We start from the raw sequence: 418,378 nt of genomic DNA on the forward strand, positions 1-418,378 counted from the left end.
GTTATTATATGTCAGACATGTATGACTATTACGTGCTTGTAAAGAAGAGGAACACATAGATCTAAAGTAGTTTACAGTCACTTTCTCATAGAGGAGGGAAGCTAGTATGGCTGCATCTCTTTTAGGAAGGGTAAGATAATTTGTTTTCCCCCCCCAAATTTATTAGAAATCAGAGACTTAAACACCCTTACCATAGAGAATTGGCTCTAAACAAAATCCTCTTTAGTGTTCTTATTATGTTGACTTGTCAGCATGCTTGATGCCTCATTAACACATGAATAAGCAGTTACCTCTGAAAAGCTTCTATCCACTCTTGCAGTTCGCTTGCATTATTAGTCCATAGACTGGGGAGGAGTTGCCTACCATTTACCCAGTGGTTATTAAACTTGACTGATCATCAGGTTCATCTATGGAACTTTTGGAAGCTTCTCAGTTATTATCTATCAAACTTTTCTTCTACCCTGTTTTGCTTCTCATCTTTTTCTGAGATTCTAGTTACATATAAGCTTAGTAATTTAATATTGTCTCACAGCTCTTGGATGCTCTGTTCTATTACATACCCCCATACACATTCCTTTTTTCCTTATGTTTCAGTTTGGATAATTTCTGTTGCTTTATCTTTGAAGTTAAGATGCAAAAGTGGGGCAAGATGCAATGACTGCAGCTAATATCTAGGATGGGAAGACGTCTCAGAGGAAAGCAGTCTAAATCAGGGCCAGCCACCAAAGTGCCATCCCGTAGAGGGCAAAAAGGAAGGCTTAGGAGGAGAAAACAGCTGCTAAGGGAAAGAAACAGGCAATACGAGTGAGAGAGACATTTCCCATCCTCCTTGGAAGGGTCCAGCCGCCTTATCTGGTAGGCACCTGCTCTCTTCTTCTACCGCTCCTACTTATTAATCAAATATAAGACCTTGGATGAACTATACTTGCCTGCCCATCCATCCTTCCTGTCTACTATTTTCCTGCAGAGTCCATTTGCCACTAGCTCTATCCTGAAAGTGTTTTGGTTATGACTGATAGCCTGCACAATGCTACGCACTAGCTTTCCAACTGTTACTGAGAAAGGACTATTGCAAAACAGTCCTCCAAGACTCTTGACTCCAGCAAGACCCTGACTACTCTCTATCTGGGCCATTTCTCACGGTTGTTTTTGCAGTGAGCAGCCTTGAAAGATGAGGTAATGTCTTCCTCCCTGAAGAAGTAAACTTGCTTGTTTCCTGCTTTAAAATAGCAGGTACCCCTGCTCCGTGTTGCTCTCCTATAACACAACCCACTGCGGCTCCATCTACACCTGGACCCATTCTCATCACCCCTTTGGGAATTGTAAACATCTGACACTCTGGCCACTGCTTTTGCTGTGAGAAATAGTCTTGCATTTCTTACTCAAGTGTCTCATGTCTTCTGTCAGCATCCAGGAAACTAGCTTATAAGATGAAATCTCAGACCCTTCACAGTCTTTGACAGGCTAAACTCTAACCATGGTTCTCCTACCAGTCAGGTTATCTGGGGCTTGCCTGCAGCTGAAATCATCAGAAATGATTGCATTTTCCCTTTTTTGCTATCCGTCTTTCTACATCATTCCAGGAATATCCTGAAAATTGAACATACCTTAGAGGAGGATTTTATTCTCAGAAACAAAGTTTGGAGTTCTGAACCAAGGCCAGAAAGGAACACTTTCTTCCCTGGAAACATGGCAATATAAAATCTTTCTTCCTGTAATTAATGAAATGTGATAGTCAGTAACTTACAGGGTCTAGGCCTCAGGGGACTCCTGTGTACTTGGCTAGGAGCTTAAAATCTGCCCCCTTCCTTCCTCCTGCCTGCTTTCTCTCCTAAAGCCCAAAATAGGATAATTAACTTTTAAAAATGTTTTATTTGAAAATAATTTCAAACTTACAGAAAAGTTGCAAGAATAAGGAAGGATAGTACAAAGAACACTCAGATACCACTTATTCAGGTTTACTTGTTATTAACATTTTACTTAATTTTATTTTTTTATTTTGTGTGTATATATGTAGACTTTTTAATGAACCTTTTGAAAGTAAGTTATATACATTTAGACTATTAGTTTTTATATAGACGCTTACACTTGAAATCTGCTTCTTCCCAAAGTCCATTCCGTTGTGAATAATGTTAGTCTGAAGTAGCTACGTAGTCAGAATACCTTTATTATCTTGAGAACTTAATGAGGAACTTGGTGATTGAGAATTTGGGCACCTAGTATTTCTCTAATAAAATGACTGTTTTCACCTCACAGAAATATTATGATATTTTATGTCATAGTTCCATATGTACGTGTAATATGTTATTGTCTTCAAAGCATGATTTTTAGAGGTACCATTAAATATGTTTTTATTTCATTCCTTCCTTAAGATAGGATATAATTTAAAGTTGTATGGTTTCTACTGTTATTTGGAACATATGATTTTAAAATATTAATAATTTTCTCAAGGATTTTATATATGTTGGTGACATACAGTTTGTATTATAGAAAATTAAAACAAAAGAATTCTGACATTATCTCAGATTGAAAACACTTTGCAAATGCTAACACTACGCAGATATTATTAATTATGGCTTGTAGTGACTACACATGGTACCAGAATTGTGTGTAGACAAAACAAGCTTAAAGAAAAGGTACATGTGAACCAGCTGATTAACAGAGGTTATTTTTTTAATTATCTGAGATTCTGTGCACATAGTCTTGACACCACTCTGATGACAGATAAATAAGGCAGAACATATTCTATGAATAGTTCAATGAAAAATTCATAAATTCAGGGCTAATATTAATAGTGTTTATATTTCATTAAAATATGATTTCATTATTGGCAAATGATGATTTATAACACCAAAACCTGAACAGAGATGAGCAGAAATCATAGCCAGTTTGCTTATAGCAATTGAGAAACTTAGTGCCAGATCCACATTAATTCCACAGTTAATTTTAGGAAAGAGAGGAGTTGGTTTTAATTAGGATTGAAGTTTCCTACTGTTTCCTACTTCTTACCAGAATTTTACATTGTAGGAAGGCAAATAATAAATGATTCCATCAAAATTTCAGCTAACTTTGATTAAGTATTTTAACTACCTTATTACAGAAAGAGCTGAAGAGCATTTTCTTTTTATTTGTTATGCAGTATATAAAATTTATCAAATGTATAATGAACACCCACATGTCTCCTACCCACCTTAAGAAATATAGACTAACCAATACAGTTGAAACTACTTGTGTTCTCCTGCCAATTGTAACTACTACCATGAATTTAGTGTTTATTATTTCCATGCACTTATTTGTATTTTTACTACATGTGTTTATATATGAATATATACATACATATATTTATACTTATATTTCTTAGGGATATATATGTATATGTAAGGATGTATGTGTGTGTGGGTGTGCATGCACATGTACACCAGGAAAAAATATATATATATTTCCCCAAGAATTATTTCTGAGATATACTTACATGTATGATTATGTGTGTATGTATAAATCCCTAAGAAATATTTAGTGTTGCTGTACCTAGCTTTCAAACTTTGTATTCATGGTGTACTATATACAGCTTGCTTTCTTCTTCAGCAGTATGTTTGTGAGTTTTATCTATGATGATCTATGTAGCTCTAGCTTATTCATTCTCACTGCCAGAGTTTTATGCCAGAGTATTAATAGATTGTGACTGATTTATTTATTTTCCGGTTGATGACATTTATTACATTGAACCATATGAAATTTCTGTTTTCCCAGGAGAAGGCGATTAACTTTCTAACATGCTAATGCGTACATGAACAGTGTGATTCATGAAGGATGACCTTCCCTGCTGTGACTTAGATATTCCAAGGACAGGAACAGGGTATGCAGCAACAGGCTTTTCAGAGAAAATGTGGGAACCAGAGCGAGGTAATTGAATAGAGAAACAGGCTGGGGTCACTCAGCTCACTACTGTAAGAGCCCTAACAGCAAGGACATGGAAGAATAAACTGCTGGAATCTGCTAATGGAGATGGCTAGCTCATATTAGTACATTGGGTAAGGAGCTGGAGGCCCAGGGCCAGGAGAAAAAGGCATGTTGGTGATTTCCTGGTAGAGCCCAGAAGGCAGAAGGCAGGTTGGTCTTAGAAGGCTAGTAAAGCAATTTTGATGTCAAAGGGATGGAGTTGGGCCCAGACAGAGAAATACTCTCCTTCTCAAAAAACAAGAATAGCCTGTTTGAAAGCAGAACTAAACCTAGTTTGGGGTTAAAAAACCCTAGGCAAAATGAGTAAAGGGGATCACCTGTATGGTGACAGATGGTAACTAAATTTTTGGTGGTGAGCACGCTGTAGTGTATATAGAAGTCAAAATACAATGTTGTACAAATGAAATTTATATAATGTTATAACCAGTGTTACCTCAATAAAATAAAATTAAAAGCCCTCGGGACAGGCAAATAGTGCCCCCACTCCTTGCCTCTTCTGCCTCCAAAGGCTGAAAACTAGGCAAGGGATTTACAGGGTGGTCTGAACAAGACAGTTTACTCTGTGGCAACCATTTGAGTTACTGAGTTTGTCTTGCTGTCTTGCACTACAATAAAGATCACAACCAACAACAACCATGTGTTACAGGGAAAGGGGGTGGGATAGGGGTTCAACTATGAAAGAAGAGAGTAATAAATGAACACAAGGGAGCGTGCTGTTCAGGTGAAATTTACTTTGTCCCCATTTTTTATAGAGGGTGTCGGGAGAGGGACTTCTGAATAACAACTAAAAGTAAAGCAAAGCAAATGGTTAAACCATGATAAAAGGCAACAGTTTTGGGGAAGGTGGGCGCATGCTATGGGACTTAACTTTTATCACAAGGGAAAAAACAGCGTTCAGGATAATCATAATTCCCTTCCTCAGGAAGGGAGTATTTTATGCTTTTTTTTTATAGTTAAAGAAACATATACTCAGATTCTTAAAAATCTTATAGGCATAATCCCAACTATGTAAATATAATAAACAGAACAGTTGGATGAAATTTATCAGAATATCTCTAGATCATAAGATTATCATTTTTTCTACAGATAATATGCATTTTATACATTAAAATATTTTAAAAATAAGGCTTAGTTTTAAAAACCATATTTTAAGGGGAGGGTATAGGTCAGTAGTAAAGTGCATGCTTAGCATGCATGAGGTCCTGGGTTCAACCCCCAGTACCTCCATTAAAAACAATTTTTTAAATAATAAATAAACCTAATTACCTCACACACACCCCAAAAAGATGAAATTACTCAGCTTCAATTATTTTTAAGAAAAACATATTTTAGAGTTTTAAAAACTCTACTGAAGACCATGCTGATGCTGAGTTGGATCACTAGCCAGGGCCAACCTGGGGTAGGAGAGAAGGAAAGCTATACATGTACCCTATATGCATATGTATCTACATGAAGAGAGTGAGTGTTTTACATTTTTTCCTCCCATCTCACTCACAAGACCCTTTCCATTTCATCCCACCCTGCACATTCCTCCCTAACTACCTCAGTGCTCCCGCTGTGCTGGCAATTCTGCAGCTCCCTAATGTAACTGTCCCGCCCATAACGCTTCACCCCCAGTCTCACTCCAAAACTCACCAGTCCTCTTCCATTCCCCAATGGGCTTATTATACACTATCAGTAAACCCATAAGCTAATCACCAAAAAAAAACATTTATCACTAATGATTTATTTTATTACCTGTAGGATCTTTAAAGTTGAGATGCCTCCTAATCCGCACCCAAGAGCTGAGATTGTGGATTGATTTTTATGGCTTTAGGTGTTGTGGTTATTCCATGATTTCAGTGCTATGAGAGAGCCTGTAAGTGGTGTCTCAGCAAACATAGCTGTAGAGTAAGGAGCATTGTGCTTAGTCCAGCTACAGCCAGCTGAGCTCCTCCAGTGCTCATGTTACATGTTATGTGACTGTGAAGAACATTATTTTTCTTTGGTAAAATTCACATTATTCTATGTATGGCCTTCTGAGATTTTCGGATAAATTAAATTGTGCCAGGTATCCCATTATCCAGTATGAGGTCTCGTCTTTCTAGAAATAGGATAAAAGTAAAAGTTTAGGTAACATGGAATAGGATATGAAACAGAGCCATCTCTGGGCTGGTTTAAAGTTAAAATATTTCATTTAGTTTCTTGGAAAGTTGAGTGAAGGAAGAAAATATATATTATGCATGTAAATTTATTTAATATATTCTAGCATGAGCTACCTTTTAGACATTTTATGTGTTTCTGTGTAATTCATCAGCAAGATTTATTAGACCTCTAACATTGATATTTGATTCAGCCTTATATTTTCAGCAGGAAATGATTTGTCTTCTCAAAGAAAATATGCAGTCTCTGGAGTTCTTTCAAATATGCTCCATTTTCATACCTAAAAATAATGCTATCAAAGTGAATTTTTAATCAATAGCAGTAAAAACTGTCTAGGGGTTATATGTGGCTTTAATTTGGTGTTTGCTAGCTAAGCTAAAAGATAAAAGTACTAAACTTGCTATGTTTCTTTTCTGGAATCCTACTGAATGCCACAAAATAGAAATTGTTCAAAACAATATGGAATAGAATATTTTCCTACTATGGTATTTTAGAAAAAGCTATTTTAACCCTAGTTAAAAGCCAAAACGTAAAGGATGTGGCATTTAAATAATACTAAGTAAAATATTTTCAACCACCCAATTTAATTACTGTTACTTTTCAATAGATCAGCAAACATTCATTAACATTTATGTGACAGGCATTTCATATACAGGAAAAGCACCCAGCGTAAATATTCAACAAATGTTTGTGTAGCTCCACTGAGCAATAAAAGACATCATGATGAAAAGACCCATTTATTCAGTATCTCTTCAGATGTTCCAAAGTCCTTGGTGGTATCAGTTTTCTCCAAACCCTGAGGCATCATAGATCTGCTTTTCATTGAGATGATATATTCAGAGGGACTTTGTATCTCCTTTAGCTGAAGGAATTGCCATGTCACTTCTTTAAAATCTTACTTTGGCATATACAGTATTTTTTTTAAAGTATGGATGTGGAATATATTTCTTTTTTAACTGCCTTCTCTCCAGTGTCAGGGATGCTTGCTTGAAGCAGAAGTGAGAAGTTGTTGGCCGAGTTTGGTGTGGATGGTATGAAAGTGAAGGGATATAAAAAGGGTTTATCTTACCCTGATGGGCAATGAGAATTTAAAGATGATTCTGAAGGTTCCCCTGGCATCCCCCTGCTGTTCTGTGGCCCAACTGCTATAGTCCCTGGCCACATGTGGATGCCATTACTAGACCCTAGGACATCAGAGATAAACTTGAAATGGTTAAAGAAAGAAACCAGATACTGCTTTTTTGTCTCATTTTAACAGACTAAAATTAATTGCAAATTTGCATGTCTGTAAAATCTGAAGTAATATGAAATGTTTCAATTAGTAAGTAAAACCATTAAGAGCTAACATTCATTTGGCATTATCTATCTGCCATGCCCTGTTCTAAGTGTTGTACATGTTTTATGTCATTTCATCTTCATAACCACCCTGTAAGACAGGCATTAGTATGGTCCCTATTTTACAGAATCCAAGGCACAGCAGGTTCAATACATGTCTTTAAGTCACTTAAGTAGTGATTGGCAGGGCTAGTGTTTGAACCCAAATAACCTGGCTCCAGAGTGGATGCTTTTCACCACTATTCCATTTCTAGTTCTTAAACAGTATGAGTATTTTCAACCTCACATGCCTGGAGGAGGTGAAGCAGTGTCTCCTTTAGCTGTACCTCTGGTAAACCCAGCTGGATTGGAATTAGTGACTGTTGTATGCATGCATTATTAAGTTCCTGCTCTGGTCTGAGCTTGCTTGCTCGCTCAGCTGTTTCAGCTGCATTCAACTTAACTGAGGGTGTGGGGAATTGTTTTTTTAGAAAGAGCCATGGCATCTCTATTAAAGCTTTGGATGTGGTGATGGAGTTTTCATTGTTCTTCAACAAGACATTAACTATTACATAACCCCAGTAAGGGAAGACCTGTTAGGAGCCACCAAAAAAATCCCACCAAAACAGATTGTCAGGAAATATGGAAGAAATTTATTCAATGTCTGTTATCTTTTAAAATAAATAGATGGATGGCTAGAAAGTAGTTTTGTACCTCTCACAATAATAGGCCTAAAGCTCCGTCAGTAGTCAGTAGATTGTTCATGCAAATAAAATTTCAAAATAAGTGATCCCAATAGATCAAAATTAACCTTCTGATTAACCACTGGTGTGATTTGAAGACTACCAGCTCATCTAAAAAAATGTACCCTAGGACCCATTAATTCCACTCTTGTAGGTGCATTCTTTCTTTGTCTTAAGGCTTTATTTCTCTTTTGTTTGTTTGGTGGTTTTTGCATATATATATATTTTTTTTTTTATTGAAGGATAGTCAGTTTACAATGTTGTGTCAGTTTCTGGCATACAGCATAATGCTTCAGTCATACATGAACATACATACATTCGTTGTCATTTTCTTTTTCACCATAAGTTACTGCAAGATACTGAATATAGTTCCTTGTATGAACTTGTTTATCTATTTTATATATATTAGTATCTGCAAATCTCGAACTCTGAATTTATCCTTCCCCTTCCTTCCCACCCTGGTAAGCATAGGTTTGTTTTTTATGTCTGTGAGTCTGTTTCTGTTTTGTAAGTAAGTTTGTCTTTTTTTTTTTAGATTCCACATATAAGTGATATCATATAGTATTTTTCTTTCTCTTCTGACTTTCTTTACTTAAAATGACAATCTCCAAGGCGTTATTTCTTCATGAGTCTTCTTTTAAAATGTAGCTGCTCCTGGAAGAGGGCACAGCTTTGCCTTTATCAGCCCACACCTGATACCGTTCATCACTTTGGCAGGGTTATACGACAGGCAGCCACGTGGAAGAACAGCCCATGGAATCAGGCAGAAGAATGAAGCAGAAAAGGTGCAAAGAAGAGTCAAACTCCGTTATTTCACAGATTTTCCCATGCCTGGTTTGCCTCCGAAATTTGATGAGTACAGTATTCAACCCAGAAAAAAATAAGGCTTTTGAAAGCCCTTCACAAAGAAGTCTTGTTTAACAGTGATCCCACCATTCTTCTGGTTGCTTGAGCTTAAAATCTTAGATTCTAAGGCGCAGAGAGTTGTTCACTCCTTTCTCTCCACTCCTGAACCTAGTCAGTTATCAAGTTGCATCACATTTCTTTTTGCATGGTTTCTTTCTGTTTACCTCTTCCTCTGAATTCCAACTTTTAACGTCATAGCTCAGATGCTTGTCACTGATCTAAATTACTAAGTGAATGGTTGCTCAGGGTGACCATGGATCATAAATTCCCCTGAGATGTATAATTCTCAAATGAGGTTAGGCAGCCTCTGAATGGCCTGCTATTCATAAGCATTGTTTCTTTCATCTCAACTGTAAATTCAGGGCCACTTCCTAGTCAAAGGTACTTTCATGAAGGGAGGACTGAAAAAAAAATGCTGAATGGGAACCAGGACCCAGGAGACTGGGGGAGTGACAATAATATTTGGAGAGCTCCACCCTCAGGTACAGAGGATAAAGGAAGAGAGCAGGAAGCTCTAAGTACTATGGAACAAGGAATTCGGAAATAAGATTATGACAACTCTTAACGTTCTGGATCCTCTATATGAGCCTTGTCATTTTCCTTTTTTTTTCCCCTTTAAAAATATCTAGAAAAGCAAGGGCCTGCGTGCTTAATTTTGGAGATGAAAGAGGGGAGAAAAGCAAATTACTGTGTTTAGAAGGTTGCCATTTGGGTAAATCCATATACATAATATTTGCCTGTTTTTGCAGAAACCACCTCTGCAATGCAAGGACACGCCAAGAGATGGAAACCGGGCTCCAGGGAGGAAAACTGAGGAGGGAGAAAGTAGGGAGACTAATTTTTTACTATATATTGAATGTTGTAACATGTAAACAAAATATATTTTCAAAATTGATGATGAAGTAGGGAGAAAACAGTATAGAGGTACATGCTCCTCTACAAGCTGTTCTATATGGAGTGAGGATTGCAAAAGGAAAGGAAAGTCAGAGAAACTCCCCAGGGAACCATGAGAAGAAAGAATGGGGTGCGTGCAGAACCTGTGATTCAAGATTAACACAAAACTGAGAGGTTAAGCAATGGAAGACCTGGCTCTTTCCAAAAAATACTGTAAAAATCTCTCTCCAGTTAATTATGGACCAGCTTTCCTAAAACATAAGTTCCCTACATCACGTTTCTGCTTAAATGCCTTCAGTGGTTTTGGGGCTTCCAAAGGTTTCAATGGTGAGTGGGCCCCAAATTACAAGCCTTTTTTCTCATTTTCTTAGATGATTCTAAAGTATAGGCAGGCTTGAGAATCAGTGCCCTAATCTAAAAGCAACCTAAAAGTCAAAAGTCAGTAGATGATGTGAAAGAGAACACTGAATGATTGTATTAGGGCTTAGCACGTGGGAGAAGATGCAGGCCCTTCAAGCTCAGCTCAGCCTCTGCCTTCTGCAGACCCACCTTGCAGTAGATCTGTGGGGAAGTACTAGAACAGCACATTGACAACCAATAGCATCCTTGTGAAACCCAGATTGGACTCTGAATACAAATTCCAAATAAAGTTTAAAAAAAAAAAAAAAAGGATGGACATAGAGGGTCAGGCTTAAGTCTAGCATGAAAATGTATAAATTTAATGCATGGGAGATGCATACAACTTCCCCAGTCTATTTTTAATCTGTTCCTGGGCAAAAGGTAAGTAAACCAGGCCTAATCAAAAGTCCAATCAAAAGCTTGGTGATGAGAGAGATGTCCATTCTCCAGAGTCCCCCTGATGGGACAGCCACAGTAAATAGCCAAAAGTGCGTTCATGTCGGTTCTGCCACTGTCTGGTAATGTGATGTTGAACGTCTCTCAGATTCTCTTTGCCCTAGTGTCTCCGTCTGTACTGTGAGGGGAGATGTTCTGTGGACGCCTCTGCTGTCCATGATTTTGTGAGGGTGCACTCTACCACCTCGTACTTGTTAGGATTGTAGGATCCAGGCAGACACCAAGCTTTGTATCCCACCTCTGCCACTCACCTGCTGTGTTTGTGACCTTGGGCAAGTTTATTAACCTCTCTAAACTTTGGTTTCTTCATTTGTAAAATTAGGATAATAATAGTATCTATTTCATAGTGATGGTATGAGGATTTAATGAGAAATGCACATAAAACACTTAGCACGGTGGCTGGTAATAAAGAAATAATGACTGTGATTATTCTAGATATAGAAACAGAAGACACCATAGAGTGTGATGGAGACCAGCTAGGCCCATCCCTTGTGTTAGCAGTGAGGACGCTGGCTCAGAGGGGCTGGCTTGCTCAAGGCCATGTATTTCATCGTGTGTGCTTGGGGATTGGGACATCAGGGCGAGTCCTGGCAATGCTGTGTAGCCACTGGGACTCCATCAGGGCTGCACACAGTAGTCTTTGAATGTCGCAAAATTAAGGCACACAGAAGGTATAGCCTGCACCAGGTTTAAAGTAAGTATAATTACTCATTGGGAACAACAGAGAAAAACTTAGGTAAAGGTACTATTTAAGTAGACATCACACAGTAGTACCTTGTAGTGAAAGACTTAAAAAAGGAAACAATATTTCAAATGTAAAAGGCATACTTTGCCACTTAACCTGAGATAAAGTTCTAGATATTTACTTTGAATTCTACCTTCTTTTATAGGATACTTGAGGCAATTTCCCCCATTGGTCTTACACAATTAGCAATTAGTAGTTAGGACTGATTACACCATAGAACTCCCCTGCTGCCCACTCCCCAAGGGCAGATAACACTCCTTGAAATCTTTCAAGCCAACTGGAGAGAACGGGGAACATAGACCTCGACCTGTACCCTCTCTCCATTGCCTGCTGTGTGACCTTGGCCAAGTCACCCAACTTGACAAACCAGGTGGTCTCCAAGGCCTCTTTGGGCTACGAGCAGGGAGGCTGCAGGTGACTGAGAGCATGAATGCTGAAATCAAACCTCAGGGTGAATCCTAGCTCCACATCTCACTGGCTTTGTAATCTTGGACAAATCCTTTATCCTCTCTGTGCTTTGGTTCCTCATCTGTGAAACAAGACTACCAATAATACCAGCTTACTGGGTTGCTGCAAGGATTAAACAAATGAATGTTAAGTAAGTGTGTAGCAAATAGTTAATGCCCAATAGTGGTGTCTACTATTAACACTTCTGTGATTCTGTAATGACATGAAGGAGGATTCCTCTGAGGGAGGCACCTGTTTTGGAAGAATGCTTTGGTGAGCGAGTTTGGGGCACGTGAGCCCACAGAACACAGGGTGAGAGGAACAGTAGGTATTTGTTCTTGGAGGAGGGAAGTATGTATCTCCCTTGGGGAGAGAAGTCTCTTCTAGCTCCAAAATCCTATTGTTCTAATTCTATCCAGGATCCTCCCTTAACTAAATTGCTGAATACCTTTTTATATCAGACACGTGGGTGCACAATGTTTTGACCCCAGATGTGTTTTAATTCTCCAGCAGAATGACTTATGTTATCTCCTGATTTGTTGCAGGAGCCAGACCATTTAGCAACAAAATCAAAAGCAGTTTAAAAGCGAGTGAACCACTACATGTCACAGCCAATGTGCTACACAAATGTGCACTTGCTGTCCTTATGCATGTGTTTATTTGCTCATTTATAAATATTTTCTGATCGCCCACCATGTGACAGGCACTGTTCTGAGTCCTGGGGAAAAAAAAAAGCAGTGAACTACAACAAAAAGCCCCTGTTTTTATAAACCTCAAATCCTACTGAGGGAGACAAATTTCTATGATAATATAGGTAGTGATTAGTGTGGGAAAGAAAAAAGCAGGATAAAGGGATAGAATGGATGTGGGAGTGAGCGTCGTTCAGTAAAATAGACAGGGAGGATGTCTCTAAGGAGAGAGTGGAAACTTGGAGAGGGAATGAGCTATTCCAGGTGCTCTGGGCAGAGTTGGCAGCATGTGTGAGGCTCTGTGGTCATGTCTGAAGCAGCAAAGAAAACCAGTGTGTCAGGAGCAGAGTGAACAAAGGGGAAGGTGTTGGAGCGGAGGCTGGAGAGGAGGGTGCACCCGATCACAAAGGGCTCAGAGGCCACAGCAAGAATTCCAGCTTCTATTCTGTGACCAGAAGACATGAGAGGGTTTTGAGCAAGGTAGTGATAAGATCTGATTTGTGTTTTTCAAGATTCTGGCTGCCATGTGGAGAACAGACTAGGAAAGAGCAAGGGCTAAAGCAGAGAACTCGGGAGGCTGCTGTCACAATCCAGGCAGAGCTGTCAGTGGCTTGGCAGGGAGTAGAGGACTGGCTGAGGAGCACTCATATTTGGGATGTACTTTGATGGTGGAACCAACCATCTACTACAGGGGGGTGGTCTGAGGCCCGCTGTGTGTGTGGTGCCTGCTAGACATGCTAGACATCCTCATTGACGTATTGAGATGGTGGTTGGCTACATCAGTCTTGAGTCCACGAGCTGCAGATATAAATTTAGGAGTCAGCAGCCTACAGATATAGTGAGAACCCTGATACTCAGGAGATGGAGGTAGTTAGGAGGGGAGGACTAGCAAGGCTTAGGTCATCTAGAGCTGGAGAAGAGAAGGAAGATGCTGCGAGGGGAGGGAGCAAGAGCAGCAGCGAGTTGGCAGAAAAACTGGAGTGAGTTCTCCAGTCAAGCGGAGAACGTGGTTCGGGACAGAGCTGTGGTGGAAGGGCAGGCTGAGCCTGAGTCCTGTAACAGCATGTCAGGCTCCATCCCATGTGAGGGAGGCCTCCCTCTGCCCACTTCAGAGAAGGGATTAGTAAAAGTCACTGGGGTCTCCCTGGCATAGAAACCTTAGTCTCACCATGTCTGAGGAGCTCCTTTTGCTCCAGGCTTTTTAATGACAACTATAAAGGATTTGATGATGAGAAATGAGCTCACCCTGTGGGTTCAACTATCTGCAGTTTACTAACAGTTAAACATTAAAAAAAAAAAATTGCCGCAACTAAAAATCTGTCTACTATATGTGGGGTTCTGGTGTTAACCCCAGTCCCTCTTCCCAGTGGAATGAGTGAGGGCTTATCCAGGAGCCAGATGTTAACACCCTGACCCTGCCTGGGTCCTGTTAGCTGTCTCTGTTCTTGAGTGTGTGCTGATCTTTTTCGGTGTCCCATGCCAGTTTACATCAGAATGGTCACAGCTGGGCAGATGTATTCATGACAAAGAATTCTCACTCTGTTTGCAAGAGTTCAAAATCGACTCTTTATGTTCACCTTCCTCAGTTGCATTCTTGCTCTTGTTCCTAATCTGCTGCTTCACAGACCCATGTGGTGCCGGAACTTTAAGGAGGTTTGCTTTCCTCCATGTGCCCTTTGTGTGGTTGTCCTGCCGCCTCTGCTGAACGGCTTCCCTCTCCCCGCGGTGTGACAGTGGGAGGGCTGGCGGGGCCCACCTAAGTTCTGGCAGGGTTGTTCTTAAAGCAAGTTGCTATAGTTACCAAGTCTTCCTCACCACACAGCAGTCATTGACTGTATGCTCTTTTTTTGTGTTGCTCTATCAGACACTCTCCTTGGTACAGCAGCTTGAGGGGTTGTTCATAATCATTTCATGCCCACTTATGCGTGGGCCATGCACAGAGCGAGAAGCACAGGGACTCTATTATGGGGAGCACACAGATACACCCACACGCCCATACATGCATATTACAAGTTTGACGTGCCTTAAATCACAGATGTTTTCCAACCAGGATTTCTTGCACTGAATCCATTTTAGAAGGTTTTCTACAATGATAACAGATTGTATATGGAATCATTTTGTACATTCCAGAGAAATGTTTGTTTCGATGTTTCTGCACACAAATTATGTGCGTGGAAAGTTTCCCCAATTCTCTTCTCAGTAATTATCTATTTTCTATCTCAAGGAGAAAAAAATTAAAATAGTAGTTGATTGTAGATGAAGTGATTCATTTGTGAGCATTTCTGAAAGTTAATGTTTCAAATCAGACCCATTGTTTAGCGTTTTCCATTGTTTGTGCATGATGGTAATTACTAGAAATGGTGACATTTGGAGCCTAATTGATCTCCTCTCTTATCTGACAGGCACAAATGTTCTAAGTAGAAATTCAGAAAACTAATGTGGTGGGTGGCGAACATTATATGAACACGATAGAGCCTTTCCCTTCACCCGTCTCAAGGAAAACACCCACCCAGACCAGCAACCAGAGTGGTAGTTAGTTCAGCATCACAAGGAAGGCATGGTGACAGAGCTGTGTGACCCTGGGTCCCTCCCCACCATTTCCTAGCCCCATCCTCTCTTGTCCTTCCCAGGCTTCCTCACCTGGAGCAGCTCAGGTGCTGCTGGGCGTGAACAGGCCACTGGCCCACCCTCTGAGCCGACTTCCTGGCTGGAGATTCTTTGCCTTGCATTTCCCTCAGTCGGCACTGCTGGAGTGAGACTATTGGTAGCAGCCCTGGCTCTCTGGCTCATCACTCATGCCCTTAGGTAGGTTGATTTGGGGATCTCTCCCTCTGAAGGTGAAACCTTTACCTGTCACTGCCTCTGAGGTATGCCAGCTAGGCCACCCCCGGGGAAGGTCAGCCTGCATAAGCTGCAACACGCTAAAGTGAGTGGGAGGGAGAAAAGGCAGCGGTGACTCTCTCTCCCACAGGGGTGGGCTTCCACGTCTGGCAGGTGGGCTTCCATGGGCTGTTTCTTACTGAGAAGTTAAAAAACACAGTTGTGATCTTCCATAAGGTTTCTCTAGAAGACAAGCCCGAGTAAGCAACCCCAGCAGGGGCAGGGAGGCACCTGCACTGGCTAAAGCAAGGGGACAAATCTGGGCCCTGGACCCTGAAAGTATGAATCCACACAGCCTGTGTCACCCCCTCTCACCCAGCCCCTAGCTCCCAGGAGGGCTGACCCTCTTTCCCCTTGAACTTGTACTCTCCAAGCAGAATGGGGCCCCCTCTGTCATTCCCCCAGTCAGGCTGCAAGTCCTGTTTTTAACCTGCTCACTAGGCTGCTTATAGCTAGTTCCAAACCATTCACCATGAGTCCCCCAGGTCCCCCAGGCAGCACTTCAGGCCCTCTGGAAGAAGAGGAAGAAAAGACTAAATCTGTTTCCCCAAACTCTCATTCCTGTCTCCTGGACCCAGGAAGACCATCAGGTTCTGCTTATGGTCCCACTCCCTGCCCTGCAGCCTGGAAAACCTCCAGGCAGTAGGCGGCATAAAACTGCAAGTGTAGGACTCATTTATTTCTCTTTTCTCAGGAACAGCCATCCTGCACTGCCTGTTTTTCAATCTCTGAAAACCATTGTTTCATATAGTCTGTTTTAAGAGGTGTTTAAAGCAGGGAGACAAATCTGGGCCCTCTTACTCCACCGTAGCTAGAAGCAAAATCCTCTTTGTGAAACACGTTCTTTTCTATTGGATTCCGTGAGCTGACATTCTCCTGCCTCACCTCCTGCTCTCTAAAAGCTCTTCCTAGTCTCCTGAGCAGGACTCATTCTCTTCCGCCTGCCATTAACTGCTGGAGTTCCTTCATCTTCCCCAGCCCTCTTCTCTCCTCAGCTAACTGCTCCCTGGGTGAACTTGTCCAGGCCCAGGGCTTTGGTAACCACTTCTACCGCAAATTAGGTTCCTAGCCCAGAGCTCCTGTCACGGATGCCCAGCTAGGTCTTTGACTACACAACTTGAATGTCCCTAAGTACCTCAGACTAAACACGTCTAAAATGTATTATCTTTCCTCAAATTTGATCCTCCCTTTACTATATAACCACTTATGAAGCCAAAACCCATGTATCTTCCTTGACACCTCCCTCTCCCTTACCCCCATATCAAATCCACCAAGTCTTGCTGATCCTTCTTCAAAAAGGTCTCTAGTACCTGTTCCCTCCTCTCCATTTGTACTGCTGTCACTCTGGTCCAGTAACTCCTAACTGGTCTCCACCGTCTCTTGCTATTCTGTTCTCTGCTGCAGCCAATAGAGATTTTTTTTAATGCAAATCTGATTACTTCCTATGACAGCTTCGAATACTTTAAAGATTTTCCATTGTTCTGGTGCCTCTCTGGCTCTGGCTCACAGCACACCTCACCTCAGTCCACTCAGTCCACTCCTCCCACAGAGTCAGCCCAGTCACCACCTCCTAGGGCCGCCTGACTAGATCAAGTCTCCCTCGCACGTTCTCATGGCTCCGTGTCCCTCCTTTTCTGGGCACTTGGTACAGTTATTTTTATTTGTCTTAACTCCGTGTTCAGTGTTGGCCTTCCCCTCAGACATGATAAATTCGGTGATGGTTTTTATATATTTTTCCCCCTCACCACCGTATTCCCAGCTCTGATGCCTGAGGGTTGGGACTCCGGAGTATTCTGTAGAGCACAAGAGTGCAATGGGGAGTGCTCGGGAGGGGAGGGGCCCTGCGGAGAAGTGCACAGACCAGGGGTACAGGGACCACAGCTGCTCCACCAAAAGGAGGAGCGGACAAGACCCTGCGGAGGCCGTGGCACCACAAACTGCTTTGCTTCTGACCTTGGTAGTGTCCTCTCTGCAACCAGAGTGGCAGAACTCTTCTAAGCTTTTAAGGTGATCCACTCAACTTTCTTGTTCTTCCCATTTTTTAATAAAACATTTAGGGGGTGGGGGGGAAGCTAAGCAGGACAACTGGAGCTATCACGTCAATGACCCACAGAGGAGGCTGTTGCTCTGAGCCGCAGGCACTTGACTGGCACATGGGGCAAGACCGACGGTTGCAAGCGCCGAATGCTTGGTCCCGGCGGCGGATTCCTCCGCTGAGTGACGCCCCGCCGCAGGCCCCGCCCCTCCTCTGCTCGGACACTTTTCCTGCCTCCAGAGAAGCACCCGGAAAGCATGGGGCCGAGCTGGGGCCGGTCTCGGGGCCGCGAAGCCACACACAGGCCCTCGGTATTTTGGATCCGGGCATGAACCCACCAACACGGTTTGTACACAGCTGGGGGTTCCTTGCATTTTCTCGTTGATGCCACAGCCCGGCAGGGTTTTGCGGAGGGAGAGCAGCAGTCTCGCTGTGTGAGGTGAGTTCAACTCATAGCACAGGGCGCATTTCTGACGTCGGGCAGACTCAGGGTGTTTCTGCTGCGGCACGAACAGGACCGCCTCTTTAAAAAGTGCTAGGCAAGGACCTTACACTTTGAAACTATTTCAGTGTGCAGCACGTTAATGTGGGCGTGAGGGGGAGGGAGGAGGAGTACGTTATAATGAAGGCCCCAGAGGGAGCGTTATTAGATGTGCTCTTAGCTGTGCTCTGACAGCAGGTGGCATTTGTTCTTAAAGAATGCATCAACTCCTGGCTCTGCCTTGGAAACTGAAAACCGGCACACACACACCCTCCCCCTTTTACTGAGCTTTTCAGGAATGGGAGGAGGACAAGAGGTGGAAGTCAGGGGAGGCAGAGGAGCCTTCCTGGGGACAGCCATTCCTGGAGTCTGGTTGGCGGCCCCTCTTAAGGATCCTGCAAGGGAAACACAGCCTCAGCCCCAGCAAATGCCAGTCAGCCAGAGCCCTCTTTCCCAGCCCCGGAGCCTGGCATAGGGCTGCTGAAGTTGCAAAGCATTTGAAGCTTACCTTTGTGACCTGCGTCTCCCCACTTCTCTTTGGGAATTTCCAACATGAAAGAGATGGTAACCCTGGTGCAAAGAAGTGTGTGTGTGTGTGTGTGTGTGTGATGTAACTATGGGTTTGGGACATGATGCCTGGTAGGAAGGACCTGGGAGGAGTAGCTGAATGATTGTTCTTACTCTACATTCCTGCCCTTGCTGGACAAAAGATTTTCAAAGGCTTGGGAGCCAGACAGATTTTATAATCAAATATCAAGTTTACCATTTGACCAAGTTACACTGCCAGAGCCTCAGTTTCCACATCTATAAAGTGTGAATAAGTGATATCTATCTCTTAGGGCTTGTCTTAGGAGACTGTCTTTGAGGCAGAGATCTGTGTGCAGGTAGCTCCTTGGAGTATGCTTTCATGGGCCAGCATGTGGAGGGGAAGGGAAGGAAGCATAGTGGGCAGGGAGAGAAGTTGGGACCATCAGCCACAGTGTCTCAGCTGGTTTCACAGGGAGTGCCAGTGGATGGCCTTTCAGAGTTGTACCACCTTGAGTCAAGGGGGCCAAGCCTTCATACCTCACTGAAATCCCACATCAGTCAGCTGCTGGACCTTGGCTGCCCCCTGGAGTAAGGAAAGTGACCCAAACACTGAAGAGGACCTGGGCAGTGAATTGCAGGGACTACTGAAAGTGTTGACATAACATCTATATAACAAAGTAAGAATTAAAAATAAATAAATAAGCAAAACCTAACTGGTTCATCTTTTCCCAGCCGCATCTTTGGAGAAAGTAGCATTGTGTCATTGAAGCTCTGAGCTGTTGTCCTGAAACTCAGCACCCCACAGGGGAGAGAGAGCTTTAGTGTTTCAGACTCATTTAGGGGCAGTGGGCTGGATGGTCCCAGCCCAGAGTGGGTGGAGGCACTTTGGGAAGATAGGGAGATGGAAATGGTCCTGATTTAAAAAGGAAGGGGAGAGGAATTCCCTATGACTGAAAGAAGATCAGGGGACCTGGATCCTGATCTATGAAGGCTGGTCTCATCCCACTTCTGTTTAGCCCCAGAAAATGGTGCGCATTTGAGGAGAGGAAGTGTACGTTTTCAGTTGTTGCTTTGGAAATCTCAGAGAAATCCCCCTGGGCTGGTGCCTGGCAGAGAAGCAGCAGAGCTGCCTCTGTCCAAAAACTGCAGTCCTCCAAGAGAGGCCAGCAGGAATCGAAAAGAAGATGCCCTTTCCAAAACAGTCTAGGCTGCAAAAGACTCATTCTCTTGGGACTTTGGCATGACCCTATGGAGGGAAATTTCCTTTCATCACTGAGATTGACTTTTTTATGCAAACTCCATAAAAACCCTTAAACTATGGGGTCTGGGAAACTTCCAAGTTGGTGAACAGATGCACACACTCGGAGGGTGGTGCACCCCAACTCCACAGGGACAGAGGCTCCTGTGCTCAGGACCCTTTTGGACCTTGTCCTGCATACCGCTTCACCTGGCTGTTTATTTTATTTTACAATCTTTGTAACAAACTGTAGTAGTAAGTATGGTATTTTCCTGAACTCTGACTCATTCCAGCAAATTATCAAGCCTTGGGTGAGGGTTGTGCAAACCTCTGACTTTGTAGCTGAATTGGACAGATGCATAGGTATCCCAGGAAATCAATGCTAGCATCTGAAGTGAGGGCACTCTCAAGGGCTAAGTCCTTAAACCTGTGGAATCTGACTAATTCTGGGTAGTTAGTTTCAGAATTGAATTATAGGACATCTGGTTGGTGTTGGAGAGTTGGAGAGTAGTGTTGGAAAAGACACCACATATCTGGTGTCAGAAGGGAAAAAGCCCTCCCATGTAAAATCCAGAACTAAAATTCTATCAACATGATATAGGGGGCAGAGTGGGCAGGAACCCAAAAGATTATGGTAGAGTAAGCAGGGATATATAGACAGCAATGCATTTGGGAAAAACCTGATACATGCAGTGGAATTTAGGAATAGAGAAAAGAAAGAAAATAAAGCAAATGCAAAATAAGATAGTGGTGACAACATGGATGGACCTTGAGGGCGTTACGCTAAGTAAATAAGAAAGACAAATACTGTATGATCTCATTTATATGTAGAATCTGAAAAAAAAAAAAAAAAAAAAAACAACGGACATATAGATACAGAAAACAGATTGGTGATTGCCAGAGGCGAGAGTCAGGGAGTGGGCAAAATGGGTGAAGGTGGTCAAAGGTATAAACTTCCCGTTATAAGATAAATAAATCCTGGGGTTGTAATGTACATTATGGTGACTATAAAAAATAAATAACTAAATGAGATAGTGGAACTAAATGGAACTATAGCATCAGAAAGGTTAAATTCACCAAAGGCAGAGACTCTCAGAGTGGATTCAAAAACAAACAAAATGTGATATAACAGTAAGTTGTCTACAAAAGACACATTTATGACAAAATACAGAAAGTTGACAATAAAAATAGGTAAAAAAAATGCCAGCTAATTATGAATGAAAAGAAAATTAAAGTAGCAATATTAATATCTTACAAAATAAAAATTTAAGGCAAAAAATATCACAAAGGACAGATGATAGACATTATATATGCATAAAAGGAATAATAATAAGAAACAATATGTCCATTATGGTCTTATATATACCTAATAAGAAAGCTTCAAAGAATGACAGAGAGAACTAGATAATCCTACAACTGTAGCTGGAGAAAGATCGATCAAGTAGACCTCGCACCTGCCCCCCTCAAAAAAAAGGAAAGAAAGAAAAAGCAAAGATAAAGACCTAACAATAAAATGAAACAATAATTTCTTTTCAAGCAAACATGAAACATTTATAAAAATAGATCATGTTTTAGGCAACAAATTAATAATGAATACATTCTGAGACTAACAAGAAAAATAGAACTTAATAATCTCTTTTGTCAGGAAACAAAATAACAGACTACTAAACAAACTTTGAGTTACAGAGAAAAATCATAAAGGAATTTTTAAGAAATACCAGGACTACAGTGAATACTACACATCAAAATTGTGGGATTCAACTGTATATTTCAAATACATTTATCAGGAAACAAAGAATATCAAATAATAAATGAAGTGAACAATCAATAAGAGAATTTAGAAAAGAGCAATGGAGCACACAAGAAAGAAGGAAATAATTATAAGGGCAGAATTAGATAAAATAGGGAACAACGAAAAACAATTCACAGAATCAACAAAAAATTTTTTTCAAATACCAACAAATCTCTGGCAAGACAGATAAAGAAAAAAAAGAGAAGACATAAATTAAAAAATACAGAATAAAAAGAGGGAAATAACTACAATAGAGAGAATGGAAGAGCACATGGACACATATCTGCCTCAATCTGAAGGCCTAGGTGAAAGAAACAAACGTACAGAAAAATATGAAATGCTAAAATTGTAACAGAAAAAAATAGAGAGCTTTAACTAGGTCAACAAGTTGGAAAGGCAGTCAAAGACCTACCTTCTAAAAAAAATCCCAGGCTCAGACAGTCTCACGGGTAGATTTCACCAAACTTTCAAGGAACAGATACTCCCATCTTATATAAGTTGTACCAGAAAATGGGAAAAATGAAAGCTGCCTCATTCATTTTAGGAATTTAGTGTACACTCGATTGCAAAGACAGAAGACAAAGAAAATTATAGACTTATTTCACTATGAACATATGTACAGAAGCAGAGAGTGCAGTATTCGCTGAATACATCAGTTTATTTAAAAGAAAAATAATACATCAAAATCAAGTGAGTTTATGCCAGGAAGAAAAAGTATCTCAACATCAGAAAATCAATCAATGTAATTCCCCACATTCCAAACATAGGAAGGAAAATTATATAATTCCCTCAATCCTTGCAGAAAAAGCTTTTGACAAGGATCAATACCTGTTTATGATAACCTCTCTTATCAGATTAGGGGTAGAAGAAGATGTCCTTAAACTGATAAAGCTTATATACCAAAATCTTAACAGCAAATACACTTTAATGCATAATGAAAAAATTTTAGATAGGGATAAGAACAATATCCCTTACATGCCAATACCTACTACTACCACTACTGCCACCACCACTGCTAGTACTAATAGCGCTTAATACTACCTTGCGGAGGAATAGGGTTCTCAACAATATTGGAAAGGAAAAAAGTGTATGTGTATAGACTGAATGGGAAGAGTTGAAACTTTCAGTATTTTCAGTAGATATAATTGCCTTTCTAGAAAAATAACAATAATTATAAATTATTGGCAGTAATAGAAATTTAACAGTATTGATAGATAAAGATCAACCTGTAAAAATTAACAGTATCTCTTATACTATACAATCAGATTTAAGATACCATTCATAATAGAAACAAAAACCCACAAAATATCCAGTTCACTTGACCAAGACTACATGATAATTCTATGAAGAAAACTTTAATACTGTTATAAACAGCATAGAATATGCCAATAAATGGAGAGATTGTCCATACTCTTAAATGGTGTGATAATGATATTATAAAGATGTTGATTATTCCTCAAAGTGAACTATAAATCAAATGCTATTTCAATCAACATTTTAGCTGAATTTTCTTGAGGAACTTAATTAACTTACTCTAACATTTATATGAAGAAATAAAGATTCATGACTAATCAACCTTAAAAAGGAAAAGTAAAGGTAGGAAGGGGGCTAATGCTACTAGATACTGACATACTATAGAACCAAATTATTAATTTTTTCAGTTTAGTTTTGGAATAAGAACAGGCAAATGGATTATCGAACAGAACAGAGAGCTCAGAGACAAATCCAAGTGTAAGTGGAGACTAATAGGATAGAGAGAGGTGACAGTCATAGGGAAAAGATAGACTGTTTAGTAAAGGGTGTTGGGAAATCTGTTTCACTATATAGAGAAAAATAAAACTGGATCCTACCCAATGCCATATCACTGGTGGACTAGAGGTAAACTAAAAATGAAAACATAAAAGATAAAATTATAAAGTTAATCCAAGAAAATATAGGAGTCATCTTTGTGACTCAGAAACAGGGACTTTTTAAACACAACTTTAAAAGCACAAAATACACTGCAAAAATAACAACAAATAAATGAATTGGATTAACTCAAAATTAAACATTATTTTCCAGGAAAAAACAAAGATAATGCAGAGATAGTAGGGCAAGAGAAAACAATTTCAAAGTCTAAACTAAACGTGGGATTAATATTTAGACTATATAAGAACTTCCTTCAAATAAAAAAAAAGACTGAAGCCTCAGTAGAAAATGGGCAAAGGATAGAACATCACTGTGTAATGTATAGGAAGTAATGCTTCAGACAATTAGTAATCAGACAATGCAAATGAAAACAACAATGAGATATTAATTATACAAATTAGCCAGGCAAAAAATGAAGTTGGATAATGTCAGATATTATTAAGGATGTAGGAACCCTTATGCACTGCTCAACGGAAGGAATGACTGTTTCACTCTTTTCAGAAAGAGCAGAAAGCTTTCTGGTCCTACTTAGAAAAATGTAGTATCTGCATCGCCAGTGACCCGTCAGTTCTCTCCTGTGTGTTTATCCCAAAGAAACTCTCATCACATCCATAAGGAGACTGTTCATCACAGTATTGTTTGTGGTGGCAAAGAGTTGGAAATGAACTCAGTGTCCCTCACAAGGAGAACAGAGGTAACATGTGGTGAGGCATGGCCTGGGGTGTTGTGCAGCGGCTGTGCTCACTCAGGTCACCATGAGAGAGCAGGCTGGGTGGATACTGAAAACTCAATGCTCAGTGAACAAAGTAACAGTGGGAGGTACAGAACACAGTATCACTCACTTAAATAAATGGCCAAGTATACAAAACTACAACAAATTTTACAGGAACACATATGCAAAAATACATAGATGAAAATTATTGGCATATTTGCCTACATGAACATGATGGGAGAAAGACAGGTGTGGAGTATGAGGATAAAGGAATAAACTTTTTAAAATGAATGAACAAAGAGGCAGATAGAAAGTATGTGGAATGCATAATCAGCCGGGTAGAGGTCGTTTTAATAGACATTCCTGGAGAAGTTTCTGCTTAATTATGTCAACTTTGATTAATTTGCTTTGTGCAAAGATGAAAGGAAAAAACCACTTTCATTTCCAAACTATTCCCATGATGCCTCTGGGTATGTCATTTAATAAAGTTTTAAGGATAATTCTAAAAGCAAAATTATACCTTAATCAATTTAACTTAAAAACTAAAACTAAAAAAACAAAAACAAACAAACAAAAATACCAAACTAACTACATACAGCATCTAAGAGGGAAAGACAGGGAAATCACAAGCCAGATGATGATAGGACAGCCCAGTCCAAGATGGTAAATTATTTAAAACAATTATTGTCCTCTGTGGTTTGTTTCTCATATCTGTTGTATGGTTTATCCTGAAATGTAAATTCATTTACTCTCATTTAGTCCCCCGCAGAAGGTGCTCCCCCTCTGTATGAATGTGTTTGACTTCTTCGGCCTTGCTCTCTCAAGACTTGTGTTTGGGACCAAGCCCCGGTCTCCTGGGGAGGCAGAACAGCCTCCACCCCCACCTGCTTGCACTGACTGCTGATTTCTTGAAGGCTTTTCTGTCACTCTGGATCCATTAATAAAATGCAAATTGCTTTTTGAAGGGAATTCTTAGTTGAAGCAGACTGGCCAATCCTCTTGGGTGTGTGGATTAGTTGGAAGGCAGCCAGCAGCCAGACAAACGGGGAGAGGAAGAGAGAGGATTAGGATGGAAGAAGGAAAACACACTTTTGCTTCCTCGCTGTTTTTTCCAAGCCTGGTCGTCTCCCACTAAGCTTCAGTGACGTGTAAAAGACCTGAGCCATGTACTGTCAGCTGTGCTGACCCCTAGCCAGGTCTGAATGAGGTCACTGTTCATCTTTTCATGGATTCCCTGGGACCCTGCTTCATCTCTTATTTCCCTGAAGTGCAAGCTCTCTCAAGTCACTCAGAGCTTTGATGGGTGTGGAGCAGGGCTCACCGGGACTGCGGAATGGGCTGCCATTCACACTTCTGGCATTCAGCTTGCTTCTCCCCAAGGGCTCGGCCCCATTGAGAGATTTCAGTTTGAAATGTACTGCTCCCCACCTCCTTTTTCAGCCTTATCTGTCCATGTCATGTTTACTTGCATCTGGTCCTCCTTCCCAGACTTTTCTCTCACTTTTGTGATTTTGCAGTAATAAAATAGGTGACTCCCCTTCCTCCCACACTGTTGTTTACTGCATCTGCAGGAACTGGGGAGACTCTCCCAGGCCTTTCAGTGGGGGTGGGAGTGTGTGGAAAAAATAACTTTGTATCAACTTTTTTGCAGATTATTAAAATAATGTTTTACATTACAAATAACATTTTCTGCTCTGTATGCAAACATGGAGGAAAAGTGTGTCTTTTAGAATTCCTCAGTTTTGAAAGTGCGTTCACTTTGCAGAGATGTGCTGGGTGGGGATGGCAGTGGGGCTGGCACTTGCTAGTTTTGCACATTTCTTCCCAACTCTGTTCAGTCACATCCCAGCAGCTTGAAACTGGCTGGGGCAGGAGCAGGAACAGGAGCATTTACACCATGGAAACTGGCAAACACCACACATCAGGGCTTCCTGGCCCCTGTGGGTGGGGGTGACTGTTAAATATTTACCAGCATATCACTGCTTTGAGGGCTACAGGAGTTGCTTAGCAGGGACTTGGCGAGACAAGGCAGAAACTATGAAAAAAAATTCTCCTTTGAGGAGAGTATACCTCAAATTCTAAAGTCATCACTGGGTAGGGCTTAACAGGAAAGAGATTTGCTTCTGGTGGCAGTGGCTGACAAGTTATTCTAACGCCTGGAAACAGTGGAGTCTGAGGTGTAGACTAACCAAATCCAATTCTGAGATAGGACATCTGAGAATGAGTTAGATGAAATAAGGAAGCACAGTTTAAAACTAATACGGTTAATGAGCATAGTAGTATTTTGAAAATTTTACAGAATAAGGCTTTTTGGTTACTGTGATTTACAATTGATTTTCTTATTTTAGCATATGTGTAACATATTTCTATCTGAAGGTATATAACAAATCAGGACTGTACATGTATCTGTGAACCCCCTTAGTTCTGCCATTTCTGGGGCTGACTGTCCAACCTGGAAGACACTGTTTTACCAGGTGTGAGAAAACATTCTAACTGTTGCCACAAACCCTCAGAGCTCCAGGGCCACGAACACAGGTGTCCTGGGCAGTAAGGAGGGATCGCTCACCTCCAGTGTCTGGCTGATGGCCCCAGGGCTTCTTCAGGTGGGGAAGCCCCAGTGCCTGCACTCCGTGGGGGGATCTGGGCTCCTAGTGGCAGTAGCGGTCAAGGATGGTTTGAGCACACCCCACCCTCTGCTTGAAAGGGCCAGAGGTGAACCATTCAGAGGAATGTGGGGAGGAAGGATGCCCAGACATTTCCACAGTCATTCTCTCGCTTTGAGCCAGAGGACAGCCTCCAAGAGAGCTCTTTTTATTCATTTTCTTAAAATAGAACTTTTCTGATGTAATATTTGTGATGTTATATTTAGTTCAGAAAATCCACTTGTAAGGCCTTGCCATGCCATGTTATTAGGTACCCAGAATGTTATAGTGTTGGAACTGAAAGTCCCTACTTTCCCCACCTACCAGAGGGCCTGTGAGGTGAAGGCACTCGCCCAGTCCCACAGCCAGTTGATGGTCAGCCAAGGACAGAGCCCAGAATTCCAAACTTGCAGTTGAACACTCCTTTAATCCTATGATCCCACATAACTTTTATACATGCACAGTTGTCCCTCGGTATCTGCTGGGGATTGGTTCCAGGATCCCCACAGATACCACAGATGCTCCAATCCCCTGCAGTCTGCCCTCTGCTGGATGCAGATACACGTGGATGCAGAGGGCCAACTGTATATGAAATGGGCACCTGGTTATTCAGAGGTGACTTTAAGAATAGAGAACTGATATTGAAAGGTGATTTTTAGGTCTGTTTACCTGTTATTTGTGTGAGAATGGACATATTGGGCAAGAACATAAGATACTGAATTTTCTAAGTAGCCAGGACTAGTAGAAGGCTAAAGTAAATTTTTAAGAGTATGTGTACTTGGAAATTTGTGCTCAAACAGGGATTCCAGATGATCAACAGGTGGCAGTATTTCCCTGCCTTGTACAATTCTATTAACCCGCTAAGCAGAGAACATTATTCCTGGACCTCTGGGTTAAACACTGATAAGGAACTTCTTTAGAAACACTGGCAGGCTGAGTGGATGAGCTACTGTCAGGCAGTTCCCCCGAACCCCCTGCACCTACCTGCCCACACCCTAATAGAGGGCTCACGTGGCAAAGTACCCTCCTCCAAAATGATCTGCCCTTATCTCTCTGAGGGGAAAGAATTGAGGAAAAAAAAGAAAAGCAGTGCTTACCAGGACAGCCTTATCTGGATTTTTGCTCATTTAATTTATAAAATTCTTTGAAATTTTTCTTTCCATTTGATTTTAATTTGAAAATGTAGTGGGGCATACCTGAGGCAGGAGGTGAGATTTCTGGAGGTGTTCTAGTGGCAGCTGGTCCAATGTGGGCCACTGTCCAGTGATCAGGATGGAATTAGCAGAGTCATGGGGCTGGATGGACAGCCTGGGTCAGGTACAGAAGCAAGAAGTAGGGCAAACCATACTGCAACACATGGACCCTTGTGTCCTGCTGTGTGCCCCAGCCAGAAAATAAAACTAGTAAGAATAATAGTCAGCTTTTATTGTGGCCTCACTATGTGCCAGGCATTGTTATAAGCTTTTCACACTGACTGTTTCATTCATTTCTTGCAGCCACTGGTGAGGTAGATATTGTTATTCTATCCATTTGACAGATGAGGAAATGGAGTTTCAGAGAGAGAAACCTGACTGTGTAACTAGTAATGGAGCCAGAATGTGAACCACAAACCCAGGACATCTGAGTCCACACTCTGCCACTGGTGGTTCCAGCACTCTGAGCAGAATGCATTTGTTCTGGGCAGCCCTGTTTCTTTAGAAGCAGTGGTGTTGTCTGGCAGAGGAGGGACTGACTCTGTGTGGAGTCAGCCTCTGGTGCTACAGCTGGGCTGCCCCAGGGCTGCCCTGTCCAGGGCCTGCTCCTAACTAACACCCGGGTTGAGACAATTTACTGTAGCCTTATCACTGGTGAGAATTACACTCACCATTCTGGGAGGATAACAATTCCAGATTCTTACATTTGCACCAAATAGCAGGGGTCAATACCCACAGTAAAAGTGGCCTGGATGTCTGCGTTCTGTGGACACCCCCGTGGGCTCCATGGGATCCCCACTATAGAGGAGGTCTGTGAGGAGCTATAGTCTAAACTCTGACTTAGCATAAACATCACTGAAACCCCTCATTCCAAGCTTGAGGGACTCTTGCGAGGGTCTGCAGACGGAGAAGCAGCATTCTCTGAGAGACACCGTTGAGCAGCGATTATACACAGCGATCAGTCTAGGGTAAAACATCTCACCTTGGTATTTGGTTTGTTTTGTGACTTATTCCACTCCACATAATGTGGTTTAGATCTTCATTCATTCATCCTTTGAAAGCATTTACTGATACCTGTTATGCATGAAACTGTACTCAGCAAAGGAATAATACTAACAATAATAAGCACCAGCAAAAGCTGACTTTTACTGAATGCTTATCATATGCCAAGTCCTGGGCCAGGGATCTTTTAGTCCATTCATAGTGAGTGGCTGTGCTCTCTCTTAACTTTCACCAAACCCTAAGAGGGAGGCACTCTTATTCCTCATTCACGTATGGAGAAATTGAGGCACAGTGAGGTCAAGTAAACTGCCCGAGGTAGTACAATTGGAGCAAACAGTTCTAGGATTTGAACCCAACAGTCTGAGTTCTTGGGCTCAGCCATCAAGCCAATGCTATGAATAATTGTCCTCCAGGAAGGTCTACAAAGTGGCTGTCAAAGAAGATGAATAGTAACTACCAGAAAAGAACCAGAGCCATCCTTTTGGATGGAGCCAGGATTTGAACCCAGGTCTAACTCCAGAGGTCAGCTCTAACTAGTTGTGCTATTATACTGCCCAGTGGAAAGTATATTAGAATGAAAGTTTAGGTGTTGCAGCAAAGACTGAAACAAGAGTGGACAAAACCAGCTAGAAGTTTATTTCTCTCACCTCACAGTCCAGGGCTGGTGTGGTGGCTCCATGGTGGTAAACAGGCTCCTTTCATATCAGCACACTGCCACCCTCAAAATCAGCTTCCATCTTAGGGTGTCAGCTGCTCTAACGCCAACGACCATGTCCGCATTCCAGCTTTGGGAAAGGGAGAAGGGGAGGGGGAGAGCAGTTTTCTTCCCTTCGAAGGCACCACCTGGGAATCATTCACATCACTTCTTATGTGACAGTGGTCTGTACTCTGTCACATGGCTGCACCTAGCTGCAAGGAAGCCTAGAGCCTTCCCCAAATTCTTTTCTTTTAAAGATGGCTAGAACGGATAATGCCATACATCTAGCATTCTCTTCCACAGAAAATATGTACCAGAAGTGATGCATGTGGAGGACCAGATAGACGAGGGAGGCTGTTGGGAACATATACTCTCTAGTGCTGAGTCAGAAGTGTGGGATCTAGAGTTCGGTTTCTTGGGTTTGGACGCTGGTTGCACTGGTAACACAGCTGTGTGACTTCACCCACAAGTTACTTTATCTGTAAAGTTGTGATAATAACTCATCTGGGTGTCCTGTGAGTTAAATGATGTAATCCACCTGAATGTTTGCAGTTTCTTTGTTTTAGCCTGGGTTCCCTAGGAAGCAGAACCTGCAGCAAAGCCTAGGTGAGGCAGCCCCAGGACAGCCAGGGCAGGCAGGGAAGGAGGGGAAGCGAGCCCAGGGTGGTGTGTTACCACACTGGCCAGGGCTTCATGAGGAGACACGGCCTGTTAGTTGGCCACACAAGACATCTCCTGGACAGGAAGAGGAGGACGCTGAGGGAGCATTTATCTCCTGGGTCTCTCCTGACTCCACACCCCACTGGTCCAAGTTCATCTCCTGTGGAGCTAAATACCCCACACTTTAGGGTTGCATCACCTGGCCCTTGGGGCAACTGCTGAGGAATCCTACGCCATGATGCACTGTGGTGTGGCTCTCCCCCCTGGTCTGGGGGTGGTGCGTGGAGTAACAGACTCTGGGTGTCAGCCTCAGATAGTGGAATCTTCTGGCACAGTGATAACAAGAATAGCTGAGGGTCAGAAGACTTAGGGCTTAGAGAATCCAAGGTAGCCCATAAAATGTCCTTGATAGATGATTATTATGTGTTGGAGAGGCACAATACAGCTCTGGAGTTAGACAATCTGCCATTTTCTAGCTGCAGGAACTTAAAGGCTTAATGCACCCTCTCTGAGACTTGGTTTTCTCCCATAAAAAGATGCGGTGATGTGGCCCGTTTGACAAGGTTGTAGTGAGGATTAAGTGCTGTGGTTTATGTGAAAGGCTCTAGTGCTGTGCCTGGCAGCTGGCGGCTTCCCGCCTGGTCCTGCTCTCCATTGTGGGAACCAGCCTCTCCTTCCCCTGCGAGTGTTTGCTGTGAGCAGTTGACATTTATTTTTCAGTCTTTTGTAAAGAGCCATGCAAACATGACTTTAAGACATGTCTCTAACTTGCATTCCAATGAGGTTGACCGTAGGGTCTTCCTGTGTAGAAATTCTAGAGCCAAGATGGTCACCTTAGTTAAGGGTATGAAGCTCTTGGCTGTTGCCCAGAAAATCTTCTCCGGTTGTAAACTAGGCTTTGGCAAAACCCCTGACCCCACAGCTCTTCGCATCTATTCCATCCTCCATCCTTGAGGGCAGGTGACACATTTGTCTGGTTCACTGCTACATTCCCCCACACCCAGCCCAGAACAGAGAAGAGTGATGATAGGTTCATTTAGCACTTTATGAAGCTCTAAGTACCATTTGAAGCACTTTTATGAACTTAATCTACTTTAAGTCTCACAAAACCTTCCAAGTGAGGTCCCCAGTCGATCTTCACCAGAATCCCCTGGAAGCTTCTTAAAATTCAAGCTTCCAGATCCACATTAGAGCCTCGTGTCCTCTCAGAAACCCTGATGCAGAAGTTCTGGGGTAGACTCTGGGCTTCTGCATTTTAAGAAACCTCTGGGTGATTTTGGGGAAGGTGACCTGGTGGCCTCAGGCTTGCTGACCCTGCTACAGAGGAGGCCGAGGCTTTTTAAAAACATAAACATATATTTCATTTTCTTTCATAATGATTTTTAAAACTAGTCACTAAAGAAATTAGAGAACATTTAAAAGGTAGACAGAGGACCTGTCCAGCCGTTTGTCATGTTGAGCCTTCCTGAGGGCCCATTAAAATCTCAGTGCCCATCCAGCGCCAGTGTGGGCTCCAGCTGCCCTCCCAACCTGCAGAAGCGTATTGCTGTTGATTTGATTTTTTTTGTTAATGTTTCATTTCCCCAAACATAAAATGACAAAGAAAGGAAGAAAACAAAAGCCAAGAAAAAATGGGCTGTCAAAGTAGACTCAGGAAATTAAAAGCATTAATATAAGGCGTGGACTAGTGGGTGGGGAGATTCATTCCAGAGATGTGTCTTCCCTTCCTCTGACTGAGGTCCCGGGAAGCCCCCCTTCTACAGGGAGCATCACAGCCCCATCCTGCCAGAAACAGGGGCAGAGTTTACTTGACACTGGATCTTGGATTCCTTTTGAGGCCCCAGCTACCAACTCACAACTCACATTGTATCAAGTTACATTGTACCAATGCACAAATTAATGTGCATTATCCGTCTGCATTGAGAATGTTTCCTTTAACTGTGTTTAACTCTCATTACTTATGAACCCAAAGCCTCTCTGTGCTCAGTTGCCTTTCTTATACAGAGTAGCTGTTTGGGGTTGCAGCGGGGAAAATGTCATTGCTGTTGTTATGTGGTTGACTTCTTTCTGATGGGTTTAAGTTGTTTCCCTAGTGACTCCCTGCCAGGGCTCTATCCAGGTTTTGTGGGCCTGAAACCTTACATAATTTTGGAGGCCTTCTTAAAAACAAAAACACACAACACAAAATTAGGTATAAAAGAGAGTATTTACTTAGAACGAGCAAACATATACAAATCAAAACTAACACAAATATTATAAAATTCAAACAACATACTATTTTATTAACTCTTTGAAACACCCTTATAAACACTTTATTCCCTTAATTAATTAATTACGTTTTCCTGCATGCTCTCTGATCACTTCATCTAACGATGACTTGGTAATTTTTTTCTTTCGTTTTTTTTTTTATGGAGAGAAGAGAAAGATACTTCATCTTTTCTCAAACCTGGCTGATCAAAATTTGGTTTTCCTTATTATATTTTAGCAAAATTTCTTCCAGCTTCATGACTCTATATCAGCAGTGTCATGTAAATGTTTAGGCTTCTTGTCAAAGGTTTGAAAACTGCCATCAAGTTTCTTTCATGTGTGAGCTGTAACAAGTGGTTGAGTTTTCCACAGACTTGCCTCTGGCTTCATACATTGTTGACCTTTTCTCTCCTTCACTGGCCCGCTCTTCCAGAACGTGCTCACATTGCTACCCAGACCCTGGCCTTGCACCTTTGTGTCAGGAGGACAGAGGATGCCCAGTGGGCAGTGGCAGGTTTCCTGGAAGCCCTTCCTTCCTCAGGGTGGCTAGCAATACTCTAACAGGACACGGAAGCAACTGTGGCCAACATAAAATGTCCCATGAAACCCAAGTTAAATGTATCCCTTACTCAGTTTCTCCTTAACAGATGCCCAGAAAGTCTCCACCACTCCACAAGAGGATGGTGGAGGGAGTGCAGAAGGGAAAGAGTCTTCATTGACTGGGGTTAAAATGTCTTACGTCTACATTGTTTACAAAAACATGACCTGTGGATGCATTGCTAGGGTCTCCCTGCAGCCTTGAAGGGAGGCGTCCTGGCGCTGAGCATTCATTAAGCACAACGTGAGTCCAGCTCTGCTGCTGCTGTTTGTGGAGACGCTGCAGACTCTTCCTGTCTCGCTCTGTGTTTAGCTACTGTGCTGGGGACGGGTGTGGCAGGCACAGGTCTCTGCGTGGCTCCCTCTGTGCTGGGACAAGCTCTCTGTTTGGCCTTGGGCCCAGGACAGAGAAGGTCAGACCTGCTGCTAACACCTGGTCTCCTTTGCTAAGATACAGGAAACACAGGCCCTCAATTTTCCAGTTATAAAAACAGCTTTGGAAGCAGTTGTTTCCCGTTCTGGCAATTTCTGTCCCAAGGAGAAGGAAAGCGAACTCTGTTTCATGATCAAGAGGAAGAGTGTATGAGAGGAAGGTGGGGTCTGAGGTCTTGGGTGGGCTGGTAGCACGGGGGGTCCAGCTTGATGGCTCTGGTCATGGGCGTGGCTTCTTGGGAGATCTTCCTGTGTCAGGAAATTACTTCTCGTCAAATTAGAGGTGATAACAGAACAATCCCCGGCAGTGTTTGAAGGCACCGAAAAGGCAGGGAGATGGAAGAGAGAATTTCTTCGCTGGTCTCTGCCAAGCCAGAAATGTAGGTCAGCACCAACGCGCGGTTTATTCGGAAATTGGGGTTTAGGGAGTGACAAAGACGTTCTATTCAGGGGCTCAGTTAGTTTTTATGTCCTTGTGGGGCTGCAAATTGGCTATTGGAGATGAAGGGTCAGGCTGGCTGGTCAGTAAGTTCCCCTCAGTACTTTTTGTAATGATTGTGGCTTAAAGCCACAGGACAAGTACCCTTGGGAGTGTAACACACCATCCTACCATGTTTATTATACCATGGTGAGAATTTGTTCATCAGCTCATTCCCAGACCAGATGTCTGGGATCATCAGCAGGGAGACCAGCCTTGTCAAGTGCGAGGGGCGCAGTGTGGAAAGGTTCAGAGCTCTGTCCTTCCCCTCCCCTTTCCCCCAGGGTGAGGGACCCTAGTAGCTTGTGAGCAACTAGAAGTTCCCGGCATCGGGAGTGAGGGGTAGCGTTAAGGGGGGTGAAGTTGGGAGAGTGTAAAAGAGAAATTTTATAACTGATCCTCCCTAACAAGGGTCCAAGTGCTGTTGAGAAGCAAAGGAAAGCTTTATTCTTTGATGGGAGAATGGAGCGCTGGAAGCTCCAGCTCCAGAGCACATGCTCTCCCCTGCAGGCTGTGGGCGGGGCTGCTTTAGCGGGATCTTGTGAGTGGGGAGGGGAGCGGGGGAGTTCTCGCGAGTCCTCCCCGGATGTGCCGCGGGGCTCCAGACGCTGCCCAGGGGCCGTCCCCGCCCCGCCCGCCATCTTGAGTTGCCGTGCAGAGCTCTTCTCTGCTTTCGGCCGGACGCTCCGAGCGGAGGTGTCGGCGCAGCCATTTTGCACTAGAAACTTGAGTCTGAAGCGCCGGGTGCGAGGCCTCTGCATGCGGCACCCAAGTGAGCGGGTGGAACTAGATAGTGCACAAAGGAAAAGAAAACAAAGGTAATACCCAGATTCTGTATGTATTCCCGGAATTGTTAGTGGCTTTGCAGGTGACAAATTCAGTTGCTTCATGGACTGGCCTCTGGCCTACAGCTGACCTGGAATCCCTTGAATCATGTACAGTCTTCCAGGAGCCTTGCTGAGGAAGGAGGGAAGTGATGTGGTCCCCATATCTGGTGCTAATGTGACGATGTTCTCAGGACCCCCCAAGATCTGGGCCATCCCATAGCAGCAATGGTAATGACCGTTCAGTGTGCCACGCTTGCCTCTCTTTCTTCTCTTTCTCGCCTCATGCCCCCACCTTCCAAGGTTCTTTCCTTCCTCGAATGTCTGTTGAGTACCAGTCACTCTCCAGGTGTTGGGAGACAGACGTGAAAAAAGCCCTATCTTTAAGGGCTCACATTCACGTGAGGTGAGATTCACAAACTCATCACTGTCTAATAGGTTAGACACTCTACTGGGTGTTTACCTCGAATCCTCCTAACAACTGCAAATTGGGATTATTATTCCTCTTTCACCAACAAGGAAATAATACCTAGGACAGTGTCTGAAAGCCTATTCTTATTCTGTAAGATGGATGAATGAATTAACTAGTGAACAAATGAACCAGAGAACAAATGAATGAACAGAGGCATCAAGGATGTAAATGGCTGACCCAAGACCATACAGCTCATGAGTGAGATGGCCTTGTTCTGGCTCCAAACGGCACCCTGGTTGCCTTCCAATCTCTGATTCTGGAATCAAAGCAGGCACGCCTCTCCCTCCTGAGCGACTCAGCGCTCTCACCCTCTGTCCTCCTCCTTTCTTGTTTTCAGCCTCTCCTTCCCCCTTCTCTCCCATTCCCCTTCCATTTCCTCTTCTTTCTGTCTGCTTCTCAGGCCAACGGCATGGCTGTCCTTCCCAGGGGTCTTCAGGGTTGTACCATCAGCTGCCTCCTGGACGGTGGTGTGAGGGGTAAGGGGGCCAAGGAGAAGAGAGAGAATCCAGGCATCCTCTCCTTGGTCCCACACACCTGGGGAAAGGGTTTCAGACAGGACTGGTGAAAACTGATAGAACAGTCCATTATGAGAAGACGCTTGTCATGGGCTGAAATGTGTCCCCCCAGATGTATACATATGTTGAAGTCTTAACCTCTAGTACCTCCGAATATGGCTGTATTTGGAGGTTATATTTAAAGAGGTGATTAAGTTAAATGAGGCTGTTAGGGTGTGCCCTAATCCAATATGGTGTCCCTATAAGAAGAGGCCATTAGGACGCACAGAGGGATGCCAGGGGCACGTGTGTTCAGAGGCGTGACCGTTCTTAAGAGGCAGCAAGAGGGCCACCCGCCAGCCAAGGAGAGATGCCTTAGGAGAAACCAAGTCTCCTGACACCTTGATCCTGGACTTCCAACCTCTATAACTGAGGGAAAATGCATGTTGTTTAAGCCACTCAGCCTGTTACTTTGTAATGGCAGCCCTAGCCAACTAATACAGCTGGTATTCTGACATCCTTCAATAACTTAGCTCACCTGTAGAATTAAGTGTCTGAGCAAATGGCCATTCACACACTTCTGAGGCAGGCAGTCAAGCTGAGTAGTTTCTGCAAGTCTCATGCACCAGGAACCAGGCATTCCTTGGCTTCAGATGATTCCGTTAGTGTTGCTCACACTTCTGCCTGCACCAGACTCCCCCGGAGGCCTTGATAAAACAGACTGCTGGGCCCCGCCCCAGGTTCTAAGTCAGTAGGTGTGGGGCAGGGCCTGAGAATGTGCATTTCTACCAAATTCCCAGGGCTTGCTGATGCTGCGGGCTTGGGACTATACTTTGAGAACCAAGGAATTATATTTTAATTCTACTGTTTATTTTTAAGTTGGCTTCTGCCTGTTGAAAACTTCTCAGAGGACACTTAGGAAGACTTCTTCCCGTGCCCTCTAGTGGGGAGTGGGCACTACGGGTCAGGATCCTTGGCTGGGTGGTCTGGGCCCCCCTTTTGGAGACCTTTCTCAGCCCTCCCAGCCTTGCCCACCTGAGGGGGTGACAGGCCCTCTGGTCACCTGAAAGGGCAGGGTGGCAGGACATGGGGCCCCAGGGACAGGGTAAATGGCTGTCAGCATGCGAGTCTCTTCTGAAGCCTAGAATTTATGTGACTGGACATAAGAGTCTTCACCCCTGGGGCCAGAGAGGGATTTGGGTCAACGGTAAGTTGAAAATGGAACTAAAATGAGCCCCAGGAGCTCCACGCACATGAAGCAGAACTTACTTGGGCTCCAAGTGGACAGTGTGAAGTAGGAAATAATTAAATGTTGTTTGGTGCTCATGCGACCTGCAGGGTTGGGACATTCACTCATGAGTGAATTCACTCAGCTGGGAACAGCTGCCAGCAGTGGTCACATCCATTTCATTAAATTTCTGACTAATTGAAATAGCAGCTTAGTCCAAGATCAAAAAGTTTTTTTTTTCATTTTGGTGCATATGAAAAGGTCTCTCACAGCGGAGTAGTTTTTCAAAAATCAGAGGTGCGCTTGGGTGCTTTGGTTGAGTCTTTAACTAGTAAAGAATTCAGTAATACCCCCATCCTTCTCCCCTCCTCAGAGGAAGCCACTTCTGGCCTGTTTCCTTTCAGACCCTTTCCATGCATTTGGTGTAACTTGGACCTTTAGAACGTTTTTACCAGGCTGTGAATTTCTTGAGGGCATTGGTGTGTCTTAATCACTTTGGTGAACCTAATGCGTATGCGGTGCTCAACAGCATGTCTCGAATGGATTGAGTAAAGGAATAAATGAATGAACTGATTAATTTTCAGTGAGGTGGGTGGGGATGAGGCAAACATCACTAGCTGCTAAGAGACTGGGAACCATAGACTCTCATTCTAACTGATGTAATGTTGACGCTAATTTCCTTAGAAACAAAAACCTGACATTGGCATAGTACTTCACAGTGCACGTTTTCTCATTGATGAGCCCTGCCATTGTCTCCAGGTCTCCCAGACCCCTTTGTCACCACCTTTCACCTCGTCTGTGGATCTGAGAGATAACTGCAGACATGTGTCCCAGTTTTGAGTGTGGCTCTGTCTGAAGCAATTGTGAGCTGCTCCCTTCCTTCAAGCGCCAGCTTCTTGGGGATGGAGCCTCCTGTGGCACTGAAGATGTGAGAGCTGAATTCCCACTGTTAACACCCCACAGCGGCTCCGCCTCTTCCCTCTTCACCTTCACCAGCTGTAGTGGGGTCAGAGGTTTCTGACCCAAGCTCTGGTGGCCTGCACATCTGATGTCCTGTGTTTTAAACTCTGGACACTCTTGAAAGTTCCCTCTCTGTCCCGGTGTGTGCATGTGTGCATTTGTGGTTTCGTGTGTGGTTTGTTATTTTTCTGACGGGTTTCCTATTGTCCTGATGGCCTGCTAAGACTGTCAGGTTAAAGATGCCCACTCCTTTGCCTGCTCTCCTGAATTCTTTTGAAACATATGAACTGTTAGGGGTGGAACACATAATCCCTCTTTGCTTTTCTTTGCAAATTTGCTCCCCCTTTAACACAGAAGAGTTGCCTTTTTTATACACTAGGCAAAGGGATTAGTATTAACCCCTTGTGCTGAATTTGCCTGAAGGCATGCAGGCAACTGAAGGTAGCTGAAATTGTTTTGCATTTCAAAGTCATTTAAAAAGCCATTACTCACAGTTGTGTGCTGCCCCAGTTTGCCTTCTTATTTTTACATCAAAGTGAGCCATAAGGCCTCACTAAGGCCAATCAGCAAACGTGCAAGGCTACGGGGTCCTTGGTGTCTGCTCTCTGAGGTCTGACTCCCTCTACCCTCTTCCAGTCAGTTCACCAAAGACAAAAGAAGCTGCAGCATTCCAAGGCTGCCTTTGGCAACCAGGATTTAGACAATGAGCTGAGATCCCAGAATACTTTCTTATTTTAACCACTTAACCAGCACTTGCTGAATTCAGCTGAGCACTGAGGAAGACAGCTTGTAGGTGCCAGGAGTTGGGAGCCAAGGCCTAGGGAAAACACTGCCTCTTCCATGCAGCCATCCCTGATTGCCTGTTCCCTATTCAGTGTTCCTCCTTTCTCCTCTCTGCTCCCAGAATGCTCCACCTGCTTCCCCATTAGAGTGTCTACTGTTAGTTATCCTGAGTTGTGGGTATTTGTTACATATCCCATCTGTCTTCGTAAACCTCATGAGTAAGGACTGTGTCACTCAGGACACACATTTGCAACATGGTGGGTGCCTGAGGTTTGCTGAATTGAGATGAATTCTGAATTTAAAATTTTCACTACTTCAAATGCTCTTCTCCTGGTAGTCTCTTGCCCTGGGTTTCAAATGACTCAGGGGTCTGTGGGGTGAAGAAGAGCTTCTGATACCTGGGAGCAGCTGTCTGTGAGTTGGTGTGGCTGGCCTGGCCTCATTAAAGGGTCTTCAGCCCTGGGAGGAAGTCCAGAGCTCTCTTGCTCAGGGATCTGGACCCACCCAGGGCCTGCAGGCCCAGCAGATTTCTTTTCCTTTCCCTGCTTTTCCTGGGAGCGAGGCTCCTTCCTTGCCCTTTTCAGCTTCTGCCACGTGCTGCATGAGGCTTCAGACAGCACAGCTCTGTTTTTAGATTTTGCCTCACGTGTGTTCAGTTAACTTAATGAGCTCTCTATAGGGGTAGCTTTCTTGAGAGACCGTTGCTAAGGGCCAGTCACACGTTTCTCACTGTGTTGTGATGGAAACGTGATTAGATGCTGATCCCAGCTCAGCAGAACCTGCTGGAGTGTGTGGTTGGAGTGGCCTCTTCTGCAGGAGCCTGTGGGATTTCACAGGCCAACAGACACAACCTTGTGATTTCAGCAAGTGGACTGAGGGTGGTAAAATGTCAAGAGATAGGGGTTCAGGAGGACTTCAGAGCCACGCAATTTGAGTGCACATGTCCATTCCAGTTGCTTTGCCGACCAACACCTCCATGCCACCTCTGGAGCCCCTGCCCTCTGGGAGGAGCGAGTAAGCCGAATGGGGAAGTTAGAGTAGATAGAAATGGTTAATTGGCAATCTACAGATGCCCAGGCCCAAGTATAGTAGAGCAGAGGGTCCCAGAGGAGGAAGAGTTTGGGGGAGTTTGAGTGGTTAGGAAAGTGGGGGAGCAGGAGTGCTCAGGAAAGGTAGCCCTTGAACTAAGTAAGGGGCTCTCAGCAGAGCAGGATGGGTCAGAATAAATTGCGGCTGGAGGCAGGAGTGAGCCCCCTGGCAAAATGATAGTGTTGGTGTTCGTTCACTGACTGCCCTCACTGGCCAGCCCCCTTCTAAGTGGTTCCTCTTTCTGTCCAAAACCACCATGAAAAGTTGGCGCTATTGTCCCAGTTTTACAGATGAGAATCAAGGCCCAGAGAGTTCACATACACTGTCCATGGTCACACAGCTGGTAAGTGGCCGTCTGGAGTTGACCCCAGTTTGTTCTGACTCCAAAGCATGTGTTGGGATGGAGGGGAGTGATGAAGTGAGCTGCCTCACAGAGGAAAAGGTCTAGGTTGGGGTGGAGAAGGTGGCAAGTCAGCCTCTGGGGCTTGGTCTGGTTCCTGTGGTTAAGGGGTCTCCAGAGGAGGGGCATACCCTTCATGTGAAACATGTGAAAATCCTTGGTATACAGAATATTAGTAGACATGTACCAGTACATTGTATACTCTATAAAGCACACAAAATATAAAAAGTGTTAAAGAATGAAAGAAAATAAAACACATGCAGTACACATACACACATATATATTCTTAAGGTGGAAAATATTAGTGTATATACTATATAATGTATACAATATTAGTGTGTACATATAATAGTGTGCATATTATATATATGAAATGTTAAATATGTATTAGTGCTTTATTTTATAATTTAGCATTTTCATGTTTAGCACTTTCCATATTTTTTGTGCTTTGTGAAGTATGTAATATACTGGTCCAATAGTTCATGTTTGTGATTTACATAAAATTAGGTGCACATATACTGGGGGCACAGGTGCAAACATTTTGCTGATGGGGTTTCTGATGAAAATACTAGGTATCTGCTACTGCAGGTGACGTTCAGGGTGTGCAGGACAAGTGTAGTTCCCATAAGTCTCAGGACTGTAGACCTCACAGAACCACAGGAGAAGGTGGAAGCTGGGGGCAGTGTGGATCTTGTCAGACCCAGAGCCTAGTGAGCCCAGAAGGCGTGAGGCTATGGGGGAGAGGCCAGGACCTGGAACTGGACCCAGGCCCTAGTCAGGGAGGCCAAGGCCAGGAGGCCAAAACTGGAATCCCACTGGTACAGCGAAGTGTTTACGGCCCCTGCTGTGACTCCGGGACATCCAGGTGCAGGCCAGGATGGCGCAGTGGGGTTGGAGATGCTAGGGTAGAGCAGGTTCCTGTCCCGTGTCTGTGTCCAGGCTGGGAGAATCAGCAGGAGCACGGCAGGGCTCCACGCTCAGTGTGCTGAGAAATTTGGCAGCTTCAAGACTGGTACTGAGAACAGGCATTCAGGGGTCATAACTTTATAGACAGGTGGGTGGATACAGGCAGTGCTGTCTAATGGTTAGAAGCATGGGCTTTTAGTCAGAGCTCTCAGGGCTCAAAACCCAACTCTGCCTCTTCCCAGCCTCATGAACTTGGGCGAGTTCCTCAGCCTCAGTGAGATTCACTTCCCTTACATGTCAAAGGGATAATGACACCTACTTTATACAGTCGTGAGGATGTAGTGGAATCTGCTGTATGTGTGTTGGGTACAACATGTGATAATGTCTTTATTATTTTAGAATTATTGTTATTCTAGTGAGTCTTGGGAATAAGACAGCTGTCTGGAAATCATAACTGAGGCAAAGACCAGAGGCAGGCCTGCCACTTGGGTGACCCAGTGCCAGTCCCTTCAGTTCCACCAGCCTTTGGTCAGGGGGAAAGGAGGACCATGGATATAAAGCACCAGTCCAGATGTGACTGCAGCTCTCCAAAAGCTGAGTGGGCATGGGTTGTGAGGAGGTTACTGTCCTCTGGTGGCAGTTATTACAGGGCCCACCTCTCATCTCAGTGTCTTCGTATCAGCCACTCCCTCTGTCCAGTCTGTCTCTACCTGGTCTCTACCTGATTGGTCCTTTTTTCATTTACAAATTTTAACTCTACCTTCCCTGAAAAGCCCTTCCTGACCACTCAGTCCAAAGTTGCCACCATTTATAGAGCACTCCACCCAACTACAGCAGAACACTCATCCTTTTCAAGTACACGTGGATCATTCACCAGAGAAAGCCATGTGCTGGCCATTAACGATGTCTCAGTAAATTAAAAGGACTGAATTCTTGGGCCACAACAAAATTAAATAAGTCACTAATGAAATCTGCAAACTCTCCAAATATTTGGAATTAAATGACATTTTTAAAAAACAATCTATGGGTCAAAGAACAAACCAGAAGAGAAATAAGAAAATATTTGTAACTGAATGATAATGAAAATACAGTATATCAAAGTGTATGGGGTGAAGCTAAAGCAAAGTCTAGAAGGAAACTTTTAGCTTTAAATACTTGTATTAATAAAGAAGAAAGATAATACAATGAATATGTATATAAAAACATCCTGCTATACACCTAAAGATATACAATTTTTAATTTATCGATCATACCTCAATAATGCTGGAAGGAAAAAGATCTAAATTGAACAATCTAAGCTTTCATCTAAAGAAGCTAGAAAAATACAAATAAATATAAAGAAAAGAGAAGAATGGAAATAATATAGAGAAAATTGATGAAACAGAGAATGAATAAACAAAATTAGTAAAACCAAAAGCTGGTTCTTTGAAAGATTAAATAAAACTGATAACCCTATAGCTAGACCAATCAAGCAAAAAAGAGACAGCACAAACTGCCAATATGAGGCATGAAAGAGGAAACATCACTAGAGATTCCATAGTAATTAAAGTGATACTAAAGGAATATTGTAGATAATTTGATATCACTAAATTTGACAACTAGGTAATAGGGACAAATTCATCATGCGTGTCTGAGGGGGGGAGGAAGGGAGACAATTTGATTGATTGATTGATTGATTGATTTAATGGAGATACTGAGGATCAAACCAAGACCTTGTACATGCTAAGCATGCAGTCTACCACTGAGCTGTACCCTACTCCCAACTCCATTTTTTGTTTACCTTCTGACAGCTTTTAAGCTTCACTTCTCCCTCTTCCCTTTGTGTTCCACCTCTGGACAAGCACGTAGGAAACCCAGATGCTCCTTCCTCATTTGCTGCTGGGAGGGTCAAAGTATGCTAGTCCCTTTACCCTCTGCACACGAACTCACTCTGCCCCCACCAATAACCACCAAAAATTACAAGCTAGTTTTCCTTTCTCTGCTCTCATAAAGCCAAAACCAGGCTATGTACATAGTAAACCCATTTCAGGCCATCAGCCTATACTTTTTCCATAAACAATATAGACAAGCTGATATAGGGGGCCTCTAGGGAAGTTTTGGACTTTAAATGGCACATTATAGATTACTAGCTAATATGTCTCACTCCTATCTTGGCCAAAGGGTCAGTTTCATGGTTCTGTGTGTCCTCAGAAATAAGCACAGAGACATCACAGATGAACTGCAGAGTTAAGCCTCTCCATATACAAAGGGCATTTACAAAAATCCTGCAATGCGCAACGTACTTAATGGTGAAAACACTTTTTTCCTAATGTCAAGAAGGCAAGAGCTCACAGCAAAAAAAAAAATGACAATGAATATATGTATGTTCATGTATAATTGAAAAATTGTTCTCTACTCTGGAATTTGACACAACATTGTAAAATGACTATAACTCAATAAAAAATGTTTAAAAAAAAAAGAATGCAAGGCTATCCACTATCACAATTCTGATTCAGTATTTTCCTGAAGATATTATCTACTACAATAAGGCAAGAAAAACAAAGGCCATGCAAATTCAAGTGTCAAGAAGTAAAATTATCTTTATTTGCAGATGACATGACCATATATGTAGGTTATCCTAAAGAATTAGCAAAAAGCGATTAGAAATAAAAACTGAGTTTAGCAGGGTTGCTAAATACAACACCAATATACAAAAATTAATTGTATTTTTGTATGCTAGCAACAAAGAGTTGGAATATAAATTTTAAAAAAAACCATTTATTTATTTACAATAATATCCAAAAAAAGATAAAATACTTAAGTATAAATTTAGCAAAGGTATCCAAACCCTGTACACATCAAATGATAAAACATTGCTGAGAAAAATTAAAACATCTCTATAAAGAAGAACTATGCCACTCTTAAGATACAAAGCAAATTATTTACTTGATTACATTTTAGTGCTTTCTTTAAATAAATATAATAATGTAATATCAAACATACAGTGAGAAATAAAGCACACATATAAAAAGCATGGTAACAGAAAATTCACTCAGGACTTTAAAATACCCAGCACTTTAGAAATCATACAGCCTTTCATTACTAATGTTCATGGATTAGAACCTTTAATACTGTTACGATGTCAGTTCTCCCCAAGCCGATTAATGGAGTCAATGAATACAATTCAAATAAATATTCTAGCCAGCATTTTAAAAAAAAAGAAATTGACAAGGTGATTCTGAAATTTGTATAAAAATACAAAATGACCTTGAATAGGCAAGTATTTTGAAAAAGAACATGTTTGGAGATTTTATACTACCTGACTGCAAGACTTACTGCACAGCTACAGTAATCAAGGAGTGTGGTATTGCCATAAGGATAATGATACCCATCAGTGACACAGAAAAAATACCCAGATATAGAACCACACATTTATGGTCCTTTGGTTTTCAATAAAAATGCTAATGTAACTCAGTGTGGGAAAGGATAGTCTTTTCAACAAACGAGGCTGTTGTCCATTTGGAAAAAAACAAACCTAGAATCTTACGTTGCACCATATGCGAACATTAACTCAAAATGGATCAGCGGCCTTAATAAAAAAACTAAAATTGCAAAACTTCTGGAAGAAAACATAGGAGAAAATCTTTGTGACTTTTGGGTAGGCAAAGAATTCTTAGGACACAAAAATCACACCATAAAAAATTGAATTTGTTCAAAACAAAAAACTCTGCTCTTCAAAAGATAATATAAGAAAATGAAAAGGCAAGCCACAAACTGGGGTAAAATATTTTAAAATGTATGTTTATATTATAAATAAGTTACATAGGTAAATATATTTATATATTATATTGCATATAAAATATATGAATAAAATTAATTAAATATTTGTATTTATGTTCACAAGTATATGAAGTGTATCTATTATTAAATATAAATAGAGATGTTTGTGAATATTTTGTGGATATCTGTATCTGTCTATCAATCATTATACAAAAGCCGGTATTCAGAAGATACAAAGAACTCAATAAGAAGACAAAGAATCCAATGAAAAAATGGGCAAAATATTTGAACAAGCATTTCAGTTCTACTCCTGGGTGTTTACCCAAAAGAAATGAAAATATATGTCCACAACAACATTTTTATGTAAATGTTCATAGCAGCTTTATTCATAAGAGCCCCAAACTGGAAAAGCCCTAATAACCATCAACAAATGAATAAACAGAATGTGGAGCATCCATACAGTGGAATACTGCTCATCAATGGAGATAATCGAACTACCGATACATACAACATGGATGAATCTCAAAAGCATTAATCTGAATAAAAGATGCCAGGCACATAATAGTACATACTATATGATTCTTTTTTTCCTTGTTTCTACTGATTTTAGTTTATTTTTTATTAATTGATGTATAGTCCATTTACAATGTTGTTAATTTCTGGTGTACAGCATAATGATTCAGTTTGTGTGTGTGTGTGTGTGTATACACATATATATTCCTTTTCACATTCTCTTTTCCTTATAGGCTATTACAAGGTATTAAATGTAGTTCACTGTGCTATACAGTAGAAACTTGTTGTTTATCAGATTTTCTGAGAATCCTCCCTCATATCTAAACGAGAGACACTCTACCAGAGTTCAGTAGGTGTTCTGTGCAATTCACTTGGTTTGTAGATGTAATTCTTGGTGTATTTCTGGGAGAGGGTGAGCTGTGAGTCTCATATCTAAAATCAGTGTATGCATATGTATGTGTATACATATGTATACATACTTATGTATACATATGCAAGTTGTTTTTTAAAAAATGTTAATTCCACTTTTTAAAAGGACTGAATAAATTGGTTAATGTTGTGGGGGTGGTTTTAGGGCTCAAATCAGGCGTGGCTTCGATGAAGAGTTGAATTTCTTAAAGCATTTCTAATAAGGGAGCATGTCAGGGGCACTCAGGGTGGTCGGAGCACCTGTCCCCAGCTGTATTTCTTCAGTTTGTAAAATGTCAAAAGGGGTAGACTCAGGAACTCTGACAACAGGCATGATTTAATATTTGATTAATCTGTGTGCTTCCTCCTTTCAAAAAAAAAGTTTATAAAATTATTTATAACAGGATAAAACATAAGTAGTTAAAGAAACTGAAAAAAAGGAAAATGATGGAATGAAAAGAAAGTAATGTTAGGGGTGAGGTGAAAACACTGAAATAGCCTACAACCATCAAAGTCCTGTACAACAGCAGAAGTGGACTGCAAAATGACTTTGAACTTCCTAGCAGTCGAAGGAAAAAGGGAACATAATCACAGTGTAAACACAATAGTCATAAGAGAAAACAAGCCTGTTGCTAAAAATGGTGTGTTTATCACATCAGCTCTCTGGGAAGAGTTGTTAGGCAAAAAGGAGACTTTTTGATGTAAATTTACAGAAGTTCTGTCAGGGAATCTGAATGCTTATTATTATTATTTTAGACTTTGTAAAAATTGTGTCTTAGGCTATGTGTGAAATGCCATGAAAACTTAGTTCTTTTCAGCTCCTGACCAAATTGGAAATCATGAATTTGCCAGGTTTTAAACCCAGTCCAGATTTCACTGTCCCTCAGTCTCAGAAGTATCCCTTGTCCCCCACAGCTTTATTGAGATAGAATTGACACAGGTCATAGTGTATATTTAAGGTATACAATGTGGTGATTTTATATATGTATGTATTGCAAAATGGTTACCACAATAAGGTTATCACATCCATCACCTCACATGGTTACAGTTTTGTGTGTGTGGTGAGAACTTTTAAAATTTACTCTCTTTGCAACTTTGGAATATATATAATACAGTATTATTAACTGTAGTCATTGTGCTATACATTACATCCCAGAACTTATTCACCTCGTAACTGGAAGTTTGTACCACTTGACCACCTTCACCAATTTCCCCACCGACGCTCCTTGCCCTTGGCAACTACTAATCTGTTCTGTTTCTATGATTTGGTTCTTTTTAGATTTCCAAATTTAAGTGAGATCATTCACTATTTGTCTTTCTCTGTCAGACTTATTTTTCTTAGCTTACTATGCTCAGGTTTCATCCATGTTGTCACAAATGGCAGGATTTCATTCTTCCTCATGGCTGAATAATATTCCTGGTGCGTGTGTGTCTGTGCGCGCGCGCGCGCGCGCGCGCGCCACATTTCTTTATCCATTCATCTATTCACGGACACAGACTGCTTCCGTATTTTCCACGTTGGCTTTTGTAAATAATATTGTAGTGAACATAGAGGTGCAGATATTTCTTCAAGATACTGATTCCATTTCCTTCAGATATATACCTAGAAGTGGGATTGCTAGATCATATTTTATTTCTTAATTTTTTGAGAAACCTCCACACTGTTTTCCATAGTGACTACACTAATTTACATTCCTACCAACAGTGTACAAATATTCCCCTTTCTCCACATCCTTGCCAGCATTTGTTATCTCTTGTCTTTTTGATATAACCATCCTAACAGATATGAGGTGATATCTCATTGTGGTTTTGAATTGCATTTCCCTCATAATCAGTGATGTTGAGTACGTGATGTTCAGGTATGCACTGACCATTTGAATATTTTTGAATGTCTTTTCAGGTCCTTTGCCTGTTTTTAAATTGGATTACTTGATTTTTGCTATTGAGTTATATGACTTCCTTATATATTTTGGGTATTAACCCTTTATCAATGTGGTTCACAAATGTTTTCTCTCATTCCGTAGGTTGCCTGCTCATTTTGTTGGTTATTTCTTTGGCTCTGCAGATGCTTTTTAGTTTGCTGCAGTCCAAATTATTTATTTTTGCCTTTGTTGTTTGTGCTTTGAGTGTCATATTCAAAAAATTGTTGCCATGAGATGGTCTCTTTAATATCTAGCAGAGAAGTGAAGAACTGTGGGAATCCAGAGCTGGGGCACTGGATTCTTCCAGGGCATCATGGACCATAGAAAGTATTCCAGTTGGGGAAGATTGGCATTCACCACTCTAGTCATCATTCTTAAAAGTACTGACAGTTTAAAAATCATATTAAAATAGACATTAATTCTAGAAAAGATCTCTTCCATTTTATATTTTAACTAAATTAAAGGATGAAAAGTAATAATTCAAATGGGTACTGATGTTTTCATATTATATTCTTGAGGTACCTATATTCCTTAATGTTAGAAGATATTTATATTTATTAGCTATAAAACTTTAAAATTTTAAATTACATTGACAAGATAACATTATTAATAGCTGCTAATATAAAATGAAAAGAAATTGACTCACACTGTTTCCAACACAACATACCAAAAACTGTTTTCATTATTTTGTGCTTATATGCTGCTTTTATGCTAATTTTACATATAATTATCTAATGTTTTAAAAATTATTCATAATTGTCTTTTTAAATGATAACGTGTTAATTATGCATAGCATAAGCTGGTTAATTATTTCCCTGCCATTGTACACTTTGGTTGTTTCCAATTGTTTCACTATTATAGATAATGCTTCAGCAAAACACATCTTTTTTCTTTTGGAATATTTTCCTCAAATGGTATTTCAGGGTGTTTTGTATTCTTTTATGAGATAGTCAGTCATGTGTGGCCTCAAGAGGAAAGAGGCTCAGGAAAAAAGAAAGTTTATTATGCTAACAGGTTTTAGAGACAGGAGGCACCGCATGCCACACTGGGACTTGTGGAAAACACCAGGATTGTCAGGAAGCAGATGATGGAATGGGGAGAAGCCTTTATTTCCACGGGAAAGGCAAGGCAGGGCAGGGTTAGCAGTTTAGGATTGGCTAGTTGGGATAATTTCAGCAGGCTTTGGTCTATAGAGGTGGTCCCTAATTACCCTGGGATACTCAAGGCAGGGGAATATCGCCTCCCGTGCACAGGCTAGATAGAGGACTAGAATGGCTAGTTTGCATATCAAAGGTATGTTCCCTGCTGTGTCCTCTGCTATCTCTAAGAATTGGACAGCCAGGAAGGCAGTCTCTCCCTAGCCAGAAAGATTTTTTTAAAGATGTCAAGATATCATAATATACAGAGAATTAAAATATATATACATACACTATACACACAAAAGATTTGAACATTGGCAAAATGATTTGCAAAGTTCAAAGTTCTGTATCAAATTTCAGTAACAGCAATATACAAATACACAAGTTTTATCAATCTCATCTACATTGAGTTTTTCAGATTTTCTACGTTTTGCCAATTTGATGCACATAACCTAGTTCTTTCCTCTTATGTTAATATTTTGTTTTGGTGGTTATTTTAGGTGACTGAGGGAGATGCGAACTTTTTTTCATATGTGTTTTGCTAATATGTCTCTCCTTATGTGGATTGTATGTGTCATTTCTCATTTATAAGTCAGAGTCTTAATGTTTTCTTAATAAATATTCATGAGTTCTTCATGTAATACAAATATTAATCCTTTGGACTTTTAATAAAAACAATTTCCCTAATCTGATATTTTCTTTCAGTTTTTGTCCTGTCAAACAATTATACTTTTATATAGTCAGTTCTATGAATCTTTACTTTTGTACTTTCTTTTGTTAAAAAACGAAATTCAGCTGAGCAAGTTTTAAAAATCCTGTTGGTTTCATTCAATGATTCATGAATCGGTCAGCATCCAATCTAGCACATAGAAAGGTGTTCTGAGGAGCTATACAAAATGAAAGACTTTCAAACGCAGAAGGGAACAGGAACAAGGACGTTATACTAGGCAGAAAAGTGAGTTGGTTATTGCAAAGTTACTTTCCTTTAGGGAATGGCAGAGTCTGTCAAGCAGATTATCTACTAGTGCTGATCAGCCAATTCCTGATTGACTGCTTTAAGATTAATTTCTGGGAAAGATGAAACTGTAATTGTCTTGGTTTTATGATATGGGACTTAGCATAAACAACCCCATTTGGGGTCTGTTGTCTTATTTTTCTTTGATCACTTCATAGCCTTAAATTAACTAATCCCCCAGAGATCTGATAATCACTCAGTTTCGTTTTCTGCTGTTTTTTTTCTGTGTTTTATAAAAATGTTAAACTCCTTAATACACATATGGAATTTATTTTCACTGTATGGTATGAAGGGTTAATCTAAATTATTTTTTCCAAATAGCTTGATCTTTTTTTATTGAAGTATAGTTGATTTATAATGTTTCAGGTGTACAGCAAAGTGATTCCACTATACATACACATATCCATTCTTTTTCAGATTCTTTTCCATCGTAGGTTATTACAAGATATTGAGTATAGTTCCCTGTGCTATATAGTAGGTCCTTGTTGTTTATCCATTTTATATATAGTAGTATGTATCTGTTAATACCAAATTCCTAATTTATTCCTCCCCGCCTTCCCCTTTGGGGGAAACCATAAGTTGTTTTTTTTTTTTTCCTATGTCTGTGAGTCTGTTTTTGTTCTGTAAATAAGTTCATTTGTATCATTTTTTAGATTCCTCATGTAACTGATATCATATGATATTTGTCTTTCTCTGTCTGACTTCACTTAGTATGATAATCTCCTGGTCCATCCATGTTGCTGAAAATGACATTCTTTCATTCTTTTTTATGGCTGAGTAATATTCCATCATGTATATATCACATCTTTTTTTTTTATTGTGTTAGAGTCAGTTTACAATGTTGTGTCAATTTCCAGTGTAGAGCACAATTTTTCAGTTATACATGAACATGCATATATTCATTATCATATTCTTTTTCACTATGAGCTACCACAAGATCTTGTATATACTTCCCTGTGCTATACAGTATAGTCTTGTTTATCTATTCTACATATGCCTGTTTCTACAAATTTTGAACTCCCAGTCTGTCCCTTACCACCCTCCTCCCCACTGGCAACAACAAGTTTGTATTCTATGTCTATGAGTCTGTTTCTGTTTTGTATTTATGTTCATTTGTCTTTTTCTTTCTTTCCTACTTTTTTTTTTTTTTTTAGATTTCACATATGAGCGATCTCATATGGTATTTTTCTTTCTCTTTCTCTCTTACTTCACTTAGAATGACATTCTCCAGGGACATCCATGTTGCTGCAAATGGCGTTATGTTGTCGGTTTTTATGGCTGAATAGTATTCCATTGTATAAATATACCACATCTTCTTTATCCAGTCATCTGGTGATGGACATTTAGGCTGTTTCCATGTCTTGGCTATTGTAAATAGTGGTGCTATGAACATTGGGGTGCGGGTGTCTTTTTGAAGTAGGTTTCTTTCTGGATATATGCCCAGGAGCAGGATTCCTGGTTCATATGGCAAATCTGTTCCTAGTCTTTTGAGGAATCTTCTCCATACTGTTTTCCACAGTGGCTGCACCAAACTGCATTCCCACCAGCAGTGTAGGAGGGTTCCCTTTTCTCCACAGCCTCTCCAGCATTTGTCATTCGCAGACTTTTTGATGATGGCCATTCTGACTGGTGTGAGGTGATACCTCATTGTAGTTTTGATTTGCATTTCTCTGATAATTAGTGATATTGAGCATTTTTTCATGTGCCTGTTTGCTATCAGTATGTCTTCTTTGGATAAATTGCTATTTAGGTCTTCTTCCCATTTTTTTATTGGGATTTTTTTTTTAATATTGAGCTGCATGAGCTGTTTGTAAAAATAGCTTACTTTTATCCCAAGAATATGTAAGGAATCCTTCTTTTCATCATTATTTTGCAGTGGTTGCCTCATCACATATTATGTTCTCACAGTCAGAGTGAGTCTCCAGTACTATCTATTCTCTATTTACATGTCTGCCTTTTTGTCAGTAACCTGTTGCTTCTACTCATTGTTTTAAACCATACTTAAATACCTGGTAGAACTAGTTTTCTCTGCTTCCCTTTAAAATTATGTTTTGTTTGGTTAAAATTAACTGATAATTATAATAGTTAATATATAATGAGTATGACCTTGCTCTTTATATGAACTATCCCAGGTACCCTTTGCCACAATTCCATAAAGTAGAATTATTATTACCCCTCATGAGAGAATAATTAGCATTTTATCCATGATTTAGGAGTCCTCTCAGGCCCCCTATTTGGGGCTTATGCAGAGTCCTTCTTCATCTGTCTCTCATTAGGCCTTTTTGTGTTCTTTATATAGGTCTCATACATGGCACATGAGGCTTACTTTTCAGTATAGTCTGTATTTTGTTGCTGTTGTGAGTGGCGCCCTTCCTGCTGAGGCTACAGCACAGGATTCTTCTGGCAGTGGTCACCCCTCGCACGTTTTAACTTCCGCAAATTGCAGGCCCTCTCCAGGGTCAAAACCCACCCCTGCATGATTCAGGCCTTGTCACAGTCGGGGCACTTTGCTTCCATGCTGACATGAATATGAACACAAATTATGTTTCTTTCTTACTATTTCATTTCACGGGAAAAGCAGGTTTCCAGGTCAGTATGAATAGAGAACTGGTAGTTTACAACCAGTGCAGAAACGACAACAGGCACCTCCTGTTTAACCAGGGAAAAGCAGAGTGGTACACGGACCCACACTGCAGAGAGGGAATGCTGCATTTTGTATGTGCACTGAGCTCATTCCTTGCTAGCATTTCGGGTACAACCACTTATATTTGGCTTCAAACACTTCCCAAGAGGACTATTCATGGTAAAAGAATGAACATCTTCTATAGAAGAAATCCTTCCATCATCTCATATTAAAGAGCAACAGGGAGCCAAGGATGGACAGGATGTTAATAACACACCTTTCACCCAGGCCAGGACTACAGTGGGGGAAGACTGCCCACATCACCCCGAAAACTCCAGAAGAACCAAAACATGAATTCACCACACCTCTTGGCAAGCATCACACATAGGCTCTGTGGAGACCGTTCGACTGTAGGCTCTGTGGAGACCGTTTGACTATGGGCTCTGTCATTAACACTGCAACTGTAGGCAAGTTGGTTAATTTAGATAAGTCTCTGGTCCTTCAGCTGCCACGCTGTAAGGAACTTATTAATACAAGAAATGATAGCAAAAAAAAAAAAAAAAAAAAAAAAATGTCAGCACACGTGCCTGGCTGACCGGGATTTTGAAGGTCTATATCCACTTTAAGATGCACTACTGTTTTAAAGCTGCACTGTCCAATGTAGCAGCCATTAGCTATATGGAGCTATTTAAATTTAAATTAATTAAAATTAAATAAAATTTATATTTTAGTCCCTTAGTCTCACTAGCCTTATTTCAAGCACTGAACAGTCACAGGTGGCTAGTGGTTACCCTATTGGTCAGACATAGAACGTTTTTTACCATCAAAAAAAGTTCTTTTGGACAGCATTGCTTTAGAGCAGAGGTCGACAGACTTTTTCTGCAAAGTTCCAAGTAGTAATATTTTCAGTTTGTGAGCCATAGGCTTAGTTGCAAGTATTTAGCACTGTTTTGACCGAAAATAGCCATAGACAGTATTTAAACAAACAGGCATGGTTGTGGTCCAATACAATTTTGTCTAAGAAAACTGGCAGCACGCCAACTCCTGCTTTAAATTTAGGCCCAGTGAACTTTTGACTTAAGTCTCTTCACGACCTCTAGTTCAGCCTTGTTACACTGTGGGTGGTTTCACAGAGTACTCATTGATGGACTGCTTTGGCTGGAGTGATGTGCCATCCAAGGAAAGCTACCTTAACTAAAATTCAGTCAAACTCATATATATCCATAGGGTTATACTGTTACCTGGTGGCCTGTGGGAAATAATACAAGCAGAACTTCACTCTCATTTCTAATGAGTATGCTAGGGTTATTGATTGTTGAATAATTTGTTCTCCCCGAGAGACACTGTGGTCAGCTTTGCTAAGTACCCACTCAATATCTGTTCTCCCTTCTTTTCTTACTGATCAAACCCAATTTTGCACAGGGCAGCAATGTACCCTGAGCGGGGCGTGGACAATGTGCTTAGGGGGAAGCACTACATTTCCCAGTTTTTCTTGCAGGTAGGGGTGGCCATGTAACACAGTTCTGGACAATGTGGTATTACTATAAGTAATTAATTAACTGTGTTGTTTTTGCAACATTCTTTTAAAGAGGGCAGACTTAGATAGCAGTCTCCTTTTGCTTTTTGCACATCCTCTTTCCTGCCTTGAACTTGTCACGATGCTGGAGGTGGGTCAGCCAGCTTGTACTCATGAGGAGAAAGGCAAACACTAGGGAGGGCTGAGTGGAAAGACAGAAGGAGACTGAGTCCCTGGTGATACTGAGGAACCATCATGCCAACTCTCAAATTCATAAATCTGGACTTCCTAAGATAAAAGAAAAATAAAATATCTATTTAAATAAGCCATTGTATGTTGAGTTTTCTATTCTGTGCAGTCAAATGCATTTCTAATTGATACAGAATCCTTACACAAAGAGAAAGTTAAACCAATTCCCTCTAAAGGCAGCATGAACATACGGTAGGATTTGAATCCAGGATTTGAATTCCAGTTCTAACTCCTGGAAAAGTTGAGTTACTCAACTCTTGAGCCTTAGTTTTCTCATCTAAAAATTATCAATACAAGTAATAAAAAGAAAAAAAAAGTCAGCATAAGTGCCTGACTGACAGGGATTTTAAAGGCTTATATCCACTTTAAGATGCATTGACGTATCTTCATAAGATTTTTGTGAGAATCAAAATAAGATTGTGCAAAAGATACATGCACCCCAGTGTTCATAGCAGCACTATTTACAATAGCTAAGACATGGACACAACCTAAATGTCCATTGACAGATGACTGGATAAAGAAGTTGTGGTATATTTATGCAACAGAATACTACTCAGCTGTAAAAAAAATAATAAAATAATGCCATTTGCTGCAACACGGATGGATCTGGAGATTGTCATTCTAAGTGAAGTAAGCCAGAAAGAGAAAGAAAAATAACATATGATATCACTCATATGTGGAATCTTAAAAAAAAAAAAAAAAAAGAAAAAAGAAGACACTAATGAACTTATTTACAAAACAAACAGACTTACAGACAAACAAACTTACGGTTACCGGGGGGAAGTGTGTAGGAAGGGATAAATTGGGAGTTTGAGATTTGCAAATATTAGCTACTATATATAAAATAGATTAAAAAAAATTTCTTCTGTATAGCACAGAGAACAAATTCAATATCTTGTAGTAACCTACAATGAAAAAGTATATGAAAGTGAATATATGTAATGTATATGTATGACTGAAACATGCTGTACACCAGAAATTGACCCATTGTAACTGACTATACTTCAATTTAAAAAAAGATCATGCAGAGATTATGCACATAGGAAGTGTTAAGAACAATATCTCTCTTGACCAAAGATACAAAAATTCTTTTAAAATATTACCAAATTAAATCCAGCAATATACAATATACAAATCCACGATGACCAAGTAGAGTTTATCCCAGGAATGCAAGATTGGCTTAACAAAATCAGTCAATATGACCTATTGCATTAACAGACTTAAAAATGAAAAACAGTATGATCAGTTCATCAGATCTAATGCATGAAAAGAATTAGATAATATTCAATACTGATTTGTTAAGAAAGGAAACAGCACCTCTCAGTAAACTAGGAATAGAAGAAAATACTCTCACCTAAATAAAGATTATCAACAAAAAACCTGTAGCTAACATTATACTAATTAGAGAAAGAATTCATTTCCCCTAAGATTGGAAACAAAGTAAGGATGTCTACTCTTATCACTTCTTTTCAACATTGTACCGATCCTAGCCAGTCTAATAAGGTTAGAAAAGAAACAAAAGACATACGGATCAGAAAGAAATAAATAAAATTGTATTTACAGATGACATTATTGTCTATGTAAAGAAATCCTAAGAAAACTACAAAAAATCTACTAGAACTAATAAATGAATTTAGCAATGTTGCAGGATACAAGGCCAAACATTGAATTTCTATATACAATCAATGAATAATTAGAAACTGAAATTTAGTAATACTATTTATAATGATATCAAAATTATGAAATATTTAGGGGTAAACTTAGCAAAATGTGTGTAAGACCTGTACAGTGAAAAATATAAAACATTGCATAGAGAAATTAAAGGAGGCTTAAATAAATAGATATGCATAGTGTGCTTATGGGTGGAAAGACTAAATGTTATTAAGATACCAATTCTCTCTAAATTGATCTATAGATTTAGAGCACTTCCAAACAAAATCCCAGAAGGAGTTTTGCAGAAATTGACAAGCTAATTCTGAAATTTATAGGGAAATGCGAAGGACCTAGAATAGCCGAAACAATTTTGAATAATAAATTGATTTTGATTAAAAGAACATATTTGGAGTTTCTCACTTATGCTGCATTAATTTTATGATTTAATATAAAGCTACAGTGACCAAGACAGTGAAAACATAGATAAATAGAAAAATGTGTAGTTCTGATGATTAGTGCACCAAGCATTCAAGAGAATGGAAAACTCTGTGTGGATTGAAGTAGAGAAATCTTCATGGACCAGAAAGTGCAAGGAACTGGAGGATACACACCTTAGATTTGAATCTGAAGATCTGAAGCACTTGATAGAATTTCAAGGTGTAATTTTCTAGAGAAATAGAACCAATAGGAGGCATATATATGGTTATGGAGGCTGAGAAGTCCTAAGATCTGCAGCTGACAAGCTGGAGACCCAGGAGAGCTGGTGGTACAGTTCCATTCTGAGTCTGAAGGCCTGAGAACCAGGAGAGCTGGTGGTGTAAATTCCAGTTCAAGTCTGAAGGCAGGAGAAGACTGGTATCCCAGCTCAAAGACAGTCAAGCAGAGAGATTGAATTCCCTCTTTACTCAGCCTTTTGTGTACTATTCAAGCCTTCAATGAGTTGGATGAACCCAATTCACACTGGGGAGGGCAGTCTGCTTTACTCAGTCTCCTTATTCAAAGGTTAATCTCATTCAGAAACACATTCATAGACACACTTAGAAAAATGTTTAAGCAAATATCTAGGCACCCTGGGGTCAATTTGACAGAAAATTAACCACCACAGAATGCCGTGGCTTTACCTTGGAAAATTCTGATTCTGTGAGTCTGGAATGAAACCAAGGAACTGTATTTTTAATAAATTCCCCCAATGATTTTGACATGCAGGTGTCTTTAACTCTGGTTCTGAATCAGGTTGCTTAAACGATGTGATAAGGCAGCACTGTGGGAAGGGTTCCCACATGGATGAGAGGCTAGTGAGCTTATGCTGACTAGACTAGTCCTTTGTTGGAGAGAAGGAAGGAAGAAGTGAGAATTGTGGGGAGGGACATCAGGTGGTTTTTTTTTAAACTTTCTGCATTTTATGATGCTTTGACATCTTGGGGCCTTGCTAATCCTGGAGAGACTGCCCCTTCCAGAGTTAGCTAATTCCTAGAAGGAGTAAACAACTTGCCCATGAGCATGTGTTTCATATACAAACCAACCAATGCAAAGTCCACGCCCCCAAGTTACCTCCTTTATTAACTCACACAACAAGCCAATATTCCCTCTGCCCTGAATCCCCCAGGGCTAGGTACTGGGCAACTAGGGACCACCCTGTAGCCCAGAGCTTGCTGACACTATTCAAACTAGCAAATCCTATCCTGCTTACCTTGCTGATCCATTTGTTTCTGTGAAAACCGCAATAGTCTTTTGTCTATGTTTCCCCCTCACCCCTGCTGCCTCCTGACCAACCCTGGTACTTCCGCCTGCTCTGTGTGGCATGATATGCCTCCTGCTTCTAGGGATCTGTGAGTAAAAACTTCTGCCTTCATGACAGTCATTTCCATGTCTGCCTGTCTTACCAGACCTGATTACGATAAATCCCAGATACATTTTAAAACAAGGTGCCTGTAGAAGAACAGAGAAGAGACTGTGTCATTGCTAACACTTTGTTTTCATTTTTGTCTTCGCAAGCACGATGGTTAAGAGAGAATCTTACCAACAAAGACAGCCAGACTCAGGAGTGGCCCCAAGAGCTCTTATCTCCATGGGTCAAGGACATGAACGTGGGCTCTTGATGGAGCATGTTGCACATGTACCCAGCCAGACCCCTTATTATCTTTGGTGATGTTATAATGCAAGTGCTGAATTTGAGAAAGTGCCAAGGAGAAGCTGTGTATAATTCTATCAGCAGCTAAGGGATTTCTGACTCCTTTGAAAGGCAAGAGACGGACTCTCCCTTCACGAGAGCTAACAATAGCAGGAGGACACACTTCTGATTTTCACCTGGAGCCAATCTCATTAGGTGACTAACTTAGGAGAAATATAATGTAATATCAGGCTTTTGTGACAAGGAGTACATTAGATTTGATGCCTCTGCCTCAGAAGTAATCATTTGCCAAAGCCTCAAAGAGGGAGGTCAAGGGCCGCCTGTTCAGTGCAGGGAAGAAGCATCAATTCTAGATAGTTGAGTGTTTAATATCACTCAGATTATGAGTTTTCCTCTCTCCTTCCCTCTACTCCATCTTTCAAATCATTTTGAGCTGATATTGAGTGAGTATAGTTTTGATCTACATTTTTGTTTTTATAGTCTAATTATTTTTAAAAGTAACTGCATTTGTTCTCTCTGATATGTTTGGCTAGCTCTTGTAGGACATCTCTACTACAAGAAAAAAAATTCCTTAGAGATAAAGAGCTCTAAAATCCACAGTGCTTGGAAGTGAGTAATGTGTGGATTGGGGATAGTTTGCAGAGTTTAGGTGGTAGCTATAGATGTTGAGCTGAAAGTCATCTTAAGGTTAAAAATGAGTTGTCATGTATAAGAAGTTCCAAAAGATATCCGAAGTTTTAATTGCCATTACTCCATAGAAGTTACCTCACGTGCGTTTTCCTTTCTCTGCTTCCCAAAGGTATACAGAAAAACATTCTATACAATGTTACTCTTTGAGAAGTTTTATCTGTTCCATCAGTTTTTTCCTTTGTACCCCTGGTAAACATTTGAAAATGGTAACTGGTGTTTGCCTCCTCTCCCTTTTGCTGTGAAATTTCTCAGTATTTGTAGTGTCATCTGAAGCCCTTTCCAGGTTGTATTCAATTTAATGCGTCTAATGAGAATAAAATGAGGGATCTGTCAGGTCGAGGATGCCAAGTAAGCTCTCTTATTGTCTTCAGAATTTGGTCTTCAGAATTCACACCTTCAGTGTTCTGCTCCTCCCTTCCTATCTTTAAGAAGCCTTGTTGTCTGTCCCTCACCATCTTCCCTCACCATCTTCCCTCCTGAGCTCCGCTCTCTAGCTCTGGCACCGACCTCCCTCTCAAGTCCACGTCTGCATTTTAGTCATTTCTTATAAGTGTCTATTTGAATGTCCCTGGAGCTGGCTGCGGTTCTGTAATCTCTAACAAGTGGGAAACTCTGCCTGACCTGTCCTTCACCAAAGAATCCCAAAGAATCCCTGAAGGAAGTGGCAGGTCTTGGGTTTTCTCCCAAGAAAGGTCTGGGCATTCACCAAGCTCAGAACACCATGGATAATCCTCTCCTAGGATTAAGGAAACACCGGAAATACCAGAACCACCCTTCAGACAGGAAACCAGGAACTCAGTGGGGAGCCTGAGTGGGCTATGGACTTCAACACAGGAGGGAGACTGGGAGGGGCTAATTGGAAGCAGCCAGGTTCCAGGGACAAGGAAAGCTGGGCAAGGGGAGAATCCATGAATCAGATTCTTCAGTGGTCCACTGAAGGCTGTGGACAGTGAGCATGTGTTTGATAGTTTTCCTTTTTTTTGTGGGGGGGGGGGGGGTTATTTGGTTTATTTTTAGAGGAGGTACTGGGGATTGAACCCAGGACCTTGTACATGCTAAGCATGCACTCTACCACTTGAGCTATACGCTCCCCACCTCAATAGGTTTCTTAATTGCAGAAACTCTCAGAGCTGTTAACAAGCTAATGTGCCTTGTAATGAGGGCAAAGTACACAGTATTTCCCAAAGGTACCTTGGTCCTGTAACATTCAATCTCTCTCTGTCCCTCTCTGTCCCTCTCTGTCCCTCTCTGTCCCTCTCTCTCTCCATAGTAAGAGGCTGTGGAGAATGCTACAATTGTGTGGAACAATTCCTCTAATAACTAGTCATTAAGTGAAACATTGCTTGCCTCCATTACTGACGAGTGAAAACATGGTGGAGGACTTTTTGGTCCACAGGACTGGCACTGTGGAATGCGAGGGAGAGACAAAGAAGATAAGATGAAGTTCCCGCAGGGAGGTCGGTCAAATGGCCCAAGCCTGGGAGCAAGCTCTCTTGAAGCCAGCAGGCCTGAAACAAGGCTGCATGGGTGGTGGGTGCTCCCAGGCTCCTACACGCAGACAACCACACACCCCCAGCCAGGCTGGCTGATGAGCAGAGGTGCCTCGTGGCTCTGGCTGATGACAGACTCTGGAGGGGATTAAGGACCCCTCAGAGAAGAGGGAATCAGCTCCCCACTCTGTTTTCACTTTGCAAGCTGCCAAGTCTCCAGTCTCTGAGCCGGGGGTGTAGCCTTGGAGAAGCTCTTCTCTAGGAAGGCAGGTGGTTCAGGGGAGGTCACTCTGACCTGAGAGAAGATGGGGTATATAGTCTTAGCACCCCTCTGTTCCATTTGCTCTTCTCTGGAGGGAGGGCTCTCCCTCACAAGGTTCTTATGTGGAGTAAATCAAGCAGGCACACCCGTGAGTGGACTTCCTAGACAGAAGCACTGCGTGAGTGTTGGGACTGTTCCAAGGAACCATCACCCTGTGGGAAGTTCGTGGAGGGCAGAGTGGGGGCGCTGAGGTGGGCAGATGTGTTCACATGAGACCTTGCTCACCCTTTGGGTGCCACTCACAAAAGTGAGTCACCGAGGGGCTGGGCATGGGTGAGCAAGGCTCAGGCCAAGCTTGAAGGTTTTCTGTCCGTGGTGTACGTAACTTGCGGATTTCTCTTTCTCAGACACAGTCTCTGCTGGCCCTCCAATTCAATGTTCCGTGGAAAAGTTGCAGGATTCAGTTCCCAGGTGCCTGACATTAGGGTTTCTGGAGTAGGGAGTGACTTAGCTAATGGTTCTGTAACTTCAGTGTGTCTGGTTAACACAGATTCCTGGGCCCCACCCCCAAATTTCTGATTCAGCAGAAATTTTCCTTTTCAACAAGTTCCCAGGCAATACTGATTCTGTTTGTCCTGGGCTGTGCCTTGAGAACCACTGCCTTGGGCTGACCAGGTTGGAGTCTAGGAAGCTCTCACTTGAGAGTTTTAAAGAGTCAAGCAGTCTGCTGGCCTTGGTCCCCCTTCTGTAGCCCTTTCCCTGCAAATGGCATGCTGATGCTGATGGGTCAGTGGGGTCAGGCTGTACGCTGTACCTTACGTGAGGATCGGGGAGGGGCTTGCTTGTTGGATCCCAGCCCCCTTGCCCACTAGGAATAATGGCAGTGCAGGACATCAGCACCACGACGTATATGTTTTCTCAAAGAAGAAAACAGGCGCATGCGTTTGTTCTAGTTTGGGACATTAGCCAAGGTCTGACACAGGGCACTGCTTTTGGGCTTGGTCAGTTTTTCCAGTGTTGCTTTTGTGGGCTGAGGGCATTTTGCTGAGTGCCAGCTATAGTTCTGTGACGTGAAAAAGCCCTTGAGCCAGCAGATGGGCTCCTGCACCATGGTGGTTACAGCTGGGCGATCTAGTAATTGCTTCCAGCCCCCACCCCAGTCTGCCCTTGGCCCGTCCCCATGCGTGTTGCCAGGTAACCTGCCAGCACTAGCTTTCTCACCATCCTGTCTGCACTGTGGCTGGCCTGGCTACTCCACCCATCTCCGGGGTCACTGAGCAGCTGCTGTCCTCACTGAAGCACAGTTTTCACATCATTGACCCCCCACCCCAACCCAAATGCAGAGTCAGCTTCTTACGCTGATTTTCATGTAACTTTTCCTCACCTAATTTTTCTACTTTTCCACTCATTTGGTTTATGTCATTCCCTTTTGAAGCCCAAAGGCCTAGAGTTTGATTCTCCTCCAGATTTTACTTTATGGGAGTGGTATCAAACCCTTTGCAACTTGCTGCATATGAAATAATAATGCTTATCTATCTCATAAAGGTGTTCTTGGTCTAACTCCATGAGTTTGGTTCCTGTCGAAAACTTAGCAACTTCTGAAAATGTATTTTAATAGACTTTGAAAAAATGGCCTTATTGAGATATAATTCATATAACATACAATTCACCCAATTAAAATATACAATTCAGTGGTTTTAGTGTATTCACAGATTTGTATTAACTATCACCATAGTCAATTTTAAAACATTTTCATCACCTCATAAAAACCCCTCCATATTCTTAGCTATCATCTCCTTATCCCCCCACCTACCCATGTCCCAAGCCCTAAGCAACCACAAATCTACTTTTTCCATAGGTTTCCATTCCCTGGGAATGGAATCATATAATATGTGGTCTTTTGTGATGGGCTTCTTTCACTTAACATAGTGTCTTCAAAGTTCGTTCATGTTATAACATGCATCAGTACTTCATTACTTTTGTGGCCGAATAATATTCCATTGTGTGGATAGACCACATTTTGTTTATCCATTCATCAGCTGATGGGCATTTGGGTTGTTTCCACCTATTGGCTATTAAATTTTTTAGACTCTTTGGGAGCTGGAACTGAAATGGGTCTTTGAGACTGGGAATCCTAATCCTTTATTTTACAGATGAGGAGCCAAGGGCTCTGAGAGGTCAAGACTTTTGTCCAAGTTCACTCTGCGATTCCCTGACAGAGCTGGAAATGGACCCCCCACCCCATCTGACTTCCAGGTTGTTGCACATCCACTTTCTGTGGAAACAACTCTGTTAGAGAAATTTGAAAAATTACTGTGTTTCCCAAAGCAGTTCTTGGTTTTATAAGTGTTTTGAGTTTTCCCCCTTCCAACCATCATTAGAAAAGGTTGAAAGAAGTTAGAATTTTTTATGTGTATTCTTTCTTGACATTGTCATCCTCCATATTGAAATAAAAAACATTGTCCAGTAACTGATTGTTCTGTGACAAAATGGAAAAAGGATAAAAGTACTGCTGGAGAAAGAGCATCTATTGTCATGTAATGCTTCTTCATTTATTTGAATTTACTTTTATAAGGCCCCAAAATGGTTTTATGAAGACAAGTTATATCTTGAGTAGAGTCAGACAGGCCTCCTCTTACTGTGGCTTCCAGATCTGTTTCCCTCAAGGAAACATCCAGTGAACTGAAAAGAAAAAAGGAATGGTCCCTCTCCCTTGATCTGCTCTGGAATTTACTACCACCTTTCCTTACCCTCATGCCCCCCCCGCCCCCCACTTGTGACAAACCAACCCCCACCTTCCAGGATATCTCATGGGATCTTGGATAGGAAAATAGCTCCTTTTCTCCCACAGAGGGTCAGGGAATTTTGGGTTTTAATTCTAATAGAATTTCCACAAGGAAGAAATGGTTAATTAAAGATGAGAAACAAGCTGCTTCCTGACGGGAAATTGCACTAGGTGATTTTCCTTTTTTTCCTGCCAGCTATGGGAAAACCAGATCAGTGAGCCACAGAAGTGACCCAGTTCACCCTGGGCAGTCTAATGACACACAGGAAGGCCGAACAGGGTTATTCTATGTGAAATCATACGGTCTAGAATGAAGAGGGCAGGATCCATTTACACAAGTACGCCAAGATGATGACTTGAAAGAAGTCCAAAGGTGTTAGTAGTTATTTTTACATGAGAAAAGAAAGTGAAAATGGAATCAGACTATTAAAAAACCCTGGGGACATTTAGAAATCTGATTAGGTAGGTGGGGTTGAAGTGGGGTGGAGAATTTGCATTTCTACAACATCCTAGGTGAGGCTGCCAGTGAAGGGGTTCTCACTTTGAGAACCACTGGTTTGGAGGATTTTTCCAGTCCCTGGTTTTCCCTTTGTTGTTCCCAAACTTTCCCACTTTTCCCCCGCAGTAACAATATACTAGGGGAAGCAAAGAACATGCCCCTTTCTTTGAACTGGCTTTATAAAATCATCCACAAGTACTCCCCCCAGTTCTTACATTTCATAAGGGCCTTGTTGCATGCAAAAACATTCAAAGTTGTGTTGTTCAGGATCGTTTGTATTACCAAAATGTTTGCAGTAGAATCAGCACCACTGAAATAATGTTGTAGCCTCTACTAAAGTTTCCACCTTTGGATATAGAGGTTGTTGTTGATAATACTAGTGAAAAATAAGTAAAATAAACATTCCAGACTCAGTATCTTACAGCTCTTTCTTATGTTTAGTCAGCACCTTCCATATGCCTGTGGATGGCTCTAGAGAGCAGGGGCTGCATATGCTGATGCATCTCACTTCTTCTGGCATCTTCCTTTGAACTCGAGGGAATTGAGTGAGGGATTGAGTGTGTGGTTTGGGGGAGCAGGGTAAGGGACCATTCCTTTTTTCTTTTCAGTTCACTGGATGTTTCCTTTTCCTAACCAAAGTACATTTGGAATAATGTGTTTGTAGCCAATGCTGAAAGAACTTTTATTTTCTCTTGAGACTCAGAAACTGTTACCAAACTCAAGCTCAGCTGCTCATCACTCAAAAGCCAACTGTACAAGAGGCAAGTGTCAGTAGAAAGGAAAGGTGCTTTAATCAGAATGGCTGGCAATCTGGGGAGAAGGTGAACTACTGTCCAGAGACCAACTCCAAAGATTCTGTTCAGCCATGACAGTTTTTAAAGGGAAAAAGAGGGGAAGACTGTCAGTGAATCGTCTAGGCAGGAGGCTGGGTTCTGTGTCTTTCTCCATTGCGTGCAGACTGGCTGACTCTCTCTTTAGATGTTATCTTGCCCCACCCTGATCTGCCTGCACAATTGCTAAAGGGACTATTGAGGGTAGTGAGATTATCATTCTTTCACTACTTAATTCTTCATTCTTACTTCTTTTTATCTAGGAAAAGAATCCACAGATTAGGCAAGGCAGGGTGTGCATTCAGGAGAGCGTAAGTCAGAAGTTAGGTTAAATTGCTTAGTAATCTCATTCCTATAGTTAGGTTCTTTCAAGGTTAGAGGGGAACAGAAACAGGCAAACAGGAAAGGGGTGTAAGAGCTATTTTCACCTCCCCACTGTTAAACGTCATTCCATTTCCATGAGGTTAGGGGCGAAGCTCCATCTTCTACAGTTTTCTCATGCTGACATAAGGCACCATATTCTCAGGGTAGAAGCTGTCAATATGGGTCTGTAGCATCTCTTTTCTGACAATTTTAGTTGCCTGCTTACATACACAGGCAGAGCAGACCACAGTTATTTTGATGCCCACAAAGATAGAGATTATTATGAGTAATAATGGTAATCCCGTTCTCTTGAGGCCAGTTCTTGGGATTGTGCTAGTCCTAGATTTAGTACTGCTCAAGATGGAGCACCTGATGTCACGTCTACAGTCTGGTCATCATACAGTCAGGTTTTTTTCCCCTCTGGTGGCAGGTATAGTACCAGTAAAACAATTCAGGAATGTGCATCAGACACGGTCTGTGACCTTCTTGTCCTAATCTTTAACTGCTCAGTTCTGCACTGGAAGGGAGAGCCCTGCAGAATTCTGCTCGGTTTCAAAACCTTACCTTTCAGTCATTTGTTTATTCATTCAAAGAGGGTAAAGAGACAAGAAAGCCTAGAGAACAGATATTGTCCCTTTTGCCTTAAATGCCGTAACAGGAGAAGGTTACAGACGAGTCCTCAGTTCAGGGCACTCATGAAGGGCGTGCCTCTGGACAGGAATACACTACATACACCTCGACCAAAAAAAAAAAAAAGTTTTAAACTATTTTTAAAAAATAAAAAATGTCATGAAAAGAATTCCAAAGCCTCAAACAGGAATGTATTTTGGTCTGAAAAGGAAAATGTGATGAATCTCCCCTCTTCACCCCTTCATACACCCACTGGTGGAATGAGATTGTCCTTGGGTGGGTCTGGGCAGGCACACTGTCTCAGATTTGCAACTTCACTGGGTTCACATTTCTCAAAGGGCCTGTCAATACCTCCTGAGCAGGAAGCATTCACCTCTGAAGAGAACTGAAGGCGGGGGAGGCTTTGTTGGTGATGCAGCTGTCATATCCTATTAGTGCACGAGTGGGTCTCACCCGGTGCAGGAGGTATGTCATTTAAAGACAGAAATTGCATAATTAAGCTTGATAGAATTTTGACGCTTTCTTGACAGCACAATTTGTTCATCAAGTAAAAAGGCTTTAGGAATCTGGTCACATGGAATTTGGAACTCCTGAGTTCAAGACTAGGTATCTTTCACAGGTGGAACTGGGAACTCAGGAGCTAATTTGATTTAGAGCCACCATAAAGGCTCCCAGAAAGACCCACTTTTGCCTTTGGCTTCTGGCCTCATACATCCAGGTTTGAATGGGAAAATGGATGTGGATAAAGCCAGAGTTTTTCCTAAATTATTTGAGAATATGAGCCGTATACATTGACTTTAGTTCCTTCCTATATATTTTCTTTTTAAAAATTATTTTTATTGTGAAGTGTAACTCACTTATGGAAAAGTACACGAAACCCAAAATATATAACCGACGTGACGATTGCAGAGTGAACCCCAGTGCTTCCATCACTGGTGGAGACTATTAAACTCTGTCATACAAGTGGACACAAACAATGTGTTTTCTTTTGTGTGTGCCTTCTTTCATGCAACGCTATGTGAGATTCATCCATGCTATTGCATGTGGCAATAGTTTTTCATTTTAATTTTTGTGTAGAATTCTGTTCTGTGACTAGACCTCAATTTTTCCATGCTACTGTTGGTAGACATTATGGTTGTTTCTACTTTTCGACTATTACAAAATAGTGCTGCTATGAATATTTTTGCTCAGGTCTGCATATCTGAAGCATTTGATAGAATTAAAAAGCCTGCACTCTACTTCAGAAAATTCCAATTCTATAGCAATGAAAATGGCTGAGGCGCAGGGTATTCACATGTCCAACTTAAGTAGATGATGTAAAAATACTTTCTAAAGAAATTTAACAGTCACCCAATGAGGTAGCTGTATTCAGACTCTGACATCTTTTATTACAAGTCAGGTCATTTTAGGATCACCACCACAGGTGACCACTGTTAACATATTCCAAGGTATATATGAAAATTCTTGCTTAGTAAAAAGTCCTAGTTCTGTCTGCTTCTAATTATAGGCTTTTAGAAATGTCTCTGGAAGAACTTGTTAGAATGACTTTGTTACAATAAGCAACTGGGGTTGAGGGGGGGAGTATAATCTGATGCTTCTCCTAAGATTAAAAATATCTTTCAGTGGTTTTTTAGAATTTGGCCATAAAATCAAATTTAGATTTTTCTATCGGTTGATGAGAAAAAAAAAATCCTGTTTTGAATTGCAGCAGACTTACGGCAGAAAAAGCATACATTTCTAGCAACATGGTATTAACACTGTGTGTGGAACATTAACCTGGACCCTTTTTAAACCTTTATGTTCATCTTACCAGAACAAGGGGTTTGAGATAAAAAGCAGTAGAGCTCTGAGCATACCTGGTTCCTGTGAGAGCTGTCACTCTTAGGGAAAAGACATCAGGGGGCTCTTGTCCCCCCCATATTCTTTCCTAACAGATGTTGATATTGGCATGAATGAGTTTACACAGCAGTTCTGTGCAGGAAGCCAAAAAGACTCATTCCCCTCTATACACACGGTCCCAGTAATATGGACAGTTCCACAACTGCATGCCAACTCAGACAAACAAAGGTGACACCACTTCTGAGTTTTCAGGGAAGTTGTGCCTTTTTGCCTCTGCATCATTCTGGATGAGAAAGACTGAGGATTCGTGCTTTGGCATCCTTGCACGCTACCCCTGACTTCTCGGTAATAGCAGCACTTAGCACTTCCACATGAGCTTGGGCACATGGCTGTCTGTGCCAGTCTTCCAGCTGGCATTTTAATTTGAGATTGTATGCCAGCCAGGGTGGGGAAGAAAGCTAAAAGGCAGCTTGTGGAGAAAGAGGAGGAGGAGGAAGATTCATCAAGTGGTGGAAAGACGCCTCTGAATACTTTCAGCAAATCAGTAGGTTGACCTTGTGGCCCCAAAGCTGGGTAAGACTATGACAGGATCTCTTCCTGTTCTGGCAAGATGCCAAATAATCAGGCTGTTAAAAACATCCTACTGTGTGTAAAACCACACCACTGTCACAGATAAATTAACTGAGCTCCCATGTTATCAAAAGAGAAAGTAGGGTTTCCCATAATAGGTTGTCAAACTAAGGAACTGCTTTTAAATATTTAGCAAACTCCATTTGGGCTAGAGTGGTTAGGAATACAAAGCACCAGCAGTGTATATGAGCAGCTCCAGGAGGTGAGGTCATGTGGCGTTTCAAAGAATAGGCTCTGGAGTCAGGTGCCTGGGACAGAGCCCCAATGTTACCACTTCCTCGCTTGGGTGACATTGATAAATCACCTAACTCCTTTCTACTTCAGTTTCCTGAGTAATATCTGCTTTATAGGGTTGCTGTGGGCATTAAATGATAAAGTTAGTGCCTAACACATAAGCAGATACTCAGTAAATGTGAGTTATTAATGTTTAATGTGAGAGCGAGGATGCCGTCTGCACTAAGGAGGTCTTGGTCGTTATCTCAGGAATGGCTTTTGAGGTTTATGCAGCCTGGGCCCCTCAGAGTCAAGTTCATGTTGATTAAGTTGGGGCCCAGGTGACCCATAAATACTGTTTTCTGGCATCTTATTGAGACATGCCCCACACATCCAGTGGCTTCTTGGATGGTTGACCCTGTGGCCATCTGCCAAGAGAGCACCAGGGATGTGGCCAACACCCACCCTCCCAAGTCTAGTGAGACTGTTGGCCTGTTACCACTCAGAAAAGGGACCCCAACCATCTTCCCTCTGCACTGGGGGGCTCTCTCTTCTTCTTCTGAACACCAGTCTCTTTAATTTCTGTAATTCTGCATCTTCCCTCTTACTTTGCCGTGACTTGTTAATCATTCATTTACTTTAAGGTATTTACTGGGCACCATCCACATTCAAAACACAGTGATAGGTACTGAGGATACCGTCTTGGGCCTTGCACTCTTGTGAGGAAGACAGATAAAACCCCAGTTAACAGACAAATAAGTAAAATAACAATAAATGATTGGAGGTCTCATACTATGAAGGAAGCCAGAAAGGGATTGAGAGACATTAAGAGGAGAAGAGAGGAAAGGGGCTGTTAATTTGGATGGTCAGGAAAGGGCCTTTCAGAAGAGGTGGCAGTACTGGGCTCCTCCAGTCAAGAGAAGTAGTGTCTATGAAAAATGGGTGGGGAGGGGAGTCCACTCACAGAGGGGACCACATGGCCCATGTCCTGAAGTGGGAACAAGCTTGGGACTGAAGAAGAGAAAGGGGCCAGTGAGGTGGGGCAGAGTGAGCACAGGGGAGGGTGGTAAGAGGAGCGGGCAGGGCAGATGATGTGGGGCCTCGTAGCCATGGAAGGGGATGCACCTGTTCTTAGTGTAATTTGGCTGCCTGACTCTTCTAGCTGGGCGCCTGCACTGTTTCCCTTCATGTATCCCAGTCCTTCACTCCCACCCCCAAGCTGACCCCCTCACCTAACACAGCACCACAGACACAGTAGGTACAATAATAGTTGCTGAATGTGATGGTAACCTCTGGTGGTTTGAGTCTACGTTAAAGAATAAATGAGTCCAGAAACAAGGAAAATGAGAGCTAATGGAGCTCCTAGATGATAATTCATCTTCCCACTTGGTTTTACATTTGGAAATTTCTCTTTCATAAATACTGGACCTTGTCTAATGCAGGAGATGATTTCCTGAGAAAGATTTGTGTGGATTAAATTCTATTTTACATATAGTAGAGGGGCTGGTAGATTGAAGAAATCCAACTTCAAATCATTTTCTATAAGACAGTCCTACTGTGAAATGTGAATAATGAATCTTCCATCATTCAGATACAAATTTTATATTTTTGTGCATGACCTGGGCCCAGTGTCCTTGGGTTCCTGTCACTGCCCAATTGATTGTTAATATCCTCCACCTGGGCATGGAAATTGCTGCCTTTCATAGCAAAAAGCCAGAAGAAATGAGAATCTTTACTTATCACCACATAGGTATTGCAACTAGGTTTTTAGAAATATCGCGTATTGGGGACCTACAAGCATTGTATTAAACGCATTATATACATTCTTAATTCCATTTACTGCTGAACAGATGAGGAAACTGGTGCTCAGAGAGATGAAGGTTGATCTCTAAGCCCAGTGTTACTTCACTTTTAATATTTTGGCATAAGCATGGGCACACAACTCATAGTACACAATAGACGTGGCTAGAGTGTTTAAACAAGGCTATGCTATGGGTTGAGGGACAACATAATGGGAAAAAAAATGCAGAGAGGAAGATACTGTTATTAGTTATTTAGATTTACAAAATACAGCTCACTCATCTTTAGTCTATAGTCTTCCAACTAAGTGATTTCCAACTAGGAGAACTTTATAAAAAAACATATTTCCATACAACCCTTAGAGACTGGTCTGTACGACTGGGGTGGGGCCTGGGAATTTGCATATTTAAAAAGCTCTGCCCAAGGACTAGGATATTTAGCCAGGTTTAAGAATACAAAGTGCCTTGCTGCTTGGTCGCCAGCCTGACTCACTAAGGTACATACAAGTTTTCCTCTACAATCCAGACCATTCAAGAGAACCTTGGACTCCTTGAGCAACTAACTCAAGAGCAAAAGGAGTTTCTTCTCTCAGTGAAAACTGTTTGTTGCTAAGGGCAATTTCTTCTTCAAGGGGAATAGCATACATCCATCAGGCCCTAACCAGATTTCAGTGCAACGCAATCAAACCAACATTCAGACAAGAGACATACTCCAGGGCATGGGACTAAGGCATCATAGCACCATCATAGCCCAAAGTCCAGAACACCCCAACCTCCTCTCCTTATGAAAAATTTCCTTCCTGGGCGCTGTTCACTAGGAGTCCTGCTTTTTGCTTCTGAGGATAGTAAAGCACCAGAGGGGCTTGGGGTCAGGACTGACATTCAGTGCCTCACAAATAATTTGGAGAATTATATATAGTCTGTATGCTCACACTAGTTTTCTAGGCTATTCTGAATGGCTCTTGAGGGACCTTTGTTTATCAGTGACCACATTTACTAGCTTTTCATTGCTCCCATTGGTTAATCTACTAAATGTTCTCAAGCTTGTGTAATGAGAATTACTTTAGTGACAGGTCTCAGGAGCACAGTGAAGTTGGGGAACCAGGATTTAGGCATCCTTGGATTTTTGACACGCAGTCAGTGTCTGGCACTAATAGCTGTTTTTTAAATGTTGAATGAAAAAGAAAAATGTGATTGTAATTCCTTATTCCAGGTTAACTAGGTTTGTAATGACCTTCCAGTGTTTCCCTTGTCCCTGAGTCCCTCAGGCTGGAATGGCTGTGCCTGGAGCATGCCCAGCCCTGCTGTTACCCAGGAAGGTCAAGCTCCAATTGCCTGCAAACTAACAGGAGAATTTTTGCCAAATGGGATTCAATCTATGCAGTGATTGTAAGTGGGTGTAATTGGGTAGTACCAACTGCTTGGAGTGCTCAAGCAGAACGTGTTTTCTCCACTTCTTAAGCCCCTGGATGGTCAGACTCATCTTTGGAGATTTGGCTCCTTTTGTTCTAGTGTAGCAAGGAAATTGCTTCCTCCTACTTTTTGACTGAGACTTTTATTGACGATGGGTAATGAGCTGACAAAGGGGAAAGCAGACTTATCTCCAGTAGAGAGTGCCTTTCTATGCAAGAAGTATTAGAACAACTGGACTTGTATGTGTAAATTTACAAGGTATGGGGCCCCCGTTGTCATGACTGAAAACAATCCAAGGGATCATGAAATGGGAATTTGAAGTGCATGTCATTGAGGGAAAGCAAAATTCTTAACGGGGCAACTCTTCTGATCTTAACCACTTCTCAATCAAAAGCAAATCTAACATTCTGTGTATAAATAGGACAGTTTCTTGTCGTGAGCTTGAGTGACGTGAGCCAACTGAACAAAAGGGTCTCATGATAAGGTGTTTGCCTTTTTTATGCAAATATAAAATAAATATTCATGGAGCTTTATTTTAGGGAGAGACATTTTAAATCGCAAAACTAATTTAAGTTTTATTTCATATGTGCACAAATATCTTAAATCCTTTTGGGAACAAGGTAGGGGTATAATTATACATTGTTAAATGTGCAAGTGTAGGTGTGCTTGTGCATATATGCCCATTTTCAGTGAGAATCAGGTATTATGGTTAGTTCCCATTCAATGAGGGGCCTGGGGGGCTTGGAAAACCACAAAATCATTATTATATGGAAACCTCATAGTGTTCAACCATGAATTCCTTGGGCTTAATAATATCTGGATGGCAGGTGGGCTGAGGTTGCCCAGGGATCACCCAGAAGCTCTGGAAAGGGGGCCTCAAGTTGCCAGCATTCTGAGGACTGACTCACCCATGCTTGTATGGTGAGTGCAGCAGATCTGAAAGACTCAGTTCTAGACCGAACTGAACTGTATGAAACATCTGTAGACGTCTGCAGTGTAAACACTGGAGATGTTAAAAAACGAGGCTAACTAACCACAATTCAGTTTGATTTTTCCTTTTCTGATGCTAAACTAGTAATTAGTTTTGTTTTCTTTCAAAGGTTGGCAACTTAAGCTTTTCCTTTTTCCCCTTACTGTGGAAAATATCAAACATACCAGAAGTAGAGAGAAGGATATAACAAATTCCTGTGTACTCATCACCCAGCTTTAACAGCTATCAATTCATGACCCATCTTTTCCAACTATAATAATCCACCTCCACTCTCAGATTAATTCAAAGCAAATCTCATATATGTAATATTTAGTCAAAGTTTTTTGCTTTTACTTTATTTTTTAAAAAGCTTTTTTGTTTTTAAACCAATATTTCAATAATCAACCATTTAGAAATCAAAAGAGCTAACCAATTACTATCTAGTTATAATCTATTGGACTACTAAATCCAGTTGCTACAGGAAACAAAATAATTGTTTGGCTGAATTTAATTTATTTTTCCTAAATAGTGTAGTCAGATACAACCTCTGTTTATAAACTCTTCTGAACATACAGTAGCAAGATGCTAAACCAGCTTTAAATTAAAAATTACGAATCCTAACCCTAATCTCCCAGATACATTTCCAAGGGTTGTGTTTTTAACCTACCTCTATGTGAGCAACTCCAGGACTTCGGTTATCTTAAGAAATCACACACAGACTTCTCCTTTGTCTGTGGTTGCAGTTTTTCATCTGTTGTTTGTGACTTACAGAATATAGAAATTGTTTTCCCAGTGTTTGCAAATTAGACTGTAGGAGAAAAATTAGGATAATTGCAAACATTTGTGAATCTTTTGTAAATTGCTGCGTGTTGAATATATTAGAACATGTTTCTCGATTTAAAATGGTGTTTGATCTTTTCAGTTTAACAAAGAAAGTCTTAAATATAATTCACATCTTGAATTGTCATAAATGGTGATTGTGCCTTTAAAACATCTTTTCATTTTACTTAAATAGTTTTCAAATTATTTAGGTGTCACTGCTTTAATTGTAATATAAGGCACAGGGGGAAAAGGAAAAAAACCTCATTAACTTGGACAAACTGAAGTGGTCAGTCTGAATTTTAAATGTTTTTAAAAATGGATTTTTTTTTTTTTACTATTTTCATGTACATAAACTGGAGCTGATATTAAGATGTTTCTACATTAAGAATAATGAACAGAAAATACATATTTGAGTAGTTTTTATTTGCATAGGAGAATTTCAGAGGACTTTATTTACATTTTTTTGATAAGCAGACTAAATATATCTCTTTGAAATCTTATTTATTTGTTGTTAGGTTGCTTGGCAAACCATTTCTTTGTAGATTAGACGAAGGCAAAATTTTAGTCTTTTCAGCTAGGATAAAATTATCAAAAATTCTGAATGTGTAGAATGCAAAATAATGAAAAATTAATTTACCAAAAAACAATCATTGCTTCCTGAATACCAGAGAGTAACTCATTTAGGGGAGCCAGGGTTTCTGGGTGGTTGAAGTTTTATCCTTCCATGCAAGTTAGGAAGGGAAAACTTTACTTAATTTTTATGAAACTTACCAAAAAAGCACATATGCTTCTCTGTTTTCTTAAAAAGAGCTAATCAAACATCATTTGCCCCTTTCTAGCTGATTCAAAGCTAACTTTTTGAACAAGTTATTTCACAAAATAAAATACCCCGTTTATTATTAATCAAATTAATGAGACCCATTTTAATGATCATTTTGATTTTAAAATATATATTTCATCACTTAAAAAATTCTTGGCCTTCATAGCTATGAGACAAATGCTGATTTTATTTAAATTTTTATCTTTGTCAGAAAAATTGATGAAACTATGAAAGGCTATTAAAATAGGTTAGTCTCTGATTTGGGAACATTTTGGGGGGTGCACATTATAGTATAGTTATCACACATCACAGATATTGAAATACATTTACTAACTAAACAATGCTTGCTCTCTATATTTTCAAAAGTTTGTCAGTTTTAGCCAAATAGAGAATTTTGTTATACATAGTGTGATAGGGTGAATGATGCCTCCTCCTTCTCAAAGTTGTTTATGTCCTGCTCCCTGGAACCTGTGTGTATCACCTTACATGGTAAATATTGTCTATATGTGTGATTATGTTAAATATCTTGAGATGAAGAGATGATTATGGATTATCTGCACAGACTCAGTGTAATCACAAGGGTCCTTCTAAGAAGGAGGCCAGAGGGCAGAGTCAGACAGAGAAGGCCATGGAATGAGGGAGGCGGGAGAAGAAGAGGTGATATGATGGGGAGCAGTGAGCCAAGGAATGAGGACAGCTTTCAGAAGCTGGACAAAGCGGGAAATGGATTTTCCTGTAGAGCCTCTGGAAGAAACCAACCCAGTGACATTGATTATGGACTTCTGGCCTCTAAAATTGTAAGAGAATACATTTGTGTGGCTTAAAGCCACTAAGTTTGTGATGATTTGTTACAGTGGCATTAGGAAACTAATACATGTAGGAAATAAAGATTCTAAAGACCTCCTACTTAAAAATAAGCGGGTCTTAATTGAACATGAAAATAATGTAGTCGGTTCAGATTTTACCTTCCTCATCCTGTTTATTCTTAAGCATAGTGGTAAACATGAGCTTTGTTGTCTTTTTCAATTGCCAAATAAATAATTTAGAATTAACCTAAAAGAAGGAAATCTACTTTTTAAGCCTTTTAAAATCTCGGTGGATAAAAGGTGGCCTTTCCCTTCAGTGGGCCCCCGTGTACCTTGGTTTCCACTATTTACTGGTATGATTTTCTGTAGAACTCCACCAGCAAGCGTATTTTTGAGTGAGTCATCTCTCATCCTAAAATGTGTTGCAGGGTGCTTGTTCTTACAGAGAGATGATTGCTGCAAACCCACGCCATCCCAGCTCTCGCTACAGTGATTAAGAGTTGATTAAGAGTTGACCTTGCTGCTGTGTATTGAGAATCCTGGCAGGAAATTGAACTAGAAATTTGGAACAAGGGGCCAAGTATTACATTTTTAACTTTTGTAAGAAGGTCACAGTACTATGTTGTCTTTAATACTAGACAATATAGTCCCCATTTTATATTTTCTTTACTATAAATCAATATTTCCATTATTAAATTAATAATTTGGAATACAGAAAATAAAGAGAAATCAAACATGCCCCTATCTTAACATAACCACTCAGCATTTAGAGTACTTTTCTTCAGCTGTAGTAGCTGCCTCTGAAAGTGTAAGGAGCTTGGTTGCCATGTGTCTTTATCTAAATGCTGTTTAATGGACACTTTGTTCTGTGAACATCTGTTATTCATAGAGATTAGAATTAGAAGAACCTGCAGTAACGGATGGGTTTCCTAGCTGGCCTCTTGGCTTCCCTCTGCCTCTGAGAACCCACATTTTTCCCTGGAGTGTGTGATTTAGCTATGCTAGGTGCCGCTGCTTGAGGGCACTGAAGGATGCTGGGCAGGGGAAGAGAAATCTGCTATCCTAGGGCCTTATGCAGTTGGAAATTAACTTGACTAATGAGTCAAAGGATCAAAGTGAAAAGGATTTAATGCCCCCTTTGTTTAAAAGTTGGAAACAGTCTCCTTACTTTTCGCCTTTTAAATAGTCATTTGATTAGCTGAGCCATCTTCCTATGCTGCTATGTGATGTGCTAACAACATCTAATAACATCACCATCCCAGCCACCAGAATGGTTTAGAGCCCCATCTGCAGCCCACCCAGCACCACCAGACATCTCTTCATCATTTAGCTTTCAGCTAATTAAGCCACTTAACTGGATCACTTTCAAGGCTTCTGGACCAATTGCCCTAGCGGTGCCAAAAAGAGAAGGTATTTCTCATCATGAAGAGGAAGCAAATTCATTCCTTAACCCTCCTTTAACATGTATGCTTTGAATACCTTTTAAACACAAGGCTTGTCCCAGACTTTGGGATATGATGGTGACAAAGTGGACAGGGTCCCTTGGAACTAACGGTCTAGCAAGGAGAGGCAATTTAGAGAAATTATTGCCAGAAAGGGTGATGAATACCAGGCTGGAGAAAGCTCAGGGCACTTGGAGAACATCCTGTGGAGACCTAATCTGGTCTGAGGTGGGGGAACACGTAAGCTAGGACCTGAGGAATTAGTCACCAGCTGGGAAGAGAGGGGATGGGAGGGGAGGGCAAGAAGGTTGAGGTTGGTGGTAACAGAACATACCAGGCCTTAGAGATGGATGAGAGCAGCATATGCAAGCACTAACAGGAATCTGGCATGGCTGAGAAGAGATCTGTGGGGAGAAGCTGCCAGGGAGTAAATGATGAAGGGTTTGGCTAGCCATGTGAAGGAGTCAAACTTCATTTTAGTGGTGATGGGGAGCTACAAGGGTTTTAGCAGAGGAGCTGACAAGAATAGCTCACTTCTCCCTTCTTCATACACCTTCCTATAATGTGGTTGGAGCTCCATGGTGAACTTCTAGGACATGAAATTCCAACAATTTTCAAAGCATTTCCACCTTAGTCAAAGCCAGAACGTGTAGAGAAGCCTCTGGATATAATGAACCCCCTCCAGAATTATTTAAGCAAGAGATCCCCTGAGATTCTGAGGAGTAAGCTAATTCTCAGCCAATACAGCATCTCTGTAAGCCACATCACAGATGGGATCTTGGCTGGCCAACTGCTCAGAACAGAGTGGCAGGGCTAAAGAGAACTCAGCGCTCATTTCAGTCTAAACCCCTCATTTTGCAGATGAACAAGCTGAGGCCCAGAGAGGTGAAGGGCCTCACCCATCACACAGCCATGCGAAGAAAGAGCCAGGATTGAGGCCCAAGTCTGAGTCCCAGGGTGCCATCCCCCAGTGAACAGAAATTATACCCTCCTGATGTACAATGAGCTCTGGCCCAGCCCATCCCTGTGTGGAAGTGGGAGGAATGGAGCAGTGGTGTGCGGAGGGGGCCCAGGGCAGTCTGGGTGAAGTTACGGAGGAGGGGTGGCCCATCTCTTTTCTAGTTCTAATGCCTAGTTTCCCATGTGTCTCACAGGACTGTTGGAAATCCCCTTTGTACATTTCCACTGCTCTTTTTCCAGCACTTTCCACAATGTGGAGGTGTCAGTAATCTGAACATAAGAGAAAACTAAACTGTGATTAAAATAATAAGAACCTCAGATAAGAAGACTGAAAGAGGCAGTGTGTCTAGATAGCGTCTCAGCAGAGCACAGGGTGACTGTTACTGGCCCTAAAAGTCAATGTTGAAAGACAAAAGTACAAAGTGAGAAGCTGCAGGGAAAGGAGAGGGAGGGAAAAAGGAGCAAAGGGGAGGGTCCAACAGACATCAGACAGGAACAGCTAACCGTGGTGCTGCCATCATACCCAAAGAGAGAAGTAACAATGCAGAGCAGAACAGTCCTGAGTTGAGGGAGAGAGAAAGCCAGTTGCTAGAGCATCACAGCTCTTTGGGGGCATTTAGTGTGGGGCAAATGGCCCTCTGCACACCTCAAGAAGTCCAGCAAGCAGCACTGGACCAAGGCAGATTGTAATAGGTGATCTTCATAATGATGCCACTGAGTTATCTAAAGATTAGGCCAGGGCCAGCAAACTTCTCCTGTGAAGGTACAGATAATAATTTAGACTCTGCGGGCCATACAGTAACAGCTCTGTAGTGCGAAAACAATCATAGACAACATATGGATGAATGAGTTGGCTGTGTTCTAATAAAATTTTATTTAGAAAAACAATGTACTCTGTCTACTAAGGTAAGAAAATAAGCTATATATTTTCTTAGGAGCTATTTGATTACTAGAAAGGTAGCCTATTTAAGTTAGGTAAAGTCAGTTTTTTTTTTTTCTTTTAAAGAATTCAGTAGGTAACTCACCTTGTAGACATCCAAAATGGGAAACAAAATTCAGCCAGACCATGAGGACCAGGTCCAGGGAGGCAAAGGATAAACTGCTTCTTCCATTTATAGTGGAGCCACGTAAGCTCCATTTACTGCTTCTCTCCCTTTCTCTACTGATTCTCCCTGCTTAAATTTCAGTGCAAAAAAGTTACTAAAGGTGGTTAAGCCAGTTTAGTTCTGACCTTATATAAACTTTCAATTCAAGCTTCCACCATCTTATAACTGGGTCTTTCTGTGTCTTTATCCCAAATTTTTGGTAGAAAGTATCTGATTGGCTCAGCATGGTCAATGTGTCCATCCTTATCGAATCAGCTGTGGCTTGTGGTGACCAGTTCATGGGGTAAAACTAAGGAGGCCAGAGCAGGAAGCAGTGTAGGGGATGAAGGGAGGGAGAACACAACGATTAGCATTACTGCTGTATGCATTTTGCTGTATGGAAAAGTCCAAATACTTGCACTTCTGTGATCTTGACATTTAACACAGAGGTAAAACCATTTTGGAGAGCAATATGATAATACTTGGTCAAATTTAGCAATTATTTGACTCAGAAATTCTGAGTCAAGTGACTCAGTAATTCTGCTCCTGGGTATATGTATAGTTTAAAGAAATTCTCAGACTAGTCAGTAAGGGGACATATTTGGGAGTGTTCATTTTGATACTATGTGTAGTTTTAGAAAGTGGGAGGCAATCTGGGTGCCATTACTGGGAGACTAGAATGTAGCAGAAGCACACTGAGATTTAGCAGTGAGAAGCATAATCTTTACAGAGTCTGCATGGCTACAGGGATAGCTCAAGGTCATGGCACTCAGAGAAAAAGGTAAGAAACACAGGGAGACCTCACAAAACCCAGCACCATTTGTGTAAATTTAAAATACATATATAGAAAACGGAGAAAGCATACATTCTGTAGAAATATCTCCAAACAAAGTGATACTTATTAAAGATATATTAGGAACTTCTGATTCTGATGGACTAGCTTGTACGAAACCAATCTTTCCACCGAGAACGACTGTAAATATGGAATAGAATACATGTTTGAAAGTGACTTTCTAGAAAAAGGGTCTTTGATGATGTAATTAAGGATCTCAATAGATGAGATTATCTGGGTGAGCCCTAAATCCAATGACAAAGGTCCTTACAAAGAGACAGAAGAGGAGAGGACACAGAGAGGAGGACAGGTGTGGATGGAGGCTGACTGGAGATTGGAGGTATGCAGCTAAGGCAAGAATGCCTGGAGCCACCAGAAGCTGGAAGAGGCAAGGGAGGATTCTCCCCTAGAGCCTTACAAGGGAATGGCCCTGCCAAAAACTTGACTTGAGACTTTTGGCCTCCAGAGCTGTAAGAGGATATATTTCTGTTTTTTTTTTTTAAGCCACCCAGTTTGTGGTAATCTATTGTGGCAGCCACAGGAAACTAACACAGCACCATTACCATTTCCCAAACAATGCAAAGACTATCAGTCTTCTCCATCATATAGGGTTTTTTTCTAATTCATAAATTTCTACTCTTAGGCAGTGAAATGTTGTCTTACATTATAATTCTACATATATTTTAAAGCCAACAAGGCATTGTGATTATTATTTTGTCAATATTTGATACTTTCATTTAAAAAAGCACTTGACTTGCTAGAGGAAAAATGGCATCTTGCTATTTTTATTCACAGTTCTTGGTAATACAATTGAGCAGTTTATCTTCCTTTTTGAAATGTCTTTCATATTTTTGTTAACTTTCCTATTGGGTTCATTGGCTTTGCTTGATTGTTAAAATTCTTAAAATGTAAAAGAATAACCCTCTTGTCATATATATATGTAATTTTCTCTACTCTGTTCTTTTTCTTTTAGTTTTATCACAGATTTGTTTTAGCACACATTCTTTAATTTCTGATATACTTTTGTGGTTTTGTTCATTGCTTTCAGCTCAGAAAGTCCTCCCCACTCCAGAGATGTTAGCGATAGGTACTCACTTGTATTTTCTTAATTGGGGGAGGTAGATAACTCTTTTGACTCTTTAGGCAAAAAACCTTTACCTAAAGTCTTTAAGGTGGTCAGCTGCAGGATTTAGTAGTTGAAGATGTTATTTCAAGCGTAAACAAAACTCAAAACAGGTCCTGGACTGAATTATAGGGCACGAGAGAGTTTGGCTCTGGTGTTTAGGGCTGATGACTCTGCTTGTCTACAACTCACTGCCAAACATTGTCCTCCATGGTGATGTGGTGGGAAGCTGCCACCAGACTCTGCTTTCTGGATGATATCACTCTGCTTGTGGGCTCTGATAGAAAGAAGAAAAGCAGCCAAACCTGGGGCTTTGGGAGAATTAAAACTGTAACCTAGGGTCAAAACTCCCTTTTTGCATCACACTGAAGGGCCAGGACTCTGGAGTGGTGGGACCATCCACTCTGAGCCTGGGGTTTGCAGTCCAGAAAAGAGAGCATTGGGCTTTGCAGATAGCTCCATCAGCATCCTCCTTGCCAAAAGTCAAGCCTGAGTCACCACCCCTAACAACATTCAGAGCTCAGTCCAGGCATTAGGGTTGGCATGGGGTCCTGGCCCAGCTGCTTTTCTAGGATGTAAGAAAGGGCATCTCTGAGAACAGAGGAAGGGGCAGAGAGAGGCTATAAAGATAGTTGAGAGACCACATGAATCTGAATGAGCTGACAGAATGTTGACCACTTCAGGTGACAGGACAGAAAAGTAGGAAACCTGGGTAAACTGAGTTCAGATCCGTCTTCCCCATCGACAAGCTGTGCAGTCTTGGGTAAGTGACCCATTTTCTCTAATCTGAATCCCAAGACAATATCACTGTCTGAAACCCAAGGGAGTTGGACAAGATGGTCTCTAAGGCCCCTTCTAGCCCTTTGATGCTACAACAAAAACCCCTAGCAGACTTGGTTGGCTCCCTTAACAAAGAAGGTGGCCTCTGTGTGCAGAGAGGAAGTCACAGGCTCCAGGAGATAAGCGTGGTCTGCAAAGCCTGGCCTGACCGGTTTTCACGTGCACTCTGCGTGGTGTGGGAAGTCCTGCTGTTCTTGTACCACCCTGTCCAGTGACACCTGCCACACACTGATTGTCTCGCAATAAAAGAGAATGTTATCAGCTGTCTGCTGCTTCGGTAATAAAGTGGATGTGCATTCACAGTGGTGGACATATGACTTATCAGTATGTTATGAAACATGATTATATAGCTGTCTTTACCTTCTGCGACAGTTTTTATAGGCTCCTTTGTGTGAAATATTGGCAAAACAAATTTAATGCACTTTCAGTGAAGGAAAGAATGCCATCTCATGTTTATTTACTGTATGTTCCCATTAATAATAAAAAACATTGAGGGGCAATTCTTCTTTTAATACAAGGTTCACTTGAATATTACAGTAACACCCCACTGCCAGGCACTGTAGTCATTCTTGGACTTGGTTACACGAAGACTTAACCCAGCACATACAGGAAGGCTTCTAGGACAGGGCTCTCAAGTGCATAATCAAATGGCCATAAACCCCTTTCCCCCAATACAACATGCCCAGACTCATAAATAATTATACTAAAAGGATTCTCTTAGTGAGTAGGTCCTTCTCCCAACTTCCTTCCACCTACATGTATGTATTCAAATATGTTCATCCAGCCACCTATCTGTCTGGGAATGTTGGCTCTGCTGGTTATGTACACCTCTGGAGTTGATCCTAATAAATTCCTTTCTTATAGGTGCACTTTTTCTAGGAAATAATCCAGTTCTTCAGGGCATCTTGGAACACAAACCACACTAGTTGTGTAGTATATCCTCTGTGCGTGAGCCCTGATGAGTCACAGAGACTCCCAGGTACGTGATGTGTGTGCGTGTGTGCAAGACAGAGACAGAAAGACAAAGACAGAAAGACAGAATTTGTGTGTAAGTTAATTTTTTATTTGGTTTTATGTACAAAAAAAATCTACTTTGGGGGAAGCAGTGATGATACAATCAGTATTAATGTTGTTCTCAGGTATTCCTAAATATTGATTCTATTTGAAAATTAAAGATTAGTATTTTAGCAAATATGTAGATGTCAGTTTCATTCATTGGAAAAAATGGGCATAATACTGATTTGGATTGCTGTTTTGGAGATAAATCTTAACTATGTATCAAAATATTATACAAATATCATATGTTACATTCAGATTATTTTCAGAGCAGTAGCTAAAGATTTTAATAGCACTTTCGAGATCTTCCGATTACTGGAAACTGATAATGTATGAAAAATATTTTATGAGTGCAGTAGAAGGAAACTTGAAAAACAAAATGCACTTAAGGCTATAAAATCTAGACTAGGTGAAATTCAGCATTCATGAAGTCTGCTTTCACCAACAGTAATAATAATAGCAGCTAAGGCATATAAGATGCTATCATGTGTCAGGCACAATTGAACTTTATATATTAACTCATCTAACCCTTACAACAACCCTAAGTTACTATTATGATTCCCTGTAGAATAAATAAGAATTTGCCCAAGGTCTGACAGCTAGTTAAAAAGCCAGACGTCTACATTAAGTAAGACGCTGTTTTCTTCTCTCTCCATCTTCTTTTCACACTACCCTTAACCGGCAGGAGCACTGATCCAGTTGGTCCACCCCGTAAGTGGCTGACTGCATACTCCCTTCCTTCTGTCTAGAGAAGGAGGGACAGCGCTGCTCCTTGTCTGGAGACCTGGCCAGTTCCTTCTGGCTATCTGCTGAGACAACCAGGTCCAGGCTAACTGGCCACTGGGTCTCTCTCTCACTTTCTCTCTCATTTTGAATCATTCTCCCTATGTCTGGAAGTTTGGTGTTGGTTTGTTTTCTAACCACTAATGGCAAGATCTGAGACCTCGGTTTGAGTATCAGGGGCTTAAATTGGGCAAAGCAAGTCAAGCTTTGGACTGAGGCAATGTCTACCTTCCTGGCTTAAGAGAAAAGGACAGTTTACATGAACCAGCCTAGCTTCTAAGGATGTTCTGCATTTAGATTATTTTCCAAAGCCACAGCTCACAATCACAGCAAACTTCTTTCCTCCTTCCTTTCCTTTATCAACTATTAATTTAGACTGGATATTGTGCCTCACTATTTCCCTAAGGGACACACTAAGGTTGTGGTAGAATTCAGATATTTCTGAATCCTCTGACCACCATCAGTTGGTACTCTTTCCCTCAGTTTCTCCCACAAAATCTCAACAACATATCCAAAAACGTGGGCTTGGGATTGTTAGTCTATTTGTGAAGACAGGTTTGTGCTAAACCTTCACAGTTGTCCTCTCCTGTGAGACCAGGGGCAAAGTCTGACTGAGGTTAGAAAATCAGGCTCCCGTCTGGAACTGCTTTTCCTTTATGCTCACTTCAAGTCTTGGCTTTCTTATGCTGTGTTCTGCCAAATGAACTAAACAGCACCGTAACATAAGTTTACTAAAGAATGGTAAACTTCTGTCTACTCTTTTTTTTTCTTAACGTAGAAAATTTTTAAATTTTATTGAAAGAATTTTTTTTCCTGCAGTGTGACTTTTTTTTTAAACATTTTTTACTGATTTATAGTCAATTTATAATGTTGTGTCAAATTATAGTGTAGAGGACAATTTTTCAGTTATACATGAACATATATATATTCATTGTCACATTTTTCTCTCTGTGAGCTACCATAAGATCTTGTGTATATTTCCCTGTGCTTTACAGTATAATCTTGTTTATCTATGCTACAATTTTAAAATCCCGTCTATCCCTTCCCACCCTCCACCCCCTTGGCAAGCACAAGTTTATATTCTATGTCTATGAGTCTATTTCTGTTTTGTATTCGTGCTTTGTTTTTTTTGTTTTTGTTTTTTAGATTCCACATATGAGCGATCTCATACGATATTTTTCTTTCTCTTTCTGGCTTACTTCACTTAGGATGGCATTCTCCAGGAGCATCCATGTTGCTGCAAATGGCGTTATGTTGTCGGTTTTTATGGCTGAGTAGTATTCCATTGTATAAACATACCACATCTTCTTTATCCAGTCATCAGTTGATGGACATTTAGGCTGTTTCCATGTCTTGGCTATTGTAAATAGTGCTGCTATGAACATTGGGGTGCAGGTATCATCCTGAAGTAGGGTTCCTTCTGGATATATGCCCAGGAGCAGAATTCCTGGGTCATATGGTACGTCTATTGCTAGTCTTTTGAGGAATCTCCATACTGTTTTCCACAGTGGCTGCACCAAACTGCATTCCCACCAGCAGTGTAGGAGGGTTCCGCTTTCTCCACAGCCTCTCCAGCATTTGTCATTTGTGGACTTTTGAATGATGGCCATTCTGACTGGTGTGAGGTGATACCTCATTGTAGTTTTGATTTGCATTTCTCTGATAATTAGTGATATTGAGCATTTTTTCATGTGCTTATTGATCATTTGTATGTCTTCCTTGGAGAATTGCTTGTTCAAGTCTTTTGCCCATCTTGTCTAGTCTTAAATAATTGAAAATTTGGGTTTGAATCTTGTGAATCTCTGTCTGCAACTTGATGTTCAGTTTTGACAAAAACGGCGTGTTTGTTCTGGAAGCCATGAGTGGTAAAAATCTTGAATTCATCCATTTCTGATTTACCTTTCTTCCTGAGAACTCAGGATCATTACACTTCCTCATATCCCTCATGTAGTTAGGTGGGTCTGTGTAACTAGCTCTGCCTAATGGATTGTGAGTGAAAGTGTCATTTATGAGCCAAAGCATTTCACTGCTATTGTGAGACCCTACAGTTCTCCCAAACCCCAGTGATTTTGGAGATGGTCTTATGTTGTGGGGATAGTGCCAGAAGATGGGTGACTACATTGTATAGAAAACAGTTGCCTTAGGAAGTTGCCCAGGCTGTGCAGTTAACATTATACAAGAGAGAAATCTTTGCTGTGTCAACCCACTGTGATTTTTGTGGGATTGTTTGTTACTGCAACATAATTTAGCTTTTTCTGACTAATGAGCCATGCCACATTGAAACTTTGCATTTTATTTCCATATGGTATTATTTTTATTATTATTAGCTGCTATTTTACTTTGATTCTTTCTCTGACCCTTAACTTATTTATTACAACCTTATTGATGTATAATAAGCTGTACATATTTAAAGTATGCAATTTGATGAAATTTGACATTTGTGTACATCCATGAAATGATCATCACAAGTAAGATAATGAACTTATCCATCATCCCAAAAAGGTTCCTTGTGCTTCTTTGCCATCCCTGCCTCTCTCTCTCCTTCCAATCCCTAATCCCCCAATCCCAGCTATTAATCTGCTTTCTGTCATTGTACATTTTCAAGGATTTTATGTAAGTGCAATCTTACAATATGTGTTCTTTTTCTGCCTGGCTTCTTTCACCCAGCATAATTGTTTGGAGACATATCCATGTGGTCACATGTATCAGTAGTTCATTCCTTTTCATTTCTGAGTAGCATTCTATTGTACAAATGTACCACAATTTGTTTATTCATTTACCTGTTGATGGACATTTGAGTTGTTTTCAGTTTTTGGCTGTTCCAAGTAAAGCTGCTGTGAAAATTCATGTGCAAATCTTTGTATAGACATATGCCTTAATTTCTCTTGGATTGATACTTAAGAGTGGAATGGCTGGGTCATATGGTAGGAGTATGCTTACCTTTTCAAGAAACCACCAAACTATTTTCCAAAGTGTCTATGCTGTTTTACATTCCCACCATCAATGTATAAGAATTCCAGCTGCTCTGCATCCTTGCAGTTCTTGGTATGGTCTGACCTCTAATTTTGATTAAATGATTACACTCTCTCAAGTTCACAACTTTGTTCCCAATGTCATCAACTTATGTTCTTGATACTTCTTGCAATAGTCTCTTAACTGGCACTCCTCCTTCAGATAAATTGAGGTTGTCAGATAGGAACTCTGTGAACTTCCTCCCACCACCTGTAAACTTAGCTCTGTTAATACCAGTCATTCCCACCTTGCCTCCTGTCAGAGCAGGGGAGCTGTGTCTCCACCTCCTCCTGTCTAAGTCCCTCTCTCCTCCTGACATCATATTCTGGACCCCATTCTCCTGTGAAGCCTCACTCTGTCAGGCATCTTTCTCTCTCCGCTGTCTTCTGCTTTTCCAGTTAATGATACTTGCTCCTCAGTCTAATAATATATTCAATTTTTGCCCATGTTTAAAAAACAAAACAAAACAAAGACCATCTTAATACCCTATATTTCCCCCAGACTACTGCCCTATCTCTTTCCTTCTGTTTAAAGTTAAATATATTGTAAAAATTAGAAAATTCCCACTGTCTCCTCAATCCACTGCAATCTAGCTTTTATCCTGCTCTCCACTGAAGCTGCTCTCACTCAGCTTCACACATTCCAAACCCTCTCTTACGTGACCTCTGGGCAGCCTTTATATACTTGATCACTTCCTTCTTAAACTTTTTTCCTCTTGGTTTTCCAAGGGTCTATCCTGGATGCTCCTCTTTGGTCTCCTTTTCTCTTTTGCGTTCCTTCACTGTACTCTCATATGTTGTTGTGTCCAGATTGTAACTTTGGCCTTTTCTCACTCCCTCCCATGGCTTCACTTCCACCTTGAGGTCAATGACTACCGAAAAAAGGTCTCCATTCCAGCAATCCTTGTGAGCTCTAAAGCCACAGGGCCAATTTCCCCCACTTGGTTATCCCACAGATCCTGACATTTCCTACATGGAAAACTTGATTCACTATCCTCTTTCTCAGATCTGCCTCCTCCTCTGTTCCCATCTCAGTGTATCCACCCAGTTAAACATCCTTGACTCCTAAATTGTTCCTCATAATCATAATCACTCACTCAGTCAGAGACACTCTATTTCTTTGAGATCTTTGGAGTCCATCTTCTCCCTACCCCTTCTGCCCTTCTTAGCTGAGGCTGACAGCACCTCTTACCTTGGTTGCTGCAACTGGTCTTCAAAATAGTCTCTTGGCTTCCAGATTTCCCACCTGCAGTCCATTCCTAATGCTGCTTTTTATAATCTTGCTCCTGCCTACCTCTCCAGACTTATCTCCTGTTACCTCCTCTCTAGGCTCTAGATCTTATACACTCCAGCCATACTGAATGGCCTGCATTACTCTGAATGGGCCATGCTTTTGTGATTCATGTTGTCCTCCTGATCTAGAACACTCTCCTTCAATGTCCTTTGCCTTGTAGATTTCTTTTGTTCTTCTTGACTCAGCACAGTATTGCCTTGCTAGTGGAGCCTTCCATAGAATTTCCCTGACCTTCCTATGGGATCCCTACCACTCTGTGTATACCTTTACTATTGCACTTTTCATCAGTACTGTTCTCAGAGCTGTGACTGTTACCTTATATGATAAAAGAGTCTTTGCAGATGTGATTAAGTCAAGGATCTTGAGATGGGGAGGTTATCATGGATTATCTGGGCAAGCACTAAATGTAATTACAAGTGTCCTTATAGGAGGGAGGCAGAAGGAGATTTGGCTTCAGAAGAAGGCAATGTAACCACTGAAGCAAAATAATACACTGCTGGTTTTGAAGATGGCAGAAGCAGCCACAGGCCAAAGAATACAACTCTAAAACCTGAAAAAGTCAAGGAAGCAAATTCTCCCCCTAGAACCTCCAAAGGAAGTGCAGCCCTGCTTACATCCTGACTACAGCCCAATGAAATATAGTGCAGACTTCTGATCTTTGTAAGGGACTGACTATGTATTGTTTTAAGCTACCAAGTTTGTGGTCATTGGTTACAGCAGCAATAGGAAAATAATACCTTGGGCTAAGTGGGACTCTGCCCTGGGCCTCATGCTGCAGAGGCCCCTACTCTAGGTCTATTCCAGTTGTATTCCTTATCTTGGGATGAAGAGTCTATGTCCTCACTTCTAGACCAGACACAAGGCCCCCACAACCCCCAAATTCCTCACTTAAGAAACTCTTATTCAAGGCCTATTTCTGGAGTCTAAATACCTCTTCTCCAAGTTTGTCCTTTTTAAAAAAAAAAATAAGCTTTTATTTCCAGCAAGTGGATTTTGATGAGATTTGACAAACTTCTTTAAATTTCTAGCATTCAATTAAAATATTTTTCTTGCTTATAAGTGATCTCCTTGGGGAAGAGCTATTAAGTTATGAATAGCCCTGGATTTAAGTTCCATGTTAAAATAGTTCTGAACCAGGATTTTATGTCATTCACATTTTCCCCCTAAATTTGTCCTTTCAAGACATGCTATAATGCTAGGGGGCTCATTCTGTGACTTGATCTGAAGGGTAGTCAAGGGAGCAACTGTTTGTGGGATGAACCACTTTGTAGACAACAGACTGAAGGGTGCAAAAACTGAAGCCAGGAGACCAGAGAGAAGGCTACTACAGTAATTCAGGCAAGAGATTATGATAGTGGTGGAGATGGGAAGAAGTGGCTAGATTCTGGATGTCTTTTGAAAATAAAGGCAAAAAAGCATTCACATTGGGTGGGAGGTCTGAGAGAAGAGGAAGGGTAAGTGTCAGTCCAAGGTTTCTGGCTTGAACAACTAGGAAGATGACATTGCCATTAACTTAGATAGTAAAGAAGGGAGAAAGAGCACTTATTGGGGTAAAGATCAGTGGCTCTATTTTAAATGTGTTAAATTTAGGATGCCCATTAGACAGCAAAGTGTGTAGGCGGTTGGATGTTAGAGTGAATCTTGCTTTTCTCTGAGACTGTATGCTCCCAGCAACTAGCATAGGAGATTAAAATAGGAGATTCTTAATACTAGTTGGACCAAATGAATATGTGACATTTCTTCATACAAATGTTTGAGTTTTATATCCTTACATCATCAGGTAGGATAAAATCCAGCCCACTGACATTACACAGATTGGCCAATTGTGTACACCGGGAGTATTAACAACCTGATTGTTTAGTATCTTCCTGTTCTTGGCTCTCTCAAAGATTTTGATTAGGACTAGGGCAGATATTTAATATTAATACCAAGTAGATAGAAGTTAAACCCATGGCCTGTCCTATTAGCTTAGTGTTGAACTTTCTTTTCTTTTCTTTTTTTTAATTAAAAAAATGGGGGGGGTAGATTTATTTATTTCTGGAGGAGGTACTGGGGATTGAACCCGGACCTCATGCATGCTAAGCATGCATTCTACCACTTGAGCTGTACCCCACCCCTAGTGTTGAAATTTCTTAACTTACTAATGGCAAGAAAAATTTTTTTGTAATTATAGTATGTGTAATGACTTTTTTATTCCATCTCTGAAGTCATATTGTTTACCTCTCCACGTGTTTGAAAAAGCTTACAGCCAGAGCTTTTGCTATTTTAGTCCACTTGGATGCATCTTGGATACTAATAGAGCCTGAAACACTGATGATGCTGACTAGTCTATGACGGTTAGTTCGTTAAAAGAAATGTTAATATAACAAATGGGTAATAATGCTGATCTTCCTGGCTCTAAATTTACAGCCATTATAAAACTATATGTTTATAAAACTTGGTGTGCTTTATTGTTTTAAAAAGGTTGCAGCTCTGTTGCAAGATGATGGAGACTAGAATGCTCATTCATTTTTCTCTTGTACCTTTCCCCCTACCCGCCTCATTCCTGTGAAGTTTCTCTTGTCAAGTTCACTAATGACATTCACATTAAAAAATCTATAGTCATTGTTTTTAATCCTTATTTGAATTATTCTCTCAGCAATGTTTGACCCAATTGACTACTCCCTCCTGAAACATTTATTTCCTTTTCTTTTTTTTTTTTTTTTTTTGGATCATTGTGTTCTCTTGATGTGATGGTTAATTTTACATGTCAGTTTGACTGAACCATGGGTGCCCAGACATTTGGTTGAACCTTATTCTGAGTGTGTCTGCAAGGATGTTTCTAGATGGGATTAACATTTGACTCAGTAGACTGAGTAAAGCAGATTGCCCTCCCTGATGCAAGGGGGCCTCATCCAGTGGATTGAAGAGCAGAAAAGAATAAAAGAGCTGAGTAAACTCCTGCTGCCTGATTGACCTGAGCTGGAACACTGGTCTTTTCCTGCCTTTGGTCTCTATTTGAAACATCAGTTCTTCTTGGGTTTTGAGCCCATGGGCTCTCCTGGTTCTCAGGCCTTTGGACTCAGACTGGAACCATGCCATCAGCTCTCCTAAGTGTCCAGCTTGCTGACTATAGCTCTTGCGACTTCTTAGCCTCCATAGTTGCATGAGCCAGTTCTTTTGTTTTTGTTGTTTGAGCCAATTCTTTATAATAAATCTCTTCAATGTGTATTTGTTTGCTTGTAGGCCATCTCCCCCACTAGAGTATAACACTATGAGCAGACACCTTTTGTCTATCTAGTTCATTTCTGTAGTCCCAGCCCTGAGACTGTGTCTAGAAGATAATAAGCATTCAGTAAATACTTGTGGACTATATGAGAAAATTTGCTTGTGTGTATTTTCCTAAGGCCTAAGACCAGTAACTATTTGTACTTCTGTGCATATTTCTTCATAGGTGCTCAGAGCATGTCCACATATATTGTATTTATCCTCACATCAGTCTGGAAGAAGGGGATGAGGGGAACAATTTAACTATGATTCACACCCTGTAGTGGAATGGGAATGTTTAGTTCTTGAGGATCTTAATGCCCTGTGTTTTGAAGATAAGAGTGCCTTAAAGGGGACTGCTAGGCATACCTTCATTTATCTCATGAACACAGTATATCTTGGACTCCTGTCTTAGAAGAATTTGTTTATTTTATAGGACTGTGCATTTTGCTACAAGACCTGGCCAGTAACAATAAACTCAGTCAATATGAATTTTCAACATTTAAAATTCTTTCTAGATGGAAAAACTATGTCTAAAAATTGTGATTTCAGGATTCACAAGTGCACATGTGTAAGATAAAGGAATGGTTTCCGACATCCTCTGGAGATTGTCTTCCAAACCCAGTAGCCAAGGGGGTAGATTAGTTTGCACTGATAACACCAATAATGCTTTAGTGTCCTATGAATACTGTGATGTGAATATATTACTCCCTTCTTTCCCCTCCCCAATAATCTGGATAAGGTGTTTCAGTGACAATTTGTGAACAATGTGCAAATACATATGATTTTTTTTTACATCAAGATTTTCACAGGAGGGAGATGATACATAAAAAAACTGTTAGAGTAAATGCACTAATTAATTCAGCTCTTAAATAGTTATTCTATCATCAGTCACATGCCAAAAATTGCATTTTTATAATGTGTTTATTTGTGTACAAAATATGTTATAATTTACTGATGCATATGCAGCAAAATACTTTATCACATACAACAAAAATACACTTTTTAACCCCCTTCCCCTACCTTTTGAAAATGGCAACACTGTTCTGGCAGTTCAGCAGCTAAAAATAAAGTGCTATAATTAAGCAGTATTGGAATGTCTTCATTTGACAAATGTGATGTACAATTTGAGTATACAACCACATTTTTGTTAGTTTTTTCACAGAACAGGAGATTCCACATCCTGAACACTTCCAGAAGATACAAATATTTGTATATATATGTACACGTGTATACACTGTATATGTAAAGTACCAACAAGCCTCTTTGTCTTTGTAAGTTTGTTGTGTTTATGTTTATTCTTTCTTTCCAAAGTCAGAGTCACACTATTGGGATCTCACAGTTCGTCACCAAAGTCTGGCTTGTTGGGGTGTGGTGTTGGTGAGAGGGCAGAGGGAGCCTTCAGACCTCACTGGGGGACCTGGAGCGGAAGGGCACTTTGGACTGGAAACAGCCACAAAACAGGAGCCACAGGGCACGTTGGATCTCCTGGTTGCGGAAGGCATAGATAATAGGATTGATCATGGAGTTGTAGGTGGCAGGCAGCAATGTGGCATAGGTGTAGACAGCTGGGTCCTCATGGCTGCCCACCACACAGTAGATGGCAAAGGGCAGCCAGCTGGCACCGAAAGTGCCCAGCACCACGGCCAGTGTACCCACGCCCTTTCTGGTGGCTGCAAGGTGGGGTGGTGCAAGGCAGTGCTGCTGCAGCGCGATCTGGTGCGCATGACGCCAGACTACCTGGCAGATGCGCACGTACAGGTGCAACATGATGCCGAAGACAGCAAAAAAGGTGGCGGAAAGCAGCGCCACGTGGCTGCGCGTCAGCGGGCGCACCACGCTGCAGGCGGCGCGCTCTGCCAGGCAGTTCCAGCCGAGCACCGGCAGCAGCCCGAGGCCTAGGGACACCGTCCAGGTGGCGGCGAGCAGGAGATGCACACCCAACAGGGTCCGTCGCGAATAATAGGTGAGCGCGTTGTAGAGAGACAGGTAACGATCTACCGTGATGGCCAGCAGGCTGCTGACTGAGGCCGCGAAGGAGGCCACGAGGAAGCCCACAGTGAACAGGCTTACAGTCTCCGAGGGCACCAGGTACTGGAACACGAAGTGCAGAATGAGACCGCAGCCCGCCAGCAGGTCCGCGGTTGCCAGGCTGCCCACCAGCACGAACATGGGCGTGCGCAGAGCCGGTGTGGAGGCGATGAGCGCCACTACCAGCGCATTTTCACCTGCGATCACCGTCCCCGACACGCAGAGCAGTACGTCCCATGGGTTCACTGCCGACAGCAGCAGCCCTGGTGGCCCCGCTGGCAGCTGAGAAGACAGCTCCAGCGACGCATTAGCTGCGCCGCCGCCCCCCAGCGCCGCTGCCGCTGCAGGGGGCCCCCATTCAACTGTGTCCCGCGCTCCTGCCGCTGTGGCCGCTGCCGCCGCACCCTCGGCCGCCACTGCCACCACCTGGGACTCGTTGAGCGAAGATGCGCTCGCGTTCATTGTGGCTGGACGCTACACCCTGCGTGGAGAGGGAGAGGAAGCTTCAGGTGTGTGGTTCACGCCGCCAGGGTACTTCCCCGGGCGCCGGTGTCCTGCTCATATTGCCCATCCCACCCCGGGACTCCAGAACAGAACGAGGAAGCAGTGGTTTACAGCCAAAAATAAACGATACCTGTTGAATTAGTGAGCGTGTGAGTGAGTGAAATGCACAAGGCATACCCGCACTAATACCTGAGTTTTTGCACAGATATACACACGAATAACATACAGTCACGTGCACACAGATCACCTAAGTGTGCCTGTATTTGCACACGCATCGTGTGCACCAAGCTAGTGGTGTCAGCCTCTGAGAGTCCCACCCTGGCGCTGACCCGCGTGGTCAGGCGTTCGTAAACTAGGCGGCAGAGTCGCTGTCCAAGGTTCTGAAAGAGAAGTTTCTGAAATCGTGGAGCCACAGAGAACCCTGGGATAGGGGTTTTTCGGGAGAGAGGCTGAGATGTTTCTGTGTAGGAGGAGGGTGTGGAATCAAGCTTGACTCCATTTCTCCGGCTTCGGGAAGAACTCATCCCCTGGCCACTTCATCCCTTCCCCTCTCCACACTCTCAAAGTTCCCTTAGGAAGCCGGGCTGCTCACCTGAGGAGTCAGGGCTTCAGGAAATCGCCGATCATGAGCTCTGTGGCAGCGCGCCAGGCTGCGCTCCCCGCGCGAAGAGAGCCAACGCCTGAAGGTGGTGGCTGGGCTGGCAGGGAGAGGAATACGGGGCTCCTGTCGCTGTGCCGGCGCCTCCGAGAGTGAGACACACAGTAGAAGAAAAGGCGGCTACAAGTAGTGTACCCGCCGGAGATTGACAAGCAGGGCGCGGTGACGTCAGGCTCCTGGATCCAGGGTGCCAGCTCCGCACTCGCTCTTCTCGCCCGCCCATCAACTACCTTCCCCCACCATATACCCTCCCCGAACGATGTCTCTGAGGGTTCAAGGAGGGAGGAGAAGCCAGAGGACCGCCGCCAGTCCAGAACATCCAGGAATGAGATGGGGGAAAGCGGAAAGGGAAAAAGGAGTGAAGACTTTGAGGCCAGGCAAGGAGGGTGACCTGGGAGGGGAGGGGTGAGGGATGAGTTGCACTGGCCAGACAGCAAAGCCCAGGGTCAAAGGTCATTTGGAGGCTAGATTGAAGAAGAAGCCCTAGAGAAGGGAGAGCTTGGGGCAGGGAGGTCTGTCATCAGACTTCCCTGCCTCAACCTTAAAAAAAAAATAAATGTATAGGCACAGGAATGAACTGGGGGTTGGGGGGAATGAGTTGTTTAAGGATGTTTGTGGTACAGTGTGTCAGCTGAGTAAAGTCAGAGGAGAAAAGCCAAGTTGTGGGGAACAGAAAAAAGATGGGACATCTATAAAAAAAAAACAACAATCTCTTCTTTTGAAGGTTGCCTGTGCAATCGATTCCTCTCTCTCCCTCCATTTCTTCCTCTCTTCCACTGTCTTTCTTGAGCTCTACACAACAGGTTTCACCATTATCTTCCCAGCCGAATTCTTTGCAACTACAGTAGCTGATAGTGCCCTTGGAACTTGCTCTTTGATTAAAGACCAGGTCTGTGTCTTGTTAGAAAAGAAGAAAACAGCAAAATGTGATTTACTTTCCTGGCAACAGACTTTGCCCTGTTAATTAGTACCCTATAAAACAAATTACAGGACAAAAATAGTGATAACTCAGCTGCACCAGACTTCAGTAGGCAGGAGTTTTATTTCCAGCCCAGATAAATCATCCTTTTGGTTTAAAGGTGTTTTGTTTCATCAGTAAAATACAAGTATTGGACTTCTTCTTTGTTTTTAATTAGCCAGGATCTCCAATAGCTGTACTTGGGGAAAAGCTAAAATAGTTTACTCCATCTAAGGCTCTAAAATAAATGGTTGCATATCAGCATGATGGCATTATACCAGAGCCAGAGCCCTGATTTTCAGGGACAGCATGCTCTGAGCAAGGTGAAAATAGACATTTGTTACTGGCATCCTCTACTTTTCCCTGTGTACCTTCTTCTCTCTCCTGGCTTAACTTTGCCTCTAGACCCAGGGGCCCAAAAAGAAAAAAATATCTATGTATACTCCTGTCTACAGGCTGGAGTGGGAGGTGGATTTTTATCCTGGCCTTCTCCCTCTAAACATGGTCCCCAAGTCCAGACTAGTCCTGCTTTCCTGCCTCAGTGCAGCTGAATTTAACTAGAGAAAAGAAGAAAAACTGTAGGACCATTCAATTCTTTGCTGCAATAGCCAATGTTGGACCATAAAATGATTTTACACACAATTTCTCTATTTGGGGAGTTCATAAAATTCTCATACCACCATTTTCATGAACCTTCAAGTTGGCTGAAGGTCTAAGTTTCTGGAAAGCGCCATTTTGGGTTTCAGTAAAAGATTGTCAACTAAAACCCAAGAATGTTATTTCAGAGCTGTCGAACTGTCAAACCACTATAATCGCATGTTAATCACAAATTTTTCAAACAGATAAAGGCACAAGGGGAGGAGAATCCCTTGTGTGTTATATTTTTACATGTTAAAATGCAGCAGAAATTTTGAGGTTAAAATTAAACAAACAGAGATCCTGTGTTTTGTACATCCTCAGGATTTCACCATCACCAGTAATGGACTGACTTTTTAATGGTATCAGAAGGAAGACAACACATGTATAATCATGTACATAAATGCTGGTTGAGAGTTTGTAGACTGTCTTTGGGTCATGCCAGTCTGTGGTTACCTGTCTCAGATGCTGGACTGGATCCTGAAAGCAGAAAATGCACATTCTTTCAAGCTTTCCTCATCTCCTCCATCCCCACCTATCTCCTGGGAGGCAGAAGAAGAAGAAAGGTGTGTGATGCAATGGTTATGGATGGGTATTAGAAGTACTTCATTGCTTGTTCCACTCAAAGCTCTGCACAAGTACATCTTGGTCTCCAAGAATGTTCAGTCTGTGAACCATGTGACAGTTTCTACCCCTGGCCCAGCTTATGGGAGGAGATTGATGCCTAACCCAAGGCTAGTCAAGACCAGCCATTGTTTGCTATATAAGACCAGTGACTAGATTCCCTTCCTGAAAATTTGAACTAAGAAACATTGTGACAATGGTCAGTCAGGGTTGGTCTCTGGACCTGAAAGATCATAAGGTAGGGCTGGAGCACTCATGTTGAGCCCTGTGTCAAATAAGAATCAGAGGAAGCCAGTTGTAATGAAAGAATGAAGCAGATGTGCAGAGAGGAACAGAGATAAGGAAGATAAATGACTGAGAGATGGAGGGAATGACCTCAGTCCCTGAGTGTCTGGTTCCTGTCTCTGGGAGTCTAGATCCCTACATCCCTTAGAATTGCTATTTGTAGTCTCTACTACAAACCTCCCTTGTCTTGAGCTACCTTGAGTGGGTTTCTACTCTGTAAATCTTTGATACTTGACTGAAACACACAACTAAATATATTATTCATCCACCAGGTTGTTTGATCCTGGTTATGTTTTTGGGTTTGGTTATGTGTGAAGTTTGGTTTCTGGCTTGTAGTCACAAGTTAAATTTATTATATCCACCCCTGTGACACACTGAACATATCCTCTGGTGCCTTTATATTCCGGCATTATCCAAGCATGAACAACAAAGAAACTTTCCTTGTCTGAAGTTTTGCCCAAGAATCACAACCTCTCAACCACAACTCTTTCTCTGGTTCCCTTGGGTATGTCTTGCCCATCTCAGCCTAAGCCAGTGGTTCCAATCCTGGTTGGACATTAGAATTACCTAGAAAGCTTTTAAAAACTAGTTTCTTGGATCTCTCACCCAGAGATTCTGACTCATCTGGTCTGGAGTGAGGACCAGCATCAAATTTCCTAAAGATGCTAATGGAAAGCCAGGGTAGAGAACACTCATCTAAGCAGTCATACAGTCTTTTTCTCAGTTTGGCATGCAGTGAAACTCCTGAAATAGTGGATTGGAGTTTAGAATAGTTGCAATAAAGGAGTTTTAGCAATAAATCACGTAGTGTAATTTCAGATTTAGGACACTAAACAGTCCTCTGTAGAACTTTAATTTTCCACACTCAGAAGAACTTCCTTTATGGCCCAAGGTGAAGGCTGACACTTGATTCCCATTTGGCCTTGATGAAATTAATGGCCCCATCAAGGAATTCTAAATTCTGGTTTCCCTCAACCCTCTATTTTTCTGTAGCTCTCAAGTATTTGCCCTGTTACTTATTCTGAGTTCACAGTCACTTCCCAGGTGTGCCCTCTCCTGGCCCAGATTTTTGCAAATCAATTCTGTTTTACAAAATCAGAGCTGCAGTCAGCCAAGCTGTCTAGACCTTATAAAACTAGGTTGGAGAGACCCATACCAGCAATCCTGACCTCTTGCTCTGGGCATCTACACACACACACACACACACACACACACACACACACACACACACACTCCTTCTACTTGGTTCTTAGAGACAAAGAATACAGTTTTCTACTGGGAAGTACAAGTCTATTTGCTGGTATACAGATAGTTGTGCTGACAGCAGAGGAAGAGAGCAGGTGCTTAGTGAAATGTATGAAGCTGTTATTAAGAAAGATTGCTGCTGAAAGAGGCAGGAATCACAGAGGGCCATTGAATGCTCTACATTATTTGGCCAGAGCCAGGGTGTTGGATGAAGTGTAATCTTTTTGGGACAAATGCTGAGGCAGATGAATGATATTCAAAATATCTCATTTTCTCTGTTTCTATCTGTCCTCAGGGTTTCCTCTCCCTCTCAGGCATCAATGGTGGGTCATAATGTCCAAGGTACCTACTTCCTCAGCATGTCCAACCACATCCGGGCTGCTCTTGCTTCATGCCAAGTGAGTAGTCTTCACTCCAAAAGGCTATTATCCTTGGAGTTCAGCATCACTTAATATTCCCACCAAATTTAGAAAAAGAGCCACCATTATTATCCACCATTATTATCAGTACATGGCCACATGATGCAGAACATTGTGCAGGGCAGCTGAAATTTTTTACTTAATTCAGTTGGTGAGTGACTTTTTTTTTTTTTGGCATGAGAAACAAATCAGGAAAAATAGTAGCATTTAAAGACATTTGTTCATTTTCACAAAGAGTGAAAATAACTTTATTGAGTTTCATGGAGATATGCATAATTTTGCAGCTTAGATTACTGACTAAGTGAATATGAGAAGGATAAAGCTGGTTCTGTTGGTATATTTGAAAAGTAACAAGGAGGTAGTCTTCTAACCTGCTGTTCCCTATATTTTCAAAGTGCTTTGAAGCTCATACAGTGGGTTCATACTCATTTTCTCATTTTATTCTTTGAAACAATTACATGATGTTTGAGGTTATTTTCTTTGCAGATGGGGCAAATGAAGTTCAGAGAGGTGGAGTGAGTTGCCCAAGGGCACACAGGACATCAGCAGGTACTTTGTGTATGAGATATCAACAATTTCATGGGAAATAAAAACAAATATGGATTCAGTGTATGTAAAGGAATGGCCCTAACCTCTAAGCCCCCTGGGGAGCTCTGTGCTAGACTTTAAGAGCCATAGTCTCCCAACTCTGCCCAAAGTCTCTGCTGTCCTCGTGTGCCAGTACTCTCCTTGGGAAAATTATACAGGCCTTGGCCAGAGTAGAGCTTCCGACACTCAGAGGAGACTGCAGCCTGCCTAGGGCCCAGCCCCCTCCTATAACCTTTTATGTCCCCAGAAGACCTCTGTCCCCTTTATTCTCTAATAAATGACAGAAAAACTCTACTGCAAAGATAGGTATTTACTTTTCTCAGGCTAGAAATCAAAGTACACATTATCTTTTTAAAAAAAACTTTTATAAAATGCAATACTCCTAAACAATCAAAACTAAAATTAAAAAATGAAAAATGGGGAAAATTCCCTCAATTGGACATGCAAAAGATTAATATCTACCATAGACTTTGTCAGCTATATAAAATCAGTATTAAGTCCTAACAGGTAAAGGTTAAGAATAGCTGATTCAAATTGTTTTTAAAAAGAGAGACAAATGGTCAACCTTAGTGTTACTCAAATAAGTATAATTTAAATCATTAATGAATTGAAACAACATTTTAAAATAATAAAACTCAGTGCTATAAAAGACAGAGAAACTGGTACACTCGTGGAGTGCTATTAGCATTGTAAATTATTACACTTATTTTGAAAAGCAATTTGGCAGTGAATTTCAAGAGACATAAAAATGTTTCTGCCCTTTGGCTGCTGATTTTCATGTCAAGATAATTATACAATATAAAAATAATTGTGTACATGAAAGTAATCTTTGTGGGGCTATCTAATAATAGCAAACATAAACAATCTGAGTGTCTAACAGTAGGAGAAGTGGTAAATTCAATGTTTCTCTATGTCCTTAATGTAATATTGTGCAGTCATCGAAATGATAACTGTAAAGTCCCTTCCATTTGTCATCGCACTGTTAACTGATCTCCTCCTCCCCAAATTTCACAAGGAATTAGAAGGCAATCCCTTGATTCCCTGGCTCCCTACTTAAAATTCACACGTGTGGCCCCATCTACATTCCTCATCTTTCCTGTCCCTGTCTTTTTTTCAGGTTAATCTCTCCACTTCCCTTCAGACCCTCTCTATCTTTCTTCTCCACCATCTCACTCCCTCAAATAGCTTTTCTTTCTCAGTCATCTGAGCCAGCAGGCTCTGAGCAATGGAATAACCCAGCCCAGAGGGAGCAAGGTATGGACCAGCCTCAAAAATGGCATCCAGCTGGAACACAATCTGCTGCAAACTCTGAGCAGAAAAGCCCTAAACAGAGGGGATGGGGAGAGGAAAGTCACAGTCACTTAGGCTTTTGTCAGGGGCAAGGCACTTTATATGCATAGTCTTCTTTTACCCCATGGGTCTCTTTTTATTAGTTACATTTAACACACCAGGAAGCAGAGATCTAAGGGGTTAACTAACATTCATTCTTACGTAGCTTATAAGGGGTAGAGTCCATTTGGTTCTCAAAGTCTCACTTTCCTAAACAAGGTCTCTGCTCTGGGAAGGGGACCTGATGTGTGCTTAGCTTTAGGAACGGGGGTCAGTCAAACCAGTGAGTATATCCTGGAAAGCGCTGCAAGTCGAGTGGAGAAGTTTGGATTTGGTGCAAGAGGAAACAGGGATCTAGGGGAGGACGCTGAGCGGAGCTGGTTTGAACAGGCGCTTTAGGAAGACAGCAGGGAGTGGAGAGCAGAAGGCAGGCTGTTTTTCTGTGACACACTTGTGGGCACCAAGTAAATAAAGCAGCCTATTCAATGAGAGCAAGCGGGAACTTCTGAATTGCTACTAAGATAAGTCACCACTCTGGATGCTTATCTGAAATGTAATCCCCTGATCTTTTAAGAAGGATTCTGAAAACTAGGAGAGGTTGCTAAGGGAATAAAGCCCTAAGTATCGTAATCAGCAGAATCCACAAAATAATTTTCCCAAATGAGCTCAATTCTCCAGCTAGCAGCATTTGAGGGTTTGGCTGGAGAAGAGGAGGGAGCCAGCAGGGATCCGCCCTCTTCTTCTGCCTCCAGACTTTCTTCCCATGTGCACAGAGGTGAGTCCCCACCAAGAGTCCTCTTCACACCTGCATTCTCAGGATGTCTACAGCTCCGATGCTCCTGCAGCCAGGGACCCTACCCTCTCACAGATTCTCAAAGTTTCCTGGCTTTTTACTTGATATGCATTTACATCCCTGTCCTGAACCCCAAGCTGAATGATGCTTCAAGTAAAAATAATTGATTTGAGTGACTTGTATAACATGCTTATTTTATTAGCTGGAGGCAGATTAGATTTTTCTTTTGAGCTCTTTAAAAAGGATAGGCATCTACATATGGTTATAAGACATTCACAGCATGAAAACAAACAAACAAAAATCCAGTATATACAGTATGGACTCAGTTTTGTAAAAGAAATTATATATGTGTGTATATATATATATGCTACATATCAAAATGTTAACAGTAATTACTTCTGAGTGGAGGCTATTTTTATCTTATTTTTTTTAACGTGTGGTAGAAACCAATAGCTATCTTCCAATATTCATTCTCCCTTTATTCTATAATAATAGAACCTCCAATTTTGGCTGGGCATATGGCCACCTAGAATAAATAGCATATGTCTAGACCTCCCTTGCAGCTAGCTGTGGTCATGTTATAGTTCTGACCAGTGAGATGTGAGTGGATGTGTTGTATGGCACCTTCTAGAAAGTGTCCTTGAAAGGAAGGGATATGCCCTATTTCTCTTTTCTTCTTCTTGCCAACTGGAATGTGAGTGTGATGATTGAGCTGGAGCAGCCATATTGGTCCCTGAAGGGGAAGCCATAATGTTGAAGATGTTGGAATAATAAGAGAGAAGAAACATGGGTCCCTGGTGGTCATGGGCCACCACACCAGCCCGACATCCTATATCTATATGGGAATTATTTTTGCTCTCTGTTTTGTTTCTGTTGCTACTATTTTGAGTTTTCTGTCACTTGACAGCTGAACCAAATCCTAGATAATACATCTGTGTATTTTTGAAAGCCATGAAATACAGAGGGGTGTACGGAAAATTCAAGTCCAAGTCTCACACATGGGATGATTTTTCTAGCTGCAGAATTTTTCATTGAAACCACTTGTCCCAAGTTTTACTTGTATCTTCTCTCATACTCTGTCCAAACAAATTGCATCAGATCAGCACTTAACACTGTGTTCAGTTTTTTATAGAAAGGACACACTGTCTCATCCCTAGTCGATGGCCTATCTTGATTTTAATTCAGAGGGCTTCACAATTCTCCTAGGAATAAGGTATTGTTGTGACTTGCCTGTAATGATTTGGGGATATTTGTAGTAGCCTTTTAGGTCATTAGAGACCTGTAATATGAGGCAAAACCAAAGCTGAGATGGTTTAGGCAGCCCTTTCCCTGCCCAAGTGAGCTATTTCTATCAACATACTGAGAACGTGGCCTGTGAGGACCAAGAGAAGAGTCAGTGTGTGTGTGGGGGTGTGTGTGTGCGAGTTGCAACTATGTGTTGCACATGCTTTACATGGCTGTGTGGTACTCATGTGCTGTGCGGTTTTGGTGTGTGGGTGGTGCATACATGTTTGTGAGATGTTCGTGTATTCATGTGTGTTCTGTGAGCGTGTATTTGTGAAGTCCATGTGTTGTATGGGGGGGTCTGTATGTGGGGATGTTAACTGTGCTCCTGTGCCTCTCAGGGGAAGGGTGTGGGGCTGTGTGTGCTTGCGTATCACATAGGCATGTTTGCAGTGTCTAGATGTGTGAGTATGTGCTTGCATACACTCATGTGTAGTCCGGTTATGTAACAGTGACAGAGGAGAAACCTTGCATTACTGGGTCCTATGGAGGGTTGCAGCTGATTTAGAAGCCATGCCAGAATCAGTCATATGGAAGAACCCCCACCTCCATCACTCCTCCTCCTCATCCATTTCTAGATCACAGGCGTCCCCATTCATTCCTAATAATAATGCAGTGTTTACATTACATTTGGTTATCTAAACTGCAGGCAAGCACTAGCAATTTAATTTTAAGTTGGCTTTGATTCAGCTGCTACTTTTGCTTTTGCTGCTCCAAATGACTAAAAGCCATTTTTTCAGTTAATTTTTTCCAGGCATTTGCTTACACTATGAAGGGAAAATTATCTTGAAACATAAGGGATACTTAAAATAACAAAGTTAAAGGGAGATCTCAGATGAAGAAAAACAGATGTTAATGGAATAGAGTGTTGACATTTCAGCTATTCTCACACATTTGGTGTGAAACATATTCTTCAGCATCTCACATGTCACCATTTTATCTCCACAAAGAATCTATCGTCTTTTGCTCTTCAGTTCACTCACTACCGTGGCTGCCATTTCTGAGCAGGTCTGAGTTCACAGGGACCCCCTAAAAGGGGAAAAAAACCATTCCTGTGGGAGTACTTACAGACTGCATCACAGGGTGATGTTGCCCTTCTGACGTTTTTCCTGTGTCTCACGTAGAACACGAAGGTGCCCTGAGAAGAGAATGCCCCACTTGGTTTCTATGCTGTGTTGGGGAAGGGCCAGGTCGCCCCTAGGTGGTGCTGTTGAGCACTGGCTGGGAGGGGCACTTGCCACACTGAGATGAGGTGGAAGTGGCGTCGTAGGGTTTCTAGAGTCTGATGTCCCTCCTGGCTGGTTTTGGCCATATCTGAGAATGTGCCTGGACTGCAAACATGGGATCATTAGCATGGTCGTTATTCACATGGCCCTATGAAATACAGACTGTTACCTATATTTCAAACCCAGGTTGAAATTCCCTTGTCCAAAGTTATGTGTGTAGTAAGTGTCCATGTTGGGATTTGAAACCAGGCAGTTTGGTTTCTGAACTCTGCTCTTAACTCTGGCTCACTCCCAAACACTTGCAACACGGACCATGCAGGAGCCATGTAGAGATGGTGGGCGGGGGGGTGGGGGTGGCGTTTATTGAGGCACAGATTGGGCACCTGTTCTGAGAGGTTTAGCTCATGAGTAAGTTTGGCCAACAGCCCAGCATCCTGGCGTGATGTTGTGCATTTTATTAGGAATAGTCTTGTGAAGTAAAGAAAATTCTCTTTCTGGAAAGTGTTTAAAATGTTGGCTGGTAGTAAGAAACATAGCCCTCTAGAGAGAATTTCAGCTCTCACGGGTAATGAGGGAGGCCATCAGGACATTCTTTAGGCTTTGTTTTCAAAAGAGAACCAGAAAACAACCACTACTCACCTCCTCCAAGGCTAACCCTTGACCACCTTTATTATGTCCTGAACACTGAAAACCGAAGGCAGCTTTTAAAAGGTGAAGGTAACATTCTGCTCCTCCTCCACCGTGACTACTTTATTTAAAATTGCAATTAGCGCCCCCATCCCAAATTTCCCCTTTCTTCTCTTCCCTGTGGTTCAAATCAACTTTTAACATACTGTATAATTTGATTATTTACTATGTTATTATTCATTGTCCTCTCCCCACCACACACACACTAGAATGTAAACTCTTTGAAAGCAGAGATCATTGTGTTGCTCACTCCTGTATTCTAAGTGACTAGACTAGGCTGATAGCAGCGGACCAGGGGAACCTAAATGTTTATTTTGAAGGAAGAGAGTGGCAACAAAACTGGACATGGGTTATAAGAGATTTGTAGGTCTGGAGTTCAGGGAAGGGATCTGGGCTGGAGATACACGTGTGGGCGTCACCAGCCTATAGATGGTATTTGAGGCCACAGGACCAGACGGGATCACCAGGGCAGTGGGCGGATATAGATAGAGAAGATAGCTAGTACAGGCCTGAGCCCTGGAGCCCCCCCTGTGTTCAAGGACAGAGACATGAGGAAGAAAGAGCAAGGGAGACTGAGAAGAAGGAATCAGTGAGGTAGGAAGAAAAGTGGGAGAGTGTAATGTGCTTGAAGTCAATTAATGGAAATGTTTCAAGGAGCAAATGATCAACTACATCAAATGTGTTAAGTAAGGCAAGGACCGACTGCTAGAGAAAGGAGTTTGTTTGAGACTCTGACAGCCAGTTACCAAGCACTCTCAATTCTTTTTCCAAATTGTCTCTCAGATCAACCCCTATGGCTCACCTCATTTCTCTTGCCCTGAAATTACTGAAGCCCCTTGATCAGATCTGCCTCAGTCTAGACCTGTACTTTCCATTACAGTAGCTATTAGTCACATGTAGCTACTGAGCACTTGAAAATGTGACCAGCCTGCATTGACATGTGCTGTAAATACACACTGGATTTTTAAGACAGAACAGCAACAACAAAAAGAATGTAAAAAAAAAAACAAAACAATTCAATAATTTTTTATATTGGCTCATGTTGAGATAATATTTTGGAATTTTCGAATTAAATGTATTATTAAGAATAATTATTCCCAGGTTTTAAATTTTTTACATCTTTTAAATGTGGCTACTAGAAAATTGAAAATTACATGTGTGACCTGCATTTGTGGCTCTCATTCTATTTCTAAGGGATAGTACTGGGATAGACCATTTTTCCCTCTGCACCCACAGTAATCTTTTTAAAACGACAAAATTGACCATGTCCCTGCCATGCATTTCCCCTTCATAACTTCCCACTGCTCATAAGATAAAAGGCTGCATCTTTCACATGAGGCTCTGAGAGCTGGTCCTGCTGTCTTGCCCCACCTCCAGGCGCTCTCTTTCTTGTCTGTGCTCAGGACACAGTGGCTACGTTCCTTCCTGCCTGGAGTCTGCTCAGGTGCAGCTCTCTCTGGCTGGAGTCTTCTTCACCTTCTTTGCATTGCAAACACATCTCCCTAGACTCAGCTTACATGTCACCTCCTCAGGAATATTTTCCTGGTCCTCAAACTCGGTTAGGTTCTCCAATTCTAATCCCACACCACCTGAGCTCTCCCTTACAGCGCTGGTCTGACTTGCTCACCACTATCTGCATAATCAGTTTTGCTCTTTTTCCACCAGAATGAACATTCTCTGTGGGCAGTCTATGCTGTGTTGTTCATTATATCCTCTGCACTTAACACAACAGACAGAAAGCTGAGTTCCTATCTTTTGTGTTATATTGATCCACCTTGAGATTACTTCTGCTGCCTTTTTAAAAAAACGTTTTTAAAGACTTCATTTTTCATTTAATGAAGGAGAGGTAATTAGCTTTCTTCACTGATTTCTGCTTGGAGGATGTACTGGGGTTTGAACCCCTGACCTCTTGGTGCTGAGCATGCGCTCTACCACTTGAGCAATATCCTTCCCCCAAGACTTCATTTTTAAGAGCAGTTTTAGGTTCACTGCAGAATTCAGAGGAAGGTACAGAGATTTCCCCCTGCCGCCACACACACAGAGCCTCCCCTGTTATTGACATTCCCCACCAGGGTGGTGCATTTGTCATAACTGATGAAGATACACCTATACATCATAGTCACCCAAAATTCAGTTCACATCAGGAGTCACTCTTGGTTTTGTACATTCTGTGGTTTTGGACAAACATGATCACATGTATCCAACCTGTTAGTATCATACAGTATAGTCTGGGTGCCCTAAAAATCCCCTGTACTCCACCTAGTCACCCCGCCCTCTCTTCAAATCCCTGGCAACCACTGATTTTCTTTTTTACTGCTTCCGTAATTTTGCCTTTTCTAGGATGTCATATATTTGGAATCATACAGAATGTAGCCTTTTCAGGTTGGCTTCTTTTACTTAGCAATATACTTTTAAAAAATCAATAGTTTGGACCTTTCTTTACTGAATAATTGACTGGATGTATTATAATTTACTTATCTGCTCATCTCTTGATAGATATTTGGATTATTAGCATAATTGCAATTATGAATAAAGCTACTATAATATTTACGTACAAGATTTTGTGGACATGTTATTTTTCTTAGTAAATACTTAGCAATGGAATGACTGGGTCATATGGTTAAGTGTATGTTTAACTTTGTAAAGAATTGTCAAACCAATGAATGAGTGCTTCTGTTTCTCCATATCCTCATTAATGCTTAGCATTTTCAGTCTTATTAATTTCAGTCATTCTGGTGATTGTGAAGTGATATCCATTGTGGTTTTAATTTGCATTTCTCTAATGAGTAATGATGTTGAGCATTTTTTCATGTGCTTATTTGACCATTGATAAATTTCCTTCTGTGAGGTGACTGTTCAGATCTTTTGTCTATTTAAAAACAAAGTTGTTTGTCTTCTTCAAATTGAGTTGTAAAAGTTCTTTATGTATTGTAGTGAAGTAATTTTTCAGGTATATATTTTACAAATATTTTCTCCACATCTGTGACTGTACGTTTCATTTTCTTACATGTATCTTTTACAGAGCAAAAGCCATATCAATTTTGATGAAGTCCGTTTTATCCATTTTTTTCATTTATAGTTAGTGCCTTTTGTGTTCTTAAGACTCAAAAGGTACTACCCTTATTCTTACTCCATAAGTCTGCCCTTATATTTTCTTCTAGACATTTAATAAATTTTACATTTAGGTGTTGACTCATTTTAAATTCGTGTTTGTAATGGTGTGAGGCAGAAGTTGAAGTTCAGTATTTTTTTTCTAATAGATACCCACATATTCCAGTACCATTTATTGTGAAGACTGTTTCTTCCCTCATTGAATTATGTTTATACCTTTGTTAAAAAATTAATATATTTTGTGGGTTTTTTTCTGGACTTTCTATTCTGTTTCATTTACTTATATGCCTGTCTTTGTGCCAATACCACATTGCCTTGATTGCTGTAGCTTGAAAATAAGTTTTGATATTGGGTAGTGTAAGTCCACCAACATTATTCATCTTTTCAAAATTGTTTTAACTATTTTAGGCCATTTACCTTTTTATACACATTTTAAAATCAGCTTCTCAATTTCTACAATAAAAACCTGCAGGAATTTTGAGTGGGGTTGTGTTGACTCTGTTGATCAGCTTGGGGAGCACTGATATCTTAACAATACTGAATATTCCAAAGCATTAACATGATATATTTCTCTATTTATTTAGGTCTTCTTTAATTTCTCTCGACGATGTTTGGCAGTTTCCAAACTGTAGGGTTTTCAATTTATTTCTAAGTATTTTATGGCTTTTGGTGTCATTTTAAGTAGTATTTAAAATGTTAATTTTCTAATTTTTCTTGCCAGATTATGGAAAACAATTGATTTTTGAATTATTGGTCTTGTATTCCACGACCTTGCTAGGTGAACTTATTAGTTCTAGAAATTTTTTGCAGATTCCTTAGAAGTATCTATAAACAAAATCATACTGTCTTTGAATAAAGTTTTACTTATTCATTTTCAATTTCTATGTTATACATTTCTTTTCATTGCCCTATCGTACTAAGACCTGTAAGAAAGTGTTGAATTGTAGCGATAAAAATGGACATTCTTTCTGTTCTCAACCATAATAGGAACATGTTCTGTATTTCTCCATTAAGTATGGTGTTAGCTTTATTAATTGAGGAAGCTCTCTTATCTTCTTGGTTTTCAGAGTTTTTATAATGAATAGGTAGTCACATTTAAAAATGGTTTTTATTTATTCCAATAATCATACAATTTTCTCCTGTATTTTATTAATATGGTGGATTACATTATTATTTAATGTTGAACCAACTGTATCTTTCTGGGATACATCCCTTGATCGTGATGTATCTGTTTTATATATTGCTAGATTCTATTTTCTAATATTTTGCAGTGTTCATTTTTGCATCTATGTTCATGAGGAATATTGATCTGCAGTGTCCTTTTCTTACAATGTCTTTATTAGTTCTTTGTATCAGGTTAGAGGTCTCATAAAATTATTTGGAAAGTGTTTTCTCCTTTCTATTTTTTTATGGATTTTGTGTAATATTAGTACTATGGATAGAATTTACCAGTGAAATAATCTAGGCCTGGAATTTTCTTAATGGAAAGATTTGTAATTATAAAATCAATTTCCTTAATATAGGAGATATTCAGGTTTTTAAAAAATTTCTTCCTGTGTCAGTTTTTTGGAAAATATTATACAAAGAATTTATCTGTTTAATCTAAATTGTCAAATTTATATGCTGATATAAAATTTAAATTCCCTTACTATCCTTTTATCAGCTGTTGAATCTTTAGTGATGTTCCTCTTTTATTCCTGAGATGGGTAATTTGTGTTCTGCCTCTCATTAATCATCTCTCTTCCTCATCAGTCTTCTGGAGGTTTACTAACCTTATTAAACTTGTCAAAGCATAATCCTTCGGCTTTAATGGATTTTGATTATTTTTGATCAGTTTTCCAGTTCATTTTTGCTCTTATTATTATTACCACCTTCTTATTTTTTGGTTTAATTTGCTTTTCCTTTTCTGAGTTCTTCAAGTGGAGGCTTAGGTTATTTTTAGATTATTTATCCTAGAGCTTTCTTCTTTTCTAATATAAGTATTTAAAGCTACAAATTTCTCTCTAGGCTCTGTTTTAATTGTGTACCACAAATTTTGGTATGTTGTATTTTCATTCCATTTGAAATATTTTCTAATTTCTCTTGTAATTTCTCCTCTGACCCAGAGGAAAAGGGGTAAATTATTTATAAGTGCATTGCTTAATTTTCAAATATTTAGGGAGATTTCCTAGATACCAATATTGTTATTAATTTCTAATTTAATTTTTTTGTGGTAAAAAAAAATAGTACTCTGTTAGCATTTCTGTCTTTTGAAGTTTATTGAGACTTGTGTTATGACCCAGCAATTGATGCATTTTGTTGAAGATTCCATGTGAACATTTGAGAATGGGTATTCTGCCGTGGCTGATTGTACTGTTTATAAATGTTAATTTCATGAAGTTGGTTGCTAGTACTGTTTACATATTTTATATTCTCACTGATTTTTTTTTTTTTAGTCTACTGTTTCCACCAATTATTGAGAGAAGAGGGTTAAAGCCTCTATGATTGTGAATTTATCTGTTTCACTCCCCAGTTTTGTCATTGCTTCAGGAATTGTTAAGCTCTGTTGTTAGATGCATGTCCACTTAGGGTTATTATATCTTCCTGTTGAATAGTCCCTTTGTTCATTATGAAGTATGTCTCTTTGTCTCTTGGTTACACTTATCTTGAAATCTACTGTACCAGTTTGCTAGGGCTGCCATAACAAAGTACAGAGTGGGTAGTGTAAACAACAGAAATGTATTTTCTCACAGTTCTGAAAGATGGAAGTCCAAGATCAAGGTGGCAGTAGAGTTGGTTTCTTCAGAGGTCTCTCTTCTTGGCTTGTAAATGGCCATCCTCTACCTGTGTCTTCACATGGCCTTACGTCTACGCAGCATGTCTGTGTCCTAATCTCTTTTTATGACACCAGTCAGATTGGGATAGGGCCCAACTTAAAGTCCTCATTTTAACTTAACCTCATTAAAGACTGTCTTCAAATGCAGTCACATTCTGAGGTTCTGGGGCTTAGCATGTATGGACATATGAGGGGTTTTTTTGAGGGGGAAGGATGTGACACAATTCAGCCCATAACATGCACTCTGTTTGATATTATCATAGCCACACCACCTTTCTTATGCTATAATGTTTGCATAGTACATCTTTTTCCATCCTTTCGCTTTCAACCTATCTGGGTCTTTGAATTCAAAATGTGTCTCTTATGTGTAGCATATACTTTTATCTTGCTTTTTTATCCATTCTGACAAGCTTTGACTTTTAATTGGAATATCTTGTTTTTTTAACATTTCATGTATCTATTGATATGATTGGGTTTCAGTCATTAGAGTCATTCTTGGTATTTGTTTTCTGTTTGTACTATTTAGTATTTGTGCTTTCTGCCTTCTTTTAGGTTAATTGGATTTTTGGGTTTTTTGGTATTCCATTTTATTTCTCCTATTGGTGTTTTAGCTATACACGTTCTTATATTATTTTCTTAAAAATTGCTCAGTAGTTTTAAATATACATCCATAACTTACTACAAACTCCTTAGAATTAATATCATTTCATGTCACTTAGAATGTAAGAATTTTGCAACAGGATATATGATTTATTCCTTCTTCTGTCTTTTATGTTATTATTATCATATATTTTACTTATATTTTGAACTCTACAAAAAATTATAATTTTTCTTTAGTCAGTTGTCTTTTAAAGAAGTTAGGAAAATAAAAAAGGGTCGTCTTTTACATTTGCCCACATATTTGCCTTTCCAGTAATTCCCTCTTGTAGAGCTGAGTTTTCATCTGAAATCATTTCTTTTCTGTCTGAAGAACTTCCTTCAGCATTCCTTCTAGCACAGTTCTGCTGGCATTTAATTCTCTCAGAATGTTTTTCTGAAAACTTTCTTACCCTTTTTTTCTGTTGCCTTTCTGGATTTCATTGTTTCTGATGAGAAGTCAATCAATATTCTTATTATTGTTTCTCTGTATACAATACTTTTTTTTTTGGTTGCCTTTAAGATTTTATCTTTGGTTTCAATAATATTATTATGATGTACTAAAGTGTGAGTTTTTTTAATAGTAGACAATTAATATGGGGTTAAAGAATAAAGAAAATCATATTTATAGTGCATGTACCTTTTGACAAATGACACATCATGCACTGATATATAAATGATCTTCTTTAGTCTGTTGCTTGGATTAACCACGCCTCCCTGATGAGGGACTGAGGCTAGAAATTCTATATCCAGTCATGACAGAGTGACTGACAATGGGCTTATCTTCCAGCCATAAGCAACACTATAACTGGACAAGATATATGAAACAACTGTGTTCAGGCATTGGTCAACAGACAGCACATGTCTGTGCTCCCTGAGGGAAGGGACACACCCAAAGTCAGCTCCAAATTCCACCCCTCCCCTCTCCTCTCCCTATTTTCCACCTGGGAGCCTTCAGACCTTGGTGTGGAGATGTGGAGGCCAAGTGAAAACCTACAATGATTCTGGGTGGAGGAGGCAGAGATCAGAGTTAGGGGCTGCTGAGGGGGCTGGAATTGTGGAATGATGCATACAAGGTTCCCCCTGGGCCCTGGCCACCCAGTGCTGGAGGGTGCAGGGTGAGACATCACCAGGCCTGAAGAGGCTGATGCTTGGGGGCTGAGGGCTGAGTGGGGACGCCAGGGCTCCCAGTGCTAGAACACACAGGAGTTTGGGCACAATCAGAACAGAAGAAACTTGCTGAGAACCACAAGCATCCAAAGGAGACCTAAGAAAGGCTACATCTCTAGAGAAAGGATTGCCTCCAGGGGTAAGGACTCTGCCCCGAAGACAAAGTACAAACCTGACACAGACGTGTACATTCCCAAACTCAGTTGTTCTCTGAGCCTCCTCTTCTCCCTCTTTCTCTATGTCTGATAATACTAATAATAGCCAACATTCATGGGGTGTTACTGTGCGACAGGTAGGCTCTTCTGAGTGTTTTACCTTTGTTGATTCATTTATCATCCCAAGAACACTGTGAAGCAAGTTATATTTTTATCTCCATTTCACAGATGCAGAAACGGAGACACTAAGAGACACAGCAAGTAAGAAGCAGAGCTGGGTCTTGAACTCAAGTGAGCTGACTCCAACATCCACATTCTTAAGCACAGCCCTTCCCTAGGTACTTATAGGCTACTTATAGGCTAAAAAATCTATAGTGTTTGTTCACCTTTTCCTCATTTCCTGCCACCGCAATCTTGGTTCAGACTCTACTCGTCCCTTGCCTAGATTTTTATAATGACCTTCCTGTAGAGTTCCCTGCCTTGATATTTAATCACAGAGAATTTCTAAATTGCAAACCTGATCATACAAAGTATATATTTTTTTTCTGCTCTAAATCCTTTAATGAGAGCACCTAAGGCCCGTTATGATCTGGTATCCACCTCTATCCAGAATTTTCCTAGCACTTTCTTCTTGTCTCTATCTTTCTCGCCCTCGTTCTTTGTCCGCCTCAGTTTTAATGAGGTGTAATTGACAAACAAAACTGTAGTATATTTTAAGTGTACAATGTGATGATTAGATATACATATACATTGTGAAAAGATGCCCATAGTTGAGATAATTAACATATCCATCACCTCACATATTAACCTTTTGTTGGGCGTGCTATGTTAAGTTCTACTCTTTTAGCACATTTCAGATATCAATACAATAATATTAACTATATTCACCAAGTTGTACATTAGAGCCTCAGACTTCATTCATCTTATAACCAGGAAGTTTGTACCCTTTTTTCAACCTCTTGCTTTTCCCCAGCCCCATCCCTCCAGACCCTGGGAACCACCCTTCTACTCTCTGCTTCTGTGAGTATGACTTTTCTATCTTTCATTCTTTACCGTTCCAGCAATACACACCTATCTGTGGTTTAAAATATCATGTTGTTTCATGCCTCTGAGCTTCTGCCCATGTCGTTCCCTCTGCCTCCAGCACTCTCCCTCCTTGTCAGCCTGGCGTCCTCCCTGCTCTGAAGCCTGTCCGGGCTCCTCCCTGGCACTTGTGGGCCTTTTTCCCCTTCAGGGAGTGAACGTGCACCCATGGCCCATGCACGGGGCATAGCAGAGCCCTCAGTCTCTGTTGTCTTGCCCCTGGGTTGGGACACGTTTTACTTATGCCCTAGAACCTGGTCCATGTGGGCACATATTAGGTACACAACAGTGCTCCATGAACCGAGGTACAAGACAAACTCCTACACCAGCTGAATGATGCTATCTTGCCCCCCCCTCAGGTGGTTGGGAGTGAGGGTGAGGGGTGTTTTGAGAAGCCTGAATGTACCAGGAAGGGGGAGGAGGGAGATGACAGGATGGCTTTTTTGTTTCCACAGCCCTCCCAGGGCTGGCCCTGGGCTACTAGCAAAAGGCCCACGGCCCACTCGGCCAGCATTCCCACAAAAACTGGAGATTTCTCCTCCTTGCTTTTAAACAAAGCTGAGTTCCACTTAAGCATTTCATTGTTCTCTGCCTGCCTCCTTTGCTCAATTGTTTCTCCTAGAAATTGTCTTTTTCTTGGGAGGGAGCATCCTTGGGGGCACTTCCTGGCCCTGCTGCATGTGAGCGGAGGGGGAGGAGCACCACCACCCGGCTCTTGTCCAGGGTGTGCACATGATAGGAAGGAGGCTGTCTCCATGGAAGAGCAGCTGGGCTGGCTGGCTCTCCTTCCCTCTCAACCTTGCCAGAAAATGTGTCAGTAGGATAGCTTTTGTATTTGCTATTTAAAATAAGTTTCCTCTTTGAATAATTTTTACTAAGATTCTGAGAAGGTGATTGTTTGACCAACATGCAGCTTTGGGGAGGTGGGAGGAGTGATCAGCACACCAACCCCGATGACCAGTATAGGCAGGAGCCTTATCCGGAGCTTGCTTAGGCCAATGTCACTAAAGCTGAGCTGTCCTGGAGTGGGCGGTCATAGACTCAGGGTGCTTCCAGCAGCAGGAAGCCAACCTGTCGTCTGGCCCAACCAGTAAGCTCCAGATTCCTCTGACTACTCTGCAGAGAAGCTGTCTGCCCTCAGCCCAGGTCAGGTACACCATCTCACGGCCTCTCACACATGAATTTTTCCTCCACAGCACTACCAGTTTGCAAAATATATTTGACGGCGTCTCTTACAGACCACCTCCTTCACTAGACCTTGAGCTCTATAAGGAAAGAATGTGTCTGTTGTACCTAGTCTCCACCTCAGAGGCTGGCACGTGGCATGTGTTAGATAAATGCTAAGCAGCCTTCGCAGCTCTTGGAAGAGGAAGGGTTTTGTGAAATTCTTTTATTATGATGCATTATTCCTCTTTCACCAGCATGACACTCCAATCCTCACTGATTAAGACAAGGTAACTTCCAAGCTGTGTGTCCAGGAGTGGAATAGACTGGCATCGACAGTCCAAGCTCTGTCTAAGCCAGTTCCCCCCGCCCCCATCTTTGCTGTGGACTGTGCCTGGCACTACGGCAGGGCCTTGGTCAGGGCTGAACTGTGTCCTCTCAACATTCATAGGGTGAAGCCCTAACCCCCAGGGTGACTGTATTTGAGGATAAGGCCTTTAAAGAGGTAATTAAAGTTAAATGAGGTCATATGACTGAATCAGTTCGATGATGTCCTAATCCAGTAGGACTGGAAAGACCAGGTGAAGACACAGAGAGAAGGTAGCCATCTTCAAGGCAGTGAGGTCTCGGGAGAAACCAGTCCTGCTGACACCGTGACCTTGGACACCCAGCCCCCAGAACTGTGAGAAAATGAGTTTCTGTTGTTTGAGCCCCTCAGTCTATAGGACTTTGTATAGCAGCCCTAGAAAATTAATACAGGACTTTACTGTAAAAATAGATAAGAGGTATGGAAATGTGAGGGAGAGAAGCATGGCTTCTCTGGGGTGTGGGAGACTTTGAACAGGAGGTAACGTTTAAGCTGGTCTTGAAGAAATTATGACTGTGGAGTGTCTTCCAGGTGCCAAGCATGGCCAGAGGTTTTATTTGTGTGACCTACCTTGGGGATGACTGCATTCTGGGGAGGTTGCTAATCTCCTTTTTCCAGATGAGGAAATTGAGGCCAGCTGAGGTTGTGACTTGTCTAAGTTTATACCATTAGTAAGTAGGAGAACCACAATTTGAACCCAAGACTAATTTAGTCCAAAGCTGCTACTCTTACCATTATTCTAGACATTGTATATATCAGATAGTAATAATGGTAATAATACCACACATACAATAACTATGAGCCTGGCATGCATATAAGTTATATACATCATTTAATTTAATCATCTCCAAAAAATAAGGGTGATACTCTGATTATCGTTGTTTTGAAAATTACAGAAAAAAGTATAAGAGGACTTAATAACTCATTCAAAAATCATACAACTAGTAAGGATCTAGGAATTGAATCCAGGCTAGTTTCAGAACCCACATACTTAACCATTTCATAATTTTTTCATAGATGCCCACATATGGGGGTTGGGGAATGGCATGGAAGGTGGGTGGCAGGGAGGAGTGGGGCTGAATGTTGCTAGTTTTATAGTTTGGGATCTGAAAGCCTTTTAGGATAAAGCTTGATTGGCAAAATTCTGTATGAGCAACAACAATAGTAATAATCAGCAATGATAAATATAGCCAAATATTGGCTTTCTCTGGGGCAAACCAATTAGGGCAAGGACAGTGTGTCTCCTTAAATCACCTCCACACCCTTGAGTGGGCACAGCATCTCCGGTGGTTCTGGCATTGAAGCATCTGTGAACAGAAACCAGAGGTGGATACTTTGGTGACTAACAGCCCCTGAGGATGCTGCAGATCCCTGGGCTCTCAGCCTCAGAGCTGTTTTTGATACAAACGCAATATGCAAGTCATCCCTTGGCCTAGGAGTGAGAACCAGGCTGGAAGCTTAGCATCCCAGGCATCTGTGGCTCAGGGCAGGCCAAGGCTCAGTCTGGTTCCTGAGGCACAGGCAGCCTCTCCCCAGCACAACAGCCCTGGCCTGTGAGGTGGCAAAGGTGCAGGACAACCCCCTTTGGCCATGGCAACTGGTGAACCTTCAGTGTTCCTTCACTGCCTGTTAAAGGTGGGTCTGTGTAGGACAGGCAGAACTTTGCTTAGCTCTATGTGCAGAGTTCCCTCAGAAACTTGTCCAGGGCCTCCCTGACTTTCTATTCCTGCTGTCTTCACCTCTCCCTCACCTGTGGGCAGTACCTGTGGGAGTCTGGAGTGGTTGCTAGGAAACATGCCATTTTGACATCCTCCCTGTGGTTTCTGGACTTCTCCACTTCGATCTCCTGCTCTATGTCCATCTTCCCTGCAGCAGAATTGGCCAGACCTCCCTCCAAGAAGATCCTCCCTGGGAACCGATCATTGCCCCTTAGGATCCTCCACCTTCTGATGTTGCTTGAGTTCTCATTTTATCACATTAAAAATATGTGTATTCCAGAGGCAACCCATTATGGAAAGGCTAGTTCATGCATGGGTTATCTGAAAGTTTTACTCTTCTCTCTCATGCTGTGACTTTCTGGCATTTTTCTGCTAAGGGTCAGAAGTCTCTAGGTACAGAAGAGTATAAAGTGTGCCATGATTTTGGTTTGGGAGTGGCAGGGACCAGACCATGACACCCCAAAACACTCTTCCTTGGTTTAAGGATTATATTGAGCTGAAGGCAACTGAGGAACAATAGACATAGGAAAAGCTCTAAAAACAGAGCCTGTTTCCCTTTTGTGAAGGAAATTTACATTTATAAAGGCAATTCCAGTTTGTGAAGGTATCTCCTCTTAAAGCAGGAAGAGGAGGACTCTTGATAACTCTTATCTGTGGAGTAGGCAGGGAGAGACTTACATCTGTATAGCAAATCTTCCTAAACAACTCTTGTTTACCTGTGTTTCCTGCGCACCTTTCCATATCTCACCCCCAACTGCCCAGAAGCTCCAAACCCTTCTTCCTTTTTCTAACCTCTTCTCCACACTTTGTCACCCCTTAGATTGGTATATAAGCCCCCACATTCTAAACTCCTCCTTGAGCCACATTTTTCTTTGTGAACTTCCACTGTATGTACATAATTAAATCTATTTTTTCTCTTGTTATTCTGTTTTTCATCAGTTTGATTCGCAGGCCCCAGCCATTGAACAAAGAGGGTAGAGAAAGAGTATTTTCTTTTTACCACAAAGGGGTGGCTGAGACACCCCACTTGGTCTGGGGGCTCCGGCTGAAATCTTGGGATGTCGGACAAAACTGGCAAAAAGTGAAAATTCTTACTAATAAATCAGCCTCCCAGATTTCTACCTTTAGGGTCTAATTGACAGAGCAGTTAAGAATCTCTTTGTCTTTTCATTTCCAAATTTAGATTATCAGGAGAAAAACATTGGCAAGAAGTACTTACTTATATTGTGACTCTCGTGAATTGGGTTTTGAGTACTCATTGGTTACTGGTCCCTTCCTTCCCAGGGACATTTCCAGTTTGTCTTACTTGTGTCCTGAGAGCTTTGGCTTGACTTTCTGCCTGCTAGGGGGCACAGGGTGGTAGGATCACGTCTGGATGTGGCCAATCATCAGATTGCGGGCCCTGAGAATTTGTAGATGGCCATACAGAAATGGGGGTTGTACCCCTGCTGATGGTTCTGGCTCTCAGAGGTTCATGCATGTCTTTTTTTCAGCTATCGTTGGGAATGACTCTGGGTCATGAGGGCTGCATCTTTTGCACAGTCTTTGGGAATATCTCTTGCATCCCTGGTTAAGCTGTGAGAGGGCTTATTGGTTTTGATTTTGAGTCAAAACTGAAATAGGTATACCTTCAGTTAAAAAAAAAGCCTCAAATCCCTTTTCCTTTACCTAGCCTCTTCTCCACCAGCTGTTGCCCTTTGGAGTGGTATACAAACCCCCAGATCCTAACTGCCTCTGCACATAATTAAAACTATTTTTTTTTTTCTCGTCAGTCTGTCTTTTGTGAGTTTAATTTCCAGGGCCCCAGGTGGAGAACCCAGGAGGGTAGAGAAAAGTCTTTCCCTTTGCCTACAGGAGGCAATGTGTTATTGAGCTTAAAAAAAAAAAGAGAACTCTCAGTTCTGTGGTCAAAGATAAAGGGGTTGCATAATTAAGAAGTGAAGTATTAAATACCCCACATTTACCTCACCCCAGTCTTATAGTAATTCATGAAAAGGGGGTGTGTGGCAACTCCATCAGGAGGGACTGCAAGGGCTGCCAACTGCTGCTTCATTCCTCTTCAGTCTTTATTCAGTGCCCTCCTATCCCCCTGGATTTCAAACCTTGTTTGCACAGCTCTGGTGAAACTCATAAGCAATACGATTAAAGAAAATGTCAATTAGCCAAGAGAGTGCAATTCAGCAGCCTTTTAAAAAGCAATGGAAGATTTCTACCAAATATCCCAAAACATGTTCATGGGTCTTTTCTGGTTGGATGTCACCCAACACACACTCCCCAACTCCACCCCAAAGAATAGCATCCTTGGTGTCCACCATTCCTCTTCTCTCCCTCCCTGCCCTTCAAGGAAGCTCTCTCTTCCCAGTATTTTTGCCTCAGTCTAGAAAGTCTGTCCTCCTGAGGAAAGTGTGGCCTTAGGAGTAGGGTGTCAAGGGGAGGAGAACCAGAGTTTGTGGAAGGCCACCACTGCCCAGGCACTGCACTAAGCTGCTTTCTCTACTTTTTGTACTATCCTTACAAGAATCCTATAACTTATAAATGCTGTTTTCAAAACAAGGAAGCTAAAACTTAGAGATTAAGGGATTTGTTCATGTCATACAGATGATAAAACCCCTAGCTGACTTCCCCTGCTCCTCAGCAAGTTCTTTCCACTCAGGGTTGAGTCCTCAGAACAACAGGGACTTGCTAATCCTTGCAGTTATTCATGACAATCTGTGTGGCTCAAGCATGGAAACCAAGGGAAATGGAGGGTGGCAGCCGGGGTTTCAAGCCCAGGTGCTAACACCTGCGATTAGCCAGCAAACAAAACAGAACTGACCAGAGAGCCCAGATTAAGGCAGAGGCTTAAGAAAAGCCAGCAGGAGTGAGCAGGTTTCAAACCTCTTTCATTCCTTGGATGTCCTTGGAAGCATTTGGACATACAGCCTTCAGGACTTGGCTGTGTTTTCTGAACTGGCAGATCTGGAAGCTAAGTGGCGGTTAAGATATGCTTAAGAACATGATCATTCCCTTTTTAAGGAGAGCTTTAGTCTGAAGAGGAAGAACTTGGCTGCTTCATTCTCTAATTCAGCAGGAACAGCACACTTGAACTGCCATCTCCTCGTTGCTATGGGAACAATTTCCTACACATTTCTGAAACACTCAGGCCTAGGTAAATGCTGCCATTGTTAATACATGTACTGCCACTGGTTCAATTGGAAAAAGAATGGCCAGGTGATCACCTCCAAAGACAAAACCTGAAGACCTCCTTCCCAACTTGAAAACTAATTGATAGTCCCATTTCTAATCATAGGGGTGCCTGCAGGCTCTGCCCTGGGGTACATTCAAACTTTCTGCTTGGGCTTGTTTCCTAGGTGAGCAATAATTGGTGAAGGAGATGCTGGTGGTTCAGCTCAAGGAATGCATGCTGGTGACTGTGACTCATCCTAGGAGTCTTGGCTCAGTGCAAGCACAAAGGACCCACGGATGAGGAACGATGTGTGCAGGTACTCATTCACACCACACTTACACGCCCACGCAGTCCCGGTATAATTGTGTTGTTCTCTACTGTGTTCCTTTCCTGGAGGTCGCATCACATTTGGTCAGCAGAAATCCACCAAACTCAGGCAACTGTTGCTTCTCCCTGCACTTAGACTCATAGTCTGCACACCACTCTTATTTTGCATTGGTGGGCAGGACATTTAATTTTTTAAAGGAAGATGAGAGCATTTTTTCAAGGTGAAAGTCTCCATGTGGAGGTAGCCTCTAAATGTGCAGAAAACAAGGCTGGAGTAAGACTCAGAAGACTTGCCCTGTTGCTGATATAGCTGTAGGACCTTAAGCAAGTCATCTGGCCCCACTGGATGGCATTTTTCTCATCTGTTAAAAAGGACGAGCAAGCCTCCTTCGTAGCCAGGTTGATAAAGTAAATGGGTTTATTCATTCATTAGTTATCTAGGACGGGGGATATTTCAAATAAGCATGAGACAAAGTCCCTGCTCTCATTCTAAGTATATAAATAAATGAAAAAATAGCAAATAAATGCTAACTCGTATGCAGATGAATAAACAGGAGAGTGTGAAAAAAGGGACTGGGCATTTACTTTAGACTGGGAGGTCAGTGCAGGTATCTCTGAAAAAGTGATATTCAAGCTGAGATCTGAATGACAGGAAGGAACCAGCCATGCAAAGCTGATGGAGATGGTCAATCTGTAGAAGACACATGGAAGTCAAAGGCCCTATTATAGGAACAAACTTGGAGTATTTGAGAAACAAAAAAAGGGGGGTAGGGGTGCAACATGGCTAGAACATAGTGAGTGAAGGAGAGAGGGACCAGGGGCTAGGTCCTTCAGCCTTTGTAAACACAGGGAATGAATTTAATTCTAAGAGAAATAGGAATCCATGAGAAATATTTTCAGAAGAGAGAGGGACGTCATGATTTGGGTTTTGTTTTTAAAAGATTTCTCTGGTCATTCTGAGGTAGGTGAAAATCAAGTGGAAACAAGAAAACCAGTTAGGAGGCTGTGGGTATGAGTCCAAATAGAAGATGGTGGGCTAGACCAGGGTAATAGGAGAGAGATGGAGAGAAAAGAACACTTCTAGGCTATGAGTCTTGCTGATGGATTAGATATGTGGGGAAAAGACAAATAGAGGGTAGGTCAGATTTTTAGTTTGAGCAGCTGGTTAAGTGAAACGGGAAAGCCTAGGAAAGGAACAGGTTTGGAGGGATCAAAAAATTTTTTTTAGACATTTTATGTTTGTAATGTCTTTTTTTTTCTTTTTTTTTAAGTTCCAAAATAAGATTATATATATTTTAAACACCTTTATAGTGGTATGGTTCCTGTACAGTAAACGATACATATTTCAGATGTACAATTTGATGAATTTTGATAGCTGCATACACCCATGAAATCACCACCACAATCAGGATAGCTAACATTTCCATCACTCCCCAAGAGGCGCAATTTTTGGATTCCCAATTCATCCCTTCCCACCCCCTTTACCCCCTGATAACCATAAGTTTTTTCTCTATGTCTGTGAATCTGTTTTTGTTTTGTAGAGAAGTTCATTTGTGTCTTTTTTTTTTTTAAGATTCCACATATAACTAATATCATATGGTATTTTTCTGTCTCGTTCTGGCTTACTTCACTTAAAATGATGATCTTCAGGTCTAACCATGTTGCTGCAAATGGCATTATTTTATTCTTTTTTATGGTTGAGTACTGTTCCATTATATCTGTCTATCTATCTATCTATCTATCCATCCTCTATCTATCTATCTATATATATATATCTCCCACGTCTTCTTTATCTGGTGGTCATCTGTCGATGGACATTTGGGTTGTTTCCATGTCTTGGCTATTGTAAATAGTGCTGCCGTGAACATTGGGGTGTATGTGTCTTTTTGAATTATATTTTTCTCCAGATATTTGCCCAGGAGTGGGATTGCTGGATAATACAGTAAGTCTAATTTTACTTTTTTAAAGGAATCTCCATACTGTCCTCCATAGTGACTGCACCAGTTACATTCCCACCTATAGTGTAGGAGGGTTCCTTTTTCTCCACACCCTCTCCAGCATTTATCGTTTATAGACTTTTTAATGATGGCCATTCTGACTGGTGTGAGGTGATATCTCATTGTAGTTTTGATTTGCATTTGTCTAACAATTAGTGATGTTGAGCATCTTTTCATGTGCTTGTTGGCTGTCTGTATGTCTTCTTTGGAGAAATGCCTATTTAAGTCTTCGGCATATTTTTTGATTGGGTTGCTTGTTTTTTTGATATTAGGTGTATGAGCTGTTTATATATTTTGGAAATTAGTCCCTTGTCAGTTGCATCATTTGCAAATATATTATCCTATCCTGTAGGTTGTCTTCATTTTTTTGATGGTAACCTTAGCTGTGCAAAAGCTTTTAATTAGATCCCATTTGTTTTTTCTTTTTTGCTTTTATTTTAAATATTTTTAATATTTAAATTTATATATAAACTTACAAAAAATTTTAAATATATAAAATTTTTAATGTTTAATATTTTTAATTTAATATTTAGTATTGCTTTTGTTTTAAATACTTTAATATTTAAATATTTTAAATATTCAAGGAGAAATGTTAGCCAGGCAGTTGGATATAGGAGTCCAAAATTCAGGAGGCAGGTAGGAGATGGAGATACAAATGAGGAATTCCTCAGCATAGACAAGGTATTTGAAGCCATGGGACTGATTGAGTCACCTAAGAAGAGAGGATATGCAGGTTCTGGGCCCTGGAGCTCTTCAATATTTAGATGATGGTGAGGAAGAGGATCTAGCAAGAGACAGAAAGAGTCATCACTGAGGTCAGAGGAAAAGCAAAAAAGAACCACAGTTCTTGGCTGTGGTTTCCCTGAAGACAAGGAAAGAAGGGAGTGTCTGACCAGACGGAGCAAATGGCCAACGAAGAGCCTAAGTGTTAAGAGACCCTGAACCTGACAATGTGGAGGCAGTCTCATCAAGCAGTTGTGTAGGATGGAAATGCTTTTTGAAATCCATGAAGTTCCTTCTCCAAAGGAAAAGGTATGCAATGAGAGCTTTTTCAAAATACACATGCCTGGATTCAGCCCCTGATCAGTTGGATTCAAGTCTTTGAAAAACCTCAGATACCTCCCTAATTAAGAGCCACCATGTTAACCATCTGTAAGTTACTGTTACTGTTACCTCCGTGTCCCCCTACCAGGTTTATTCTATGTCACTTTTCACAGATGTCTTAGGAAAATCTCTCTTGTGGGACACAATGGAGCAGTTGGTCAGTGAGCCAGTGACACACAGGTTGGTAAAAGAATTTACCAGGGATAAAGTGTGGGAATAGAAAAGGAGTTTATTAGGGGTAAGCTGCTATAGGCAACAGAGGGCCACACAGACGAGAGGTGTCTGTGTGAGCACCGAGGGCTGGTTGTTGGGGTCTTTTATAAGGTCAGGTCACAAGGTGCCTGATTGGTTTGTGCACAAGTCTCTGATTGGTTGTAGGTGAGGTGAGAGGTTTAGGGTCTGGGAAGGGTGGTGGGGTTTGTGAGTCTGATAAGGTGGGCTGAAACAAGCCAGCCTGAGCTATTGTGAGATTAGGCAGTCCCAAGGGCTATTAGTCTGTTACGGGAGACATGCCCAGTTAAGGATGTACTTTATCTGTTGAGGGATCACAGGCAGACATCTGAGAGCCCAGAAGTGGGGGTTGTTGGACTTTGAAGGATGTCAGTTGGCCCACCAATCCCTGTGAGAGGACAGCTTATGTTCTTATCACCAGATACACTGGTAACATATAACAATCATGTTCAGTGATCCTAGTGCAGTATTTCTCATAAAAGAGTTCTTTGCATTGTCCAAATACCCTTGGAGCTCTGGAATTAATAACTGAAGAGTTCAAAGTAACTATTGGCAGATAGAGGTCTCTAAATTGGTTTATGAAATTTCCCTGCTCAAACATGAATTCCAGTTGGTTCAGATGAGGAAATCAGTAGGTAACTAAAAACACCCCTTCAAGGCATGGCACACCAGGTGTGTTCCAACCCACGGCAGGGAGCCACCAGTGACCCTATAGAAGGCTTGCTCATTACTGTTCTTCCTCCAGCTCTGTACCTTGGAGTTTGTTTTCATATTCTTCCATTTTAGGGGCTCTGGATCAATGAGAAGATGTGGTCAGGGTGGAACAGTGAAGGGAATGTTTTTTTAAGATCTCACAAGTGCTTCATTGATTTAAAAATACAATTTTGAAAGTAATAATTGTATGACAGTTGCTTCTGAAGAGGCTGCTGAGCCTCTGGGGAAATGGTTAAGAATGCATTATTATGTCAGTTATCACACAAATAATCAAATGGCTCTCTTCTCACATTTAGACACCTGGATATGGCTCAGGAGGGCCGTCACAGGAGTCTGTTTTGCTGTGGTATCTTTATTAATGAGCAAAAAAGCAGAGGTAAATACTGTGCTAATTAAATCTAGTGTGGATATTAATCTAGAAGGCATAGCTAGCCAGGCGGAAGCCCAGATGACACACTAACTCACTCTGAGCTTGTAAGTATGTGGAATGAGAACAGCAAAATGAGTTTTGATGATAGAGAATGAAAATGAAGGAAAATATATCCTAGATGCACAGATTATTGGACAGATAATGGGAAGGAGGAAATACCAGTTATTACCATTATAGTTTAGCAAGAACCCTGAGTTAACATAGCCCGGCCCACAACCTGAATCTCCAGAGAAGACTGGAATATTAGTGGGAAAATTGGTTTTCAAGGAGAGGAAGGAGGAAGCCAGGTGGGTATGGAATGACACTGAGTGAGTGAATGTGGCCCTTACTGATGAGGGCACAGGTGAAATTTACAGAGTGGGAGTTGTTGAGGTTTAGTTAACTGGGCCCAACTAGGAGAAGTAGAGGTCAGTGGAAGCAGCCTGCCTTAGTGGGAGAAGCCAGGGGGCAATTGAAGGAAAGAAGAACTGATGTAGGACCTCTTTTCCTTTGGGTCCTGAGCATAAGTAGTCAATGAGAGCCTTGTTGGACAGAAGTTGACATAATACATGGTGATCATGCCCAAGAAGGAAAGGGCAGAAATGCCTTTACCCTCTTGCGGACTATGGTCATTTTTCATTTTTCTTCCTTTTTCCAAAGCTCCTCCCCAATTAGTATTTATTCCCCTCATCTGTTAACCCTTGTCCTGGCCTCAAGAATGAGTGGAAAGAGTATTCACAGAATCTTGAAGAATTAACATCTTGTTTGTTCCTAGCAGTGCTTGCTAGGTCCAAGGAGACAACAGGCCCTTCTAACATACAGGCAGAGGGTTTAGGGAGAGATGAGGACAGCAGCTCTGACATAGATCACTGTTTCCAACCTCATGGCACGTATAATGCAGATGGGACTCATGAGAAAGACCTGCACCCCCACCAGTAAGGGCCACATTCACTCACTCAGTGTCATTCTATACACACTTATTGGGTGCCAGGGTCTATGTCAGGATCCTGGGACATAAAGAAGCAGGGAGAACAGAGATATCAACCAACCATGTCAGCACAGAAAGGAAAGTTCAATAACTTGTCCATGTCCTACGTGTTGTGACACTGAGGAGGGTAGATTCATCTTCATCATTGGGCCTGAGGACTGTCAGGAAATGCTTCATGGAGGAGACACGAAGTCTGGGTTCCAAACACCAAGTAGGAGAGTTTCCCAGGAAATGTGTTGGCAGAGAAAGAAAGGCTGCAAGAGATGGGAAAGGAGGGAAAAGAGAGGCATTGCAGAGGGTAGGAACAGCATGTGCAAAGGCACAGAGGCATCGCACAGCAGGGTATGCTGAGGAGGTCACAGCACACGGTAGAAACGACCAGTGTCTAATAGTTTCTGGTTCTCCTTTCTTTCCTGAGCACATGAAAGACTACATGTCTCACCTTCTTTGTGGAGATGTGGTACCACAGGGATCTTTGCATGAATAAGAAATAAACTGGTATGTTAAGCCATGGAGATTTAGGGAGTTGTCTGTTACTATAGCATATTCCAGCCTAATCTGACTCATTAAGTACATGTGGGGAGTGGTGAGAAATGAGGGTGGAGAGATTGACAGGGGATAGAGCTCAGGTGCGGGACTTAGGGGCAGGTTCTGTCTGTGCTAAGGAGTTTGGATACTATGGGCCATGGGGAAGATGTGAAAGGTACTTTAAAAATGAGAGTGACATGATCAGGTTTGGTGGCTGGATGGAAGGGCATGAATGAGGGCAGGGACCAGTTAGGAGATAACTGAAGCAGCTGAGTAATACCAAAGGTTTGAACTAAGGCCCAGGCAGTGAGATAGGAAAATGTTAATATGGTGAAACTAGGGGGACTTAGTGACTTCTTAGATGAATGAAAAACAGGAAGAGGAGGAATATAGAATGATTTTTTGGTCTTTGACTTACGTGATTATATGGATAATTTCATCATTAACCAGGATTCAGGGTGGTGGACAGGTTTGGGTGACAGGTTATTTATTGTTTTTTCCCCCTGTCAGTTTCCCAAAGAACTTGGTGTTACACGTGGTAAAAGGTTAAGTCTATGGGTTCTAGCTCGCAGATTCTTCCTCTACAATGTGTCCCAGCCACAGCCTGGGTCCAGTACCACAACTAGAGTCATTCCTATGAATCTTTCATGGCCCTACTGTCCTAGTGATGGAGAAAACTGTCAAGATATCCCTCCAGAGCATTGGGCTGTGAAATCAGGGTCTACCCAGCCTTCACACTGCACACTTGTGGCTTCTGGGGAAGTCATACCACTTGGAATAGCAAATGGTAATGATCCAGATGCTATTAGACTCCAAAAGCTCAGAAGGTACCATTAACTATTAGAAGGTGTGGGGCAGGTATGATCGTTGGCTCAGAAGAGCATGGTGTAATTGTGGTGAATCTCTTGGCCAGTGAGACAGGGTCTCATGACCATCAAAAGCCATGAAGCAGTGGTTTTTCAGATGTTACTTGATCACCCACTTCCCTCCCCACCATTTCCATAGATCTTTGGAATCTTATGGCTAAGTTTGTAGATTCTGGTTATCACCGGAATAATCACATACCAAGGCTAAGAATCTATTTACTGCTGGCAATAATAGTAATAATGAACACTCATTGAGTATCGGCCAAATATGAGGAGGCACCAAGCCCCTGGACACTGTGCTCAGCCTCTGTACTTAGATGTGCATGGGCATATCCTTGACCCAGGACTGGCATTCCAGATTAGTGCAGAGTTCAAGTCAGATGCCCTGGGAGTTGCACAGGGTGCTCGTTTCTGGTTGGGAGTGAGATGAGGATCAAGAACCTGTCAGAAACAAGTTCATGGGGAGAGAGACAAGAAGTAAGGGAGAAAAGGTGTACCTGGGTGCTCACACCAGTGCTACGTGGCTGCCATGGGCTATGAAGGTGCATTCGAGCATCTGCCTACTGAGGACACTGGCCAGCTTGGCCTGCCTCCTCCAGGTTCAGCAGCAGGAGAGGCCTGAGTCTGTGGGTGGCTGAATATCAGTATGTATGGCTGAGCAGGACAGAAGAAGCAGGGACAAATGATGCTCTCTGGGACTTCAGTGAGAAAAACGAACCCACCCTGCAGGCTGTTTTCTAGCCCAACACCCTTTCTAGGATCCCCTTCCTCAGAATAAGAAATACATGAAAATCAGAGGATATGACAATTACTAGGCTCTTGGAGCCAGCCTCCTTGTGCTGTGTCTTCCTCACAGGCTTTGGATCTCAGTGTAGGGGATATAGGCATAGGCTGACTTCACTACTTACATAATGTCTGCAAAGGGGCCTGTCACCTACCCTTTCTGAACCTTGGGTTTCTCATTTAGAAAGTGCCTATAACCTGACTCATAGAATTATTGTTATGAGAATTAAATAATGTAAGTAAGGTATTGGGGAAGTTCCCACTCCCACCAACAACTTCACGTATGGAAGGATGATCTGAAAAATAGAAAATGGGAACCCCCACCTGGGACAGGTTTTAATGATAGAAGAAGAACTTGGAAAGAAAATTCAGGAAGGAATTGGGGGTTATTTAGTTGGGCTGTAAGGACTGCACACCTCTAATCTCCCAGCTACAAATCTCTAGCGTAAGCTTTGTTGGAGTCTGCACCCAGAAATACTGACTTGCTTGGGGTTTTCTTTCATTCTTGGTTGCTATGAGTAAGTCCTACCTGTGTGATGGATTTTATTTCAAGAACCCTATCTCTACTAGGCTTGACACAATGTAGATATTATCTCCAGCTGCAGACCAAGATCTCACTGCAGATTGTGCAGCTTCATAAGAGCCCTGAGCAGACTCTGGGGGAAACATTTCTGCTCATACCCATAGCCCTGATGATGTGCTTATAAAAGCAAACTGGAGTATCATTTCACAGAAGATGCAATGGAAAGCATGAGGCTCAGTCTGTCTGGAAACCTAGCTAATTAACAAAGCAGTCAAGTTTCCCAAAGATCAAGTGCAGCACAGTCTCCCAGATGTTAGTATTCAAACAGCTCATCACAATGCTGAGCATACTTCACGCACCCAGGACACGCTAGTTCTGAGTGGTTCAGAATGGTACTCCTAGGAACAGGAATTTGACAATATTTAGCACAATCACAGATGCATTTGCCCTTTGACCGAGTCACCCTACTTCTAGGACTCTACCTCAAGGACACACTGGAAAAAATACTAGATAATGAATTCATAAAACTATTCACTCAGCCCAATGTGTAATAGCCAAAGACTGCAGACAACCCAAATGTCTATAAACAAGGAATTGGTTGAATAAACTATGGAACATGCTTATAGTAGACTACCATACAGCTGTCAAAGAGAATGAGAAGGGTCTCCATAAACTGCTGTGGAGTAATCTCTGGGACACACACACACACACAGACACACACACACAGCTGACCCTTGAACAGCATGGGTTTACTTATACAAGAATTTTTTCCATAGTGATTCTATAATTCCATGGTTGGTTTAATCCGAGGATGCAGAACCTTGGATACAGAGAAACCACGGATATGGAGGGCCACTTACAAATTATGCATAGGCTATGCCCAAGATTGGTACCCCTAATTCTTGCATTGCTTACGGGTCAACTGGTATTATACATATGTATATTATAATATAATGTATATATATAAATGATATGTGTATATACATATACATACGTATTATGGGCATACACACACACACACACACACACACACATGCATATACATATACACAGACACTCATTTTAAAATGTTACCACTGGGGAGGGGAGAGAGCAGGAGGGAAGGGAGTCGAATAGAAGCTAGACCTCTCTGAATACACCTTGTTTTACAGTTTGATTTTAGAACCAGTAAATGTTTTACATAATTTTAAATTAACTAAATAAAAATAACCCCCTAAAAATGGACAGCAAACTGAAAAAAAAACTATCTGTGTATCTGGTTGGTGGCATAACCACCTATAGGAGGCTAATTAATTTCAAATGAACTTAAGCCACAGTCTTTTCACTACACACCCCTAGTGGGATCTATCCCAAAGACAAAAAGAACCACAAAGGTATCAAGAAACCTGACTCTGCATTCAGTGGTCTTGTTGGCATTGGGTAAAACATATATTATTATTCTGAAACCAGAAAATAGGCTAAAACAAGTATGTTTGCCCTAATCTCATTAGGAGGAAACTAAGATTTTCAGAGTAAGAGATAAAACATAGACAAATAAATGAATAAAATCAGGAAGTTTAAATAAAATCCTGTAATTCTTCTAGTTGAAAATTTCAGTATTAACTCATGACTTACTTTTCTTTTTCTAAAACTTTGATATGTCCTAGTGACGTCCACTGAAAAGATTTAGAAACAATGGTAACTCAATAACAACAAACACCCCTAGTTCCCAGATTGTAGTCTCTAGATGCCATTTCCCACTAAAAGGAACAAGGTCTTCTTGAGCTGGAACATCTTGTCATGCCTAAAAGCAAGGACACTGTCAAAGATTACTGTGATCACATCAAAATGACATGGTAGCTAAATTGAAGGGGCCCTCACTTACCAAAGATGAGACAGTCTGAACATCAAAAAAACCCAAAAAACAAAAAACAAGCCCAAACAACTGCAACAGATTGAAATACATCAATATGGAAAAGTCCCTGGGTTCATAATGATCCTCCACATCCCCTACACCCTTCCCCTACTGCCACAACAGGTAAAACGCCTTATTACCTTGGAATTCGCCAGAATACCAGTTCATCATCCTGAAAATTGATAAAGAAAGAAAAGAAATCAAGTGGCTATCCTCCCCTTCCTAAATGAACCTCATGGTTTGTACCTCACAGCAACCAAATGTTTGCTGCGAGGGAGTTTTTTTTATGGAGGAAACACAGCTGGTAAGCACAGTAGGAATGATAAAATTGAGTCCTCATTAGTTTGCAAACCCTAACAAAACAATGGTTCAAGGCAACAGTCACCAATAGCAGCTAAAGCCATTAGGTTAAAAGTTGATGGGGCATTCTATGATACATGGATCATGGTGACATCATGTGAACCCAAAGGTCAGGGGTAAATTAACCAGGTATTAAGTGCATCATGATGTGATACAGCTGAAAGTATACAACATATTCTATGAAGGATGATTCTCCCCCTCCCCCAAAACAAAGAACCTGGATATAATCAAACTCTAGATCTAATTTCTAGTTCTTAGGAAATATGAGACACAGAAGAACACATTCAATGATACCAGGGGTAATTTAATCAGAAATATTAGTATGTAGGACATTCTATAGGTCAAATGACATAGTTTAACTTGGAAATAAATGACTCTTTTTTTAATAAGAGAAGTGGAACAATTATAGATAAAAAAGATTTAAGACATATACCAACTTTTGTGATGCTTCTTGAAAGACAAACAGGTGTTCATTATACTACTCTTTTGACTTTTCTGTAGGTTTAAATTTTTTCAAATTTTTTTAAAAATCAAAGAAGAAAAAGACCCAGTAGCCAAATGAGGTGTGTGTGGCTTTTGTTTGGATGCTAATTTTTTGAACAAGTCTTAATTTAAAAAGACATATTTGACACAACCAGGAAAAATGGAACATGTGCTTTATTGTAAATTACTGTTAATTTTGTTAAGTGTGAAAACTGTATTGTGGTTATGTTTTTAAGTCATTATTTATTAAAATGTATAATGAAGTAGTAATAAATGAAAATGTATTTAAAAAGATGAAAACACATTAACTCAGAGCTAAGGCTGTAAGGTACAGGAGCAAGAACGTGTTGGGTGTTGTTAGAACTAGGATTTGGGCTCAAATCCTAGTCCCTGCACATTTTAACTGGGAGGACTTGAATGAGTTTCTTGGGCTCGCTTAACTTTAATTTGCATCAAATACCAGCTGCCTTGTAGGATGGTGAATATTAGATGAAATACTGTTTACAGCAGTGCCTAATACATAATTGATATTTAACAGCCTTTTTTTTTTTCAGTGTAAAGGGTTATCCCTTACAGATGGGTTTGCATGTAATCAGTGTCAATGTCTTTATCTAGCATCTCATGATAGATTTTCAAGCATTCACTAGAGGCTAATGACTAAGTTATTATTTACATCACATGAGCCCAGGTTGCCTGTAGTTACTGGTCCTGAAAGCAATATACTGTAAAGGGCAGAAATCAAGGAGAGATTTGAAGGAATAGGCAGCCCCAAACTGGTCATATCAGTGAAGTGGTCATATTGTGGTCAGTTGAAATGAGCTAATGCATGTAAAATGCTTAGAACAGTACCTGGCTCATGGTAATATTACATAGGCAATAATAATAATGATGATGATGACATAGCAGAATATAAGCCAACTTCAACTTCTTCAAATTCCTCCTTTTTCTGTTTCTCTGAACTCCCTCTCAGATACTGAGGTGACAATCTATAAATTGATATATTTTTCCTAGGCTTAGAAAAGATGACTCAGTCTCTTAATTCACAGATTCTGCTCTTGGGCTTGAGCCATTTTGAGTTTCCATTTTGACTGCATTATTGCTAATGGGTCTTTGGCCATCATTGTTAACAACTGCCTTGACCATAATGATGAGGAAATCGATGGCCCCATGGGGTCCTCCCTCCAGTCTCATCCTGCTGCTCCAAGGGAAGGCTAGTCCTCACTGCAGCTGGGTAATCAAGGATAGAGAGCCCGAGTCCTTTGCTAACACCCTGAGAAGTTCTCAGAGAAGAGCCTGGGCTAACTAGCACCCTAGGAAGTCTGCCAATTTGTAGCCTTTTTGCTAGAAAGGAGATTTCTATGCATCTCAAATTCTTCCCCTGACTATGGGCTGCACAGTATAAGTCTCTATGTAACATGTGCTCAGCGAGTTGCTCTGTGAATGGTCATTTGGGACTTGGAGATGATCCAAACAATGAATGTGGACTTAGAAATGTGACCTGTATAAGAACCTTGTGATGTTGGTCAAACATCCTAAGACAAACAAGTTAGCAGTGAACCTATGGTTCTGGGCCACACCAGACTTGGTATAAAACATTCCATTGTCTTTATTTCAACCTGAAATTGCAGGAACTTCATCCCCCTAGAAGCCACTGCATTCCCAGCCTGTGTCTTATACATTCTCACAAGCCCAGACCTGCTGGCAGAGTGGTGACCATCATTAGCCTCATCTCTCTCTGGGTTCTCACCACAGTTCTGCCAGGGAATTGGGGACCTCTGTTGCTCACTGTAGGGTGGGAGTCAGGGCTCCGATGTCACTACAGAGCCTCCCAATAGTCACTCTCCTACTTCTCCTGGGGCCTAACTCTAGTGCTGCCTGATCTTCTGATGTCACCTTGCTTTAAATTAACAAGGATACAGGTTGGGTGAGGGGTGGTGTTGCTGGCTGGTTACTACTTGGAGGAAGGCATGCAGGTAAGAAGGCTGTGTGGGTAGGTCCAGGAGGCACTGGGCCACAATGCCAGTGTTGATTGGCAAGGCCAGATCAGGACTTGGCTTTCAGGGAAAGAGGCCAATGGGGACTAATAAAGGACCTTGAAACAGCATGAGGACAACTTATGTGACTCAAACAGCAAGGAGCCACCCTCCGCTGAGAAGCCCAATAGAAGCTATAACCCTGCTGGGCTAAAGTTACCAGCTCCATGGAGTTTTCTGCCCAGTACCCATTTTCTAGAAATGGATGAATCTCTTACCATGAAGCAACCCCCACCCCATCTGCACCTCACAACCCCTCTTTCCACAGCCGCTATCACACTGCTCAGATGCAAATCCCAGCTCTACCACGTAAGACGTGTGTCTTTGGACTTGTTATTTAACGTCTCTAAGCCTTACTTTCCTCATGGGTTTTTTAAAAAAATTTATTGAAATGTAGTTGATTTACAATGTTAGTTTCAGATGTACAGTAAAGTGATTCAGTCATACATATACATATATATACTTTCTTTTCAGATTCTTTCCTATTATGTTATTACAAGAAATTGAATATAGTTCCCTGTGCTATATGGCAGGTCCCTGTTGTTTATTTATCTATTCTATATATAGTAATGTGTGTCTGTTAATCCTCAACCTCTAGTTTAGCCCTCCCCGCCTTTTCCTCTTTGGTAATCATAGTTTTTCTATGTTCGTGAGTCTGTGTTTGGTTTGTAAAAAGAATTTGTATAATTTTTTTTAGATTCCACATATTAAATGATATTATATGATTTTTTTTTAAGGATAGTAAGTATTCATTCCCTCTGGTGTTGTTTGGAATATCAAATGCACATGAAGCCCTTGGCACAGAGCCTGGCACGTGGTAAATGTTCAATAAATGTTTTGTCATCATCATCATCATCACCGCCATCAGCATTTTTATGTATCTGTACATTTTTGTATCTGACATTAAGAAAGCCACACAGAGTCTAGTCTCTGCATGGAGTTACATATTGTCCAGGAACCAACATTCAACATAAAAGTATTCTGATATTTATTAACATTTCCTGAAGAACATTAAAGATAGTCCAGTCCATTATCACACCCTAGTATTTCAAAAACCTGGCTTCCTGTCCCACCCCCAACCAGTTCCCTCACTGCCCAGCTTCCCTAGAGCCTCTTCCAAGTGACCCCCTTGTATCTCTTCTCCATGTGACCAGTTAGTACCCTCTTCCCCTCCCCTCCCAATCCTTCCTCTTTTGAACCTCTGCAGCTACCCCTATACAGCCTATTTGAAGCCTGTCCTCCCTCATAAAAGATGTAGCCCAGAGCTGGTTGGCGTGAGATAATTCTCCTCGGGAAGCAACCTGGGGGATTCCCCAATGAATAAAATTAGTAAGAAGAACATCACTGAACATGTATGTAGTTCCTTAACACATATTATCTCTTTTGACTTCTAATTCCATTCTTTTTTTTTTTTAACATTTTTTATTGATTTAAAATAATTTTACAGTGTTGTGCTAATTTCATTCTGAGTGGATAAAGGCAACGTTTCCATTAGTGAGCAAGTGGAGAAGACAGGAAAAGTCAGAAATTCCAACAGGTTACTAAATTTGGCCCCAGGAAAAATTTAGTATGAATATGAGTCTATGTATGAGTCTGCCCTGAAGCCATCACTGATCAGTCTAGGGTGGGTATTTGACCCCAGCTGTGCATCAAAGGCTTTCATAGGACCTTTGAATTTGGGACTAAGAGAGTCTTTGGAAGGTGAAACTGTAGATGGTAAAATTTGTAAATTTTTATTGAAATCATGCTTTTTCTCAGTTTTATTGAAATCATATTTTTTTGTGTGTTTGTTTTGTCATGAAGATAAGCCAGTCTATAGCAAGATGTAGCATAAAGCCAGAGAAACAGAGACAGCAGGTGGAAAGAGTCCCCCTGTCTTCTGGGTCCCTCCATGCAGGGGCTCCTGAGGCCCTCAGTGATATTCCTGACCCTTCTTTCCATATTGCTCATGGTGTAAGCAGGTCTGCGCTGTGCTTCTGTCCCTCAGAAATGGCTCACCCACACCTCCGGATTGAGACGTGACCTTAGACAGACAGAGGCTGCAGCAGGCAGGCCTCAACCCTAGGCAGAGGATCGGTGGAGCTAAAGTGGGGGACGAGAGTGTGGTGTGCATGATGCAGCAACAAGGCAAGAAAAGGCCTCAGGCTTTCTTGAACAGAAGTGGTGACCAGCAGCTTTATCCATGGTGCTGGAGAAAGGCGAAGTTCATCCGCAGCTCGGCAGAAGCCAACGCTGAGCTGTGCACAGGGGTGGGGCAGGCCGGGGGGTGGTCAGTGAGACCCTCAGTGTACGTTTAGCGCCGACGTGCAGGCTGTCTCCCCCTCCACTCACCCTGCAAGCCCTGCTTCCCAGAATCCTCCCTGTTTCTGCCTGCCTGATTCTCTCTGCCACAGCAATTGGCTCCAGCAAGTATTTCCCCTGCCTGGGGTTTCTTCTTCTTCCTCCCAGACCGAAATCTGACTCAAAGCTTTCCTTCCCTGCCCTTCTGGGCCACTAGGTGGTCCCTTGGCGTTTTCATGGATGTGTCAGGCAGATGGCCTCATTTGAGCCCAAGGAGAGTCCCTGCAGATGTCACATCCTACACTGGCCTGGGGCCTCCTGAGCTTGTCCTCCCTCAAACCCTGGGGGTCTCCTAAGAGAACTTGCACACCCATCACCCATTCCTCCAGCCATGATCATCCTATTTGAATGTGAGAATTGAGAGCTGTGTTGGGGAGCTCACTTTTCAAGTTGCTTCCAAATGTTGCTGTCTTCAGTTCAATCTGGGGCATGTTGTGAGTAATAGTCATTTACTCCTGTAGGTGTTACTATTAATTATAAAGTTTCCAGCATAGGAGAAATGAGTTTGACAATATGACTGTGTTTAATGATTTAGTCAGGCAGTATCATCTTGATTCTACAATTGAGGTCACCAATTAGGAGTAATTAAAAAAATAAGTAATGCTATCAGACATAATTTTAGACTTTATAGTTTAGACTTGATCTTTGAGAGCAGTTTTAGGTTGCCAACAAAACTGAGAGGAAAGCACGGAGTTCCTATATAGCTCACCCACCATTGTCTACCCCTGCCGTCAACATCCCCCACCACAGTGGTACGTTTGTTACAACTGATAAACCTACAGACACATCATCATCGCCCAGAGTCCACAGCTGACATTAGGGCTCACTCTTGGTGTTGCACACTACGTGGGTTTGCACAAATGTATAATGACACATATCCACCATTATAGTGTCATACAGAGTAATCTCACTGCCCTACAAATCCCCTGTATTCCATCTATTCACCCCTCCTTCTCTCCAAACCCCTGGCAACCACTGGAGTTTTTACAGTCTCCATAGTTTTGCCTTTTCCAGAATGTCATATATTTGAAATCAGACAGCTTTTCAGATTGGCTTCTTTCACACAACAATATGCGTTTAAGGTTCTTCCATGTCTTTTCATGGCTTGATAGTTCTTTTGTTTTTAGCACTGAATAATGAATGTCCTATTGTCTGGATGTCCCAGTTTATTTACGCATTCACCTACAGAAGGATATCCTGGTTGCTTCCAATTATTGGCAATTATGAATAAAGCTGCTATAAACATTTGTATGCAGGTTTTTGTATGGACATGTTTTCAGCTCCTTTGGGTAAATACCAAGCAGAATGGTTGTTGGATCATATGGTTTGAGTATGTTTAGTTAGTAAGTCCCCAATCACATTTCTGATTTTATCTTCAGTGTAAAGCTCTAGTGTTACTTGGGTGAATCTCACACTTAATAATTTAGCAAATGGACACTCCAAGAAGTGAAGTGACTTCCCCAAAGTCACAAGACTGAACCAGAAATCTCCTGGGAAGAGGAGAACTCCTTTACCATTGCTGAATCTCAGCCCCTGGCAGGCAGCTCTCTCTCTGCTGGCTCCCTCTCAGGCTGTGGTTGGCCATGATGCATAGAAGGAGGGTGCAGTGAACCCCACTGCCCATCTCTGGCTCAGGGGGTGCTTGTAGCAACTCTTGCACATAGCTCACTGCTCCCTCCCCAGCCCACACCCCACACTTGGGAGGCACAAGAGAGATCATCTTCTTTCTCAAAGGTTTGGGGAGCTGCTGGCTCCTATCCAGCTCATAATTGGTTTGGACCACCATTATCAGGTAGATAGAAAACCTCTTGTCTTCTTATCCTGTGTCACAGTGTCCTATAGGCTGCATCATTCTGTGGATGCCCAGGACGTTGTGGGGGAAAAGGCCAAGTAGTAAAGAGAGAAGGGTGGTTTCTGGCCATCGTGCATATACTGGACGGCAGTAGAAGGGAAGTTTGAGCTTGTTTCCCCCTTGAAGGACAAGCAACCTATGACAATAGATAATCAGTTGTCTCTTGGGTTTCTTCTTTTAAAAAAAAACAAACAACTTTCTTTTGAGCTCTGTTCTTTTAGCACTTACTTGTTTAAAATCATTTCTTCAGAATTGCCTATTTATACTCCCCTGAATATAGTACTGTTTCCTGTACAGTGTGTCCTCTTCAGGGGACACAGGGAAACCATACTAATAAGGACTATGCACATTTTGTTGTTCTCTTAAATTTGTGTGTGTGTGTGTGCGCGCACGTGTGCGTGTGTGGACAAATCAGTCACAATCTGGGAATTTTCTTTTCGGTAAGATAGATGAGAAATCACTAGTGATGTGATTAAGATTGTCTTTTCACAATTATGACTGAGATCAATTTATCAGCCTGGGCAGTTATAGAGAAATGGGAGGAATGAGCTGCTGGAGGACACAGACATTCATTTCTTTTCCACATCTTAATTTCTTCTTATTCCTTGCAGTAAGGAGACATACAAAATAAAGCAACAAAATGGTTTTTAAACATTAAGCATCAGGTGTTCCTGACTCCCCGGGGAACCCTCTCACTTCCCCAGACCTTGCCCTATTCCAGTTGGCTGTTCCTGAGCCATGTTCTCTATAATAAAACTGTAAATGTTTTATACATAACTAAGCATCAGGATATGTTGATCATTAAGATGAGAGTGGTGAATGTTTGTAACGTTCCCTTGGAGCAACCATTCCAGTGATTCACAACTTTTTGAAAGCTGATGGGTAAAACAGAAGGTAAGGACAGGGACAATGACTGGCCAACCTTGACAATGCTCATCAGTCATCAGGACAAAGCATCCTTGAGTGTATAATTGTGGCACTATTCCTGTGACTCAGGAGCAGTGAGCATCGTGTTTCTGGCAATATGGGATCATCACAGCCATTGACACAGGTGTGGGACTTCTGTGTGTCTGTGCTCAAGGAAGCAGGAGCATAAATGGTTGACTCCTTCATCTAGGGATTCAGGCATCTGTGGACTCAGCAGGCAAAGGACTGAATGAGATGAGCTGGGAGAGTGGATCTGGGAGGGCTTCATGGTAAAAGTGAACTTCCTGTAGGATCTTAGTGGAGAGAGCTGGTGTAGAGAAGTGGGGGCAGCTTCTTGGCTTGTGCTCGGGCTGGGCGTGCATCCTGGGGTGCACTGTGACAAGAGGTGTGTGTGTAGCTATCTGGGCTGGAATGAGAGGTCCAGGCTAATGATGATCTTGTGGGAAAAAGATGTGTTAAATGGAGTTGGATGGTGATAAGGGAAAGTAAAAGCACCGTCATTCATACTAGGTGAGGAATTATCTCCATTTGAGGCCTGGAAACTCTACCACTTGAAAATGCTTTGCAAATGGTAAAGTGAAATCATACGCATGCTGCTGCCATTAGCCGAGGCAGCACAGGGGGATTTTCTGCCCTTCTTTAGTTTCTTTCTCCCACTTAACAAGAAAAATGTGTTACATTCAACTGCAGCCAGAAATGGAACTCGCTGAACTGAGAATGCTGGCCCTCTACCCCTGGGAAGTTTTTTTTAATGTTTAAAAACCTTTAAAAATATAAGAATGTTTCTATTATAAGAGAGCCTTTCAGGATGCTCATTTTAGTGTATATTTATTTCAACAAATATTTATACAAGCTTATTCTGCATGAGGTGCACTGCTGGGTGCTGGGAACAAGGGCCCCCAGGGGTTGGAGTGGGAGTCAAGACGCACAGCTGCCTGCAGGGGCAGGGCCACCCTGGAGGGTGTGGATGCCAGAGACCGTGGGTGGCCGTGCCCGGAGGGGAGCCGCCTCGAGCCTTCTCCCCTCTAGTCCTTTCCCACCTCTGTTGACTCACTCCAGGCTCTCCCTGCAGGGAAGAAAAATCTTCCTAATCCCTCCCTCAAGGCAGTACTGACTCTTTCTTCACCCCTCAGCATCTGAAAAGTGGAGATAATAGCACCCATCTCACAGAGTTGTGAGAATTAAATAATTGAACACATGCAAAGCAGTCAAAATGGGGCCTGGCACATAATAAGCACCCAGTAAATGTGAGCTATTGTGATTAATTCAGTTTTAGGAGGGAGTAGGAGGCAAATGCATCTACTCAGACCATTTAATCTTGAATCAGACCTAGTCTGTATCTATTGGCATAGAAATAGCTCATGTTAAAGTTTTTTAAAAGTAGGTTACAAAGTAATTGCATCATGATGCTTGTTTTGGGGGAAGATGTACATTTTTACATAAAGATCAGGAGATGTTACAGGCTGCATTGCATACCCCTAAAATGTGTGCGTTGAAGTCCTAACTCCTAGTACCTGAGGGTGTAACTATTTGGAGACAAGGTCTTTAAAGGGGTAATTAAGTTAACATGAGATGTTTAGGATGTGTCTTGATCGGTATGACTAATGTCCTTACAAAAAGAGGAAATCCAGACTCAGACATGCGCCCACAGAGAGGAAAGTCCATACGAGACCATCTGCAAGATAAGGAGAGAAGCGTCAGAAAAAACCAAATCTGCCCACATCTTGACCTTGGACTTCTGGCCTCCAAGACTGTGAGGAAACAAATGTCTGTCGGTTAAGCTCCAGTCTGTGGTAGTTCGTTGTGGCACAGTCCTAGCCAACTAATACAATGGAGAAAAGTTTGGAAGGATATATGCTTCCAGTGGTTATTCTCCGAGTGGAGGGATTTCAGTCTAATTCATTTTCTGATTTCAAAACAACCTGATATTTCTTATACAAATTTTCACAGAGAATTATAAGAAAAGCAATACCCTCAGATGGAAGTCCCCTGCATGGTTAGATTTCAGACCCCTGTTTGCTGTCACCCTTCCCCCGGCTCTCTGCTGCTTGTGTGCAGAGGACTGGCTGTGTGATTGATTGGCCCTAAGCTAGCCTGTCATGGTCCTAATTCAAACACTATCATGGGAATAATGAGCATCGAAACCCATAGGGTTTCACTGGAAATTGAGCAGGGCTTCTGAAAATGATCCCATTCAAAAGAAAAGACAGTCTATTTCTACCTAATGAATATTGAAGACTTGCTCACATGTAATGTGTTCACTTTTCTATGAGAATTCTTCAGGGCACTGCCAGAAGTCCTCCCAAGCCCCACAGAGCCTGGCACGTGTCCCTGGCTTGAGCATGCCCACACTGACGGTGGGTTTCCCGATGCCTAGTCTGTCTCTGCCACTCTGAACGAAAGGATGTCAGACTCTGAATACCCTCTGCTCATGAAACTCCCAGCTACTTTTGCCTTCTTTGCACAAAACAGCTTTGGCCCCTACCTACCTGTGGCAGCTGGACTTCAGACAAATGGGAGGAGCTAGGAAGGGGGCAGCCAGACAAGAGGGCTACAGCAGCCTCCTCTCATTCATGTTTCAGTCAGTCCCAAGCAAAGAGCCAAAAAGATGAAAGCAAATCTCCCTGGAAGGAAGACAACCAGAGTGCGGTTTTCATCAAAGGGCCTGGCCTCCATCTATTGCCTTCACCCCTCTGTGGGGCAGCATTGAGAAGGGATGCATGTTGAAGTGGGTGAGAGCATGCCGCCCTGAAATAGGCCACTCTGACATAAGATTATCCTGAGCTGGAAGCAACTGAGAAAAAGCAGACACAGGAAAACTCTCCACCCTCCCCTTTTCTACCAGGAGAGGCAGGACAATTCTTAATCAACCAGGCACAACTTTAGACTGTTACCAGCCCAGTGCTGGCAACGGAGAAATCTGCATGACAAGCCTTAGTAAATAACATATCTAGGCATTATAAAGATTTCCATGCATTTGAAAAGGACAGAGAAAGAAATTCTAAAACAAAAAGGTGAGGGGAAGAGAAATATGTTCCCTTATTCTCAACAGGGAGAATTAAGTTTCTTAATTTTAATTTGTTATCTGCTCTTACAGTCTATGATAGAAACTACAACAACAATGTAGTTAAAATTTGAGAGCTTAGATTAAGGGAAAATAGATGCTAATTGACTTACTATTCACAAAACCCTATAAGACACATATAATTATGGATCCATATTATAGGAGGAAACTGAGGCACCAGGAGATTATTTTACTTGTCTTGAGTTCTCCAGAGATGGAGCCAGGATTTAAACCCAAACACTCTTGAAGAGTGGATTGATAAAAAGAGGGCCAGATGGATGGACTGGGAAAAGATGAAAAGTTTTTCAAACTGCAAATGAGTCTGGAAATTGATGCAGAAGACTGTTGGAAGTCTGCAAGATAATCATGCTTGTCTGAAGATAAATGTTTTCTCTAAGTTCAGCAAGGCAATTCCTTCTCCATGCCCTTTTCACTCCAGTGTCTGGGTTCAGTACTCATCATCTTAGAAATTTTCCCATTGGTAACCGTTTTTGATGTGTTTTTAATGATAAAATAACAAGATCAGATAATTGTTGGTTTTAATTTTTGTACACACGTCACGCCCTCAATGATTTGTTTTCTGTGTCTTCCCCAACCTTCGCCGTGTTGGAGGAAGAAGCTGAGTTTGGCACACACAGGATGACGCTGCTGTTCTCAGTGTACCATCCGAGGTGCTGAGACTTTACTTTTGTTGCCCCTTTATCTTTGATTTCCCTTCCCTGTCATACAAAACCCTGTCAGAGGATTCACTTGAGAGAGGAAATATATTCCCTTTCTTTTCTTAGAAAGATGGCTCTGCATTTTGGAAATTTTATTTTAAAAATCTTTTTAGTGCTGTTTTTTTAAAACAGATTTTTTTTTTTCTGAAAAACGTAAGATTTGCTGAATGGCATTCTGATATTGTGTAGTATACATGGTGAAATTTTAAAATTGTGTCTGATCCTGCCTCCGGGCTGACATTTCCACGCTCACTTACCTGATTAACTAGGAGAGTTTTAGGGAGATATATATAAATTACATGTATTACAACCAAAATGCATTTACTAGGGCCCCACAGACATGAAAGGGTGCAATTCATTTGATACTGAGAGTTGCTCAGAGTGGTCTCTGCCCTGCCTACTCAGATGTCAGGCGGAGGACAGCCCAAGGACCAGAGGAAGGACAAGAGGAAAGGAGAAGGAAACACTGAGCCCATTCACAAGCAGAAAACAAAGCCTATCACTTGGAGATCAGCTCAAAAGTCAGCAGAGGCAGAGTCTATTTATTGACAGGGTGGGCTGTTGTGAGTTGAATTGTGTACCCCCCACCAAAAAAAAAAAAAGATACACTGAACTCCTGACCCCCCAGTACCTATGAATGTGACCTTATTTGGAAATAGTCTTTGCAGTTTTAATCAAGTTATGATGAAGTCATTAGAATAGGCTTCAATCCGATATGACTGCATCCTTTATAAGAAGAGGGATATTGACATGAAACACAGCAGGGAACACCACGTGAAGACACTGAGACATACAGACACAGAGGAAAGACTCTGTGTAAAGATGGAGCCAGAGAATGGAGTTCAGCTGCCACAAGCCAAAGAACCCCTGGGACCACCAGAAGCTGGACAGGCGAGGGAAGATCCTCCCGCAGAGGCTTCAGGGCGCATGGTCCGGCCAACACCTTGATTTTGGATGTCTGTGTTATGGCAGCCTAAGGAAACTAATACGTGGATTCTGTAGCATATGAGGCCAGAACTGACTTCATATAACTATAGAATAAACATATCAGTATATAATAATAAATAATGTATCAATATTGGCTCATCAACTGTAACAAAAGTACCACACTAATGCAAGGTGTTAATAATAGGGGAAATCGTGTGGGGAAGTAGGGGGTGGAGTACGTGGGAACTCTACTTTCTGCTTAATTTTTCTGTAAACCTAAAACTGCTATAAAAAGAAAATCTATTAATTAAAAAGAAAGATGCAAGCCAATTGTTTCACTGAGTTAACATCTCAAAAAGGTAGATCCAATATTTTGACATGGTCTTGGAGTAACTGTAACCTATAGGACATTATTTTTTTTCTAGGACCTTTGACTAACATGATTCTGTGGGTTAATTCTGTTGTGAAAATATCCACCGCTTTGCTGTGATAAACTGGGACATTTTCAGGACCTGTGATAGTGAAGACAGTGAAGTGATTTCTCTCTGCATGTCTGGAGCCCTCAGTGCCAAAAGCCTCAGTACCTCTGTCTCCCTCTCTGTACACCACCCCTACACTAGACCAGACTTCTCCTACTGATGGACTGGCATTGTCTTCTCTGTCCTGAAAACTTGGCTTTTTTGAGCTTTTTTCCTCTTTTTCATGTGCAAGAGGAAAAAGTATTATATTATTGCTTAGTTCCTATAAAGACAGACTGCTCCCACCCCCAGAGTGCATTCACGCTGAGCAGAGAGGTTGTAATTGTGCATGCCTTGGCAGTGGGCAGCCCGGGAGAGCACCAAGCTGACAGTAAATCAGAACTCAGAGTGAACGTTTATACTGATGGCTTCACAAGAAGCTCTAAGGCTGGACCTTGAAGAAGGGTCAGGGAGGGATGTGGCAGTACAATCTGAGCAGACCTGCTGGTCCTGGGCTTCCAACCCCATACGTGGGCCACATCCCAGGCACCCAGTACAGCTAGGCCAGCCTCCGGGAGGGTCAAAATCCCAGACAGTCCTTGCTGTGAGAGCAGATAGCAGGAGACATGTGGCACATTTTCTGGACTTTTTCCCTGATATGCACTAAGGCTTTCCCCACCTCCCAAGCTGCTCACCAAAGACTCTCCGGCCAGCCTGGCTCTCCTCCCACCCCTCCCACCTTTAGCTGAGTAGAACTAGGCAGATCTGTTCTTTAGCGCCTTTGCCTTCTTTTCCTCCTACCCTTCTGTAGCTTTCTAATTTAGAGGCTGAAATTATAATTTGGAAGAGGACATCCAAGAAGTTTCATTTTATCTGACTGAAATTGACAGTAGACAGGGCACAAAACTGGTCTCTTGGCAGGTATGTGTCCCCTCCATCGCTATGAATCAAGAGCCTCCCATGTGTCAGAGTCTGTACGTGATGCTTATGACAAAATGGTGCATAAGAAAATGTCCTGCCCTCCGGAAGCTCAGTCTGTGAGAGAGACAGACACTGAAGTGATGACTACAGTGGTAATTCTCCAGAACCTCAGTCCCCTTATATAAAATTCTAAAAATTCTAGTTCCAGTATCTATGCATTTAATCATTACCATTTGAGGTAATTAGATGTAGTGTAGGGGATAGAGCTTGAGGCTCAGAATGGACAAGGGAGATACTGTCAAGGGCAGAGTTGAAATGGAGACATTTTTATTGCAATTTTGGGAGAGATAGCAAAGAAGCTGGGAGCCTCCGTTTGGAGGGAGACAAGTGGAGATGTTTATCAGATTGGCTAACCGAAGGGAAGTATATGACGTTATCATGGACAGAGCAAAAGCTTCAGTCTGGTGCAAGAATTGGGGCGCTGAGGTTCTTCCATGCAGCCAAGCTTCTCAATTCCCCCAAGCTATTTTGAGTTAGTGAGAACTAGACTTCAGGAGCCAACAAATCTAAGATATAAAATCAGAAAAGCTTTGAACATTTCGGTGGGAATGGAAATAGAAAAGTGAATTCCTTTTATTGGGCATACTATCTATGATAAAGTAACATTGTCACTTTGAAGTGTTCATTGAAACAGCTGAGTAAGAGAGATTTTTCTCTTAAATGGATGTTAACTATATAATTGTACATTACTATTAATGCAGAATGTTATTAATATTCTCTTTATCTAAGATGCCATCTTTATTATTTTATTTTAGTGAATGTAATAAATAGTGTCACAGAGTCACTTATAACCTCCTCTACTCAATCTACATTTTCAAATAAACTGTTAATTTCCTAACTATTGAATTCTCTTGGAGGTGGGGGTTTCTGGCACCTATGTTACAGAGTTGGAGAGAAATTTTATGGTAGGTACTATTGGAGAACAAAAGCAAGCCCATGTTGATCTGGAGAATTCAAGGGTATCTTCTCAGGAGGTGATTTTTTCGGCTGCGTCTTGAAGGATGAGATGACAGTAGCCAGGACACAAAAAAAGGAGACATTGTAGCCTTTTTCATGCCCTGGTCCTTCTCATGGTCTCCACCATAAGACCACTCTCCCTTATCAGGTTATGTATCCAATTTAAGAGAGCTGAGCAGGGATATCAGAGAGTAGTAGTAACGGTACTAGCTAACCACCTCTACCTGTGTAATCTCATTTGAGCTTCACGAAACCCTGTGCAGTAAATGTGAAGAGCTCAATTTATAAATGAGGAAACTGGGGCCCACAGAAGCTGAATAATCTGCCTAAAATCATGCAAGTAGTAAGTAATGAAGCCAGGATTTCAACCAGGTCTTTCAATGCTCAAAGCTGTATACAGTTAATACCAGTTTACTATTACCCTATGCATGTCAGGAGGGATATATCTAATCAGCATGGATGTGTTCTATTATGACCCCACAGAAAAGACTAGATAACATTTGGAACTATTTTAGAATGGAAAAATCCATAATTTGAAATCTTAAAAAAAATATTTTGACGTAAAAATGACTCCAGTAAATGACGGTAAGCAAGGCAAGTGGGGAAAGAGACAGGGCTCTAATGCCAGCATTACATATTTAGAGTAATATTAGTTGAACCAACTTTTACAAACCAACACCAAGGAAAAGTAAAGAGAGCATCAGAAATCGATAGCACAATTTTAGTGTTGGCTGCATTTAAGTGAGACAGCTCTGACTCATTCAACATGTGATGTCAGGGCAGGCAGGTTACCAGGGGCAAAAATGTATTTGGGGGGAAGTTGGAAAGAGAATGATAATCTGAATATACTACATCTTGGTAACTCATCCCCATGGATGGTGATAGAAATCAGGAGACCTTCTTGGAACCCTGAGGAATCTATAGCCTTTCTTAAATCTTCAAAGCAGGACAGAAAATGCATTGCCCTGCGTAGAAAGCGAAGTCCATATTCAAATCACTGATGACAAATGGAAGATGAATGCTGGGAAGCTAGAAAGGGAGAAAGTCATAGGGGCCAATGCAAGAAGAATCTTTAAAGAGCCAGTGCCTTCATTCTCTGCAAGCAAGGAGAGATCTGTAGCAATACAGAGAAAGAAAGAAGTGTCTAACTGCTAAGAAAATGAGGACCTCTAATGGTTCTTGGTGGTCCAGTCCACAGTTAATAATTTTGCTCCCAGGAAGGGTCTCTGTGATATCAACTTAATCCCTTGTTACATACAATTTAAACACCTTCTCTGTCTCGGAGTCCCTGCTTTTTCTTTTCTCATCCTTTATCTTCTTGATCTAACATCTATGGCAGGACTTCTTTGGTGGTGTTGTTGGAAGACAGGACTGACCATTATATCACATAACTGATGTTGCTGTTCTACTTCAAGAGGCATAATTTGACCCAGGACTCTCTAGAGCCATGTGACAGAAGATCAGTATAGGTTTTATTTTATTCTGTTTGCATTTTTTGTCATCCTTGAATGAAAGGATGCTTCATCCAACAATATTCATGAGTTCCTTCCCTAAAAAGTAAAAATTTGTTATGAATATTAGTTTTCTTTTTTTTTTGAATATTACTTTTCTGACTTTATTTCTCCCTGCAGAATTGCATGAAGCTCGTATAATAGAAAAGATTGTAACTTGGGCTATGAGATTCCAGGGGACCAGAGAAGATGGGCTCTGGGGCAAAGGACATGTGTACACTGCTTGTTTTATAGCTAAATTTATAGCAGGTTCTGAGGCTGTGTCTTCCAGGTATGGGGAGCCCTGGGCAGGGGGAAATTTAGAAGAGACACTTGGCTTCCTTAAAGTGAACTAAGCTTAAATTTTTGCTTCTCCCAGTGTGCCTTCCAGCTGTAAAGTGGCTGCAAAAGGCCACAGCAACTTAATTGCATCAGTAACTGCCTGAGTTATTGAGCCTGTGAACTCAGTGTCCTCGCGATGCCTCTGGGCTGACAGGCCAGACTGACTGGGAATCTAACCATGAGCCACACATCTCTTTACTTTCTAAGTCATTCAGGCTTCCCATCTCTAACACCCTCTTCTTCGATAGCCAGGGCCTTGGGGTGTCATGAAATAGCCAATTTTCTTTTGAAATTCATTCTTTTTACCTAGAGAGGGGTAAACCTACCCACATTTGTGGTTTAGGCTCTCAGAAGACTGCGAGTGATTCATGTCCACTGAAAAATGAAGTGTTCTGCAGGATATGAAACGCTGTTGTTCAACAGGAAAAACCTAGATTGTTTATTCTCTTTCACTTTACTGAATTTTTAATACAAAAGTTACACATGCTTGTTATTACAAATCAGACAGGGAGGAAGCTGACATTTGACAGCTGGGTCCCCAACTCCACCCGACCCATCACCCTGCCGTAAAGTCTGTGCCACCCTGGGCATGTCTTTCTCAAAGTGTTTCCTTCCACACATGGTCCAGCAGGCAGACATCAACGCAGCAGTGGGCATCAGTCTACCTCTTCTGTGGGCATCCCCAACCTTCAAAACCTCCAGTTTGAAATCAGGTTTTTAACATTTCCTTCAGCCTATGCAAGCCCACTCTGCTCAGTATTTCTAGAGCAGCTGTCACCCAGTCAGCTGGGGAAACAGGATAAAAAGTGGTGAAGGAGACACAGTCCAGGGATGGGCTCCCCAGGCCAGTGCTCTCTGCTTCCTGAGGGGCCAGTGTCAGTAGGTCTGTGTCTGGTCTGAGCTTGTCGATGGTGTGAGGATGACACAATGAGATACGTGTGTTAACCCTGATGCAAAAAAACAGAATCGGGAGGCTTCTGAGCAAGCAGGAGAAGCTAGAGAGAGGATAACTGTTCCCCTTTGATAGGTGGTTCTGGAATATTCTGCGACAGTGAGTGGATTATTCAAGACTCTTACCTCTCCTCCTCAGCCTGCTGAGACAGCGTCAGGGCTCATTAGCACTTCCACTAGAGGAGAGCCCTTGCTGCGAGAGGAGGTGAGAGCAGTCAATTTTGGCACTCATTAGCAACTCTGGACAGGTAGTGGTAGGAAGATTGAAGCTATTGGCAAAATGAGAGTCTGCCTGTCTGGGGGCAGTGTCCATTCTAGCCCTTTCGCCATCAGCAGGTCACCCAGCGTCGACTGTCTGCTGGCCTCACAGAGCAGTGAGCATAACGATACTGTTTTTTAAGTATTAAGTTGCTTTCTATAATAACTCAGTGAGTCGCCAGCACTGTGATCCTCAAGGGGAATGGTGAGACTGCAGGAGGAAAACTGTCTCCTGTCGATCAGATACCACAGCCATCCTAGTTGTTGTCTTACTGTTCTGGACTACAGGGTAGATGGGGTTTAAAAACAGTTTGGGTGGCTTTGTGCGGAAGGACAGTGGTTTATTTACGTGCCCCGCAAAGGCCTCCTCCAAACAGCCTGACTTGGTATTTGTACATTATTTCGCAGTTTGACATAGCCTTCAAATCTCATACCACTCTATCAAGCTGTGATTTTTCTTGTTTTCACCTCACTGATAACTGAAGGTCACAGAAGTTTGCTGAGTTGCCTAAGGTCACATCAAGTCCAGGGCCCTTTCCGTGAACCCAAAGTATGCGGGAATGTGTGGGAGCTTAATGAATGGGGAAAGGAAGGGGCTCTTTTACCACTGATTGGTGAAGTGGGAAATGAAAGTTCCACAAAGGAAATCAAAGCCCAGCCCTGCACTCTTAAGGTGACTATTAAACGTCAGTATGATTGGTCCTCAAGGGTGCATGTGGAAGGTTGAAATTAGATGGGAAGGATTTTTTTTCCCCTGGGATCTTCGGGGTATTGATTTGTCTTTATAAAATGTGGCTCCTTGTGCTACAACATGAACCTTGAAGACGTGATGCCAAGTGAAATAAGTTAGACCCCAGAAGGACACATATTGTCTGACTCCTCTTAGATGAGGTCCCTAGAATAGTCAAATTCATAGAACGGAGAGTAGGGCAGAGGCTGTCAGGGGCGGCGGGGAGCAGGACTGAGGAGTTATTGCTTACTGGGTACAGAGTTTCACTTTGGCGAGATGAAAAATTACTGGAAATGGATGGGTGTGATGGTTGCACAGCATCGTGAATGTACCTAATGCCATTGGATTGTACACTTAAAAGTGATTAGAAAGGTAAGTTTTAAGATATGTATATTTTACTATAACTTTTTTTAAGTTTGGATTTTTTAAATGTGGTTCCTCTAATGCAAAAAGTTTAGTTTGGGGATTCTTCACAAAGCATTATCTATGGCAATCTGCCACATGAATCTTTGAACTTCTTCCTTTTCTGGTTGAGCAAACACTTTGACTGTAAAATATTTTCCCCAAGGATTTTGTCTATCAGATAGTCTTTTGTTTTCTTTTGTTTCTGTTTTTAAGCTCAGACCGAAAAAAGATCTTTTGTGTTCATAGAGTTACAGGTAGTTTCTTTCAAAGTAACCATTTCTTCTTTGTTAAGTGATCATTTTTGGTATTTTTTTTTAAAAAGTTGCTGTTAAAAAATGAATTGAGGTTTCCACATGATTAAAAGCAACTGTTTCATTAGGAACTTACCAATTTGGACACACTTTAATAAATACCCGAGGAGAAATTAGAAGCATCACAACTTAACGGTTTTTGAAAATTAAGTTTTGCTTCTTGCATTCTTCAATTCTCATCATTGCTAGTCTACCAAATTGACATTTTAAACCAGAATGTACAATTTCTGAGTTTCATGTGTGTTTCATTCTCCTGTGCAGAATTCTGGGAACAAAGTATTAGTAAAGACTGTCAGGAAAAATTGCCAAAGATTTGGAAATGGGCAAAAAAGATCACTGGATGTCCTTTCAGTGATATCTGGGCACTGTCTGGTGGACCTTTTGTCTCTTTGATGATTGGGCAATTTCACAGCCCAATAGAAGTAGAAGTAAAAGAAAACTAAGAGTACTAGAAATGGTTCTTATCCATAGCAATGCAAATAATGTATGTTATCCAGTAAGGCTATAATTGTTTCTGCAAGTATGTGTATGTCTGTGTCTGTGTTCTTCAAAATTCTCCTTTGAACTAGTTTTAACATCTTACTGGTTCCCTAATTAATTAAAATATCTAATATGTTCATTTTAAATTTGTATGAGAGTATAATTTTATCCTTTTGAAAATTATACCTTAGGAGGTTTAGCTAGAATTCAATTAGAAATTGAGTAAACTTTCCAGACTCTGCAGTGATTTCTCCCTTCTCTAAGGAGCTCTGGCACTCACAGCCTACATCCCTCAGTGGCACTCAAGTAGGGCTGCAAAATTACCAAATGAAAATATAGCACACCAGTTACATTTTTATTTCAGGTAAACAATAAATAGATTTCTTTTTAAAAAATTGAAGTCTAGTTGATTTACAATGTGTTAGTTTCTGGTGTACAGAAAAGTGATTCATATTCTTTTCCATTATGGTTTATTACAGGATATGGAGTATAGTTCTCTGTTACACAGCAAGACTTTGTTGTTCATCTATTTTATATATGGTAGTTAGTATCTGAAAATCCAAGACTTCCAATTTACCCCCTTCCACCCCTTCTCCCCCTGGTAACTCTAATATTCATCAGTCAGTGGACATTTAGGTTGCTTTCATGTCTTGGCTATTGTAAATAGTGCTGCTATGAACACTGGGGTGCATGTATCTTTTTGAATCAGAGTTTTCTTTGTATATATGCCCAGGAGTGGGATTGCTGGATCATATGGCAACTCCCAAATAGATTGTTAGCATAGGTATGTCTCATGCAATATTGTATGAGACATAAATGTACTAAAAGCTTATATTTACTTATACTAAAAATGTATTTGTTGCTTATCTAAAATTAAAATTAACTGAGTGCTTTGTATTTTATTTGGCAACTCTACATTCAGGGAGTCAATCAGCCACCCCAAGGTGACATTGATCATAATTAAAGTGAAAAAAACTAACATACATAGCATACCAGATGCTTTGCTAAGCATGTTTATCTTCTCAGCCACTCTATAAGATGGGCAACTTTATACACATTTTACACTAAAGTAACCAAGGTTTATAGAAGTTAAGTTATGTGCCCAATACCTCACAGTTGGTCAGTGGCAGGTCTCTGGTTCCAGGGTGTGCGCTTTTTACCTCCATGTCGCACACCTCCCTCTCTGGAGGGAGTTAAGCAGTAGAGGGAAGACTATCCACCCAGAGGTGACTAGGGATGGACAGAAGAGATGCCTAAATTCTCCTTCAGTTTAACTATTCTGTCGTGTGAAGCCTTGCATTCTATCTTTTCTTCTGTGTATTCTTTGTCCTTGTCTTTGAAAATCACAGCTCTGTCTTTGACCTCTGTGTTCATAGAGAAGTTCTCAGATTGTTCAATACAGTTGTTGAATAAAAATACTCTGATTACTAAGGGGAAAAAAGAATGTGTATGTGTGTGTGTGTGTGCGTACATGCACATGTGTGTGTTTTGCAAAAAGAAACATAGGAAAGATAATTAGAAATTAGTGAAATTGGTTACCTACAAGGGATGGGTGGAAAGAGTAGAAGAGGTATAGGAGGGAGTAACAGTCCTCTGAGTATAACATTTAATCTAGTCCTGATTTTGAAAATATGCTAATATTTATTTTTAGCTAAACAAGGATGGGAGTCAAGGAAAACTGAATTCAAACAGAAACAAATGCCTAGGTTTCAGTGAGTTCACACAGAAGAGAAGTAAAAATTAATTTTGAAGACAGGATTTTAACTATCCTCAGTCTAAAGACAGAAAGATATACAAACAAGTCTTAAACTTTCAGTATGTTTATTGTTGGTAGAAGTAAGGATGTGGCAAATCTGAAATTATTTTGTGCATATTGCAGAACTAAGAAAAACCATCAATATTTTTATTTAGATGGAGGATTCAGGATTCTTACTATATGAGAAGGAAGACACACATATGGACCAAAGAAAAGCAAAGTTTTGTGTTTTTTTTTTCCGATTGGGATCCGTGGTTGGTGTTGGGCTGGGATTAGTGGTTACTGTTGGCTCTGACCACTGATGGGGCAGAGACACCCCAGTAGCACAGATCTTGATCCCTAAATACCATTTTCCACACACACACAAAAAAGCCAGGACTTTTGGAGAAATTGTTGAATCCAGGGATGGGCGTCTTGTTATTCTTGAAAGTAAGAAATGCTCATAAAATGATAAGAGGATGTTGCAAGATTACAGGAAATATTTTGAAGGGAATCCTAGTGTCCAAATCTTTGATGATTTGAGCATCAAAATAAGTAAGGATAATGATGAATTTAAACCATGAAAAAAATAAAATTTCACGAGTTCATATTTATACTAAATAAATAAGTGAAGAAGAGGGGAAGGCTCATCCTTAGAATAAAAAGCCAACAAATAGATATAGAATGTACAATAGAATGCAAAAATCAACATTTTGCAGCATCATAGTACTGATTCAGGCAAGCGTCATCAATGAAAGTCTCAATGTCTCTCCCAAAAGATAACCTACTAATTGCAAAGGGAAAAATAGTAACTTTAAAGTAGCTAAGTGAAAACACTTAGCTAGCACCACCTCAATCAGATGATCAAAGTTAACATCACCAATAATGGAACACACCCACATCGGTGTATTTTCCAGTAATAAACTGAGGAGGACACAGCATTGCTTATGGTGTAATCCTGTCCAAAGCATGTAACCTGAGTATAAACATCCAAAATCACCATACAAATCCAAATTGGGGGCATTCTACAAGACAACTTACCTGCATTCATCAAAATTATCAAAGTCATGAAAGGCAAAAAAAAATAATTCTGGAAATTTTCCGGATTAAATGAAATAAAAGACATGACAACTAAATGTAATGCATAATTCTGAATTAGATCTTGGATTGGGGGAAGATTGCCATAAAAGTCATTATTGGGTAATTGGTGACATTTGAATACAGATTATATATTAGATAATAATATTGTATTAATTTTTAAGTTCTTAAAATTGACCATTATACTGTGGTTATGAAGAGAATGTCCTTGTTTTTAGGAGATAAATGCTGAAATATCTGGGGATAGAGGCAAAAATCGTGCAATTTCCTTTCACATAGTTCAGCAGTAAAAATCATAACAATTAGAAAGAGAGGAAGATGCCAAAATGATAATCGGTGACTCCAATGGTAAGATACTGTATAATTTCTGCAACTTTTCTGTAATTTTGAAATATTGATTAAAAATATTATTATTTTTTAAGTTTTCTGATTCTCTAACCTCTGCATTGGAGAAGTGAGGACTTGACACTAGAATTTAAGGTGTGGAATTGCCAAAGGACTTAGGCTGGGAGAGAGGGTTAGCAGGGCACTAGAGACCAGTTTCCCAGATTAGTGTCTTGGGGCCTGTGATGGATTAAGTCATCTAGGTGAGCAGTGATATCTCTGAGAAATGTATCTTCCATGAAATTGGAACCAGAAATTCAGGAGTTACTCTCAATTTGAATCTATCTTTCACTCAACTAATAACCAAATCCTTTTGATTCTACTTTTAGTTATAACTCAGATTCATTCCTTCCCCTCAGTGTCCTCTGCCAAGGCCCTGGCTTCTTTGTCAGCATTTCTATGTCACTTCCTAACCTTCAGTAGAACACCCCCCACCACACTCCATCCTTCCCACCTCAGCCAAGTGCAAAGTGAATGAAGCCTGGCTGTTGGTAGGGCCCTAACTAACTAAGTAACCTAGCGCACCATTCGTGCTGCTCCCTCAGGACATGGACATCTCCTACTGCCCCTCCCACTTCCACTCCACGCCCCACACAGCTGTTATTCCAACAATTCTGAACTATGTTTAGTTTCCCAAATGCCTTATCGAGGTCTCTAGGGAAGCCCCTACAAAATGTTATTCCTCTTTCTTACTTGTTTTGGGAACAATTTAGAAAATGAAAAAATTAAGAAATAATAGAAGTGGCAGATAAAAGTACAAATGTGTATTAGTGAGTGAGGCTAAGCTGGAGGATGTGGTCTGTCGACCAGAGGGTAAGACTCCACCTCCCCAGAGGCCGGGAGGAAAAGGGGCCAAGAACATCTAGGTTTGTGCTTAAGGAAGATCTCTCCAACAGGAGACAGCAGTGAGATCTCTGAGAAGAGCAGTGTATTTCTTGTATGTTTTCCTGTATGCATCTCCCCCCAACACACCCCAGGTTCCAGCATACCTGTGTACAAAGCCCTCCTTTTTCTACTTGCCCACTCTCTGTAGCAGTCTGAATGTCACCCCTTTAAGACATCTTTTGTTGAGTGCTATGGGCAGAATTGTGTTTCCTCAAAATTCAAATGTTGAAGCAGTAACCCCAAATATGGTGGTATTTGGAGATGGGGCCTTTGGGAGGTATTCTGAGTTAGATGAGGTCATGAAGGTGGGGCCCTCAGGATGGGATTAGTGCCCTTATAAGAAGAGACACCAGGGATCTTGCTCCCTTGCTCGCACTCTCTGTCTCTCCCTGAGCATGCATGTGAGGTCATGTGAGAACCCAGTGAGAAGGTGGCTGTCTACAAGGGTATTTTGTTGTGCAGCCTGAACTGACTAGTACATGAGCACATTCCAAATAATCACACACTCCTTAGTACTACCTCCTTTTATTAAACTTTATTTCTTTTACCAAAGTCAGACATTTACATAATTTTATAAGTCAAATGATACTACAAAGCTTGTAATAGGAATACTAGTCTACAGCTCTCCCTAAATTCCTAGCTTGAGCCTAGTTCCCCAGAAAATAAAGCATTCTCAAATCTTCCAACTATTTCTTATGGGGTGGGGGTCCACTCAGTGATTCTTAGTAATGTTTATAGCACTCTTTCCTGATTTATCAACTTTTACATTAGTGATTGATTTCCTACTATGAGGATTTAGCATTCTGATACCCTGCCATCACCTTCGCTGCTTGCAACTTTGATACCACGCTTTCAGTGAATATTCAGTTTACATTATTTTGATCACAAGATTATCCTTCACTGCCAACCCAAATAGTATAATACAATTTCATTTCCTTTCTTGTATAACTTCTTTGTTTTCTCAGATACTACTTGCTTTTCCTTTTTTCAGCTTAGTTTTTCATATCATTATCACAGATTCTTCAATAGAACTACAAAACTCCTCTGAATGCTATTTTCTATATAATTAATGATCAGTTACTTTATTAACTATTTCCATTATCATATTTTAAATGCTGCTGAGTTTTATATCATTCTCCCAACATTTCTTTTTTCTCTCTCTCTCTTTGGTCCTCTGCTGCTAGATTCAGTGCTTTATATATATTATTAGATGAATCCTCTCAACTTCTCTGCAAGGGAGTTATTAGCCCCACTTCATAATGATGAGGAAATGGAGTTTCAGAGAGGTGAAGTAACTAACTTAAGGTCACACAGCTGGTATAGGCCAGAGCTGAGTTTTGCTTTTTTTTTTTTTCTTTTTAATTATGGGAAAAAGAAAACCCATGAAACATGAAATCGATCCTCGTAACAATTTTAGTGTACAGTACAATATTATTAACCACATCTGCAAGTACAACAAATCTCTACAACCTTTTCATCTTGCATGACTGAAACTCAGTACACACTGAATAGCAACTCTTCTCACTTCCCCCTCCCTCCAGGCCCTTGCAACCACCATTCTCCTTTCTGCTTCTACGAGTTTGCCTACTTTAGATACCTCATAAAAGTGGAATCATGCCGTATTTGTCCTTCTGTGACTGGCTTATATCACTTAGCATAATGTCCTCAAGGTTCACTTATGTTATAGCAAATGACATGGTTTCCTTCTCTTTTAAAACTGAAAAATATTCCGTTGCATGTAGTATACACCACTTTTTCCTTATCTGTTTGTCTATGGACATTTAGGTTGTTTCCACTTCTTGGCTTTTGTGAAGAACATTCCTTTTTAGTAGCAAGCTCTTCTTGGTTTGGAGATGCTTTCTCTCCAAGGCTATTAGGATTTTTGTTTTGTTTTTAGTTTTCCTGTTTTCTTTTCCTGCTGAGTCCACTTTTTGCTGTTTACCTAACGTAATTTCTATTTTTCATGTTAAAAGCATTCATCAAATATCTGAGGATACTCGGGCTATGCACTCAACACTAAAAGGTTGAGAGAAGCTCTGTGTGTGCACCGGGGCAGGGGCTCATCCATGTCTGTGTGGACTTAAGGGTGGGGATCTCCAGGATGACAGGATGATTCAAGGAGCACTTGGATTTCTTCTTTCCTTCCCCTCCACTCCCTCCTCCACCCTACAGAAATGCCATCTGTCATTATATGTATCTTCTCTTTGGGACCATTCATTTTCTTCAGAGAGAATCTACTCGTCTCCTGCCTGAGGACTGCACACCTGGTCAGCCTCCTGGAAGTGGAGACAGAGGGAGAGGGTGGCCAGTCCATGGTTCAGATGTTGGTGTTCACTCTCAGAAAAGCACTGGGCCCCTCTCTGCTGTGACTGCAGCCCCTCTTGGTCCTGCTCTCCAACAATAAACCTCCTAGTTGGGTGGAGAGGGGTAGCTCCTCCAGCTGGCGAGTGACCTGGGTTCTAATTTCTCCTTAAACAGGATTTCAGTCAAACCTCTTGTTCCCCTCATGCGTACCGCCACCTCCCATGGTTCAGCGTCTCTGATTCCCCATCCTCTGCAGGCACTCGGTAGTCAGATTTCTCTGTTACTCTCCTGCCTCTACTTTCCATCCTACCAAATTCAATGACATTTCTTATTCATGTGGTCTCTTCCTCAGTTCTCTGTGTCCTTTGGGGCTGATGCACATTTATTTTTGTTCCTTCACTCTCATTTCAGTGCAAGTTTCAGGAGGGAGCAGAGACAAGCATCCGTGTTCAGTTTCCTGTTTCATTCCACGCCACCTCTTCAGCCCACCACACCTGTGCTCTCGTCTGCTGTTACTTGTCCACCCTCCTGTGGGCAGTGGTCCCTTTGCATCCCCATCCCCTAACATAGAGGGCATGCAATTGAACGGAACTTAACTGACAGGGTTGGTGCCACCCATCGGAAAACTAGAAAATAAATGACCACTGAAGGCCTCCCTCACCATCCTCCCATCCTCTGTTAAAGACAATCCTGATCAAAGCAGCTTTTCAAGACTGAAGCAGAAACAGCAAACTCCTGCTCACATAGTGCCTTGCTTACATTATGTACAGCATTTTCTGACTCAGAAATGATTGTTTCACTTAGAAGTAATTGCTTTTCAGAGGCTGGCAATTCTTATTAGTTACCAAGTGAGTGACTCTAATAAGAAAAGTCTCCTGACTGAGCTAGGAGAAGCAATGGAACAAAATGTATAGTGGGGGTTTTCCCACCTTGCAAACCAAATAGCTCCTGTGCTATGCATGGTTGAAAGAAAATCGACATGAATTATCTAAGATGGTTTTTTCCCCATGCATACAAAGAGAACTGGGTATGCAGAGAAGAGACCTTTGAGGTCCAGAAAGAGCTGTGCTGTGGAGATGTAATGTGGCATCATATGTCTGCTCTGTGGAAGACTTCTGAGACAGCCTGTATGAGTTTCCAAGTGCTGCTGTAACAAATCACCACAAACTGGGTGGCTTAAAACACCAGGCTTACTCTCTCACAGGTCAGGAGGCCAGAAGTCCAGGGTGTCAGGGTGTCAGCAGAGTTGGCTCCTTCTGGATGTTCTAAGATTCCATTCCATGCCACTCTCCTAACTCCTGGTGGTGGCTGGCTGTCTTTAGCATTCCTTGGCTTATAGTTTTATCACTCCAGTTTCTGCCTCTGCCCTCACATGGCCTTCTTCCCATTGTGTATGTTTCTGTATCTCCAAATCTCCCTCCTTTTAAGGGCATCCGTCATCGGCTTTAGGGCTCATCCTCATCCAGTAGGAACTCATTTGACTTGATTATATCTGCAAAGATCCTATTCCAAATAGAGTCACATTCCAGGTTGACATGAATCTTTGGGGGACATTATTCAGTTCAGTTTAGAACCTAAAATCTTTATCTTCCTGCCTCCTACTTCTAGTTACAATCTTGAGGACTACGTTTGCAGTCAAATACTTTCAGGTAATTGAAATAGGAAGAGACCCAGGAAACTCCCAGAGAAGGTGCCTGTACAGTGGGGCAGGTGGACTTGCAGGTGAAGTTCACACCCCTGGGCAGAGGCTCTTAAGCTGGGCTGCACATTGGAATCACTCCAGTGTTTTACTCCTGCTGCCCCAACATCAGTTGTTTTTAAAGCATTGCAGGGGGTTCCAGTTTACACCCAGGTGCAGACTTCTGCTCCAGGCAGTCTTCCTAAAACACTTGCTGGTGAGGCTGCCTTATTTGAGCTCCACTGGCCTCTGTGTAAGCAGATCCTGCACGTGTGTGGTCTTGCTGACTGCTGAGAATTTAGCACCAGCACGTGTGGCTTTTATTTCTGCACCTTCATTTGCTTTGAGGGAGAACAGCTTCATTGGTACCGAAAACTCGAAAGTTAATAAGGAAAAAGAACATTTGTAGGGAGATGTGGATCAGAGGGAGGTTAACATTTAATTGTATTTTTCAGAAATAATTTTTTTACTTATCAAAATAAGTAACTTGTGCTCACAGAAATGGAAAAATCCCCCAAAAAGCACAGTGAAGAAAATCATTGTCATTCTAGCCTTCAGAGAAAACAATGATGTAGTGTTCTTCTAATGATTTTTTCTGTGCATTTATAGATATGAAATATATATTTTACAAACATGGGATTATGTGGTTTTGGAGATTAAATTCTTCATTTAGCAAAAACCATTACACATATATCAATAAATACATTCAATAAATATTTCCCATTAAGTAGTCTTCAGATTTTTGAATGGCTACTAAGAGGATTCTGTACCCAAGTCCCAATTCCAATGTGTAGATGTAGGGGAGCATGGGAGGTTCCCCCTCTAGAACAAACAATCTTTGACAGCAGATGGATGTCCTATAGTCAACTCAGTTCTGACTCCATCTACCTGGAGATGGCATCAGATTCCCTACAAGGGCTCAGCCCACCCTCCACTGGTCAGTCACAAGTCCAGATTGTCACCTGTACTTCTGACCAACTTGTTATAAATCAGAGGTTCCCATGACCCCCTCCTTGGGTTCAATTAATTTGCTAGAGCAGCTCACAGAATTCAGGAAACCCATTTACTCACTAGATTACAGATTGATTACAAAAGATATTAAAGGATACAAATCAACAGCCAAATGAAGAGGTACACACGGTGAGGTCCCAAGCAAAGGAGCTTCTGTTCCCGCGAAATTTGAAGCCTGGCATAATGGCACATGTTAATGTTCTGGTTCTCCAACCAGGAAGCTTTCCGAACACTGCCCTTTTGGATTTTTACGGAGGCTTTATTACAAGGTATGATTGATTAAGTCATTGGCTATTGGTGATTGATCAACCTCCAGCCCTTTTCCCCATCCCAGGAATCAGGGGGAGGGACTGAAAATTCCAACCCTCTATTCATGGTTGGTTGCCCAGCAACCAGCCCCCATCCTTAGGTGCTTTCCAAAAGTTGACTCGTGAACATAAACTCAGTTGTGGTGGAAAGGGGCTTGTTATAAATAACAAGACACCCATTTCACCTTTGTGGCTCTGAAGCAATTACAAAGGATGTTCCCATTGCTCTTATCACCCAGGAAATTCCAAGAATTTGTGGATCTGTGAGCCAGGAATTGTAGACAAAGACCAAATATTTGAGAAATGTGTTTTAATCATCTATCTGAATGACCAAATATGTATTTCTTATAAATCACAAAATCACAGCTACATTTTATTCCTTCATAGAGATTATATTGTGGTTATTTAACCACTGAAAGAGAATTTCCTATTGTCTGATTACTGGGGGTAAAAGCCAAAGCTAAGGTGCAGAGGCCCTACCTACCTCCTTATCCTACAGGCAGGGTTCCCAGACCCATCACCACAGCTTCTGCTAATCCCTTGCCTACTAACCCCCATGCCTCCCTGCAAGTCTCTGTAAGTCCAAGATGCAGAAATGAAAAGAGGCTTTGGATAGAGAGTTCCTGACCCAGAAGAGAGTGCTCCCCTGTCCCCACACCCCAGTGGATGGACTGTAGAGTTGGGATGGATTGCAGAGATGCCTGAGGTGAGACAGGCATCTGACCTCCTGAACATCTGCTTAATGTACAATTGCTGGTCTGTGTTCTGCACTGACTGAGCAGGAAAAGAGGAATGGTTAGCAATGGCACTGTAAAGAGAAGGAGCAGCCTGCTCTTGCCCCACCCCTGTCATCTGGTGTTGATAAGGAGGCATGAGTGGCCTGTGGACTAGTGGGTACTGTAGAAGGAGGCCAAGCTGTGCTGTTTTGCTGGCACCCTGCCCAGGGGATGACCACCAGCAAGAACTGGGGGCTGGAATTGAGGTGGGAGGACAAGGTCCAATAGAAGCACATTTCCACATGGGGTACCTGTTGAGTGGAGGCATCCCACAGACTCTGGAGGTGCTTACCACATGATCTACAAGACAGTGAGCATCTGGGGGCCCAACACCCAGAGGACATACAAACCAAGACAGGATCCACCAGGTACTAAGACTTTGCCCTCTTCTATCTCTTCCACCCCTCCCTACCCACCGCACCGGAGGACCTGGAAACAGCAGAGTGAGACGGAGGAGGAAGCAGGAAAGAGCAGCTCAGGGCCTCTCCCCATGTAGGTCCCCAAGCCTGGGAGGACAGAGGGAGCTGAATTACACAGCTTGGTCGTGTGAACCAATAGTAGCTTTTTTTTTTTTCTTTTTAAAATTGATTTATAGTCAGTTTACAATGTTGTGTCAATTGCTGGTGAACAGCACAATTTTTCAGTCATACATGAATATACACATTTTCATTTTCATATTCTTTTTCACTGTGAGCTGCTACAAGATCTTGACTATATTTCCCTGCGCTATACAGTATAAACTTGTTTGTCTATTCTATATATACCTGTCAGTATCTACAAATCTCGAACTCTCAGTCTGTCCCTTCCCATCCTCATCCCCCCTGGCAACCACAAGTCTCTATTCTATGTCTGTGAGTCTGTTTCTGTTTTGTATCTAAGTTCATTTGTCTTCTTTTTGTTTGTTTGTTTTTAGATTCCACATATGAGCGATCTCATATGGTATTTTTCTTTCACTTTCTAGCTTACTTCACTTGGAATGACATTCTCCAGGGGCATCCATGTTGCTGCAAATGGCATTATGTTGTCGTTTTGTATGGCTGAATAGTAGCTTTTAATACATGCATGTCCCTTGACCCAGCAGATCATCTCTACGAATTTACCTAAGAGAATAATGAGAGGTGTGTAGGAAGATTTATCTAGTCAGAGAACTGCCGTATGTAAAAAATATTTCCCTACATCCTTTAACATAAGTCTTCATGTTAAAAAGTCATCTGCTCTTTTGATAGCAGTTAACAGAATTCTGATGGTTTAATTTTTATGTACAGTTGCAATATACCACAGTGCTAATAACGAATAGAACCGCTCAGAGTAAAGAACAAAAGTTGTAGAAAGCTGCCCACTACACAGTGTCGAGGATGGTGCTGCAACCCTAAAGAGGAAGAAGGTGCAGTACCTGCCTTCGAGGAGTTACGAACCTAGTGGAGAAGGGACAGGAACAAGACAAAGTTCTGCAAGGACCATGAAATATGCACCTGCCGGGACTCAAAGGAAGAGTGACTGACTGTGAGCTAGGATGCAAGTACTTGTGGAATTGTTTTTCCACTAAAGAAGAAATTATGTACTTTTTAACCTTCCCTCCGACTACTCAGAAGACTGCCTTCAAGGTTTTATCACCAGCCTCTGCCCCTAAAGTGACTGCTTTCCACACGACTAAGAGCACGATACATCTGCAAGTCAAGTGGTGAAACATCTGATGGGGATGAATAGAAACACTCGGCAAACAGAAATGATCTCTATCCACATGTTCTTCACAATACACCATAAAAATGCAGAAAGGCCCTCAGCATGTGAAGATCATTGGTGTGTGTGCCTTGTACATGCAGCACTGTGTACACCCAGCATGACACTCTGAACCTCCACACAGGGGTACAAAGAAAGTCCGGACCCCCAGAGGTCTAACTTTCTAGAAGTTACAAATCAAGCACATGAACTTCCTGTAAAGTATGTTCTGGCCTCCTGTTTTGAAAAATGCACCTTCGTAACGACTTGAAAGGACCAGGTTCAAACTGAGGATCTCAGTGCTCTGTCTGAACATGGTGGGACAGTGAGGTCAGCCTGTGGCACACCCCGTTCTTGTTGTCCCATTCTTGGCTCCACCTTCCACACAAGTGGACACCCAGCCTATCTGTCCATACCCTGCAAACAGCCACGCTCAGCCACCCTACAGGCCCCAGGAGACAAATGCCAGTGCAGCAATCAGCTGTGGGACAATGGCCTGGGGACGAGGCCCACTCAGGGCCAACTGAGGCCTCAGGGACACTGTCTTAGTCCGCTTGGGCTGCTCTAACGGAATACCATGGCCTGGATGACTTGATCAACAGACCTTTATTACTCACACTTACAGAGGCTGGAAGTCCAAGATCAAGGTGCCAGGGCCCTCCTCCTAGTTTACAGCTGGCCACCTTCTTGCTGTGTCTTCACACAGTGAAGACAGGTCATCTCCTTCATGTCTCTTATAAAAGCACTCATTAATCCTATCACAGAGTCTCTCTTATGACCAATTAATTACCTCCCAAAGGCCTTACCTCCTAATACATTGGGGATTATCGTTTCAACATATGAATTTGGTCCATGGGGAGGAGCACAGTGGGGCTCAGGCCAGAGCCCAGGATGGGACCCTCTTTCCTGGTCTAGGGGGCAGGGCAGGGTACAACCTAGCCCCCCCATATCTCCAGGCCCTCACTGGCTGATTTTCAGAGCAAATCAAGAGGCCAGAGGTGAGGTTGCTTGACAAAGATGTGGAGCAATTTTTCAGAAGGTCACACTGTAAGTAAGAAAGACTGAGGTCAGGATCGCTAATTTCTATTCTACTCTTTGTTCTTAAGTATTTTTTTTATCACTGCTAATGTCTTAAAACATAACTGGTGGGTTTTTATTGTTGTTTTTTAAATCCCCCACAGAGACAAGGTTGTTTATTCCAAAGCAATGGTTTAGTTCTAACTTTATTTTTTTAAAGCATCTGGCTGAGAGCCTGTTAGTAGCTGTATGGATCAAGCCCCTTTTTCCCCCTGGCTGAATATCCTGGGCTCAAACTAGCGTCATGCAGAGTCAGAGATGTTGCAGGTTAGAGGTCAATTTATCCAACCTTCTGTCCTACTCAGAACCTTTGTGAGAAGTTTTGATGCTACAGGCAACTCACTCAGGCCTGATTTTAACCCAGCTCCCCAGTTCCCAGCCCAGGCTGCCCTTAAGCATTCCCTGGGGAACTCAGAAATGCTGGTGCTCAGGTCCAGCCCCTGACCAATTAGAGTCCTGGGGCGGGTTCAGGTTTGTAGTATTTTATCAGGCTCCCAGGTGGTTCTCACATGCCCACCCAGCTACCAGGGTTGGGACAGCAGATACTCTCTGGTTTTGCCAAGGAGGCCAGTGGCCTGGCCAGGTGAATGTCCCACAGGGCAGCTCCGGTGTGATGGGGGTGCTGCCCTCTCTGCTCTCAGCAAAGGGCTTTGCAGGAATCTGGGATGGTGTGATCAGGCTGGTGCCACTGAGTCTTCACCGGCTCCTCCTCCTCCCAGCACTCATTGCTCTTGGATAAATAAAAAATTTTAACACAAAACTATTCTTAATGGCAGCAAACAAATTGCTAAACAGGGTAGGGAGGAAAAACACCTCTGTGACCTAAATAAACCTAGCTCCCACAGAGGGAGCACAGCTGACATCATTAGTTGAGACAGAGGGGTTTTTTTTTTATTGTTTATTGTTTTATTATTTATTGTTTTATTTTTGTTTTTGTTTCTGCTTTTGTTTTTGTTTTTGTTTTTTTAAGGTTGCAGAGACACGCATTAAAGCAACAGGACAGAGTGGAAATCAAACTACTTAACTGACCATTTTTGGAAAAGAAGTTCTTGAAGGGAGCACAGAAATTGAAGAATAAATGAATAGCAAATCCAGCTAATCTCAAAGATTGAAGCCATTTTCTTTGGTGAAAAGTCTTCCTGAAAGTGAAGGGTGAACTGCTAAATTAGAACCTCCTAGGAGGTGAGAATTTTTCAGTGGCTGGAAGACCAGCCGGAAGAGAACCTGTGTGTCTCAGCCACGACTCGGTACCCGCCAGCCACACACACCTGCTGGGGACAGGCGACCTGCAGCCACAGGCACCTGCCCCTCCAGCTGTACTTCTAGAACAACCACTGGCTATGCCCGCATTCTGCACACGGTCCCTGGAGCGCCTACTATGTAGCAGGTACGTATGAGGTGCTGAGGGAGATACAGAGAGATGACACTGAGTCCCCCTAACACCAAGTTCCTCAGCTGAGTTTATGATTCCAATACCTGTTCCCTTCAAGATTGAGGAGAATCAAAGGAAAGGGGGGTTGAAAATGAGCAGGACCCTGTGGGGCCCTCAGGGGTACAAAAGCCTTTCCATGTCCTCTGTTTCTTGTTTGTAGGAAAAAAGCTTCAGCCTCCTAGACCTTTCCTGAGTTTCAAAGGGCCAACTGGAACAGTTACTAATCAGGGGAGTGAAGGAACCCAGAAATAAAGGAGGAACAGTTAAGAAACAATAGTGCAGCGATTGGGCGGGTCCTGTTCCTCCTCAAGGAAGATACGTAACAATATATCTTTGAGATCTTCTGCAGGAACTAAGGCCCTGACCCAGGTGAAAGATGGTACTCAGGCTGAGCACAAGCACGTGGACCCCATATTGGAACCAGGAGGCTGATTGAGATTCCGGAACACGACCCTGTTACCTCCCCACCAGCCAATCAGAGGAAGGTCACACCCCGTGCAGCCCTGCCCCCTAAATTTTGCCTGTAAAAACTCTTCCTCGAAAACCATCTGAGAGTTTAGGCTTTTTGGGTACGTGCTGCTCGTTTTCCTTGCTCGGCCCTTGCAGCAAACTTTTCTCTGCTTCAAACTCCGACGTCTTGGTTAGCTTGGCCTCACTGTGTGTCCGGCACACGAACTTGGATTCGAAACAGAAAGGTAAGGAATAATCCCGCGCTCGTGTTCACAGTCTGGTGATCTGTAACATGGACAAGAGGGCACAGGGAAATGCACGGGGTGGGGGTCCTGACTGGGCTCTCAAACACCCTCATCATGTGATCTGAGTCACCTGGTGTCTCCAGTCTCAGTTTCCCCATTTGTACTTTGAGGGCCAGGGGTGGAGGGGAGACGAGGTGGCAAATTCAGTTTCCCTACACAGTCAACCAAAAAAACAACCACAGTGCCACCACCAGAAAGGCTCCACGCTCTGCGGGGGTTCCTGGGAGAGGAGAGGAGGGGACAACCCCCCACACAGTGAGCTCACCCAGTCCTGCTCCTGATGGCAACGCCAGCTCGGGTAAGGCAGGAATTTGGCTCCACTGTGACTGATTCTCCTCCTCTGGTCAGCCCCGTTCTCAACGGTGGAATCAAGTCCTATTCCTGGAGGAGAGGACAGTCAGGAAGGTCCTGGGTAGGACATGAAGGTCTTGGGAGGAGAGGCCCTGGATTATTTGGGACTTGAAGTTCATTCTATAGTCAGTTGTGTGTAAACTTTCTTGATTTCTGTGCTTTATGTGACAATACAGACTGAAAAGGGTTCTGTTCACCCTGCTTTTACATCACGGAACCAGACCTTGGCTCTGCTCACCTGCACGCAGTAAAGCTAATCTACCAACACCGTGCTGTGTTGAAGGAAAGTGCAGCGTTTATTTCAGGGTGTCCAATAACACCTGAATTCCCCGGCTGGTTTTGGGAAGAATTTTTAAAGGCCAGGTGAGGGAGGGGTATCCCACCACATGTGATCAGCTCTTGCACAGTTCTCTGGTCATTGTTGAGGTAACAGGGCGGTGTCACCAGGCTTAACATTATCCTCAGGCTCCAGTAGGTCTGGGGGCTATGTACTCATGGTCATCACGTAGTTAACATCTTCCATGGTGACGGTTTTATCATCGGTAAAACAACTCAGGATACTGTTATTCAGATACTTCAGAGCAGCTGAAGCAGAGGAGGTGGGGAGGGGTCTGCCCCAGGAAGCTTGCATGGGGTCTTGCTCGGTTACACTTGGACAACTGGAGTTTTCAGACCCCACTTGCATGAGTGGCAGAATTGCACTGTGTATATAGTTCCTGCTGCCACCCAGGAATGTGTCCACTGTGGTGTCCAGAGCAAAAGTGATCTAGGTGACAAGCCATGGCTCCCAGGAATATCAGCTCTAGGCCACTCTCCACAAGACCTGGCCCCACCTCGTCTCTTCCCCTCTTGCCTTTCTCTTCTACCACACCAATCAGCTATGATTTTATACCTTTTATTTCCCCACCCCACCCTGCTGGGAGGTCAGGGGCTGGATCACCCATCCTGGAAATACTTCCCTGGGTCTAGAAAACGTGGTGTGCTCAGTAGGGGAAGCTCAGGCCCTCAGGAAAAATGGTCACAGTAATCGTGTGTTACCATCGTATTCCACGTATTTATTTGTTGGTTCACATGCTGCATCATTCATTGAAAAACATTCAGACTCATCATCCTCTCCAGAATGAGGTGAACTTTAATTACAAAAATCAGGGAAAGCAATGACATTTTAACTGTCATAGTTTTTTCTAAAGGAGTCTTACCTCATTTGATCCAATGCTTTAAAACAACATTTGAAATATTTTCCCCCAGTGAAGTCAGAGTTGGAAAGTCGTTGCATACAGTTTTGAATGCCCAGAGAGCTGTCTGATGTCAGAATCAAACACCAGCTTTCTGTGTTACCTTCTACTCTGGCTGTTTTGCTTTGTTTTCTCTTGTTAATGGCTACAACTGAATAAAACAATCCCCTCAGCTTTGTCCCAGACAGAACTAGAAAAGCTCACCAAGTTCATCTCGAAACAGATTAGATTCAATTCCTCTGACCAGAGGTAGCCACAATATAATTTTCAAATAAAAGATTTAGAGAATTAAGCTTGAAGATTATAGGGGAGCAATATTGCCACCCCTAAATGTGTCACTTTGGCACATGGATGACTTTGAGCTGAAAACAATCAAGGTGGAAAAGACTCAGGAAGAACCTTCAACCTTCCTCCTAACTGCCTAAAAGAATTTATACAGAGGGTTGTTCCTGGAATAGAGCAGAGGTAGCTGGGGAAAAAAAAAATTGGACTAGAAGTGGTGGTGGGACTCTGCAGGGCCCAGAGATCAGACAGAGATCAGACAATGCCTAGAGATCTGGAGTCTCCAGCCTGTCCAGACTCAAAGGGAGGGGACATGACCCCACTGCGCTTTGGGAAGACTGTCACAATCACATCATAAGGAGAGCATGTGGGATGGGCGACACTGTTGGGGGGGACATCTTTGGAAACTGTAACCTACTACAGCCCCTCTTTCTAGGACCATCCAAAGTCTATTCTTGTTTCTCCACCATTTTTCGTGTGTGTGTGTGTGTGTGTGTGTTGGGACCAGCAAGGGGAGGGGGGATACAAAAGCGAATCCCTCTTTTTTTTAAATCATCAAACATTTTGGCAATTCCAATAGTCCTCCCCTTTCTTCCCTGTCACTGGCTCACGGAAACCAGCAAAGAAATGCTCCTGTCATTTCCTTTGTAACAGCTGTGGCCCCTAAATGGCCTGGCTGTGAGGGGAGAGGGGGAGGAAAGGGGTGAGCTGTGAGGGGGGAAGGTTACTCTCCCTAAAGATTCTCCCACCACATGGAAAAATAACAAGTATTCACAGACTTGTTGTGACAGTTAAAGTGAGAACATATGCAAAACCCTGTCAATCAAACTTGCACTTGAACTTGTCTGCCTGTGTTCTGCAGGGACAACCCTGTGCAAAACAGGGCTCGGCAGCAGAGTTGCTGTCTGTCGCTGGGCAGGGTTGACTTGAGGAGAGTGAATTAAGATAAAGCTGGACTTGATGGTAGAGACACGTAAGTAGTCCTTTAAGAGTATCTGAAGAGGGAAAAGCAATTTCCTAAGGCCCTTTATGGCTCTAAACTGCCTCTCCAGCTCTGAGAGTCCATTCCACTCACTGGCCTCCCGGCACCCCAGAGTCCCTCCAACAGCTCCTCACTTCAGATTAGACCTTTCGCAGGAGCGGAGGAGAAGCCTGCTCTAGGGGCATTTGGCCTGGCTTGATGCAGAGTGAGTGGTGCTTTTTTCAAATTCAGTGTCTGGATCCCCAAAGAGTGGAGTCTTCATAGCACTCCAGCCTGTGAGGTCACTGCTAAATGCCACCGCTGAGCACCAGGAGTGTAGAAACATCAGAGCCCCTGCTGGCAAGGAACCGTCTCCCTCCTCAGGTGGCCAACCTGCAGGGAGGCTGCGGTCCTGGGTTGTATTTGCACAGGTCTCCCACCTTGAAAGCTTTTGTGGCTAATCTGTTGCCTGCAGTGCCACAAATTCTGTTAATACCTCCTCTGCCCTTTCTTCAGAATGTGGGAGTAAAGTCAAACTCTCATAGTGAAAACAATTTTTCAAAAAATGTGTAGAGAAATGGCTGAGTCATTTATGGCAAAAGGGAAAGTTTGATTAAACCCTTTCACGGGTGAGCTTTACCCTCTCTGAGTCTGGGTTCGGACTGGGCTGTGTGTTACTATCCATGTTGGAAGCGGAAAATGTGACCCCTTTGCTCCTCTGAGGTCAGACTATAAAGCTCTTTTGTGTGGGGTGATCACAGCATTCTTTCAAATACCAAATTGTTTGGTGATATACGTGAAGGTGTCAACAGGCGAGAACAACACAAAACCAGTCAACAATCCTTGCAAAACAAAACTTACCACAGCACAGCACAGCAGTTGTCTGATTCCCCTCACTGCTTTCAGCTCAGCCTGGCTGTTTGAGCGGAGTGGTTGCTGCCCGAGCCACTGCTCAAGTGCTCTGGGGCCAGGTTCTCCTACGGCCCAGTATTTGGGAGTCCTCTCCTTCAGGGGTACTTGACTGAGCTTCACTCCTCACCTGTTACCTGCAATGATGGTACCTGCTCCCCATCACACTGCCCAACCAGCCAAGCTCCCCTTCAGTCTGAAAACAGCCCTGCTGTACGAAGACTCAGTGGGCATTGAATGAGTTGTACACACTGATTAAAAATCAGTAGCACGTTGGTGAAGGGATTCCTGCACATAGTGGAGAACCAACAGATAATATGTCCATAGGAAGCCTTGTTTTCAGTCTTGTGTCTACCTACTCAGCAAAGTCCTGCCAGCCTGGGTGCCCATCTTGAGACAGGAGGGAAGGGGGCAGGGTGCAACCACTGAAGGAATGACACAGCAGTTGAGGACAGGACAAACTGGTTAGAACCAAGATGGCAGAAGATTCAACTTCCACTAGACCTTGAGCCCCATGGCACAGCCATAGACAACATGACAGTTCCTAGGCTGAAGTGGGTTAGGGGGCCCAATTCTTGAAACTCCACCAAAATAATTGGAATAATCCTCCTACTCATTAGCATATGAAATTACCAAACCCGTGGAAATTAACAACCCTGCATCTCATGGCTGCTCTCTGTTGCCTTCTGAGATGGCCCACACTCTGTCTATGGAGTGTGTATCTACTTTTACTTTAAACTAAACACCCCTACACCTCTCGGTGTCTCTCCCTCTCACCTTTTGAGAGGGCCCGCATTCTGCCCATGGAATGTATTTCTTCTAAGCCTCTCTCCCTTCTGAGTGAGACAGATCTCACTCTGTCAATGGAATGTGTGTCTCTCTATATAAACTTGCTTTCACTTTCCTATGCCTCACTCTTAAATTCTTTCCTGCCAGAGGCAAGAACCTATTCTCTGGCAGCAATCTGTGTGCTCTCCCCTGATGCCCCGTACTTACCAAATATCCTTACCATTATGGGTCCAAAGTGCCTTTTTCTTGCCTCTCTTCTCTACAGATGGTCAACTCCTTGAGGAAAGGAACGGTGCTCTGCCTGGCAGTGTATTCTCAGTCTCTAGCAGAGAGCTGAGATGGAGCAGGTGATCGAGTCGAATCTTATTATGGTCCTACTTTGGCATATGGCCTCTTCCTTTTGGGAACTGGCAGACATACTTGGGGAGACCTGGTCCCTAATTCTATAGTTTCTATGCTCCCACCTAGTCTAGTCCATAGCAGATGCACAAAAAAATTTGCTGGATGTGTGCTTAAGCCAAGGAATAAATGAACACCTTCATATTAATCAGGCAGCCATCCTTTCACAGTCTTTGGGGGGTTCAATTGGAGGAGGAGGGCAGGGACCTCTTAAGACAGAAAAAGTGATATGGAAGGCTATTGGTTGTGTGGTAAGAATGGCAAGGGTCATGGCCAAAAAGAAGCCTTGGCTCAGAAAGCACCTGGGAGTGCTCATCTCTGGAAGTGTCAAGATTTACACTTCACTGCTAAGGCTGAAGAATTACTTAAAGATCCGGGTTGTCTAACTGGCTCCCTCCCATGTGCTGGAGCCCCCAGCAGACAGGCGTGGGCACCAGGGCTCCCACTCTGTGGAGTTCTTTGTGCTTTTTGCCCACAATCCCCACCCCGAGGCTGGGCAGAATCCCCCATTCTATGTGGACCCCAAAGAGCGCTGCTCTCTAAGCATAGAAGGAAGCCCTTCTGCACAGCCTCCATAGGAAATGCTCGCCCCATTGTAGGTTTTGGTGTGCTATTTCGTGAACATAGTTCCCAAATAAAGGAACAGCTGACACTATTGGCCCTGGGAGTTCAATCAGAAAGCTTTCTCCTGTTGAGGAATGCACACTTGTTTTTCTACTATGTAGACACTTTTTAACTTGAAATGGACCTCTGTGCACTGTTACATATAAAGTAACTGCCTTGTAATCAGGTTTTATTAAAAACCCATGGAGGTGACAGGTATTAAATTTGAGAGTCAAAACCAGAGCAATCAAGAGCCCTGATTCCACTCTCTTTGGAGGCCCCAAGGGAGATAGCTCGGAAGGGCCAGCCACCATCTCCCTGCTCCTTCTAGGGCAGAGCCTGGCCTCAAATTGCCTTTCAAGGCCTGCAGCTCAGTGTGCCTCCAGTTCAATCAGATTCCAGTTGCTAAAAGGGGAGTCTGAAAGATACAACTTTAAAATGACCTAAGGATTTTCACATAGAGGGTTTTTCTGGACACCAGATGAGCTTGTCTGCAACCTTAACAGAGTGACTTTTTAAAATAAAAATGAACTTGTCTCTTTGAAGTGTTAAATGAAGTATGCCTGGTGTGGCATTTCTGTTCCCCTCACTGGTGTACGTGACTCTCAGCGTCACTTGCCACTGTAAGCATCATGGTCCTGCTGGCCTCCTGTTACTCTGCTCCGGGTGGCCCTGCCCTCCCCCAATAAAGAGAAGCCCTTTTTTCCTTCATATGCACACGCTGTCCCCAGGAGTTGGAATCCTTGTTGGCTGAGCTGAGGTTAGGGCCTCATCCCTTCCAATCACCTCTTCCTCACTTCTCAGCAGTGCAGCCCTTGGTGGAAAGGGCCCAAGGGACAGACTGCATCCTAAAGTCTGGAAAACATTTACCTTTGCATATCTACATGCTTTCAGTTGACAGAAAATCTCAAGGTCACTTTGCTCTGGATGGCCCATTCCAGCCACCTGAGCATCACTACTTTCTGTAATTCTGGAAGGTGCTGCCTGTCTGGCCAGAGAAGCAGCCTCTGCTGGGCTTCACAGTGCTGTGAAAGAGGATGGGGACACTGCTGCCCCACTGGCATCATGAGACCAGCAACAGTCCTCAGGCTTCAGACCTTCAGCATTTGCATTCGGTCCTAGGTTATGAGACCCCCCAAGGGGAACTCCCTACTCCTTGGCTTTACAACACAATTAGCCCATCACTGTGGCAGCTTCCAGGGACACGTGTGTAACCCAGATACAATTTGGCCACTTCTGGGACCAGTCTCAGTATAGTGCCACATTAAAAAAACAATATGCTAGATATATTTATGTAAAATACATTTAATGTAAAAAAAAAATACACATACTCGTACTTAAAACCCAGTTGAATCCGTCCTGAAGCCCAGCTCTTGACCATGCTTTTATACTTTCCTCTCACGCTCAATCTCACGCTCCCTTCTCTCTCCACTCCTTCCCCTAGTGTAGGCTTCTCTACCATCATGCTCCCATGTCTGCACACCCACCAGGCCTCACTACTCACACACACCCGGCCCCCAACATGTGATCTTCCCCACCACGTGATGTCTTTCCCTGATGCTTTTTCTAGGAAGAATTTGCCACTTTGGAATTACAATGAATAAAAAGCTCCACTTTGCTCCATGCTGATGGGTAAGGCTGCCCAATCATGTCCTGCCTACAGAGGCAGGTTGCCCTCCCTTCCAGGGCAGGCTGCCCTCTGAGCTCATGACATTTCCCCTAAATTCCAGTCTTAGCAGCCATGTAGCCTTCTTTTAGCCAATATTTTATAGTCCAGAAAGGATCTTGGGCCTCTTGCATGGTTGACAGGACCATTCTAGACCCTGCTTTTCTTGGATGCGTATCCCAGGAGTAGGGTACATTGCTTCATGGGCACTGCCAATTAGCAGAAGTCTAGTGACACCCCAGGACCACATGTCTAAGGCAGGATCCCTCCTCTCTGAAAGCTGCCTCTCAGCCACCTTGCTTGTTAACAATGTGGTCAGAACCTTTTTTGAGATCAGTAGCTCTCCTTGGCCTCTCACCACCTCCCACTGTGCTGCTTCTAGTCTTTTACTCCAAACCAGAGCAGGACTAGGTGCTGAGACAGAGAGGATTGACTGATCTTTGCAGATGTCTAAAACATCCGGCAACTTTTCCCCAGTTGAGGAATCTCAAATGAGTTTTTAGTAGGAATACTAGCATTAAAAAAAAGGGGGGCTCGCTATGGGCCAGGCAGTCTTCTAAACTCTTTACATAAAATGCCTCATGTAATCCTATGGTAATCTAAATGAGGTTCTAAAGTCACATTCTACCTATTTAATAGGAACAGAAAATGAGGCCCACAGAGGTTGAACATTGTTCAGAGTCCCTTTTTGCTGAATGCTAGACCAGGGACTTGAACCAAGATTCTCTGATTCTAAATCTTGTAACTTAAACTCCATGCTATACTGTCTCAGCTGGAGGTGACCATGTCTCTTGAGAGTCGTCAGCAACCTAATAGCTGAGCCTGGACCAACGACATACTCTAGAATTAGAGCACACCAGCACTGCTACCACCCCGCGCTTCGGTAGAATTGTTTACGGCTTTCTTCGCGGCTCAGCCAAACGGTGGGTCCTGTGGGCAGGGGTGTTCCCAGGTCGTATTCACTGTTGTAGTCCCTGCAGCAGCACGGTCATGGAGACTTAATAAATAGTGCAGAACTCTGTCTACTGGTGACTGGTAGCCAGGGAGGGACAGCATTCAGATCTACCTTCAAGAAAGAACATTGCCATTCAGTTGTGAGGAGAGCGGCAGGCTGACACCCAGCTGCAGATGCCCGCGCCGCGGAGGGGCTGACGCCACGCCCCTGGCGGCCAGCCCCAGGCCAATGACTGGGCATAGTGAGGGTGCCAAGGGTTAATCGTTGCTGCTCAGTGAGGGGCTCCTCTGATGGGCAGGCTTTCCCTGGAGGTCCCCATCAGGCTGGACAGAACTTTGTCGTACCTGCATCACAGTCTGAGGCGCTCTCCGCCAAATCTGGCTTCCTTCCTCCTTTCTTTTCGCAGGGGTCATATCAGCATCAGCATTGCAATCTGAAGACTTTTACTGCACAGTCTCGCCTTCTCTCTCTCTCTCCCTCCCCCCCCCTCTCTTTTAAATTATTTTTTGGGGGTACGGAGGTAATTAGGTTTGTTTATTTATTTATTCTAATGGAGGTACTGGGGATTGAACCCAGGACCTCATGCATGCTCTGCCACTGGGCTATACCTTCCCCTGTTTGCCTTGTCTCTTCTTTATCTTTCACAGACTTGGCCTCTGATACCTCGAACCTTTCACATTCCTAACTCAACATCTGCTTCCTAAAGGACCTGAATTAACAGAGTGACCCATCTAGTGCTGTGATCACTGAGAAAATGCGATATTCAGCTCTCCTGCTATGGGGAACATAAGTGATTGACAGCTTCAGCTGCTGCCCCTCTGGGTCCACCCCCTGCATTTGTGCTGAGGCCACATTCCTGAAAGCTGCTCCTAGACAATACTGAGCAAGGCTGGAGAATGAGGCAGGACCCCTCTAAAGGGTAACTTTGGCTTGAGGACTCCCCAGCAGACTGGCCAAAATTTCCTTGAACTGTGTGGGAGTCTGAGACTCTTCCTACCCAATCCTCCTCCCATGTCCCCTCTTCTCTACAGGTGCCAGAGACTTCTCTGGGCTCCTCTCCTTTATCTTTTACAGACATGTCCCCAGTACATGTCTTCTGCTTCTTGGAGAAACTGAACCAACACAAGTGTTACCAAGGAGCAGAGTTGCCATATTTAGCAAATAAAAATACAAGATATCTAGTTATATTTGAATTTTAGATTAATTTTTTAACACAAGTGTATCTCCAATATTGCATGGAACACATGTTTAAAAAAAAAAACCTCATTGTTAATCTGAAATTCAAATTTAACTGGATATTCTGCATTTTATCCAGCAACCCAAGAAAACAGGCATCCAGACGGATTCATGCATGTCATGGCAGGCCAAGAGGACACTGTGCCTGAGCAGTACACAATTGCTAAAGATCTCATTGGTGGGGACATGGGAAAGGTCCTGGTGGAGGCAAGTGCCCTTGCAGATGTGATGATGGAGGCATTTGAAAGACATGGTTGGAACAGTGCAAGGACAGGGAGGCTGGTGGGGCTAGTTGGTTACTGCTAAGTTGTATTGATGCTTCGTAGAGGGATAATGAGAAACTGAAGGCCATTAACAAGAAGTTAAAGGCTAAATGTGAGCGCCAGAGGTCCTCTTGGGCAGCTAGCAAGAGGACTTTCTCTTATGCTATGAAGAGTAGACACAGCTGAGCAGCCTCTGAGGACTGGAGAGTTGAGTCACAGAGATCCAGAAATGCTTACATGCTCAGCCAAGGCATGTCTGGTGTACTAAGGTCGGAACCCCCACTGAGAAAATCTGGGGCCCTGGACTGTAGGTTAGGGACGCCTGGGTGGACGACTCTGCAGATATCGGCTCTGCAGACTCCCTGAACTCACAGGGCTTGCAGGACTTACTCTCCCTAGTGAGAGCTGGCACTTCCCCACGCTCCAGGTGCTGCAGAGGCTTCTCCCTAACGAGACAACAAGTAACCCCTCATGGGCTGCCCCTACAGTTTCTGGCCTGGTCACCAGGCCTACAACTAGGGTTGAATTCCAGCATAATCTGGCTGGGGATGTGCCCGACAGGTAAGGGACGTGAAGGGACTGTACACCAAAGGAGCTGTGATAAGTAGTGTGCATGTGTGGCAGGAGCCAGGAGAGTGCCCTGTGGTTGGATTTTGATGCCTAAATCATCACATTTGCAAGGGCTTTTGGCTCTGTTGAGAAGCTTGATCAAGAGGCTGGAATGTAAGACTAGGGAAACAAGCATACATTGACTTGGGGATACTGCTGAGGTACGGGATTTAATACCCTGGCAATACCCTATAGGATGAGACTGTTACTGGTAGGGTGGCTCCTAGAAGTCCAGGGAAAGTGATGGTCCATGTTGAGCACAGTGGAAATGCTTGAACTGTCCTGGAGTTGTTAGAGGAAGCAATGAAGAGGCTGAGGGAAGTGGGAATGCTGGTTTGGATTTATCATGTGAGACCAGAAGACATATCCTTCAGCAAGGCCATCAGGAATGCACTGGTGAGAGGGGCACTGGCAACATTAGGAAGTTCTGTGGAGGCCTCCTCTGCCTGCCAGGACTCAGTGTGGACAGAAAGATGGCTACAGAGCTGAGCCTGTTGATAACCACAGGGGTAGACCTGAAGCTGTAGAGGTCAGGTGGCAGCACTTGCCTGTCAGAGCCAGGAGGCTACAAGTGCTGTGATGAGCATAAATCGGGACAAGCAGCCAAGGAGCTCATCCCACCCAGTGAAGACAATTTGTAGAGCATCATGTCCCTGGGGGAAAATGGGCTACCACCAAGGGTGCTGCTTAATAACTGGCGAAAGAAGGAAGGAGCAGGACGCTGAGGACACCTCAATAGAAAGCCACAATCCCTTGTTCAGTTCCCAGATATACGTGGCGGTTGGAGTAACCTCCACATTAGACCCTTGGACTGTGAGTTAAGAGTTCTCAGAGTTGGGATGACCAAGTGGAAGCCCTTCCCCAAGGGCCACAATGGGCCGCACAAAAAAATCACACCCTAGGGCATAAGGTAGAGATTTGTGCCACTGTTAAAGAATGATTCCATACAGCCCTGAGTTGCTCCTGGCCCCGAGAGTGCATTAAGTCCCCAGGGTAAGTGTGGGTGTGGGACATTTCCACTTGCAGCCAGTTCTGACCCAGATCCAGAGGCCTCCCTTCACAGTGTCTGCCAACCCCTTGCAAGTTGACTTTGTTTAAAAAAAAAAACTTATTCTTCCTAGAAAGTATGTAAAATAAGGGTCCTTAATGTCGGTAGTACATTTGAGTTTCCTAAAGAGACTTTTTTTTTAATGTGGAAGATACTCAGAAGGTTTATATAGACATACTACCCCAAAGATTTAAATCTTTGTCCCAAAAATTTCATGAGGAAAGATAAAATGGATTTTTTACACAGGCTTAATTGACCTGAAATGATGATTAGAAAGGTCATATACTTCCATTTACTAAATGTTTTCTGTGAACAAGCTGACCTGTGAATTTCTGCCTCTGAAGATACAGACAAAATTAAATGTTTTATTGAGCTGAATGAAAGATGACTTCATAATCAGAGAAGAGAGATTCATAAAGATTTTATCACACATGATTTGTCAAAATGTGGTATCTTTTCTCAGATTGATTTTTCAGAGACTTTAGATTTTATTGAGTCAAAACTGAACTTGACAAAATTGTCAGCCATATCTCAGAAAAAAACAGATCCCCACAGCTTGTTCATCTGGAAATGGAAAGTTACACCATGTTTCTCCACAGTTAAGTGAATAGTTAAAAAAAAAAAAGAAAAGCACATTATTATAATCATATGTCTACCTTGCCCTGCTAAAAAGCTACCAAAAGTCAATAAAGAGGGATGAAAAAATACATAGTTAAGAATTTTTAACATTGTCAGTACAATTTTTAGTATGTTACAGTAACCAAGTCCAATAAAACTAATGTTCTGCACTAGCTAATTCTTTTGGATGTGATATTAAAAGCAAATTTTATATTCACATAAATCTCTTCTCCAGAAAAACAAGGCATATAAGTCTGTACTTAGTACACTGCTGGCTGGTAGCAGATGGTCATGAAACAGGTTGGAAAGTGAGGGGTTAAAAGAAGGTACAGTCAAATCTTCCATGGATATCTTTTAAGAGGAATGGGCTCCCATTTTTCTAAATGGGCCAAACACCCATAGGCAAGAGGATGACTCAAGCCACCTGCTGGTCCTGAGCCTCCCCAGTGTCACCATGCTGCCAGAGTCACCCTCATGGTATTCACTCAACAGTGGTTGCTGAGTCCCGGCGAGGGGGCTCTGGGCTTGGAGGCACAGGCCAGTGTGATGTGACTCATCCTGGGGAGACAGACACCTAACACTCCACAGAAAAGTGCAGTAAGTGCAGTAAGAAGCCCAGATGCTCTGAGCATCCAGAGGGGAGCGTGTCCAGCCAAAGATCCTCAGCGGGTCCCAACTGTCCACTCCTTACCACCAGAAGCCTGTAATCCCTCAGCATAGTGGTTCTCAAAGTGCAGCTTGTGGATCCGTGGGAGTTTCTGGGATCAGTTCAAGGAGTCGGCCAAGTCAAACTCTTCTCTTAATGATACTAAGATACTACTGCCTTTCTCACCGTGTTGATGTTGACTTTGATGGTGCAAAAGTCACAGGCGTAAAACTGCTGGAGACTTAGCACCCATCAAGGCAGGAACACTGCACCAGTAGGTTAGCCTACTTCACCACAGCACATGCTCAATAAGCCACCAGCTTCACTTAAGAATGTCCCTGATAAAACAGCAAAAATGATTAATTTTATTAAATCTCCACCCTTGAATACAGTCCTTTGAAATAGTCTGTGATGATATGGGAAGTGTATCTGAAGTACAATGGTTACCTTGAGGAATGTTGTAATTGTTTGAGTTGTAGGCTGAACTAGCCATTCTTTTCATGGAAGACCATTTTTTCTTGAAATAAGGACTGTCAGACAAACTACAATTATGAAGCTTGGGTATTCAACACCACCCCCCCCCCCTTTTTTTTTTTTGAAAATGAACAAAGTGAACCTGCCTGTCATTACTTGAAAAACTGGTGGTATTTGTTGCCAATTATAAAACTTGAGCTTTCAAGCAAACATTAGAATTTTGGAAAACTAGTATCTACACTGTGAGCTTGGCGATTTCCCAATGCTTAAAAGCTTTTCTAGCAGATTGGTTGGCTAGAAACAAAACATGCCAATACCTGGAAGATGTGCCTGCCTCAGTGAGCCAGTACTTCCCATCTGACCGATGTGTGGTGTTACAAAATCAAGCATTCTAAGTGTAAGACATAAGACAGACCAACGGATTTTACTTCACAGGCTGAAAAGTTCATTGATATGGTTTCAGATTCCACAATGCAACTAATCCTTTAAGAAACTACCACTTATTGAGGTTTGGTGTAGTGAGAAACAGTAGCACAGTTACGTAAAAAGTCTCCTTCTTCCAACTTCGTATCTGTATGAAGATCGATTTTCTTCATAAGCTTTAACCAAAACAGGATATCAAAACAGATTGAATTCAGAAGAAAACAGGGGAATCCAGCTGTCTTCCATTAGGTCAGACATTAAAAAGATTTGGAAATGTTAAAAAATACCAGTCTTTTTTAGGCATTTATTTTGTTTTGGGAAAGCTACTATTCATAAACAGTGCTATTTTTACTAACGTGTGCTGGTTTTATTATAGCTGGGTTTTGTTTCAGGAAAGTTATTGTTTCATGAAAGTATGCTGTTTATGTTAACATGGAGTGGGTTTTTTTTAAACAAATTCATAAATACTTAGAAGTTATCGGTTTCAATTTTCTAAATGTGATAAATATTGATAGATTTGACTCATAAACAAAAGCTCTTGGGGTCTTCAATAACTTGGAAGATTGTAATGGGGTTCTGAGAGCAAAAGTTTGAGAATCACTGCGTTAGGCTGTCAGGCCCTTCAGATCTCACCTGATCTCTTTCCATCTTCATTTCCCGCTTTCTCCCTTGCATCTCCTCCCCCTCCTCCCACCACCATCCCCACATCCAGCAATGCCTAATGACATGCCAGCCCCTCAAATAGGCTGTACTCCTTATTTCCATCCTTCTCTTGAGTGCTCTCTCTGCGACCCTGATGTGTCAAGTTCCTACTCATTCTCTTAAAACCAAGTTCAGGAAAAATGTCCTCATTACCCTAGAAGTTACTTACACCCTCCTTGGGGCTCCAACAGCTTGATGCTGAGCTGTGATCTTGAGAAATCCTGTTGTATGAGGTTGTTTACACATCTGTCTTTCCCTTTAGGCTTCAGTCTCCTCAGGGCAAGGAACAGTCTTCCTCTCCCTTAACTCATTAAACTCCACAAGCTAGAGAGGCTCCAAACACACTAAATGATGCTCAATGAATTCAAGTAAAGGAAGAAAGGAGGAGTGGGGTTTCCTCTTACTCTCCTGTCCTGACCTAATGACTCCGGGGCAGGAGGAGGGATGGTGGTGGGTGGGGTGGAGGGCGGGCACTCCTCTGAAGAAGAGACATGCTGGACAAGACAGTAGGCACACACTAGCTGCCCAGCACACACACACACCTCCTTCCTCCATCCACTTCCAGAAACATCTTCTAGTGTAAGCCAGAGGTCTCCCACACAAATTTAAGCATGCACTCCCTCCCCACAGGAAATCACCCAGAGCCTTATCCAGCCACTGTGGCCAGAGGTGATGTCACGACATCTGCCCTTGTTCCCTGAGTGCGAGACCTTTGGGGATGTGCTCGTCTTAGATATTCTGACACCCCAGGGCCAGAGGGTCAATTTCATCATCAGCTCAACCACTTCTAAAGTACAGTGATTGGGGGACGGGGAGAAGGACAAGGAAGAGAAGAAAACTCAGTTTTCAAATTATATATATAATTCCTATTTTAAAAGAAAAGAATGCTTGTATTAGGGGAGTGCCAGAAAGACTTGCTTTTTAGCAGCAAAGAAAATGCAGATTGAGGCACTTGCTTTGTTTCTGCAACTAACCTTGAGGCAAGAGTATTTTTGATCCTCTCCCCATTATCCATGCCATGTTTCTTCTGCATTTGACCAGCATCTTGGCTGCTGCCTAGTTTAGCAGATCCTATTTTCCAGACCTTTTCTTTATAAACTAATGCAAGTTGTTTCGTTTTGAAATTTTCTTTGTGACACAAGTCTTCAACTACAGAGGATCAATTCAGACTACACTTTAATTTACCAATTGGATGGCAGCTACCTGGGAGTCCACTCAGATGAATGTACCAAAGAAACGAACCCATAAAAACATTTTGGGTGTGGGTAGCAAGAGTTAAACAATAGCTTACTGCTCTTTATTAGTTAATGGCCCTCCAGCTCCTGAAAATGACAAGGGGACTCAAGAGTCTATTGAATAAGGCTGCTCACGTGCGGACAGAGACACCTGACCTACCTAGGTGCACATCACAACACGTGCAGCTTCCAAAATAATCCGTCACCTCTTCCAAAGGGAGGGAATTCAGTCTCAGTAAGGAAGTAAAACAGATCATGCTTCTTTCAATGAAGGCTTTATTTAACCGTAACAATCATCAGCTTAATTGTTTGTCAGGGAGGAGAGATTCTGACAAGCGTACTTATCTCAGTATAACAAAAAATGCTACGGGGGCCAACCAGTAAAAGGGAATGTAGCTTTAAACTGATTTGAAAAGAGCAAAACGTGATTTCAAAACAACGTGTTTGGGTCGTGAAGCCAGCTGCGCCTTCTCTGCCCACTCTAGCGATTTCATTCTGAGCAGCCAACCCCAAAGGCACGTGTGAGGACAACTGGGAGGCACGTTGTTTCCCAAGGGGAGAAAACACTTCTGACTCGGCCTCTGGTAAATTCTAGGGAGGAGAAAACTCACTGACTTGGGGGAAAAGGCTTTACTATGAAACATAAGAAGACACAGGGTGATTTTCAAACTCTCCCCACTGTAGAGCTAAAGTTGGAATCTCATTTTCAAGTGGCAACTAATTTATTTGCATATAAGTGAAGAACAAAGTCCATTTGAATTCTGAGAGGAGTCATTTTTCTATGGAGAAAAGGATTTCATGTAAAATAATTTCAATTTTGACCCACAAAGTCTAAAATCAAACTCTTCTGAGGGCAGATCACAGTCATACGAATTTTGCCTCAGGACAAAAGAAGGATTTTTCATGCCAGACCATTTGTACAGTAGACGTTTCCAGCCTTCCCAACAGCATGGAAGCGGCACGCAGGCTGGACAAGTTCAACCACAACCAAAACATCTCTAGGTTTGACAAAATGGAACACGTGGCTGCCTCTGTCATGGTGTCTAGATTTATACAGAGTGGCTTTAAGAAAGCATGTCCCCCCTCATCTCACACACACACACCCCTTAGGAGGTTCACACTGTTATTAATGCGAACATTTTCACTTTGCTCTTAGGTGTGATAATGTGGTCAACAAAATTTTATTTCATAGGATCTCATCATGATTTGCTGATATTTTAATTTATGATCTACTATGTTTCAAGGTTCATTCAGATTGCTTGTTTTAAAGAATTAAAATCAACAATGTCCAGATGAGTAGGAAGGCTTCTCCTTTCCCTGTGACTAGGGCATGCTGGATGGGTACATGGCCTTGGTTTGGGATGACGCTCAGGCACCAGGTTAGCAAGTGGTGCTGATTACACGTTACCAGTGATCTTTTTAAGCCGACATTTAGCACATATTTACTATGTGATAGATACCATGCCCAGTGCTTTGTAGGTATTACTTCTTTCAACAACTCTCTAGATCAGATGAGAAAATTGAGGCTTGGAGACACTGACTGATTGTTCAAAGCCCCCATAGTGACTTGAAAGTGATGGGGGTTGCAGCTCATGCTCTTAACCACTACATATTTCTTCCCTTTGGGCCTGAAAATTAGGGCAGCCCCTATACTTTCTATCACGTGTTAGCTTTTTAGCGCTTTCATGTACACATTCACTTCATCTACATGCTCCTTGGGCTTTCTGGAGGTTAAATGTTATATCTGCTTTCTAAGGTTTTCCTTGTACACCTAAAGTTGAAATAATCTGAACTAGTCATAAAATTAATAGTTCCAGTATCATCTTGTTATGTCAAAATTCTGTCACCTCTGAGGACACAAGCAGCTGTCTTAAATCAAGAACACCAGGGTGTTCACAGAAAACCACCATCTCTGCTGCCACCACCAACCATCCACTACTGCTGTGTCAGCAGCAACTGTCCATTCCCTGAGCACCGCGGACGTGCCAGGAATCACGGCTGCCTGTTTTACACGCATTATCTCTAAACTTCACAGCACACCAACAAAGCAGGGATGTTATCCTTACTTTACAGCTGGAAAAGGTTATGAAAGAAGACCTGGGTTCCAGATCTTCGCAGACTCCATTGTTATCATAAGGAGATGGAGCCCCAAGAAGCCATGTTAAACATAAATTAAAAAAAAAAATCCATGTTTGATCTATCACCTGACCTCTCCCCAGCAACTTGGGAGTACTGCTGGATTTGGGAAGACTGAGGTGAGCTCTCAGCATAGCGGCAAGCTATTGTGGTAGACAGCTGTGTGATCAGGCCAAGCTGGCTGTTCTCTTGCTCTCTATGCATCCCCTGCTCAACCAGCTCCTGCTTCACCTACACCTGTTCACGGGACTGACCTTCCTACACACTTGCCCCCACCCCAGCTAGTGACTATTCTAACATCTCCACCTGATAGCTTATCAAAGAGGCGGTGAGGGGCACGCCCCTCTGCTAGTTTCCCTGGTAACTAATGAGCCAACCTGAAGCCAATTCCCCCATAACCACTAACCCCACCCCCACCCCCGGAGTGAGGAGTGCCGGGGCCCTGCTTCCTGCCCTCAGTCCTCTGCACACCGTGGGAAGCCACTCCGGAACCCTGCTTCAGACGTGTAAGTTCCCCCTTTCTCTTAAACCATTGATGTCTCTGTCACTGACTCTGGGCTCTTTCTGTGGTCCTGGAGCTGGGCGGGTAAAGGCCTGGCGGGCCTGCGGGGTGCAGCCCAACTGTTGTCGGAGCAGCCAGGAGACGGAGGGGACTCCCTCGAACTCAGAGAGGTCGGGAAATAAGGACGGAGAATGGGAAGTTGCTGGGCCGTCCGCTAGTACGCGAGGCCTGAAAGTGGTGGGGGTGATCGTGAACGTGGCGCGGGATTTCCCGGGGCGGCCGTCCACTAGTATGCGGGCCCTGCGGTGACTGCCCTCGATGAGTGGGGGCCGCCAAGACGGTGCGGAGAACCCATGGGCACCCCGAAAGCCGTTGCGGAGATACTGGCCAACATTATGTTACTGAACTAAGAACTGGGGACCCTGCTCCAGCCCTGGTCCAGCCGAGGCTCTCTGCCTTAGCAGGGGAGGGTTCTTTTTCCCTTCGGGTTTCAGTAGGCAAATAACAAAATCGAAGCTAAGATCCACACAGCATAAGCTATATTTAGTGGTCAGAGAATGGAGATGCAGGAACTAAGTTCACAAATCCACTTCTCGCCCATCTGGTGAGAGTGATTAAAGAGTAAAGACAAAGGAGGAGTGAGGCTGATGATGGGGAGGCATACGCATTCATCTACCGGGGAGGGGGCAGGGCTTTTTCAAGGCAGTGAGTCCTTAATGTCTGGTCGTGGCTACTAGCAGATGTGTCATTTAATATGCCAATGTGGTAAAATCATTGTATAGTGAGATTCAGGGTCTGTTGGAGGTTAGATTCATGGCATCTTGGTCCCAGCTGGTTCAATCTGTTTTTTTGTTTGTTCGTAGCTTCCTTATCTCTGGACCCTTTAACTTAAAGATTTATGTTAACACTAGCTAAAAATGGGGGTGGGGGTGTTGGCAGGTGTCGAGGGAGGACGTTCGTGCTAAATGTTGGGGTTAGATGGTTGTGAGCAAGGACATTCCCGCTTAAAAGCTGGGGGTTGCTGGGTTTTAAGCAAAGACCTGGAGCAGCTTAGTCAACAATTACAGTGGGAATAAAATTAGACAATAAGGTAGTGGCCACAGCTGTGGGCTTGTTACTGAAAAATTGGCCTCTGCACCCTGAAAAGTGAATTTAAACTCAGAGGCAAAGTTTGGGAGCAAAGAAAAGAGCAGCTTTATTGCTTTGCTGGGCAAAGGGGAGCCACAGCAGTCTAATGCCTTAGAGACTGTGAATCCATCTTGGGGTTGGGGCTTGGTGATTATATAGGTATACAGGACGGAGCACAGCAGTGATAGCAACATTGCTCTTTTTTGCAAGAGTTCGTTAGGCGTCACGAGAACTTCAGGTGGTCCACCAGAGGGTCATCTGCCCACAACCTCTCCTATCTTGATCTAACCCATTTGGCATCCTGGGGGGCTTCTGGAAGATCTGATCATTTTCCTAAGGTTATCATTCTGTGACCCTCTTCCTGGAACATAGCTTATGGTTTTAGGTGCAAATTATTTAGGGTGAGGCATAAATCACAGGGTTGGGGTTGCTAACCATGTAATCAATGAGGCAAATCAAACAATAGTAGTAGCAGAAGGGAAAACAGGTGAGTCAGCTAGAAAGAATTTGAAGAAAACAAGCTAATCAATCATAGTATATTCTTCAAGCCGCCTTAGCATCAGGGAAGCTGTTTTGACTCCATCAGGCTGGCGGTTGATTTTTATATTAAGGCCACAGAGGCTGAGCTAACAGCCAAGGCGAAGGTTAACCTGAGTGCTGACTCATGCTCCTCTGAAAGTGAGGCATGTGCATGTGACTAAATGATACGTATTATTGTCTATTGTCTATTACTGTTACTTGTTTAAACTGAATTGGCTATCTAGAAACTGAAAAAAATCCCTGAAAAATGTCCGAGATGGGACTCTTGACATTCTAAAACTGTTTTGTGCATATGCCCTTAGAAGAAGTCAGCTTTCTAGAAGGAACTGGTAATTCTTGTCTCATGCCTTTGAGATGTAAATGATTTACCTGGGCTTTCCGGAGCTTTAAACATCTGACCCCTGAGATGAAAAGGGGAAGAAAAGGGGTTTTTAAACTCAAGCAGGAAAACTGAGATTTCTCTCTGTATGTATGTGTATGTCTATGTGTACCTTTATAAATATGATGTGTCTCTGCCTCCAAATGGCATTGCCAAGTTTGGTTTGTGGATGAGTTCTGTTTAATTGGCTTAAAAAAATTAAGCGCTTATATAAATTCTCAGAAATATAAAAGAAACTAGCCAGAATGAATTTCAGGTTCACTGGATCTGAGAAATATTCAGCACTGAATCAATAATCTGGTATTGAAGCTAGCTTAAGCTTGTTGCTTTGATTAATGTAGACATGTCTTTAGAGTCATCAGTGTTAAGTATAATATTGCTTTTGTACCTAGGTTTGCTAGAGGACAAATAAGACCTTGTTATACCTTTTGCAAATTTATCAGCAAGGAAAATAACTTGATACGATGAAACTTTAAATGTAAATGAGATGAGAGTTTTTAGGTAAACTCTGTAGGAATAATTATGTTTTGGGAATATCTATCTAAAATAATCTCTCTAGATTTTGGTAACTTAAAACTAAACTAAGTTAAGTGAAGAGAATTCATTGACTATCTAGGTCATTTCAAATAGGATAAAATATTGGCACATTAGTTGCTGGGTGGGTCTAAGTTTACCTACCTTTGCCTTCTTAGGAGAGGAAGACTAAAGCATAAGTTTTCCAATCAGGACATGCTGGTATGATGAACGGTTCACAATTGCTTGCTTCTTAGTTTTTGCCAGAGATTAAGGTTTTTAAGGGTTAAGATTATAATGTCATAATTCCAATTAAATCAGGTTGAACTGTGCCTTTAAGTCTTCTGTCATTTATAGACAGTTACTGTTGCAGTCTGATGCTTTTGTAAAAAGTGCCTCCTCTTCAAGAAGATTCATAGGAGGGACTTTTTGACAAGTACAAAAGGTCTCTGATAAATTTCAGATCATATTGCTAAACTGAGTAAGAAATTAAAGAATCCTAGTGGAAAACCTGATGGCTTTATAAAAAGTTAACAAAGGATTGGTTACTGAATGAACTGGTGAATATGGTTATAATTTTTACGGCTTTTGTCTGGAATATTGATGGTTTTGATCTGTGTTTTCTAGATATAGGGAAACCCTTCCCCTCAAGTTAGTTATGACTTATAGCAATTTGATAAACTACACCTGTGGGTAGAATTGAAACACTTCTTTTCTCTCTGCCTGGTCCCTCCAGAAATTGGAGACTCTTGGGTTCTCAGCAGCCTTATCAGGTGAATGGGAAAGACTATCTCCTGGCATGTGCAGGAATCCTGATATTTTGGGGACCTCTAGAAGGGAGAATTCACTGAGGTGGAGCATGATGGCAGGCCTTTGGCATGGTTTTCCTGGCTTTGAGAGATCTTTTGGGAATTCAGTCTGAGATTCCTTCTGAGGAGTTCCACCACAGCCAGTTTGGAGGAGCCTTGCGCTCAACTGACCAGACTTATTTTGCAAACAGATTAGTATTGATTGGGTAATTTTGGAAAGAAAAATGTTTCAGTGGATATTCTAGGTCTGCCAACTGAGGTCTGTATTTAAGAGTTACTGTGTTACCGAGACTTTTGCCCTGATGTTCAGGATGGAAGAATTCTCTAGTGAAATTGTCACAGAGCATAACTACTCATGATATGTAACACTGCTTTAAGTCTGCTGCTAAAAGCACAAATACAATGCTTGTGTAACAATTAGGTGTACTTGATAAAAGGTATATCCTCTAAAATGTTTTCCCATCAACATACTTCTGAACTTGGTCACAATATTGGATCAGTTTTCCTCCAACGTGGATAACTAGGCAAATATAAAGGAGGCCTAGCACCGAGGGACATGATCTGGACCCAGGGCAGGCAGGTGGCATTCATCTGTCTCCAAAGGACATATACTTTGGTCTAGCGAAAGATTTGTAATTAAAAGGGGAAATGATGGAAAAGTCTTCACATGTTGAGTTATGGGGAAGTTATTCTGGCTTATACATGGTTTAACTTAAGCTTTACTGAATGGAGTGGCATGTTTTGTGGCCTGTGGAACATGCATTGTGCATCTGCTTTGGCCATTGTGGAGGGGAGTGCATTTGAAAATCAAAATGGAGTAGCTGTGGTTCAGACAGCCAAGGTAAAACTAGGAGGCCATTGTGGGCCTGATTTTGGACGTGTTCCTATTTAACTGAAAACTTGAGTTTTCTGAACTGTATTGCAGACCAGGACAAAACCCACAGGCGGGTGTGGTGTTGTATCAGAATGCAGTGACTACTTGTATTTTGCTTAATTGTCATGATCTCTTGTGTTGTCCCTGTTATAGATGTCTTACATTTTGTCCCTAGCCTGAGGGAAATCTGTTTGTGTACTGAGCAGCAACAGTGACCTTACTGTGAAATGAGTCTAATTGCTGGGATTACAGTGAAATGCTGCTATCTCCTTCCTCTGGACTTCCATGAAAAATTGACCCAGCTGATGCAACCATGTGGGGATGACTGACAATGGTGGGGGAAAGACTGACCATCTTCCTGTCCCTCATGCCAATATGGCCTGTTAATAAATGTCACTGTGTTACATGTCGTACCCTTTGCCATGATAACTGCCCATGAGCCCCTGGGCTTGCTGTGGGGAGTGGAAAAGGCTGGCTTCTGGATACAGGGGTCCAACTAGTGGGATTAACTGATCTGTGTTTGGAAAGACCTACTGGGTCCACCCCTAATGTCACTCGGCATAACATGGGGTGGCAGGCCTGGACTGACTGCTGACTCCTGGCTAGGCCATCGGAACCTTTTAGAGCCAGGCCTTCCCCTTCCCATGGGGGTGGCTCTGGGTTTGTGAAAACCAGTGGTGAGGTGGCCTTACCTTCCTTACAACTGGACATGGCTTTGCCACCATAGACTCCCCCTTCCATTGACCTGGTAAGCACTTGGCTCCAGATTTTGCCCACATCCTGGTGAATGACTGTTCTTAACATACTAGGTATCTTACGCTTGATTCTCTTTGGCTGCTGGTGTCTACTGAATTTGTGGTATCTGGTTGCAGTGTCCCCCTACATACCCGACCCTAGGGACATCGCGGAAGAGGGGTGGACCAGGACTGTGACGGTCGTGCAGGGTTTGTAGGGGAGGAGTGTGTGGTCAGGCCACACAGGTTGGCTGTTCTCTTGCTCTCTGTTCATCCCCTGCCCAACCAGCGCCTGCATCACCTACATCTACTCACATGACTCACCTTCCTACATGGTTGTTCCTACCCCAGCCTTTAGATTAGAACATCTCCACCTGACAGCTTATCAAAGAGGCCATGAAGGGCATGCCCCTCCGCTAGTTTCCCTGGTAACTGATGATTCAACCTGACCTCAATTTTCCCTGTAATTGGTGACAACCTCCTTCTCCCCAGGAGGCAAAGACCTCCACCTTGTCCTGCATGCTGTCTGCTGTACAGGGTGGGGAGTCGCTCCAGGACCTTGTCTCAGACTTGTAAGCTCCCATTTCCATTAAACCACTGATGTCTCTGTAGCTGAGTCCAGGCTCTTTCTTTGATCTTGATCTTTCTTTGAGTTGAGTACTGGCTTGGCAGGCCTTCAGGGTGCAGCCCCACAACATCCAAACGGTGTCAACCAGAATTCCTCTTGCCTGTTATTTCATTATTCTTTAATTCTGATTTTATGATGGCATCAATCAAAACTGTCTGTGAATTAGGGGCTAAAACTTTTATCTGCAGTATAGAACCTTTCACAGATTCCCAGAATCTTGGGGTTGGCGACACCTTAAAGGTCACTTAGGTTGATCAGTTTTCCTCCTCCCACTAGACAGCTTGGTTTTCTTCTCCATTTTATTATGAGGAGGGAGCGTTGAGACAATTTGTCAGGAAAAACATAGTAAGATTAAATCATTTGCATAAAACTGTCAGAAAATGCAGAAAGTTATCCACATCATATTTGACCATATGGAGAACAAACCATACGTGCCATGTGCCAACCCTGACTGGACACCAAATAACAAATCATGTAATGCATCTGCTCAGCACAAAAGCTATGCAGAGTAGCACATTTTAATATTTTGATGTAATTTCATATTTACAGAAAAACTGTAAAAATAGTTCAAAGAACTTGTTTATTCTCCAGATTTACCAACTATTAATATTTTGCTGCATTTGCTATATCATTTGTTCTTTTTTCCTGAAACACGAGAGGGCATTTTGTTGACATCTTGTCTCTATCTATAAATATTTCAGGATTTACTTCCTAAGAACGAGGGCTTTCAAGATAATAAATTTTTAATCAAAACATAAAGTTTAACATAAAAACCATCAGAATAAATTTTTTAGAGTGTTAACTACAAAGAAAAATACTCTGCCTCCATTTCACACAAGAGGACATTTTTGGCCTGTTGTGGTTACTGTGTGGTTCTCAGACTCCACCACAGTGCCTGGCACACAGCAGGTCCTCAGATACCTGTCAGCATCTTAATGTGATGGTGTGATACTATATTGACTGCATTTCTAAACAAAGTATTTCTGAAATAAAGCAAATGCAATGACAGCAGAATATTCAGTCATTTTTTTTAATGCCAGTGATTTGTAATTCACCAGTTACACAAAGAGGGAAAACCTGATGTAAAGGACTGATGGGAAATCACCTTTTTAAGATGAGACAAACAGGTCAGAACATCTGTAAATGGTGCTCTGTTGGTCCCTCTCTGGGCCACCATGGGGACCTGCTCTTGTCACAGGTAGCGGTTTCTGATGTATTCTCGGTACATGGAGGTGTCTTCTTTCCCCAGGGGCTGCATGATACCTTGACTGGCCTGGATGTGGGCCTGGAAGATCTCTGTAGATCTTCTGTCCACTCTTGGAGGCTGAACTTCATAGATGTTGTCTAGTGAGAAAGCTGAGATGGGTGTTCTGTAAAAGAGAAGACAGAGCTCCATTAAAGAAAGTGGAGGACGACAGGGACTGGTGATCTCAAAAGTACTGGAGTCACTGACCTTGAATGAGTCGACTCAGTAGTAACAGGTAGTGGTAGTGACCTCCCTGTCCCCTCTTGGCTGGCTCCCCCTCTGCCTGGAGGACAGAGCAGGACCAGCACCGGCCCAGGGAGCACTCCCTGGCACGCAGGCTGGGCGGGCACCCCTCCTCTGTTCCAGCAGCCCAAGGAACGTCCATGCCCGTGTGCTCCTCTGCCTCCCTCACACGACTGGAGTAACTTTGGGTGGGGGCTCTATAGACTTCTTGCTCTTTTTCCTTGGCATCCGGTAGGTGCTCCATGGTTTGTTTTTTTTTTTTTTTTTTTTTTTAAAGGATGACTTAGCAGGAATCAGTGAAGTAGGAGATACTGATAATTCCTACCTCACACGTTGTTGGCAGGAGTAAATGAGTTTATATATATAAAATGCTCCCTTAGCATAGTCCCTGGCACACTGTAAGTACTCAGTAAAAATGAACTATTGGTAACAATTACCAGTGCATAATTCCTTATATGCAATTCTGAAAACCTAAAAGCTTTAGTAACAAGATGTTACTTTGTTGGCAAAATCTGATCCAAGTGAAATTCATTTGGTGGTAAAACATACTGACAATAAACGTACCACTTAATGTGAATATTACTGCATTTAATTATCGGATGGCCTCAGACCGTGCTGGGGATATTCTTATAAGGTGTATGCTACCACCCCCATAATTCTGAATTCTGAAACATATCTCGCCTCAGGCTCTTTGGACAAGGGATTGTAAATCTGTAATAGGCAGCTTCCTTCCTTTCTGGGGTGATCTGAAAAGCACCCAAGAACCTCTCTTTTCCAAAAATCCCAATTTATCAATCAGGAGTTTGAGATTTATAGATACAACTATATACATAAAACAGGTAAACAGCAAGGTCCTACTGTATAGCATGGGGAACTATTCAATACCAAGTAATGACCTATAATGAAAAACAATATGGAAAGGAGTATATATGTATATGTATAACTGAATCACTATGCTGCACACCAGAAATTAGCAAAACATTGTAAATCGACTATATTTCAATAAAAATAAATTAATTTAAAAAATATCCCTCTGTTGCGGCCCCACTGAGCCTACTATAGTGCTTAAAATTTTCATCCACTGTTGGGGGAAGGTGCTGTCGCCAAAAAAAAAAGGCCTTGACAAGATGCAGCTGGGTGCCTGACAACCCTCAACTCCTAGCAGTGTGAGCACCTGCTAATTATTACATCCTTGGCTGGGGGCAGGCCCCCTAGGGATGAGTCAACCATCAAGTCAGGTGCGCTGCAGAGTGAGTGTGTGTGGAAGGTCGAGAAGAGGCCTCTGGTAGACGAGGATGGTAAGCGAGGCCTGGTGAGGGACTGCGGGGTAAATAAGTCCACAACTGCGGAGCACGCCCCACTGCTTAGCCCAGGCTGCACCCGCGGGGGACGGGTGGGATCTCCACATCAGGGCAGCAAGATAACACAGAGAAGAGATCTGGAGAGTGTGTTCTGTTTGGCTGGGACCTTGCTCACATACAGATCAGAGGAACAGAAAGGCGTGCTGGATGCCTGGCTGTTCGGTGAGCTGGGGGAGATTCCCTGCAGTCAGAAGCAGAAGTGAACCTTGGGCCCAGCTAGGTCTGTACTTGCAATGTCAACATTTTGTGGGACACTAGGAGGGGCAGTGAGTGGCCACAAAGGGAGACGGGAGTTGTACAGCAATACCCTCCATCCTCATAGGACTGGACTTTCTTACTCTTTTAGAAAACAGTCAAGGTAGCTCTCTGTACTTTGCCTTGATCTAGAACACTAACACATCCTGTCTTGGCTGGAGAGTCTACTTTAAATTGTATTAAAGTAAAATACAATTGGAGGTGGAATATTCTTTCCAGAAGTCAACCTCATTTGTTTTGACCTCAGGGTAATATGTTTAAATTCAAATTTGGTTAATGATTTATGAAATCTAATAACTGTACATAATCTTATAATGTACCCTTATTTAAGTAAATAAAAACCAAAGGATACAGTGATTTACTCTAAGAGGAAAAAAAATTAAATACCCCGGTGAAAGAACCCTGAGCTGTCTGAACCTCAACTTGTGTGCCAGCCTGGCAGCAGTGCTTCTCTTCAAAACACACAAGTTAGTTATTCTTATGTCTGTGGTTAACACATTATAATGATGAATAGCTGAGTGATTAAAATATGAACTCTTCTCAGTTTTCCCTCACAAAAACATAGCCACTCTGCAGTCATTTACATAAATCAAAGTGAGCTGCTAGAATTCTTTAATGGTTGATAATATTCAGGGTTAAACCATTTTAACCTGAACCCCTAAAAAGGAGGTTCCACTAGTGTTTTTAGAGATTGTCATCAAAGCACCAGTCACAGCAGCTCCTCCTGAACCACCCTGTCTACACATGTCTAGTTTCTATACCCTCCATTTTACAGATGAGCCATTTAAAGTCAGCTTAAAAGTGGGACTAATGGTTTCTGTGCTTGGAAGCCGGACCTTTGCCTGGACCCCTGTGTGCATTAACCAAGAGCTCTCCGGCAGGCATCACACCAGACAGTCCACAGATGGAGGAAGATACTGTCTAGGAACTAAACAGTACAGCTGAGAAAAAGAGAATCCGAGTCACCGAGTCACCGCTGTATCCTTCAGAGGCTCAGCTCAACACACGAGTGGGCTGGCTGTGAGGGGCGCAGCAGCAGGGCCAGCAAGTGTGCGGTGAGGGAGGGCCAGGACTCAAGAACGGGGCACACACCAGTCACTTCCCCCCGGGGCTCTGGGTTTCTTATCAGTAAGTCAATCAGAAGTCCTTACCCTACTTCTCATCTGCTTCACTGCCCCAAGGAGTAGTGAAAAACCATTACTAAACACTCTAAACAGGAAATGTCAAGCATCAGCCTTAACTGGTATCAGCCTCAGTGGCAGGTGGGCTTAGGGCTTCAACGCCACCTCACTGTGGTTTCAAAACAACGTAGGGAGTTAGAAAAGGCATCAACCATCCCTTTAGTCCTTCGTCCTTTTCATTCAGACTTAAGTCTGTATCAAACAACAAAATTGTAATGTTAAAATGTTTATTGCTGGTTTGGGGTGAAACGGTTAAGACACACCCAGTACTGTTGGCACAATCAGAAACAGGAGGAGGAAGAAGGGATTTCACAAAGAAATCTTTGCTTCCTCATTGTACTCGGATATCAAGAAGCCAGTCACAGTGAGCAACTCGTGGTCTTATGGCAGTGGTTCTGTAAGCGTGGTGCCCAGACCAGCCGCATTTGCATCGCCTGGGAACGTGTTAGAAATATAAATTCTCTGGCCCTTTTCACAGACCTGCTGCATTAGAAACTCGAGATGAGGCCCAGCCAAAGTTTTTTAACGGGCCCTCCAGGTGATTTTGCTACTCGCTAAAGTTTGAGAATCTTTGGTCTAAGGAAACCATACTGTACCTAAAATGCTAAATAAAATCTTATTTGTGGTCAGTGGACAGCACTGAACATTTCTGAGTATGAACTTTCTTCTTAAGTGATGTACTAGAACTAACCGTACGTGGAGAAGGCGTCATTTTAACACTTTACAGTAAGGAGATAAGAAGCAATGTTACATTTCCTAAGGAGGAGACTCTGATTTCCCTATTGGCTTATGCATTTCCAAGGTGAGGAAGAAACACAAAAACATCTGAGACTCACAAGGGGCTGCTGGTGGGCCCCTCGTCTCTGAGAGCACTGGGAAGAGATGGAGGTAAGCCCCATAATGCTTCCAACACTACATGGAATGGTCTTTTTATCAGCTTAGATGGCATCTGTTCCTGGATGAAAAGACCAGTGTTTAAACACTAAATGATGTGGAAATTGTGAAACTATGTTCTTTTATTCATTCCAGTAGAGAAAGCTGGCTTATTACTGCACTTCCATGGTGGGGAAAAAAAATGATTCCACATTTCTTTTCTGGCCATAAACAGAAATTTTGTTTTCAGCTTCTCCCCACAGTCTTCAAAGGGATAAGACTTACTGCCCTTAACTCAAATGTTAGTAGTCTTTTTGGAATAAAAATTTTTTTTACTGCATTTATTTTTTAAAAATTTACATACATGTACTGTTCATTGTTTCTAAGAACGTTTAGAGTTTAGGTTTATAAACTTACATAGTTATCAAAGGAATATAGCCAACCACAAAGTAAGAATTAATTCAAGAAGATACATACACCCTGCTATTCTTTATAATTGCCAAGATATGGAAGCATCCTAAGTGCACATTAATAGGTGAATGGATAAAGAAGATGCAGCATATGTATGTAATGGAATATAACTCACCCATAAGAAATAAGGGTATTTTGCCATTTGTGGCCCTTGGTTCACTTTTCTTTCTTTACACTTCAAAAACCAGAATTTTATAACTGGCATAAACATTTCCATATCATCAAAAACAACAAAATACCTAGAGATAAATTTAACCAAAAAGGTTACCTATACTCTGAAAACTAAAACATTAATGAAGGAAATCGAAGATGATACAAAGAAATGTAAAGATATCTTGTGCTCTTGGATTGGAAGAATCAACATTATCAAAATGGCTGTACTACCAAAGCAGTCTACAGATCTAATGCACCCCTGTCAAAGTACTCATGACATTCTTCACAGAACAAGAATAAACAATTCCAGAATTTATATGGGACTATAAAAGACCCCAAACTGCCAAAGCAATCTTTTGTAGGTCCCTTTTTTTCCCTCTTTGTTCTTTTTTTCCCTCTTGTTTTTTCTTTTTGTTCTCTTTTCTCATGGTTTTATGACTAGAGAAGTTCCTTTAAAGTTTGTTGTAAAGCTGGTTTGGTGGTGCTGAATTCTTTTAGCTTTTGTTGTGAAGCTTTTGATTTCTCTTATCAAATCTGAATGAGAGCCTTGCTGGATAGAGTATTCTTGGTTGTAAATTTTTCCCTTTCATCACTTTAAATATAGCGTGCCCCTCCTTTCTGGCCTGTAGAGTTTCTGCTGAAAAAATCAGCTGATAACCTTATGGGAGTTCCTTTGTATGTTATTTGTTGTTTGTTTTTTCTTGCTAATTTTAATATTTTCTCCTTATCCTTAGTTTTTGTCAACTTGATTACTATGTGCCTTGGTGTGCCCCTCTTTGGGTTGATCCTGTGTGGAACTCTCTGCTTCCTGGACTTGGGTGTCTATTTCCTTTTCCAAGTTGGGGAAGTTTTCGGTTATTATCTCATGGAGATAAAATATTATAGTTACAAAATTGCAGGCTCGTTTCTTTTTATCTACAAAACCTAGTTCTATCTTCAAGGAGGTGTCTGTATTTCCCCTCAAGGAACGCTGCAGTCTTATTTAGAATATCTGCCAGTTCATTTGTGGACTGTTTAACCTGTGTTGCTTGGTGTGTCTGAACACTGAGGGTTGATGGCACTTAGCCTGACCTGCAATTCCCATGCATGGAAAGGAAACCAACATTTCAAGCAGAAATTCATTAGACACACCACATGCTTTTAAAGAAGATCCTGTTGGTGCCCTTTTATGCTCTTTCTTAACTGCGGTGTTACTGGTTTTGTTATAATATGACCATGTCCTATAATAAGGGTATCTCACACTTGGATGCATGACTAATGTTTGAGTCATGACTTAACACATAGTGAGTACCCAATAAGCATATGCAGCTTTGACAAGAGAATATTTAATTGATCAGACTGAAATGTCTTCTGAACTTAGTAATGTCATGATGATTTGTGGTTGGTGATAGAACAACTAGACAATATTTGTATAGTTTCAATAATTTTACATGTGATACTTCTCTGTATGTTAAAATTATACACTTTTCCTATGATGAGCATTTTGGCACACATCAAACCCCACTGGGCATTTCCAGAAAATTTAGTAATGATTCTAGTCCCCGGATGCATTTCTCTTCTCAGTGATCCCTTCTGTCGCTACCACAAACTCCAAGTTTTCTCCCCAAGGCTGCTGTTTTCAAATCACTTAAATGATTCTGTTGGTTCACGACTGAGTGACAGAATCAAAAGGATATTACAGCTGAAGGGGCCCATCTGGAAGACCCTGACCAGCAGCCTCACCTGCAGATGATGGTCAGCGTGGGGTCACTTCCCTCATTACTTTCCTCTGCTTTCTGGTAGAAAACAGTAACTAGTGGAGGATCAAAACTGATCAGAGGCTCTGGTCTCGGTGGGGCAAAACCTCAGCAGATGTCTGCATAGCACTGGCCCTGATGATGACTGTGTCTTCTGCTAGCTTTGTAATTTCTATCAGGAAATAAGAGCTCCTATCACCTAACTGGTGGGGGTGGGGCACTACAGAACACGTTGCCATGTGACGAGTTTCTCGTTCTAGCTTTTGACACTGTGCAGAGCCTTTAGCCCTCAGTTTGTGGGTGCCATTCTAACATTTTTTGGTGACCGTCCATTGCTGCTCTTTAGTCCCCTTATTAGGTTGCTTGTATCTTTCCATCAACGTACTCATACACTGAAGATGAGTCGCGAGTCTGTTCCACCAAGATAATACAGTGAGACTGTGTTTGCTTCTTTGTGTTTAAAACTCAAGATAATGCTGCATATCACTCATCTTCTGTGCACAAGGATAGACCCTGAAGTCCAGAATGCAGCTCTCAAACTGCGCTTGTCCAAAATGGTAGCCGTTAGCTGCATGTGGCAATTTAAATTTATATTTAAATTAATTAAAATTAAACAAAATTTAAAATGAGTTCCTCAGTAGCACTAGCCACATTTCGAGTTCCTGAGAAACACATGCTGCTAATGGATACTGTACTGGGCAGTGCGGTGTAGATTGCTTCCATCATCACAGAAAGTTCTGTTGGACAGACTGTTCTAGAACCTCTTTCTTGTTACTTTTTTCCTCAGAAACTGAGTATCTGTGTCTTTCTAAACCCATTACTCTAATATGGCTCTGCAAACCACTGAACACTATCGGGTCTCTTATCTGTTTATATACTTACTGGGATGTGACATTCAGCTCCATTACCGCTTTATCCCCAGTGCCCAGAAGAGTACCTGGCATATAGTCAGCGCTCAGTAATTATTCACTGAATGAATGAATGACGTCTGGTTAAGGAAGATGCTTTTACCTTGGATTTCTAAATTCAGAGCCTGAGTGTAGTGTGATTTGGATCACCCTGGACGATAGGGAGGTAGGATTTCCCAACAGAAGCCCAGCTTTTAAATTCCTTTCCTCAGATAACCCATAAGGTGGACAAGGGCACTGAGGGGGAGCTGAGGTGCCTTCTGGGAGTGGGGGCAAAGCTATCAAAGCAGCTCAAAAAACCAGAGTGAGGCAGGAGCAGTGCTTTCTAATCCCCCTTTAGAGGTGAGAAGGCAGTGACTCAGAGAGATTAACAAATTCACTAAATGGGCTGACATCAAGAGGAGTGTATCAGTCTTCAAAGCACCTCTAAGAAAACAACAGAAGGCAAAACATGTCCCTACATCCTGGGATCCAAGAAATCAGGCTCGGTGTATGTAATTCGCTTTTATACAGCCTGTGAAGTCAGTTTCAGTGTTGGAGATAACGGGTGAGCAGTTTTATTTGCTACCTACCCACCCAAGGGCACTTTCTTGTGTCTGTGAGAAGACATCTATGATCTCACAGGGTAAAGGTGGCAGGTTTGAGAGGGGCATGCTCTTAACGATGTAATAGGAAACAAAACCATGTTATTAGCTGCTGATGACATTCTAAACATCAAGGTAAAAATAAATTTATTCCTGCTAAAAGACAGCAAGTCTGTATTATACACACAAAATGCTATGAACCTAATGCATGATTTTCCCAAAGTCCAATTGAATTTTCAATCTTGTTATGACATTGAGAGCTAATGAACATGACACAGAATAGCAGACAAATCTGATTTCTTCAAATCCAAATTCCAAATCCTTTTAACAGCTGCTATTACAATGTGATGATAGGATTGTCCTCCAGCAGAGGCACTGGAAGGGAGGTTAGAAATTTCTGAGGCAGGTTAAAATGCATTGAGGCAAAAATGATAATAATAACAGTCCCTAAACAACCCACCATCAGAAGGAGCAAAAAGGGTGATGAGAAGGAACTGAAAAATACGTGATGATGGAATATAAAATGTGCAACCCTGCAGACCAGAGATGCTGGCAGCCCTGTCTGTATAGAAGGCCCTTCAAAGGCTCAGCAGTAAAGAATCTCCACTCCTTACAGCAGACTAGGTCTTTATAGATTTTGATAGGAGAGGGCCAGGTGTCGTTTGGCTATGGAGAGAGCATGAGGACAGCAAAACTCTGTGTGTGTTTCTCAAACTCTTATCTGCCTTCAATGTGTCAAGGAGCCATGTCAGTGACAGGCCAGCCAGAAAGGTGCTGCGGTTTCATGAGTTAGGATTTTATGCATAAGTCTAAGTCACATCAACACAGAGAAAAGTTATTTTTGGATCAAAGGACATAATGACCTTAATATAGCTCAAAGAAATTCATGCATTTGAATGTCTAATGCTGCTAAACTATCTTTTGAAGACTCATTTTTCAGCAGATCCACTAGATGAAAAAAAGTGTATGTGTACACACATATGCTATGTGTACGGAGATAATGTTTATATGTAACTTATTTATACTTATATATACTAATATATGCACATGTTTTTAAATGGAGGAAAGGGCCATATATAGTATCTGTGAAATATACATATTATATACAAAACACATGAAAAATTATATGTGAAATATATATTATATATGAAAATGTATATTGTATATGTTATATATGAAAATGTATATTGTACATATTATATATTTCAATACTTCCCACAAAGTGATGTACTTCACATGAGTCCATGTGGCCTCACTTTCACCGTGTCCATTCTATTGTGCAGACACTGGAACAAAAGTATAATGAGCATTTGGGGTAATGACGCCAGTGAATCTAGACAATGTACTGTAATATTTACCATTTCTTAGAGCTGGAACATCTTGCTTTTAAAATGTGACTTTCCATTTTATACTGTTATACATACACACCTTAGAGGCTGTTACAAGCTTGTTAATGTTTTGGTTAAAATGCCATTATGACACTGCCATACATGTAAGTTAAAAACAAAAAAACTAACAATGCTTATCCAGTGTTTGTCATGGAAAAACTTTTGTCCTTTAAACCTATCAGTGCTTTTCACCTTTTTATTGTAAAATATAACAGATAGAGAAAACCACACAAAATAAATATATAGAATTATTAGAAGGTGAACACAAACTGGGTCAAGAAACAGAAATTCTGGCAGCCAATCCAGAAGCCCCTTCTACATGCTCCATCTCCCCCAGGATCCCCCTCCCCCTCATAAGTAGCCATCAACCTGATTTCTACTAAGTAATCACTTCTTTGCACTTAAAATTTTTTTTTCATTCAAATGTGCATCCCTAGTCTATACTTCTGAAAGTGTGATATGCCTTTTAATCTACAGATTCTCCCTCCGTTCTTTTCCTTACAATGTATCTGCTGAAGAAACCAGGTTGTAGAGTCTCTCTCGGCCTGGATTTTGCTGACTGCATATTCATGATGCAGTTCAAAAGTGTTCCTCGGTCCTTGGTATTTCCTGCAAGTCAGCAATTGGATCCAGGGGCTTGGTGAGATTCTGCTTCAGTTGCTGTGACAAGACTATAGGTGGTGTGTGGTTTCTTCAGGAGGACCGAAGTGTCTAGAGCCGTTTCTCCTTTTTTGATTTCAACCACCATTGACATGCAGTGCCTAGATCCATTAATTCACTGGGGGTTGCCAAATAATTCTTTATCATTTCTTGGTTGTCATACTTTTTTAAAGTTTTTTTCCCTCATCTCTTATTTGGTTAGCCAGTGGTACAACCCATATGATTCAGTCATAGGCTTGATTCCTTCCCTCTATTTGCCAGTTTTCCAGATAATGAGATGGTTCCCTACTATCCTTCTAAAGTGACCAGATTTTAAACAAAAATCATCATACACTCATGGATTTAAACATATTTGATGAGTTCCATTCCACTGCAATTATCATTCTTATACATTGTCCTATCTTTGTCTGGTGGGAGCCAGCATCACAGGAGAATATGATGCTGTACATCACCAGCCCAAGAAAAGATCAAAATTCAAAATTTAAAGTATCGTTTCTATTGAATGCATATTGCTTTCACATCACAGTAAAGTCAAAAAATCATAACTTGAACCACTGTAAGTTCGGGACCATCTGTATTCCATTTTTCCCCCCCAACATAGTGTCGCATCCAAAAAGTCTGAGAATATTTTCTTTCCCCTGAGAGTCACTTTCTCTTTTTGTTTAGATGTCTAAAGGATGTTTTTCCTTCAAAGTCCAGTTAACTTACTGTGCTGTATTATTTTGGGTCATTCTTCTCAGGAATGTGGGGTATTCTTTCAATATGTAGTTTTAAATTTCAGAAAAGTTTTTGGGTTTTTTTTTTTTTTTGGCCTTACTGTCTTTGGTATCTTTTTGTTTCCTTGTTTCATTTTTCTTCAAGACTCCTATTAACCATGTTAAATCTTCTTTGCCTATTGCCAATATTAGACACTCTCTCTTAAATACTTTTGTGTCTTCACTTATTTTTTGAATTTTAAAGCTTTGCATTTTAAGCTCATTTTGAACTAGTATGTTTCAGTTTTGACTTCCTTTGTCAAGTTGTCTTTGTGGCATGCTTTCATTGTAGGGATGTTTTTCTAATAATTTTATATGGGATTGAACCTTGGCAGTTTTCTGTTGCTCATGATGTAAAATTGGTTTTCCCTGAACCTTTAGAACGAACTGTAGTTTAACAAAATTTGACTAACTTAACAAAACTCTCTGGTTGTCCCTGTGAAGTGTTTTAAAACCATGGCAGCTTGCTTTCTGAGATTTCCTGTAGCTTTTCCCTTTTCCCACTTTTATCTGGATTTTCTCTTTCCCCCATGTCTGCTGCCACCGTCCTGCTCAATTGTGACTCCCGCCAGCAATTTCTCCTCAGATGGGTGCCCTGTCCTGGAAGGGAGCTGTGCTCGGGTTGGCCCGCAGTCACTTCTAGTGCATTCCTGTTAGCTGTTCTGGGCGTCTCCTGTTCTCAGGTCTGTCAGATGCCTCCTTTCCAACTTCTCCCTCTTGTGCAGATGCTGATACCATGTGGGTCTCATGGCCATTGGTGGTTTACACCCACCACCTGCTTGTATTTGGGGATTTGGGGATAACTTACGTGGTTTTGAGGTAAATGCTATCTATGTGTATTGGTTTTGCTACCTAGTTGTTCTTTTTTATGTGAGGATTAAGAGACTTTAAAAACTATGTTGCTGCTGTCTTCTTCCCAGAACCAATGAGGCATGTCTATTTTTAAAGTATACTTTTCACCCATCCCCAAAGCTGGTCCCTAAATGTGACACACTGTTGTCTACATGGCCATCCTGTCCTTGCTGCTGAGGTAGGCACTGCCACACCACCTCTCCTTACCCAGGGCTTTTCTCAGAGAAACTCTTCTCTGCTCCAATTTCTACTCCATCAGGACTTGCTCCCCTCAGAGACGGCTGAACACTGCTATCTAAGTGATGCAGAGATGCCAGGGGAGTGGGGCGACGGTAATAGAGCCCTTAATCTTGTGGTTCATATGCATCTGGCTAATCAGGCATTGCCTCATGGCAGCAGAAAGAAGTACAAGTGGAGTTAGGCAGTCGTTTTTTAAATTTTCCTGTCAGCTATACTTTTATTGCAGCTAATGGGAGATGGCTAAGATACCAGTTCGATTTGGGTCATGGGGCTTAATGGAAAGAGAGTCCTTCCGATGGCTCCCAAGGACCTGACTCCACCATGTGAGCAGGGTGCTTTCACCAATCTTGCTTAATGGGATTTGATGATACACATGGCAAATGTATACATTTGCCAATACACATGGCAGTTGTAAGTTTCCCATTCTCTCCCTTTCTGGAGAGTTTCAATTTTCCTTTGCCTCCAGTGTATATTGGGAGCAGACAGGCAGTCTTGTCGTTTGTAGGTTACTAGATCACAAGCAGCCTCATCTGGACCTGATAAACAGAGCTGCACAAAACCCAGAGATCCTGGACTTTGAGTGGGATGCAATAATTATGGGTGAGGGAGTGGGTTCTACTTATAGCAAGAGGAGAGTGCATGGATAACTGGGTAGCTAGGGCGGCAGACTGTGACAGGTAACATAAATCAGATTCCTCAATATCCATCTGAACTCTCCTTCTAGCGTGCAGAGGCTGAAAAGCAAAAAATAACATCCAGGCTCCCTTGCATTTCAGGTTCAAAATGTAATTTAGATTCTACCCACCACTTGTCCATAAAAAGGCTTTGATTTGGAACTGAGTCATATGGGAAGAAGCAAGGTGTAGGGTATCTGTTCTGCAGACTGTGGCAAAGGCAACAAGCTCTTGAGTCAGCCACCGCAGCGGCAGCTTCCTGAAGGGCTATACAGCTGAGGGGCTGGTTTTGCAGCCAGCAGCTGCTGGGATACCATCCTGATCATGGCAGACATAGCAGCCACTCTGATGATTTGTGGTTTGGGGAGTCATTCCTGGAAGCTTGGTCTGCAGTCTGTCTCTTTAGCCCTTCAGTGATTCTGAAAGCCACTGAAAATCCTATAATAAATAACTTTCTGTTTAATCTACCTAGAGTGGATTATATTTCCTGCAACCGAACTGACCCACATAGCCAGCCAATGAGCAGAGCAGCTCCAGCTCTCTTGCTTGACCTGGGAGCAAGCACTCAGGCACCCAAGGGACCCCATTCCTGGACAGTTCGAACAGGAAGGGAACATCTGCATCAGCTGGAGACATATGTGTTCTCTGCCCAACAAGGCGAAAGGGATAGTTTACCACAAACTCGCATATGAGTAACAACAGTGGCACTTTTAATGTTCGGGCCATAGCCGTTAATATTTTTATTGGTCCAGGTATGACAGAATGATACCTTCCTACATTCTCTCTGAGAACTGCGGAATAAAAATGTCACTGGTGTTTTTAAAAGGACTTCTGGTTTTAAACAAGTGAAATAGGATAATTTTGGGACCTGAAACAGCTAAAGTGCTCCCAATTTAGGATGCAATTTATACATTGTATGATTTCCCTCCCATTTTGTGGGATGTATTATCTGTCTTAGTATAAAAAGAAATGCAGTTTTTCCTCTGTTTCAGCTGTGTCTATTATCACAAACACTGGGGCAGCGGCCAACAGTATCTGGCTGCACTGTTTTGTAGGCTATAACTTGAACATTTCGGCTGTTTAATGAGAGCACACTTGGCTTTGAGCCACAGCCAACAGGGACTGGTTACCCTGCAGAGCACTGGGCCTGTTCTGCCAAGAAAGGACAGGTTGCACACCAGGCACGTAACAGCTGTTCTCAAAGGGCAACGAATACAATGGCACCTCCTCCCAGAGTCATCCTTTCCCCCTGCCTGTACGCAGGCCCAGAGTCTCCCTCGAGGCAGCTGGTCATCTATCAGACATTTCCGCAGTGACCTTTGGGAGCAATCTGTCCCTTCTGTCCTCAGATTTCCTGGAACAGCAGCATCAGTGGCCTGTCACTCCTGAAAACTCAGGCTAGTGGGCTGCAGTAATGGTCCTGTGCCTCATCTCCCACACAGAGGTGATGACACCTCCTTATATTCCTCATGCCCATTGAATATTTTCACTTTTTCCAGATGATATACAGAGCGCTATCACTGTCACATCACATCGTGACATCTCCTGTATCCGTTTCCTAACAGAATTTTTACTGTAGAACTTCTTCAGATTTATAGAATTATTGTACAGAGAGTTCCCACATACCCCATACATACCCCAATTTCCTCTATTAGTGATGTCTTCCATTAGGCTGGTACATTTCTTACAATTAATGAACTGATATTGATACATTATTAACTAAACTCCATACTTAGTTTTTAACCTACTGTCCTCTTTCTGTTCCAGGATCCCATCCAGAATACATTACAGTTAGTCATCATGTCCTCTTAGGTTCCTCTTGGCAGGGACAGCAGACTGTCCTTCTCTGATGACCCTGATACTTTTGAAGAGTACTTAACCTGCATCTTTTCAGAGTTATCCTTCACTTTAATAACAATAAGAATCAGAGAAAACTGGCTTTCGGAAGGAGCTCAGTAAGATCAATGAGCCTTCAAAAAAGAAAAATAACGACCTGTCCTGAGTTTTCAGAAGGCTCATGTGGTTTCGTCTCTGTTAACCTTGGTCTGTGATGGAGTGCCAGGTGCGCTGCCAGGTAGGTACTTGGACAGCTGCCCAGGGAACTCCTGTGGACGATTTGGTGGAGTAGGGGTTCCACAGCCTGGATGCTCATTACATTCAATGGAGAATTTTATAAAGCACAGATGCCCTGGCCTTAGCTCAGGTGTACTGAATCAGAATCTCTAGCAATAGGGTCTGGAATTCTGTATTTTGTATCCCTTAAAAAAAAATCCTGAATATAGAAAATTACAAAACATGGCCCATAATCTGTCAGTATTAATAATATAAATATATAAATGTAGAAAATGTAAAGAGGAACCAAAAGTCTAACATGAAAACTGAATGCTTCCCTATAATCTATTTAACCATTTTCTAAGGACAGTTTGGTTGCTCCCTGCTTTTAGTGTTGTCTTTTGTTTGCTTAGGATTCATATTTCAATAAGCTTCCTGAGATATTCTGGTGTATCCAGAAATTTGGAACCCACTGCTGCAGAAGAAATTCTCAATTTAGCTGGGAGGGAGCAGAACGTTCCTTCAGTGCTGACATCCATCATCAAGTCACAATGCTTGCTCTTGCTCTCTCTCTTCCTCCCCTGAACAAGTCAGCCTTAAAGCCATTAGCTGGGGCAGAACAAGGAGAGGCAGCCTGTGGGGTGTCAGAGCCCAAGTGGGGTGAGAAGGCCATCTTACAGAGGACAGATCCGGGGAGGGGAGTAGTTCAGGCCTGAGTGCGTGAGGAGGGCGTCTGCATGGGTGGGCAGCCCGAGGTGGTATGTAGAAGCCTGAATAGGGAAGAGCAGGTGGAGGGGTGGCCTGGGGCCCAAGGGGATAAGGAGGGCTTTCAAGAGGATGATGTCTCCAAAAAGGGTGTAAGCACCTGAATGGAGGGGGTCCACGTGGGGGGAGATATGTATGCAGGAATTAATCAAATAAATAAATACACCAAGGGTAACGGGAGCCATGTTTCTCGCTGGAGAAAGAAGTCACTAATATGGAAAGGGAGGAAGCTAGAATAAACCCTGAGTACCCTACAATTAGATCAGTATGAACTTGTGGATGTAAAGATATGTATCTATATTTTATTTATATTACACCTATAAATGTATATATTTATATTATATAATATAGAAAATTTGCAGTATCTATTTGTATATATCACATATATATATTTACATATGTCTATATATTTACATGTGTGTAAGAATATGTGTAAATGTATATGTCCTTTGAGTGGGCCTGGAAGCAGTGATGCCTCAATGGCCACAGGCACACCCAGTGCCCACACTTTGGCTTTAATAACATTTTCCACTTAAAAGAATCGGAGGTCCTTGGAGAAATGACTGATTTCAGGGCTGGGGAAGGCAAAGAACATGATGAGCTTAGAACATCTTGTGCCAGAAATCAAGGAAGTACTCAAAGAATGATGAGGACGTGTCCAAAGAACACAGGAGCCAGGTTGAAAGGACTCGGGTGAAATTTGGAACAATTTGAGCATCAAAATAAATAATGACAATGACAGACTATATCCCATCAAATAAAATAGAAAGCCAAAATCTCATACTGAGAAAAATAAATAAATGAAAAAATTGAAAGTTTTGATGAAGAAAGGGATTTATACAGAGTTTCAAAGTATCTCTGACGAAATATTCATTAGTTAAAAGAGACGGGGGAAAAAGAGCAACTTTACAGTGGAAAAGCCCACAAGATTCCACTTTAATCAAGGGGCTGAAATAAAGATGATCAGAAATGGGGTAAACTGAAATGCCACCTGGCAGGATGCAATGAAAAGAATCCACCTTACTCCTGTGATAGTCCTGCCTGCATTCATTATGCTGACATACATTTACTATGTCACAGCTTCTGGGAGTCAGGAATCTGGGAGTAGCTTAATTGGGTGATTCCAGTTTAAGGTCTTTATAAGGTCGAAGTCCAGCTGTTGGCCAGGGTGATAGTCAACCTGAGGTTTAACTAGGGCTGGAGATTCCACTTCCACACTCACTCGCGTGATTGGCAGGCCTTGGTTTCTCACTGGCTGTTAACTAGGCGCTTCAGATCCTTGCCATCTGGGCCTATCCATAGGGCCATTCACACTGTGAAGCTTGCTTTCCCCAGAACAAGTGATCCAAGAGATCACTTGTATAACCTAACCATTTCTTTCTTTAAATTAATTAATTTTTAAACTGAAGTATAGTTGATTTACAATGTTGTGTTAGTTTCAAGTCTACAGCAAAGTGATTCAGTCACATACATATTCTTTTTCATATTCTTTTCCATTATAGGTTATTACAAGATATTGAATATAGTTCTGTGTGCTATACAGTAGGATCCTGTTGTTTATGTATTTTACATATAGTAGTTTGTATCTGCAAATCCCCAACTCCCAATTTATCCCTCCCCACCCCTTTTCCCTCCTGGTAACCATAAGTTTGCTTTCCACGTCTGCTGAATCTTTCTGTTCTGTAAAGAAGTTCATTTGTATCATTTTTTTTAGTTTTCACATATAAGTGATATATGGTATTTGCCTTTGTCTAACTTCACTTAATATGATAATCTCTAGGTCCATTCATGCAATGGCATTATTTCATTCTTTTTTTATGGCTGAATAGTACTCAATTGTGTATATGTGTCTGTGTGTGTATATATATATATATATATACACACCACATCATCTTTATCCATTCATCTGTTAATGGACACTTAGGCTGCTTCCATGTTTTGGCTATTGTAAACAGTGCTTTTATAAAACACTGGGGTGCATGTATCTTTTCAAATCAGAGTTCTTGGGATACATGCCCAGGAGTGAGATTGCTGGGTCATATGGTACCTCTATTTCTAGCTAAGGAACCTCCATACTGTTTTCCATAGTGGCCGCAGCAATTTGTATCCTACCAACAGTATAAAGGGATTCTTTTTTCTCCATACCCTCTCCAGCATTTATTATTTGTAGACTTTTTGATGATGGCCATTCTGACTGGAGTAAGGTGATATCTCACTGTAGTTTTGATTAGCATTTCTCTAACAATTAGAATGCTTGAGCATCTCTTCCTGTGCCTGTTGGCCATCTGTATGTCTTCTTTGGAGAAATGTCTACTTAGGTCTTCTGCCCACTTTTTGATTTTTTTTTTTATTGAGCTGTATAATCTGTTTGCATATTTTGGAAATTAATACCTTGTCAGTCACATCATTTGCAAATATCTTCTCCTACCCTATAGGCTGTCTATTCGTTTTGTTCGTGGTTTCCTTTGCTGTGCAAAAGGTTTAAGTTTAATTAGGCCTCATTTGTTTTGCTTTTGTTTACATTACTCTAGGAGATGAATCCAAAAACTATTGCTGTAATTTATGTCAGAGTGTTCTGCCTACATTTTCCTCTAGGAGTTTGAGAGTATCTGGTCATACATTTAGGTCTTTAATCCATTCTGAGTTTATTTTTGTATATGGTATTAGAGAATGTTCTAATTTCATTCTTTTACATGTAGCTGTCCAGTTCTCCCAGTACCACTTATTGAAGAGACTGTCTTTTCTCCACTGTATATCCCTGACTCCTTTGCTGCAGATTAACTAACCATACATGTGTGAGCTTATTTCTGGGCTTTCTATCCTGTTCCATTGATCTATGTCTGTTTTTGTGCCAGTATCATACTTTTTTTTTTTTTTGCTATTAACAGCAACATTATTTCTAATTGTCAAGATATGGAAGCCTCCTAAGTGCATGTCAACAGTTGAATAGATAATAGAGATGCAGTGTGTATGTATATGTGTATATATATATATATGTAATGGAATACAACTCACCCATAAAAAAGAAGGGTCTTTTGCCATTTGCAGCCCTTCACTCACTTTTTTTACTTCAAAAACCAGAATTTTATAACTGGCAGAGACATTTCCATTACATCAAAAACAACAAAGACCTAGAAATAAACTCAACCAAGGAGGTCACCTAAACTCTGAAAACCAAAATGACACAAAGAAATGGAAAGATTTCTTGTGCTCTTGGACTGGAAGAATCAGCACTATCAAAATGGCCACATTACCCAAAGCAATCTACAGATCCAACACAACCCCCATCAAAATACTCGTGACATTCCTCACAGAACTAGAACAAACAATTCCAAAATTTATAAGGGACCACAAAAGACCCCAAACAGCCAAAGCAATATTTTATAGATCTCTTTTTTTCTTTTCTTTTCTTCTTGTTCTCTTTTCTTATGGTTTGATGACTAGAGAAGGTCCTTTAACATTTGTTGTAAAGCTGGTTTGGTGGTACTGAAATCTTTCAGCTTTTGTTTATCTGTGAAGCTTTTGATTTCTCCATCAAGTCTGATCGAGACTTGCTGGATAGAGTATTCTTGGTTGTCAGTTTCCCCCTTGCATCACTTTAAATATATCGTGCCACTCCCTTCTGGCCTGTAGAGTTTCTGCTGAAAAATCAGCTGATAACCTTATGGGAGTTCCCTTGTATGTGATTCATTGCTTTTCTCTCGCTTACTATATTTTCTCCTTATCCTTACTTGTTGTCAGTTTGATGACTGTGTGCCTTGGTGTGTTCCTCTCTTTGGCCTGATTCTGTGTGGTGCTCTCTGCGCTTCCAGGACTTGAATGACTATTTCCTTTCCCAAGTTGGAAGTTTTCGGTTATTATCTCTACAAAGATTTTCTCAGGTCCTTTCTCTCTTCTTTCTGGGACCTCTATAATGCAAATATTAGAGCGCTTCATGTTGTCCCAGAGTTCTCTTAAACCATCCTCATTCATTTTTATTCTTTTTTCTTTTTTTTTTTTTTGTTCTGAAGTAGTGATTTCCACTAACTTGTCTTCTAGCTCACTGATCCGTTCTTCTGCCTCATTTAGTCTATTCTTGGTTCCTTCTAGTGTATTGTTCATTTCAGTGATTTTATTCTTCAACTCTGGATATTCTTTATATTTTCCAACTCTTTGCTAAAAACTTCACTCTGTGCATCTATACTCTTCTTGAGTTCTCTGAACATATCTATGTGTTTGCGGATTCCTTCCACAGGCTTCGGGATTATTGTTTCCTTATTTCTAGTATCTGCCCTCTGGTGGGTGAGGCTGGACTAGAGGCTTATGCAGGTTTCCTGGCAGGAGGAGCCAGTGCCTGCCCACTGCTGGGTGAAGCTTGGTCCTGGACCTCTGGTGGGTAGGGCTGTGTCTAGAGGCCTTTGTGGCTTAGGAAGTCTACTGATGAGTGGGGCTGTGTTCCCATCCTGTACTTTGTTTGGCCTGAGGCTTCCCTACAGGCTGTTGGGTGGGGCTAGGTCTTGGTGCTAATGATCCAATCAAGATGTCAGCCTCCAGGAAAGCTCATGTAGATTAACACTCCCAGAATGTCTGCAACCAGCTTTTATGTCCCCTGAGTGAGATGCAGCTGTCCCCCCATGTCCCCAGGAGACCCTCTAAAACTAGCAGGCAGATCTGGCCCAGGTTCCTATGAAATCACTGCCTCTGCCCTTGGACCTGGTGCACACGAGTTTCCATGTACACTTCTTAAGTGAATGGAGTCTCCATTTCCCCCAGTCCCATGAGGCTCCCAGAGCCAAGCCCTGCTGGCCTTCAAAACCAGATGTCCTGGGTTCTCCTTCTCTTTCCAATTCCAGGACTGGAGCTGGGGAGCCTGACGCGGGGCTTAGAGCTCTCACTCCTATGGGAGGGCCTTTGGGTCCTCAGCTTGTGGGTCACCCATCTGGGGGGTATGGGGCCCAATTGTATTGCGAGCACGCCTCTCCTACTGTCCTGCTGTGGTTCCCTCTTTGTTTCCAGTTGCAGAAGATCTTTTTTGCTAGGTTCCAGTCTTTTTCCGATGGTTGTTTAGCATTCACTTGTGGTTTCATTGTAGTCACGAGGAAAGGCAAGCTTGTGGTCCTACCACTCTGCCACCTTGACTGGAACTCCCTCATACTGTTTTGATTACTGTATCTTTGTATATAGTCTGAAGTCAGGGAGTGTGATTCCTCCACCTTGATTCTTCCATCTCAAGATTGTTTTGGCTATCTGGGGTCTTTTGTGTTTCCATACAAATTTTAACATTTTTTGTTCAAGTTCTGTTAAAAAAAAATGTCATTGGTAATAAGATAGGGTTTGCCCTGAATCTGTAGATTGCATTGGGTAGTTTGGTCATTTTTAACAGTTAACTATTGATTCTTCCAATCCAAGAACATAGTATATCTTTCCATCTGTTTATGTCGTCTACAATTCTCTCATTAGCATCTTCCAGTTTTTGGAGTACGGGTCATTTGCTTCCTTAGGTAGGTTTATTCCTAGGTATTTTATTCTTTTTAATGTGATGGTAAATGGGACTGTTTCCTTAGTTTCTCTTTCTGATACTCTGTTGTTAATGTATAGAAATGCACCAGATTTCTGTATATTAATCTTGTATCCTGCAACTTTACTGAGTTAACTGATGAGCTCTAGTAGTTTTCTGGTGGCATTTTTAGGTTTTTTTAGGTTTTTTCTATGCATCGTAACATGTCATCTGCAAACAGTGATGGTTTTACTTCTTCCTTTCCAATTTGGATTCCTTTTACTTGTTTTTCTTCCCTGATTGCTGTGGCTAGGACTTTCAAAAGTATGCAGAATAAAATTGGTGCAGTGGGCATTCTTGTCTTGTTCCTATTCTTGGAAGGAATGCTTTTAGCTTTTCACCACTGAGTAGGAAGCTGGCTGTGCATTTGTCATATATGGCCTTTTATGTTGAGGTATGTTCCCTCTGTGCCCACTTTCTGGAGAGTTTTTATCATAAATGAATGTTGAATTTTATCAAAAGCTTTTTCTGCATCTATTGAGATGATTGTGGTTTTTATTCTTCAATTTGTTAATGTGGTGTATCACATCGATTGACTTGTGGATATTGAAAACAATCCTTGTATCCCTGGGATAACTCCCACTTGATCATGCTGTCTGCTCCTTTTAATGTATTGTTGCGTTGGTTTGCCTGTATTCTGTTGAGGACTTTTGCATCTATGTTCATCAGTGATACTGACTTACAATTTTTTGTGTGTGATAGCTGTGTCTGCTTTTGGTATCAGCATGATGGTGACCTCATAGGATGAATTCAGTTCTCTTTCCTCTGCAATTTTTTTGGAATATTTTCAGAAGGATGGGTGATAACTCTTCTTTAAATGTTTGGTAAAATATGCCTGTGAAGCCATCTGGTCCTGGACTTTTGTTTGTTGGGAGTTTTTTTCATTACTGACTTAATCTCAGTACTGATTACTGGTCTGTTCATATTTTCTGTTTCTTCCTGGTTCAGTCTTAGAGGTATTCCTAACCACTTCTACTCTGTTATGCTCTTGGTCACAAGGATCAACTCCAGTAGTGTCGGAGGAGACTGTATAAGGGTGGGAATAATGGGAGGTGGGACTAGTTTGATGGCTGGCTACCAAAGTGCCAATCTGAAGGTAATCATGGCAAACTCAAATTGAGAGCTGTTCCACAAAATAATTGGCCTGTATTTGTCAAAGTGTCAACGTCATGAAAATCAAGGAAGACTGAGGAATTTTTCCAGAATGAAGGAGACTAAAGGCACATGACAACTAAGTGCAATGTGAGAAGCTGGACTAATTCCTTTTGGGATTAAGGATGTTATTGGGACAATTGGCCAAAGCTTGAATGGGACTGACGGATTAGTTGGTACCAATATCTTGATGTTAATTTCCTGATTTTACTAGATTGTACTGTGATTTTATAGGAAAATGTTCTTATTTATAGAAAAGACCCACTCAAATGTTAGGGAGAGACAGTCTGCAACTTATTCTCAAATGGTTTGTGGCAGGGAGGGAAATGTTCTTTGTTCTGTAATTGCAACTTTTAGATAAGTTTGAGATTATATACATTTTAAATTTGGAAATAAACTATAAAGACCTATGAGAGAAATTTTAAATTACGGTTGAAAATCCTAATTCTGTTAGGTAGAATTATATGCCACTGCTGCTTTTGTAGGTCAAAAATGTATGAATATTGGTAACTTCATACAGTTCAACTTAATACGAGAACATTCCAACAAACTAATTGAAATCACAGATAATGAAATTAATAGATTTCAATAAAAATGCAAAACAATTCACCATGCCCTTTCGAGGACCTCTCTCCTGCACTTACCCACTCTGTCCAGTATCTGTAGTATCTGCCTCTCTGCAGGTCCCCATCTATCAGCACAGAGAAGCTACCTATCTTAGAATGATCCTTTGACTTCATATTCTCCTCTGAATATAGTCCTATTTCTTTGCACCCCTGCACAGCAAAAAAATTTTTTAAATGGTTTCTGTTCCCATATTCTTACTCACTTCCCATTTTTCCCTAAACTCACTGAAGTGGGCTTGCAATGCTACCACCCATAAACATTTGCTCATCAAGGTCATCAATACCTTCCTGTTAATTTTTCAGTGTTCAGCACTGCTGCCCACTCCTTCTTTCTTGAAACATTTTCTTCTCTTGGTTTCTACGAAACCACACTTCTCTTGCATTTCCTACTATTCCCCTCTTTGCTTACTTACATCCTTGGCCCCTACAATTCACCTTCCAGAAAGCACCCATAGTCATCTTTTAGAGAGTGAATAAGAGCATGCCAGTCCTTACTGAAAACTCCCCCTGCCCCCCATGGCTTCTCACTGGATAAAAAATGGCTAATCTCCTGTAAGATCTGGCCCCTACCTATGCCTTACTCCATCCCAAAGCACCTTCCTCTATGCCTCTCACTTGGCTTTCTGTTTGCATCTTTTTTAAAAAAATAAAATGTTTTTGCTGTATTTTCACTTATATGCTTTTTCATTGAAGTATGGTTGATTTACAATGTTGAGTTAGTTTCTGATGTACAGCAAAGTAATTCAGTTATATATGTATGTATGTATATATATAAAACATATTCTATATTTTTCAGATTCTTTTCCATTATAGGTTGTTATAAGATATTGAATATGGTTCCCTGTGCTATACAGTCAGACTTTATTATCTATTTTATATATAATAGTTTGTGTCTGTTAATCCCAAATTTACCACTCTCCTCTTTTCCCCTTTGGTAACCATAAATTCATTTTCTATATAAGTCTGTTTCTGTTTTGTAAATAAGTCCACTTATATCAAGTGATACGTTATTTGTCTTTCTCTGTCAGACTTCACTTAGTATGATAATCTCTAGGTCTATTCACATTGCTGCAAATGGCATTATTTCACTCTTTTAAAAGGTTGACTAATATGCCATCACACACACACACCCCTTTATCCATTCATCTGTTGATGGATACTTAGGTTGCTTCCATATCTTGGCTATTATAGTGCTGCTGTGAACACTGGGGTGCATGTATCTTTTTGAATTAGAGTTTTCTCTGGATATATGCCCAGGAGTGGGATTGCTGGAGCATATGATAACTCTGCTTTTAATTTTTAAGGAACCTCCATAGTGGCTGCACCAATTTACGTTCCCACCAACAGTGTTGGAGGGTTCCCTTTTCTCCACAACGTCTCTAGTATTTATTATTTGTAGACTTTTCGATGATGGCCATTCTGGCTGGTGTTAAGGTGATACCTCAATGTATTTCTCTAGTAGTTAGCGATGCTGAGCATCTTTTCATGTGCCTGTCGACCATCTTTATGTCTTGTTTGCTTGTTCCTGCCCTGGTCTTCTGTGCATGTTCTTTCTGCTTGGAACACTCCCAAGTCATCTCAGGACAGACACCTCCTCTGCATTCAGGTCTCAGGTCGAACATTAACTCCTCAGAGAGACTTTCTTTCAAAACCTAATCTAAAACAGCTCCTGACCCTTACCTGCCCCAACCATTCTCTCCCACCATCCTGGTCTGTGTTCTTCAAAGCATTTATCCTAATATGAAATTGTCTTATTAGTTCAATGCTTGTCTGTCTATCTTAAAGTACAAGTGCCCTGAGAAATGTTGTCAGTCCTGTTCTTTACTGTATCTCCAGTGTCTAGAACAGTGTCTTGCACATAGTAGGTACTTACTAACTATTTGATGAACGAAGAGTCACTTACTTTCTGCTAATGATTCCAGTCAGCAGATAAATGTCTCATGGCTGTGATATGATAAATATAGAATCTCAGAGGTGACCTTCCTTCCAAATCATCTTGTCCAACCTCAGATCACATGAAGAAACTCTCCACAGCACTGCTGATAGGTTAGCCAGCCTCTGCTTGAGACTCTCAGTGATGGAGGAACTCATGGCATTTATAATAATGCAGTATTCACATGTTACTGTTGATTGCTTTAATTGTTGGAAAGACTCTATTCAGTGGCCCTAAATCTTCCTCCCTATATGTTCCACTTATTGATCCCAAAACAACTTTAAAAAGCCCTGCTTCACCTGACAGTAATTCAAATATTTCTTGAGGGAATGGTCACATAAGTCTCAGCTCAAAGATAAATACTCCCAGCTATCTCAGCATTTCATGTGACATGAAAAATTAACCAACACTGCATATGAGAAAGGTCTGCAAAATTTTAGTAGCTTGGTTTAAATAAATAAAACCTTCCTAAGCATCTTATCTGAAAAATAAAGTGTAAGCATGCCTTTGGGTATTCGGAGAACACAGTCTCATTTCTCATGGCTGTCTTTTCTGTCTCTTCACAGCTTGCTTCTCTGCATCAAGCTCTTCCTGATACTGAGGGAACTGCAATGATCACGGCCAGCCAGGCCCACGAGCATCTTCCCTGAGACAATCTTTTTTAGAACACATTTGTGAGTATATGTTCTCACTTCTGAATACATTTTACATTTTAATAAGATGAGAGAGAATTTGTATGATGTAACTGTTTGCTAATGAGTTTTGAGGCAAGGGCTCTTTGCTGAAGGCATTAAACAAGTTTATTCTATGAGTGAAGAAGACAGTTTGGACCTTACACCCCTTGGGGCTCTCAGTGTGTGTGTAGTGCAGGAGGAAGAACATCTGTTGTGGTTTAACAGGCAATATTCTAGTGCGTATCTGTATCCTTCCCCGTGACCTCCACAACAGGGTAAGCACTCTATAAATATCACTGAGTGAGCGAGTGAAGAAAGGAACCAGTGCTCTCGACCAAGCCCTCACTTTACAGACAGGGAGATGGCCCCAACAGGGAAGGACCCACAGCTCAGCAATACCAGATGTAGGACCAGACCCCTGGGCTCCTGAGTCTCACGTTTAGAATTCTTTCCACAGATTCATGCTGCCTCACTGGGCACCTGTGAAAATGAATTTCTAGTTAACTGGATAAGTACAAAGGATTTTCTTTTTTTGTTGTTTTAGTAACTAAGTCATTGTGGATGACTTCCTTATATCCATGTCCCCCAAAATGGTTATTTTAAGCCAATCAGCAAACCCATGGCCCTTGGCAGGGACACTTTTAGGGACTGGCATGTGACCCAATGCTGGCCACCGTGGCATGAGGAGAGGCCTGCTGGGCAGTCCCTGGGACCCTTTGCTCCTACGGAAATGCCATAGGGAAAAGGTTCCTCTTCTCCTTATGTACTACCTTGTCTGCCTGTGGTACCTGGACCTACTGCACACAACTTGCTGAAGACGGGAGAGCAGACAGATGGGAAGAAACAACCCGCTCTGGAACCTGCCCCATCTGCCATCTTTCAGTGAAGTAAAATGATAAATTATCTTACCATTTAAACTAGTTGAGTTAGATATTCCGTTATTTGGAGCAGGGTTCAAACAATTTTTTTATAGAAAACTTTAAAAATAAACTACTTCCTTAATTCCTCAAATAATAAAACACTATAGAAAATAAACATTTCTTCAACCAGTCAGGAATATCATTCTGCTGGCAAGGACTGAACAGGGTTATACTGTAGTAATGCCTTGGATGCCTCGGCACTCCTACTGACATAACTGGTCAAATAGTCTATGCCTTTCTAGTCTCAGGACCCCTTTATACTCTTAATTATTGCAGACCCCAATAAGCTTTGTTTTATTGGGTTATATCTACTAATTTTTACTATATGAGAAATTTTAAAGTATTTATTAACTTAATAAATCTAATAAATATTAACAAGTATTTTAATGAAAAATAACTATTTTCCCAAACAAAAGAAAACTTAAAAGGAAGCAGTGTTTTACTTTGAAGACACTGGAGAGATGTTAGCAAATCTCTTCAATGTCTGGTGTAACAGAAGATGATAACTGAATTCTCAAATCTGCTGTTAGCTAAATACGTCATAATATGTTGCTTTGGTTGAAGTTTAAGAGGAAAATCTGACCTCACAGAGATACGTAATTGGAAAAGGAAGAAGCATTTTAATAATCTTCCCAGATAACTGAGGATATTTTTCTTTGATACTATACCAAAACTTGGTAAGTTTCTTAAAGGTTAGTTGCAATGTAGAATCTGAAATCACATCAATGAACTTTTCATATACTTTCATTTTAAAGTCCACTGGTGTATCTGGCACTTGGAATTGGTTTTCTTACCCATGGTGATTTTTTTTAATAGCATGCATTGGTCATTTGGACGATATTGGCTCACTGAGTTATGAGAGCTTCCAAATGGTAACACATTTCATTACACAATATCAAAAAAAAAAATCACATTTGTTAAGGTTGTTACCAAACTCAATAGAAAAATATTTAATTATTGCTTATGATGGTGGATACAAGTTTTTCAAAATTTTAATTTTGGCTTGAAACATCTAATTTTATCACTGTAACAAATACTCACAACTGTTTTTCTTAAAGTGACAGGCTTAATTTGTTCATTTGTAAGAAAGTACCTGCCAGATACTGAAGTCTGGAGAAACTTTCAACTGGTGTTCTGTGAAAAAAGTGGTAAGTTGAAACTCAACTGCTTTAGACTTTTTACCATTTTCCTTTTCTCCCTTTGGTGACGAGGTACTAGCTGTCACTGTTTGTTTCTGTCCATGCTGCCTGTGGGAGGCTCCCTCACTTTCGGCTGTACCAATGGGAGTATGGGTTAGAAAATTTCCAGCTGCCTGGCTCAGGAGATCATGTATTGGATTTTGGGTTTAAGTCTCAGGGAAATGAATTTGAGTCCCAGCTTTATCACTTAAGTTCTGTAACTCTGACTGAGCTGCTGACCCTCTCTAGGGCTTGTTTTCTTAGAAAAATCAGAGGACTGAGTCCAGTGATCTCTAAACATCTTCCAGTTCTCAAATATCATGGTCCAAATATGCTAAACACATGTGTGTGCACAAATGGGGCCTTTCCACACACGTTTGACTGTATCCTTATATCTCTAGACGCCATTACAGCTAGGCTTTGGGAAACAGATGAATATGAAGAATTCAGACGATACCAACTGATTTTCTCATTATGAGACTGTTGGGAAACATCCAAGACTCTAGATATAAAAACAAAAAGGCTAAAATGAAATTATAAACTAGTAAACAATACATTCAATTTAATTATATCATCTATAAATAACCCAATAACGGATTCTGTTACAGCATGAGAAAATCCAAGAAGAGTAATATCTGCTGTATTAAAACTGTGAAAATAAGTAGAAGCAAAATCTTTGGGTAAGAATGATATTGAGTATAAAAGAGTATGTAAGACAAAGTTATTGGTCTGAGAAGCTGCAAATATAATTTTATCTAGAGTTCCCAAAAAGATACCTAAAATTACATTTTTGCTCTTTTTCTGTCTACTAAATATTTACTGAAGCTTCTGAGATTATCAGAATGTTTATCCTAGCTCTATTCTATTATTAAAAATAAGTATTTAGTCAGTTTACTTTCCTCTTTTCTAAATACATAAAGGAACTACCAGTGTAGCTATTCATCTTTTGAAATACACCTGAAAGAGTTTTATTTTTAAAGAGGTATTACTTGGATGTACAATGCTTAAAAAGAACTAACTGACTTTATTTTGACATTCAGTAATGAACTTTAACACAATTATAAATCATAAAACAAAATGGTTAAGAAAGTCAAGATAGTCTCAAGTCCCTCTTCTGGATAAAGACAGGATATATTTTATTCAGATATTTTGGGGCTTAATTAGTGTTTTGGTGACATCATACATACAGAACAGAAACTGTGACCCTTTACTAATGGATGTAAATTATCTTATAAAGAGTGTTTTTGAAAGCTAATAGAAAGTGGGTTTGAGAGGTAAGTTGTTTTTTAAGGTAAAAATTTTCCTTTTTTGCAACTGAGATCAAACTGCTGTAATTTTTTTAAATCACAAGATTCTAAGAATACGCTAAATACAAAAACAAAGCAAAACTGTTAAGTGTTTCATGTACTTGGAAACAACAGGCAGATGGAAATCAGGAAATCATGATTTAATTCTAGCATGTTGATCAAGGGATTCCAAGAGACAGTTACACATGAGGGAAATTTTTGAGTAATTCTTTAGAAGAGATTCAGCAATTTGGTAGCAGCAAGGAACAGAAAATAAGAGGTCGTTTGTCCCCAATGTCAGTCCCCCTCACAAGAAGACCAACTAGCAACTATCCTTAAGACAAGACACCATTGTGAAAATCCCAGAACACGGGGTGGGGGGAGGTGAAAGCACCCCCTCCCACAGAGACCAACAAGGACAGCATTAGAAAGGTAAGAGGAATGGCTACACTCTGACCACACTGCCCATCCCATCCCCTGGATCATCATAGGGCCACACAAGAGGGCTCCCAGGCCCATTGTTTCTACAGTGGGGGGAAAAAAGAGCCCAAAGTGAAGATCCAGTTCCACCAGCATTGCAGGGTGCTTCCCAGGAGGCCCACTTGAGTCTCACCTCACAAGGATCACTGGGGAAATCTGTGGAGCTTGACCACAGGGAATCCGATACAAATGGAGAAGGGCGCAGGGCTGACAGTGACTAGAACTCAGATGTTGGCAAAACGCATTCCTCCCTGCAGACTGAACAGAGATCACAGCCAGAGGCCCTTTGCTTCTACAGAGCTGAACAGTGGCTCTTTCTGGCCAAGGAGCTCAGTGGACAGTGGAAATAAAAGGGTGACAGTTAATGTCACAAGAACATGTGATTGTGTAAATCTCACTGGTAGTAAAATAGTCAGTCTCTAATATTGTAATGGTGGTGTGTAATTAACATGCAATTCTAGTTTAAAAGTTAAAAAACAAATGTATTAAACATGACTAAAGTAATTTGTAACTGAATATATAATATAAAAAAGAGGTAAATGGTAACATCAGGAACCTAAAATGGAGGGAGGAGAGATGTAAAAGCATAAGGTTTGCTATTGAAGATAAGTTATTATCACCTTAAAATAGTATATTATAAGTGTGAGGTACTTTATGTAAGCCTCAGTGGTAACCAGAAGGAAAAAACTTGTACTAGATACATAAAAGATTATGAAAGTAGATTGCTTCAAAAAGCCATCAAATCACAGAAGAAGAAACAAGAGGAAGCAAGGAACAAAGGATCTACGAAACAGAAAACAATGAACAAAATGGCAATAGTAGGTCCTTGCCTATCAATTTTTACAAATGTAAATGGATTAAATTATCCAAAAGATACACAGTGGCTGAAAAAAAAGATGTGATGATATGCTGCCTACAAGAAGCTCACTTTAGTTTTAAGGACAAAGATAGAATGAAGGGATAGAAAAAGATATTTCAAGCAACTGGTAACCAAAGAAAGCAGCAGTCACTACACTTAAACCAAACAGAATATAGACTAAGTTAAAAATAGTCTAAAAGAGACAATGGAAGTCACTATATAATGATAAAGGGGGTTAAACCACCAAGAAGACCTAACAATCATAAACAGTTATATACCTAACATTGGAGAACCTAAATATATAATGCAAAACTAACTAAAGGAGAAATAAACAGCAATACAATAATAGTTGGGGACGTTAATACCCCACTCTCAACAATGGATAGGTCATCCAGAAAGAAAATAAGAAAACAATTTGAATAAAACTGCAGGCCAATACACCTAACAGACATATATAGAACATTCCATCCAACAGCAGCAGAATATACATTCTTCTCAGGTGCAGATGGAACATTTTCTAGTAGACGTCTAAAACAGGCCTCAACAAATTTAAGAAGACAGGAATTATACCAAGTATCTTTACTGATCACAGTGGAATGAAACTAAAAATCCATAATAAGAGGAAGGCTGAAAAACAAAGACATGCAAATTAAACAACACGCTCCTGAACAACCAGTGGGTCAAAGAAGAAATCAAAAGAGAAATAAAAAATATCTTGAGACAAACAGGAACAGAAACACAATATACCAAAACTCACGGGATGCAGCAAAAGCAGTTCTAAGAGGCAAGTTAATAGAGATAAATACATTCATCAAGAAAAAAGATCTCAAATAAACAATCTTACATATGTCAAGGAACTAGAACAAGAACAAACTAATCCAGAAGTTGGCAGAAGAAAGGAAGTAATAAAGATCAGAGCAGAATAGGAAAATAATAGAAGAGATTAACAAAACCAAGGGTTGGCTCTCTGAAAATATAAACAAAATATATAAAATACTAACAAAGAAAAAAAGAAAGGACCCAAATCAATAAACATATATGAAAGAGGAGACATCACAACTGATAATCACAGAAATACCAAGGATCGTAAGAGACTACCACAAGCAACTATACACCAATAAAATGGACAATCTAGAAGAGATGGACAAATTCTTACAAAGGTAGACTGACCCAGGAAGAAATAGAAAACAGAAATAGAAGAATAGACCAATTGTTAGTACTGAAATTGAATCAGTAATGGAAAAACTCCCAACAAACAAAAGTCCAGGATTAGATAGCTTCACGGGCAAATTCTACCAAAAATTTAAAGAGTTGACACTTACCCTTCTGAAACTATTCCTAAAAATTGCAGAGGAAGGAGAACTTTTGAGATCCTATGAGGCCACTATCAATCACCCTGATACCAAAATATAAAAAAGAAACTTACAGGTCAATATTGCTGATAAACACAGACACAAAAATCCTCAAAAAAATATAGGCAAAGCAATCCAACAATACATTAAAGGACCATACATCTTAATCAAGTGGGATTTATCCCAGGGATGCAAGGATTTTTCAGTATCTGCAAATCAATGTGACATTAACAAATTGAAGAATAAAAACCATATGATTATCTCAATAGATGCAGAAAAAGCTTCTGATAAAATTCAACATTTATTTATGACACCAATTCTCCAGAAAGTGGGCACAGAGGGAACATACCTCAACAAAACAAAGGCCATATATAACAAACCCACAGCTAACTTCATACTCAGTGAAAAGCTGAAAGGATTTCCTCTAAGATTAGGAACAATACAAAGATGCCTACTGTCGCCATTTCTATTCAATATAGTTTTGGAAGTCCTAGCCACAGCAATTAGAAGAAAAACAAAAGGAATCCAAATTGGAAAGGAAGAAGTAAAACTGTCACTCTTTGCAGGTGACATGATACTATACATAGAAAATCCTAAATATGCCACCAGAAAACTACTAGGGCTCATCAATAAATTCAGTAAAGTTGCAGGATACAAAATTAATATACAGAAATCTGTTGCATTTCTATATACCAATAACAGAAATCAGAAAGAAATTAAGAAAACAATCCCATTTACCATCACATCAAATAGAATAAAATACCTAGGAATAAACCTACCTAAGGTAGCAAATAACTGACCTGTACTCCAAAAACTATAAGATGCTGAAGAAAGAAACTGAAGACAGCACAAATAGATGGAAAGATACACCATGTTCTTGGAAGAATCAACATTGTTAAAATGACCATATTAGTCAAGGTAACCTATAAATTCAATGCAATCTCTATCAAATTACAAATGGATTCTTCACAGAATTGGAACAAATTTTTTTTAAAAAATTTGTACAGAGACATGAAAGACAACAAAAGCCAAAAAAATCTTAAGAATTGAGCTGGAGGAATCATGCTCCCTGACTTCAGACTATACTACAAAACTACTGTAATTATAACAGTAGAGTACTGGCACAAAAACAGACATATAGATCAATGGAGCAAGATAGAAAGCCCAGAAATAAGCCCACACATGTATGGTTGATTAATCTACAACAAAGGAGGCAAGGATATACAATGGAGAAAAGACAGTCTCTTCAATAAGTGGTGCTGAGAGAACTGGACAGCTACATGTGAAAGAATGAAATTAGAACATTCTCTAATACCATATACAAAAATAAACTCAGAATGAATTAAAGACCTAAATGTAAGACCAGATATTCTAAACTCCTAGAGGAGAACACAGAACATTCTTCGACATAAATTGCAGCAGTATTTGTTTGGATCCATATCCTAGAATAAAAACAACAAAAACAAAATAAACAGGACCTAATTAAACTTAAAAGCTGTTGTACAGCAAAAGAAACCATAAAACAAAAAGACAACCAACAGAATGTGAGAAAATATTTGCAAATGATGTGACTGACAGGGATTAGTTTCCAAAATATACAAATAGCTTAGAGAATTCAATATCAAATAAACAACCCAATAAAAAAAAAACTGGCCAAAGACCTAAATAGGTATTTCTGCAAAGAAGACATACAAATAACCAACAGGGGCATGAAAAGATGCTCTGTATACTAATTATTAGAGATATATCTTGCAAATCAAAACTACAATGAGGTATCACCTCACACTAGTCATAATGGCTAAGATTAAAAAATCTACAAATAATAAATGCTGGAGAGGGCATGGAGAAAAGGGTACTCTCCTATACTGTTGGTGGGAATGTAAATTGGTGCAGCCACTACAGAGAACAGTATGGATGTTCCTTAAAAATAAAAATAGAGCTACCATATGACACAGCAATCCTACTCCTGGGCATATATCTGGAGGAAACTCTAATTCGAAAAGATACATCCACCCCAATGTTCACAGCAGCACTATTTACAATGGCCAAGACATGAAAGCAACTTAAATGTCCACTGAGAGATGAATGGATTAAGATGTGTGTGTGTGTGTATACAAATAGGTGTATATAATGGAATATTACTCAGCTGTAAAAAAAAGAATAAAATAATACTATTGGCAGCAACATGGATGGACCTAGCAATTAACACACTAAGTGAAGTATGTCAGACAAAGAAAGACAAGTATCATATGATATCACTTATATGTGGAATCTAAAAAAAAATGATACAAAGGAACTTATTTGTAAAGCAGAAAAAGACTCACAGACATAGAAAATCAACTTATGGTTACCAAAGGGGAAAGGCAGAGAAGGGGTAAACTAAGAGTTTGGGATTAACAGATACACACTACTATATATAAAACAGACAAGCAACAAGGTCCTACTGTATAGCACAGGGAACTATATTCAACTTCTTGTAATACCTTCTAATGGGAAATAATCTGAAAATGATACACACAGACATATATAACTGAATCACTTTGCTGTACACTTATAACATTGTAAATCAACTATACTTCAACTTTAAAAAATTCAATACCAGCAAACCAAATTCAACAGCACATTAAAGGGATCATATACCACATTCAAGTGGAATTCATCTTTGGGATGCAAGAATAGCTCAACACACAAATCAATAAATGTGTTACACCATGTCACCTGCCAAGAACTCTATTATTGTATCTTAAACTGAAAATATACTATAGCAAAGTAAAAACTCATAAATATTTATCATTTGTCTTACCATCTGCCTCAATTTGTTAACTCTGACATCTCTCCCTTTTCCTCCCTCACACTTAACTATTGCATAATATTCCTTAAAGAGGTAAAACTATTATTCATTCATAATTTATTAAGGCTTATTACTGCATAACCAGGTGTTGTGCTAGGGACTGGGGATACAAAGGCAGATAAGCCCTGCCTTCCAAAAACTAGCAGTCTTTTTAGATTAATTTCAAATCAAAAATATCACATAATGGGGCTTATTTTTTTTTTAAACCAAGGGCTTTCTGTTCTGAAAAAACTGGGAGGGATAACAGAAGGATGTTTATAGAATATGAGCAGGCCTTTAATTATGAAAACATAATGCAACTGCTTTCCATGATAGGATCCCTCAAATTTCTTCATAAGGCCATAAAGAAAATGAATAATATTAAAATGTTACACAGGGAAAATTACTAATACAGCATTAAAAGACTATTGATGCCTATTGGTGGATTTTAAACACCATTAGGACTTAATGGGATTTGTACTTTATTTTTAAATTATGTGTAAAAGCCCCAAGGGGTTCTGAGTCACATAGGATGACAAATCTACATTTAAATATAAAATTGAAATGTTTTTTTCTTGTATTCCAATCAAAATTTTACCTTCACTGGAAAGACCTCTCACATATGCTTGGAGAAGACAAGGGCACCATATACATCAAATACATCATTCCTGGGTACACATCTTTGCTGTGCAGAAGGAAGGGCTGTCAGGAAGCCACGGAGACAAAACACAAGGCCCAACAACCCCTCCATCTGCCCAAAACCATCCCACTCACCTTCCATACACGAAATTGATGATAATTTGGTAAACCAACAAAAAAACCAAAAGGTTCAACAGGTACAAAACGTAATTCTTGTATACAGAGCTGAGAAAACCAATGAGTAATACTCCTCACATGGCCCTCTAGGTATCCACTCTGTTCCCCCAGGAATAACCTGCTTGCTCATGTAAAAAGTCAGTCAGTGTTTTATGGGCTAAAAATACACTTAACACCCTCATAAATTCTTCATCTGTATCAGTAATTGAAGGATTTTTTTTCCTTTAATTGGACCATGGATCTCCAGAAAGTTTAAAAAGCATGTATAATAATCTATTTAACTTGGACCCCCTTCAGAGAAGGAGAAGAGGTTTAACTTACTTGATTTTTAAATGAAGAGCAGAAAAAAAAACCCAAATTATTGAATCTCTCTAATCTAAAACCCCTTGAGCCCCAGACAAATTGTCTTAGATGCTCTATTATTGTTACAAATGAACTCCCTTAGGCCCCAAACTTGCATTTGTCATGTATTTCCAATCCTGGTGACCAGACTGAGTCAACCAAGCTGGAAAACACCTGCCTCTAACACTGCCTCACACCTAATCCATGGCCAAGTTTTACAAAGCCCTACAGATTCTACCTTTACAATACAAATCCTTTTATTTCAACTGCCAACAGCAGATTCCAATCACTTTCTTGTCCTGATGTTTCCAACAGATAGGTCATTTATCTCTCTGCCTCCAATCCATTCTCCGTGCTATTTCCAGAGTGACCTTTCTGAAAATGCAAATATAAGCTGATCACTCCCTGATGAAAACAGGCTTTGAGGACAAGGGTCACTCTCACTTAGCATCTCGTTCTGATCTTGCTCCTAGGAGTCTGTCTCTAGCTTCCTCACTAAGTACTTGCATTAGACATGGAATTCCTGTGTGGTCTTGAGCCTCTGCCCTCTTTGCCTCCTTCAACCAGATCACTCCATTTTCCCTTAGAATTGGATTAAGCCTGCCCAGGAATCTCTGTCTGATTTAGATTCTTCTCTGCACTCCCACAGCCTCCTCAGCTAACACTCCCAGGGCACCTCCCACCACCCGGAATCACAGACCCAGTCAAGGGAAACCCTCAGAGGCAGGGACTGTATCTCACTCAACTGTGTAATGCAAACCCTAATCTGGCACACAGAGAATATTCAATAAATACCTGCCATTTACTGCCTTTGATGCTTTCCCTAGAAGATAAGTATCCTTTACCTTACAGAAGAGCTAGCTAAGTTCCTGGGAAAAAACCCCACACTACGAGTGGGTACTTCAGACCTCACATGAACCTGCGGAAGTTCTCGCAACTGGTATGCTTTGTAGTCACCAAAATAGGCAATATACTAAATTTTAAAAATATCACTGTCATTTTAGATACACTGAATTAGTAACACAGGTACCTATAATTAAATTTCCATTTATTATTCCCTATATGCCAGAAACCTTTCTAGATAGAACCTTTCTCTGAAAGCCTCAAAAAATTCACCCTATTTTATTAGATTTTCTTGTTGAACATAGTATACAGATGCCATTGTAGATAATATGCACACAAAGAGGCACTCACTTTTCTCTGTTGTTCCTTTATCCATCTACCTAACAGTTTCTTCATTCTGACCTTCAGGTGTGGTGTCCTGCCTCCTCCTCCTCCCCCTGCAAGGTCACCCCAGCTCTCAACTCACTGTGAATAATGAGAGCATATTTTCCAAGGCCTGCATTCATTTTCCCAAGGCCTGCATTCATTTTCCCACTTTGGATACACCACAGAAACCTCTCTCATCTCTTCCTGACCCTTTTTCTTCCTGATCTCTCTCTTTTGTCTATTTAGTCCCGACAGGAATCATTCACACACACTTTCATTCAATCGACAGACATTGGTTAAGTGCCTAGATACAAGGAACAGAGCTAAGATTTTTAATTTCGGAGGTTTCAGAAAAGGTGCACTCATATAAATCCAGCCTGTGACTGTCACCCACAGGGAGGAATGCACTTTGCACACCAAACTGATCCACGCTGTTACTTATGTATAGAAGTAAAATTCCATGAAATGAGACTTAACCGCACTACGTGCCATGCACTGGAGCCTTCTATTGAATTCAGTTCAGTTTTGTTTCTTTTCATTTCGTTGTGTGGAGACCTACTAAATTAATTTCATGGCCCACTTACGAGTCAAGAGCTACAATCTGAAAAGCGCTGTCCTAAAATACATAAAGGAGACTTGTGTTTTGTAGAGATTACTGTTCAAAAATTTAAAAAGCTAAAGATACCCTGGAGGCGATGGAGAGAGAATGGCAAAGGAAAAAGAGGGGGAAAGGAGAGGAAGGTAAAAGTGAAAGAAATAGGGGGTAAGGAGGGAGCAGAAAGAGATAATCAGAAATTGAAAAATATGTATGAGGAAAGCCAAAGAGGGTGAAAGAAAAAGAAAGAAAAATGAAGGCCAGAATCAAAGAGAAAGAAAGACTTCAGTGGTCATTTCTGGGGTGAGAGAAGGGGTCACAGCCTAGTTTCCCTCGGCTGAGGATCTGCCATCACCGATCATCTCCTGTCTGTGGAAGGAATGAGCTGATTAATCATTCATCCCTGCCTCTCAACTGTTCTAATCCTTAAACCTTTAAAGATTGTACTCCCAGGTGTCTGGGAAAGATAACAAGAGTTACCCATTAAGGCAGAAATACTTTCTGAGCCCGCAGCAGAGCTGAGCCCACCATCTGCAGAGGACTAGATGAAATCAATGGGGGGGGGGCCCCAGAGAGTACTCAGGGACTCACTGCTGAAAGTGACATATCATGAAAAGTCAACAAAGTTGAGTTAATCGTGACCTAGTGTCATGCGCCCCTCATTGGTGTGAAAAGGTGCCCTAATTCTGACTGTGTGAGAGCACCCTGTGACTTCTGAAATGCTTCCCCAAGCAGAAGCCCGTACCCAGGGACATCCACTCTAAGATGAGTAAGTGCTATTTATTGTGAGATGTGCTCAGGGAAGGAATAAACTCAACCTTATGGTCCTAAAACAGTAAACAAATTTTAGCTCATTATGCACGGGAAGAATCCCAAATTAGTCTAGTTCTTACCCAAACTCTATGTATTATATTTTGAACTATTTCTTAGAGGTAATTTTTAAACGAGTGAGACATACTCCTGGAATAGGTGAACCAGGGAATAGCAGGCACTAATAATATGTGTGCTCATGTTCTTTTTAACCTACACTGATTGGCGTTTGTTGCTTAGTTAAAAGCTCCCAGAGAACTGGTAGGCGGGACAACGAGGGCAGGCTGGTCTGGCATGAGTACAGTCAGTCACCGCTGGGCTGCACAGCACGTCCTTCCCCGCAGGTCCTTCTCACGCTGCATTTGGTCATAGGTGCAAGTGGAATCAGGATAGAGAGGAAAAGTGCTGAAAACTCGGCGCACTCTTCTATCAGAAGGCAGCAGGGGGAGGGTGTAGCTCAGTGGTCAAGCACATGCTTAGCATGCACAAGGTCCTGGGTTCAATCCCTAGTACCTCCATTAAAAAACATAAATAGACCTAATTACCTCCCCCTCCAAAAAAAAGTTAGCACGCCCCCCCCCCAAAAGGCAGCAGGGAAACAGAGAAGCAGGAGAGGGTAGAGGGATTATGAGCAGGGAACAGATGGGAGAAGAACTGAAAAGTGTTTAAGAACAAGTGAGGTGGGCTTCGAGGGAAGCTCAGGGGGCCTCACGCAGACTTGGATGGTAATGGGAGGGATAGGGGGGCGAGAGTCAGTACATTTCAACAAATATTTACTAAGTACTAGATGTAGCTACTATTCTGGGGACAGCAGGGAACACAAAGATGGGCTGCCCACTGGGAACTTACAACTTAGTAGGATGTCAACAACCCTAAGTAGCAGAAGCACTGTTCTCCTGATGGCTTGATAACAACCTCCATACTAAGCTATGAGTCGAGCAAAGTGTACTTGCCCAGGAAGCATGTCTACACTTGGGACAATGTGCTGGGTACTGGGAAGAATAAAGGTATAACCTCTTTAAATATTAAAAATTTTTTTCAAGTTCAACAGAGCAGAAACGATATGTCTGCATACAGAGTTGCTGACAAATCCAGATCATGCGAGAGGATCAAAATGAGGGCTGTTCACACTAATAACACAGCATTTTTACCACTGTGGTTATAAAAGCAGCTGGTGACACTAAGCATTTATAGCTTAGTGATGGACAGCCAGCCTGTCTGGGTTTGAATCCTGATTCCTCCACTTGCTAGGGGCTTGATCTTGGGCAAGTTACATAAATCTCTGTGCTTCAGTTTCCCCATCTGTCAAATGAAGACAATAGTTAAGACCTACTTCCTAGGGGTCTTGTGAGAACTGAGGTGATGCAGGTTAAGGTATGTAGAACATTGCCCATCACATACCACCCCGGAAATGTTGGCTTGTATCATCTCTCCCTGATCACCATCCACACACTTAAGGAGTGGCATGAGTCAAAGTAGGGGTCACAGTCAAATGGAATACAGCTTTGAGTGTTTGGGCTGCCAGTGAAGACACTGACCAGTTTGGGGTTTAACATCCACTTCTAAGAAATGTCCTGCAGGAGCTTGGGTGAAAGTGTCCAGCTCCCCATCCACATTTTTGAACCTCCGCTTCAGGAGCCCATGACCCCTGGCTCCTTGCCAGTTATTTACTGTCAATATTTTTTACATTGGTTGTTGTATACACTTAGAAAAGGAGTACTGGTTTGCCTCCTGATTTCCAGAAAAATCAGTAAGATTATGAATTGTCCAGAGATGAGTAGACACCTATGTATATAAACTTAAAGTAAACTTATTATCATTTAAAAATATACTAGTGCCAGAAATATAAGATGAGAATTTCAAGTATCTCATACGAATCTAATTTCTTTTGGGTTTGGCATAGCTAGAGAAATCTAAAATTGAATAGTTGACATTTTAAGAACCTAGTTACAGAGTTTCAATTTAAGGCATGTACACACACACACATACACACACATACCAAAAACAACACTTAGGCAGTTGCCATGACAACATAATGCAAGCCTAACAAGCTCTTTGTTATCCTGCTGAAGATGCTGTGCAAACACTCATGTTAGACTCTTTACTAATTAAGTGGAAAAGGATGAAAAAAGTCTAGATTCACATGTTTTTCATCTGTGCTAGGACTCAGAAGAGCAAATACTAAATATTTTAAGAAAAATAATTTAAAAGTAGTTTAGCAGCAAGACCAATTATGGATCAAATTAGACACAGTGTTGAAGAAAACAGGGGAAAATGTTTTTCTTTTATTTTGTATGCTCTCTTCACTTCATCATCTGCTCCGCCTAAGTTGTGCCTACTATTTCAGTGGAATAATCAATTTGGTTAACACAGTTCGGTTAACAGTCTCTTATTTTACTATCACATTTAAATACTTTCCTTCTTTGGCCACATCTATATCGATTCATTCGGGAGCCCACATTTCCATATGCTAATTAGACCGAAGAAAAGAAAAACTGTAAGTTACTAGGAGCTCATATGTTTTTTAAAAAAGAGGAAAAAATAGTGACAGGGGAGAGAAAGAAGGGAGAAACGGGCCTTCTGGAGGCTGTGATAAAACGCTGTCTTTGTTTTCCTTCCTCTTCTCTGATTTAGTTACCTCTGTCTCTCTCCACTATTAAACCCAGAAACCCTCAAGACTAAGCTGTACTTTTTCTCACTCTGCTCTCTTTTCCTAGGTGTCATCTTTAACCAGTGGCTTTAATTAGCACCAGTAAACATTCACATTCCCAGAAGCTCTTTTCTGAGTTCCAGATCAGTTGATCCAACTGGCTCCTACACATGGCCACTTTGATGCCCCTTTAAAGGCAATCGGGGTCCTCCGATAGCTCTCCTTACCATAAGTGTCAGTGTGAATGGTCCTAAAACAGGTGTATTCAATACCTATTTGTTAAGTGAATAAATGAATGACTCAATCAAACCTATTACACAAACCAAAAAACCTAAGGGCCACCCTTGATAAAGCCTTTATCCCATATCCAACTCCTATTTCATTTTCTAAATATTTTCCACATCCATCCCATTTCCCAAGTCCTCCCAGCCACTACTCTCTAAGGCACCAGTCTTTGCCTAGGTCACTGTAATAGCCTCTTAACAATCCATCAGGAACATGCAGATGTAGTACAAAGAGAAGTCAGGCAATCAGTATCTATCAAATAATCTACTAAATCAACTGATAAAGTTGGACTAAGAAAAGGGAAGAGAACTCTATGCCAGGCACTGATCTAGACACCTTGCATCTCATTTAATCACCACAGTGACCCATTTTATAGAAGAAATTCAACTGAGCAAATGGCATCAGGGAGCCTCTCCTGGTCACAGCCTTTACTTTGGTCCCAACAAGCAGAGGACAATGATAAATATGAAGAAGGTGATGACCACACATATTGAGAATGTATTCCAGATGCTGTTTGAAGCACTCTGATGGCATTATTTCATTTAAGCGTCACCACCCTCCTATGAAACAGGTGCTAGTATTATCTCATTTTGCAGGCAAGAAAACAGAGCTACACAGGACGTAAGTTACTTGCTCAAGGTAACAAGCCAAGAAGCAGCACAGTAGTGAGTCAGGATATGAACCTAGTTCTGTTTTGTTAAGAATTTACTAAACACCAAGGTATTGACAAAACAGCAAGTTATTATAACTGGTGAGGACACATAGCTAGACAAGGTAAACCACTCCTGCCCTCAGGGGTCTTGTACTGAACTTGAGGAGCCTGTCTCCAGGGTCAGAGCCGTTTTTTCATCCCACTCTACCCCATGGAGAGCAGAGGCTCTGGAGGGAAGCCTCCACCACCTCTAATCCCACCTCCAAAGGGCACATTGCGAGTACAAGCCAGGCTGCTGCTCTCTGCCCCGTCCCCACAGCTGTCCTCGGATGCGGTGCCAGGAGGAGATGCTTTAGTGCTTATGCTGATCCGGTAATAAGACTGAGTGTTTTTCTTACGAAGTCTTAAAGAAAGCACCCCAAATGGCATGAATACAAAGATTTTTTACAAGGTCTAATCTAGTACTTACAGGTTTGTAACTCCATCTGGGCACCTGGAACAGAGCTGCTGGCTGCTCTTGTCTTGTCTGTGTTGACTCTGCCCCAGCTGCACAAATCTACAAATTACAAGGGATAAAAGTAAGCTAAAGGAACTACCTGCTGTAAATTCAGCAGATCACACAAAATGGCATGAGCATTTGAACGACAGTAATATGCTTATATCAGAAAAGCACACACAAGTACCGTGTGACACTTTATTTATAAATGGTTGCCTGATTTTAGAATGGGTTTATTAGAAGTAAAGGAGGAAGAACTCTGCTTAAAATGTAACTCATAACTATGGATGTAAAAATGAGACAAAATGTGTACTTCACTGCATTTCTGTTTACTCAAACGTGATACAGAGCTTGGACCAAAATGTCCCTGAAGTCAGGAAAACGATCCTGTAAGGCTTCACGAGTCTAAGGGAAACTGCAGCAGGAAATCTGAGGAAACAGGAGGGGCGGAGTCTGCAGTGAGAAATGACAGGGAAAGGCCAGGGTCCGGCTTGGGATCCACCTCCCAAAGCAGGGATGCCCCTGAGAACCCGGGCACGGACTTAGTGTCCTCAGGAGCATAAAAATCCCCAAGTGTGCACAGGGAAATATATACAAGATCTTCTGGTAGCTCACAGAGAAAACAAATGTGACAATGAATATATGTTCATGTATAACTGAAAAATTGTGCTCTACACTGGAATTTGACACAACATTGTAAAATGATTATAAATCAATAAAAAATGTTAAAAAAATAAATAAAATTATAAAAAATAATCCCCAAGTGTGCACCAACTACTCCTAAGAGGACTCGCCTGACAGGGAAGGGACTGAGGAGACCACCTGCTGAGCACCACTGCCCTGCCACTCCTTAGAGAATCCTCCAACACAACCAATCCAGACTTGAAGCTAAGGGCCAAAGGGAATGGCCCCAGGCCAGCTCAGCAAGACGAGAGGATACCTAGCAATGGACCACTGATATTTCTCAAGTGCACCCCTCTGAAGTGTGGTCTGTGCTACATGCATCCATCTTCCCCTCAAGCGTGCAGTTTGCTGTTTTTATTAGCTTTTTTATTAGCTTTTTTTAAAGTTTGGGGAAAGTGCTGCAGAAACTCCCAATTATTAAATCATTACAGTGCTACAAACAAGTTTTAGATTAGCTTTTATCAACTTTTATCTTTAGCAAGTGAACACCCTTGACATACTGCTCTCTGCAATAAGCAAAGTCCTATGCTTCAGTCACTAACTCCAGATAATTCACTCTTCGAGACCATGTTGCTTATAAGGGCCCACTTCAGCTACTGAAGAGTTGAGCTACAGAGTGTGACAGCTGTGATGAATTAAGTCACTGCGTGTCTCTGTGTCCACAAGTGAGGAGGGTGTGGCTGGACTCTGAATGACTCAGTTGACGTCCAGTAAGATAGTGAGGCATAGTCATACCAGTGCTTCTGCAGTCGAGAAGTGCTGTGCATTCTTTTGTTTTACATATTCTATAGCAGGTCTTTATTAGTTTGAAGTAGAGAGCTGAAAAACCCAGTTCAATGGATTCTGAGAAACAAATACCCTCCTTAAAAAAGACCTGAAGATGAATGCTCATTTATATGATAGTTTACATGAGCCAAACGGATATGAAGTGGGGCCATGTTCACTTGCAATAATTAAGTCTTCCTAATGCACGCATTAGGCTGAGGGAGTGTTCACAGTCGTGTCGTCAGGTTTTTGAGGTTTTGAGATTTCTAAGTGGGGGTTTCTTCTGAGTCTGATCTCAGGTTCAATGAAACTATGAATCTTCTCTGCAGAGGCACACACGTGAAAATGTATCTGCTATTTCAGGGAATACCTTTTGGCGAGTCCCCCTCTTTTTAGCTAGATCTTCCTAATAAAGATCTAAACCATTCTGAGTTGGTACTCTTCTGTCACTGCTTCCTTTTCCCTCCTCTGCCACCACTCCCACCGGCACCCCCCGAACTAAACTGAATACGAGGTCCTCAATCGTCAATATCCTGGGTTTGTTTTGTAAGAAGGCACTTGATCTTGAGGATTTGTTAATGCACGAATGAAGAAACGAATTTGAACTTAAGTTTGCAGACAATATTTGGGCAGTGAAAATACATGTAAGCATCATACATTTTTATCACTGAGGGGCACTGAGAGTCTCAAGCAGTAAGTAGGTCCTGTAACTCCAAATATAAATCAACATTTCAGAATCTGACCTCCTAAATGTTACTACTGTATTCCAGTTACTTCCTTCTGTACTGCTGGCTATTTTCAATTTTTTAAAATTATACTAGATATAAATTAATTGTAATAATGCATTTGCGATTTCCCTTTAGCTCTCATGAAAATATTTTACCTTAAATAAATGGAGAGATCTTCTTCTGAGAGGCCATCTGAGAGGTTAATTCCATATACCTCTTTCATAGGCTGGACCACATTCTGGGGTCAAAAAAACCAGGAAGAATTTTTAGACATTTAGCATATTAATAATTTCCAAAGATGAAGAAAATGAACCTATGTTTTCCCACGAAAGCAATCACAATGTTTCTTCAACCTGTTCATTAAATTTCTCAGTTAATGGTTTTTTAAAATCTGATTTCATTTTCACTAAAATAGTTTATTTTAGGGTAAAAAACTATTAGGCAATTACTAATTGCTTTTGTATAATACAGGAGTTAGCAAACATTTTTCCCTAAAGGGCCAGGCAGTAAATATTTTAGATTCTTTGAGTCACACTGTCTCTGCCATAACCATTCAACTCTGCTGTGACAATGCGGAAACTGCACAGACAACAGACAATCAGGTATGGCTGGTTGTAAATAAAATTTTATTGAGAACAGGCAGCAGGCTGGTTTGGCCAATAGGCTGTAGTTTGCCAACCCCTGGAATAAAGGATTTGGTTCTTATATCAACACATTTTATTTGCCATATCTACCACTAATGACTTTTGGTTATTTCTGAAAATCAAATTTCCCCAAAGCTAAATTTGGTTTTTCTGTTGTTTACTTGCCTTTTGTTTTCCCTTAATATGCTGGTAATGTCAAATTGGACAGGATGAATTTCTCCCCTGGGGGTTATGACCCACAGGTCCAAACCCTGCATTCCAACAATGTGCTGAGCAAGGGAATAAATGGACCTTGAGTGGATGGGCTGCTCAAAGAGGGATGGGATTCTCTTAAGAATTCTGAAGTGACAAGAAACTGACTGTTACACCTGCGAACAAAAGCACCAGTTGTATGAAATTCAAAATGAAACCACATTCAGTAACGTCTTTGTCAAATGCATGCATCTCTGCAGTGCCTCAAACACCACACGTTAAATGGGGTGAGTGAGATAATGCGGCTGAAAGCAGTGTTTTAGGGATTGTTCTCCAGAGCCTCACGTGGGGCTGCACACCCTCCTCTGCCACACACCTCCGTCACTTTGGCACTGTCTCCCGCGTCGGTCATCTTCACTGGAGTGGAGCGCTGAGACACAGAGCCCTCGTCTTCCCGGTCAGTCCCAGAGTCATCCTCAGAGCTACTGGACACGGCCTCCTCGCTGGGGGGCGGCGGGGCGCTGGCGGCTGTCTTCCGCTGTAATACAGCTTCTTCTCTGTTGCTCTTGTTTCTTTAAAAAGATGAATGTGGGTGTGAAGCATCTGTTAAACCCTCAAGACTCGCTGTGGATCACTGTGTCCCAAAGCCTTAGTCCTAGTGAAGCATAAGAGATGACTGCGAGAAATGAGTTTCTGGCTTCAATTGGGCTAAAGAGAAAAGTTTAATATTTTATCATATACATGTACTGACCTGATGTGAATTTAATCTTGCTATAAACACAAAAAAGATGTGTTTATCATGTGCAGAAGTATCTTTTCACCACTTGGCTACTGTGTCTTCCTTTGGTAACTGAAATCAGTATTTTCAAACTTCATAGTACAATAACAGAAGGCTATTAAGTTTGAGATATTAGTAAAATAACCTATAATTTGTAGAAGCTTCAAGAACAAGTCAATAGCCAAATCTATATTTCTGTCCCTCCTATGAATTTTTATCAATCACAGTGGCAGCTAATTACTTGTACGAAAGTAGTGAGCAACTGATGAACATAAACTAACATTTTAAGTTGTGTTATTAGTAAGTAACTATTTGCTGAACATTCCTTCTAATGCCAAGGAGTAGATAGGAAAAAAACATAGAAAAAAGCCCACACTTACTTACTTTTATTTTAGTGCCAAATTTGAGAGTAGTTAGAATATCGTTTTTTTAGTTCAGAAAATATTTTATGGTAATATTTTTGGCTTTTATGAAAAATATTTAATATTTCACTCTTAAAAAAAATTCTCTGCAAAAGACTTAAAATACATTAATATTCTGCAATTTCTAGGAAAGAAATATATAATACTATCTGACCAGTGATTAAATATTACAGAAAATAAATTAATTTCTGACTTTCTGCAACTAAAAATTAAACTTGATAGCACTTCAGTACTGTACACTAATATAGTTGGTCATTTACGTATTTGTCCCAGGAACTCCTAAAATTCTAAATGTTCTGAGGATGTCCCTTCTTTTAAAATCCTCTTAGCATCTGGTCCAGGGCTTAACATGCAGCTATTTAAGGCCACATATTTAAGTTGCGTAAATGGTGCATCAAGAAAACAGTAATATATATCTCATTACATAAATCACAAGTGGCTAGAATCCAATTAGGACACCATACACACTCCCAGTTACAACTAGGACTCAGTATCTACAATCCGGCCAGGGTTTCTGGCCAGGGCCTAGATGAACTCTTATCACTGGGATTATTCAGGTCAATGGCAGTAACAGAGATTCTTATGCTAGAACATATTTCGTTCCAATCCCAAAGCACAAAGACTGTAAACATGGTTTGTTTTCTTCCTCATATTATTATTATATATAGCATATAATAAAATAACAGTCATCCCCAAAACAATGTTATAGTAATACGTAGAAAATCTACTAAGTTCTCTGTCTGAGCATATTTGCTTTAATGTTTCCTCAGGATGCCAACAAAAATAAATACAATGAATATAAAATTTTACCTAAGTACTTTATGTTGTGGGAAACAGAGGATGCTGAGTTATTAAAGGACATAAATAATATCTGCTACTTGCCTTTATGCCATCTGTGAGACTCCTAATCTAAAATAATAAAATGCACCGTGTTGCTGAAATTCCCATAAATTCTTTCAGTGTGGAACACTTTAATGATCCCAGTGCTATAAATAAACTACCTGTATAGATGCAATGAATAGACTGTGCTCCAAACTATGTGACTTGAAGTTATTAGTTTTTGGTGGAAATTATACTGCAAGTGCTATATTATTTTACACTGATCTCTAAAATTTCATTCTATATGCAAATCTTACCCCAATACTGATTTTCCAGTTTCATCTGGTTTACGCACAGTAAATGGACTTGGATCAATGCCAACGGTCTTAGGCATAAAGTCACTGAAGAAAAGGGAAAAAAAACTCTGTGTGAATCACTGTCCATCCAGACGATACCAGCTTTCATCTTAATTCACATTCTTATACCCTTCCTTCTTCGCCCTTGGAGCTGTATATATTCTAAGCATACGTTCAGGGGCGTTTAGGTGACCTGGACCATAAAACTTCATGAACTAATGGCACTCGGTAACTTCAATGCTATCAGTCTTCACAGTGAATTTTCTCTGACTATGAGGCCTGACAGTTGTGAATTTAAGATTCTGTGTCTTGAAGCAGAGCTGATACCTGAATTACTGCTAAGAGGCATACCCTCTGGATGTATATATCACAATTAGTTTTCAGGTAAATTAAACTCATAAAGCCAATGACAAAACACTAAGCCACTCAGCTTTGTGGGCAATGTTTTTATTACACTATACCACCTAAGGAGGCCGACATAATCAAAACCACAGTGGGATGAACCAGAGTATCAACATCTACCTCATTAGGCCGGGGTTAATTCATTAGAACGCTGTTGGAACACTTTAAATAGAAACTGCTAATTTACCACTTACTGAGATAAGACGAAGCGACTTCCTCACCATGTGGTACTTACCTTACTATTACTGCTGAAGCCAGACCGAACTCCTAAATAGGTGCCAAAAAGCCAACTGTTGCATGATTTATGCGGGTAAGACTCTTGACTTCTGGCAAGGATACTGCTCCAAGTGTGTGACTCATTATTATATTTTTGAAGGAAAAGAAAGTTACATTGAGTCTGACTCAAAATGCTGACTTAACAGTTTGAAAATGTTGCTTTTAAAATGTAAGTGGTTTAATTTTTCTTTTTGAACAGACACAATCATTCCTCATTATTTATGGATGCCATATTTAAGAATTTGCTTGCTCACTAAAATCTGTCACCCTAAAGTCAACACTCAGAGCTTTTATGATCACTTGCAGACAGGTGCAAGTGCAGAACAGTGAACATTTAGAGTAACCCAACACTCTTGTTCCCAGCTGAGGCAGAACAAGGTGACGCTCTGCCTTCTTGCTTTAGTTCTCACGCTGAAAACAAGGGTCCTTTTCACAGTCTGTTTAGTGCCGTGTTTTTCTCATTTTTGTGCTTTTTGTTGATGATCTCAATGTCTAGAATGGTCCCCAAGCACAGGGCTGAAGCTGTCTAGTGTTCCTACACACAAGAAAGCTGTGTGTTACAGAGAAAATACATGTGTTAGAGAAGCTTCATTCAGGCAGGAGTTACAGTGCTATTGGCTTTGAGTTCAATGTTAATGAATTGACAATATATATTAAATATGGCATCTTAAACAGAAGCACACAAAGAGAGATTATGTATTGATTTGTTGACGAAAATGTGATGACCAGAGGCTTGCAGGAACCTAGCCCTGTACTTTAAGAGGAACGGTTCAGTGTTCTCTAACTCAGGGTTTGCAGGAACTTTACAGAGCATAACTCTTGCAAATATAGAAAATCAACTGTATATCTGTATATACACATTCATATAACATCACTCATCCTTTGGTGAGTTTAAAAATTCTGGAATATGACAATGATCTTACAGTTAAAACTGCTTAACTTTAACAAGGGTAACTGAAAATCAAGCAAGTAAAAATACCAAACTTTGTGTCTGAAAATGAAGCAAAATGTAAAGTGATTTCTAGGAAACAAACTGTAGAAATGTTTCCACATGTACTATGTTAAGTTTAGGTACACCTATATCACATTTGAAGAGAATATGAATTACACAATGTAAATACAAAAAAAGTAAACTTTACAATAAAACAGAATAATCAAGAACTGATTTTCTTTTGCCTAATTTTCTTATTCTAGTCCCATGATTCTTCTAAAAGGCCCCAAACTCTAAAAGAGACAGAAAAATGAAGTATGTTCAAAAGTGACAGACCAGAATAGAAAAAGACTAGAAACAATGTCACATGAGTTATGAAAGAAAGAAGGCTATTTACCCTGAAAAAAATTAATATTTCTCCCTCAAATATCTAGAGGGCTGTCATACAGAAGAGGAACTAGATTTGCCCTGTGCCTAATAAAAATAGTACTGGCATGGCAGCCGTCATTTACCAGTCACCCACCTGCGTCAGGTAGTACATTAGGCCCTTGGCACACGTGTGTATGTGACACACTCCCCTATTTATATGAAATGAAGAAACTGAGACCCAGATAAGTTAGATAATTTTCTCAAGGTCACACAGGTAGGCAGTGGCTAGTCTAAGATTCAAATTCTAAGCTATTCTAATACAAAAGACTATGCTCCCCCCACCCCCACTAATTTACAGTAGCTCTCAATTTCTATGCTCAGAGGGTTTATTCCAAATGACAAACTAGGACCAACGGGAGGCAGATTCTGAACTATCAAAGAGAAGGATTTAACTCCAGCTGTCTAACAGGGGAAGGACTGCCTCCTGAGTAGCAGGCTCCCCATTGCAGGAGGAATTCAGAGGCTGGACCACCACCTGCTAGCAGGCTTACAGAACAGATTTCTGGTAAAGTAAGACATAGTTATATAAGCCAGGAAAATTCTAGTTCCCCAGTCCTTCCAGTTCCAGAGAACTCACAACGTACCGCGCTGAACTCGTCATAGCCAAGCAAAAGGTATCATCAAAACTACTCAGCTCGTAAGGACGGAAGAACTCGTTGTGGATGTCAATCTCCTCTTCGCATTTGTGAAATTTCTTCACTATCAACTTCTTTAAGTTCGCAGCACAGATAACTAAGAGAGATACTGCCTGTTACTCTCAAAGTCTTTAGATTATATCTCGCAAACATTTCTGTAACATCGGCTGTGCTCACAGAGAGCACGTTGAACAAGGCTCAGCTCCCTCCTCTGACACTTTTGCGCCGGGAAGAGGAATGAGATACGTGCACAAACACGAGCTGCAAAGCTGAGCACGACCAGCTTGGAGGAGGTGGGGGGGCCTTTCTGCGAGCTGGGATCGGGGCAGGGAATTACTTTAGAAATCAAATTACTCAGCTCTTAATTCCTTTTTGCTCTTAAATAAATACCCTCTGCTTTCTAGATAAAAATTGTATGGCTATTTCACTATATTTTCTATTTCACATCCTGCTTATGGGCAATGTTAGACTGTTAAAGTCCTACCTTTCTCCCAGAACAGCCAAACCTTCTTAGCAGTATGAATTCTGATTTTGCCCAGAATTTCAAGGTTATAAATACTTTTTACAAGTTAATTAATAATTTATTAAGAACTAAAAATCATTTGCCATCTCCTTACTTCATGGCCTTCACCGCCTAAAGTTGGGATGGTTAACCATGAGGAGGTGGGGTCCTCAACTGGAGTGTTCCAGACTGGCAATAGATCTTAGCACCCTTTCACTACTGGGGAAACTGGCTTGTCCAAGGTCAGAGGAACCAGTAACAAACCAGGACTAAACTCTACCTAAAACTGGGCAATTACTTAAATTTGGAAATGCCATTCTAAAGTGTTATACATTTGAGGCTATTTTTTAATGTAGAAATTTTCCTGCCTTTCTGATAAATAGATAACAGAATTTAAACTTTAGTGACTAAAATGTACTTCCATACACATAACTGTGCCTTTTTTCACTGCTTAGATACAGAAAGCTTTTCCTCCTTGCGAATAGGTCTCACTTCCTCCCCATTCCCCCAAATATCTAGAAATACATTAATTACTAATTTAAAATGAGGAACTAATATATTATATCCAATAAACATTTGAGGGAGGTACCTAATCCTTGTAAGACACGGTACAAGGTATTGGCCTACTTAGATAAGAGACGTATAACACAGTCTCTGTCTTTAGAAAAAGCTGTCTAAGATGTTATAAACTCCTATGTATTATAACAGCAATGTAACACTGAGTAGCCATTCATTTCTCTCTAATAAAATGTTATATGCAAAGAATTTAATGTTTAAAGTTCATTTAAAAATAATTCCAAAATATATTGGAATAAAAACTAAAAGAGAAAGAATGTACTTACCTTCATCATAAGGCAGTGGTAAATGTTTTATTACCTCTGGTGTCCACCAGTAAGTATAACTATAAAATAAAATTTAAAAAAAGGATAAGACAGACTCAATGTAAATGTTAGTTTCCTGCAATTCACTGGATAAAAAGTATTGTAGGGCCTATAATGAGATCCTGTGCCGTACTTCAAAGTTAATTTTTTTCTCTTTTAAAAACAGGTCTGTGAAGCTTTTGATCCAGTTCATTCCTTTCCCAACTCCTTCTTGTTTCAATTCTGTCATAAATCTACAAAAATGCCATGAACACATCAGAGTCAAGATGCTGTGATGTTACTTACTTTTAGCTAAAAAAGGTTCGGGTACACTGAGCCGACTCCGGGAGGCCTGCTCACTTCATCCCAGGGCCCGTGCCTGCACCATTACCCTGCCGCCCGGGAGCAGCTGGACTTTGACCCAAGTCCTACAGGTGGGATTCTCTGCGTGTAGTTATCTGAGAATTAGATTACTTTTTCTACTCTGTTCTGTGTGTGGGTCTATGTATACGGTTAATTAAAAAGGTTCAGCAAAATCGTTAACTGAATGGATAGCCCTAAAGACCAAGTTTCCTTAGAAAATAATACAGGTTCTGTTAATCTTTAACTGTAAATATTCACTCCTTGATTACAGAGCCCAGTCAGAGGAAGGTGGAGAATGTCAATCATCTGGATTCCTGCCTGAACATTCATCCGCTGTGAGCAGAGAATACGAAAGCATCCTGAACAAACGGTCTTTTCTCTGAACACTGAATTTAATTCTAAATCGAATTCTGAAGAAATGGACATTTAGGAAGAAAATGCTCTATCAAAGCCCTGATGAGAGCTAGGAAGGGGAATGATGTGAAAGGAGATGCCAAATTAAAAAAATTTTTTTTTCAAAAGGTTCAGAAAAAGCCTACAGCCAAAAAATGCTAAAAGATGGTTTTAAATAAATGAAAGCTTTCTAAAAATAAAATGCTGACATTACCATCTTGAATAATCCCAATTATGATGAATGAGGAGTATTTAAATGAAAGAGGCAACATAGAGAACTCTCTTAGAGATGGCAAGTGGAATACAGGACCAAGGAGGACGAAAAAGGGACCAGGATGCCCAGTGAACTGTGGTGGGGCGCCAGTGCTGTGATAACAGGAGAGGCTCCTAGAGTTTTGCTTGAGACTGAAGTTATGCTGTGGAGCAGTGTTTCTCAAAATCAGTGCACACACCAGCCACTTGGAGACCCTGTTAAAAGGCAGACTCTGATTCAGTAGGTGGGGCCCGAGATTCTGCATCTGTGACATGTTTCTGGGGATGCCAGAGGGGCTGGTCCTGAGACTGCTTTTTGAGTAGCAAGGCTGTAGAGCATGAACAGAACAGAAAAGGATAAGTCTGCTTCTTCTGGAGAATTCATTCAGTCTTCAACATTTATTAAGCACCTACTGTGTGTCAAACACTGCTCTGTGTGTTAGAAATGCCACATTGAAAATAATGACAGAGAAAGTAGAACTACTTAATTCCAGTATTGTTCTTATCTTCTCCAGCCATGATAAGTTTCATGCTGGAGAGAGAAAAACACAAGACAAGAGGGAACTGTGCACAGCCCACGAGATGGAAGGAAGCAGCAGAGCCCCTCTAAGAACACTCAGGTGTCCTGGTACAGTTGAGATCAATATGCTTTTAAGGAACAGTGAAGAATGGAACGTACACTGGAAATGGGCAAATGCAGTCTCGATGCTCAAAAGCGAGCAGGTGAAAGATTTCAAAAACTATACGGCAATGAGTGTGATGTCAATGCCGGCGAGATAAGAGAATCAGGTAGTTACTAGAGATGTGTTGTGAGCAACCTAAAAAGGTGATCAGTGACTTCTACGAATCCAGATATACTCACTAAAACAAGTCACATCAGGCTAATCTCATTTCTTTTCTGATGGGAGAATCAGAATATCAGATCAGGGGAGTGAAAAAGACATGGGCTAACTGTTTAAGAGGGGTGTGTGTGTGAGAGCGAGGGAACGAGGGAAGGAGGGAAGGAGGGAGGGAAGGACTGAGCCCGGGACTGGGGGAATCGTCCTCACCTCCACCACCCAGCACATTTACTCAGAGGAAGAGCATCTGCACCAGGACAGAAATCTGCCTTGGGACCAGGTATCAGAGGATGGGAGATTGCAAGTTGGTGCTACTTCTTTCTTTGCATAAATACCTAGTAAGTCAGCTTCTTTTCTTTTTCAGTCCCTAGTAGTAAGAGTGTTCAATTCCATGGGCTCACACAGAAAGGTCAGGAAGATTTTAAAAGACTCTTTAATTCCCATAGCAAACTTAGGAGCCCTCTGAAATAACAGATATGCACTTGAGCAAAGCAACTGATACTTGTGAACAAGATAAGAAATGTGGGCAGGATGACAGTATAGCCAGTATTGATAGTATAGTAAGTTACAGCTATTTAAAGGGTTCCAACCAAAAATCACAAAACAGTGTTAAAGTGGAAAGAGCTGTCTGGTGGTATCCTACAGGGCTCTGCCATCTGCCCTCTTCTACTCCAGGACTTACCCTGTTTCATCAAGGACTTGTTTTAGGATCAAGATGGCCAACTGATTAAATCTGAAGAAGGTACAAAGCTAAAGGTAATAGTTAAAAAAAAAAGATACATATTTAAATACTTTTTTGGAAGCAGGCAAAGTATATACAAGCGTGACGAGATGGCACAGATAAGGCATTGCAGTGGGACGTGTCAAAAAGTCTTGAGAGTTCTAATGGATAAAAAGCCCAGAGAATTAACATTATGATGGCATTGCTGAAAACAGCTAATGTAACTTAAGCTTAATGATAAAAACAGAGTATCAAGGACAAGGGGAATAGCGGTACCGATGGTCCCACAACAGTTGGCACAAATCAGACCAAACTCTGACTACTGTTGGACCCAGATCTGGATCCCACAGTTTAAAAGAGCACTGACAGAGACTGGAACACAGAAGAGAGCATTCTGAGTGCTAAAGAGACTCAAAACCACAGTCTAGGAGAAACTGCTAAGAAAATGGAGCTATTTAATCTGGAGAAGAAGGGATTCTGAGAACATGTGAACTTGTCTTCAAATATTTAAAAGACTATCAAGCGGATGAGGAAATTGTGTTCTTAAGATCTCATTGGGTTGAACTAAGTTTAGTAGGTAAAGTTATGGAGGTGATCTCGGCACAATAGAATTGTGTAAGTGAACTGTCTGAAAATGACTGCCTCCTCAACCAGGCATGTCCCAGTTGACAAACCAGGGCCAGTCAGCAGAGCCTAGATGACCTCCACTGGGGAGACACAGAGGGAACTCCCCTATCAGACAGAGAACAGAGCCAGGAAACCTTCCGACTCTGAGTTGATGAGGTAATTAACTAAAAGCATCTGGGTGCCATTATTAACACTGATTCAATAACTGGCATCTGAGATGATGTGTGACATATTAATCTAATTTAGAGCAAAGCTTCAAACAGTGGTTTTGAGCAGATCAATAATGTGGGGCTTTGAGTCACAGATGTAGTTAGTTACCTGAAGGGGACTGGTTTGGATGAACTCTGGACAGAGCTAGGTTTATTCCTCCTTCCCTTATCATTCAATAAAAATATTATTTCAGAATAAATCACTGGTAAACACAGTATAAAATACAGAATGGTCACCAAATGTGGAACACAAGCAAATACAAAATAAGGTTAATTGATATTATGTTACAGTAAATGATAGAATAATATCATCTAAGTTTGCAGATTTTACAGCCATCCTATATGATTTTCAATAAATGTCACAACTAGAAAATGTAGTCTCTTTAAAGAATAAGAACAATACTAACATCTGTTGGACTTACTATGTGCTAAAGATTTATATTACCTAATTCTCAGAAAAACCTAGGTCGGACACCATCATCTCTATTTTACTAATGTGGAAACTGAGAATTGGACCAGTTACGTGACTTGCCTCTGGTCACCCAGGTATGAAGGGAAGGTAGTCTCTCCAGAGTCTGGCTGCTTGGAGACTGTGTTTACTCTGAGTCAGATCCAGTACTAAGTATTTCCCACACTTTGTCTCATTTAATCCTCAAAATGACCTGTGAGATGTGTGTAGTCATCTGCATCTTACAGCTAGGAAAACAAGTTTTTCCAGAGGCTAAGTAACAGGTCTAAGGCCATGCCCTTGCAGAAATTTCAGCTCAGCTCCTGACAACCATGCTCTCATCTTGTTACTGATTTTGGCTAAACTGTTCATTTCTTCTGAGAATTATAATACTGATTTAACTGTCATCAAAATAATCTGTATAGGTTGGTAACACTAGAAAAGTCCAAAATAAAGCACTGAAATTTTTCCTACACGCTTTATAAATACTGTTTATGAGCAGTATCAATTGTGGATGCCAAAAACCAATTTTTGGAATTTTGACATTCTGGAGAAGAAAAAAAAAAACAGACCAAATCAACTGAGAGAGCCCTAATATCTACTTTGATAAAACTTTATTCTCAGTTGGCAGGCTTGTAGCTGACACATTCTCTCTGCACCTCGGTTTCCTTTAAAAAAAAAAGAATGGGAATGTAACATCAGCTTCCTTTTATTCCCATGAATAAACTCCAACACTGCCTGCCTCAGTTATGTAACTCAAGGTAAGCAAGTGGTTTAATATATGCTTGTAATTTACAAGCTAATTTTCAGCAATAGAAAATCAAGTTTTGTTTGTTCCCAAGTTGTATTTTAATAGCTTCAATACTTTAAGAAAACACATAAAGTTTCAGAAAACCAACCACATTTACCCATAGTCAATTGCATCACCAAGGCTAAATTTAGGTATTTATACTCATCTCTCACCCAATAAACATAATTAGCTCCAATTTTTGTCAGCAAAAACCCTTAGCAATCATTTATTAATACTAAACTTAGTGGGAAAACTAGCACTGCTTCATGTATAGGGAAAGTAAGCTTAAGGATTAAGCTGGTTATTCCAGTAATATGCAATTAAAAGAATGAAACTGAGAAATGTATAAACTCTGACATTCCCTTAATGTTTTAAATATTCCTGAAGTAACAAGAGAACTTGGTAACCACTGTAACATGAGCACTTGCCAATTTACCAGTTGTTTGTGGACTGTTCACATGATTGGCACAGACTGGCAATGACCCCAGTGGTGTTTGGGAGGCATCTTTGCACAAAATAAGGGCTGTATCACATTGAGCAGCATGAGGGAACCTGACATCACAGGCCTTGAGCAGAAGGGCCAGGCTCCAACCTCCTATGTGAAAAAATGTTACCTATCATCAGTACATGACTCTTCAATTAAAAACACTAGAGTCTGTTGGTTAAAGCCTCACAATGACTCTGGGATGTGAACCCTGTCATTTACGTTTTGCAGGTGAGGAAAAGGAGGCTTACAAAGAGGTTAAATAACTAGTCCAAGGTCACACAACTGCAGAGATTTCAACCTAAGTCTACTTGACCCTGAGGCTTGTGCTAGAAGGCGTCCTTTCAGAACACCTCAGGTAAACAGTTCATTTCTTTCGGGACTATGACTACCAATTTAACTGTCATCAAAATAACCCATACTGGCGAATGACCCTAGAAAGCCTGGATGGAGCAGTCAGGGTGGTGGGAAAGTGGTATCAGCCACTAAAGCCACTGCTCTGGTTTCCCGTCCTTCCCAGGGTTGCCTAGAGCTCCCTGTGCTTCCTGGAGGAAAGAACACTGGCATTCCAAAGTGACGCTGCTTAGACGCCACATTAAAATCCCAAGACCGACTCCTTAGAAGAGTTCTTTGTCGTTCTGCGTGTGGAGGAAGCACTCAAAAATGATGTTCATGGTTTGCTTTAGTGGAGCTTCAACTTATGGTCAATGAGGAAGCTCTGAAACTTTACATCTTATGGAAAATGTAAAACGTTAATCAGCAATGACGATTTCTCAAACCTACTATCGGGACATCAATGATGCTAAATTCCTCATGGCAAACATGCAGCAGGACTGACTACTTTAGCCTATATGATTATTTCTCAAAAAGAAAGTATCTCATATTCAAAGTACCATCAAATCTGAGTTTACATAGTACACTAGAAAGAAAAATACCTTCTTCTTGTTGGTAAAAGTCTCATGGTGTTTTTATGATGCAAATAAAAATCTGTTGGGAGTTCCCAGAGGTGAGGTTTCCCTTCAGTGGGATGGAAAACTCCCAGGAAGAGATTAATGGAATCTTGTCTATCAGCATCTAAAAAGCAAAAATATGTAATTTAGGAAATCCATTACTGACATATACAACTCAGGGAATGTTTTCTTAGGAGGATAAGGGTACAACTGTGATTTCATGGAACATACCTCTGAAAATAATAGCATTTGTACTTCAAAAGTCATACATGGAAAAAAAAGTCATACATGCATGCAAAATCTAAAACAGCCACCAAGATTTTGAGAATTAAAACTTTGCTTCAAAATATTTCCTTTTACTTAATATCTCTCATTATAAGGAAGACAGTGAACATAAACTGCTTCTTGAATTTGAGAGATTCTTAAAAATCTTTAAGAACTTCCATAATGTCTTATTGATTTTATTTTAAGAATAAAGACATATTCTCACCATATGTTAGTTCACCTGAAACAAAACAGCTTCACTTTATTGCAAAGACAAGCAGAGATGTCAGAGACAAATAAAATGACCCAATTCCTACCCATACTCTGTTGCACCACCTTGAACAAGTCAGTTTTCAAGTTTCTACTTTTAATCCGTGAAAAGATATTCTCCATTTCTTCAGCAGAGACCATGTTTACACTTTCAGTCCCCCTCAGCTGTGGGTCTAGCCATTCCCTTTTATATTTGATAATGAAGGCAGAATGAGCACATGCAAAACAGCCTCATTCTAACCATTCAAACACCCCACAATTACCTTTTCAAAATACACTGCAAACTAATAAAACAGACCATATATATTTTATACACACACACACACACACACACACACACACACACACACATATATATATATATATATATACACCCACTGTAGCTCCTCTTTTTTTTTTTTTTTTTCTTATTTTGGTAGAAGTGATGATAAGCACTGAAGTGACCTCACGCGCCATCCCCCCTTCTGCACTGTCACCTCCCTTGCATCCTTCATTCTTTCCCCTCATTTCCTTCTTTCCATTCTTGTCTCCAAGCCCTCATATATTCAAGTTTGGGGCAGACATCCACCAAATAAGTAATAACCTCTTTCTGAAAATAAGCACAGAACTAAAAAAAGAGCACAATAGAAATGACTGCTTTTGAGACAAGATAATATTATCATAAAATCAATTTTCTTCCAACAGTTAAAATGAACACAGAAAAACCTGAAATTAGCAACATGTTCTCATGGGCTATTTGCTCATTTCAGCAAAAGCAATAAATGAAATATGGTACATCAAACATGTATACCAGATATATGTTTTGACAGGAACCACGCCATTAAAACAGCCCTTAACCTTTCAGGCTAAAAGTAATATATAAAAGGGATGTGTTTATATGCTGAATATCTTTGGGGTCTTTTTTCCCATTTTTTTGAGAAAAAATATCAAGTGTTAAATGATGCAGACATTACTACCCCAATTTGCACCCTCTTAACACAATACAAAAGTAAACAGACTGCTTTTATAGTAATTATATTCTTTATGCTTCTTGAATAGCCTTAATGGCACTTAATAATTCATATCATATAGTAACTCAAAATATCTTAATCCTATCTAAAAAAGCTCTCCATTATTAGCCATGTTTTCACAGAGCTTCTTTTATCTTTTATTAAACATAATAGTAGCTTCCTTTCATTTTTAGCAAGTATGGTAAAATGTAAGATGTGAGAAATACAACCAAATAAAGGACATTTCTTCTAAGGATTATAACAAAGATCTTGAAGGCACTGCTGTTATTATAACTTAAAATATATCTACGATATACATGGTCATCTACTAAGCTTGGACTCTCGGGTCAGCCCTAATGAGCCTGAGGATCTGTTCCTGGCCACTTTTGATTGCGAATAAGGCCGCCACCTTCAGGACGACAGCAGTTCTTTGGATACTGACAAGAGCCTAAAACAGGTAGGTTCTCTGCAGTTGTGGATAACAAAATGATGACCGACTTTTGTATTCAATCATGCTTCAAAGGACACAAGAATATGCACCATTCAAACTCCATCCAAACAGTTAAACACTAACCAGTTTTATTACCTACTGTATTTAAACAGATCAGGCACGAACATAATAATTCTTTTTAACTAGCCAAAAATTCATTTTGAAACTAGAATATTTGATCGAATATTAACTTCGTGATAAGGTGGCCTCTGAAATGAGTGATGGAAAGGGATATTATTCAATAAATAGTACTGTTTAACTATTGGTGGGGAGTGGACAATGAAATTAGACCCATACCTCATACTGTATGTTGAAATAAATACGAATTAAATGTAAGAAAGACAAGGACAGAAGGGACAGGCTGGGAGTTCGAAATTTGTAGATACTGACAGGTATATATAGAATAGATAAACAAGATTATACTGTATAGCACAGGGAAATATATACAAGATCTTGAGGTAGCTCATGGTGAAAAAATGCGACAATGAATATATGTGTGTTCATGTATAACTGAAAAATTGTGCTCTACACTGGAAATTGACACAACACTGTAAACTGACTTTAACTCAATAAAATAGAAGTTAAAAATAATAATAAATAAATAAAAAGAAAGACAAAGAGAACAAAGAGAAACATGCAATTTTAAAAAGAAACAGACAATGAACATACAAAAATTCAGCTTTACCAGTTATTAAACAAATGCAAATTGAAAACAATATACCATTTTCTACCTATTAAGCTGGCAGGTACTTTTCAAAATGGGCACTCCTATACTCTGGTGAGGGAGAATTAACTGCTATAGCCTTTTCGTAAGGCAATTTGGCTACAACCATATGTTTTTTTTTAAAGGCCCTGAAAATATCTATACTCTGATCTAATAAACATGCTTCTGGAATTTTCATAAGAAAAGATAAAAAGTATGCAAAAAAAAAAGCTGTATGTTCAAAGATGTGTGTTTACAAGGAACCTAAATGCACGATAATAACAAACAACCACACCACGGTGCTTCTAAAGGACAGACTGCCACAAGGCTACTAAAAATCATGTTGTAAAAGAATATTTAAGGTCATTAAGATTACTCACATTATCTGAAAGGGCAAACGCAGAATATACATTACCTGTATAGTAAAACTAGAATGATCAGGGACTCCTAAATATGAACAAGTTGCTATCTCTGGAAGGTGAGGATTATATGATTTATTTGTGAGTTGTTCTATACTTTCTATAATTAACATGTATTACTTTCATAACTGAAAAAAAAAAACACCATTCATTCGTTCATCTAAGAACTTACTATGTCCCACACTGGGGTACAGTCACATACAAGACTGATTTTGGTGCTCATGGGGCTTACATTCCATGGTGTGAAACAAACATAATATACAAGAAAATAATGTACAAGGTACTTTCAAAGGATGTCAGTTCTATGAAGAAAATAAAAGAGTGACATGAGAATGACGAGAGAGGAAAAGGACACTTAGATTGGCTGGTCCGGGGAAGGGGTGGTGACTGGAGTGTCTGAGGAGGCAGCATTTGCACTATAAGGATGAGAAGGAGGTGGCCACCCAGAGCTCTGAGGGCTGTGCCCAAGCAGGACAGACAAACAAAACGCCTGAATGGGGAACAAGCTGGGAAGCTCCAGGAACAGCAAGAAGGCCAGAGAGGCCAGAGGGTAAAGGAAAGAGCGGTACCAGGGACTCCACAAGGACGGTAGGTGCCAGTAAAGACTCTTACTTCACATGCAGTGAGAAGCCCTGCAGGGGTTTCTAGAGATGGGGATGATAAGATCTAAGTCTTAAACAGATCACTCTGGCTGCTGTGAAGAGCAAGATCAGAAGAGGGAGGCAGAGAGATGCGGCTGGAGCCGCTGCACTTGTCCAGATAAGAGTCACGAGTCGTCTGCACGAGCATGGCAGCAGAAAGGACAAAAATGAGGATTTGGGATATACTTTGGAGGCAAAGCCGATAAGATTTGCTGAGGGATGAGACTGGGGATCATAAGGAAAACAAAGAAATCAAGGAGAATTCCTAGGTTTCGGAACAGAACAGTGGGCGCTGAGGGAGAAAAAAACAAGTGGAGAAACAGGTTTGGGGACAGAGTTAAAAGTTTCTGTCTCAGAAGTGGTCAGTTTCAGATTCTTCTTTGATATCTGTGGAAGGAAGAAATCTTGTCCCCATTCCTCCCTAGGACCCCCTGAATATTTTACATGACATGGCAAAAGGGATTTTGCAGATGTAATTGAAATTATTCATCACTGACTTCAAGATAGGGAAGTAAATATCCTGTCTTATCTGGGTGGGCCCACTGTAATTACATGAATCTTTTAATGACAGAAGAGGAAAGTGGAAGAGGAAGGCAGAGAGGGTCCGGCACACCACTGCTGGCTTTAAAGATGGAGTGGGCCGCAAGTCAAGGAGGGCAAGAAGCCTCTAGAAACTGAGACTGACCCCCAGCCAACAGCCAGCAGGACCCAGGGACATCAGTGCTTATTACCGCATGGGAATCTGCCAACACCCTGAATGAGCCTGGAGACCTTCAGATCAGAGCCCACTTTCTGACTTCATTTTGATTTCATTTGACTTCATTTCAGCCTGGTGAGACCCTAAGCAGAAAACACAGCTGAGTAATGCTGTACCCAGACTTCTGACCATAAAAATTATCAGATAATAAGCAGCTGTTGTTTCAAGCCACTAAGTTTGTGATAATTTGTTACAGCACTTGTAGAAAACTAATACAATATTCAGGAGAAGATGCTGGCTAGGTAGGCATTTAGATAAATAAGCCTGGAGTTCAGGAGTCCAGGTTAGAGATATAAATGAGTGTCAACTGCATGGTACTTAAAAGTTGGATGAGATGCCCCTAAGGGAAAAGTGTAGAAAGAGAAGAGGAGGGTTTAGAAATAGGACAGAAGTCAACAGGGAGACTGAATGAGACAGCACAGAGGCTGAGTTTCAGGGAAGAGTGCTCAGGTGTGATATAAACTGCTGAAAGGCTGAGTAAGATGAAGACAGAAAAGGAACCTCTGGATTGGGCCATGTGGAGATTGGTGGTGACACTGACAAGCGCAGTGTCAGTGGTATGCAGGCCCAGGGAAGTAGGTGGAGAGAACAGGATATGAGAGAGGAAACAGACATGCAGATAATTCTTTCAAGAGATCTTGCTTTAGGAGAACAGAGAAATAGGACTTCAGCTAAAGGGGGTGTGAGATTAACAGCAGAAAGGTTAGATGGAAATGCTAATGGAAATGAGGCAGTAGAGGGGAAAAACTGACGATATACAGCAAGGAGCATATAATTGCAGGGGAAAGCAGGAAGGGTGGGATTCTAGGGCACCGTGGAGTGGTTGGCCCAAGATGGGGTAGAGCTATTCCAACCACTGTAATAAGATATAAGGTAGAAACTATGGGTGCCGAAAAGGACAGGCTCTGCATTTGGTAGTCAGAAGGAAGAGTTCACCCCCAATGACTTACTTTCTCCATGAAGTATGAAGCAAAGGAGCCCGCTGAGACTGGTTTAAGGAGTGAGGCAAGGTATGAATGGTCACTTTGGAGAGAGAGAGAATGAATGTATTAGGGAGATTTAGCAGGACCGTCAGGATTCTGAGTATCCTTTAGAGAACTGCAGTCAGTTTAAACTGAGAGTAGTAACTGCAGCTTTTTCTCCTGCCGTGTTTAACTGCTTTGGTTGCAGAGCAGGTGGATAGCTGGGTTTTAGCCAGAGTTTTATTAATGTGATTCAAATGTTATTAAAACAAAACCTTTTGCAATTGTTTGCTTTCTGCCATTGCCAAGTATAGCTTATTCACTTTGAACCTGCTCTGAGAAGGATGACCTTAGAAGTCCATCTCACTATTTTTTTTTTGTTTGTTTTTTGTTTTGTTTTGCGGGGGTGGGTAATTAGGTTTATTTATGTATTTATCTTTAATGGAGGTACTGGGGATTGAACCCAGGACTTTGTGCATGCTAGGCATGCACTCTACTACTGAGCTATACCCTCCCCCATCTCACTATTTTAATAAATGAAAATGTGCTCAACACACTCTGTTTCATGTCCCTCTTTCGGGGTGCACAGAAAGGGAAGGAAACTGCTCCACTGCCTCACAGCACTACCATAATGCTGGGCGATGCCATCTCGACACTATTTTCTATAATCGTTGCTTTCCATGCAAGATGAGCTTTAAAGTCTTTAGTCTGTGAGCTTTTTTTTAAATCTCTGTTTGAGAAGGATATGGTTCCTCTCCAAAGAATGAATACACACACATTCACACGTGTGCATAATACGTATGTATGTGTATGTGTACAGGTGAGCTATTATTAACTACTGCAGATATCTTATTGTTTTTTTCCCTTACAATCCAATTTAAATTCAGGCCCTCAGAAAAAAATTCAGGCTTACAAAAATATAAGTGTAAAAAAAAAAAAAAAAGGAAAGATTTAGAAAGAGCTTAACAAGGTCCTTTAGGGAATTATAACTATGAAGTTCTTCCTAAACACCCAAGGGAAGTATCTAGGTACCTGGTCTTGCCTTGCTGGCATCCTGGGGCTGCTTATGTAGCCAGTTATGTTAGAGACCAAAGGACACTTCTTGGAGACAAACTCCAGAACATGGTAATACACGAAGCCTCAAGGACAGTTTTTAAAATGAACCTGAAAGGGAGTCAGGTGAATTGCCCACACAGCATCAGTCTGTCTCTGTGAACCACGAGGGTAATATTCTTAACAGCCTAATTTCAAGTACCTTACTGCCTGCTGCAGAGGCATAACATGAGGAAACTGATTAAGTTTTACAAAGTTATCTTGAGTACTTTAAAGAAAATGGTTCTATTAATATATTACCATTATATAATATCCACTGTAATTTAAAAATAAGTTGCACACCCCAATGACACCGTGCTTCTCAAAATAAAGAAGTCTGTTTTAGCCACATTATTCATTAAATATTTCCTTTCATAATAGTTCCTCTTTCGGTTGTGCATAATTTTGCCTTATCTTTCCATTATGTGCACATTACTTATTCATGATCACCTTCTGTCTTTTAATGGTTTCTTTTTTAATTCTGGACAAATACACATTCACGGTTTGTGCCCCAGTCTGATTGAAAAACACATTTCTTGGTTCTTAAGTGTCATAATGACTCCCTTTTCGGGGACAATCATGACAGGAGAAGGGCAGAAGAGTGGATGACCCTTTCGATTAGGGCAGTTTTAACTCTTTCACGGTAACACATACCCAGAGGAACGTGCACTTGTTGGCACATGACTTACACAGCTGTTACAGGTTGAACTGTGTCCCCACCAAAAGAAATGTTGAAGTCCTAAGCCCCAGGACCTGTCAGTGTGACCTTATTAGGAAATCCAGTCTTTGCAGATACAGCCAAGTTAGGATGCAGTCACAATGGAGTGGGCGCTGGGGGGCCTTAATCCAATATGACTGGTGTCCTTATAAAAAGAGAGACACAAACATACGCACAGGTTGGAGAACGCCACAACGACCGGAGGGGAGAATGTCACGTGACACCAGAGGTAGAAATGAAAGTGCGGCAGTTGGAAGCCAAGGATCCCCAGGAGACCACCAGAAGCTAAGAGGCAAGTAAGATTCCTCCCCTGTAGCCTTCAGAGGGTGCACGGCCCTGCGGACACCCGACTTCCGACTTGTGGCCTCTAGAACCATGAAACAATACATTTCTGTTGTATTAAGCTACTCAGCCTGTGGAACCTTGTTACAGAAGCCCTAGGAATCTAGCCCAACAATGAAGCACAGCCAGTGAGTACACCTCTAGAGAGAATCTCAAAGCAGTTCTAATTTGTAAAAACAAGTGAAACCATGTGTTATTTTTTATTGTTTCTAGCTATCGATAATAATCAATTGTTTGCAATATGTGTTGTAGCCAACTGGCCCACGTCAATACATACTAACATCTTCACTGGGAACCACAGCAGTAAGTGTAATAAAGGACAATGGGAACACTTTAATATTTTTGCTTTAGAATCTAGAATTTAAACTTATGCTACTGGCTTCAGTTTCTAAATTTAACTCTCCTAACTCCTAATTTTTGTGCAGATTAATACACTTTGATTCTTAAGTTCCTAAATCCAGCTCAGGGACTCATGCATACAGAGGAACAGCTAAATACTCTTAAGGCCTGTGGTGGCTCTGTGGTTCGTATTACATATTGAGCTTACTGGGAGTAGTTCAATGGGCATAATTCTCAGTGAATTCAAAAGACATGATCTGAGCAGCCTAAGAGCATTACTGAGAGGCTACATGCTATTAGGCTGACATACTTATTCCTATTAATTCTTTAATCCAGGGAAAAGGGGAAGTTGTAGGTGATGAGTTAACTCATGCATTTATTAATTCATTCCATGAATATTTTGTGTGCCATGAGCAAAGCATTAGGGCCACTGCAGTGCACAAGCTGCTCAAGGAGCTCTCGGGTCTCATGGGGTGGGGGTGGGCACAGAACACAACTCATGGCTCAGGTAATGGTTTAAGTCTGCTAAATGCCACAGAGCTACAGAATGCTCCAAGAACAAACACTGCAGGACCTTCCTCAAGGGAGTGAAAAGTAGAGTGAGCTCTACAGGCTGGCTAGGAGTTAACTGGGGGAGGACTGCAGTCATGCTCCCCAACGGGTGGAGCAAGAGCCTGTGGCAAAAGAAGCCCAACTTCTGGAAACTGTAGAAGGTCCCCGTGTCTGGAGCGTAGTGATGGGGGATGGGAATGGCGTGAACGGCTGGATGGCAAGGTTGGCGGGGTCAGACCACGCAGGGCCTCTAGGTCTGTCCTGTCCCTTCCACACCAACCAGACTGCCAGCCGGCTTCCGACCCCTCCAAAGTGTGTAAATAAGCCCATTCCTACTTGATGTGGTGGACTCCAAAGTGGCCCCCTTGCTCCCCACTCCCGGTGTTCACACCTTACTGTAATATCTTCTGCTGCGGCGTGAACTGTGTCTCCCTAAAAAGATAAATTGAAGTCCTAACACCCAATACTCGTTAATGTAATCTTGTTAGGGTCTTTGCAGACATAAACAAGTTAAGATGATGTCATACTGAGTTAGGGTAGACTCTAATCCAATATGACTGGTGTCCTTACAGGAAGAGGGAAATCTGACACAGACCTAGACACACAAAGGAAGAAGGCCATGTGACAATGGAAGCAGAGACTGAAGTGCTGCAGCTGCAAGCCAAGGGACACCAAGGACTGCCGGCAAACTACCAGAAGCTGGGAAGAAGCAAGTCAGGATTTTCCCCTGTGGGTTCCAGAGGGAACCTGGCTCTACTGACAACTTGATATTGAACTTCTAGCCTCCAGAACTGTGAGAAAGCAAGTTTCTATTGTTTTAAGTCAATTACTTTGTGCTATTTTGTTACAGCAGCCCTATGAAACTGATACAGCTTTCCCTATGTGTTGGTGGGGCCAATGATTTGCTTCTGAGCAATGGGTAAGGCAGAGATGGGAGGTCACTTCCATGACTACACTATGTTACGTAAGATTCTGTCTTGCTAGCAGACTCATTCTAGATAGACATTCTCTTTCCTACACCGGCTATGAAGACAAGCTGCCACGAGTCCCAAAAGGTGTAAGTCCACAAGGAACTGCAAGGAATTGAATTCTACTAACAAACACATGAGCTGGGAAGCAGATCTTTCCTGAGTCAGGCCTCCACATGAGACCACAGCACTGATAACATTTTGACTGCAGCTTTGTGAGACCCTATCCAGAGAACCCAGCTAAGCTGTGCTTGGAATTCTGACCTACAGAAATCATGAGATAATGAATATATGTTGTTCTAAGCTGCTAACTTTTCAGTAATTTGTTAGAAAGCACAGAAAATTAATATACTTCAACAGTAGTAGAGCCAACTGCCTTTGCATTCTCTCTAGGCATGGAAAATGTTGAAAAGCTAATTCTTTTGTGGATGTTTTCACGCATTCTTCCAAGGTTCCCAACACGGGACTCTCTTGCAGTTCCCTTGGTGTAAGCACATGTATCTTCTCACACCAGGCAGTTTCCTGCAACTTGTTCCTCAGGAATCCAGTGAATTCTGCTTCCTGCTGCAAAGGATCTAGGTCAATGCCATGCCAGCACTCTCCCCCATGAGGCCTGCCTCTGGTCACCTGTAAACAAGGATCCTTGGGCCTAACCAGTTCTAGGAGGGTAGGCCACCCCCATCATGGCAGCCTTCTCCTCAGCCCATCCCTCTGCTTCAGCTTTGCCACACAGCAGTCCAAAGCCAACAGCTCCATGGGGTCCCGCCAACAACAGAACACTACATTAAGCTTGTCCAGAGTCCTAGTCCTCTCTAGGTGTGAGGTGAAGGAGTAGGCGCGTGGCAACAGTTCTTGCCAAGAAATCTCTTTACCAATCTCTCCTTTCCATATTCTATTCATGTTTTTACCCTTGATCTGATTCAAAAGGCCAAGACTCATGGAGTAAGTCTGAGTACTTTCTTTGTAAGTTCTGTGCATGGGATCTGTCTCCCAATCACTATGGCCTGGGACATCTGTTGTGTCAGAAATCCCATTGCCATTTTAACCACCTGTTACTTTTAGTAATCTCAAGCCATAAAATGAGAAGACAGTACAATTCAGTGATAATGTTACTATCATTTCTAGCTGACATTTAAAAGAATCACTGATATTTACATTCTTAGACAATTGTCAAGACTATGAACCCAAGTTAAAAATAATTACTTGGGGAGACAGTGTAGCTCAAGTGGTAGAGCGCATGCTTATCATACACAAGGACCTGGGTTCAATCCCCAGTACCTCCTCTGAAAAAAAATAAGTAAACCTAATTACCCCCCCAAAAAATAAATAAATTAAAAATTACACTGTTAAAAACAAAACAAAAATAATTATTCAATACTCTCAAAAAAAACTTATCTATGTATTACAAGCAAAAATACAGAAGGAGGCAGAAGCCAAGGAATCATAGTTTGAATTATGTAAAAGCCCCATTTATGGGTGGCCAAAATTCCCTATTTAAAATATAAAGTTTATTCATTCATTTACTGAACACCTCCTAAGTGACAGATTCTACTTAAACTTTTAAAATATTTAATTTTGATTTTACTAATCCAGTTAGTCTAAAAAAAAGTCTATGTATAAGAAGAAAACACACAGCAGGTAAGTCTTAGAAATGCCTGTTACTCCTGAATTACCTGAAAAAGCATTGCTGTAGTATCTAGACAGGGTCTGCATGATGTCTTTTGAGTGCTGGGTCCACGGTGCTATCTTTCTGTAGGTTTTTACACGATGAACAAGTTGAGAACCACCGTACTGAAGGGACAGGGTATCCCCATGATCTTCATAGAGTTCCTCAAATAACCTAAGCAAAAAAAACAAACAAACAAAAAAAAAACCAAAACCCAAACACTAAAGAATTTCACCCAAAGTATTATACACGTTATTCACTTAGCCACAGACTCAAAATGAGTCTTTTATTTTATGATTTCCTCTGCGCCTTTCTTTTCAAGCAGACTCTTCAATATCTTGAAAATAAATGCATATACAAAATATATTTTATAGTAATTGTCTAATAAGGAACAAAGTCATGGAAAACACTAAGAAAGCATTAGGGGCACCAAACACATTACCCATCAAAGCCAGACCAAGGGAGTTCTAACTCTATTAGAAGACTCCTAACTTTCTGCAGGCGGCCTGATCAGTTTATCTCCCACAACCGAATTTTGTTCTGAGTTGTCTCTGGAAAAAAGGACATGCTCTTGTCACAGACAAATCAGGTTCTTTCCTAGGAACACAGGTTGGAAACTTGTGTTTCTTCAAGAGTGTGAGAAGATTTTCAGGGCAATGATATCTGCAGATCTGGCCCCTCGTAAGCTGATCACTTTCCTTTACAGAGTCTTTATGACTGTCTCAGATGACCAGGAACAGCTATCATTGCATTTTCAAGAAACAGTACTTCACGCAATGTCATGGACCCAAAGGACAGTGAAGGAACAGTAATCCCTACTGAAGAATCAATCTCTTACCTGTCTTACATGTTTAATTCAAAATATACAAAGGCACATTACCTTTTTTTTCCTGATGTAGGATTTTTTTTTTTTAAACCCACTAGTTTAGATTTACCTAAAGCACTTTGGATTTATCTCAAGAACATAGTGTTTATTGATAATGAACATGAATAGGAAAACAAAAACCATGGTAACAACACACTAGACTTTAATGGAAACATGTATCACAGAATTAATTTCAATAATGTCTTTTACAACATAATTTTTGAGACGCTAAAAGGAGAAACAAGTTCCTGAACGTCCTTATTATTAATCAGATTTGCTTTCTGTCATTATTGGCATTTGAAAGGCAGGAAATAAGGCTTACCTAACTGCATCTGTATCAAATTGTAGATTTGGTTTGTCAATTAATCCCAAGGAATACAGCTGGTAAGCCAGAGCACATTTCCCCACCATAAACTGCGCCGTGTTGGTGCGATCCAAACAGTCTACACAATTGGTTCGAAGAACACCAGTCTAAAGAGAAAAACCTTAAGACTATCAATCGTTATTCAGTCACCAAAACTGCTTCCATCCTACTTTAGATTTCTTTAAGTATAAGAAAAGCTGTAGGCAGAGTATTACTCCTGAACAAATAAAGAGGAATTTTTTTTAATTATAAATGGTTATATTTGCTGTTCACTTAATATTGCTACAGCAGTATCATTACACCTCCTTGTCTGTATTTGAATTTTCTTCTGTAGTTTAACAATATAAAACAAATAGCTAATATTTTCCACATGTACCAATTAGTAAAATATGTGCTCCCCCCATCTATCTCCTTTACTGTACAAACCAAATATTCAGTGCTTGAGGCCATATCATTCTTAAAGTATAATTAATATGTATAGTGATTATATTTGACTAATTTTCCAAAGTCATTCTAATTTATTACTTTCACATTTCTGTTTATATTTCTATTTCCAGTAATAAAACTTATACTATATAGAAAAAAATCCAGGGGTCATTATTATTTTAGGTACACATCCTTTGCAAGAGTTAAACACTAGCATCTTTAAAATTCATTCTCAAATGATTAATAATTTTGCATTCAATAAGAAGTGTCTTTCTCCATGGCTGCTTTCAGAAAACATCATACACTGTGGATACAGAGTCTATTCATTATTAATACAATGTCATCCATACCTGCAGGCGACCAGTGGGAATCACATACCCTCCAAGTTCATTCCACCTGTGTTTAAAACATACATGGTTTAATTTAAAAGCAATTTTAATAGCATAATCTATATTCATTCCTGGTACTAGCTCTTTATTAAAAATCAAAGTAATAGAGCTGAAGGCCCCTGAATAATCAGCTGATTCTACTTACTCTCACTCTTTCAGGAAAGTGAATATGCAAATTACAGAGATGCTATCTGTGCTCTCTTCAGAGGGAGACCAGGGAAGGAGCATCTCAACTTGCTCCAGCCCCACACACCAGCATTTTGTCACCCATGTGCAACCAAAACCTCTCTTGCTTTAATTTAAGCCCATGTCCTATTTGGTCCCTACAGACATGAGTAATAATTGCAGGGCAACTTTCTAGTAAGATCTTCCAAGCCTCATCCTTCTCCCCTCAACATTTGGATGCTCTACCTCCTCCAGCTTTCCTTCATGGAGCTTTCTTACATTCCTTTGGTTGTTTTGTAGACTTCCTTATTATTTTCTTTCCTACATATTTTCTCCATGTGCTAATAAATGCATGGGGATATGTTCTAAGCACTATATAATGGCACTGAAGTTTTATTTTCATTATTTAAAAGAAGGTGCAGTGCAGGGAAGAGTTAACACAGTAGGCCCGACTGCTGTCCCCAGAACGGCCAGCTTACAAAGTTGGCCCCTGGCGGGCATCTGAAACTCAGGTTCCTACCATTCCCAGAACAGACAAGAGCAGCTCACTGTGCCTAAACTGTCTGTAGAAACAACATGGTTTTGCAGCACATCCTTTCCTTCTGGGAGTCTGATATGGTGGTAGGTGCCAGGCAGAGGCTACCTATGGGACCACCTCTAATAAAAAAGACCCTGGCACCGAGCCTCTAATCATCTCCCCCGCTTGGCAACATTTCACACCCGCTGTCACAAGTCGGTGGGGGAATTAAGCACGCTCTGTGTGACTCCACCAGGAGTGGGCTCTGGAAGTGTCTGCCTGATTTCCTCTGGACTTTGCCCCCTGCATCTTTTCCCTTGGCTAATTTTGCTCTGTATCCCTTGATCGTAATAAATCATAGCCAGGAGGACAACGCTATGCTGAGTCCTTTGAGTTCTCCTACTGAATCACTGAGCCTGGGACTGGTCTTGGGGACCCTGGTCACAGGTGCCCTGAAATTCAAACTATAACAAAAGGATTACTTGCAAAGACACAACCAACTACTAGTGTGTGTGTTTTGCTTTTTGTGTAGTTTCTTTTTTTTTTTTTTTTAACCATTATAGTTAACTTTGTTAACTGAAAATAAAATGCTGGAAATGATAATATTGGTTACTTAAAAGATAAATAAAACCCAGATGCTTGATCTGAAGAAGCTCACAAAGTAGTCATGAAGAAAGATTTGTGAGCAAATAACTATAATACAGTGATAAGTTTTCACTAAGATGTTGGTATAAATACTAATCTATAGACTAGTTTTTAAGAAAAAATTTTTCTTGCTCCTATTTAATACTGAAAAATAGAATTCATTACAGAAAACTTTTACAAAAATATTTTACGTCATGTTTGTTCCAAGAAGCAAGAGATTCCATGGCTTCCATTTCAAGGTACACAATGGCCAGAGGAAATCTCATGCCACCGTGAATGTTCATGACAGTCACGTGGGCAGCTGGTCTTCTCTCCACAAAGGAATAAATTCATCCACCTTCCAAGTAGTACAAACTGTTCATATCTAGAATATTTTTATCTATAAGGACAAAATTCTTGATTTCTTTTAAGTTTTAAAATACCATACATACTTTTCATCTGGCCGTAAAATGCTGCAGTAAGAATCGGGGCGATTTACAAAGAAGCCTGTTTTCTTCACCACGCTTTCTGCAATCACATTCAGTCGATCAAGAACATTACACAGCTTGCTGAGGGAGAGAAGGAAGAATGAGAGATGTGAGAAGAACCCAAGTCTTAATCCATACTTACTGTTACCTCTAAAGCAAAGTCTGTAGGTCTACAGTAACACTCAGGGACTTATTTTTTAAAATCTCTGGTTTGTACTCAATAGGAACATTGTTACAATTAGTTTCTAAAATGCAATGTGTACTCAATAACTGGCAAGATTTGGTACAAGGAGATATGAAGGGCCTGTAACTTAATAACAACTACTGGCAGGTCTTAAACTTGGCACATGACATCCCCTGGCAAGAGCTTTTCCCAAAGCCTTTCACTCCTCAAGCGTGGTGTCAGTTAAGTCAATATGCATTCATCAGATGTGAAGAGAGCACAATGCACAATGCAGTGGCAGAAAAATAAATCACTGGAAAATAAATTAATACCAAAGGCACCAACCCGTAACCAGGCTTATATCCTGGGAAAGTGTGAGCGCCTGTGCACGTGCGTGTGTGTGTATCTAATCACATAAAATGATTCAGAAAAGCATACAGTGAGTTAAGTGCAAAACAATACAGTAACATTTAAAAAAGAAAACTCAGAATAAGCCTAGTGTTTGTATGATGTCTGGTAAATGAGTAAAAGGACAATGCAAGGTTAATGAAAGAAAGTTCCTTGGCTGAGGTAAGTTTTGAATCAGATCTTGACAGGGAAAAGAGGGGTAAGCAACCACTCTACGGGTGGGGGTGGGGGTGGGGGCGTAGAGCAGGGAGGTGCACAACAGGAACAAAGGTTCTGGGATGGGACCTTGGCTGCTACACAGAACATGAAGGTGAGTTTTTCAGGAACAAAACAGCCCTGGAATAAAGAAGTTACTACATGCTTAGATAAACCAGGTGATGGGGCTTTAACATGACACTAAGGGTTTTGGATTTACAATAAAGAGTCATGAGTTAGGGCAGGTTCACCCATGAGGGAGATAATCTGAAAGTGGTTGAGACAAAGAGTAAACAGGGAGATAGAAGGAAATAGGAAAAAAAAAAAAAAGGTGAAACTAATGCCTTTAAGGAAAAGTAGTGGAGTAGAGATGTTCTGAAATCACTAGATATATCAAAGAGAAATTGCAAATGGTAAAAATGGTGGGCAAAAAAGAATTTGGTCAATTAATTTAAGCCCTCAAATTATACACCAGCAGTTAAACAGCCCCTCAGACAGGTTCAGGAAGGAAATTAAAAGAGTAACATTCACTTAACCAGAGGGATCGGCTTCCTGCTACTTTACATCACAAGAGGAAAATATAATCAGACTTGTAACACCTACTCACCTTTTGGTGTACTTGGCCATATCCCAAGGAATATAAATAATTGTGTGCTCAGGCGGCAGAAACTGGTTGAGGTAGGTCACAGCAGCGACGAGTTCCTCACTCAGGATTCTCTCATGCTTTCTTTTCTCTCGTTCCTTTACCAGAAATCAAACATTTTCAGTGCTCTAACTACCTTAAATCAGAGGAACAGACTTTTAACATAACTCTTCCACTAAGACAAAAAGCCTGTTAAATATATGAAAATGAAACCTACCTACTAAAATTAAACTAATATAAATGCAAAGAAATAAATACTTCACTGAATAACAGTCAACAGATAATGAGCTTTAAAGACTCAAGGAGATCAGATTTCTTGCTCGTAACCTCCTAACCTTGCAGTCCCAAGAAGCCCCACTCACGTTACATAGGCCTGTCTTACACTCCACACCCCACTTTGGCAGAGGACAGCTCCGCAAGGACTGGAAGAAGGGAACCCCCAACCCAGGCCAGCTAAGGACCAGACAAATCGACTGGGCCTGGATGGATAATCCCCAAACTGGAATAGCAGAGTAGCAGAGGGGGCTTTCACAGCCTTCATATGCTTTTTTTTTTGCCTTCATATTCTTTTAAACTTGACTCTCGTAAAACCCTGGTGACAGCCAAGGCAGCCACCTCTTTCCCTTTTACACTGTGGGTGAGTGAACTGAAGCTGAGAGGCGTTCATGGGACTACACCTGCCTGCCCACCTCCTAGCCTGCTGTGCCTCCCTAGACATCACGCTGCCTCCCATTCAGGAGGGGCTGCTGCATGTTGTCCAGCTCTGTGGCTGGAATGCTGGCTCTGCCTCTTACTAGCCACATGGCCTTGGGCAAGGTTCTCAACTTTCCTGGGCCTCCATTTCTTCATCTATAAAATGGGTAACAATGCCATATTCCTTACAGCATCAATGTGAGGTTTAAAGGAGATAAAACTTGATAATTTATCAGAGCATCTGACACATGGTAAGCATTAATAAAAATTAACTATTTTTATCGTTATCCTGATCAGGCCTTCACTTAGGCACACAGACAAATAAAAAACAATTCAGCAACAGTGACACGGATATGGTTTTGAGGCACTACTGCCGGCATCAAAATAGGTCCATGCTGTTTTCAACCACGGTGAGTACATTTCAATTGTCAAGAATTTAACTAGTAAACCACTGTGGAAACAGAAAAGGGTATCTATTTTGCACAGCTGAATAAATCAAAAGGAGGAAGGGCTGGCAAGTCTTAAGGGTTGATTAAGAACAGTGCTAAATCAATTTATGGGACACAGCAAAGGAAGTACTAAGAGGGAAGTTTATAGCAATACAGGCCTTCCTCAAAAAAGGAGAACAATCTCAAATAAATAATCTAACCCACCAGCTAAAAGAATTAGAAAAGAGCAAAAAAACACAAAAGTCAGCAGAAGGAAGGAAATAATAAAGATCAGGGAGGAAATAAATAAAATAGAGATTTTAAAAAAATAGAAAAAAAAATCAAACCAAAAGCTGGTTTTTTGAAAGAGTAAATAAAATTGACAAACCTATGGCCAAACTCACAAAGAAGAAAAAAAAGACAGCACAAATAAGCAAAATAAGAAAGGAAAATGGAGAAATTACAATAAATAAAATAGAAATACAGAATATCATATGAGAATATTATGAAAAACTATATGGAACCAGAATGGATAACCTAGAGTAGATGGACAAGTTTCTGGAAATATACAGTCCACCAAGACCAAATCAAGAAGAAACTGACCACCTGAACAAACTAATCACTAGAAATGAAATCGAATTAGCAGTAAAAAAAAACTTCCTACAAATAAAAGTCCAGGACCAGATGGCTTCACCAGGGAATTCTACCAAACATACACAGAAGAACTCATACCAGTCCTCTTCTCAAACTCTTCCAGAAGATTGAAAAGGAGGGAATACTCCCAAACTCATTCTATGAACCCACCATCACCCTAATACCAAAACCAGGCAATGACACCACCAAAAAAAGAGAATTACAGACCAGTATCACTGATGAACACAGAAGCAAAAATCCTCACCAAAATATTAGCAAATAGAATCCAACAGCACATAAAAAAGATTATACATCATGATCAAGTGGAGTTCATCCCAGGGACACAAGGGTGGTTCAACATACACAAATCAATCAATGTAACACATCACATCAACAAGAGAAAGGACAAAAACCACATGATCATCTCAGCAGACGGAGAAAAAGCATTTGATAAAATTCAACACCCATTTATGATAAAAACTCTCACCAAAGTGGGTACAGAGGGAACATATCTCAACATAATAAAAGCTATATATGACAAACCTATAGCCAGCATAGTACTCAATGGTGAAAAACTCAAAAGCTTCTCACTAAAATCTGGAACAAGACAAGGCTGCCCACTATCACCACTCCTATTCAACTAGTCTTGTAAGTCCTAGCCACAGCAATCAGGCAAGAGAGAGAAATAAAAGGGATCCAAATTGGAAAAGAAGAGGTAAAAGGGTCACTATATGCCAATGACATGGTACTATATATAGAAAACCCTAAAAGGTCCACACAAAAACTACTAGAAATAATCAAAGAATTAAGCAACGTAGCAGGTTACAAGATTAACGTTCAAAAATCAGTTGCATTTCTTTACACTAATGATGAATCAACAGGAAAAGAAAGTAAAGAAACAATCCCCTTCAAAATAGCACCCAAAGTAATAAAATACCTAGGAATAAATCTAACCAAGGAGGTAAAAGAATTATACAAGGAAAACTATAAAACACTGATTAAGGAAATTAAAGAAGACTTAAAAAAATGGAAAGATATCCCATGCTCCTGGATTGGAAGAACCAATATTATTAAAATGGTCAAACTGCCCAAGGCAATCTACAGATTTAATGCAATCCCTATCAAATTACCCAGGACATATTTCACAGAACTTAGAAGAAATCATAATAAAATTTATACGGAACCACAAAAGACCTAGAATTGCCAAAACATTACTGAAGAAAAAGAAAGAGGCTGGAGGAATAACTCTCCCAGACTCCAGACTTCAGACAATACTACAGAGCTACAGTAATCAAAACAGCGTGGTACTGGTACAAAAACAGACATATGGACCAATGGAAGAGAATAGAGAGCCCAGAAATGAACCCACAAACTTTTGGTCAATTAATCTTCGACAAAGGAGGCAAGAATATACAATGGAATAAAGACAGTGTTTTCAGCAAATGGTGTTGGGAAAACTGGACAGCAGCATGTAAAGCAATGAAGCTAGAACACTCCCTTACACCATACACAAAAATAAACTCAAAATGGATCAAAGACTTAAACATAAGACAAGATACAATAAACCTCCTAGAAGAAAATATAGGCAAAACATTATCTGATATACATCTCAGAAATGTTCTCCTAGGGCAGTCTACTCAAGAAATAGAAATAAAAGCAAGAATAAACAAATGGGACCTAATTAAACTTACAAGCTTCTGCACAGCAAAGGAAACCATAAGTAAAACAAAACAACAACCTATGGAATGGGAGAAAAGTTTTGCAAATAAAACTGACAAAGGCTTGATCTCCAGAATATATAAGCAGCTCATATGACTTATTAAGAGAAAAAACAAACAACTCAACCCAGAAATGGGCAGAAGACCTAAACGAGCAATTCTCCAAGGAAGAAATACAAATGGTCAACAGGCACATGAAAAAATGCTCGGTATCACTAATTATCAGAGAAATGCAAATCAAAACTACAATGAGGTATCACCTCACACCAGTCAGAATGGCCATCATTCAAAAATCCACAAATGACAAATGCTGGAGAGGCTGTGGAGAAAAGGTGGGAATGCAGGTTGGTGCAGCCACTGTGGAAAACAGTATGGAGATTCCTCAAAAGACTAGCAATAGACGTACCATATGACCCAGGAATTCTGCTCCTGGGCATATATCCAGAAGGAACCCTACTTCAAAAAGACACCTGCACCCCAATGTTCACAGCAGCACTATTTACAATAGCCAAGACATGGAAACAGCCTAAATGTCCATCAACAAATGACTGGATAAAGAAGATGTGGTATAGTTACACAATGGAATACTACTCAGCCATAAAAAATGACAACATAACGCCATTTGCAGCAACATGGATGTTCCTGGAGAATGTCATTCTAAGTGAAGTAAGCCAGAAAGAGAAAGAAAAATACTGTATGAGATCGCTCATATGTGGAATTTAAAAAAAGAAAAAAAAGAACACAAATACAAAATAGACTCATAGACATAGAATACAAACTTGTGATTGCCAACGGGGAGGGAGGTGGGAAGGGATAGACTGGGAGTTCAAAATTTGTAGATACTGACAAGCATATGTAGAATAAACAAGATTATACTGTATAGCACAGGGAAATATATATAAGATCTTGTGGTAGCTCACAGAGAAAAAAAATGTGACAATGAATATATGTATGTTCATGTATAACTGAAAAATTGTGCTCTACACTGGAATTTGACACAACATTGTAAAATGACTATAACTCAATAAAAAAATGTTAAAAAAAAAAAAGGAATCAGTTTGGGATGGATGAATGTTTAGCCTAGTTTTACATCTAAAAAAAATTAAATTACATAGCTGGAATTTTTCTCAAAAGCACTTTAAACCAACTAGAGACGCAAAAAGGTTTTGAAATTCTTATATCAAATCTGACGTTTCATAAGAAGGAGAGAAAAGGTTATTTGTCAGCCTTCGATCATTTCTATGTAAAGAATCTGCTTTTGGTGCTGTCTGTCCACAGTGCAGGAGTGTTAGTGGATCGTTTAGTCCTTAGGGTCACAGACCCCCTTTCACAACCAAATGGAAACTTCATTTGGAGATTCTGCGTATAGTTTCAAAGGGTTCAGAGACCCTGCCACTAAGGCCATCTATGGCCCCCAGATTAAAGACCTCTCATGCACAGTTATGCTTGGTCCCTGGTTGACTTCCTACTGAACCCCAGTGGCAGCACTGAACAGGTGAGGATTGTTGCCAAATGCCTGTCAGGCAGGGTCTCAAACTTCCACATGGTTGAGGGGAGGGACAGGAGACAGTTCACAACCAGGGAAAAAGAGGAAAGAAATAAGAAAAGTATTTCACTTTAGTCACTTCATGCGGAGGCAGAATAGAGTAAACAGTGCTCAGTATCATGATACAGGCACACAGTCTCTGACTCTTTAATCACAAGTTAATAAGGACTTCTTCCCAGTGAACTGAATAAACATCTCCTTTCATGCTATGAATGAGATAATGAATGACAAAAACAACAAAACATTTTTTTCTATTCCACAAAACAGCAACTTAACCTCCAAACTATCTTCTAGTTATTGCCAGAATTTTTATGACAATGGAACAATATGCATGGGCACTTTTCTAAATCCACTGACTGGCCTTTAAATATTAAAAAATAAATGAACATTTGAGAAATCTAGGCAGGAACACTTTACAACCACGTGTCTGATACTACATTTTGAATCTGCATATTTAATAGAGAATTATTTCAAACATCATAGACTCAATCTCCATTTAACCATAGCTTTTAACCACACTATAAGGACTCTGCAAAACATGGAAAAATTCACTAATTAAGGTCGATGTTTATATTCTAGTGATAGCCTTAAAATTTAGTGCTTTAGCAATAATTTATTTTTATACTAACAATATCTTATTTCTATACATTTACTAGATGACAGTTTTCATCATTAGAGATTTCCTACTTGAATTTTTCAATTACGTCTCTTACAGCTGTTCAATTCTAGGCTAAGGGTACAGATTATCCAGCCATCTATCACCTCGTAGCATTCTGAGTTGACAGGGAGAGAGATGTGGAAATGAAACTTCTGAATTAATGAGAACAAAGGTCTGGAAAATGATGTATCTAATATCTGAATGATTTATTTTATGAAGTCAATCCTTGATAGGATGCAATAATTTCATAAACCAAGGAGCAACAAAGGAAGAAATGAAGCTGCCTGCCTCACAGCTCTGCCTCCTCCCTACGCTCCTCCTCCCGTGAGCTAGGCCACTTTCAGAACATGTTTCTCCAAACTCTTGATTTAAAACACACACACCCCTACGCCCTTACTATTCGCTGTCCTCCTGTTAAAGTAATTTCTCCCTCCGTGTTTCAGATTTCCTCCTTTCCTCCTTTCATAAGCACATGATGTCCCTGGTCATCCCTTTTCCCTCCTGTGTTTTATACCTCTCCGCGTGCAGATAATACCACGCATTGGTGGAAAATGATTATAAAGTAATGAGCCATTTCAAGTGTAGAACATAAATCTCACACATCTTCATTCCAAAACTTCTCTGTGTCTTCATCTAGCCTCTCCTCTCCCTCACTTGCCACAAAGAAGGCAGCACGGGCCGTCCTCGAGGCTGCCCTCTCCAGCTGCACCCCTTGATTCCACGTCTCCCAAATGTTCTGGTGCAAGAAAGCATAATACTGGTTAATCACAGTCACCCACTTCATGGTCTCACAACAACCACTCCTTTCAAGTTTTCACTCTAGGTCTTAAAAATCCTAAGACTCAAGGGAGCGTGTCAACTAGAAAGCATGCCACGTGCACAAACGCCCTACATGATCTCACAAAGGGACAGAAAAAACCTAAACAGCACTTCTAGAAAGCATGCACTGCCTTCCTAAGCCTCCTAACATAACAGCACATTCTTGAAAGGTTTTAACACAGAAATTAAATTAAAGAACAAAAATATTTATAAAATTGAACTCATCAGCTTAACCCAAGGCTCAGCCTACTTCTACTTGACCTATTATGCCCCTTCCCAATCCTGGCCTCATTACGTTATGCCCTCTGGGACAGCAGGGATGGTTTCTATAATTGCCTTGGCACAAAGGAAACCTTCAAAAGTGCCTGTTAAACGATGGACTAAATGGACACCGGATTCCTTGGTTTTTAATTAAATGGAGTTATATTTCTTAACCAACGTCTCAGAATAATCTCTGATGATACTAGATGGTCGGCTACAACCATAACATACGAAAACTCTTGCTTTTCATACTCTCGGGGTTTCCTGATTGAGATTCTTTCAATTCCTTTGATTGCAACAGACACAGACACCATGTCTTATCTGGTCTCCCTGCCCCCATCCCAGGCCTCTGACCTGAGTGTCTACTCATACAAAGGCACGCTGACCAGACAGTGGACTCTGACAAGGAAGCACAGAACTAAGAGGCCAGGCCACCACTCCGTCCACCTGATTCCTGAGCCACAACTGCACTCCAATTTCTGAATCTAGCATTTAGATCCTACTACTGAGTATTCACCTGCCCAGCAGGTCCTCTGGAGTGTCCAGGGAAGTGACTGCACCAAGGCTAGGCTTTGGCTGTTCGATCTCCATGCTTCCTTCTCAAAGCCATCTTGGAAACTAAGGCAGAATTCCACCCATCCCCAGTCTGCCCAAGGAAATCAGGAGACTGGCACACTCATCACTCTCTTCCCTTGGAAATACACCTCAGATTCTCCCAGGTACAGGGAAGAGGCCACAGGGAATCTGAGGCCAAAGGACAGTGTCTCAGACAGTGTAGACACAGTGAGCCCTCACAGTGACAAGTTTACAAGTCTCTCTTCTGGGGAGAGGTAGAGCAGGCTTGTTAAACCCGTGTGCTGAGGAGCAGGTTGTCCAGTGAGACTGCATTTCACAGCCAAACAGATGAGCACGTCATACCTTCACCAAATTCAAGATGATGATGGGGGAGCCAAACCTCTGAAGCATCTGGTCAAAGTGAAGGGCGGCCACGTGGGCAAATGGATCTGCCTGATCCACTGTGGGGAAAAAAAAATGAATCAATACCAGAATGAAAATTATAAAGCCACGATAAAAGAAGTACAGAGTTTTGTTTTGCTTTTTAATGTTTAAAGGAATGCAATTCCACTCTTCTGGTAAATTCACATCTCAAATTCCTTTCCAGTGTATCAGTCATTGTTCATGTATTTACTGAATTTGAATGATTCTTACATTTCTAAACACAAATAATTATATTTATATGCTATGTGTAAATAATTTAGTAGCAGCCAAAACTCAAAAAAAAAATATAAAGTTTCTGCATAAAAGTAACAGCAATCCCTCTTCTAAATGATCTGCTTTTCAGGACTAAAATATTGTTAACATCGAAGCATTTATGAGTTTTCTGTGACAATAGTTCATTATCCCTGAACGTGGGTAGAGAAGAGTTATTATTAAAAAGACTGTTTCACGCACATGTAATAGGTGGCTTAGGCATCATAGTTGAAATGTCCTGAGACCAGTATAAGGGAACTGATCCTCTAACTTGCACATAAGAAGAGTAACTTCCTGCAGTAAAAGACATGACTGAAGCATCGCAGAGTATTTGTTCAGTTTCCACTTCATTTGCAACATCACCCTGGAAAGAAAGATACATTTAAAGATATTTTATGTTCTCAGAATTTTTTAATGGAAAAAAATTTCAAGTACACAACAAAAATATAGTCCCTATTCTTAGAATGTTTTAAAAGAGGTAAATATTGATCAATATTCAATGTGCATATCAAAAAAAAGAAAATCATTAAAATGCAATAAAGGAAGGCAATTAAAAATAGCAGAGAATAGACTAGGAAAAAATCAAATTAAATGGCTAGTAGTATAAGTAATAGCTAGAGAATAGGTTGGGTGATATAAATGGCAGAGAAGGAAAGAAAAGAAAAACAATCACATGAAGTTAGACAGGAGGTTAGGAAGATCTGTGGAATATAAACATTCAATTCTGAAGAACAAGGAGGAATGAAAGGACAAAAGAAAGAGTGAGGTTCAAATAAAATGTCTGATGGATAGAAGGAAAAAAAAGTCTTAAGGTAGGTTTACTTAAGGTAGTATACAAGGATATGACAAAGAATCATTTTAGAGGCACCAATAGCATGCTTGTTTAATTATCCTTGGCATATCCAAAAGCAAATAGTAGATCTACAAAATTCTGATTTTCTTTAAAGCACCAGTTATAACTATTTTCACTGTTGATATAATTTTAAGAACAAATGTTGCTATTTTAAGGCAGAATCAAAACCCAGTATCTCACTCAATCTGTCTACTCAATCACACATCTGCCTAAGACTCAAGTCACCTATTGCAAACAGAGATGGAACACTCAGAGGAGATCACATGACTGACAGGACAGATGAATTTTTGTTGTTGTTACTTCCCAGGGGTGAGCAGAGTAAGGAGTCTGCCTTGAGCCAAGCTAACGCAGAGGGAAGAGGGTAAGGGGTTTCTCATGCCTTGCTCTACTCAGTCTTACCAAGAATGCATTTCCGACAACCAGTGCTCCTCTCTCCATTTATTCCTTGGGGGGAGGTGCTTTGCTATTTCAGTCTCTACAATAAGTATGCACTATATTTTTTCATATATTGCAGAAATGGCTCATCTTCCAAACCATCAGACATTTCATAACTCCCCAAGGCAATTGCATAACTCTAAGATAGCGGATTTTTCAGAACATCTGTACATTAGTCATATTTCTCACAAGTTTCAGATACTCTAGAGAATTCATTATTCTCTTGATAATGTCCCAAACTAAGAAATTCCACTTTCTAAAATTCCACTTTGCTTCATCTGTCAGCAAAGCTGATGCAAAAGTTAAGATGCCAGCAACGCTGTTGTTTTTCCATCTTACCTCACAGTTTGCACCTCTCTTGAGAAAACGGGTCCCAGCAAACTTACTGGATCTTCTAGCTATTAAAGTGACATACACTGGTCGTCCATAAATCAACAGCTCTTGGAAATCAAGTTAAAGCTGTTTCACATTCATGACTGTCACACCAAGAGAATCATTATACCTTAAATATATATTTATACACATCTTGTCCAGTGGGTTGAAGAACACCAAAATGCTCCACCAAGAATGGAACAGCATCATGTCTACCTGTTCTTCTGAATTATGCAGGCATTAAGGCAAAAATGGACCTCCCTAAGGAGTGGTTTCCATAAATTTCAGAGGAAATGGTAACCAGGCGTAGGGTTATTGGCCAAGGGAAGACCTGGTCCCTCCTTGTAGCCAACTAAAGGATGTAAACGGGTACAATGAATCCTTCCTTAGTCTTCAGGGATCATATACCTGTCAAAGAAAGCATGTCACTTAACCAGGTGTTTAAACTATGAAGCAACAGATAACTGAGGGAATGGAGTTAGTATAATACCCTGAAGCAATCCATATTTGTCACCTAACTGCAAAAAATGAACACTGGAACCTGTTTAACCAACATACAGTTTATTATGTAACCTTATCTATCTCTCTGAGCCTCAATTTCATCTTCTGTAAAATGGCATAAGTACTAAAAAAGTAACCAATTTTACTAGGTGGTTGTGAAGACTAGGATAGGTCATGTGTGCAAAACTAGTGCCTGGCCTGCGGTGAATGTTCAATAAATAGCAATTACTTTTATCATTGTATAGACTTCCAGAATTCACTAAGTGCTTGATAACTAGGAAACTGGATTCATCATTTCAACTAATGAGCTTCAAAATTATAATCTGTGGCGCTATTCACTATTAAAAAAAAAGAAGACATTTATTGTGCTTAATATATGCTAAGTTCTGAGTTAGTGCTTGATAAACACAAAACAGTTTAAATACAAAACAGTTTAAAACCACCTTTTAGAAACTACCTTTAGACACTGTAGCACTTTCTTTTTAGTGTCCTTGGTGGTGAAAACCTTGTGTTTTCCAGGTAGATTCTACTTTTGGAAACAGAAAAAGTAATTCAGGGCCGAATCTCATTATTCAGAGAATGATCAAGCAGATATTATCACTCATTGGTGGAAAATGATTATAAAGTAATGAGCCATTTCAAGTAATCTCAACATAAATCTCACTCATCTTCATTCCAAAACTCTTCTGTGTCTTCATCTAGCCTCTCCTCTCCCTCACTTGCCACAAAGAAGGCAGCACGGGCTGTCCTCGAGGCTGCCCTCTCCAGCTGCACCCCTTGATTCCACGTCTCCCAAATGTTCTGGTGCAAGAAAGCATAATACTGGTTAATCACAGTCACCCACTTCATGGTCTCACAACAACCACTCCTTTCAAGTTTTCACTCTAGGTCTTAAAAATCCTAAGACCCAAGGAAGCGTGTCAACTAGAAAGCATGCCATGTGCACAAATGCCCTACATGATCTCAAAAAGGGACAGAAAAAAACCTAAATAGCACTTCTAGAAAGCATGCACTGCCTTCCTAAGCCTCCTAACATGACAGCACATTCTTGAAAGGTTTTAACACAGTTAGAAATTAAAGAACAAAAATATAAAATTGAACTCATCAGCTTAACCCAAGGCTTCAGCCTACTTCTACTTACTCTATTATGCCCCTTCCCAATCCAGACCTTCACTACAGTATGCCTGGACCACTACCGTCTTTCCCTAATTCATGTCCCTTGTTCTAGCCTCATTTTATTGAATCCAGCTTGAAAAAGCTACCAACTTAAGTTTCCTAAGTACTACTTTGTAGGTTACCCTCTTGAAAAAAAAACTTTCACAAGTCCTAACAGCAAACTGAAAGTCCTTAGTCTGACCATCAAAGCAGGACGGTCACTGGCAGTCTGACTTCCCCTAACCAAACTCCTTCCCAAACCATACCTTCCAGAGGTTATATATACAAACCGAAAGTACAGTCCCATCAACTTTTCCACCTCTACACCCTTGTGCTTCCCCAACCCATGATCTTGCTGCCAAGGCCTGCCTTCTGACTATTGCCAGACGAAGTATGACTTTTCCCATGAGCCTGCCCCATCCTCCCCACCTGCCAGTGATTCTGCTCCTTCTCTCAGGTAAGAATGAGACTTACTACCTATATTACTCCCTATGCACACAGCATTTTCTTCCTCGGTACTTATCTGTCTATATACAACAGATCTGCATTCCTCTGTATTTCAGCTACATGGAATCATGGGTAAATTTTCCTGTTGGGTGCATGGATAATTATAATCTTATAATTCATACATAGCTTTCTACAAATTGGCACAGCATGTTTAATAATATGTATCTTAATTTTTTTTTAAAAAAAAAGGATACTTGACTGTCCACAGAACCCATGAATAATATACAACAGCCAGTCACGATGCACAGTATTTTTGATTATATCCAGAAGTTCACCGTTCCACACATACTTCATGTAAGGCTCACTACAGATCCCAAATACACCTGAAAAATAAACGGTGGTATAAGAAAGATAAGGAAATTGGTTGACATTCATTTTTAAGTTCTTACTCTTTTTGTTTTTAACTTCACAGTAAGATGCCTGATTAACAGCATGGTCATTTTCAGTGGATGAAATTCATCCTGTCGCCCAGAACACTGTGCTGATTCTGTACAAAGTTAAAGAATAAACACATTTTCTGACTTGTGGGAGTTTTCCTAAGAGAAGGGGAAACAACAAGGAAATTAAGGACACACATACAAAGATATGAATAAGGCTCAGAGACAGTGACTGGGAGCATCTCTCTGAGGTCAGAGTCCTAATCCTGGTTCTGCCTCATCAGCCGGGTGACGAGTGTGACCAAGAGTGTTTGTTACTGTCTCAGTGCCCGAGTTTCCTCAACTGTACCTGCACCATGTGGCTGCTGTCAAGATGAAAGAAGCGGGTAATGCACATAAAGTGCTCAGAACAAGCCTGGTGCCTCATGATACTTCCATAGCAGGAGTTTTATTACATCAAGCCTTCTATATGAAGAAGTTAATTTCATCAAACATGACTTCAGCAAATCCAAATAAAATTATTAAATATCAATGAGTTTTACAAAACTCATAGTAAGTACGCAATAAGAAGTAAGTGTACTTCTAAGATAATGGTTTAAAAGATTGTAACAGTTCTGGATAGAAGGCAATCAATATTATTTTTCTTCTCAAAACACATATGTTAGTAGTGTTTATATATTCCAACAAATACACTTTGGTTTTAGTCTTAAAAACTAAACTTTCTCTGCCCTTTCACTGCCATTACACAGAGCATGAATAATACAGAAATGGATTGGAGTCCTGTCTTTGCCACGTATCAGCTCTGTGACCTTTGGCAAGTTACTCAGTATCTCTGAACCTCAACTTTCTAAATTGTAAAGTGATTGTACTACTCACCTGAGAAATATTGATCAGACTAAATAAAATAATACATGCAAAGTGACAAATACACTGCCTGACACAGCAGAGACTTTAAAAAATATGTATCATTTTCCTTTTTTACCTACCCCCGTACCTTCTACCCTCACTCTCTTTCCTGCAGTTTCTCCTGTGTAGTAGGGGAATAAGGCAGCCCTCCCCTCCAAAAAAGATGTCTAGGTCCTAATCCCCAGAACCTGGGAATATGTTATGGCACATGACAAGGAGGAATTAAAGTTGCAAAAGTAAGGTTGCTGAACAGATGACCTTGAGATGGGGAGACTATTCTGGATTGCCCAAGTGGTCCCAACATAATCAGAGGGTCATCATGAGGGAAAGAGGAGTGTGAGTGTCAGCGTGGTGTAATGTGGGAAAATGCCTCGGCCGGGCCGCTGCTGGCTTTGAAGATGGGGAGGGCGAGAAAATGGACTTTTCCCTAGGGTCTTAAGAAACTCAACCCTGCCGACACTCTAATTTTAGTTCTCTGAGACCTATTTTGGACTTCTGACTTCTGTAAGATAATAAATTTGTATAGTGTTAAGCCACTGAGTTTGTGGTAATTTGCTACAGCAGCTATGAGAACCTAACACACAGTTATTCGTATTTATCAAATAGAATTGCTCTACAGATAGTAAAAAAAAATTTAGTGGCTTTCAGAGGCTTAATTCAGATCCCAGCACAGATATTCAAATTCAAATGTGAGATGACACATAGTGCAAATTTCATAATACTTTTAGCTTTTCTGTTAGTAAGTGTGATATTTAGAAGAAATGATGAGACGCATATTCAGCCACACATTATCTTGCCCTCCCTCCACCTGTCTCTAGTAGCACAGGTTACAATTCAAATGTGTGAACCATGGCAAATGTCTGTGATCCAGATGTTTGGGGTAGGGAAGGTGCACTGGGTTTGGCTTTAGCTCACATAATAGTCAATCTAATAGACTAACAAGAGTCAAAGGCAATAACAGAGGGCATTCAGTTAGTAACAGTTTCAGTCTTCTTAAAGTAGACCAGAGCCTTTGGCAAAATGCTAACAGAGCACAGCCTCTTCTCGAGTGTCCCTCAAAGACAAACCTTCTGGAACTTACATTCCACCTCTGCACCCACATCTCCATCACTATGATATAAGCTGCACTGGGGAAGATGCCCAAGGACACTACTGATTTTTCATGTAGCCAGAGTAAGTTCAATTCAGCTAAACTGCCCTAACTTTAAGCTTGAAACAATTCCTTCACAACATTCACTCTAACAATGTCTCTGGCTTTAGAGCTCTAGGCCAACCCCCAAATCGAGGGATAGAAGTTACCAATCCTGTTGTGTGACTGGCTAGTCCCAGATCTCTCGGGGCACCGCAGACTAGTCTCATAGAGGTCCTGCAGTAATCCCATAGTGGTCCTGACAGAAGCAGGGCCTGTGAGGGACCAGCAGGTCAAGCTGGGACCAAAGTCAGAACAGCCTCTGACTTGCCACAAGGGTTCCTCTGGACAGTGGCCCTGTGATCTTAATCTCTAGGCCTCAATTTCCTACTCACTCTTTATTTCTTTAAAAGTAGCATTATATCTTTTGAGCAGAGCTTTTATGAGGATTAGTGATATTATATGCAAATATCTAGGACACAACAGGCAACTCATGGTAACTTTTGTCTAAAACTCAGCCTAGATGAATTGGTCTCTATGGAGGAAAATAAGGTGGTGGTGTGTATTCTCCAATGTTTAAAAACAAAATTCTCCATTCACAGAGCTGAATGTATTCCATAAAAAGTACATGAAATTTGGTAGAAAATGTCAGCATACAATTTTTTGGCTGGCCCACTATGAAATCAACTATCTGGTGATGATCTCTATAAAAATGAATTGGTCGAGTTCATGTATCTGAAACAACCTCATGTAATGACAAAGAGCAAAGAAGGATGGAGAAACATGCGGGAAATGTGAATAAATTTAATGAGATGCTGTTTCATGGATGCCACATTAACGTATTTTAGATGTGCTAAAAACTACCTACCGCTTCCACCCTGTGTAATTAATCCTTCATCTTCAAAGATGTCAAAGCTCTCCTGGCGGCTCTGGGTTGTTTCTGACTTTAACATCTCCAGGGGCATTCGCAAGACAGTGAGGTTATATTGAAGTGAGTGGGACAAATCATAGCTGTAACTGAGAACAGAACAGAAACTTAATAAGAATTAGAAAAGCAAAATATATTTCATAGTCCTGGCTCCCAGAAGGAAATAAAATCTATGAACTAAAATACTTAGCACCTGTTACTTCTCTTGGAAGCAGTGTTGTTTAAACAAGCACTGTAAAACACAGTAAACCATGAGTATAATTGGAAATTTAAAAGTCACTGCATGATTTAGGCATTTGCATAACTAGAAATACACAATACAATGTGACTAACCTACAGTCATTGATTTGCTTTTTTTTTTTTTTTTTGCTTCACACTGAAATTAATCTAAGTTCATGGTCCTGTACAAAGGGGTCACACTCTCACATGTATCTGAATGGAGGACAGTAAATGTTACAACATCTACTGCAACATCCGTTCATGGTCTGTACTCTAGTTTACCTATGAATGGAAATAATTCTATTAATTATTAATGGTGGTACCATAACTAACTTAGTAATAAAATACAAATAAGCAAGTAACACAAGTGATTGCAGTGAAACATGTTTGAGGAGAATAACAGCCATCCAAAATTATGTCTGTGCGAATTTGACCTTTAGGCCAAAAGAAATCCTTTACAATTTTGATTCCACAAAATTAATAATTTTTGGAAGTATCTCTAGCTATATTTTTAGCACATAATTTCAGAAGGTATCTAGAATTAGTTAGGTTTATACACATTTTAAAGTATTTTAAACATGTTTTAAGGTGGGTACAATTTAGTCTGGTGATTTACATATATTATTTTAATTATCATTTCTTCCTTAATTTATTAATATGTTGATTGAAATTGATTTCATCAATGAAATTCAATTTTACCATATTTGCTTGATAGAGCCATTATTTTTACTAGCATCTAACCTCAACAGGGATTAAAAACTGTATTAAGAAGTTGGTTTTTCAATCCCATTTATAAGAGCATAAAAAATACTTAGGAATAATTTAACCAAGGAAGTAAAAGATCTGTACACTAAAAATTGTAAGACACTGATGGAATAAATTGAATAAGACAAGTAAATGGAAAGAGACCCAGTGATCATGGAACAGAAGAATTAATATTGTTTACAAGTCCAAAACAAGTGGTATTCACCAATGTTTAAATACCATACCATACCAAAGCCATCTACAGATTCAATGAAATCCCCATCAAAATTCTAGTGACATTTTTCACAGAAATAGAAAAAACAATTCTAAAATTCATTTGGAACCACAAAAGACCCCTAGCAGCCAAAGAAATCTTAACAAAGAACATAGCTGGAGGCATTACATTTCCTATCAAACTTTATTACAAAGCTGTAACATTTAAAACAATATTTTACTGGCATAAACAAAGACACCTAGACCAATGAAACAGAATTGAGAGCCCAGAAATAAGCCACTCATATACAGTCAACTAAAGTTGACAAGGAAGCCAAAAAGACAAATGGGGAAAGAATAGTCTCTTCAATAAATTGTGCTGGGAAAACTGGATAACAACCTGCAGAAGAATGAAATTGGACCCCTGTATGCCACTCACAAAAATAAACTCAAAATGGATTAAAGACTTAAACATAAAACTCAAAACTAAAACTACTCCAAAAAAAAAAAAAAAACAAACAAAAAAAAAACCAGGAGAAAAGCTCCTTAATGTTAGTCTTACAAAGATTTTTTGGCTAAGACACCAAAAGTGCAAGCAACCAAAGCAAAAATAAACAGAAAATACATCAAACTAAAAAGCTTCTGCACAGAAAAACAAACAGCAAAATAAAAAGGCAATTTACGGAATGTGAGAAAATATCTTATCTAACAGGGGTCAATATTTATTATATGCAAGGAACTCTTACAACTCAAAAAAAAGGGGAACAATCTGATTTTAAAATGGGCAAATTACTTGACTAGACACTTTTCCAAAATCCTGTGAATGGCCCAAAAGTGCATGAAAAGATGCTCAACATCACATCAGGGAAATGCAAATTGCTCTATATCTACCTGGCCTACATACTGGTCATGTCAGTGATGGTATAATACTCTATTATGTTGCTCTGCTATAATTTATTTGCTTGTTGTTCAATTATCAATATTTTGGTTGTCCCCATGTTGGTTGGTTGGTTTTGTTTGGGCCATCATAAATAAAGAAGCTATTAATATCTCTTTACAAATAGGGATTAATATTTTCTCTCATTTATTTTCTTCAGATATACTTTCATATATACTTAATGTCACATTCCTCTCTGGGAAAACTATTAATTTATAATGCAAATAGTAGTACATTGGTATTGCAGTAGCTCTTCCTATTCTGAATTCATTTTTACCTAATTTTGCTAGATTATTAACTGAAAATTAAACTGTATAATTGTTACAACTCTGTATAAAGACTGAATGAAGATTTCATTTTTATAATTCAAAATTATGAAATAAGAATATTTAAAATCCTAACTAAAATAAAGATGATTTTTATAGTGAAAATCATTATCATTTATCCATTCAAAAAGAATCTGAAAAGTACATATATGTATATGTATAACTGAATCACTTTGCTATACAACTGAAACTAACATTAAAAATCAACTACACTCAGTTTAAATTAAAAAAATAAATTTAAAAATGTATCCATTCAAAACTTCAAATATCAGATTTTTTATTGAGTTATAGTCGGTTTACAATGTTGTATCAATTTCTGGTGGTATAGCAGTTTTTCAGTCGCACATGAATATACATATATTCATTTTCATATTCTTTTTCACTGTGAGCTACTACAAGATCTTGGCTATCTTTCCCTGTGCTATACAGTATAAACTTGTTTATCTATTCTATATATACCTGTCAGTATCTATAAATCTCAAACTCCCAGTCTGTCCCTACCCACCCTCTTTCCCTCTATCAGATTTTTAAAAGGAGAAAATATCTGTATTTTTATTATTTTAGATGATAAGATTTGGCTATTTAAAAAAAGAATAATCAAAGTAGTATTGTGTCCTCTGATTCTGTTTTTAACCCTCTGGAAAGTAATATAAACATTTAAGAGACTCATGGGAACAAAACTAAGCTCAAACTTACCTAAAGTAAAAATTGCTAGATAGGTCCACATTTTGAAATATTCGTAGATACCTAAAAAAAATGATGACTATAGTTAACAACATGATGACTATAGTTACCACTGCTGTATGATATACATGGAAGTTGTTAACAGAGTAGATCGTAGGAGTTCTCATCACAAGGGAAAAAATGTTTTTTTCTTTTTGGTGTATCTATCTGAGATGCTAGATGCTAATTAAACCTATTGCAGTAATCATTTCACAATACATATAAGTCAAGCCATTATGCTCAACAACTTAAATTTATACAGTGATGTATGTCAATCATATCTCATAAAACTAGGGATTAAAAACAAAAAATCAAAGCATATTGCATTCATACAATAATATTATTTTTCACAGGTTAACATAATATGTATACACACACACACATATTAATACTTGTAAATACACTCACTGAAACTAGAGAATTCAATCCATAACTGAAGAAGGAATTTCATCTGGAGCAATTTCTATGTATCTTGATCATCGCTTCTGAGACCCTTAACTTTACAAGTTTGATCATTTCCTTACCACTGATTATTACAGAGGGAAAGTCTTGCCCTAACAATATGGGGCACCTAGACTTTGGGCAAGATAGAAGTAAACACTGTTCTTATTTTCATAATGTGCTTTATAAATGCTTTAAGGTTGGAGAGGGGAGGAACAAAAACAAGCAAAAATGTTTGTGAGTCACCATTTTAAGTTGGAAAGGTTTTTAAACTGGAAAAAAAAAAAAGGTACAGAATAAAATACCCATCTACCTACCACATAGGATGAACAAATGTTAACATTTTTTCATATTCATTTCAACTTTTTAAAGACATTGATCACAAATGTGTACTGGATTTGTCAAATATATTTTCTATAAATATTAATATAATCATAATTTTTCCCAACAATATTTCCATGTGGTGAATTGCTCCAGCAAATTTTCTAATGTTAATACAGCCATGCATTACAGGGATAACCTCCACTTGACATTATGAAATGCATAGTATTTTATTTCCTAAAATTACCAAATATTTTCACTTAAATGCATTATTGGGTTACACAGTTTTATAAATATGTTAAAAGTTTACTTACCCAGTAATAGTCATCAGTCTACTTATAATAAGCTTTTAATATAGTTGTATCTTATTCTGGATAATGTCCACTTACCACACAACATTAATCATAAGATAAATTACGCTTTAAAGATAGTCAAATCACTATATAGAACAAAATAATTTGTTTTACTATTCTTGGCTAAAGAATCATAAAGATAGGGCTTATAAATAACATAAACCTCTTCACCTTTTCTCCATCCCTTGGATTCATATGCATTGGTATATCTGACTCACTTTTAATCAATATACTATGCCTGCCTGTAAGCTACAAGAGATACAATATTTTCAAGTTAGCGTAAAACAAATGTTCCCTTTATCTGATAAATTCTATTTATCATTATCTGAAACAAATTATTTTTTTTAACCACCTTACTTCCAAATATCATCAAAGACAATGTCACAACTGTCCAGAAAACCACTATCTAAGAGGGTCTTAAGCCAGAGAGCCATACCACCTTTAAGTTTTGGTTCATGTAGCTAGAAGAACACTATAAATGGACATATTGTATTTAAAATCTAAACTGTTATCTTCCCTGAAAATTTATAAACATGCCTAACTTTGTTCCATTTTAACCTTTATAATATTAAACCAATTCTAGTCTTTCTCTTTCAATTTATTGATTAATTAAATAGCCTTTCCCCACAGTTCCAAAGCTCTGATGATATCCCATAAAAACTTTTTAAAGTTTCAAATCTATAGACGAATTGGTGGAAAAAAAGCAGTATAATGAACAGCAGTATGTCCATTACCAGTATTCACTGTTAAATCTTTCTTCTTAAATTTACACACATATGTTTCCTCTCTTTAGGTACACAAGTACGTTTTATTTCTCTAAACTATCTACATTAAGTAGCAGACATAATGACACTTCAGTCATATTTTAGTATTTATCTATTATGAACAAGGACAATCTCTGAAATAACCACAATACCACACCTCAAATTTAATACTCATCCAATATCACCCAGTATACAGTCCATATGCAAACTGTCCCAATAAAGTCGTTTGTAGCTCTCTCTAGTGTGTGTGCGTGTACACGTGAATGCACACACGTTTTCATCCAGGATCCAACAGAAATTCAAGTGTTGCGTTTTGTCATGTCTGTGCTGAAATATAGAATAACTCTCTGGCCCTTCCTATGTGTGATGACACTGACATTTTTGAAGAATCCTGGCCAGTTGTCTTACAGAATGTCCCACAATACAGATTGGTCTGGTTATTTCCTCATGTTTAGATTCAACTTAAACATTTTGAGCAAGAAAATGACACAAGTAACATGTGTCCTTCATAGTGCTTCAAATCAAGAGGCAAATAATGTCAGGTTTGTCTCATTATTGGCAATGCTAAGTTTGACCATTTGGTTAAGCACATTTGTCATTTTTTTCCTCTTTGTAAATAATAAAGATACTGATGGAGTATGGTATGTTGAGTCTGAGTATCTGTTCTTCAGCAATAACCTCTCCCCTAACAGCTTTAGCAGCCACTGCTGATCTCACCCGAATCAACTGTCATAATGAAGGTTTCTCAACAGCCCTTGAACAAAAGCTGTAGCATCCCAAACCAGTACTTTACATTTTTAACATAACATTTACAATATTTTTTACTATATTTTGTTTTCTAATTGGTCTACCACATTAAAAAAAAAATTAGCAGTTACCACCAATACGTACCTAGCTTCATCAGGATGAGTAACCCGCACAGAATCGTTGGGTATATAGATCATGTTTGTATCTTCAATCTTATATATTGCGTGACCTCCAATATCTGCCATCTTCCTCCTTTTAGTTATTAACACGATATAATAGCCTTCTAGAAACCTGACAAAACCTACACAATGAAAAAAGGGGAGATACATACAATGTCCCTAAACTTAGCAATGCTTTTAGATACATGTTTAGAAGGTAAAAGACTTTTGACACATTTCCAACTTGATTACTTCTCTGTGATTTATAGCCATACACATTTTCAGTGGTCTTAGAATTATTCTCCAAAAATATCTAGACTGACATTTATCTCATTTAAAAATATTACTCCAAACAATTTTGTTTCATTCACTCCTTTACATTTAGTCTCATTCCAAATAGGACTGAGATACTTGAAGCAAAAATATATACAAGATTAAGGGGCATTGTTCAATGGATGAGAGAGTGTCAGTTCTGCAAAATGAAAAAGTTCTGGAGATCTTTGGCACAACAAGGTACACATAGTTAACACTACTGTATTGTACACTTTAAAATGGCTAAGATTGTAATTTTATGTTATGCTTTTTATATAGATAGAGGTAAAAAGTATGTCAAACAAAAACATAAACTCTCAGAAACTTATAGTACTAAGCTAACATGCACTGTCAATTTTGATGGAGGACAAAGATGAAGCATCTCCCTAGATCTGTTTGATCATGGACCCTTCTCCCCATTTTTAAAAAGAAATTAGCCAATAGATAAATGTTCTCAGGAACAAAAAATGTTGCTCAAAAAGAAGAACTTCATAGACTCTTCATTACTAGTGGTAAAACTCAATTTGAGCCAGCTCTTTAAAAAAGGAATTCATATTAAGGAAACTGAGGTGTTCCATGACACCAATGGGCACCAGTATGATTGAGCTTCAGAAAGAAACCTAGTCAAGATGCCTCTCTGACCATGTGCTACCAGCTTTTCCTTCACAGACCAGGCACCTCACTGGGTCACGTGGTGAGAAACACAGATGATGATAGAGCTAGGCTTTACATTCAAAAGCTTCACTGGGAAGAAACAACTTTATCAAGTTCAATTCCAGATTTCCCAGGGAAGGACTAAGATTGGCCCAGTTCGGATTGGGTACCCAATCCTGGACCAACCAACTGTTGCCAAAGACTAGAGTCACTGTGCATTAAAAGTCAAGTATACAATAACTAGGTGACTTAGGTTGGGGGGGGTGGTGCCAGTTCCCAGGAAAATGGTGAGGCTGAGCAAACAGAACAGCATATCCAGCAAACAGCACATCCTTCCTTCAATCTTCCACCAATATCAATTCTGCTAGTTAAGCTTTGTATGAATACTAGAGTGCTATAAAGTTACATTTTATGTCAAATCATTGGGATGCACGTGTTCTAAACCAGTGATTAAAGAAAGACCAATGTGTGTCTTTATGTTCAGTAGCTCTGAGTTCTCAGCAACATACTAGTTACCGCACAGTCTTGGCGAAACATTTTCTGGCTCCCAAAACTTTTGCTTTGAGAGTTAAAACTAACTCTCTTGGTGGTTGCGGGGAGAGGGAGGGGGACACTTCTGAAATGGTTACATGAGGGGCTCAGCAGACCCTATCCCCAGTGAAGTAACCATAACTGGTGAAAATTATAAAAACAAAACATTAAAACATTGAAAGTTTCTGGAAATTCTAATGGCATACAGCAAACAGAGAAACATTTATTCAAGAAAATCTACTAGATCTTGGAAAGAGCATCAAGTCTGTGGCATTTGAACCATAAATTGCTTCCTTTCTACACCTCTCTCAATTCAATGCAACAGAGTATCTACTCTGGGCAGGAGTCACCAAAAAGACAGTACTCCCTTCTCCGTCCCCAGCTCTCAGTCCAGGGCCACGGCTTCTGCTCAGGAGGTGCAGGCCACCAGCATTTCTCATCCCTTCCAGCCTGTGTTGCAGAAGCTCTATTCCAGGAAAGCACATCTGAAATCAGGGGCTCTTTTCTTCTACCCAACTCCAACTTGCAGAGTGGAGGCTCTACCCCAGCACGACTGGTCAAGAAGACAGGATCCCTCTCCCCAGCTCACTCACCGGGTGAGTCAGACACAGTCATGTACAGCTGACTTCCTATCACAAACAATGGAGACCAGAAGGCTGTGGGATTATATATTCAAGGCACTGAAAGAAAAACCAACTCAAGACTCTTACAAATGACAGAACCATTTATCAAAACTAACTTTCTTGTGTGTAAATGTAGGTATGCGCTCTCTCGCTCTCGCTCTCTCTCTCAGAGTGTTATAAAGTCTGAGCTAGGATCTTGGCGCTATACATTTTTACTGTAGAATTGGCAAATACCAATTGTCTGTGTCTGATTATTCTCAGCTGACAAAAAAAGGAAATTAGAAATTTAATATATTAACATAAATGAACCAAAATATATGAGAAAGATACCTCAAGGATTTTAGGAACCAGGCTACTGCTATTAAAACAATGAAAAATACTTATATTTTAGAGATCCACAAAGCACTTCAAAAAAAAAAAAAGTTCATTTATGCTCCTCCCCACCTCTCCTTGGAGACTAGCCAAAAGTTCCCTGACTAAAACTCAGGATGTAAGGTAGGAAGGAAAAAAAGCTGATGTCAATCTCATTAAAAGCTAGTTAGGGAGTAGTTATCCTTTTAGAAGGCTAAAGTCGACAAAAGTACAAAAGTAAAGGTCTTGGAAACAGCGTAACACCCAAAAAGAGAATCTCTTTGGGTTTAAGTAATAAGTATTTCCAAGATGAAAGCGTTTCCCCTTTATTCCTGTTTTATACATTAAAACTCTCTAATAATTTCTCTTAACCTGCATTCCAAATAAATTTTAATTTTATGTTTTTAGCTCTAGATTATAAAAGGACATGCAGGATAAAATAAATAATTTTAATAAAGTAAATATACTGCACAAAAGAGACTTTTCTACCAGCACAAGCGCTTTCAGCATGTTATAAATGAGATTATTTTCTTTTTCCCTTTCAGCACCAATTGGAACCATCACTCCTTTTTAAAAGGTTCCTATCAAATACAGGCAACAGTTAAAAGGCTTCAGTTTGGTACAGACCTCGGTCAAGAGTCAGCCTATTTTTAACACACTGAAAACCAGAACAAGTTTTTTGTCTTTATTCTATGTACTTCTGATCTCAGACCAATTTCTCTGAGAGCTTCCCAGAAGCCTAGATGACAGGGGATTTCTCTCTCTCCAAGCAGAGAAGGCTGTATCATTTGAGATGGTCACCAAAAAAAGTAGGTGAAAAAGGACAGCCTGAGACATGGGGTGGTATGGAGTTCTGGTGGCGGGAGAGGACCCCACCAGCCCACCAACAGGGAAGGAGGCAGAAGCCTGCTGAGGGGCACCACGTCAGCTAATCACTGTCTTAAAAGCCTTCAGGGAAAACAGTGCTCTGACAGAGAAGTATCAAACACTTCCAAAAGAGCCCCAAGTGACCCTCTGACACCAAAGCTATTGCTCCCTTACTAGGCTGAGACTCACACTTTATTGTTGTTTTCCTTATTATCTTGGATCTGCAATCTATTTTTAAGGGTGTGACTTTATATAACAACTGAGTCCATCTCAGTCTGCTGCAATGACGTTTCCTCTACCACTCCCCTTCAGTGCACTGGCAGCTTACAAGAGTATCCTCTGACAGGTGACGTAGGCAGAAAGAGGACAGAGACCTGAGGCTATGTATCAAAAGGGGCTGGATGTTCACAGAGCTGCAAGTAGCAAGGACTGCAGGCGCCAGCCACCGACTCCATCCACGCACCCAGGACCAGCTGAAACAACCTTGTGAGGGATGCTCATGATCCCATCCAGTGGCTTCTCAAACCTCCTGCTGGCTGCCAGATAACGATGGAGCAGCTCAGAAATGGGCAAGGCAGCTACAGGACTGGATCAGTCCATGTCTAAGGACCAGTGATGGTCCACGAGCTTTCAGAACCAGCCCATGAAGAGACATGTAAACAAACGGAAAATAAGGGTTCAGAAACTTGAGAGCAACTTGGGATCGCCACAACATCTGAGTTCATGATCAACAAACCCGCTGTGGACAGAGCACAGACTAGGTTGGGGCAATGCAGTCCAAGCACCAGATAAGTTACCATAGCAGGAGCATGTATCGGTCTGTGACGTATTGGTGGAAAAAAAATCTGGCCCTTTGCTACAGATTGTTGAGAAGCACTGGTCTAGATTCTTATAGACTGTAAATTAAATTAACCATTATAACAGTCCAAATATCCCAGCAAAATTACTATGCACAAATTAAGCACGCTGAAAAAGTTAAGGGAGAAAATATTTCAGTCATAGAACAGAAGATAACCATTCTAGCCCTTTCACACACTCATTTTGACAACCAGAGTATACATTTTTCAGAGATAAGCATTTTGTATTTTGCTCTGCAGTATCCCTCATTATTTCTAAGTCAGTACTAGACAAATTATAGGCTTTTATTAACTCCCTATTTATTCTTCAAAGATTCTAAGCTTGATTTGCATGGTTGAACTAGAATACATAAAGTGCATTTCCATGAAAATAATAAATGCTTATTTATTAATAAATGGTACATCACTGTGTCACTTTGCTGGTAAGCCAGTCTTATAGTGACTTCACCATTCAAGTACAGCCTCCAATCTGAGAGGCCTCTAACTGCAAGAGAAAAAACTACCACAACACCTAAAAACGCCACCTCTAAGAGAAACATGGAGACGCAATCAGCCCTCACCCGAAGTTTATTAAAATGTTTGTGTACAAGATGAATATCTAGTAATAAACTTGGTTATCAACTGATTAAAATAAAGCTTTGGTTTTACAAGCCTAGTTATCAATATATTTAAAATGAAGCAAGGAATATTGCTGAAAGCAAATATGCCCAGAACAATGAAGAATGACTAATGTACCATAAAAACAACAGTGCAGCATCGAGAGGCCATTTAATGTAAAGGAAACTGCCCAATATGACTCCAGAACACCAAGGGAAGCTATTATTAAACAGTCCAATAACTGATCTTCACTTTGTTATATTTAATCATCAAGGAAGGAATAATTAACCCTGGCTAATGAGGCATTCAATATTACCTATACTTTAGGAAATTTTCATTAAAAAGTTGTATAAAGTATCTGCATTTCAGGGAGTAATCTTAACCTATTAAGTAACTAATTAAGCCTACTGTATTAACGTTTTATTTCCAGGTTTTTTCCCTTTGGTTTAAAATGTAAGCAACACAAAGTAGAATTTAACACATATGGAATGTACAGAATTTAAACACATGAACTCAGATGACATACACATCCATGCACACGCCCACAAACACTTATCCATTTAAACACAAAAGCTCAAGGGATTTGTCAAGACTGACGTACAGAGAAGGGGCCAGTCCCACGGAGAAGAAACTCATCATACCCACCACTCTAGACCTTTCCCAGGAGCAGACTAAGACACAAAATGGACCTAAAGGGATTGTGCATGAAGAGCTATATCACCCCAAGGAAAGCAAACTTCAAATACGGCAGAATATATATAATCAAAGTCTCAACAAATATAGAGTCACCAAATAGAAAGTGCTAATCAGAAAAAAACGAACCTAAGAATGTGAAACTATATAGCATAGTTCAGTCCACATTAATTTTGTTAACATCCATAGACACCAGTCAGTCAATACTGCATGCAGTCCAGTAGGTTTAAGAAGCGGAGACAGAATTTTGTAAGTGTTTAAAAAAAAAGAAAAATAGACTTGAAATGAGGCTCGGTCAACAGGGAGGGTGAAATACAACTGCCCTCTGCTTGGCTGCCCGAGCCCCAGGCGATATGGGCTCACCCAACCACTTGCAAGCATTCCAGGGCCCATGGGCACCTTCAGGCCTCTGCTGTCGTCCCTCCTGGGGCTCTCTCCTCCCTTTCCCACATCCATCCAAATCTTGTTCCTCCTCCAGGGTCCAGCCCGAGTTTCATCTTCTCTAGGAAGTCCTTCCCGGCCAATCTACCTCTTACATAATCTCCAATACCATTTAAATTCTACTACACAGCCTGGCTCTTAATTGCAGTCTTGGGATTGTTTCCTGTGCACTGGGTTCTGTCGCCTTAGTCTAGTTATCCTAAGACCCCCTGGGACAAATCCATGGTACAGCAAAGACAGGTTTATTAACTCCCTACCACAAGGGACAACGCACCAGAGAAACAGTGGGGCATCTCAGATGCCCCCCAAGCTGGACCTCAGAGTCCTTAAAGGCCGAGGCCATTTCTATATTTGTTCATGAATAAATACAGCAAAGGGAATTACTACAGGATTGGGGGAAGAGTTTAGGTAAAATTTACACAAAGAGGCTCAAACCAAAGCAAGGCTGTATGTAAAGAGATAAGCAAGTCTGGACTGTGAAGTAGACTCAGGGTCTTGTTTCTCTGAAAACAGTAAAGTTAGCACAGCTGTGGACTCCTGTGTCCAGAAACCCCCTATCTCAAGTTCTGTGTTGGAGCTGTCAATCGAGACTGCTTCTTGGCATCAAAATGACTTAGATCATCCAGGCAAGAGGGGGATATTCTCTCTTACTGACGTAATTTTAAAGAGCAAAGTTCCTGATAGTCTGTGATCTTAGAGAACAAAATTTCTTAGTGAGTAAGACAGCAGTTGTCATTCAAAGAAGGGGGTTATGACACTTTATGCTGCAGCATGTCCTTGGGAGAAATTCCTAATTAAAAAGCCGGTTTTACCTGGATTTGATTTTCCAGCTGATGTTTACAGTCCAAGCCAATTTTTACTTTTTAGACAGCTGACTCCTAAAAGTCCAAACCATTGCTATATTTGTTTGTATCCCGTATGAAACTGAGCATAGTGCTGAGCACACAACAAATGCTGTATAAAGGCTGTCTGATATGGGATTGACGAATGATGAAGTTTTAAACAACAAAAGGCACAGAGGATGGGTCACATTTATGCTATGTAGCCTTGCAAACTATCTTCAAGTCATCCATGTGGGAAACAAAAGAGGTCACAAGAGGGAGGCACAGTTCTTACCTACAACACCAAAAGCTGAAACAGCTCGAAATAACCCGGAGGATCCTTTCTGTCCCATCTTTGTCCTGTTTCCTAGATCCAAGCGGCCAAGAAGTTCTCGCACTTCTTGTTGAGTATACACATGCTAAAAATAAGCAGATTTAACCTGTAAGGTTGGGCTCACTTTAGATTGATTATTTACCCCTAATAACAAAAACTTACCTACAAAATCAGCTATTTCATAGAGAAGTATACAGTAGTGCAAGACTAAGCTACAATTTTAAAAAGCCAACATATTCTTTCACGTTAGTAATTAAGGGTGGTTACTGGATCTCAGGTTGCTGTACCAAAAGAGGGTATCAAAACCCCATCTTCTGAACCAGAAATTCAGAGATTTAGGGGATCCACAGACAAATTTCAAAAAACCTCTAAACATCTTAAAATTGCATGCAAAGTTTTGGTTATATGTGCATTTTTATGACAAGGCCCATAGCTTTTCTTAGATCCTCAAAGAGATCCCTGATTAACCACTCCCACTCCTAAAATAAGCCAAGAATCACGACATTATATTAATAAAAACCATTGGATGGTATGAGTGTTGAGGGGAGGGACAACCATGACACCCAGTAGTACAGGAAGTCACGAAATACAGTTTATCTAAAATATTATAACACAGAAAATTGTTTTTCAAAGAGCTTAATGAAAATGAGTTCCAAACTGTGGCTACTAATGTATCTGAAAAATCAGGAATCTTCATGGATTCGGAAATTATCACAGACAGGAACTTCAGGTACAAAGGGTTAGTCAGGTGCTCTCACTTGAAAGAGTTAAAGTCAGCAGTTCAATTTCACCATATTGTATTTCTCTTTTGACGAAAAGCCTCGTGTTTTTGTGCCACCTTGAATGAAGCCTCTGTATTTTTGACTCTGGATAACATAACATGTGGATAAGAATAGCTTAACATTTCTCTAGCAAATTTTCAAGAGACCCTGCCAGTTTTAGCAGCACAGTAAGAAGTATGCAGTAGAGGAGTCCTTCCTTATTTCAAGTAGCTTCATATTAAGGCACAGTAATAAATAATCTCTTTGGTGGACACAATATTAAGAGTTATACTGAATCCTTAAAATGTCACCCCTTTAAGAAAATATATTCATTATCTTATCCAAAGAGTTTGCTTTGTAAAATAAATCAAAACGAGGGACAAAGTGTAATTCTGGCATACTTTCTGACATCAGTAATTTTGAGAAACCAGATTAGAGATTCAAATCTTAAGACAATCATGAAAAATAACTGTAATTTTTAGATGCACGATAAAAAAATATGTCACTAGAAGCTGGGAGGATATTTCATACCCTTTAAACAACAATTTCAAAGTTTCTGTTTGTATTCAGGTTTGCAAGATACTTACCCTGTCATCAATTATGACCAAATCTTTTGGTTCTGTTCTATCAATTTTCAAAACACGGTATTTTGTTTCTGCATGATTGCTCCCAACTAGAAAGTATCTCTATAAATGAAAAGAAATGTCATTAGTTTTTGAAGGCAGTTTGCCTTACACACATTTTATAATCACTTCAATTTTTTAAATTAAATATACTAATAAAGTCAGGTTACTTTTTAAAAGAAATATTTCTGTTAAGTATAACTGGCAGATTAAAAAAAGGCTAATTCTGAAAGGTCAATTTAAAAATTGAAATATTCACAGTGGTGTCATGATAACCATCAGTCTGATATTTAAAATGTACCCAGTAACCAGGTCAGATGAATTTAATTATATTATATAGAGATTAACCTAACTGATTGGAGACTGATGTTTAAACTTTGCCAGGAAGGAGCAGCTCTGGTAAGAATTAGAAAGCTCAACATATAATTAAGAATGCTTAAACAATTATAGCTATTAAAATACTGATATTTTTATCAAGTAAATCTTCACAAATTTTCTGTAGAAGACTAAAAATGACTTTAATGTAACAACTATAAAAATCCACCCCAAAGTCCTATAAAAGATTAAAATGAGTGTACTTTCCCAAATGGCTTCTTATAGATAAGCTACAGGAAATAATTAATATTCTTCCTTTCCTGAAACATTTCCTTGGGGCATTATACCTGAACACATTAGTCTTCTTAAATGAATACTGAGAACAAAATGAATAATAAAAATACAGAAAAATAATCATCCTACATTTAAAGAAAATGACTTTAAGAAAACCCGAATACGATGAATAATTTTAAAATTGTGCTTAAGAAAATAAGTAAAACTTCATTATGAAAAATAAACTATTTGAAGATACCTTGCTTCAAAAATGTCCTTTAAAGTGGCACTATCTCAACACTGCAAAAATAGAGAACACACTGCCACCATCAACTGGAATCCTACCATCTCACTGGTCACGTAAGATACAGATACACAAAGCAATTAAATAGGAAATACGATTCTGTAGATTAACGGCCAAACTGAAGTATGTAGACCAGAGGAATTCAGAGCAGGAAAGATTAGTGTTGGGTACTATAGATGCAGGAAATATCCTAGGAATTAGGACTTGAATTGAGCCTAAAAGGATGGGTAAGATTTTTTTTAAGTAAGATTTTATAACAGAAGTATATATATAACAGAAGATATGTATAACAGAAGCTGAGCACTTGGTTATATTGTTTTAATGCTAAATCTATAGTAATAGATGGGTTTTTAAATTATTAAGTATATATGTTTATAAAGGTCTGACCTAGACTTCCAGATTATAAGTAACAAGACTGTATGTTAAAAGATGATGGGTGAGCCCCGTCTTAGGAGGAAAGCCAAGCAAAATACTGAATCCCTCATCTCCTAAGGAGAGGAAGAATCTGGACGTTAGTGCCAGTTATAATGAGGTAGAAATAAAGCAATTATGGTTAAAATTCATAAACTAACTTGAGACATCCACTGACCAGGACTTGACGCACTGGGGGAGCAGCCAGAAGGGCAGGAAGACAGAGAGGAGGTCAAAGGTTCTCAGCCTGGCCGCTGCTAATTCTTCCCAGAGATCCCACCCTCCACTGAGAGGACTGAGGGTAACCAACCTAGTGAATAAACCTTAGAAGGATGGTCTATAAACTAGCCATGTTTCTTAGCAGAAAAGGGACCCACCTTCTCGAGGACTTGAGGAAAAACAGCTCCCAAGAAAGGAAAAAGCAAGTGAAAGACCTGGGAGGGGGAGAAGGTTGGCATGTTTGTTAAAGGAACAAGACTAACTGAGAAAATGTTCCTAACACACCTAACAGTGAATAGTGTTCAACATAAAGAAGGCACTCAATGAGTGTTACTTCCTTTTCTCTCCTTTACCTTTGAAGATGTCAGTGTATTTGAGAAAAACATGTCACTGTATTTGAGAAAAAGACAAAAAAAAAAAAAAAAAGAGGGAAAAAAGAGATACCCCAGAGGAAAAAAAAGCATGTGCAGGAGCAGAATGGAGCCCGACTGGGAAAATGCACAAATCTAACAGTAATCAGTCTTTGTCCTCAGCAGAGAAGAGCATGCAAATTAACAACCATGAATTATAGTGTGCTGCAACAGAGGTCGGAACTGGATGCGGTGACAACACAGGAAGGACCTTTAACTCATCTGGGGAGGGTCAGAGCAAGCAATCCAGAGAGGCTGGTGTCCTGCCGCTGAGTTTGACCTTTAAGGACCTCTGGACAGGAACTGATGTATGGAGCCAAGACAGGGCAAGTGACACCCACCCTCTCCACCTGTCCCCACCAAAGCACTTTTGCTTATATCTAAATTCAGCACTTCCTTCTGGGGGTCTTGTCTCAATTTGTTTGGGGCATGTCTGCCTCCTTCCCCAATAATAAGTAGCTCAGGAGACTGGGCCTAACACCGTAACCTCTGTGGTTTTTCATTCTAGTCTAGTAACACAATATGGTTCCGCAGGTACTGGGTAAATGTTGGGTGAAAGAACAATCACTCATCACAGACTAATCACTTAACCTGCTGGGTAACTTTTTACAACGTTTACACTAACCTATCTTTTTTGGTTAAGCACACAGAAAAGGACAGCCCTTTTTTAAGTCAACCACTCAGTAAGGAGGCACATCACAGCTTTAAGACAGGTAGAAGTCTCAAGTGAAATTCCTAGAATGTTAACAGATCCCAGACAATCTAAAGATGAAATGCAGTAGGATAGTGATTTGGCAGTTTGTGGGGAAAAAAAAAAAAAAAAAAAAAAGGCAGGTATAATACATAACTAGACAAAGGCACTATTGGCGTTTGGAGCACACACTCGGGAGGGCATGTCTACACCTCCCATATCTAGACCCCTCCATGAGTCTTCACTCCGTGAAACAGAGGAGTCAAGAGTAAAATCCACAAAATTCAGAAGCAGATCCGGGAGGAGAGAAAGAAACCGAAAGCAGTACAACTATCCACATTCTCTTCTAAAGTGGTCTAAGAAACCCAAGTGTTTTACGCAGGGAAGAGCGACCTCTTGTGGAGCCAGTTAGGTGGGAAAGAAAACCACAGCGCTCAGCAGTGCACAGAATCACTCTCCTGCACTGCCCTCTGGTGGGCGGCTCACCACCGACTTTCACACCAAATCTTTGAGGTAACTCTTCTAGAAAGGCCTTATTTCTACTCAATTTTCTTTCTTTCCTGTTAAATAAATCAACTCTATAACTATGTATATTCTTAGACTTTATTACACTTTAATAGTGTGCTTCCAAATGAATCTCGGCATTTCGGGGCCTAAAAATTTCCCTGAAATGCCTTTCCCTTAAATTCTTCACGGCTGATTTTTCCTAATTTTTTATTTTGAAAAATGTGAAACCAACAGTAAAATTATCAGAAAAGGACAATGAAAATCCTTCACCTCAATTCACCAACTGTTAATATTTTGCTACCTTTGTTTTCTCTCTCCTTCCTTCTTGAGATAAGCTTTTTTTCTTCTGAACCATTTGAAAACGAGTAACAGGTATCATAACACATCAACCCTAAAAACTTCAGCTTGTACTTCTAAAAACAAGGACAGCCACCCACATAATCATAATACCACTGATACAATATTACTTATATACAATCCATGTTCAAATTTCCCCAAGTGCCCCTGTAATATCTTTTATAGCTGGCTTTTTAGTAATCAGAGTCAAATCAAGTATTGTGTATTGCATTTGGTTACCATGTCTTTTTAATATGTTTTAATCCAGAAATCTCCCAATCTTCCTGGCTTTCTACTGACATCATTGATGTGACCATTTACCAGTGAGTGAATGTCTCATATGTGCAAGGCACTGGAGCAGATGAGGGCAAAGATAAATTGAAGCTCTATTTTGGACATATAACTTGCTGATTGATGAGACTGGAGAAAAGGAATAATCCATCCAATTACCTTTGCTTGAGCAACTAGCTAGATGGTGGTGCTGCTTACTGATGTAGGGTTGACTGGAGAAGAAGCAGGTTTGAAGGAAAACCAAGAGTTCTGTTTACAATATGCCCCAAAGTGATCAAGTGGGAACTTCTGAGTCTGGAGCTCAGAGGAAAGATCTCAGAGGGCGTCATCAGCACATAAATGGCATTTAAAGTGAAGTCATGGGACTGGATTAACCTACTAGGGAGAATGAAGATAGAGACAGAGCAATAACAACTAAAAACTAGCGTGAGGCACTCCAAATAAAGTTATTTAGAGGATGAATACGGAGAAAGAACCTGCGGGGAAGACTGAGAGGAAGGGCCAGGGATTAGGAAAAACCCAGGACAGCTGGAGTCATCAAAGCAAAGAGAGGAGATGATTTGGAAAAGGAGGGAGCAGGCACGGCCCCATCAACTGCTGCTGAGAGGTCAGGAAAGATGAGGACAGAGAAGGGCCCAGGGGGCCTGACAACAGGTGCCTGAGTGGCCTTTCCGGCGCAGTCTCCACAATGAAGCGGGGCAAAATCCACAGCAGATGTGGGTGAAGACCAAATGGGTAGTCTTCTGGGTAAAGATGGTGGAGTGAACACCTCTGTTCCTCCAGAGAACCTTACTAAAACCATAGTAAAGTTTTTTTATGTTCATGTTTTTAGATATAAGCCCAAAGGGCAAGAGAAAGCGTGAAGCAGATAGCAGGAAGGAGGAGGAGAAGAAGGAGAGGAAGAAGAGGAGGAGGAAGAGAGGAGGAAGAGGAAAAAGAGGAAGAAGAAGAGAAAGAAAGAAAGGAAAGAAAGAAGAGAAAGGAAAGAAAGAAAGGAAGAAAGAAAAGGAAGGAGGAAAGAAAAGGAAGGAAGGAAGGAAGGAAACCATCTGAAGCTGAAAAGCATGCGCAAGAAAGCAGTGGGAAGTCAAGAAGCCATCCAATTTATACTACAGAACCTCCAAAGGCGTGGAAAATTGCAGCACGTCATCTCTGGAGGTAGGAGTGTAAAATTTCAGAAAACTGGAGTTAAAAGGATAGCACAAGCTTCTAAAGAGGAGGGGAAAATGCTTCAAACTACAGATCAAGAATAGAGTTAACACTGGAAATTCTCCACAGTAACACTGAAAGTGGAAGACAGGGACATAATGCCTTCAAATGTTTAAGGGGAAATTAATTTCAGTCTTTAATTCAACATTAAGCTTATTAATCAAATCTGAGGGTAGAATAAGGACATTTTCAGGCATGTATGGGCTCAAAAAATTCCTGTCCATGAACCCTGTCTCACAAAGCAACTGAAGGAGGTGCTCCACCAAAATGAGGGCATAAATCAAGAAAGAAAATGATGCAGGATCTAGGAAAATAGGGAAATCATCACAACAGAGGCTATGGGATGACAGTGAAGGGAGATCCCAGGGTGGCCGCTGGGCCATGGGAGCAACCAGGACAGATGTGAGCCACTGCTTCAAGTAGATGAAAGCCATACGAACACCTGCTGTGTGTGAATGAGCTGAGAGGAGGCTTACACATCTGGAAAGCTGGGCTGAAATTCATGACAAGTGCTCAGTAATAACTAGGGGTTGAAGGAAGACGGAGAGGGCAGCTTGAGTATCGGCAGTCTGAAGTTCAAGTGGTGAAGGTGAAAAAGGAGGTAAACAAAATGCCCAAGAGCAAGAGGGAAGGAAAGGGAGCAGTGATGGGCATGTACAGGGCTTCCATACATCAGGCACGGGACAGCTGGACTGCCCGAATGCACACACATTTCCAGGTGAGTGTGAATCAACTGCTGGGGAAAACATCTGTGTGGGTGTGTAGATATGTTGAGGGGTGGGGGTTTGGCAAGAATTGGGGTGGAGAATTAGGACATCCAAAAAAGCTGTATTAAAATGCCCATTAAAGATAGAAGATGATCTGAGATGGTTCTCTGCTGAAAGTTAAGTATCAAGAAAAAGGTTAAAATTTCAATATGTAGCTTTAATAGGGGTGACTTAGTATAAAGATGAATGTGTTTCTAATATACACATGAACTCCAAATGGAATACAATAGGTAATCCATTTAACAGGAAGTTCAGTATCTACTAACATTACCATCTCCTTTTATAATGACAGGCTAATTAATCAGTCACTTTTCACCGAGGGAAGAAAATCAGCTTTCTTGAAAGAGAAGAAATTGCAGGTTGTTTGATAGCTTCAATTAATGTTCAACTTCACTTGAACTTTCAGAATAAAGGTGTTATTTTTAAAGATCACCATGAAGTTACTTGTCACGAGCTTTAAGTCTTGCAGACCTGCCACCTGGCTTATTTCAGCAATCCCACAACTAGTAACGCAGCCCAGAAAGCGAAAGGAGCCTCTGATCATCAGAGGGATGTCTCCAAGTTGGCTCTTCACAGCTCCAGGGCTTTACAGATGGGGAAGCGTCAAATCACCTCTAGACACAAGTGGAAACTTTGACACCTCCAGCCACACCTTCTGAATCAGCTATCATCACCATGCTTCTCTCTCCTGCTTTGTATCATTTGGTTCCCAGCTCCAGTTACCTAGCCAACCACGTCCTTTGTTGTCCTCTCCCATTCCCCAATTCCCAAATCAAGGCTAATATCAAGGTTAATTAAATAAACTGCATTCCTCATGAAGTGGTTCTTACTTTATTTTATTCTACTTTGTGCAGTAGGGTGGGAAGGAGGAAGAAGCTTCCTTAAATCCTTTCAGAACAAGGAAGGAATTACATAAGTAAACACATACATACATACACACTATCAATTTTGAACTGGCAAGAGTAAAAATTATCTTAATAACTTTACCCCCCCCCAAAACACACATGCAGACACAGAAAAGCTGCCACAGTTCTGTTCAGCTACCAATTGTAAAGTCAATTGCTAAGTGTTCATTTCTTTGTTGTGAAATGGTCACTTATGCAATGGTAAGGACCCTAGGGCATCATGTGTTAAGCAACAGCGATAAACTGAAAATCATCTAAGGTAAACTGTGGTTTCTTCTAGGAGACCGTAAGGGTGCTAAGTCTCCTGTGGGCGACACTTAGTTGCACTGGGTGTATGAGCATCAGGGCTGGATCTGGCCTTAGTTTATCTGTGGGCCTGGGTCACATGAGCCAAAGGACAACATGAAGGCGCTGCATACCAGAGAGAACAGGTAAAGTTCTGGAGGGAGCAGAACCTTCCCAAAGCCAGAACTACACCTCCTGCATGCGACTTACCAACCCATCTCCCTTCCCTCTCCAAACAGTCCTCAAAAATCCACCTCTAAAAACAGGTGACAATGACAACCTGAACTTCACCTCAGGAGCAAGTCTACCCAGTTACCCTTCTAAATGAAGATGCAGGACAAGAGGCACCCCATATTGCTGTCTCTTTTGTTCCTTAATGTGCCCCCTAATTTCTTCATAACCAGTAAATACACCCCCACCTATCAAAATAAGAATGTCCAGTTCTTTCATAACACTTGCCAACAATGACTTTGATCAATCTTTCCAATCTTTGCCATTCTGACAGGTGAAAATTGGTAATCTATTTTTATGTTATTGCTTTAATTATTAGCAAGCTGAATATCATTCATATTTCTACTTATTTTTTGGAAAATTGTCCTTTTTGTCAGATGTTTTATTTTTCTAATTGTTTTATAAAAAAATTTTGTATATATATAGATATATGTACATTTTATTATGTACTGTTTTATTTATTGTCCAGGTGACTAATACTTTTTCTATAGCCTTTTGACTATTTTTCTCTTACATTTATTGTTTTAAATGTTTTATATTTGAAAAGAAAAAAATTAAGTCAATGAGCTAAATTTCTACCTTATAAAGCTAGAAAAAGATGAGCTGATTAATGCAAAATCTATATGAGGAAGACGATAATAAGCTTAAGAACAGAAATTGAGTAAATAGAAAACAAACAATAGAGAAAAGTAACCAAATCAAAAGTTAGTTGTTTCAAAAGAGTAATGAAATTGATACATGCATAGCCAAGTGGACCAAAAAACAACAATAAAGAACACAAAATACTGGGGGGAGGGTATAGCTCAAGTGGTAGAGTGCATGCTTAGCATGCACAAGGTCCAGGGTTCAATTCCCAGTACATCCTCCACATGTAAATAAATAAATATAATTACCTCCCCTTCATAAAACAGAAGAAAAAAAGAATACAAAATAAGAATGTCAAGAATTAAAAGAGGGAGTTTCACTACAAACCGGATAGACATCAAAACCTTAATAAAGGAATATTATAAACAATTTGATTTTAGTAAATTCAACAATAACTTGATTCCAGTAAATTCAACAATTAAGATGAAATGGACAAATTTCTTGAAAAACACAATTTATCAGAAGTGATTCAAGACCCACTGAAAGTCTGCAGAGCCTTATATCTACTACAGAAAATGATGTATTATCAAAATTTGCCCCATAAAGCAACTCCACACACAAACGCTTTCAGTAGAAAATTCTAGCAAACTTTTAGAAAAGAAACGAGATCAAAATGGTGGAGTAGGAGGATGCAGAGCTCACTTCTCCCCAAGAACATATCAAAAATATATCTCCATGTGGAACAATTCTCACTGAAAACAAACTAGAGACTGGTAGGAAGACTCTTACAGAACCAAGAGACTAAGACCTACACAGAGTCAGGTAAGAAGGGAAGAGAAGCAATCAGTTTGGAACTTGTGCTCCTGGGCGGGGACACAGAAGAGGAGGGGAATTACATGGGCTCAGAGATTCTCCCTGTGGAGCGAGCAGTTCGAACCACGTATCGAGTGCCCTAGCCCTGGGCTCCAAAACCAGAAGGGCAAGTCCCCTTAGCTGGTTTGAAAACCAGTGGGACTGACAGCAGGGTTGTAAGAAACTAAGAATCCATTTGTGAAGAGCATGCACACGCTTGCTGACTCCCAAAACAAGACAGAGGAAGCGGACTGAAACGTCCAGGGACTCTGACAGTTTCCTGTGACCACATACTGGCCCAAATTCAGTGCTTGCTCTGGCCCTTCTTGCTCTGCAGTGCAGCTCCACACTAGGGTAAAGGCTGCCACAGCTCAGAAGAGCACACAGTTGTGGAGGACAGAGCTGTGTCAACCTGTCACAGCATCTGAAAAGAGTGAGGACAGCCATTCCTGGTGCTCATGGAGGCAGCAGGTCAGAAGCAGTCTGGAACTCCAGCATCCCCTGACCCACACCAGGCGCCCACTCTGGCCCTTCTTGTTCCAGCACTGATCCCCTCTGGGGTGAAGGTGTCAATGCTGAGAGGAGGGAGAGCACATACTTAAAGGGAATAGAACCAGCTCAGTCTTGACCCTCAGGGCTCTGCTCTAGCAGCTCGGGACCTGAACCTGCCACCAACAGAATGATGTTGGCCACTGAACAGAGAGAAGCTTCAGATCGCACCTGGCTCTGGCTATAGCCCCTCCATCTCCATCTCCATCTCTTACCAAGGTGATAGCTGCCAGCATATCCTAGGGAAAGACATGACTCATGCTCACTTCAGACCTAGCTCTCCCACCAAAGCCACCAGGCACACACAGACTGTATAGGGACATTCCCACACAAGTACACCACTTCAAGACCAGGATAGGTAGCTGTTTCACCCAGTTTCATAGAGACAGAGAAAGTTAAGCAAAATGAGAAAATAGAGGAATTTCTTACAAATGAAAGAACAAGAAAAAAAAAACCTCTTAAAAAACAACTGGTGAAACAGATAAATAATTTACCTGAAAAAGAGTTCAAACCATTAGTAATAAGAATGCTAAGTGAACCAGGGAAAAGAATAGATGAACACATTGATCATTTTAACAAGGAACTAGAAAATATAAAAAAGAACCAGTCAGAACTGAAGAATATATCTGAAATGAAAAACGCACTAAAAGGAATTAATAGCCAACTAGGTGATACAGAAGAATGCATAAGTGATCTGGAAAATGGAATAATGGGAATAATGGAAATGACCCAGTCAAAAAGGCAAAAAGAATTACCCCCCTAAAACAGTTTTAAAAAAAAAAAGAAAAGAAAAATTTTAAAAAATGAAAAATTTAAGGGACCTCTGAAGCAAGATCAAGCATACCAACATTTGCATTATAGAAGTGTCAGAAAGAGAAGACAGACAGAAAAGTGTCAAAAATATATTTGATGAAATTATCTTCCCAAACCTGAAGAAGGAAACAAATAGCCAGGTATAGGAAGCACAGAGGGTGCCAAACAAGATGAACCCAAAGAAACCTACACCAACACATACCGTAATCAAAATGGCCAAAGTTAAAGAGAGAATGATAAAGGTGCTAAGAGAAAAACAAGGAGTCACATATAAGGGAAATCCCACCAGGCTATCTACTGATTTTTCTGCAGAAACTTTGCAGGCCAGAGGGAGTGGCAGAATATAAAGTGCTGAAAAGGAAGAAGCTACAAGCTGGGATATTCTACCCAGCAAGATTAACATTTAGAATTGAAGGAGAAATGAAGAACTTCTCAAGTAAAAATGAAGAGTTCATCAACACTAAACCAACCCTAAAATAGGTGTTAAAAGGTCTTCTCTAAATAGAAAACAAAAGGCTACAAAAATTAAGAATCTATAGGAAAGGAAAAATCCCTTTAGTAAAGGCAAATATATAATAAAGTCTGTAGATCAACAACTTAAATAAGTTACTAAAAAGATTAAAAAACAAAAAAAGTTACAAAATCAACTATAACTACAATCAACAGTAAAGGATAAACATGAAGATATAAAGTATGACATCAAAGAACTACAAAAGAAGACACTGAAGAACTACAAAAACAACCAGAAAACAAGTAACAAAGTGGCAGTAGGTACATAACTATCAATAAAAACTTTAAGTGTCAGCAGAATAAATGCTCCAGTCCAAAGACATGGTGACTTATTAGATTAAAAAAACCATCTATAAAATGCACAGAAGAGACTCACTTTAGAGCTAAAGACACACAAACTAAATGTGAGCAGATAGAAAAAGATACTCCATGCAAATGAAAACAACAAGAAAGCTAGGGTAGCAATACTCAAATCAGAGAAAACAGACTTTAAAACGAAGCCTATAACAAAAGACAAAGAAGGACATTATATAATGATAAAGAGATCAATATAAGAGAGAATATACCACTCATTAACATACATTCACCTAATATTGGAGCACTTAAACATATAAAGCAAATACTAACAGACATAGAGAGAGAAATTTATAATACAGTAATAGAAGAGGACTTTAACATCCCACTTACATTAATGGACAGATCATTCACATAGAAAATAAATAAGGAAACAGCAGAATACACCTTCTTTTCAAGTGCACATAGAATGTTCCCCTGGATAGATCACATATTATGCCACAAAACAAGTCTCAACAAATTTAAGAGGACAGAAATTATATCAAGTATTTTTTTCTGACCACAACAGTATGAAACTACAGGAAATCAATTACAGGGGAAAAATTGGGAAAAACACAAGCATATGAATACCAAACAACCTACCACTAAAAAAACCAAAAAGTCAATAAAGAAATCAAAGAGAAAATCAGAATGTACCTTGAAACAAATGAAAATAAAACACAACTTTCCGAAATCTATGGGATGCAGCAAAAGCAGTCCTAAGAGGGAAGTTTACAGCAATACAGGCTTACCTCAAGAAACAAGAAAAAAATCCAAATAAACAATTATCATCTAAATGAATAAGAAAAAAGAACTAACAAGCCCAAAGTCAGCAGAAAGAAGGAAATAATAAATATCAGAGAGCAAATAGAGACCAAAAAAAAAAAAAAAAAAAAACCAATAGAAAAGATCAACAAAACCAAGAGCTGTTTTTTGAAAAGATAAACAGAATTGGTAAGCTTTTAGCCAGGCTCAACAATAAAAAAGACAGGGCTGAAATAAACAAAATTAGACATGAAAGAGGAGAAATAACAACCAGTAACATAGAAATACAAAAAATCTTAATACTATGAACATATGCTAACAAATGGGACAACACAGAAGAAATGGATAAATTTCTAGAAATACATACTCTTACAGGACCAAATCAAGAATAAATAGCCAATTGGAACAGACTGATCCCTCATAGTAGTGAAATTGAATTTGTAATTTTAAAAAAACACTCTGAGCAAACAAAAGTCCAGGACCAGATAGCTTCACAGGGGAATTCTATCAAACATATAGAAGGGTAATACCTATCCTTCTCAAACTATTGTGAAAATCTGAAGAGGACAGAACACTCCCAAATTCATTCTACAAGGTCACTTTTACCCTGAAACCAAAATCAGACAATAACACTATAAAAAAAAAAAAAAGAAAATTATAGGCCAATATCTCTCATGAATATGATGCAAAAATCCTCACCAAAATATTCACAAACTGAATTTAACAATATATAAAAAGGACCATATGCTATAATTGAGTGAAATTTACTCCAGGGATGCAAAGACGGTTCAATATTCGCAAATCAATCAATGTAATACATGACATTGACAAAATGAAGGGAAAAAAAATCACATGATCATTTCAATAGAAGCAAAAAAAGCACTTGACAAAATTCAAGTTTTTATCCATTCATGATAAAAACTCTCATCTAAGTTGGTATAGATACAATATATCTCAACATAACAAAGGCTATTTATGACAAACCCACAGCTAATATTATACTCAATAGTGAAAAGCTGAAAGCTTTTCCTCCAAAATCAGGAACAAGACAAGGATGCCTACTCTCACCACTTCTATTTAACATAGTATGGAAGTCCTAGAAATCAGACAAGGGAGAAAAAAAGTCATCCAAATTGGAAGGGAAGAAGTAAAACTGTCACTATTTGCAGATGATATAATACTATATAGAGAAAACTCTAAAATCTCCACTAAAAACCTATCAGAAATAATAAATGAATTCAGTAAAAGTGCAGAATACAAGATTAACATACAGAAATCTGTTGTTTACTATACACTAATAATGAACTATCATAAAGAGGAAGCAAGAAAACAATCTTGCTTAAAAATCTCATCAAAAAGAATAAAATACCTGGGAATAAATACACTTTACCAAGGTGGTGAAAATTCTACACTCTGAAAACCATAAAACACTGATGAAGGAAATTGAAGATGATACAAAGAAATGGGAAGATACCTTGTTTTCACGGGTTGGAAAAATACTGTTAAAATGACCATCCTACCCGAAGCAATTTACAGATTTAATGCAATTCCTACCAAAATACATTTTTTCATAGAAATAGAACAAATAATCCTAAAATTTATATGGATCCATGAAAGATCCTGAACTACCAAAGCAATTTTGAGAGGAAAAAAAAAAAAGCTGGAGGTATTATGCTCCCTGACTTCAGACTATACTATAAATCTACAATAATCAAAACAGACATATAGACTAGTGGAACAGAAGAGAGAGCCCAGAAATAAACCCATGCACTTATGCTCAATTGGACTATGATAAAGGAGGCAGGAATACAGAATGGAGAAAAGGCAGTCTCTTTAATAAGGAGTTCTGGTAAAACTGGACAGCTACATGTAAAAACTCAAATTAGAACACTTTCTCACACCGTATACAAAAACAAACTCAAAATGGATTATAAATCTAAATGTTAGACTAGACACCATAAAATTCCTAGAAGAAAAAATAGGCAGAACATTCTTTGATATGAATTGCAGCAATTTTTTTTATTTGTCTCCTAAGTAAAAAGAAACAAAGAAACAAATGGGACCTAATTAAATTTAAAAACGTCTGCACAGCAAGGAAAACCACTGACAAAACAAAAAGATAACCTACTGAATGGAAGAAAATATTTGCCAGTGACATGAGCAATACAGGGTTAATATCCAATATATGTGAACAGTTCATACAACTCAATATCAAAAAACAAACAACCTGATTTAAAAATGGAAGAAGATCTAAATAGACATTTTTCAAAGAAGATATACATATCACAACAGGCATATAAAATGATGCTCAACATTGCTAATCATGAGACAAATGCAAATCAAAACCACAATGAGATATCACTTCACACCTGTCAGAATGGCTACCATTAAAAAGTCTACAAATAACAAACGTTGGTAAGGATGTGGAGAAAGAGGAACTCTAGTACATTATTAGTGAGAATGTAAATTGGTGCAGCCACTGTGGAAAACTGTATGGAGTTTCCACAAAAAAAAAACCCAAAATAGAACTACCATATTACCCAGCAATCCCATTCCTGGGTATATCCAAAGAAAATGATAAAAATTAATTTGAAAAGATACATGCACCCCAATGTTCACAGAAGCTTTATTTACAGTAGCCAAGATACGGAAACAACCTAAATGTCCATCAACAGATGAATGGATAAACATGTGGGGCATATTTGTATGTGTAATGGAGTATTATTCAACCATAAAAAATAATGAAAATTTGCCATTTGCAACAACATGCATGGACGTGGAGGGTACTATGTTTAGTGGTATAAGTCAGACCAAGAAAGACAAATACTATATATTATGATTTATACATGGAATCTAAAAAATAAAATGAATGAATATAACAAAACGGAAACAGATTCACAGATACAGGTAACAAACTAGTGGTTGCCAGTGGGGAGAGGTAGGAGGAAAAGGCCAATACAGTGGTAGGGAATTAAGAGGTATAGACTACTATGTATAAAATAAATAAGCTACAAGGATATATTGTACAGCACAGGGAATATAGCCAATATTTTATAATAACTTTAAATGGAGTATAATCTATAAAAATATAGAATAACAATGTCATACACCTGAAACTAATATAATACTGGAAATTAACTATACTTCAATCAATCAATAGATTAAAGAAAGAATACCAATCTTTACAACTACTTTCAGAAAATAGAAGGAACACTTCTCAGTTCATTTTATGAAGCCAGTTACCCTGATATCAAAATCAGACAAAGATGTTAAAGAAAATGATAGATCAATATGCTGATCATAACAGTAAAAATCCTTAACAAAGTATTAGCAAATAGAATCTAGCAATATATGAAAACAATAATACAGCATGACTAAGTATACCCCCAAAAAACTCAAGGGTTTTTTTTTTTAACATTTGAAAAAGAATTAATGTAATCCACATACTAAGCAATGAAAGGAAATGCCATATACATATGCTGAAAAACATTTAACAAGATTCAACATCTATTCATAATTTTTTTAAAAAATCCTCAGCAAACTAGGAATAGAAAGAAATCTTCCTCAATCTGATAAAGGACATGTACGAAAACCTACAGCTAACATCACACTTAATGGTGAAAGACTAAATACTTTTCCTCTAAGATCAGGAACAAAACAAGAAAATGTCTGCTCTCATCACTTCTATTCAACTTTGTACTAGAAGTCCAAGCCAGTGTCAAAAGACACAAAATAAATATGAACAGCGTCCAGACTGGGAGGAAAGAAGTACTCCTCTTTCTAAACAATGTGACCATTCATGTAGAAAATGCCAAGGAAATGACCAAAAAAGCTACTAGAACTAATAAGTGAGTGTCATGAGAAAAACACTATTTTGAGTTGGTGCCTAGGCATTTTACAGTATTATAACTCTGCTCACACCAAGAGTGTAGACATTTAAATAAACACCTGAGCTTAGGAGTCTTGCCATAAATTCCTGCTTTGCTTTTCCTGAGACACCTTTTAAAATAGCCACTTAGAGCTAAGCCCTCAAAAAGTTAATGACCTTCACCCCAACCACCTTAAACAAACTGGGTGCTTGCTACCTTGCTCTCTATCTCCTGCTTGCTCATGACCTGGGTTGAAGGACTGCCCTTCCCCTGGTTCACTGTGGTCCCCCCACTTCTGAGATCTATAAGTAATAAATCTTTTGACTTCACTTCCTTTGTGTGGGTGTATTGACACTGCACCTTCAACCAAAACAACTCCATGGGTTTCAGTTCCCCAGAGTGAGAGCTCAGATGCTGAGGGAGCTACCTATCAACCTTGTGGGTGGCTTGTACCCCCTCACTCAGCAAGTTATAATCTGCATATTATTGAATCAACACACCAGCTCCAGCTTCTCAACACAGTGAGTTTAGTATGGTTTCAGGATATAAGGTCAATATATAAAAATCAACTCAATCTCTATATACTAGCAATAATCAATTCTTAAATCAAATTTAAAATTCCACTTGCAATAGTATCAAAACTCATAAAATACTCAGGAATAGATTTTTTTAAAAGACATAAAATTTCTACACTGAAGACTACAACATATTGCTAAGAAAAAGTAATAAATGGAGAAATATACCATGGATTGAAAGATTCAGTTCTCTCCAAATTGATCTATAGATTCAGTGAAATCCAAATTACAATCCCAACGTGTTTATTAGAAATTGATAGGTTGATTGTAAAATTCATATGGAAATGCATAGGATCTAGAATAGCCAAAACAACTTTGGAAAAAAATCATGTTGGAAAACTTACACTTTCTGATTTCAACACATTATAAAACTATAATAATCAAGACAAGGTGGAAATGCCATAAAGAAAAACAAATGGATCAGGGGAACAAAACAGAGTTTAGGAAATCAACTCACATCAATTCAGCTAATTTTTCACAAGAGTGTCAAAGAAATACAATTTAAAAAATATTTTTAACAAATGAGGCCAGACAATAGATGAATGGGGAAAAGTGAACCCCAGTCCCTATGGCTGCCAGCCTTCAAGAACCTTCATAACTCTTGTCTCCTGGTATTCATGCCCTCGTAGATAGAGTCCCCTACCACGGAACAGGGCTGGCCTGCATGAATAGAATATTGCAGAAATGATGAGTGTGACTTCTGAGGCTAGGTTACAAACAACATTGCAGCTTTGTCCTTGTTTCCCTTGGATCACTCTTTTTGGGCAAATTAGGTTATCATGTCATTAGGACACGCAAGGAATCATAAGAAAATGTCCATTAGGTGAGGAACTGAAGCCTCTTGTCACCAACCAGCTCAACTTAGCAAGCAAGCGAGTGAGTCATATTGAAAGTAAGTCCTCCAACCCAGTCTAGCCTTCAGAGGACTGTAGCCCAATTGACATCTGCAACTTCATGAGATCCTGAGCCAGAACCACTCAGCTAAGTCACTTCCATATTCCCAACCACTGAAACTGTGTGAAGTACAAAATGTTCATTGTTGTTTAAAGACATTAAGTTTGGGGAAATTTATTACACCACAATAGATAAGTAATCCCTGCATCACACCATACACAAAATTAATTTAATATGAAACATATCCCTAAATGTAAAAGTTAAAAGCATAAATCCTTTAGAGGAAACATAGGAAAATATCTTTGTGCTCAGGGAATAGGTAAAGATTTCTTAGGACACGGAAAGTAACAACCATGAAAGAAAAAGTTAATAAATTATACTTCATTGACATGAAAAACTTCTGTTATTCAAAAGATGGTTAAGACTATATACATATAGTTGCACACTTTAAATATCTCATAATTTTGTCAATTATTACTCAATAAAACTGAAACAAGATCATTAATAAAATGTATAGGCAAACCATTAACTGAAAGAAAATATTCACAAAACATATCACAAAGGACCTGATTCCAGAATATATAAAGAACTCCTACAAATCAATAATAAAAGGCAAGCAACTCAATTTTTTAAAGTGGGCAAAAGACTTGAACAGATGCTTCACAAAAGAAAACATAAAAAATGGTCAATAAATATATGAAACGATGCTCAACATCATTAGCCATTAGGGAAATGCCAATTAAAACCATAATGAGATGCCAGTATGCACTCATCAGATTAAGTAAAAAAGACTAACAACACTAAATGCTGGCAATGACATGAAGCAATAGAGATTTTCATACGTTACTGATGGGAGTGTAAAATGGTACAACCACCTAACATCAACCCTATGACTTGCAATTTCATTCACAGGTATTTAACCAAGAGAAACGAAAACATATGTGCATAAATATAATTGTTCAAGAATGTTTACAGCTGGCTTATTAAAACAGCCTAAATGTCGAAACAGTCTAAATCAACAGGGAAAATGGATAAATTAATTGTGGAATATGTATACAATAGACCACTACTCAATAATAAGAAGGGACAAACTACTGATAAAAACAATGTGGATGGATCTCAAAGACATTATGCTGAGCAAAAGACGCTAGACTCAAGAGAGTATGCACAATTCCATTCATATGAAAGTCTTGAACAGGCACATCTAATCTAAGGCAAAATACACAGAATATTAGTTGCCAGAAAGGAAAAGGGAGCAGCTGACTGGACAGAGACACAAGGTACTTTCTGGGGCAACACAGAGGGGTGGTTAACACCTGTGTATACTTTTCTCCAAAATTCTATAGCTTAGATTTGTGCATTTCAATGTATGTAAATTTGAAAGAAAAAGAACCATATAAAATAATAATTGGTGGGTGGGAAGTGGAACAAGTTATAGATAATAAAAGATGACAGAATGCTGGTAATTTTGGAGCTGGGTGATGGATAGATGGGAGTTTATTATACTATTTTACTTTATATTTGCTTGAAATTTCCATAATAAGGCTAAAAACAAAAAACCAAAGACACAAACCTCAATCCCAATGTTTTAAATTATCTGATTCATCTGAAATACAATTTTTCTGTCATTATTCCTATAAAAGTTTCTAGTCATTTACTCTCAATTTCTACATGCAATTTATTGCCATCCAGTTACAAACTATCTATGCCTGGCACCAGTCACCAGGCCAAAGGACACCTGTCTTTACCTCATTTTTTTGTTCACCAAAGAATAAGAGCAGTAGCAACAACATTTGCCTCTTAGAAGTTTTGTGAGGGTTATATAATAAAATGTGCAGTGTGCTTTGACCAGTGCCTAACATAGAACTCTTCCAAAAGCATTAGCTATTATTCTCATTAATACAACCTGCTACCTTTTTTTTTTTAATTTCTAGGATCTAGTTAGTTGCCAGTAATTTTACACCTTTTCCCGATATATTTATGTCCCTTAAACTTTGAGCTTATTACTCAAAACAAATCTTTCTGCTTATATCTTTAAGTCAAAAATGTAAAAAAGAAGAATCACATATTTCACTGATGAGGAAACAGGTTCAGAGATTAAGTGCAGCCAACATTACTCAGGGTGGTTGCCTTGGCCCAAACATTCCCTGAAATAAGAGAGATGCTTCCATAGATAAGTCATTATTGCCAGATCCCTTCCTGGTCACAAGGATTTGTCCACCCAGGGGCAGGCTTCCAATCACAGCTGAGTCAGTCAGATTCCTCCTCCCAGCACCTATACTCAGTCCTTGGCAGAACCCTGAGAGGGTCCTCAAACCCCATTGTTTGTTCCTTCCTGCCCTTCCAGAGGCTGGGAAGTTAGGCTCCTCCAATGATTCTATGCAACGGCTCCTTCAGCATCCTTCTAATAAACTCACTTTTTACCTCTAAGCTGGCCACAGTTAGTTCTCCCTACTTAAATGACTGAGAGGGGTTACAACCAGTTCTAGAACACACATCTTTTTGTGTTAGACTCTCTCAACCAGCATCCATTGTGAGTCTACTGTTTGCAAGGCACTGTACCAGATTTGTGCTGTGAGGATCAACAAAGTTTCAGCAGAAGGGGTGAGACATCACAAGGAGAGAGAACAGTAGAGAAACACAAGGTAGATATAGGGAACTGAAAGCAACACAATTTTACTGCAGAATAAGGCACATAAAGGCACACAGTTAATCCTCAATAAATGGTTGCTAAATTAATATTAGATATAAGACCAGACAGACAAGCTGAAGACAAATCATATATGGCTTTGAATGCCAAACTGAGGGATGCAGAGTTTACTCTCCTCAGAACGGGACCCACTAAAGGTTTCTGAGCAGAAGAGCCCTATAATATGAATTATGCTTTAGAAAGAACACTACCATCTCAGCCAGTCATCATGAATGCTTGGCTTAATAAAGGGATAAAATTTCTGTGCTTTAAGTATAGTATGTATGTTTCTAACTAGGGACATTTATCAGCACTTGTACAAAAAGCAGAAGGTTTTGTTTCAGTGTCAAAATGATACTCCTATATGGCTCTCCTCAGAGGACAACTGAAGATATTTCCAAATACAGTATATTAGATAACATCATCTTCTGATTTGGATCTAATCAAATGAAGCTGTCGGCAAAATTAACTAAGCATCAGCAATGTTTCTATGCTACCGATAACTGAGAAACTGTTAAACATTCTTGTACTCCTCTATGTAGTAGAGACAACCCAAGTTCCACCGAATATGCCTTATAAGACACTCTATAGCATAAGGAAGAGTATTAGGCAGATTTCCAGAACGTGCAGTTTTGTTTTCATTAAGTATAAATTTAAACACAGACCCTAACATCACTGTTACCTCAATTTAAAAACGCTAGACTTTATTTTCCAGCCACACAAATAACAAAGTCCATACTTCTACAAACACCATTCCCAAAATTTTAGGGAACTACTAACCTAAACATAAAAACGGATCTGCTTATTCTACTAGTAGTTATTTACATGGCTATTTAAAGTAATAAAACAAAACAAAATAAAATCCGTTGGGAAAAAGTCAAATGAAAGGCAAAATAATGCTATCTAAAAAAATCAACTGTCTTTATAAACAAAACAAGTTTTTCTTTCCTTTCAAATAAAGAGAACCAAAAATGTCTGCAATAAAAACGCACGTAATCAACATCAATCACAGTGATGCTATGCCATGGAACAGGAAAAGACAAGTTACCGATTCGTAAGTCAAAAATATTTTCCATATCTCTCTCCGGCTCTACTGTAACTAGTGAACTGTGGAACTCAGACTTTCTGAAAGTTGGAAAGAATTCAGTAACTTGTACAAAACCTCGTGAACAATTTGAGATACCACAAGCACCTGTTGCCAGTGTTTTTCAACGGCGGCTTTTAATTGGAAATGTATGCGCGCAAAAGCAGAAGTGCCCTGGGTGCGATAATGAGGCGAAGCCCCTCTGGAACATTCCCCATAGCTGGGATTAGGGAACGGGGGGGGGGGGGGGGGGGGCGGTGCTGCCCTACACCTACTCGGCCGCCATCCTCCCGCCCGCACCCCCACTGCGCTGGGTACTTACAGCTCTGGTCTCGTACAGGACCAGCTTCTGGACCGAGCTGATAATGGGGGCTGCGGCCGTGGGCATGGCCCGAGCAAACGGGGGCCCTCACGACAGGGCACGAGGTCGCGGTCCAGGTTAAGACAGCCTCTGGACTGCCCCGGTAGTCCTGGAGAGGAGACGCTTCAGACCCTGGATACAGGCTCAGCTGGGAAAAACACCAAGTCGGCACTAAATATATAGACGACCAGCTACTACAATTCAGGTGTTTCCGGATCCCTACGCCGCACCTCTAGGCAAGCCCCGCCCCAGGCACGGAGAGGGCGGGGCTGGAGGATGTACCATAGAGAGGGCGTATAGAGGTTCCCAGAGCCTGCGTGCTGCAGAGGGAGGAAGCAAAGGGCGCCATCTTTGGTGCGGGCGGGAAAAAAGTGGGCGGAGAAAATGGTTGCAGCCAGTTTAGTTGAATCTGTTTATCTGCTCATTTTTGGAAAAGTGGACAATTTGGAACTGGATTGCTTCTTCTGAGGGGGTTCCCCGAGTTGCATATAGATCTGTCCCCAAGTTGGTCTATTTTTTCCCTGCCTACTTCTGCCCTTATTTTCCTGGAAACCTACAGTATGACGGTCCTTCACTGAGTGTGGTGTTTTTAGGCTTAGAAGAGCCAACAAAGTCCATATTGTCCGGAGGGTGTGTGGTTGAAGTAATTTTTTTAATCACCTAAATCTGTAAATTTCCAACTTTGCCACATATTTGTGCATGAGGCGAATCATCTGCAAATTTTTTAAATGCGCTGTTGAGTATAGCGTAGTGCAGTACAGTGCAGCACTGGCTTTGGAGTTCTGCATTAAAGTAAGGTTTTTTCCATTTGATATGCGCGAACATAAATAGTGCATGTACCCTCTCTGATCATCACCTTCCATATTTGTGAAAAAGGGTGTATATGAATATAAATACAAAATTAGGTACAAAAGCGAATAGTCAAAATAAGAAAATAAATCAATATATTACAGCCCCACCTCCCGAGGCTCCGCCCCTCAAGGGGCTGCGCTCTGCACGGCACTGGGTTCCCTTGGCAACCGCTCAACAGATCCGTGAGAACAGAGAAGCGGCTACAGCCCGCTGGTGGGGTCGGCCGGGGTCCGCAGAGGCCGGGTAAGTAGGGGTCGAAGTCCACCGCTCGGATGTATTTCGGTATCCAATGAATGGAATGCCACCTCCTGCGAGGACTCCAGACCCGTTCCTTTACTTGCAAACCTAAACTTCAGGATCTCAGTAAATACTGCCTTTAAACACACTTCCCCTTTTAACGAGCAACGTCTTCATTCCATAAATATCTACTGAGCACCTACTATGATAATGTAAGATGTACTCCAGCGGCAGCTAACCTAGCCTAGACAGAAGTGCTAGGTTTCCCAGGAGATGGGCCCCCTGTTAACCGCAGAACCCACTGCTAGGTTTTTCAACTGCTAAAAGTGTAAGGAAGCTTTAAAAGTTTGTATTGAATTTTAGTATAAACACACAACATAATGTGACGTTAGAGATTATATTGTAAATGCAAAATTGAGAAATTACAATTTTTTAAATAAATTATTTATTATATTAAGTTTTCTTTCATAGTTTGGTACTCTTTTTATTAAGAACTAGAAGGATGACCGTGTCAGTTCTGGCATTTTGCACTGACTTGGATCTTTTAACTGGGAAAAATATTTAGTTCTGTTCCATTTCATAATGGAAACCAACTCTTCTAAATATGAGTTAAATATTTGCACAAGTTTCTATTTAGGATAACTCACAATATCTGTAGAATTCTAGTTTTGCAATATTTAGTTTTCAATTATTATATTATACTATAATTGAGCACTTCCATTCAAACCTGGTCTTAGTTTTTTTCACCCAGAAGCAGATCCTGAGACAAAACTTGAGGACAAATAGTTTTCATGGGCAATAATCTAGCAAACAACAGGAAGAAAGAGAGGGAAGCTAATAAAGGGAATATTATCAACAAAATTTCTCTGCAGGTTGAATTCACTGGAGAATGTTTGGATGTATGTCTGTTATTCCCCCTTAAGGGGGAGCTAGGATATTTATTCACCAACTCCCGGCAGTTATTAATTGAAACATGCTATATGACAGATTAATTCCCTGAAACTTCCAGTCTGCTCAGTGCTCAGGCATAATAAGTTCTGGCAGCTGGAAAGAGCCCTTAGACAATCACACATGCCAGTAGTTGGAAGTTGGGCTGGCCATCCATGGAAAAGGTACATGGCAAGTGGATGGGGCAGGGCACTAATAAAACCTGCTACGTTTTAATCTTTGCACCACTCATATCCACTCCTCCCCCACATTAAGTTCACATCATCCCATCACTGGTTCTTCAAGGTGGTGTCTGGTCCCAGTTTCTAAAAGAAAAGGACTCACAAAACGACATACATCTCCCTGTCCCCAATTACGTGGCAGCAACTGTACCTCCACCTGCCAGTGCAATAACTCCTTACACAAGGGTGTGACGCATTAGGGGTCACCGTAGATTATGTTTGTTACACCACTCTCATATGCTTCTTCCCCAGAACTCTTTCTCTTATCATCCAGTTCATTGTTTAATTGGAGTTGTCAGGTGTGAGTCCCTCAGAAATTAAAACCTTTTCTGTTTTAAAAGAGATCTTAGATTTACAGCTCTTAAAAACCACTGTCACTTAAATTTCCAAGAATGATTAAAATTCTTTTCTTTTAAAATTTGAATTGCCCATGCTTTGACCTTTGAGGAGGGTTTCTTAGAAATAGGTCCTACATTTAAAGTTTTTTCTCTAAAAAAACTTCCAGGCCCTGGACCAAGCCATTCAGCATTGTTCTCCAAACTGACGACCTAGGAAAACTGCTTAAACTCAGTCCACCGGGAGGGTTTCCCGTAATCACCATCTCTCAAGGCTACTCCTGAGTGGGACTAAGTCTGAAAGCATTCCATTTACAGCTTGCATCAATGTATCGTGATTTATCCATGATTTTTTTTTATTAGCTGTTCCTAAGGAATTCCACATGAGGTATGAGCCAAGAGACATTGGTGAGCAAGAGGTAGGTGATATGGGGGGTTTAGGCTGCTTGTTTATGAAACTTATTTGGCCTGATCCCAGTTCATTCCTTAATGTCTTAATGAAAGGCGTATCCTCTGGCCATCCCAGAGAGCAGGCTTGGCTGATGCTCTCTGGCCTCATGTAATAAATCCATTTCACATGGCACCTTTGTTGAGCCTTTAACACTTTCTCTGGGCTATGCCAAGGCAGTTCTGGCATTTCCACCTCATTTACTGTCTGTTGTCTTTTCCCCCAAGCTTCAAGGAATCTTACCAGCCTTGAATTAGGACTTGCTCCAGGTGTCCTAGCCAGGATGATAAACCATGAGTCATGGGAGAGGGTACACATGTCAATAAACTCTGCTCTAGTCTACATTCCCCCACCTGACACCCTCAAGATCTTTGCCAGGTGTGTTCTCCTGGTTCTTGTCAGTGCATCATACCCAGGCCCCGGAGCCCTTCAGGTGCATGATACTTTTCTTCCTGTACTAGTGCCTCCCCAGGTGGGCTGCCCTGACACTTGACCCCAGTTATTGCTCTCGGAGCTATGAGAGAACATAAAGGCAGATCTTGTAGAGGGCAAATACTGTCTGCTGAGGCATCTGCCTCAGGTTTGGCAAGGAGAAGCTGCTACCTTCCAGAAATAAGAAGGCTACTTCTGTTAATGCAGAGCATTCGGGTGTAATCTTGGGGTTCTCAGACATCCACCTAGATATCCCCATCCCAGGCCTTAGGGCCCTGGTTTTAGTGTATTTCATGGAGACTCAATAAATGCACCATCTCTCTAAAAGGTTTAGATGCCTTTTCCCCTTTATACTACATCTTACAGCATTACTTATTTTGTTGGTATTTTTAAAAACCTTGAAATTTCAGCCCTTTGGTTCATGAAGTTTTCATCTCAAATCTTTTCAATATACTAATAAGTAATATTTTTTACTATATTTTGTTTCATAATGTCATATTAAAACAATATTGGTATATTAAGCCCATTTGAATATTCTTAACTTCCACAGAGAAACATAATCATATCACTTTTATGTGGAAGTATATAGCCCCCTCTAGTCCATTTTTTATAGTTCTGTGAACAATATTCCAGACCACTGGGACATAGTTTTGTTCCATTTTTCAAGTCTGCTCATTAAAGTCTATTCCTTAAGATTTTGTAATTTTTCTATAAAAGGCTTGTATATCTTTTTTTATATTTAATTCTGGTTACTTTATATTTTTGCTGCTAAGTCATATTTGTTTTGGTTACATTTTATAGCTATTTTTGATGTATAAAAATACAACTGAATTTTGTATAATGATTTTTAATTCAGCAAATTGGATTATCTCATTAATTCTTAAAATTTATCTGTGATATATTTGGGTTTTCTATATAGACAATCATATCAACTGGAAATAATTATAGTTTTCTGTCTTTCGTCTTAAAAAGATCCATTTTAAATACTTAATCATTAAATATAATGATTGTCTTTTGTTCATACCTTTGCCAATAAAAGAAGGTCCCTTCTATTCCTAATTGCTAAGAGGTTTATCTTTTATTGATCATTAAAGGGTGTTAAATTGTCTCATACTTTTTCTGTATCTATTAAGATGATCATATAGTTTTTCTCCTTAAATTTATTTTAATACAACAAATTAATTTTCTCATATTAAACCATGCTTGAGTTCTTGGGGAAAATCCAGCTTTGTCATGATGTTTTTAACTTTATATATTGCTGGATTCAACTTGCTGATATTTTGATTAGGGTTTTTAAAAATCTTGTTCATGAATGAAACTGGCATATAATTTTGCTTTTTCACACTAATCTCTGGTTTAGGTATGGAGGTTATATGAGTCCCATAAACTGATGTAAGAAATCTCCACTTTATCTTTTCTTTGAAAGAGTGTCTATAAGATGATAAGACTTGGAGCACTTCAATAAAACCCCCTGGTTTCCTTTGGGAAAATTTTTAGTTACTGATTCAGTTTCTTTAAGGGTTATAGAACCACTCAGGTTTCCTTTTTTCCCTAAGAAGCTGATTTTTCTAGTAATTTGTCAATTTTGCTTAAGTTTTCAAATTTACTTGGATAACTTTGTTCATGATATCTTCTCATTATCTATATTTCTGCAGCATTATTACCTCTTTGGTCCTTCCTCGTTTCTATGTCTAATATTGTTTGATCAAGTAGATAATAAGTCAGTAAGCATTATGGAAGATTTAACCAATAAAATTCGCAAACTTGATGTAAACAGCATTTAAAGAACATTACATCAAATAAATGTAAATTGCGTATCTTCATCAAGGATACAGGGAATTTTTTTTTTTTAAATTACGATGTGCTAGGCAGTAAGGCGAGACTCAACAAATTTCAGAGTATTAATATAATACGGAAACCATTCTCTGATTATAATTAAAGTTAGATAACAACAACAAAGAGATAGGAAAATCTTGGCTTTGAGATGTAAGAAAACATACTTGTAAAAAACTAATGTCTAATATTGTTTAATTGTGTCTTCTATCTTCTGTTCTTGATCAATCTTGACAGAAGTTTTCTATTTACAAGTCTTTTCAAAATACCACTATTTAGCTTTGTTGACCTTCTTTCTATAATGTTTGTTTTCTATTGTATTAATTTTTAAAATGTATTTTTCCATTTTTCCTGTTTTTCTACCCTCTTAACTTGTGTGCTTCTCTCATTACTTTTCAGACTTTCTTTGGTTCTAGTGTAAATGTTTAAAGTTTCTAAATACTATTTTGGCTACATCTTATAAGTTTTGCTGTATATTATGTTCATTATTTTTCAGTCCTACATATTTTCTAATTTTCATTAGCATTTCTTTCAGAGCCATTAGTAGGCCCTACACACATACACATAGACAAATGTATATGTGTATATATGTATAACTTTTTTTAAGTGTTTGCTATTGGCTTTTTGTTTGGTTGTATGTACACTAACTTGATCTTTAAGGGAATACACGCATCAAAACATACATGTGTATGTATACATATATATTTTTTTCCCTTAATTTAGTCTTTCAAAAACCCTTTATTTTAACTATCTTTTATGTAGCATATAGCTGGCTTTTGCTTTTTGTCTCAAACTATGAACTTACTACTGTTTTAATAGATCAGTTTAACTTATTTGCCATTATTGGCAAAATCCATGTGTATAGTGGGGTAGAATGGCTTCTGGGCTAAGCAAATCCGCAGGATATTCTATTTCTCCCTAACCTGCATGCCTGTTCCTCCTAAATTAGGTACTTTAACAATCTTACTCTTTCTTAGTGTAGTATTTTGTATTATGACTTCTCAAGAGAAGACAGAAGAGCATCCTTTTGTGGATATATTTAATGAAGATGAAGCTGAAAAAAACTTCATGTTGTCTAAACCTGTTTGCTTTGTTGTATTTGGGAAACCAGTAAGTTATCTCTTCTAACTTATTTAATTTTTTCAATTTTTAAAGTCATAATCTTCTGTTACCGTACAAGAATGAGAACCACCTAGGGTGCTAATTTTTTTGAGTGTTTGTTAGACTTTCATTGTATGACTTAAAATCTGATATACTATTGGTTGTAAGTTATAACTTTCTGTCCTCTTGTACACTGTAAGTGAAAAGGAATCTAGATTGTATTTATCTTTGTTTTTATATTATGAATAAATCAACTCATCAAAGCACTGCACCATGAAACTGTTAGTGGTATGTGATCCAAGGCTATTTCACATTCAATTTGCATATAAAACGTTCTGTGAAATTTGTTGTGAGGCTCTCTGGATGTGTGAAGGTGGGGCACTATAGAGACAAATGTAAGATTCTCCATTAATAACAGAAGCTACTGAGAGGCGATGGGCTTCATCTTTATTCATAGTGTATTAGTAGACCTATTTATTATCTTTCTACAAAACAGGAAGAAGCCAAGAGTGGCTGTTGTAAGATAGCTTGCCTTCCTAGGCAGTTCTAGTAAGGACCTCTAGATAAGAGCTTTTTTCAGCCACTAAGCTAGTTGGTAGCTACCCTTAGAGGGCCTGAGCTGGTTAATTTAAAAGCCTCTTCAGAACAGCAGAGACTAGGGGCTGGATCCTATCCTTGACTTGATTTTACAGGGACCCTGGGACAGGAACCAAGAAATGGTTCCAATAACTTTCACTAGGTTTCTAAAAACATAATAAGAGTTTTAAAAGTCAACAGTGAAAGCAATCAGATGCAAATATTACTTCATTAAAGTGAACTTTTATCTTTAAAATATGATCCTTCTGTAAGATGTCAATTAAGAAGGAATTTTTTGCCCTTGAAAGTTACTAAATGGAAATCTGTCAAAACGTTCATGATTATAAACTTTAGGAAGGAAATAAAATGATGAATCTCCATAGAATCACAATGACTTGTATTCAAAATTACAAAATTTAACAATCAAAACAGTGCAATACCTAGAATACCATTATGGTACAGCTTTCTAGTTTCAGGACTATTTTCTTAATTAAAAAATATTTAAATCACTTCATAAAATGTGGCAAATGTGACAGAGAAAAATGAAGCTGTAAATACTAGGGTCTTCTCTTTATTATGTGGGAAAAATTCAACTTGATAATATTTATGTAATTGTAGTAACCATCAGTAGAGTCCTTAAAAATGAGAATATGTTTTATTGGCAAATAGCTATTCTATTGGATTTTAAATAACATCTTTCTTTTTAAGGGGGTTGGGAAGACAACATTAGCCCAACAGATATCACAGACATGGAGATGTATTCGTGTAGAAGGTAAATTTTATCCTTTTTCCCCAATATTTTATTATGAAAACTTTCAAATATGCATTAAAATGTAAAGGATTATACAGTGAACATTCATATACCCATCTACTCACCACCTAGATTCTATGATTAACATTTGCTGTATTTTCTTTATCACACAACACTATGAACCCAGTGAATACTACCTTTGTGATAGCATCAGACATGTTTTGCCCTTTTGTTAGTCCTAGTTTTGTTCATAGAATTTAGGAGGTTTATGAAATGTCTTTGACTGTATTCTACTGCCTCTAATTCTCTAATTCCACAGTTTAGAGCTATTGGGGATATGTATGTTTGGGGTGTTCCCCCTATGAAAGATAAGAAGAGATGGAACTCTCACAGTTTGGGAGAAATCTTGGCAGGATTTTCCAGGACTTAGTTATTTTCAGTGATAAATTTTATTTTTTATTGTTTATGATTTGCTTTGCATTCTTTGCAATATATAAGATGAGGATTGATATCTTTGTATATAAATATTCACTTACTCAGTAATGCTATTTATGCCTTAATAGAAAAATAAGCAAGAGAATGAATCTGTAATTCATAAAAGTAGAAATAAAAATGGACAAATGTAAGAAAAAGTTTAACTTCATTGTTATTCAAGGAAATGCTGATTAAAATAATGCTGATGCATATTTGCCTACTAAATTGGCACTGAGTCTTTAAAGTTTCTACCATCATTGTTGGCAAGGATGTTATCAAATGAGCATTCCACATGCTGTTAGTGAAACTGTGACCTGATACAATTTTGGGAATAATAATTCGGTAACATATAACACACACATATACAAAACTTTACAATTTCCCTCTTTCTTTATTAAAATAAAATTCACTTATAGGAAAGCTTAAAAAAATACCAAACAGTCCATAGATTATTAGCAGCTAGGGACATAATCAGCTCCTGGGTCCTCCCCTTGACCTTCGCCCTGTCATTTCTATCCCAGGATATCTTCCATCATGCGAAGAAATATTTCCTCTTAAAAAGGAGACAAATTATTGGAATTTCAGCCTCAGGGCCCCTGTTTCCTAATCAGCGCTTATCTATTTTTAACATTTCTTGATGCGTATTTTCCTTTTATACAACCAGTATGCAAAATTATGTGCAAAATATGGGCTCTGGAAATAACTGTATGGTTATGAAGTATCTGGACTAGTAATACTAGGGTATACGTTTATGCTATACTTTACAATTTCCAAATCACTGTCATATACAACTTCGTTTCTTCCTCATACTCCCTTGCATACTACATAGGGCACAAGCATGCAAGGTGCAAAGGTGTTTAGGAAGTTAGCTTCCCCAAGATCTTTTAGCTAGTGAGTGAAGGCAAGTTCTCTGTGGAATACATTCTGCTACCTTGTACTTTGGTTGGGCTTAAATGACATAATGTGAATAAATGTGCTTTGTAAGTTCTAAAGTGATAAACAAATGTTAATCTTTGTTACCTGTTATAGAACACACAAATGTGTTTCTCAATTTGGCAATTCTAGTACCAGTTTGTGCTAATATTTTGAATTCATATTGTAGCTTTACCAATTTTGGAAGAACACATTGCCAGTGAAACTGAATCAGGAGTTATGGTAATTAAATCTTAAGTTTCAAAATTGTTATGATTTCTTTAAAAAGCTCAGTATCACAGACCCATTATACAGTCATGTACAATATCTCTGCTTGTTCTTAGTTGCAGTCAATGTTGATCAGAGGCCAAAGCATTCCAGATGAACTTGTCACAAAGCTGATATTGGAGAAGCTCAATTCCCCAGAAGTCTCTCACTTTGGTATGTTTATTTTTATACATCAATGGCTATCAAAGCAGCCTCAAAACTCATGGTTTATCTGAGACACAAATAATTCCTGGAGTTGCTCTTTTTTTTTTTTTTTTTTTTTTCTTTTTGCCCTGGCACAGGAATCCCAGAGGACTTCTGAATTCAGTTGATTAGCTCAGATGGCTTTATTTGCTTGTTAACTTGTTTTTTTATCCTTCAGAACCTAGATTTGTTTAAAAAAATTAAGTTTATATGATTCAATCTTCTTTTAATAATGTGTTGTCCAGCTGAAGCATCAAAAATCTGCTGTGGTCCTACATTCAATGCTGACAGCCTCTGCTGCCTGCTTTTCCATTCACCTTGAGTTTCATTACTAAGTCCTGTCAATGGTTACGTTGCTCTGCACTAATTCACACTTATAAGGCAGGAATGGGAACTAGAATAGCACCAGTTTATCCTCTGGCTCCAGATATTGGTTGGTTTCACCTGTTCATCCAGTCTGCCCTCTGACTCTGGACCCAAGAAATCTCCCTGCCCTCGAACGGATGCTGAGCAGGGGTTTGGACCTAATTTCTCAAGACAAAGACTCCTGAAGCTCAGAATGACTAAAAAGAAAAGAGCAAGCACTATGGCATTTGCAAAAGAGGGAAGAAGAATAAAGATGTGTTTGGGAGAAAATCACCCACTTGAAATAGATTTACTGAATGAGAGAAGAAAAATTTAGAGGTCTGCTTTATATTCTCAGTAAGTTAAGAGGGGACATTGTGATCATTAGGATACAGGGATACAAATAAAGTGCAGTACAGTGAAAATCAAAAATGGAAGTTGCAAAAACACACTTGTTACTGCAATCTATATCTATATCATCTATATCTATAGGTAGACCTATATATAATATACAGAATGAACTATATATTTATTAATCCATGTATATATCCACATATCATCTCCTTTATTTCTTACATATGTACACTCTCATCTACCTCTCTATGCATTTATCTATTGACTGAGCATAATAAAGAGAATGAACTTGGGAAAAACCCCCAGAATGTGGGGAGTAAAATGAATAAAAAGGTAAAAAGGACAATCACAAAATTCCAACATAGGTCACTAAATGACCTCAAAAAGTACAGTGATTGAAACTGAAGCAAGTATAAAGGTAGGCAAGCAAATATCTTTTTGTTTATTCTTTACCTCACCTTACTCTTGAAAAAACTGAGTGATTTACATGGCCACAAAAAGATGGCATAAATTATAAGTATTGGTAAAAAGAGAAAAAAATGAAAAAATATATCTATTCAGCTATGCCATTCACAGTGTTCATAACCCTTTTAACTTCTTATTATGGAAAATTTCAAACAGAAGTAGAGAGATTGATATAAAATCCACCCCCATGTGTCCATCAACCAACATCAGTAATGACTATTCTTGTCTCATCTTTCATCTATGCCTCTGCCTACACCCCTCCCCCAACCTACTTCATTTTTAAGCTAATCCATATCATATCAGTTTATCTCTAAATGTTTTAGTATAAATATCAAAAAGATAAAGACCCTTTTAAAATGTATTATCACATTACCATTATCATACCTAAAAAATTAATAATAAATCATCTACTAACCAGTCTGTGGTCAAATTTCACTATTTGTCTCATATAGTTGGTTGGTGTCCATTGTTTCTTTTAAACATTTTTTTATTGAGTTATAGTCAGACTTTTACAATGTTGTGTCAAATTCCAGTGTAGAGCACAATTATTCAGTTATACATGAACATACATATATTCATTGTCACATTTTTTTCCAGTGTGATCTACCACAGGATCTTGTATATATTTCCCTGTGCTATAGTATAATCTTGTTTATCTATTCTGCATATGCCTGTCAGTATCTACAAATTTTGAAATCCCAGTCTGTCCCTTCCCACCCTCAACCCGTTGGCAACCACAAGTTTGTATTCTGTTTATGAGTCTGTTTTGTATTTATGCTCCTTTTTTTTTTTTTTTTAAGATTCCACGTAAGAGTGATCTCATATGGTATTTTTCTTTCTCTTTCTGGTTTAATTCACTTAGAATGACATTCTCCAGGGACATCCATGTTGCTGCAAATAGTGTTATGTTGTTGTTTTTATGGCTGAATAGTATTCCATTGTATAAATATACCACATCTTCTTTATCCAGTCATCTGTTGCTGGACATTTACAGTGTTTGTTTTTGGATACGGTTTTACATATTGATCAGTATGTCACAAATCCCTTTTAATCTATAAGTTGCCCCTACCTCTTTCTATCATCTTGTGTTTTCTATGCTAAAGAAGCTGGTTGTTTGTCTTTTAGAGTTTCCTACCATCTGGATTTTGATGATTGCACCCTCTGGTATCATTTAATGTATTAGTCCTTCCCCTAGACTTCCTGTACACTGGTACTTGTCCTGGGAGCTGGCAGAGGAAAAGTGGTATAAATGATTTCTTGAGTCTGAGGGCCACACTATCAGCAGGCAATTGCATGGTCACATTCTAGGCATGCACAGCTGGGCTCATTTAAAGGCTACAGTTGGGGCCAGACCTTGAGCCCCTTCTGCGCAGCCTCCCCTCACCCATTCTATAGCATCCCCAAAGGAATTTCTTTGGAAACTAGCAGTCTGCTATACAATTTGAAAGCCTCTGCTAAGCAAAGGTTGGTTCTGACGTTTGGTCTTACCCAGCAGCTTGGTGAAAGGTTGAAGCAAAATTGGAATTGAAGGGGTTTCAAAACAGAGATACTAACTTGGGTCAGGGGCTGGGTGAGGCTGGGTAATTGATAACTACAAAACCTGTAAAGATGGGTATGTCCTGCCAGGGACACTGCACAGTAAAGTATTGCCAGATCAAATCTTAATTTTTTTCTGTACCAGAATCCTTTTATACTTGGAGCTTCTATTGCTATTTAGAAGAAGTTTACACCATCTATAGTGTATATTCTATACAACTGTTGTGCTGTGTTGGTCTTGAGCCAAAATCAGCTTCTAAGAACTACATCCTCGCCCAAGAGAAAAATGTAGAAGTCAATTCCTGGGCATCTTGAGAAGCCCCTCTCGCTTCCTCCTAGATTCCAGAAAAACTCATTTTCCCCAGTGAGTGATGGACAGCCCTGGTCTGGGAATTCCCTGCCCCAGGTGTATCACATTGTGGATGGTACTGCAAGTCATTGGTCACCAATGTGTCCACTCATGTCAGGCTGGCCTGAGGTGAGATGACTGTCAGGCTGGTTAGATGCTAAGCTACCCGATGTCCATGAACCTCTCAACATGTTGATCTAAAAGCAGTAACATGCCATCTTCTGTTTTGTGGGTATAGGGAGTACCTTCTTCTTCCTACTGTGCCAGGAAGTGGGGGCAAAGTGATGGTAGGGGCCAGTTGGTTTCCCCTGGGCAGTGGTGTGAATAGTCTTTCAGTTTTCCCATGGTGGGGGTTATTCAGGCTGGGCACTAGCATGCCAGGTGCCTACCCTGCCTCTTATGGTGTACACAGAGCCTCCAGCAAGTAGTGGTCTGGGGTCTACCATTGCTCCATCTTCAGCATGGAGGGCAGCATGGAGGACTTGGTAATGGTGTCAAAGCGAGATGGGACAGGAGGGAGAATCCTCATCTATGCTTCCATCTTCACATGTGTCCGGGATTAGAGAGGTTGACAGTGGGCCTGGCAGCTCTAAGAAGTATCCCCCTGAGATCTTCCCCAAATTGGGTCTAATTCTTATTCTTCTCTAAATCTTCAATGGGGAGACAAGCAAGCAAAATAACTCTTGTCTCCCACACCTTTTCCATAGATATATTCGTAGGGTCTGGATATAATCATGGTGGCCACTCTCAATGGGTAGAGCCTCCAAATCCATTGTTCAGAACAGGGTTTGGGTTCAGGGAGCCCAAATACTGACCTATCAAGAGAGAGCCAGACTCCATGGAAACAACCCACTCCTCTTCTTCCTCTACCAGGAAAGAGATCAAGTATGAAACTCATTCCAATATAGGGGTATCTCTAAGGTTTAGCGTGCCTGAAAAGCCGCACTTGGAATGCCTTATAAGCTCTCCGGGCAGCTGGTTGGAGTAATGTGCAGGGTGCTGGAGAGCACAGCAAACAGAGGATAGCATCTTTCTGTCACCCACCTGTGATACCCAGATGTCAGGCGGTGTTGGCAGCAGAGGGAACGGGAGGGAAGTCTTGTGTAATCCCTTGTTATTTAGGAGAGGACACGAACTCTGGGGACTGACTGGTCTCTGAAATTATCCGATCAGTAGTAAACTGAGCAAGGGTTGAATTCAATCTAAGGCTAGGCTATGCAGCCCCCCTCACCGAAGTACCCATGGTTGCAGTATGTCAGACCAGGGGGTTATCACCAGTCATCATGTCCCAGGGGAGGCACTGGTCAGCCTTGAAAATGAATTCAAATAAGGTTGTTAATCAAGTAAGGGCTAGATTAACAATAGGAGCCAAACTAAACTAGGTGAGTGCAGAGCCAGGAGAGCAAAAAACAAGAACAGGAGGAGAAAGGTCTGGCCAGTCCTGAGATAGTGCACTGGCTGTGTTTTACCATGATGTGTCAGGCTCATTTAAAAAGCCTCAGGGAAAAAAAAAAAAAAAAAGAGCCTCCGGGTGGATGCCTTAGGATACCACCACTATTCCACTATTTCAAAGTGTTTCAAAGACAACAGCAAGTGCAAATGAATAAGCCAAACTGGAAAGTAAGGATTTTAGAAAGACAGGAGAGAATCATGATTATAGCTCTTCCATCTAAGACCAAGATAACAGGTCCCGCTTTCTGCCTTTTGAAGTTAAACTACTTAGAATTGCTTCTCTGGGTAGTGTCCAACACATAGTTAGCAGAAAATAAAGTATTTGAGAAAGCTTAGGAGAAATTGGCATCTGCCTAAGCGTTTAATGAGATTTTGGATTTCCATGATAGCTGTTGATCTGGTTTTTTTTAAATAAAAGACTGTGATCAGCATGTTCTTAAGTGAGGATTTTGAGGTTGGCTTACTAAACACATTCATTCATTGATCAACAGATGCTTAGTAACTTTTTAAAAATTTCCTTTTTTAACATTTTTTAAAATTTTATTTTAAATTTATTTTTGTTTATGTTTTGGGAGAGAGGTAATTAGATTTATTTATTTACTTTTATTGGAGCTTGAACCCAGGACTTTGTGCATCCTAGGCATGCCCTCCAGCACTGAGCTATACCCTCCCCCAACTGTAACTTTTTTAATTACACAATTTTAGGCATTGTATAGGATAGCATTTCTCAAACTTTTGGGTCTCAAGACTCCTTTACACTTACAAGAATTGTTGAGGCCCCAAAAGAGCTTTTGTCTATACCTGTCTGTATTTATCATATTAGAAATTAAAACTAAAAAAAATGTTTAAAACATTTGCTTAAAATAATAAAATCACTGCATGTTAACATTAATAGCATGTTTTCTGAAAAACAATTAAATTCTTCAAAACAAAAAATTTAGTGGGAGGAGTGGTATTGTTTCACATATTTGCAAATCTTTTTAATGTCTAGCTTAAGAGAAGACCTAGCTGGAATCCCACACCTTCTGTTCAGTCTGTTGCAGTAAGTTGTTTTTGTTGAAGTATATGAAGAAAATCCAGTTTCACACAGACATGTAGTTGGAAAAGGGAGGAGTATTTTAATGGCCTTTAGAATAAGCGGATATTCTTGATCTGACACCAAAACTCTATAAGGGGAAGTTTCTTAAAGTTTGGTTGCACTGTGGAATTGGAAACCATGTCAATGAACTTTTCAAAATCTGTTACATTAAAATCCATTGGTCCCTCTGGCACCTAGAATGGGTCTTGTACCCATGCAGAATTTGGGGGCACCATCCATTGGTCATTTGGAAAATACTGGTTCACTGAGTTTTGCAGATCTTCCAAATTTTGACATATTTCATTATACATTATCAAAAAGTCACATTTGTTAATGTCATCACTGATATCAGGAAAAGCTTTAAGAATTGGGTAGCTGTTTAGTTTATAGCGATGGATACACGTTTTCCAAAATTTAACTTTTCACTTGAATTTTAAATTAGCAACAAGTACTGTCAGTTGTCCTTGAAGTGACAGCCTCACTCCATTCACTTTTTATAAAGTGTCTGTTAAAAGTCAAAGTTGAATAACCATAATTTGTCTGTCAGTTGTTCCTCCCAGAAAAAAATGTCCTATTAAAACAGGAGAAAAATTGGTTGAAGGCCTTTAATTTCCAGTAAAGGAGTTGAGACTTTATTCTATTAATAAGAGAAAGGTTTCTCAAGCAAGAGACTGACATAATTAAAGAAATATAATAAGGAAATCAATATGATGATGGTATCCAGGGTGAATTTTAATGAGAAGATTTAGGTTTCTGAGGAGGGATGTAAGCCAATAAATGTACTAAGCCAAAATCATATTGATAATGTTCTGTTTCTTAAAATGTATGCAGGGTACATGGGTATATTATTACTCTCTATAACTTACATAAACATTATATACATATATATTCAATTATATTATGAAATATTAATTCAAGAAAGAAAAATAATACCCCATGCAACCCCTATACGATACCTTTACTATTCATCATATGAACTTTCCTAACATGAGTTGAAAGAATTATTGACATAGAATTTCCTTCCATAGGCACCTCATGTGCCTAAAATAAATTGATTTGAAATTTTTAAAGATGTCTCCTCCTAGCCCAGTGGTTTTATTTATTATCAGAAAAACATTATTCACAGTTATACTTCATGTGGTAATAACTTTAACTATCAATTTTAAAATGTTGACCGATGATTTTAAGACCAGCATTAGTATTCACCAATAACTAGATGATAGTTTTATAAAGCAATAATAATAAGCCCATGTTCTCATATATTGATAAACCTTTAAAATTATATTTTACTCTACAGGCTATATTATCACTGAAATGCCATCACTTTCACAGGATGCCATGACTACTTTGCAGCAAATAGAATTAATTAGAAAGTTAAATTTGAAACCTGATATTATAATCAATATTAAGGTAAGAATATTAGCTGTCTTTCTAGTATAGTTAATCATTCTCTTTGATAGTAGTTAAATTCAAGGAATGTTTTCAAATTTTTTAAGGAGTTAGGGAAATAATTCATCCATCAATGATGGGGACTGAATTCTATTTTCTCATACCTCTGTGCTTTTGCACCTACAGCTCCAACCATAGGAAACACCTCCTTGTCTCTTCACCATCCTTTGAAAGTCAGTTCATGCATCATCTCTGCAGAACTTTCCCTGATGACCAGCCCTTCTACACTAACACAAGCATTAACTAAGTCTCATTCTGTGTCTCTCTCTCCTTATCTCCTACACCTGACTCATCACAGGAAAGTTAAATACTTCTCTGATGACCATTCATGTTGCTCTTTTCCATCATATTACTTCACTTTATTGTAATTGTCCGTTTTCCTTCTAGATTCTGCCTTATTTGAAGGCGGGAACCATGTTTTACTCCTATAAACATCAACTTGTGCAATAAATGGTACCGAGTAGGTACCTAATAAGTTTGCCAGTTAAGTAAAATGAAAGAATGAACAAATGATTTGGATGTATGAATGTTAAAGAACACTGCTAGATTAGTTAAGAATCAATGCTGGGTCCTATTCTGAATTCTCTTCTTTATCAACTGTAGAATTTGGTAAATCACATTTAGGAGCCTCAATTTCCTCTTTACAAAGATGATACAAAGATAGCTGCCTCATAGGAGTGTGGTAAGAATGCAGTGAGGTGAAGGATCACTTGTTTATTTGAAAATGAATGATAAGCTTTTATAATACCCTGTCTGACTCACCAAAGGGTTTGACAACTCAAAATAAATTAGATGGTTCTCAGCTCAGACGCTGGGACTCAGTGGCATGTTAGGGCCAGCTGTGAGAGAGGGGTGGTGTGCAGTGCTGAGTGTGGTGTCATCTGCAGCCCCAGCCACAGGTCATTGTCGGAGGCCAATGTACAACTTTGAGCATGTCACCCATGTGAACATGTGAAAGTGCATATAATGAAGAGAAGAAAAAAATCTCAAAACAATTAACTGAAACCAGATATAAAGCCTAGGCCATGGAAAATATAGATTATATAGGAAATTAAGACCTAGTGGAACAAGAACACACAGATATACAGGCCACAAGGCCCCAGATACTCACTAAATTTGGGTCATAAATTTGGTTCTAAGTTTGATGAACCGAGGGGAAATGTGACCAGATATATAAATTCACATTGTCCACAAAAAGACAAGCCATTCACCAGGAAAAACAAAATGAGAGAACTATCTTCCATATCGATTGTTAATGTAGAGAATGAAACCCGTAACTCCACAGAAGTGTGATACTGGGTGTCCATGGCAGTTCCCACAGGCAGCCAGGGCATAATCAGAGGGCCGAATATGAGACAGAACTCAGTACAACACACACTGCTCTGATGGTTTGGCCTTACTGGGGATAAAGTCTGGGATTTCTAAAGCAGATGTTCCTGGCTTGGGATCCATGAATCCTTAAGCATCTGTGAACCTCCTAAAATTAAATGCAAATTTTATGTGTATGGGCATTTTTCTGAAGCAAAAGCCTATGGCTTTCATCATTTTCTGAAGGAGTCTGTACTCCCAAAACAAACCAAAAAAACCAAAAAAGTTAAGGGCCAGTGATCTAGTATAGCAGGGGTTCTCAAGAGTTTGGTCCTAGGGCCAACTGCATTAGCAGCACTTAAGAAGCTTGTTAGAAATGCAGATTCTCAGGGCCCACCCCAGAACTACAGAAACTCTGGGGGTGGTGTCCAGTTGTCTGTGTTGAAAAGCCCTGCAGGTGACTCTGATGCTCACTGAAGTTTGAGAACCAATGCTCTGAGGCACAGCCCCCAGATTCACCCTCAGATTAATTAATCACTTTTTACAAGTGAAAGCAGGAGACAGCTGAAGGTAACAGTCTTTGTCAAGAACCCACAAGGTGGGTATTCTTCGTTGCCAAAACATACAAATGCATGCAAATACACATTTTTTTAAATAAATTACCAGAATGGGTTGAAATCTTTTTCATGAAAAATTAGACAGCTTGACTAGGCCTTCTTGTAGAAAAGCCTTTTCTTAAGAAAAAGAAGAAAGAAGCCCAAAATATTGCCTCAGTAAATACCCATCCTATCTCCATCTAGAGGTGGTCTGAAGAAATTGGAAAATGAGCATGAAAAGTGCTAGAGTTTCTTGCTTCTGGGGGGCAGGGGAGGGTATAGCTCAGTGGTAGAGTGCATGCGTAGCATGCTCAAGGTCATGGGTTCAGTCCGCAGTACTTCCATTCAAATTAATTAATTAAGCTAATTACCCCCCCCCAAATAAAATAAAGTTCCTTGCATCCTTGTTTCTCAAAATTGTGCCCCATGAACTGTCAGAATCAGAATTATCAAGGATGCTTGTTAAATGTCTGAGCTTCACTCCAGACTTAATAAATCACTGGGGAAGCAGACATCTTTACTAATGGCTCTCTGTATACAATTACACCCTAATGTCTGAGAACCACTACCAGAGAGTGTCGTCCAGAGTTTTAAAAGCAGGATTACAGCTCAAAACCTTAGTTTACCATTAATAATGTGTGACAGAGTTGGGGCTATGGCTCAGAAGGCCTGATTCTGAGTGGTAGTTTCCCCTCATGACATTGTGATCTGAGACCAGATCCTTAACCTGCCAGAGAAGTCCTTCTCTGATCTGCAAAATGGTTTTAATCATAATATTGGATTAGCTCTTTTACTGGGTTAGTTTAAGAATTGAGTAAAATATTAAACATGTGGAAGCACTTGAAACAAGAAAATTACTTGTAGACTTTGGTTTTGGCCTTTTTTACTACCCAGACTCAGTTTTCTCTTTTACAAAACAAAAAGGTTAGAGTAGAATAGATAATGTCCCATCCATGACGCTATTTTATGAAATTCTTCACTCATAAAGTTGTAAATAATAGTAAATACTATAAATACCTCACTTTTTGTTTGAAAAATGTGGATATTCCTCCATTTTTGTCCATTCCCAGCCTTTTCAAACTAATCTGACAGAGTCCTCCTGTGTACCTTTGCTGACTAAACTAATTTTCAATCCTATAGCTCTTTCTACTCTTCTTCTAATCCTTTTTTTTAATCTTAGAGCTTCTGATACTTTCTCATGTATATTATTTTTGAGCAAAGAAACATGTTGTCATAGCATAAAAGTGGTATCTTGTGCCTCTCTTGGCATGTTTCTAATGAACATGAAATCTAATTCAAAATACAATTTACAGTATTGCATTTGCTCAGGGCCTTAAGGAATTTTGAGGTTTATGTATTGCATAATATATGAATAGGAGGTAAAGGCATATTCAAAATGTTTTAAGTGATCGCTAATGTTCCTTAGTGCCCTGACTATGATTTATGCCAAAGAATTTCTGGGCAAAGGCAGCATGATACTACAGGATACATATACACAAGTGATCAGTGGGATCCTGAAGTCATTGAGAAACGTAGGAAAAAGAAGAAAGATGCCCAAAAGGAAGGAAAAGGAGAAGAGGACGGGGAAGAGGAAGAAGAGCAAGAAGAAGAAGAGGTAATATCCCGTTCTGGATAATACATTTTTTAAATTTACTATAATTAAAAGGATAACATGATTGATAGAAAATAGCAGATACTAGAGAAAATTATATTTTCTTTAAATTTTTATTTAGTCTGGAGGAAATACAAAAATATTTCATATTTTTAAGAACTATTAGATCATCATCTGGAGGTCATCAAGTTTAATCTTCTTGTCGGTATAGAAGTCCCTCCATACACTGACTGCTAATCTGCTTCATTTCACAGCAACAGAGTTACTGGTCACCTACAAAGTGTCAAGCACGATGCAAGCTAGACTAAAGTCAGTGCTAGTAAGCATAATGCAATAGGGCCTTGAAAGAATCTTCTACCATGACTTAGTGAGGAAATTTGATATTAAGAAATCTGTTAATGGGTGATGGGCTGGATTTGGTCCCCTGAGGTGGGAGCAGTCTTTGCTCTCATGAAACACAGAAATTAAATAATTGCTATAATTTATAAATTATTATAAAGAAATAGTATTTCTATTAGGCCTAGACTCTGTGAAGTCAGATGTTAATTTTATAGATGGCTACAATGCAAATCATTTGCCTAGTAGACAAGATGAGACCCAAAGGCTACATTTTTACTGCCCTGTAGGATATTAAGCAGCCTTGTTTAATCTTATTATTAAGTTTGCAATCTTATTTCAGTGATTATATATACTTCAGCTTTATCATCCTGCTAGTTCCCTCACTAATGAGTTAAATGAATTTTTGACATCTGTTCTCTCATTTAAGAGTAGATCTTAAAAGTTCTCATCATAAGAAAAAAAATTGTAACTGTATGATGATGGATGTTAACTAGACTTATTGTGATCATTTCACAATATATACAAATACAGCTGACCCTTGAACAACTCCAGGGTTGGGGCACTGACCCTCCATGCAGTTGAAAATACAAGTTAACTTTACTGTCAGTCCTCCATATCCATGTTTTTTTATCCTACCAATGGCAGATCATGTAGTACTGTAGTATTTACTATTGAAAAATGTCCTCCTGTGAGTGGACCCGCACAGTTCAAACTCACATTGCTCAAAAGTCAGCTGTATTGAATCATTATATTGTACACCTGAAATTAATGTAATGTTACATGTCAATTATATCTCAATTTAAAAAACCTGTTAATATAAGAAAGCCCATTTAAAAACAAAACAATCTTCCCTGTGCAATTAAGGCATTAGACAATGCCCAGCATCTGTTCCAGATATTTTTAAAAGGGCAAACCTCATAGCAAATAGGAATAGAAGTGTGTCATTTTAGCATGAATAAAGAATACCATTACAAATCAAAAATAGTGAGATTGAGGGGTCACAACTCAGTTACAGAGGTCACAGTTATGTCAAACTGTGATGTCCACCAGACATTAATTGGAAAGAGTGAGGACCAGGGTAGGCTAGGACTGCACCATCCAATATGGTAGTCACTAGCCCTATATAGATTTCAATTAATTCTAAGTATATAAAATTTAAAATTAAGTTCCTTAGTAGCACAAGCATCATTTCAAGTGCTCAGTGACTAAATATTGCTGTGTCTTCCAAACTGACAAGCACAGACACAGAACGTTTCCTTTGCTGAAGAATGTTCCATTGGACAGCTGGAGAGTATGTGTCCTTCTTTAGGGGACAGCTGCCTCTCGGCTCCAGCCCAGCCCACTTTTGCCACGTGGAAATGCTAGCCTATTTTTATCAGGTAGTCTGGATTTTCCAGAGAAGCCAAAATTAGTGTTTTAAAATAAAAGTAGTTGGCAGCTTATCCAAAGATAAGCGGGAAAGATAAGCAAATTATGTCTTCAGATTGGATTCTGCCCCAGGGGCCTGGTTTCCTGTGATCTCTGCCTAGCGGAATAGCCATGGTCATAAGTCAGACAGACAAGCCTGCCACCCAGTTGGGTTGAGGGCTAATAATCAAGTGAACATGCTCACCTTCTGTACACACAAATGAGAGCAATCTCCCTGAACTGCTGAAATAACTTTAATAATGTTCTCTTGGCTTCCACTTTCCTCAACCCTTCCCTTCCCACTCCATTCCATTCAAAACAAAAATTTGACTGTCCGTGACTTTCTATTACCTGTTGATGAAAATCCAAACACCCTCACATGGTTTACAAAACCATGGACCCAGCCTCTCTGGTCTCGTCTCCCAGTCTGCTCACTGGATTCCAGCTGCGCTGGCTTTCCTGCTAGGCTTCAACTGTGCTGAACTCAGTAGCACCTCCAGCCTTTGCTCTGGCTGTTTCCTAATCCCTCTGCCTACCACATGCTTCTCTAGAGCTTCTTCATGCGCCTGCTTCTACTCATCACTCCACCCTACCCTACAGATGACATCTTCAGAGACCAGCCAGCAAGCGACTCTCTAAACCAGAAACAAACTCCTGCCTTACATGACTTTAAATATGTTCATAGCCACTTTTTTAAAAAGTAAAAAGAAACAGGTGAAAGTCATCTTTAATAATATATTTTATATAATACCATATATCCAAAATTTTATTTCAACATAAAATCAACAGAAAAATTCTAAAAGCAGTACGTTCCTTTTCCATGCTAAGTTTTTGAAATCTGGTGTGTATCTGACACTTGCAACACATTGGATTCACACTTACCACACTTCTAGTATGCTAGTACCTGTACCTGTAGCTAGTACCACACTGGACAACACAAGTCTAACCTTTTACCCTGCTTTATTTCTCTCACAGTACTTACTTTCTGAAATTATCTTATTTGTTTACTTGCTTATTATCTGTCTATCCAAAGAATGGAAGCTGTATGCAGCAAGGACTGTATCCCCTGTGCCTGTAACAGGCTTGGCATATAGTAGGTGCTTAATAAGAAGTTATATACTGACTGAATGCAGGAGTGTGCTACCAAAGCCCTCTGCTAGAGAGAAAAGAGCATTAGTGTCTTTTGGAAAAGATACCATATATTAAGCCACTTTGAAATGTGCAATCTTTGGTCCAGTGATTCTACTTTTAGGAACTACTCTAAGGGAAAATGTTAGCAATATAAAGACTTATCTACAAAGCTATTCAGTGAAGCATTATTTAGAATTGTGAAACATTCTTGTCCAACTACAGAATAATGATTAAGCAATTGGGGGGATGAAGAAAGAGATAAACCTAATTACCTCCCCTGCAAAAAAGAAAAAATACAGAAAAATAAACAATTGTATATTTAGGGCTGTTAATGTATTATTTGACCATGAAAATAGTATTTTAAAACATTTCAAACAGGTTATGAAATGGCTTATATAATAATACAATTCAAATTGTATAAAATATGGATGCCTGTATATTGATAAAAACTAGAAATGATTAATAATTAAGATAATAACTGTGATGACAATAGTAGGATAATATGATATTGAATGCCTAGCAGGTCTTGGGCTGAGAACTGCACATACTATTCCCTCTGCCTTGAAATGTTCTTTCTTCAGAAATCTGTGTCTCTACTCAATGTCACTTCTTCAGAGAACCCTTTTGTGACCACCTTCTCCCATCACTCTCTATCTCCTCTCCCCTGCCTCATCTTTCTTCCTAGCTCTTACTACCACCGCCTTAACTGTGATGTATCTATTTGTCTACTTAGTTATGCTTCGTCTTCCCCAACTGGGATGTGAGCTCTAAGAGCCCAAGGGTCTTAGTTTTGTTCTTTGTTGTATCTCAAGTTCCTAGAACAGTGTCTGGCACAGAGTAGGCACTTAATCAATCATTACTAAGTGAATGAATCAATGAGCTACAAGCTTAGGTATTCAGAGAAAATCTAATTTCTTTATTCTGTCTCTAAAAATCTGGTTGTTCTTCCCTACTTACTGGGGAGCAAAAAGAAATTAACAAGTATCCAAGTCAATTTAAAGCTTTATTCCATCTGATAAAGACCCCTCCGGGGTGTTCAATCTTTCTAAAATAAAAATCCTCAGTTTCTCATCTTCCTCTCCCTGCTTCTCACCCCAAAATGGCATCTAAGTATAGGGAGGGAGGGGTCTGACTTGTAAATGAAGTAATCATTAACATAAAGACATTTAACATCTCTTTCCATTTAGGCATTTATTGCTGAAATGCAGATGGTGGCTGAAATTCTTCAACATCTAGTTCAAAGGCCTGAGGATTATCTGGAAAATATCGAGCACACTGTTAAACTTTATAAGGATATCATTCTGCATCCTTTAGAAGTAAGAACAAGATGTATGCTGAAAAATGGGAATGTCAATTTTGTTTTATCCCTAGCTAAACAGCCTTCACATTTCTTCACCTCATGTATTATCTGTCCAATTCTCCTCCTCTTGAGCTTGGTAGAATGCTGTCAAAATAAGGCTTCATCCCAAAAGCTGTTTCACAGACCAATATTATTTCACTCTTACAAAGCAGCAACGTTGCTGAAAAGTGATAAATGAATTGCATTTTTCAGAAGTCACTAGGGGAATTTATCTGTGGTTGGAGGTTAGAAAGCCCATGTTAAGAGACTATTTTGTAAAAACATTTTCAATCCATAATTTATGGTTTTATCAAAACAAATATGCACTTAAGGTGCATCTTTTATTCTCAAAGGAATTGTTAATTTAGTTAAATTGCAATCTAAAGAAGAGCTATCCCAAACTGGTTTCTCTGGCTATCCCATTCAAAGTTGATTATATGTAAACATGCTAAGGCCATTATACATTGTAATAGGAAAGTTTTAATTAAAATGATTAGCATTTTTAAAGTATGCTTACTAAAATTATGATTATTGAAAAGCATATTTTTGTGGTCAAAATCTAGGGCAGACTCTGCCCAATTTGTGTTGGAGATTTATTCAGCAAATATTTATTGTCTAGTATTTGGCCAGATACCATAATGAGTGATAGAACTACAAAGACAAAGAAGTTGCCTCTTCCTGTTTGATAGAGAAACTAGAAGAATTTATTTCATGATACTTTATAATGTTTATATATTTTTAGAGATGAGTAGATCATTTTCATTCCCATTGTCTACCCCCCTCCCATGAGAACTAAATTAGATGTTTTCTTTTTTTAACTGTAGTTGGTTTACAATATTGTGTTAGTTTCAGGTATAAAGCATAGTAATTTAGTATTTTTCTTTTCTTAGGTATGACTTTGATTCCTCCCTTCTTCCTCTTCTATCCCTGGCCTTTAAACATAGCTTCTTAAGGGTAATTTACATGTCTATCTATAATGTTCTTTCTCCTTCAACAAAAATATTCTGCATATTCCTTAAGTGACTGGCGTTGGGTATGAAATAAAGCATAATTAAAATCAGATTCAGAAAATTAGAAAACACTCATGGGCAGGGTGTTGGAGTGGGAAGCAGAGATGGTCTCTTCAAGGATAGGGACAAGGTCTTACATCCTAGCATCACCAATGCCCAGTGCTGTGCCCATAGTCTGGCGAGTGATAAATACTTAACAGATGTTCAGCTGAACAACTGATGAGATCACAAGGGAAAAAAATGACAGCTTCAATTTCATTACATGTAAAACTTCTGGAAATAATTTTTTTTAAAACCTCACCCAAATTAAAAGACAACAAACTAGAAAAATATCCATATCAAGTATGAGAAAGGATTTAAAGCTTTGATATATTAAGAGGTCATAGAAATGATTTTTTTAAGCCCATAAGGTCTCACCCTCCTGAGGATAAATGGGCAATAAATATAAACAGACAATTCACAAAAATGAAAGACAAAAGAGTAACAAGCCTGTAAAAATGTTTAGCTTCACTGATAATAAAGAAATGTTAATCTAAATAAATAAATATTTCCATGACCAAATTTTAAACGATGAACAAGGAATAAGAATTCTTAATTCCAGCAAGTATATATGGTAAAGCAAACACTCTCATATCCTGCTGAAAGGAATATAAATTAGTAGGGTGGTTTTTAAATAGCTTGTCCAAAAAAGCCCAGAAGTGGAAAACCTCTAGGCTCTGTAGCAAAGCATAGACAAAAATTGATTGTCCTAGTGCCAGCAGAGCAAGAATTTCAAAGCCAAGAACCTAAACTTTAGGCCTAGGTAACACTTGCTAAACAGTAAAATAACTGCTTTATATGGTAATTCCAGGTACTGGTATATGTGGAGGGAGGGGAGAGAGACCCTTAAAAGGCAAGAGCCAGCAACAATTCTAGTTTCCTCTGACCTGGCTGAGATGTCAGTTCACTTGGGAGGCCAAGACCACCAAAATTCAATGTTCCTCCAAAAGACATGAGGAAAGCAGGTGGAAGCAAACTAAACTGCATTATTTTCTGGTTTATATCCTGCTTCAGGAGTAACCAAGGCCAAGTCCTCATTCTCCCCTGTCTTCAAATCCTAGCTTGACTCCTTCCTGATCTGACCAGGTATATTTATCTTTAGCCTTATGAGTGTTCATACCCTTAGACCTAGTAAATCCACTCTTAAGAATCTAGCTTAAGGAAAGAATCTGAAATGCAGAAAAGCATAATGTATCATTGTTCAGAACATGGTTATTTATGGTTAAATTAATAATGCTGGCATAATGTTCCTTCTGCCTAGAAGAAAAACACTTAGAACCCAACCTCGCACAATATTATGAAAAACAAAATGCACCAGACAATTAAGGAGATGATTTTGTTCAGACTATTTCAACAGGGAGAATGCTCATTAATGAGGACTTCCTCAAAGAAAAGGAAGGGGGGCTGGGGCTTTATGGAGGCAGGTAAACAAGGCAGGTAAATCCTCGAGTCTTATGGGAATCATGGAAAAAGATGGAAATGGATCTTATCTGAGTCCTTGAGGAAGGGTGGAGGTGGGTCTTATCTCCCACCATCCCTCCTTTCTGGGAACACAAGGCTCAGATAGAGTTCAACCTTGCCAATGTACAAAAATAAAATCCAGTGGATTTTAGATTTTAATAGTTAAAAAAAAAAGTGGAAAAAAATTTACAAGAATATTAACATAACTTTGAGATAGAGAAAACCTAATTTAAGCAAGAAAGGAAATCTAAAAACAATGAGAACAGATTTCATCATAAAAATTTTATATTGCAGAAGATACCATAAATGACGTGAAAAGATAAATCATAGCAAGGTAAAATATTTGCAATCCATAATGGTTGGTTAAGACTTTCTATGAATGTTAAGGAAAAGAAGGAGTCTAACGGAAAATTGCACAGAGATTATGGTTAGGCAGTTCACAGAGATGGATATCTGGATGCTGAACATCACCCACAGCCAGGGGGATAAAAACTGAAATGAATTAATACCATTTTTCAACTAGCAGTTTGGCAGAAACTATTCTATGAATATATGCAGAGAGACAGAGGCCCCCAAACACTTTCTACTGGGGACGATTCTAAGATTTCAGCGTAGAGAAAAACAGAAAAAACAGGAAGAGAGTAAAATTCATGGTAAGAAGACTAAGCTTTTGTAAAAAGCTCTCCTGAGCACTGAAAATAACATCCATTACATGAGGCATAAAGCAAATAATTTAGCTTTAGAGATTCCTTCATGGTATATTAAGATTCTGATCTTATATTCAGTTTTGCCAATGATCCTGAATGATGAGGTTTTTCTTCTGTTATCTGCAGGAAATAATGGCTGAACACAATTCTCAGTATCTCATTGAGCTAGATGGAAATAAGCCCCCAGAGGAACTCTTCAGGGTGAGTGCAATGCTCAGAAAGAATATGCCACAGTTTGGAAAATCAAAAAAGTATTGACTAGATTGTACTTAATAAACATCAGAAAGAAATTTACATTTTTATACCACTTATTTTTTAAAAAATTCATTTTGACACAAAGTTTTGATGTGGTATTTAGTCATCTGTCCATATTTAAATCAGAATTACATTCGAATTTAAAATCTCCATGTGACAAAGTGCCTTGAAGAAAAGTAAAAGCAGATAGCAGCCAATCAACACATGATATGATGCTTAACATGAGTCATAGGGAAATGCAAACCAAAGCCATGAGATACAGTTCGTATCCACTAAGATGGCTACAATTAAAAACAAAAACAGACAATAAGTAACAAGTGTTGGTGAGGATATGGAAAAGTTGGAACCGTCATATATTCTCGGTTGGATTGCAAAATGGTCTGGCCACTTTAGAAAACAGTTTGGCAGTTCCTCAAAAGGTTAAACATGGATCTACCACATGACTTAGCAATTCAACTCCTAAGTATATACCCCAAAGAATTGAAAATAAACGTTCAAGTGAAAATGTGTATGTGAATATTCATAGCAGCACTATTCACAAAAGCCAAAAGGCAGAAACAAGCCAAAAGGCAGAAACAACCCAAATGTCCATCAACTGACGAATGGATACATAAAATGTGGTATATTCATACAATGGAATATTATTTAGCAATAAAAAGGAATGAAGTATTGACGTATGCTACAACATGGATGAATCTATTTTTTTTTTTAGTAGAGGCACTGAGGATTGAACCCAGGACCTTGTGCATGCTAAGCATGTGCTCTACCACTGAGTTATACCCTCCCTGCCAATATGGATGAAACTTGAACACAGGCTAAGTGAAAGAAAAATCACAAAAGATCACATAACATAGGATTACATTTACATGAAATGTCCAAAATAGGCAAATCTATAAAGACAAAAAATAGATTATGGTTCCTTAATGGCAGGGGTTGGGTGGTAGGCTTTACCACAATGGGAGATTCTGGGATAAATGTGGAGTGACTACTAATGGGTAAAAGGTTTCTTTTTAGGGTGATGAAAATGTTCTAAGATTAATTGTGGTGATGGTTGCAACTCTGAATATATTAAAAACCATTTAATTGTACACTTTAAATGAGTAAATTATGGTATATGCATTATAACTCAATAAAGCTTTCAAAAAAAAGAATATATGACTATTTGGAAATATGATATTATTTTCACTATGAAAAAAACAAATGACAATGAGGGGAAATAGTTTCCATGTTTGTAAACAAATCTTGAATATCTTTTACTATTTAAATATTAAAAAAACTTCTGTTATCTCAGAAAAAAGCAAATATCTCAATAGAAAAAACAGGCAAAGGGCATGAGCAGGTAATTTAGACAAAATGTGTGATAAATATTTTTTAAAATTCTGTAATCAAATTATTAATCAAAGAAATGCAAACAGCATAAAGACTAAAGCAGCATTTTTTTAAACAAATTTATTCAATACCCAGGATTGTGGGAAGCATTTGGGAAATGCTCTTATACCCTTTGGTAGGAGCATACAGAAGCACAATCTTCCTGGAAGATAATAGGACATACAAAAGTTTTTTTAAATGTCTATAGTATATCCAAAGAACCCCAACTTCTACTAATTTACTCTAAAGAAATATATGGAGATATAAAGATTTTTGTTCAAGTTGTTTATAATCATAAAAAAGCAAAAAATATTTTGGAAAGGTTTTTTTTAATGTGTGGATTTGAAAAATTAATGCATGATTTTTGGCTAAAATAATAGTAATTCTACTTATGATAACAATACTAAATGCATCATTTAAATATGTCTCATGTGATAACTTCCTACTTAGAATGTAAGAAAGAGACGGTATGGGGTTTTTTTCCCCCAAAATGAAAATACCTTCATTCTTTTTTTTAATTGCGGTATAACTGACAAACAACATTATATTACTTTCAGGGATATAATATAATGATTCAATATTTGTATATATTGTGAAATGATCATCACAATAAGTCTAAGTTAACATCTGTCACCATACATAGTTATAGAATTTTTTTTTCTTGTGATAAGAACTTTTCAGATGTACTCTCTTAGCAACTTTCAAATTGGCAATAGTGTACTATTAACTATAGTCACAATGCTGCACACTACATATGCATGACTTATTTATTTTGTAACTGAAAATGTATACCTTTTGACTTCCTTCACCCATTTTGCCCACCCCCAACTTCTGGCAGCCACTTATTTGCTTTCTGTATCTACAAACTTGGGATTTTTTGGAAAATATCTTCATTCTGATTTTAAGAGTTATATATACTCATTGTTTTAAAATAACCAGAAAGAACAAAAGTACAAAATACAAAAATAATACAAAATAATCTTCATTATAAAAATTTTTAAATGCAAAAATATACAGTACAATATAAAATAATACAAAAATACATTACCTATTTCTTTAACACCTAATAGGTGTGTGGCATTATGGTAAGCTCTAGGGATACAGAAGGGAAGGGGTCAGATGAGTCCACCAGTCCCTCCCCTCATGCAGTATCCAATATATTGGGGGGAAATAAATATTTAAAGGGCCATTTGTGTTTAAATCTGGGAAGGTCAAGGTACTATAGGAGCTCATGGCAGAAGGGCAGAACCTAGTCTGGAGAGGAAAGCTGTATGTCTGAAATTACTTCTAGACTGCAAGTCCAAGGATGAGTAAGAATTAGACGTGAAGGCTGGGAGAGGGGAGAGAGGTGGGACAGTGCTCCAGGCTGAGGGAAGTCTGCATGAAGCCCCAGGGACAAGAAAGAGCATAGTAAGTTCTAGGAACTGAATGTAAGTCTGTAAAATGACGAGTTTTTTAGGGGGGATGGGGTACGAGGGGTGGGATAGTGCCAAAACTTTACAAATAAGCAGAGGTTGCATCAAGAAAGACCTTGTAAGCCATCTTAAAGAGTTTAGACCTCATCATGAGAGAGAGGGCAGCCAGTGAAAGGTTTTAAGCCAGAGAGTGAAAATGCTCCTATTTCTATTTAAGAAAGATCACTCAGACTGCAGTGCAAAGGGAAAGCTGAGGAGAACCAGACTGGTGGGAGGAAGACTAGTTCTGACTTTTGCAGTAGATCAAGTAAGAGATAGTGGCCTAACCCATGGTAGTAACTGTGGGAATGGACAGAAGACAAACTTGGGAGTGATTTAAGAAGTTTACATGACAGGATGTGGTGAGTGACAATGTAGGAGTACAGGGAGAGAGAAAAGCAATGCCCAGATTTTCAGTCTGATGTGGTTGGTGGCCACATAATAATAACGCTGGTGGTGGAGCCAAATTAGGAAGAAGCTCCTCACTTAGAATATGCGCTTGCTAAGATCACCCCTGATTTCCTGACCAAAGCCCATGGTCACTGTTCAGTCTTCATCTAACTCACCTAAAAGCAATATTTGACCCAGCTCATCACATCTTCCTTCCAGCTCCATTCTTCCCTTGGCTTCTGGGACCCCACACTACTGCTATAGCCCCTTCTACTCCTACACTTTGCATCTCTAATCTCTACAGAGTTGGAGGATCCCAGAGCTCACTCCTTGTGCTCTCTTCTCTGTCTACCCTCATTTCTTAGGAGACTTCATGCAGTCCCATAGCTTTAAATACCTTCTAAATGCTGGCAACTCTTACATTCATATTACCATCTCAAACCTTTCCCCTGACTTTCACACTTGTATAATCAACTGCTACTAAATATATCCAGTTGGATGTCTAATAGTCATCTCGGATTTAAATGTGCAAGATAAAACTCCTGATCCGCCATCACCACCAGCCTGCCCCAGATACACTCCTCTCACAGTTCTTTCCTCTCAGTAAATGTCACATCCATCCTTCCAGCTGCTCTTGTCTTTTTCTCACATCCCACGTCCAACCCATGAGCATACACAGCAGACTTCAAAATATATCCAGAATTTGAACACTTTTTAAAGCCTGGGACACTTTCCTCAAAATCGAGGGCAGAAGCTCTAACAAGCTTGGTTGAAACTTGCCAAGCCTGTTAAGGTCCCAGCTGACATTGGTACCCTGGCACTTCTGCCCACATTCCAAGAGCCAGAACAAGTTACATGGAAAAGCTCAATACTAATGAGATAGGGATTCCCACATAAACTAGGGAATTAACAAGGGAAGGGAAGAAAGGATGAATTGTGAGCAAATAACACAATCTACCATAGACTGCAATATACCATCAGGACTTTGTCTATCTTACCATTTCTCATTTCTGATTCTGTGTTACATATTCTTCCACATAGTGTCTGAATTAGTTTCTTAGTGCTGTCATAACAAAGGACCACAAACTAAGTAGCTTAAAAACAACTGAAATATAGCTAAAATTTACTCTCTTATAGTTCTGGAGGCTAGAAGTCTAATATCAACATGTTGGCAGAGCCTCACAACCTCCAAAGCCTCTAAGGGAGGACCCATCTTGTCTCTTCCAGCTTCTGGTAGCACCAGGCACCCTCTGGCTTGTGGCAGGATAACTCCAATATCTGCCTCTGTCTTTACATGGCTGTCTCCCCTCTGACTGAAGATGTCCCATAAAGCTAGACCTCTACAGGCATGAATATTTGGGGACCAAAGGGCAGGCTCTTACAGGTTGAACTGTGTCCTTCAAAAAGATACGTTCAGGAGCTAAACTTCAATATCTAAGTGTGACCTTATTTGGAAAATAGGATCTTTTCAAATGTAATCAAGTTAATATAAGGCCGTCATGAATTAGCATGGGCCCTAATCCAATATGGCTGGTATCCTTACGAGAGACTCATGAACACAGGGAGAAATGGCTATGTCACAACAGAGGCAAAGATTGAAGCGATGCACCTACAAGCCAAGGAACACCAAAAATTGCCAGAAAACTATCAGAAACCAGGAACAGCAAGGAAGTATTCCAGCTCATAAGCTCATGACTTTTTCTGAATATTTGAGATGTTCAAATGCCAATGTATTTAAAGACTTGTTCTTTAAATTTAGACAGTTATGGACCAACTTAAATATCTGAACCTACAAAGAGCAGCTGTGTTAACTAAACTTCAGAGTGCAGAGGAAGAAATTAATGACACAATGGAAAATGTAAGTTATTTTTAATTGTTTGAAAGTCTACCATTTCACTGTATGTTGTGACCTTAATTTGTATCCTTTCAAGGTTTAAAAGCATCTCAGGATAACTTTTATAAAAATGGATTTGATTTTCAGGAAGCTTTAATATTGGCACATATTCTCGTAGACACTAAACACAACAAAAGTTCTGAAGCAAAGAAAGACAATAAAATCAGAACAATCAACCACAGGAATAATGAGAAATAAAGAAACCCAAGTTCAGTTTAAAAATTTTGCAGCACCAAAGACAGCTAAGGCATAAAAACTTTACCTCAACTCTTTTAAGTACTCATTCATCCTCTCAATTATTCCATCAAATAAAAAAATTAAATTAAAATTACAAATTAAAAAAAATTATTACTGTGTTCCTCGTCCTGGTACTGTGGATATGATGATGATCAAATTATAGTTGCCAAGTGATAAAAGGGACAAAAGGACTTAAAACTGGAGGATCTGATCTATTCTGGGAAGTTTAGTTTCACCTATAGAAAGGGGGGGGGGGGGGGGGGACTAATGCCAGAAGCATAAAGATATCATAATTCAAGTACAATAATCTTTAAAGAAAGAGGTCATTTTGTTATTCTGTACTGTGTAATCCCTAGCCTTTAATGGGTGAACATAGCTGGAATGTGTAACACTAACAGGTGCTGAAGAGGAGGAAAGGCGGGGGCCTGGTGCACAGAGAGCCTGCGTACTTAGCCTCTTCTATGCCATCACTGGAAAGGAAATGAAAGGGAAATTTTTAAATATCTGTGAAACCTGGGGGCTTTTCCGTCCCACTGTTCCCGGGGTCTCAGCGTCCGAAGAAGGGTAGGACGAAGGCGGCATCGCGGAGGGCGCGGGCCGGGCTGCGCAAGCTCCCGTCACCGCAGCTTCTCGGGCGGTGACCCGCGCGGGGTCATGGCGGCAAGTCCTCGCGAGAGAAGGACGAGTCCCGCCCGCACCCCCAGCCCCCACCAGCCCGCCGCCCTCGAAGCGGGAACCGGGTAGTTCCGAGTGGAGGAGCCCAGCCAGCTGTGGGAGATGGCCCAGCGGCGTAATCTTTCTCGCGTGGAAACTGTCCGAGCTCCAGGCTGATCTGAAGATACAAAATAAAGACACGAATCCAAGTGGAAGAAACTGAAGGCTAAAGGCTTCGATGAAGACAGAGAGAAAGCAGAACTTATCCGTAGCCTCTGTCACCCGGGCCTAGTACGGTCTAGACTGGAGAAAGGACGCACGGGGCTGTGAGCGGCAACTTGCTCAGCGCCGAGGACAACAGCCTGGAGGACCCCCGGCTGGAGGAGCTGTGGCAGAAGGCGAAGACCTCCGGGAAGTTCAACGAAGAATTGGACAAGCTGTGGCCAGAGTTTCAGCCTCACAGGGGAAAAGTCCAGGAGTGTAACAACCTTCTGGAGATCTGAGCAGGACCGAAGAAATTCACGAAAACGTCGTCAGTCCCGCCAATGTGGTCCGAGTCAAGGAGGACGTGCTGCAGAGCAGACGAGCCTAGCTGAAGGACGAGCTGCGGGACATGAGCCAGGGCTTCGACCGCCCAAGGGAGTCGGCCACCAGGGCTACGGCGCCCAGGCAGAGGTTAAGGAACCTCAGGTGATGGATCTGTGGGACCTGGCCAGGTCAGCCAGATTCACTGAGAAGGAGCTGGAACCCTTTTGGAAAGAGCTACGCACTTTGAAGCCAAAATCGAAAAGCATAACCAGTATCAGAAGCAGCTGGAAATTTCTCATCAAAAACTGAAATATGAGGAGAGCTTTGGTTACAGGGAGTGTGTCATCAAGAGCAAAGAAAGAGATGCCATGTTGGAGAAGAAGACCGAGGAGATGGGCTACAAGGTAAAGAGGCATTTGCTTGGTCTGTCCCTCTCACCACAATGAGCTCTGAGCAGGGATAAAGGCGGTACCAGGGGTCTGGGACCAGGGTGCTTTGGGGGTGGCTTGTACGTCAACAGAACCTCAGGGAAGGCATGATGGGGACCAACAACAAGGGTCCTTAGCAGGAAGGATTAATTCAGATGCCCCCCGCCCAATGCTGGAAAAGTAGCTATGTGATCCCACCCCACCTGTCCCCCACTAGCAGGGCCCCTGGCCCTCGACAGAGCTGGCTGTTACCTCTGTCGAGAACGCTGATTTCCAGCTGCCTTTGGAGTGGGTCTCCTATGCTACAAGGTCACAATTTGCATCAAAATCTTATAAACCAACCACTGGAAATACTGTGTACAGAAATCCTTAAAAATATATAGCAGTATTAAAAACAACAACAGCAGCAACTGGGAGAATTTCCCAGCTAGAAAGTTTGTCCTTAGAAATTACTACAAGCATAAGCATGGGTCTAAGGTTATAGTTCATGGGACATGTGACCAAGGATGCCTGCCCTCTTTTTCATAAAAGAGCAGAAGTTGTAACTGTACACTGGAGTCATTATTCATATTCCTTAGGCAGTCCAAATCAGCACCAAATCACCTGGGAAGCTTACTGCACATATAGATTCCTTAGGCCCATATCCCATACTGATTGAACCAGAATGTCTGAAGGTGGGATCTAGAGATGTATTTTTACGACATCCAGAGGGGATTCCTATACTCACTTAAATTTGAAAACCCCTACTTTAAAGTTTGGGGCACTTCATGAAGGACCCTGGCTAGTCAAAGTTGATTAATCTTTAAGTTCCTGAGTATTTTGAAGAACTTTAGATGGATGCTCTTCAACTAAAGGCAGCTGATTTTAAGAAAACTAATACAAAGGACTTGAATAGATATTTCTCTAAAGAATATAAATGGCCAATAAAACACATGAAAAGACAGGTAGATAGATATTCCAAAACCCAGAAAATAACAGATGTTGTTGAGAATGGGGAGAAATTGTAATCCTTGTGATGAAAAATGGTACAGCCACTAAGTAAAAGAGTTTGGTAGTTCCTCAGAATGTTAAATCCAGACTTACTATATAATTCAGCAGTTAGACATTCCTAGATATATACCCAAAAGAACTGGAAGCAGGGACTCTTAAACAGATATTTGTATACCAGTGTTCATAGGAGTTTTATGCACAATAGCCAGGAGGTTGAAACTACTCAAAATGTACATCAGTGCATGAATTGATAAACAAAATGTGGTATATTCATATGGTGGAGTATTATTCAGCCTTAAAAAGGAATGAAACTCTGATATATACTAAAACATGGAAGAACCTTGAAAACATTATGCTGAGTGAAACAAAACAGACACAAAAGGACAGATACTATATGATTCCACTTAAATGAGGTAACTAGAATAGGCAAATCCCTAGGGACAGGAAGTAAAACAGATTGCCAGGGGCAGGGGGAAGCTGGGAGCTGGGAGTTATTGTTCAATAGGTACAGAATTTCTGATTGGGTTAATGAAAAAGTTCTGGAAATGAATAGTAGTGATGGTTGAGACCATTTCAAATGTGCGTAATGCCACAGAATTGTACACTTAAAGATCATTAAAGTGGGAAGTTTTATGGTATATATATTTGACCACAATTATAAAAACAAAAACCTCCTCGTAGATTCTACTCTCCAGCCAGGGGTGAGAACCTTGGTTTGAAGGGATGAGAGAGGCACAAAGACTTTATTGTGAACTCAGACTCTGTAGTAAGAGTGTGATAGCTGTAACATCTGATGAGCTGTTAGAGAGGCGGGAAAGAGGGGTGTGTGATGGGAGGAAGGCTGGCACCCAGCACAGCAGACAGTAAGAGCATTGGTTTCTCAAATCCGACAGATAGGGATTTGAGTTCCAGATCTACAGCCAACCAGATCTGTGACCGTTTAACCTTATCCTTTATTTGATTGTTGAAAAAGCTATAATAATCCCTACCAGATAGTGTTATTATAAGTGTTATAGAAGTTAAATTAATTGATGCTTGTGAAGTATTTAGAACTAATGGTAAAATTCAAAATATCTAACAGCTGTATTGCAGAGGCAGGGATGGCTTCATAGGCCAGTGACCTGTGCAGTCACACAGGACCCTGTACACCATTAATCTACTGCTCTGCGGTTGCAGTCTTGAAATCATTGATAACTTTAGAACAAGGGCCCTGTATTTTCATTTTATACTGAGCCTGGCCAATTAGCAGATGCTGTGAGGGGGCATTCACCTACCCACCACAAAGCTGGCAGTAGTGCTGAAAAAGAACCTTTTCTGGGCCAGGCATTAACTATTTAATTGCTGGATTGTGGAAGGGACACATGCATTCTTGCAAGATCCTCTGGTTCAGTCTTTCCAGAAAATAAGCCTCCAGCTTTCCGATTGAAGTCTTCTGGAGGAGTGGTGGCTGAGTGAAATGGGGCATTGGCTCTGGCTACCAGCACCTCCTCTTAAAGATTTTCAGCCAATCCTCCTGTCTTCTGCTCTCTATTCCCCTGCAGAGGTACTGAAGGTTCTGAGCCTCGCTAGGACTGTGCAGTGACTTGACTTGGTTGTTGCTGTCCTCACCCCACCCACACCCATGCTTGACATCACAGCACTGAGCTTTCACTTTTCTTGGATTTCAGTTACCACTTGTCCACCGGCTTTCTAGTTTACAAAGGTGTGTAGCTGGGGCTGCTCTAGTCTCTTCTCCCGTTCTCTGTGTCCTTGTGAGTTCATTTCTTTTTTCATTCCTCTGCTGTCATTTTCCCGAGGTGTTAGGAAAGCAGCAAACACAAATACATGTGTCCACTCTGCCTTGTTTAACCAGAGGCAGTCCTGATCATTTTTAAGACTGTAGTATCAAACTCATTTGAAATCTGTCTTCTAATCATCCTTCAGTCCCTGCTAGACACGTGGCCTCAGTTGAGAGAGGAGCATGGTCTGCTATTCAAACACTTTCCCCCGGTTTGGACAGGAAAGAGACAATAAGGAAAGAATGCCTGCCTCCTGACTTAACTCGGTAGTTTCAGTCCCTGGATCATTGTCTGTGGACTCTGGAGAAGGGTGGTAGCCCAGTGTGTTCCACCGACGAGGTTCTCAGTCTCATGCAGCTCCTCTGAGCATTGACAATTTCCTTCCCATTTAGCTCCTTCTAGCCTTCAGATGGGGACATCTATGCGGCATCCCCACAATGGGCCTGCCTCTTTGCTTTCTAATGTTGCAGTGGTGCAGGCAACACCAGAGCTCCCATTCTCATCTGTCCTCCACAGTCAACTCCGGAGCCAGTACACCTGTGAAATCCCCATCAGAAGGCTGGAGCCAGCCTGGACCCGTCCCCTTGGCAGTTGCCCACCATGCCATCTCCCCCGAGTTCCCTCATCCCCTGCCAAGGTAGCACTAGGACAGTGACCCTCTCAGCAGTCTGCAGTCTATGGAGGAGTAGTTCTTAGCTTCTCCGGAGATCACCAACAGAGGGTTGTTGAGGGAGACTTTACATTTAAGAAGAATGAAAGAGCTAAGTCAATGCAGATCTGCATATAACACCTTACTATTTTAAAACTTAGATAAATTAACTAAGAATCCAGTACTGTTTCAAACCTTTTCCATAAGAATTTTTCAGAATCTGTTTTCTGAAACAGATAATAGAAAACACTCTACCTACCTTATGCTTATTCTACCCTACAATAGAAAATGCTCAGTACAATTTAAACAAGGTATTAAAACAGAAATGAAAACAATTTGCATTATTAAATTTGGGCAAGTGCAGAATGGTTGCAATTAGGAAAAAAGCCAAAATTTTCTTTCTAAAATATTTTATAAATAGTAAAGCACTATCAAATAAGAAATGAAATAATAATGTGAACTTTAGCAGAACTTATGCCCACATTTTTAATGTTGTGTTTTTTATTAACAGGACGAGTTGTTCCATGCTCTTGCATCCTATAAACTTATTGCACCAAGATACAGATGGCAGAGAAGCAGATGGGGACGTACGTGTCCTGTGGCTTTAAAAGAAGGTAACATTTTTCAAGGAATGCCAGATTTTTCTGTAAGGTAAGAAAGGTTTTCAGAATTTAGTTTTTAAACTTGCCCATACCTCTTTTCAGTTGTTTATGATTATGGTATATTTTAAGTTTTCTAGGTAAGATATACTGTCTCTCATCAGAAGAAGCATTTAAAACATTTTTATTGAACCCACGTCCCTATCTGCTTCCACCTATGCCAGCACCACCATTTAAAGTATTCATATTTGGACCTCAGTCTTCAGGGAAGACAACACTTAGCAATTTGCTTGCAAAACATTACAAAGGAAAGGTAACTCCATAGCTAGCTAGCTAGCTTTCTACCTAGCTGTATTTGATTATGCTTTGTGGGATTTTAGGGGGCTGCTCTTGTCTCTTCTCCCATTCTCTGTGATTATGCTTTGTAGGATTTGTACTCAGTTTGCTTAATTTTACAGTCAATTGGGTAATTGTTCCACTGCGCTTGCAATGGGGAAGGCATCCTCCTTATTGCAGCTTCCAGGCCATAGCCACTCCCTGCTTCTTGCTTCCCAAAGTCCCCAGATTTGACTGCTTGTCATGCAGGCTATGCCACTCCATTACCTTTCTTGGTTTCGCTCATCTACTGTTTCCTTGGTTACACCTTTCCTGGTCCACTGTCACTCTCTTCACACACTCACTCCTGTCGTAATTCTTAGTGATTTCATTGTCTACCAAGATGACCCTCCCAACACCCTAGCCTGTCAATTCCTTGACCTCTCCCCACAGTGATCTTGTTCTCCACTCCCAGTAAGTAAAGAGAAATTGCTTTTAGCTTAGAGCAGAGTGGTAGCATTAGAGGTGGTAAGAAGTGGGCAGATTTGGGATCTAATTTGAAGACAGAGACAAAGGATTTGACGAGGGATTGGAATGTAGAGGAGTTCCATGAAGGCCAGTGGGGCTGGAATGTAGAATATGAAAGGAGGAATGGCACAGGTGGAGATGGCTGAGACATAGTCAGACAATGCAGGCCCTGGGAAGGAGTTTGAATTTATTCCAAAAGTTGTTGAACTCTTTTAAACACAGGGGTAACATTTTCTACTTGCTTTTAACTTTTTTATTGTAAAATCTGACAAACACAGAAAAGTGAAGCTCACTGTTCATCACAAAACAAACCCTCAAATAACCACCACATAGGTCAAATATGGAACCCCAGCACCTCAGAAGCCCCCTCAAGCCTCTTTCTAATATCGATCCTCTTACTCCTCCCACAAAGTTACCCACTGCCCTGAACTTTGTGATATTCATTTCTGTACTTTTCTTTTATGGTTGTACTATGTAAGCATACTTTCAAATAGCATAAGTTAGTTTTGCATACTTTTTTAACTTTATGGACTTGAACAGTTTATGTTCTTTGTGCCTGGCTTCTTTCACTTGACATTATAATTGTGATATTTATGCATGTTATTAAATATAGCTATAGTTTATTCATTTTTTATTTTATATTTTTATTATATTATTATTTATTATTTTATTATAATTCAGTTCTGTTGATTGAATTATATTATGATATATTTATCCATTTGAGTGGTTGTTAAAACTTAGGTTGATTCCAGTTTGAGGAATTGTAGATAATATTGCTGTAAACATTCTAGTACATGCCTCCTGGTATACACATGCATGTCTTAATGTAGTTTGAAGATACATCTAGGAGTAAAATTTCTGGGACGTGAGGTGTATACATACACATTAAACTTGTGTATATAATGCAAAACTAGTTTCCAAACTAGTTCAACCAATTTACTATCCTATTAGCAGTGTATGAAAGTTCCACATTCCTACCAACTTTTGTTATGATGAGTCTTCCTAATTTTAGTCATCCTAGTGGGTATATTCCACTGTGGTTTTAATTTGCATTTCCCTGATGACTAGTGAGGTTCAACATTTTTTCATATGTTTATTGGCCGTTCAGATATTCTCTTTTTGAAGTGTTTGTTCAAGTTCTTGCCCATTTAAAAATTTTTTGCATATTACTGGTAGGAGTTCCTTATAATGTAAATTTAAACTGCAATGAGATATTACACCAACTAGAGTGGCTAAAATGTAAAATATTCACAGAACCAAGTGTTGGTGATGATGTGAAGTAACTTCAGTTTTCATACTTTGCTGGTAGAAATGTAAAATAGTTCAACTACTCTGGAAACAGTTTAGTGGTTTATTACCACCAAAGTCAAACATATATTTATCATATGACCCAGTAATTCTACTCCTAGGTATTTATCCAACAGAAATGAAAACATACGTCCACAGAAGAGACTTACAAATGTTTATTGCTACTTTACTTATAATAGCCAAAACAAAGCAACCCAAATGTCTATGATGAATGGATTTAAAACTATGGTATAATGATACGATGATACAACTCAACAATAAAAAGGAACAGATTACTGATACATCCAATTACACTGATGAATCTCAAAAGCATTATGCTAAGGGGGAAACACTTGGAAAAGATTATATACTGTATGGTTCCATTTATATGAAATTCTAGAAAAGGCAAAATTAATCTATAGTGACAGAAAACAAAGTGGTTGCCAAGGGCCAGGAACTGCCTAAAGGAGCATCAGAGAACTTTTTGGGGTGATATAAATGTTCTGTATCTTGATTTGAGGTTGTTGTTATATGTATATATTTGTAAAAACTCATGGAACTGTATATTTAAAATGGGTACCTTTTGTTGTATTTAGATTATACATAGTGTTGATTTTTAAAATATACGTAACTTGAATATATATTACATGATTGTGCATATATAAATATATAATCCTACATGAAAAATATGACTGAATTCCTATGAAAGCAAGTACTCAGAAATCAGTGAATTCTGAAAATAACATACCTCAAGCAGCATTAAGATTTTTGAGATAGATAGCTATAGAAATAGATGTAGATGAACGATGTGTTTAATATTCACAGTAACTTGTGCTTATGTTGGTTTTCTCAAATATTCTTTGCAGGTAGTTGACTACAATAAACTTGTTCAACCACGTTTTGATGAAGCCCTTGAAATTTTAACCAGAAATACTATAGCTGAGGCCACTGAAGCAGCCATTAACGTTGTAAAAGAAAAACTCACAGAACTACAAGCTAAAAGACAAGGTGAACCATTTTTTAAAAAATATGTATTTTAAGCTTAGGTCAACAATTAATTAAGCCTGGCTACCTGAGAAATTTGCTTATCTTGGTATCCCAGCCACCTTGCACATTGTAGCCTCTTAGTAAATGGTTGAAGAAATGAAAATACATAACCTGAGTCATAAACAGAGAAAAGATTTCAATTCTAGACTTCTAAGGAGAGGAATCAGAAGAGCTTCCAAATTTGAATTTCATTACCTTTATAGATCTGCTTGCTGGGCAGAGACAGAGCAGAATTTACACCTTTATTTACACCAATTGTGATGACACCCGCACTTCACCCAACTCATGGAGTTTGCATTGCTGCTGCTGCTGCTGGTTGTTGTTTTAGGCTTGTGTGTCAGTCTTGATTGTAATTAAATATTTCTATTTGGAGAATATAAATTTCAAATTTAAAGAGTTATAAAGTAGTGAAACTGGAAGAAGACTTAGTGATCAGTTAACACAATTCTGTGACTACATGTGAGGAAACTGAGGCACAGGAGGTTAAATGGCTTCCTAAAACTCATTCAGCTAGTAGCATAGCTGAGACTTGAAACTTCTTCTTCTTCTTTTTTTTTTTTTTTTGTTGTTGTTGTAGTAGAGTCAGTTTGCAATGTATCATTTTCTGATGTACAGCATAATGTTTCAATCATATATATACATACATGTATTTGTTTTCATATTCTTTTTCACTATAGGTTACTACAAGATACTGAATATAGTTCCATGTGCTATACAGAAGAAGCTTGTTGTTTATCTATTTTATATATAGTAGTATCTGAAAATCTCTAACTCCCAATTTATCCCTTCCCACCTCGTCCCTTTTCCCCCTGGTAACCATAAATTTGTTTTCTATGTCTGTGAATCGGTTTCTGTTTTGTAAATAAGTTCATTTATGTCTCTTTTTTTAAAAATTCCCCACATGAGTGATATCGCATGGTATTTTTCTTTCTCTTTCTGGCTTACTTCACTTAGAATGCCATTCTCCAGGGAAATCCATGTTGCTACAAATGGCATTATTTTATTCTTTTTAATGGCTGAGTAGTATTCTATTGTATAAATATACCACATCTTCTTTATCCAGTTATTTGTCAATGGACGTTTAGGTTGTTTCCATATCTTGGCTATTGTAAATAGTGCTGCTATGAACATTGGGGTGCATGTATCTTTTTGAATTAGAGTTCCCTCAGGATGTATGTCCAAGAGTGGGACTGCTGGATCATATGGTAAGTCTATTGTTAGTTTTTTGGGGGATCTCCATTCTGTTTTCCATAATGGCTGCACCAAACTGCATTCCCACCAACAGTGTAGGAAGGTGCCCTTTTCTTTACACCCTGTTCAGCATTTATTGTCAGTTACATTGCATAGCCTCAATGTATAGTAAATGCTCAATAAATTTGGCTATTATGTCTTCTGTAATGAGGAAAATTTTATTAGGAAGAGAATATTTGGAATTGAGGCAGTGTTGGCTATAGTAGGAGATGGCATACTGCCGTAGTTTCTGGGAAATCCAAACGGTGGTGGTTACAGCTAGTCTAAAATTGTTGGAGCTAATCTCAAGTTTTGGATCCAGATCTTTGAATGTGAGAAAGATCTCACATAGTGTGTAGGAAGTGCTGCACTGAGGATTTGCATTAAGAACAAATGTTTAGGTTAAATGACTTTCATGTATTCTAATTCCAAGCAGTCATCAGTGCCTCTACCCACTGCTAGAGGGATGCTAACACTGCCAGGATGTTCTGGTAAAAAGACACCCTCTCTTCCCCATGTGTCTAAGATAAGTACAACTGGTTACAAGAGTGCCAACTCTAGTTAGAAATTCTACCAAAACCAATCAGTAAATGTCAAAAGTAGCCAAGAAATGAAAACTCTCATTTTTCCTGGAGAAAATCAGAAACCTGCTCCCTCTCCCCTCAAACCAAAACTCTGTATCTCCTCTAAAATAATGTGATAAGGAGTGAGAGACAGGAAGAGGCAGAATGATCAAGAGAAAGAACACTGGGACTTTGGAAATAAAGGTTCAAGTCTCAGCTACAGTCTCTTCAGCAAGCAGTATTGGGAAAGCTGGACAGCTGCACGTAAATTGATGAAGTTAGAACACTCCCTCACAACCATATACAAAAGTAAACTCAAAATGGCTTAAAGACTTAAACATAAGACACTATAAACTTCTTAGAAGAAACGATAGAGAAAACAGCAACAGCAACCTACTTCAAAGTCCTGTCATTCAGCAATTGCTTGAGTCCCTGCTTGTGTTAGATGTTATTCTAGTTAACTAGAGCTACAGAGGTGAGCAAGACACATGAAGCTGCTGTCCTCACGGTGGGTACATTTTAAAGGGGGTAGAGAGGGGGGAAAGTAAACAGAAAAAATATATAACACAGTAATGGGGCAGGAGGGGATTGGAGTAGGGGCACTGGCGTGTTTGGATGACCAGGGAAGAGCTTTCTTAAGAGGGAACATTTAACTGAAACCTGGATCAAGAGAGGAAGCTTGCAGGGCTCCTGGAGGATGATCAGTGATCTACAATGTTTCTTGGAGTCTGTTGTGTTTCCTTTCACATCAAATTAAGGCATAAAATCATAGATTTTAAAGCTTTCCACAAATTGCCATCTCTCACCAAATACAGAAATAGATGCTATCTCTCATAACGCTGCAAACCTATGTCTGTTTTTTTTTCAAATTCACAATTACTCGAAAGTTGACAATAAAGTTAACCATTCTTAAAATTTTAAAAAATTGGAATTTTTTTTTGCTAGGAAATTTTACTCATATATATATATATGTATGTATATATATGTATATGCATATATACACATATATATATATATACTTTTTTTTTACTCCAATAAATTTTCAAGAAAATTTTGTCGGTAGAGAATGTTGAGGGTTTTTTAACATAGAAAATTATATAATAATACAGAGGATGGCAGCTAACATGGAGCTGGCTTCTTGTGTGTACCAAGCCCTTTCTAAGATCAGGATTATCTCGTGTAATGTTACAGTGGTGTTTTCGGTTTAATGATCTTTATTTTGCCCAGTAGAAATTGAGACAGAGAGATGAAATGATTCATCAAAACCATACTGACTGAGTTAGTCTCACACCCAAGCCTGTCTCCCTACCCCCAGTTGACACAGCAAATTACTATCTTTTAGCCCAGTCAACTTCAGAAGACCCTCAGGGAGAATTTGAGAGGAGATACGTATTCCCAACTGGTATATATAAAAGCACAGAAGAGTTGCAGTCATCACTTGAAGATGGTAAAGAAAATGTTGCTAATGTTATTGGCCAAATTTTTCCTAATGTGAACAGATTAGCTAATAAGTATATTATTCTTCCACTGTAGTGTTCACTCATGAATCTCAAAGAAAAAGCTCTTTAGAGGACAGTGAAGGAGCCGGAATGAAGTCATATGATAAAGATGGTAACAAAATGAGCTACTAATGCCATGCTTATGGATTTCTATTTATTTCATTTTTTATCATGTTTATATTAAAGCTTAAAATTACACCCCTCCCCCTTCAAATAGGAAACTTAAGGAGAAAAAGAGTTAGCTTCTCTCTTACAGATTTAAACTGAGCAGCTATAGAACTGAAATAGATTTATTACAATGAAGAAGAAAACATAGAAACTGAGGAGTCTAATACAATTAGAACCCCGACCAATGTTTTCTGTTTCCAAACATGACACAGTTATTATCATATAATAGTAAATTATTTCTTCAAAGGTCTCTGCTTCCCTTAAAATGTTGGAATCAGAGCATCAGAAACCCAGAGTTATAGCTGTGAAATGTTATCATTAGTGCTGCTTACCCTTATAAAACTTTTCCATTCATATTTTAGCATAATTGAGAGTATACAGTATAAACTTTTTATTTTTTATTTATAGTATTACATTTAATTATATTATTTATATTACTTCATTAGAAAACACTTAACCCTCATTTTCAATTACTGCACAATTTCTCTGTTTATAGGTAATAGTTTTAACTAGTTCTTTACAGTGAAAACTTTTTTGCTATTACAAATAACGCTCCAATGAATTTTTCACATAAAATTTGGTCTGCATGTTCACGCGAATGGAGTCATTAGTTTAATGAGTATGAAGCTATAGACAGAGTCAAACTGCTTGGCGTAAAATTGTTTCAAATTACGTTCCCCTCAGGAACATACATGTCATAGTTTCCTTAGTATTTTCTCTTTTTAAATATTATTTTAATTTTTATTTGACTATTTCTCAAGTTTAATATTTTGATGTGTTAATCATTTATATTTCTCTTCTGAGGTGACCACTTTTGTCTTTTGCCCATTTTTAAAAGTTGTATCTGTTATATGGTTTCTATATAAATGTTCTATGTATTTTTTTCAAATTGGGCTGTTTGTCTCTTAAATCACTTTGCTTTTTTTGAAGTAGAGGAATTTTTCACATTTTGGTAGTCAAATTATTACTTTCCCTTTTTTTTTCAAGCTAAAAAAGTCTCCCTCTCAACCAGAGATTTAATATATACTTATATTCCTTTTTTATTGGTCCAGTTTTCTTTTTTTTTTTCATATTTAGTTTTTAATTGGATCTATAAGTTATTGTATGATATAATGTAGGGCTGATTTTATTTGGTTCCTTTTCCTGATTCTGACAGATGTGTGCTTGCCTGGTGTTTATATCAAGCCAGTAGGAATTGAACTGGGGCACTGTCAGAAACTTATGAATGGTACTCTTGTTCCCCCAGCATATGTGCATACACAAACACACACTTCACAGAAGGACCTTGACATTGAAAATTTGGTCAGGTGGCATCTGGGAACCCCCATCTCTGCTACTACAGAGTTCCCAGCACCAAGAGGTACACAAGGAGAGCTTCTCCCCCATACCATCTATTCTTTTTTAAGGGAAGCCACCTAAGATAGAAGCAGTCATCAGTGCCTCTACCCACTGCTAGAGGGATGCTAACACTGCCAGGATGTTCTGGTAAAAAGACACCCTCTCTTCCCCATGTGTCTAAGATAAGTACAGCCTTTGCCTCTTGGAGCCAAGTTAGTCTCTAGTTAACTCAGAAAGGGAAAATTTGATTTGATTTTTTTTCCAATTTAGATCCACTGGCATTATGTGAAACTGAAATTACTCTTGGTTTTGTTATAGGCTAGGTTGTTATGTTTATTTTCTAATGCTGATAGATATGTTTGCCTATTTGATTATTATGGTTACTTTTAATTTTTTAAGAAACTGGGAATATGAGTCCTGGGTCCCTGGGCCCCATGCCACAATTTTCCTTGGGAATCACCTACAATTTAAATACTGTTCTTTGGGTGTTAACAATATTTTATTCACAGATGAAAAAGAAACCCTTGAAATGTCTACATTTAAAAGAAGTCTTCAAGACTCTAGCCAAGATCTAAAACTGGATTCAAAAAAAGGTAAATTAATAGTTGGGTAATTTGGTTCTTTTAGATTGTGGATCTAAAAATCATAAATAAATCCTTCAGAATTTTGAAGGAGAAACGTGTGATTCTTTTTTAAAAAGCATTCTTAATATCCAGTTTATCTTAAAGGCTACTCTTATATCAGCAGTTGGACATTCAGGAGCACAGAAAAAAGATATGTGATGTATTGTTTTGGTGAACAAGAATATTGGGAAGATAGGAGAGCTATCTTTCTATTCTGCCATTCCTGGCATGTGGCTACCAAAATAATTCACAAGATGGCTGCTGATGCACCAGCCATCATATCAGTGTGCCTAACAAGAAGAGAGAAAAGGCAAGGGACAAAACCCTCTGGCACACCACCCAGCTGAGTTATTCCTCTTTAAAGAGAAAACAAGATGACTCATAAAGAAAAAATCTGCTTGTCTCGGCCATCCAAACTATAAGAGAAGTTGGGAGCTGTAGTGTTTTTAGCTGGGCACATTGCTGACCCTAATAAAATCAGGGTTCAGTTAGTAAGGAAGAGGAGACTGGATATTAGGTAGACAGCTAGCAGCTTCTAGCACAGTCAGTATATTTGCCTGGCTGTTTCTGCCACATTATGTCCCCTTTCCCAGACTACAGAAATATCTTGGGTTCTTGTGTCTTCCACTCTGGCTATCCAGGAGCTGCTGGCTCGCTCTATCCCTGAGAACAGACTTCTTACTTCATGACAGGGAGGACAGCAGGCAGCTGCTCTTCAGAGGTCATTTGGGGTTTTTCTGAGTGAGGATCAAATGGTTCTGGCAAGAGACCCTGATGGATGGAGCCTTGGAGCAGCTCAGGAAGCACTACTGGAAAGGCAGAGGTAGTGGAGTCAGGTGGAGCTGTCAGTCTCCTGTCACAGCCCTTAGAGGAGTAGATGAACATTTACTTCATGATGCAACCTGTAAGGCAGCTCAGCCATGTAAGGAAACATTCAGCACATAATGAGGCAAGAATCAAGGGTAACACTTGAAAAACCAGCCTGTGCCACCATTTCTTCCATCCCCTCCAACTTGCCTATCTCCTGTCCTCTTACTGTACCATGTAGTCTCATGCGTGTATTTAGAAGTATTCGTTTTGTGTTCTGACTCAATCCCTAGCTGCTTGTGTTTGAGCTTGACCCCTGGAAGCCTCTGGCCCTACCTCTTCTCCCTAGCTCCCTGGGTTTTGACTCCTGCTTGACATGACTTTCTTCTTGCCTCATTCACTTTCATTCTGATTCACTGGCTTTAAGCCACTACTCTGATATTTTGTGATCCCTGACTGATTTCCTCCCTAGTATTTCTCCCTTTTTCTGGCATGTGTATAATAACATGAAGATAGTACTTCCTGGGGTCAGGTGTTTACAATCATATTCTACTGAGAATAACATTGTTTACTAAAATTACTAATGGCATAGTTTACTGGTTTATTTTACTTTATGTGTAATAGAATACACAATAGAAGAGGTAACTGCAGATCATCCAGAAGTTCTTTCCATAATAAAGGAGACTGTAAAAGTGGCAAAGGATATGTATTTACAACAGCCATATGAAAAACATGCTGAAATCTTAGAGGAAGTCCTCCAAGAGGTAAGAAATCCAGGCTCTTTGTTTTTAATCATTGATTTCACAGGATCTGAGAAAATGTTAACCCAGTATATGTACAATTATTTTAGAATCCCATATGACAGAGTTGAAATCTGTAGCCTTCAAATCCATGTACATTTCACCATCAGCATTGTAATGTGTATTGTGCCCCAGTGAACAACTGCATATAAATTTTCAAGATATCAACAATTGTGCAATAGAATTTCATAGCTTTGACATTTATTCTTCATTAACTTTTATTGTGTTTAATTCAGTCCAATTGGTTAAAAGATGGTGCACATAAAGCAGGTACCAAAATTAGATTTTTCATCTATGAGCTAATTAGTTGTAAAGCAAGACAAATACTGCTCCATAGCTAACTAATTTCATCCAACCACCTTGAACATGTATTCATAGTGGAGATGGTTGGGCACACGACTGATTTTCCAGTCTAAGGGGAAAATAAAGCTTTAGGTACTATATCCTACCATTAGCAAATCAGAAAACTTGTAAAGACCAATATGGTCTGTTTTGTACAGAGATCCTGGGTAAGCATTCAGAGCAAAAGTCAAAGAGAACAAATCAGTTTGGTCTCTCAATCAACTTCTGTATTTCTCTGTAATTTGAGAATGATAATAATTTAAAATTATGAGAAGAAAAAAAGATATTACCTGAGAGTATAGAATCACTCTGTAACACATTGGGTAAAATTCTCAAACCCCAGGCTGTACCCAAGGCAAGTTTCTATCCCTCTCTGACTTTCCCGTAGAGGTCTTTCAACTTCTGCAACTCTTCATGTTGTTCTGTCATCAATTTATTCCTTCAGAAACATTCTGAGCACCTACTGTTTGCTCTGTACTGTGCTAGAGCTGGGGGATAGGAAGATGAATTAAACACAGCTCTTTCCTTTAAGGAGCTATCAGGCATGCAGGAGAAGCTAGTGTATAATCCAATAATTGAGTTATCTGTCTATCATGTGATATGTGGTAACTAGATATATGCAAGGTATAGGAATTTCACAAAGGTCAAGGCTATCATCTCTACCTGGGAGGTGAGACGGAGCACCCCAGAGGAGGAGACATCCAAGTGAGGGATGTCTTTAGCATCCTCACTGTCTGTGAACATCGCATCCTTGCCCTGCATTGAGAATTTTCTCCATTCTTTTCAGAGTTTATTCTGGAGGATACAAACTTACAGGGAGTACTACTAAAACACTCTTGATACAGGAATATATGTAGTGTCGTTATATGGTAAACTGTGACTCTGGGATCGTAGAGGAGTTTAAATCACATGAGATTTAAACACCAAAGCTCATATTAGATTGTCTTTTTCAAGAGAACAGAGACCTGTGTGGGAACTTGTTCTACTTGTCATCAGTTTCCATGATCTCTATGAATAGGAAATTGTTTTTTAAAAGTAGGTAGTTACTAATTTCTTATATAAAGCCAAAGTCTTATTAAGGTATCTTTCTCAATGTTCAGATTTGATGCAACTGTAATAAAAATATCAATGTATTTGGAAAACTGACAAAATGACTCAAAGAACCAATGGTTGCGACTTGGTGAGAATAGTTTGGCAAAGTAAAATAGAGACTTGCTGTACCAGCTAGTAAAATGTGTTGTGATGCTGCAGTGGGATGTAAGCCTGATAATCATACAAGAACTAACACAACCACGGAGAAGGCACAGAAACAGGCCTTGGTATAGATAAAAATTGAGTTTGTGCTAAAGTTTATATCATTATCCAAAAGGAAAGGAAGAACTATTTAATAGTGTTGGTAAAATTAACTAGTGGGAAGAAAACAATTTAGATTCTCACCTTGTATCAAAATAAAAATAAATTCCATATGAATAGTTAAATGTAAAAATGGCATTTTTTTTAAACTAGAAGAAAGTGTAGTGATACTGAAATGATTTTGGAATGGTCAAGTACTCTAGGCACAAATGCAATAGAAGAACTCTTACAGCAAAATCTCAATTGAGAGGCTACTTAGCAATGATTCTCTTTTTAAAAAAAATCATGAAAATCAAAATTTTAAGGCAAAGGTCAAACTGAGGAAAGTATTTATAATAACTATGACATATGAATCCCTTATTATAAAGATTTATTATAAATCAGGAAAATCTAATACTCCAATATGAAAACAGGGGAAGATGTAAATAGATTATTTCATCAAAAAGAAATATAAAAGGTTAATGGAAAATTTTAAGTTCAAATGTCAATAAAAATATGAAAAAAATGAGAGCGTTTCTCATCTGTCAAACTGACAGATTTTTTGAAACTTATAACAGCGTTTCTCATCTGTCAAACTGACAGATTTTTTGAAACTAGAGAGACTATAATGGTACAGTCACATAAGAGTGAAAATTGTTAGCGATATTATGGAAGGAACATGACAACGTGTATAAAAAGCCTTTAAAATGTTCATTCCTTTATTCTCTTTGACCTAAAAACACTTCTGGGAATCTAACCTAAAGAAATATTTACTTGGACAAGATTTATATATGCAGATGTTCATCACATCAGCACAATGTTATAATAAAATTATAAATGGTATAAATGTTTAACAGTAAGAGGATGATTAAATAAATTGATTTATTCATTTGATAAATACTATGAAGCCATTAAATTATTTTTCAGAAAAAAAATCAGATGAGATGGGGAGACTATAAATTATATACTGATTTTTTTGATTTTCGTGTCTTTGAAACTTGGACAGTAAAATTTTATTAACCACTTGTATTTCATTTTTCCAGTTTCATTGATATATGGTTGACATAAAACATCGTATTATTTTAGTGTGCAACATAATAATTTGATATATGTAAACATTGTGAAATGATTATTACAGTAAGTTACAGTGTGTATGTGTATGGTGAGAGCTTTTCTTAGCAACTTTCAAATATACAATACAGTATTAACAACTATAGTTACCATGCTGTACATTACATCCCTGGCACTTAATTATCTTGTAACTGGATGTTTGTATTGTCTAACCACTTCACTAGTTTCCTCCCACCTCCACCCCTGCCTGTGGCAACTACCAATCCGTTTTCTGTTTCTATGAGTTGGTTTTTCTGGATTCCACAAATAAATGAGATCATATAGTATTTGTCTTTCCCTGTCTAACTTGTCTAACTTTTTTCACTTATACTTCTCCCTCATGGCTTTTTTCCCACCCTAATTCTCTTATGTTAAACATTCAAAGTTTTTAAAATTCTATTTTTCAAAAGGCTCTTAATTCAGATGGAAATTCAAAAAGCAGATAATCTTAAATTCTGCATAGGCCAGAGGCTTACACCACTCCTCTCGAAATTTCTTTCCCTTTGACTTCTAACACTCTGTGATAACCTGATGGCGCAGAAACTTGTTTAAAACCTTCACAATTGGTGCACTCACAGATCCACATCACTAATCTCCATACTTGTATTGAAGCTATTGTTATTGCATGGCGGGTAGGGGAAAGTTTGACAGAACTCTCTAAGCACCTACAAGATTTGTTTTGAACCAGTTCCTTCCTACAGCTGTAAGTAACCATCTAAGTACCTCTTAGCTCTGAAAAGCAAAAGGGAAGTGAAGATCATTATCACTAAAAAAAGGCAAACTGGGCTAGGACCTTACTACTTAAAGAGTGGACCAGGGACCACTGTCACCCGGGAGCGTGTTAGAAATACAGACTCTTGGGCCCTATCCTAGGCTTTCTAAATCAGGATCTGGATTTTGTAATACTGAATAACACATGGCAACATGTAGTGTTACATTTATTTAATAAAGGCTTTTGCTTCCCTGTTCTTAATTTTTGTAAGTTACAGCTTTATTGCTTTAAATTTAAATCTCTCTTTTAAAACAAAGTGGCTCTTTTTTTTTTTTTATTCTGAAAGTCAGAAAAACCCAAACCTTCATTAAGGCCCACAAAAGTGGTATGTCAAGATAGCATCCGTCATAGTAAACAATCTTATGATTACCAAAGGGAAGAGGGTGGGAAGGCATAAATTTGGGAGCTTGAGATTTGTAAATATTATCTACATATTAAAAAAAAATAGATTAAAAAAACAAATTTCTTCTGTGTAGCACAGGGAACTATATTCAATATCTTGTAATAACCTTTAATGAAAAAGAATATGAAAACAAATCTATGTACGTATATGGATGACTGGGACATTGTGCTGTACACCAGAAATTGACACAACATTGTAAACTGACTATACTTCAATTAAAAAAAATGAGATAGTATCCTTGACTTGTGTAGTTATGATAGTAACATCAATGTGTCATTTTCACAGGTAGTTGAAGAAAACAAGAATAGGTTTCATGGTGCCCCAAAATATGGAGGATGGATACTGGACAACTGCCCTATTGTGAGAGAACTGTGGATGGTCTTAGCTGACAAAGGAATTCTACCTGATTTAGTCATCTGTTTATCAGACACAGAAAACAATGGTTGGTAAATATTTATCATGTCACTTTAAAGTGAAATTTTTATTGCTGATAATATTGTTAGTTAAAATGGAAAATGGAAAACTCTCTACCTTCCCTAGGTACAAATACCACCCCAGCAGTCCCTTCATGACCTAGAGGTACACAAAATGAGGCCACCTGAGTAGGCAGCCATGGATGGTGTGCTGGATCACTGGATGTTTCAGCAGGCCCTTATAATTATTTCTTGGAACTGAGAATTTAACTTCCCTCATCCCAGTCAGCACTAAAACTTCTAAATTAAAAATATGTAAATAAGGCTGAGGGCAAAACTATCTAGTAGTCCTTATTTACCTCAAATGGGAAATACTAACTATATAAATATAGCAAAACTAAATTTTAATTATTCTGTCACTTTGTATACAGCTATAGTAATCAAAACAGGATGGTACTGCCATAAAAGCAGACACATAGACCAATGGAACAGAACAGAGAGCCCAGAAAAAAACCCACACATATATGGTCAACTAATCTCTGATGAGAGGGGCCAAGAATATTCTGTCATTTTGCCTCTTAAGAAAAAATATATTTGAAAAGAGCTTCCAGAGTGAGAATCTATTATACTACCTCTTTTTATATTTTAGTTATTTTTGCCATGTCAATATATACCTTTTAAAAAGGATTTAAGTTGGTTTCTTAAAGAGTCTGGGCTCTAATTACATAAATACTTAAAGGAAAATATATTTGGATATAGGCAGAAATAATTTTTTATTGTTAATTTCTAAAATATATCTTACTATACTTTATAGAGCTTTAGAATTAATATTACTCTCTTTATCTGTATTTCAGGAAAATATTTGCTTAATAGACTGTATTTAGAGAATAAACCAGAAATTGACTCAAAGATTTTAGGAAGATTATTAGATGAACTACTAAAGAAAAAAAAAGAGGAAGAATCAGAAAGGTAAAATCTACCTGGCACAATAAAATAAGTTAATAAATGTCTTACAGTTGTTAAATATCTACTTATCATTCATATTTATGAAATATCTTTAATATAAAAATGGTGGTCTACTAACTAGATCCAATTCTAATTCTAAGAAAAACAGTAATTTCACAAATACTTCCAAAATCTCTAAAGTACAGAGCTGTGGATGTTTTCACAGCCCAAATCAAACAGTCTAAAGCAAACGTCTACTTTCAAAAGATACTGTAAAAAAATGAGCACAGGGAAGATATGTTTTTTTCTACCATATTTAACTATGACTTAAATAATTTTGCTAACTAGATTCCACAAATTAAAGAAATAATATGATAAAAAGTGAAAATACACTTGTGTGATATGACTAAAATCCAAAGACTAAGTTCTACATAAGAAAAGAACAAGACTAGCTATTTATAACTTACAGGTTCAACATCAAGAATTTATTTTCTAATCTGGGTGCAATGAAGAACTTTTCAAAATGTAAACACATATCCATATGTTCAAGGCTGGCGTCAAGACTAAACTTTAATTAACTATCAAGTTCTTCAGATTAGAAAATAAAGTATAAAAAAGGGGAGTGGCTTAATTTGCTAATTGTTCTTCCTTGCTGAAACATGCTCTTTAGATAGCAAAAATTATTTAATTTATCCACTGAGATTCCTAATTCTCCAAGTGATAAAGGCTGAGACATTCAAAAACTATATTTCTTTATATTAACCTATTAAACTTCCCACTATTGATGATGACACCTATAGGAGCTCTCTCAAATGCTATTTCCTTTTCCCCTTCAGATACTAGCAGTTTGAGCTGGCATTTAGGAGAACTCTTTAAACCCTCAAAATTATGGAGCTTGGGTAATTGTTGTGGGGTAAGGGATGGGGGATATATAACTGGTAAGTGTGCATCAGAGTATTTTTTTTCAGTGTTCATTGTTCACCTAAGTTGGCCATTCCTTTAGGAACTTAACACAAACATATATGAAGTATAATTTAGTTAGATTAGTTAATAAAACTATTGTTTATAACATTGACTAAAAGTATTTGTTAAGACAATAATTGCAAACTTAATTACATTTACTTTTAGCTCTTAAGTTGGAGCTACAATCTACTAAGATTTATGGGATTACCTAATTTTTTTCTCGCGTGTGAGAGTCACGTATTTGAGAACATACGAGGGTATTGACATAAGAGTAGAACAAAGCTCATGTGATTTCAATTTGTAAACTGGAGGTTTGCTACATTTTAAGTAGATTATAAGTTAAAATAAATATAACCTAAGATGTTTTTAAAGGAAAAAGAGATCTCCACTTTCTCCTAACTCTTAATTTTCACCTTCTTACCATGTGGAATTTTCTGAGCTGTCTCTATAATCAGTTTTTATTTCTTTTGAGTCTAAATTTTTACATCTTTATAAACTTCTTAATGGCAGAGAATTGCCCTTGAAGCAGGCTTTTCTACAGTTCTTATGTTCTTTGTAAAAATTCTTCATGAATATTTCAAAACATAACCATTTTTTTATACGTTGCAGAAAATGAAATTTAAAACAGTTGTAAAAGAAAAAGATGGTCAGAGACACATTTAAAGGCCTTGCAACTTGGTTGGAAAAGGGATAAAATTAACAGGATTAAGAATTATATCTTGGGGGGAGGGTATAGCTCAGGGGTAGAGTGTGTGCCTAGTATACATAAGGTCCTGGGTTCAATTCCCAGTTCCTGCATTAAAATAACTAAATAAACCTAATTACCTCCCCCCAAAACAAATAAACAAAAACAATAAATGAATAAATAAAATTTTTTAAAAAATAATTAAATCTTTGGCCAGATATCTACAGACATGCTGAATTCTCCAGATTTTCCAGCATCAATTTCTAAATGTGCCAGGCAAATGCAGGATAATTTCCGTTATCACTATTTGTCTTTGACCGGTCTGTCCAAGTGGTGTATATAAGTGGCTAGAAACTGGCAGCAAAATTTCTTCCTCCTTATTGTCAGGTCTCAGATTTTTAGCAGCAGGACACAGTATCCAGGTTTTGGATGAAGAAAATCTCACAAAAGAGCCCCACCTGAACTAAGTAGAAAGACTGCTGATTCACACAGAACCAAGTGGGGAAGGAATACAGAAACAGTACCCAGGAGTCTGGGTCTTGAACAAAGAGAATTTGAATTACACCAAGACTTCAGTCTGGATTGCAGAATTTAGAATACAGTGAAAGAACACCCCATATTAAGAAACACACCTGTGGGGAGGAGAGGTGTAGTAATGTCTTTGAAGAGAATATATATAAAGATTTTCAAAGGAAGGGGAAAAGAACACAAAGAACAATGACTATGAGACAATGACCAGCCTATAGAACAGTCTAAAGAAGACTACCCCAGGGTGGGCTGCTAATATGAATGGGCTCTACTTTACTTCACTGGTCCCCTGTTGGTGAGTATTTGATACAGTTTTTGATATTATTTTTAAAGACGCAGTCAACATTCTCATACATGTTTCTTTGTGCAGTAGTGTACCAATACCTGAGGGCTAAATTCCTAGATACAGAATTTCTAGGTCAAAGGTATACTCGTTTTAATCTTTAATAAATAATGTCTTTCTTCATCATATTACTAACTTTCCTCATACTTATCTTCACCATTAAGGCAGGTTTAGTGCTTCAACCCTAATGAAAAAACAGATTCCCTCAGAGAGCCCAGAAATAAACCCACCCACCTATGATCAATTAATCTTCGACAACCTATGAGCAAATTAATCTTCAGCAAGAATATACAATGGAAAAAAGACAGTCTCTTTGACAAGCAGTGTTGGGAAAACTGGACAGCTGCATGCAAATCAGTGAAGTTAGAACACTCTCTCAAACCTTACACAAAAATAAACTCAAAATGGCTTAAAGACTTAAACATAAGACAAAACACTATTACCTCCTAGAAGAGAACAAAGGCAAAACATTCTCTGATATAAATCATAGCAATTTTCTCCTGGGGCAGTCTACCTAGGCAGTAGAAATAAAAGCAAAAATACACAAATGGGACCTAATTACATTTATAAGTTTTTGCACAGCAAAGGAAACCATAAAGAAAATGAAAAGACAACCTACAGAGAAAATATTTGCAAATGATGCAACTGACAAAGGCTTAATTTTTAGAATATACAAACAGCTCATACAACTTAATAATAATAAAAAAAAAACCCAATCCAAAAATGGGCAGAAGACCTAAACAAACATTTCTCCAAAGATATACAAATGACCAATAGGCATATGAAAAAATGTTCAATATTGCTAATTATCAGAGAAATGCAGATCAAAAGTACAATGAGGTATCACCTCACACAAGTGAGAATGGCCATCATTAAAAAAATCCACAAATAACAAATGCTGGAGAGGGTGTGGAGAAAAGGGAACCCTCCTACGTTGTTGGTAAGAATATAGTTTGGTGCAGCCATTATGGAAACAGTATGGAAATTTTTTAAAAAACTAAAAATGGGCTCACCCTATGATCCAACAACCCCACTCCTGGGCATATATCTGGAAGAAACCCTAATTCAAAAAGATACACACACCCAATGTTCACAGCAGCACTATTTATAATAGCTAAAATATGGGAGCAACCTAAATGTCCATGAACAGATAACTGGATAAAGAAGTTGTGGTATATATATACAATGGAATGCTACTTTAAAAAAAGCCATTAAAAAAAGAATAAAATAATGCCATTTGCAGCAACATGGATGGACCTGGAGATCGTCATACTAAGTGAAGTAAGCCAGAAAGAAAGAAAAATATCATATGATACCACTTACAAGTAGAATCTGAAAAAAAAAAAAAAGACACAAATGTACTTACAAAACAGAGGCAAGACTCATAGACATAGAAAACAAACATGGTTACAGCTGGGAAAATGGTTGGGGAGAGAATAATTGGGTGTTTGGGATTTGTAGATACTAACTACTATATATAAAGTAGATAAACAACAAGGTCCTACTGTATATAGCACAGGGAACTATATTCAATACCTTGTAGTGGCCTATAATAAAGAATATGAAAAGGAATATATATGTGTAAATGAATCACTATGCTGTACATCAGAAATTAATGTACATTACAACATTGTAAATCAACTATACTTCAATTAAAAAAAAAACAGATTTCCTCCAGATACTTTAATTTCCATGTCCCAAGTCTCTTTAAATTTCATCATTACTATGTTAAAAAAAATCAGAAAATGATTTTTCTGATTACAAAGATAAATTTACAGATTTTCTGTGTATTCATATAAAAATTTTTTTAAAGTGAAAAATGTGAAATAAATTTAAAAACTCTCAGAATGCCACCATTCAGGGATAATTACTATTAACAGTTTGATTCATTTTCTTCTAGTCCTTTAATGATCATCTATATACATTTTAAATACAAAATTAAAATTGTATTAGACATAGTTTTATATTATACTTTTTTTCACTTAACACTATATTGTGAACATTTCTCATTTAATCAGAGGGAAAATGGTACAAATTCTCCCATTCACCTTCTCAACTTGGAGTTAGACAATCTGCTACTCATTTTTCTAGGTTTCCTAGTTAATAGCCAAAATTCTTCAAAGAACATTTCAACTTTTCTTACCAAAAAAGGCATGAAACAAACAAATTTTTAAAAACCCTGAAAATTAACTGGCTTCAATATACTAAATTAAACATTTACGTTGTAAAGTAAAAAGTACAGTGAGTATTATAAACAATTTACTCTTTATTTTTACCATTATAGACCTTACATTCTATAATATTGTGAGGTATCTGAATTCCCAAAGATAATTAAATTTTGGACGTTTTCATTTCAGAAAAGCTGCAGAAGAACAGAGACTGAAGGAAGAAAATCAAAGGCTGTTGGAAACAATGAATGCAAAAGCAAAAGGCAAACACAAAATTGATGTGATTCATAATGTGTCATTTGATTTTGTATTGGGACTTCTCTCTGCATTTCCTCTTGGAATGAATCCTTGGGCTGGTGTTCCCATAGCACTCTGAGCATATGACTATAATCCTTTCCCACTACGTTTTAATAGATAAGAGAGAGAGAGTGTGTATCTGTCTCCCATGTTAAACCCCATGCTCAAGGAGAGCAGGGGCCATTCCCAGTTAAATATTTGTTGACCTAAACTAAGTAATTTATTTCTTCTCATTTTTTCTAAAAACGGAAGAAACCGAAGCCGAAGCTGAAGAGGAGATTGAAGGTGAGGAGTCTGAACTTCATGAAGGGTCTGTGGCCGGTGAGGTAGCCAAGGAGACCGGGGGGTCCTTACCTGAGGAACCTGATGTGTTCGAGCTCCCTGGAACTGAACACGAATCAGGTTAGACTTCACTGAGGCTCATGTCCTTAATTCCGCTCCTGTCCATTGGCATGCTTGTGTGTGCATGTTTGTGTGTATGTGTCTAATGTTAATAAAATGGAAGCAGGCTTAAGAATAGAGAGATGTGCCCCAGAGCGCAGCCCGTTAGTCCAGATCACGTAGCTTGAAGTGCGGTAGGAAAGCCGAGTCTGCTATGCCCTGGTGCTGCTGCTCGGGAGCAGGGCCTGCTGTGTGATTTGTGGGGCACAGTGTTCAAAAAGCAGGGAAAAAAGAGCCATTAAAGGCCTGAAAATACAAAGCTCTTTCTTTTCTTCCATGGTCTCTCTCTTAACATGTCATAGTACTTTTTATTTTCTATTTAAGGTCATTCTAAGCGAAAAACAATGGAAATTTTAGGTTCTTAGCATGAATTTTGCTGTTCATCTTTATGTTATGCAATGCCACTGTTAAATGCAGACATAAGAGCACGTAATTCATGTGCAGAATCACTGAAGCTGCACAATTTGTATTTTGCAGCTTGTACATGCATATGTATTTCATTCTTATCAGAAAACTAAGTCAGTCTCAGGCACAAAGCTAACTCAACTTCTTATTTCACTTCTTAATATACATGTTTTCTGCTAGCACTCTACTGTTAGCTTCCTAATGATTTAGGAAAGACTGAAAGGAAAAGGATCTCTGGGCTGCCCTCTTTTCCTTTCTTTCTACGTCATCACTTTCAGTCTAAGTGTTTAGCTAATACAAGAAAGTAACATGAGTAAGAAAGGGTGTGATGAGATTCCTTGGTCATTCACGTCTGTTTGATTGCCATCACCTTCATTATGCATCTGGAACAAGTTCTGGTTCAAAGGGAAACCATGGTCTCTCAGGTCTGTCAGCATCCTTCCCTCCCCAACCACTCAGTCACACTTACTCCCACATATTGTGGGTCCCCTGGAGTTCCATGCTCCTGTTGGGGCGTCAGAAACACTCATGAGAATGAGATGGCAAATAATGGCAGACACAGATAAGGCATCTCTCTGCTCACACATGTGCTCTATTATCCCTTTGGAATCCCTCTGAATTTTGCTTACAAAACTCAGTCCAAAGGTAAAATTATTTAAAATTTCAAAATGACAATCAAAGAGCATTAACTAAATACGAGGCCATTCTGAGTGAGAGATCCAGGGCAACAGCACAGGTTGTACACCTATGAAGCCAGCCTTTCTCAGAGGTCCAGTTTGGTGGGTTGGCAGGGCAGGAAGGCGTCTGTGAGCAACGAAAGTCACTCTCAGGACTGGAGAGTGAGTTAAAGCAGATTTTTTATATCTCATGCTGAGGAACACATTTTTTCCTTTGGAGTTTGTCTTCTACCTTGGTCCACAAGGTAATCATTATCTCTGTCAAGTGAGATGACTAAAGTCTCATTTCAATCCTGTTGTCACTCTAGCCTTGTTAGAATGGAATGATGTGTATTGCTTAGAATTGATATTTTAAAGGGCAATAACCTATGTATTTGGAGGCTGGTTAATCACTTAGCTCATTCCCAATTTTTTTCTCTTTATATACTGGTTAGGTATAAGCCAATTTACATGGAACTTGTAAAAACATGAACTTAGAGTAACCACTGGCTAAAATCACAGTGCTTCATTCCAGGCACTTCGTGGACAATAGTCAGCTATTAAAAGGGATCGGGAAATTCATCCATTCCTTCAATGAATCTTTATTGAATTTCTTCTAAGTGCCAAGCAAAGCAACAGGCACTTGCCCTACATATTAGGGACTCAGCAGTGATCAAGACAGTTAAGGTCCCTACCCTCAAGGATCTGTCATCCTATCGGGTGAGAAACAAGGATAAACAAATAAATTGGATAATTTCAAATTGTGTTAAGTGCTGTGAAGAAAATCTATGAAGGCACTAAAGCAGTGCCTTGGATATAGTAGGTGTTCAATATATGTTTGTTTAATGAATGAGCAAGGTAGAGACCATGGGGGTGGTTTAGAAAAAACACCAAATTTAACAATAATAGACCTTGTTGTTGTTGTTGATGTTGTTGTTTTGTTGTTGACTTCTCCCTGAATGGAGCAGGTGGAGTAGGGTAACCAACAGGAAGGGTAAATAGAGTGTTTATAAGAACCATCCTTCTCCCCCAACACACACTCTACACACATACACCCCTTTCACTCAAACTTCTTGCCAGGTACTCTCAGATATAGACCTGAAGTTCAAGCTAATGTGCATCAACCTGGTTCAACTTACGATATTTAGTGCTATCTTATATGGCTCTTCTGGAATGAGGCTGGATCTTCTTCATCCCCAACTATTGTGTTCTCTGATTAAGCCAGAGAAGCTGAGACAGTTTAGAATTTTCTGTATATTCTTGGTGCTCTTGTCTTTCTTGTGGTTTATGCTTTTCTTTAGGTAATTGAGCACCTTATAATTATAATTAAACATGCTGCCACCGGGTCAGCCCTAGGCTTATCCCCTTCTGCTTCTTGCTTTCTTGAGTATTAGACGTTAAAGATTCTGTAGAAAGAGGACCCAACTCTTACTTTAACTAACTTAGAGGACAGTTTCCGCAGTGTTTCAGAATGGCAGAATGGCTACATTTATATACATTAAATATGTATATATATGTTTGGTCTACACAAAAGTTGTGTCTCAGAACTAGGAGAGACTATGGGGTAAGAAGATAGATAATTAGTCCTTCCTTCCCTGACACTGTCTATGCTAGATCTATATGTGGAGCATGTCTTAAATCATCCAGGAAGACAGCTTTTGATCTATATCATCAACAGTGATGTTAGTTGAGATTCACCTCAGTTTCACCATGTCTGCACCCACAGCTGGGACTTTGGTGTATCATCGCCTTCGTTGACACCTTATGATATATCTTCACAGGTATCTCAATAAGAAGTTAAAAGAACTGTCAGGCAGTCCTAGTCTGATGCCGTGTGGACAGAAGTTTTAATAATATTTAACATTAATTATCAGTTAAAATCTTATGTACCAATTATTATTCTGGTCAATGTCCTTTTGTATATTTAAGAATATTCTTCATTTTCTGCCTTACACTATTAGGTATTTTTATGCCATGCTGAAGCCAAGCAATGGGCTTCTATGCCCACAGTGCAGAAAGCCGAACTCTGACAGTGGGTGTTTGCAGCAAAGTAAGAGTTTATTGCAGGGTGCCAAGCAAGGCAGTAGGAGACAAGCCTCGGGTCCACTCTAACTTGGTTTTTGAGTTAGGGATTTTTTAAGGGGAAGAACAAAGAAACTGGAGTTAGTCATCATCTTGTAACATTTCTTGATCATGGTTTTGGGAGGCAGGGTGCCTACTGCTTACAAGTCTCTAGTCTGGTGGTCCATGAGCTAGGAGTCTGTGAGCTTTTCTTGCCCTGGAGAAACAACCTGAGTTTGTATAATGATGTTATCAACAGCAGCAATTTTAGCCCTCTGACTCTGATTGATTAGTATTCAGAAAGCACAGAATTGAGGTCAGAGAGAATAAGGAAGGGGATGAAGTTTTGGGTAGAGAAGGTCAATAAACTCAGCAGGAGAACTCTGCTTTAGGGGGACTCAGTTTCAATACTTTACCTAACAAGAACTGTATTTTCAACTAGACATAGTCTATACAGTTTAAATCATTTTGAAATTTTCTTTGTGCCAAAACTATCATAAAGGAACAATGTTTTAAAATTCAAACACTAATTATTAGTTGCTGTTGTTGTTTTTTTAAGTATCTGAACCTGCTGAGGATATTACAGTTGGAACAGAAATTCCAAAAGGATCCAAAGAGGACCTGGCAACTCAAGAATTATTTGAAACAGGTTAGATTATAAAATAAAAGCAATAAGTGCATAAAAGTGCTCTTCATATTCTCATACAATTGTAGGCATAGTACCAACTTATTACTTATTTCTTACTATATTGTATGCCAGTTGATATGTGTTATTTAGCTTATTATATTAAAAATGTATCTAGCCAACTTACAATGCTGTTTTTCCATCAAATTTTATTTTATACATTTTATCAACAGTTAAAGTTGCTATGTGAAATTCATATTAATTATCCAAAGGATTTAGGTTTTATTTATGAGTAATAATTCATCTATAGCCAATACAAGGAAAAAAGGAGAGTTAAAATATGAATTAATGAATGTATATTATTACTTAGAACACTAAGTTTATTTCTTTTAAATGTTTTAAAAGTATTATAAAGTATAAATTATTTTGTCAATATGACTAAAGATATAATATTTGAAGGCCCTTTTATCTTTCCTTTAACCATTATTGAAAAGTTGTACTACCTGAGTTTCCAGAAGATGCTTATCCTGATGTTCCTGAAATGGAGCCAATTAAAGAGAAGATCACATTTTTCACCTTTGCCTGGAAACTGCTGGAAACAACAATCAATGACTCTTCTGCTCAAATTTTACACTTGGAGATTGCTGACAAAACTCCAGAGGAACTACTTCAAAAAGTGGTTGAGACTATGGAAAGTAAGGACAGTCTGTAAGCATAAGATTTATTGTCATGAGCAGGTAATATTATTAAAAATCTTGTGAAAGTTTAAAGCTTTTCTTGATGGTTTATGAAGAAAAACATTCAATATACCAAGGTGAATATTTAAAATATTTAACAACTCATAGCGCAATCTCTCATAGCTCAGAATAGCTGCAAGGCACTAACAGTGCTGGCCAAAGTGGCCAGCTGTCACTTAAAGAGTTTGTAAAGGCCTATTTGTATATACATTTAAGCTAAGAGATCAGTCATTATAATTGATTTTCCTAATCTTTGACTTCTGTAATATGCTAATACGCTTTTATCCTAAAAAAAAAAATCTTCCTCAATTTTTTTTTTAATAGAACCTTTTCAGTATGCTGGCTGGGAGTTAACTATGGAAGATTATGATGAAGAAACAGAAGATTATCAGGCCGAGGCTGACGCTGATGAGGAGCTAGAAGAGGAAGAAGAGGACGAGGAAGAGGTACAAGTCTTTAGTTACTGCTCACTTACAGCGGTCGCATCACTGAAAGTGCACATATCCAGAGTGGTAACTGGCACTTTTAAACTCCAAGAAAATAACAGGGATCTTCAAGTTTATAAACATTTTCAACACACTTCACTTCCACCCAGCTTTACTTGACCCCTGAAATGCCAGGGCTACTTAGGCAGTATATTATAGCCATGAAAAAAGAAAAGGGAAATCTTTACATATTTTTTCCATGTAAAGGTATATAGGTATTAGAGGCAGAACTATTTTATAAATTTAACAAAAGTGATTGTTTTATGTAAAGTATAGCAGTGGCATCTTTGAGAGGCTGCTCGCATGGTAACAATGAATAGTTTTCTCAAACTGGAACAGCTCTACTTGTTGTTCCTAAAACTAAAACTAAAATTTGTTTTAGGCACCTATCTACTCTCTTGGCGACACGATTTTTGATAATCATTCTCGACTATGGCCTCCTAGTTCAGGCATCTATCAACAATAAGATAGGAAGTGATTCTTTTAATTTGGGGCTTTATCAATAAAACAAAATAATGTATCAAAGTTAAATATTCAGTTGTAGGTTTTAACTTATTGCTGCTTAACTTAAACCCAAATATATGTATGTCAAACAACAAATGTTATGCAGTATGGTTCTGATAACAGCTTCTGGTGCTTTATTGCTAAGGAACTGCTGGCACCTTCAGTCAGGGAGGCCAAAGAATGTGGGTTTTGTCCCACTTCTATTCAGATTCTGCAGTCATCTCTCTGCCATTCTTCTGTGTCCCACTCTGATCTGCAAGAGAAAAGGGTGGTGTCTTTCTTGTATCTGCAGACAATTCTCAGGCTATCTGTGATATACAAAACGTGTATTTTTAACTGTGATATCCATTGATAGTAGAGTCTTTTCCTTTCTAATTTACAACACAAATCAGTTTTACCTGCTTGATTAGCGTCCTAAGTCTGCATAACAAAGGACTATAAACAAGAAAGCTTAAAACAACACAAATTTATTCTCTCATGGTTCTTGAGGCCAGAATTCTGAAATCAAGGTTTTGACAGGATATAAAGATAGAGTATTCTCTTGTTCCTAGATCAAAATTTCTAAGGATGTGCTCCGATGACTCCTGGCAGCCATGTCTGCCTTATTTGGAAAAAGCAATTGGCAGATGTGATTAAGGATCTCAAGAGGGTATATCATCATTCGTTATCCAGGTGGTCCCTAAATCCAAGTGACAGGTGTCCTTAGAAAAGAAGGAGAAGACACGGAAGAGAAGGCCATGTGTAGACAGAGAGGCAGAAACTGAAGTTAAGCAACCACAAGCCAAGGACTATCTGGAGCCACCAGAAGTTACAAGGTGATGAAGGCCTCTCCCCAGAGCCTTCAGAGGGAGCATGGCTCTGCCAACACCTTGTTTTCAGAATTCTGGCCTCAAGCAAACACTAATCAAAAAAGAAGAAGAAATGGCATTCTAAATATCAGTACAAGTAGAATACAAGGAAAAATACATTAAAACAACAACATAAAAAGATACTTCATGCTATCAGAGATAACCTAGCTGGGCACTAAAGTGGTACAGACAGATTATAATCAGTAAGAACTATTGCAATAGGGAAGGGTCCAGTGTGACCTGAACTCCCATTTAGACCGAGGCGAATGGACATTTTAAAGGGAGAATGAGGGAGTAGGGAGAGGGGCAAGAAGGTGCCCTGTTGAGTCAAGGAAATGAAAAATTGTAGAAGGTTAACTAGTGTAAATGCAATTAGGCCAGCTGTGTCAGCTTGCTGGCATTTACTCCCATTAGAGTCTGTCCTCCCACAGAGGCCCTGTGTTCAAGTGTCAGCTGGAATTGGCAGTAGATTTTTTTTTAGCAGTGTTGAACTATCTCAGGCAGACTTTTAAGGGGGAGTAGGATCATTTTAGGGATGTGGCCTTGAGCTGTTGAAAACTGTTACTGTTTAAGTCCTTTTTTCCCCCAGCTTTATTGAGATATAATTGACATATAACATTGTGTAAGTTTTTGTTATACAGCCTTCATTTTTATTTGCTGTCTGGCAACCATGCTTTAAGTGCACTTACTGAAAAACAAGAAAGACCAGAATAGTTAATTAAGCATTCAATTTAAGAACCTAGAAAAAAGGCACAAAATATACCAAAAGAAAGTAGAAAGAAGGAGATTAAAGGCAAAAATTAATGAGTAGGAAAACAAGACCAAATAAAAACAGGAGGTCTAATTGCAAAAAATGAAAAGTTGGTTCACTGGCGGAGGCGATAAAATACACAAACTTGTGTCAAGTAGAATCAGGTAAAAAGAAGAAGCGATAAACAACATTTGAAACAAATGAGTATATAATCAGATTCTTAAAAACAGGGGTTTTTTTAATTATAAGAACTTTATACTAATAAATTTTAAAGTCAGGATGAAAAGGATTTTCAGAATATGGATTACTAAAATTTTCTTGGGACGAAAGATAAAAGCCAAGCAAACAAAAATAGTTGTGGAGAGTTACAGGACCTTTCTTATTACTTAGATAATTCCTATGTTATTTAAATCTTCCACGTCATGGAAAAAGATCAGTACTTTCCAGCTCATGTTGAAGCTTCCATAACCCTGATACAAAAACTGAACCAGAATAAAACAAGAAAAGTTGAGATTAATCTTTTTTTTTGTACCTTTATAGAAAGTTGTTTATTATATCTTGTTTGGGGGGAAAAAAGTGTGCATGTTGTAGAATAATCAGGTAAAGTATTATTCCATTGGTATTTTTTAAATATAATATATTTGTTCCTGAATGTATGTCTATTTTTAGATGTTGATATGTAGAATATACTTAGAAAAAGGGGTCTGGAAGGATACACACAAAACTATTGAGTGTTAATATAGTATTGGAAGGGAAAAGGTGAGAGGAGATTTTCACTCTTTATACATTGTGGTATGTTTTGAGTATTTTTACAATAGGCATGCATTGTATAACACAGAAAATTATTTTTTAATGTGCTTTGACTGCTTCAAATAAATTGCAAGAGTCCTTAAAGGACTTTACACACAGTTTCTTTATCTGTCACAAATGAAATACATTGCACGTTTCCAACTGAACAGAATATTTCCAAATTATTTAATTATATATCCACTGAGCAGGAAACAAAGCAAATCCTGAAGCATCTCCCATTTTATTTTCTATGGGTAAGAAGTTATGACCCTGACTCAGCTTTTACTTCTTGGAAATAATTTTATTTTACAAACTGGCCTCACAATGACCCTGCACCAGCACATCCTGGTGTTTTTCATCACACCTTTGTCAGTAGAGGGCTGGAGACACCTTCGTTCTCAGTGCTGCTTTATTTTCTTTATAAAATAAAGGTGCTTGAGATGTGAACTCAGAGGGATATGAGAAACTGGTTTTTTAATTAATTAAAATATATAAGAACTGGCCTTTTGTGGATAGTTTTAAAGGTGTATTGTTATGGATTAAATACTATTCAAGATGCATTATTTTTTTAATCCCTCTTTAGTGCTGCATGAAAACATTTTTTAATCGTGTTCTCCAAACTTTGAATAATATTTCTAGAATGAAGACAGAATTAAAGAGAAGAAAAGGCACTTGGGAGATACAAAGCATTTTTGTCCAGTGGCTCTCAAAGAAAACTTCATCCTACAACCAGGCAGCGTAGAAGAAGCAGCTAAATATCGAGAAAGGATCTACTACTTTTCAAGTCCTGAGGCTAAAGAAAAGTTTTTGGAGCAACCTGAGGTGTACGTGGCTCATGAAGAACCATTAAAGGTGAAAACAATATGCCCATCCTAACGATTGTTCCTGTGTACTTTTTAGGGACTTATTACCGACATCCATTATTTTACTCAATAGTGAAGTCCCCAATCTAATATAATAATGCTGTGGAAATAGCTAAGTTCCAAGAACAGCTTTTTGGAATAAAAACTAATTGCTCTATTTTGATTTCTTCAGTAATACCTTGTGTCAAACCAGTTGATATCTTTTTAGCTGAAGAAGAAAGACACAGCTGAATTTATTGCTTATAAATTTATTGAATTTATTTTATTGCTTAATCATTTTGAAGTACCATTATAACATCTAGTTCTTGTTAGACATTTTTCACACAGCATTTTTATATGTGATTTTGCCATTGTGGATATGAAATAGTACGTAGGAAATCTTTGGGCGTGTCATCCTTTGTTTCTCTTAATTATTTGATTAGTATAATTCCCTAGAATGGGATTATAAGATCAAAGTATATAAATTCCAATATATTATCACAACTTTCAATAATACCAATGCCTTATTAAACAGAACATATAGAACACAGTTTAAACTCCTGTGGATAATTTGGGCTATTTTCATGGACCTCAGTTTATATATGGTGCCCATGGAGACTATCGAAGTACACAAATGGTTGTTCCTCTTGCCCTGCTGGTGACGTGAGTCACTTAGGAATGTGGCCTTTTGTCTTCTTTTGGTGCTTTGCTTTCCTGTTAGTCTGTTTCACTGCTTGTGATCTATTGCCTTGTTTTACATGTATCCCACTGGACAGGAGCCTGAAATCTTGATAGTGATTCCACTGTTTTTCTGCAGAGTATTATGTATCTACATCCCTTTACTTCATAACTACTTGAATACGCTCTGAATTCCATACAGCTCTAGATTGCTAGAGGTTTAACCTGTGGTTGAGTGAGGTGTTTACAGCAATTTCACCACTGAGGGATTTAAAATGTGACCCTAAGGTATGGTGTGAGATTGCGCCTACATAACTTCGTATCACTCTATTTTCATTATTCACTATTCTGCTTTTCATTAATTTCTTTTTCTCAAGGGATGCATCAATTGACTTTAATCTTATCACACGACCAATTTTTCTTATTGAATTATAATTGGCATACAATATTATACTAGTTTCAGGTGTACAACATAGTGGTTTGACATTTATGTATATTGTGAAACAGATCACCAAGATAAATCTAGTAACCCTCTGTCACCATATAAAGTTACTACAATATTGTTTCCTATCTTCCCTATGCTGTATGTTACATCACGCGACATATTTATTTTATGGCTAAAAGTTTGTACCTCTTAATCCCCTTTACCTATTTCTCCCATCTCCCCATCCCACATCCCCTCTGGCAACCACCAGTTTGTTCTCTGTGTCTATGAGTCTGTTTCTGTTTTGTTATGTTTATTTCCTTGTTTTGGTTTTTAGATTCCACATATAAGTGAAATAATACAATATTTGTCTGTCTCTGTCTGACTTATTTCCTTTAGCATGGACCCTCTAGGTCCATCATGTTGTCACAAGTGGCAAGATTTCATTCTTTTTATGGCTAATATTCCAGTGTGTGTATGTCTATATGTGTGTGTGTGTGTGTGTGTGTGTGTGTATGTTTGTACCACATCTTCTTTAACCATTCGTCTGTCAACAGACATTTAGGTTGCTTCCATATCTTATGTATTATAAATAATTCCGGGATGAACATAGTGGTAAATATATAATTTCTAATTAGTGTTTTCATTTTCTTCAGATAAAAACCCAGAAGGAGAATTGCTGGATCACAAGAAAGTTCTATTTTTAGTTTTCTGAGGAACCTCCATGCTGTTTTCCATAGTGGCTACACCAATTTACAGTCCCACCAACAGTGCATGAGGGTTCCCTTTTCTCCACATCCTCACCAATACTTGTTTCATGTCTTTTGAGTAATAATCATTCTGACAGGTGTAAGATGATAGCTCACTGTGGTTTCGATTTGCATTTCCATGATAATTAGTGATGTTGAGTATCTTTTCATTTCATGCCCAATATACCTAATGATGAAATTCAACTGACTATGGAATCAGTTCCACGGGAAGCACATAAACTGAGAGTGATGAAGGGTGCTCACCCGGAGAGGAATCCAGATATAATTAACAGAAGAGTGAATAAATGCTGAGTAGCAAAATCAACAAATGTTTACATCATGGTCTTCCTCTTGTTTTTGTGGGTTTTTCATACCCTTGGTTTGCTGAAACACATTTTCAACTAACTTTCTTCATATCTGAAAATGTCGTTATTTGATTCTTATATACGTTTGATAATTGGTATGGGCATAGAATTCTGGTTGAAAATTATTCACTTTCAGAATATTAAAGATACTGCTTTATTCTTGGTAGCATCCAGTGTCACTAGGCTGATTCCAATTTCTTGGTGGATTGCTTTATTTTTAAAATCTGAAAGCTCTTAAGAGCTTCTTTTCATTTTTTGTGTTCTTAAAATTGTCCAGGATCTTTTTTATTTATTGCACTTGACCCACAGTGCATGTTTAATCTGAAATCGTATGTTTTTCATGCTAGGAAATCTCAGGATTTCACAGTACTGTTGAACTTTTTACTTAAGCAATTATAGTTTTAATCTCTAAGAGCTCTTTCTTTTCTCTGAGGTCTTTTTTCAAATATCCTCTTCTTTTGTGGACTTATCATCTTCTTAAATTTCTTTTTTTTTTAATTTCCCTTTTCCCTGAATTACCTGACTCTTCTTTCTTCTGTGTTTTCTCTGATATTTTTTCCCTGCATCTTTAAACTGTTCTCTGAGTATTTTCTTCACAAGGACAGAAGGGGATGAGGCTGTCTGTGCTCCTTGCTTTCCTCCCCTGCTTGCCATCCATTACTGCCAGCCCCTTTGAGGCTCATTCACTCCAGTTGTATCACCACCTCCCCACTCCTCACATTCACAAAAGATTTAGCAGCTCCTTCATCCCAACTCTCATCATTGTGCTTGACAGTTTCAGCATCAATGGACAATTCACACATTGTCTGGATCTCTGTGGGGTCTCTGGTTTCAGGCTTTCCCATCTCCAGTACAGAGATTACAGGAATTAATGAAGGAGCGTCTAATGTTCCATTATCAATGGACTTTTTGTTTGGTAGGGAGGTTTTGTTGTCGTTGTTTTTATCATGCTAAGAAAGTGTCTTTCCATTCTTCCTTAATTAGAACTTTCTTGAAAAGCAAAACTAATTTTATTTTATTTAATGCCTTTTGGCACTTAATATCAAGATGATCTCTCTCTGAGGACCATGGTTGATGCAATGAGTCATGTTAATTGATATACTAAATCGAAACATCCTTGGTTTGTGAAGTGATAATTCAGCCTTTGGGAGGGCAGTTAATAGTCCTTAGTTTTCCTAAATTACTCAAAGTTCCCTTTTCTTCCCTCTGTCCCATTTACCCCTGACCCCACTCACCTGTGGCAGGCTCCTCCATTAAGAATATGCCTTCTAGGCCCCCGTGGCTCTGGCAAAACTGTCTGTGGAAGACAGCTGGCAGAAAAATTTGGCATTTTTCACATTCAGTTTGAAGAATTTCTTCAAGAAAAACTAATGCTCAAAACTGAAAAGAAAATTGGACCTGAATATGAGGACGATTCTGAGGAAGAACAATTTGCAAAACAAGAACTTGAAGAACTTGCAATTCAGGCCAATGTTACAATTGAAGAAGAAAATATGAAGAAGTTGGTAAGAATATTAATACTCTCTTTGCAGATAATTGTGCTTACTGGTATTACTTTGGGGGAGTAGAATATAAGCAGTATAAAACTCTACAAAGTTTCCAAAAAGAAGAACAAATTAGCCCATAGAAGTCATTTAAGAGTCATCCTCTCCATATGTTGACTACAGATCTTATGATCATATAGAATATAAAATACTGGGTTTTCCATGACTCTAATAAAAATTGGAAAAGCTTTCCCTGACAAAACTATTGTATGGCATTTATTTGGGACTATGTTATTGAATATGTCTGACCTAGACTGTAAGATTTTCCATTATTGTATTCTCTGTTTTCTATCAAATATCATAAAATCTGCCCCAGCACCAATGGAGATCCTAAAATATTCATTTCTAATGATGCCTCATAAAAAATTTTGTATGTATCTCTTCAGTGGTTTCTATCTGGGGGTGTGAAAAGAAAGTATCTAATTGTAACTCACTTTTAAACTATTTCTGATATACCTTGACCCTTTTCTTCTCAAATGATCCCCTGTAAATGGATGCAGGTACAGATTGTTTTCCAGATGACTGCTTGCCTGGCCTATCCTTTAGTCAGGATCTAGATTGAATAATTATAAGATAGATGATAAAAATCAATTAAGCCTTATAGGTATGTGATATAGAGTGAACAAGGTTTTAGCAAAAAGTGATGAGCCAGATAATCCTGAGACCTTGTATGAAAACCAGTCATGCTAATTACTAGTAATTCCTCTTAGCTATAGTAGATATAATTTAATAGTTAAAACCATATTAAATATTAGTTTAAAGAAAAGAGCTCAGATTTTAAAAGGTTTACAAGCAACCATATAAAAACTGACTGAGGAAAACGAATCTTTTCCTAATCAACTATGTAACATAATATTCTTTGTTGATACAGAGTTTAAAGTTTTTGTTTTGTTTTCTGCTTTTTGTTTGTAGCCTCATGAAGTACAATTTACAGAAGAAGAAGAAGCAATCAGATTAAATCTAACAGAAAATGAGCCATTGCCTCCTGAAATTCTTGAAGGAATACTTTCTGAGTGGTGGTTTAAGGAACCAATACGGTATCTTATTTGTTATAGGCTTGTACATTTATTGACTTTTATTTGCTTTATTCTTAAAAGTTAAAATGTAACCCAACATAAACTTAAGAATTTTCTCCCTTACTCTCAGGTAAACTGGTGATTCTATACATTAAAAATATCTAAGGAACTATTTTAAAAATCCTGATGCCAGGGGCCCCACCCCAAAACAATTGAATCAAAATTTTTAGAGGTATGAGGTTGGGAGCTGGGCATTGGTGTTCTTCAGAGTTCCCCAGGTGATTGTAATGTGTGATTGTGGTTAAGGACCCATATTCTAAAGCTCATGGTGTACCAGACTCCTTTCCTTGTAGCCTTTTAACAATTACAGCGAAGACCATTGTCAACTTTAAGAAAAACGCACAACCTGAGAATTGTGAGTTTAAGTTTTATTTAGGGTCTTACTGAGGACTATAGCCTGGGAGACAGCTCTGAAGAACTGCTCCAAAGAGGTAGCAGTAGAGCCAGTATATATATGAATTTTTTTGTCTAGGGAATACTGCAGTCAAGCATACATCTTGGGAAAAGATTACTGCTAATCACAAAGAACAGCTATCTCAAGTTAATGATTTTAGTGCTTTTCTGTGTATAAGAAGAAGCAAGAATCTGGGGTCATTGAAATTCTTCCTGAGATATGCATCTAACTATCTAGAGGCTCATTTATCCAAAACACAGAGTGCGTCTCTATAGAAAAGGACACATATCTTACAGCCAAAATATGTAAATTTTTCCCACTTAATAAGAAAGAAAATCATATTTCTAAATGCCAGTTAAGAGCCAAAATTGTCAAACGTTTATGAAAGTCCTATTTATATGAAGAAAACATATTTAAATATAAATAGTTAAAGGGGGAGGTTATAGTTTAAGTGGTAATAAGTATGCTTAGCATGCACAAGGTCCTGGGTTCAATCCCCAGTACCTCCTCTAAAAGTAAGTAAATAAATATACCTAATTACTTCCCTCCCTCCTAAAAATAAGTAAAATAAAAATAAGTTAAAAAAATATAAATATATAAATAGTTAAAACAAACCAAGTTTTTGATAAATGGATAAACTCTCATTCAAAAAGGGACCAATATTGACTATCAACTAAACCAAGCCAAATTCTCAAAGCCTGATTTTTTAAAAAATACTCCCTAATGAAAATGTGTTAACATTCCAAGTTATTTTCATGATTCTTAAAGTTTCATCATACTTGGGCAAGTTTTTGAATATGATCGTCTTACACATATGAGCCAAGAAAACATTAATAATTGTCACTGGTTACAAAGGGAGCCAGGGAAGAGGATATGAATTGTCTCATGAAAAAAACATCATTAGAAGAAAAATGGCTAAAAGGTAAGGATTCTCAGTAGAAGGAGGGGCCAGCCAAGTAAACTCGTTGCATAAAGGGTGACACATTCCCTAGGCTGGGCACTCATCCCAAGCAGAGAACTTATTTTCTCCTGCCCTATGATCTTCTCACAACTTTTAGTAAGCTTCTAATTAATAGTCATTATCTATAAACTGATTAACTGCAATTTTATACTGTAAACATAAGTATAAAATGTTATCATTTTAATCTAATTTCATACATCTGGGAGAAGAAACACCATGTTTACACAAGTAGAAATTTAAAAGAAATTAAAGATACTGCAGAAAACTTTTTAAACTATTCATTGGACTCCCTTATAAAGTTGAGATTTATCAATACTATTTTCATTTTTAAATCAATATTTATAATATAATATTTTAAGTAAATTATAAAATTTTCACCTAGTTCCACAGGTTTTATTTTAGATGGTTTCCCACGATATCCTGATGAGGTCGAGTTTCTGGGGGAACATGGATTTTTCCCAGATACTGCTGTTTTTATACAAGTTGATGATCGAGATATTTCTGATCGCCTCCTTCCTACCCAAATTGGAAAGTGGAAAGTGAAACAACAGAGGAAACTAGAAAGGAAAAAGCTCATCAAAGAAATGAAGGCAAAAATCAAGGTAGGGTTTGAGAAGAAAATGAAAGAATATACATATTGCAGTGCTCAGGACAGTGATGGCATCTGGCAGACATGCAATAAGTAATTAAACTTCACTGACCACTACTTACTCGAGTGAAAGGACTAAAGGTAAAGCAAACTCAGAATATGTGTATGTTTTATTGTGCATACTTTGCATTTCTTAGTGGTATATACAGTGGTTTTTGTGTATGTCATGAAAACTCCAAGGAGACTGGCTTTTCATAACTCTACAGTTAAAGCACCTATGGTAAAACTCTAGTTTAAAGAGGAAATTAGAGTTTTTGTAACTCTCATCCTCTGAAAAGCTACAGGATCTCTCTGGGGCTCATTAACTAAACTAATTTGATTCCACTCAGTTTTATAATTCTATCTACAAGTGTATCTTGAATGTCTATCTACAAGTGTATCTTGAATGTCTATCTACAAGTGTATCTTGAATGTCAACAAAACATAAGTTATCTGGAATGTATACTCAGCAGAGCCCTGCTGGCCTAGACCAAAGCCCCCAGGGCATATCTTTAAGGCACCTCTCTGATCTCCCAGTATTTAAAGGGACTTCAGTTTTGAGAGTCTGAGCCAATGAGCTCCAAAACCCAAAGGGTGCTGATTAGTTTTTATGCAAGCTTTAAGGTCGCATCAGACAACCCATTCATAGCATTAGATTTAGAGGCCCCTAGAAATACTAGTGGATTACCCACACACTGTGTCGGTGAATGTATCCAAAGTACATATGCTTTCCTTACATGTATATGTGTTTTAGGTTATTTTAGACAATTACATTTTAATCATACAATAAAAGATTATCAAACACTTTCAGTTAAAAGCCTCCAAGTATTTCCCTATTTTTTCCATGTGCAAAATCCACTTCCCCATCAAAAGCAAACAAATAAGTAATACATTTTGAAAAGGAATTCTAAAATTTGTAGAAAAAGTGACTGATCCCAAGTGCTATTGATCATTTGGGAAGGAAATAGCTGACCAAGTGGTCCAGAAGTACAGAGATGTAAGTAACATAATTCCCGCCATCACCTGCTTTTCTGGAAAGTACACAGCCCTTCTGCCCAAACGTTATTCCCACATTGGGGAAAAAATATTAATACATAGAAATAATCTTATCATTATCCATTAACATTTTTAATCTCTTTCTTTGACAGGAAAATATGATTTCTAAAAGAAGGGCTGAACTTATAATAGAGAGAGAGAAGAAAAGGAAAGGGGGGGAGGTAAGTAAATAAAACTGCTTTTAAAAAAAGCAGGACACGCACATATATAACATATATATTTTGCATATATATAAAATCTCAACAATATAAAATAAAAATATGCGTTGAAGTCTTGAAGGAAATATAGAGTTTATGCACAAGTACTGAGATTATGTACCATTTTTATTTTCTTTACACTTTTTGGTGTTCTATTACTATTTACAATGAGCTTTTATTATTTTTATAATCAGAAAAGTGAACATTTTTAAAGGAAAGACCATTAAGGATGTTTCAGTAATCTAATACAAAATATAATAATACTACATTAAATTGTGCTTCTTGTGAATTTCCATTTGTGCTTTTCACACTTCAGCCCATGCCACAGGGTGATGGTCTGGGAGCTTGCGAGTGAGGTCTGGACAGAGAATCTATGAAGTTGTGCTGAAACTGAAATATAGATTTCCTCAAGATAAAGAATGGAATGGGGCAGAGCCTATGGACATTCAGAGTCATGTACTGTGCAGGATGCTTAGTACTGTTTCCCCTATCCATCTGCTGATTTTTTTTTTTAAGGTAAACCTTGAAGATCATGAATTTTATTTTGTTTAAAAGAGCTAGTCCCAAATTGACCTAGCTGACACAAATGCTATAGCCAAGCAATTCAGAAGTGCTGAAGTTAAAGAGGAGAGGGAGTTCTATAAGGGACCTGAGGGTCATGCTTATAGTCATCTTACCAGTGACCGTGTAACCAAGGCAAAAGATAGGATAGCCCCTGTCTTCTTCCATTTCCTTCTGGCTTAAGGACCCTTGTAGTGTCTTTTCAAGGCTGAACCTCTTGTAATCTGATTTCGATCTGCATAAAAATGTTCAACAAAGGGAAGGAGAAAAGAGAAATAATGGAAAATATGACTTGCTACATGTGCAACCATGTATCATCCTCCTGATATGGTTATGATGGACTTATAAACAGAGGACTGTTAGTAAAATGCAACTGTAACTGTGGGTCAAAACATTGCAGAAGAAGAATTGGAATAATTGTTTCTTTGTCTAAAGTATTTACAACCAAAAATAAATCTAAAACCATTAGGCTGAGAAAGTCATGGCACCATGTACAGATCAAAATCCTCCTTTTTATTATTTGCCTTGATCTTCATTCACCCATTCAGTCAGCCCAATCAGCATACCTTGACTGAGTACTCACTGCGTGCCTGACACTATTTCAGACACTGGAGAGTCAGTCATGAACAAAATTGACAGAAGTCTCTGGCCTCATTCTCATGCTCATTCCCTGAATAAACATGTTCTGAAAGTCTAGTCTGTTCAAGGCATCATGCTAATGTTCAGAATCAAAAAGACAGACATCTTAACCTGGGATCAAGCACAGTTAACTCCCTTTAGCCCTTGGGAGTCCCTCGTGGTCCCCTTAAGAATCACTTCAAATGTCTCAGCAACATATTTTTAAGAGTCCAGACTTTAGGGTTAACCAGACCCAAACTGGTATCCTCCCTCTTACTCGGAGCTCTTTTGACTTTGTTCACTGCTGGCCCCCAGTGCCTAACATAGTGCTGACACATGACAGGCCCTCAGCTTACATTTGTTTTGTTGCTGCTGTATAACATTGAGCAAGTTGTTTAACCTCTCTGAGCCCAGTTTTCTTTTCATTATAAAATGGGAAGAGTAATAATACTTAGTTCCCTAATTAGTAATACTTTAATTTCCCTTTGCTGGTCTTCAGTTAAATCTTTTTCTTAAGAAATAGTCTTTAGGATAAATTAACATTTTTTTCTTTAATTTTTTCTTCCACTTTTATTGAGCTATAACTGAAGTACAGCACTAAGTTTAAGGTGTACAATATGATTGCACTTACACACATCATGAAATGATTCTCACAGTAAGTTTAGTGAACTTCCATCATCCCATATAGATGCAAAAATTAGAGAACTAGAAAAGCGTTTTTTTTTTTTCTTGTGATGAAAACTCTCAGGATCTACTCTCTTAACAACTTTTGTATATAACATACAGCAGTGTTAGCTACATTTATCATGTTGTATGTGATAAATATATTCTTAGTTTATAATTTTTCATTTGTTAAAATGGTAGGATTTCTTATTATTTTTATTCAAATATTCAATATTCTATCTTATAAATAAGATTTTATGAGTTAGCTCTCCTGAGACTTAATTTTTTATAAAATTGGCTGTGTATCTGACACAATTAATTTGTGCAAACTGACTTTTAGAAGATAATCCCTGAGATTTCTTATAAAATTTTGTGAGATTAAAACTGTGTATTGGCTTTTTTTAAAGCTTTTTTGATAAGAATTTTTTAAGATATGTCCTGCTACCACCTCAGACAAAGAAAGACTAAAACAAAACGTAGCATCACAAGGATCACTTAGTGTGATTGTTGTTATCAGTTAATGTGACACCCTGAGTTGAATCCATCCTGACTCCACATAGACCTTGGAGCTTGCTTTCATGCAGATAACCAGTGGTCTTCTCATCATTTGCCTCTTTGTACAGGATATGCAGCTCCTTGACTCACTCACCTTTTTACCACCAGTTGGGGAACGATATGCAGATAAAGCCCTTCCCAGGTTTGTCTTCTCTGCCTTAACAAAAATCATTGCCTTTACTGTCTCATTTTTTAGCAAGACAACAACACTTTTAACACCAGAAATCACTTCAAAGTCTGAAGGCGACTGCTTCCATTAATTTCATAGGAATATGTCGCCATCATGTGGAATTTAATCTCCAAATGTGACTGAAGAATATTCTATAAGCCAACCCTTCGTATAGATTCGCACTGTATGCCTCCCAACTCCTCAGAGGCCTTGCTTCCACTCTAACTCCTTGCTCCAGAATCTCTGCTCTTGGCCTGTACACTGGCTCCTTCTCTGGCACCTGGGTCCCTTCTACCAAGTGTAGGGTAGCCACAGGCAGAACACCATGAAGAGCCAGGACAGGAACCAGGGGTACAAGTAAGCAGAACTGTGGGAGACTGTACCCAGGTGAATAGTTAAGGAGATACATACCCTAAGTACTGAGGAGAAGCCAAAGTCAGGTTCGCTGAGGCTGATGAGGTTCAGGATCAAGCACCAGGCCAAGAGAAGGCAGAGTGTATAGGCCCAAAAGTCTGTGTGCAGAGGGCACTTTGGTATGGAACAGAAAGCAAAAGTGTGAGTAGGTATACAGGTTGGAGATTGAGTTTCAAGGCACTGAAAATAAAGTAGTTCAGAATGGTGTGTCAAAATCTAGAGTTAGAAGGCAACCTCATCCCCTGGTGTAATAAAGGAATCTAGAGTCTGAATCTAGTGCATCTGTATTGGGAAGAGCCTTGAAATTCTGAGGTCTTTTACTTCTTCTTCTTCCATTTCTTCATGTCTTCCTCTCTCATTTCCTCCCTAATTGTAAGCATTGTGACTATAATCTCCATCACTATCCTGGTTAACCTTCTATCCCAGTGTAGCCTTCCTCCTCCCTTCCCCTACTGATAGAGAGTTACGAGACAGCTTACCCAAGATCAAGTCCTAGTTCTCTGAGACCGTGAATTTTATTTGCTTTCTGTTTGTCCTCTGTTTTCTGTTTCTCCTTCCAGCCTTCTCTATGATTACTTCAATATATTTTAGAAGTCTATTTAAATTTTCTGTTGGCTTTTCAGTTATACCTCTAGGCATTCTTTTTTAGTGATTGCTCTCAAATTACATATACACCTTTAGCTTTTCACAGTCTGCTTAGAGTCAATATTATTCCATGTAATACTGTGGAAGCCTTGTGACTCTACAAGTCCATTTATACCCACCCCATTCTGCTAATGTCCTTTGTGCTCCACTTGTCATGTGTTTCACAACAGCCAAATACGTTCTAAACTCCACAAGAAAAAGTTCTAGTTTTTGTTTTAAATAGTCATATGTATTTTAAATAAATTCAAAGGAAAAATAAATCCTTTCTTTCAGGTATACAGATATTTACCACTTCTGGTGTTCTTCATGCCTCCCTCTGGTTTGAATGAAACCAGAGGGATGGGAACAAAGTAGTCATCTGAATTGTTTTCCTGTATTGTTTTTCTCTGGTTGCTTTCAAGCTTTTCTGCATAGTTTTGCTTTTTAGTAGTTTGATTATGATATACCCACATGTCATTTTCTTCATATTTATATGGTTTGGGGTGTTCACTAAGCTTCTTTAATCTCTAAATATATGTCCTTCACTAAATTTGGGAAGACTTTGGACATTATTTCTTCAGATATTTTTTTCTGCCCCATTTGCTCTCTGTCTTCTTCTGAAAACCAGTTACACAGAGGTTAGATCTTTCACTATTGTTCCACATGTCCTGGAGCTGTTAATGTTTTCAATCTTTTTTCTCTCTCTTCTTTAAGTTGGATAATTTCTGTTGATCTATCTTCAAATTCACTGATTCTTCCCTCTGTCATTTCCATTCTACAATTAAGCCTGTCCAATTTTTTTTTATTTCAAATACTGTAATTTTTAGTTCTAAATTTTCAATTTGGCTTGTTTTTTTATATTTTTTATTTCCCTCTGGAGATTTCCTACATTTTAGCTTGTTTTTCTTTTCCTCATTGATTATAGTGATAGTAACTGCTTTAAAGTTCTTGACTGGTGACTCTAACACCTGGACTTGGTATTTACTGATTATCTTTTCTTATGAGAATGGGTCATATTTCATGATCCTTTATATTTTTATAATCTTGGATTATATCCTAGAACTGTGAATGTTATGTTGTGGGGATTCTGGATTCTGTTATATACCTTCAAAGAGGGCTGGGCTGATGTTTTTGTTTTAGCAGACAATTAACTTGGTAAGACTAAACCTGGAGGCTGTCATGCCTACAATGGGTGGCAGTTCAGCTTATACTGTTCTCAAACAGCCCATATGTGCAGAATTCAGCAATTGTCCAGAGACTTGGATAATCTTTGCCAACTGAGTTTGGCGTTTCTTCTCTGGCTCTCTCAGCTCTGGAGTTTACCCTTACTCTCCAGTGCCCTCTGATTGTGGTTCCTTCCCCTGCGTCCCCCAGCTAGAAAGACAGAGAGCTTTCTATCAGAGTTTTTGTCACCCGAGGTCACTACCACCCTCCGAGCATGCACAAAATAAGAGAACTGACCCTAAGCCCATTGCTTCCTCCAAATTTTGACTGTTCTATAAAATTTGTACATGGTTTATAGTCATTATCTGCTAGAGGTTAAATGAACTTATTCCTTCATACTAGAAGCAGGTGTCTGAGACCATGAAGTTTAGAACATGTATCTCCTAGCAAGGACTGAAAGATGGTAGATGTAGGGGAAAAACAGCATTTTTTCCAGAAGACCAAAATGTCATTTATAGAAAAATAAAGCCTTTTTCCCTAAAAAGAATTAACCTGTGGGTCTTTCAGATGGTCTGCTCTGAAGATTTTTAAGATATTAATCTTTAAAAAAAATTCAACATTGTACTGAAGGAACTAGCCCCAGCAGTGTGATAAGAAAAAGAAACAGCATACATGTTGAAAAGTAAGAACAGAATGTATTATTTGCATATAATTTGATTATCTAGAAAGTCCAAGAGGGTCAATTGCATAAAAGTCATTTAAGGTTATTTCCATGAGCTCCTCATGTAACAGTGACACTTGTGCCCATGAAGGAAAAAGGTAAATAATTTTTAAAGTAATTAAATAATATGTCTAGAAAATGGTAGGTGCCACAGAATGTCAGTTGGTGCCCTTCATCATTGAGGGCAAGATCCAGCCTGCCTGCTCTTCTCATCCTCACATCTTAAATGAAAGCATGATATAGCCTGTCCTGCTCACATACCCAGAGCTTACAGTTGTTCTGAATTAATCAACTTAGTCCTTAAAAATGAATAGACAACGAAGGATTACCATGCACTTAAGGGAAATTATCAATACAAGAATAACCAAGGTGAACAAATAGAATAATTGACTCTAAAACAAATAGACAATACACAAAATATTATTAAACATTTTTTTAAAGTTCCCATTTACCTCAGAAAATTCAAGAGCTTGTATCTATAAAACAAAAACAGGATGCTATGAAAAACCAGAGAACAAAAAGCAGTTCATAGAATCTATAATAAAGAAAATATAGCATTTAAATTAACTAAAAGTTCGATTAAAAAATTAGAAGAAAAAGCTAAAGAGTTTCTCAAATGTAGAATAAAAATACAAGAGATAGGGGAGTGGGTATAGCTCAGGCTCTCAGTGGGCAGAGCACATGCTTAGCATGCACAAGTTCCCGAGTTCAATCACCAGTACCTCCATTTTAAAAAATGCAAGAAAAAAAATGCAAGAGATAGACAATATGAAAGAAAAAACTAGGGGTATGTGGAGTCAATCCAGTATGGTTAACATCCAATATGCATTCCAAAAAAAAAAAAAAAAAGTGAAAAAGAAAATAAACATGAAAAAAAAAATCTACAAAGGAATGTGGATAAGATTTGCATCAGATTTCAAACCAGCAATACTGGGTGATAAAAGACAAAGGCAGTGCCTTCAAAATTCTGAGTGAAAATGATTTTCAACCTAGAATTCTATATCTACGCAAACAATTTATAATGTGTAAGAATGGAGTGGAAATATTTTCAAATATTTAAGGTCTTAGAAAATTAGGCTTTCATATATTCTTTCTGAAAAAAGTAGATAATTGATATGGTAAATAATCTTTTCCACCTACAATATAAAACAAACAAACAAATATGGGGGTAGGGGCTGGACAAGAAAAATCATTATCTGAATATGGGGCAAATTAAAATATGGCATGATTTTAAATAATGGGAAAAAATAGTGTTTGACCTTGATATTTGAAACAGTCTCCTTAGAATGGCACATGTTTTCTGATACAGAGTTGCTTCCTTCTGTCACTATCTTTGTAGTGAATAAAGATTATGTAATTAAATATAACAGGTGCTATTTATTGGATTTCATTTTCAGAATCAAATACTGTTTGCTTTTAATTTTCACAATCAATTTCTACATGAAGCACCAAATACTTAACTACAGTTACAAGACAGAAATGTGACTGTAGTAATTTTGAAGACAAAAATTTAGGAACTAAAGAGAGGGAAAAATGAAAGAAAGAGTAAGGACATTTTCTTGAATTGTGGAGAATCAAAACATACATCTAAAAATGAGAACTCAATAAATACAGATTTGGGGGTAGGATTTAAAGTTATAGGCACTCCAGGCAGAATTAAGAATTAAAAATATGACTAAAACTGAGGTATAGGCAGAAGAAAAAGAGTAATGTTAAGTCAGCCAAATTTCTCATTATCACTAGCAGGAAAGAGAAACCAAACAGCACAAGGGTCAAAAGTAGCGATCTTTTACTATTTATTTTGTTACTTACTAAACTGGTTTCTATAGAATAACAACAAAACAAAACAAAAAACCCTGCATTTTTTAAATGCAAGAATTGCTAAATAAAAAATCATGAGATGCATGTTCTGATATGGAAAGAAATTTAAATATATCACAAAATTATTTTTCAGCAAGTTTTAGAAAAAGAATGATTTCATTTAAGTATAAAATAATATTAATTGTGTGTGTGTGTATGTGTGTGTGTGTCCAAAAGGATCCTAATCAAATTGTTAACCAAAACTATTTCCAGGGAAGAAAGTAGAAATAGAGATATAAGTGTAAAGGGAGACTTTTTTTTTTTACCCTATATGATGTATAATTTGATCTTTATAGCAAAAATGAATTTCCTTTTAAATGTATATAGTTTAAGTTTTTTAAATTAACAAACAAGTTGGAAGAGCTATTAGCTAGAGCTGGAGAGGTGAGCTCAAGTTCACCCGAAACTAAGATGTCCCCAGCTTGTAGTGTGGACTCATCCTCTCATACTTCCAGTGATCCTTAGAAAATCAAATCTCAGGATAAAAAATTGTCAAAATACAAGAAAAAAGAAAAAGTAGTAAGTGGTCTCAAAATTCAAATTAAAAAGATCTGAGAAATCTCAGATTTGTCTCATCGCCAAACTCCTTTTGGGGAGAGAGGAGCCTAAGCACAGAGCAGGGAAGGGCCCTTATCCTCTCATCTTCCCCCGGCACCTACAAGTCCAAATCCCAGCTGCAAGTGCCTTCTAAAGGAGCCAGGGTTTAATCAGTTAGAAAGATTAGGAAATAGCGAGCTAATCACAAGACTGCAGGCAAGAGATAACGAGAAGGCAAACAGTAGAGTGGGACTGAAAAGGAGGAGGGGGTCGTAAGGACTATTTAGGACTCCCATCCTTGGAAACTGGGTGTGCAATAATGGAGAGCAAGGAGTCAAAGTAACTCCCAGGTTTCCGACTGGAAGGCAGTGCTGCAACTGGGAGGAGTACTTCAGGGCGACCAGTGCAGGAGGATCAATACGATAGGGCTCAGATTTGTGCAGAGCCTGTGCAGTACCACCTAGTATCAGTATCATGTCATGGTCTTTAATAATCATTTATGTATATTCTTGTTTCCTCAGATAAGCTGTAACCTCCTAAGGGGCGTGTACTGTTCTATTAGTACAGTGCTTCATACAAAATGACAATAATAGCTTTAAAAGCATAATGGGAATAATAGCTATCATTTGCATGCTTACCATGTGCCAGGCAGTTTCCTAAGGGCTTTGCATGTATCAGCTTATTTAATGCTGCCAACAACCATGTGTGGGAGGTACTTTCCTTATTCCTATTTTGCAGATGAGGAAACTGATCTTGTCCAGGCTAATACAGCTAGTGAGTGTCTTATACTCTCTCCTCTGCATTAAATATTGTTATTGAAGACCACCAAAAACATATCACATTCTGAAAACAACAGCATTAAATATTAGCAGTTAGTATCTCATCTGTGTATTTCTTTATGGTATCACTTTGGTGTCTGAGTCTTGAAGGCATTAAATTTCTGGGTGCCGGATATTTAAAACTTCACTGTGTCAGTAGTTGAATGTTGCATGCCATACTAACGAATATCCACTTGCTCCAAAACACCCCAGATAATTCGTTAGCCTTGTCATTTGCTCCATCTTCTATATGTGTAGTAAAAGGGAGTATTTTCTTCCTTAGACAGTTAGAGAAGATGAAGATATTAGTGAGGAAGATCCTGAAGAAGACACAGATGATATTGAGAACATCCTCGAAGACGAGTTTCCAAAAGATGAAGAAGTGATGAGTGAGGAAGATGAAGAGCAGGAGATTGATGCACTTGAACGCCTGAGAAGTGAACTGCGAGAAAAATTTGAAGCAGACATGAGTAATTTACAAATAATACAGGTTATTACTTTTTATTTTTCATGACTTGGAAAATAACACTTGAGAATGAAACAAAAGCAATTTGGTGTATGCCTTGATCTCTTTTTAACATTTCAAAAGAAATGTATACATGTTTTTAGGGCTGTGTTGCCTTTCATCAGCACCGCTTACAATTATAGAAAAACAGTTAATAAATCAAGGGCAGCAGGGAAGCCATAGAAGGTCAAAGGCTTTAGCTGCCAACACCCAGCCACTTGGAAGCTAACAAATATTTGTTCTCTAGACTGAAGTGGTTAAGCCACCAGCAATGTCTATGTACCATGGCTGAATACTACCAGCTTCCTTCCCACTAAAAATATTTCCTCTTATGATTTCTCTCATCAGGAAGAATTTGAAAAGTTTTTGGTACCAGTAATGCTCATTAATGGAGCTCGGAAAATCCACATTGTACAATATATGTTGAATACAAAACTGAAACCACTGGTGGAGAATCGTGCGAGCATTTTTGAGAAATGTTATCCAATATCATCACGCCTTGCCCAGAAAATGCTTAGCTTTACCTACAAGTATATAAGCTCATTTGGCTACTGGGACCCTGTAAAGGTAGTGTCAGCAAATGCATCTGAAAAGCCATGCTCTTTTATTTCTCTTTTTAAAAATATGTTTAAAAAGAAGGCAGTGGATAATTTCAAAAAATTGTAAACATTGTACAGTATTCTTAATTAGCTGTAAAAATATGTGTGGTTGTTTTGCCTTTCTGAAGTAGGAAAAAATTAGTCAAAGGGTTTAATTTCTTTCGTCTATTTCTGTAGAGATAATCCAATTCCAACTTGGTTTTGACTCTGTAGCAGAAGATGATAGTAGAAATATTTCTCAAACTAGACATCTACAGAGCTGAGCTCTGGCACTAATTTGCTATCTAATTCTAGGCAAGTCATTTAGACTCATTCTGTTTCTTCACCTTTAAAATGGGAGAACAGTGCTATCAGGCTACTGTGATCAAATACAAGGGTGTAAAGTCCTCTGAAAAGTGTGAGATACCATACAAAATGTGCCCTTAATGTTCATCACAAACTTATTTCTAAGTACTGTATTTTTATGCAGGGTGAGCAAATACATTTAATGCAATTGGAATTCAATAACTTCAAATGTGGGATGGCTTTCAACAAATTTAAAAAAGAACATGCCATCCACTGTTCCAGTCCCTGGGAATAGAGCAGTGAAGCAAAGAGACTATGTTCCTTTTATCATGGGTCCTATATTCTAGTTGAGTTGGGGAGAGAGGATAGGCAATAAATAAGTAAATGAACAAGTAGGTTCTTGTCAGGTTGTATTAAGTGCTTTAAAGACAATAAACATAATAGTGAACTGCCCTCTTGACCAGTGTACCTTCTTATTCCCATCAATGATGTAGCACAGTGGAGAAGACCATGGCCTCTGGAGCCAGACTGCCTGAGTTCAAAACCACTGCTTACCAGCTGAGTGGCCTTGGACAAATTACTTAACCTCTCTGAGCTATTCCCATTTGCTCAATGGGAATAAGAATAGCCCCTACCTCATAGTATTGTTACAATGATTGAATGAGTTAATTGCTGTAAAGTATTTGTATTGCAAGCAAGTGCTTGGTTTTTTATAAGCACTCAATTAATATGTTGTTTTTATTAACATGTATTACTATTATTGGTCACTGATAAAAATATTTTGGAAGAAGGGATCCAAAATGAACCATGTGTACATTACCTGAAATATCCTTCTTGGTTGATTTGACACAATTTCAATTCCGCTTACTTGTGTTAACTTCTTTATCTTAACCATTAAGGATGTCAAGAGAAGCCTTTTCAAATAGAGAAACACTGTAACAGTTCCCACCATAGAGAATCAGATAGAGTTAAGCATGTATTAGGATCACCTAGAAAGCTTCTGAAAAATAGTTACTCCCTACCCTTCTTTTTGAGATGGGCAAGAAAGGAAAAGAAGCAGGCAAAGTCAGAACTCTATTTAAGGACCCGTGTCCAAACATAATAAGGATTGTACACAGATGTCTTGTGGAGAAATGAGTGTATGGTCATAGGAAGGGTTTAAGTGTATAAATAATCCTTTTTCAGGACTGTTGGGAATCTTTCTGGGTGCCTGACAATTTGATGTTTCTGATTTGATGACACCTTGGGTATTCTGACCTACAAAGGAGAAAGATGCCTGCTAGATATTTTGGCCAACAGCTAAATCTGCTGTAAGGATTCACACTTAATTTGGGAACTAAAATGGAATCATTGAACTTTCACCTTTTCTCTTATTACCAAGTATAAGACATAGAGCAGACTTTCCCACTCTATCCCCAAGTTTCTTCTTATCCCCAGCATTTATTCCTAGCCATGAACATGATTCCAACCCAAGAATGATGATGCTGACAACACCATTGACCTGTGACTGCTATCCTGGTGTAGCTCTGCAGAAGGAGCAATATTTTACCACACTGTTTCCCACCTATTTTGTCAAGTCTAGGCATGGCTAATGCTTGGCTACCTAAGGCTGTAAAAAAAAAAAAAAAAAAAGATAATCAATTAATTACTCAGTTCTCATCATTACCATTGCAAAGATGTGGGACTACTCCTCCCACTCCATTCCGTACCGACACCTTAGGCTGCTTTTTAGGTGTGTTTTTGCCTTTTGTGGCTGTCCTTGATGTTTATGTGAGTGGAACTGCATCTGTAAAAGAACTTGAAAGAGAAACAGGTGGGATTTGTCCTACCAGTATACCCTCAAAGATAACCCAGGGCCCCACCTGTGTTAGTCTGCTCAGGCTGCCACACCAGAATACCACAGCCCAGGTGGCTTAAACAACAGAAATGTATTTTCTCACGGTTCTAGGGGCTGGAAGTCCAAGGTCAAGGTGCCAGGAGGTGTGATAGTTCTGATAAGGCCTGTCTTCCTGGCTTGTAGATGACTACTTCTCACTGGGTCCTCAGTGGTTTTCCTCTGTGCTCATGCACTCCTAGTGTCTCTTTCTCTTCTTATAAGAACACTAGTCCTCTTAGATTAGAGCCCCACTCTTGTGACCTGATTTTACCTTAGTTACTCCTCAAAGGCCCTGTCTCCACATACTGTCACTTTGAGGGTTAGAACTTCAACCTACAAATTAGGGAAGACACATTTCCATACATAACACTACCTTAGAAATAGACCTCTCTGTGAAGATAAATTGGCCCATGAATATATCCAAACAACTTTACACTCCTTGGCAGAAACATTCAGTATACCCTAAAGACGTTATTAAGGAAGTAGAACTATAACTGTCAGAAACTGAAACCTATTTAAGAAAAACTACATTTATTGCATGTGGGTATAAAATAATTTGTTCTTTTTACACAGTTTATTAATATTTATATTTGATTATAATTTGTTTCATTATTTGATAGGAAAGATTTTCTTATTTTACAAATTTATTTTTTTCAAATTTATTTGGGGGAACTGCTTTTTCAAATAAAGCTCACTTGTGAATTCAATTGTGTATATATTGCAGCTAAGTGAAGGAGAGACAATCAAGCCAATTGAAAATTCAGAGAATCCACTTTATCCTGTAATCCATCGTCAGTATATTTATTTTTTATCTAGTAAGGAAACTAAAGAAAAATTTATGAAGAACCCAATCAAATATATCCGCCAACCCAAACCTAAGCCTACTATGCCCATTAGGATTGCAATTCTGGGGCCTCCAAAATCTGGGAAAACTACAGGTAAGGGTTTGCCTTTGTTACCCTAAAGTGTAAAATAATCTCCTGAAAACTAGGACCACTTTTTTCAGGAAACCAACTATCAAAACTGTCTCAAAAAGAGATAAAAAACCCTCAGAAATAGATGAAAACCATTGAAGAGAAGGCATTTCAAAAACAGAGCCTCACTCTGAAACAGCCCGGGAGCTAATGGTTTTGGAGGGAAATTAAGTCAAACTTCCAAAGAATTAAAAACTCAAGAGATATTGTGTTTTTATAAGTTTTTTCAGAGCAAGGGAAAAGAAAATAAGCTTTCCAATTTATCTTTAGGGTTTTTTTCCTTAAGGAATATAATCCATACAATCAAAAAAGTATAATGAATACAAATTCATTTTTAAATTAGCATGACCTTGATGTCAAAACCTAACAAAGATAATACAAGGAAAGAAATTACAAACTAATATTATTTATAAATATAGTCAAATAATTGTATATTAAGATTTTATTAGCATAAAATTATATTAAAATTTTATAACTATAATCTACTATATTAGTAGTTTAAAGAGTGGAAATTCATTATCTTAATGACTGCTGAAAAGGGCATTTGATAAACTGTATTCCTGTAATGTTTGAATTTTGTATAACTTGAGACTTTGTGGCTTTGGGTTTGTTATTTCTTTAAAGGTAAATAGTCCAGCAATAGGTGGGTGTGGTATTTCAAGATGACATGATAACAACATGAACAGAGGTTGGTCACAATGAGAATAGAATGGGAGAGGAAAGGTACTGGAGTATTTAAAAGGAAAACCATAGGACTGAATGACTGACTGCATAGAGAATGAACAGGAGGGATGAGGTCAAAAATTAATTTGTCACCAGAAATGATAAAGGAAATTGTTCCAGCTCTTCAGATGAAAAGATTGTTTTCCCTGTTTAAACTTCTTAACATGACAGTCTTTTAAAGGTCATATTCTAAATGTTCACAAAGATAATAGTTCCCAAAGAAAGCCAAAACTTTGATTTTCAAAATAAAATCTTATAACCATAGCAAAAAATGAAAATATAGACAAGGCAATCTCATTTCTCAATTCTTTGTTGAAATAGGGGATTTTTTTTAACAAAGTGTCCAATTGTAAAAGCTTAATTATTTTTATAACTTAAAAAAAAAAATAGGTGTGACTCCAGCATTTGTAGCGAAGCTGAGATGAAGGCTTCTGCGGCTCTCACAGGGGGTCCCCTTCCAGGTGGCCCTCACTGTGGTCAGTTATCCTGCATTCCCCACGGGACCAGATGAGTTCTCAGTGTCCCCTATACACTGTGTCTCCAGACAGTTGTGAGGCAGGATCTACAGACCACGTCAGAGCACGCCCACATTTAACAGTAACAGGAAGCCATAGTCTTTGGTCTCACTTCGCAGAAGCAGAGTCAAGGTTGGGGCCTCTTTCAACCAATGGCAACATCTGTGTGCCGTAGAACAAATCATTCCATTTTAGTGAGCCTCAGTTCTCTTATTTATAAAATTGGAATTTCAGTACCCACTCTACCCACTTGATGAAATGGTTGAAAATAGCAAATAAAGCCACAGAAGAAATATTGCCCCATAAGCTGTAAATTACTATTAAAATGTCAGATATGCCATTGTAATGTTTAAAAATTATTTCTTAGAGGATTAACTGCCACCAACTGTAAAGGTTGCTATCCTGATTACAGCCTGGAGTCCATAAATGGATACACAGAGAAACAGTACAATCCAGTGATGCAGGAACATTAAATTGTTGTTTTGGACATAGTACTGAATAGTAATAGTAAACAGGGGATGCCTTGTAAAGCTCTCAAAAATTTTGCTATCTCATGCATAAGGAAGAAAAAGCTTAAATGTTGGTGTGGTTATGAAAAAAAACCCACAGAGATGGTTCATTAACCAGTTCCATCAGCCACATACCTGAAGTACTAATAATGATCAACCTTTGAACAGTATTAATTCAGTAAAATGGGTTTTTTTTCTAGCAATTTACTAGGTTTTTACTAGCAATAGTAGCAGTTTTAATTTTTGAAATTGCTGTTGATGTCAATTAACCAGAATCTGAAACTAAGGTTAACTGATGAATTTGTGAAATGAAATAAGTTTAAAATTTTAATGTTTTTCAGTGGCCAAAAAAATTTCAAGTGAATATGGCTTAAAGCATTTGTCAATAGGAGAAGCTCTGCGTTATGTATTAAGCAACCAACCAGATACAGAGCTGGCACTTATGTTAAATTGGCATCTTCATAAAGGAAGGACAGCCCCTGATGAACTGGCTCTTCAAGCCTTAGAATTATCTCTGATGGGAAGTACATGTAATACCGCAGGGTAAGCAGGATCAGGGGTTTGGGGGGCAGGAGAGAGGTACAAGATGGAGTTAAATCATTCAAAAAATTACTCACTGGAATCTAAAACACTCATCTTAAGCAGGGTTTAAAGCTCTTGTAAAGGGTGTGATCTGCTTCTCAAACTCTGGGCACCTGTATGGTTACATAGTTTAATTTTCTGTCAAGCTGAAACTTGACTTAACACTCACATGCCAGAATAGCAAGCAGGCCTCTTCACTCCCTCCAGCAACTCCTGCGCTGTCCAGAAGTCTCGGTTTACACAGTCCATAAAGGAGGCCCATGTGACTTCCACAGCCCAACAGAGCCTCTCACTGCCTATGGAGTGATGAAGGTGTGGCCCTCCCCTGTCCCCCAGGTGGTACTGGTTCAATGGAGATGGTCTCTCACTGGCCCAGCTCTCTGCCCAGGTAGCAATGCCCCTCTCTTAATGCCACATTTGGACAGGAGAGCCTCGTGTTTGAACTGTGTCTTCAGTTTACACCCACCTGCTCAGCCATGGCTCCCCCAGCACAGCCACTGGTTACACCCTGTAGTAAAAGCTGGTAAAACCTAAGGCCCTTCTCTTGAGCCCAGATCACTGACCTGGAATCCCACTGATTTACTCAAGGTTTTATATTAAGAGCCTCCTTGCCCTTCCCTGCCACTGGTCCTTAATCAAGTCCTTGGACAGTTCTCCTAATTTTAGTTATGAGGGAACAGAGTGTCGGGTTTTTCCCCAGAGAAGGCCCTGGGACTTATGCAAGTTAAGTTACCTCCTTCCTGGTGTTTAGCTTTGCATACAGAGGATCCTAGTGTGGGCAACCACAGTTGAGTCACAAAGGTTTTATTTCACCTTAATACCAGGCCAGTGACTGCCCATTCACCCTGAATTTCCCTAATCCTGAGGACCTCTCAAGTGACCTTTCACAGGACAAAGAAGTTGAGCTACTCTCCATTAAAAACCAACAACAGCAACCCCATACATTCTCTAGTTAGCTTGCGGGCTATGTTAATTTATAATCCTCTCCGCCACGGATGGGAGAGCTAGCTGGCTGGAGAGCCCTGGGGAAGAACATCCTGTGACGTACTCCGACCAGCCCTTCCTGGCAACCATCAGCCAGCGTGCCCAGCTTGCTCCCATCTCAGAATGAGTTTCCTGACTTTGAGGGCCGCTTCTCCGAGAATTGTGGACGGCCTTTATTCCTCCTCTCAGTGTGATAGTGACACACACTACCTTAGACTGTTGGTCTAACAAATTCACCGTCATTTCTGCTCACTGGCCTGATAGGTCTGATAGAATGATTCTCTCCCAGATCCCATAGGCCTCTCTCACCAACTCCCCATCTCCCCTTGCACACCCAGGCTCCTCACAGAAGTTTACTACAAAAGCAAGCTTAGAATGCAATTTTTCCCATATTTGCTTAATTACTTACTAAAATACTATTAATTGTGCCAGGATCTGTTTTTTAAATTTTAAAACATATTAATGTGCTTCTTAAAGTCTTAATTTACTAGACACCTTGTCTTACAGCCACTGACCTTTCAATACAGAAATTGTACAACATCTGTTTGCTATAAAACTACAACGTTAAGATTGGGGTTGGGGAATTCTTCCCCTGCCAGCCATTCTGTTATAAGGACTGTTCATTAGTCCACTAGTTGTTGTTCATACCTGATCTACAATCTTTAAAACAACTCTAAGGGTTAATATCATTGCCCCTATTTTACCAAAAACTAAGGCTCAGAGAGTCAGACCAGGTTTCAGATCTAAGTCTGTGTGCCTCTGAAACCTGTTTCATGCTTAGAATAATAGCACCAATTAAATAACAGTGTTCAAGGTATTGTGTGTATTATCTCCCAAAGTCCGCCAAAATCTACCTCTGTGATGCTAAGCATCTGAATCAGAGCTGTGTCTGTATGTATGCTGCCTTCTTCTTGGCTCTTGGGCTTACACAGATAAACAGGGCAAAGTGACAAGATAAACCAAATTACACAAGGGACAGTACAGGGCTACTCCAAAAGATAGACTGGTTCTGGAAGACAGAAAGGCAGGTCTGAGAAAAAAGAAATCTGGAATTTTTATTTTCACATTTCTCCTTGTTAGTGTTGTGATCGATGGATACCCTGTAACTAAATATCAAGTGAGTCTCTTGGAAGCTAGGTCAGTCATCCCCATGGTCATCTTTGAGTTGGATGTGCCTTCCAAAGAGATTTTTAAAAGATTGCTCCTGGAAAAAAAAACAGAACCAAGGTAATATATGTGATGAAAACAATGATAAAAGAATGAACTTTACTCATCCTGGAAAAAAAAAAAACAGGGTTTTAACAGCTTTTTCCGTTCCTTCTCTGTTTCTCTATTAGTTTGCCTTATCCATTGCACAACAGCTCACAGATTATAGCTGTCAAGAACTCAAAGTACCGCAAAAATATTGATGAGATTAGGCAATATTATCAAGAACAACATCAGAACTGGTACGTGATTGATGGCTTTCACAGCAAATGGTGGGTATGGAATGAAGTCATTAAGAAGGTCCAGATGATGAATAAACATGTGCAGATATACCTGGAAAGAATAAAAGCAGGTACGATAACACATAACTCTGAAAAAAAAAATATGAATTTGAAGTCTGTGCATGCCTGACATGTTACCATAATTTATTCAATTTGAACACTTGTTCCCATGACCTTAATCAGTAGTTTAAATACATGGAACTATCCAGTTATTGTGGGCATGTATATTTGTTCTAATAAATGACTGCCTCACTCAAGCTATCATTTATTGAAGCCCATGGAACCTATCACATGAAAACAATACACAGTCTCTCACCAGAAGAGTTTATAGTGTTTGGAATGCTGTGGAATAAGCTAGTTTCAAGAATAGTAGTTATATGAAGGCAGGGGTCTGTGGAGTGACACTTGGCAAAATTTTGTTTAATAATCCAAAATTAGTTATTTTTACTATTTGTATAATGAAGTTATGGTATTATATAAATGTTGATTCTATAAAAATTAAATCTGAACATAGAATGGCCATTTAATCTATATTTGGAATTCATGAAAGAAAATTTTTGGTTATATATTCCTAGAAGTTTCTTAATATTTTCCCCAAAATACACAAGCTATAAGGAAAGCTACATCTCATAGCTCTAAAAAGAATTTGTCTGTAGGGGTCTCACAGACATCTGGTTAATGACTTCTAACTTTGGAACTACGGAGAAGATATAATGAGGTATGAGGGAGCAACGTGACAGAGAATCTCGCACAAGGAAAAATGCAGTGAGGATTCTGATAATGATGACATCATTGAATCTTGATTTGCTTCATTATTGGGGCATAACCAGTAGCTTTGGTTCCTGTTTGTCTGCAGATTGGGTATTTGTTTTCGCCTGAGGATTACAAGGCATGAAGATGAGAGTGCAAGGGGAGAGATAACTGAGTTTTAGAAACCTACTCCAATAAGTTTTAGATAACAGCACAGTAGTAAAACATTCCACAGCAGACTTCAAAAGTGAAACTTGTGCCTCATTCGCCTTTCTGTTACCCTACTTCATCCTCCCTGCCTTAGATTGGGTTGCCTGCACACAGACTCCGGGTGAAAAGTTGGGTGCAGAAGCTTGACCAGGAAGTACTCTCAGGAATAGAGTTGTCAGGTTTAGCAAATAAAAATACAAGATTCCAAGTTAAATTTCAAATAAATAACAAATAACGTTTTTAGTATAAGTAGGTCCCAAATATTGCATGGGACACATTTATACTGAAAACTGTTCTTTGTTTATTTGAAATCCAAACTGAATTGGGCATTCTGTATTTGATCTGTCAGCCCTAGTCAGGAGATACACCTGAGAAAGCAAGGCTGGTAGAGTTGGGCAGAGGGAGACCAACCTGCAGTGTGGTGGAAACAGATCCTGTAGAGAAGCACGGGAGCCAGGATGGACCTTCAAAATTTCCCATATTGAGGGGAGAGACCAGGCTTTATGTCTTCCCATTGGCCTGTCACTGAGCATGTCACTCTGGGAAGGGGTATAACCTGTGACAGAGGGGCAACTCCCAGGGCAGCTGTGAGCCATCAGCACTGAGGTTTCCAGCAGCTGGAGGATGGGGGCATTAGCCCCGATGAGGGATCTGGTTGGGGCACCAGAGTATCCACTACATTATTCCAGATAGACTTGCCTCTGGCTTGAATAGTTTAATCTAATTGAAGTTGCCCTCTTGCTCTTCTGCTTCACCTTCCACCTGCCAGTCTGTACCTGATGGTTTGAAATTTGTTTTGATTTTTTTTATAGTCTACAATTCCTTTGTATGCTATTCAAATGACCCTCCCCTATCAGGGGGCCAGTTTTACTCTAACTAATGAGATGGAGCAAGGTCAGGGTTAGAAAATTAAAGAGATTCCTCCTCATTCTGTCACATTCCAGAAAAGGATCTGTAGGCATTGCCAGATGGCATCAAGAATATCCCAAGAATCAGAAAAAGAGATATATTTGAGTGTCTTTTAGAACTTGATGTCATTTGATTCTAAATTACCCTGTCACCAAACCTGTCAGGATTGCTGAGGTCAGCACATCTGAGTTAAAGAGCAACGTAGGATTGTAAACTATAGTACCATAGAGTATAATATTATAGCATTACATCATACTAGTTTTAAAGTACTATGTATTATTAGACCGTAGTACAGTGCATTATAATACTTTGGAATAATAATAGTATACCACTGTAGTATAATAGTAGTGTAATATTCTTTGTAGGAAAGGACTATGGGGCTTCTTAACCTTTTCATCTATGTAATAAACAACAGATGGAATAGTGGATTAGTTTATCTATTGCTTCATAACAATTATTTCAAAACTTAGCATCTTAAAAACAGCACACACACATTCACTCACAGTTTCTGTGGGTCGGAAAACCAGGCACAACTTAACCAGACCTCTGCTTCAGGGTCTGTCACAAGGCTAGAGTCAAGGTGTTGGCCAGGATTATGGTCTCATCTGAGGACCCAACAGGAAAAGAATCCACTGTTCCACTTCCTCTTGTGCTATTGACAAGACTTCATTCCCTGAGGGTTGTTGGACTGAGGGTCTCAGTTTCTTGTCAGCTGTTGGTCAGAGACCACTTTGCCATATGGACCTTCCCAGCATGGCAGCTTGCCTTATGAAGGGAACAAGATAAAGCAAGAAAGAGTGCCAACATACAAAAATACATATGTTTGTGTATATCTATATATTACTTATAACATATATAAAGTTTATAGTAAGAATTAAGAACAACCAAACCATTTATCAACAGATAAATGGTTAAGTAAACAATATGTACATTTATACAATGGAATACTATGCTTCAATTCAAAAGAATTAGATAAATCACATAAACTGATATGGAAAGAAGTCAAGGACCATAACTAACTGATAAAAGCAAGTTTCAGAATAATGTTTACAGTATAGTGGCGTAAGCATCCTATATGCAAATATATATATACATGTGTATTTGTAAATGTATAAAGAAACATCAGAAAAGAATACAAACTCAACAGTGATTATCTCTTAGGAGGGATGTTGGATTGAGAGGCTGGAGGTATGAAGAGAAACTTCTTACTCTGGAATTTTACAATGTGCAATCATTTGTATAGTGCTAGCGTAATTGAAATTATTTTGATTTTGAAAATTAGTTGTGTTTTCTGTGAAAAATAAATATATAATAATAGTTAATCTCTTAATAATAGGAAAAGCTGCCTGCATTGACAAGTTATGTATCTCACCTGAAGAACTGATTTCTCGCCTGGGCGAATTTGGACAGTACTGCCCTGTCAGCCTGGCAGAATCATATGAATTAGTTGATTGCTCTGTAACTGATTCCTTGGAATTTGCAGCAGAGTTCAGAGGGCACTATTATAAAATGAGTTCTCAGGAAAAATTGAATGTAAGTTTGTTCCTAATTCTAGATATTTACTAGGGAAAGGAAATGTCTGTCTCAGAATTCATCAAACGGGAAGGGGTGGATACAGCTGGGAGCACCCAGGAACTGGGGACCAGGAGCCCCATTTTTGGAACCTTTGACTCTGGGACCAATGAGGCAACTCAGAAGCTAATCCTAAAACTGCATCCCAAGACATATTTTGGCACAAGGCAGAAGTTCAGGGTTAGTGATGGACCCTCCACCTGAGCCAGCTTGACAGGGAAGGAGATCCAATAGTGAGCCCACCCATGGAGGGGATGCTGAGCAGCTGGCCCCCAGGGGATTTCATTCCAAGGGTGCAGAAGGGAAGTCAAAATCAGTAGAAATGAAACAAGACCTGACTTACGTCTCCTGTGCCTTAAACTTTCTTCTATTTTAATTCCCTATATACCTTATATTTCTGTTTAATGAAACAGAATAAAGATTTGTTCTGATATCATAATTTAATAATATAAAAATGTTGGTGGTTAAATTAATCAGATGCCTCTGAACATTTTATTTTCCTCTGAAGAATTCAAAATTTTTCTCTTTTTTTTCAGTTTTATTAGGTAGAATTATTACAGTTTGACTGCACATACACATTATATTGCATGTAAATACATATATACAGTATAATGCACATTTTTTAGTTTACATATATGTACTAATTATTGTTTCTAAGGAAGAATTCAAAATTTTTTTTCACTTTATTAAGAAGACATGTATTTCTCCCTGCTTATTTAGGTGATAATCACAGAATCTTAAAAACTGGAAGTGACATTAGAGATAGTGTATTTGGTCTGCTCCTTTCATTTTACAGAGCGATAACTGAAGCTGGAGAAGTTAACTCACCTGCCAAAGGGCACCCACCTGGTTAGTTATTCTGCAGGACAGGAAGACAGGTGGCAAGTGACTATGCACTCCAGTGCATGGCACGTAGTAAGAGCTCAACAAATATTATTTGTATAAATGGATGAGTGAGTGAGTGAGTGAGTAGGTGAGTGAGTGAATGAAAGTCCAAGAGACCTTAGATGAAATCACTTGCAAGTATTACTATAAGGAACTTCCAGTCAGGGAAGAAGTTACTGTAATGCAGAAAGCAGCTCTCAGATGTTATGAAGGACCAAACATTGCTACTGAAAATGGAGAGAGTAGCAGGAGAGCCTCAGTGGATTTTTATTGGTGTAGTAATTGTTTCATATGGTCTTGTTGCTATAATCTTTTTTATAGAAATTTTTGGAGAATCCAGAATTATATGTGCCTCCATTAGCACCTCATCCACTCCCATCTGCCGAGATGATCCCTAAAAGGCTGACACTGTCAGAGCTGAAGAGCCGGTTCCCTAAGTGTGCTGAGCTCCAGGGCTACTGTCCAGTGACCTATAAGGACGGAAAACAAAGGCAAGTCCTCACCCTCGTGCAAGTACAGAATGATAGCTCTACTCGGAGTAAGTGGTCCCTATAACAATCTTAACATTTTGATCAAAAAGTCACTATTGTTAAACTGGAAAGTGTTCTGTTTCTTCCTTGAGCTGCAAAGATAGAAAAATAAAATATTTTTGACATTTTATTTACACAGTACAGCATACTAATTACACAATACACAGTTGTTTTTGTTTGTCTTTCAGATATGAAGCCCTAGTACCTGGTAGCATTAACTATGCTTTAGAATATCGTGATCGTATATATATTTGTGAGAGTAAAGAAAAGCTTCAGAAATTTTTGAGGTGAGACCATTCACTAAGTCACAAGTATTTATTTATTTATTTATTTATTTATTTATTTATTTATTTATTTATTTATTTATTTATTATCTACATTAAATGCACCAGGCTGGGATAGATCTATATATACACACAGACGCACACACACAGACACGTACACGTGCACATAAACACACGCATAGCTGAAGGGGGCATCAGTTACTCATCCACTGCCAGACATTTCTGTTCTTCACAAGAAGTTGGAAATCAAATTTCTTCTTAAATTTTTCTGATTTTTAAACTTTTGTGACTGATTCAACTATAAAAAAAATACACTGTGGATTAAATCACATCTGCAGATAACCTTTGTGCAGTAGTTTGTGATCTCTAGTGGAGCTCACTGAAGAAATATAACTGTAAAAAGAGAAGAGACATCAGTTGCTGGAAGGGATATCAGATTGAAGGAGAGAAGGTTGTTTTTCTTTTTTCTTTCTTTTTCCATGGGAAAGATCTGAGCGTGTTTAAAATGCAGGTACACGGGAAGGATCCAGTAAAGAAGGAAATGCCAAAAGTGCGGGAGAGAGAAAATTTGCTCTATTAAGATATCTGGAGAGAGGGCTGAGTGGGGATCCAAAGTCTGGGTGGAGACTGTTCTTTGATGGGAGGTGAGCTCTGCCACGGGACAAGGAAGCTGTGTGAGGCTCTGCTCGTGGTGAGCCGTTGAGGAAGTTCTGTTCCAATGGCTTCTCTTTATAGAGCATGGCACTTGTGCAGGGGTTACTTGGGAGGGTTTAAAGTGAGAGGAGAATATAGAAAGTTTTATATAGTTTCTGTGAAAGACAAGAAAACTGAGAAGATATAAGCAGGGTTAGGAACCCCGGTGAAATTGGTGGCCATGAATTTCCAGGAGACCCAGTCTTCCCACTTGTGTCATTTTCTCCACTGGAGAAAAACAGGTAGTGAACATTATCTTTTCGTTGTCTCTCGTGTGTCTGCCTTCCTGTGCACACACAATGAGTACATTTGCGAGCATCTATCTAACGGATTTTGTGTTGCTAGGTTGCCACTGAAATACTGGGATCAGAAGCTTCCTCACAAACTTCCCCCGTTAAAGGAGCCGATGTGTCTCACGAGTCTGCCTTTGCCTGGATATCTGGAGCAGGTTCCTTTACGTGATTTCCTGTGTTTGGGTATTAGAGGACTACAGCAGTCTCTTCTTCAGCAATCACTTTTATTTGGGGAACAATGAAACTCAAGGCAGAGTTTCCTGATTTTAAGCTGTAAATTCACTTTTAACCTATTTTGGTTTTACATGGTTGTGAAAATAAAATGTGAGAAAAGCCCCTATTTCTGTAGCTAGTCCCAAATAGCTGCACTAAAGGGAAGAAAGGGTAGAATGTTAGAAAATTATTTACATTTGATGTGTAGTTTCTTATTTGGAATTTCAGCATCTGTAAAACTTTTTCTTAATTTGAAACGTGCTAAGTCAGTCTCTGAGAGGTTTTTCGCTGCTGAAAACAGTTGAGTTGCAGTATCACCACAACTGAACCACCAAACACATGTTTTGGCCAAAATCCAGGTGAAGCTATTCACTCAAGTCACAACTTATTTATCTAAATATAACTCTTTCTAAATATAGTCAAACTTACCAGTAGCAACCACTATTTTAAAAGCTTTTGGAAAAAATTCTGTAAAACAGATGCTGTGGACACAACTTCATACCTTTCCTACAAATTCTTAACCACTTTTTTTTTTTTTTTTCAGCTCTCCTAGGTGGTTAGCCTTCAATCTGGCTTAAAATCAAAAGACAAGATGAGGCTCACCCAGAGAGGAGTATTCTCTTTGCCTGCTAGGGGCTCCACAATCTTTTTTAAAAAATATATTTTATTTTGTTTTTGTTTGTTGTTTGTTTTTGTTTTGGGGGAGGTAATTAGGTTTATTTATTTACTTATTTATTTGAATGGAGGTACTGGGGATTGAACACAGGACCTCGTGTGTTAAGCATGCGCTCTACCACTGAGCTGTAGCCTTCCCACCTCCAGAATCTTGACCACAGCGATAACTGTGTTGTCTGGGATTCCTCATCAGGTGGCCCTGGGACCCGAGAGTGGGACGCAGTCTGACCACTTGTAAGCAATGGAAGCAAAGATGGGCCAAGACAACTCACAGTGTCCCCTTCTTTCTTTTTTAACTTTTTATTATGGAAAATTTCAAACATACAAAAATAGAGAGAATTGTGTAATGAAACCCATGTATCCATCACCTACCTGGCACTAAGCCAATTGTGGTTTTTATTTTTCTTAATCAAATGTATTTTGTGTTTCTTTCCTGTCGACTAAGTGCTCACTCACCCCTCTTTATAAGTTCCATTTCCAACCCCAGGAGGCTATTTGAGGCAAAGAAGAGCCTTTTTAATCTATTTGCCATTAAGAAAGGAAAACAAACTCAAATATACACAATTTGTTTCCTGCCTGCAGGGTATCGCAACTTCTCTGATTAAGGCAATGAATGCAGCAGGATGCTTAAAGCCCAAATTCCCCTTCTTAAGTATAAAGAGATCTGCACTACTGTACATAGCACTTCATCTAAAAGGTATGTCTTTTCTTTTCTTTTTTTTTTTGGCTGGAAATGATATGCTACTCAGAACTAATTTAACATTAATTGTAGTATAACATGATAAAAAAAAACATGTCGAGCTGGGTTTGTTGCTTGCATGGGTGTGTGTGTGTATTGGTAGGAAATATTTTAGCAAAAATATCAAGCCTGAGTTTCCAGTTTTTAAAGCAGGGACTACAGGTAACATAATGAGCTGTCAATAATCCGTGCTGTATAGGAAGGTGAATAGCGGCAATTATGATCTAAAATAGAATAAGCCCCAAATCTTATTTGGGATTTGGATATATATTTTCTTGGCCATAGCTGTGCAGCTGAATCACACACACAGTTCTCTCTCTAATTAAATGATTCACTAACCTAACAGAAAACATTCACAGTTCTGTGAAATTTTCTACAGCCTTTAATCCCAAAAGTTCTGAATATACAAGAAAAAAATATAAGAAGAAGATGGAGCAGTTTATGGAGAGATGTGAACTCATTACATACCTGGGTGCCAAGATGACCAGAAAATACAAGGAACCTCAGTTTAGAGCTATTGACTTTGATCATAAATTACAGACCTTTCTCTCTCTTAGAAATAAAGACCCAGTCAATGGATAGTTTGCTTGGGTAACTGCACCCAGGATCTTAAGAGTTACCTGAAAAGGATAAGGGAAATAGGTTGAAAATCCGGCTCCCCCTGATGTACTTTTCCCTCCTGTGTGATGCACCACAGCTGCTACACTGGCTACATTGCAAATGGATTCAAAGCTCTGCCAGCAGGAAGGAGTGCTCTTCTGTAAGCCTAAGTTTTCATATAATTTTAAAGTTTATTGCTCTTTGCCTGAATTTTTATGCTTTAACAAAATAGTTATCCCATTTAGAATTCCATTTAGAATATTTAGGTGACTTACTTTACTTAATAAATCTATTGTTCATTTTCCCTTTTAACATATTCAGTAGAAAAGTCAGTCTGTTAAGGAAAAGTACTCAGTAAATGTTGGCTTTGAGAAACAAAATTAACATTGATATAAATAAGGTAGAAATACTGGTCACACTCTTAACATAAGGAGTTGTTTGCGAACTTCATGAACATAAAGACACTTTATCATTTTACCAACAAAATAAATGGATGCTGAGATAACTGATGACTGCCTCTTTTCTTTTTCTCAAGTATTCAAGGAAGCACGCTTTCTACATTACTTTGTAATTAGAAATCACCTAGATAGTTGAGAAGGATAAAATCTAGAGTCTTTTTATGTGACATTATCAAGAAGTATATGCTAGAGGAAAATTACTAAATTGAATTTGAGATTTTAAAAGTAAGATTATCGATTTTTCAGCAGGAGTATGAGAAATCTAGAATGTGAATAGCAAGATTGGCTCTTTAAAAAAATAAAAAACACCACTGTTATCCGTGTAACCTTGGGTAAATCTCAATTTCTCTAAGCTTTTGTTTCTCAATCTCCAAAATGAATGATTTAGCTCTTTTTTTCCAGCTTTATTGAGGTATAACTGACAAATAAGATTATATATATTAAACTGTACCACATGATGATTTTGATATAGGTATACATTTGTGACATATTTACCACAATGTAGTTAATTAACACATCCATCACTTCACATAGTCACTTTGTGTGTCTGTGTGGGTGTGTTTGTGTGGAGCAAGAACACTTAAGAACCACTCTGTTAGCAAATTTCAAGTGTTATTACAGTATTATTAACTATAGTCACCATGCTGTACATTAGATCCTCAGAAAACTTGTCTTATAACTGAAAGCTTGTACCCTTTGACCAATATCTCCCCATTTCTCCCACCTCCTGCCCCAACCCCTAGAAGCCACCACCATTCTACTCTGCTTTTATGAGTTGGACCTTTTTTTTTTTTAAGATTCCATGTGTAAGTGATACCATAAAGTATTTGTCTTTCTCTGGCTTATTTCACATAACATTATGGCTTTCAGATCCATTCATGTTGTCTTTATACCTATAATTTCAACAATGTTCATTACAAATTAGAATTCTATGATATACTTAATAATAAAATAATTTTTAAACAAAAGCTAGA

General features: G+C 39.7%; 3 protein-coding genes, 1 long non-coding RNA gene and 1 pseudogene across 7 annotated transcripts; 3 read left to right on the forward strand and 2 right to left on the reverse strand.

Annotated features, from left to right (window-relative positions):
* Positions 1-17,435: 17,435 nt before the first annotated feature.
* LOC123619843 (uncharacterized) lies at positions 17,436-242,655 on the forward strand. Of its 2 annotated transcripts, XR_006728586.2 has the most exons (7): positions 17,436-18,049; positions 119,670-119,801; positions 163,863-164,279; positions 214,937-215,044; positions 217,023-217,112; positions 241,415-241,661; positions 241,862-242,655. It is a non-coding gene; the product is annotated as an uncharacterized LOC123619843 (long non-coding RNA). The 2 variants fall into 2 exon arrangements; XR_012508669.1 differs by lacking the exons at positions 17,436-18,049; positions 119,670-119,801; positions 163,863-164,279 and adding an exon at positions 182,437-183,125.
* GPR6 (G protein-coupled receptor 6) lies at positions 88,452-93,487 on the reverse strand. The gene has a single exon (XM_010965411.3). It carries the CDS (start codon positions 93,324-93,326, stop codon positions 92,235-92,237), a length of 1,092 nt encoding a protein of 363 aa, XP_010963713.2. The 5' UTR covers positions 93,327-93,487; the 3' UTR covers positions 88,452-92,234.
* On the reverse strand, positions 189,743-314,583 carry FIG4 (FIG4 phosphoinositide 5-phosphatase). Of its 2 annotated transcripts, none has more exons than XM_010965410.3 (23): positions 314,298-314,579; positions 293,268-293,366; positions 291,881-292,004; positions 284,825-284,981; positions 282,028-282,078; positions 278,833-278,981; positions 275,747-275,875; positions 273,357-273,457; positions 271,931-272,093; positions 271,397-271,494; positions 263,687-263,820; positions 262,278-262,394; positions 260,481-260,526; positions 259,663-259,811; positions 258,483-258,649; positions 247,289-247,427; positions 241,210-241,268; positions 239,815-239,962; positions 237,154-237,237; positions 235,194-235,389; positions 234,137-234,219; positions 231,778-231,864; positions 189,743-190,096 (listed from the first exon to the last, which is right to left on the reverse strand). In XM_010965410.3, the coding sequence occupies exons 1-23, from the start codon at positions 314,361-314,363 to the stop codon at positions 189,919-189,921; spliced, it is 2,724 nt and encodes a 907-aa protein (XP_010963712.1). In that variant the 5' UTR covers positions 314,364-314,579; the 3' UTR covers positions 189,743-189,918. The 2 variants fall into 2 exon arrangements, with proteins under 2 accessions (XP_010963712.1, XP_074224596.1); XM_074368495.1 differs by lacking the exon at positions 189,743-190,096 and adding an exon at positions 190,462-215,524 and having other exon boundaries at positions 314,298-314,583.
* Positions 314,584-315,330: 747 nt separating this feature from the next.
* AK9 (adenylate kinase 9) lies at positions 315,331-417,455 on the forward strand. Of its 2 annotated transcripts, XM_045524626.2 has the most exons (42): positions 315,331-315,431; positions 317,293-317,348; positions 320,620-320,752; positions 322,028-322,091; positions 323,647-323,699; positions 323,801-323,897; positions 330,804-330,916; positions 334,286-334,474; positions 338,536-338,664; positions 342,031-342,105; positions 347,131-347,229; positions 353,041-353,180; positions 353,261-353,441; positions 356,125-356,266; positions 359,441-359,545; positions 359,632-359,709; positions 361,613-361,696; positions 363,158-363,297; positions 367,578-367,734; positions 368,560-368,674; positions 373,527-373,600; positions 373,878-374,036; positions 377,757-377,846; positions 378,317-378,517; positions 378,884-379,005; positions 382,576-382,788; positions 386,239-386,499; positions 387,451-387,575; positions 389,352-389,571; positions 390,746-390,814; positions 399,838-400,044; positions 400,408-400,626; positions 403,544-403,757; positions 405,882-406,083; positions 408,187-408,333; positions 408,444-408,664; positions 411,799-411,995; positions 413,241-413,410; positions 413,638-413,736; positions 414,772-414,874; positions 416,190-416,304; positions 416,726-417,455. In XM_045524626.2, exons 2-42 carry the CDS (start codon positions 317,320-317,322, stop codon positions 416,926-416,928), a joined length of 5,754 nt encoding a protein of 1,917 aa, XP_045380582.2. In that variant the 5' UTR covers positions 315,331-315,431; positions 317,293-317,319; the 3' UTR covers positions 416,929-417,455. The 2 variants fall into 2 exon arrangements, with proteins under 2 accessions (XP_045380582.2, XP_074224598.1); XM_074368497.1 differs by lacking the exons at positions 377,757-377,846; positions 378,317-378,517; positions 378,884-379,005; ... (15 more) ...; positions 416,190-416,304; positions 416,726-417,455 and having other exon boundaries at positions 315,371-315,431; positions 320,625-320,752; positions 373,527-373,982.
* LOC141578444 (alpha-2-macroglobulin receptor-associated protein pseudogene) lies at positions 347,453-349,130 on the forward strand (annotated as a pseudogene).
* Positions 417,456-418,378: the final 923 nt, after the last annotated feature.

Source organism: Camelus bactrianus, chromosome 8 (genome assembly GCF_048773025.1).
Source record: "Camelus bactrianus isolate YW-2024 breed Bactrian camel chromosome 8, ASM4877302v1, whole genome shotgun sequence".
In the NCBI taxonomy this organism is placed as follows: Eukaryota; Metazoa; Chordata; class Mammalia; order Artiodactyla; family Camelidae; genus Camelus; species Camelus bactrianus.

Coding starts and splice junctions, on each gene's coding strand:
- AK9 (XM_045524626.2), top strand. CDS start 317,320: ATGAGCCAAGAGACATTGGTGAGCAAGAG. Junction 368,675..373,526: donor AAAGAGGAAGAATCAGAAAG/GTAAAATCTACC, acceptor TTTTCATTTCAG/AAAAGCTGCAGAAGAACAGA. Junction 373,601..373,877: donor AATGAATGCAAAAGCAAAAG/GCAAACACAAAA, acceptor CATTTTTTCTAA/AAACGGAAGAAACCGAAGCC.
- GPR6 (XM_010965411.3), bottom strand. CDS start 93,326: ATGAACGCGAGCGCATCTTCGCTCAACGAGTCCCAGGTGGTGGCAGTG.
- FIG4 (XM_010965410.3), bottom strand. CDS start 314,363: ATGCCCACGGCCGCAGCCCCCATTATCAGCTCGGTCCAGAAGCTGGTC. Junction 239,963..241,209: donor ACCACTGCCTTATGATGAAG/GTAAGTACATTC, acceptor TATCTCTCTTAG/TTATCTGTGCTGCGAACTTA. Junction 231,865..234,136: donor GATCTCTCCATTTATTTAAG/GTAAAATATTTT, acceptor TGTAATTTGTAG/ATTTGTGCAGCTGGGGCAGA.